The following is a 576,716-nucleotide window of genomic DNA, read 5'->3' as shown; positions in this document are numbered from 1 at the left end:
AATGGTGTGGTTGGCTTAATGACCAACTCTTCAGAAAAAAAAAAAAATGCAATATATATGTATGTATATCATAAATTTTACTGATATAAAGAATGTGTAGCACACAATTTACAAATAATAGTAAAACATATAATACTTTTTACTGTAACTTCCATATAGCTAATTGACTCTCACAGAATGCTTTTGTTGATTTATGCTGAACTCTTGCATCTGCAGCCAAGCTATAGCTGTAATGGAATGATGATTTAACAAATGGAGTTGCATCTCAACCCTCTAACCCTTTTCCTAATAAATTTGTTGTCATTACTCTGATATGTAGTTTATTTTATTGTTCTATTAAATTATCTCTTACCCTTGTAAAATTGTAACTATTTCACTGAAACTTCATTCGGCTTTCGCACTAGGCATGTCCAAACTTCACCCGTTTGTGGATGATGTGTGCATTTTGTTGAAGTGGATTATAGTTTTCGATTATTGGGAGAGAATTTCCTCTGTTTTTGTGTGTGTGCTATTTACAGTGCATTATGGCTATAGAATGACAGCTTTTAAGTTTAATCTTCATTGTTAATATTTTTCTCTATTATTTTCTTAATTTTAGACAGCCAATAAAACAGTAAATCAAGTCCTGAGTTATAGCATCTGCTGATTGCTGTGGTGTAAATGCTGATCTGCAGCTGCCAACGTTAACATCACTGAAGGTGGAGTGGGAAGAGAAGCACAGGAAGAAACTATTACGAAGCATTCCCACCATACCATACTGATACAATAGACTAAATCACCTAAAGAACACAGGTAATAATAGTAAAAGAATTATGTAGTGATGAGCTTTGAATATTTATTTCCTCTGTTTTTATTAAATTATATTTAATTATGAGTTCATATAATTTAGCTTTTAATGGCTGTGTTTCTAACAACCAGCTCATTAAATTTCTGGAAGTTGAACCTGGTTCTCATGAGCCAGTACGAGCTGGGTTCAGCACACCAGTGAGCGTAACTAAAATTCGTGGCTTATCATGCTTTTCTTAGTTCAAGACTCCTCCAGAAACTTTATAAATATACCCTCCTGGAGATATCAACACTCTCTTAATTGCAAATTCTCTGGTTTAGTGTTTCTTAGATATTGTGCTATGAAAAAATTTTCGTTGAGATTATAATAGGCACTCCACGTTAAAAAAAGCCGGGAGGGGGATGGAGTGGGGTTCTAGACTCGAAGTTTTGAGAAATGTTGTAGGACTTCTCAGTGCCCTTATTAAGCTAGCACATTCTGAACGTTCTAGAAGAGTATGCAATATTCAGTTACGATATGTATTTAGTAGAATATAGTTTAGAAAATACCACTAAACCATAAATGGACTTATGATAACATTGCAGTTCACAAGTCTAGGCACCTCTACCCTAGCATTTTCGAGGCCCCCCAAATCTCTACAGTGGAGACGAGGACTTCACTCTAGCAGTCCCTCCCCACACCATGTTCTTTTGTCCACCTCTTAGGGTATTTTGGGGTCAACCGTGTGGATCATGTGGTTAATGAACACTTGGGTATCAACTTTGTTATCCTCATGGGACTGGGCACAGATCACATGGGCTCCAGTGATCCCTACATCTCTTGGGGACTGATACATCCTTATCTAGAACTCCTCTCTGTCCTATTATTGTAGGTGCTGCATGTATAGAGGAGGTGGTGGGGGCAGCTGATTCTGATCCTCCAGTGCCCTCCTAGGCCAGTTTGCTTTCAGATCCATTGCTTGGCCTTCCACAGCTTGCTCTGAATCATGAGTGGTGGGGTGGGGTGGGATTGGAAGTGGGGGGTGGCGACTAAACTCCACAGGCTCCATTTTCCAACTCCCCTCTTAGCTGGCTCTCAGCTATGTTTGGTCTTTGGTGAGAGACTGAAGGATCAAAGGGGAGGGGGAAGCCAAGGTATTTGTCGCCTACTTCTGCCTTATTCAGTGTCTCTGGAAGCAGATACATCTTCTCCCTTATCCTCTTTTTTCATGGTTCCAGCTGCTGCCATGTGGATTCTGGGGACATGGTTTCCCACCTTTGTCCTTCTAACCTAGAAGTGGCAGACACTGTCTGCTGGTGCACGTCCCTGGGTGGCCTCCCGTTTTTCATTTGGCCTCTCAGCTCTTCTATCAGCTGTTGTAGCAGACACTGTCATGCCCTGCTCGTATCCTCAAGGTATTCACTTTACAAGCCAAAGGCCTCTTACTGGAACACCTGAGGCTTGCTGCCCAAGATGTTTGGTTCTGGCCATGGGGACATGCTCAGCCTACATTCAGAGCAAACTGGAGAATTGATGTCCCCAGAAGCCACTGCAACTGAGGAGTGTTGATGGCTAAATGCCCCAGCTCCCTCACTCCTGGGGGTGGGGGAAAACCTGAGGTGTGTTCTACACTGGCTCCTGCAGGATTGAGCTCCAGTTCCACAGTGGCACATGCTTGATGATGCACCCTTTAGATTGCTTCCTTCCCTTGCCTGTCTCACTACTCATCTACTTCCATTTCTTGGCATCACCTCCCATCACCTCGAGTACTTGTACTCGGGTCCTTGTTTCTGGGTCTCCTGGGAACTCAAACCTAGACACCTGTGTAACCCATTTCCGGCATTAAGCCCTCTCTGCTTTAAATATTTGCGTGCTTTCTACTTTTCTGCTTAGACTCCAACTGCTCCCCACCTGCTCTGCCGCAGACCCCTGCCACAGCCCCACCTTTCTACCTTGCTGGGAAGGAGGAGGAGGCCCCAAAGGTAGGTCTGGGGCAAACAATATAAATTGAGAACTTCTAAGACACAAAGAATCCTCATTATCACTATATATAGCATCATTTAACAGCTCCTGAAGGTTGTTGGAAGGTGTCTGTATCCAGCCTGTTTCAAGTTCACATTCTTTTAGATACTGTTCTATGTGGTTCATTCCTCTAGAGGGCAAGACTAGTGCTCATCTAACTATTTTCTTTCTCAGGATTAAATATATCCATTCGAGTTCTCTGGTGCATGAGGCACCTGCCAAAGCAGGGAGGTGCAAGGAGCCTTGTGGTGGCTTTGCTCAGTGCTGGATCGTTCACATGGACTGCTCATGAGTTTATGGCACCAAACAAAAAAGTGTTGGAGGGAAATTTATATTTGGTATTTCAAAACAAGCATTATAAAGTAGTTATCACAAGAAGAAAAAACAAGAATTTTGTTGCAGTTCATCACATTTGTTTTATGGCTTAGCGTTGAGTTTGTTTTATATGACATCTATGCTTCGTGTTACACAACTATCAGATAGATACACAACTTTGTGTGAATAATTGATGCCCCTGGATTGTAATGCAATGTAGCAGCCCTGGGAGAAGGAGGCACAAGAATAATTTTAATGCTGATGGTCTCCATAGATTTCAATCTATTCTTGGGTCTTTCATATACCGGGGAACTGGAAACCAAGAAGTTACCAGGGACTGCATGACAACCCAACTTCTAGGAGATAAAAGGAAGCAAAGATCTAAAACAAACAAACAAACAAAAAATCCAAGGTATCTCTTGCAAAAGAAAACCCTCCAGACAAAGGCAAGCAGGCTTGATGAGAAGTGCCCAGGAAGATCCCCTGCTTGGAATATTTGCACCACACTGGGGGAGGCTGAGGGAGGAGAGGGAGCCCTAGCTTATTGCAGGCAGAAAGAGGAGAAAAAGAACATGATTAGCATGTTTTTCTCCTTCCCTGGATGAACATGACAGAAGCAGACAATCTGCTGTTTGTGCAGAAGGGGCACAGGGAAGGAGAGAGGATAGCATCTGTTCTGAGAAACTGCTGTTTAAAAATGCAAGAAGTACACAAAGCAAAGGAGGAAATCTTCATCTTGTAGGCCACTGACTCTGAAAACAGGGGAGAACCAGAGAGGCACATGCTGAGAAAGCCTCAGGTTGCCCTGAGTCTGTATCCTGCACTGGCTCGGGTGTCCTGTGGATGTCAGCTCCTCTTTGCTTCAGAGCTGAGGCTCTCGGCTCTGACCTCTGACTAAGGAACAGCCTCCGTAAGGGCAGACATGCCACCTACCTCTGCAGCTAACCATCCTCACCTCACTGCCCAGTGCTGTCTATGTTTAAAATGAATGGCACAGCTTCCTGGCCAAGGCTGGGCTACAGTCCCACCTTCTCACCTCCTCCTCCGTTCTCTGCCCAAAGGGTGATGATGACTATCTTTGATGGAAAAGAAGGCGTACTGATGTCTCCAATGGAGGAGGCCTCCATACATCTATAAGAATTAGAGAACTCATTTGAAGGTACCAGCAAAATGGCCTACCAGCTGGACCAAATATCTGAGGCCTTGAGAGTTAGTTTTGGCCTCTGTACCCTCCCTCTTCGGAGAAGCAATCAGGAGCAAGGTCCCCTGATCATACACCTCTAGCTGCTGTTGATATTCAAATTCACCACCTGAAAAGTCGTTTGTCAGCAGGGATGTAGTGTGACCCAGATCTCATAGGTACCTTTCTGATGGCATTTATATTCTACCCCGGTTTATTTGCAGACCAGACTAGATTGTGAGTGTGGATAGCAGCTGTGTATGCATTCCTCATGTGGATTAACTCAATGCTATTCTGAGAGTTATTTAAATTTATGAAAACTGGCCCTCAGGTCTTGCACCTCTCCCAGTTAAAGTAAGCCGGCCTTAAAACTGAACAATCTTCTTTCCTGAGTCCCAGGGGTCTTTCCACCCTACTCACCTGGCAGAAAGATCATTTTCAAATCTTTTTTCTTGTTGCAAAATGGGAGTAATAGAACCTTCTCACAGCACCATACCTAATGCTAGCTGTTCATTATTATTATTAGATGCTTATTTCTAAGATGAAGCATATTTTCTCCAGGGATTCTGTGAACAGGGTGGGAGCCCTCTGGCCTTCCCCTTTGAAAGGGAAGAAAGCACCATACATGCTGTTGCACAAGGAGCCCCATGGGAGTCATGCTGATCTCCCATGGGCTCCCTGGCAGCCATTTCTCCAGGACTAAGCGTCTGCATTCCATAGCCTGTCTGCAAATCCGTGGTATCAACAAATGCATATCTTTTCTTCTCCTACCACTCTGGCCAAGCGTTGCCAGTTCCTTGAGAGAAGTACCACCTGCAGCCCTGCCATGGGTATGGATGGACACTCCCATTTGCTTGTGGCTTCCTTTTAGGTCAAGACAATTTATTCTCAGGCTTGAGGCTGGAGAGATTATTTGCAATGGAAAAAGAAAGTCTCATCGGTAAATCTGTGCTCTGTGAAGCCACAACAACCACAGCAGTCTATGAAAGTCACCTTGCCTGCAAAGTCCGGGAGGCAAGTGGTTAGCCAGAATGACTTTGGTTTTATGACCTGCCTTGTAACAAAGGCTTTCATTGACATTTTGATGCTGTGTCCTAGTCCTTTAAAATCAAGTGTTAATGTAGTATCAGCCATCTAAAGAATGTTTATGCATCTTCTATAAAGCCATCATAGAACACATTGTTACTATGTGCTAGTACTGATATCCTCACGCCTAGTGCTAACAACGGCATCTTATATTTGTAATGTCTTCAGCTGGGCAAGGCACCTTATAGATAAGGAAACGAGGTGACAGAGATGAGGTCATGGTGTAAGCAAGACTCAGGCCCTGTCTCCAGGTGTTCCAACTCCACATCCTGCCATCTCTTCCTCCCATACTGGCTAGCAGGCTTTCTTAGGTACCATGAACCATGCAATAATGTCCCCAAAGAACAAGGACCAGAAAAAGGCTTTAATTGCTTGCTTCCTTGTATCAGATAACATTTTCCTTTGGCTTCAGGCTGCCAAGGAATTCAGAAGCAAGTGTCAAGATCAATGTCAATGGTATCAAGCTAGGCTTTTGGGATGCAAACATCCCCATCAGTTTCCATTTCATTTGATTTTCTATTTTACTGGTTTTATTGTTTGTGCCTTTTGTTTTATGCCACTTCAATAATTTGGGAAGTAAAAAGAGAATACACGTTAAGGCAAGTCAATAGACCATCCATTTCAGTTTTACCCAGTAGGAAATAGGACCACAGAACTGAACTTTCTTTCCTTCCAGACATTTTGCTGCTCTGCTTTCTAGGGAAAGATCTATTCAGGGTAGGGTTGCCAGATAAAATACAGGGCGTCCAGTAAAATTTGAATTTTAGATAAATAATGAACCATTTTTAGTATAAATATGTCCCAAATGTTGCATACTAATTTTCATATTAACAGTTATTCATTGTTTATCTGAAACTCAAATTTGACTGGATATCCTGTGTTTCGTCAGTTAAATCTAGCAACCTTAATTCAGAGCCACAAAGATCCTAGGTATATAACTTGTTTTTGCACCTATGCATTGAATCTGGCTAAGGATAAAGGTGCAACATTAAAACAAGTTCATAATAATAGTTTAAAACCCTGAAGATGAACTGAACACCTTTAAAATCAAATTTTGAACCTGTGGCCTTTGGAAATAGTTAGGTTTACTTGCCGGAAGTTTGTGTCCTTGCTGGAAGTTTGTGTCCTTGCCTGGACATGCCCTACCGAGGCTGGATCTGATTTTAGCTTGAAACCCTTAAAGGCCACATAGACCTGCTTATGGCTTCCCAGGCCTGTTGAGCAGCACTTGACTGGGCCTACTTCTCTAGGATAAATCCATAAACATTTTAGCCAGTTTTCTTAATCTTTGATCTAGAAATTTTTGAATCGCAAATTTAACTCCCATTTCCCCAGATATCAGATTTTACCGATTCTTTGTATCCTGTCTCCTCACTCCCACCTCCGCCTAAAAGAGGCCAAATTCCTTCTCAGCCCCGATCGAAAATGTCTGCCAGTTTCTTCTGGGATCCCTGAGGGTATTGTATAGTCACTCCCAGGGTCCTCTCATGGTCTCCTGTCCAGTCCCCTCACTATGGCCTGCAGCCCTCATTCATATGCGGGGGGCCTGGCTGCTGCAACACAGTCAGTGAGCAAAGTGTGCCAGGCTGCTGGCTCCCTCTTCCACGGTTCCCATGCCTGCACACCCTTGCACCTCTTCCGGCACCAGTGCCTTGTTGTGCTATGAGCAAGAAAGGAGAGGACTGTGGCTCCTGATATCTGTCATACTGCTAACACCTAGAACCCAAAGCAGCTCCACTTGGCTCTTCAAGAGCCATAGAGTCTTTGGGAATAAGAGCTTCTTTTGCCTTTTTCTGAAATCCTCTCCACAGGGTTTAAATGGCCCATTTCTCTGGCCTGGAAGGAAGCAGATCCCTCATGTTGCTTTCTTCCCACCAGAGAACAGGGCTCAAAGTTTTCTCCTAATAATGATAAAAACCCTTTTCCAAATCAGCTTATGATACAGACTGGTCTAGAACCTCTTCTAATGGTTTCCTAAGTATCCTTAAATTTAACTGAAATTCATTGGGTAACAGACCCTAAAGTTCACACTATGTCCTCATGGCACAAACCATGACAAGGGGACAGGAGATGGCCCTGGAGAAGACTGTGCTTGTGTTGCTATTCTACTTACACCTGTGTTTCCAGGCCTGGCAGATGCTCAGACTCCTTCCCCTTGATTGCTCTTTTGGGAACATGAAGTCCAGATTTTTTAAGTTTTCCCAACCAGACTAGCAGCCAACAACCCAAGCTGCTGCAAAATAGATCACGTGTCCGGGGGCAGAGGGGCCTGCTGAGTTCAGAGTGTGTGAAGACAAACTGAAGACATAGAGAAGCAGTGGCTAAAGAGAAATCTTTACGGGGCTCCTTATAGTGATTTCTCTCCTCTTGTACTCTTCTCTCTCCCCTCCTGTACAAGTGATGGATGATGTTGCCTGCAGAACACTCAGACATTCCATCCCCACGTGGCAGTGCATCACTTCTCGGCACCAGTACACTGGCCTGGCTTTGCCCTGCAGGTGCCCTGGGAGTCTTTGTTCCATGTTAGATTCTGATCCAAAGGCACGTGATGTATTTGTCCCTCCTGAGAAAGGTGCCTCTGATGTTCTCAGTGTGGTTTATTGGAGTGAATCTGAGGCCTCAATAATAATACGTATGTGTTTTAACTACTAGACTAGAAGTTCCTTGAGAACAGCTTCCCCCAAAGCAGATGCCGAGATAAGGTTCTGGGTGCAAATAGTTTATTCAGAAGATGATTTCAAGAAGCACAGTGAGGGAGTGAGGGAGTGAGACAGGCTATAGAGGAGAGACGATAAAGAAAGCGTTCGTGAGGTTCCTGGTTTGGGTTCTAGGACCAGGGCTCAGTTCTGTTGGGGAGCCTCGAACAGTCTGTAAAGAGCATACAGTGCACTGTTCCTCTAAAGAGCAAGGAAGCTGGGACATTTATCCACCAACTCTCTCTGCTTATGGGCTGAGGGACGCTCCAGTGCATGGGCCAAGCATGCCGTGGCCAGAGAGAGGCAGGAAGTCTTTGGCCTGTACAAGACCTGCCTGCTGGTGACCTTCAGGATGGGGGGAGTATGAATGGGCCATCAACAGCCTCTGCTGCAGGAATTCTGCCTTCTTCTCCACGTCCATAGCACCCAGAGAGTGCCTAGCATCTCACAGGTGCTAGTAAACGTTAGTTGAATGAGCGCATGAATGAATGAGGAGCATATGTACAGAAATAGTTTAATGGTTCAGCAAATGCTGCTCAATAGTAAAAACCATTTAGGACCTTTTAAAACCAACTCAAAGGTCAGTGACAGCAGTTAGTAGTGGGCATGTGTATTAGTCTGTTTCTGTTGCTTATAACAAAATACACAGAATTGGGTAATTCACAAGAAAATGAACTATTGCTTATAGTTTCTGAGTCTAGGAAGTCCAAAGTCCAGGGAACACATCTGGTGAGAGCTTGGTGGTGGTGACAGTGTCTGCGGAGTATCATACTGTAAAAATGGTGAAGTAGAGATCAGAGAGAGACTAACCTCCTCATTCACTCTCCTTTTAAAGCCCTCAGAACCACGCCCCTGACCATCATTATTAATCCATCCACTACTGCGTGGTCCTACAATCTAATCACTTCTTCAAGGCCCCGCCTTTCGATTACCATAATAGGATTTCCCACCCTCAACAGTTACAGTGGAGATTAAGCCTCAGTGAGGTTTGGGGGCATCTAATCTGCAGCAGCATGTCAAGATAATCTGTTTGTTTTCAGTTTTGAGTCCTTGACCAGAGTATGTTGGGAAGAACCAGCAAGGCCATCAAATCCAAAGCCAAAACCGGGAGTCTCCCTATAAAGCATCTTGGAGATGATACAGTGTGATGTAAATTAAAAATATTATCACTTCTTTTCTTGGATGTATCAAGGTATACAGAACTCAGAGCCCACCTGGGCAGCCTGTCTTACTACTGTGTAGCTTTGGTAGTTAGACAAGTTTTTTTTATATTCAACCACAATTTGCCTCCAAATTGCTCACTGGTTTCCAATGGCTTCAAATTCCTGCGTTATCACTATTAGCTGTGTGACTGTGATTCAGTGGCTTATTTCTGTGTGTGCACCTCATCTTCCACACCTGTATAATGCCTGTGATAATGCTGAACAGCATTGTGTTTAAGAGCTGGACTCTCATTTCCAGTTGCCTTGGTTCAATTTCAAGCTCCACCATTTACTAGCTTCACTTAGAATGGGTTTCCTTAACTTTTCTGTGCCTCAGTGTCCTTATCTGCAAAACAGGACGATAAGAATACCTAACTTATGGGGTTGTTGTAAGCACTTAGTAAGTGATATATAAGTGTTAGTTATTTTATCTCTTAGGGCTGTTGCAGGTATTACACAAGATTACATGTAAAGCTTGTGTAGAACACAGTGCCTGATATGGATTCAATAAATTCATCATTACTTTTTTTAACTGCAGCAATATTAAAATACTTTGTTAATTATTTGTGCCCCCTACTTCATCTCTTTTCCCAACTAAACATCCATTCCTCAAAGCACGCACAGTGATGCTTCCATCCCTGTCTATGATCTGACCTGTGCAAATGCAGAGGGACCGTCACCCTGCCCTCTATACCTTGACTGTGCAACATAAAATTGTTTTGGTCCAGTTGTGTGCCTTTTTAACCTTCACAATTACTTACACATCAATTATCCTCAGCAAATGGCACCACATTTAAATATTTACCAAAAGACTGGAAAATAAGACTGCACCCTACAGTTTCTGCTGAGACCCAGCTTTGTCTTTTTGTCAAATAGCCTCATTTTCCCTCTCCTAAGCACTGCTCCACTGGCCCGATTTCAAAACGAACAACAGAGTCCACCTTAGGAACTGACGGAGAGATTACATGCATGGTGAGTTAGACTATGGTTGAACTGTGAGATTACAGGAGAGGGAAAGGTGTGAGTAAAAATGAAAAAGAAGAAAAGAAGAGGGAGTCTGAGGCTCTGGTAAAGGGTCATGGTGCAGAGATGAGGTTTCGCGATTCATTTTCAACAAGTTTCCCCTATGGCCACATCCTGGACACTGTCATCAATCTGACGTTTGCTTTCGCTGACTTCTGATCCCCAGTCGCCCACTTCTGGAATTCCCTTTCTTCAGCTTTTTGATCTCTTTGAGACCTTGGACCTTTAGTTTTGTTGACCGCAGTCACCGTGTTGTGCTCACACCTCCACAAACCCTCAGGGCATCACCCCGGTTTCCCTCCTACCCCTCTAGAGCTCTTCCTCAGGTCCCGTCAGGGGCCATCCCTCTCTATTCACTCGCGCCCTGGATCCTTCCGGGCTGTTCTCATTGACGCCCATGCCTGCAATGACCATTCATGTCTGACAGCTCCCAAGTCTAAATTCAAACTCCCCTCCTCTCTTTGAGATTGGCCCACACTTTTCTAACTCCTAACTAGACATTTTCATCTAGAATTCCTGCCGGCCCTCAGACTCAAAAGTGTCCAGCATGAAACTCTTTATTTCTTCCCATCTCCAACCTCTTCATCATGCTGTGTTTCCTCTTTTGGATCATGACCCAACTGTCCAAGCTGGAAACCTGGGAGTCATGGCAGATTCCCTTCTTCCGCACTGCAATAGGATCTTACTGAGTGTTTATTACATATCTCTTGCATCTGTCCCCTTTTCCATTCCCCTGCCATTGCCATTATTTAGACATTTTCCCATCTGGATCTTCCAATAGCTTCCAAAAGGTCTCCCTGCTAGCATCTCTCCACCTTTCTCTCCCACAGCTTTATCTCCCACTCTGCCGTCAGAGTCATCTTCCTGAATTGCAGGTGTCATCACCTTCTTTGACGTGGTATTTACAGCTCTCCATCAATAGGATCCTCCTTACCTCTCCAGTTATTTCTTAATACCTAATGATTAATATCTTATCTGTTGAAATCAACCACTTAAGTATATTTCTTGAACACCTTTTACATGCTTAGGATTTTATTAGGTCTTGTGGAGGACATTAAAGAAGTTCAGTACATGATCTTCAGCTTCTAAAGGCTTTCAAAACTAACATGTGAAAAGAATTGTTGCATAATTAGGTGCTTAATTGTGTGGTATAGAGTATAAAAGTAATATGAAGTATTTCCAGGTCGGTTTTCTAAGGTTCATAAAGTCCACAAATATGTATATACATATGAATGACGTATGTGTAAGTCCCTGATAAAAAGCTAATAATATGAATTTGACTTGGTAGCACTCGTTATTTACACTGTCCAGGGGAACGGGGTCACCTCTATCCGACAACATGCCTTCATTGGTTTGCTTCAAAAACTATTTATTTTATTGCATATTCATCCTACTCTCTTTCATTGGGAAGGAAAATGGTTTCTGTAATTGAAACCCCCAAAACAGGCCATTTCTTCCACTCCTTAGAGGGGTATACATTAGACAGAGTCAACGGCAGGTCACACAGGCAAGGCAAGGAAGACGAACCACTCATAACTCTTTTGCATAACCACCTAAATCAAGGTATTGCCCACCTTCAAGAGAAAGAAATCTAGTTCAAAGCAGATAATCTCTCAGACAGACATGACCCCCTCCCTGCTGCCAATCAAACATAGGTCTGGCTCTTCCATTCTGAAGCCCAGGCAGTCTGGCCCATTGTGCAAAACTCCACAGGGAGGCTACAGGCACCCAGCTTTCCTCCCTGGAAAATAGATGGGCTCTGCTTTGCAAAAAGGAAATCAATTTAGAGGAAACCGGGTGCCCATCACTTTCCCTGTGAAAATTGCTCTTAGGTGAGGTACCAGAAATCCAGGGGAATGATACAATCTCTCCTAGGTCTTTCTTGTTAACTTGCATGGGCTTGAAACAAGGCACTAATGGGTTTAAATCATGCTGGAGGGTTTTCCCGCGGTGGCCAGAGCTTTAGACTAGGAGCCAGGAGGCTTGTACTGTCGTCTGGCTCTGCTGTTAGCCAGTTGAGCGTGTGCCTGGTCAGCCCCTGATCTTCTGGAGTCTCAGTCTCCTTATTCCTTATAAAGTCTTGCTAGTGTGAAAAACAGTCTATGTGAAAAGATTTCAAGAAGTTTGGAGCAATAAAAAACAAAGAGTATCTGAGTTTCCTACTGCAAACCTTTAAAGCGCCCTGGCCATTTATATCCAAAGGCCATATAAATCCCTTTGTGACTTGCCTCTGTGCCTGGTTTACCAGCACAGTGAGCAAAGCTACCGGCTCACCTGTTCCAGTGCCAAAATTTGCTTCAAAAGGACTTATTGTATTAACATAGTGTTCTGAAGTTTTAAAAACACTTTCATACACACCGTGTCATTGAATCCTCAAAACACCTCTTTGAAATAGGCAGCTGGCTCCTAGTAGAAAACATGTTCTTATTTTAGGGATGAGGGGATTAAGGCTCAGAGTTCAGGAGCATTTCACTCCTTATGACTCCTCCCAATTCCCCACCTTCTCTCTATTCTTCCCTTGGGCTCCCATGGCAGTTTTTCAGATTTTTCTCGATCCTCTGTGCCTTCCAGAGTAGAAGATTGGATTGGTCTTCCCATCCCCACGTAAGACAAATTTTCTCTCCTGCTCCATAATTCTTTCTCTATCTGGGAGAAACAGAAAAATCTCAGCCTTTTCCACAAGCGCATATTGAGTGCCCACCCTATGCCAAGTATTCTGCCTATTCTCACCCTTCCCCTTCTTTTACTCGCCATCAGTAGGCAAATCATTTATGTACTCAACAAATGTTCCCTGAGGTCCTACTTTTTTGCAGGGCACTATTTATATATTTAGTAGTGAAGATAGCAGGTGCACACACCAGGTGTTAGAGGTAGTGGGGGCAGCTATTTGCATTTGTAAGTGGTATGTCTGTTTTATGTGTCCTGCATGCTACTACACTTGTATTTTCACTCTTGGATTGTCAATTACACAAGGATGGATCCCTACATTTTGAACTCACCCCTAATTGGTATATGGAGAGATATACTTCAAAAGGGCATTTTTGCCAACTTCATTGATTTCCATTGATATCAAAAATCAGGACTGGTAGAAACATGAAAAAAAAAAAAAGTTTTACTCAAGAGAAATAGCTGAAGAAATGGTGGCAAAACCAAGATCATTTTAATTATTGAATGGTATATATTCTTTAATCCTTATTTATAAACTATAGAGATTCTCCCATACCCAGCTGCTGGGTTAATGGAAATTTTCTGCGAAGAACTAGCTCTGTCTACAAATGCTCATTTGTGCATCTGCTGCATGAAGCCTGTAGTGAAGTATAAGGTCAAGACCTTCTTAATTCATTAGTCGGTAACTTACTGATTCTGAAAGCTACAGGCCCTGTGCCTTGTCATCATTTTCATAAAGCGTTCCTCAGGGTAGTGTTCACTGTAAAATATTGAGCTTATTAAGAGTTTTTGGGCCTCTGATTAACGTTCACATCTAAAGCTATGCTAAGTAAATTAGGTACCAAATAAATCTTAAATGATTGTGGAAAGTCATCAGCTAAATTAAGATGCTGACAGCTCACATAATATGATGCAAAGCAATAGTAATTAGGAAAAATAATCACCTTTGCTGCTGAGAGGACAGGTTTGGCCCCAAGTGAAGTAACTCCCAAGCCATCCATTTTCTAAAAGGCAAATCTTACTGTTACGTTCTGCTGTGAAGGGAATGAGGGGCAAAATATCCTTCTCTGTATGCCAGTATTCACCACATACTCTAATGGAAGGAGTTACGTCTGGGGAATAATCTTGTTTGGGGCAGGAGGACAGGTTCACAGAATTACCCAAGCTCTCTTATAGCCCTAGGTGTGGCAGACATTGGGTACTGGCCCCAGTGGCACTCCTTTGAAAGGGAACGGCTGTGATGGCTGCTCACTCTCTTTGCTCTCTCATCCTTCCCCCTTCTTCCTGCGTGGAATGTAATCAGGATGCCCGTCTGGAGGTGCAGCAGCCATGCTTGAAGGACAGGATGGCAGAACAGACAGCCAGAAGGAGCCTGGGCGGCCTACTTCTGTCTGCCTTCTCACTTGAGAGAAGACCTTCTATCTAGCGAAGCCATGTTCAGCAGGGTTTTTGTTATTTGCAGCCAAATTCAAGCCTAACTTTAGGACTTTTCAGTTCAGAGGACACTTCCTCAGCAGTGCCATTGGGTTTAGCAGAAATAAAACAACAAAAAACAAGAGTTTTGTATCCTTCTGGGCACTGATTTCCATTAGTAATTTTCAAACAATAACATGAACTAATCTGGAGAGCTCAGAGCCAGACCTGTGAAAGCAGGTCCAATGTAAGCACGCTTCTCATCGGGCCCATCAACCTCTCATCTGGTGACAACTCTCTTCGAGGACAATTTTCTGTCAATTCCAGTGGACTTATGGCAGGATTCTATCTTCCTCACTGCCTCCTTGCAATAATGCATCTGTGTTAGCTACCTTGGGATTTAGCATGTGAACCCCTCCTACTCCAAACAATGCTTCTAAATCATAAAAACAAGATGGGATTTCCTGGCTATGTCACTTTCACCTACCATACTTTGGTTCTTTCTTATAATCCTGGAAAATGAAGCAATGACAACAAAGATAAATTCAAGACTAAACGAGAGGAAGGAAGGAGAATGAGTGAGTGATGGACCTTAACTCCCATAGAATATTATCTACTGGGTGACATAGTCTGTTTTTTATGCCCTTCCACATACATTTTGGACATCCTTGCACATTCGAGTAAGGTGACAACAATTACATTCTGCATTGGTTAGCAGTGAAGTGAATCCCAACAACTCTGCTTGCTTTCTTCTTGTATTATGGGTCTCTAAAGATGTTGGAATTATTTTAAGAGTCAAATTTTTTCCCTGCCAAGGGCCTAGGAGTATATGCACGAAGAGTTTTTTTGGCTTAATTACTGAGCACACTGGGAATTTGGTTATATTCCTTCTCAAGATATGATTTATTTTATTTCCTCAACAAATGTTTATTAAGCACTAAATTAGTTTATCTACCACTACATAAAAAATTACCTCAAAACTTAGTGGCCTAAAACAAAAATTAACCTCTGTTATCTCGCACAGTGTCTGGTGGGTGAGGAATTTAGGAGAGATTTAGCCTGGTGATTCAGTTGCAGTCAAGATATCAGTGAGGTGCAGTCATCTGAGGGCTTGACTGGGGCTGAAGAATCCACTTCTAACATGACTCACTCCCACGGTGGCTGGCAGGAGGCTTCCCTCAGCTCGTCAAGGCATTCACAGGAGGCCTCACTAGTCAGTATTACTCCTTCCCAGAATGATTCTTAGTTGCTGTTGGCTCCACTCTCTGGGTTCTTGGTTCTATCCTCGAGCCATCTTTCTTTTCCATAAAAGGGCAGCTCATATATGCAGTTCCATAGTTTTCTCAGCTTGTTTCCTGCTTGTAGAAGTTTGGGGGTCCAGAGGCCACTTTTTCTTTTGTACTGTTGGGGCTCAGAGGCTGTTACTACAAAATATGCTGCTTTGACATGCTGGAATAAAGAAACAGCCTCAAGGTCTCTCTGACCTTTCCCCATTCTGTCTCTCAATCCTCCGTCACTTTCCAAAGCATGAGATGAAGCTGTTCCCTTATCTACTTGAAGTCTGGACCTGCCAAAGAAAAAGACAATTACCTCCGGTCTTTTCTTTTAGTTTTCATTAACTTAACTCATATCACAGGAAGGAAAACTGAAGTCTCTCAACGCACCTGGACTAAATTTTGTCTAAGACCATTGTCTTCTATTTTGATCCCATTCAGTATTTTGGAGAGAACCATTTATCAATTATTGTCTGCTTTGTGGGCCAAATAGACTTTGTCCCAGGCCACTGTATGTTCTCCAGGCCCATTGAGTCCTCCTAAAAATTATTTACTCTTACACCCCCATCTCTCCTATAAAAATTGGTATAAGCTTCTGTGCTACACTGGAAAATGGGGAAATTACACTCTCATGATACCCCATGAGTTGCTCTCTCCTAGCATGATAAAAATAATAAAATTTGTTATGTGTTTTCTTCATATTAATCTGTTTATCAGTAGATTTTTTTCAGAGAAACTTCAAGGAGTTGAAGGGGAAGTCTTCCCTTGGTGCCTACAGTATTATCTCTGCCACTTTTAAGCTGGCCATATCTCTGACAATATAACTTGTGGATCTGACAAAACTTTGTGGGTTTCCTGTAGTCCTACTGGAGTTCACTCCATTAGATAAAAGCCATACCCACAAATTGCTTCAAGATAAATTCTTCTCTACCTTGGGCTTCTCTGAGACTGCTGAGGGACAACATTCTCAAGCTTTCTAGAAACTCTATTGTTTGACTGAATTTTTCTCCAAGGCACAACCTTGGATCGTACTGAGGTCTTAACAAAGGATGTTATAATTATTTCTTTGGCTTCAACTTTAGAACATGTTTTTCTGAGAGTATCCTGGAGTCAATCTTTGCTCAGAAGAGCAAACTGGGAAACTTTAAACATAATGCTTTCTGGGTCCTTTTTGCTTGTCAGTTCTTCCTTTAGCTTATCTCTCTCCCTCTTACATTTTACTATAAACAGTAAGAAGACACTAGGTTGTATCTTCAATACACTGACTAGAAATGTCCTTAAGTAGATCTGATAGTTCACTAGGAATAGTTTCTACTTTCCACCATTTTGCTAAACTTTTTGCCACTTCATAAGAAGGATCCACTTTCCTCCACTTTCCGAATCCGAATTAGCTATCTATTGTCATATAACAAAGTGCTCAAAAACTTAGCATTTTGAGACAAGAAACATGTACTAGTTTACATAATTTCTGTGGGTCCAGAATTTGATAATGTTTTAGCTGGGAAATTCTGGCTCAGGTTCTTTCATAATATTGTAGTCAAGATGTCAGCTAGGACTGCAGTCACTGAAAGGCTCAACTGGCTGGAGACTCCATTTCCAAGATGGCTCCCTTGGCTATTGGCAGGAGACCTCAGTCATAGGGCTGCTTGAGGGTTCCCATGCCCTGACAGCAGGCCTTCCCTAGAGTGAGTGATCCAAGAGACAGCAAAACAAAGCTGTAGTCTTTTATATTGTAACCTCAGAAATCACAAACCATCATTTCATCAATATTCTATTGGTGACATAGGCCAGCCCTATTCATTATGGGAAGAGACTATACGAGGGCATGAATACCAGGAGGTGAAAATCACTGGGGCCATCTCAGAGCCTGACTAACACAAACACCTACCAAGGGCAAGGCTCTATGCAGTGCACTACTGGGGACAGAAAACAGGGTTCCTTCCCTCAAGGAACTTACACTTTACTTGGGATATTAGACACATACACAAATAATATGAAAAATATCACTGAATTATGTAACCAAATTGCTGGGACTGTAAGGAAAATGCACTCCCTTGATGCATTTCTGTTTTTGTTTCTCCTATGAGTTTGCAAGCTCTTGACAAGGGATCACTCATCTCTGTTCCTCACAGGTCTCAGCTCAGGGCCTTGCCAAAGTAGACATTTAGTGAATATTTCCTGAATGCACAAAACCCTGCAGCAAAGTCAAGAAAGACTGAAAACTAAGAATAGGCCATTAGGTCTAATGACAAAATTTTTATTATCTTAATTTTCTAGAAAAATTATCTCAGGAAGTGATTGGATAAAATTGAGATTACAAGGAGTTAAGGAGATGGGGGGTGTAGACAAATTAGCAGGTTTGGAAGTAAAAGGAAGGGTAGAGTTGGGTTTAACTTGAGAGGATTTGGCTTAAAGATTCTTTTTATAAGTTTAAGTGAATTTGGGTGTTTTTCTAGGCAAGGAAGAATCAGAAAGAGGAGAAGAGAAAATGGAACTAAAGAAGGGAACATTGATAATTGATGGAGCAATGTCCCAGAAAGGGTGCCTAAGGGCAAGTGGGGGACTAGACTTTGAAAAGAAAAGGAACACTTCTTCCTTTGAAAAAAGATAGAAGATAGAGACACATTTTAGAGTGAAGAAAAATGAAGTTTTGTTAGGTCATTGCATTAGTCCATTTTCTGTCACTTAGAATACCTGAAACTGGGCAATTTATAAAAAAATAGAATTTACTGCTTACAGTTTTTGAGGCTAGGAGGTCTATGGTCCGGGGGCACATCTGGTGAGGGCCTTCTTCTGGGTAGGGGTCTTTATGGGGTCCCGTGGCGATGCAGGCAATCACATGGCAAGAATGGCAAGAGCGAGACAGCTAATCTCCCTTGCTCTCCTTATAAAGCCATCATAGCCACACCTATGACAGCCCATTACTCCATGAATGGATCAATCCATTTACTAGGGCACAGTCCTCGAGATCCAATAACCTCTAAAAGGCCCTTCCTTCCACCACTATGTTAGGGGTTAAGTTCCAACATGAGCTTGGTGCTCATTCAAACCACAGCAGTCATGCTGAATAACTTTGATTATTTTTAGTGAAGTTGGGAATGGGATATTTTATAGACTGAGGGGATAAAGAAGGGGATGAGAGCCTGAGGACGATGGAATGTGAAATAGCTATGGAAAGGAATTTGAGAGTGAGTGACCCAGACACTTCTGAATGGTAGTTAGGAGCCAGCTGCTGTTAGATCATCTGGATTTGTAGGAGAACCAGCATGAGTGGGGACATGATGTCCTTTGGCATCACTCAGCAGGCTCTGAGCAGAAGGACAGGAAATGGGTGGAATATAACAGCTGCTGACATAAATGACCATAGCTGGGAATCTCAGGAGACTTGGTCCATCTGATTTCTACTCTGACTGATTGTTTCAGTTACATGACATAATTTCTTTCCTTTGAAGATCACTATGAACCTTGGGCTGGGAAGAGATGGCATAATCTGTTATTTAAATGTGTGGTATATCATGAAAGAAATATGGAAAGGGTTTTAAATCTTTTTAACAATTCTTGACATGAACACTTTAAGATTCAGATACTGATTAGCACTGCTTCAGATCATGTAAATTATGTCAATTCCCTCTTTATAATTCAGCCCATGTGAAATAAATACTTAATTCTCATCTTATTCCATAGGTAGGTCCTATAACAAACTACATAAAGCCAACTGCCTTTTATGGACAATATTCTTAAGAGGATAGGAAATAGTACTGGACTGGGGCTTCAAAGACCTGGGTTTCATTCCAGCTCTGCCCCTATCTATGTGACCCTAGGCAAGTCACCTAATTTCTCCAGGGCTTTAATTACTCATTTGTAAAATGAAGAAACTGGACAGGATGCTCTGGAATCCCTTCCAGTTCAAATATTCCGTGGTTCTATGGTCTCTGGCCCATAAATCACCTATATTTTCCTCTGTGAGTGCCACACAAATTGGACACGAGGGGTCATATTTAGATGACCACTCACTAACACATCTTTCTGAGCCTGGTAAACATGCTCGATTTCCTTCTACAGGAGGCCCTCAGAGGCTACATGATGATTGGCCGCGTTTCTCACTAAAAAGTCCTTAAATGAGACTGTGTTATTTTCCTTTATGGCTGACTGAGGATTCTGGGGGCAAGAGAGAAACGCAGGCTTCTCTGACTCAGAGCTTCCCCTTTGGGCTAATGCTATTTTCTTTCTTTCACACATGACCCCAGGTTAGGCATGGGGAAGATAAATTCCTCCTGAAGCTTTCCTACTTTTCCTCCACCGATACTCCTTCTAGGCTGGGTGGGTAGTGTCCTCAACTGGATCACCTTAAAAGAATCAGAGTTGGGCTGGCTGGTTAGCTCAGTAGATTAAAGCATAGGCTTTTAGCACCAAGATCATAGGTTCAGATCCTAGTACCAGCCAGCCACAAAAGAAAAGAAAAGAAAAAAAATCAGAGTTGCTGTCCAGGAAAACCATTTTTGATAGCTCCTCATCAAATGATCAGTGTTTCTTCCACAAGTTGTTTCATGGGCTGTTTTGCTTTCAGGAGAAGTCAGCTAGAAAAATGGACTCCTTCCTCAATTTCTTTGCCAGAAGGTCTCTGCAATCCTTCTTTAGCATGTTCCAATTTGAGCATTTCTCTGTCTAGCTAAGTCCCCATCTGCCCTGTCTTATTTCCTTTGAGTATCGCTTGTGATGTTCCTTACTCCCCATTTTATCTCCTTTGCAAAGAAATAGAACCCAAAAGGGACAGCAGAGAAGGCAGCCAGCCTGGAGAAGTGGGTAGAGCACTCATCCTGGCAGCCTGGATTACAACCTGCCTCTCTCTTGCCAGCTGTGTATCTTGTGGCAAGTCACACTCACTCTCTGAGCCTGGATTTCCTCTCCTGAAAAGTGTAGATACAATTGCTCACTCTCTCTAGGAGCACTGGGTTATTAGGAAGATGGTCATTTCTCACTTCCCTGTAACTAATCTGCCACTCATCTTCCTGGATGAGAGTTGAAGAAAATGCCAGTTGAAGGTACAGTATTTACTTTTAGCCAGAGTTTCTGTCCTGGCTGCCTCCTCTCCTTCCAATAGCTCCAACTCTGAGCTATTGGGACAACCTGGAAGAAAATCAGAAGGATCCTTTACTTCTTTCCTTCAAGTCTAGAGACAACCAGAAGGGCAGAGTTCCCTGCTTTCTCTCATTTGGGGCCTATCTTCAAAAGCACAAAAGATATTCCTTTACTCTCTTCTCCTGCTTTTTTCTCACCAAGAGCCACAGTGCTTTCACCTTAAAAGCATCCCCCTCCCGCCCAGTTCTTCAGATGAAAGGCCTCCCACGTGAGAAGCTCAGGCTATACATGGACCAAGGCTTGTAAGCCCTTTGATTTTCCACTGATGTTTTACTCTTGCTGCAGCTTTTTGGTAACTCTCCCAGGGTAAGAAGTTGTTCAATTTCTTCCCTGTCTTTTCTAGATTTAGGATATCCTCTTCTATAGCAAAACATGGTGGAAAGCATTGGCTTTGGAGTCAGAAAGATTTGCATTTGAATCCAAGCTCTCCAGGTTACTAGGTGGGCAAGTTATTTAACTTCAGTTTCCTGTTAATGCAGAACATGGCATAGTATGGAACTGCAGGATGTTGGGTGTGACTTTTCTGTTGTCCTGGAATTGTGGCTAAACCAAAGCTAAGCACAATAGGCAGTAAGCACTCTGCATTCCACATTCAATAAACAGCCAGTGTTCTTGGGGGAAAAAAGAGGGGACCTGGTAGGATGTGAAAGTGGATCCCTGTATTCATGGAAAGGAGCTTGGAAGGTAATGGAGAGGCAGAAGCTATGGGGCTGCCAAGTGGCTTCTGGGTTACATGATGGGATGCCCACCCCATCAGAAGAATCACATTGTGTGCCTCCAGTGGGTCCAAAAAGAGATGCAGCTGCCTCTAGGAGAAAGGGGCTCAATAATGGACGGGGCTGGAGTAAAGCTGATCTCCACCCTAGGAAAGCCTTGAGTAGAACACCCAACAGTAGAGGCCACCAGATGTAGGCAGAAGATTGGCCCAAAGTCTGAAGGGTGGAGAAGGAGAAAGTTCAAAGATAATAAAAAAAGGAAGAACGGTGTGAAAAGCAGACTTCAATTACTCTCCTCCCAGAGCTGGTGGAGGGGGAGAGATGATATTGGAATGAAGTTTTAAAATATTTAATATTGAGTCTAAATATCAAAATGTGGCAGTTCAAATAAGCATAAATGATAAGAGTGTCACAGAAGCTGGCCAAAATGTGTTTATGGCCAGCTACACAATGGGAAAGAAGGGGGTCAAGAAAGGGAGTCAGTTAGGTAAGTTAAACATTTAAAATATTTATACCCCAGTGAGCTAAGACTAATCCTCAGTAATCCAGTTATATCAGTAATTGCAATTTATTGTTTTGGTGGCTTTTCAACCCTTTCTAACTGCTGCTTTCCCTATCATCAGGGGTTCTCTTTTTATTCAAAATATATGTTTTCATTATTGAACTCTCCATTTGGTTTTTTTTTTTCCTCTTCTTTTTTTTTTTTTTTTTTGTGACCGATAAGGGGATCACGACCCTTGGCTTGGTGTTGCCTGCACTGTGCTCAGCCAGTGAGCACACTGGCCATCCCTATATAGGATCCGAACCCGCAGCGGGAGACCTGCTGCACTCCCAGCACCGCACTCTCCCGAGTGAGCCACAGGGTCGGCCCTCCATTTGGTATTTTTAAATCTGCTCTTTTCTTTAAAATGCCCCATCTTGTCTAATGAGTTCTGTTCCTGTCCTCACCTTGATGAACATTTTAAATGAAATTATTTTTAAACCATTTTCAGACCCATAGACTTATCACCACCCCTCTCTTCTCATTCTCTCTTGAAGCCTTTTGCTGTGGGTTGAATTGTGTCCCCTCTTTCCCCAAAGCATCATGTATTAATTCTCACTGTGACAGTGTTGAGGGTAGGAAGTCCTATTATGATAATTGAAAGGTGGGACCTTTAAGAGGTGATTAGATTATGAGGACTGTACCCTTGTGAATGGATTGATCCATTCATGGAATAATGGGCGTGGTTCTAATGACCCTAAAAGGAGAGTGAATAAGGAGTTAGCTCTCTCTCTCACTCAGCTATTTTGCCATGTGATACAGAGGCATCACCAACAAGGCCCTCACCAGATGTGTTCCCTAAAGTTAGGACTTCCCAGCCTCCAAATCTGTAGTAAATAAATTAAATTTCTTTTTATGTTGCCCAGTTTCAGGTGTTCTGATATAAGCAACAGAAGAGGACTAATATACCCCTCCAGGTAAGCTTTTGGCCCCATTGCTCCCTGAAAATGGCTAGAGTTGAGGTCATCCATCTCATAGCTTAATACTACATCTACATGTTGAAAGCCTGCATTTTAACCTCCAATTTAGATCTTCTCTCAAGTCCACATTCATATATCTGACTGCCTGTCCAACATCTTACGTGAATGTTTTTTGAGCATCCCAATGTAACAGATCCAAAACAGAACCCCTGAGTTTTTCTCCTCCTCCGCACAAACTGCTCCCCTGCAGCCCTCCCCATTGTGGTTGACAGAAGCTCTATTCTTCCAGTTTCTCAGGCCAGGTGCTTTGGAGTCAACCTGGACTCACTCTCTCATGCCCCACATCCAATTTATCAGCAAATTCTCTCAGCTCAACCTTCAAAGTATGTGCAAAATTTGGTCACTTCTTATCACCTCTGCTGCTTACAACTCTGTGGGCCAAGCTACTGTTACTGCCCACCTGGGATATCCTAGTTGTCTCCTTTCTTCCCTCTCTGGCTCCACTCTAGCCTCCTGTGATGGCTAAGTTTATGCAACAACTTGGCTAGGCTATGGGGCCCAGTTGTGTCCAGCCCTCAAATCAAGCCTGCAACATCAACTCTTACTGAGTCTCCAGCCTGCTGGCTTGACCTATGTATTTTGGACTTGCCAGCCCCCCACAGTCATGTGAGACAGTTTTTAAAAAATCACTCTCTTTCTCTTTCTCTCTCTCTCCCCTGTTGGTTCTGTTTCTCTGGAGAACCCTGAACTAACACACCTCCCTATGATGGTTCTTTCCATGGAACGGTCAGAGGGAGCGCCTTAGAATGAAAATCAGCATGTCATGCTGTCACGCCTCTGATCAAAAAAATGCTCTGATGTTGTCCCTCCCTTTTCAAACAGAGCAAAAGCCAAAGTATTTACAATGTCCTGCAAGGCCATACATGATCTGGCCTGCCCATTCCTTTGCCAGTGTTGTCTCCTCTATTCTTTCTTTCGAGCCAGTTCAAGTTCAAGAGCATCGTTGCAAGGGATAAAGTGGGTAATATTATGGACACATGTGGACAATACAAAGATAGGAAACAAATTATGGAAGCCTCATGGGAATCAGAATCGGGAACTAGAAAGTTGAGGAACAAGGCTACTCTTTCTGTTTCTCAGGGCTTCATAGTCTGTCTTTGCTCTGCTTTCTAACCCTCTAACCCCCACGTGTCCTCTTCTCCACTGCCCTGTCTGCTTACTCATCTTGCAAATGGCAACTGGCTGACTCATGCCCTGAGTCATTCAGTCATTCAGCAAGTATTGAATGAGTGCCTAATAGGTGTCAGGCACTGATCTAGGCCCTGTGGATAAAGCACTGAAGAAAGCCAACAAAAATAATTGCCTTTCTAGAGCTTATGTTCTAGTGTGTGTGAGGGAAGGGGGTGTAGAAGGTGGGGGAGAGATATAAAATAAACAAGGTGAATAAGGAAACTATACATTATGACACATTGTTAAAAGTGCTTCAGAGAAGATAAAGCAGGGAAGAGGAACAGAGAACACTGGACAGGTGCAACAGTCACTAAGGAGGTAGGAGGGAAGGTCTCACTGAGATATGACCTGTAAGAAAAACCTACAGGAAGAAAGAAAACAAGCAAGGAGAGTAGGCTGGCTGAGGACTGTAGGAGTGAGGTCTGATTGCTGAGGGGCAGAGAGCAGATTATGAACTGCCCTGTGGGTCATAAAAGCTTTGGCTTTTACTTTGGATGAGATGTGGAATTATTGGAGGATTTTGCTCAGAGGAATTCCATGATCTGACTGATATTTTAACAGGATCATTCTGGCTGCTGTAGGAAGGCAAGGGCAGAAGAAGGAAGTCCATTTAAGAGGTAATTCCCATCATCACAGAAAGTGACAAGGGTGGCTTGGACCAGATGGAAACAGTCAGAGCGTCCCACTATTCTGGCAAGGGCCAGAGTAGATTCTTCATAAAGAGTTTGTGAAATGGTAGAGAAGAGACCAAAACATGAACAAAATATGATTCAAGTCCTCTTTTAATGGTTGACACACCATCTGTGAGCAGAGGATCATCACGTTTGATCCCACAGACTCATTTGTCACCCACCGTCCAGTCTCCTTGGGGTACTAGATTGGTTCTAAATGAGGAAACTAAATTTTAACAAAATTTGTTCAGTGAATTATTTAATTAGAAAGGAGCCTTTGCATATCTCACACGCTTTTATCTCTATTCTGAAATTAGTTGATAACTCCTTCCAGGAGACCTGTAGTCATCCTATAGATATGAAAGAGCTCGTGATTGCCCTGGCGGGATACCAGAGATAGGCTGTGCTACAAAGGCATTCACCTCTCCCAGTCCTCACCATTTATCTAGTTGATGCAAAAGGCCCTGAGGTCATTTTTAAAACTTTTTCCATCTTATCTTAAGAAGATAAATGAAATGAATTGAAATATTGGAAAACTTATTAAGATAGTTTGAGGATTATTGTAAGTGGAAAAGCAAGATCATCTCTAGGAATCTCACTTTGGAGTTCTCATTCATTCACTGAAGTCCCTGTACTTCCTCCTTCTGTGCACATTAGGGCCCCTCAGGAACAGGACAGCAGAGGAAGATGCTTTCCCTGGCAACATATGGTCTCTGTGGCGCTTCGCCAGTGAGGGTGAAGCTGCCTCTGCTCAGTGCCTGGAAAGAACAGAAGGCTCCAGCCCTGTCCCGGACTCCAGGAGCCTCCAGATGTCCCAGAAGCCTGCACCTGATTCACAAAGTCATCCCCCAAATGCCTCAGAGTTTGAGTTGTGGAGGAGGGGAAGAAGGCCTGAGCAAGGGCTGGGGAATCACGTTACATCTAGTTTCGTCACTGGGCAAGGCCAGCAACGAATGGCACAGGCAGGAAGTGTCCTGCCCATCTTTTCCATGATGCCCACAGTCCCATTCAGGATGAAAGATCAAAAAGTTGTCTTCATGTGGCTGCTTCTCAAATAGGTGAACATCAACATTTTGTGCCTAAAAGGCCATGGCAATTTTTATTGTTTTTATCTTATTCATTATAATAAACTAAGTTAAAAGAATATGTATTTTCACAGGAATCCATACAGGAACATTGAAACCGTACTCATTTTGAATGAAACAGAACATAGGCTGTAAAGATATATAACTTTCATGACTGAACCTTAAGCAAGGTTCAGCTCATCCTGGGACTGAACGAAGGCCCTGAAGACAGTGGGGAGTTCCCGAGGCCGCAGGGCTGGCTGTGGCTCAGGAAGCTGTCCAGGCCCATCTCTGTTCTGGAAGGAGGACTGGTTGAGAGATAAGTTCCATCCTCAATGGCAGCTTGGGTACAGTGTGTGGAGAATGATTGCCAGCTGAGCTGAAGGAGCTTTGTCCATGGTGACGCGTCCTACAGAAGAGATGTCAAGCCTAAAGGTCTCAGATGACTGTGAAAGGAGTATTGGAAACCACTGGGACAGTTTTGACCACACCTGGGGGTAGCCTCCTGTTTTGTGTGAGAAAGACAGGAAGTTGGAGGGAGAACTCCAGGCTGAGTTCAAACACTATGGCCTCCAACCCCAGCTTCCCCTTTTGGAAGCTAAGAGGAGGAAGGGATTACCAGGCCAACCCTCAGAGGAGGGAGGGAGAAGCTCAACTTTCCCCAAGGGGCCTGCAATGGATTAGGTGGCAGTGGTTTTGTGACCATAGTAAGTAAGTACCCAGGAGGCTCTGAACCTGACAATAAGGCTTGAAATCAAATTATTCATGCATCTGCTACTCCCAGAGAGAGATTTCCTTTCCTTGAAGATGTGGTTAACAAAACCTTTTGTTCTGGGGACTGTATCTTGAAAGGTGTTTGATCTGCCTCTCCTGGAAGGAGCTAGAATATCCCTAGGCAGCTGTGGCTCCTGGGGCTTGAGAGACCTTTCTGGCACTGTGTCAGAGCTGGAAGGCTTGGTCTAGAGCCAGCGGAGTGAGCCTGGATGAGCTTGGAGCAAACAGGCCTGAGGCACATACGGGCCCAGCTGCGAGCAAGGAGGCAAGAGCACCAACACATGAGCAGGTGGGTGAGGCAGGTGCCGAGACAGCAGGCGGCTCTGGCCAGGTTTTACATGTTCCCAGGGGTGTGTCTGAGTGGACGGTGCCTTCTGTTTCGACCGGGTTTACACAGCAAGGTCATACTCCTCACACAACAGGGCGAGGTATTAAGGACAAGCCTTACTGGTCCTAGTGTCTCTTTACCGTCCCTTCAGGAGACAGAAGCCAATATCATGTTTCTAAAAGTCTGAGAAGTCCTTGCACAACAGTTGCACCAACAGAACTAAGCGCCTATGCAGCACATGCGCATGTGCATACACGCACACGTGCACACGAGCACACATGCACACATATGTGCACATACACACACACCGCTGGGAGGGGAAGTAAAGAGTTTTATGTTTTCACATCCCTTGAGGAATTTTCCATCCCCTTGGGTAGTCCCTCTGGAGGGTTAAGGGTGGATGGAGGATGGGTATTGGGTCACTAAGACAGAGGTGGCTGGACTCAAAGGGCAGAGCTCAGCTGAGGAATTCCCCCAGACAGGGAAGATGGAGAAATGCAGAAAGAGAAAGCAGACTGGATTTCTACTTCGCTACCAGATCTAGCCAACCCTCCTTCCATTAGGGACCCTTCCATATGCCGTTCCAGACTCAGTCTTTCTCTGACTTTTCACTTAGCCTTCAGGTTCCTCAATTCAGAACTTACTGAAATAATCATCATCTCAGGAACGCAGAGGCTTAAATCCATCTTTTCTAACCATCCCTTTGTCCAAACTGTGCAAGTTCTGCTTTTGTATCCAAGTCTTAAGACCCAAGAATCATTTTATAGAGTAGCCAGTTTTTGGAATTAACTTCTTTTAATAGTAATTGAAGATATATTTCAGGGTTGACATAAAAGACAGGCACAGAAAAGCCAAGTCCCCACTGTCTAATGTGTTCCAAAGTTCGCTGCCTCTTTTTTGCCTTTGTGCCATATACCTGGGTTTACATGTCTTTCAGAAATATTCTACATTAAATTCTACATTGTTTGTTTTAAGCAATAATGCAAACATTTGAAAGCCGTTAGACTCTCCAACACCAAACTTCTTCAATCTCTCTGTTATTCATACATAAAAAGGGAAATTTTTCCCTGATGCTGTTTTGAGTCTTCACAATGAAAACAGTCCTCTGAGTTGATCGGCTTAAGTGGAAAACTAAATGTTAGTTGATTTTCAAAACGAGGTTTCCACCCTAAGTTCCTATTGTTGACGTGTGATCATGAGCCTTGCTGTGAACCTAAACTAAAATGGAAAATCCTTACTCACTGGAAAAAGATAAACCATAGCATAGGAACTCCCAGACATCACTTTATTAGCCATTAAACTTGGAATAATTATTTCTACATTCATTTATTAAGTCTACACCTCCATTTACAAAAAAGATCTGAGGCAGCTCCTTAGAGTATTAATAACATTGATTTCCACTTCTCAGATTAAATAATAGCTCACAATAGTACTGATATGTCTTCATTTAAAAAACAATTTAAATGATTTTATCAAAAGCTAAAACATTATATATTTTATATTACTTAAAATAATCAACTATAATTTTGTACATTGCAATTTTCCTAAATTATATAACCCTGTGGTATTTGAAATTTTCCAGTTTTGAACTTCACATTGCCCTGAACAAGTTGACCGTTTGGGTTGGGTAAATCTGAAAGCCAGCGGGAAAACTCATCACCTGTTCTTCCCCAGTTGTATTGGGCCAGCAGCAGGCACCAGCATCAATTATCAAGGAGAATCTTTTCAATTCTCTTTTTATTCTGTTGCTTGACATGGATTTTGCTTAATCCCAACTCCATCCTTACATACTCCATAAACCAGCATTCTTTCTCATTACTCCTTTTTTATTTTTTGATGTTTTCCTCAAGCTTACCCTTATTCCTACTATCTCTTCTTGTGTAATTATTTTACTCTGAAGTTTTGTCAGTTTTCACTGCCGCTTCCAAGGTCATTTGAAATCAATGTGCTGGTGATAGTTATTACTCTGCTATATTGTTGGAGTAAAGGCAGAAATTGTAATTCATTCTATATTGGCTTTTCCCAATCTATATTCCACAGAGCATTAGTTCTTTTGGATGTTAATGTGTTATGAAAAAAGGTTCCATGGTTAATATAGTTTGAAAAGTGCTGGTGATTCATTACACACATTGGCACTTTAAAGCCTCCAAGAAGTCCTACAGTAAAAAAATTTGCTTAATTTGATTTAACCCAGCATCTCCCAAATTTATTTGCTATCCCCTCACTCCCACACACCACTTTCATGAAATACAGTTTTGGACACATGGGACACAGGTATTCATGGATCTTACAGACTACTGGAGTGGAGAGTCATTATCCAGAGGAACAGATGAGGATATATTTACAAACTGAGATAATTACTATTAAGTAAGGGATTGTGGTTCTGTGGGAACTTATAACAGAACACCCTGACTGAGGCTGGGGGTTGGAGAGTATTTTCCCAAGGATGCCACTCTTTTGCTGAGACCTGAATGTAGAGTAGGAGCCGGCTACCTGCTAGTGGAGATGGGGTGGGGTGGGGAACCTTCCCCACTCACGTGGTCCGTCCTTCTGTCTGAGTGCCATGGCTGGCTTCTAGGTCAGCTCAGAAGACAGGGATTGGGAACAGAGATTGTATTCTCTGTGACATATGGCCATCCATTTTAGTTTCTGTTAACACTGAGATTTCCTTAGAGAGAGAGAAAAGGAAAGAACAGAGAAGCCACTAAGGCTTTTTGGGGAAACAAAAACCCTCTTAGGATTAGGAGGCAGCTGGGAAGTGGGAGGTGGTAGCTGGGGGGAGAGTAAGAAGGGAGATGCCGAAGATAACACCCATTTTCGTAACAAGACTTGGTTATTTTTACAAATGACTGCACAGATTGTTCAACTGTGGTCTGTAAAATATAACTGTCACTCATTAGTAGTGTGGGATATTGTGTAGTACAAACCTCAAGAGTTTAACATATTTCCCATTACACACGTGTTAACTGAATGCTGAAATTCTCCACCTTTACCCATGAATGGACCAAACTTAGTGTTTAAAGGATTAAGAGCAGGTGCAGGAGGCATTCACAATTAGGCAAGCAATTATGGGTCTATTTAAAGACCATAAAGTTGATGCCTTTTTCTTTGATATATATATTTTTTTCTTTTTAGACTTTTGGGGAAGATGATATGAACATTCTGCTCCCTCTGGCAGAGCATCTAGTTTTGAAAAATCTGATATTCACCCTCTTTTACGCTCCCATAAATACAGTACAGTACAGGAAGCCAGACTTTACTGCAACACTAAACAGATGATGATGGCTTGTCAGAGGTGCCATGGATCCTGATGGACAACCAACATGAGACTATTAATACATGATTTATCATAGTAGGCATGTCCTGGACTAGGAGGTCAGATGGTCAGAAATCCAGGATTCTATTGAGAGAGAGAGAGAGAAACACACACAAAATACTTGGACCCGGGAGGATGGGTAGGGTGGATTATCCTGAAAGGACAGGATCTCTAAGGGTTGAAGCTAGAGAGGGGCAAGAAACCAAGAGCACTAGGAAGAGACTTTCCTGCTTTCAAGCAGTGGCAAGCCTATTGAGCAATTTGAGATTTCGACCTGACTCAGTGGTGCACATTTAGCGTCATGGAAACTCCTCATCTGGTAGCAAATCCAGTACCACTAGACTGACCCTGAGGGTTCAGGGAGCAGAGTCAGAACAGGGCAGAGGGTTGTGGTGACAGGAGCAGCCCTTAAAAATGAATTCTTCTGGCCCAATTTTGATCTTTGGGGTGGTGGCACTGTAAAGTTAATTCTTAAACTGAGCAGTGAAAACAAGGTGTGGGCAGCCCTCTCAGCAAGCTTCTTCAGAAGGAAACAGCACCAGCTTGTGATGGAAGTTCAGAGAATCTTCTCTGTGATTTAACTGCCAACATAACATGGTCTTCGGAGTATGGGTTCTGGAATGACACAGACTGAACTTCAAATCCTCACTTGGCCACTTAGTAACTGCTGTTCCATTAGGGTCCATCCCGGAAAACAGAGTCATGCCAGTTAATAGATAAATTTAACATGGAAAGCCAATTACAAATGGGTCGAAAGAGGTGAAATGATAAACAGGGGACAGTGAGGCCACCCAAAGATTAGCAAAAGCAGAAAAGTGCTCACACCGCTAGGCCTGGAGTGTCGGGGGCTGCCTGGTGGGAACTGGAACATGGAGGAAGGGCCATCTCATGGGATCTGGGACATGGTGATGATGCAGCCGTTGCCAGATGCTGCCCTAAACACAGGGGGAGAATAGCCTGGCTTCTCCCTCCTGTTCTTCAACTTCCTGCCAATAAGCCTCTTGATGACCAGAAGCTGGTTGGCAATGGAGCCTGGAAAATGTTTTGCACGGCCAGAAAAACAGACGAAGGCTGGGAAATAGCTGTGAGGGCAAACAGGTGGAAGACCAGCTCAGGAGCTGTGTGATCCAGCTGTGTAATGTCCCGTAGCCTCAGTTTTCTCACTCGTAGAATGGGGATATTAGTCCTACCTCATAGGGTTGCTGTGAGGATGAAGTGACCTAGGGAATGTTTCAGTTGGGATTTTCTGGTTGTAAGGAATAGTCTCATTCAAAGAACCTCAAGTGATCGGAGTGGGGGAAGGGAGACAGTTATAAAGATATACCTGCAACTAAGAAGCAGAGGTTCAAGCCCAGGGCCACGCTTTGCAGTAGCCAAGGAAGAGCCAAACAACCAGTCTCAGGAAATGCAGCAGCTGCTGCAGAGCTGGGGCTCGTGGAGGCTGAAGTCAGAAAGACCTTCAGAATCAAAGTGCTCCTCTGGATCTCAGCAGCGGCAGTTGTAGAGTGTGGCTTTTCTCTTCTATGTTAAGATGACCCCAAATCTCTTTATGGGTCTGGTTTCCTCTCTTACCTATCAAGTGGCATCTTCAGCCTCCACACTAAAGCTTTTCTCTAAAGCGTCTAAGTTTTGCTTTTTCAGAGTTTCTGCTTCGTTTAGACTGGCCTGATCATGATCCCTTTTGCCTCCTCTCTACCTCAAGATCTTTTGCTTCAGCTTCCACTGAGCACTGTTCACTTCCCACATGTTTTCCAGTTTAGTTTAATCAGAACAGTGTGGCCTGGACTTCTTTTCCCTCTTCAACAAAAGGAAGGCTTGGGCAACATTATTTTCTAAGTCCCTCCAGCTCTGCTACTCGTTCATGTAGGCAGGGTGGGGACGCACAGGACATAGTGGTTCAATTGATGGCCAAGGGAACAATTCAAATTTAAAAATTAAAATGACAAAAATGGTAAAGAGAAGAAAGGACCCAATATCTCTCCTTTCAGAAAGATCAAGAGATTTTAGATCTTATCTCACCAAAGTTTTTTCTCTTCTCTCTCTCAAAACCTCACACTGTATTTTACTCATAATCCTTCGTGATGACTTCAATACTTTACCAGCCTCGGCGTAGCTGCTGGTTTTCACATTGAAGGTGGAAAATCTTCATTTAACGATCTTAAAAGCATGGGTGTGGACCCTGCTCATGGCCACACTTTAGGGAATTGTGACAATTGTGACAAATGTTTTTGTTCCCTTTCTGTTTATTCAGATCTACCCCCTTGCCTTTTCTTCCAGACAAGAGTCCAGAGGAAATGCCGTTTTAGGGTCAAGATGTTAAATCCATTCACTATTTATCACTCATTGTTGAGAGCTACTATGTGTTAAGAGCTAGCACTGAGATACATGCTGGTGACAAAGGAGGGAACGAGACAAATGTGATCCCTGCCTTCCTGGAACTTACAGTTGTGTGTGTGTGTGTGTGTGTGTGTGTGTGTGTGTGTGTGTGCACATACGTGTGTGTAGGGGGCACAGCCTGGAAGCAGAAAAGCAGAAAAATAAGTGAAAAGAGCAACGAAGCAGCTATGTCTAAAGGGCTGAGACAGAGGAAAGGGCAGAGTGATGATGTGCCCATGGGGCTAAGGAGGGGTGAGGGGCGTGCTTTGGAGTGTGTAGTCAGAGAAGGCCTCTTTGCTAAAGGCAAGCAGCTATGCCAAGAATAGAGGTCTGATTCCAGGTAGAGCAAAAGTGTGGAGGCCCCGGGCAGTCAAGAGGGACTAGCAGAAGGAATCACAGGATCCCCAGAGCGGCTGGGGAGATGGATGCCCAGCCTCTTCTCTACACACTAGATCTCATGGAACTTTCATTTGTAAGATTTAGTTCAATTATCAAGAAAAATGTATTAAGTTTACATATATAAAACATTGGCAAGTTGCCTTAGGGCAAGTCTGCAACTGTTCAGTGGGTCTGATCTTTATTCTTTAGCATAGGCCTTGGCAGAGATAGATTCAGTGTGTTGTCTCTTTCAGTAGTGAAGACTAACCAGGGATACTTTTTTGCCAAGTTTGGGACTGGAAAAACTGCCACTCTTTTTTTTTTATCCTTTCATCAATAGGAGATCAAAGAATGGAAATGAAGTAAAATAATAATGGTTCACCTTTATTGAACTTAATCTATGCCAGCCTCTTTCTGATTGTTTTAGGTGTTTATTTTAAGCCTTGATTCATTCCTATGAGGTAGGAATTATTGTTATCCTAATTTTACAGATAGAGACAGCGAGGAACAGAGAGGTCCATGTGCTTTTCCAAGGTCCCATAGCTGTGCTCCAGAACTCACTCCCTTAACCATTAAGCAACAGTGCTTGGAGGGGTCAGTTTCACATGAGGACTTCAGGTAGCACACATTAGGTTGCACAACAATAGAAAGTAGGCAGTGGAGGTTCACTCTTTCTGGAGTTAAGAGAATGTTAATTTTCCATCTGAGAGTGAGATTTCTAGACCCCCTCATATATATTGAATTAGAATCTCTGGAAGCAGAATTCAGGAATTTGCACTTTTAAATTGCTACCCAGTTGATTCTAAGTAATGTTTGAGAAGCATGGTTGTGGACATTCACAAGTATTGAGCCAAGAGGCTGGACCCTGAATTCCTTCAATAACAATAACAACAATAGTGATAATAATGCCATTTCTTGAGTGCCTTTTCCAGGCCAGACATTATATGAGTATTAGGTATTTCCATGTATCATTATATTTAATCTTGATAACTCTTCAAGGATCATATGGTTTTTATATTTTACAAGTGAGAGAATCTAAACTCAGAGAGATGAGTAACTTGCCTAAAGTCATGCAGAAAGTGAGTTTCAGAACTGATTTTCAAATCCTATTTTCTTGTTTATTCCATAACATCATGCTTGGTTGTAATTTTATAGGGTCATTTTTAGATTATGAGGTAGCTAGATCAACCTCAAATTTTCTTTCTTGTTTCATCTCAAAACATAACCAAATGATCAAATGAAATATTTCTAGGTACATGGTGTTTGGCAAGTTGTTTAGCCTCTCATTTTCTTATTTTAAAAATGGAAAAAAATAATGCCTACCTCATAAATTTGTTGTCAGGATTAGATGGGATAGTCCATGTAAAGCCTGTAAAGAAGTAGCTGGCATGTGGTAAGCATTCAATAAATGTAGCTGCTATTACTATTAACGTAATTACACTGCCCAACTCTTCTAAAATGGGTTCATGCAATTGTTCATCAGAATTTCTGATGACCAGTACTGATTGCTGGTTTCCTCTTGGTTGTCTTGAACTGACAAAGATCAACCTACTCCTTAAAAGCAAAAACAAACAGTCCTCAAATTGGTCTTTGATCATCCCTCAGTATTCAAACTTCTAACTTTCTCCCAGCTGATCTCCAGCACATGCCCTGCTGTCAGCTGAGCTCTAGATGCGAATCTGCAAATTCACTTTCTTTCCTGCTACCTTCCCTTTGTCAGGTAAACTCACACTTTTCACTGATCGTGAAAACATCCTCCTCATTCTTTCTTCATTCAGCAAACATTTATTAAGGACCTATCCCATGCCAGGTGCCCACTATTCCAGGCACTATAGATGCAACAGTGAACAAAACAAAGATCTTTGCCATTTTGGGGCTTACCTTCTAGTGGGGACTGAGAAAGACAGACAAAAACAAACAAGTCCAGTGTAAAATATGTTAGATGGTGTTAAGTTCTATAGAGAAAATGAAAACAGGAGGGGGATAAGGATTGCCAGGGGACGATGGGTTGCAGTTTTACATAGCATTGTCACAGAAGACTTCCCCAACAGGAATATTTCAGCAAAGTCTTGAAGGAGGTGAGGGAATGAGTCAGGTGGATTCCTGGAGGAATAACTTTCCAGGTAGAAGTTCAGCAGGTAAATAATGATCCTTGAGGAAGGTACGTTTGAGTGGCTGCTGCAGATTGAGTGAAAGAGTCAGTCATAGGCGATGCACTCAGACAAGTAGTGACGGCGGGACCACATAGGGCCTTGTAGGCCTCTGTCAAAGTCTTTGGCTTTTATTATGAGTGAGATGAAAAGTCACTGGAGAGTTCTGAGGTGAGAAATGTGATGTCATGATTGATGCTTACACAGGAACACTCTGGCTACTCCACTGAGAATAGATAAAAGAAGGGCAAGGATTGAGGTAGAGAGGTCACTGTATGACTTTTGCAATAATCCAGGGTAATTTAAGGAAAAGAGAAATTTTATTAAAAGGATATTGGTTAGCTCATCAAATACCTGAGTGGTCTGAAAGCCAACTCTGTCATAGTGTAGAACTGGCACCCAATGCCCCCTCCACTGCCAGATCTGCACCCCCAATGCTGTAGCCTGCACCTCAGTGCCACAGATGCTGGGCCCCTCTGCTGGAATCACTGCCATTACTGCACAACAACTAAAAGCAGCTGCCATTATGCATCACCTCTGATCACTGAGCTCCTGATTCTGAGTCTGGGGGCTGTCTATGACTGATGGAGCCTGGTCAAGTAGCTGTGCCCATGATGTAGCTCCAAAGGCAGCAGGCAAAGTTTGTGTCTGACACTGAGAGTGATTCCCCAATAGAAAACAGGGATTCGGATGTTAATTGGCCAAAAAGGAAGGACAAGTGTTCACCACTGGTGGCGATCTTCTGTTCATTAGGCTCTGCGTTTCTGCTTGTGTGCCAAACAGCAGTTTGAGATAAGTCTTCTCATGGTTTGTCAACAATGGTAGCAGCAGCAGATATCAGTTACCCTCATAGTTATCCATATCACAACCTCACAACGTGGGTGGTTCTTGCACATAGAGTGAGTCACATGAGATGTCATCTCCACATTTTCCCATTGTTCTATAGCATTTTACCTGTTCCATCACTGAAGGCCTATTGATCCCCTCCTTCTGCTCTTTTCTTATCACTGTAACTGACAGGTCAGAATGGCAAGTGGATGGGGAAACTGATGAGAGATGTGTGGGGCCAGGGATGAGTAATAAACGCCTGGTGTTCTCACAGCTGTCAGTATTTTTATTTCAATCACTTTGTCATCAGATGATTCATGTTATCAAATAAAACAACACTTGAAATAAGCAGAATTTAGAATCTGCCATTCCCCACTTACCTCAGAGAGACTGGAAAACCAGGCATTGTCACATCCCTTAAAGACCCCTTCCCCCCTCCCCTTTTCTATTTAAATTCAGTATCAATACGTAGACAATGACCTAGGAAGAATTCACATGACTTTTTTTTTTTTTTTTTTTTTTTTTTTTTTTTTTTTATAAAATTTATTGAACTCCTAATGAGTTCTTAGTTTTTATTTTTATTTTTTTTTTATTTATTTTTTTTTTATTTTGTTCTATTCTCACATCAAATTTTTTTTTTTTTTTTTTTTTTAAATTTTATTTTGTCGATATACATTGTAGCTGATTAATGCTCCCCATCACCAAAACCTCCCTCCCTCCCCCCTCCCCCCCTCCCCCCCAACAATGTCCTTTCTGTTTGTTTGTTGTATCAACTTCAAATAATTGTGGTTGTTATATCTTCTTCCTCCCCGCCCCCCGGTTTGTGTGTGTATGTGTGTATGTGTGTGTGTGAATTTATATATTAATTTTTAGCTCCCTCCAATAAGTGAGAACATGTGGTATTTCTCTTTCTGTGCCTGACTTGTTTCACTTAATATAATTCTCTCCAGGTCCATCCATGTTGTTGCAAATGGCAGTATTTCATTCGTTTTTATAGCTGAGTAGTATTCCATTGTGTAGATGTACCACATTTTCCGTATCCACTCATCTGATGATGGGCATTTGGGCTGGTTCCAACTCTTGGCTATTGTAAAGAGTGCTGCGATGAACATTGGGGAACAGGTATACCTTCGACTTGATGATTTCCATTCCTCTGGGTATATTCCCAACAGTGGGATGGCTGGGTCGTATGGTAGATCTATTTGCAATTGTTTAAGGAACCTCCATACCATTTTCCATAGAGGCTGCACCATTTTGCAGTCCCACCAACAATGTATGAGAGTTCCTTTTTCTCCGCAGCCTCGCCAGCATTTATCGTTCATAGTCTTTTGGATTTTAGCCATCCTAACTGGGGTTAGATGGTATCTCAATGTGGTTTTGATTTGCATTTCCCGGATGCTGAGTGATGTTGAGCATTTTTTCATATGTCTGTTGGCCATTTGGATATCTTCCTTAGAGAAATGCCTACTTAGCTCTTTTGCCCATTTTTTAATTGGGTTGCTTGTTTTCTTCTTGTAAAGTTGTTTGAGTTCCTTATATATTCTGGATATTAATCCTTTGTCAGATGTATATTTTGCAAGTATTTTCTCCCACTCTGTTGGTTGTCTTTTAACTCTTTTAATTGTTTCTTTTGCTGTGCAGAAGCTTTTTAGTTTGATATAATCCCATTTGTTTATTTTTCCTTTGGTTGCCCGTGCTTTTGGGGTCGTATTCATGAAGTCTGTGCCCAGTCCTATTTCCTGAAGTGTTTCCCCTATGTTTTCTTTAAGAAGTTTTATTGTCTCAGGGTGTATATTTAAATCCTTAATCCATTTTGAGTTGATTTTAGTATACGGTGAGAGGTATGGATCTAGTTTCATTCTCCTGCATATGGATATCCAGTTATCCCAGCACCACTTGCTGAAGAGGCAGTCCCTTCCCCAGTGAATAGGTTTGGTGCCTTTGTCAAAGATCAGATGGCAGTAAGTGTGTGGGTTGATTTCTGGATTCTCTATTCTATTCCATTGGTCAGTGTGTCTGTTTTTATGCCAGTACCATACTGTTTTGGTTATTATAGCTTTGTAGTATAGCTTAAAGTCAGGTAGTGTTATGCCTCCAGCTTTATTTTTTTTGCTGAGCATTGCTTTGGCTATTCGTGGTCTTTTATTGTTCCATATAAATGTCTGAATAGTTTTTTCCATTTCTGAGAAAAATGTCTTTGGAATTTTGATGGGGATTGCATTGAATTTGTATATCACTTTGGGTAGTATGGACATTTTCACTATGTTGATTCTTCCAATCCAAGAGCATGGAATATCTTTCCATCTTCTTGTATCCTCTCTAATTTCTCTCAGCAGTGGTTTGTAGTTCTCATTATAGAGATTTTTCACCTCCTTGGTTAACTCAATTCCTAAGTATTTTATTTTTTTGGTGGCTATTGTAAATGGGCAGGCTTTCTTGATTTCTCCTTCTGCATGTTCACTATTGGAGAAAAGAAATGCTACTGATTTTTGTGTGTTGATTTTGTATCCTGCTACTCTGCTGAAATCATTTATCAATTCCAACAGTTTTTTTGTAGAGGTTTTAGGCTGTTCGATATATAGGATCATGTCATCTGCAAACAGGGACAGTTTGACTTCATCTTTTCCAATCTGGATGCCCTTTATTTCCTTCTCTTCTCTGATTGCTCTGGCTAGTACTTCCAACACTATGTTGAATAGGAGTGGTGAGAGTGGGCATCCTTGTCTAGTGCCTGTTCTTAAAGGAAAAGCTTTCAGCTTTTCCCCATTCAGGATGATATTGGCAGTGGGTTTGTCATATATGGCTTTAATTATGTTGAGATACTTTCCCTCTATACCTAACTTATTGAGGGTCTTTGTCATGAATGAGTGCTGAACTTTATCAAATGCTTTTTCAGCATCTATAGAGATGATCATATGGTCCTTGTGTTTGAGTTTATTAATATGGTGTATCACATTTATTGATTTGCGTATGTTGAACCAACCTTGCATCCCTGGGATGAATCCCACTTGATCGTGATGAATAATTTTTCGTATGTGTTGCTGTATTCTGTTTGCTAGTATTTTAGTGAGGATTTTTGCATCTATATTCATCAAGGATATCGGCCTGTAGTTTTCTTTTTTGGTTATATCTTTACCTGGTTTTGGTATCAGGATGATGTTTGCTTCATAGAATGAGTTTGGGAGATTTGCGTCCGTTTCAATCTTTTGGAATAGTTTGTAAAGAATCGGTGTCAATTCCTCTTTGAATGTTTGGTAAAATTCTGCTGTGAATCCATCTGGTCCTGGGCTTTTCTTTGTTGGGAGCCTTCTGATAACAGCTTCAATCTCCTTTATTGTTATTGGTCTGTTCAGATTTTCTACGTCTTCACGGTTCAGTTTTGGGAGCTTGTGTGTGTCCAGAAATTTATCCATTTCCTCCAGATTTTCAAATTTGTTGGCGTACAGTTGTTTATAGTAGTCTCGAATGATTCCTTGTATTTCAGATGAATCAGTTGTAATATCGCCTTTTTCATTTCTAATTTTTGTTATTTGAGTCTTCTCTCTTCTTTTTTTTGTTAGCCATGCTAATGGTTTGTCAATTTTATTTATCTTTTCAAAAAACCAACTTTTTGATTCGTTGATCTTTTGAATTGTTTTTTGGTTTTCAATTTCATTCAGTTCTGCTCTGATCTTAATGATTTCTTTCCGTCTGCTAACTTTAGGATTGGATTGTTCTTGTTTTTCTAGTTCTTTAAGGTGAAGTGTTAGGTTGTTCACTTGCCATCTTTCCATTCTTCTGAAGTGAGCATTTAATGCAATAAATTTTCCCCTCAATACTGCTTTTGCAGTATCCCACAGGTTTTGGTATGATGTATCATTGTTTTCATTAGTTTCAATAAACTTTTTGATTTCCTGCTTGATTTCTTCTTGGACCCATATGTCATTAAGTAGAATGCTGTTTAATTTCCATGTGTTTGTATAGTTTCCAGAGTTTTGTTTGTTATTAATTTCTAGTTTTAATCCATTGTGGTCTGAGAAGATACATGGGATAATTCCAATTTTTTTGAATTTACTGAGACTTGATTTGTGACCTAATATGTGATCTATCCTGGAGAATGATCCATGTGCTGATGAGAAGAATGAATATTCTGAGGTTGTTGGGCGGAATGTTCTGTAGATATCTGCCAATTCCAATTGGTCTAGAGTCTTGTTTAGATCTTGTGTTTCTCTACTGATTCTTTGCCTAGATGATCTGTCTAATATTGACAGTGGAGTGTTCAGGTCCCCTGCTATTATGGTATTAGTGTCTATTTCCTTCTTTAGGTCTAATAGAGTTTGTTTTATAAATCTGGCTGCTCCAACATTGGGTGCGTACATATTTATGATTGTTATGTCTTCTTGATGGATCAGTCCTTTTATCATTAAGTAGTGTCCCTCAATGTCTCTTTTTATGGTTTTTAGTTTAAAGTCTATTTTGTCAGATATAAGAATAGCCACTCCAGCTCGTTTTTCTTTTCTGTTTGCATGGTAAATCTTTTTCCATCCTTTCACTCTTAGTCTGTGTGAATCTTTATGGGTGAGGTGGGTCTCTTGTAGGCAGCATATAGTTGGGTCCTGTTTTTTGATCCAGTCAGCCAGTCTGTGTCTTTTAATTGGGGAATTTAAGCCTTTAACATTAAGAGTTGTTATTGAAAGGTGTTGATTTATTCCTAGCATTTTATTGGTTGTTTGGTTGTCTTAGGTGTCTTTTGTTCCTTGCTTTCTGATTTACTGTTTGGTTTCTTTGTTTGTTGGTTCCTTAGGTTGTAGATAGTGTTTTTGTTAGCTTGTTTTCTCTTCATGAATGCCATTTTTATTGTACTAGCGGGTTTAGATTTTTCTTAGGTTTTTATGGCAGTGGTAGTTATTTTTCAGGAACCAAACCCAGTACTCCCTTGAGGATTTCTTGTAAGGGTGGTCTTGTGGTAGTGAACTCCCGCAGTTTTTGTTTGTCTGAGAAATATACTATTTGCCCCTCATTTCGGAAGGATAGCCTTGCAGGGTAGAGTATTCTTGGCTGGCAATCTTTGTCTTTTAGTATTTTGAAAATATCATCCCATTCCTTTCTAGCTTTTAGGGTTTGTGATGAAAAGTCTGATGTTAACCTGATTGGGGCTCCCTTATAGGTGATTTGACGCTTCTCTCTTGCAGCTTTTAAGATTCTCTCTTTGTCTCTGAGTTTTGCTAATTTGACTATGACATGTCTTGGAGAAGGCCTTTTTGGGTTGAATACGTTTGGAGATCGTTGAGCTTCCTGGATCTGAAGATCTGTGATTTTTCCTATACCTGGGAAGTTTTCTGCCACTATTTTTTTGAATATGTTTTCAATGGAATCTCCATTTTCTTCCCCTTCTGGAATACCCATGACTCGGATATTTGAGCGCTTGAGGTTGTCTGATATCTCTCTCAGATTTTCTTCCATGTCCTTGATTCTTTTTTCTTTCTTTTTGTCTGCTTGTGTTATTTCAAACAGCCCATCTTCAAGTTCAGAGGTTCTCTCTTCAACTTCGACAAGCCTGCTGGTTAAACTCTCCGTTGTGTTTTTTATTTCGCTGAATAACTTCTTCAGTTCAGCAAGTTCTGCTACATTTTTTTTCAGGACATTGATTTCCTTGTATATTTCCTCTTTCAGATCCTGTATACTTTTCCTCATTTCATCATGATGTCTAGCTGAGTTTTCTTGTATCTCATTCAGTTTCCTTAGAATTATCACTCGAAATTCCTTGTCAGTTATTTCAAGGGCTTCTTGTTCTATAGGATCTAGAGTATGAGATTTATTAACTTTTGGTGGTGTACTTTCTTGATTTTTTGTATTTCTGGTGTCTTTTTTTTGGTGTTTATTCATTGTTGCAGGGGGTTTCACAGTCCACCGGTTTAAGACTAATGACTAACTAGGATGTTGCTGTGGTTGCCAATTTGGTATGGCTCCCGCCGTGACTGCTCAGTTGGCCTCTAGTGTCTTGTGTGTGTGGTTGCCTCGGGTCTTGGGCTTCTCCGGGGATCCACCTTTCTGGTCAGCTTGTACTCTGCTGGGCTGGTGGATCACGTACCACAGGGTGTGTGATCTCTGTTGAGCTTTCACTTTCTGTACAGGACTTCTCCCCTTTCCGTGTGCTCTGGCCCAGGCTGTTAGATCGTGCAGTGGCGACCCCACCGGGTGTGTGGTTTCTGTCAAGACTCCGCCTCCCTGGCCGCACGTCTCCCCCCTCTGTGAACACTGTGCTGGGCTGGGGCGTGTCTTCTGCACCCCTCGTCTATCAGCTGGGCCTTCAAGACCCTGCTCAGCACCGCCTCGCCCAGGAAGTCTACCAGGTTTCTGCTAGGCACAGACGACCGGTCTCTCTGGGTGCCTTTGTAGCACTGTGTAGATCTTTCTTGGGTCTTGTTCACCTTTGTATCCCCCCGGTATAAACCGAGTCTAGTGCCCGCCTGCAGCCTGCTCTCCGGCAGGTTCAAGCGGACCTGGGAACTCTCCTACCGCACTATTCCCAACCAGAAATTCGTTAGGCTTTTTTCCAAACTGGTGGTCGCAGAGATGGTATCTGCCTCCCAGTAACAGGAAGTTTACCGGGGCCGGAGTCCAGGGTGTGGTGGAGTGACAGTCGGCCCGCCCGTACTTCCTAGCCCTCCCAAAACTGGTCGGGACGCCCCACACCCCCAGTCCTGCCAGAGAACCGCGGAGGGAGTGGGAGAGGAGGTCGGCCCGCAGGGTCCGGAAAGCCCCGCGCCAGGCCAAGCAAATGGGCTCAGTGATGGCCGAGCAGGGCGGAGCTGCCCGCACCTGGGAAAATGGAGGCAGCACCGGGGTAGTGAGTGGCCTGGTGGTGCAGGCGGAAGCCGCGTGGGCATTCACCCCCCGAACAGAGCTGTGCCAGGGATCACTCACAGTGCTGTGCCAGGTCGGGCGCTCGCTCTGTCTCTGGTTTGTTGCCTTCCGTGTTCTCGGCGCTGCCGCCTCGGGCTGTTCAGTCGCGGCGCCGCTCGGGCGCTCCCAGGAATCTTCTTTAATGCCGGCCTGAAACCTCGAATCCTGAATAGGGCAGCTGGCCGCCTTCAGTGCGGCCCCAGCCTCCGGGATCCTGGCTGCATCCACAGCAGCCCTGGCGCCGTGTTCCCTGTTTCAAGACTCGCTTTTGCAGCTAAGAATCAGTTCTTTTCCTGCTCCACACTTCAAAGCTGTTGCCTGTAAATGAGGCAGCCTCTCCTGCCGGGGGCAAAGTGGCGTTGAGCCCCCACGACCGGCCAGCAGCAGCAGTCCTCCCTTAAGAGATGGCCAGAGGAAGGTCCACAAGTTTCCCGGCTGCCTGAGGCCCAGTGGCCACCTTTTCCACCTCTGCTACTCCGCGCCAGCCGCCGCAGCCGCCGCCATCTTGAAACTCCCTCACATGACTTTTAAACCTAGAAGATGAAATGACCCCAAAAGGCTAACTTGTAGCCCCTACTTGCAAAATTGTTAAATCAGAAATTAATATTTGCAAATAGTTATTAGATATCGGGACTACATTACCATCTTCCAGTCTTGTTTGATATTATTATACTTTGAATTTTCACTCCTTGCTTAAAGCTTTTGGTGTCGTAAGTAAAACCTTGATGGATTTTATAAGACAGTTCTCCTGATAAAATAAACTGGGGAGCCATTAAAATACCTACACCTGGGCTCAGTCAAGACCAATCAAATCAGATTCTCCAAGGCCCAGCTGCCCAGTCCCCCAACCCCCTTGATTCTAATGTGCAGCCAGGGCTGAGAACCTCTGGTCTAGGCCTTGGGTACTGCATCAAAGAACAGCTAGGTGGTGGCTCAGCTGATAATGTGAACTTGACTCAGATAAGAAGTGGGAACTCATTAGGTTCCCTAGAGATAGTGTAGGCTGAAGGACAGGGAGGCAAAAGGTACTAAGTTGGGGCTGTGAGGAGTGATGTGGTAAGGCTGCAGGGAAAGCTGGTGCTTCCTGCCAAGGTCATACCATTCTGTTCCCGAAGAAGAGGTTACAAAGCTGAATTTCACCGAAGGGTAGAATCAGCCTTAAAAACAGGCAAATGACAGTCTCAAATGAGTCAAACAAGATGGAGAAACATGGCTTGGAGAGAGTGGGCCTTTCCAGGGCCAGAGGGAGACCTGCAAGAATGGTAACAGAGGGCACTACTGGGTTGTGTGAGACTTTGGTTTGGAAGACAATGCTGCAACAAAGTGGTCTCCTAGAAGTCTAGCTCTCAGGAGCGGCAGGAGCGGAAGCCCTAATGGATGCACCGCAGGTCTGGGACAGGTGGTACAAGCTGTGGGGCCTGGCCCAGCTGCTGTGGCAGGAGGATCCCCTGGAGGCATCTGGTGGCGTGATTTGGGAAGCCTTCCTGGTTTCACGGCCTCCAAGCCTGATTCCCTGGCTTTCCTAGGGATTGTGGTCCCCCAACATTCCTTAATAAATGGCTGTTGTGTTTAAACCATCAGGAGTAAGTTCCAAATTTACAATTAAGAACTCTGAATGACACACATTTGTTTTCATTTAATATTCATTCAACCCAATGGGATAAAACATATTATTCCTATTTAACAGAAAGGAAATTGAGAATGAGAGAAGTTGAGACATTTGTCCAAGGCCATACAGCCAGAAAAGGACACAACTGGAGCCAAATTCACATGATGCCAAAGCCCATGCTCTGTCCTGTGCTTGGATCCTGGAGAGGGGCCGTGTATGCTGCGTAGTGGTGGTTGGAATATCCTTGCCTCAGCATCCATTCACAGTTCAGCTGAGGGAAATGACCTGGGTCTCAAGGTTGCCTAACATTTGCTAACCGATGTCTGCCTTTTATTAAGGTTGTTCGCAAGAATGTGGGCTCTGAGTGGATGCTTCTATGGTTTTGTGTTTTTGTATTTTATAATTTCCTAGCAAAAAGTCTTTCTGAAAAAGTTCCTCCTTTCAGAGCTGAACTTACAGGGAAAGGGGTTTTTCCTACACCCCAGCCAGTATCAGGGTGGTCATATGTGTGTGGCTCTGGGACCCAGATTTAGAACTGGGGCAGGTAGTGAGTGTCCAGGGGGGAGGAAACCAGGGTCACTGTTGTCTCCTCTTCCTGCCCATTGCTGACAATGCCACCCACCCATGACACCCAGAAGCAATGAGTTTAGGTCCCAAACTCCTGTAGCCAGAATAGCTCTATCCAATAAACCAACTCCAGTTCTCCACGCAAAGTCCCCGAATTTAAAAGCTGGAAGGGACCTCAGAAGTCTCATTTTCTTGCACACAAGAAAACTAGCCCAGAAAGGATTTTCTTGAGGTCACACGACTAGTAGCCGGGCAGGGTTATTGTTGTGGCTTAAACACAACCGAAACTACAGAAGCACTTTATAGTAAGAAAAACAAACCAAAACCAAAAAAAGAAAGCTTAAGGCAAAAAGAGAATATGGCTTTTTATGTGTTTTACGGTTTACCCGGGGAGGCATATACCGAGAGATGAGAGATCCTGTGAACTGTAAATGTCCTGCAGGAACTCGGGGTGGCGGATCACAGAGGGGTAAGAAAAGGCTTCAGAAGTGACGGGTCGCCGTGGGTCCCTAGGGGACAACGAACAGGAGAATCTTGCAGGCGGATGACGGATGAGGCCTGCTCCCCGTGTCGGCGCCCAGCGTCCTCTCCGCCCTCTTCCTTCGTCGCCTGCCGCTGCTGTAGCCGCGGGAGGCCCGGAACACGCTGCCTTCTCCCTTTAACTGGGGGACTGTGGAGGTAGGACACGTAGAGAGCCCTGCCCACCCGGGCTCTGCAGTCTGCCCTCTTGGGAACACGATCTTGCAACTGAAGGTGGCGCTTTCAAATCCCAGTGTCATTATACGCTTGTGCCTCCTGTCTGCCGGACTCCACTCGCTGCTGTTCATGCTGCGGAGGCGTGGGGGTGGGGGTGGGTACTCAGTCCTTCAACTTATTTACTCACGGTAGCCACGATGTCGAAAGAACAGGCGCATCATGTAAAACCCAGGAAGGGGAATGTCAAAAAAAATGGGAACAGGACGAGCAGGCAACACGCAGACAGTATTCCAGAAAGCAGAAGCGGGGGCTTGCCCTCGGGTTGCTGCCTCGGGCCTCCTGAGCAGGGGAGAAGGGCTGGAAGGCTTCCCCCGCCCCGTCCTTTGCAGTGAGCTGAAATATAAGAGTCTCAGTCAGCTGTGCAAGCTTTGGTTGGTTTTGCCTTTGGGGCACTTGCTCCACAAGGCCCTTCCAGGACTGATAAAGAGCTTTTTCGTCTGAAGTTTTCATTCATTCGGTCAACAAATATTTACTGAGTGCCTAATATGTGCCAGGCATTGTTCTAATGAACAAACGACATCTTTGCCCCCATAAGAACTTACATTATCATGAAGGAAAGAGAAAGTAAAGAACAAACATAATAAATAAGTGAGTTACATGTTAGAAGGTATTAAAAATAATAGAACAGGGTTAGGGGATCAGAGTGTGGTCGGTTCCAACTTTAACTTAGGGTGGCCCAGGAGGACCACAGCAATAGAAATCTGCCAGGCAGGAATCCAGGCAGGAATTTGGCAATCTGGAGATTAGCAGGCAGCCCTTAGGGGCACTTTTTTTCTGTTCATAGATTTGCGTAGAGCTGGAGACCCTTGGACAGGGTGGCTGACTTTTACTGCTAGAATAAAATGAGAGGTGAAGCATCAATTATTCATATTTTAATAGAGCACTACAGCTTTGCTTTCATTCCTAACCTCCTGAGAGCTATGAAATGGTTGTGATTTTTGAAAACAGGTAGGAAGGTGGGGGAAGGGAAAGATTATAAAACTAGGAGTTCAGTGCTCTGGAGGGGCACAGGGGTCCTGAGGTTGCCTCTTGAGAAAGCTAGTGGAAGGTGGGTCTGGCTTTAGGGTGGGAAACAGCTATATATGGAGTGAAGTCAAGGGACATATTTTAATAACCCTAAACTAAATTTTTCAATTGAGTTGATAAAAATGACAATAATTAAAATACATTGGTGTTTATTGAGTGCTTCCTATGTGACATGTATTGTACACAGGTTTCACATGCAACTTCTTAGTCTCTGGTTTTTCTTCAATGAGAATGTCCTGTAAGCCCCCTGAGAACAGAGACCTGGTTTTGTTCACTGCTGTGCCTGAGACAATGCCTGGCACATAGATGATACTCTTGAACGAAGGAATGAATGAATGAATGCATTTTGCAGAAGAGGTTCAAGATAATCTTGTGCTGGCTCTCACTGAGATGGGTGGGTAGAGGAGGAAAAGGGGGGATGAGGGGAAAAGAAAACTTTATCTTACCATTCATCCATTATCTCATTTAGTTCTTATAACAACCCATTTTACAGAAGAGGAAGCTGAGACCTAGAAAGGTTAAGTAGTTGGCAAGGCCTCATGGCAAGTTAATGGCAAGGAGCCTCAGACTCCAGAGCTGTGCTCTTCTACCCATTACATCAGCTGGTGAGGCAAAGAATTTTGCATTGTTACTATTGTTTGGCTTACCCCATCCCCAGGGGTAGGGCAATATTTAGGTATGTTTGTTGCTGTTTAGGAGGATATTTAAAAGCATGCCAATTTTTTAAACAACGATTCAAAGCAAGAGATCACATTATTTTACATCTCTCATCAGGGTCATCGTTGTACCGGAGGCAGCGGCTGAAAGGGACCTGAGAAGCTTCCAGTGCTGACCATGTTCTGTCTCTGGATTTGGAGGCTGCTTACACGGGTGTGTTCACGCTGTGAAACAAACCAGGCTGACTATTTATTTATGATTTATGTGTTTTCATGTATATGTGTTACACTTCGACAACATATAAAGATGAACAGAACCCAGCAGTGGGCTGGTGTTCAGTTAGTCCTAGGTTGAATGGACTGCCCTCCGGCCTGGACACCTGGACGTGAAGTGGGAGTACGACCACCTTTGTGGTGGGAAGCGGGTATGGATAGAGTTAAGGATTTTGTGGTGCCGAGTCACAGTTCTGCTGTTGCTACTTCTACACTATCAATCACAACTATGGTCCCTCTGCTCCTTCTCCCCACCCCACCACTGGGGCTGTCAGATCTCTGGCTCTTATTCAAACTGTGAAATGGCACACATTTGGAACTTCCTTCCTAATGCAGAGGCAAGGCCTTGTCCCATTCTCCGCACACGTCTCCTCAGTTGGCTGCGGCACAAACACCCATTCCCTTCACTGCAGTCAGAATTCGGAGAAGCCGGGAGGAGCCGGGGCTTGACAGGCCTGACTAGGACTCCCTCCTGCGAAGCCTAATGGAGGGACTTCGGCATTTCTGCTTCTGACACCCAGTGGGTGATTTTACAGGTACTAGATGGTGACCTTCCCGTGACTCTGGCACGCAGGGTTACGGAGGTATCTGAGTGGAGCGCTGGGCACTGCGTGGGCTCGACAGTCCCCTGGCTGGCCCCATGGGTGTCCTCAGATCCCAACTGGGTGTTGCTCTGCTCAGCCAAAGCTGTGCACGCTGCAGCGGACATGCCCCCGGCCAGCCTGTCTCTGGGCGGGCCAGCTGGCCCGGAGAAAACAACCCGACCTCAACGTGACAGTCCCCACGTTCTGCAGACTTAAAAGGGAAATCCTTTGGATTCTAACTGGACCCCTGGGGCTCAGCCCTGGCCTTGCCCCGAGGCTGCAAAGAGGAATCAGACACGGGAAGGGCGGCATGTGGCTGCCATGGGTTCCTCGGGTGGTCAGGGCCGGCTTCGCTCCTGCCTCCTGCCGGGATTCTGCAGCCTGAGCTTCCCCCGCCTCACCTGCCACAGCCCCCGCCGCCCTCTGCCTGCTGCTCCCACCCGGCCCTCCTCCCACTCACTCCCGCTGGTGGCTGGTGACTGCGAGCTTCAGTGTGGCCTGGGTCCTCGCCGGGGAAGGTCTGCCTCCGCGGCGCTGCCCCTTTACACGACTCCATTCCTCCTCCTTCCCCCTCCACTCTCTCCTGCTCCTGCCTTGCTTTCTTAGCTTTTCATTTCCATTTTCCTCCCATCTCTGCAAAGGCAGGATGCAGAGGAAGCCAGCAGAGGGCAAAGACCAGAGCCAGAGCCAGAGCCAGAGCCAGAGCCAGAGCCAGAGCCAGAGCCAGAGCCAGGACACAGAGGAGCACTTTGGTGTGTGTCATCAGGCGCACCGAGGATTGTGTCTCTGGCCGTCGGGGTTCTCACCTGTCATGGGGTTGGGTCACCCGTGCCGGAATTCCTTTGTTGTGTCAGTATTGGTGCCATGGAGAGTGCAAGGAATAAGGCTCTTCCCTGGCTTTTATATACCTATGTAATAACAAAATTTTTATGTCCTTTCTGTCTCTCAGCCTCTTTCTCTGTCTTTTTTTGTATCTCTGTCTCTGCTTCTCTCCTTCTCTTCTCCCCCCCTCACTCCCACACACACTCTCTCTCTCTCTCTCACACACACACACACACACACACACTCACACACACACACACAGAGCCCTAGAGGCTATATCAGAATGTTTCTTAGCCTTCATTCATTTTTAGTGGCTCCTTGCTGTCAGGTTTAACTCCACACCCCATTTTATTTTTCAAAATTTGGTGAAATGACATTAACTCAAGGCTGATTTTGTTCTGCTGCCACAGATGTCCACATAATTGCTGGATCATCTTAGTGGTGAAAACGGCTTGTTGTCCTTACTTCAAGGCAGACAAAGGACGTGGCAGTCAGATCCAGAGGGATGCAACATGGCAAAGCTAGTCAGAGATTTACAGAGCCGAGTCTGGCAGGACTGGAAATAGAATTGCATTAGGGAAGAGCACTGGATTGAATCTAAATTTTTGCAGAATCCAATTGACCCTCTTCCTACTTGGTGCCTTGTAGCTTCCTCTAACCTCTGTGCTCAAAGGGACATTATTGTAGTTAACCAAACCCAGATTCTTTCTGGATTGACACCCAGACACTGATATGATGTGAGCATGTCCTGATTACCCTCAAACACCAAGGATTAATCAGAATAAATATTTCCCTCTTTCAGAACAATTTACACAGAGATGGGATTTAGTTTTGGAGTAGGGGAATGAAGGTAAATGGAGATACTACGTGAATACTCAAAATCCAAGGCAAAGAGAGTCTGAACTTTATTCTAGACTCAAGACTGCAATGTGACCTAAGGGTTAACTTTCCATCAGAATAGGAAATATGTCGCTTTCCATTAGGAAGGAAAAATAAATAAATATATCTTAATGCCTGCTATGTGCTAGGCAGTTTACATATATTAATTTACTTGACCCTGACCATAAATATCTAGGAAAATATTCGATTCTCTTTTTACAAATGAGGAACTTGGAGAGGATATGCAGCAGCTGTAGAGCCAAAGCCAGAACTGTAACCCACACTCTGAAGCCACTATTCCATGTGACTTCAGCAAACCTCATCTCTGCCACCTTCCTTCACCATGTTTAATTTAGTTTTAATTCGTTTTGTTCCTGGTACTGTGCTAGTGGTATGGCTATTGCAAAAGAATAAGATGATCCCTCTCTTTGAAAACTTACTGACTTGAGAGAAATTAGAGCATATTTTGTATATGACCAAGATGGAGGAAGATGTTGAGTTAATAAAATTCAACTGAGTACAGATAGACGGATGTCACATGAGGTTCCAGTAGGGAATCCATCCTTGAACAGTTGGAAAAAGTTTCATGGGAGGGGTGGCTAGGCACTGAAAGAAAAAGTTGACAAGGTGAGAAAGGAGCTGTGGGATGGCTGACTTGGGGTGAGAAATCCAACCCTCTGCAGTAGTTGCCCCAGTGCATTCATTTCTATTTTAGTTGGTAACAAAGAGATTTAAGCTTTTATCTGAATTTGATAAGAAACTATTATTTTAAATTTCTCCTTTATTGTTAGATCTTTATTTTCTTTTCCTATGTCCTTTTTAAATTTTGTCTTTCCTATAGAGGGTATTTCTTTTTCTTTCTCTCTCTTTTTTCTGCTCATGGAAAACTAAGCAAAGAGTGGCTATCCCTAGAAAAGCCCTCTCCCCTTCTGTATTTGGAATTGCCTGTTTCATCCCTTGAAGTCTCAACTGCATTCTCCTTCGTCTATTTGTTTGGAATTTGTGCCAACAATTGACAGGAGTGTAAATATCCCGACTCTCTCACTCCTCAGATGGGATGATTCTGAGGCATGTGTTTTATACTGGACCCCAGAGTTTCCCCAGAGGAATTTTGCTTCAGTTGTTACAGTAGTAGCTGGCCTGATACTGCACCTCTGATATGGATTGTGTGCCCCAAGTTTTATGTATTAGTAGCTTGATCCCCATTGTGACTGTTAAGAAGGTGGGAAATCCTATTATGGTAATTGAAAGGTGGGGCCTTGAAGAGGTGATTAGATTCTGAGGACCATGACTAGTGAATTGATTAAAAAGGGTGGTCTTGGTGTAGTTCTGAGGGCTTTTAAAGAGAGCACATGAGAAGTTTGCTCTCTCTGCTTACAATGTGATACCTTGACATCACTGAAGTCACCACCAAAGAAAGCTCTCACCAGATGTGTTCCCTGGATTTTGAACTTCCAGCCTCTGCAACTGTAAGTAATCAAATTCACTTTCTTATAAATTACCAAGTTCCAGGTATTTTGTTATAAGCAACAGAATGGACCAATACAGCCTCTATCATCTTCCTAGTCTCACTTTCTTCTCTCACTTCTCCACTCCCCAACCAGTATTCCCTTCACCTCCCAAATAAACTACTTTAATACCAGCCCTTGCCTCTGATTCTATTTCTGGGAAAGCCCAAACTAAGACAAATATATAAGTAGACCTATTCTCAGGAGATAAAAAACCAAGAAAAATCATTCATATTGATCAATAAATTACATTTTCTACATCAGTCATGATATTTATACTGAATGTGGGTTATATTGGTGTAAAAAAACTCAAAATTTCAAATAATTAAAAAAATTTTTCTTAGTTGGCTTTGAAAAGTACTTTAGTATTTTCATTTGTTCTCAGTGGCCTGAGAATTTCAGGATTTCAAATAAAATAGTGAAGTAACTAATTAAAAGACCCCTTCCTCAACTGCCCACTTCTTTCCTGCAAACTGTTCTATGTTAGAGAGGTTTTACTTTGCCCACTGATGTTAAGCACCAGCCTAAAATGCAGATCTGGGTAGTTGTTCTTCATGTCATTCCTGGTTTTAGGAGAATTATTTTCATTTAATCTCTTTTTTCCTGGGTGCTTGACTAGATAGGAAAGATAGAAGTAAACAAGAATACAACTAAATCATTTTCACATCTACCTGCTTGATTACAGTTATTTGCCTACAGAACTCAAAACCAGACTTGCTGGGGAGAATACATTCTATGATCCTGAAAAGAGGCTGCATCCCTGTCTGCTGAGGACACGGTCACTTTCATGTGGAACCTACCTGTCCAGATTTCAAGGAAGGCTGAGAGTAGAGAATCAATGACCAAGAAAACACTGGTCGCAGCTCACAGCTAATGTTCGCAGATACAGGCAAGATTCTTTTCTACCCAAAATTTCTTCTGCTGGTGTACTTCAGCTTTAAGTTATTGGATTTCCTTGCAGACCATGTCAAAATTTTATTTCCTTCATATTAGCTTTGCCTGTCATGTCTCTCTAGTTTATGAAGCTTCTGCAAGTTCTCTTTCTCTTCGGTGTTTTCTTCAGACTTTTCTAAAGACAGTTTATATCCCAGAGGATTTCTTTATCCCCAGGATACACTTCCCAATGGATCTTTCTAGTCTCTGTTCAGCTGTAAATTGCAACCCAATTGCTTCCTGTATAGTCTAGTTGTTTTTTGCTTTGGCTAGACTGTAAGTCCTTGAAAGCAGGAAATGAAGCATCTTCTTACAATTACCATAAACCAACACCGAACACATAGTAAGAATCAATAAATACTGGCTAGTTTGTTCACTCATGAAATCTATGACAGTAAATACGGTGCCTGCAGGTCCTTTAAACTCAACTGAGAATCCAGACAAGGAAATCACATGTAGAATGGCTCACTGCTTTCTTGCTTATTCAAAAGATTTTGCAACTGTTTAGGGCTGTATAGTTTACAAAGCACTTTCAAATGACTTGTTTATTTCATCCTCACAGCAGACTTCTGAGGTAGAGAAGGTAGGGATTTCCATTTCACAGTTGAGGAAACCAAGGGTAAGGGATTTGCACATGGTTATGAGGCTGGTATATTGTGGATCCCGAACTAGAGCCCAAGCCTTTTCAAATCAGTTCAATCCTATAAAGATCTTCCTACCTACAATGCTGTGTATACAATTGGAACTAGGCTCAAAGAAAATTTAGTATATATTCCTGAGTATTGTGTTCACCCAGTTTTATGACCAGCCTTAAAGAAGCCCTGCAAAGTGGCAACTTTAGCTTCTTTTGCTTAGTGCTTCAGAGCTTAGGTACTGTAGTCAGCCTGCTTCAGTTTGCCCAACTCTAAAATGGAGACAAATATACTTACCTCATCAGCTTTTTGTTAAGACTGAACCAGGAACGATATAGCAAGGATTTAGCATAGTGCCTCTAAAAATATCAGCACTTATCTCATTGCTTCTTTGTAATCTTTGGTGGGTTTTTTCCCCCTTTCTTGTAAATGACAGCCACTGTTTTGCAACTTCATTGGTTTAATTCTTTTTTTAAAAATCCTTGTGGAGGTAGTTTGCTTATAATAAAATGTACCCATCGGCAACGTATCAGAGTTTTAGTTGCTCCATATCCTTACTAATATATAGTATCTTCAGTCTTTATTTTAGCTATTCTAGTGTTATGTAGTGGTATCTCATTGTGGTTTTAACTTGCATTTACCTGATCATCAATGATATTGAGCATCTTTTCATGTGCTTATTTGCCATTCATATGTCTTCTTTTATGAAGTGACTGCTCAAGTCTACCAACTTTTAATTGATTACTTGTGTTCTTATTGAGTTACAAAAGTTCTTTATATATTCAGGCCCTTCATCAAATATGTGTATCACAAATATCTTCTCCTAGTCTGTGACCTTTCTTTTCATTTTCTTCATCTTATTTTCCAAAGAACATAAAATTTCAATTTTGATGAAATCTAATTTGTCAAATTTTTTTATGATTTGGTGTTTGTGCCCTAAGAAATTTTTGTTTACTTCAAGGTTGTGAAGACTTAGTCTTGTGTTTTATCCTAGTATTATAGGTTTAGCACATATTTAAATCTGTGATCCATTTTGAGTTAATTTTGAGGTGGCATATGAGATAAGGGTCAAGGTTCGTTTTTTGCCTACAAATACCTAATTGTTTCAAAATCATTTGTTGAAAAGATTATCTTTCCCCATGGAACAGTCATGGAACCTTTAATCTATTTACCATTTATATGTGGGCCTGTTTCTGGAGTCTCCATTAATTTAAAGGCTTGTTGTTCTGCCAGTACCAGACTGTCTTGATTTCTTTAGCTTTAGAGTAAGTCTTGAAATAAGGCAGTGTAAATACTTCAACTGTGTTCTTTTTCAAAATTATTTTGGTTCATCTAGCTTCTTTGTATTCTCATATATTTATATATATATATAATCAGTTGGTCAATTTCTAACACATACACACAACACACACACAAGCCTATTGGAATTACATTGAACCTGTATATCAATTTGGGGAGAACTTACATCTTAACAATATTAAGTCTTCCTATTTTGTGTATGGCATATCACTCCATTAATTTAGGTCTTCTTTAATTTTTCTTAGCAATACTTTCTAGATTTCAGTGTACTAGTATTGAACATATTTTGTTAAATTTATCCCAAAGTATTTCATGTTTTAAGAGGTTATTGTAAATTAAAATTTAAAAATTTTGTCCAATTCTTTGTTGTAATATATTTAAATACAAATATTTTTTTTAATCTTATATTATGTAACCTTGCTAAATTTACTTATTAATTTGTAAATTTGTTAGCATTTTCTATGTACACAACTATGTTTCCTACAAACACCTTTCATTTTTTTGTATGTGTGTGTATTAGTTTGTTCCTTTTATTGTTTACTATTATTCCATTGTATGGATATGCCCCACTTTTTTATTCATTCACCCATTGATAGACATTTGGGTTATTTTCAGTTTTGTGGTATTACAAATAAAGCTACTATGAATATTTGTGTACAATTCTTTGTGCAGCAATGTGCTTTAATTTCCTTTAGTAAATACAAATGAGTAGAATGGCTGGTTCATATTACAGGTGTATATTTATCTTTGTAAGAAAACACCAAACTATTTTCCAAAGTGGTTGTACTATTTTACATTTCCACTAGAAGAAAACAGTGTATTTCTTCATTGGTCTGTGTTTTCCCACCTGGCAGGTAGATAGACTCAGCTCTCATTTTGGTGCTTGCTGTAGTGGTCATTTTCTTCCCTTTAACACATTCCATCTTCTAGATGACCCTCCATGCTCCAGCCACATGAACCCCTCACAGGGGCTTAAACACACAAAATGACTTCCTGCCTTACAACCTCCATACAAGTTGCTTCCTCTACCTTCAACACTCTTCCTTTGGCTCTTGACAGGCTGTCACTTTCTTGTTATTCAGGTCTCACTTGCATATTACTTCCTCCAAGGCCTTTCCTAACTACTCCATCCAGGAGATCCCAACTCCACCTCATTATTCTCTATTGTTTCTTCTCTTTGTAGCACTCATTATTCCTTATAATTATGTTTTTATTTGTTCATTTAATTGTTTTTTTCTATTTCCCTAGCTAAACAGTAAGTTTAATGAGAGCAGTCCTATCTACCACATATTTATAAGTGCCTAGATTAGAACATAGTAGATGCTCAATTAATATTTGTTGAATGAATAAATGAGCTTCCCCCTCTTGGGGAACCTCAGAGTCCTTGCCATATTTCTAGCCCCTGCCCTACATGTGATCACCAGGCTTTATCACTTGACCCTGCCACCCATGGTGATTCACAATGGTGAAGGCTCTGAAAGTCCCTGTAGAAAAAAAATTCTGTTTAACTCAGTATTTCTCAAAAGTATTTGATCATTGAACTCTTTTTTGTGACATTTATTTACCTCCTACACAATAGTGTTCTGTAGAATTCATATTTGGGAAGTGCTACTTAAACTCATAGCTAGGTCCCAACTTAGCTAAGCAGAATGAATTGAATACATGAAATAGTGATCATTACAATTGACTTAAAAAGATTTCCTCAAAAGTTAACTCAAGCAAAATCCCACTGAATCTTGTATAATATTTCTGGGACTTTCTAGTTTTACTTGGGAGATATTTTAAAGAATATGGAACTCTCTCGCTATTCCCACTCCCAGTCTCTGTTTTCCTTTATATTAATTAGTGGCACATAGTTTTATTAAAAACAATTGGAGCTGCACACATCATAAATAGGACTCAGTAACAGTTAATATTGGGATGCACAGCACATTTTGACATGGCCTAAAGAAAATGATTAAACTTTCAGCTTTTAAAAAATTCAGGTAATGTGTGCCATAGACCTTCCTGCTCCATTCTTCTCTCCAGTTCTCTCTCTGAATTCATACTTAAGCCTTACGGACTTTTATCGTTGGCAATTCCAGTAACCAGGGGCTGGGGGTTAAACAGTGCCCTTGCTGTTGCTGTTGCTTTTGTCTTCCTCTTCACCGCGTCCTTCCTCCTCCTCCTCCTCTTTCCGAAGGATGGGGTGAAGAATATGGTGAAGATCAGGGCTATCTGCTGCACACACTTGGTCAATAAAAATAAGTTCTTGTATATTGATACGGTTCAGCTGTTTTACATTTTGATGTCTCCCCCAAAATGAATTAATTAAATCAGCTGATCAAAATATCTTGCCTTGATTTGAATGAGATTTTTCAATACAAGTAAAAAGCTGATAAACAAGGGCTAAATAGGATTACAAAATAGGAAATTGTGCAGTTTTCTGTAACTTTTGTATACTTAAAACATCTTCAAATATTGCCAGTCTATATATTTAGTAGATACAGGACTACTAAAGTTGGTTGTTGTAAGAACCCAAATGCCCCAAGGGATCACAGCCTGATCACATAAGCCCTTCTCGGCCGCACCCCATCATGGCACTGGTTGCCCTTCTCTTTCGCATTCTCCTTCCCGCCGGCGCCAATCACACACCAATCAGCTCCCCCCACCAAGCCCCATGCGGTATGCTAAACAGGGATTGTATTTTAAACCAATCAGCTTCCCCTTAAAGCCCTATATATATGTGTGTGTGCTGCCTAATATACGAGCTCTCTCCGGTGGATCGTCAACTGGTGTTGACTCGTCCTTTCATTTGGTGCCGAAACCCAGGACGGAGTTCCCCTCGAGTGGTGACACTTTTCGAATTGCAGCAGCAACACTTTCCGAGTCGCCCCTCAGGGCTCCCTCGAGTGGCAACACTTTTTGAATCACAGCAGCAACACTTTTCAAGTCGCCCCTCGGGAACTCCATCCCACCAGGACCGGCCTCCCTTCCACCGCTTACCACTGATGGTCCACCCTCATCTATTCTTTTCGGTGCTGGCTCCTTCCACTCACCACCGGCTCATTAGGTAAGCCCCCTTTCCTAAAGGGCACCAGCCCTTTTTCAGGCTACCACAGGGAGTCTAGCCGTGATCGTCCAGTAGCCCCTAACGCCCATAACCCACCCCACCACGGTCTTCATGACCACCATAAATTCCCAAACTATAACAGGTTCCAAAGCCCCAAATGAAAGTAAACTTTTACTTTCATTTTTGGAGGTTAAAAGCCCCATTCTGTTCTCTCCTTCTCTCTTTCACCCTCCTGTCCACCACTCTCTTCTCTCCACCTCCCAGGTCCGGGACCCGACCAGAAATTCCTAGCGCTAGGTTCCTTCAGGCACTGGGCTTTTGCCCTAGAGAAGTGGAGGTCTGAGTGATGACCCACACCTCCCTTCTCTCCTCCTGGTTTGTACCTGAACCTGCCGGGACTGACGTGACCTACTGGGGATGCCCTCTAGGATCCCGCCTTTCCCAACCGGCTGAAGGATCTGTCTTATCACTAATCTCTGTCCGATTTCTGTCTAAATTCCCATTAAGAGACCAGAAGGGGCACTTCCTCCTCCTCCCTAGGGGACTCTCCACTTCAATGCCTTCTGAAAAACCTCACCAACCTTTCCCTCAGGCCGGATATTAAGCTCAAACTCCTCACCAAATTCTGTACACAAGACTGGCCTTATTATCCTTTAGATAATCAAAACACATGGCCCCCTGAGGGCACACTAGATCCTAACATTCTACGAGACCTCTTTAACTACTGCCAGCGCCTAAAAAAATGGAAGGAGATCCCCTACATCGAGGCTTTTTGCCTCTTGGCTCAGAACCCCACCCTCTGCTCCTCCTGTGCTCCCTCTCAATGCCTTTTAGCCTGTAAACCATCTTCACAGTCACCCCTCGATTCTTCCACCTTCGACCCTGCTGATGAACCCCCACCCTACCGACCTCCTCCTCCCCCGTCACCTTCTGCACCTCCTGCGCCATCCACTCCTCCGTCTTTACCCTCCCCAACTCCTGACCCACTAAGCCCCCCTTTCATCTGTTCCCGAGGACCCCCCCACCCCTTTAACAATTTCCCCACTACGTGAGGTAGCCGGGGCTGAAGGAGTAGTTAGGGTCCATGTTCCCTTTTCCCTAGCTGACCTTACAGAATTAGAAAAAAGACTAGGCTCTTTCTCTACTGACCCTACCACCTACATTAAAGAATTTCAATGGATCCTGCAGGCCTACAGCCTCACACATCATGACATCTTCATGCTCCTAGCCAATACCCTCCTCCCTGAGGAACGCCGCAGGGTCTGGGATACAGCCCAAACCCATGCCACTGACACCCATCGTACCAATCCGAATCACCCGCCAGGCCCCCAAGCAGTCCCAGAACAGGAACCTAATTGGGATTATAACACAGCCCAGGGAATCCAGGCTCGAGAACGTTTTGCCTCTTGCTTAATAATTGGCCTCAAAAAATCGGCTCACAAGGTCGTCAATTTCCAAAAAATTCAAGAAATTGTCAAAAAAAAGGAGGAAACTCCCTCCGAGTTCCTCAATAGATTAACTCAGGCCTTTCAACAATACACTAACTTAGACCCCAACTCAGAAGATGGCCGGCATGTCCTTATGACCTATTTCCTGGCCCAATCCTACCCCAACATTAAAACTAAACTTAAAAAATTAGAGCAGGGTCCTGCAACCCCTCAGACCGAAATCCTGTCAGTGGCCTTCAAGGTTTTTCATAATCGGGAGGAGGAAAAGGAACGTCGAAAACAAAAGGCTGACCACGCCAACTTCCAGATGTTGGCCCAGCTTATCAAACCCCCTGGGCACCCTCCCACAGCCTCCACCTCTAAGCCTCCACCTGGAGCCTGCTTTAAATGTGGAAAGGAAGGGCATTGGGCAAAGGCTTGCCCCACCCCCAGGCCACCCACCACTCCTTGTCCAAAATGCAAAAAGAAGGGACATTGGGGATCTGATTGCCCCCTTGTCCGAAGGGGTGAGGGACCAACTGCCCCACAGTCCCCCAAACCGTGGACACCACCTATGGTGGGCCTCACTGAGGAGGACTGACGGAGCCTTGGGCCCTTCCCAACCATCTCTATAACAAAGCAAGAGCCCAGGGTATCCATGGTTGTGGACGGCCACTCAATATCTTTCCTCCTGGACATTGGAGCCACCTTTTTGGTTTTAAGGGAATATAAAGGCCCCACCACCTCCAGCAGCTCTCCTATAGTCGGGGTAGGAGGTAAACAAATCTTTCCCCAAAAAACCCCTCTTTTAACCTGCTGCCTTCAAGGCACTCAGTCCGTTTTCTCCCATTCCTTTCTAGTCATGCCACAATGCCCCGTCCCCTTGTTGGGTCGGGACATTCTATCACGGCTTCAAGTCTCCATTACTTTGCCCCTGTCCTCTTCCTCTTCCCCCGTTTCCTTCCTCCTAGCGCTAGTTCAAGCCCAAGATCCTACTAATCCCACCCCTCCAAAGAAGTCCTTACCCATCTTAACGCACCCTGTTAACCCCACAGTTTGGGACACTGCCAGCCCCGCTCTGGCCCAGTGTTCCCCTGTACACATAAAACTAAAAGACCCCTCCAAATATATTTGTCAGGCTCAGTATCCATTAACCACAACAGCCCTCCTCGGGTTAAGCCCCATCATTCAGGACCTATTAAAAAAGGGGCATCTCCGTCCCACTCACTCCCCTTTCAATACTCCCATACTCGCTGTAAAAAAACCTAATGGCGCCTTTCGTCTCGTCCAAGATCTCCGCCTTGTTAATGCTGCTGTCATTCCCATTCACCCCCTTGTATCAAATCCATACACTCTTCTTTCCAAGGTCCCAGCGACCTCTACTTTCTCGGTTCTGGACTTAAAGGATGCCTTCTTTACCATACCCCTGGAAACTGATACTCAGGACATTTTTGCCTTCACATGGACTGACCCCCACTCCCGTCACTCCGAACAACTCACTTGGACGGTCCTGCCACAGGGATTTCAGGATAGCCCTCGTATTTTCGGGCAGACCCTAGCACAGGACCTCAAATCTTTTCATTTAAACCATCCAGAGTCCACCTTATTACAATATGTGGACGATCTCCTTCTATGCAGTCCTTCATGGGAACAATCCCAAGCTGACACTGCCCATTTACTTAACTTCCTAGCGGGTAGGGGATATCGAGTGTCCCCTGCCAAGGCCCAAATCTCCTTACCGTGTATAACCTACCTTGGTTTTCTCCTCTCCCTGGGAAAGAAGGAAATCACCCTGGACAGAAAACAGTTTCTTACTGACCTGCCCATCCCCAAAACCAAAACAGAGATCCTATCTTTCCTGGGTCTAGCCGGATATTTCAGAGCATGGATCCCCAATTTCTCTTTGCTAGCCCGACTTGTCTATAATATGAGTAAGGGTCCTCCTGAAGAACCTTTACTCTCCTCACCTCAGCGCCCTTTTCTCAAGCTTCGGCAGGCCCTTCTAACGGCCCCTGCACTTCATCTCCCTGATCTAACTAAACCCTTTTTCCTCTATGTTCATGAAAATATGGGACAAGCTCTAGGCGTCCTAGGACAGAATTATGGCCCCTCCTTTGCCCCCATAGCATACCTATCAAAACAGTTGGACCCCACTGTACGAGGCTGGGCACCCTGTCTAAGAGCCCTAGCAGCGGGGCAGTTACTGCATAAGGAGGCATCCAAATTAACATTTGGGGCACCTCTCACCATTCTCTCACCACATCACCTCAAAGACCTCCTTACCTATAAGGCTCTCCAATCCCTCCCACCTTCCAGAATCCTAACCCTCCTATCCTCGTTTCTGGAAAATCCTGCCCTATCCTTCACTACCTGCCCACCCCTAAATCCGGCCACCCTACTGCCTATACCAGATTCCCCCAACACGCCTTTGCACAGCTGCATAGAAAGCCTTCAAAATTTTATACCTTACCGCTCTTCCATCACTGAGGGGCCCCTATCTCACGCTGATCTCACATGGTTCACGGATGGGTCCTCATTCAAGGAAGGAAACGCTCATTATGCAGGGCTGAAGCCTTACACTCAGGATCCGCCCTCGGCCACCGAGAACTCCAATAACAAGCTGCAAAAGAACTTAACACACCATTCTTTTAAGTGTATCCCTCATCCTACCGACCCTTTCAAACTCCGCCTATCCCAGACCTCAGCCTTACCCCCAATTCCGGAGACATGAACCTTCTCCTTGGCCTTCTCCTGTTCTTTTCATTTCACCCAGGGAGCTTTCAGGCCCCTCTGCTAGCTCCCCAGGGTCACCCATTTACACCTGGCAACAGATCATTTCTGAAACACTCATCTTTCTCTCTCTCTCCCGGAAATTGTTTTCTCTCATGCGACCGCTCCTGGTGGCCGTCCCCTTAAACGCTTCCCTTCCTCAACCATTTATAACCACACCTTCACCCCACCAGGCTCTTTCTTCTGGTGCAATGGAACCCTCTCTACCTCCATCCAGTCTAATCTTACTGTCCCATGCCTTCTTGTCACCATCGTCCCTCAACTCACTCTGTACTCCAATTCAGAACTGTTCTATCTTCTTCATCCACCCTCAAAACAAAAAGGGGCCGCCTTCCTCCCAATCATGGTTGGTATTTCCCTAACCACATCAGCAGTCGGAGCCGGCCTGTTGGGAGGAGCCTTAGGACACAGTTTATGGGAGGTCAAAGACATAAATGCTAGACTTGAAGGGGCTCTGACTTCTACTGCTGAATCTCTTTCCTCTCTACAGAGACAAATCACCTCTTTAGCTCAGGTCACCCTCGAAAACCGTAGAGCACAAGACCTCCTCACTGCAGAAAAAGGAGGTACTTGCATCTTCCTTGGAGAAGAATGCTGTTATTCCTCATAACCTGCCTTTTCTTGCCCTGCATCATTCTTCAAGCCCAAGTGGGAAAAATTTCTAATCAGGCCTTTAACCAGCTTTTACTTAGAAACTACCAGTTCCTAGATACCGATGAACCCCCTGCCTCATCTCGTGAGCGCCTCAGCCGATGCTGAAGAGACACCACCTTACAGAGGGAACGCATCCTTCACGCCCTTGCCACTGACGCCTGGCTGCTCCCTCCAGTCTCCGACTACAAACAATGGAACCGGTGCATATTCGACTTGTGGCTTCAAGGAACGTTTATGGACTTCTCCCCTTTTGAAATTACTTGTTTCTCCACCCTCCTTTGGGGTTTCATAATGGGTATTTATGTACCTTCCTCCCTTTGCCCCCCCTCACAATGCCCCGGTTCAGCAGGAAGTAGCTCGATGACTTCAACGTCCCCTTTCCTAAAACAAGAAAAAGGGAGGAATGTAGGGACCCAAATGCCCCAAGGGATCACACCCCAATCACATAAGTCCTTCTCGGCTGCACCCCATCATGGCACTGGTTGCCCTTCTCTTCCATATTCTCCTTCCCACCGGCGCGAATTGCACACCAATCAGCTCCCCCTCAAGCCCCATGCGGTATGCTAAGTAGGGATTGTATTTTAAACCAATCAGCTTTCCCTTAAAGCCCTATATATATGTGTGTGTGCTGCCTAATAAACGAGCTCTCTCCGGTGGATGGTCAACTGGTGTCGACTCGTCCTCTCAGTTGTTTCTCCTTAACAGGGTATATTTTCCTTTAAGACATTAAACATAGTTACAGTAGCTGCTTTAAAGTCTTTGTCTGCCAGTTTCATCTGGGTTATCTCAGGGTTGGTCTCCCTTGACTGCTCTTTCCTCTTGAATAGGAGTCACATGTTCTTGTTTCTTTGTATGTCTAGTAATTTCCTACAGTATCCTCCATGTTACGAAGAATTCATTATAGAGACTCTTCATTCTGTTATGTTCCTCCAAAGAATAGTGATTTTTTTTTTTTTTAAGCAGACAAAACCAAAGTCTTTAATATCAGTTCAGTGCTTTTGCTTTAACTGGGTCTCTTGGAGTCTGTCCTATACACCGATGATTCAGGGGTCAGACAGAAATATGAGCAGAGTTCATGGGCAGACTTTGGGACTCTTCCTCTTGGGATTTCTCCCCTCACCTTCCAGCTGCTCTGGTTGTCCTAATACTGTCCTCTAGTTCTCCTGCAGAGTGTGCACCAGTTCTGCCCTCAGGCTAAAAGCCATAAAACAAAACAAAACAAAAGATAGGAAACTCACCCAAAGCCATTCCCTTCTAATAGATTTCAAGTCCTCTCAAATATTTGCCTGCTTTTACTTACTCTCCAATGTGTTCAGACAATGGTTTTTAAATATTTAGTACAGTGTGCCTAGTTGTTATTTGCAGTAACTACTCCTCAGCCAGTACTGGAAGTGGAACTTGTCCTCCTGGGAGATGACCAGTTCCTACAACAATTCAAAGATGGTCTGAGAAGAGACTCAATTTCAGACTTTCTTGCAGATCTTATGATAACTTGTGTCAACTCAAGTGTAAGTGTGCCTCTAGAATAGCTCTCCCCGTTATTTTTTAAAGACCGTCTCACATTTAAACAAGTTAATTTCCTCTCAGAGGCCACTTGCCAGGGCTCCTTGCCTGCTTTCAGAGGATGCTGACGGAATCTTCCCACAGGCCAGGGCTGGGCAGGCAGAGCCAGGCTTCCAGAGCAGCAGTCCTTTAAAAATGTGTCCCCAGAGGCAAAAACAGACCTAGAAGCTGTCTCTTCTGTGGGCTTGCTGGCCTCTCCAGTGGCTTCCCAGCTCCCCAGGAAACCTGCCTCTGTGGGCACATTTTAACTGCCAGGTCATTGGCTCACCCTGGTGGCAGAGGCATCCAAACTCACTCAAATGGCAGGAATTCAAAACAGCTCTCCTGCTCAAGGAATCTTACCAGCCATCTTGGACATCAGAGAGGGAAAGAAAGAAGAAAGCTAACAGAGCCACTCCCTGGGAGCACATTTTCTTCTCGGAATCCTGCATGCAACTTTGCAACTGGTTCTTACGGGCAATGTCACTAGCCTGGGAAGATCCCACTCGGTATGCCCTTTTGGCATCTTTCCACCCACATCGGACAATGTAACAATTCCTTCTCCAAATCTTCTCTATCTGCTTCTGCTACCAGAATATTACTTGGCCTCAGTAAGTACACTGAGAGATGGCATCCCTTCCCAACTTGCTATGCCCAATCCTTCCACTCCTACCTAAAGGGAAGACCAATCATGATTTGCTCTTTGAAGCACTTGACTACTCAGAGGAGGTCGAATAGAACTGGAAAGGAGGAAGGGGAAGAATCATTCAGTATTCAACAGTATCAACTTCACCTGAATATTCTCTTTTTAATTGACCTAATAATTGTACATATTTGTGGGATACACAGTGATACTTTGACACATGTATACAATGTGTGATGATCAACTCAGAGTAATGAGCATATCTATCACTGCAAACATTTATCGTTTCTTTGTGTTGAGAATATTTGAACTCCTCTCTTCTAGCCATTTGAAAATATACAGTAAATCATTAATTACAGACACCTAACACTACTATAAAACACTAGAACTTTTTCTTCCTATCTAGTGATAAATTTGTATTTGTTAATCATCCTCTCCTTAATCCCCTTCTTCCTCCCTTTCCCAGCCTCTAGTAACCACCATTCTAGTCTTTACTTCTATGAGCTCAACCTTTCTAGCTCCCACAAGTAAGTGAGCACAGGCAGTATTTATGGTTCTATCCTCGACTTATTCCACTGAACATAAAGTCTTCCAGGCTTATCCACATTTCTGTGAATCACAAGATTTCATTCTTTTTAATGGCTGAGTGGTATTGCATTGAGTATATATACCACATTTTCTTTAACCTCAATATTCTTTATTAAATCTATTTGGATATTAATATGTTTTAAAGTACTTGTTAAAAACTGACACCACAAATATCATAATCCACCTTTTCTCAAACCTGTCTGCACATAGCAATCATCTGGGGAACTTAAGTAAATGCTGATGCCTGGGCCCCTGCTCCAGAGATTCTGTTTTAATTGGCCAGGGACACATCTTGAGCAATGGGATTTTTAAAATCTCTTCAGGTGATTCTAGTAGGCAGGAAAATTTGAGAACCATTGTCATAGTCTGCTGTAGTTTGAATATGTCTCTCAAAAAGCATGTGTTGGAAACAATCCCCAATATAATATTGTTGAGAGATAGGGCCTAACGGGAGCTGTTTAGGTCCTGAGGGCTCCACCCTGCTGAATGGTTTACAGCTGATTATGAAAGGATTCGAGGCTGTGTGTTCAATCTCTTGCTCTCTCTGGCCTTCTCTTTGCCCTTCTGCCATGGGACGACTCAGCAAGAAGGCCCTCATTGGATGCCAGCCCCTCAGTCCTGGAGATCCCAGCCTCCAGAACCGTGATTCAGTAAATTTCTGTTCATTATAGATTACCCAGTCTCATCACCCAGTGTTATTCTGTTAAGGCAGAACAAAATGGACTAAGACATAGTCCATCACTATTTTACATATTCTACATAGAAAAGAGAACTAGAAATGTAGTTGCAGTTCAAAGCTAATGTCAATAATGCCAGACTGTCAATAACCGGTATTTTTTATCTGCTCTAATTGGTATGGCCTACTGTGTGTACAAACAAAGTTAAAACTTCATTTTAGTGTTCAAAATAATTATTTGAGTCCACTCCCCCCACCCCCACTAATTAGCAGAAAACTCTATCTCCCTCTCTAGGGGAGCTTCATTCTGACCTTAGAATTATCCAAGAAAATCCCTGGAGCTTACTCAGTTCCAAGGGTCAGTCTTGATTCTGAACACATCATGGAGAAAAAATGTGAAATTTGTTCTCTCCTCCAGCAGGCCCTCCATCTTTTCCTGCCATTCCTTCTGTAACTACCAGAGCACACTGCTCATTTATGCTTGTCGATGTTCATGCGCTGTGTGCCACTACAGTGATGCCTTTGCTGGGAGCAACCAGCAGTGCTTTTAGCTATTACAAAATTAATAAAGTTACACTTTGCTAGGCACCCTAGCAAAGTGTATTTATTTGTGCATTTATTCACTCTCCCAAATCCCTAACTCAAAGAAAAAAACAAAAGTTTTCGTTGTTGTTGTTTTTGTTTTTGTTTTTGCTTTGTTTTGTTAGCTGGTTAGATGGAACTTGAACCAAAAAAGCTTTCTTCTAAAAGTTGCTACTGTCTTCTTTGCCTGCCTGGGGTTTAAGTATTCCCTCTCAATTGTCCAAGCATAAAGTGAGTATGTAGCCAATATCCTTGAAGGTGAAATGATATTTATGGCCTATGTGCCCCTTGTTATACAGAGATGGTCCATAAAGAGTTAAAAAAAAATGCGTGTGGAGGGAGGTGAAGAGGACTTCTGGGAAGAGAGAGGTAAGATCTCTTCTGTTTTGAAGTTCAGCTTGGTCCTGAGTGAAGTGTGCCCGTGGGACAAGACCTCCAGGGCACTCTCAGGACAATCCACACTGAGGGAAGGGAGTCTGGCCCCTGACCTGGGCTCACTATCAGGCTGGGATGTTCCTGTGAGGAGAGCTGGTCCAGCTCAGAGTGTGGCTGAAACTAGAACACATCCCTAACTCCCCAGGCCTGGGGCTGACCAGGCCAGTGTGCACCAAAATGCTTATCTTGGGAGCCCCAGCAGGGGGCCTGCCCGGTCCATTTCCAACCCTGAATGCACCACAGCCCCAAATGCAGCCTGCTGGGGAACTGTCTAGATGGGCAGCCACCAGCCACACATGGCTTTTGAGCCCCAGAAATGTGGCTAATCTGAATGGAGACAAGTGCTCTAATGCACAAGGGATTGTGAGGACTTAATATTTAAAAGACTGTAAAATATTTCAATAACTCTTATGTTAATTACACATCAAAATAATTATATTTAGTATGTATTGGGTTAAATAAATACATTATTGAAGTAAATTTTATCTTAATGTGGCTACAAAAAAATTTAAAATCACATATGTGGCCCATATTTGTGGCTCACATTGTATTCCTATTGGACAGCACTGGTCTAAATGATCCCATTGACACTGCCAGAGCCATTTGGATGCAAGCAGTATCATCAGGTTGCTTCAGTGTTCAAGGAGCAGTGACCCCCCCAACTCAAAATGGCATAAATAATAAAGAAGTATATTGTCTCACAGAGCAACAGGCAGAGGTGGGGAAGTGCCACGGTTGCTAAGCGGAGGCTCTGTGGCATCATGAGACCCACTGCTTCCTGCTTTCCTACTCTGCTGTCACCTGGCTCAGTGCAAGCTCAGTATCTGCAGAGGTCCCAAGAGTTGCATCCAGACATTTTCAATGTCTGGAGCAAACAAAGGGGAGGGGGTTGACTTTTCTTATCTCTCTTATTAGAAGCAAAGACATCTTTCCAGAAGTCCCTCTCACCCCCCCTCCCGCCTCCTCCGACCCCCCCACCTTGCTCTCCTGTCCAATTGGCCAGAATTGGGTCACATTCTCCTTGCTGAGCCACTCTCTGGCAAAGTAATTGGACACTGAATGGTTTGGAGTAATCTTGAGTGAGACATCTGTTGGGGAGAAAAGAACCAGGACCATGGTAGGAGGAATGAATATTTTGGACCAAATAATCCCTGATGTTCTTGGATGATTGAGGAAGAGGACACAGGTCCTACAAAGGGCTACTACACATTCCACTTCTGAGACTGGGTTAATTTAGTTTGAAGCACAAAAAATATTGATAGAGTTTGGATGTGTTCTTCCCCCAAAACTCATGTGGAAATCTGATCCCCAATGTGACAGTGTTGGGAGCTGATTGAGTCATGGGGTGTATCCTTCATGAGTGGATTAATGCTCTCCCTGGGGGACGGGGGCCTGAGTGTGTTCTTGCTCTATTAGTTCATGTGAGAGCTGGTTGTTTAAAAGACCCTGGCACCTCCTCTCTTGCGTGTACTCTCTCACTCGCTCGCTCTCTTGCTCTCTCTCTCTGTCACTCTCTCTCTCTTGCTTCCTCTCACCATGTGATCTGCTTGTACCCGCCGGCTGCCTGCCACTTTCTGTCATGAGTAGAAGCAGCCTGAGGCCCGTGCCAGATGCAGCTGTCCCAGAATTGTAAGCCAAATAAACCTCTTTTCTTTATAAATTACCCAGTCTCAGGTATTCTGTTATAGCAGCACAAAACGGACTAATACAGACATGTTATTATGTTTGTATTCCTAGACCACTGTAGCTTAATAAACAAATAATTTTATATAAATAGACAAACAAAGCAAATAAAATCCCATAGCTCAATGTGGCGAAATGGAGAGAGCACTGTATCCTACCCTACTACAGGAACCAAGAGGCCTGGCTTTAATAACACCTTGACCACTAACTTGAGGTGGCACCTGTGAAGCTCAACTAACCATTCTGGACTTCAGCTGTTTAACCTTAAAATGATTGTCCAAAGATTTTGGTCAAGATGGCAAAATAATCACATGAATACTTCTCCCTACTCTAATACAAACATGGAGGAATGATGACATAAATGAAATATAAAATATTCAAAAATACATGTATTACTCAGAGACAAAAGGAGAATCTCTCTTTAAAATTAAAAATAGCAAGGGTTTGGAAAGTTGAAGTCAGGGGGCCTGTGGAAAGTAGGGTCTGTCAAAAAGTAGTCCCTTCGGGAATAGGGCTGAGTGAACTCCATGCCTCGTGGGAGACCAGGTTCCATGAGTTAAGCAAGGGGGCTGGAAGGGCACCTCCAACCGGGGAACTGGATTGGAATAGCTCTGCCTGACCCCCTAGCTATGGCTCAAAATGTTCTACCTGCCTAGAGAGGAACCACATAATAAAGGGAACCAGAGCCGCACCATGCACAGGTGTAATGTGCTACCTACTGAGATGAATGCCCTGAAATTTTAATGCTAGACTATTCCAGAAGCATAATGTTTAGAAAGCCAGGCTGAGGCAACCATGGGAAGGAGCAGACATCTGAGAAAACAGTTTCACAAAAGATGAGATTGCAAATAATATTAACAAAGCACACAAAGAAATCTATCACTACATGAATCCTTTATGAGACTTAAGTGAGAATTCAGACCCAAAGAAATTGGAATGACATAAATCTTCAAAGAACTTCAAATTTAATATACTTAGAATTCTTAAAGAGACTAAGGAGGAAATTCAGGAGGAACAGTACCCTTTCAATATTAAATGGGTTATACTAGGGTACTTCAAAAATTTTGTGGAAAAATAGAATTAAAAGATAATGCAAATCTTTCTGTGAACTTTTTGAAGATCCCTTGTACAGCAAGAATAAGAAGATGTGCAAATAACCTTGTTAGAAATATTGGAAATTAAATTTTATTCATTGAATTAAAAACAGCACAAACAAACCTTCAGACCTAGGATAAACAGGAGACTGGGCATACCTGAAGACAGAATTAAAGAACGGGAAGATTGAGCTGAGAAATCATGCAGAACACAGCTCAGAAAGAGGAGACAGAAGAATAAAAGAGTTAAGAGGCAAGAAAAATAGATGGAGAAGTTCAGTCTGTACATCTAATAGGAGTTCCAGCAGGAAAGAGTAATGAGAATTGGGAAGAAAAAAAAAATTGAAAAAATAATAGCTGAAAACCATTTTTAATATAAAAAAAAGGTAAATCTTCAGACTGAAAAATTATGTTGAATGCTGAGAAGCACAAAAATAAATAAAAATAAAATTCACATCTAGGCAGAGTGCTCCAAAATTAAAATAGATATCTTGATTTTATAAAATTGTTTTGGGGCTTACATAAACAATGGGTGGGAAGGCACTCTGGGGAGAAGAGCACATATAACCATGACACACTGGGGAGTTAGAGGTGATAGTCAATCATACCTACCTTCCCAGCCCCCGCTGAGTTTGGAACCAGTTGAGAAGTAGCCACAAAAGATAGAGAATTCAGATAAAAATAACAGCTCTATTATGGATAAATCTGGATTGGAGGACACTACCCAACCTTCAAACAAGATGATTCTGATACATAATACTATTTGGGAATCACTTACTGTATTCATTTTCCATTACTGCATAACAAAGTTTTTAAATTTAGCAGAATAAAACAAGACACATTATTATCTCACCATTTCTCTGGACCAGGAATCTAGACACTGCTGAGCTGGATCCTCTGCTCAGGGTCTCATAAGATTGCATGCAAGGTATTGGCCAGACCTCATTCGTTCCTGGAGCTCAGGGTCCTCTTCCGAGCCCAGGTCAGTGCTGGCAGGATTCAGTTCCTTGTGGTTACAGGACTGAGAATGGAAGGTTCTAGAGGCTTCCCATAATTCTCTGCCATGTAGCTCTCAGCATATGCAATTGACATGACAGCAGCTTACTTCTTCAAAGCCAGCAAAAGAGTCTCTTGCTCCAGTCTGGTAAAACTTGTATCACGACATAATCACAGAGGCGATAGCCCATTACCTTTGTCATATAACATAACCTAATCAAGGGAGTGACAACCCATCACCTGTGCCATCTTCTGTTAGTTAGAAGCAAGTCATAGGCTGGTATGGTTTGAATGTCTCCTCCAAAACTCATGTTGAAATTTAATTGCCATTGTGACAGTATTAAGAGGTAAACTGTTGAGAGATGATTAGGATACGAGGGCTCTGCCCTCGTGAATGGATTAATGCTGTTATTGCAACAGTAGCGTCCCTATAAAGGAGGAGTTTGTCCTCTCTCTCTTATGGGCTTTCTCATCATGAGATGCCTTCTGCAATGTTATAAGGCAGCAAGAAAGCCCTCATCAGATGCTCACCCGTCAGTCTTGGACTTCCCAGCCTCCAGAACTGCCAGAAATACATTTCTTTTCTTTATAAATTATCCAGTCTGTAGTATTGTGTCATAGCAACACAAAATGGACTAAGACAGGCCCATCCACACATATGGGGAGTGAATTATACAGGGTATGAACACCAGGTGGCAGGAACTATTGGGAGTCACCCTAGGGTCTGACCACCACACTCACTGTCCTAATCTATAAAACTGGAATAATATTTTGCAACTTTGTTATGAGTATCAAACAAAATAACAGTATGAGAAAGTTCCTGGCACAAGGAAGATGCTCAATAATGTTATGTGCCCTGTCCTGATTCAAGAAGAGGGTAGGGGCGATCCGAGGGCAGGCTAGGAATCTGAATTTTTAGCAAGTGCCTCAATTCTGATGCAGGTAGTCCAAGGACCATATTTTTATCAGTACTATGCTCTAACCAGCTGAGCTAACCAGCCAACCCTCCAAGGTCCACATTTTTAGAAACACAGAGCAGATATGTCTTCTGCCCAAAATCCTACAGTAAGTGATAGAGCCTGGGCTGGACTTAGAGGTTCAGTCTGACTTCAGAGTCACCACACCACAGTGCCCAGCCCCTCCTGTGCAAGTTCCTGGGGATGCTCAGTTTCCCAGTAGCCCTATGATTCATGTCCCTCTGGAGGGATACCCTAGGGATCTGCTTTTTAAATTAGGCCTGAGGTCTCTAGATTTCTTCGTGTACCCCTTCCCCAAATTTGAGCGTACATCCCCAAAATGTCTCTCTGTCTGTCTGTTTGTTTACTAATTATGCACACAAGCTATCATATTAGTTCCTTATGAAATACACACAAAAAACTTTTTAAGGGATGGAAAAATGTAATAAACCATAAAATTTCCTGCTAATTATCATGGCTCCCTTCTAATCACGAGCTGAAATCAGCTGATATTAATTGAAATTTTCATTAATGACAGATGCTATAAATCTATACTTCAAATAGCCTTCTTGACAGGGTTTAATATTTTTGGCAGGCTTCTTTGCAGATCTGATTCAATCATTGTTTTTACTTTGTAATATAATTGCAAGAGTAGAAAAATGTCAGTTCTGTCATGTTCTTATTCTTTGCTTGAGTTTGCACTATTATTAATTGCACTATTATTCTATTCAATTTGTAAATCTATTCAATCTGTAATATTTTTGGACACGGAGCTCTTTAAAAGTTGTTAGTTGGCCACATACAAGCTGCATTATGTTGCAATACACTGAAAGCTAATGAAGGAGTGATAATATGATGGTCAACCCCTCTAAGGTAAGGAATTCTCACTTTTTCCTCAGGATAATACAAGTTCTGTTTATGGCCCTTGACCATATGATACATGGGCCAAGTAGGGTACCAGTGCCATTAGGTATATTAAATGTTGATAAATCTAAACTTCTTACGTGGGAGGATGAATATGAATAAGTTTGGATATTCTGCACACTTTTCCTTGGAGACCAGTCAATTGCATTTTTCACTTTCTAACCCAAGTAAAGCAATATTGGGGATTCTGGCATCAGTGTGAACAGCCATTTAAAAGGAGTATTTATATTACCTTTAAGCCCATCCCTGCCAAGTCCAATCTATACCATTTCAATATGTCACTCAAGGATTTTGCCCAGTAAGGTATCTGAGGCTTAATTCAATTTTATCTCAGCAGAGGGCATCACATTCCTTCTAGGAATGCGACAAGCTCTTAGTAACAAGAAGCTATCTTAAGACCTGCAACCTATGAAAAGAGGTTAATGAGAGCAATCTCTTAGTCTAAAAGGACTGAAAGAAGCTCACTCATTATCCAATGTCTACATTTTCTGTAGATGTTATGAACTGAAGTCCAGAGACCTGCTCAGAATTCCATGGTTAGCTGATGACTAAAGTTAGGAATTCAGATTTTCCACCCTCAGCCCAGTGCACTCTCTAATATTCCCCACAGCCCTCCAACGTGCATTTATTAGAAAATATTTATTAGGAATAGTAAGATTAGCCCATTTACATTTAATGTAATTACTGATGTATTCAGGTTTTAACTTACCTTATTTCATGATTGTGATATGTCCTACCCCTTCTATGATTCTTTTTCTTTTGTTTCCTGACTTCTTTTAGATTGACTAAGTTTTTTAAATCACTGTTTTCCCCCTTCACTATTTTGGAATATTTACACCAATGATCATTCTTGTAGTGGATGGCCTAAAATTTATTATTATTTGCTACTTATTATTTTATTTTAAACCCTGCATTATTAACTTATCTAAATATAAATATTGATCTTTATCATTGGCCTTTACAAGTCAGAAACATTAGATATAGTTTAACCCCACTTACTCACATCCCAACTAATTTTCTGTTTTCACAGTTTAAAATTGCATATAATTTTTAAATTCCACAAGATACTTTTTAAAAAAATAACAACTTTATTGAGATATAACTTATAACATATGACTTCAAGTATGTAATTCAAAGGTTTTTAGTATACTCACAGAGTTGTACAAACAGCACCACAATCAATTTTAGAACATTTTTCATCTCTTCCAAAAGAAATCCCATAGTCACTCTCCATTCTGCTCCTCCTGCCAACTCTCTATAGCCCTAGACAACCACTGTTGTCTCTATAGATTGGTCTAATCTAGACATTTCACATAAATGGAATCATACTACCACAGTATACTTTTATTGATTTTTTGGTCTTCATTTCTTCCTGCGTTTCAGACTTTCCATCTGAACCATTTTACTTCTTTCTTAAATACATCTTTTAGAATCTCCCAAACTCTCTCATTTTTAAAAAAATGTCTTTACTCATCTTATACATATATATACATATATATATATATGAAATATTTACTGGGAATAGAATTTGAAGAGGGCAGTTGTTTTCTTTCAACATGTTGACTATTATTTTACTTCTTCTGACTTTGATTATTGATTTTTAAAAGTCAGCTGTCAAATTAATTTTACTTCTTTGAAGGTAATATGTCCTTTGTCCTGTGGCTGCTTTTAATATATGGCATATTTAAAATTTCATTTGTTTGGTTTCCTATGGTTTCACTGTGATATGTCTGTGAGTGTTATTCTTTACACTTATGTTCTATAAAATCTATTAGGCTTCTTGAATCTATGGATTGATGTCTTTCATTAGTTCTGACTATTCATGGTAATTATATCTTAAAACATTGCCTTTGACTTATTCTCTCTCTCTTCTGTTTCAGTCATAGCAGAGTTGTTTTATTGTTTCTGACTAATAATTCCAACATTGCTTATTAGTGACTAATAATTATCTCCAGTGCTTATGGGTCTTTTTGTGTTGTTAGCTGTTTCTGTGGGTTCTTGTTCAATGTGTTTTGTTTCCATGTATGACTGGCTATTTTTGACAATGTGTTGGAAATTGTATTTTAAAAATTGTTTTTAAGAATAATTTGAGGCCTAGAATAATACCATCTTCTTCAAAAAAGGATTTCCATTTGCCTCTGTCAGCCATCTGGGCTGCTACCAGTCTGAGTCCATCTCAAACTAAGTTCAAGGCTTGCAATTCCCTGGACCATCCAGATGACATAAAACCAGATAGAAATTTTTTGCAGAAAATAATTTATCCTTGATTCACCTTACCTGCAGCTGCAACTCTTTGGAATCCCAGTTTAAAGTGAAGGTTGTTTATTAAAATCTTCACCTCTGGAGGATTGCAGGTCTTGCCTGTCGCCCTGTCACCCCTAGGAGTTTGCTAAAAGTAGAGCTCAATTTTGCAGCTGTTTCTTTAGGATTGGTAAATGCCCTTAGGACAAAATCAGATTTGGATGTTTTTCTTGCTCCTTGGGTTCTCTTCTTCTAGATTTTGGTTTTGTAACCCCTCAATACCTTGCTAACACTTTGACGCTTTTAAGAAGATTTTTTTTATATTTCATTCAATTTGTTATGTTTCCTTAGTGGGAGGGTTGGTCCAAATTTCCTAGTCAACAATTACTGGGAGTAAAAGTTTCAGTTTATGTATTCATCAGAAGAAAGGAAATTTTTCATAGTTTTTTATTTCTACTTCATGTTTATGAATTTGTTGGTCACTATAAAGCACTTTACATACTCCAAGGTTGTAATATAGCCTACAGAACTAAAATTGTTATGTAGTATCTATCAAGACCTTTTAAAGAATTCAATCTGGTATAATATGAAATTATTTATAAGATAATTTTAAGTCAAAACTACTTATGGCCTTTGGGATTCAGTATGATTAACATGTGCCCCACTAACTTATAAAAATATAATGGAAAATACAGTGATCTGTATATAACATACATACATAATATCATATCCCACCAAGGGCATTTATTCTTCCCACTGAATGAAATCCTTTTCCCTTTCCTTCAACTCTTTCAGGTCTTTTCTCTATCCTCACCTTCTGATTGAGGCCTTCCCCATATATCCTATTTAAAATTGCAAACTACTCAACCCCCCACTCCTACACTTTTTTTGGTGTCTGGCCAGTATGGGGATCTGAACCCTCAGCCTTGATGTTATCAGCACCATGCTCTACCAACTGAGCTTACTGGCCAGCTCCATCTTTCCTACACTTCTTAATCTCCTCCTGTCCTTTGCTTTTCTTCATCATCCTCCACCATCTTACATGCTATTGATTATATATCCTGGCTTTATCACTGCTTTTCCAATCCTGATAAACCTACTTAACTTCTCAATTTCTCAGTTGTCCTAGATATAAAATAGGACCAAGAAAAGTATCCCATCTTTCTTCAGATGGATGTGGTGATAGATCAGAAAGTGGGTTACATTTTAATAAGATTGCCGCTATTATTACTGCACAATTATCTTTTTATAATACTGAGGTAAACTGCAAGAAATGACCACAAATTCCTTCTATCTCTATATGCACACACACACATAACATTTGAATAGTTATTTACCCAAGAAACAAAAGAATAGGAGTTTTACTTCCTGTCATAGCTTTTTAAACTCCTATCAAACCAACTCTCTTGCAGATGATAATTTAAAACTTCAGAAAAACATGAAAACAACTACCTGAAGGCTTTGAAGGGCAAATTAAAGTAGGCAGATATCAGAGGAGAGAGCCTGTACTTGGAGAAGGAAATAGCATGAGCTAAGTTTTATGTTTTTATAGCTTTTATTCTAAGAGTGGGCTATAGTTGGTGCCACATCGGGGTGTCTGAAACTCAAATAGGAACCCACAGACTTTCTGGCTTGAAGAACCAGAGGTTAGAGTTCAAGGAAACCATGTCTTCTTAAAAGTGAGAAAAATCTCACAAAGGAGAGAACTGGAGAGAGAGAGAGAAGGAGGGAGAGAGAGAAAGAGAGAGAGAGAAAGAGAGAGAAGAGAGAGAGAGAGCGAGAGAATGCCCAAAAGCTGCTTACAAATTTCTGATTGAACCCTGTATCTCATATGTTTGGGGCAGACCTCAAGCCTCCCAGCTGAGCTAAAAAAACTAAACTTGGATCTGAGCTGCTGTGTACTTCAGGGAATACAGAGTTTGCAGTTTGAATTCAGCCAGGTTAACTGCTTGCCTAGAAAAAAGCACAATATTGTTCAGAACAGCATAACAGGATACAAAGTCTCTACAATGTCTCATTCATAATAGCCAGAATACATTTCAAAATTACTCAACATTTGAAGAAACAGAAAAATATGACTTATCCTCAAGAGAAAAGACAGTCAATAGAGACCAATCTGGAGAAGACAGAATTAGCAGACTAGATTTTAAAGTGGTTATTATTACTATGCTCAAGGACATAGAGGAAAATATGTTCCTAATAAATGAAAAGATAGGAAAGCCCAGTAAAGAAATAAAAACTATTTTTTAAAAGAATCAAATAAAAATTCTAGAACTGAAAATTACAATATGTAAAATAAAAAATTCACTGGTTGTGATTAGCGGTAAAATAGAGATAACAGAAAAACATCAGTGAACTTTAAAATAGTTCAATGGAAATTATCCTTTATGAATAACAGAGAAGAGAAATTGAAAAAAAGTGAGCAGATTCTCTGGGAACTGTGGACAGTATCAAACGGGCTACTATATATGCAATTGGAGTTAGAGAAGGAGAAGAGACAAAAATGGGGCAGAAAATATGTTTGAAGAAAAAGAATAAGTGAAAATTTTCCAAATTTGGAGAAAGACATAAATTTACAGATTTATGAAGAAAAGCAAACCCCAGGCATAATAGGTTTAAACACAAATATACACACAAGCACACACACACAGGAATATCAGAGTCAAACTGCTAAAAACCAAAGTTAAGGAGAAAAATCTTAAAAGAATTCAAAGGATCTTATCACAGATTTGTTTCACACCAAGTAAAATACTGCATCCAGAATTTCATAAGTTGTTTTCTGAGTATTTGGGGAAGTTTTTTAGTGCAGGAGAAATTGCTGCTTTTCACTACACAGACAAATCCTATGTGTGAGAAGCTCCTTGACACTGAGTGTTAGGTGACATGCAGGTGGCAGGTTGGAGAGGAGATTAGCAGCCCTTCATTTCCATCTTGGTTGGGGAAGATCTGGCAGAGGCAGGATGTTGTAAGCTCTTGGGAAGACATAAAATTTTGATACAAATAACTCTAAAATCAGGGAAAGAGAGAAGTGAGATCCTCATGATAAACATGAGAATGACCTTACCAGAAACTCTAGCACTTCTTAGAGCCAGGGGAATTTCTGAATTGGAATTAGAGGAAAGAAATTTGGGGAAAATGGGGAAGGCCCAGAATATTTTGGTTATTTAACAGCATTTGTTTCCTTAATATGCTTTTCCTCCTTTCTCCCACAATTTAGTATAATCCTTCTCGGGGTGGAGAAGTTTCATGAGTACATGCTTTGAAATGTAAGAAGGCTTTTTTCCCTTCCTTTTCACCAATAAATCACAGAGTTCGGAAGGTAGCTGCAGTGAGATCAGTTTCCCTGGGCAGAGTTGGGGCCCTGTTTTGCCAAATATGGCCTTCTTAGTTCACAGACGATTATTTTAATGATTGAAAACAAATAAATAGTAAAACCTTCAAATGTAATTTCAAAGTTTGCTGCTTGTTGTAATTATATTTTCCATACTAGACTGGAAATGAGGTTGTGGTGCTTTGGTTTGTGACATTATCCTCTTTTCCTGTTTTGGTTCTCCCTCCCCTATGCACCCATCCCTCCATCCCACACCATCTTTATGTTTTAGGGCCAGTACCCCTGGAGGAAGAAAGCAGTCCAAGAAATAGCTGAGGCTGGCTGCCTGATGTCGAGGCAGGGCCTGGTATAGCTGAGGCTGGCTGCCTGATGTCGAGGCAGGGCCTGGTATAGCTGAGGCTGGCTGCCTGATGTCGAGGCAGGGCCTGGTGTCAGTCCCAGGGCAGAGCAGCACGGGGAAAAGCACAACCCCAGCAGCATCATGGCCCGTCTTCCAGGCTGTCTGCAGCTCTTCCTGGATCCAGAGGCCTCTTCCTGTGTTTGAACTCACCACCAATGGCTGTCCTTCCAAAGGTAAACAGCAGCAGTCTAAGCAAACCACTCTGTTCCCAAAAGAAAGCTTTTAACTTTTCTTTTGGAGGAGGCAGGAGGGGGTTGTTTGAGGACTGGGTGGAGGACGAGGGGGAGGAGGTTAGACCGGAGGAAATGCAAGTGACCCCAGAGGCCTGCCCTGCTGTTTCTTTTTCTTTTTCTTCTTTTTTTTTCTTTTCACCTCTCTCATTATTGTTGGCTGGCTGCTCTGTGCAGGCCGCCTTCTATTCACTGACAGCCGCTTTGAACATCAGTCACATGAGGTCATCTGCCAAGCTGTGCGCCTCTGGTCCCATTGCTGTGAGGCCTCCAGTTGTCATCTTCAAAGCACCTCACAAGTGGTGACTAGCCTCCTTTGGGGTGGGAGTTAAAAGAAGGGGAAGCCTGAGACAGACTCATGAAACCTGTGGTATTAAGGCTGCAGGCTTCTGTCTCATTTTTGCAGAAGAAGAAATCAGGACCAAAGAAGAGCTGTGGAGCCTACTGCAGGGGCCTTGTGGTCAACGTGGAGGGAACAGGGACTGGAGCTGGATCTGCTCATGTCTAGTCTGGAGGTGTTCTTCCCAGTCTTTAGATGTAAATCGTTTCTCAAGGAGTCTTACCCCGCCTCCATGTGCCTCAGTGATGATGACATTTTGAGAGTGAGAAGAGGGAAGGGAGATGCCCAATGGATACCCAATGGATGGAACTCCACCCTGCTCCTCCAGATGGAGCCTCTTCTTTTGTCTCATTCATTCACCCACTCGTTCATTCAACAAATGCTTACTGAGCAACCTTCACGTGCCAGGAGACTTCTAGACACTGGAAGTACATCCATGACGCAGCAAAGTTGGATTCCCATGACACGTACATTCTGTTGTTACATTAGTTTCCAAGTAAGATTATTTTTGGGTGACAGGGTTCTGTTGATTTTTTTCTTTTAAATAAAATAACATATTTCTCTCAGAGAATTAACTGTTACTCATTAAGCACTTCCAACATTAAGTGTAAATTTTGCCACTACATAAAGCAAATTAACTGCTGATCTTCTGACACATGGCAATTTAAAATTTATCACAAAAAGACACATGAAAAGAGAATTTGTCTAGGCAGCATCACCTCCACTCACTGACAAACATGAGAAGGAAAAAAAGAAACAAGTCAATGGCATAGATATGGAGCTAAACTATCCTCTGTAGTCTACTATGCAGTTACACCCATCTGTTATCCCATGTATGATGGGGTAGTGGGAAAATATGTGAATACTTAAAAGTTGACCCCCTTGGTTGGTGGTGGGGTGAGGGTGGCTGTAGCAGTTAACACCCTTGTTTAGCTTCAGACTTTGAGAGATGCCTGTGAATATGCCCACCGGGGGGTTTTGGTTTGAACAGTTAAATCCAAAAGTTATAAACTAGGAGTCTCCCAGATGCTAAGTATATTAGTTATCTTTGCTACATGACAAATTACACCAACACTTAGTGGTTTAAAAAAAACCAAATATTATCTCATAGTTTCCGTAGGTCTGTTTAGCTCAGGATCTCTCATGAGGTTGCAGTCAGAACATCGTGGGAGCTGCAGTCATCTGAAAGCTTGATTGGGCTGCATGATCCATTGCCAAGGTGGCGTGCTCAAAGGGCTGGTAGCAGGAGGCCTCAGTTTCTCTCCACGTGGCCCTTTCCATAGGTTACTTGACTTTCCTAATGACATGGCAGTTAATTGCCCCCAGAACAACGAATGAGGAGGAAACCTCAATGCCTTTTATGGCCTTGTCTCCTAAGTCCCTCACTGTCACTTCTGCCTCATTCTATTTCTTAGGAACAAGTCACTAACCCAGCCCACACTGGAAGGATGGGGAATTAGGTGCCATCTCTAGAAACAAGAATTATCAAAGAATTTGTGGACATATTTTAAAACTAACACACTAGGTTCCTTTCAACATATATAATTTATTGTTTTCTTGGAGAGTTTAAAGATGAATCATGGACATAATATTATTTCATCTGTTAATACTTCACTACATATTTTTAAAGCAAAACCACCACACTCTTGTCACATCCAAAAAAATTATTATTTCCTTAATATCTTTTAAAACAGTCTGTTTTCAATTTAAAAATTAAGAGATTCTACATAAAAATTCAGATATGCATCTTATTTTTTAAAAATAAGAAAATGTGGTCACGGTAGGCTGGTGTTCTCCCGTGGTCATAGACTGCTTTAGATGGGACATGGACTCTCAGTTTGCCATGGTACACCCTCTCTGGTACACCCTCTCTTGCGTTCCACATGGGACATTTGTTATCCACATTTGTGCTATCTGCTCGGCTCATTTAAGTATTTGAGTTTAGATCTAAGTACTGGTCTAGATCTAATGAGGCTGGAAGACGTGATGGGGTTGAAGAAGGAAGAAGCCTGAGCCCTCATGTGAGCTGGATCTCAGAAGATGGGGAATGAGGAAGGTTGTGGGTTTTCTTAGAGTAGCAGCAACTTTGGATCTCATCTACGTAGGGCTGTAGAAATAACACAGGTAAATGGAGAGCTGGGCATTAGGCAATAGGTCTTGGAAGATTTGATGGATGTTCCTGTGACAGAACTTGACATTGAGGATGTACAGCCATGAGCAGAACCAGCCGCCTTGAGAGAACCATGTATCACCCAGCATGGATCAAGGCTTAGTGCTGTCTTCCTAGGACTGTGTGAGTCCCAGGTCTGGTACAACCTAAGGAAGGATGTGGGAGGGAGCCATAAAAAATAATAATAACTTTATCAAGGAGAGGAAACTCTGATTATATTTAATTTAATGTGTAAAAATAAAGTTATTTCTTGTCCCTTGTGTGCCACAGACACATAAGCTCTTGGGATGCTTGGAGAGAGCCTGTAAGTAGAAGTAAAGGCCTTAATGTAAGACTACTCCAGAGGAAGACTGTGAAAAGCTGGGCTCTACTGAAGTATGGAAGTGAATACTGGAGAAGAAGACCACTCACCTCTAGTCTCCTGATAAACCCACAGGTGCTTTTTAATACAACTGCGGCCGTTCTCCAACTTAAAAATGATTGTTTTCTCATACTAGATATTTGGAGCTCAGAATGCATTTTCCTGTAGAAATTGCTTGTTCCTTGATGGGTAAGCCTATAGTCAGTTGTGATATTGTGAAATATATATTTGATCTTTGTCCCTGTTTCCTGGCATACAACTCCTAAAATCCTTGGAATCTCCACAGTGATAAATGTCTTTTTGTATGCTAATGAGCTTACTGGTGACTGGTAGCCCCTAGGTAGCTTCAGGATTGGGGCTGATCACAGTAAAGACCAAGCTGTGACTAGAAGGTTGAGACTTTCAGTCCCACCCCCAAAACTCTGAAAAGGTTAAGTTGATCACTAATGGCTAATGATGTAATCAATCATGCCTATGTAAGGAAACTTCCAGGAAAACCCAAAATGACTGAGTTTGAGAGCTTCTGGATAGCTGAACATGTGGCGGTTCCCACAGGGTGGTGCAGCCCAGAGAGGGCACGGAAGCTCCGCGACCCTTCCTACATGCCTTGCCCTATTCATCTCTTCCATTTGGCTGTTGTTCATCTGTATCCTTCATAACATCCTTTATAATAAACCACTGAATGTATGTTTTTCCCTGAGTTCTGTGAGCTGCTCTAGCAAATCAAAAAAAAAAACCTGAGTTGGGGATTGTGGGAACCCCAATTTATAGCCAGTCAAAAGCGCAGATAAAACAACCTGGAGCTTGGGACTGGCATCTGAAGTCGGGCAAGGGGGTAGTCTTGTGGGGCTGAGCCCTCAGCCTGTGGGATCTGATGCTATTTCCAGGTAAATAGTGTCAGAATTGAATTAAATTAGGGAACACCCAGCTGATGTCTACTGCAGAAATGGTTGATTGCTTGGTGTGTAGGGAAAACCTTCACACATCTGGTGTCAGAAGTATTCTGTGTTGTGAGACTATAATAGGAGAAACTTAGTCTGGTTTTTTTTTCCATATCCTCCGACGAGTCTTTACAAGTATAATATGCTGGAACTCAGTTATAACACTACCAATCTACTAAGTATAACAGTTTTCTTTGAAAATGTCAGCCCGAGTTCTGACATGGAAGGCCTGGAGTACATTGTCCCCAACCCCAGCAGTTCCAACACTGAGCTCTGCTCCATCCCTCAGACTCAACACTCCTGGCCCAGCTTTGAGGATGCCACTAGCTTTTCCGTAACAGCACTGGGTATGTGCTAGAGGCAAAGGAACTCTCTGCTGGGTGGGTGGTTAGAAATTTAGGGCTGGGGATGCACCTTCAGACAGACGGGAGGTGGGTAAAGGCAGGCAGGTGCTCAGCTTTGGAGGCTCTGGGAATTAGGGATGGGGTAGGGATGTGGTAGAAAATGCTGCTGTTTGACAGTATGGATTTTTTCATAATCCAGCTATTTTTATGCCTATATTCATTCTCCAATGCACTCGTGTCATTCAACATACCAGCATAGTTCTCAAACTCTGTCATCTCATGACCTGTCCAGGCACTAACATGTCCACCTTTGTCTCCTGATAGTCCTTACTGCACGATGGAATCTAGCCTAGATTTTCCACTGCTCATCTGCTTCCACTCTTGCCCCTCCACAATCCATTCTTTGCACAGTGACCAAAATAGTCTCTCTGAAATACAAATCTGATCATTCCATCCCCTGTGTAAAATCTTTAATGATTTCCCATCCTTCTTAGACCAAGTCAGAATCCAAACTCAGATCTACCAGGCTGCCCCTTGCGTGAGCTCCCCTCTTACCATCTTTGCTGGGCTCATGCTCATTCTGCAGGTCTCAGCTGACGTGGCATTTTCTCAGTAAGACATCCCTGACTTTCTTGTCCAGCTTTGGTTCCCTGCTATCTGCTCTCCTAACTCCCAGACTTCCTCCTCAGAGCACGACTGCAGTGGTGACTGTTTAGGTCTTCAGGTGTGATGTATCTCTCCCCACCAGGGGATAAAATCCAGAAGCACATCAACCACACCTAGCCTGGAGTTTTCTTGTCCATATGAGATGGACACTAAGTGGTTGCCCAGTGAGACTTTGTGCCACATATTTTTGCCTTTTGTATTATAAAACATGTTGTTCTCCAATTTTAGGGACCACTCATGGGGTTTTTACTATGTGACAGGCAGTATTTGTTTAGAGGGCTAGGTAAGTTAGCTTTGTGGTTAAAAATCAGGGTTCTGAGCCAGACTTCCCTGGGTTTGAAATCTTACTAGTTGTGTGATATTGAGAAAGTAGTATAATATCTTCATGACTCAGTTTCCTCATCTATGGAAAAGGGGGCTGGGGAGCAGATGTTAATAGTACCTATTTCATAGGGCTGTTGTGACAAGTAAGTTATGACAGGTGAAGTGTTTAGAACAGTGTCCGGCACACGGTAAGTATGTGGAAGATGTTAGCTATTTTTATTTACTCCTAATACTGTACAAAGTAGGTATGTGATTATCCCTACTTGTCAAATGAGGAAACTGAATGTATAAAATAGACCATCTTCAATAACTTGTTTAAATAAATCCTTCATATCATCCTTTTATACTAAAAAAAGAAAGAAAAGAAGAAAGAAAGGAATGTTCTCACATTTTTGAGAGCTGGGACTTGGAGAATATTGGGGCTTGGCAAGATGAAGACAATAAATCAAAGAAACAAAGGAAGTTTCAAGCAGTTCAGGCCGGGGACTTGGCTATCCCTTCTGCACGTTAATGAAATGAAACTGTCACGTCCGTCAGGGAGCAGTCCTGAGGGTGGAGGAGAGACACACTTTCTGCAGAGCCTGCGGGGAGATGAGGAGCTGCTGGAGCAGCAGAACCAGCAGCTCCAGGCGGCTGCAGGAAGTGGGGACGCTGGCTCCCAACCCAAGCTCCTCAGGAACTCTGCCAGTGACTCCAAGGGCATCGTCATGTCCTCAAACCAAATTTATTTGAATTAAAAAGAAAATCTATGCCATGCATCCCTTGTGAGAGGAAGGGGGTGCCAAAGGAAGTCAAACAAAAGGTTGTGAATCACTGGAGTGGACAATCTTCCTGGAAAGAGATGAGCACTGCTTCAGGGTTTTAAGAAGATGTCTGGCAGGGACAGGAACATTCCTGGCAGCCCACGGCACCAAATTAGAAACAACCCAAATGTCTATCTTCAGTAGAGCAGACACAAAAATTGTGGTACATTCACAGAATGAAATACTATCCAGCAATGAGAATGAATGAACCACCACTACGGTCAACAAAGGGATGAATCTCCTAAGTGCAATACTGAAGCAAAGAAACCCAAAAGAAAAAAGTACAAACCGATAGCATTTTGTATGTAGATTTAAAACCAGGTAATACTCATCTGTGGCAGGTGTTAGAAGTCAGGATGCCTTAGGGGAGGTAGTGACGGGGGGCACAAGGGGTCTTCTGTTGTTTCCTGATCTGGGTGCTGGCTACTCAGATGTTTGTTTTGTGAAATCCACTGACCTATCCGTTTATTTTTTTGTGCGTTTTTCTGAATATATGTTATATTTATATCCTCCCTCCATTTCCCCCCGACCCCCCTGCCCACTGGCAAGATCTGGTGTCAAGTTAGGGGTGAACAGTTGGCCTTGGAGTTCTGGATCATCGGAAGCTGGGAAAGAACATAGTAGGTTGCTTCAGAGGTGGCAGCCATTTCGATTAGAGCCCATATTTCTGTGGTGCTGGTTCTGATTGTTGGGGTCCCTGCCTTGGCCTCACCTTGTTTTTCTCCCTGTCCCCCTATCCAGTCCCAGGGGACTGAAGCCCCCTCGCTATTCTCAAATGATCTCTATAATAAGCAGTGCAACATGGGGCTTTCCTGCGGGGTCAGAGGCAAGGCCTTGTCCCATTCTCCGCACACGTCTCCTCAGTTGGCTGCGGCACAAACACCCATTCCCTTCACTGCAGTCAGAATTCAGAGAAGCCGGGAGCAGCCGGGGCTTGACAGGCCTGACTAGGACTCCCTCCTGCGAAGCCTAATGGAGGGACTTCGGCATTTCTGCTTCTGACACCCAGTGGGTGATTTTACAGGTACTAGATGGTGACCTTCCCGTGACTCTGGCACGCAGGGTTACGGAGGTATCTGAATGGAGCACTGGGCACTGCGTGGGCTCGACAGTCCCCTGGCTGGCCCCATGGGTGTCCTCAGATCTCGACTGGGTGTTGCTCTGCTCAGCCAAAGCTGTGCACGCTGCAGCGGACATGCCCCCGGCCAGCCTGTCTCTGGGCGGGCCAGCTGGCCCGGAGAAAACAACCCGACCTCAACGTGACAGTCCCCACGTTCTGCAGACTTAAAAGGGAAATCCTTTGGATTCTGACTGGACCCCTGGGGCTCAGCCCTGGCCTTGCCCCGAGGCTGCAAGGAGGAATCAGACACGGGAAGGGCGGCATGTGGCTGCCATGGGTTCCTCGGGTGGTCAGGGCCGGCTTCGCTCCTGCCCCCTGCCGGGATTCTGCAGCCTGAGCTTCCCCCGCCTCACCTGCCACAGCCCCCGCCGCCCTCTGCCTGCTGCTCCCACCCGGCCCTCCTCCCACTCACTCCCGCTGGTGGCTGGTGACTGTGAGCTTCAGTGTGGCCTGGGACCTCGCCCGGGAAGGTCTGCCTCCGCGGCGCTGCCCCTTTACACGACTCCATTCCTCCTCCTTCCCCCTCCACTCTCTCCTGCTCCTGCCTTGCTTTCTTAGCTTTTCATTTCCATTTTCCTCCCATCTCTGCAAAGGCAGGATGCAGAGGAAGCCAGCAGAGGGCAAAGACCAGAGCCAGAGCCAGAGCCAGAGCCAGAGCCAGAGCCAGGACACAGAGGAGCACTTTGGTGTGTGTCTTCGGGAGCACCGAGGATTGTGTCTCTGGCCGTCGGGGTTCTCACCTGTCATGGGGTTGGGTCACCCATGCCGGAATTCCTTTGTTGTGTCAGTATTGGTGCCATGGAGAGTGCAAGGAATAAAACTTTGTTTTGGCTTTTACAAACCTATGGAATGACAATATTTTCATGTCCTCTCTGATAAACACACACACACACACACACACACACACACACACACACACACACACACACACACACACACACACACACATTGAGATAGGAGACAAAAATAGGGAAAAACCTGTTCAAATAAAAAATTAATCTCCTAGACCACAGAACCAGGTAGAAGACTTACAAGGACACTGAATCAGAATCGCTCTTTCTGAACTCACTTTAACTGTTCCTTGCAGTCAGGTGTAACTCTCCACCCCATTCTATTCACAATTGGGTGAAATAAGGAAGTAGTAGCTTAGGGCTAGTTTTTCTTTTGTTGCCACGAAAGTCCACGTAACTGCTGGTTCCTGTTGGTGGTAAAAATGGTCTTAACCAGATGAATGAAGAACAAGACACACAACACAAGTCAGAGAATTTTAAACAAGTTTATTCTTAAGAACAACCAACCCTAAGCAGAGTTCAGGCCTGCCCACTGAACTCGCAAGTTCCTCATCCTTGAAAAAGAACATCCCTCTGTTTTCTCTTTTCTTTCTATTCAGCCTCCCCATCCTTTTTCAACAACTGTGGCTGATTTATCTAAGACCTGTGCTGCTTCACAGTATTTTGAAAACAAATAAAGATCTCCTTCCAGAGTTCCAGAGGTGACTAAATCCAAGAAGCCGTAGGAATGTGAAGGACAGGGCAACATAAACAGCGGTTCTGGGATAATTGTGTCCAGCAGCAGTGAGCTAAGCTGCTGCTTTTCCTTTTTCACCCATCAGCAAAGATGGAAGCTGGATTTGGTCCACTACATAAAGCTCAGTGACCAGCGCATAAATCTGCAGTTCGATCCTGGAAGAACTCTGAGAATCTAGAGTCAGCTGAGGAATTGCAGCAATGCTGTTGTTTCAAAGGGCCTAGAAAAAGCCCTGTCTTACAGGCTGCAGGTTTGCCTCAGTGAGCACAACAGACCAAACTTTCCCTTGCTCAGACTCGACATGACATGATTTGTTCCCTTTTGGCTGTGTCAGTTCTGCAAACCAGATACCAGACGCTTGCAAGTGCAGGAGAGCCTGCCTTTCTGGAACACCATTTGTTTGGACAGGACAGGCCACTAAGGCGTTTTCATCTCTTTAAAGCTCCCAGGGCACAGCATATTTGAGGAATTCCTTTTTTCAAAGTTTTTTTTTTTGCCCCTTCCAACATTTTGTTTAAGAGAAAATGAGATGTCTATCTTCTGTTTCCTTATTTTTTTTCAGGAAAGCAAAGGGTTGTTGACTTCCTCCCTCTCCCCTCCCTTCCTTCCTTCTTCCCGAAGGTACTCATCTGAGAAAAAGAGAACGAAGTATTGTTCCTGTTCTCTTTCTTAAGTCATTTGAAACACTGTCCCTGCGAGTTCTTTAAGTTCCCTGCAATCTGTACACAAGAGAAAGAGGGAGAGAGAGAGGGAGAGAGACAGAGAGCGAGGGATCAGGTAAAGCAGAGGGGCTGCTGCAGCCATTCAGACCTCAGGAGCTGGTAAGTTACCCATGCACTTGTTTCTACTTCCATTTCTACGTCCCTGGGATGGGTACTGCCGTGGGTATCTGCAGCAGAAAATATCTTACTGGGTGTAGTCCTAAATCAAAGAGCGTGACTGATGGATGGCCCAGAATTTAAGCTTCTACTTTTTTAAAAAGAGAATACTGGTGCTTTGCAGAGCTGAGGCTGGCAGAACTGGAAATAGAATTGCATTGGGGCTTAAGGAGGACACCGTGTTAAATCTGGATTTTGGCACAGATAACGTGGCTGGGTTAACCAGGAGCCATTGGAGTGTGTGGTGTGCCCCATTGGAGAATTCACTCTTCCTCAGCACTGTGTTCTGGGAACCTTATCAGGGTGTGTGTTAAGAACTGTGGTTTGCTCTGGGATTTCGTTACACATTGTGTGGATTGAGGTGCCCTTCTCTTGTTCTTTTCTTTCTATTTGGCACCCCTTCCCCCAAAGAGGACTGTTAATTTGTGACTGTTATTCTACATCACTGAAGGAGAAGAGAAAAAAAAGAAGGGAATGTCACTTTGAAATAGTACTGGGGAGGGGTGGCTTATGTGTTCAGATTCCACATATGGGTTTAATGTGAACTTATTATTCATTGTCAGTGGAAGATGTCATCTGCCACACAAAAGAAGGCAAAGGTTTTGGGGCATATAGCTTTAGTTTTGGAAAACAACAAGCGACTAGAATGGAAGGATGAAGATTGATCGCTTGTGTCAGTAGGAGTGAAAAACTGAGGTATAGATGCAATTGAAAAGCATTCACCCAGTGCCTGGTTTTCCAAGCACCAAACAGAACACAGCAAAAACTAGTCAGTCTTATACATACAACTAGTTTTTAAAAGTCTAATTTACTTCCTTTAAATTTGTCAGAAAGGATAATGTTACCAAGAACTCATTATGGCAAACCATGAGGGAGCCAAGATCACATTGTCAAAAATAGGTCAGCAGGGTCACTCTGAAAGACTATTTATGTTTACGAATACTAATTTAATACAGGGAGTTGCTGAGTGGGTGAAAGGCCATGCATACTTTTAAAAATATTCATTTCTATAAAATTTACTGATTAAAATCAGCTAGAATGTGAACAGTGTGATAAAAATATCTGGACTCTCATTTTTAAATTAATTTGGCCAGACTATGCTTTAACCACAACCAAGTAATTAATCTTTGTTGGAAACTGAGCCATCATCTTAATAAGCATTAAAAAAATGATAGGACTGAACCATTAAGTAGGTTTTGTTCCATTAGTCAGACCTCTTTTTTCCCTCCCTTGTTCAGGAGACTTTCCTTAGGAGCACCATAAAATGAGCAACATAAAATAAATGCGATTAGTGTCTGCCTGCTTGAGGATGCAAAACGATTTTAATAACAGTTGGAAGTGGTTTCTAGCTCCCCTGCCACCTACCCTATCCACCTCATTTTCATAGATCTTCAGGTCAAAAAGTAGCTGGACTGATCATCCCAGGTATTTTGCATCATTTATCAGCAATTGTGACCCAACAAGAAAACTCACAGCTGAGATCCTGACTTGCTCCTTTCGCTTTCATTTCTCCTTGATAATGTATTTAATTTTTTGCCCACTTAAAACAACATCACAGAATATTCTCTAGTATGGGTTACTGAACAAAAAGCATCAGATGTAACCCCATATGAAACAAATGACAGCAGAGTCACTCTGACAAAAGCCGAGCAAGGTGAAGGTGGGTGGCCAATGGCTTGGAAGGCAGCCCCCCTTCCAGCACGTGTCTCCATTGCGGCTGGAGATTAGGGAGCTGGGGATATGCCATTTTCTTTAAAAGAAAAAATATATGTTCAATAGTTCCATTTAACTTGTGAAGTCATTGCCATGAGAATATCTGTCAGATACCGGGGGGACTTTAGCTACCTGAAGAAAAAAGCCATCAACTAGTTTAGTAAGTCACTGCCGCTCAATCTGTCTTTACTCAGCTCCAAGAAGGGAGTTGGTATTTGTGGAAACTTCCAGTGTGTGGTTCTTCTTTGGGGTCATCAGAGGCTCTTTTATGATATCATTAGGGGAATCCCAGCTTGGAATGATCCAAAATTTAACACACACAAGATATTATTAGTTAATTTCTGCCCAGATCGTATGCATAACTAAATTACAAGTTTGTCATGTAAATGTTAAATCATGCTAGGATATGTGTCCTGAAAGTCTGCGTGCTGGGATGGAATCAAATTAGAGCAAGCAGAGCATCAAAAGCACAGGCTCTGTTGCTACACAAATTTGGGTTTCAATTCCAGCTTTGAAACTTACTGACTATGGGCCTCAGGCCAGGCACTTAACCTCCCTACGCCTCAGTGTCCCCAGACGTAAAATTGCATCAACATAATAGAGTTGTTGTAAGGATTAAATAAGATTATTGATGTAAAGCAGTTAACACAAGGCTTGGCAAGTAGTTGGAGTCAACTGATGTCAGGTGTAATTTTTTAAGTGTCATATATTAACAAGTAAGAGTAATGTATTTTTTTTAATATAGAGAAGAGAATGTCCCCTATAATTTGTGTCATTATTCTTACTCTATACTATACAAAAATTATTCCTTATAGCTCTAGAGTTGGGCACACATTGAATGAAGATATTCTGAACCCCAAATTCTTGTAAAACAAAAGAAGGTAGAGTTTATTATGTTGATGTTCATCTCTGCTTATGGCAGAAATGCTAGATTTAGCCTCACTGGATACCAGCTCAATAGAGCTCAATGCAGGGGAAAGTTTGCCTTGGGATAAGTTTTCAACTTAGACGAATGTGCAAAGAGACCTCAAATATATTATAGACATTTCATTTGCCCTTTCACTCACTTCCCCAAGCTCTGGAGCTCTGTGTCATTGGTGACCTTTTCCCTGGCCATGGAGGGGCTGTAGACACATTTTTTGAAGACTAACTTCACTGTTCCATGACTCAGCAAGAGAGAAAAGGACTTGAAGTGACACCTTCTCCCTCCACCCAAAGCTGAGCACACTTGGAGATCCCTCTCCTCAAACATTCTGGCAGCAAGCCACTCACCTTCACACTGATAAATAGAACACCGTGTCACTACAAGGAGTGCGTGAGTGTGCGTGCACCTGCGTGGAGTGTGATAGACCCAACTGCTATTGTTCTCTCACTTTAAACTTTAAAACCTACATGCCCGTTAGTTTGTTAAGTAATAATGATACTTTTACTTAGGTCTTAAACTTCCCTCCACTTTTCAAAAGCAAAACTCACAACAGCAAAAACAACTAAAAATCTACCACCAATAACCAAAACCTCTGAGGTTCTTTTATTAGAATGAGAGTCTCTGATACAACAAAGGCTTGTTTGCACACTTAACCTTAGGAGAACAAATTGAAACTGGTTTGTTCTGCACTAATGTGCAAAAGGTGCCTCCTAATATAGCTTGGCGCCATAGGAGAAAGACCAGATTGGGAGTCACAACACTTCCGTTCTGATCCAACCCCTGTCACTCCCTATATGTGTGACCAGACAGGTTCCTTTACTTGCTTGAATCTCAGTTTTCTCATCTATGAAATGACAGGAACGGACTAAATCAATGCTTTTCAAGGTGGTCCATGTGTGCGAGTGTGTATCAGAATTCGCCTGGGGGGCCTTGTTTGCACTTTCCTCCTGCCCTGCCCACAGCAATGGATGCTCTGTGGGATTCTGCTGCTGACATCCTGTGATTCTCTCAGTTGGATGGTTGGTGTCTCGTTCCTTCTTCTTCAGGATGACATTGACATTCACTATAAATGCATGTTCTAAGAGCCATGCTTTTAAATGGAATTACTATTTAACATTGGATGTTCTCTTTAGAAGTTAGTTTTGAGTATATTGATTGTTATTCTAGAAGCTATTAGGATTATGGAATAAGGAATGTTCTAGCTAGTCAAGCAATCTGATGATACTGATCAATGTTCTATAACCATATACAAATCAAAAAGATCGATTACTTAGATCTATAAACATTATAATTCAGTACAAATAGCACTTTTTGATTTGTGCGTTTCTGTATCATTTGCATCTTATAGCGAGCATGTATTCTTTCTTTAATCAAGAAAAACACAGATATTAAACTTTTTCTATTCACTTTTTAAAAATATTAGATTTGATTCCATAAGGTTTGGTTGTTTAAAAACCCTTCTACTACATGTGCTGTGCTAAGTCTATTTTAGAAGTTTGATCCTTGTCCCTAAGTTAACAGTGACATGAAAGGGCAAAAAGATTGATGATAGTGTTTGAAAAATCAACACTCACAAGTCATGTTAAATCTGCTTTAATTATAAAAAATGCATAGGTTATAGAAAAAGTTGTTCTGATTTTCCTGATTTGGTTACTACCTACACACTAGATTGTTTTTTCTTATGTGTTTATATAGCTACTGAAATAGAGCAGCGATGGACATAGGTCTCTGACAAGAACATAGAGATAACAAATATTTTGATGTGCACTCTCAGAAACAGCTAGCCTAATGATGGCCGTTCTTTTTCACATGCCAAATACATTTACATAAAACAGTGATGTTTAGATGAAAGAATAAGAACATATCCTCATTGGGTGTTTGTGTAATATATAAGTTCACTAGAAAGTGAAGACCACAAGGACAGGGACTTTCTTTTGTTCACTGCTGAATGCCCAAGTCCTGGAATGGCATATAGCATATAATAGATGCACGATAGATATTTGTCGGACAGATGAATTAATGAAGAAGTGGGCTACAGAGTGAAACATGCTATCTTTACATAATGCCAAATGAAGCAGTTAATGAGTAAAAAAGTTAGTCGAACTTTTTGGGGGTCTGGACAATGCCAATTGCCAGCTTGACAGATGGATTCCTCACCTGAATTGACTGGAATTACATGTTACGTGAATGGGGCTGCTACGTGCATATTAAAATGTCCTCTTGGCAAGTACCCCCACCCATTTGCTCACGGGAGAGAAATATTGACCAGAGAGAGAGACACAGAAAAGACTGTTGGTTGCATTTTATTTTCCATTTGTTTTCTGGGCAGATGATGGGTTAGCAAATTGTTTTTGGCAAGAGAACAGTCACTTGTTTTTCCTTGACTGAAAGAGCTGTGAGCCAGGATTCAGCCTTGTAGGAAATGCTCAGTGATCTCTGGTTTGTTGTAGGCAAGGCTGTAAATCCAAGGGAAAGGGATGCCACTTGGGCTGAGTTTACAAAACACCATGAGGTGAATTCAGGGAGACAAATATGATTTTCTTGTTGAGCACAATCCCCTTTCCATTATTTAATTAAAAGCAACGAGATGGCCAAAATGACCAAATACTAGATTGAGGCAGTTTTATGTTTATTTGGCAAATTTAAAGTGGTAAGTGTAAATGCTTAGTAACAAGTTGGGATTTTGGATGATGCTTATTACATTTAACAGTATTAGGTTTCAAGCTTTCTGTATTCAAGTAGAAACTGAAAAAGCTCTCTCTATTTGTTGGTAAAGCTATCTCTTTATTGTCAAGTACCAGGTGCACACAAAGGCAATTCTGACCCATTCTCTTATTTTGCTTTGGTATATTCTGGCCCCACTTTGACCTCATTCTATGATGGCCACTGATAGTAAATAGGGGAATGATATAACTGCAGCACTACCAGTTTGGGTCCTTCTAAGAACCCTACATGCATTATTTCATTTAGCCCTCCCATTCTAAGAAATAGGTGCTCTGTTCTCCCCATCTTAGAGACAAAGAAAGGCAACCACCTTGTTATTAATAGATCAACTAGAGCGAATAAGTGATTTGCCCAAGGTCACTAAATTGATACTTGGTTTCTCATTAAGGAGGAAGTGTCATCATAGATAATAATTATTTAAAAATTAAGTATCCTTTAAGGCAATACCCCTCAAATGTGGCCCCAGGACCAGTAGTATGGCATCACCAAGAAGCTTGTTAGAAATGCAGAGTCGCAGGCTCCACCCCAGGCCCACTTAATCAGAATCAGCATTCTAACAAGAGCTCCAAGCCATTCAGTTGCACATTCAGTTTGAATAGCAATACCTTAGGGCTTTGATCTGTTGTACACAAACTGATCCTGGAATGCAGGTCCCCATTCCAAGGAGTTACAAAGCCATCTGTTGACTTTGACCCTGTTCAAGATAGCACAAGTCCCTATTAGAAAGTGGCATTACTGGACAAGTCTCAATTCTATTCAGCTCTAAGCAATATCACACATGAATTTTGTGGTCTTACCCAGCAAGTTAACCCCATACCGAGGTATCCTAATACTCTCAGAGAGGAAAGTTCTGGTGTATTGTTTTTCAAATGTGTTCTGAGCACCAATCATCAGAGCCACCTGGGGCAGATTCCTAGCCCTTTCCCCAGTCTAACGAATCTGGGGAGGTGACCAAGGCTCTGCCTATTACCTAAGCTACGGGCTCAAGATTAGGAAGTCCCCACAGAGGGCAGTAATAGTATTTGGGGGACACTATTCTAAAAAGGTATCCAGCTTTTTCAGCAGCTTGAAAAAAATATTTTAAAACAAAAGTCGAGAGAGAGAGAGAGAGAGAACACCACAGATTCCTTCCAGGTAGAAAAGGAACTCTGCCGGCTCCTTCCTTTGAATGCTCAAGAATGGGGGCGGGCAATCCTGCTATCTGCCTGGCATCTTCCTCTGGGAGAAGAGGGGGACCCATTCTCCAGCATCACAGCCAAGGAGGAGATGCCAATACACACACCTCATGCTTCCCAGTTAGAAAACTCTGCGGAAAGAATCCTTAGAGTTTCCTTTGCAATGGGGACTGACCGTTCTCTCTTGGAACAGAAATCAAGAGGGGACTATTGTTGGAGGGGTGGGGAAAGGAAACAGGGCCGGAAGAGAGCGAGGGAGAGGACTGGAATGGCCTCTGGTTTGCAGCAGCCTGGACAAAATGGGGCCTCTGCTTGGATGCGGCCGGTGGCTTCTCCCCCTTAACTGAGGCCCTCTGGCCTCCTTTCATGGGAAGTGCAGGGAGATGAGGAACTTTATGCTGTTTTATGGGACATCTACCAATAGTGCCCACCACTTTGTTTCTTGCAGACTGTTTTCTAGTTCAGGCAGTTTCTACCCCACAGCATAGAGGAGTCTTCCTCCCCTCACTCCCACTCCCAGAGAACTTTTTCAGTTAAAAAAAAAATTTACAAAGAAGGATATTCTAGCATTATCCTAAAAAAAATGTATGTATTGAGAAGTTTTAAAGTGCTAAGGTGTGCTGTACTTAATCTCTCAAGACAGGGTTCCTGAACTGCTAGACCTTGAATTCTCGTGGTGAGAAACATGCAGAAAGTTCTATGAGGTTACGAGCAGGTATTTCCAGAGAGTGGGGCAAAGAGGGGCTATTCCGAACACTGTCTTTTTTGATACTCAGGAGACATCCAATAATGCAGCAAGCACCTGGCATTTCCACAAGTGGGCATGGTCCACAGCCTTCCTGTACCCCAGTGAGGTCATGGCACAGTCACTGTCACTGGCTGGGTGAGGTCTCCAGGAGCAGAGAGTTATTTCCTGGCTGCAGCATGGGCCCCAGATCTTAATGGAGCTGTTAGAGAAGGAGCAGAGAGCCCAGATTTGGGGAAAGAAGGTGCAGCCCAATATTGTATCATTTTCAAAAAGGCAATCCCGTTCATTGTGACTTCAAAACCTCCATGTGTTCAGACACATCCCACTATTTAACACAATTTACATTAGCCACTTTTTGACACCAATGAGTCTCCTAGGAGAGGAATTTTGGCATCACATCTTCAATACATGCAGTTGGGAAGAACATATAATGGTGAGCAAAACCCATCCCAGAAGGTTTAGGACATAAAGTGCCAAATGTATTTGCTCTTCAACCAATCTGGATATTTGGGGAAGGGGTGTTGGATTACTTCATAAAGTGCTATCTCTTATGTACATGCCACATGTGCCTTACACATGTATGTATTAGCACACACACTGACTACCCAAAATCATTGGTTCTTACAGAAGATTGAGTCAGTGGATTAGTCCCAAATTGTTTATTTGACTCAAGAATGTAGTATCTGATTTTCAGTCCCCTATACTTCCAAACAGACTGCTGTTCTAATTATATTTTCTTAGTGATGTTTAAAAGAGTTTTAATTGTATTAGCTAGTTTTAGCAGGCAGACTGTGAGAAGATTTAAATGTTATTGTAAGCTATTCTTAAGGTACTGCATTCATTACCACGTGTCACTTTGAGAATGTAAGTAACGTAGGAAAGAAGGTTAACTTGGAGTCAGAGAACAGAGATTTGAGTGTGATTACTGACACATGAATAGATGGCAGATCAGTGAATCCTAATACATATGGGAACTTAGTATATGATAAAAATAGCATTGCATATCAGAGGGGAAAGCTGGATCATGTAACTAACGATGTTGGGACAACTAGGTAGCTATTTGGGAAAGAAAAAGTGACTTATTTCCCTACTTTATTTGTTAAAATAAATATCAGGTAGAACAAAGACTTAAAACATTAAAAACAAAAACATACTATGAACCTAAAAATTGTGCTAAAAAATTGTCTTAAAAATGAAAACAAAAATACTAGAAAAAATGAGAGTTGGGTTTTTTTTTTTTTTTTTTTTTTCTGAGTCTCAGAGTGGGAAGGGTCTTTCTAGTTTTAACCAGAGGGCTTAATATTTAATATACATTTTATTATATTAAATAAAAAGCTTCTTCAGGGCCAAAACTCAATAAACAACATCAAAAGACAAACAAAAAGCTGGGAAAATCTTGGCAATGTATGTCATAAAAAGCTTAACATGAATAGAAATATGAGCAAATCACACAAAGCACACATTTCACAGCAAATGAAATAGTTGACTCTTAAACAGGTAAAAAATTAAAGATACCATCCTAAGTCATAATAAGAAAATGCAAATTAAAGCTATGAGATGCCTACTTTATTGGCAAAGATAAACGTCTGTTAGCACACTAGTTTCTGGGGTTCTGGAGAATGCTCTCGGACATTTCTGGTGTAATTGAGAATTAGCAAAACTTCTACAAAGAGCAATTTGTGAATGTCTACCAAAATGTAACTTTGACTCCTCTTGGGATTTATTCTACAAATATATTTATAAGATGCAAAAAGACATACCTAAAATTCAATATATTTTCCAAAGCATTACTTGGAACAGAAAAAGGAAATAGTGCATTTTTCCATCATAACAGACAGGTTAAATTAAGTACAGTACATCTGTACAGTGGAATATTGTATGGCCCTAAAGAATAAGGGAACAGAATAGAGCCTAGAAATGGACTCTAGGTATATATTCACTTGATTCGACAAAGGAGCTAAGGTAATGCAATGAGGGAAGGTTAGTCTTTTCGATGTGGCACTGAAACAACTTAATATGCAAAATAAAAAATGAACCTGGGCCCTTACCACACGCCATGCACATATATTAACTTGGAGTAGATCATAGACCTAAATGTAAGAGTTAGAACTATAGAATTTCTAAAAGGAAACAGAAAATCTTTGTTACCTTGGGTTAGGCAATAATTTCTTAGTTATGATACAAAATGCATAAACAATAAATGAAAAAATTGGCAAATTTTTCATCAAAATTTAAAACTTTTGCTCTTTAAGAAAAAGATACCATTAGAAAAATGAAAAGATGAGCCACAAACTACAAGAAAATATTTGCAAAACATATATCTAATAAAGGGCTTGTTTCCAGAATATGTAAAACATTTTAAATTCAATAATAAGGTAAACAACCCAATTTTAAAATGGGCAAAAGTTTTGAATAGTTAAACAAAAAAGATAAAAATAGCAAATAAGCACATGAAAATATACACAATATCATCAGATTATGAAAATGCAAACTAAAACCAAAATGAGATACTACACACTCACTAAAATGTCTGAAGCCAAAAAGATGCAAAATACCAAGTGTTGGTGAGAATGTGAATAAACCAGAGCTCTCACACAATACCCATGGGAAGGCAAAAGAGTACTGCCCCTTTGGAAAACAGTTTGGTAGTTTTTTAAAAATAGTTAGAAATACACTTAACCATACAACCCAGCAATTTTACTTCTAGGTAACTACCCTCAAAAACTGAAATAATATGTCCACATGAAGACTTGTACACAAATGTTCATGGCAGCATTGTGCATAGTAGCCCCAAACTGGAAGGTCTATAAATTGGTGAGTAGGTAAACAAAATCCGGTATATCTATGCAGTGGAATACTACTCAACAATAAAAAGAAACGATTGATACATGCAATGGTGTAGATGAATATCAAAAGCCTCATGCTAAGTGAAAGAAGCCAGACACAATATTATTAAAGGGGCCATACACACAGTAAATAAGGAATGATTTTATTTATATGAAATTTCTAAAAGCACAAAACTGTAGAGACAGAAAGTAGATTAGTGGTTTCCGGTTGCTTAGGGCTGGGAGTGAGAATTGACTGCTAATGGTCATCATGGAACTTTCTGGAGTGATGAAATTATTCCAGAATTGGATTTTGATGATGGTTGCACAACTGTATAAATTTTCTAAAACTCATCGCACTGCATACTTAAAAATGCATGAGTTTGATATTATGTAAATTATACCTCAATAAAGCTGTTTAAAGTAATTTGGGGAAAAAAAAGAAAAGAAAAAAAAAAGAAAGAATGAGGCAGCTCTATATGTTCTGATAATGGAGCCATTTCCAAGCTGTATAGCTATGCAAAAAAGTGAAGGTGCTTGGTATAGCACCATTGTATAGTATGCTATCATTTTTGTTAAAGGAAAAGTACATTTTTGACATGTATAGAATATCTCTAGAAGGATACAATAGACTTGCTAATAGAATTTGCCTTTGGGCAGGGGAGTGAGATGGCTGGGGCAGGGGTGTAAGGGAAAAATTTAACTGTATGAGTATATCCTCTCTATACCCAATCGAGAGACAGACAGACAGAGAGATAGACAGACAGACCCAGATCAACCATACCAGCTCTGTGACCACGAGAAAATGTCTGAGCTTCTGTTTCCTCATCTGTAAAATGAAGGGGTTGGACCCGTTGATCTCTCAGAATATTTCTGATTTTAAGTTCCGTGCTCTGAGAATGTTTTAAGGATGACCATATCACACCTGTCTACATTCCTCTTGTCCTTTCCTTGCCAGCATGTCACCAAATGCTACATATAAAGCCACGACCAAAGGCTTTGTTCTTTCTCACTCAGTTGCCTCTCAGTTTCTTGGGTCCCCATCCTTTTGGTGACATGTAAATATGGGTACCAACCAGGGTGAGATGGCAGCCCCGAATGTCGGGAGTGGGGGAGTGGCAAGAAGGTAGACAGGAGCTTTTACAACGCACGTGCTAGGGTAGCTGCTTGAGATGAAATCCCGACCGTCTTGCTGACCAGCAGTGTGACCACGGGCAGTTCACCTCTCTAATTTCCTCATCTGTGTGACGGGTATAAAATAGCAGCACCCTCTTTGGGTGAGAATTAAGAGTGGTAATTCGTGTAATTGCTTAGCACAGTGTCTGCCTCATAGCCTTTTAATTATTAATCTGAACTCCCCCTGTTCATGGGATCGGGAGCTATCCCAGGGATAAGAGAAAGAGAGGCATCTAAGTTATCAGGCTGCATACTCATTTACCCTAAGAACTGGGAGTCCTGGTCGTGATGGGATGGGATGTTTTTCCAACCCAAAAGCCCAAAGAGAGAGGCTGTAGTAAATTCTGCTGCCCCCAAGCCAATATCACTAAGGGAAACTTGTTCTAAGATTCCACCCCTTGGAGGCAATTATATACTGAAAATGTGATGGATGCAGGCTAAAATTCGGAGATTGTAACATTTTGCAGGGGGTTGAGCCAGTAAGTTTCAATTTACGTGATAAATGTGCCTTAAATTATATTTGAATCAAAACATTATTAAATATTAATATTGGGACCATTGTACATATAACCTCCTTTTCATGGTAGTCATTCAATAAATATGAGTTGCTGCTCAAATCAAATCAAACCAAACCAAAAATCTTCCATCAGCATGGTATACACATGCCACTATTTCCCAGCTGCAGTCCTAGCGCAGCACAGCAGGGATGCATTTACATCCAGACAATTCTCTGTGGGTCTCTGTAACTTCATGTGTCTCAGTCATAGCAGCACTCCCTCCACCAAAAACAAAACAAAACAAAACAAACTCTGACAGCTTTTAAGTGAATTGAATTTCCTCTGTGTGTATTATAAAGTGATGGTGAACCCCTTTTGCATACATTCTTGGCTTTGTGATCAGATCACATTCTAGAACTAGATTCTAGAAGGCATGGTTTTGTTTAGATATTTGCCGTTCTTACTCTTTCATGTGTGTCTGCTCTCCCTAACTACATTAGAAATATTTGTCAGGACTGTGTTTTAAACTGTTTTTGTACTCTCTAGGACAAGAGCCCTTCAAATTCTTGCTGGTCTCACATTAATTCTATCTGAGATCCTTTGAAACAACAGCTCTCACTATCCCCACTTTAGAGATGAGGAAACCGAGGCTCAGAGAAGATGAACAATTCAGTTGAAGTCTTACAGCTCTGTGGAGCTTTGGGTAGTGTGGAGTTATGACAAAGAGTCTGTATGTAGATGTCAAGTGCATACTGTTGCAGACCGACTAATGTTTCAGAAGTATACATACTCTTGTTTTTCAAATCTGGTGATGTTATGGTAATTAGTTAATTAGTTACAAATTGATTTAAAGGAGTTACTGAATTCAAAATAACTTTCAATTATTTTGTATTTTTTCTAACTTTTAGCGATTTACAAAATGGGTTTATTTTTAAAATTTACAAAGAGGGTCCTCATGTTGAGAAGTCTGGGATCCACTGCAGCAGAAAAGCCAGGAGCCACTAACAAATGGCAGGTGATGTTTTGAATAATGTAGGTTTTCTGGGAGAACTGAGTGTTTCCGTTCTTAAATTGCTATTTGTAAAAAGTTTGTATATTTGATCAAAGTTTAGAAATTGTCTGGAAGTATTTATTGTTTAATTTCTTTCTTTATGTAACAACTATTTCCAAAAAAACTCCTAGTTCCTTCCTTTATTTTCTGTATGACCTTGGGCAATTTGCATGACCTGCTTGTGTCTCAGTGTCCTCATGACAAAATGGGGAAAGAGTAGTACCTATCTCACAGGGTGCTATGACAGTCACATCAATTAATGCATGTGATGTCTTTAACACATTCTTGTTGCATGGGAAACACTCAGCAAATATTGTTATCTTAGGCACCACTTGCTCAACAGACATTTTTGGAATGAATTAATGAATACATGAAAATGTGAAGTAAGGATAAAGAGCAGTTCTTGATATGGGGTTCCTCATCTGCATCTCCTTAGTCATGGGCAGGTAGGCAGGACAGCTACTTCAATGCAGATGCTACATTTTGGGAGTGTGTGCTTCGATGAGCTCAAGAGAGCCGATGTTTCTGTATCTTCTGCTTCCTCAGACTTCACAAGTCTATCAACTCCATGTGTTAGATGCATCAAAACACGTATTTAAGGCATCAGGCGGGAAGTGTCTGGGCTTGGAACTGATGTGAAGTACAGGCTTTATTCCTCATTAAAAACCATAAGAGGAAACAAGACCATTAGACCCTCTAAATAGGAGGAGAGAAGCAAGGCTTTCTTGCCACAAACCAAAATGCTGAAGACCACAGTTATAGGAGGGTCAAAGGAAGTTAGAATGACCTTTCATAGCAGGCTCAGTGTTTAGCTAGCTTAGAATTTCACTTCCAGATCATTCCATGGATCGTCATTTAGCTTTCTTACATAAACAACCTTCTAGCCTAATAAAAACAGTTATTCTTGCTTTTTTTTTTTTTTTTTTTTTTTTTTTGCTGTTTGCAAAGTGAGGTTTTGAAGGTAGGAGAAAATAACCTGTTGCTAGACTTTAAAAGGTATCTTTCAAGGCTGACGTAGTTTTGTTTTGTTTTTTAGTAATGGTCTGGGGCAAATGGGTCAATGAAGAAATAACCAGCTTCTCAGAATCGACTGCTTTTACCAAGACCAGGCAGTAATAATCACAGCAGTTACTGCTCCTTGGCTGTCTCATGTGGGGGATGACCTGTGCTGGTGCTAGACACTAAACTGCATAAGACCCAGTTTGAACCTTCCAGAACTTTCCAGTGAAATAATGGTTATACTGAGTGGAGATTAATATGCTTCCCTGTCACCTCTCTCTACCTACCCTGTTTCTGCCCCCTGAGATCACATGAAACGAGTCCAGTTCTTCTAAGTGTCAGCTCTTTGAAGTATTTAAACATAAGCTATCAAGTCCCCAGGCCTCCAACACGCCTCCTTCTTAACATGCCAGGTAACTTCACCTGCCTCTGTAAGGTATGGTTTTATGTCTCCTCACCAGTAGGTCGCACCCCTCTGCTTACTCTCCAATTTGTCCCTGTCCATGATGTGTGGCCCAGAACACTCCCCCACCCCATCCTTATGGTGTTGGCAGTGAAGGGTAGAGCTGGGCTCTCTGAGGCCCGTGTTCAGGGCCACAGCGACTGCTGGGATTCTCCCTCAAAAAACCCAAGGGAAGGGGTCTGAAGTAAAAAAAAACAAGAAACTTAGAATGAGAATTACTGATTTGCCTTATTCTTTTTCTGTATCTCAGCCTTAGTCTTGTCTCAGGCCTTCCTCCTTCCACTGTAAAACCATGGGAGTATCTTCTTACCAGTATTATTAGAAAGACTAAATACTAGTACATTTAGTATTTATTGAGTGTCTTTTTCTCATTCAGATGCTTTATATTCCTTATTTTATGAAATGTCACAATAACCCTGCAAGGTGGGTTATTATTTTATTTTCCATATGAGGAATCCAAGGTTCAGAGATTAAGTAACTTGCCACAATTGTCAAGGGGAAGACCTAGAATTCCAACCTGGGGCTGCCTTTCTCCCAAGTTCATGCTCCTTCTTCTACGTCACTCTACCTCTCTGTGATATAACACACTTGAACTTGGTTAGAGTGTGGTGTAATAACAAGGTCAAGGGTTCAGATCCCTGTAGTGGCCAGCCACCAAATATGAGAAATTTTTAGTACTTTGCCTGGCCATACTAGGTGCTCAGTAAGTGCTATTTCCCTTTCTCTCATCATACTTCCTCTTCTCTCACATAATCACATGCAACCTAAAAATGAGGAAGAGGGCTTCCAGTTCTGAAGTGGGCATATAACATGAATTCTGAAATGATGTGTGCCTTTAGCCATTTAAGCCTTTCCATGGGTCTGTGGTTCAGCTCAACAGGGCCCCTGTTAACATCTACTAAGCCAACTGGTTTACAATCAAGGGATGTCTGGGGATTCTTTCTAAGCAATTCCCATCCCTTATAGCTTTTTACTCTTTCTTCAAATAATTCTATGCATTCCCCAAATCATCCAGTTAAATTCAGTGTCTTTTGAGAGCTCCACAGCAACTTAGATCTGGTCCTGCCTTCTTTGGACTCCAAGTCCACAGGTCAGGGCAAGCAAGTGCCATCTCAGGGAGAGGAAGGGGGACTCAAGGTGAGCTTCTCTTTGGCTCCTCTTACCCTCACTGGGGTCCTTAATGCCTCTCTGAGAGGTTTGTTATAGTACCTACAGCAACTATCATACTCGAGCTCAGTACTTCTCAACTGGGGGCAGTCCAGTCTTCCCTGAAGGCATTTGGAACTAGGAAGGGTGTTTTTTGGTTATCACAATGATGAGGGGACACTATTGGCATCTAGTGGTTGGTGGTGGGCTGGGATGTTAAAGTTCTGCAATGCACACAACAGTCTGGCATGACGAAAAATGGACCCACACAAAATAGCGATACATTCTGCCTCCCTTGAGAAAGACAGGGCCACCACTGTCTTCTCGTCATTGTCCCTCCATGGCCAGCACAGTACCTGTCCCTCCATAGATGCTTAATACAAATCTTTTGAATGAATGTTCTCCTTTGTTACCTTCCCATGTTTCTGTATGTTTCTTCTCCCACTGGAGGTTCTGAAAGAGAGCTGTCCTGCTCGTCTCTAGTTTCTGGAACTGACTTCAAAGGTGGAGGCCTTATTCAGCTCTATCTTATTTCATCCCATATTCCATCCCTCTTTTTTTCCCCTCTTTGAAAATTTTCAACAATTTGGAGACCCATAGTCCTAATGAATGCCTTCTAAATTGATCAATTATCATTTACCCTATGAGTAAAGTTCAAAGACGTAGCTTTCTAGAGTAATTTTAGGTAGCAACTTTTTTTCCTCCAAAGTGGATTTAAACATTCTAAAAAGGTATTAGGTCAATGGCCTAACAGATTAAGTTAAGTGCTTGACTCTAAGTGATTTAGCCAAAGAGCAACAGTGGCCCTGTTGGCTTCCCTTCTCAGATCCTTGAAGCTACAGCTTTGAATGGGTGGAGGAAGAGACAGCCAGTGAGGAAAAAGCTAAAACTTGCAGTCTGACCGTCTTCATCACCCTCACTGAAATGTCAGGTAAATAACTAGTAAGCAGACTGAGGACTCCAGCTCCCACCAGGACAGCTAACCTAACAGAGGAGAGTCAGAATTGTGTCCCCATGAGATGCCTGTACCCTGACCCCAGATCAATGACAGTAGTGCGATGCTGCAGCAGGGAGCATTCTGTGTGGTTGGAAATTTTCAGAGTTCGTGGGTTTTACTTTCTGGCTGATTCCCCTGAGAAGACCCTTAGCTCCTTTCTCTTTTGTAAATTTCAGAGAGAAGGTTCTCTTCCCATCGTGGGAAATCCCAACTCTGCTCCACTCAGGGGCTCTCCCATTTTCTTAAAGGATATGAGGGAATACATTTAAAGGTCTTAAAGTTCATTCTCATTCTTTTCAAATTGAAAACAACTCTCTGAAGAGTAACATAGCTCGGGGCTGGGAAGGATCACAAGCAGAGAAATTTGGTAAGGGAGGAAAGAATTAACGTTTATTTAGCACTTGCCATGTACCACGCAGTTTCTATTAGGTACTTCGTTTTAATCTTCCTCCAGATCCCTGAAATAGTGTATTAGTCAGGACAGACTAGGCTATGCTTGAATAACAAACAACCCCCAAATCTCAATGGCTTGGAAAAAAAGAAAAAAGAAAGGACAAAAACAAGAATTTTTGCCTCATTTCCATTACATATCCATTCCTTGGATCAGCTGTGGCTTTGACCCAAGTCATCTTAACTTCAGGCCTGAGACTGACAGAACAATTATTATGTGAAATGTTTCAGGTTGCTGTGGCAGAGGGAAAGAAATTATGTGGAATCATGGACTGCTTCTCAAAGACGCCACAGGAAATGACGCCTCTCACTGTGCTCACATTTCATTGGCCGAAGTAAGTCACATGGCCATGCCCGTCTATAAGGGGAATAGGAAAATGCAGCTCAACGACGTGCCCACAAGGAGGACTAGAAACATTTGATGAGTAGAGTCTTATTAGCCTTGTTTTACAGCTGAGGAAACTAAGGTTAGGGAAGTTAGTAAGTGGTGAAGCTGGTTTTCAAAGCCAGGTTTTGTGATGTCGTCTCCTGGGCTCTTTTCTCTCCTAGAGTGAGTGCTTTCCTCAGGCACGTTATATACACGGTGTCCGAGCTCCTCTCTCAATGCTCTTGCTGGGCTAGAGTGTCCTTGGGGCTTGAGAGTCTGCACTTGCACCTGGATGCAGACAGGTTAAAGCCAGATCAAAATGATTGTGACTCACCACTGGAAGGCCCCTGGTCTTCCCAGTGGGAATGAGGGGGGTGCCACAGGCCTCAATCCCACCCCTCCTCCTTCCTTCTTCTTCCATCCCATTTCCTTCCCCTTTCCCCTCTCCCCCTCCCTCCCAACTGCGCCACAACAACATCCTAGAATGTAAAAGAATAGTAACATTAATTTTAAAAAATTATAAAAAACAAAAAGTAAAAAATAGTGGTTCAGCTATCATTCCATTTTACCCATTTCAATTCTCTTTCAAGTACTTCAACACATTCAGTGTGAAATTATTATGCAATAGAAGTTTTATTTTTGAGCATGTTAGATTTTTTCTTTTAATCCTAGTCTCAAGTGTCATGGGTTTCCTTGCTTATTGCTTTTTTGTTGCTAAATAGTGAGAAGTGGGCCACACTGTCTTTAGTTTGGTAAGGCTGCTGCCTGGTGGAAGTTCATGATCTAGGAGAAAGAATGCCCAAAATTCCCTCTATTACTTTCAGCCAAAACAGTTTCCAGGAAACAAAATCCTTGCTCAAAGGAACAATAAAATAACAAGACTGATTCCACCAGCCCTTAGAAAATCAATCCCAATATTTCATTTCCCTGGAGCCCAGAGGACGTGCCCTGTTACGTCAGTTCTTCTCAGACTTTTCTATTTCAAGTACCCCAAATGGCAGAGGAAAAATCTGAAGAAGAAATCCTCAGTGGTCTGCCACAGCTGAAGTTTCAGACTCTAACCTGTCCTCCTGTTTTCTTTTTCTTTCTTTCTTTCCTTTTTTTTGCATTCTGTTTCATAACATACCCATGTTTGTTTGCATTTAAAATGTTTTAAGTTGCTCATCACTACGTAGAATTGATAGGCCAGAAGATAAACTAAGTCCACGGTTTCTACCACCCCTAGGAACTTGATGTTAAGCCTTCCCTATCCTTCAACAAGAATATACTTATCATCTGAAAGTGGGTCCTTGAGGGAGAGGGACAAGGGCTGCTGTCAGGTTACGGGTATAGTGGGTGCCCCTTGGCAGCTAGAGTATTCCAGAAGCCAGGAGAGGATAAAGGCAAGGAGGAAGAGAAGGAGGAGGAGGAGGAGGAGGAGGAGGAAGAGGATCGTGGACTGACATCAGGAGACAAGGAAGAGCCAGTACAGCCAGGGAGAACCCTAAATGTAGCTTAAAAAGGCACGTGGAAATAGCCCAAAGTTAATTTACTGATTAACACAGTGGTTAAAGAACTACCTTTTTTTATTCAGTATATTCTCCTTATCCATTAAAAAGACAAAGTACTTTGTCTGAGCTAAAGCAAGCTGTATCCTGGGGCAAATTGTTTAACCTTGCTTGTGTCCAGTCCATAAAGCACAAACTCAAGCGCTGCTCAGCCTAATGAAGAGTAAAGTTTGCAAAACTCTTTGAAGGCAGAGAGTGCAATTTAAGTAATATGTATTATTAAATAAAGTGCCTATTTAGGATGGCAACTCTACTAGTTTAAGTAGTCAACACCTAGTAGAGCTGGTTGTCAAAATTTCATGACAGAAGGGACCTGGTTATCGATCACTCAAAATGGAAAATAAAACAAAATGGAACAAAGAAACAAGCCAGGCAGTAACAAATGGCAGGCGCCATTAAGGCATTGGCTTGGTTCATAGATTCCTGAGCTAAAGAAGGACTCATTTACTGGAATGGAAAAATATAGGGCCAGGAAATTGCTCAGAGGTCTCCTGTCTTTTCCTGTGCACATGGAGATGCACTATGTGTTGGCTACTGTTTTGGATCAGAATCTCAGTTTTAGAAATAGCCTGAGTTATGTCCTTGGAAAGGGAGAGAGTTGTGTGGTGTATCTGTGTGTGCTGGGGTAGAGGAAGGGAGGTGGGGAGGATGTTGGGCAGAGCCATTTAGACGCTCTCTGGAACTGAACTGCTTCCTTGGGCCTCACAGAGAGTTATCAGAACTGAACTAGGAGACTGAGCAACCAGTCTGAGCTTAGGGAGCCTCTAAGTCTCCTGAACTAGCTTTGAGGTAGAGCCAAGTCATTCCCACTGACAACACAGGCCAATTCTGCATGTTCAAGCTGGATGGCTGGTTTCAAGCCACCTATTTTTCAGGTACATACACTGAGCCTTAGTCTCTCATTCAATAGATATTTATCAGACAACAACCTCCTGCAAGACACTGTTTTAGGCGGTAGGAATATATCAGGGAAAAAAAGACAAACATCCTTGTGCTCACGGAGCCTGCATTCTAGTAGAGGGACATGGACAATGAATCAAATAAGTTATATAGTATGTTAGCCAATATAAAGTAAAACATAGCAGGGAAGGAGAAAGAATAAGGAGTGCTGGGGGGCAGGGTGGCCTCACTGGAAAGGTGGTGTTGAGCAAACATTTGAAGGAAGCAAAAGATAGAGTCATGTAGGTATCTGGGGAAGAGCTGTCTGGACAGAAAGAGCAGAAAGTGCAAAAGGCCTGAGGTGGATGAATGCCTGGTGTGTGCAAGAAACAACCAGAGGTCAGCAGGGCTGGTGTGGAGTAAACAGGAGTGCGGTAGGATATGAGGTCACAGGAGTAACAGGAAACAACATCATGGAGAGCCTTGTAGGCCACCGTGTGGACTTGGCTTTCACTCTCAAATAGATGGCAAATCACGGGAGAGTTTTGAGCAGGTGACAAGATCTGACTTACGCTTAAATTGAATCAGTCTGACTATTGTGTTGAGCGCTAAGGGAGCCCAAGTGTGGAGGTAAGAAGAGTTAGGAGGCTGTTATCATAAACCTGGAAGGAAGCTGCTGTGGCTTGACCAGGGTAGGGGCAGCGGAGGTAGTGAAAAGTGGTTGGATTCTGGGTAGACATTGAAAATAGAGCCTACAGAATTTGCTAATTTATATATTAGGGTACTCAGGTGGTCTGTCCAGGAGTAGCTCAGTGAGCTGGTGCCTTGGTGATGAGGGGAGTTCTTCTCCACTCAGGAGGTGATAAAGGAAGGGGAGGCATAGTTCAAGCAGGCAGGATTCTTGTTGCTCTTCCTTTGTTCCCTCCTGCTGATGGACGGTGTGTTATGTGCAAGGCACAGCAATGACTCTGAACTCACAGGATCCCTGCCCTCATGAAGCAAAGTCTACTGAGATAGTCAGACATTGAGTGAATAATCACGCAAATAAAAATGTAAAATGACCACTCTGATATGTGCTGAGTGTCAACATTAGTTATGTGCCCAGGTCAGGAGGTCCTAAGGAAGGGACGCTTGAGCTGGGATCTGAATAAACACGCCTCAACCAGGCAATGGGAGGCAGCAGGAGGGGCATGGTGTTCCAGGCAGGGGGAATGGTGTGTCCAAAGGTTCTGAAGGGAGAGGGAACATAGTAGGTATAAGGAACAGAGAGAAGCCAACACGAGTGAGATGCAGAGGAAATCGGCTGGTTCAGTAGTAAACGGGCAAAATTCCAAGAATTGTTTTTGTTCCAAAGTAAAAACGTTGGATTTTCCAGGGAAATTTGAATACTAACTGGATATTTAAATGATGAATGAAACTATTGACTTTTTAGGTATAAGATAGTATTGCAGCTAAGTTATAAGAAAAAGTCCTTATTTTTAAGAGATACATCCTGAAATATTTATAGATGAAATAGTATGATGTCGTGGATCTACTTCAAAACCATCCTGATTGGGAGGTGGGGGAGTGAGTAGGGAATAGATGAATTGGGATTGGTCATGAATTAACAAGTATAAGACATGGCCATTCATTATATTATTCTCTACTTTCACAGTTTGAACTTTTTCATAATACGTTTATTTTAAAAAGTAGATCGTCACACTTTCTTAGTTTCTACTACTGGACAGATTTCAAGCATTCCCCTGAAATACTGTCTATGCTTCATGGTACAGAGAAAAAGCCTGCTTGAGTGCCTGACCACACAGTTCTTATTTGATACTGCAGTGAACGAAGCTCCAAGCCCTCAATTCCCATCGCAGTTTAAATATCTCTAGTGGTTTTAGTGGTAACAGGACTTTGCCTTCTCGTCCTTCCCTTTGGTCCAGTTTAGGATCAATGTTTATAAGCTAAAGGCTGTGGCCCCTGTAATTCCAGGAGACACCCAGACTTCACCAGAGTCGCTCAGGTGCCCAGGGAGCGTGGCAATCCATCACTGCCAAAGAATGTTGAAACACAGAAGGAAGTAGACACTTGGCCCACAGGCATAAAGACTGTTACTTCTTCCTCGTATCTTGGAGGTTACATACTACAGAGATAGGCAGGGGCCATCTGAGGAAAGAACTCAGAGGGAAGGTAATCTCAAAGGCTGGGAGGCCCAGCACCTGGGACCCACAAGGGGGATGTGTACAGGTCACTTGTCACCCTGAGTTGCCTGGACATTGTCTAAGTTTCTGGCATAATGCTATCTCTAAGTTTAGTGAGAAACTTCTGGCCTCTTCCTTTCACCCTGGCCTTCTCAAACACCATGATAGGGGATGTGGAGGCTGGACTCCACCTCCAATTTATTACCCAAGACGTTGGGAGGAGCTGAGAACACAGGACAACTTTGTGTGGCTGATACCTTCAGGTACCCTTGCCAGATGAGCTCGCATCTTCTGGCTTCCACACCACTGGATGCTTGACCTTCCACTAAGAATTAAAGAGCAGGCGCCCATTTTTACTTCCAAAAGAAGACTATTGCTAATGTCTTTAAAACAGTGTCTACAAAGAGAGAGAACAGGACTCAGCCTGAGAATGTTTTCCTTTTGCATTTTCATCAGATAAGAGTATTGAGTTTAGGGAACCAACATATGGCATAAATGTTAAATTGAAGGAAAATGTGGTACACTCAGCATGCTAAACCGTGCTACTTTCTACACATGTAATACTTGGCTTCAATGGTGGCAATACAGTGCCAGATTTTCTTAAATGTCAGGCATTTTAAGAAATGGTTTCCCAGAATTTAAAATCACACACAAAAAAATAAATGGAAATGCTACTGTGATGGTTCTAAATTAAAAAAAAAATTGACCCCCAAGGGGAAACAAGGCAACAGCTGAATGGAGTCCATGGTGGACCATTGGTTGGCCGTCAAACTTCTAGCAATATATGGCGATCCCACAATGCATTAACCAGATGATAGTCTGCAATGCAGAATGTCCAAATCTTTGGGGTGGAAAGAGCATAGATGGTTTTCTTTGAGGATTCCCCCTGTCCATTGAAAGAACTCACCTATGCAACCTAAATAGATGAGCAGATGGCAGTCATCCAGAGGAAAAGACTTCCCCTGTGTCTCAAATGCTACTGCAACAGTTGGTAACCCTCACGGTCAGAATTGTTTGGTACTGAAGTACAACGAGCCTGGCCCCCTATACTTTGTCCTTACTAAATTTCCCTTGACCATTTGTTTATCAAGTTCACCCCACGTTCAGATCTGACTCTCTCAACTCCATTGGCTCACTGTCATCTCATGCTCTCGGAGGATGTTTTCTAGGTCATCATCCACATCATGGAGGAGGTGTTCATTTCAAGATTGTTCTGTCTCCACTTATGAGTCTGAGTCCAGATTTCCAGTTATTTTCATATCCCTGTGACAGAGGGAGAAATATAATGGCATACTTCCCGATGAATTGATGAAGTAGCACGGGGGCGGGGGGGGGATTGGGAATGACACAAAGCTTTACAGGGACCAAGATAGAGTCAAGGTCATCCAGCGGGAAGGTAAAATATGAGCTGAGATTCCAGACACTTCGGCTCAAGAAGTTTAAAACTCTCATGTCTTCCCTGTGCCTCTATCAGATGGAAGCAATAATTAAACCTGAAAAAGATGGTAAAAGAAACCCTTTCCCATGCTGTCAACATTCCATAATTAATTCTTTTCATCTCAGGGGTTTTTGTGGAGACTAAATGTAATGATGGATATGAGACTTTTTGAGAGAGTTAATTCAGTGTAAGCCACCACAACATCATGAAATAATTCTTGCAATAAACCTGGAGGTGTTTTTTTTTATTCCTGTGACAATGTTAGGTTAATTTTAGGAGCTTACTTAATCTCAGGTGGTAAATGAAAGGAATCATAAAAGGTAAAAAGATACGTTTAAAGAAATGAGTAATTTAAGTATAAATTTGACCTTTCTAAAAAATATTTTGCAATATGTAGTATTAAGATCTGAAAATTCATATACTTTCTCTTTGTAATTCTAATTTCTACAGAATCTAATCTAAGGAAACAACAGGGACTCAGCAAAGATTTATGAATGAAGCTGTTGACTGCAGTGTTATTTGTATATTGCATATAGATATGTAGTAAATAGTGTTGTAAAAGAACACATATTCATGCACAGTGAAAGACTTGAAAGAAACAAGCCAAAATATTAACACAGTTACTCTTGGTGGTGTTATTATTGATTATTTTAATTTTCTTCTTAGAATATTTCAGTATTAAATTTTACAGTGGTAATGAATTTGAATTATTTAAAGGGCATTAAAAATAAATTACGTAGACTTGTTCACCTTAGTTAATTCTGGTGCCAACACATTTTGCCTTTTAATGTGTCTTGATCAATAGCCAGCTTATTGCAAATGCTTTCATGCCTATCTTCTTGTTCCTTTGCTCACCACGATGCTGTGTGGGTTTTATATCATGGCTGTTGCCAACAGCCCTCTGACAAGTTGAAAGCTGAGTCACCTGTCAGTTTTAGGGTGTCCACATATGGTGCTCATTTCTTCCTTGAATAGCCCACACACTGTTTTTTCACACAAAGATCACAAGATGTGAATTGCCCAGGGTTTGTTTCTTCTGGAATAAGATATACCAAGGGACACTCTTAAAGTGTGCCTTGCCGAATCTTCCCTAAGGAGTTCTAAGGCAGGAGCATTCTTCAGTCACTTTGAATTTCCTATTAATTTCTACAGAATAGCTGTTTACTCCGAAACTCAAAGGCTTTAGAAATTATAGTCAAGTCTGCAAACACTGAATTAAATTTGCTCATACTTTGTTATGATTAAATAGATCCAAATAACTATTATTTAATAAATAATTTATAATTTTATATTATTTAATATATGCCAAATAACTATTTATTTAATATCGTTAAATAAATAAATAAACATTTAACTATGTATTAAATAATATTTATTTATTAAACAATATTTAACTATTTATTAAATAAATAGTTATTTGGATCTATTTAATCATAACAAAGTATGAAACTCCCAGTAGAAAGGTGTTTTGTTATTTACTCACTCCGTTATTCACTCATTCAAACTAGTTCTGTCTTAGGTTAGCCTCCCCATTTCTTTAATCAGCACAAATGAAGATGAAAACTTGAAGGGGTCATTTCCCAAATGCCCCATCAAATGATGATATCAATGTACCCTTTTTATAAGAAAGCCAGACGAGGTTATTAATGATCTGACAGATCAGCCTGTTGCTCGAACCAAGACACAGAGAGAGAAAAAGAAGGACAGGGATGGAAGGGAGAGGGAAGCGGGGATGGGGAGGGAAGAAGAGAGGAATTGATTGAAATCATCCATAACCAAGTCATTACCAACCACTCAAAGTCAAAAAGCTCCAAGGAACAGAAAATAGGTTATGGGAAAGCACTTGAGAAATTCTTTCTTTTGCCAAACGTTGCAAGGAAATATTCTTTACCCAGAATCTTCTTCTAGATTGTCTTATAACATTCAGGCTCTCAGAACAGGACCCTCAGTATCTTAATTGGCTTTTTCTCACCACTCATTGATTTGTCACATAATTCTTATTCAATTTAGATCCAGCTATTTCTGCACACTTCTACATTGATTTGGAAAATGTCCTTCACACTTTGGTTTTAGTCTCTACTCACGAAGTGTCATTTGCATTAGAATGATTTAGTTTCATGAATGGATTATTCTCCTGTGTGATTTTGCCTTAGATGAGGCTTGGGCCTTGTGTACCTCATTCCAGACATTGTTGCAAAACAAGACTTGTGAGGCTGCTTGCATCTTTCTCCCTGAATGTATTTATTTTTTTCTCCCTTTGTTCAAACTCTCAGAGTTGAAATCTTGGTTATATTTGTATGCGTTGTTTTCATAAATCCAATCCCTGTCTCCAGTATCATACCCTCCAGTCATCTAAATTGCCCAGGCAAGTGCGCACACACACACACACACACACACACACACACAAACACACACACACACACCTTAAATATGCCAGATATTATCCTGCATGCTTTTTCTACATACTTCTACTACTGGTGATTCCATGATAATCAGTAATCTGCTGTTACCTGGAACTAGCCCAAAAAAAGTGTTTTAAAAAAATTTGTCATTGGGCTGAGCCCGTGGCGCACTCGGGAGAGTGCGGCGCTGGGAGCGCAGCGACGCTCCCTCGGCGGGTTCGGATCCTATATAGGACTGGCCGGTGCACTCACTGGCTGAGTGCCGGTCACGAAAAAGACAAAAAAAAAAAAAAAAATTTTGTCATTAGCATTGTTCTTGTGCCTTGCCTTTTGTTTTTGTCCAGTTTTCCACTTTAAGTATTTACTTTTGTGATGGGTTTGTAGGAGCTTTCAGATATTGAATAATATTATTTGTCATATATTATAAATATTTTTCTCAGTTTGCCATTTTCTTTTTAATTTTATGTGATGATAGACATACAGGATTTTTTCTTATGTAATTAAGTTATTCAACTTTTCTAGTTTCTAACTTTTATCCAAAGGTTTTAAAAGATCATAGGTTTAAGGCAAAGACACAGTAAATCCCATTTCACCAATGAGTTGGAGCTTTGGACTTTGAATGAAACGTGTACAATGATCCCTACTACATTGTTGTGGTTGAAACAACCAGGCAGGGATTAGGTCCGGGAGCAAGGCTTGGATTTATACTCATCCTGAGGAGGAAGAGCCCATTTTGAAACTAGAAGAATAGACATAGGAGGAACGTCTCTTGGAGGAAGGTGGTGGTGGTGGTGGCAGTGGTGATGAAACTTACGTATTTATAAGAGTCATTTATGTAACTAGAGAGTCATTTATGTGACTAGAAATTGAATGAGTATTCTGTAACCTTTTTCAACTTCCTGAGCTTTGTCTAATTTTAGGGGATTGTAGGGGCCAATTTCTCCCCACACTTGAGCAATCTGAATGATTCAATGGACAGGGTCCCCTGGGGGTGGGCAAACCTTTCAGTGGCCAACAATGTGGTGAGGAGGTGAAAAGGGCTGTCTCACTGCTACTGTGACCAGTTCCCTGGCAGGTGCCACCACTTTACATTTGCAGAATGTTTTCCCCAAATATCTTATATGTACTCTACCTTGTTTGATCATTATAGCAACCATGAAAAGTGAGTAGGGTACACCAGGGGTGCCTATACTTTTCACAGAGTAGAAATAATACTCTGAATATATAGAATCTCAAATAATAATCTTTTATTATTATTATTATTATTATTGTTATTGTTATTGTTGTTATTATTATTATTATTATTATTATTATTATTATTATTATATCTCAAATAGATAATCTCAATTCATCTCTGAATAATAGACTCTCAAATTTAACTGACTTTCCAAACTCAGTGATTGAGTTAGTAAGCAGGCTGAGGTGTGCAGTCCACTCTAAAAGGGCAGTGTAGCCTAACGGAAGGTGCACAGGAGTTGGTTAGCTCAGACACTAACTTACTCTCTGACCGCAAACAAGTAACTTCCCTTCTGTCCTTTTATTTCTCATCTATAAAATGAAATAATGATACTTGTCTTGCAGGATCGATATGGGGATTAAATGATACAATGTTCCATTTCCTTTGATTCTTTTCTTCTTGGTGTTGTGTGCCACCTTGAAACTTGCATAGAAGGAGTGGTATATTAATAAGGACACTGAAGAAATGGGAGAGTGTAAAGGGCCCCTGCACAGGGCCTGGCTCAGAGCAGCTGCTGCATGAATCTAACTCCTCTTCCACCGTCCAGCTCACAAACTCCTGAGGGCTAAGATGCCCTTTGAGACTTTCCCCTGAAGAGTCCTTGTGTGGTTTTATAATCCCACTCATCCAAATGCCCTTTCCCATCCTAACATTTACAGTGTTGCTGGCATTGAGAAATATGACTCATTAAAAAAAATAATTAAGTACTTTGTAAGTTATTATGTAAGTGGACTCGATGAGAGTTTGCAATAGTTCGTAAGTAAATATAAAAGATTCCAGCAACAGGCCTCAAGAGAGCTTAATGTCATGACTAAGAGCAAGCAGAAGTCGGCAGACTACAGCCCCCAGGCCAAATTCAGCCCACCACCTGTTTTTTAAAATAAAGTTTTGTTGGAACACAGCCACACCTATTAGTTTACACTGTGACTCTGGCTGCTTTCTTTACTATGGCAGGGTTGAGTAGTTGCAACAGAGACTGTGTGACTCAGAAAGCCAAAAATATTTACTATCTGCCCCTGACAGTAAATGTTTGCCAACACTTGGCTAAGAGCTGCTACTTCTGGGATATGTGACCTTAGATAAATCATTTATACTCATTATGCCTCAAATTCCTTATCTATAAGATAAGGATAATATTAATATTGATTAAGCAAGATAATCCAGGTAAAAATTAAGTCCTCAGTTAACACTAGATATCATTATTACTAATATCATTGATTAAAGCTCTTTGGGTAAAACACTCAACCTGACCCACAAACAAAAACCTATTTGTTCAACCACAGTTTTAAAGGTCCCCCCTGCAGATAATAATAGTAGCTAAAATAGTCACCCTTTCCTGCCACAATCATGTTTTCTTCAGATCAGCCACTTCACTGCCATTAGCTCAAGTTCCAGGACACTGAAAGCATACTCTACCATTCCTCCACACTTAATGTAGACATTTGGATCAATTATCATTGAATATTTTCCAATAGTCTGTGTACCCTAGCTGGGAGAGGAGGAATTGAATGAGGCATTTTGTTGGAATTAAATGTCAAGAGTACCAGCTGCTTTTTTCTAAAAATATGAGCTAGATATTCCAAAAGGTGTGAACCATCAAAGTATAAGATTTTGCATTTAGTTGTTTGTTGTTAGAAAATTTTAAAAATTTAAAAAATAAACATTTTTTTTTTTAAAGAAAACCAACCTTTTGACAAATGGCATTGAAAGCCATTAATTAAGGGAGCTGAAAAACCAGCAGTCACACTTTGCCTCCTATGTGTGGTGGGAAATGCTTTCTCAATGTAAAGAAGAAGTCTGTCCTGCAGTCTGATCAGCATATGGAGGTGATTTCCAAGAGAGAAGTGAAAAAAAAAAAAAAAAAAAAAAATCCCACAGTCCAACCTTCCAGAAGTATCATAGTCATGCAGAGAGAAAAGCTTCTCCTGCTCTCTTCCTCATTGTCAATCTCGGCAGGTTAGAAGAGCCATCCCTATGGGGGGTTGGGTGGGGGGCAAATCTCCAACCCAGCTTCTTACCAGGTGGCTGGGCAGGGCCTTGGCATGGAGTGGAGGCCTGGGAGGAAGAAAAGAGACAGGGCAAGGTCTCCAGCTCAGGGCTTATATGAACCCAAACAGTGCACTTGTGATGCCCAACCCCTCCAAACAGGGTGTAGCATGATCTGTCCAGGATGCTTCCCTTGGTGGATTACCTGGTCCCAACATGGCCATTGCCATGGGCTATGCTTCATCAGCTCCTCATCCCACATCCCATCTTTAGTAGCCTGGGTGGGTGGTAGAAAGAGAGGGATGACTGAAAGTCACAGGGCTTCTGCCATCAGAATGCCTCCTCTGCCACCCTGACCATCTCATCATGCCCACTTACACTTCCCGTATTGTACAGACTCTGCCATTTACATTCAACAGAGGCTTACTGAGCACGTCCCTAGAGCAGTTCTCAGCTTGGGTCGCTGTAGAATAACTTACAGAGCTCTCAAAACACACCAGTGCCTGAGCCCCACCCCAGACAGCCCGAAGGCATTTAGGTCTGGGGAGGGGCCTTGGCATTGCATTTTCTAGGTGTGTGTTGGGGGAGTATTGTAGTTCAAAACTTCCCAAGTGATTCTGAAGTGCTGACCTACTATGGTGCCGGACACTTTTCTAGGAGGATTCATCAGTGAACTTAATGTAGGCCAAGTACCTGGTCTTATAGGAATTAGGGTCTAGTGGAGCAAGTCAGATAATACATAAATAAATGGCCAAGGTATTTTCTGATGGTGCTACCTGGAAAATAAAACTTGGGGCTGTGAAAGAGAGATCCGGGGGACGGGGAGATTTGTAACTTTAGATAGAGTGGTCAGAGCTGTGGGTCATACTTTGGCTTCTTTGCTGGTGGTAAGCTCTGTTAGTGCTCAGGGCTAGTGACAGGTCCATGCTCAGACAGATATCTGCTCCTTGTTCAGTGTCACTGTGTCCCCAAGCCCAAGTTCCACAGGCTGATGGACAACGGAGACCCTGATTGGGCAAGTCAGCCCCGATCCACCGCTGTAACTGGAAGCCACCTCACAGGGCATGCCTCCTCGGTGGTTTGGTTCCAGAAAGCCCAGCCCTTTTTCCCTTTTATATGTTATTAAATAAATAGCAAATGGGGCAAACCTTGAACAATCCTGTTTCTTAAAAATTTTATCTCCATGTGTTTTCTCCATTAACGAGAACTTTTTTGACTACTCCCCTCTGAAGTGATAGCCTATTGTCAGCATCATTCATTAAATACAATCTCCTCATTTTTATAATGATAATACTAAAAGCACATTGAACCACACTCGTGCCCAGGCAATCTACAAGATGATTGTCTCATTTAATCTATTGCTAAGGTAAGCATTATTAGCCCTCTTTTCATAAGTGTGAAAACCAAGACTCTGAAAGGTTAAGAGAACTTAGAATGTGGTTTACCTTTGTAGGTCCCTCCCAACTCAGAGACTCTGTGGTCCTATGATCTCTAGTGAGTTTCCCCACCTAGATGGCAAGGTCCCTGAGGAAAGGCAACCGAAGTGCTGGTTGGGAAAACAAAATCTAACCATGAAAATAATCAGAGAGCAATATAGGGAAAAACATATATTTAACCCAGAGCTCAGTGAGGGTGAAACAATAGGATTTGAAAGAAGGGAGAGACAATTGCACATAAGAGTAGGGAGAAAAGGCTTCCAGGAAGAAGCTAAACTTAAGTTCAGCCTAAAAAATGGATGGATCAATGAAAAGAATATTCTTGGATGGCCAACCAGTCTAAACAAAAGCAGAGAAATAGGAATTAGTCTGACCCCTGTAGAGAGTAGTGATGACCTGGTCTGACTGCAGTTGAGAGGATTTTAGAGAGAAGGGGAATAGAGTTGGACTTGATTATAAAGAACTTTGAAGGTCAGGTAGAGGAGTTTACATTTGATTTTCTCTGCATATCAGATAGAGATGGTGTTTAGTTACAAGCCACAGAACTCTGAATACATTTGCTTAACCAAGTAAAGAATTCATTTTCTCAAATAGCAAGAAGACCAGCACCAAGTGGTACAGGAGTTCCACACTGACACCTTCTCCCCACTCCTCTACCATACTTGCTGGGAAGCACTGCCATTAGGCTTGTTGCTACATGGTTCCAATATGAATGCTCCACCTCCAGCCTCATAGCCACATTCCAGGAAGAAAAAAGAAAGACAAAAAAGGATGAAGTAAGTGGTCTCTGCATTAGGAATCCAAAAGCTTTCTCCGAAATTCCTAGCAGTCTTCTATTTATATCTCACTGGCCAGAGTTGTGGCACAAGGCAACCCCTAGCTGAAAAGATGTCGGGGAAGGTTAGTGTTTTTGCTGGGCACGTTGTCACCACAAGCAAAATCAATGTCACCACAAGGGTCTGTTTCTTAAGGAAGAAAGGGATATGGATATTGGAGCAAATAGCAATCTCTACACACTATTGTGTAGGTTCCTGAACAGAGAGTTGTCTTTGAAAAAGTGGTGACTTTTCTAGGTGAATTTGGCATTGGTATGCAAGGGATTTGGAGGGAAAGAGAAGAAAGGTCCAGGAAGGTGGATAGAAGTGGTTGTAAGTAATCCAGGAGTGAAATGGTGGGCACTTGGACTAGAGTCCTAGATATGGCAATGAAAAGAAAGAGAAGCTAGCGGTCATTTGCAAGAAACAATGAACAAGATTTTGTGACAGCTGCCCAACAATGAATGGTCAAGGTAGAAGGTATTGGCAAATTGACTTCTTGGTCCTTTATTTTTTTTTTCTACACATAAAGTTAACGTTTGGGGTGGATGGGAGAGAACTCATTAGAAAAGCAAAATTGATAAAGAAAAATCCAAGAATCAAAGGCATGTTTGGAGCCATAACAAATCCTAGAGTACTATTGCATTTTAATGCAAAAAGCACACCTGAGGGGTAGAAAAGGGATGAGTTAGGTTCAAAGTCAGGGATTCTAATGTGAACATGCACCCTCTTGGGAATGCGTGCTTTGCTTTCCAGGGACATTCTCTAAATACAACACATAGCAGACCATTAGAGTAGCCTCTAGAATACATTTATGGTTAAAAAGCGAAATGAACCAGATCTGAAAATAAATTACATCCCTTTTAAATGACTAATCCTAAACAAAGAAAGCATTCTGCCTATTTAAGGAAAGAATTCCATAGACTTTTGGGGGGTAGTTTATCTAGTAGTTATTACAAAAGAACAGAAAAAAATCCTCTTAAGACAAGAAAAGTATTGCAATTTGAAAATTCATCACTTAAAAATGTCATTAAGTACTAGTCATTGTACAAGAAAGCAGTGAAGATGCAGAGAGATTTAGGAAATGGTCCTTGGCCTCAAGGAGATCCCAGTGCTGTGGGGAGGCAGATTACTGCAATACCCCATGAGCAAGCTACCTCAAGAGTGTGGGCACAGGCTGTGGCAGCTGAGAGGAAGGAGGGACTAATTCTGTCTCAGGGCTGGGGCACACTTCGTGCTTTGTCATTTCATAGTTCTATAATGGCACAAATAGGATTGGACTTTTATTTTAGCCTGGAAGGAGCTTTTAAGCAACTCAACTACATTAGGGCCCTGGGGAAGTACCTGACATTGCTCAAAATCCAAGGGTCTCACCCTTACTTAGCTTCCCACAGTTCCTTCTCAGCACTGGGGAAGGAGCCAAGGAAAAACTCAGGGATGGGAAGGATAGAGAAATTGTATTAGTCATACTTGCAGTGTGTAATTCTGTCATTTCTGTGAATCTTCACAGCAGACTCATCTTCATCTGAAGTTTCAAGGCTGGATGTAGTTCATTTCTTGACTTCTATACCCCTGGATTTTTTGATGCTGCTAATCCAAGATCAGCCCCATTTTCCAAGTCCCCAGAGTTTTCCTCTGTAGGGACACACTGGTAGGGAAAGCTGGGGCACTGGTAAGGAAGCGGAAAGTTTTTCTCTCTTCTTTCACATCCACAGATATTCCTTCATCCACAGATATTTTAATGATAAAAAAGGGGAAAAAGGATATTTTGAAATAGTTTCTCATGTAAGTCAAAGAAATGCAGTTCTGCTTCTTGTTCTCTCATATTCAGTAACTCAATCTACCCACTCAAGATTCTTCTATTGTAGCTCCTAAAACATTTTACTCCACATCTCATTGTCAGTTTGTTCCACCAGATGGTGAGTTCCTTGAACGTAGTGTTTGGACCTTGTTAACAGAACTTCCTGGCACCCAGCATAGAATAGGCACAGAAGAGGCACCTGGAGCGGTTTTGCCAGGTGCATACCTTTGGGGAGGCCCCTCACTCGTCTGAATCCTTGCTGTTGTTTCTATTTATTTCCCTGATGATATAAGGCTGAGTCATAAAGCCCAAAGTGAAGGGGGAAGGGCAAAGTCCACCAGGGGCATCAAAAGACAATGGGCAGAAAAATCAAGGAGTCCAGAGAAATACTTCAAGGGAATTCCTTGGAGCACAAAAGGAAGGAGATCCCAAGTCTAATTGTGTCTGAATGTCTGCTACTTGAAAGCAATAAAATGTTTCTATTTTTTTAATGCACTTGTTTGAATAGCTGGGTCATTCACAATATATAAAAGTATAAGTTGAAAAGGTACACAATGAAAAGTTGCCTTTCTCCCCCAGGGAATTGCACACCTGCAGCGGCAGCTTCCCACAGACTAGGTGGGAATGGCCCCTCCTGAAGTTGGTAACTCAGCGACTCGACTCCCAAGCCTTCCTCCCCCAGCCATTCAGTCCCCCTTCCTGGAGACAATCAATGTTACCAGATTCTTGTATTTCTTCTAGAGATAAGCTAAGCGTGCGTGTGCATGAGGAGATGAGTATATACATTTTGTAAGTATATGTATTTTCTAAGAAGGATTTTAGTGAGCAGAGTCAATAGAAAAAAATCAATATGAAGTAGGCAAATGAGAGAAAATTCAACTAAAAAGTGTAAGGGGGAGAAAAAGTATTCAGAAGAAGAGTAATCCCTCCTCAGAAGGCAGAAATAGAGCAGGAATTCTACCCACGTAAAAAGAAGAAGGTGAGGTCACAGATCCATCTGCACATCAGGATGGGCATTTCCACAAAGCTAGTGGGCATGTGCATGGACAGTCGAGGGGAACCTGTGGCTGTTGAGTAAGTGAGAGAAATCACGGTGGCATGCCCTTGTGGGACACTCTGTTTACTGGAACATGGGAATGTTCTACTCTATGGCAACACACTCTCAGCGGCTCAGTGGCATTTGACCACAGTCACCTTGGCATTTCCAGAGCCCTCCCACATTTATTTATATTATTTCAGTGAAACAGGACATTCCACCTTTCAGGTCAAAGGAATATGACACACCATTGCCTGAGGAGCCTGAGCCAGGATGGAACAGGGGCCACACCTTCTGAGGAGCACGACTGTGCCTTGGCTAGTCACTGCTATGCCTTGGCTAAATCACCTTCCTCACTAGAGACGTTATTGGTAGATAATTTATGTGAGGTTTGCTTGAGATGAACTGGGACAGGATAAGTCAACGAGTTAGTCCTTTCTTCAGAAAACACCAAAATTCTGTTAGGGCTCAGGGAGCAAGAGCAAATTAGAACATTATTTGTCAACTAAACTCCCAAGTAATTACTGGTTCTCAACCAAATACTTGTATAAGTCACCAGGAAAGCTCCTGACTTTCTAACCAGATTATGTTAGAAATATAGGATACCCACCCACACAGAAAAGTGACTAGCAGTGCAGGACCTTGCCAATGAGTGGAATATAACACAAATTATATTCCATAAAAGTGAGGGATTTGCCTCCAGCTCTGGTGGAAAGGAAGATTTCACCTCTAAGTCCTCATAAAACCTCCAGTAGGGGAGTTTTATTCTCCTCCTGCCCTGCAGAATCTTGCAGCAGTCTGGCTGATATAGCTAGTGAAAGGTGTCAAAGAAACAAGGCAGCTGGCTGCTCAGGTAAGCTGCATGGGTGAGCAGTGCCTGGTGGGGCTGCCACAGCTCAGAATTTGGCTTGTGGGTTTGGAGATTCATAAATGAGTTTCATTTTGTAAGAGAACTCAGTTAATCAAGCTTACGGGAAATGATGCACATGAGTGATCTATGAACCTGAATATCAATACCAATCTATTCATTTATAAGGGGTAGGAGTATTTTCTAATGACCAGAATGGTCTTATCCACTGATGGCAAAGTACATTTCAAAGAATGTTGGAACTATTACAGAAAATTGTTTACTGAACATGCATGCAATCAAGGCCAAAAATTAGAAAACCATGAAGGATAACTTAATGCACACGCCTGTCTCACAATGTTCTTGCTGAATAGAATACACACGAAAAATGCTGGTATCAGCCATATTTAAAATTGCCCCTTTGGAAAGAGCAGGAATTAATATCATCAAATTCTTATAACCCAGCTCCCCACTTTATGTACCCTATGCACATTATTGGACACTTTCCACAGGTAGAATTGATTAGAGGGTGAGATTTGGTCACCTTGACTATTAGATAGTTCCCAAATGTACTCAGTTACTCTTTTTAAAATGATGCGCAGGATATCATTTATTGATATATTTCTTTTATATTTTTTAACTTGTTTTTAATTTACGTTCAGTAAAATTCATTATCTGAGTTCTATGAGTTTTGGCAAATAGTTATGTGACCACCACCACAATCAAAATACAAAACATTCCCACCCCCACCTTTCCAAAATGTTGCTTCAAGTTACACTTTTTAAAAAATAGCCTGAATTTATTTATTTATTTATTTATTATTTTTTAATTTAATTTTGTCAGTATACAATGTGGTTGATTATTGTGGCCCATTACCGAAACCTCCCTCCCCCCTTCTTCTCTCCCCTCCCTCCCAACAACCTCATATCTGTTTGCTTGTCATAACAACTTCAAGGAATTGTGATTGTTGTGTCTTCTTCCCTACCCCCCAGTTTAATTGTGTATTTATTTATTTATTTTTAGCTCCCACCAATAAGTGAGAACATGTGGTATTTCTCTTTCTGTGCCTGACTCGTTTCACTTAATTTAATTTTCTCTAGGTCCATCCATGTTTTCAAATGGCAGTATTTCATTCGTTTTTATAGCTGAGTAGTATTCCATTGTGTAGATGTACCACATTTTCCGTATCCACTCATCCAATGATGGACTTTTGGGCTGGTTCCAACTCTTGGCTATTGTAAAGAGTGCTGCGATGAACATTGGGAAACAGGTATACCTTCGACTTGATGATTTCCATTCCTCTGGGTATATTCCCAGCAGAGGGATAGCTGGGTCATATGGTAGATCTATCTGCAATTGTTTGAGGAACCTCCATACCATTCTCCATAGAGGCTGCACCATTTTGCAGTCCCACCAACAGTGTATGAGAGTTCCTTTTTCTCTGCAACCTCGCCAGCATTTGTCATTCAGTCTTTTGGATATGACCCATCCTAACTGGGGTGAGATGGTATCTCAGTGTAGTTTTGATTTGCATTTCCCAAAAAACAAGTAACCCAATTAAAAAATGGGCAAAGGAGCTAAACAGGCATTTCTCAAAGGAAGATATACGAATGGCCAACAGACACATGAAAAAATGCTCAGCATCACTCAAGTTACACTTTTAAAACAATTTCCTTCCAGAGACAGTTAGCCTCATCAGTAATATGTTGATTCTTATCAATTTTGCTTGTGGAGAGTCATATTTTCTGACATTATCTACCGATTCTGGGGTCCACCAGATTGAATATGCTGCCATTCCCAGGGATGGACAAAATGAAGCTTTCTAACATGATGTGTATATTTGCTTAGCTAGGAGTAAGTATATTAAGTTTACTTAAGATGAACATAAAACAAAAAGATCAACATATATTCTAAGAATATTTCCCCCAAAGAAAGTAGGAGAAGAATTCTAACATTCCAGTTAGAGCTACATCCATAAGAGATATTTTAGCTCTGAGGGTTGGGAGAAGAAAAGTGCTAAGTCATATCTCCAGTTCATTTCCTTCCTTTAAATGGGTCACGAGGACAGAGATAACCCCAACATGCTAGCAGCTGTGCCAGTGCTCAAGTAACTAGATTCACTCCTGCTTTCCAGAAACTAGGCCTAGGTATTCAGCACTTGAAAGAAAAACTTATCTTTCCCAAATGAAACCCACATCCATTTTAACCTGTGCAATTTAGTAGCTGAATTTTTGGTTGTTGAATTTTTATTAAGAACTTCTTTAAAAACATATAAAAATGGTATATATGCATACTCATTATGGACAATTTAAACAATAAAAAACAACACTTGACTTTAACTATGTTATGTCTTGCTGGTCTTTAGGAACTTTTGAAAAAATAAATTATGTGAGTTCAATTGACTATTTCATGTGTAAACAAGTCTCATCACCAATGAATATTTTCTGGCCACTAGAAAACTCAGCCCATGCCATGGGGCTGACAGATTACTTTTTATAACAAAATGGGAGGAATTTGGGTTTGTAAATTAAATGGGGACCAGAAAATCATCATAGAAGGGTCTCCATATATGTCTGGCAGACGGAGCAATATATTCTCATGGAAGTGAATGTTCTGCCTTGTTACTCCCTGGGTCAGTGGTAGAGACAAGGAGGCAGGATATTCGTTACTCTGAGAACATATTGTTCCATCTGCCAGATGTCTATGGAGACCCTTCGATTCTCACCAATCGTAGGAATGTAAGACTGAATCATTACCTGCCAAATACCTACAGATGAAGAACTCAGCAGTACAATTAGATATATATTAAGGCGATTATGTTGAACCATTAGAACATTTCATTTTAATACTCAAAGTCTCCAGCTGTTCACACAAATTCAGAAAGAACCAGGCGAGCCAATAAAATTCCACTTCAGAAGAGCCTTATAACACGATCCTTGGTATGAACAGAGAGAGGATAACAGTGGGTCCGCGCATACCCTGTCCTGCCTTCCTGTTGCCCTCCCACATTCCCCACCCTGTGTTTCTCTTAGCACCGCTTCTCACTTGCACACTTTTCCCTGACTCTCACTCTTCCCTGCTTCCACCTCTTTTGAGAACAGAGCTCCAGGGTAAACCACACAAGTAAATCGCCACTCTCTCAAATTAAAAGGGAAGCCAGGGTCCCCAATAGCAAAGTGTAACACTTTCCAATGGAAAGCTTCAAGGAATAAAGAATATGTTTTCTCTCTTTCATGTGAGAGTAGACATTTTTTTCGCGAATTTCACGATGAACAGAAATCAGTGTCATAGAGTAGGGATAAATAGATCTGCTCCTGGCATGCTGACTCATCACGACTGTTCTAATAGCACTTACTGGAATGACCTTCCATTTGAGTGAGAACCACAAAATACCAGTAATTTTATCTGGGGAAGATTTATGTTTTGGTGCAGTAGGTGAATTCCCAATTAAAGGGCATTATTAGCAGCATTTTTTCCCCCAAACTAAATGTGGTTTCATTTTGTTTAGGACTTGCCTTTCTAATTGGTCCTTATGGTTCAAAGAGGAGTTTTTTGTTTTGGTTTTTAAAATCCATTCATTCCCTACTTCCTCATAACTAACTCATGGACAATACCTGTTAAGGAAGGTATCCTGAGTCCCAGATTCCTTTAACACAGATCAACCCAATATTTTCTTCCTCAAACTATTTGCTTCCTGATTTATAGCCCACTGGGTTTGTTGACTGAGTATACATCATAGAAAGCCAGGGGCCTTAGAACATTCTCTGACCATGGCAATGAAAATGTGTGACTATTCTAAAGTCTTCTCCCCACTATTAATACAAAGGGTGGACTGCTACTAATTTCCTGAACATTTGGGTGGAAGAGTGCAATGACCGCCCACTCTTGGTTTACATTTCCCATTCTCAATCCAGGAGTCTTTCTTTCTACCCCCTACTGCCCTTTAAACTTTTCCAGAATCTGTTTTCTGGCTGAGTTGCTGAACCTCGTGGCACTTTGAGAAGGGCTCCCCAGCATTAGTGTAGCCAGGATTTAGGGCTTATCCTGAATCTGAGTGTCAGTTCAGAGAATGGGGTCCTTGGAAACTGGGGAAGTAAGCAACAGCTCACACGAGGTGTGTGTACCAAGTTCTTTCTACAATAACTACCTAAGAATTCACGAGTGTGCTGGTGATCTGATTAGGGACATACCAAAAGTCACCCACAGTCTACATAAAATACGTTTTAAAGTTATATGGAAACTTTAAAAACAAGAACCATTTATTTCTTCTCTCATCTCAAAGCAGTTTATTGAGCACCTGCTTTGAGCCAGGCACCATGCTGGGGACTGGAGACTTAGCAGTGAGTAAAACAGACCCAGTCGCTGTTCTCCCAGTCTAGCAGGAATTGCAAGAGCTGGTTTGCCAATGTTGACCCAGCACTGTCCCAGTGTCTGAGACTTTTGGTTTGATAAACATCCTCCTGTCTCTAGGAAGGTGACCTCTGATATTAGAATAGGGGTAATTCTTCAGCTTCTCATACACTGGCTGAAACAGCTCATGAGACCAGCTGGTGCCCTTTGCTTCAACTACCCACTCACCAAAGCAGTCTGTTACCTATGTAGGCTTGAAGACATCTCCGTAATGGGGACAGAAAGAGAGCCATAGAGAAGCGATAGGGGAGTATCTTAAACTAGGTTTATCTTCACACCTACTGGCCTCCTTGAGTGTGGTTCACCTTCACTGCTATGACAAGACCAACTCAAGGTAAATAGGTAAAGTCTTGGTTTTGAACTTGCAAAGCAGGTGCCTAGATGCCAGGCAGTGGTGGCCAATGGCTTCCGCTTGAAAAGTGGAGATGACGTCAGTTGCCATTGATCCACTAATCACACCCCCAGCCCTCCTCTCCCACCTACTCTTTCTTATCTCTCAAGGACACCACACTGTCTAGAATTTAATGCACTTTCTCATTCACCCTCAATTTTAAGTCTCCAACAACCCTATGGGGATATCCTAACTCCCATTTCATGGATGACAAAACCAGTGCTCAAAATTAACTTGCCCAATCACCTATAGCTGCTACCACAAAGCCAATATTCAAACTCAGAGCTTCAGGCTCCAAACCAATGGTCTCTCCACTATCCCAAAGCTGTCTGCTTCTAAAATTTCAGTGCTGCTTCCTTTTTGTATATTGTTTCAACACATCTTGGTGGGGCACTATCTGACAACCTTCTGGTTTTCTCCAAGGGCTCTGGCAACAGCCACAGATTAATGACTCAGGGGAAGGCTTAGAGCTGCCCCCTCTCCCACCTCCAGGCCCTGCCTCTCCATGTTTTGGGTCTCCTAACCAGATTGCTGTCCCCAGGATTCTCCTGCCTCCTGAGTAGGAATCCTAATGCTATCATGGAAGCCTGTGGATATATTTTTAAAAATAGAGGGGAGCATGTGGGTGGTACTCATTGAAGTTTTCTAGGAGTCTATTAATATTTCTGCTGAGGTACTCAGAGTTTTAACTTGACTGATGGCAAGATAAATTATCTCCTGAGAAGACATCCTTTCCCTGCTTTTCCCTTGAACACTTCCCATCCCCGATATAGGTTTGTTTTCTGGATTTTGTGTTTGTTGTTGTTACTTTCCCCTAGGACTTCTCCTTACCACCCCATGTTCAAAGACAGGGATATTAATAACCAGCCGCAGCCACAGCGGATTTCTATCTCAAGAAGGCCAAAGGGAAAGAAGATCTCGTACTACTTGACCTCTGAAAAGACTGGCAGTGCTCCTTAAGATCTTTATGCAAAAAGGGGCTGCTTTTTTAAAGGTCTATAAAAATTTCCATGGATGGATCTCAATTTTTTTTAAACCTCCTGGGTTACTGATCTTATTCATGGGGCACACAGACTACTATTTTAGAGGTGGGAGAATCATCATATACACAAGACAGAAACTGAGGAAAATTAATTTTATGGCATTAAAATAGGTAAGAAATTAAAATGTACATATGTAAAGTGTCTGCATTTGGGGATATACTTGTGCCTTTTATGTTAAAAAAAAAAACCACATTATCTCTGTTCAACAATGTTTCTTTGCTCTACTAGGTCAATGGTAATAAAATAAAAATGCAAACACTGAAAATAAATATGCTTTTGAAATTAGTATTATATTAGGAGTAATACTCCTACTATATTAAAATGAATCAATTATTTGATTATTTCCCAACTAAAAACAAAAATATTGAACAAAGACAATAAAAATATGCATAAAGTGAAATACCTTCGGTTTCAAAATTAGTGACAATATTCCTTTGCAAGTTGGTAGCTTTCCAGTATAAGATACAGCATATGGTGTAAAGATGTAATACATCATTAACCATGCATTTTCAAGTACCTTAATAAAATACACAAGAAACTCAGTAAGTTCTGGCCCATGTTCTGACATGTCTCTTTTTCAGTAATTCTCAAACTAAGCTCTCTGATATGAAGTAGGAATTATTGCCTCCTTTAATCAGATCGGAATAAAACAGAGAGGACCAGTTTGCTTTTGGATAGGCTCTGCTATAGTTTGCCATAGGTACTTATAGCCTGAAAGAGACTTTCCCAGTCTAAGCAGCCTTTTTGCAAAAAGGAACTTATCTCCAAAGGGGTTATAAAGCCAACCGTGGCCAAAATGAAATTCCACAAAAAGGATCTGCCATTTTTTCCTTCCAGTTCAATAAGACACATTTAGCCTTGCCTGAATGCCAATTATTTTTATAGATGCAACAAATTCTTGGACCAGGGCCACACCTTGTATAACTCTATGCAGATCTAGAGATCCAGGACCTGCTGAATAGCAAGCCAACAGATTATCTAGTAAATGTAGAAAATCATCAAAGAGCCTCTGCTGTCCCCATTGTCCCTTCTGATAGCAGCAGCACCACAAATCTCATCTTCCTACCTGCCGTGCCCCTCTGGGTCTCAGAGCTAGACATTCCATTCTGCTGCTTCCCTCCTCACTTCCCACAACTGCTGTGTCTCCAAGGCAGCCGTGGTAGATGACCTAGCATTTCAGTGAGAATTTTAAGAGAAGCAAGGATTGGATGCAGGCTGGACCTCCCACTTACTGGACACACATACTCTTGTTCCTAATTACTAAGTCCCAACCCCATGGAGAGAAAGACAAGCCAAGGCTCTCTTCCCACTCACAGAAATATGGAGAAAATAGTAACAGATATTATTTTTTACTTCTCTGACCAATTTCATATAACAGCTTTAAATAATGCCCAAATATTCATATAATAAGGACACACATTTTTCCCTCAATTGGATTGTCTGCGTATGGACTGGGTAATCAAAAACAAATAGGCACATTTTTGTTTTAATTGGACTGCAGTTCTCAAACCTCTCAAGAAGACATATATGCAATTTGGAAATATCTAGACGCTTGTGAAAACTGCGTCTGCCTCACCAAGAACCATAGCTCTCATCACTGGGACCCTCACCCTGCACTGTCTGCTTTATAGCTATTCCCAGAGGCCAGAGCCCTATGTTAGTCTGGAACCCTCTTCCAGCCCTGTCTCCAATGGCCCTAGGTCAAGCCTTACACCTGGCCAGGCCAACTGGCTCCATGGGAGCCTCTGATGAGCAAGGGGGACCAATCCCATTCAAACCCAGAGGACTTGGTGAGAAAAGACTCTCACTGGAAATGTGGAGTCACCACTTGTTCATTGCATCAGTATCCATGTGAGGAAGACAGAAAAACAGCAAAGAGCCTGTGAAAGGAAACACTGCCCCTGGTGCAGACTCCAGCCTCACAGGCGCCTTCAGACACGTCTGGTGTGGTCACCAGGGCACAGTAACTGGCTCAGCCGGAGAAACGTCAGGCACCACAGGAGTCACCAAAGGCTGCCCTTTACTTTGATATCTGTATGAAGGGAGAAACCTAAGTGGGGCTTTAGAGATTCATGATCTTGGGATTTTTTTCCCTGAAGTGGCTTCAGGTTGAGGATTAGAATGTGTCAATTGCCAAGATGACTTTATAGCACTGGGTTACCCAAAATGCTTTTCTTAATCATGTTGTTCTCATCCACTCAATGCCCCTCAGCAGCACACCTTGCTCAGAGTGAACACTCAGAAAATATTACATCTGAGTTGAGCATTAAAGCCCCTTCTCCTACATGGCCTTAAATAGCCCCATCCTCCAACAGCAAAGACCTGAATATGGGAGTAGCAGTGAAAACTGGTTCCCATATAGAAGAAATGACCCTAAAAGACACGTTGAAATCACCACTAGCAGATGCAATTACATCTCAGAATGAAAAGCTGCAGCAGAATGTGCCCTAGATCTGACCCCTCCACTGAGTAGCTGTGTATATTGAGCATGTCACTTCATCTCTATGGGCCTTGGCACCCTCATCTTAAATGGGACAATGACCACATGAGTTCTCAGGTTTCTTCCCAAACAAGTCCACTGCCTCCCCCGCCAACCCCCTGCGCCCCACCTGTCCCCCGTGGTGTTGTAGCTGGATTTACACTGTAGCCCAATTTGATTCAGCCCCAGGGTGCCACCGCAGGAGGCCAGTGCTTTCCTCATTAGTAACTGGGTTTGCAAGGAGAAAGAAAAGTGATGTTTTGAATATCCCCAGGATAAGTGAGCGTCAATATGAAACAAATATTACTCTTCAAAAATTAGTACTGATTAGTAGCCAAAACCCTTAAGGGAAGATAGGATTTAAAACAAAATAAAAGAAAACCAAAAACAAAACCACACAATCAGTTTATTTCTCTTTAAAGGAAATTTGCCAAGGATGCAGAAGGAAATGAAGATGATCAAAGATGAGGATGTGCATTTCGACTTGGGTATGAAGAGGACCCCCTCCTTTCCCCACTGCCCGCAGCCAGTGGCTTCCCGAGGGAAAGCTCCCCAAAGGCACCCCTTCCCAGAGGCTCTCAGGGGGCCTTTCTCCCAGTTTCGGTATGAACCTCCTCCGGGAGACCTAGACGGATTCCCTGGGGTCTTCGAAGGAGGTGGGTCTCGGAAACGGAAGAGCATGCCCACAAAGATGCCCTATAGCCACGCTGCAGAAGAAGCCGCTCTTGCCCTCCACCCCGAGGAGAACAAAACCCACGGCCCTTCGAGCCTGCCTTTGCTGTTCCCGCAGCCCCCGCGCCCCAAGTATGACTCTCAGATGATCGACCTGTGCAACGTGGGCTTCCAGTTCTACCGCACCCTGGAGCACTTGGGGGCCAAACCCGTCAAGCAGGAGCCCATTAAGCCCAGCGCCGTGTGGCCCCAGCCGACACCCCCTCCATTCCTGCCCACGCCCTACCCGTACTACCCCAAGGTGCACCCGGGCCTCGTGTTCCCCTTCTTCATGCCCTCGGCCGCGCCCTTCCCCTTCGGCCGGCACACCTTCCTGCCCAAGCAGCCCCCCGAGCCTCTGCTGCCCTGGAAAGCCGAGCCCCAGGACAGTGAGGAGACCAAGCAGAAAGTGGAGAGGGTGGATGTGAACGTGCAGATCGACGACAGCTACTACGTGGACGTGGGCGGGGCGCAGAAGCGCTGGCAGTGCCCCACCTGCGACAAGTCCTACACCTCCAAGTACAACCTGGTGACGCACATCCTGGGCCACAGCGGGATCAAGCCGCACGCGTGCGCCCGCTGCGGCAAGCTCTTCAAGCAGCTCAGCCACCTGCACACGCACATGCTGACCCACCAGGGCACGCGGCCCCACAAGTGCCAGGTGTGCCACAAGGCCTTCACCCAGACCAGCCACCTGAAGCGCCACATGATGCAGCACAGCGAGGTGAAGCCGCACAACTGCCGCGTGTGCGGCCGGGGCTTCGCCTACCCCAGCGAGCTCAAGGCGCACGAGGCCAAGCACGCCAGCGGCCGGGAGAACATCTGCGTGGAGTGCGGCCTCGACTTCCCCACGCTGGCCCAGCTGAAGAGGCACCTCACCACGCACCGGGGCCCCATCCAGTACAACTGCTCCGAGTGCGACAAGACCTTCCAGTACCCGAGCCAGCTGCAGAACCACATGATGAAGCACAGGGACATCCGGCCCTACATCTGCTCCGAGTGCGGCATGGAGTTCGTGCAGCCGCACCACCTCAAGCAGCACTCGCTCACGCACAAGGTACCGCGGGGCCCCGGGCGGCCGGGCGGGCCTCGGGGAGAGCCAGCCGAGCCCTGGGCACCGGCGCCGGGACCGTGCGCCTCCCACCTGGGCGCCCGGGAGCTGCGCATCCCTGGGCAAGGGGCTCCCCTGCCTGAGCCCTGAGATTCTTCCTCACCTTTAAATTGGAGGCAATGAGGAGAGCCCTTTCCCCAGTCAGCATTCTGGAGTCCACGGTGGGCCTAGAAATAGATAATACAGACATCCGGAGGGGAGGACGAGGAAGGATGGAGGGCACAGATGGTGGTCATGCTGTTGCTTCCTAGCCCCCAAGAATCCCTAGAATTTTGCTTCCAGAAACTTCAGCCAGGGAACTAGCATGAGTGTGTCCTCAAACCCTAGATCACCTCTATGCCTGGCATATGCCAGTGAAAACCTTCTTCTAGAGAATTTTCTTGGTTGTTTGCTACTAAAGCACTGGCTACCTTTTGGTTTGTTTTCTCCACCACCTGTAAGACCGGCTTGACATGCAGGTGGCTCTGAGGGGAGCAGGGCTTGACCCATCCAGCAGGGTCTATGCTTCCCCAGGTTGAGCCCCTACCTAGTTGGGTTCAGTGCCCTGTGCTTTGTATGGTAGGAGGCGGGAGAAAGCATCCTTCTCTATTTGGGTTGGTTTTATCTTCCTCAGGTTTTCAAGGAGAAATACAGGCCCAAGGGTCTAAGTTCAGCCTAATTTATAACCAAAGCCTGGAGTCATTAAGCTGAACTAGAACAAGGCCCTAGTGGCATCCCTGAAACCTTACCCCAGCAAAGCTGACTTGGGTCTGCTTTGAGCTTCTGAGAGGGGAGTTTTGCTCCACTGACCTCTACCCTCACACCCTTGACCTCAGGTGGTTTTCTCGGCAGGAAAGACTGCTGACAAGAATTTCTAAAACATTCTTTCATTCTGAAAGGTCAGCGGAGGACTTTGCCCAGCTGGGATAATGTTTCTATGCTGCTATAATGGGTTTCATTTGTTAGGTTAGGACAAAACACCGGGCATTTTCTGGCTCTGCAGCAGAGATGGAATGTGTGGCTGCCTTGTGGGCTCTGCACAAACAGCTCCTGCCCTACAAAAAGCACCTGTAGATACCATCCAGAGGGGAGTCACCTGCCAAGTACAGGAACCATCAACAAAGGACCTAGGCTGATACATAGCCACAAAGGGGACCATTTGCTTATTTCAGGGCCTCCTGCATATGTGGGAAAGGAATCAAAGGTGCATTTTAGAAGAAATAGATTCGGTAAGATAGTAGAAAATGAAGTCAAAATGGGAGAAACAACCTGGAGTCTGAAATAAGTTTAATTTGAATTAGGAAACAAAATGCAAACAGCGAGCAGTAGTGTTTATTGAACACGTGCTCTATGGCAGCTGTTTTACTTTTCATTTAATCCTCATTTACTTCTCAGCAACTCTAAGACCTACTCCCAGTTGGCAGATGAAGGCATGGAGGCACGGGGAGCTCACTCAGGAATCTGCCACCAGCACGGGTCTTGAACACTCTACGGTCAAGACGTCCCCTTTTCCATCCCCTACCCCCTCCTCGCCTTACCACCCCGAGGCTCGAGGCTCGCTCTCTGTGATTTCACTGGTCCTATCAGAGACACAACAGCTTCCTTTGTTGCCCCAAAGCTGTGTTCAAATTCCTATTCATTTGCCTTTTAGGCAAGCTCACATGGGAATCAAACTTTGGACACAGAATTCTCTTTGAAGAATTCTGAAAACAGTGATAAGTAAAGACTTCTCTTTGGTCCCAGGACCACTGGATCATACATATAGCCAAGCCCAGAGAAAATCTTGAGACAAGAAAGATGCTGATGTGAATTTTGAAACCCATCAAGAAAATATTTTTCATTAATTTCATAATTTAAAACTCACTGTTTGAATATGCAATACATTTAAAAAATTCATCTTCTTATAAGGGCGTTAAAATTTAATTTTTAAAGGAGATTGATTCCTAGATCTCTTTATTAGCATAAATCCATACTCATCTGCAACCGTCTAGATTAGAGAGTGTTGGAGCTGGGAAGAACCCCAGGGTTCTCGTGACCTACCACTTCCTCTTGAGATGAGAAGCCTTCACCAGGAAAGGCCACAGGACTTGTCTAAAGTTATGCAGCCAGTAAATAGCTGGGCAGAGACCTGAGTCCACCCTGCAGTGCCATGGGCTCACCAGAACTGAGGAGTGGTACTTTCATGCCCCAAATTAAAGAAATAGAAATCTAGGCAAAGAGAGTCAGGGCTGAGTTTAGAATCCCTCCCTCCTTAGGGATACCAGGCATTATGGATTTTATAAGGCACAGTTGTTAATTAACTTGTTTTAATCCTGTAATAACCGTTGTTTTGGTGCCATGGTTCTCTAAGTTTTCCTTCGCAGAGGTCATTCTGGGTCAAGATTTCTGGCAAAGACCTTATCGAGGAAGTGATGGTTAAGTCAGGGTTAGCTAATGCTCTACTCAAGCTGAGTCCTGGAAATGCTCTCAGTTGAGGGCATTGGTATTTACATATTCAAACACTTCTCCACAAACAGCCTCCTGTCCTTTTTTCTAACTCAGAAAGCTGTCCCCTGCCAAATTTCTCTATAGGAGAGAGCTGGCTTAGAGGAAGCTTCATAACCATGTCACACAGATGTCAGTATGGCCTGTGGGAACCCAGGGGACCAACTCAAGAGGGCGATTATCAAGTTGTAATTCATAGAAGTGTGGATGCGAGCTATTCTTCTGGGATTTTCAAGCCCATTAATGAGCACTCAAGAGGACATTGGTTTTCATATAAGAAATGATAATATCAGTTTAGAAGGTTTTATTTTTATTTTTTCATTGTCATGAAAGCTGGATTATAGACTCGTTTCGCATGTCATTCCACAGTGCTCTTACTAAAATCCTATTAATCCCTGAGAACTGTTAATGCAGAATTAACCCCAGCAGCAACAGGAGCAACAAAAGCAATGACTGTCTTTTCCCCTAGTGGTCTAGTTAGTTTATGGTTTTCAGACGAGATCAGGCGCGTTCAGGGTGGTATGGCCGTAGACTAGTTTATGGTTTTCAGGGAAAAAAAAAAGATTATGTAATCAACACCTTTACCAAGGCTAAAGCTACACCATTTGGAACTCAGGTACTACCAAACTCTTGGTGGATTTATGCGGCAGAGAGGAAAAGAAAGCCTGTAATTCTGATGAAGGCAGGTTACCTGTTCACCACCACTTTTCTGAATCTTGCCTTTCTGCAGGGCGTGAAGGAGCACAAATGTGGGATTTGCGGGCGGGAGTTCACCCTGCTGGCCAACATGAAGAGACATGTGCTGATCCACACAAACATCCGCGCCTACCAGTGTCACCTCTGCTACAAGAGCTTCGTGCAGAAGCAGACCCTCAAGGCGCACATGATCGTCCACTCTGATGTGAAGCCTTTCAAATGCAAGGTGGGCAGCGGGCCCTGGGAGGAGGGCGGAAAGGGAGGACCAGGATTGAGCAAATGCCCTATGGGGGCGGGTCCCCAGGGAACCTTCTATTCCATTTCATCAATGGGGCCACTGAGGCTCAGAGTAGGTCCACAGCCAACCCCAGTCCCATCTGCGCTCTTTCCCTCTTTCTACATCTCCTACGCTCACACCAGCCCTGGGAGCCTGCCCTGCTTGGTCTCACTGTGTCATCAGGGCCTGGGGGTGGAGGCAGGTGGTAGGGGAAGGTCTGAGGGTGGAAGGCCCCTTTGGAGAAGGAGGTTGTTAAAGGATGAAGGTGCTGTGGGGAGCACCTGTTCCAGAGAGGACAGACCAGATGCAGCCCTTCTCCCCGTACAAGTCAATGAGTAGTACACAGAAAGGAGTCAGAGAAACTTCCAGCATAGTCCCCTTTCCTTCCCTCCTCTCCTACTCCCCTCCTGACATTTGGGCTGAGCCATATAATTTGAGGGCAGGCCTCCCAGAGAGGAGGAAAGGGATTCCAAAGCTAATCCTTCAGAGGACTTCAGAAGAGCTTGCTCGGGCCGAGGACTAACTGAGCACAGTCATCTGAAATGTTTTTCACTTACTTCTAAGTACCATATTGCACAGGGATTGAGCATCTTTGTTAAAATCTCTGTGGTGTCAGATTAACTTGGTTGGGTTTTTATTTCATCAGCTGAGAAAATGTGTGAGTTGGAGATTGGTAAAGCCCAAGGTACTGACTGGTGTTAGTCACAAATGCTTGGGCTTCCCAAGGCTGTCCCCACCCCCAACATCGTTTTCCTTCTCCACTTCTAAAATGAGAAGGAATCTTGCTCACGATTGGAATGTACTGGTAAGTGTCATCCCAGTCAGGAGGAGAGGGCTGAGGGGGAAGAAGAGGGAAATTACCACATTCAGATATCACCATAGCCCTTCTTTTTGAAAAGTAAGTCTTCCTGCCCTCTGTTACTGCACATCTGATGGGGTCTGAATGATACTCTTGGTTGATCCATATTCCTGAAGCAGGGTTCCCTGCATCCTGCTTTAATCCCTCTGCAGCATGTCCCCCACTTGAAGAACCCCCTGTGAAGCTGCCTTCTTTCCTGTGTTGGCAACTCCTGGACGGGGTGAGGGGTCAGGAACCAGAGCTTCCCTAGACCTGTGTGGGCATTGTCCGGAGGTGGGAGAGGGAGGCTTTTCCCTCCAGCCTTTTCCTGCCACCCACTTCTGTTTCCCCTCCTTTTCCTCAAGTTCCCAGTGGTTTGAAAGTCAATTTATGTCCATCTTGAGTCAGCCAAGCTAAAGGGGCAGGAAACTTCACGCAGGATGGCCGCACAATGGTTAGGGCCCAGTGCAAAATGGAAAGGTAAGGCCCCTTGTTCAGACATTGTTAAGAATTTCAAGATGGTGAAAGTAGAGGATTAAAGTGCACTCATGACCCTTTTGAATATGGGATCCTGTGTGGCACACCGGTGAAGCCAGCCGTGGCTGCATGAGGCCGTGGACTCCACAGACCACCTCTTCTCTCTTCAGGCACTTCTTGGATTTGTCTTCTTCATTGAGCCCAAAGAGCACTGCACAGTTAACAGAGAGGTTCCCTCCTACAAAGGGTTACTGTCTGCTGTAATGAAAGTGTGAGGAAGGTCTCTGCCATTCTCCACTGCTTGAGTTGAGTTTACTCTCAGGCTTCAAGCATTAACTGTATCTTTTATCTTATCAACTGGTAGTGGAGTAAAGTTGTTAAAATATAAAGAGAGCTATTTAGCATAGTGTATTGTCCCCTAAAAATCCACCCCTGTCCAATCCGGCCATCTCCCACCTCCACTTCATCAATTCTGGTCTAGCAGTAGTGGTACAACCAGGCAGAAAATATCCCTGAAATCAAGAGATTTATCAGGGGGCAGAGCCAATGCAGGTTGTATGTGATTTAGGGGTACAGAGGCAGTTCTAGAGGGGCCTGGAGGATTTCTTAGACCAGGTAGTATCTGAGCATCTAGAGGGTTCTCTCTCATGCCAGTGCACAGAAGACTGCACAGTGCACTGCAGCCTGGACCAATGATGCAGCGAGCCAACCTGGCTGGTATTTCAGCCCTTCCTTCCCCAACGACTGGCCCCTCATCCTCCATCCCAATGACAGTGCACCGTCCATGGCTCAAAGTGCATCTGACAGCTTTACAGTTCAGAAACTCCATTACACCTCTGCATTGAGGGTTAACTAGGTTCTGGGAGCCTGGTCCACACCATCAGATCCCATGAGAGAGTGGTTTATAAAACGGAATGCCAGATTTGAAACAATGTAGTTTGTACTTTACAATAGGAGATGGGCTTGGCATAGGAATTGGACTGATCTTTTTCAGAGGTCACTTCTTCCTGGTGGGTAAGTCCTCTCAGGAGACCACACTTTAGGTCAGGAGGCTGCCTAGAGGGTATCTATCATTAGACCAAAAAAAAAAAAAAGATAATAGTAATGGATGTTATAGGGCATTTTTGGCCAAAATTAGGTGGTCCTTCTCCATTCTTATACATTTCTGAAACAAGAACAGATTTCAGTTACCTTGACCCAGAGCTCCCTGTCTCCTGGAAAGTGCCAGAAGCATACTGCCAGGTTCTTCCTGTCCCTGTCCCCATCTCCTTGCAAAGCGTCCCCCTCCTTTATGTACCATCAGCCTTCTTCATCTCAAAAGACTTTCAGGGCATGTCTGAGGATAAAGGCTATGTAACAAGGCCCTTTGTGTTTGTAAACTAGCTTCAGATCCCACTGTGGGATGGGCCACCTCAAGATGGTGTCCTGTGGACCTTGCTTCCTATCTGTGTGGTGCTGGATTTTTGGAAATCTGGCCGTGGGTGGAGGTTGTTGGGGGGTTGGGAGTTAGGAGAGGGATGAAGGGCCACTTGCTTATTGCTGTGAAATTCATAGCCATCCGAGATCACTGGCTGGCTGACTGCATGGTGATGTTGGAGAACAGCCCCAGCTAACTAAACTTGAGCTTTCTCATGGTAACAGGGAAGAGTTATTCCTGCACACAATTGACGTGGCTGGAAAAAAGAGGTAGGCCTCGCTCCAGCCACACACCAAGAGTTAGCACTATCTCCTTTAACCAAGGTCTTGCAGCAAGGAAGATTCTTTTAGTAACAGATTCTAATTTCTTAGGATTCTCATCATTAAAATTTCTTTCTGACATAAATCCCTCCTCCTGTCATGAACTAGTTTTCTCCGGTCCTGAGCTCAGTGGAAACAGCTGTCCCTAGCAGGCAGAAATGTTCACTCACTGTGGGATTAGGCTTTAACAATACGATGGAAAATTAAAGAGAGAAAAGGTTTCCATTCTATGTTTCTTTTTTTCCCCCCCTTATAAAAAAATTACTGCCCTTCTGGGCTCTTTTGCTATTGGCTCAACTTCTGGACTCCTTGCTTCTAGGAGCCAGCTGGAGTTTTTCCAGAGACCTGAGCCTGTAGACTTAAGCCATGTTTCAGAAATATGCTTCCCAGATTCTGCGTAAGCACACAGGCGTTGATTTGGATACTGTCCTTGTAGCGGCCGCACTCCATAATAGCAAAGAACCAGCTGCTGTCTTTGGGAAACCTGTCCAGGAAAAGCAGCCATCCAGAATTTCCGGGACAAATTCTCTTTTGAGATGGGTGAAGCCAGGAGCTGCCTAAGTTATGAATCACCAGGTCATCTGCAGCAGAGGATAAGGACTGGAGACAGAGCTGTTAATAGAGGGATGAGGTCTCCCTGAAAAGTGTCCCCACCAACACTGCCAAACTGGCTCTGTTTCCCCCTCAAGCTTTTTGATGCTCCAAAAGGGGAGAAACCAGTTGAGGTACTCTGAGGCCCCAGTGTTGGGGTCAGGGTTTGCAGGCTGGCATTGAGGGGGTTAAGGCAGTGACCAGATAGCAGCCTTTTGGCAGCAAAGCCCTCCTCAGCAGAAGGAAGGATATAGCTGTATGAGCTGCCTGCCTAACAATGCCTCACATGTCCCCAGGGGCCGCCTGCAAATAGATTTCATCTTGCTTTCTCTTGTACTTTTCAAAGCTTCCTGTTTTCTCACGGTCCTTTTGGACAGTTTACAGTCTCTCTCTCCCTCCCTCCCTCTCTCTCCCTTTGAGGAAAGGAACACCCTTCTTATTAAAGGAGAGAGAGAGAGGAGAATGTAAGGGAAAGGCAGTTTAGCAGAGGCCATTCTCCTCAGCTACAGGCCACAGCTCTTTGACCTTTTCTCTCAGAAGAGGAAAACACAGGTTTCCTGGTGCATCTCGGTTTTGAAGCTCATATCAGGAGGGTTGGAGCATGGTGGTGTGCTTCTCCTTGGCTTTGTGGGCCTCTGGCCCCAGCCAAGTGGCTGCTCGCTGCCATCCCCTGCCTCTGCCCACAGTGACCTCTCCCTCTCTGTGGCTGCTGGCCGGCAGCATCGTCGCGGGGGCTGCTGGTGGGAAGTGCCTGAGGCCCTGGATGGGGAGAGAAAGGGCTCCAGGGAGCCAGGCCAGGAGGCCAGGAGCAAACAGGGCATCTACCAGCTGTTCAAAGGGCAAACCGAAGACTGGGAAGCCAGTTGATGGGCTCTGGGCTGAGTCTTCTCTTTCCAGCCACATTGCCCAGTGCTGGGTCGGGCACGATTGCCTGCATTTCTATGAGGCCTCAAGTAACCGGGAAGGCGTACCCAGAGGATTCCTCATTTGGTCCTTCCTTTAATATTACCTCCAAATAATCTGGTTTAAAAAGACAGCACCCTCATCTTAAAAGATCTTTCTATTTCTGGAATGTAAGAGTCTACTATGTACGAGATAATGATAGTAATAAGTGCTAATATTTACTGAGCTTCTACTGGCTGCCAGGCTCTTTACATGAACTATCTCATTTGAGTCTCACAACAAACTTCACAAGGAACAATGATTATAATCAACATGTCACAGAAGAGAACATGGAGCAAGTTCTCTATCCTGTGCTGTCACCGCCACCTCTGCTCTGCCGTCTCCAAGCATAATGATCCGTGCAACCCATTTTTAAAGTACAGTTCCAAATATTTGTTTCAATTTTTTATTAAATTTTTGGGCCTACCTCCTTCTTAAAAAGTGGGTAGATGGGGAAGCTGCGATTCAAGGTCAGAGGCACACTGATGCTGCTCATTAGAGCAAATGAGAATTCAAACAAGCCGGTGGAGGTGACCACCTGGAGGATGAAGTTGGAGTCCTCGCCACTCCAGTGGTTTCCTGCACTGACACCACCCCTATTTCAATGTCCACAGACATTGGCAGGAGATGATTCAGCAAGCCCCAAGTTAGGCGAGCTCTTAGCTTCTCATCTCATGATTAAAGGAGGCCTTTGTGCTTTTCCCTGGAGAAGAAACTAGAGTTTTGGTGATTCCTTCTCAACCATTCTTTTTCCTTCCCATCTAAGTCCCCCATCCACTGTGACAGTTCTGCTTGGAGCTCCCATTTCAAACCCCGTCCTCTTCTCTGGCTCCTCTTTACTGACAGTGTCTGAGAGGTCTCTCTCTTAATTTCACAGACTAACATACCTTTATACACTTGTGTATTGTCCCGTGAGGACAGTCCTCAGAGAGAGATGTAGACATCAAATGTTCTGGACAAGGACAAAAATACTTTTTGGAAGGGTCGGGGCTGAGGGGAAGAAGCTAAGTACCTACCACTGAGATGTGAATGGAGCCCAAGGACATCTGGTCCTGAGCTAACTGACTCTATCCTGCCACTGAGGATTTTAGTTTGCAAACTAATGTGTGTAGGTGTAGTGCAGGGAAGGAAGAGAGCTGGTGATGGCTGCTTTTTAGGATTTTTGCATGAAGTCATGATATTTTCCTGACTTGTTTGTTCATTCCCCCAATCAAATACTTGTATATTTATTAAGTGTACTATGTGTGTGGCCCTGTGCTTGATACTGAGGTTGGCCACAAAAGAAAAGGAAAGTGGCCCTCGCCTTGGACACTGCCTGGGACACCATTTAGGGTGCCAAACACCATTATGATGAGCCACATCTCTGTGTATGGAGTTGGGGGAGGGTGATGAATGGGACCTTGGGCAGGTGAATTGCAGGGTCTGTGCTGACCCCAAAGTCCCAGCAGGTATGGCAGCAATAAGCAGGCAATTGTTATCACAACAGTAACCATTACCTTGGTGTAAGGTTGACTGAAGTGTCTGAGAATATCTAACAAAGAGACTTTATCCTTGTGTCAAAACAAAAACAAAGGCACGCTACACATTCTTCAAGGCTAGGCTAAAGTTCTATCTCCTTTACAAAATGCTTCAGACCAATCCAGCTTCTAATACCTCAGCAACCACAGAAAATAACTAAAAGAGGAATTTCTCCCACCGTGGGAGCCAAGTGCTGAAGCACCCATTGCTTCCTTTCCATGAGCTCTGAGGCCCACTCATGCCTGGACTAGGGCAGTCGCCCAGTTGACCCTCCAGCCTTCAGCTCCTCTCCCGCTTCACATCTGTGCTTAACCACCCAGGGCTGCATCTTTGATCAATTCTGCTGCTGTGATGCGTCCCCCTGCTTTACTCCTCAACAGATGCTGACTGAGGACCTATCTTGTGCCAAGCTGACACTGGGCAGAGAATACAATAAAAAGGCAGACGGAGCAGTCTCCTGGGTGGGGACATCTGAAATAAGTAGGGACTGAAGCACTAGTTATGCTCAGCAGCTGCAGCAGCAGCATCACTTCAAATAATCAGGAACCATCCCACAAACGAAATAAGGGATGCTTTTTCTAAAAATGACCCACGACTGGCAACACCTAATGAAATATTTCCATATTCAAAGATTTTTTGCTCAGCCACGATGAAGTGGGTGAATGAACCTAATAAATATAAGTCTACCAGAACTTTTACACATCAGCAAACCTAAGGCACAGATTGATATATCTTAATAGATTATCTCTATTGAGAACATAAGAAAACAAGTACCCATCCCCCATATCGCTTCTCTTGGGGAGTTGGAATTACATCAGCTCTCTCATCCTCCTTTCCTCTGGGGTCACCATTTCCAAATGAATGTGGTGAGCAGGCACTCTGGATGCTGAGCTTGGAATCCCACCCAGCGTGCCAAATTCATCCTTGCTATGAAGGAAGCAAAAAGGGAAAAAAACCCAAATATGAATCATTCAGAAATACAGAACCGGAAGTTCATTATCCCTATGTGACTTATCTGGGGCAAACATGTAATCCCAGGCTGCCTTCCTCTTACCACCCAACACCCTTTTAGGCTGATCTCCCCAAATCACCATTTATTAGATCTACTTGTTCTTCCAGGGCCAGCTCAACTCTCACCTTCCATAGCCATCTGAAGAAAATGCTGCCTCCGTTAATAAAAATTCAATCCAGAATCCCCAGCATTGGCCCTGACAATATATCTCAGTGAGAAAGGAAAGCTGGTATAAGCCTCAGCGGACGCTGTACCCCGAGTCCTCTCTCTGTGTCTTCTCTCACTGCATGTCACTGCCCCAACCACCCAACACTCTGCCCAGGTGCGAACACACTATCCCTTCTCTGCGTTCCTCACAGCACAGCTGAGGCAGGGCTAGCGTTTCCAAACCCTGCCCTACTAAGGCTTGGGGACAAAACAGCGCCCCAGAGCAGCTGCTTCTGTTGTACTTTCTGCATCTTCATACATTGTCTTTGAACAGAAGATGTTGCTCTTCCAAAAGAAGTTGGAGGACCACTGTTGTGGTTCATCACATATTTGCACTTTGAAGGAGATAGAGACAAAGAATGAAAAACAAATGGATAAAACACATTTAATTTTTGTATACCTGGGATTATACTCTCACTACTTCAAATTTCTACCCAGAAAAAAGACAAACTTCTTCCTTAGATGTCTCTTTGTTCCTTTTAACTTTGAAATCTATTCCAATAATTAGCAAATTAAAAAATTAGAAAAGCAAATTAAATAAAATAGCAAATTAAAAAATTAGACTGCCTGATACAATCTAACAGAAGAGTTATATTGTGGCCTGAGGGGACCCAGTATGGTGTGATGGTTGTCCCATGTGGCCTCTGTTGTCCCATGGCCTGAGTTCATTATCCCAGCTCCAGCACCCACGAGCTGTGTGTCTTGGCCAAGTGACATAAGCCCTCAGTTTGTCCATATATAAAATGGGGGTGATACAGCAATGATCTCATAGGATTGATGTGAGAGTAGAGTGAGATATTCCATGGCCGACTTAGAACATGGCTTCGTATTGTTAATATTCCATAAATATTAAATATGTAATCATATTCTTATTACTAAATTGAAGTGCACTTTGAGCAACTGCTTTTAAGATCAGCTCTTCTCCTTTTCCAAAAGTTGTATTTAAAAGAAGCTTTACAGGCTTTGCACTTTTTACCTTGAGTTTAAAGATCCTTTTACACTAGAAACAAATCTCACGAATCCTTCCCTCCCTGCTCCATCTCTGAGTGTGGGCAGAATCCTGCCCCCTCCTGACTTCCAGGGGGATGTTATCCTTGGAAGTAGTTTAAAATGCCAAGATTCAAACACAGTGGAAGCACTGTGGGTCACAGCACGTCTGTCCTCCATGGGCTTGGATGTGGGTTTGCCTTGGCAGAGTAACCTGTGTTCTCCTCGTCTGTCTCCAACAGCTGTGTGGGAAGGAATTCAACCGAATGCACAATCTGATGGGCCACATGCACCTGCACTCAGACAGCAAGCCCTTCAAGTGCCTCTACTGCCCGAGCAAATTCACCCTGAAGGGGAACCTGACGCGCCACATGAAGGTCAAGCACGGGGTCATGGAGCGGGGCCTTCACTCTCAAGGTAATCGCTCATCCGGTAAGCCCCACACTACACAGTCCAATGGGTGACAACTGGGAGTGGAACTTTTTTTTATGGGGTGTTACTTTAGGGGGTGATTCTTGTCAAAAAGGGGAGTATACAGATAGAACAACTGAGGCTTCAAGAGATTAATTTGCCCAAAATTGCTCAACTGAAAAGTGGCAGAGTCAGGAATTAAACCTAGATCTTTCCAGTTCTACAGCCTCTATCGTATCCACTTCACCGTGTCACTGCTAAAGGGCACGTAATTTTCTTTCCTTTTTAAAAAACAGGCCTGCAAGTTCTGCTGTCACCAGAAGTGTGTTTGTGGCAGGCTAGCTTTCCCCCACCTGTGCACAAACAAATACACCCAGGGACAATTTTCCTTCTTGGTTAGGGCAGATTGGCCCATACGCAGAGAGCAGGGGCTACATCTTCCCCACTGAGTCCTCACTGAACTAATGAAAAATTCTCACCTCCTTTATTTTCTCAGTCCCAGAGCCCTTAGCAGTGAAGAGTTTATGTTCCAGATCTATTGAATTCAGCAGGGTTGTTCCTTAGCCACCTAACCAACCAGTCCTTCAATAAACAGGCAATAAATGCACCTCTGTTCAATGTAATGAGCTACATGCAGTGGCAGGTATGAGGCAAATTGGACCATCTTTGCCCGTGTGGGGAGAAAAGAGAGTTTTACATGTAATTTACAAAATCAGATTAAATGCTTTTTGATATTGGTATGATCAAAGCACAGGGTGAGACATTTTAGGGACAGTATTGCTTATCCCACAAGTCCATGAAAGAGACTGTGTTATTCTCATTTTATATAAGAGGAGACCAAAACCAAGAGGTATTACATAAACTGCTCAAGGTCAGAAAGCAAGTCTGAAGGCAGAACGGGGATTCCAACTCAAGTATTTCTGAATCAAGCCAGTGCTCAATACCTTAGGCAAAAACATGGAGCAATTTGTTTGTGTTTGTTGCATCTTCCACCCCCTTACAAAAGAGGTGGTCAAACGGGCACAGATATTCATAAACAAGATGCACACCGGTGCAGACAGCACGAAACAAAGCAATTGTAGCTTTCAGATTGTCCACCACACCCACTGAGTTTATGATGTTTCCTGTGTGATAGGGAACTGTGGTCATCACGAAACAAGGGTTGGAGTTTGTGCAAAAAAAATTGTGAAAAAATTCTGCTTAAAAAAAAAAGGGATTTTTTTCCTGAGAACATTTTTCTCCTGAATTAATCATTGAGTCTCTAGTTGCCTAAGCCACTTCCCAAGTTAGGCCTGGATTTTTCCAGAAGAGGTGAAGTTTACTCAGTTGCCAGGATGGGAGATACACGAGGCAGTGAGGAGACAGCCCTCCAGCTAAAAGCCTGACCTGGTCACAATGACCTACTCCACACTCACGCTCATATCCTAAAAGGTTCCTAGAGGCTCTGTCATCTGGAAAGATAAAGAGCATCACTACATGAGGGCACTTCAAAAAGTTCATGGAAAAATCGAATTAAAGGATAATACGAATCTTTCCATGAACCTTTTGAAGACCCCTGAACCTTTTGAAGACCCTTGTATATCAGAAGGTTGCTTTGAAAATTTCTAACAGACTTTCAACAATTTTAGTATTTTCATCTACAAAGGCTATTAGCATTTTTTTCACTCTAGTTTTTGAAATGGCTCAAAAATGATTAGAAAAATTAAAAAGAATCTCTCTGTCCCCCAACAAGATTAAAGATACAGACTGCCTCACTGCCCGACAGTATCAAGTGGAAAATGGTTGGCAGCAGGGCCCCCTACCTTTCCTTTTGCACCCCACTCCAGAAGCATGGTCTGGCTTCCCCCCCGGGCTCCTCCCCTCCTGTTTCTCTTCTTCAGTGTCCTGGCCTGTTCCTCAGGGCCTGCTGTTAGCTCAACACAGGTAGAGGCCTTAGAGATTGGATCAAATGGAATACTACCACCTATCTGTAGGCTGCTGAAAAGCCCATTCCCTACAGGCCCTCAAACCAAAACTGAAGTGAGACCCTCTTAAATCACTTTGCCCGTGACGGGGACACTTGTGGTGGGACACAGGCGCTTTGTGAACACCTCAGAGAACCCTTTTGTGCCCTCTCTGTGTATGCACAGGGGTCAGGGTCATGGAGTGTCTTCCTCACCACAAATGGAATCTGCTTTTTTCAAAATGAAAATACCTTTATTAATGCTTTATTTTTTTCTTATGGTAAGACATATGCTCACTGTGACAAATAAAATAAGAAAATAGAAAAGAAAATGTACTTGGAATACAGAATTCATCATCAATTTTGAGATTTGGCATACATCCTTCCAGACACATTTTGATACACACACAGATACAGAGACAGAGAGATAAAATTGGGTCTGCACTATAAATATATATATATGTTTTTTATTTAAAATATAGAGAGAATACCTTTATATTTTTTTTTATTTTTTATTTTATTATTATTTTTTTTTTGTCTTTTTTCGTGACCGGCACTCAGCCAGTGAGTGCACCAGCCATTCTTATATAGGATCCGAACCCGCGGCAGGAGCGTCGCCGCGCTCCCAGCGCCGCACTCTCCCGAGTGCGCCACGGGCTCGGCCCGAGAATACCTTTTTATGATCGTTAGTAGGTCTCTATATCACCTACACATAGTTGATGATATGGAGGTGCCATTATTTGTTTAACCAAATCTCTACCATTAAATACAAAAATTGTTTTCACATAATAAAAAATGTGGGGGTGAGCATCCCTACGCATACATTTTGTGTACCTGCCTGCTTATTTTTCATAGTTTCAATTCTCAGTGGCATAATCAGTCAGATCTCATTTTTGAAGCTTCGTTGCATGTTGCCAGATTCACCTCCAAGGGGTTAGCCCGATTTACACACTCTGTGTGACAAGCCTCCCATGTCCACACCCTTACTGGGAATTATTTAATTTTTAAATGCACGATCAGAATAGGTTGAAGGGCCTGGGCCCCACCCCCGCCCGATTCCTCTGCTCTTCCCGGACGCCTGAGCTCTCCCTCCGCTCCCGCAGGTTTGGGAAGGGGGCGAATGGCGCTGGCGCAGAGCGGCGTCGTGCGGAGTCTGGAGCAGGAGGAGCCCTTCGACCTCTCCCAGAAGCGCCTGGCGACGGGGCCCGCGTTCCCGTCGGACGAGGAGAGCGCCAGGGGCAGCCCCTGCCACGAGGACGACGACCACGACGACGACAACGGCTGCGAGGTGCGGCCCGACAGCCCTGGCCCGGCCCCCCGGAGCCAGCAGCCCTGCGCGCCCCGGGACGTGTCTGCCACGCCCGAGCAGGCCCCGGAGGCGCGGGGGGCCACCTGCGAGCAGGAGGCGGAGGTGCCCGGGGGAGCCCGGCAGCAGCGGAGCCAGGGCCGGCGGGGGGCCGAGGGCGGCCCGGGGAGGGAGCGCGGCCGCAGGGACGAGCGCCTCAGCCTCAGGGCCCTTGCGAGCGCCCGGCGGGGGCCCTCTTTTTCTGATTACTTATACTTCAAGCACAGAGAGGACAGTTTGAAAGAATTACTGGAGAGGAAAATAGAAAAACAGGCAGTGCTTTTAGGTATCTAAGCGGACCGTTTTTAAAATGACCTTTGGAAAATGAGAACTGGGCAGTCAAATGTAGCTTTCTGCATGAAGTGTCATTTGCTGGGGACGGGGGGATGGCGCCAGTCTTTACAAATGGCTCAGTCTAAATGAGCAGCGACCATCCTAGGTAATGTAAATGCTTCTCAGGTCGCTCACTGGGCCTTTGATACTTTTAACACTCATTCCAGGGTTTCTTCAGTGTTTTATTTTCCGCATCACCAGTATAATAAACTGCATCATATTTTTCTAGATATCTAATTGTAAGCTGACACGGAGGTGCTTTTAGAAATTCTGTTTTCTTTTGACTAATATGCAATACATGGTAAATTTCTTTCTAGTTGCAAAACTATGGTGCTTGATGTGTTGCCTTATGAATCACTATTTTGTTGAATTCATGAAAGTTAAAACAGTTTTTCAGATAGATTAAAATATTAGTAGTTGTATATATAAAAATAGCCTTAGGGCTGGTGGGTTAGCTCAGTTGGTTATAGTGTGGTGCTGACAACACCAAAGTCCACGGTTTGATCCCTGTCACTGGCCAAACGCCTATATATATATATACCCTGTATTAAATAACCAAAAATACCAGAAATGACACAGGGGAGTGAGCCAGTGAAGAGGATGTTCTCAAGTAGTTGCTGCAGATGTGAGATAAAATTTCAGGAGAAGATGAATAATTTTAACTAAGGAAAACCCAGTGATACTTAGATTCCTGCCTGGGTCTCTCTTGTTCTGTTTCGGCCACCTTTGTTGGGTGGGACATTGGAGCATATTTTCAGATGACCTGACCGTGCTTAAGGGACCTGGCTCCTCATATTAATTCCTCGTGTGCCAAGCAGGGTCCCTCATGGAGACCACTGTAGTCTTGCTCTGAGGCCTCATGCCCCAGAAGACAGCTGTAGATGAGTCGTCACCAGTGCTGGAGCTGGGGGGTGGGAGTGGAGGAATTCTCCCTAAATGAGCTCTGACTTATTCTGGCTATTAAAAAGATCACCAGCTGCTCATGAGTAAGGAAGATTCTGGACTGTGTTCTAAGTGCCAGCTGCACATTGGAATCATCCTGGGGAGCCTTTTGTAAAATACCAGGGCCATGGCCTCAGCCCCTGAGATTCTGATTTCATTGGTCTGGAGTGGAGGCCCAGACCTGGTATCTTCCAAAATGCCTCAGATGATTCCTGTGTGCGGCCAGGGCTGAGAAAACTCGAAGGGGCTAAGATAGCATGCACCATTTCTATGGCTTCCAGTCCCCTCCCAGGGACTCTGTAAATATTTCTGTTCCTGGCTTCAGACTCATTAGAGTACAGAACAGGAGGCCTGACAGTCATACTACAGACTTAGGCCTTTTCACCTGTTCTGTAAGAGCCTCACAAGGGAACGCATATACACACACATGCACACATACTGTGTAGATACACACTTTTTTATACTAGAAGATGATGCCTGTGATGTTTATGGTCACTTAATATGTTGAAAAAGGCATGGCTGACCTATGGTGACTAACTCTTCCTTCCTGGATGCTTGAAGCATGATTCCAGTGAGTGATGATGACTCCAATGGGTGGCTTGGGCCCTGCAGGTAGGCCTTACTTAGCTCTGGCACTGAGCAGAGCAGCACTGACAAGGTGTTGCCTACGTGTGACTGACCATAAGCAATCGCCCTCTGGTACCGTGTCTGTGTTTATGTAAATACTGCCTCTTGGTAGTTTCAACTCTTATTTGTAGAGCTAGGTACTGATTATTATTTTGCTTCCTCTCCTCCCGAACTTCCCAGTACATTTCTTTGGAAGTCTGGGTCCACCTCCAGAGTCTGGATGCCACTTTTCCTGTTGGCCAAGGTGCTTCTCCATTCGCCTCGTCTAGTCCTCATGATTCCCCCTGTGCTTGTCAATCCCTGACCCATTTCTCCTGCCACCTCACCTACAGTGCCTTCCTTCAGCCTCACCACCACCACGAAGTGCTAAAGCTGCTTGGGTTTCCTGCTGCCACCCATGTCCTGAGGTCAGAGCACCTGCAAAGGGATGGTGAAGAGAATATTGTGGGTTTCTGTGGATACAAGCAAACTCTGGGCCAAGAAGCCTCAGAAGGGCAAGTTCCCTTCCATTCACTATTAGTATAGCTGACCAGTTCCTCTGATGAAGTTGTCCAGGAGGCTGGCAGAGTGGTCAGGGAGACCTCCAGTTCTTCAGGTTCTGTTACGTATTTATCCATTCAGCAACCATGTGTCGAGGACCTACTGTGTGCTGTACCTGACCACATGTGTTGCAGACATCCAGTTGGTTCTGAGTATGCCTGGCTTGAATAGGAATCAGGAAAATCTAGACTAACAGGCTCTAGTCCTTTCCAACCAAAACAAATCATGTGGAAATGTTTGAGGGACCAGTTAATGTTGAGATGAAGAGAGAATGGTCTAGATGGTGGTTTTCAAATTGTGCCCCTGCAGAGCTGCACGGGGATGGGAAAACTCTCGGGCCCCGTGCCCACTTCACTGAGAGCAGCTCAAGTTTTGTCTGTTTTGTATGTTAGCATTCCATGTAAAATTTCATTTGCAGGGAGAAAAAAGGTATGGAAAAGGTAAGAAGAATTTGATATGGAGTGTATTCCAAGGCCTGTTTTTAGTTTTCGACTCTGGGTATGAGAGACCTAATTAAATCTAACTTGATGGTTAATATAGCACTGACCTTCTGAGAACCAAGGCTAAAATGTTCTATATGTTGTTGAGTGACTAGCATTCTGGTTTGCCTGGGACAATCCTGGTTTATTATCTGTCGTCCCAAGATAATTACTAATAGTGCCACCTCAGTTCTCAGAAGCATCTCAATTTGGGTGATAAATTACACAGACACCCCATGCATGAGCGCAGAGCTAGGAGAAGGGCTGACCAACTTTGCCTGATGAGCCTGTTAACCAGAATGCAAGCCTGAATGAGATCCCATTGGGGCCATCCTCAGAGAAGTAAAAGATGAAGCCATGCAGGGTTACCAGCACTCCAAGGTCAAGACAGCATAACTTTCATCACACTGTGATATTCTGAACACAGGTCACTACAGTGCTTTCCAGGCTTTTGAACAGTCACTTTGAACAAACCAACAGACCAGTCAAGTGGCATATTTTTCTTTTATTCTTTTTATCCAGGCCTATGCTTACCCTTCTTCTTGCCTTTCAATTCCTCTTTCATTCTCTCTTTTTAAAAATTTGACTCCCCATTGACCATAAGCCTGAGGCTGACCTTTCATAAGCCCACAGGAGCAACTGGTATATTTGTATATGAGCAGTTAGTTATTTGAGAAAGCTCAATGTGCATACCGTATTTATTAAGCCCCGAAGGCATTTAATAAAATAGTAACATTGTGTTTTGAATTATGATCTTTGCTTTGCTGGAACAAAATGTAACAGAACTAACATTTAAAATCCTTTGCATATTTGGGCAACATTATACAAAATGTTGATTTTGTACAGAATTCTGGTTTGCTGTTTAAAAACTAAAAACTCTGAGTGTATAACAACCCAAGTTGTGAATATTGCTTTCTGCTTCAGTGAAAAAGCAGTTTACCTGAAAATAGCATGTAACCTGTATTTTGTTAATTTAAGCAAATAAAGACATGCTGAAAAAGCTGCGTTAATTATTTGCAAATACTTGAAATTTTGCAAGGAAGCTGTAATTGTCAACATCTCACTCCTGCCATTTTACTCTCTGCCAGGGTGGTTCCCAGTGGTTGGCTCCTTAGCCCCAGAGACACAGGGGTGTTGGGTTCTTCCTCCCTCAGGGCCTCAGAAAGGATTCAAGAACTTCAGCCCATCTGCAGGCAAATGACATCTTCCTCATCCTCTTCCTCTTTCCTATTCAGAAAAAGTTGTTCTGGAAGGGCATCACAGGCAAATGGGAGGTGAGAGGAAGGATTGCCTCATTCTGCTTCAAGTTCTTTATAAAAGTTCAACCAAGAGGCAGTAGGCTCTAGTGAGCAAGAGCACAGATTCTGGTCCCAGGCTGCCTGAGTTCAGAGTCCAGCCCTCACACTTCCAGTCTTTAGGACCTGAGACTAGTTCATGACCTCTCTGTGCCTCAGTTTCCTCATCTGTAAGATGGGACTTAGAATTGTACCTTCTGCACTGGGTTGTTGTTGCATTAAATGGTTTAATACGTGCAAGACACTGAGAATGTGCCTGGCTCACAGTTTATGCTATGTAAGAATTAGGAATTATTATTGTCAACACTGTGGCCAGAAAATGGAGCACGCAGTTCTCCCTCCTCAACAGAAAACTCACAAACCTGTGTCAACATGGGAAATCATCCATTTCTGAGGAGCTTCCCTTTAAAACGAGTAAAATTGCAACACATACTGAACATTGTTGTATGCCAAGCACTATGCCAGGTGATTTACACACTCAATCTCATCTGAGCCTCACGCACCCTGAGAGGCAAACATTATCCCATTTTACTAATGAGGAAAAATGCAAGTTGCGGACATTGAAATAGCTTGCGCCAAATTACTACCTAGTTAGCGAGTTTCTCCTTTGCCTCCAGGGCATAGAGCCTGCAGCAGGTTTGGTACTCTGGAAGCAGGTACTGAGACAAATTTGGGTGCAAGATGTTTATTAACAATTAGTATCAGTGGAAAGAGAGGAAGAAAGAAGATTGAGCAGACAGAAATAACCGAGCTGCAGGCCCAGCCAAGCATCAGCCAGCATGACACCAGCTCTGGGGCAAAGATTGCCCGTCAGAGTTATAACACATTAAGCAGAAATGTCCAGGGCCTTCCACCCCCACCTTGCTCAGTCACCAGATGTGGGCTGCCCCAGGAAGGGCATGACTCTGCAGCTGGGGCAGGCCCAGGAGGAGCTGGCAGCTGGAAGCTGTCTGCAGACTTCCCTCTCACAGCTCAGTACAAGTCCTTCCTTGGAGAGAGACTGGGTGACTCATCTCTGCATCTGCCACAGTCCACCCTGAACATCACTGCAGTCCACTTCTTCATGAATATTCATGGAGCATCTACTGCAGGGTTCCAGTGGGTCTCTCTTACTGATGGAAAACAAGAGGATGGTCAGGACAGGTTTCAGCCCCTACAAGTGGCAATGAGTCTAGGGACCAAAACTGATACTCATTTTCTCTTCCACTATCACCAAATCTAGATTTCCCTTACCATCACATACCACCTCTGCCAGTCTCAGTGGCTTTCCTGGTGTCATTACCTAGATCCTCATCCCCAGGGATCTGAGTCCCAATTACCATGGTTCTATGGACTGAATGTCTGTGTCCCTCCAAAATCTATGTGTTGAAACATAATCCCCAATGTGATGGTGTTTGGAGGTGGGGTCTTTGGAGGAAATTAGGTTTAGATGAACTCTTCAGGGTGAGGCCCTCGTGATGGGATTAGTGCCCTTATGAAAAGAGGAGGAGACTAGAGCTCACTCTCTCTTTTTGCCATGTGAGGATATAGCAAGAAGACAGCTGTCTGCAAACAGGAAGAGGGTCTCACCAGGCTCTGATCTGCCTGCACCCTGATCTGGGACTTCCCAGTCTCCAGAACTGTGAGAAATGTTTGTTGTTTAAGCCACCCAGGCTATGGTATTTTGTTATAGCAGCCCAAACTGACTAAGACACATGCCCTTTGCAGAATGGGGTCACTGTACCTATTCATTTACAATCACAAGTAGGCAAAGAAGTACCAGAAGAAACCCATGTGGGTCACCTGGATTTCATACTATTCCTCCCTGATCCATTGTGTAGCAACAGTCCTACTTCCTCTGGATGATCGGGTCGATTACCTCTCCCAAGATGGTGACTCCTCTCCTTGTCTACTGGTCCTTGAAGACAAGGAACAAAAGTGCCCAGGTAACAGGTGTAGCTTATAATTCAATGATACTCTTGCTAAGTTCCCAGGTAAAAGTGTATCCACTTTGAAGATGAGAGCTTCTAACCCTGCAGAGCCCAGAGTTATAAGTATGAGAAATACAAAGCCCCTCAGTGTGTTATTAGGAGTGCTTGCAAGTGGGATCACTCCTGCATCCACCCCTAGTCCCTGGACCCATACAGTCTTCCTATTAACATAGTATCACTTAAAAGTCTTTAATCCAACACGTATGCTGGAGGATGGCATACCATCCTTATGGAGTATTTTCTCCAAGAAAAAGGGAGCTAGCTTCTTCTGGGTGATGCACGTGTTGATATGACCAGTGGATCCTGTGGTCATGGTCCCATCTCTGAAACTCATTTACTGTAAACTGAAACTCATGGTTCGATATGATTTTATGTGGGATTCTGTGCCAGAAGAACAAAAACTACATAACCCCACCCCTTGCATAGTAGTGCTGGCTAAGCTCCTATGACCGGGAAAGGCAAATGTATACCCAGAGTATGTGTCTATTACTGTGACAATAAACTGCTGGCCCTTCAGGATGAAAGGAGCTAAATATAGTCAACTTCTCATGAAATGATTAATTGTCTTCTTGAACAATGGTGTCATACTGGAAACTCAGCATCAGTTTTCATGACTGGCATGTTAGATACTCAGCAGTGGCAGTAACTAGATCAGCTTTGGTAAATGCAGTTTATGCTGTTGGGCCCATGCGTAACCTCTATCTCTGCCACTGTGTCTACTGCATTCAGGTGTCCTTTGTCCAGCATTAGGGTGGCTATTGACAGAGGCTGAAGTCAGCTGGTGAGGTAATTTTGTCTGCCAGGTTATTGAATGTCTCTTCCATGGTAGATGCTATCTGACAAGTATTAACATGTGATACAAAAATTGTCATACTTTGTGTTCACTCCCATTCATCTAGTCATATAACTCTACCCTAGACGGAATAATAGTGAATACCTACTTTAATTGGAATGGTCAGGAATTGCCTCTCTAAAGAAGTGACATCTAATTTGAGAACTGAAGGATAGAAAGAACCAGCCATGGGAAGAGGGGAGAGCATTCCTGGCAGAACAGATGGCATGTGCAAAGGTCCTGTGGTATAAAGGAGCATGGCCAAGGTGGCACAACACAACAGGAGAGGGAGAGTGTGCAAGGTGAGGCCAACATGGAAAGCCATTGAGCAAGGAGGAGAAATAATGAGATTCCCATTTTTGAAAGCTCATTCTGGCTACAGTGTGGAGAATGGGTTGAAAGAAAGCCAGAATGATGCTGGGAGACCAACAAGAGATAGTTTTAATAGTCTATGAGAGATAATATTAGCCTGGATTAAGGAGGTGGCAAAGACTTTAGAAATAGATGGTTAAAAATCTATTTAGGAGTTCCAATTGACTTGTTCTACTGAAGGCAAATTTTAATAAGTTAAGATGCATACTTTTCTAAGTACGAAATAAAATGCCACTTGATATAAAGCCCATCTCCTCACATAACAACTGAAGGGATCAATTAGATTTTTATAGCTTTCATAAAACCCATGCTGTTTACTTGGTTGGCAGGAGAGCATATTACTAATTGATGTGTATAGAACTAAGTCCATCTGGTTTCTCTCAGTTTTCTAGTTTACAACTGGTGAAGAAGTAAATAAACAGTCAAAATGGAAAAGGTGATGAAGCTTCTCAGACACAGATCCTGGGGAGAAACAGCAGAAGTGAAGACAAATGAACACAGAGTTAGAAAATCAGAAAAACAATGGAAAGAGGCTAGAACTCTAAGACCATTAGTGAAGCAAGAGTCCTTTTCTTCTCCATAGCCCCTGAGGACATCTCTGATCCAGCCAATAAAATAATACATTCGTGATAATGAACTTGCATGGTCAAAGAAGAGTTAATCATTTCTACCATATTTAGTAACTAAATGCAGCCCAAATACACTTCACTTCTCAAAGAGTGACAGTCCAATTGTCTGGAAAATTTTATCCCATACATACCTTATTTAGCAACAATGCAGAATAAATGAGATGTCCTATTTTAAATCTCAAAGTCAATTGGCCCGTGGCACCACTGATAGCACCTTAAAAAGAAACAAAAAACAAAACATGTGGACGGGCACTTTTGTCCCCGCCCTTAAGGAACACATAGTTCTTAGCTGGCCTTAGGAGGCTGACAGGAACATGGCTAATAATTTTTCACATCTCCTTTCTCCAAATCTCCAAAGCCTCAAAGCTAAAAACTCTCTGCCCTGTGAAAATCCAGGTGTGAACACAGCCTGGTTCCCTGAAGCACTGTGACATTTCATTTTTTTCTTTTTTGTACATCAAAGCTGAGCCAAGAGTAACTTTCACTCCCGTTAGTTACAAAGTTGCTCTACAAGTAGAGGAACACATGCTCATTTGATTGCTGGGGAGTGACCCTTATGGGGTCCCTGGGGACCTTGTATCAGTGGCGCTCACTGTTTCCTCTTCCCTGGATGCAACAATATATTAAGGGAGGGGAAAAAAGAGAAGGTTGGCTCTTTTCATGATTTTCCTTTTTAATTTTTGTTGAAAATGGAACTGTGTTCTCTTGATCCTTCAAACAAATGGGGGGGAAGTGGAAGCCCAGAAGTTTCTCTTATGTTCCCTAGAGACGGTGGCTGTGTTTGCAGTGTAATGTGGGAAAAGTCCTTGTGTGTCTGCTGCATTGTCATGTTATACCAAAGTGATTTGCAGTAGGAAGTGTGGGATGAATAGTTTCTATGTAAGAGAAAGTGATAGAGCCACAGGCTTTGAATCAAAGATCTCAGCTGCCCTTCATCTCCAAGACGTGCTTCCCCTGACCTCCGCTCTCATCTTTATTAGATGATGAAAGAAGTACAAGAACACTCTCTGAACTTGACCCAAACAATAAGTCCAAGCAGAAGTCCTTACTATTCAGAATGCACCTGAGCAAGGAGTTTGAGAGGGAGAGGGTGAGGGGACTTGGCAGGACATGCGGGAGATCATAGAGAGGCAACGTGAAGGGGAGGGCTATTAAAATTTCTGGCATCATACCTGAAGAATCATTTTAAACTGACATTCGAAATATGCAGTGCAAGTCTTTTCACATTTAAAAGGATACTGCTTTCAGTCTAGCAATCAATTAATTATATTAAGCATGCTAGCAAATAATTTTGTCTCTTCTAGAAAGTAGTAATAATGAAACTGGTCTCAACCTTGTGTCAAATGAGGAGATGGATGAGGTAAAATCTATTAATCATTCTGGACTTGTAGAGACAATTGCTGTGTCATTTATCATTGCTGAAGGACAGCGTCCCTTCTAACCTGTACCAACTCTAGTGAAGAAAACAGTGGCAGGTTATCCAAGTCAGAATAATATTTAAACTCCTCAGCTGTGGTTTTGCAAGACTGTATACTTACAGCATTGAGTCCATTGCTTCCTCTCACTCCTTACAAATCAATTGAAAGTAAAAGACATATGAAATCGATGGCAAAGTCCTTGTAGAGAAAAAAAAAAAAAAAGCAAAAAAGCAAAGCAAGATTTGCAGAGTCTTAGAAACAGATAATTACAAAGTCAGCCTCCCAGGGGACATTCAATAAACATCTATCAGGTATAATGATGCACCTGTCTGAAGCAAGCACTGCCGACAGGGTCTAATCCTCTTGGAAGTCTTAACTCTAAATCCCTCTCTGAAGACACAGGTGATTTTGTCAATTTCAAAGGGTGTGTATTTTCAAAAGCTCTGTATGCCTCCATGCTGTTAATCCCATTACCTTCCTGCAGAGACACTTTACTTTTGATCTCAGGTTTACCTACTCAAATGCTTTGCCTTATGCAAATCGTTAGCTCTCTGAGCAAGGGGCTTGGCCACCAGGACACCACCTTCAGCAAGGTTTTAGGCAGCCTTGAGATTAGATGTAACCACTATCTTGGCTTCTACTTGGGAAACTATCAGAAGAGTGTAAGATTGATACATGAACTTACCAGGAAGAGCCTTCAAGAGGACCTGTACAAAATGCTGCTGTTAGAAAATGTGCATCTTTCCACTAGGGCTAATTAAAACTATGGGGAAGGAGCTGTTCCAGTGGGCTTGGCAGCCACATGGCAGTTTCCATCTCCCCAGCTCCATGCAGAAGATCTATGCTGGGGTGGCAGCCAGGCAGTGGTGCTGCTTCCTCCAACCCCAACCCGTGCTCAGTTGGGAGGAGCTGGGGGGGGCAGCTGGTGAAGAGTGCATCCCCTCATTCCCCCACAACTCTGTGTTGTAGAGGATCTGCTCTAGGGGGGTTGGCAGCCAAGTGGCAGCTCCGATCCCCACCAGGTTCCTGGAAATCTATGCTAGACCAACTGAGGAGCCAGTGAACATTGGCCAGTCCCATTCCCTTGCCTCTGTGCTATGGAAGACCTGTGCTGGGGGAGATGGCAGCAGCTGGCAATGATGGTTGGGTTTTACGATATATTCTTTTTATTGTAGTAAAATATACGTAACAAAATTTTTCATTTTAACCAGTTTTAAGTGTGCAATTCAGTGGCATTAAGTACATTCACAATGTTGTGCATTATCACCACTGTTCATTTCCAGAAATTTTTCATCATCTCAACTCTGTACCCATAAAACAATAATTCCCATTTCTTCCCCACCCCCAGCCCCTGGTAATCTCTATTTTACTTTCTGGCTCTGATTTGACTACTCTAGGTGCCTCACATAAGTGGAATCATACAATATTTGTCCTTTGAATCTGGCTTACTTTACTTAGTAAAATGTCAGAATTTCATTCCTTTATAAGGCTGAATAATATTCCATTGTATGCATATACCACATTTTGTTTATCCATTTATCTGTCGATGGACACTTGGGTTGTTCCCACCTTTTGGATATTGTAAATAATGCTGTTATGAACAATGGTGTACAAATATCTGTTTGAATCCCAATTTCCAATTCTTTTAATTTCAATTTTGAGTACATACTGTCTTAGTCCACTTTGTGCTGCTGTACCAGAATACCACAGACTGGGTAATTTGTAACACCTCACTCTAACCAATGAAGATAACCAGCCAGCCACAGACTGGGTAATTTAAAACAACAGAAGTTTATTTGGCTCACGGTTCTGGGGCCTGGGAAGTCCAAGATCAAGGGGCTGGCATCTGCTGAGGGCCTTCTTGCTGCCTCATAATATGGTGAAAGTTGTCACATGCCCAAGAAAGAGAGGGAAGGGAGCCAAACTCATCCTTTTATCAGGAGCCCACTCCCACATAACCCACTCCCATAATAACAGCAGTAATCCATTTGCAAGGGCAGAGACCTCATGACCTGATCACCTTTTAGATGTCTTGCCTCTCAACACTATTGCATTAGGGATTAAGTTTCTAACACATGAACTTTGGGGAACACATTCAAACCATAGCATATGTCTAGAAGTGGAATTGCTGGGAAATTCTATGTTTAACTTTTTGAGGTACTGCCAAACTATTTTCCACAGCAACTGTAGTATTTTACATTCCTTCCAGCAATGCACAAAGGTTCCATTTTCTCTACATCCTCATCAGTACTTGTACTTTTCCATTTTTTAAATAATAGCCATCCTAATGAGTATAAAGTGGTATCACACTATGGTTGTAATTTTTTAATTAAAGCATTTAAACTTTTTTATCTATTCAGCTGTTAATGCTGAGATTCATATTCAGTTTTATAATCTCCCTGTTTTTTCTCACGGATATAAAAATAGAAAATAAAAGATGAACTGGAGTTTTTTCCTTGTGAATAAAAATTGGATACCCCAGTAGATTTTATTTATGTGGATTTTATTCCTATTGCCTTGCTATTGTTTTGTGCCTCTTATCCTTCAAAGGACAAGGACCCTGCTTGGGTTATGAATAGAAGCCTTTAATCCAGTTAAGACATTTTCTTTTGTTTTATCATTTCGTTTTCTTTTTTGGTCCTTGATCCTATTTTCTCTTGATTGCACTGCAAGGTTGCCTAATGGCTATAGCAAGCTGACTATGCCTTTGGTTGACCTTTATAAAATCTGTATCAAAAAGACTGGGGGTTAGTCTTTCCTAGGACTTGTCTGTGAGTAGTAGCAAGCACTCTACCTTCCATGTGGGTGGGTGGAGTTGGTGTGACATGCATGCACAGGGAAGCAGTAGAGCGTCTATCCAACCAGGATTTGAGTTGCTGGAAACTCTCCATCCCCTTGTCCGAGCTTGCAAATTTTAAACTGTAAGAAATTCAAAAAGAAAGCAAACAAACAAGAAATCCTCCATTGGAGGCTTTGGTTTGTTTGTTTGTTTAGAGAAAAAGAATCCATGTGGCTAACTTAGTACTAATAGGAGTCATTTAGTTATCAAAGCCTGTACTTAGCCACTAAAAATATGAAACAGTGTTCACTCACCAAAACCTTTTCCTCTTAGTCTCAAAGTTAAAAATTTGTCTGTAGTATTTGCCAACCATGACTTTTCCATTTGAAATCAAAAGAATCAACAACTTCATTTACTCATTCAACGAATGTTTATTGAGCACCTGCTATGTGACAGGCACATGTGCTGGGCAGGCTCTGGAGAAAATGTAATGAGTCATTGTCCTAAACGACCTTACAGTTTTGTTAAATCTTATTATACTTACTCCAGTGACCACACCGGAATGTGCCTACAGCAGGACCTGACACACAGGTGACTCACAAACCATGTCCATTTCCCTCCCCTATGTCATTGAACTGACCTAAACATAAACATGAGATCATTCATATTGCTTTAGGCAATCATATTTATTGCTTTTGGGTGATGGCATAAAGTTAGGGAGAATTCTAGCCCGTCTGAACCCCTTGCCTTGCCTTCTTATTTTACCCCATCCCCCAGGCTTCTCCACACAGCAGATCACTGCCAAGTGACAGAGACAAGCACACCTCACCCTGCCATGTCACTGATCAGCTGCAGGGAGACTGATTCTGGCCTGCCGACTAGCATTTGCATTCTCTTCATGTGAGCGGCATCAAAGGGCATCTGGAGGGGAAGTGCCTCTCCAGCTGTGACAGACAATCAAGCAGAATGACAGAGCCAGGTGCACTTACTGATATTCCCAGCACCAGCACCAAATTACACCACATTAGTGCCGACTTCTGAGAAAGTCTCAGATTTATGTTGCTTCCAGTACATTTAGCGGGGATAACTTTTAACAGAAAAACAAATTTAACAAACATACAGGAAAGGCTTTTAAGGTTTTTATTACATAAGACAAACACCTGAATTTTACCCCAGGCCTGGAGTGTGGCATAGATAGACGTGTTTTTAAAACTACATGTCATGACCTGTTAGTGGATCATGAAATCAAGTGGGTTGAGACGAGCATTTTTACAAAATGGAATAGACTAGAATAGGAAATATCAGAGAGTATTATGCATAATGATATGGCTAAGTGCTTTTGGTGATGCTTTTTTTAGGTATATATAGATGGATGGACGGTGGGATGGATTGCATTGTCAATGTTTTTCTCACTGCTGGTCATGGTCAAAATAGTGTGAAAGCTACTGAATACTAGGTATACATAAATATATGTGTGCATTTATCAAAACCAGTGAAAACACCCACTCTGGATTAAGGAATTATAGGAAGATAATGGGAAACCCAAGTCATTCAGCCAATGCCTCCTGTTTATATGATATGGTTTTACTTTGTCACAAAAAGTGTGTGTGTGTGAGAGAGAGAGAGACAGAGACAGAGACAGAGATAGAGATGGAGACGGAGACAGAGACAGAGAAGAGATAGGGAGAATCAGTCCACCAGAGAGTGACTCACATCCTCCGTGACCTCAGGGTAGTCTCTCCTGTGGTGACCGGAGCCAGTTATCAGCGAGAGAGAAAAACCAGCTGATTGTATTCAGCTCTTCTGGGTTCCACCGGGTGGGTAGGATTGATTTTCAGCTCCTGAGGAGTAAAGACCAAATCTTTTAGTTCTTTTGGCTCTCTCACTCTGCCTTATCACAGTAGGTATTTGAGAACTTTTTATTGAGTTAAAAGTCTGTGTGGGACACAGTGATAGACTTGTAGAAATAGCTTTGTTTTAATGTCTTTATAGAACTTGCCTATAAAGTTTTTAGGTATTTTCTCTGAGCTTACACAAAGTGCTCCTTTTTTAATGGGTACAGTGGGTCTCCACGCAGTTCACAGTAGAGAGAAGTTCCAGTACTCACGTGAGAATCAGGGCTAGGTAGATGGTACATAAAGACCAGGTACCTCCTAGAGATCAGCACTAGATAGTGAGTGATGCCTGAATATTAGCAGTGACAATTCTAGAGATACGTTCTATGCTCTCATATGCACTTGTACACAAAGATGATTGTACACATGTGTAGCTTGATGCATGTTTGGAAATACCAAAATAATCTAAATATCCATCCATAGGGGATTGTCTAATTAAATGATACCTACCTCCATACAGTGGGATACTGTATTGCTGTGGAAGAGAATAAGGAGTCTCTTTAGGTGCTGATGTAGAATGGTCTCTAACAGGGTGAAAAAATAAAATTGTTATAGTTTAAAAAAAAAAGAATAAATATGACTCAAAGGCATCATTCCAGCTTTAGAAGCTCTCACAGGGTCAGCTGAGGCCCTTGTTAAGATTGTGTCACGGCTCAGCTTCTCCCCGTGCTGATCCACAGGTGTTATGTTGTTCATTTATTGCTGTGTAACAAACCACCCCGAACTTAGCAGCTTGAAACAACAATAAGCATTATTGCCCTGTGGGTCAGGAATTCAGGAGCAGCTTCTCTGGGTTGACCTGGCTTATGGTCTCTCATGAGGTCGTGGTCAAGATCGCAGCTGGGTCTGCTTCTTCCACACCAGGCAGAGTCTGGTGGGAGGAGCGCTTAGTTAAGATGACTGTGCTTACCATGCCTGAGGGGTGGATAGGCAGTGAGAACTCCACTGAGGGTCAGGGGCTGCAACTAAGCCAATTGAGGAGAAGAGTATCTCTCCTGTTCTAACAGCCTCCAGAGGAGAAACTTCTGCTATCCAGATTATCTTGGCTCTGGCTGTGAGCTTGTTTTCTTTTATTATGTCTACTCTGGACATAGAGAATTTGTGCTTATCATTATTTTTCCACTATCCTTTTTTGGCTTAGACAGTGTTTAACTCCTCTCCTTTTTCCTTCGTATGATGAAATAATCTCATTTCTACTATCTTTTTCCTTCACCATTATTTTCCTACGTGCGTGGATAAAAAAGGAAATATACCATGGAAATATGAATTGTATTCTGATACATATTGAATGTTTGTACCCTGTAAGGCTCACATGAAAGATTGATTCCCAATGTGGTCATGTTGAAAGGCGGGACCTGAGGTGATTAGGAATTAGAAGGTGATTGGATTGTGAGGGCCCGACCTCATGAGTAGATTAACTCATTAATGAGTTAATAGATTAATGGGTTTTCATGGAGTGGTGACTTTATAAGGAGAGCATATGAAAGCACTCTTAACATTCTTGCCATGTGATTCCCTGTATCGCTACAGGTCTACAGAGAGTCTCCACCAAGAAGGCCCTCTCCTGATGTGCCCCCTGGACCTTGGACTTCCCATCCTCCAAAACTGTAAGACATGAATTCTGTTTCTTTATAAATGACTCAGTTTCAGCTATTCTGTTATCAGTGAAAGAAAACTGACTAATACATATTCACTTGAAATAATTTATACATATTAAATTATGGGGGTCAGGCAGTGTCTTTGTGTGTCCTGTTCCTCACTACCATCACAGCTCCTCACCAATATCTTTTTCATAGCTCTCCATGTTTTTCACAGCAAGCCCTATTCATTGGTGGAGTAGATGAGTTTGATTGTGAAGAAAAAAGGCACCAAGAGGAGGGGAGGACTCTAGCCTGTCCATAGCCATTAGACCCGATCTCCACCAACCTTAAAGTTACCCCAGAATAAACATAGAATCTAACCAAATCTCCCTTCAGTTAAGCCCCATAGTCCCCTCTTCCAACAGCATCGACATCCCTGAGACCATCCTATACAACTGCTCAGGAGTAGCCACTGGTTTTGGTAGACTGTATGCAAGCCATACCTTTGACTTTTCAGCTTCTACTCACTACAGGGAGTGGCTCCTGACTGGGATTCTAAGAGCTCTTGATTTTTATTTTGCTGCAGGTTAAGAGAATAAAGGAGGTTTCTTTCTTTGAAAACAGTGGTTCTTGTTGAGTCCGCCCAGTGCCTTCAACCCAGGCTGCTCTGCCAGAGAGTCACTCTCATAAGACAGAGCTCTAGTCTCCCAGCCCCACTCATGGCAACAATGGTCTTCCTCATTCCTGCCTTTTCTACTCTCTTCTTGTGTTGTTCATGAATCCCTGGACCATGGATTTGGCTTCTCCCACTTTGACTCTTAGCACTTCCTCAGACATTGTTTCACCCTCAGATTCCTTCATATCTGAGTACCTCAGAGAACTACTTTGCCTAGTAAGTGCCCGAGGCTTGGATCCATTCTGAGTTGGCTTGCTTGGCCATCCTCAGAGCTTATGACTTCATTAAAGACAGTTGAAAGGAAAGGAAAACCAAGTCATGAGCAAGTTTCACATTTCCGGATTATCTGTCTCTGAAACCAAAAGGTCATCCCAGTGACAGGTTCCAACGTAAAACCCTAATAGGGATCTCAACTCATTTTGGCGCTGTGGTTTCTCAAGAGTCACCAACTTTTCTAATAAAGTCCAGACCTTTCTGAGGTTGAGGACACATGCATATGACATTTGGGACTATTTGTGTGCCCTGCCTCAGTTTCAAACACAGTGCCTAGAAGTCAGAAGGCTTTAAAAAATAATCTTTCAATTCAACTGTAATTCTGATTTGTTAGGCAGGGGAGATCTCTAGAATAATAGAAGAAAACTCATTAATAGGAAAACATATCAAGGAATTTTGTTCTTTTCTATCACCATCTTACTCCCTTAATCTCATCCTTTCAACCACTATTACCACCTCCTAAGACTTTGTCTTTGAGTCAATGATTCTAAGGATTACTCTTACTCCTTCAAAATCTATATGCCCACCGATTTTCCAGGTGGACGATGTGTTTTGTGGAGCTTATCCATAGTGAGGATAAGGGGACAGCTGTACCTAACCTGCTGGTCAATTCAAAACTGTGTTATCTGTTTGGAGATGTTTGGAAAAGGAGAGTCTGGCCCAAGTCAATTACCACACGCTCATATAGGAACAAATGATAGAATCAGGAGAAACTTACATACATTTCTAATTCTAGACAGGAAATTTAAGAACTGGGCACCACAATAATATTTTTTATCCTTCTTGTTGAAGATCCTGTCTTTTAAAGACAGGATCAACCTCTCATGGATATGAGAGGTGAGTGGCTGGTATATCATAGCTTAGGACAAGTTCCCAGCAAAGGTTGTGGGCCACTTATGAAGCCTTGAAGGAACACATTTAGTAAGATAAGGATAAATGACAACACTGAAATGATGGGGAGGAAGAAAAAGTCTAAGAAAAACTATAAAATCAACTATTATGAAGGATATCAGATATGAAAAAAAGATGAAACAGAGTATCAGGTGGTACACAGTCAGCACCCATATGAAAGGGGCAATTAATGTTATTGAGAGGACAATTAATAATTTTCAGGAGAAAATAATCAGAAAGTTCCAGGATCAATATTTATGATTCTTAATGGCTATTAATAAGCACAAAATATGATTGCTAAGGTAATTCAATTTTTTAATATGAGGTAAATGCATTTGTTTGTTGATACTTTTTTCTAAAAGATTTGGGGCCACAAGGTAACAAAATTTCAGAGGTATTGTTAAAACCAGCACAGAGATTTCTGGTATTCCTGGGACTTGCACTATTCGGATATCTATGGAAGTCTCATCCTGCTGAAAGCAGAGCATCTCATGAACTCCTAATGTCCCTCGCTAATAATGTCTTTTCTCAGAAGCAGATGAATCAATAAAGACAATATAATCAATGCTTAATTCTGAGCAAAAAGGTAGCACTTATTAGTAAGTGGAAGTGGGGTGAACCTTGGGGGACAGCAGCAGTCGAGGACATCTGTTGTTCCCCAGCATGCTGTCACAGGTTCACCTACTGCAGGTAATTGCACACCAGTTTCCCCGAGGAGCATTAACTCTCCCCCACTGCATGTTGTCTCATGTGCATGTAAATCAGGGTTTCCTGCCCTCCCCTAGCTAAGGCACAGGGATAAGCGTCTGACCTAAGCTAGGCCAGTCAGACTCACTGTCACTCTTAGGACTTTTAATCTTAAGTATTTTGGCACAAGGACAGATTAATTACTGCCGAGTGGGCTCCTGGAGCCACCCTGATTCTGTCTGTTTCAGTGCCTGGTTCTGAACCTTCTCATCAGTCTGTGAGCTTCCTGGTAACCCTCCCAACAGATTCCCATTTTGTTTAACTTAGCCATAGTGTTTCTGCTGCTACTAACCTAATAATCTTGTTGAATATGACATCCATACACTCTCCATTTTGTGATAGCCCAGAGGAAAATATAATGAAGCAACTCTTTGAGACTTCAAATATTCAAGGAAGAGACAGGTATGTTAATAGCTAGAGTATATAAAAGGAGAAGTGGCCTAAGATTCTACAAAAAAAAAAAAATCTGAAAATATTATTTTAAAAAATGATCTTGGTGTAAAGGAAAAGAGACAGGAGAGTAAGGAAGCAAATGAGTGAAAATGAATGGCTGATGGGCTATTTCAACGAAATCGGATTGTGAAAGATCACACACATCAAGGTCAGAGAGCAGGATGTTACTAAGGAGAAAAGGAAAGATTGGTGTGGAAGAGTAAAAATCATAGCCAGAAGCCCAAAGCCAAAAAAAAAAAAAAGAATCAATGCTATGAAAAATCCTAGAGGCATCAAAATGGTGGATATGAGCAGAGCACAAATGGTCAGAACTGTGTACTGAGGCTCATGCTCTAAAGCTAATGTATGACAGAGAGGGAAGCAGAATTTCTTTACAACTCTTATTTTGTTTCTGTCTTCTCTTTGAAAGTGAAAGATCTTCGAACCTGAAAGTGCAGAACAAACATGGTTAAAAGGTAATCAAAGTCTAAGAGAGGGGCCAAGAAAGAGAACAGGAAGCCTCTGTAAAAGACCTCAGTCCTTCAGACCTGGGTGGATTCTATCCCAAAGTGCTGTGGGAACTAACCAAAGTAATTGCATGATGGTTGCCATTAATTTTTGTAAAATCAAAAAGAACGGAAAAGATGTCTGAAAATTGAAGATGGACAAATAATTGTATTTCTGAAAGAAGGTAGGGTAGTACAATATTGGGATTTAGCATCTACAGTCAATTTAATGTGATGCCTGGTTATTTGGGAATTTTGAGACCAGATCACCTCATCTGCAGGCTGCATAGTAATTATCATGACTTAAACAGATAAAGCCCTTCACACTATCCATCAGTATGACCGGGAAAACTGGGCTAAGAGTATAAAAATACATGTATTTCTAACTGGTTAGAAACTGCTACCCAACAAGTGCTGAATGATGAATCAATACCGTTCTAGAGGGCAGGATTTGGGGCTACACCATTCTTGCCCATCCTATACAAACAATGTTTTACCAACAACTTGCGCAACAACACAGAAGCCACTTTGTGGTTGACTCAGAGCTAAAAGGAATAGTAAACATACTAAATACAAGAACAAGTCTAAAAATAATCTCTATGGGTCATTTGTGTACAGAAATTTATTTATTTATAAATAGTTTGGAAAGATGTTTATTAAGGTTCTGTAAAGATATACAACAAAGTATTCATAACGAGCAACTCTGGGTGGGTGGCATAATAACATTTTTAATTGTTGGAAAAATATAGGAAAATGGTCAGGGCCCCTCAGATGTTCAGAATCTTGCTGAGCATTTGATGTAAATAGGCACGTGCTCTCAGGTGTTCCTTGGTTATCATCTAGTGTAATTGCACATGTGCACCCAGATGTCCTGGGTTATGGACTTGAGTATAAAGGATGAGTGGCTCTGATTCACGGTACCTCCCACACCCGGGATGCTCCCGGGGGGTCCCTGGGGAGACCGCTAATGCTGCTGGAGGCTGCTGCTGCTGCTGCTAGTGCCCCCAGGACCCTCCACAGGGCCACTGCCACCACCAGACCTGTAAGCTGCTGCTGCTGCTGAGGACTGAGCTCGTGTCATCTGCCAACAGTTCCCAGAATCTTTCCCAATTACTTATCATGGACCTGTGTGTGAGGGGTCTGGGGACCCAGCTTGGCATGTGATGGGTCTGGTGACCCAGTCTGTACAATGGGTTTGAAGGGACATTCCTGACAATGTAAATGGAAACTTAGTATAACTAAAATAGTGAAAGCATTTTGGCTTTAATTTTGATTTGCCTTACTTTACATTAATGTTCTTCTTTTTGTTTATCTGTACTTTATGATTTTTTGTAATAAACAAGTATTCCTTTCATAATAAAAAAAATAATAAAGGATTTATTTCAAAAAGAAAAAAATTTATTGGCTGAAACAATATAAAAATAAACAGATGAAAGTTAGCATGGGTGACTGTAAAGTCCTGTGTCAAGGTAAAGAAAAGTACTTATATAAGCATCAAATGGAGGAAAGATGGGTCTGAAAACAGTTTATTTGAAAAATATCTGGAAGTCTTGGGCAGAAAGTCAATACACACGAAAAGGGCAGATGAATGTAATCACAGGCAGTATTAACAGAATGCTGTATGAAAGTCTGGGGGAGGGGAGATAACACTTCCAAAGAAGAGTGGTCAGATTCCATATAAAGCACTGTGACCAGGTCTGGGCTCCATATACTAAGATGGGCATTGATGGCCTAGAAAGAGGTCAGAGGAGGGTCATGAGGACAGTGACAAGCTTGAAAACCATGTCACCTGAGAACATGTTCTAGGACAGAGAAGACTTAAGGGATATGTGACAGCTGTCACAGCCACAGCTCAGTCAGTGGAGGGACTGGACAGAGTAGAATCCACAGACCAGATAAACCCACCACAGAATGGCTATGATTGTGAAGTTTCTAACATCTGGAGCCCAGGAAGGCAGATGGAGAACAGAAACATCTTGCAGATGATAATAGTCAGAGATCCGGAGAGCAAGTAGAATCAGGGGCATCTGGGAGGAGAGAGTGGGGACCCAGCAATATTCTGGGAGAATTAGAGGGAACAGGGATCTGTCCAGTCCCTGAGGAGCTGGGATACCAAGCAGGCAACAGAGGAAGCAACTCAAAAATGGGAATCAAGAGAAGGATTCAGTTAGCACCAAGTAATGGTTCTCAAAACATGGCTCCCAGATTAGCAGCATCAACATCACCTGGGAACTAGCTAGAAATGCAAACTCTCAGGCCTGCCCCAGGCGTACTGAATCAGAAACACCCAGAAATCAATGTCTGAACAGGCCCTCTGTGATTCTAATGCATGCTAAGCTGGTGGTTAGTGATTAAGCACATGAACTCTAGAGCAAGTATGCCTGGATTTAAATCCCAGCTCTGCCAGTAGCTAGCCATGTGATCTCAATTTCCCCATCTGTAAAATGGGGATAAAAATGGTACCTATCTCTGGCGTAGTTGCAAGAATTAAATGGCACACACACACACACACATGCACACACGGAACGGTGAGTCTGGCACATGTAAGTGTTAGGTAATCTTGCTCGTATCATTAGCCATCAGAACTAGGGTATAAGGGGAAGTAGAGCCACCCATAAAACTACTTGATGTGGAAGAACAGAGATTTGAATTCAAAGATCCTTTTATCTAGGTCCTTCTCTGGCCTGCAAAGAGGGGTACACAGTACCAGCTGCAGAAACTGGGGAATTCAGTGAGCCAGGAGGTTGAGTGTAATAACGAGCCTTACATGTTTGAAAACCAGGCTGCCCTCACTCCACATTCCTCCTAAAAAACAAACTAAAGTGAAAATTGGGAATTACAAGACTTAAATCACCTTACCTGCAGGCTGCATAGTGATTATGACGATTTAAACAGGCTAAAGGTGGAATTTAGAATGTTTTGGATTTAAGATAAGGAAGAACTTTAAAAATTGTTCTGTTTAGTGGTGGAATGAGCCACCTTCTAAAGAGAAAAGCTATTCCTTATCATACATATATAGTGTGAGGTGAGGTTGTCATTTGCAAGGCATATAGAAACAGATCTCTAAGTGGGGAGGGACATTAGAGTCTCAGTGATGCCCTCCACGTTTTATAATCTCGGAGTCTAGATCTCAGCACTTAGACATGCAATAGGCCCCTGCCTCCCCACAGGGCTGCTTGTCTCCATTAGCACAGATGCTCCGCTCCCCACCACTTCCCCACAGTTTTCTTTTGGCTCACGTCTATTTCAGCTTTGGAACCCAGATGTGACCTGATTTGGAGTCTGGAAGGAATTCATATGTAACAAGATGAGCTGTAATATTAATTGCTGCCTTTTTGTTTTGTTCCTTCTTACTCTAGTCTTTTCTAAAGAAACAAAGAGGATGTTACTCCCTTCTCCCACAGATAACAGTTAGGTGTTTATTCTCACCTTCAAAGAGGGAGTTAACAGTGGTTTTTATATGTTTCAGTGATGCTATCTATACGTGTGCACATGCGCACACACACAGAGGAGGAGAGCTGCAGACAACAGGAAGACAATCCCAAAGAGGACTTATTTTCAAAGGCCTGGGGATCACCTCTGCATGGAGAAAGTCTTTGTGTTTTGTACATGAAGGAGGGGAGTGTTTCTTATGGGGTCATTAGTTCTGGGATACTAGGAAAGCGGTCGGGCTTCTGGGTTCCACGTGGGGCAGGGTCCAACTTGCACAACCTGTGGACTGCCTACAGAGGCCAGACGTCTACTGCCTTGGCTGCCTTCAGAGCAGAGCTGAATCCTTGTGTCCAGACTCTAGTGAAGGCAGGCATATGCTCTAGAGTGGCCTCACCAGTACATAGGGGAACAGCTCTCACCACAGCAGGAGGCAGCAAAAAGAGCTGTGGCGTGAGAGTGACCAGTGTGATCTGATAGCCAGACGCCTTTCTTGTCCCCTCCAAACACACACACACATGCATATGCACACGCAAATGCACACACACACATCTTTGGAGACACATCTATAGGGAGCCACTGTCTGGATACAAACCAGAGAAAGGAAAGAGCATGAAAAATGACATATATTAGGCTAGTATTGGACTGATATTGACCCTTCCTAGTGAGATCTTGGGGCCAGAATTTGTTTTAGAAAAACAGATATCTATGACTTCTTGAAGCTGAAGTGAGCTGATGCAACTGACACGTCATAAACCAACAGATCTTTACTGAGAACCTATGAAGTAATCAACACTGAAGCCCACAGTCTTTCATGTACCTTTTGAAGTAAATGAAAATGAACATCTCAGCGACAGGTATTACCTTCATTTTGCAGATCTCACAAGCAAATTAGCTGAACCAGGACATGAAGCTTTTCTACTGTATGTCATGCTTTTTTGGTCAGTGCCAAGTCATTTAAAAAATGTTAACCTTTGCGATGTCAGAAAAAAGCCAAGAATCTACCATAACTGATAAAAAGTGGAAAATTTTTCTTTTTTGCAAGAGAATAGGAAGAAGTTTTATACTGTTTATTAAAACAGGATCAATTCTGTGAAGGTATAATCAATGGGTTAAAGGTTAAAAGGTTGGTAAATAAATAGAAATTTAATTTTCTTTAACAAGAATGTAACAAGTCAATAAAATTTTCTGCAAAAATAAACAAGCATCATAGTGTCAAGTCAATGTTATACAGCAAGAAGCAATGACAACATTTTACAAAAAAGCTCTTTGCAAACAAACCAGCCAGGGCTGAATTTTATGATGGCAAGACACAGAATAAATACATATTTGGCAATTTAAAACAAAACTTTACTCAATCTAAGTTTTATTTTCTGAGTCTTCAAAATATCTGATTTGAATATAGTCTATTACCTTCATGTGTGTAAAAGATTCATTCTCAAAGCCTTACGCCAACAAATCAAGTTTCTCCCTCAAAGTTTCTGCAAAAACTTGAGAACTTAGGATTCACTTTAATTTCTGAATTTAAATACTTAGAAACTTTTAACTGTCATTTCTACAGTGACCATGGAGAACACATAGCACTGCTGTTTATTCTCTTAGAAAATAAGATACAGAACATTGAATTGTCTACCATATATTAAATATCTTTTTTAAGTGTGCATAAATCCAGCAGTTCTACTTTCTACTTCTTTAATTTGTCCTAAGAAAATCACTGGACAAGTACACAAGGATGTAGGTATAAAGAAGTATTTTTAGTAGTTAAAAGAAAAAAAACAATTTAAATATTTAATAATAAGAGACTGGCTATGCAAATCTAGATATAGTCAAATAAATGGAATGTTATACCACCATTTAATAAAGATTATGTAAATGTACATTGACATGAAAAGATATTCAGATTAGACTGTAAGGTTTAAAAAGTAGGTTACTAAACAGCTTGCAGAGCATGGGGAAAAGTCCAGAAGATCTCATGCCAAAATTTACAGAGGTTATATGTTTTCATGGTAGGATTAAAGGTTTCCTCAATAAATTTCTTCTTCCTGTTTTCTTATCTTTATTTTCTAATGTGGCTACAACAAACTTGTCTTCCTTCTGTGATAAATAAATAAACGAACACACGACATAAGAGAAAAAACAACGCTCTTACTTCCTATCATGAAGAAACACTCTCTTGACCCCAGGTCTTTTCCAGCGTTTGCTCCATTTTCTGCTCCTGTTTATAGCAAATCTTTTCCTGCTGTTTAACTGCATCCTTACCTCCTTTCTCCACAACCACCTCCCTACACTCCACCAGAACTACTGCTGCCAATGTCCCCATTCACCTACACATTGCCCCATCTCTGCTGTCTTACTCTCCTCAGCAGTGGACAGAGCCAATCACAACTTCCTTCATGCAACATGTCCTCTCTGTGCTTTGGGACTCCTCTCTTCTTTCTCCCTCCTTCACTGACAACTCCTTCTCAGCCTCCTCTGCTGATCCCTTCTCATCTCCCTGACCTCTTGCTGTCGGGGTTCCTGGAGCTCAGTCCTTGGGCCGCCTCTCTCACTACCTCCAATACCATCTCTCTGTACACTTACAAACCCAAATTAGTATCTCCTCTGAATTCCAGACCTCAATAGTCAACTTTCTTCTAAATATTTCCACTTGAATATCTAAAAGATATCTCAAACTAATATATCCAAACCCCTCTTGATTTCCTGCCACCCCCTTCAACCTGTTGATCCTCCACTCTCCTCACATCCATCAGCAAATCTTGAAAGTTCTACCTTCATAACATGTCATGAATCTGACAAAGTCTCAGCCACCTCTGCCACCATCACCTGAGTTCAAGCCCACACCCCATCTCTGGGCAGAACTTCTGCAAAAGCCTCCCATGTTCATTGTAACCAAGCCACCCTGCTCTACTTGCTGCTCCTTGAACAGGCCACGATTCATTCTGGACTAAGGGCCTTTGCGCTTGCTCTTTCTTCTGCTTAGAATGTTCTTTCCCCAGACATCCCATGGTATTTTCTCTCATTTTCTTCTGGTCTCTGCTCAAATGTCATTCATCAGAGAGGCCTTTCCTGACCACTCTATTTAAAGTATTACAGTCCCGTCCCACCTCCACCTCCTTTGTCTTACCTTACCCTGCCTTATTTTTCCCACAGTACTTATTGCCGTCTAACATACTACATTTATTTGTTTATTGCCTGTCTCTCCCTACTGGATGATAAGCCCCATTGGTGCAGGAAATTTGTTTTGTTTACTGTTGCACTGCCAGCACCTAGAACAAAACCTGAGATAGGATAAGTACTCAATAAATACTTGCGGAATAAATGACTTGCCTAGTGTAAGACTTTTTTTTTTTCCTTCATAAAAAGGAACTCTTCTTATATTCTCTTAGTTCCTAAAGTCTCGGGGTGGTGGGATGAGGTTAATAGTGATGTTCAAGTGGAGCACAGGGAGGAAAAGGAGCCGTAGCCCCCTTCTTCTAGGAGTCTCAGTCACCTACAGAGATACTTCTTTGACAGGAGGTTGCAGGGGACCATGGAAACTGGCTTGGAAAGGTCCCAGCACTTCTGGTCTATGTGTTGGGGGCCTCTTAGCCAAGGTGTCAGCCACTGAGGTTTCCCATTGAACAGTTTAGCTTAAAAATGGAAGGAAACAAAAAACACTCTTGAGCAGCTAGCCCTAAACCATTTAAGGAGGAGAAATTAGATCTCATGAAAACCCTAGACAAGAACAGCCAGGGGTGTCTGAAGTGCCCAGGCCTCTGCCCCTCCACTCCACTCAGGGGCAGTCACACCTCCGCAACCACTGGGTCTTGATTCTAGTTCCCTTTGCTCAGACTTGTTCCCCTAGGTCCCCTGCAAAATACCTGATTTAGACCTAACGCTAGGAAGCGTCATTCTTCCACCTTCCTTCATAACTCACAACCTTGCCTGACCATGACAGCAAGCATTATGGTGGGTTATGCCTGTCTCTTTTGGAAAACAAGTATCTGGAAATTATTTCAAAGGCTCAACAAAGTTGCAACATACCTCAGAGCCCTTAGAGTGACTATGGGCCCTTTCTGTCATCACGTTTGTAATGTGGGGAAGTAAAATACAAATCAGGAGTCCAGCGATAGGAACTTAAAGGCAGTCTATGCCTGTGATTTGCCTAAGCCTCTGATATTGTGCCTAGATTGAGCCTGGGCTGGGGGCCAGGCCAAGTTGCTGTCGCTGCCTGAACTGTCTGTAAATGGATGTAAGCAAACTGCTTCCTCTGCTTCCTTTCTGCAGGCTCCTACAGGCTTTATTTACTATGTGTCTTCTGGTCTCAATATTGGATGTGTTAATAGATTGCTTTATTTTAAATTTGTTTGGATATGAACCTGGGGAAGCTGCCTCCCCTCGGGAAGAGAGAACTCCAGCACCTGTGGCGTATTTCAGAGCTTGAGATAAGTCTCCGTTTCTGAGAACATCACCAGGGGGTGGTAATTATATTATGCTATTCTGTGAGAAAATTATTCCCTATCTTATTTTTGAGTTTATATAATGCTGATTGTGCTGATGTGGTTAATCTCAAAGCAAGTACTCATTCTCTCATCATTACACACACAAATACGCACACATTGAAAACCTACTATGAGGGGCCTTCAAAAAGATCATGGAAAGATTTGTATTAATTTTCAATTCTATTTGTTCACAGACTTTTTGGAGCACCCTCATATGAGCCTCTAACTGAGCTAGACTTGGGGATATGAATCTAAGAAAGAGTTTTATGAATGTTTGCCCTCCAGCAAGCCGAGTCATTAAGTCAGGGCATCAGAAGACAGATTCTGTAATCAGTGAGGCAGAATCCTTACTGGATGTTTCAGTTGCACCGTCCCGTATATTTTCATAGAGATATAAGTTCAAGTCCAGGAGAAACTCCAACATTCAGAAATAAAATGGACCCTTGTGAACATGAGCTCTCACTTTGCATGTTATAGGGCCATTAGTACATAACTCCATCCAGTTTCTAGAATATTTATTGAGCACCCACTGATGTGCAGTTGCAGTGCTGTAGTATTTCTCAGACTTTCCCAGGGAAATGCCCAGAAGGACACAGGGGAGTGAGTGGGAATCTTGCAGCTTTAGGGATGGAGAGTCTTAGTGGGCAAGGCCTGCTACGAGCATGACATTTCTCTGAGCTTCTGGGTTTTATCTTAAATATGCATATTAATTTCTGTTTCTACTCAATAATACATCAGAGTCTATTTTAATATAAAATATTTTCTCCAAAACCTTGAATAAAATTGGCACTCCAAATAGATGTTTATACCATGGCTTTGAATACCCTGACACAAAACAGTGAGCACAAACACCCCAATTGAACAGCACAACTGCAAGGGCTCTGTCAGGCTCTCGGGGTCATGCACAGAACTGCCAGGAAAGGGGACAGTGTTGCTGTAGGCAAAGAGCCAGGTACGGTTTGCCTTCAAATCTTGGCTTTATCACACGAGCTACATGTCTTTAGGCAAGTAAACATGCTGTCTATGCCTCGGTTTCTTCACCTGTAAAATGGATCTAATAACAGCACCTGCTTCATCGTGTTGTGAGGCTGAAATGAATTAATGCACGTAAAGCTTTGGACATTACGGTTCTTGGCCTTCCCCGACCACTCAGTCTACAGTGGCCTCCCTTTTCTCCAAATGCCACACATCATTTTCACAGCATCTATCACCATCTGAAATTATTTTCTTTATTTTTTAAAATTTTAAACAATTGGGAAGTTTAGTAACAGGAAACAGATTAAAATTACAGTATACCCATGTTATGCAATGCTAAGCTGTCAATTTAATATCAAAGCAAAGTTTTATTTTTTGTCAATACATTGTTAATATTAAAAGTGAAGCTACCAAATTTTATGTATAGAATACTACAGTTTCATAAAAGAAATATATATACACACACACACACACACATACATACGAAGGGGTCTTCAAAAAGTTCATAGAAAGATTTGTATTATCTTTTAATTCCATTTTTCTAAGCACTTTTTGAAGTAACCACTTATGTTAATAGCGGTTATCTCTGAGTGGTAAGATTGGAGGGGATTTAAATATTTTTCTGATTGCTTTTCTAGTTTCCAAATTTCTGACAATGAATATGTATTGCCTTTGTAATCAGGGGGAAATGATATTTATTACTGTTCTGTGGAGGCACTTCTAGGAAGCTGGGGGATGGAAGGAGTGGAGAAGGTGTGTCCCCATGCTCTGCCTCGGGTGGCACCACGGAGAGTCACCGCTGAGGATTCAGCTCCTGCCCACCAGGTCTATCATGGTTCTAGATCCCCTGCTGTTCACAGGGGTGGTAGCAGCTTCACATCTAAACTCTGGGTAGCCTCACCTCCCCTGATGGCTCCACAACCACTTTTAGCACCTGTGTAATCAATATTTTGCATTAATTCCCCACTGTTACAAAAAACTTGAGCATTTTCTGTTTTCCTGATAAGACTCTAATTGATACTCCATCTGTCCCATCATTCTCTTCTAGTAATCTATCATAGAGAAACAGTCAAGGAAGTTGACATCAAAGATTTATGTAAACTATTTTTTACCACAGCATTATCATTTGCAAAAAAATTTGAAACGATATAAATGTTCAACAGGAAGTATTGTGGGTTGAATTGTGTCCCCCCAAAAGATATGTTCAAATTCCAACCCCTAGTACTGGTGAATGTGACCCTATTTGGAAATGGGATCTTTGCAGATGTAATCAAGTTAGGATGAGGTCACACTGAGTTACAGTGGGCCTTAATCCAATGACTAGGGTCTTTATAAGTGAAATAAGGGCACAGACTAATGACAATGGAGGTAGAGATCAGAGTGATGTAGTTATAAGCCAAGGAATGCCAAGGATTGCCAGCAAGCACCAGAAGCTAGGAGAGGAGCAGAGAGATTGTTCCTCAGAGGCTTCAGGGGGAGTATGTGCCTGCTAACACCTGGATTTCAGACCTCTAGCTTCTAGAACTGTGAGAGAATAAATTTCTGTACTCTTAAGCCACCTAGTTGTGTTAACCGGTTTAGGCAGCCCTGGGGAAATTAATATAGTAAGCCACTGACTAGCAAATGTTTTTAAAAAGTGGAATTTACTCCTAAGGTTACTGTTTATATCTATCTCTATCTATCTAATCTATCCAAATAATAATGTAAAACTTAATGACAGAGCTTTTTTATAATGCAGTTTGCTAGGCTCTACCGTAGACATTCCAATGCAGTAAGTCTGGTTTAGCAGCCGGCAGTGTGTTCTGGAAATCTTCACAGGTGGAAGGCTCCTCAGCAACCCCTGGCTGGAGTCAGTCACAGTTACACCTTAATCTTGTTCCCTGAGATATTGTTTAAATGATTTAAGAAGGAGAAAGAGAAAGAAGCCATTTTTCCTGGTTTTTGCTCTCAAGTAATCTCAGACTTCAAAAAAGCTTTAATTTTCAGCCAACTGATCTGTCAGTCTTAGAAGAAATTGGTTTCCTTCAATCAGAGTTGGGAAGATAATTATTGAAGCCTGAAGAGGTATTTGCCAGCTTTCTCACTGTCTTAGATTAGACTCTTCTAGTCCCAATTACAGAAACAAGCCCTGGCTAACTTAAACATAATTAAGTACAGTAGGTAAGTAAGTAGATAAATAAATTAAGGACATCCAAGGAAGAACTGAACAACCAGCCTGGGGGGTGGGGGGAACTGGACCTAGGGCAGAGCAGAGCCTGTCATGAGCATTAGCAGCCATTCTAGGCCACTACCCTCACTCAGCAGCATGGACTCCTAATATCTGTGTCTCTCAGTGCAAACTTCCAAATTCCTCAGAGACACATCTGATTGGTTCCATTTGGTCAGGGGTCCCCTGGACCAATTGGCTGTTGCCAAGAAAGAATGGAGTCATATGATTCACACATGGCCACTGGGGGACCATCCATGTGAATAGGGTCAGTTCTCAGAGAAAGAGAAATGAGAGCAAGAACTGCCCACGAGGGCTCTACTCTCCTGACTTCCTTCCCTGACTCCTAACCTTAGTCCCTGCTCCTAGAACAGACCTTAAACCCTCTCCTAGGAAAAATCACCCCTGTCTTCCCTTCCTGGTTTTCCACCCTCTATTCCAGAGCAACTTATTTTTGAAATGCCTCCTGGGTCCCTATCCCTACAAGTCCCACCCATGTGAAATTTGGATTCTTGTTTATCTTGCACACTTATAGGCGTCTGTGAAATCCCCTCTCTGGAGGGAACTCCTTTAGGCTCAGTGAGATGATGCTGCTCTTTGGATAAATGATACCAGAAAGTCAGAGCCAGTAAGTTCTGGTTTGGGTTCTTTTCCTAGTGGCAGTGGTGGATCATGCTGAGTCATCCACACTAGTGTCCCTTGTGACTGCTATTGCACACTGGAGAGCAAACTGGCTGATTGGGGGGGTACCATGTATGGCTAACCACAAAATAGGGCTTTTCCCAGTGGAAAGGCTGACTGGCCAGCATATGGAGAGAAAAGAAGTTAATCCAGGCACAGCAGCACCACACCCTAAATGGAATGAGTTGTCAGTTTTGAAGATGACTATAACAAGTCAACTCTCCTCTCCCCAATCTCCCTTTCAAAGGTGAGCTGACTGCACTGTTAGAAAAATCAAAGCCATTTCCTTAGGTACCTTCATACTCTACTCTTTCCCCCCAGAAGCCACCTTAGCTATCACATGATCAGACATTAACTATAATGATGTCATTAGCTCTTAAGAGTCATGGAAAGTTGCCATAAAACTCGGACATGTTGTCCTCTGAATTGGACCGAAACAAACACATAACGTCAATGCTTAGCTTAGACTCCCTGTGTGCCCTTGGGACATAACCCCCGTGACTGTTTTCTCATCAGTGAGATGGCATCATAATAATCCCTCACTCAGGGATTGTTGAGAGGATTAAATAAGTGTAAAAAAAAAAAAATTAGAGCAGTTCCTATCACGTATCAAGTGCTCAATAAATGTTAGGTATTATAACTGTTTTCTGACAGCCTCAGGTATCGTTTGATACACCTTCTCTTTATGAAAGCATCCTCTACTGTAAATATTAGTTTACTTGTCATTCTCCACTGCTAGCCCAGGGCACCAGGTGGGAGCCCCTTCATACTGTATCTCTAGCATCTGAGGAGCCACAGTGCCGCTGGATGCATGTGCGAATCATTGCTAGGGTGTGTCATCAGGGCTGGTACGTAATAAAGAAAACTGTGACTCAAGCTTCCTGAGCCTGTGTGAAGAGTTAATGTATTAATTGAAGGGTTTGCCCAAAGATCATAAAGAGGGAGCGGAGAGGACTAGTTAGGAGTTCTGTGTGAACCTGGGCAAGTTGTTTAACAATACTTAGCCTTAGTTTCTTCATCTGCAACGTCTGCATAAGACTTACCTCATCGCCTTGTGAGAACTGCAGCAATAACAGTACAGTGCTTGGCACTTAACTGAGCATAAATAATAACTATACAAGACAAACAGCTATACAAGGAAGAGTTTCCTTACCAAAAGATATGAGCAGCTTGATGACAAAAGCTGAAAATATCACCAAAATGCCTCTGACTCTGACTCTACTTTTACCAAGTACCCTCTAGACAGCGATTTGGTTTCCTGCATAGACTTACCCATAGAGGGACTCATTAGCCAACAGGAGCCCACTTGACTCTTGACTCTTGTTTAAAGTGGGCAGGCATTTGTAAATTCTGAGAGTCCCACTGAGCTGGAACAACTTCTAGTGAAAAAAAAGGGGGTATTTCTGGACCTACAAAGGTGGGACCTGATCCTGTCTCATGGGGCCACCCAGCCAAAGCAGATGCACCAGAGGCAGCTGCTCATCCCTTCGTGTTTCTCTTTATCAGCAAGAAACCACTAACAGACAACAGAACTAGATATAATGAGGCTTATCAAGGCAGCACCATTTAATAGAAGAGCAAGTTACATGGGAATCCTCTTTTACTCTGGGAATACTCTTTTGGGAGACACATTAATTGTTCTGACTCACATTTTTATATTAAATATTTTATTTTTAAGGGCTTGAAATATATATTATTAGGTTTAAAAAGTGGGGTGTGGAAGACTATATAGTATGCTGAAATTCATGTAAAAATGTTTAAATGTGTAGGCCATCTCTAAAAAGATTAATTATAAAATATAGCCTTGGTGACCTATGGAGAGAGGAGCCAGGTGGTTGAGGGGTAGACGTAGGAGGGAGACTTTTCGTGTGTGCCCTTTTGAACCCTTTAAATTTTGAACCATGTGAATATATTTGCTTATCCAAAACCACATTTTTAAAATGTTAAGAAATTAAATGAAAGGATAAATTTCTGCCATATTTAGTAATTTCCTAAAGTATGTTAAATGCCTACGGCTAATTAAATTCACATTCATGACTTAATCAGTTCAAAAATTGCATTTTAGTTATTCCATTCTTACAGATACTTATTTTATAATGCTCTTTAAAGCCTCTCTCCCTTGGTTATTGATTTCCACATTCACATTTTTAAAAATCCCAATAAACTTTTAGAAGGAAGAATTCTTGAATCTGAAAGGGAGCAAGATCTAATCAATGAATTAATTCTAGTAGAGTGGAAAGAGCCTGGGCTTTGGACACAAGTAAACCCAGGTTTACAGACAGGCCCTGTCATTTGTTAGCCATGTGATGTGGAACAACAGTCTTAGCTTTTCTCAGCCTCAGTTTCCTCATCAGTAAAATGGGAGTACTAATACTTACCTCATATAATGTGTGTAATGGGCCTAGACCATATTAGATATTTAGTGACTGTCAGGTTCTTTAATGTCACTCCCTTTCCTGATGTGTAACAGGCTGGTTAGCACTCAAAGCGTTGACGCATTCAGGGATGCCTGGGATGATAAGAGCAGTTACATACACATGTACAACTCTTTATATTTACAAATTAAGTTAATATACATTATCTTCTAAAGAAGACCTGAGAATATACATTTTTAACAAACATCCAAGATAATTTTCATATGCACCAAAGCTTGAAAACAACTAATATCCCATTTAATCCTCACAACCTGAGAGAGAACATTACTAATCAGATTTTATAAATGAGAAACTGAGACTCAAAGAGGTTAAGTGACCTGCCACAATAACAGATCTAGGTCCAGACTTCTGACTTATGAATTCATTTCTTCAATATGAAGATAAAAATCTTTAATGGTGGTATTTCAGGCATCAGAGATAGGAAAGTGGGACAGATATTTTTGCCTAGAAGACTATTCTTAGCACCATCTAATGCCTGATGAGTGATTTGCAAGGGAATTTGGGAGGCTGATTGGTTAGTTTGCATTTAATTTTGTCTGAGTATATGGCTTCTGTACCATTAACTTAAGAAAGAATGCATCTGATCCAGGTGTCTTATGGCCTTTCAACTCTGAATGGCTGATGAAGTGCCAATTGCCTTTCTGGAATGGAATATTTAGTGATCTTGCTGACAGAAAAGCTTCTCAATTTTCCATTCCTTCTTTTATAGCTTGAGCCTTAATAAGCGAAGAATGCAGTTTCTCCTAAATGTGATTCTGGAAAAATCTTAACCCAGGAAAGAACAAGTCTTGGCTTGGGTCTTTACATGTGGGGATGGACATCAGCCAACACACTACCAGCTGAGTTATTTATACTACAGAAGGAAATCATTTACTTGCAAGCTACCTTTTTGCAGCTTCTGCCTAATCCAAATATTCTTCCAGAAACAGAAAGCTGAAGTTGACATTAACAAAACAATTATTTAGTGGACCTCCACATGGCTTCCAATCATAAATGCAAAATTCCATGCAGTTACCTACTACAGAAGCTCACACTTGGTGGCCATTTTTAATCAAGACTAACTTGATTCTCTCTCTGACCTTCCCATCCTAGAACCTTATTTGCTTCTTGGAAACTCCTCTTGAGCACATGTTTAATGAATGCCCTTCAGGCTTCCATGGAGATTTTCTTGTATTTATTCATCTTGAGTGAAGAATGCTTGAGACAGAACCATAACTATGGAGAAGGGCACAGAAACCAGCCAAGGGAGAAATTAATCCTCATGTTGGTACAGAGAGTTCAACAACTGTAAATGGGGTTCTTGTACTTAAGGACATTCAGACCTATAAGGTTATGGCAGTAAAATTATGTAAGCCAAAAAATTCCCCATGAGCTTTGGGAGGGAAATCCCACTTTCTCATCAAAGAAATAGAGCTTATCTCCTTCTACTTCCAATTTGAGACAGAACATGATTTTTCTTGATGTTGGCATCCCAAGAATTCATAATAATCCTCACTGGGAATATGACACCTGAACCCAGAAGTTAGATCAAGTGCTTAAGGAAAAGAGCATGAATAGAGTTTTCTATACTAGATTGTGAAATACTTCAGGATCAATAGCACTTTCTCATCCTTCTTTTGCAGGTGAGCAAGTGCCTAGATTGACGTGGGCAGTAATGGACTCTTGCAGGAACCAGTAACTGTGAAACAGACCATTTTCGCATTGCGGACCTGGCTAATTTGTGGTGTTCACAGACCATGATGAAATCAAATCGGAAACATTAAAACCAATTGCTGAAGTCTAGCTGAAGACCCAGAGCAAGAGTTTATGAGCCAGGTGAGAGGATCAACACTAAGGTGCCTCTTGGGAATATTCTTAAGATCACAAAAATATAAATCACAAGCCATAATTCTCTTTACAACATTATAAATTTCTCCAGTTGGTAGTAAAAGCTTTTAGGAGAATACCAATAAGTTTAGACATTTGATATCCAAAGCAGAGCTTGTCTCCTGAACATGGACAAAGCTACTCATCTTGAGCCATCTCCCCGAGGGTGTGCTGTTCCTTGGCCAGATGGGGTACATCAGCCACTGGAATTCTTGGTCAAGGAATCTAAGACAAGAGATAAGTCAGGGTCCCCCTTAGCACTGGGCCTGTGCTGATTTGCACTATAGAGTTCTGGACTTAAACTCCAGATCCAAGCAAATCTGATGCATACCAAAATAAGGAAGACAAATATAGGAAGATGAGGTCTTGTGGCAATACAAACTATTTATGTGTAATCCAGAAATGTGAGCAACAGATTCATTTATTCACTCACTCATTCATTCCATAAATGTCTAATAAGCTTCTGGTCAGAGGGACACTGCACAACTCTAGGGTGTGCCATTCACAGATGTTTCCATGCTCCGTGTAAAGTGCTGGGGGAACAAGGGATAGTCCCTGCCTTCAAGGGACTCACAGTGCAGTGGCAGAAGGGACAAGAGGTCGGGCAATTACAGTCCAGAGTGGAAAGACCCAGCATTGGAATGGAATGGCTCGTACCAGCGATCCGGGAGCTCACAGGTAAGACACTTATTCCATCCTTGGGGGATCAAGGGAAGCTACCAGGAAGAGGCTGCACCTTTGATGACTCTGTAAGAGCAGTCAATATCTAGCCAGGCTAAGAAGAGGCGTGAGAACAGTCCAGGATGAGGATGCAGCCTATGTAAATGCAAAGAAAAGAGGGAGAGAAGGTGGGGTATCCAGAAGACACTTTGAGCCAGCTGAGTAGACAGGAAAGGAGAGTTGCCAAGAAAGGAATATCCCTCACAACCAAAAGAATTCTTTTTTTTTTTTTGGACTCATGATAATTGTATATATTTATGGAGTACAGTGTAATGTTTGGGTACATTTATACAGTGTGCAATGATCATATCAGGGTATTTAGCATATCCATCACCTCAAACATTTTTCACCTCTTTGTTTTGGGAACATGCAGCATCCTCTCAACCAGCTACTTGAAGTTATACAATTTGTTGTCGCCTGTGGTCTCCCTATATTGCTACAGAACACTAGATCTTATTCTTCTTATCTCTCTACGATTTTGTACCCATTGGCCACCCTCTCCCCACCCCCTTCCTTCCTCCCCTTATAAGTCTCTAGTTACTGGAATTTCTTAGCTTCCACATATGAGTGAGGACATGTGGTATTTCTCTTTCTGTGCCTGGCTTATTTCACTTAGAATTTTCTCCAAGCTCATCCATGTTGCTGTGAATGGCAGAATGTCATCTTTTTTTTTTTTTTTACAGCTGAGTAGTATTCCATTGTGTATACATTCCACATTTTCTTTATTCCATCATCTGTAGATGGACATTTAGGTTGGTCCCATACCTTGGCTATTGTGAATATAGCCATGATAAACATGAGAGTGCAGGTATCACTTTGACATGTTGATTTCCTTTCCTTTGGATATATACCCAGTAGTGGTATTGCTGGATCATGTGGTAGTTCTGTCTATAGTGGTTTAAGAAAACTCCACACTGTTTTTTATAATTGCTGTACTAATTTATATTTCCACCAGCAATGTATATGAGTTCCCCTTTCTCAGCATCCTTACCAGCATTTGTTATTCTGTCTTTTTGATAATAGCCAGTCTAACTGGGGTGAGATGATATCTCATTGTGGTTTTGACTTGCATTTCTCTGATGATTAGTGATGTTGAGAATTTTTTCATATACCTGTTGGCCAATTGTATGTCTTCTTTTACGAAATATCTATCAGCTCATTTGCCCATTTTTAAATGGGATTATTTGGGGTTTGGGGGGGTTTTGGGGTTTTTCACTATTGAGTTGTTTGAGTTCCTTGTATATTCTGGATATGTATCCCTTGTCAGATTGCAAGTATTTTCTCCCATTCTGTAGGTTGTCTTTTTGCTCTGTTGATTGTTTCCTTTGCTGTGCAGAAGCTTTTTAGTTTGATATAATCCCATTTGTTTATTTTTGCCTTTGTTGCCTATGTTTTTGAGGTCTTATTCATAAAATCTTTGCCCAGTCCCATGTCCTGAAGTGTTTCCCCTGCGTTACAATCAAAAGAATTTTAACCAGAACATGAGCTCTTGATACTCAGGCTGACGTGCAAGTAGGCCTTTTATATTTTTTAACATGCATCTAATAAGCATATGGTTTGCACAGAGTAGTTCAATTAAACTTTGCCATTTGATAGTCTGGGTACCAACAGCTGCTGAGGAATGCAGATGGAAACATCTAGTTTTGCCACACTGTTTCCTGCCACTTTATATTAAGCACCCCTTCTGCTACTTACTGGCTTCCATCTGCCCACTTGAAGAAAGGCTGCTCTGAATTCCTCCCTTCTAGTCTTTTTCTGCTCAGCAGCTGAGTATCATCTATGGAGAACTAGGGGAAATACTGGTTGTTGACTTTTCAAAGCCAGATTTCAACCTAGTGATGCAACACATTCCAGTGGGGAAAGTGCTACGAAAGAAGTTAAAAAAAAAAAAAAAGCATTATGTCTTGCCAGATGGCATCTTTTATTTTCATAATTTCTATACTTAAAAAAAAGAGAGAAAACCTAGTTCAATGAATAATAACTGCTTAACAACAATAATAACAAAGATAGCTTAATCCTACTTTGGAGAATTTATTCTTTTCTCTCCACTTTACCACTTCCTATTCAATCATTGTCTATTAATTTTTTTTCACACCACACTCAGAAACAGATAACATCAAGTCAGTGAACATAAACATCTCTAGTCTACCTCTTTCTTATAGTTTTGTTCCTCATTTTTATTCCCACTTCCCCTTAAGGAAGATTTTTCTCTTTTTCCTAAATGGGCTCAAGCCCATAATTAGTCCTGAGAAAGCATGTGCAGAATCTCATTTTCTTCTTTTCTCATGTAAAATGCCTTTAGGGCTCTAATCCCAACACAATGATCTCCAAAAATACAGTGGCTGTTTTCGAAAGAAACAAAGAAATCCTAAGTCTGGTTACAAATCGTTAGAGGCTCTGCAAGCAGTTGTAGCCATAAACTGAAACAGAAAAAAATGTCACATGTGCACTGCTTGATAAACATTACTGGTCTTTATTTTCTTACCCACACCATCTAAATATAATCATCATTTTCAACCACTAAAAAAAAAAACCAGTGTAACACTGGGGTCATTATGTCCCTCTTCTCACGACATGCTTTCTGTTGTCCACTTAATATTTTCTTATTACCAACTGCTTTTAGTCCATCCCACCATTTCTTTGCCTGTACACTAAATGAGCTGTGCCCAAGGTCTTAAAATTGAACACCCAGCAATCACAGCCAGCTTTCTTCGTTTCCACTGCCCACCATGGGTGACACCTGTCACCTTCCTGCTGAAGCCCTTCACATTCCCATGGTGTGCGAACCACAGTCTATCTCTACTTCTCTCTGGAAGTTTCAATTCTTAAAACTTGGTAATACTGAATCTCTTCTTAGTTTCCCCCCAACAAGTCGAATTCTTCTCTATGGGTACATTTTTCTTTCAGAATGTTTTTTTTTTAACCTTATCTATTATTCTTTTTGCTACCCATGTTGTAAGCTTCTTTCTAAACTTGAATCCATTTTGTGTAGGGTACCCCTTTCTGCTCATTTAAACTGGGAAAGGTATAAGCTAATTCTCTTTATCCAACTTTTTTTTTTCACATCTTAAAAAAGTCCGAAGTAAATTTGTCCTGTTTATCCAGTTATTTTTAAAATATGTTTAATCAGTGATTACTTCTGAGGAGCCGGAGTGGGGTGGTTTTGGGGTAAGAATTGAGAGGGGAATAGGGTGCATTTACATTTTATTTTATCAATTTTTCTGCTGCTTGAAGTTTTAGTAACAATAATGTATTGCTATTGCAATAAAAATATTTCTTTTCTTCAAAAATACCTTTAAAGTGCTAAGAAGGGAAAAGAATTCCTATCTAATGTTTTTTAAACACCTCTAAGATTGTAGTTGTCAAGATTTTCGTAAGTAAATAGTTATTTATTGAAAAGAAGAGGGGAACAGAGACACAAGAGATTGAAGCTGTGGGAGGGAGTGTTGTGCGAAGCAGGCGTTCCCTTTACTTGTTTGCAAGCTGTGAGCACATAATCAAGTTCTGTGAGCAGCACATTTTCAGTTGAGTATAGTTTCGATTATTAAATAATAAAACTATTAGTTACTTTGATGCTCCTTTAGGAATTTCTGATTAAAAAGAAAAATCTGGCTCTCAATTTCTTTTCTGTACAGTTTAACATACTAAGAATTTTTTCAAAATGAGTACATGTTACTATTGTAATTAAACACACACACACACACACACACACACACACACAAATAAATGGGGAAGAGAAGAAGAGAGAAAGTCTGGAAGGACATGCTCCAAAATGTCAACTCTAGTGGAATTATAAGTAGTTTTCATTTTATACAGATACTTTATATCTTGTTCTTGTATGAACTTTTTGTAATTAGTATGTATCACACATCAGAATATACAGTAAAACTCGTATTACTTCACACACATTGAAAGACTTGCAGGTAAAAAGAGCCCTACATCCATACAAGGCACCCTCTGGCAGGGGTGTCATTGCCTAGAAATAGAGGCTCATTTATCTCTTTTTCTCCTTCCTTCCCTCCCTTAATTAAGCCCTTGAGTAGGCACAAGTGTTATTTAAGAAACTCACTTACATACAAAAACACACCACACACACACACACACACACACACACACACACCCCAAACAAAATTGCCATTCTCCTGAGGTTGATAAATTTAATTCGTGTTCTTCCTAATGCCTAGCACTAAGGTGTGGGGTTCAGTAGGGTCCCTGAAGGAAACCAGAGGGCAAAGGTCCCCACTGATGCAACCCATACTGTGCAACCTCCCAGGGCACAGAGCAGAGTGGCAATGGGTGGAGACCAGAGAGGTAAGAACAGAAAATATCCAGCACAGGTGTGAATGTCTAAGTTATTTTAGTTAGATGTTTACAGAACATCATATTCCAGTATTGAAGCAAATATTTTAAAACTCAGTCACAACCATTATACATGCCACAAGTAAGTCTGCTTGGTGGGTCTAAGCTACTGGGTGCTAGCAAACAGATTTACAGGTTCAGAGAATTAGGGGGAAATTGCCAGTCTTCGGAAATATTCTTCTTAATGACAATCTACTTAACTGTGACATACATGGTATTCCTCCAAGCCCAGGCCCTTTCTTTAAGTGATCTGTCTCTCAAATGCCTTCCTGATTCTCATAATCTGTTTGCAAATCTCTAAGCCTTCCCAAATTTAATTACAATGTCTAACATTGTGATCTGAAAGTGACCCATCCCCAGCATCACATTCCAAAACTTTAGCTTTTTCTGGATTCCTATGTAAAGGAGAGTCTATCTACAGAATTAAACTTGTCCTTAGTATTCTTCACATGTGAATTTTTAAGTACTGCCATGTGTCTTAAGGTAGGAATTCTTTATTCCCGCTATCTTGCCTTATTCAAAATACCTTCCTCCTATAGGGAATTCTGGGGGTAACTCTCCATCTTATCAACAATTGTAAAAATCTCTTCTGGAAACTCTCCTTCTGGCAAGTAGAGTCTTCTATGAAAAGTTCTTCTTCATGGTGGAATCATAAACAAGAAATAGTCTCAGAGGTTATCTATGCCGAAACCTTCATTTGACTGATAAGAAAAATTCTTCCTGTGTAGGGGCCAAAAGAAAACTTCTTCACCCCTAAATGTTCATTAATAAAAATCACTGACAAATTTAAATCAATACGAAGAAAAGGCACAACAAATTGTATCTTTTAATGGGCTGGGACAAGGCAAAGCATGTGGAATCACAGGAGACTAGTGTCCCGTGGGAATAACAAAGCTTATCTACTGGTGTTCATGTGAGAGAGAGAGAGAAGGTGGGGGAGTCAGAAGCCCCAGAACAATGGCCTGAGACCAGGTTTCTCTGAAATTCTGAGGGGAGATGTCACAGATGAAAGAAGGAAGGCAGAAATTAAAGTTAGGTAGAGACATCTTGTAAGCGAATGAACATACTTCAGGTGGTCTCAGCTGCCCTCAGAATAGGCAGTAGCCAGAGGAGGGCACCTCAGAGGAAGCCCAGATGTTCACACTTACAGATGTGAGTTTCTTTCCACAAAGAAGGCAGTAGCCAGAGGAGGGCACCTCAGAGGAAGCCCAGATGTTCACACTTACAGATGTGAGTTTCTTTCCACAAAGAAATAGCCTCCTAGCTAATCTTGTTTTTCCAGTCATCCTGAATTAACCATCCTGAAATATGTCAAAGAAATATATTTTGGGACTGAAATATTTCACTTTTCCACACCCGCTTCTTTCTTTTTTAATGACAGTGCTTAATTTTAACTAAACTCTCCCTTTCTCATTTGTTCTCCAACATTAGTTATCTCTCAGCTGGAGTCTAAGATCTCCCATGCCTCTAACAACTTAAGACAGAGAGCTTTTCCTATATTCCACTCCCCACATCAGATTACTGAAGACATTGGGATTCTTTCTCTTAGTATCTGGTTAGGTATCCAGCAGACATGGATTTGGCCATGAATGGTTGTTTAAATCTCTACTCTTCTGGGACTTAAGGCTAGCAGACTCTTGTCCCACCAAGAGGTGCATTGGCCCAGAACTTTTCTGGATGGCTGTGGTAGAGTCTATGGGTTCCTACTGTGCAGCAGGCACACACAAAAGCACCACCTGCACCTGACCTCCCAGTGAAGTAGAAGAAACAAAGACTTTGAGATCAAGTGTCCTGAGGTAATTTAGCTAGTTGAGGGCAGAGCCAGGATATAAGCCTCGGTCTTCTGAACTCAACTTTTCACATTATTATTTTCTTTATTTATTACTGACTGGGCGCTATGCTATCCCCTCTCTCTTTTACACTTTACTAACCAGACCCATCCCTTGCCACCAGAAAAGAGATGAGTGAATAATAGAAAAGAAAACACCATCAGTCCCTCCCCGGGGCCCACCTGGAGTCAAGGTCCCCCCAAAGGCCTCTGCTTTTACTTTTATTGTCTCAGAATCAATAACATTAAGTTTTGACCACTTCTTCCCTCCCTGCTCTTCCATCCTCTGGTTAATGTTAATTTAACATTAAGTTTACGGCAAAATTTCTCTCAGAATAACTTTTATGCTTTGTTTTAGTTTTTTTCTTCCCTTTATTCAAAGCAAGCTCCTTTTTCTTCACTCTCAAAACAATCTGCTAGAGAATGTTCCTGTCAGAAACACAGTTTTTCTTCAGTGGAATACTTTTCAGCAGCTTTAGGGATATAGCAAAGGGGACAGAGGAGAATACGTGTTCCCGTGCACCAGTTTATAAACTGATAGAACCATTAAAAAAAAAAATCAGTCATGCCAAAAGCACAATTCATAAAACAAAAATACTGATAAATTGGACTTTATCAAAATCAAAAACTTTTGCACTTCAAAAGATGCCATTAAGAAAATAAAAAGAAAGGTCACAGACTAGGATAAAATATTTTCAAATCAGTATCTAATAAATGATCTGTGTCCAGAATACACAAAGAAATCTCGTAGCTCAATAGTAAGAAGACAAGCAACCCAATTAAAAATTGGGCAAAAGATTCAAATAGATATTTCACCTAAGAAGATATAGACATGTTTAATAAGCCTATGAAAACCCCTTAATGTCATTACTCATTAGGGAAATTCAAATTAAAACCATTACTTTTTCACATTCACTAACATGGTTAAACTAAAATAGACAGACAATAAAGGGAGTTGGAGAGGATGTGGAGAAATGGGAACTGTCATACATTTCTGATGGGGGTGCCAAACGGTACAGCCACTTTGGGAAATGGTGTGGTAGTTTTTTAAAAAGTTAAACATAAGCTTACCATACAAACCAGCAATTTCACTCCGATGTATGTTCCAGAGAGATATAAAATCAAGTATCCTCACAAAGACTTGTATGCAATGCTCATGGCAATATTGTTCATAATAGCCAAACATTATGCTGATTGAAAGAAGCCCGATGTACAAAAGAGTACATATTGTATTCCGTTCATATGCAATCTAGAGGGACAGAAATTAGATTAGTGGTTGCTGGGAGCTGAGGGTGGAGTGAAGATTTACTGCAAATGGGCATGAGGTAACTTTTGGGGGCAATGAAAAAGTTCTAAAATTGGGCTGTGGTGATGGTTGCACAACTCTGCCAGTTGGTTAAAAATAATTGAACACTTACAATGGAAAAAATGTTATGGTATATAAATTAAATCTCAGAGAATTTTTAATTTCAACTTTGCTAAGTATTCTTTTAGCTTTACTGATTGATTTTGAACCTATAAGCCCAGTTTTGTTTGCCATGCATTTATTCACATCTGCACAAACAAAAGAGAGAGGGTTGAAACACATTACATTGTCCCCTGGTGCCATTTACCCTTGCCCGGTGTATTAGTCCATTTGTGTTGCTTATAACAGAATATGTGAGACTGGCTGATTTATAAAGAAAAACAAAATTTATTTGCTTATAGTTTCTGAGGCTGGGAAGTCCAAAGTCCATCTGGTAGTGGTGACAGTGACTCAAGGGTCTCACATTGCAAGATGGTAGAAGCAGAGAGAGCAGAGAGAGAGAAAGACAGACTGTCTTCTTCTTTTAAAGCCCTCAGAACGACACCCCTGGCCCCTCCATTTTTAATCCATTCACTATGGCACAGTCCTACAATCCAATCTCCTCTTTAAGGCTCCACCTTTCAATTACCATAATAGGATTTACCACCCTCTTAACAGTCACAGTGGGGGCTAAGTTTCTTAAAAAAACATAAAACTTGGGAGACAATTCAAGCTTCATTAGTTTTGGGGAGACATAATTCAATCCACTACACCCAGCTACTGAGCAACTCAAACTACAAATAGGCTTAAAAGTATACGTTGATTTCCTTTAGTGGTATACCAAATTTTGACCATGTTAGCCAATGTCTTCAAAATTTAATATTGAATAAACACATATATTTAAAATGCTAACTCCTAAATCTTAAAGAATGGTTCCACTTCATTCAATTTAAAAATTGAAAGACAAGTGGTAAAAAGAGGCCACATACGAGGGTACTCCAAAAAGTTTGTGGAAAAATTCAATCAAAAGATGATATGAATTCTTCCACAAACTTTTTGAAGACCCCTCATAATTTGCTTTTATCAGGCTCAACTTTTTGCATCAAAAATCTGGTTCCTATTTTACCTACCAGATTGAGCTTCTTCTCACTAAGAGAGCATTAACCTATTCTGGTTTCACATTGGTGGAAGGTCAAGAATGTTTGCCATCTGACCTAGCCACATTCAAACCTCACGTGGCTTGCCTTAGAGCTGGGCTATTTTAGTAATGAGAATTATCCGCCCGGGAAAGGGGCCAGAGTAACTAAAGATACAGACTAGAAATGGCTGACAGACTTCCCATTTCGCTTTAAGTAATTATAATAACATTATATTTCCTCACCAGATTATTTACATAACTGTTATTTCCATATAGGTTACAACCAGGCTCTGTGCTGCACACCTGAGGCCATTTACTCATCACTGTACCATATTAAGGTAAAAAGTTGCATGAGCCTTTGCTTGGCAAACATTTTAAGCAACAACAAAATATCCATGAACAATAGAGGAAATTAGGCTGTGATTCTTTAAACACCACTACCTTAAGTGCTATGATCTACATGGGACTCCTTGAGTGCTCACAAACTCGAATTCCCCCTGTGTCTATATAAGTCATTAGAGCATTTGGAATGGAAAGGCATCTGATAATGGGTCAAGTTTCCAGAACTGCAATCAGCCCACTGCCTCTCCCATTCTCCTCTGTTTTCGCAGTGGGCTGATCCAGTCTGGCTGGCACACTCGGCCAGGGACAGTCATTTCTAAGGGGTTTTCTCACTGTGTCCTGATGTCTCTGATGCCTCTTCTTATAAGTACACTAATCCTATTGGATAAGAGCTGATGATCTCATTTAATTATTTCTGTAAAAGCCTTAATTATTTCTGTAAAAGCCCTATCTCCAAATATAGACTCTTTGGGGGCTGAGGCTTCAACATATGAATTTGAGGGGAACACACAATTAAGTCCATAGCACTTACTCTCATAACCTTGAATCTCCTCCTCCATCCTCTGTTGTACCTATGAAGTGGGGCAAGGGAAGGGTAGAGGAGGCAGGACTGTCTATACTGTCTGAAGCTGGTGTGATCCCAGCACGCTACCAGGCCCGGCAGACAGTAAATCTGATTCCTTCTCTCAGAATGAATGTTTGTCAGTGCTGTGTTCTCCTCCTGCTCCATAACTCCTAAGAATTCCTCAGTCCCTAAAAATTCCATGGCTAACTTCCTGCCTCTTCCTGCTGAAGCCCCTTCTTCACTTCAGACAAACCACTTGAACAGACATGAATCGATTCCACACCAGCTCTCTTTTGAGTGTGGACCATCATGTCCATTGGAAACCCTCATGCTTCCTTTTACTTTCTTCCTCTTGAAATCCAAACTCTCAGAGAACAGGCCAATCACAATGCAGCACCACGGTCACTTTTGCTCCTGCAGTCAGAGCATCTCTCACTTTTAGATTCCCCATGTAGGGGTAAGAATGCATCCTGCCCCAGCTGACCCCCCCAAACTGCAGAGGACACATTTCTAACTTTTTCAGTAGTGTTCCTGAAGCCCCTTTCTCTTGACCTAAGGGAAGGGGGACTCACCCCTTGACACCTCCCCCCAATTCTCCCTTCTGTAACAGATGTGATGGATTAGTCCTCAGCATCAATTCCAATCTCTATTCCTGTGGGCTTTCCTTTGCTACAAAATTAAAAACAATTATTTTCAGATTCTTTCACAGTTAGGATTCTAGATGAAAATTAGATTCTGCCAACTGAAGGCAGAACAAGATCTGGAAGGCAGAATGGAGGTGAGGGCGGGAGTGGAGGTTGTCCCACTGCATACAAGGCCCAGGAGATGGAGATAGTATTTTTCTGCATCCGTGATCCAGGATCCAACCATTATCATAACAGACATTAAGAGGCAGTTGCATTGGTGATGACGGTGGTTTTCTTATCTCTGGGTCACAGCTATGGTGGTACAATCTTGGTATCAACAGTCCTAGAGTTCTCATGGAGGCCCCTTGACTCCCCACCTCTGGATGGTGGCCAAAGTAACAGCTCCCTTGGAGGCCTTTTCAGTGGTCCTTCTCCAAAAGCCATTTCTGTAGGCATGGCCTGAAATCCATTCCTCCAGCCTTCTAAAATTTTCTAAGCACCAAATTTCTTGAATTCGATCTTACTCTGATTAAAATACTTAAATTCATTTCCGTTTCCTGTAACTAAACCTTGACTGATACACCTCTCTTTGGGGAATGGAGTGGGGAATGAAATTCACCGTCACATCAACAACTGGACTGAAATTTCCATTTTAACATCCTCTTGTAAACTCCCTAAAAGCAGGCCTTATTTTCAGCCAGTGAAGAGACTTCTTCAAAGCACCTATGTCCGTACATGCTTTATCAGGTGAAAAGAGCCCAATGTATTTAAAATAGCACATTTTGCTCACAATGAAGATACTACCTTCATCTATATATCTTTACATACTCACAAATCTATCTAGTGCAGTGCTTCATTTATTGGACTAATGACAATGTAATTTCCCCCCATGTCTGGACTGTCATTTGGCCTGGCCTCAGAGCAGGCAGAGAGGTGGTAAAATGTCAGGAGCTGGGAAGAGCAATTTCTCTTCCAGAACACTTACTGTACCAGTACCAGTGCCCCAGAGGGACTCATTGTTTGGCTTGTGTTTGTTGCTTGACAAACTGCCGAGAGCACAGTCACAGTGATGGTTGAGCTTCTGATCCAGAGTTGCCTTATCTGAGCTCATCCTAAGCTGTCCTCAGAGCAGCTTTGATGAGAAGGAGGCAGAGAAAACATGAGCAGCACCACCTGGAGGCTTTCTCCTCCTCCATTGCCACAAGCCACCCCAGGTAAAATAAGAGAAATCATGTTCGGGATGAAGAATTGACTTTCTCTAAATAGTATGTAAAACGTGAGTAAAGGCATCTTTTGGAAACTTTGCTATTTGTTTTGCTTTATAACATATTCTAAGCAAGAAAGAATTGACTCGCTCTATAGGTGCGACTCAGAGTTTAGGCCTCTAGCTCCTCCCTGTACCCAAACTGCTGTCCCTCCACTATAGAAATTCTGAAGCAGCCGCTGTGACTCAGGGTGTTACGGGGTCGAGGACAGGTAGAAAGAAGGACCCCTCCAAGGTAGGAGGAAGGTGAGGATGGAGGAATGGAGACCAAGACAAGATTTGACCTCCTTTGTAATTTTGCCTGGAGGCAACATGTATCTTTTCTGTAACCTTCATGCTTAAAACCCAAAATAACTACATGAGAAATTTCTCCCCTCCTAAACCTTGCATTATGCTTTTTATATCAATCTGAGTCATGGCAACATTCTCTGAGTCAACTGCCAGGTTTTACAATGTCCTTCCTATATGAATATTTTCTGACTTCTCCCTTAAATTCTATTGTGGCAACAGATTATCCTTTGAAAAAAATGGGCTCCATGATCTCATGCATTCCCAGGATTTCCACACAGTTCCTCAGTCTCTTTCGTGGCCTCCCTCTTCTCTGCTGGGTCTCAGTGAAGTCAGAGGAGCCACTCTCCCTGTCCCTCACATCCCCTTGCCAGGTCATCAACTCCCTTTGTCCTTCCTTCCCTCTTCCCTTGCCTGTTACGTCACTTTCCTGCCTCCTTTCCTTGCATTATTTTCTCCACTAAAAACTTCCCCATCTCAGTGCCCTTTCCAGCCCCAGGGGACTGTGGCATTCACTGGCTCACAAGGGAAGACACCAGGTTGAGAACTGGGCAGATAGCCCAACGCCCTGTCACCTTGGAAGAGTTCCTTAATGTCTCAGGACCTCAGTTTGAGGTAAATCCAAATAGTTCTCAGTACATATCAATAGATGATTTAAAAATATTTGACAAACATCCTATCATAGCAAATTGCATTACATAGAAATTTTCTGTATCTGAAAGTAACTTTCTAAATGTTTAACACTGGTAAAACAAATGAGTCCTTTCAAAAGTATGAGGTGGCTCTTTAAGTATTGACATGGAATGGTGTCGGGAGAATAAGAAAAGCAATTTGCAGAATAATATGTATATTATAATCCATGTTTTAAAAAAATATGCTATATGTCGGTGTTATGTATTACATATAAGTTTGAGTGAGATTAGAAAAAATCTGGAAGGATATAGGCCACACATAACAGTGGTTACCTTGGGTGGGAGGTAGGATGTAGGAAGTGAGGGAGGGACCTTTAATGTTTTTCTTTCTATACTTCTGTATTATTTGAAATTTTCACCAGCATTTCTTCAAAAATTAAACAGCACCAATTCTGGATAATTTTTAAAAAGCATCTTCTATATTCTGGACTAGTGCTTTATTTCTGTTTAAAATCCTGTAAAATAAGTTATCTTACATACAAAGGATTTTTCTTTGGTCTACTTTCACAAAATGTCCTTTATTCAAATGAGTGAATGAATGAATAAATAAATAAATACCTTTGGCTGCTTTGCCCTGTGGAAAAGTGAGAGCTGAGCTGACCCCAGCTTTTCACTCTGCCCTCAAGTAGCAGCCCCGCTTCCTTCTAACTTCTCCCCACCTCGAGCACCTCAACCATGTAAACAAATTGGCTTCTACTCTAAAACCCTAGTAACCACAGATTTCAGGGCCTTGCAAGAGGAAATGGGGTTAAAAGTTGAAGTAAAGCAAAGGTCCTGAGTTTTCTTTTCACTTATTGCGTTCAAATCAAAGTATGCTGTTTAACTTAAGTTCATTACCTAGAGAATAGACCCACGTTCTGCCTCATAGACTGTAGCTTCTGTAGACTGATTTTACCAAGTTGTTTATTTCAAACCTGTTATATTTGCTGCCAAGCAATTTTGATGTCACGTGAAGTTTACTGTGGTGAGGTTTTATACTTAAATCACCAAATGAAGCCATTTCTCTTGGATCCTTTTCACTCATGGAGTTTCTATGAATTTGCTTTGTTTATAGCTAGCTATGGTGTTGCACGTTCTATTAAAGCAGCAAGACACACTAGCGTGTGCACACACACAATCTTCATTCACTGTATCCTCCCAGGATAACTTGATACTTCTCGGGTAACAGACCCCTGACCTGTACCCCATGCTTCAAGGAGGAAAGTAGTAAGAATAACTTTGGAGTGTGATTTCCTCCTTCTTCCCTCATTCTACTGTTCAGCCTATTTTAGACAGCTGTACATAAACAGGCCTGTTGCCCGTGTGACTCAGCTTCTGTTAATCATGGAGAATGGGAATTTGCTTGGCAGGAGAATTGGTCAACATTTCCGAGTTCCTATGCTTATGGCTAGTGTGGGTGTTCTCTTCTGCCCAGGCATGAGGATTCAATGAAAAGTACACGTCAAATCTGCATGTATGTGGAAATGGGGCATTATTTGTTCTGTAATGTCAGTGTGTGTTTCTCAAGGACAACATCAACCTTAAAACACACAATTCCCATTATTTTAAAAGAGCATTGATCTAACTAAGAGATATTCTAATTTACGTGTCTTTAGATTTACACCACCATTCTTCCTGAAGGTCCCACTGACACCAGCCTTATGGAAGTCACCGCCACTTCTCACTGGACTATTCCATTGTCTCCTAACTGGTCTCTCTGCTTCTGTTTTGGCCTCACTACAATGTTCTCCACATAAAATGCAGAACCATCATTTAAAAATGCAAATCATTTAGAAATCCAATCCCAGCCTGGTTTACAAACCCCTCAATAGCTTCTCACTGCACTTTAAATAGAATAGAACCTCCTTCGCAAGCTCTGGCCCCCAGCTCCCTCTCCACCTTGGCTTTGGGCTTTGCCCTCCCTGTACTCCAGCCACCCTGGCTTGACTACACTAAGCCTGAGATCACCCCAAGCTCGTCCTGCCTCAGTGCTTTGCGCTGCTCTCCTCTGCCTGGAGCATCATGCCTCGGGCTCTTCCATTGACCAGCTCTTCCTCTTTCCTCAGCTCAAAGTCTCCACAGAGGTGCCTCCCATGACCAGCTTACCAAAGCTGGCTCCTCATTCTCCTGTGTAGCTTCCTATTTATTTCCTTTTTAACACTTATTATACTCTATAATTACTTGTCTGTTGTCTACCTCTGCCAGTTGACTGAAAACTCCATGTGGGGGTGGATGTGAGTGCTTGTATCCCAAATGCCTCGTTCAGGAATAAATAAAAATACCTGTTATTTTCTTGTTAGCATCATCAGCTTAGTTTTATTGAACAATTTTCCAAGAGTCTAAAATCTGTTAACTCTTTTTCAATTAGAATCTAATAAGTAAAATTTTTAAGCCAACAACGAGGAAGCTATTGTATAGACAACAGCAGCTATGGGACAAGAGTGTTGCTTAGATGAGCTTTCCGTCCCTTTGAAGGGTGCTAAAGCTGATATTTGTGATCAGGGTGCAAGTGGATAGGAAAGAATGCAGAAGCATGGCTCCACTCTCCCAAATCAAATGTTTTCACAATGACCTCATCGTTTTATTTGAAACAGTGAGAATTCCAGGATCAATGGAACATCTGTACTCAAAAATAATAAGGAAAATATTTTAACCTTCTCTTGAAACTCTTTGTGTCAATGCCTCCTTCCATTCACACACATAATCAGTATGGTTTCTTGTAATACACAGATAAAAGTATTAAAAAATCAGAATCTAAATTTCTTTAGTTTTTAACAATAAAAGTATTTGTATATTTGTGAAGATTAAGTCAAAATCACAAGAGTTATTGTTATTTTAAAGGGACTTAAATTAGGTCTCATTTTAAATTTTAATTGTCATTGAGGTTGAACACCTTTTCATATGTTTCTCGCCTACAAGTATTTATTCTGTGAATTACCAGTTCGTGCCTTTTGTATCTGATTACTTTAGATCAACCACCTCTCTGGGCCAATAAAAATGTTACTGTTGAGTTTTTGGTTTTGGTTTTGTTTCTGTTTTGGTGGCAGTAGGATTTATTAGTCTGTGCCTTGGTACAAGTTCTGGGGCTTGTCCATGATGCTCTTGATGTATAAAGCACGGACATTCTGCCAATTCATCTTGAGCTGTGACACCGTCTGTGACCCTCCCCCTCCTCCACACCTCTCTCTCATGAACACTGGTATAAGCTTTGTTACTCGCATTGGAATTAGGGACATTACTCTCCTGTGATTCCCCCATGCTTTGCCTTCTCCCACACATTAAATAATTAAATTTGTTATGCCTTTTCTTCCTATTAATCTAAATTTGTCAGTGACCTTTATTAATGAACCTTTAGGGAAGAAGTTTTCCTTTTGCCCCTACATTGTTATAAAGATTGACTCTAATCAACTGCAACCTGTTGTTTCAATACATGCATCTATTGTACAATGATTCACTTAGGGTAGATAGCATATTCATCCTCTGAACATTTATCTTTTCTTTGTGCTTATGATGGTCAAGATCCTCTTCTCTAGCTACTTAGAAATATACAATATAATATTATTAGCTGTAGTCAACCTAGAACACCAAACTCATTCTTCTTATCTACCTGTAAGTTTGTACCTGTTAGTCCACCACTTCCCATCCACCTCCCCACTTCCTTTCCCGGACTCTGGTAACCATTGTTCTACTCTCTACTTCAATGAGAACCACCTTTTTTTAAAGATTCCATATATGAGTGAGATCATGCAGTATTTGTCTTTTTGTGGCTGACTTACCAATATTTAATATTTAAATGACTTCTCTTTTTATTGTTGTTTCTAAGTAGAAAAATGCCATCAGTCATGATCCCAATTTCCATGGGCTCAGTTGACTATAGTTGTAGTAACTTGAGAGAAATAATGCCTAAACACTTAACACGATGGTCTCTAGTTCCATCCATGTTGCTGCAAGTGACAGGATTTCATTACTTTATAGCTGAACAGTATTCTATTTTGTATACATACCACAGTTTTTTTATCCATTCATTTTTTGATGGGCATTTAGGTTGATTCCATCTTTTGGCTATTGTGAATAGTATTGCAATAAACATGAAAGTGCAAGTGTCACTTGGATATATTGATTTCATTTCCTTTGGGAATATACCCAGTCATGGGATTACTGGGTGATAAGATAGTATTATTTTTAGTTTTTTGAGGAGCCTTCATACTGTTTTCCAGAGTGGCTATATCAATTTACATTCCCACAACTGATGTATTAGAGTGCCTTTTTTCTGCATCCTTGTCAGCATTTATTATTTTCTGTCTTTTTAATAATAGCCATTCAAACTGAAGTAAGTTAATATCTCCTAGTGGTTTTAATTTGTATTTCCCTGATGATTAGTGATGTTGAGCATTTTTTCATGTGCCTGTAAGCTAATTGTATGTCTTCTTTTGAGAAATGTCTGTTTAGGTCCTTTTCCCATTTTCTAACTGGGTTATTTGTTTTTTTGCTGTTAAGTTATTTGAGTTCCTTATATATTCTCAATATTGGCCCTTTGTCTGATGTGTAGTTTGCAAACACTTTTTCCCATTCTATAGGTTACCTCTTCAATTTGTTGCTTGCATCCTCTGCTATCTCATTTGTCTATTTTTGTTTTAGTTGCCTGTGCCTTTACAAAGTTCTTATTCAAAAAAGTGGTGCCCACTCCTATTTCATGTAGCATTTCCCTGTGTTTTCCTCTAGTGGTTTCATAGTTTTAGGTCTATAATCCATTTTGAGTTGATTTTGGGGTATGGTGAGAGATAGGGGTCTAGTTTAATCTTCTTTATGAGGATATCCAGTTTTCCTAATGCCATCTATTAAAAAGGCTGTCCTTGGGGGGGAGGGGGGGAGGGAGAAGGGAGGGAGGTTTTGGTGATGGGGAGCATTAATCAGCTACAATGTATATCGACAAAATAAAATTAAAAAAAATAAAATAAATAAAAAAAAAAAAAGAAAGAAAAGACAGGCAGCAAAGGCAAGAGATTAAACAAGATTCTCAAACCTGTAGTACTTCACATGACTGTTGAATCCATGTGCTAATCTTTTCATTCTTAAAAAAAAAAAAAATAGAAAAAAAAAAAAAAAAAAAAAAAAAAAAAAAAAAAAAAAAGGCTGTCCTTTCCCCAATGCATATTCTTGATACCTTTGTCAAAAATCAGTTGGCTGTAAATGTTTTGGTTTACTTCTGGGCTCTCTATGGTGTTCCATTGATAAATTTGTGTTTTTATGCCAGTACCATGCTGTTTTGGTTACTATAGCTTTATAGTATATTTTGAAGTCAGGTAGTGTGATGCCTCCAACTTTGTTCTTTTTGTTCAAGAATGCTTTGGCTATATGGAGTCTTTTGTGGTTTTGTACAAAATTTAAGATTCTTTTTTCTATTTCTATGAAGAATGCTGTTAGCATTTTGATAGGAATTGCATTGAATCTGTAGATTGCTTTCAGTAATATGGACATTTTAATTATATTAATTCTTCCAAGCTCATTCACTTCCAATGAAATGATAAAGCATATCATTTCATTTATTTGTGTCTTCTTCAATTTCTTTCACCGATGTTCTATAATTTTCATTGTAGAGATCTTTTACCACCTTGGTTAAATTTACTTCTAGATATTTCTTTTTTTTGGTAGCTATTGCAAATACTGTGTAGGAATTGGTGTGTGGAATGCAATTGGTTTTTGAATATTAATCTGTCGGGTCCGCCACCAGCGGACCCGAACAGCCCTAGCCTCGTTCCTTTCGGTGGGTGAGCAAATGGCCCGGGATTCCTCTTTCCCTCCTGCCCCCTTTGGAAGGAGACGGGGGAAGAGAGCTGTGAAGATAGGTGAGCACACCGCTGGCCCCAACCCAGCCCAGTTAAAGGACACTCAGATGCAGCGGGGGTTCTGTCAAGCAGTTCCATTTATTAGCACACAAGCACTTGCTTTTAAAGGCAAATGGGGAAGGCAGGTTTTTTACATCCTCCAATCAGCTTAAGGGTCCTGTCTCAATGCCTATCTATTGCAATCACGCAGTGTTCACAAGTGTGGCCAACTAAGGGCTAAGGCAAGGTTCCCACAGACACTCCCACCCTACTTCCTCCCGGTGCCGTCTTAGGCTGCCACGTTAATCCACTTGTAATGTCACTTAAGGTGGCGTTAGTTTTTAAAGCCCGACATCAATCTTGTATCCAGCCACTTTACTGAATTCATTTATTAGTTCTAGTAATTTTTTGGTGGAGTCTTTAGGGTTTTCTCTCTCTCTCTCTCTCTCTCTCTCTCTCTATATATATATATATATATACACTCATGTCAGCTGGAAATACAGATAATTTGACTTCCTCCTTTCCTTCTATTTTTTTTTTCTTCCAAATTTTATTTCATTTTGTCAATATAAAATGTGGTTGATTATTGTGGCCAATTACCGAAACCTCCCTCCCCCCTCCCTCTCAACAATGTCCTCTCTGTATGCTTGTTGTATCAACTTCAAGGAATTATAATTGTTATGTCTTCTTCCCTCCATCCCCATTTTTTGGGGGGTATTTATTTATTTATTTTTAGCTCCTACAAATAAGTGAGAACATGTGATATTTCTCTTTCTGTGCCTGACTTGTTTCACTTAATATAATTCATGGTCCATCCATGTCATTGCAAATGGCAGTATTTCATTCTTTTTTATAGCTGAGTAGTATTCCATTGTGTAGATATACCACATTTTCTGTACCCACTCATCTGATGATGGACATTAGGGCTGGTTCCAACTCTTAGCTATTGAAAAAAGTGCTGTGATAAACACTGGAGTACAGATATACCTTCGACTTGATGATTTCCATTCCTCTGGGTATATTCCCAGCCATGGGATAGCTGGGTCATATGGTAGATTTATCTGCAATTGTCTGAGGAAACTTCATACCATTTTCCATAGAGGCTACACCATTTTGCAGTCCCACCAATGATGTGTGAAAGTTCCTTTTTCTCTGCAACCTCGCCAGCATTTATCGTTCACAGTCTTTTGCATATTAGCCATCTTAAAAGGGGCGAGATGATATCTCAGTGTGGCTTTGATTGGCATTTCCCAAATGCTGAGTGATGTTGAGCATTTTTTCATATGTCTGTTGGCCATTTGTATATCTTCCTTTGAGAAATGCCTACTTAGCTCTTTTGCCCATTCTTTAATTGGGTTGCTTGTTTTTTTCTTGTAAAGTTGTTTGAGTTCCTTGTATATTCTGGATATTAATCCTTTGTCAGATGTATATTTTGCAAATATTTTCTCCCACTCTGTTGGTTGTCTTTTAACTCTGTTAATTGTTTCTTTTGCTGTGTAGAAGCTTTTTGGTTTGATATAATTCCATTTGTTTATTTTTCCTTTGTTTGCCTGTGTCTTTGGGGTCATACTCATGAAGTCCATGTTCAGTCCCACTTCCTGGAGTGTTTTTCCTATGTTTTCCTTAAGAAGTTTTATTGTTTCAGGGTGTATATTTAATTCTTTAACCCACTTTGAGTTGACTTTAGTATGTGTTGAAAGGTATGGGTCTAGTTTCATTCTCTTGCATATTGATATCCAGTTATCCCAGCACCATTTGCTGAAGAGGCAGTCTCTTCCCCAATGTATAGGCTTGGTGCCTTCGTCAAAGATCAGTTGGCTGTAGGTGTGTAGGTTGATTTCTGGATTCTCTATTCTATTCCATTGATCAGTGTGTCTGTTTTTATGCCAATACCATGCTGTTTTGGTTGTTATAGCTTTGTAGTATAGTTTAAAGTCAGGTAGTATTATGCCTCCAGCTTTATTTTTTTTGCTCAGCATTGCTTTGACTATGCATCATCTTTTCTTATTCTATATAAATGTCTGGATAGTTTTTTCCATTTCTGATAAAAACGTCATTGGAATTTTGATGGGGATTGCATTGAATTTGTATATCACTTTGGATAGTATGGGCTTTTTCACAATGTTGATTCTTCCAATCCAAGAGCATGGGATATCTTTCCATCCTCTTCTATACTCTCTAATTTCTCTCAGCAGTGGTTTGTAGTTCTCATTATAGAGATTTTTCACCTCCTTGGTTAACTCAATTCTTAAGTATTTTACTTTTGGGGTGGCTATTGTTAATGGGCAAGCTTTCTTGATTTCTCTTTCTGCACATTCACTATTGGAGAATAGAAATGTTACTGATTTTTGTGTGTTGATTTTGTATCCTGCTACTGTGCTGAAATCATTTATCAACTCCAGGAGTTTTTTTGTAGAGGTTTTAGGCTGTTCAATATATAGGATCATGTCATCTGCAAACAGGGACAGTTTGACTTCATCTTTTCCAATCTGAATGTCCTTTATTTCCCTCTCTTCTCTGATTGCTCTGTCTAGTACTTCCAACACTATGTTGAATAGGAGTGGTGAGAGTGGGCATCCTTGTCTAGTTCCTGTTCTTAAAGGAAAAGCTTTCAGCTTTTCCCCATTCAGGATGATATTGGCAGTGGGTTTATCATATATGGCTTTAATTATGTTGAGATAATTTCCCTCTATACCTAACTTACAGAGGGTCTTTGTCATGAATGAATGTTGAATTTTATCAAATGCTTTTTCAGCATCTATAGAGACAACCATATGTTCTTTGTGTTTGATTTTATTAATATGATGTATCACATTTATTGGTTAGCATATGTTGAACCAACCTTGCATTCCTGGGATGAATCCCACTTGATCGTGGTGAATAAATATACGTATGTGTTGCTGTATTCTGTTAGCTAGTATTTTAGTGAGGATTTTTGCATCTATATTCATCAAGGATATCAGCCTGTAGTTTTCTTTTTTGGTTATATCTTTACCTGGTTATGGTATCAGGATGATGTTTGCTTCATAGAATGAGTTTGGGAGATTTGCGTCTGTTTCAGTCTTTTGGAATAGTTTGTAAAGAATTGGTGTCAATTCCTCTTTGAATGTTTGGTAAAATTCTGCTGTGAATCCATCTGGTCCTGGGCTTTTCTTTGTTGGGAGCCTTCTGATAACAGCTTCAATCTCCTTTATTGATAGTGGTCTGTTCAGATTTTCTACGTCTTCTTGGCTCAGTTTTGGGAGCTTGTGTGTGTCCAGAAATTTATCCATTTCCTCCAGATTTTCAAATTTGTTGGCATATAGTTGTTTATAGTAGTCTCGAATGATTCCTTGTATTTCAGATGAATCAGTTGTAATATCACCTTTTTTCATTTCTAATTTGTGTTATTTGGATCTTCTCTCTTCTTTTTTTAGTTAGCCATGCTAATGGTTTGTCAATTTTATTTATCTTTTTAAAAAACCAACTTTCTGATTTGTGGATCTTTTGTATTGTTTTTTGGGTTTCAATTTCATTCAGTTCTGCTCTGATCTTAATGATTTCTTTCCGTCTGCTAACTTTAGGTTTGGATTGTTCTTGTTTTTCTAGTTCTTTAAGGTGAAGTGTTAGGTTGTTCACTTGCCACCTTTCCATTCTTCTGAAAGTAAGCACTTAATGTGATAAATTTCCCCTTTAGTACTGCTTTTGCAGTATCCCACAGGTTTTGGTATGATGCATCATTATTTTCATTAGTTTCAAGACATTTTTTGATTTCCTGTTTGATTTCTTCTTGGACCCATATGTCATTAAGTAGAATGCTGTTTAATTTCCATGTGTTTGTATAGTTTCCAGAATTTCATTTGTTATTGATTTCTAATTTTAATCCATTGTGTTCTGAGAAAATACATAGGATAATTCCAATTTTTTAAAATTTCTTGAGACTTGATTTGTGACCTAATATGTGATCTATCCTGGAGAATAACCCATGTGCTGATGAGAAGAATGAATGTTCTGAGTTTGTTTGATGGAATGTTCTATAGATATCTGCCAAGTCCAATTGGTCTAGTATGTTGTTTAGATCTTCTGTTTCTCTGCTGATTCTTTGCCAGATGATCTGTCCAATATTGACAGTGGGGTGTTCAGGTCCCCTGCTATTATGGTATTAGTGTCTATTTCCTTCTTTAGGTCTAATAGAGTTTGTTTTATAAATCTGGCTGCTCTGACATTGGGTGCGTATATATTTATGATTGTTATGTCTTCTTGATGGATGAATACTTTTATCATTATGTATTGGTCCTCATTATCTCTTTTTATGGTTTTTAGTTTAAAGTCTATTTTATCAGATATAAGAATAGCTACTCCAGCTCGTTTTTCATTTCTGTTTGAATGGTAAATCTTTTTCCATCCTTTCACTCTTAGTCTATGTGAGTCTTTATGGGTGAGGTGGGTCTCTTGAAGGCAGCATATAGTTGGGTCCTCCTTTTTAATCCAGTCATCCAGTCTGTGTCTTTTGATTGGGGAATTTAAACCTTTTACATTAAGAGTTGTTATTGAAAAGTGTTGATTTAATCCTAGCATTTTATTGAATATTGTTTGGTTGTCCTAGGTGTCCTTTGTTTCTTGCTTTCTGATTTTCTGTTTGTTTTCTGTATTTGTTGGTTCCTTGGGTTGTAGATAGCCTTTTTGTTTGTTTGTTTTCTGTTCATGAATGCCATTTTTATTATACTGGTGGGTTTTGATTTTTCTTGGGTTTTTATGGCAGTGGTAGTTATTTTTCAGGAACCAAACCCAGTACTCCCTTGAGAATTTCTTGTAAGGGTGGTCGTGTGGTAGTGAACTTCCACAGTTTCTGTTTGTCTGAGAAATATACTACTTGCCTTTCATTTCGGAAGGATAGCCTTGCAGGGTAGAGTATTCTTGGCTGGCAATCTCTGTCTTTTTGTATTTTGAATATATCATCCCATTCCTTTCTGGCTTTTAGGGTTTGTGATGGAAAGTCTGATATTATTCTGATTGGGGCTCCCTTATAGGTGACTTGATGCTTCTCTCTTGCAGCTTTTAAGATTCTCTCTTTTTCTTAGAGTTTTGCCAATTTGACTATAACATGCCTTGGAGAAGACCTTTTTGGGTTGAATACACTTGGGGATCTTTGAGCTTCCTGAATCTGAAGATCTGTGTCTTTTCCAATAACTGGGAAGTTTTCTGCCACTATTTTTTTGAATATGTTTTCAATGCATTCTCCTTTTTCCTCCCCTTTTGGAATACCCATGACTCAGATATTTGAGCACTTAAGGTTGTCTGATATCTCTCTCAGATTTTCTTCAATGCCTTTAATTCTTTTTTCTTTTCTTTCTTTCTTTTTTTTTTTTTTTTTTTTTTTTGTCTGCCTGTGTTATTTCAAACAGCCCATCTTCAAGGTCAGAAGTTCTCTCGTCTACTTCTGCAAGCCTGCTGGTTAAACTCTCTGTTGTGTTTTTATTTCGTTGAATGAATTCTTCAGTTTGGCAAGCTCTGCTACATTCTTTTTCAGGGCATTGATTTCCTTGTACATTTCTTCTTTCAGGTCCTGTATACTTTTCTTTATTTCATCGTGTTGTCTAGCTGAGTTTTCTTGTATCTCATTCAGTTTCCTTAGAATTATCACCCGAAATTCCTTGTCAGACATTTCAAGGGCTTCTTGTTCAGTAGGATCTAGAGCTTGAGAGTTATTACCCATTGGTGGTGTACTTTCTTGATTTTTCATATTTCTGGTATCTCTCCTTTGGTGTTTAGTCATTGTGGCAAGGGGTTTCACAGTCCACAGGTTTGACACTATTGTCTGGCTAGGATGTTGCTTGGGTTGCCAATTTGGTATGGCTACCTCGGTGTCTGCTCTGTTGGCCACTAGTGCCTTGCCTGTATGGTTGCTTTGGGTCTTGGGCCTCTCCAAGGAGCCACCTCTCTGGTCAGCATGCGCTCGGCCAGGCTGCTGGGTCACATGGTGGCACCGCAGGGCGTGTGTTCTCTGTGGCGCTTCTGCCTCCCCTGCTGGACGTCTCCCTGCTCCACGTACACTGGGCTGGGCTGGGGATGGAGATGGGTGGCAGCGGTGAGGCCTACCTGGTGGATTGAGCAGCAGTGGCACCACAGGGCGTGTGCGTCTGACTTCCTCCTTTCCAATTTGGATGCTCTTTATTACTTTCTCTTGCCTTATTGCACTGGCTAGAACTTCCAGTACTATGTTGATAAGAGTGGGGAAAATGGGCATTCTTGACTTGTTACAGATCTTAGAGGAAAACCCATCAACCTTTGCCTGTTCAGTACAATATTAACTGTGGGTTTATTGTATATGACTTTTATTGTCTTAAGGTATATTCCTTCTAATTTGTTGAGTGTTTTTATCAAGAAGGGGTGTTGGATTTTATCAAATGCTTTTTCTGCATCTATTGAAATGATTATATATTTTTTCCCCTTCATTCTGTGAATGTGATGCATCATACTTATTGATTTGCATATGTTGAACCATCTTTGCATCTCTGCAATGAATCCCACTTGATCATGGTGAATGATCTTTTTTTTTTTTTTTTGGCAGCTGTCCAGTACAGGGAACTGAACCCTTGACTTTGGTGTGATAAGGCTGTGTTCTAACCAACTGAGCTAACTGGCCAGCCCTGAATGATCTTTTTAATGTGTTGCTGGATTGTTTGCTAGTGTTTTGTTGAGGATCTTCACGTCTATGTTCATTAGGGATACTGGTCTATAGTTTTCTTTTGTTGTATCTTATTCCATTTTTGGTATAAAGGTAATATTAGCCTTGTAGAACGAGTTTGGAAGTATTCCCTCCTCTTCAGTTTTTTGGAAGAGTTTGAGAAGAATTGGTATTAGTTCTGTAGAATTTGGCAGTAAAGCCATCTGGTCCTGGGGTTTTCTTTGTTGGGAGACTTTTTACTACTGCTTCAATCTCATTACTCATTATTGGTCTGTTTAGCTTTTCTAATTCTTCATAATTCAACCTTGGTAAGTTGTATGTGTCCAAGAATTTATCCATTTCTTCTGTTTTCCAATTTGTTAGCATATAGCTGTTCATAATAGTCTCTTATGATCCTTTTTATGTTTGTGGTATCAGTTGTAATGTCTTCTTTTTTATTTCTGATTTTATTAATTTGAGTCTTCTCTCTTTTTTTTCTTCATTAGTCTAGCTAAAGTTTATTGATTTTGTTTATCTTTTTGAAAAACCGACTCTGTTTCATTGATATTTTGTATCATTTTTTAAATCTCTAATGCATTTATTTCTGCTCTAACACTTGTTATTTCTTTCCTTCTGCTAATTTTGGGTTTGGTTTGTTCTTGTTTCTCTATCCTTGAGGTATAACATTAGTTTGTTTATTTTAAATCTCTCTACTTTTTTGAAGTAAGCATTTATTGCTATAAATTTCCCTCTCAGAACTGCTTTTGGAGTATCTCATCAGTTCTGTTATATTGTATTTTCATTTTCATTTGTCTCCAGGAATCCTGTAATTTTCTTTTTAATTTCTTCTTTGACTCATTCATTGTTTATGAGGATATTATTTAATTTTCATATATTTGTACAGTTTTCAATGTGTCTTCTGTTATTGATTTCTAGTTTTATTTTGTTGTGTCAGACAAGATAGTTGGTATAATTTTAATTTTTAAAAATTTGATGGGACTTGTTTTGTGACCTAACATATGGTCTATTTTAGAGAATGTTTCATATGCTGCTGAAAAAAAATGGTATTCTCCAGCTGTTGGATGAAATGTTCCATAAATTTCCAATAGGTCCAATCAGTCTAGAGTGGAGATTAACTCTGAAGTTTCTTGGTTAATTCTCTGTTTAGATAATCTGTCCTTTGCTGAAAGTAGGACATTAAAGTACACAACTATTGTTGATGTCTATCTCTCCCATTAAGTCTAATAACATTTGCTTTATATATCTAGGTGCTCTGATGCTTGTTGCATATATATTTAGAATTGTTATGTCCTCTTGTTGATTTGATCCCTTTATCATTATATAACGACTGTCCTTATTTTTTTTTTTTTTTACTTTCCTTGGCTTGAAATCTATTTTATCTGATATAAGTATAGCTACTCGTGCTCTTTTTTGGTTTCCATTTACATGAAATATCTTTTTATATCCCTTTACTTTCAGTCAATATGTGTCTTTATAGGTGAAGTGAGTTTATTGTAGGTGGCATATTGTTGGTTTTTGTTTTATAATCCATTGAACCACTCTGTCTTTTAATTGGGGCATTTAATTCATTTACATTTAGAGTTCTTATTGATATATAGGGACTTGTTACTGCCATTTGGTTACCTTTTTTTTCCGGTTGTTTTGTACATCTTTTTTTCCTTTTTTTCAATCTTACTATCTTCCTTTGTGATTAAGTGATTTTCTGTATCCATATATTTTCATTTCTTCCTATTTATTTTTAGTATGTCTACTGTAGGTTTTTGTGATATGGTTACCATGAGTCTTACAAAAAACATGTCATAGATATAACAGATTATTTTAAACTAATAACAATTTAACTTTGATTGCAAAGACAAAAGAACAAAACCAAAGCTGACTCTATGCTTTCATATCATTCCCCCCTACTTTTTGACATTTTGTTGTTTCAAGTTACATCTGTTAGTATTGACTATCTCTTATATGATTGTTGTATTTATTATTATCTTATTAGGTTTGTGCTTTAGTCTTCATACTAAGTATAGAAGTGGTTTATTCACCACCCTTTTCACATTGGAGTATTCCGAGTTTATCTGTGCACTTACTTTTAGGTGAGTTTTTGTACCTTTAAATGTTTTCTTGTTACATGTTAGCATTGTCTTTTAGACTGAAGAACTCCCTTTAGTATTCTTGTAAGGCAGGTTAGTGTTGATGAATTCCCCTAGCTTTTGTTTGTCTGGAAAAGACATACTGAAGGTTGGTTTTGCTGGACACAATTCTTGGCTGACAGTATTTTTCCTTCAGCACTTTGAATATATCATTCCATTCTCTCCTGGCATGTAGGGTTTCTACTGAGAAATCTACTGAAAGCCATATTGAGGCTCCATTGAATGTTATATGTTTCTTTTCTCTTGCTTCGTGCAAAAAGCATTGCAGCAGTTTTGCCATCTCCAGATAGCTGCTTCCCATGCTGTGCCACACCAGGCTGGAGAGCAGCTGGGGCTGGCACTGATTAGACTGATCCCTCCTCCCACTCACTGCAGCCTTCCACACCTTTGAGAATTCAGTAGATCTCTCTTCCTCTTCCCCTGAGTTCCAGTGGTATCAGAATGGCAATTTTGTGTTTTAATTTTGTGAGTTGGCCTCTAGTGGTAGGGAGTGACACCTGGGGTCATTTAGTCTGCCATCCTGGTGACATTGCTCCTCCTACTATAGAGTTTTGTGCCTTCATTTAACTAGAGTGTTGGCTATGTTGTTAAAAAAATAAAAGTCAATGATCTTCAGTATCTTGGAGTCATTTCTGACTTTCAGTTTTTACTGAAGTTTCAGGACACTAATATCCTTTTAGAACTGCCATATTTGCTCTTGGCCTTTTTCTGTTGGCCTCTACCACATTGATCTATGGACTCCAAAATGCCTCATTTCCACCAATTGATCTAATCTTTTTAAAAAGGACATTTAAGATGCTTCTCAAGATTGTTTTGGGCTTCACAACTTCACTTTCTATGTATGGATTTACAGTTTTCTGGGAAGGAGACACATCTTTTCCTTTGAATATGGCCTTTCTTCCTATTTAGACTTGACAGCTCTCCAACAGCAACCAATCCCGATCATGTGCCATTAGGAATCCAAATTAGTCCACGTGTCTGTTCCAACTAGTGTTGGAGTGAAATGCGCACCAGATTTCCCCTCAACATTCTCTATACTTAGACTGTTGCTGGAGAAACTGAAAGAAATAAATTGTCCTAGGAATTGTGGCACAGACTGGTTTCTAGACAGTCAGGAGTTGGAAAGAAAAACAAGGTAAGGAATTTTAAATACAAATGGAAGGAACCATTGGAATCATAGACTAAGGGATACTTAGAGGTCTTAGAAATATAGAATTTGGAGTGAAAATGCCCTTTTGATATAATACAACCCAACTTCCTCATTTCATGGTGAGATCCAGATAGGTCAGTGAGCAGCTAAGCTTGCCCAGCCAGTGAGTAGCAGAGTTGAAATGCAGGTTTCCTGACTCCTGGTCTACAGTCTTTCTTCTTCTAGGCTTCCTGCTTTTCTAATCTAATTGGGAGAAGAAATTTACTTAGAAGATTCATATCTTGTTAATCCCAGAAGTACCTTTAGTGATCATCTATTACAAAGGAGAAACTGTTGAGTCTCAGGGAGATAAAGTGGCTTGCCCAGGACTAGTAGGTATATACCAATCACAGGGCACAGGTGCCATGTCTTCTCATTGCCAAAGAGGGCTCTCAATCAAGTCACTCTGATATCTCCCACCAGGGATGGTCAGAGTCCTCAGAGCAGGTGGAAACATTTCTGAAGTGTCAGACCGTGGTGTCTGCTTGCAGAAGGTGAAGTAATGAGGCCCCCTCCTCCCAGTGCTTTGAGAAAACATTTGTCTGTCATTTACAGTAGCCTAACCCTGCATCTTGTGTCTTACTGAAAAGAAATAATCCTCATGGTTCTACTGGGTTTGTGACTTATGTAATAGTGTATGTATTCAGAGTAGCTATAGTGTATGTATTCAGAGTAGCTGTATTTTATTTTCCTAGTAGTAATATATTCCAATGTTTTCCTATTGTTTAATTTAAGGGATACTGATGTAAGTTAGCTTGAGACAGGGGGTTTTTTTTGTAGGAACTGAGATGGCTCTAGGGACTAAAGAAGCCTGAGGAACTGTCGGCCTCAGGGACCACTGCTCTCTCCATCTCTTTCTTATGGCTTCTTGTTGTTCCTGTGTTTCTGCTCAGTTCTCCTCTCTCAACTGCCTGGCTAATTCTGCTTATCAGAGGTCTCTGAACTTTCCTAACTATGGCTGACTCATGGTTTTTGCTTGCCATGTCCCTGACTCTCCCTCAGGGAATCCCTAAGGATACAGGAAAAACCGAATTCCCTTTCTCTGACTATATTCTCACAACACAGAACACTTCTGTGACCAAATGTGTGGGGGTATTTTCCGACACAACAAGCATTCAATTCTGCAGTGAACACCACCCAAGTGTCCTCCAATTCAATTCAATTTTGACACTATCTAACTGGAGAAAGCATCAGATCTCACAGGCTAGGGGCTCAGTCCCACAAGACCTGATGCAATTGCAAGCCCCAGGTTTTTTACACCTATCAGGGTTCCCATGACTTCCTCTCTGGGTTTGATTAATTTGCTAGAGTGGCTCACAGAACTCAGGGGAACACTTTACTTACATTTACTGGTTTATTAACAAGGATATTACAAAGGATACAGATGAAGAGATGCACAGGGCCAAATATGGGGAATGAGCAAAGAGCTTTTATAGGCCACCCTCCAGAAATCTCCATGTGCTCAGCTATCTAGAAGTTCTCTAGACTCAGTTCTTTTGGATTTTTATGGAAGCTTTATTACATATGCATGCATGATTGATTAAATAATTGACCACTGCTGATCAACTTAACCTGATCACTTCTCCCTTCCCCAACTCCCAGAGGTTGAGGATGGGGTGGGGATGAAAGTCCCAACCCTCCAATTATGCCTTAGCTTTTCCTGTGACCAGTCTTGATCCTGAAGCTACCTAGGGGCTGCCAGCCACCTGTCAACTCATTAGTATACAAAAGACAAGTATCATTTTGAAGATTCCAAGTATTTTAGGAGTTGTATGCCAGGAAATGGAACAAAGACCAAATATATATTTCACAATATCACCACATTTTTACCACATCTTGTTGCTATGGGCTCATTCCTTCTGTGTTTCACAGTTCCAGTTCTTTAAAGACAGAGAATCTGATTGGCTCAGCTCATCTTTATACACTAGGACTAGGTCATAGTTACTCTCCAGCCCATGGGAATGGCTACCCTTTGCTCAGGTACCCACCCTTGCACCACTCAGATGTGGCCAAAGAGGGGTTCCATTACAGGCCAAATTATCAGGCAAATTAAGGGTCTGTTGGTGTGGCAATTTCTTTAAAAGGTACAGAGGCATTGCAAACATGTCTAATGCACCTGTTTTTGTTTGTTTGTTTTTTAACTAAGCATCAAGTGTAATCTATTCATTGGTATCTTTTGTGAATTTCTCGGGAACTATAAAAATATGCTATTCAGGAACTCTTTCAACTATCTAACAGTGAGTCATGGCAATGCTATAATTTCCCGTTCATGAACTGGTTGGCTTTTTTCCAAGTACTTGTATTGGGTTCCACTCCCTTGAGGCTGAAATTTCAGTGTGCCTCTCCTCAGAGAATAAACCCATGCACCTTGTCCTCTGAGCTTTGTCCTGAGAAGGTCTTGTAACCTCTACATTCCTGCCCTGGCCCTTTCTTTAATGACAGCTTTAATGAATAGAAGTCTTGCTGTACTGTACCTGAACCTTATTATCACATGTAATGTTCTCACATAGAATAGTAAACGCTATTCTATGGCCCATTTGATAGAAATTAGTCGATTTAGGTGCTTGGGAGGATGCATCAGAATGAAGTAGACATGCAGAAAAAAAGGAATTAACATCTGTTGAGCATCTCCCATGAACCTGGTGTGAGTGTTCTCATTTAACAGATGAGGAAGCCAAGGTCGAGAGAAGATAAGACACTCACCCAGCAACACACAGTAAGCAGGTAGCAGAACCAGACTTTAGCCTAGATCTGCCTGATTTTAAATTCCACTCTTTGCATCATACTTTGGAAATGGTGGTTGAGAAGCAGGTGGGGAGGATATTCCAAGTGAAGAAAATGGAGATTATCACAGGTAAAGACATAGAGGTATACAAATAGAAAGTGACTCAGGGACTACTGACTGCAGAGGCAGATTCCTGTTGGGAATAGTGGGAGATTAAATGTCAGAAGCAGCCAGATGCTTGCACAATACAAAAGCCAGGCTAGGGTGTAACTCACATTTTTGGAGGCCTTGGGGAGTCTCTGAAGGCAAGACAAGGCATGACGTTTCCAAGGCAGCTGTTTAGATTAGAAGGATTAGTCTGGAGACAGGTGCCAGATGGATTGGAATAGGAAAAGACTAGAGGTGATTTAGGCACACATAGCTTTGAAGGGTCCCCATAATCTTAGGGAATGCTTCATAGCTGCCTTCATCTTCTCAATCAAGGACCCCTCTCCAAGTCCTCTCCCTCCTCATCTTCTCTGTGACAGTCATGAGCTTGGAATTGTGAGTTGTCTCTGTAAAAACAAAGGTCTGCTATACAGCATTACCTTTGATGTAAAGAAATGCTGTTAGTTTCTTATAATAAACCCTATTTGATGCTTCCAAATGTTGAGTTTTTGATTTTTAAAAACAGAACTACTCCAAAGGGTAGCGAGTACTGGGAAGCTGAGACTGTGGTCTAAATTTCCCCTGAAAGTCTCAACCATGGTGAGATTATGTATGCATATCAATCATACCATTTCCATCCTCAGTCTCTGTTCCTGTCACTCCAAATGTGAGAAGAGATAGATGATTAAAATAAAGGACTTTACCTTCTATTTCTCCTTTTTCTTTTCCATGGTATAATTACCATGAAATTGTAAGAAATTGCAAGCAATTTAGCTAAGGTATTTCTGGATTTGCCTTGGGAAGAGTGGAAAAAAGCAAATTTTATTTCTTCCCTGCATTTTGTATCTACCGTGGATTTTTATGTAATTTGGGCATGCCAATAACATAAACAGTGTTGGTGCTGAAACATGTCTTTCTGTCACCAGAGATTAAGTATCAAGTTTGGAGGTGAATTAGTTTATTAATTTTATTGGTGAGAAAACTGAAAAGGAGAGAGTTTAACTGAGACCCTCAGGGGGGTAGTCATCATATAGCTGGAAACCAGTGGATAAAAATGGTGACAGGTTGATCTGCCTTTTCCTTTTGCCCCGGGCTAAATTTGGAGCTTCTCTTCCTTGACATATTTGAAGTAATAAAACAAGCTTAGAACTTTGAGAAAACCTGAAGAAATCCTCTGTGCAAAAGTTAAACTGGTAATCCCTCTACCCAATGAAATATTAATAAAGCCCAATCAAAAACCTTAAGTGGCTGCCCTCAATGTGTAAGGCACTGTGCTAGAAGGGAGCACTGAATAATTTTTCCTTAATAGTTAAGTGACAGAGAAATTGTGTACTGTAATAGCAACAACTGCATTGAAGCAAAGGTGAATTGTTGAAATTTCAAATTCCATTTAATGACCCCAAGGGCACACTCTTTACCCCATGCTTTTGCTGCTGAGAGCTAACATCAACTCATTGCAGTCTCCAGTGCTTAAAGCATTGGCCATTAGACCATCACACCATGGACTCCCAAAAAGGCCACATTTTCAGGGGACTGTGTGTATGTAAAAGCAAGCTCTGGCTATCAAGTCATGGGCTTTGCTGTCAGGCATGGATGAAGGCCACGTGCTAGGTGATCCTCAAGCCAGTGCCTTAGAGTGGTGTGGCCACTGGGATCACCATGTCTTCCTCATGGTGCTATCACAGATGGATTGGGTGGACATAAGGGTTATTAGAGTTTTAGGTAGGAATTGTGAGAAATAGTATGTATACAACAGAACTGATTTGGTTAAGACAAGCTCCATGCACACTCCTGTTTGGTATCCAGTTCAAATCTAGGGAGGTCATTGTAGGGTCTCATCTATATATTTGTACCTCTGGGAATCTGGGGAGCAGGTCAGATCGGCCACAATAGAACAAATGACTATCAGTGTTTAAGCTCCCTGGAAAAAACAATGGGAACTCTGGGGTTCTTTAACAAAGAGGGGAGGATAGGTCTGTGTCAACCTCACAGAAGGAGGGAGTGCCCCAAGGAGGCAAGGAATTCACTCATGGAGGTGAAGGAGGGACATAGTCTATATTCCCCATACTGAGGCCCTCATTTGTCATAGTCAAAGGATGCTTGTGAGTACAACAAAGAGGTACCGTATTTTTTTGTCCATGGAACTTGTAAATTCCTACATGGAGGCTGTCTCAAGGGAACTTTAAAGTCTGTGGTCATGTAGCAGACAGACAATTCAAGGTTATCTGAAAGAACTGTATTTGCTTGGGGTTGGGACTGGGGTCCAAACCCTCTAGTTTTAAGAGGAACAGAGTAGATCAGCAACTGCAGGAGAACTGGGGACAGCAGTAAAGAATGAAAGTGATTGTTGAGAAATGAGACACCCCAGAAGCAGTGGCAAAGCCTCCAGGGAGATAGCAAGGATAACTGGGGAAAGGAGGTGTCTTGGGATTTAGAGTTACAGTAACACAAGGGAACTCAGAGCCAAACACCTCTGTGCTCATCATCCAAGCTTAGAATGTCACGAAGGCCTGTGCCGCCTGAAATAGACAAGGGTTTTTCTCAATGCTTGGTCAAATATTGGCTACTTTAAAAATGTCAATATTTCCATCAAAGTTTTGTGATGTGAAAGGCTTGGGAAGGTGAACACAAGCAAGGAATTGGTCTGAGCAGTTTGCTAGCTGTGTGGGGGGCAGGACAGAGAGGGGACTCCAAGATTAGTTCTTAGGGTCAGAATCGTCCTGCTATATGGAGAGATGACCTACATACCTGACACAGTAAGATAACAGTAGCCTATCTGATTCAGTATCCTGTGATGTTCTCTGAAAGTTTGTCTGATAAGGCAAATAGACCAAGAAGACCTTCTCCCCTTCCTCAAGTCAAGTGAGGATCTGAAGATCCTAGTTGCTGAGAATGTTTATTTTAGTTACCTCCTCAGATATGTGGAAAGGGAGTCCCAATTTGGTCAAACCAGCCTTCTTGCCCATAGCACCTATGAACTGAGATCAGTGAAGAACCAGAATTGACCACATATGGGGTATCTCTTTACTGATACTCATATGCCACTTACAATAATTGTGTATTATAGTCATTTATTGCTCTGTAACAAATTGTCCCCTAATTTAACAGCTTAAAACAACAATAAAATTTATCTCCTCAGGATCTTTCATGAGATTGCAGGCAACATGTTGGCCAGAACTGCAGCCATCTGAAAGCTTACCTGGGGCTGGAGGATCAGTCTCCAAGATGTCTCACTCACATTGACAGTGACATGTTGCTGGCTGTTGGCAGGAAGCCTAGTTCCTCACCATATGTACTTCTCCACAGGGCTACATGAGTGTCCTCATGATATGCTGTCTAGCTCCCCCCAGATCAAGTGATCCAAGAGAAAGCAAGGCTCAATAATTTTTATGACCTAGTATCAAAAGCCACACTCTGGCATTTTTCCAATATCCTATTGGTCACATAAATCAGCCCTATTCAGTGTGGGAGGAGACTATACAAGGGTGTGGAGACCACAAGGTAAGAGTCACTGGGGCCATCTTGGAGGCTGGCTACCACAAATAGCCACCATCTACTGAGAGCTTACTGTGAGGCAGGCAGCTTTACACACAACGATGCTTCAGGTTTCTTGTTTTCTTATTATCCCCATTTTTACAGATGAGGAAACTAAGGCCTAGAGAGGGTGAATGATTTTCCCAAGGTTTTTCTATGCCCAGCTTGCCCTTGATTAGCACCTCTAAGGAATGAGGATCAGGTGATGTCTTCATTCAGCACCAAGCACTGAGCACCTACTATATGACAGATACTGTGTTAGCATCTGAGAATACAACACAGCCAGACCCAGGCCCCAGGCATGTGAAAGAGTTACAGGCAAAAGACAGCCTTGTGTGGAAGGTATAGCGGGAGTCAACTGAGCGAGTAGACAATTCTTTGTGGGAAGGGATGGGTCAGAAAAGCCTTCTTAGGAGTAATGCTTGAAATAAATTTCAAGGGATCAGGCTCTTCTGAAGTGGGAATGCACCTTATCCCCAGGCCTGGGGCACAACTGGAGTGCCAGCTGATTCCTACTGAGTGTGTAGGAATCTCCCATCTCTATCTCCTAGTTTTTGGTCTATGTTTGGTGAAGCAAGATGGCACTTTAACCTATGATCAACTGAATGGAGCCATGGAGTCTAGAATCAGGAGACTTAGGTTTTTACACTCTGTTTTCTCACTAACCCAATACATAACCTTTGGCAAATTCTTAACTTACATACGTTTTGGTTCTGGTTTCTATTTAATGGGGTCAAAATAATTTTTTCTTACATCATGAGGGGGAGGGGTGGGGAGAGTGGTTGTAAAGATCAAATGAGATAAAAGATGTAAAATGCTACTGAAAAGCTCAAAGCTCTACTTTCTAAATGATCTGAAGTCATGAGCTAGTTCCTCTGCAACTCATTTCTTACTTCTGCCACCCCATTCTACCCACATCTTACAGACATGGAGGGACTGTAGTTTTTATCTCATGCTCACAGTGTACATTTACCCAAGGGAAGAGAATCAACAGTTCCTGAGGATGTTTGGTGTGCTAGGCTACCTCTGAAAAAATTGACACATGCTTCACTTGTCCATTTAAGATTATGTTGTTGAAAAGATTGGATGATGGGAGAAAAGAGAAAGAAATATAAATCTACAATTGCGACTTCATTCGTGCTTTGTGCAGCTCTTTCAGGACAACTATCAGGTGGATACACTTCATGATTCCTACTGTTGCCATGCATTTCATTCTCTGAGAAGTCAAGCATATTCTTTTCTGATGCGCTAATGCTGCAATTTATTATTATTATTGCATAAACAAATGAGCAATATTTTTCCTGTGAACAGCACTTTCACACATATGCAAACCACAGCCTGCAGTTCCTCAAAGAGAACAGAAGGATGCTGAATATTCTGACCCTCAACTGGATGCATATAGGGTACAATTCCAGGCAGAGGTCACCACTACTTTCCCATTCATATCTGGCGCCCCATCTTCACCATCGTTGGCACGGATGAACATAGATATGTTGAACATGCGTATGCATAGATATGTAGGGTGAGTAAAAAATCCCCCAGAAATACTGATTTCATATACATGGGAATCTGATGATATTATTCATATGAATAATACACACAGGATATTGATCTCTTTTAGAATCGAGCCACTTTCGTTTCAGGATGTTCTTTTCCATCTCTTGCTTGGAGCCTGGAAAGCTAACCCCACACATTGCTTTAGGCTCTTCAATGAGCCCTTTGCAACAACACAGGAGCATCAGGCACAATATTATGACTTTGTGTACAGCCCAGAGGACATTGCACATCTGTTCCAATATTCATTGAGTTCTGAAATCATTTTCTCTCTTCTGCTCAAGGAGGCTCAGAAAATTCTGGGGTAAAATTTGGTAATCCTGGATTGAGAAGTGAAGATCACCTTGTTCTGTGGAAAGTGAAAGAGGAATTGAAGCAAGGAAGCTAAAGCTCTTCATGTAGTTCCAGAATATTGACTTTCTCCTCTCTCCGTAAGCACTGCAGTTACCTTGGTCAAGGCCTTGTTGCCTGGTGCATTTTTAAAAATACGGCTTTATATGCTTTATTGTGGTTAGAAGAAAACATGTAAGTATGAAAAGCCTGTCATATTCTTCAGTGACTACTTTTTTGTTTTTCTCTTTAATTAACATACAGTAAAATTAATTTTTTACTGTGCAGTTTTATGAGTTTTTAATACATGAGTGGATTCATGTAAACATCGCCACAATTAGGATACATAACAGTTCCACCACCCCAAAAAACACTCACACTGACCCCCTGGCATCACACTCGCCCTGGCTAACCCCTTGTAACCATGGATCTGTTCTCACTGTTGTTTTGCCTTTTCCAGAAAGTCATAGAAATGGAATCAGACAGTATGTAACTTTTGAAACTGTCTTCTTTCCCTCAGCATCGTGCCTTTGAGATTCATCCATGTTGTTGTTTATCAATAGTTAGTTTTGTAAATTGCTGAGTAGGATTCCATTGTCCTAGTGCATATTTAACTTAGCATCAGACCCTATGAGTCCTAGAAGAAATGGTACTTGGGTAACCAAGTGAGGTAGTAGCCAAGGTTTATTCTTCAAATTCTATGGCTACTTGTCATAATCATGTAATCATCTGGAGATGAAGAAGAACAGGTGGTTTTTATTCAAGAGCAAAAAAAGCCCAGAGAAAGCAGACCCAAGCACCTCAGGCTTTCAGCAGTCCCCTCCATCCAGCATTTGCCAGTTATTTACATACTTCACTGTCAAATTGCCCCGTGTGTTCTTCTGACACTGTCTAATGTCATGGTTCTCAACAGAGTGTGTGCTCTTGACCCGGGGGACATGTGGCCATGTCTGAAGACATCTTGGGTTGTCATGACTGGGAAAGTGAGACTGGCATCCAGGGGATAGAGGCAAGGATGCTGCTAACATCCTACACTGCACAGGGCAGCCCCCAACAAAGAATTATCTGGCCCAGAATGTCAATAGAGCCAAGGCCGAGAAAACTTAATGAATCCCACACATCCCTTCAAAAGATGCACTTAGTGTGTTTTGTGTTGGGTCTGCAGACCTCGGCAGCCTTTTTGTGAAGAATCTTTATTTCCCTCCAAACTTCAAATGACAATCAAGGGAGTAAGAGTCAGAAATACGAGGAGAGTGATCAAACCAATGAAGAAGTCATTCAAACCCCCTTCACACGACTCTCCTATACCTAACCACCTGTTGCTCCCCAGAGACTGTGGCTGCCTACCCCGGGCCAATGTCCATTCTACTCCCGGCCAGCAGTGTCATTCACCCTTCTCTTTACTTGGACAACTCGTCCTTAAGGTCGCCACCGGTGCATGTCTTGGACAGGTATCTCCTCCCAGCTCCCATGGCAGCTGGTACCTACGTAACATGGCATTCTGCACAATGCCTTTGAATTTGTTCATCTCTCATCATTGTTGCTCTCTCTGTACTCTGCACAGAGCCCAATGCCTGGCACAAGTTGTTGCTCAATAAATATTTGTTGAATTAAGAAAATAATTTTCTAAATACATTTGTATAGATTATCATTCATCCATTTGTTTGATCATTTAATAAATATGTATTGAGTACCTAGTAAGTGCCAGGCAAAATTCTGAGTGCTGGAGATACAGCTGTGAACAAAGAAACAAAGTCCCTTTCCTCATAAGGCTTACAGTCCAGAACAGGGATTGGCAAACTTTTTCTTTAAGGGGCCAGGTAATAAATATTTTCAGCTTTGCAGATTATGCAGTCTCTATTGCAACTTCCCAACTCTACCATTGTGGCATGAAAGCAGCCAAAGACAGCATGTGAGCAAAGGAGCGGCTGTACCCCAATAAAATTTTATTTACAAAAACAGTCAGCCAGTGAGATTTGGCTCTCAGGCTGTAGTTTGCCAACTCCTCTTCTAGAAAGAAGAAAATAATTGACCAATAAATATAAAATTCAAGAAGTAACATTTTTTTTTAAAGCAGGATAAAGAATAGAGAGGAGGGAGGTGTCATTTAGACAAGGAGGTCAGGGAAGACCTCTCTGAGGAGACAGCATTCGATCAGACACCTGAATGGAGTGAGGAGTTGAGTTACAGAACAGCAGATGCAAAGGCCCTGAGGCAGAAATGTGCTGGGGGTCTTCAAGGAACAGTTAGAAGGCCTGGGTGGCAGGAATAATGCCATAGCAGTAAAGGAAGCATGGTGAGAGTTGAGGGTGGACAGGTTAGTGGGGCCAGATCCCATCACCACACAGACTTTGGAGTTGATTCTCAGTGTGGCAGGAAGCCCTAGCAGGTTTTGAGAGAGGGAATGCCACATTCTGAGTTTTCACCATCAAGCAGAAGGGGTTATAGCTTTTCGCAGTCCCCACTCATCCATAGAGTGGGTTTGGGTGAATTAGTAAAAGGCGCCTCTTCCTATAGGAAGGAGCAGTCTTGGATCTTAGCCTCCACTTCCCTCCTCTGCCAAGTGCCCTTGGTTGGGTTACAACTTGCACTGCTGTACATCACGGTCCTTGGTCTTAAGTGCTGCTGAGGTTACTTAAGAATCTCTAATCAAATGATGTTCTTGAGACTGTCTGGGATTTTGATATATTTGGTATGCAAATTATTGTCATTTAAGGTGGTTTCTGGGGCTCCAGCTCAGCGTTCTAGGGCAGATGTGAGGGCATCTAATCTTAAGGGTGTCCCTTCCTTTTCCCTTGAAAGGAGTCTCAGCCAATTCCCGGGACCTTTCACCACTAGGACAAGCGCTCTCCCTTATCCATTTTGAGGTAATGCAAAGCAGTACAGATAAGGGAAACAGGGCAGAGAATAAGTAGCAAAGGTAATTTACGGAAACTTATATAAAGGGAACTTTGTGGTGATAGTGACCGTTTTCATTTCCTATTCCTTGTCAAACTACAGGTTGCCAGGAAGGCCCTGTCACACACTTGCATGCAGGTTAAATTTCTTAAAATCTGAGCCCCTCAGCTAATGGCAGTGGGAAATGTGAAGCAAAGGCTTGGGCTTCGCTGCTGGCTGTGATTACTGTTGGTGGGTACATGTCTCCAGCAACTTGATGGGTTCTATTGGAAACGACCAAGACAAATCCAGCCATGGTCTCGCTATTTGTTAGTTGGTCTTCTTTCCTTTTTATTTACTATTTTGGATGGGAGTATGATAGCCAAGGGGGGAAAATGAAAGGCATTTTCATTGTCATCATTAAATACCAATGACAGGTGAGTACAGGGCTTCCATAATAACCCTAGACAAGCTCATCACGGACCAATATCTTTTACTTTTCTAATGTGTTTTCGGAAGTTTTAACACAAGGAATAAGGCAGTGCTTTCCAAACAGTGTGGACTTTACCTGGAAGTCTTATCAGCCAAGTCATAAAGAGCATTGTAGTTCATTCTTTTCCCATTGTTGCCTTAATTAGCTGTACAATGTCCCTAATCTCACATGCACACAATGTTTAACTCCTCATCCATAGTTTTGATTGAACATCTATTCATTTGTCAATTCAGTAAGAGCAAGTAAATAGAATCAACTTAAAAATTCATCTACTAATTGCTATGAACAAATCAATTTGGTTGCTTCAACTTAAGTGATGGGATAATAGTATTAATTTTGTGATAATAAGCATCTTCCAAATTATAAGTAGAGAATGAAAGATGTAGTCCCAGAGTTGAGCCTTAAATCTAGATTTGAAGTTTATATTTGTTAGGAGGTATCTGATCATCAGGGCTGGAAATGTTAAACTGGCAAACACATTTTGCTGTTTTTAATGTTCTCTCTGTTTTCCAGGCAAAATGGATTCTTGATAATATTCTCTGTTGAACAAACTGGGAAAGTTGAAATGCCCCTGGGTCGCAGAAAAAGACAGCTTTAGTTGTTTAACCATGCTCATGCCTTACTTTGAGGAACTTAGCTCACGTCAGGGCCTGCACAAGATGCTGGGCATTGAGATATATTTGGGGAGGAAACGGGCAGCTCCAAACGGCCTTGTTATCTTTTTACAGGATATAGCCCAAGGGCAGCTGGTAAGGAAAATGGTTTTGGGACTTGTTGCTTGCTTTTCAGCACTTGGCCTGTTCAAGTCTTCTTCCTTGAAATAAGAGTTTTATGCTAGGGAGAAAACAGGACTGAAAGCAAACCTCTGGTTTCTTCTAAGTTCCAGTAAAGCAGCCTCCACTCTGAGTCAGTGAGTGAAAGAGTGAGAACACAGGAAGCCAAACTGTCACAAAAGAACCAGAAAAAGGGACCTAAAATGTTTTTTTTCAAAGGGAGAAGCATTAACAAAATGATGGGGAACACACAAAATAGAAGAACAGAGAAAGAAGAAAGAGGAAGTAGAATTCAAGGAGGAAAAAATCATAAGCCATTATTTTATTGAAATGTGAACAGAGGCAAAATTGTACCCAACTCACTCTAGCCCGGCTTGCTTGCCAACATCCCAACTCAAACACATGGGGATTCAAATAACCTAGTTGTCTCAGAACCTTTAAAGCGAAGGAAATTTGCTACTTGGGGATAGCAATGTGCTGGTTGTCTTTGTTTCCCCCTCTGCAACTATCCAGGTATTTTGCACCTAAGATAATTTCAATAGAATTAAATAATCAATAACTAAAAAGTCAGGTGTACACTTGCAAAGTGAAATGTGGAATTGAGATAGTTTGGAGAAAAAAAGATTTTTTAAAAACAAATCTAAATAGCCCATATAAGTAAAAGATTTATATCTTTAGACCAGGCCCATGGTCCACTAAATTCATTATTTTGGCTCTGAGCAGATAACAAAGGCTGTGGAATGCCAGGGGTGTAGAATCCAGAGCTGCCATCCATACCAGTTGACTCACTGGTTAGCTGCCCAGCTCTCCACTTTGTCAAGACAGATCCTGCACAAGTGAGCTTCATGCTACTAATTCTTGACTTGCAAGGCAGGCATTGTGCCATAGTGATATCACCTCTTCCTGTGCAGTGCAATAGAACACTACCCTAATGTGGCCCTCCCTCCACCTCTAACATTGAATGTGATAAAACCTGCTTAACACAGCATGTAAAGAGAAACTTAATTCTGGCCACTCAACTCCAGACTGCTAGAGGACTTTGACCAAATGGCTATCAACCAGGTGTTGGAGGGGTGGGGAGCGTGTTTCATCATTTTATAAGACAAATATGTGATATGTAAAGAATATCATCTACTACTGGATTTTTCCCAAGCCTTTTTTTTTTTTTTAACCTTTATCTCTGAACTGATGTGACCATGTGTCAGTTGTTAACAGAATGTTTGGTTGCATTAGAGTCCCCTCCAGGTACTTTTGGTGGTCCCCAAGAGTTTATGTATTGATACTCATGAGTCAGTCATCTTCAGCAAGGTCATCTTCCCTTTTCCTCCTCCCAGGCTCTGGTCTCTGCCAGCAATGTCTTTCATCAGAATCCCAATCCCAGTCCCATTATAATTTGTACTCTGTGAAGTCTCAATATATATTAAAGGCTCATGATCATAGAAACTTGATTTTTGACCTGTTACTAGAAGTGAGTAATAAATACATCAGGATACCAAAATTTCTCTCACTTAAATGAAGAAAATTCCAAGAGTTAGTACATTCTGATGATAACAGGAAGATATAGTCAGGTTGACTATCATTTGATGAATTTGATAATTCTGAGATAGGTTGATGAATTTGATAATTTTGATGAATCTAATAATTTTGAGATAGGTTGACTATCATTTGATGAATTTGATAACTTTGATGAATTTGATGAATTTTGATGAATTTGATAGGTTGACTTATCATTTGGTGAATTTTTGACAATCAATTAAGAGCCTAATTCCTTTTCACTTCTCTCACATACCAATGAGATTTTAGTAAATAAAAGCAAACAGTTAATGGTACGGATTTTTTCTTCTTAATTTGGGAGGAAACCCTTTCCCAAGTGAGACAAGTGACTTTCCTTTTTCTTTTATAAGGAACTGAGTTGCATGTTTTCTCATAAAACATCTAGCGTGTTTCATGTGCATGTGTTCGTGCATGCTCACTAACCCACACACACGCATTGATATACTTTCTACAAAGTACCAACCTCACTGTTTTCTGTCTTCTGAAAACATCCTTTCAACACTGGGTAATTCTTAACCCAAGTGAATGCATATTCTATATCTCTCCTAAAGTCTATCTATGGCTATATTTCCTGTGCAGCCTGCAATGTGGACCTCCGTTCTCTCTGAATTCCAGAAATGGAAGATGCTTTTGAAAACTAGAACCTTTTAAATAGTGATTCTGGGCGCCCTCTGCTGTCTAATCTACATTCTTCAGTTGCATACTAGTAACAGCAAAGCATGAAGTCTGCCAGGGATTACTGAAAACACACACACTTGGCCACCATTTGGGCAGACATTATGGATGTGGAGTTAAAAACATAAGCTCTGGCCTCAGTCTGCCTAGGTTCAAATATTATGCTCTCTCACTCCTTAGTGTTACATCCACGGGCAAGTAACGTAACCTCTCTGAGCTTCAGTTTCTTCATCTGTGAATGGATAATAGCTGTACCTCATGGGTTTTCCTGAGGATTAAATGAGACAACACAGGGCCTGACAAATAAGTCTTATTATATGTTAACTATTTTTTCTTTTCTTTCTTTTATTTTATAAACCCTAGTATTAAAAGCCCTGCTGTTGTTGAATTCCCTACCACCTGAGCAGCAATGTATCAAAGAAACGATTATGCTAATCTAAAGTGAAAATGACATTTCCTCCGCTCTCTGAGCTTTATACAGAGACATACCCTTTGGCCCCACGGCCTTATGTTGAGTTGCTTATTCTTTCCTGGCTGCTCAGCCACACCATTCATGCTGAATTCTTTGGACACGCATGTGGTCATCTTGCCACCTGCTACAACCAGAACATACCCCTTCCACTACCTGACATCAATCCAATCATTCCCAGCAATGAAACTGAAGGTCAAGTTAATCCTCCTGAACCTTCATGACTACATGTGTCCCCCTGGGGTGCAGTGGGATACACCACCAGGTTCTGCTGCTTGATTGCCAGAATGTGACTTGTGTTTGTGGATTCAAAATCAGATCGAGTTGTGGGGCAGTCACATTGCAGGGGTTACACCTTCCTTTGAGGGTCACTTGTAATTCAACAGGATCTTGCTGTCTGGTAGTGAGGGAGATTTGAGGGATTTGGGGACAGGATGACTCTGGACTCTCTGTGTGAGCAGCTTGGCCTGATTTGGGGCAGGAACAAGGAATCAGGGAAGGTGAGGGATTTACAAGGCATCCCTCTAATCCGGCTATGAGTTTCCAGGCAGGCTTGTGGTTTACAGAACAGGATGCCATGATAGCTTGCAGGCCGACTCAGAGCCCTGGTTCTTTTTCCTTTCAGAGCCTGATTAATGAGACCTTCCTCTCCTATCCCAAGGCAGCCAGCTTTGATGTTTCAGCTGCAGAGTAGTGATTAGCAGGCAAGCCTGAGGTTCTTTTCCTTCCCTCTGGGTCCATCTTTAATCACTGTGGTAATGCTGCCTCTGAGGTCCTTAGAGGCACAGCCCTTGGAAGAAGGGGTGACTGGGCAAGGCAGTCAGGCGGTTAGGGTGAGAAGTTCAGCAGAGTTATGACTATCTTTCATTAGCAACTTTAAAGTTTCACCTGGAACCCTTGTGCCCACTCCCTCCCGCCTCCCCAAACCACTTCTTTCCCAGATTAGCCCAGTGCTTGGAACTACTGGGGTAAATCCCCATGGATTTGGAAGTGTAAGATAGAGGGGCTCTGGCCCAGTGTATGAATGCACTGGTAGACTCAGGCCTCTGTGCAGACCTAGTTATTCCACTTCTCTGCGTCTTGGCTCTGTCACACTCAACACAGGGACAGAAATGACAACCAATTTCTGAGAAAGCTGTAAAGTATATGAAGCATATTGTGCAGGCTAAATTTTAACCAAAATCTGCCATTAATTAATTCACTCTTTTAGAGAATATTAATGCCCTGTTATTTTTATAGTATCATGCTACGAAGGCACTTAGAATCACATAAAAGAAATGCAGAGTACTTTGTCTTTCAGGAGAGACTACATGTACTTAGGGAGAAAAAGTTCTGTAACAACATAAAGCAATGTACCTTACGTGTCAAAATGAGTTACAATGATAATTGATGCTACAAAAGACCAGAAAAAGCCTTCCTTTTATTATATATATGTGTGTGTAATACCCTGGACTTAGCACTTACCCAACTGTAATCATGTGATCATTTGCCTAGTAATCCATTTTATGGCTGTTCCTCTTGTAGAATGCAAGCTCCATAAGAACAGAAGGCATTTTAAAAATCCCGTTGTTTTGACTCCATGTTAGTGAATAAAAAGTTATTTTAATCAGAAGTACACCAATAGCAATCAATTTCTGTTGAGAAGATACTTTTTGAGCTAATGCCAATTAAGCCAATTTTATTCCTTGATTCATTTTCTATGCAATACTGTCAAACCATTTCCTTTTTAAAAAGTATCACTTCATTTTTACTTTTCTGAAATCATTTTCATTGTGATCAATTTTACAATGATCTGGTTTGTGACACATTTTTTATGCATACCAAATTTTACTGATCATAGCTTTTGCCATTGTGATTTTTTAATGGCCATTTTTCTACCAAGTTTAATTTCACCAAGTCAAATTTGTAAACAGAAATGTTATAAAGTAAATTTGAATTGTGGGTTATTTTAGTCAAGCCCTGTGCAGTTTTGCCATACGTTGCCTTAGGTTGCATAGATTTCTTTGTATCTGAAAACAATCAATGGATATATTTTCCATTGTCTTTAAATCTTAATGCCTTGGGACTTCTGCTTCAGAAGAATTCAGTGGAGGGATTGGGGTTGGCTGGAGGCAGCAGCAGTGAGTGTAGTTATGAGCAGGGGCAGATGGCAGAGGCTGCAGACCTCAGCAGTGCATGCCAGCCTGAGCCTCTGAAAGGCCTGCTGGGACCAATGCCCCCAACTCAGCAGATACTTACAAGACTTTCCACTCCTCCTCCTCACAACAGAGACCAAAGATGACCTGGAGAATGGGTCAAAAGCCGAAGCCTCCCAACCACATGAAGAGACACAACTCCCTCTTATGTCAATTGTTCTTAGAGTGTATTGCCCAGACTAGCAATAGCATCACCTAAGAGTTTATCAGCAATGTAAATTCTTGGGCCTGACCTCAAATGAACAGAATCAGAAACTCTGGGGGTGAGCCCAGCAATCTGTGTTTTAACAAGCTCTTCAGGTGATTCTGACGCACGCTAAAGTCTGAGAGCCACAGTCTCATGCTCAGCTATTATCCTGGCTATGAAAAGGGATAGGAGAGAAGACATCCAAAAAGACATAATAATTACCTCAAAGACTAAAACATTCTTCAAGCAAGATCAAGTTCCCCATGATCCCCATTCTCAGGTTCTCAATATAACTAGAGTCCATAAGAAATTTTAATTCACTTACTAAGAAAAAGAAATCTACAATTGTGCCTATGTGAATTGTAGCAGGTAAATCTTTAGCTCCTACTATAATTTCCCAGCAATATTCATTATGAATTGGTTAAAAGTTTGTATTTCTTGGGTCATCCTCAATAAAACCGCCAACAAGACTGCCCAGGATTGGTCTATTTCATAACCAGGTCTATTCTTCAGTAGTGTTAATCACTCTGTAATCTGTACTACGTAGGCCAACAGGTTCTTGGAGTCAACATGGCAGGCTAAAAATGTTCTGCTTTGGGAAGGGGATTGTGTCTGTCTTTTCCCGGTGGCATCTTAAGAGCCTTTCATAGTGCCTTGTCCTTTGTAGATGCTAATAATCGATTTGGTAAGTGAATGGAGAATCCACGTGTGTTTAAATACCCTGGGAATGACTCATGGAAAAGGTGACAAGAGTTGGACCTTGCAAGATGGGCAGAGCAGGATGGATGGAGAAAGAGTGAGGGCATTTTAGGTGGGAAGAGAAAAGGGTGCATAATGGACTGAGCAAAACTTGGAAACGGGTCTAAGTGTGGAGTGTTAGAATCAGTGTCTTTGTCCATTCAGGCTGCTATAGCAAAATACCATAAATTGGGAGGCTTATACACACAATAGAAATTTATTTCTCACAGTTTTGTAGGCTGGGAAGTCCAACCAGCAGATTTGGGCTGGTGAGGGCTTGCTTTCTGGTTCATAGACAGCACATTCTCACTGTGTCCTTACATGGTGGAGGGGGGGACCAAGTTCTCTTGGGCCACTTTTATAAGGGCAGTAATTCCATTCATGAATGCTCTGCCCATATGACCTATCTCCTTCCAAAGGCACACCTCCTGATACCATCATCATCTTGACTGTTAGGATTTCAATGTATGAATTTGGGGCAGGGGGGAACACAAACATTCAGACCATAGCACTGAGTGAACGGCACTGGAGATAAAAGGCTGTCCACGGGAAATCATGATAACCACCAACAGTTACATAATGAGTGAGTAAAGTAAGTCCTAATCCTCTGATACATTCCCTACTGTGCTAGGTACCAGGCACACAGTGAACAGGTTCGACATGGCACCTAAGTCTAGTAAAGAATAGACAACAGGCAGTGACAGCATCATGACAAGTGCTTTGATAAGTTAAGGCACATGTGTAGCTCACCTAACTGGGACTTGAGGGATTAGGTGGGTTCAGAAAGCCTTCCAGATGAAAAGATGAAAAGATGTCCAAGCTGTGACCTGAAAGATGAGTAGGAGTTAGCCAGTCAGTGAGAAGGGAAGAAGGGGTGTGGAGAAGCAAGGGATGGGGGTGGGTGGGCACACCCTGCCCAGATTATGAAGGGCTTTCTGAACCATGTAAGAGTCTGAGCTTTATCCAGAGGGATGCTAGGAGTCCTCAGGAGGTTTTAAATGGGAAATGACAAACTTGTTTTGACAATCTCATTCCGGCTGCAGTATAGAGGATAGCTGAAAGATGAATGCCTGATGGTGGTGACCTGAACTTTAAAGAGCTTGCTGGAAAAAACTGTCAGTGATAGTTTAAAACAGGTCCATAATTTCTTTGACATTCCTACCACTGAAAGGTGGGATGTATGCTCCCTCCCCTTGAATCTGGGTGGGCCTGTGACTTTAGTGGAAGTGAACGCTATGTAACTTTCAAGACTAGGTCATAAAAGGTGACAACAGCTTCTGTCTGGTCCTCTTGGGACACTCACTCTTAGTACCTTGCCACCATACTCTGAGGAAGCTGTGTGTAGATGTTCCAGCCCCAGCTGAGTCCTAGCATCAATTGCCAGAAATATTAAGTGAGGAAGCCTTTGAGATGACTCCAGTCCCAGCCATAATCTGATGATAATCATGAGACCCTGAGTAAAAACTGCCTGGCTGAGCCCAGCCAATTCCTAGGATAATGAGAAATAATAATAAAATGATTGGTGCTGTTTTAAGCCACTAAATTTTGAAGTGTTTTTGATATAGCAACAGATAGCCAGAACACTATCCCTGATATCACCTTATTAACTGTACTCACCATCCTGATTTTTGGATTCTAGAGCAACAGACATCTACAGTAAATAAAAACAATATGCTAAGGCACATAACAGAGTTGACGAATAGGATGTTCTGTCCAATCAAATATTCTCATTAACGGAATAAGGAGATGCTTTAGCAAATTACTGATAGCAAAAAGCACCATTTTTCAAAGAAATTACCAAATTTTAAACAATTGAAATGCCCACCACAGCTTATACTAAACACATTTTCTTTGAAGACTTTAAGACTTTAGAATCATCCTATTATTTGGGGGGGGTGATCATTATGCACTTAGTTACCTATGTACTAAGGCTTCCAGAACAGGTGGAATGGATCTGTTTTTGCAGTCAGCAGAGTACCAGTGCCTACTGCTCAAGGAAGCAAGGATAGGGAAGGTCCTTGCTGCTATTTATTATTCAACATGTTTTTTTCTTTTTCTTAATTTTGCTAATGAATTGTTGTTAGTTAACAACCAGGACCACATTCACCCGGGGCATTATAGCCATTTGAATGCTTTGTGAATGTTGGAGAAGATAAAAGATAAGGTGGAGAACAGGAAACAGGTCCTGTTATTCCCTAAGACTTTGAAGGTAGAGAAATCAGGTTTTGTTTGTTTGTTTTATTTATTTATTTATTTTTTGCAAAACACCACACAGACACAATTAAGATTCATAAAGGAAGAAATTTGTTTCTTTAAGTGGGGCTGGTAATGCTTCACAGAACACAGTAAAAGAAATTCTTTTGATATTTCTGAGCAGGAAGAACTCATTTGTTTATATAATTCCTCACCTAGGTCCAAACACTCTGAATGCTATCTACTAAGGTGATAACGATAGTTATGATTCATGCAGTACTATGTGCCAGGCGCTGTATGCTTGCTCTACATTCACCACCTCACTTCGTCCTCACACCAAGCCCACTTGCCAAATGAAGAAATAGAGGCAAGCCCATGGCCACACAGTAAGTTATGGGAGTCCTTAGTATTCTAACTCTTAAGAAATTCTCCTTGTTCCCCTCTTGAAGAGACATAATGCAGTATAGTGGGAAGGAAAGTAGACTAGGAATCCGATTTTAATCTCAGCTCCACTGCATATTAGTTATGCTAACTTGGACATCACTTCCTCAACCTGAAAGATGGCGGAGTTAATTAGGAGACTCAGAAGATTCTTCCATTTAAAATCTGATTCTATGAATAATCTTTGCCTCAGAATAACAATAAAATGAACATCCTTAGTTTTGGAAGTAGCACTGAAGAAGGTGTCTGCAGCACTCTGGGAAGGCAGATGCTGAGAGGTGAACATCATTCTAGTCTCAGAAACAAAAGGCACACTGTGTATCTTCTTCTGCACGTTGGTGACCAGATACGGTAAAATTCGCCAGATGCTTTATTTCAAACCACCATAAATATGAAAAAGTTTTGACCTGCTCTAATGACATATTTATTTTTACGAAAAAAAAAATAAGACATGAAGAAAGAAGAGAGAAAATCATTAACAAACGAGATACACTATAGGGCCAAATATTTATAATTCACATAGGAAACTAAGCATTAGTATGTGGTTTTATTGGCACTTATTTTGAATAGTACATTGTTTACCAAACATGACCAAAACAGTAATCATTTAAATCTGGCTTTCTTAACAGTTCTGGAAGCTAAATTCTGGTTTGTTTGTGCTACTGAGAAAACGAGACAAACACAATCCCAAGAAAGTTGCTCAGGAACCTTTTTATTTGTCTTATTTTTGAGAAAATTTGACCCTACTTAACTGCGAATAAAAATTTCCAATTGATATGCAAATACATATAGGCACTATTATTTTGCAGATGGGAAAATGAGGCATCAAGATCTTGTTTAGGGTTACAGAGAAACATGATGGCAGAGCATCCTGGGCTGCTTTCCAACATGCTAGAATAGGGTTTCAGACCTCCTGAATTCAGCAAGGGTATAATTTGCAAGTAACTTCTCCCTTGAAAATCAGTTAGAGTTGGTCACACTAATAATGAAGTTTGTTCCCAGTGGTGCTTATTGGGTTCCACTCTGGTACCAGAGGCTGGACTGGAAACCGTGACTATGTTCCTTCAAGGACCTTCAGCAGTTTACACAGGGAAGCCTCTTTTCTGACGGAGTTGAGCCTTCTTTGCCTGGGTCTAGATCTTCTCAGTGACACCAACATACTGAGTTCTCAGATCAACGAACTCGGGTATTTAGGTAGGAGACCAAGTGTTAGCATAGTATCCACTGAAGTCCGATGCCTGATTTCTAATGGAAGCCAAAAATTCACTAGAAGAAGGCCCCTCAGACCCACAGGTGAATTGAAACTAGGGTTACTCAGCCAACAGGGATCGGCTGAGTGGCTGGAAGGTCCGACGGCTGACTGTCCTCTTGTTTAATGGCAACACGTGGGATTTCCTGTCCCTGGGGGTGTGGCAGAGCAGAGCATCCAAAGTGTAAGTGGTGACCTGGCCATTTATGTGCAATTTCCCATAGATTTCATCAAATCTGGCCACAAGGGTGGGCACATCCTTCACTTTTTCTCTCACTTTGGCCAGCTAGAAAAAGGCAAGAGCAGATCATCATATCTCTGCAAGATTTCTTCCTTGTTCTTTTTATCCTCTAAGAAAAACTGGTGGACATGTGTAAAAGCATACAGAGTATACCAGAGTGGTGAAAGCTAGGGAAATGAGGCACAGAGAGGTATCACTGACTATAGGGATTCCATAAGCTACACACAAAATTCAGGATAGTACTTGAAAACCATACCTAATAACTTACAAAAGGGGGTTCAAAAGGTACATGCTATACAATGAAACATACCAGGGAAAGGAGGTCAAATACCAAGGGAATCAACTTTGTTCAGTGTAATGATTAGAGTAGGAGGCAGGGCCAAATTGCATAGGATTTTATATATAGCCCATGGTAAGTTTTTTAGGAATTTATTCTAAAAGCGATCAGAGCCTCTAAAGTGGTACATGATCTGATTTACATTTAAAAAGTTGTATAGAGAATGAAATGGAGGGTAAAGAAATATTGAGGCTATTCCAGAGGTTCCCATCATAGCCCAGATGAGAAAGGATGGTGGTTTAGATTGGGAAATGTATAGAAAAAATGGATAAGTAGATATATGTGAGGTATATTTTGGAAGTTAAACTGAAAGGGTTTATTATCACAGGGGTGAAGGAAAGGGAGGAGTTAAAGGTATCTTCCCAATTTGGGCTTTAGTAACTTGATGGCTGGTGTCATTTACTGAGATGGGGGAAGATGAGGAGAACCAGATTTGGATGGGAAAATCAAGAGTTCTGTTTTGAACCTGATTGAGATACCTGTGAAACATCTAAGTGATATGTTGAGAAGGTTGTTGTATACACAAATCTGGGCCATGGTCTTGACCAGAGTTATAAACAGTAGTATCACAAGTATCAAATGGTATTTAATTCTACAAAAATGGGTGAGCTGAAGATTAGAATGTAAAGCTACTTTCTGAACAAAATCAACATTTAACTTAGTTTAATTCTTACCAAGGATACAACCTAACATATTTCTTGATCAAATTTCACTGGGATCAAGCTTCCTAACAAATCCTTTTCTTGTTTTCTGAATATACCACAATACTATTTGCTCCCCGAACATCTTCCTTTCAAACAAGGGCTCCTGACTGAACCTTTGGATAAACAGCTTAAGCACTTCTTAATGTTCTTAAAAAAGAACAGCTTGTTAAGTCATCATGTTCAAGGTGAAATGACTTAATGTGAAGCATATGGCTTCCAAAAGGAGCAAAGCAAATGTGCCAAGCTGGAGATAACTTTGATCTAATTACACATACTACATCAGGTCTCTTATATCACTACAGAAATATTATACGGCATCATTAGAACCGTTCTGCAGTTTAAGCAGAAAAGAGATTGTACTAAATTTGTTGAGTTTTAAAAAAGAAACCGATGAAGAAACAGCTAATGTTTGAGTGGTTTCAGTAACAGTATTGCAAAAAATCAACAATTCTTTTCAATACTCCTCTGGTGGTATAACAGGACCTATGTAGATTATAGATTTATCTCCACACAACACATTTTTAATAACTGTTGGAATAAACACTAAATACAGCACTTGTAAAATACAGAGTTTTACAATATAATACTCGAAATGCAATTTCACATATGCATATAGAGAACTAGCTCAAAAGTGACTGGAATTAAATAAATCAGTACATTCCTAATTAAGCAGTTCCCTGAGTGGTCCTACAATGAGGGAAATACTGTACACTGAACTAAAGGGTTAATTTTCGAAATAAAAGAGTCTTATATCAGTATTTTCCAATGTGGGGTTTGTTTGGATACTTTAGTCATATAAACGGGTGACAACATATCGACAGACCAAGTCTAAGGAATGACTGATCAACACGAATGCTGTTAAGAAAACTGAGTTGCACTAGTATTGCAAACACATGTACACAGGCACACACACACGCACACAACTATGCACTTTAAAATCTGTTCATATTTCCAGCTCCCCTACTTTTCTAAACTTACTCCATAAAAGTTTGGGTATGTCACAACCCACACAGAGCTGAGACCTCAAATATAAGTAAGCTTCAAATTAATCATATCCAGTTAATCAGTTTCCTGACAAGCTTCCTTTACCAGCAGGAAGATGACTTTGGGTGGAAGTGAGGAAATGGGACAGGGCTAGGAAGGCAAGTGGGCAGGGGAAGAAAGCAGCCACATGCCCTCTCAACCATCACCTGGACCCGTACTATAAAAGACACGGGAAGGAGGGAGAAAGAGACGGAGGGAAAAGGATCCACCAATGGGCCCACTTGTTAGTCAAAATGATAATACCAGTGTGTTATCACTAACAATATGATCACTGTTAATAATCTATCATTTCTTTACAGTTCTTTTTTTCCCTTAAATTATATGCTCCTAGAGATGTACAAATTACTATATTTCAAATGACCTGCAATAATTCCTCTTACTGTACTTAAGCCATCAACGTGACACATGGGTTCGTTTGCTTCATTTTGCTTTCAATTTTTAGGAAATTTTTTTCTCTGCATTTTTATTTAACTTTGTTTTATAATTTTGCAAAACACATACATGATTCCAATGTAAAATATACAAACAAGGTACATTCAGAGAAGTCATGCTCCCATCCCTCATCCTCTCGCAACTGTTTTGATTAAGTTTTGGTTCTTCCATCTATTGTATTTTTCAAAAATCCAAATATTTGCACCTTGCTTTTTTCATGTAGTAACATATTTAGGTGATCCACATATACAGCGGTACTTCAAAAAGTTCATGGAAAGATTTGTATTATCTTTCAACCAATTCTGTTTTTTCTCAAACTTATTTTTGCCAGTGCATCTTTGGAATATATTCCAAGAAGTGGGAGAATTGAGTCAAAGGGTAAATTCATTTATAATTTTGCTAGAAATTTTCAAATGGCTCTCCACAGGGGTTGTACTAATTTTCAATCCCTCTAATAGATGAGAGTGCCCATTTTCTCAGAGCCTTGCCAACAGAATAAGTTGTCAAACTTTCACATTTCTACTAATCAAAAGTATAAGAAATATTACAGGATAGTTTTATTTTTGCATCTCTCTTAATATGAGCAAGGTTGAGAATCTTCAAATGTCTAAAGGCCATTCACAATTCTTTTTTTAGTGAACTCTGTCCATATCCCCTACCCATTTTTCTTTAGGATTATTGGTTCTTTTCTCACAATTTTCAAAAAGAGCTCTTTATATATTGATTAGTTAGCCCTTTGTCTGTATGATTAAAAATTTAAAGTATTTTCTTTCAACTTATTATTTGTCTTTTTGCCACACCAAAAAAAAGTTTTTAAAATTTTTTATGAAGTCAGATTTATCAATCTTTTCTTTTACTGATTTGAATTTTGACTGAGAGATAAATCTTTCCGTTCCCAGGATATAAAATAATTCACCAGTATTTATATCCAGTTCTTGTATAGTTTCGTTTTTAAAATTTAAATATCTCATCCATTTGGAATTTAGCCTGGTTTGTGGTATAAGAACATATAAAATTTTATTTTTTTCCATTGGTTTATTCTAGTACCACTTCTTTAAAAAGTCTATCCATCCCAATTGACTTGAGACGCAGGCCTTTAACTTATACTAAATTTGCACATGCAGTTGGGTCTATCTCTGGACTTTCTATTCTGTCTCATTAGTTGGCCTACTCATGAGCTACACCACAGTTTGAATTATGGAAGCTTTAACATGGGTTAATATCTGCTAGGCCTAGCACTTGTTATTGCTCTTCTTTCAAAGGGTTTTCCCAGCTATTTTTTGCTTGTTTGTTCGTTCAACTAAACTTTAAATAGAGAAAAAACAGTGGTATTTTTATTGGGATCATATTACATTATCACAGTAACTTGGGAAGAACTGACTTTTTATGAGGTTGAGTCTTCCTACCTAAACACATGGTATGTCTTTTCATTGGCAGGAGCGACTTTTTTTAAAGATGAGAGATACCACACCCTATTGTTTGCTGATGGGCATGACAGGATAGTGATGATGCTCAAAAAAGAGTGAGACAAATTCTAAACTGCTGCCCTGGAATGGGTCAGAGGGTGTGTGATCTAGGGCACAACTGCAGAGGCTGGCTGGACAGGTACATGCAGTCACCGTGAGTACACAGGGGAAGGAGCCAGAGGCTGCTGAGGTGGCAGTCGGTCTCTTAGATTACTTCTATTTTCTCCATGAAACGGGAAGCAAGGTTATCAACAGAGTGAGAAGTGGAGAAAAGGTATTGGAAGCTTGAGGGGAAAGGAAAAAAGTATAAATCTGTCATCCAGAAGAAACAGAGAGCTGGGTCCATAAAAACAGTGTAGGGAAAAGAATCATGCAGAAGGAAAACATCTTCCTGGAATTGCAGAGGATACCTTCTGTTGGAAGAAAAAAATCTTTGCACTCACACATTGAAGCCTTTAAACAGGAACAACAGAGAGGCTGCCATATTTGAGGGTCTCTTTAAGAAGGATGGCTACAGAATTAAGACATTAAGTGGACATTTTTAAGAGTACCCTTTCACTTTTAAATGATTTCTGCAGCATCTGCATACTCACCACTTCCTCTGAGAACTCATGTTTTTTCACAAATTTTGGTAAATTTCCTTCTGCAGCACTATTTAGTATCTCTATAAGGGTTTCCAACATATTTGACTGGATATGGATTATAATCTGAATAAAAAGAAGAAACAAGCAAAAACAAGACTGAGCCAGTATTGAGAAATATACCTGGGTAGATAAATGCACATTTATAAGCACCCACCCTGCTTTGATTGTATTTCCCAATTCATTTGCTTGCATAAGTTCAAAAAAGTGCTTCAAATATATGCCCACCACCCCAAATTTGCTTTCCAATAGTTAATCAAAATACCGCAACTTCAAAACACGTCTAAGGGTAACAATGGAGAGAGTGTGGATTTTGGAGTCTGACATACTTGGCCAAAATCCTGCCACTGGCAATTACCAGCTATGTGACTCTGGACCAGGTACTTCATCTCTGACTCCCAATTTCCTCATTTGTAAAACTGAGGAAATACCTTTAGGTCCCACATTTTGGGTTGTTGTGAATATTAGATGAAATACCAGCACACAGGAGGCACTCAAAAAACAAAAATATTAGTTTCCTTCTATCTCCTCTAGATTCAGAAGATAGGAAATTGTAGGCACATAGGTTACTGCAGGCACAGAGTGAAGCTGTGAAGTACTAATGAGGCACTCCAATTTACACTGTATCTATTATGGAACGTTCAGAACTGGGTACTGTACTATGCTTTCAAAATGACATTACTTACATACCTTCCATAAGATAGGCACAATTAATGCAAGGAAAAAAACCCACATTTTCGGGCCGGCCCCGTGGCTTACTTGGGAGAGTACAGCGCTGGTAGCACCAAGGCCGCAGGTTTGGACCCTATATAGAGATGGCCGGTGTGCTCACTGGCTGAGCGTGGTGCAGACCACACCGTGCCAAGGGTTACGACCCCCTTACCAGTCAGGGAAAAAAAAAAAAAAACCCACATTTTCCTCCCTAATTACCAACGTTCACTAGTAAAATTTAAAAAACAGAAAAAGCTTAAAGAAAATGAGAATAACTCAGAATCACCAACCAATGTTAATTATTTATAATCTGATGTATTATCTTCCAAACGTATAACTTTTTCCCAAAATTTGATACTGCTTTTTGTCAACTATTATATAATGAACATTTCCTCATAACATTAAGAAATTATGCAAAAAAGAAAACTGAAAGAAAGTGAGCCGAGATGCCGGGTGCCGTTCAAGCTTTATTAAAGAAAAAAATCTGCCGGGCTGTGCTCAGAGTGGCAAGCAGCCCAGGGATGCCCTGAAAATGCGGGACAGCACCAGGTGTGGGGGTGGTAGAGCTTATATAGGGCGCCAAGGGCTGGCTGATACCATCAAGGAGGGTTATTATGCTAATGTGGATCAGGGTGGAGAACTGTGTCCTTGCGGAAGCAAGAGGGATTTCTGTTTAAGTCAGGGGGCTTCTTGTAAAGAAGGGAAGGGGGTAGGGGAGGGGAGGAGGTGGGCAGCACCATTTTGTACTTGGGCTTGTCTAAAAGTGGTGCTGGTTGTGTTGTAGATCTATTAAAAACCTCGTTTTTAACAAATGCCTAGCAATTCATAATGGAAATATACCATACTTTATTACACTGGTCAACATATATACACTTAAAAAAAACAACAAAAAAACTTGTTAATTTCTTAGACTTAATTCCAGAAGTAAAATTACCAAGTCAAAGGACATAAACATTTTTAATGCTCTTGATCCTGTCAAAAGGCAGTTTTCTGTTAGAGATACTCCTTTTTTATATTGAACCAACTATATCCCACCAGTCTATTTTGTGACATTTTATGTTTCCTGAGCAGTGAATCAGGATGAGGGGTATCTTTAGTCTTGAAGAACAGAATGAAATGACTCTAAGTAGACTAAATCCAAAGAATCTGAGCTAAATTCACTGTTCTGAAGCACAGGCAAATCATGAGCAACTCTCCATGGGTCTCCTGCATTTCTTCATTTTGCAAGCAAAAGCACTAACTGCCTTTATTTCTGACTACCTTTATTTCAGACTACCTTTTCAAGGATGTTTGCATAACTTACAGTCTTGGAAGACAGACACAGTGTCTCACCAAGAGCAAAGGGCAGACATGCTTCCTGCACCTTATAAGAGATCTCAGATCCCTAAACGCAGGGCTCCTCTCTTAAAATGCAAGCTCCTGTGTGTGCAAGAGGCATATAGACCTCTTCCTGTTGCCCTGTGGTAGGGACTCAGGGAACTGATGTGAAAATCCTAATACTCTGGCTACTGCTATCGCTATAATAAACTGTCCTTCATCTCTTGGTGTCTTGTGCACTCCATCAGCATCCACAAAACTGGGGCAGGCTAACTCCTTAGCTTGCAAGTACAATAAAATCTCTGACCCTTCACAGTTCTTAACACCCTTGTTAATAAAAACCGATCCCAATTTGCTTGGCAGTGGTCTGTCCTCTCTAGGGCAAGGACAAGTCTACTTTGTTGAATGCTACATCTCCAGTGCCTGGCACATAGCTGGCCCTCAATAATATTAATGAGAAGGGAAGTATGGATCCCTAGCAACTTACAAAGATAAACCATCTAGGGCCCTATGCCAGAAATTATGCGCTCCTGGGAGATTTCAACTTTTCTTCATCTGCTTTCCCAATTTCTCTCCCTACCTCCAGCAACCATCTTTGATTCAGTAGGGATTTCAAGAATAAGGTTCACTACCTTAAAATAAACTGATGAAGGGCAATATGCATGAGGCAGTTACACGAAAGATAAAGAGAAATTTTAAAGCTAGGGGCTTGTCTCAAACCAAAGACTCAGGGTACAGTTGAGGAAAACTGAAGCAGGGTATGACACACTGCTTGAATCTTACAGATTTCAAATAAAAGACTAGAGGAATTGAATTAGAAAGGAACAGGGGCAATTTTGGTAAGAAAAACTATTTAAAGAACACATACTCCCTGCCTCTCTGATTTTCTGAGGACTTAGGAAATGACTGACCAAATCATTTTGGTCACTGGAAACCTTTGACCAAAAAAGGGAACAGAAGCCCTTAGCATACAGAAATTTGCATTTTTGTTTCTTTTATTTTCTTTTAAAGTTTGTTGCATTTGAAGCAGAATATCATAGTGTGGTAAAGACTGCTAGTTTGCTAACCAATATCCATTCTCCCCTTCTTTTTTGATAACAGAACTCCCTAACTTTAATTGATGCTGTCATGTACAGGACTCAAAGACTGTATTTCTAAGTTTTCTTTGCATTTAAGTGTGCTCGTGAAATTAGGTTCTGGCCAATAACATGTAAGTACAAGTTGTTGGGTGAGACATTTGGAAAAGCATCTTTAAAAGGGACCAACTTTTTTTGTCCTCTCCCATTTTCCCTACTTCTTGTTAGAACAGGGACATAATGTATAGAAGTAATATTCTTAGGATGGCAGAGTGGAAATACAGAAAAAGGCCAGGTCCCTGATGACATCATGGAATAATGGAAATAAGCCCTGTCTCCTTTCCTACCTGTGCAGCCTAGGAGACTTGGAAAAGAGTGTTAAAACACTGTGTTAACAAATAATAATAAAAACAGCAAAACTAACCACTTGTCAATTCCCCTGCAAGGTAAATTCACTTCCAAAATGAATCTCCACTTGGAGAAATGCCAGATTTCTAGAGAAATTATTAGAATTCAAACAGAATCAGTGTTGTTCTCTGCTGCTTTCAAACATATTTGGAAGTGGAAATTAACCCTTTGATACTGAGCAGCATTGCTAAAGAGGGCCTATAGTTCTTTTGAGACTGATGGGTTTAAATTCAGACTAAAGGGGCAGAGTCAACACATGTGTGCCTTGATGAGATCATCTTGCTAAACTGAGGCAGTAGGGAGCAAGTTTTAGCTGGGAAAATAGGAACCCAGCCCCTCTGTGTCATATTGGCAGCAGGAGCAATTTAGATAAAAAGAAAATTAAGTTAGAAGGAAAATTAGGTAAGTACAAATTCCAATTGGCAGCATCAAAAGATTTTAGCATAAGGCATTAATTTTTAAAGTAGATCAGAAAAAAACACTTCATTTATTTGCTAATACTGACTGAACAGCCTCTCTACTATTTGTCAGTTTTCCATTTCTTAATAATTGACAAATTGCCTTGAAGGATTTCAAGCAGATGACTCAGCTTTGGAGAAGCTAAGGCCCATTAAGTCATTTTTAAAAAACATGCTCTAATAACAGGGGCCCAGAATTTGAAAGATTACTAAAGTTGAGAATGGCAACCATCTCTTTTTCAACATCCCTGAAGAAAATGAAACAGGTTTATAATGTAACATGAGAAATTCAGATTGGACATTTGGAAGAATTTCCTGAGAATTTTTAAACAATAAAACTACCTTTAAGTTTCCAAATAGTGGGTAATTCTGTAACACAGTTCGTGGAGAGGATGATTCATATTCAAGATCAATTCAAGGTTCCTTACATAGTCCTTGCCTGAAACATTCCCATCCCACCCTGTTTCTTGGCTAACTTTCCTTTCCAATTGTCAGAGAAAAGGAGCTGCTCCCACTCCCTGGCCCACGAGCACTATGCTCTGTCCACATGCTCTGCATTTCTCCTCCTACTGGGAATGGACAGCTTCACTCTTGGCATGCTCATGTTTTATGTCCACCAAAGCACTTTCTTGTTTGAAAAAAAATCACTGCTAGATTCTTGTAATAACTGAGAGATAGGCAAGGACCAAAAAAGATGAGGAATCTAAATCCACAGAAGTGAATTACCCGTGATAGTGGCAGATCATGATTTTTGACGTCCAGTCCTATGTTCTTTTCCTTATTCTGGAGGAGCAGCTAGTCCCAGTCCTGGATAAAGAAGGCACAATCCTCCTCATCTCTATAGGTCTGGAGTGGTGGGGAAACCCTAGGCTTCATAGAGTTGTTTGTGTTAAAATCCTGACTCTGCTACTTAATTAGCTGTGAGAATTTGGATAATTTACTTATCCTTGAACCTTCATTTTCCAATCTGTAATATGGAGAAATAATGTTTTGACAGGGTTGTATAAAATGAACTAATAAATGTAAGGAACCTAGCAATGTTACCTTAGCTAAATTAAATTAAAACCCTACCTATCTCTCTCTCTTAAACTTCTCACCACCAATCCTTATTAATCCCCCCAACTTCACTTCAACTCTGGGAAAAGCTATTAATGATCCAAATGCTCTCCCCATGCTCTCCTATATTTCTTTCCTACCTGATACCACTTAAATAGCGTTAGCTTTAGTGGAAGAGTCTTTTGCCAATCTCAGCAATTCAACTTCTGTTCATCATGAAATTAGCACATCTCCAGGCTACTCTCTCTCTCAGAAGCAATTATATTCTGGGATACCAGAGCTGTCCATATCCAGTAGGAAGTAAAGAAGATGATCAAAGATGTATGGTATCTGCTGGAAGACCAGGCTTACTGGTATTGTTGGTTCAAAAGACCTGAATTTTTGGACTCTGGACCTTTGCCAGCCTTGGCCTCTCAGACCTGCCTGAGCCTGTGAACTCTGCAGGCTGACCCACCTGCTCTGACATGCAGTTTCTGCTTTGGCCCCCAGTCTTAAAATAGGGGCTATCTGCAGTGGGGTATGGCAGGGAGGGCTCTCAGCCCTCTTGGATTTCTACACAGTTACTATTCCTTCCCTGTCTTTTCTCATGTTTCCTCTGCCTCACCCTTAAAGCCTTACAAACTCCTTTCTGAGTTCTCTTACTTCCCTTTGGCATTCATCGGTTCATATCAGACCCATTGCAGGGTGCATACAGATAAGCTCTGAACTGACAGCTTTGACACTCATCCCCTCTCCAGGTACCTGCCCTTTGTAAACTCAAGTCTCTTTGTGGATATTTTTCTAATATTTAGTCTCTTTCCTTCAAAACTCATCTCTTTTTTTTTTCCAGGTTCTCCATTATCACTGTCTCTATCTGCCTGGTTCATCCTTCCTTCATGTGAAAAAGCATTCTGAAAAGTTAATGTGAGGTCCAACATAAGGTATTCTTATCTCAGACTTCTTGTCCAACCAAAAAAGTCTCCAAAGTTTACCATAAAGGCTTATCTAGTCCTTCTTTTGAAAGTCATCTGTGCACTGGTGTGGGGGTAAGATTTGAGGATAACCACTATGGGCAGAACTGAAAATCATCATTATCGGGCTGGCCCGTGGCTCACTCAGGAGAGTGTGGTGCTGATAACATCAAGGCCACGGGTTCAGATCCCATATAGGGATGGCCGGTTAGCTCACTGGGTGAGCGTGGTGCTGACAACACCAAGTCAAGGAGCTACTTTAAGTGTAGCCTAAGTACATTATCTTTATCTTTATCTTTATCTTTATCATTATATTTAAGTGTTACCATTTCTCCCGTGGCCCCGGAAGCTTGGAGTTATGCCTAATTCCTATTGGATTCTACAATTTGTTACAAGTGAATATTTCTTTTTATTCAACTTAACCTCATGTCAAACAAAGACTATCATTATTAGCAAACATTCTTTGAACACTGACTACCTGCCAGGTACTATGCTAATTACTTTATCTGCATTATTTCTTTCAATCCTTACAACAAAAGGATAGCTACTATTACCACCAATTTTCTAGATATTTCATTCATTCAACAAATGCATAATGAATACCCATTCTGCCAGGCTTTTTTTTCCCCCTCAGGGGCTAAAAATAGAACACTGGTGGAGATAGTTCCTGCTGTCAAGGAGTTTATGTTTTCTGTGTTAATTGAGAAAATGGGACTTGGAGGGTTTGAGGGAGAGCTAGCAGATAGAATAATTATACTGCAGTTGGAATCATTCAGGAAGAAAAACTTTGATGGAAGAGTCAAAATTACTGTTTCAGATCAAAGGAAATTAGGGTCCTTAGAGGTGAAGTAACTTACCTAAGGACTCAGAGCCAGAAAGAGGTGGCAACAATTAATAGTTTATATTTTTTTAAACAGAAGGCTCACCAAAAACAATCTCTCAACAAAGAATTCCCTTCTACCTCTATCCCTCCACTCCCATTGCCCTGTCCTCCTCCAGAACATTGCTCAACAATGATTTCCTCCCTACGGTCCCCTCAGTTTGCTCCCACTGGCCAGCCCTGTCTTTCCCTTCACTCCCCCATCTTGGACTACTCCACCGGCTCTGATCTGTTATCCTAGTTTGTGCCACACTAGTGTTTACACATTTCTGTTCTTTTGAAAATGTTTTCCTCATCTCAACCCCTTGACTGTTTCAGGAGATTACAAGCTCTTGAAAGTTAGGGGCTTTTCTTTTGCAACCTCCCACAAGACAGATGGACTCAGCATACAAGTAGTGCCTCAGTAGGGGCTCGCTGAATGGGGGCTGTTGTGTCTTTAACGACAAAATAGTTCTTTTTTCCATTGGTCCAAGAAGGTTTAGGTGACTTGCTGCTCAAAAATTGGGAGTGATAATAGGACATGCTTTGAACTTTATTATTGGTGTGAATCCTGTGAATCTGTGAGGAATTTAAAATGTTGTTCTTTGTTCAGTTTTAGGGATTAAGGTTTTGCATGTCTTGGTGGTAGAGTGCAGCCCCTTGCTGACCCCGACAACAAGGCCCCAAACAAGTCACACAGGTAGCCCAGATAAGTCAGTGGGGCAGATGGGCCGTGGCGAACGGGCCATGGCAGACTGGCAACATAATAAGAATGAAAGTAGCTTAGCATTTACTCAATGCTTACCATGTGTCAGACACTATTTTATGCACTATAGGTGCTCATTAATCACAAAGATGCCATAAGTTAGGTGCCATGGATGGGATGCAATTAGCATGCAGCTTTCTTTTAAGGCCCAGTAAAGAGACTGGAGAGTCCATCTCCATTCCCTCCTTCTTTCTACATCTACAGCCTTCTTAGTCATGTCTCATATATGCAGCATCTAGCCATGTTTTATTCCTGAGCATATCTACCTTTCCCACCTATTTATAAACTCCTGGAATCAACAGCTGTGTTTACTCATCTCAACAGGGTGATACTGTAACTTTCACATAGAGAAATAAATGACTGTTCATTTGAATTGAATGAAGACCTTGGGAGATCAAGTCACTGTACGCAGACAAAACATTTAAACATTTTGTTACATCTCAAATCTTACTTTAAACCATAAAGAAGTCACTTACATTTAAATTAGTGCAGGTTACGCTTTCTGGATTCATGATTTGAGAAAACATGGACATAGCTTTTGCCACCTGGTTCTAGAAAAAAGAACAAGAACATTACTCTGCTATCATAAAGACCATAAAGGAGGATATTCCTGTTCATGGGGTCCCTGGGTTTTGAAGTAACACAAAGAAAAAAAGTTGTTTGGTAACCCAAAATAAACATCCCATAAAATGTTTCATCCAGTGGCATATTATTGAACATTTTAACAACCTTCCTGAGTCCAGTTTTTAAATGGAGTCATAAAGTTGGCATTTCTCCTTCTCTTATTGGAATCAGCTTTAAAAAAAAAAAAAAATCAGGAATGAGAAGCAAATGAAAACCCTGTCTTTGACATAATTGGGACAGAGTAACCTCAGACCACAGAAGAGGTAGGAGCACTGCAAGAAACTCTGGAGATAGAACCTGGGGAGATTCAGGAGAGAGAAACAAGGGACACTGCTGCATGTCTCAGAAAGAGCTGACAAAGTACAGTTCTCAAAGGGGAGGGCATGACCTCAAGTACAAAAGCTAAATTCCTGTTTACAATGATGGGAAGAGAGTTTAGGACTAGTAAGGAGAACTTCTCTGGATCCTTGTAGTGGCGGAGGGAAGGCTAATGAAGGATTTCCATAGATAGGCTATATTTGCAAAAGGCAGTTATGTCTCTGGGAGGCAGCAGAGAAGAAACTGCTCACTGAAAACCACCTCAATGCCTATTCCCATTGGCCAGGGAGAAATAAAGCCTGTACATACTTGTGGACAAAACTCTAAGTTATATAGAGAAAAATCATGCTGATTTAGAACAGGGCTCTGGTCTCTTTTTCCCTGATGTGAATCTTCTGTTAATGGCTGGTCTAAGAGAAACACATTTGTTAATGATGAATAATCAAAAAAGAACCAGCACATGACCTCCATAAAGACAAGACCAAAAAAAGGGAACACAGTTAAACCAAGTAACAAAACATTTAGCAGATGAAGAAACCCCAATATAAAATGTTTCCATGGATATAGAAGACAGAAATAAGAAAAATGAACAAGATCATGTCAATCAGAAGTGGGAAAAAATCAGACAGGCCTCAGATTTCTTCACAACAATTCTCTACTAGAAGACAGAAGAGCAAAGTCTAAGAAAACTTTAAGAAAAGCAAGCATCACCTAAAAATTTTAAATCTGGCCAAACTACAGTTCAAGTACAAAAAAAACCCCAGGAGATAAAATAATTTTAAATATCAAGAACTCAGGGAACATTGTTCCCCTGAAAAATTTACTATAAGACACACTTCAGCCAACAAAGAGAAGCCTGGAAAACAACAGCAAAACAACTAGCAGTGAACAATGAACCCATTTAGCTGTGTATACAACTAAAGCACATTACAGAACAAAGTGTAAATGTTGTTCACCTAGACAATGAAGAAATAAGAATACTAACATAAGTCAGGACGAAAGGGAAAAAGGAGATAGAGAAAGTACCCCCATTTCCTCATCTTTATTATATATATATAATGATATATAAAAAAATATCATTTAAAGCTGACAAAGTAAGTATATTTAAAAGAAAAGTGAACACTATGAAAGACACAATATCAACTAAAATTGGGTGGAAGAGGAAAATAAGGTAATAGAAATAAGGTAAAAGAAAGGAAATGTGCTAATTTTACCGTTACTTATACTAGGAACTTAATAGGATTGTTAAAGGAATTAGACGATTAAGAAAATTAAAAACTTATGGTTTTAAAGTAAACACTAGAGCAAAAAGTACAAACCACAGAAAACAACCACACGGCATAAGATTTTTAAAAGTTAAAAAAACAGAAAGCATCAAATAAAATGAGACCTAAGATCACATAAATATAAATGGGTTCTACTGAAAGAAAGACTAGCATCGTGTTATAAAGCTAAGTTGAAATTTATGCAGTATTTAAGAGATACACCTAAAATAAAACAATTCAGAAAGACTGCCAAAAAAAAAGATAGGAAAAGGTGTATATCAGGCAAATGCAAACCTAATCAAAACAAAGAGACAAAAGCACAAACTCACACAACAGAGGTGGACATATTAATATTAGATAAGGTTGAATTCAGGGCAAACGCATTAGATATGACTAAGAGAGGCACTTTATGATGCTAAAGTGAGAAATTCACAATGATAATATAATGATGATGTATATCAGTGGTGCACCAAATGGTATAATTTACACCCACATAAAGCAAAAACTACAGGAGTTACAAAAGGAAATAGAAACACATGCCTTAGAATAGACTTCAATTCATCTCACTCAGCTCATGGCAGATTAAGAAGGCAAGACAATTTCCCTGGACAGAGACAGAAACTTAGAAAGTTTAAGAAATAATTGTGACCCAGTGGAAGCCTGGTAAGTGTGTATCCTCTTAAATCTTTGTTCTTCAATGACTTTTCCCAGCAATTTATGGAAATGGATCAACCTGATATTTTGATTTCTAATGAATTTCTCCTGCCATATTTTACCAGCTGGGTAAATAACCCAGGCTTGGTTATTACTTTTCTGCCATAAAATTTCCTCTTACTATATGTCAAACATGTTAAGTATTTCATATTTTTTAGGCCTCAAAATAGGGCATCTCATAGTTGTGGCTCATCAAGAGAGGGTGTTCCAGGGTTCTAGCTCTGTGTCCTTCACTGAGGTGTGACCTCAGTGAGGTCCCCTCTTCTCTCTAGGCCTCAGGTGCCTCCATCTGTCCAGTAATGGGGGAGGCTAAATGACTGCTGAAGGCTCATCCAAATAATAGTAATTGGGTCTAACTGTGAAACAGATGATGAACCGCACTTCTGCAATGGACTGACCCAGAAGTCCTCACTCATCTAAGGTGAATTCAGCCTTTAAACTGCTCTCTGAGAATGTTACATAATAAACTGATCATTTGCAATTTTCCTGTTAATTACTTGAGAAATTTCTACCAGAGTGCAGCTTCCCTCCTGATTCTCCACAGGATCTTGGCCAACCCCTTCTAAATAGAAAGGCATGTTAGGTGCTCAACTGTAAATGGAAACATTCTTTGCAAGCATAGGTTGCCATGGCAACAAAGGCCTTGGTCTCTTTGTGGGGATTTTTTCCTTACAATACAGTCAGAAGGAAAAGATAAAATAAAAGCAAGAACAAATGAAAGTAGTAAAGTCTTGCCTACTCCCAGTTTACTAATGGGCAGCCCAAATCCTTACCTGATTCAGAGCTAATGCCACCACAAAACAACATGCTCTCCTGGAGAGAACTTCGCCTTTGATTAGAGCTTCTTCTCTTAATGTAGTACAGATTTTAAAAGATTCGGGACTATTCTGTGTGGAGACAGGATTGCTTGATAAATGTCATGAACTTTTAAGTTTAATAAAATGATTAACAGTGCTCAATATCTCAGATTTCCTTTTGTAAGAATTTCCTAGAGCCTATCTTAAGGTACTGAAAAAATTAAACTCCATATGGAGACTATTTTCAAATATAAATTAACTTTATTATTAAAGCTCTCTATTTTCTGACTTGGGGCACTTTTCACCAGCAAACATACAGGTCTCTTTGTATCTGGGCAGGCTAGTCTCTAGATACAGGCACCAAAATGTAAGTGTAGAGTCAGCCTGCTACTGTATTAAATAGCATAGTAAAGCTCAGCAACACTAGGAAACTTTTCCTGGGGGGGATTTCCAGTCTGAAAACATCCAAATAACTTAAATGTTTGAAAACATGAACACTAACTTAAACATAAATTATGAAAGACTCCCATGAAAACAGAAACCTTAGGGGGAAAAAAAAGCCATTAATATGAGTCACACACAAACCAGCAAAACAGCAATGCTAAAACCAAATCCTCTTCCTTTGTGCACGTCACAGTGGATCAGGTTTATGAGAGCAGCTTCAGCTGTGCATCTATGTCTACCTGTGATGGCATGACTCAGCCTAAATCCTCAAAATAAAGACTGAATTTGATGAGAGAGGACAGTTCCCAGAATTGACTTGACCAGCTCAGTTTTCCAACTCATCTCCAATGAGTGAAACAAGTTATTCTTGGACATAAGACAGGGGAAAATATTCCTCTGGCCCTACCTAAGTAGCAGAATTAAATTCTCTCCACTTCAGTATATACTCAGGGAGGCATTCCTAAGTAGGCCAGAATATTGGGAATCACAATGCTGAATGACTGATGCTCTAGTGTTGTGTGTTTTGTTGGCCTCCCATTTCACAGAATCATAGAATTATACAACTGGAAAGGATTATCTAATCTGGAGGTCAGCAAACTATTATTGCCTTTGAGACAAATCCAGCCTACAGATAAGAATGGTTCTTACATTTTCAAAGGCTTGTAAAAATAAAAACGAATATGTGACGGAGACTTTATACAGGAGAGACTGTATGTGACCCCCAAAGCCTAAAGTATTTATTATCTGGTCTTTTATAGAAAAGTTTGTTGACCCCTGAATCGAATCCTCTCATTTCACAAATGAGGTAAGTGATCAGTTCAGAGCTATATAAGCCTGTTAATAAAGTTGAGCCTGGATTCCCAGTTTCTCAATTTCCAGTCGGGTTTTTTTTCCACTGTACTGGATTGAATTATGTCCCTCCAAAACTCATTGAAGCTTGAATTGTATCCCCCACGTTTTATGTGTTAGAAACTTAGTCCCCACTGTGACTGTTAAGAGGGTGGGAAATCCTATTACAGTAATTGAAAGGTGGAGCCTTGAAGAGGTGATTGGATTGTGGGACCATGCGGTAGTGAATGGGTTGAAAATGGTGGTCAGGGGTGTGGTTCTGAGGGCTTTAAAAGAAGAGGAGAGTCTGTCTCTCTCTGCTCTCTCTGCTTCCACCATCTTGCAATGAGACCCCTGGGTCGCTGTCACCACCACCAGATGGACTTTGGACTTCCCAGCCTCAGAAACTATAAGCAATAAATGTCATTTTCTTTATAAATCACCCAGTTCCCAGTAATAAGCAACACAAAATGGATTAATACATCCACTATAACTCAGCTGGCCCCCTTGTTTTGGAAAGCTGATACTGCTAAACTCTTTAGGAAAGTTTTTCAATGGCCCATGGTCTTCTGCTTTGTTTGGTCCCTTCTTTTCAGCATAAAAAGGTTTGGTTATCCAGATTTACAAATTTTAAATGGTATAAATTGCTACAGTAAAGAACCTTGGTCATTTCACTATTACAGTTATTATTCATTCATTCCATGAATATTCAAGAAATAGTTTCTATGTGTAAGAAACAATCCTGGTAAGATAATGATATAAGAATTTATTCATTTGAATGTCACATACATTTATTAAAGACCTATTGGGTACCAGGCACTGTGTTAAGTGCTGGGATAAAAAGAAGCCTCAAGGAGCTCACACTCTAGTGGGAAGAATGGAACCTGCATCTACTAACTGCAACACTAGGCAATGTTAGAAGTACCAGGTATGTGATACAAATAGAGCACAATCAAGGGATATTTGGAGGAGATAAACATCACTTCCAGCTTTGGTGATCAAAAAAAACTCCACAGATGAGGATAAAGTAGATCTTGAGTTTGCCACTGAAGGATGGTAAGATTTCCACAGGACAGGACAACATGGAATCTAGTACAGACCAGCATTCAAGATGACTCTAAGGTAGAGCTTGAACCCCACACACTACCTCTTGTTCTCACTGTCTACACAATCACCAGCAAAGGGTGATAGATGGTAAGATAAAATTGCTTTTCCTATGATAAAACGGTCTGATATAGCTAACTTGAGTTTTCTAAAAACAATACATTTAAAATTGAAATATTTGCACCAGATGGAAAACAGCCTTCAGAGGAACTGAATTTTATTTGCAGAGAAAAAAAAATCCTCTCTCAAACACTACCCACAATGCTCTGAAAGTTAAGGGGAAATAGTCTTACCAGTTTGTAGCAAATTGCAAAAGCAAGGACATAGGTATCTTTGCTGAACTTCACATCTTGGTTTTTCATTTCTATCAGTACTTCCAATGCACCTGCCAAAAGTGAGGAGTGGGCCAGCAGTGTTAAATACACTATAGCAAGGTCAGAGTTCCCCTATTGTTGGTCCCCGAAGCTCTAATTTGTTCAGCATCATCTACTAAAAAGCATATTTCAGTATAATCAAGGCTATTTCTCAAAGTTATGTAACTATGAACTAAATGTTAAAATAAATTATCAGGTCAGGCAGAAGGAACTAATATTTTAACACGTGCTACAATTTTAGCATATGTAAAATCTGGGATGTTTAGTTTAAGGTACAATGTGCAATGTAATAGTGTTTTCAAACATAAAGAATAAGGTTTCCATAATTCGGCCACTCATCAGGAATACAAGAATCATTTTTGTATGGTCCATTTTTTTTTCCAATTGCTATATCAGCAAAGACAGCAAAATTTTTCAGCAAACATGAATTGTAGTACTTACTTTTATATTTGCCTTTGATAAATAACATATCCATCAAAATATTGTATGACGTGCAGTCTGAGAAGAAACCTCGTAAATGCTAATGAAGAAAAACAATACATTTGGTTAAAAGTTAAAACTGTTAAGGAGTTACTTATACTATATCTTATCTATCCAAGACTTAGTTTTCTGCATACCTTATTCATTTGGCCTCCTGCCTTCTCTAATAAATCTCTGTATGCCAAAGACTTCTTTTTGAAAAAAGTTAAAATGCTGCCCACTGTCTTGGCTGTCATGCCTTTGGGAATGGACACAATGAATGAGAGCAAGAGGTACTACAAGAGATCTCTGGGTTTCACAAACATAGTGAAGAATGCCTTTATGAAATGTCGCTCTGCCAGGCTTCAGAGAAAAGAAGCAAGTCAATTAACCTTGGCAAGGTGGTCCTGAAACCTGGGTGTGAGCTGTTAACATGAAATGGCAGCTATAAATATACTTGAGGACTAAGGCAGGAGGATCTCACACAACTACGGTCCTCTTTGGGCAAACAGATAATTTGCACTGATTACTCACTTTTTGAAATAATTCAATAAAACAGTGGTTCTCAACACTTTTTTCAACTTGTATTTACTCATCTTAATTGACAAATAAAAAGTGTATATATTTATCGAGTACATGTTGTTTTGAAATATGTATATATTGTGGAATGGCTAAGTTGAGCTAATTAACATATGCATTACTTTACATACTTATCATTTTTTGCAGTGAGAACACTTAAAACTTAGCAATTTTGAAGAATACATTGTTATTAACTATACTCAACATGTCTTATAGCAGATCTCTTAAAGTCATTCCTTCTATCTAACTGAAATTTTGTACCCTTTGACCAACATCTCCCCAAAGTCTTCTCTACATTTTGAATTCCACGGTAATGTGACACATCATATTCAAATATGCCACTAAATACCTTGCTCAAGTTTTTTCTTTTTTGAGAGCCTACCACACAGATCCTGTTCTAGGCACTGAGAATAAAGAAATAATATAAACAAGACATACACGCTTCCCTAAACTCTGGTGGGGTTTATAATATAGTGGAGCTTAAATTTCTGATAGGGAGACAATGAATAACTAAATTTAAAAAATGGAAAAATATATATAATTTCAGGTATCAATAAGGGCTATAAAGAACAATGAAGCAGGACAGAGAGACAGAGAGGATGAATGGGAGGTGGTCCAGGAAGGCTCTCTAGGAGACCTCAAAGAACTGAGGGAGAAAGCCTCTGTGATGATGGTGGAGAGCACTCCTCTTAGAGGCACCGAGCTTACATGTCTGAGAGAGAACAAACAGGTCCAGAGAAAAGGGAGCAAGGAAGGTGGTGAGTGGTAGGAAAGGAGATAGCAAAAAGGAGTCCTCTAGGTCATGGTCAGCAGTCTGAGTTTTCTTCTAAGTGTGATGGAAAGCCACCAGAGCAGCCCTGTCTGGTGGAAAGGTATCTTGAGCCACAAGTGTGAGCTATGAAATGTGACTCTAAATTTTCAAGTAGCCTCATTAAAAAATGTAAAAAGATTCAGTAATGTTATTTAACTCACTACATCCAAAATGTAATTTCAATATATAATCAATATAAAAAATTATTATGATACTTTGCATTCTCTTTTTCATAGCAAGTATGTGAAACCCATCATATATTTCACACTTACGACACATGTAAATTTGGTCTAGCCACAGGCCAAGGGCTCAATTGATAAGTGTGGCCAGTGGCTACCAAATTGGCCGCACTATATGGTTTTGAGTATGGAACACAAGTTAGGGTAGAAGCAGGATTAGGCCTTATGTCACTCTAATTCAGTTCATTCTACTGCTCCAGAAAACTTACTTATACATGAATTTTTCAAACACAGTAGGTTAAGAAAAAAATTTTACTTCCATTTTTTTTTTCTTTTTGTCTGTTTTTATCACCACATTTATGGCTGTGATTTATTACAGTGAAATTTGGGTTTTCTTTCAATTATAACATTATACATGTTTATTAGAAAAAGTCAAACAGTGCAAAAATATATAAGGCAAAAATTGAGAATTTTTATAATTCTACCCCCAAAGATAAGCAGTAGTTTAATGTGTATCTTTCCAGATTTCTAATACACATATACTAAAATGTAAATATGTATTTTTTTTTTTAGAAAAAAAATGGGATCAAACTATACCATTCTAAAACTACTTTTCTCTGCTTACTAATATATTATGGACATTTTTCTAATACATGGGTGTCCTTGAAGACGGGCAAGCCTAAACTTAACAGTTCTACCACATACAGAATACTTTATATGCAAAAGAGTAAGAGGCAGAAGAACAATTTAGTTTGTTAAGGAAGTTCCTAAATGCTAAGATGTATCTTATGGCCAGCCCCAAGCCCAAAATTTAATAAGTGTTTCTGACCATGGATACATTTATGTCTCTAGGTCCCAGTTTCCTCATAAGAAATGATAATAGTATCTACTTCATCAGGGCTATTGTGGAAAACAAATGAAATGAAACACATAATGTGCATAAGCATAATGCTGAGGACACAGTAAACATTCAGTAAACAACTGCAAAAATAATTATTTTATTTTTGATTTTAGGAAAAGGAAATCATAATATATGAAAGCATTTTGAAAATGGAAAAGCACTTTACAAATGTAGTCTTCAACCAGAAGTAACAATACAAAAATGACAGTGAGCTCAGGTGAAGCACAGGAATGGCAATCTTGAAATGGCAGCCTGTCATAAATGCTCCTCTACTGAAAGTGCCTGAGAGAATGTACATCCCAGGTCGACACATCCAAAACAGCTAGGTTTCTTGTAATCTGTACCTACATCTCTTCTACACCTCTCCATAGAGACCTACTCCTCTTTATGTGGGCTGACTCCAAAGAAACTTTAAAAATGCAAGAAAGAGCTCATTCATTCAGCCCAGTGGCCTTTCTCTGAATCTAACCCAGGAATAATGTACATGGAAGAGATGCTTTTCCTGACCTCACCAAAAACACCATATCCTTGGCATAAGGAAACCACGTTGGCAGGGAAAGCAATCAGGAAACAATAACCTGGTCTTTGATGAGCTCCACTGCAGATTCCTCAAGATCCAACTCATAACACAGTCTCATGAAAAGTGGTCCAAACTTATATTCCCCCAAAGTGACATTTCTGTTCTCTGTGTGGTACCTGGTAAAGAAAATGAGAAAATGATTCAGTGAGATGCAGGAAAAAGAACAGACACAGACCTAACATGCACTCTGCTAGGCACTGGGGCCACAATTAAGAATGAGGTACTCTCACAGTCTGGAGGGGGAAAAGTAGAGATGTGATGACAATCATAGGAATCCTGGAGTGCAGAAGTATGCCTGGCATTTAAACAAACAAACAAACAAACAAATAAACAAATAAACAGGGTTTGTTAGAGGCCCACATGGCCTGTGAAATACAAGAAAGAGAAGAAGGATGTACTTTGCAACCATTCTCTAAATTTAGCAACTACCCACTGGAACTGAGTATGAGCATATGTTAGGGAACAGCAGGGATCTCACATTTATAAGTGCATCAGAAGGAGCCCCATCCAGAGGAGAACAGAAGAGGGGAGTGCAGCGATGCTCTGTGCTCAAGGCTGGCTTCATCCCCATATAGGACGGCAGACAACCAACAGACATGCCTTATAATTTATAGCAAACTCTTTGCTTTTCTAAGGTCTGGTAAAGTCAGATGTGACCTATGATCACCTAACTAAACAAATTAAATGCTGTTTTGAAATTTTAAGTTTTAGGAAGAGTGTAATTTCAAGGACAGTGACACGTTATATGTGGCTTGAGAGTTTTACGGGCAACCAGTCTGTCAGTTAGACCTGCAGAACTGTAAAGCACCAGCATAAATTTACTTTCAAAAACCAATTCCTTCTGCTTTAGACATCAAGAGGACAATCTGGTGACAAAAGCAGCACCTCATATTACATGTAAATAAGATTTTAGGAAGATTCATTTATTATGTGAATGAAATCTAAAATACTATGGGGAAAAGCTTTGACTTTACAAAACAGAATACTTTTTACTTTCTGTTGAAATCATTGAAGAAAGTTGGAATAGCATTTTGGCTAGTCTATTCTAAACATATATATTACCAAATAGAACGATGTATACTTCTAAAGATACATTTCATAATCCAATTATAGAAGTTACAAATAATCATTATTTCAACACTTATGAATTAAGTTATTAAAAGGCAACACAGTGTAGTGATTAAGAGTTTTTGGCCCCTGAATCCAAAATGATGGTTTAAATCTCAGCTCTTCTACTTACAAACTGTGTAACCACGAGCAAATTAATTAACCACTCTAGGCCTGTTTTCTCATCTGTAAACTGGAGAGAAGAAGAGAACCCAACTCAAAGAGTTTTTGTGAGGATTAAATGAAATAACATGCTGGGCACACAGCAAGTCTTCAAGATATGCTAGCTTTTATAAAATCTAAGGCATGCTGAGGAAAATATCTTTAAAATCAACATTTTTTCAGTAAATAGTCTCATGAGAAACTTGTGCCATATTAAAAACAAATGTGTTCCAGATTTGACATTCACCTTCAAAATGACTTTCGCACTAACAAAAGTGCTAGAAAGGCAATGAGATAATGAATTGCCTTCTTGACGAGAAATGTTCAAAAATGATCTAAAAACCCCCTACAAACCAAACAATAGATTTGGTCAAGAATAAGATTAATTTTCTCCCCATTTTTGGCTCAATAAATAGCTTATGTTCCAGCTCATGACTCGCCTTTCCCACCCATGGGCTGCCTGTCTCAGGAAGAGAGAGAATAGGTTGGTTAGGCCACACGTGGATCCACCCATCTTCCCACTTGTCCAGCTGTCCACAAGCAGAGGGAAAAGACAGCAACTGGGTAGAGAGTGATTAGCATCAATAAAGGAATTATGAGTCACTCTGAATGTTTATTTTAAAAATAAGAATAGAAAGTGTTCAGAATTTTTATTCTGTTTTGCTACCCTTATAAACATCTGATAGCTTTGGGTAACAAAAAGAAGAATGAGAGGAAAACAGACTAGAGGGTCTCAAACAACTTAACTTTTTGAAATTGAAATATAGAATTAAGTTTGCTGATACCATGTGACTGTAAATTAGCATAACCTTTTGGAAAATAATCTGACAGTTTATATTAACAAGCTTTAAAAAGTTCATACCCTCTGATCCCAAAAAGGAAACAAAGAATAAGTTTTATGCAGAGAGTTGCTCATCATGGCATCATTTGTACTGGTGGAAAACTAGAAATAATTTAGATGCCCAACAACAGGGGCACAGTTAATTAAAATACCTAACATACAATGAATATTGTATTCCTATTAAAATATAATTTTTAAGGATATAATTAACAAGAAAAAACATTTATGCTATAATACTAATTTAGAAAACAAGGAAATGTCATTCCATATACAGTAATAATTACAACTATGTAATATAAAACTAATCAAAACCACAAAATCTTTGCATGGAAAAAAATCTGTGAAACAAAAAAATAAAAATATTAACAGTAGTTTCTTAGAAGTAATGGATAAGGCCCCACAGACGTGCCATCGATTCCTTCCCTCCCTATATGTGTATGCTACTCCCTCCACCCAGAGGTGGAATCTATTTCCCCTCCCCTTGACCTTGGCCTGGCCAGGTAACTTGCCATGACCAATTCTGAGCGGCTCTGCAAGGCCTGGCAGCTCCCACCTGTGCTGTGAGCCAGTGCATCTCAGGCTAGGCTAGAATGGTGAGGCATTACAGGGAGAGGACACATGAAGGAGCACGCAGGCATCAGAAACGCCACTGAAGCCTTCTTAGACCTTTCAATACAGCCCAGCTACGAGATGACTATAGACAAGGGAGTGAGTTCACCAGACACCAGTAAAGAAAGCCCAGCAGAAATGGGCCTCGATTACTGGCCCTTGGAATTGTGAGAAATAATAAATAGTCACTGTGTTAAGCCATTAAATTCTGGTGTGGTTTGATATACAGTGACAAACAACTTGATTTGTGGTACATTTCTTCTTTCTACTTTTTTGGTGTTTTTCAAATTTTAAATAAATTTTGTGTAATTTTATCTTTTACTTTAAAAAATAACATTAATTGCTTTCATATTATAAAATTAATAATGTCCACTGTAGGCAAGTTTGAGAAATCAGAAATACACACTTAGACAAACAAAAAAATATATAACCTATAATTCCCAAAGATCCACAGTTAAATTTAGTATATAATCTTCCAGTATTCTATATATGAATATCTTGCATTTCTTTCTATAATTGGACAATATAAATGTGGTCCATGTATAGAAATACATCTTTCAAGAATGGCAAAGAGAAGCAATAAACTTAATTTCAGAAATGAAGCCTGCTGGGTGTCATACTGCTCCCTGGCAAGTAAAACTTTTGCTGGGCTTCCCAACAGCAGGCTATGATTACATGCAAGTTCTCTCTGATATGGGAAACTCTAATTATGGATCGGAAAAGTATAACAGGCCAGAAGATGGAAAATAGTCCACTGAAATGATCTCCAAGAGAGACACTGAAGCCTGAACTAAGATACTGGGGACCGAGAGAGGAAGGCTAGAGATGAGAGATACCAAGGAAGTGGAAGCAGTAGGATTTCTTATCCCATTTGGGAAGAAAGGCAAAAGAGATTAGGAGAAAGAGGCTCCAAAATACATCCTAGGTGACCAGTCAGTGAGATAAACAACACAGGAAGAGGAATAAATTTGTGTATGTTGAATTTGAAGACCTAGGGGATGTGTAAGTGGAGTTAGTGAATTGGTTGGGGAATTCTTTGGACATAAATTATCTGTTTTTCTATCCATAGCCCCTGGCATGTAGCAGAAACCCAGTGTTTGCTCAATGAATAAATACAAATGTCTGGAGTTCAAAGCAGGCATTTGGACATGAGATTTGGAAGTCATCAGCGTGGAGGTTACAGCTAAAACCTCAGAAGTGACTAAGATTGCTCAGGGAAAGTCACAGAGTGAGAAGAGATATAGGCTGGCAGAATTCTAAGGAAATGCCTCACCTGGAAATGACCTTTTTAGCCAGCTCCACATCATCCCGGGACTCACACAAATGAAGCAAGGTTCTTAATTCTTCCTTCAGGATAAGCTTGTTCTGGGTCAACTTCTCTTCCAAGTTTCTAAAATAGGTTTCTGGAAGAAAGCACAGTATGGCTGCCATCACTCAGGCTGACTGGGATTGTAAAGGGTCTGACCTCAGGAAGAAGGGGAAGCCTGAACCTGGCTTACTGGAGGGGCACTGAGAGGGTCTCAAGGACACACAGGTCCCATCACTGGCTGATCTCCTCTAGGGCAGCAAGTGTCACAAGACAGTCCATGAAGCAAAGCATCTGTGTCACAGGGGCCAAGGCACAGGCACAGGTCCTACTCAAGACTTTCTAAAACAGAATCTCTGGAGTAGGAGCCCAAGAATAGGCATTTTTTACTCCTTTGGTGATCTTCAGGTATACTGAAGTTTGAAGACTATTGTCACTGAGGCTTAGCCCAAATAATTAATTCTATAGGTGACTCATGAGAAAAAGAAAGAAAATGTAACCGAATACCTTAACCGTCAATTGGTAGGGCAGCAAGCAGGAAAACTGAAAGGAAAATGTGACTTAGGTTTATCCACAATGGTTGACTCACATAACTCAGGAATACTTGTTTCTTTCATTAGATTCAACTTCACTTCTCTTTCATTCATCCTGGTCTTTCTCTACTCAGTTGTTGGTAAGCATGCCTATGTAATGCAGGGTAAAAAACAGTCCTCTAAACAGCAGCAAACCCTCTTTGAGTGGTAGAATCATTTCAAGGTTATCACAGTCTATCTTTATCCCTTGTCTTTGTATCTAATCATCTCTGGGGACAAATACCAAAAGGAAACACTACTTCTTAGCACTAGGAATGGACTGCATTCTCACCAAAACGCAGAGTGAGATGCAAGGCAGGTACCAAGCATCTGCTTTCCAGAAGGCAGGACTGTTCTCAGTGTCAGAAGCTGCCAAGAAATATCTATGGGATTTGTTCCAAGGCCCAGAGTTTTAAAGGATGCTGCTGAAAAAAGTGGCACAATATACACTAACAACACAAGAACTAGAAGCTGAGGCTTTCGATTTGCAAGAAAAGACCCACTGGGTTTGAGATAATGCAGTCGATCTTCCAGTCTTTCTCTGCAGAACCACATAATGGTTAAAGGTTTTAGAAATGGAATGACCTGGGCTAAAATCTAGGCTCTGCTACTTGCATGCTATGGGGAGACCCTTCTCCACAAGACTTGATTTCTCACATGTAAAGTGAGGAATGAGATACCTAACTTCGTGGAGTTACCTGAGACAATGTATGTAAAGCATTTAGCACAGGCTTACCATATAGTATCCACCAATAAATAGAGACATTATTGTTCTCATTTTTATTCCATCACTTGTTACATCTAATAAGCTTTAGGTTATTAAATATTTCTAAACAATTTCCAATCTAAAAGATCTCAGAGGGATGACTTTACATCTTGTACCTCTTAATGCTTCTTAATAAACATTAAGAATCCAAAATTTTCAACAGATATAATGTGTTTTAAAACAAATCGATCAACATTTAAGAGCTTATCCTATATTCATACTTAGAGGGATCCTTCTTGGTATGAGACACACCAGGAAAAGTAAGGTATGGTTTCCTGCCCTCAAAGAACTTAAAGTCTATTTGGGAAGACAAGATGTATTTATGCAAAGATATCTAAAAACAATGACAAAGGAGGTGACATGTGAATGACCATAAACACTGCAGGACAGAAGAGTCCTATTATGACACCTGTTTTGACTCAGGTTTGGTGGAAGCAGAGGGGTATCAGTGAGAAAGGAAGGGGCTAAACACGGTTGGAGAAATGGAGGGGGAGAATTCTAGGTATGGGAATCAGTATGAGTAACAGAATAGAACTGGGGGTGAAAGCTGTAGTGACAAGCCATCCCTAGACTAATAAGAAACTACACTGGACTCCATAGAGGGTAGGGTCCATTATGGAAGAGCTAGGAAGCCAGGAGGGTGAGCATGTACATGATGTGGTACACAACAGAGTACCACTGTGGGTTCTTAAAATGGCTAAATGTTGAGAGGACTTTATAAATTGCAGTCTGACAGTGGAGTAGATTGGCACTGACTATATTAATTGCATTTCAGAACATGTGCATAACGTTCACAGCCTTATGAAGACCGTGAGAATTGGAAATAACAACTAGACAATGACATGGAGCCCTAACTGCAAACCCAACATAGCTCCAAGATTCCTGGGGTAAAAAGACTGGGGTGCAATCTAGATTAAGTCTACTTACTAAACCAGAAATAAATATATTTTCCCCGACTCCTAAGGCTTATCTTCTTGTCCCATAGGTGGTAATGTATAACGGTATGATTAGTGGAGCAATGAGGGAAGACTGATTTCTGGAGGACTTTACTAGGAAGGATTGGAGGTGGGAAGTGTTAATCAGGTGCTCACAAACATTTGGCAGGGAGAGGAAGGAGAGCTGGGCCTACAGCTGGAAAAGCCCATAGGGACAAAACAAGAGTTATTAAAAGGGAGGAAAGTCTTGGATATATTAATAAAGGAGTTTGAAGAACTGGGAAGAACTTTGTGCAGGAGGGAAGGAATAAATGCAACAAGATTTCTCAGAATCTGAAAGGGAATGGAACTCAGGTGGTAGTGTTCTTGTTTTTAGCTTTTTATAGTAAAAATTTTTGAACATACCTGAAAGTACAAAAAACAGTATAGTGCCCCCTAAGTGCCCATCACCCAGCCTCAACAATGATCAATATTTTGCCTTTCTTCTGTACTCCCCAAACACACTGGATATTTTCAAAGCAAATCTCAGATTTCATACACTCAAGAGTCTCCTGTTTTTTTAAGAAGTCTTTGATTTCGTTGACTTTTCCAGCACAAAGTAAAAAATATTAAAAGGCATCATCACACACAGCACTGTTTTGTTTCACTTGATTTCATTTATATAAAGACATTTATGTAGATACGTAGAAAGGCAACATAAAATGTATTTTTTACTGAGGGTTACATCAAAAAGTTTGAAAGCCAGTCGTCTGGAGTTCTTAAACTTTATTGTGCATATGAATCATCAGAGGCCTTTCAATCTGCACCTTCCATCAACTTCAATTAATGCTGATGCTGCTGGTCCTAGAACCATACTTTGAGTGGCACGGATCTAGAGAGGACTGGTCGCAGCACTCCTGGGAGAAGAAGTAAGAGGAGACCTGTAGGTTTTGTAGCAGTAGAGTGAGATGAAAAGTAAGGGTAGACTATGAAACTAAGAATAAATGGTCTCCATTTTTTTCTATGATATGTAAGGTCATTGAAGAAGAGACTGAACAGAGATAAAGACAGGAAGCTCAGACAACAGACTGATGAAAGAATTAACAAAATAGATTCCATTACCTTTGGTGCCAGGAATATTATATGCAACAGCCACCTTATTATGCTGAAATTCTTTTAATTTCACAATATTATCTGAAAGTAGATATCTTTTAGCTAAAATTAGAGAAAGAAAAAAGTAAAATCACTTAATCTGTTTTGTAGTTAGCAATAACATGAGTAGCACTTTATTGCCTCTAATTAACTGATCTTATTTTCATCAATTATAAATTAGCCATCTAGACAGGTACAAGTATGACAGTAACCCTGGTGGGAAAAAACATCTCCAAACTACCAGAGAACGAAAATCTCAGCAAGAGTTGTGTTTGCATGTGTCAAAGGAGCTAGTGATTAATTGTGTATGGGGACTGGTTGATTTTAAGGAACTGGGATTTTAAGGGCAAACAGGCATTAGCCATCTGGTTAAGGGGTAACAAGGACATTAAAAAAAAAAAAAAAAAAACCCTCAACTGACAGCTACCAGTTAAATGCAAAACAGGCATATCCAGTTTTGGTTTATCTGAGGAGATGCATACACATGTAGTATAGCGGGAAAACGTACAATGTGACCATTGAACTCCCAGTTTTGTCATTTGTGAAATGAGGAGGTTATGGCCTCTCAGATGTGCACTCTAGGTAGGTATCTTCAAGATACACCAGAAATCACTGGATCACAGCTTAGTAGGTTTGCAAAACACCATCCTTTCTTTAGGATCCTCGGCTGTACATGAGGTAAAATGAATGAAGCTTGGCCAAAGCATTACCCGCTAAAAGAGTTCTCCGCGCTGCAGTAACAAGGTAACAATAAAAACTGCTATTTACTTATGGAGAGGCAGTCCAGTGAAGTATTCACGAGCTTGTCTCTACTGTTGGCCCTGTTCAAATCCCCCTTCTACCAGTTCCCTCTGACCTTGGGCAAATTACTTGTAAATGGAGAAAAGAAAGGTACCTCTCTCACTGGATGTTGTCTGGAGGAAAGGAATTAATGTATGTAAAATGCATGAGGATAATGCCTGACACAGAACGTTAAGTATTTTTGTCACTCACTAGCATTTTCAAATTTAGTCCTTCTCATAAAGATGTTAAGGGATAATTTTGAAAATTAGGACACCTGCTCAAGGTCTTTTAGTTTGTTAGCAGCAGAGCTGGGACTCCAAAATCGGGACGTCTACGACCTCCTCTCTCAAACCCTGCGGAAAAGTACACCCAAGGGGTGTTTCTGGAAAGCAGCGTCGCTCTATTAGAGGGAACACTACAGCCCCAAGGTCAAAATCCCAGCCGTCCTTCGGCTACCGGGGGCTTCTGCGACCCCCAGGGGACGCCGCTGCACCCACACGCAACTAGAGTGAGAGGGTGCGCTGCAGGCCAGTGAGTGACTGAGGAGCTGTTACCTCCAAAGAGATGCCCGCTGGGGTCTGACACTCCCTTTTCTCCCATCCCTCCCTTCCTTCCGGCTTGAGGTCGCAGATACCTCCAAGAGGACAGCGGCAGCAAGTGGAGCCGGAGCCTCCCACCCCAGGATACGCAGATTTCCGCAACACCTGCAGCAGACTTCGTTTCGAGGACCGAAATGCTGCAGCCATAGTGTTCCGGGCTGTACCAACTGCGGGGGCCGGGGAGAGAGGCGGAGCGTCGGCCCTGGACTGAGAGCGCCCAACGGGACTCGTCCAATTGTCGGCGCCACAGGCTGTGATCCCGCCCCTTCCTCTGTCCGCAACCTCCGGGCCGGCTTTCCTTTTGGTACGTTCCAAGATGGCGGCCCCCATAGTGCGGCGCGGGGTCCTCCTGGCGAGGAAAGTGGCTCTGCCTCAGTTCTCCCCGACAGGTTGGTGGTGGCTGCTGCCTTGGGGGGGCTGCTTCATTAGGACCCTGATTACTATGTTCTTTGAGTGAAGGGAGCGATGGGCTTTCAAGAGGAGAGGAAATGCTTCTGGGATCTGGTTGCTAGACAAGCCGTTTGGGGTGTTTGGTTGCCCAGAAATGGGAGGTAAGGCCTCTGCGCGTCTACAGGTATGAAGAGGAAAGGAAGGTTGTGGCTTGAGGGATTTTGCGTATGATTTGCCAGATATATGTTTAGGGTTGGTCGTCTTTTTGCTGACGGTGAGAAACATAAATGTGACCACCCCTGGGGCTGTGACATTTTTCTCTCTTCTGAGGTTTCCTTGGAGGAGCTTCGGATAAATGTTTTCCTCACCACCACACAGTTGGCCGAAACCCTGGTTTTCACTTCGTCTAAGAAATTTTCAGTATTATTTTCACTTTACTGATGACCTTGGGCACAACTCTTGATTGACCTTTCTTTGCTATACTTTCCACGTGTAGATAATAAATGCTAATAGTTATTTGTAAAGTACCTTGTTATGAGTTGAATGGCAGCCCACTCAAAGCCTGCTTAGTGAGTCTGATGAAACATTGGAAAAAAGTTTTAAAGTATTTACAGAAGTCAAATTTGCAATGGTTTTAACCACGTAGTCCTGACAGACGTATGTGATTATATGATTTAAACGTAGCAATCACACTCGATGTTTCCAGTGCCTCCTTATCTCTTTCCAACCTACCTCCTCTAGCCCCTATAAAAAACAACACACACACTCTTGCTCAGACTTCTAAGGTACAGCCATTAAATGTCAGTGTGAAACCTCATAGTTGGCCACCAGAAGTTTTCTGAGGATTAAGTGGTTGACCTAGCTGGTGAAAATGTTTAATATCACATATTAGGCAAAGTAATATGCACAGAGCTTGGCACCTCAATAAGAATTAGATGTTGTAGTATTATTATTAACATGTTTAATTATGATTGCTAGTAAATGCTTCTCCATCTAAACAAGACCCAGGATAGTAGATCAGAGAGAGTATGTATCAAGGTTGCTTATAATGTTTGGGCAACCATTTTTTAATTTTAATTTTTATTTTTTTTCTGGTAAAAGATTGAAGATTGTATTTTTATTTCGTTTGGAATTTCCCAAAGTTATTCAGTTACATCACCTCACTGACGATCATGGTATTGGAATCAAGAATCCTTCACAGCACTTCTTTTCTGCATATGTAACTGCTGCACTCACAGTGATTAGTGCAATCCTGTGAATATTTCAAAATGTCTTTTTTTTTCTTTTTTGAAACAATTGATTATCCATATTTGTGGGGTACAGAGTTGAATATCAGTACCTGTGTACAGTTTGTAATGATCAAATCAGGATAATTAGTATATTCATCATTACAAAACATGATCATTCTTTGTGACCCTTGACCAATTTCTCACAATTCCCCCTCTGCCTTTCTCACCTCTAGTTACCACAGTTCTCTTCTGTCCTCTTGAAAGTTCAGTGTATTATTGTGATTGTTGTTTCTTGCTTGCTTTTTTTTAAATTCCCACTAATGAGTGAGGACATGTGATATTTCTTTTTCTGTGCTTGGTTTATTTCACTTTACACAATTTTCTCTCAGCTCATCTATGTTGCTGCGAATGGCAGAATTCCATTCTTTTTTATGGCTGAATAGTATTCCATCTGTGTATATACACAATATTTTCCTTATCCAGTTTTCCAACGATGGACATTTAGGTTGGCTACATATCTTGGCTATTGTGAGTAGAGCTGTGATAAACATGGGAGTACAAGTATCCCTTTGGCATGATTTCCATTCCTTTGGGTATATACCCAGTAGTGGGATTGCTGAGTCGTATGGCAGTTCTGTCTGTAGTTGTTTGAGAAATCTCCATACTGTTTTCCATAATGCCTGCACTAATTTACAGTCCCAACAGTGTTGAAGGGTTCCCCTTTCCTTGCTTCCTCACCAGCATTTGTTATTCTGTCTTTTTGATAATAGCCAGTCTAATTGGTAAGGTGATATCTCAGTGTGGTTTTGATTTGCATTTCTCTGATGCTTAGTGATGTTGAGCATTTTTTCATGTGTCTGTTGGTCATTTGTATGTCTTTGAGAAATGTCTATGCAGTGACTTTGCCCGTTTTTTAATCAGATTATTATTATTTTTACTGTCGTTTGAGTTCCTTGTATATTCTGGATATTAACCCCTTGTTAGATGCATAGATTGCAAATATTTTCTCCAATTCTGTAGGTTTTCTTTTCATTTTGTTTCCTTTGCTCTGCAGAAGCTTCTTAATTTGATTTAATCCCATCTGCCTATTTTTCTCTTTTGTTGCTTGTGCTTTTGAGGTCTTATTCGTAAAGTCTTTGCCCAGTCCTACTTCCTGAAATGCTTCCCCTGTGTTTTCTTATAGGAGTTTTATAGCTTCAGGTCTTATATTTAAGTGTTTAATCCATTTTGAGTTGATTTTGGCATATGGTGAGAGGTAAGGGTCTGCTTTAATTTTTCTACACATGGATATCCAGTTTTCCCAGCACCATTTATTAAAGAGGCTGTCCTTTCCCCGATGTATGTTCTTGATGTGGGGCAACCATTCTAATAAGGGAATGGAAATTAGATAAGGGTGAATTGAGAGATTTCCAGTTCGCATTTTGATCTTAGCTTGAACTGGTGAACACAAGTTACACCTGTGCTTTTCCAATGTATAGCTACTAGCACATGTGGCTATTTAGGTTAGTAAAAGTTAAATAAAATTAAAAATTCAGTTTGTTAGTCATACTAGCTGCATTTTAATGCTCAGTAGACCCATGTGACTAGTGGCTACTGTTTTGGACAGCTCACAATGGAACATTTTCATCATCAGAGGAAGTTGTATCGAACAAATGCTGAGTTAGAACATAGATGGAAGGAGTCTTGAAGTCAGGAACTGGAGACTGTGAGGGAAGCGATATAAGTACATAAGATACTGCAGCATGGATCACTCAGGATTTGGGAATGCTGATAAGAAACTTGAAACATGTTGATCCTTTACAGAAGAATAGAGGAAAAATACTCTACTTTGTACAAGTTCATGACAAATCAATATTCAGAATACTCTCATGTTTCTATTGATTCTCCTTACAACAGAATGGAGGAGGGCAGCTAAAATGATCGTATTAGTCCATTTCTATTGCTTATAACAGAAATAACTGAACCTGGATAATTTATAAGAAAACGAAATTTATTGCTTACAGTTTCAGAGGCTGGTAAGTCCAAAGTCCAGGGAACACATCTGGTGAAGGCCTTGGTGGTGGTGGTGACAGTGATGCAGGGATCTCACATGGCAGAATGGTGGAGCAGAAAGCTAACTAACTCCTCACTGGCTCTTTTTTTAAAACCCTCACAACCATACCTATGACCATCATTGAACCATCAATGGATTAATCCATTTACTAGGGCATGTTCCTCACAATCTAATCATCTCTTTAAGGCCCACCTTTCAATTACCATAATAGGATTTCCCACCCTCTTAACACTGTCACAGTGGGGGTTAAGTTTCTAATACACAGACTTTGGGAGATACAATTCAATCCACAGCAGTGATAAAGAGAATGAAAGGAAAATTAGCTGAGATGAACCCAAAAAGTGACAAATATATGAAGAGGCTAGAGGAAGGAAACTTATTGGGCATCTATTACGTAGTGGACATTAGGACATTAATATATGCCCTCACTTAAACTGCAATACCAAGATAGGCATTATTTTCATATTTTACTTAGGATGAAAGAGGTTCAGAGATACTGTGCAGCTTGCCCAAATTTTCAGAGCATTTATTAGCAAGGCAAAGTTTGACTTTGTGACTCTAAAGTCTGTCTATTTCCACAATCACATTGCTTCCCTCTGAATAGAAAAAATGTTTGATGACATTTGATCTAAGGCCAAAATAACTAAAATGTGTAAGGATATGGATAGAGCTAATCAATTTATACCAACCTTTGAAATTATGGTTCTTGGAGGTCTTTTAGAATTAAATGGAGAAAACGTTTCTTTTTGTAGTAGATAGTTATCTTAGAGAATATTATTGCCCCATGCAATAGCTGACTGAGTGAAACATAAGCAGGTTCAAGAAAGGTTTGTGTATACTCTCGCATGGTATATTCAGAGTGGGATTAAACATTCTCAGAGACTTCAACCAGTGAGGCTAAGATCAGTCTATCCCCCTTCTAATTCAAGTGTGGACTAAGGACTGGCATCATCACCACCACTTGGGTACTTATTAGAAATGCAGAATCTGTCCCCATCCCAAACCTACAGAATCGGAATCTGCATTATAAGGAGATTCATATACATATTAAAGTTTGAGCATCTGACCTAGATGTTCCACTTTGGTATTGTCCACTGTGTTTAATATTCTGTCTCTGACTTTATAGAAATTCTTTGTTTCTAATGTTAATATACAGACCTTCCAATTAACATAAAAGGATGGAAAGAACCTTGAATGATATCATTTGTAAAGTATCTCAGAAAGATGAACATCCTGCTTTAAAAGGCTTTCAGAAAATGGAATGTCTGTCTTGGCATATTATTTTCCTATTGCTGCTGGAGCAAATTACCAAAAACTTAGCAGGTTAAAACAACACAGATTTATTGTGCTGCAGTTCTATGAGTCATAAGTCTGACACAGGGTCTTTCTGTGCTAAAAATCAAGGTATCAGAAGGGATGGGTTCCCTTCTGAAGTCTCTAGGAGAGCATCCATTTCCTTGCCTTTTTATATTCTAGAGGCTACTTGAATTCTTTGGGTCGAAGCCTCCTTTTTCCATCTCAAAGTGAGCAATGGCCAGACAAGTCTTCACAACACTCTGTCCTTCATATATCACCCTAACCAACAGACTTCTGTCTCCTCCTTTCATTTTTAAGTACTCTTTTGATAACATTGGGCTCACCTGGATGATCGAGGCCATTCTCCCATTTTATGATCAGCTGATGAACAATCTTAATTCCATCTGCAACCTTAATTCCCCTCTGCCATGTAACTTTGACACATTCAGGGGAATAGAACATGGACGTATTTGGGGGCCATTATTCTCCCTACCATACTTGGCAGCTCATTTCTATGCTTGTCATTGGTTTCTATTAGGAAAACTTTCTATTTGCCAATTTTAAATTCTTCATCTTTATACCCATTTCCTTTCATTATAGCTTCAACAGATATGGAGAATGACTACTCATTACTTTCTTTTAAAACAGAAAAAAAAGGTTGTAAATTTTTGTAAACTTACTAGCTGTAATTTATTTTCTTTTGAGTTCATGTGGCTTCCTTGAACAGCTGCATACAGGGCATTCTGGGAGTCCTGTCTTCACCACCAGCACCTTCCCAGGTTTAAAAAAAATTTTTTATTCCTCAGCAAATGTTTATGGAGCACTCACTATGTGCCAGACATTGTGTTTTTTGGGTTTTTTTTTTTTTTAATTGAATCATACTCGATTTTACATATTTTGGGGGTTTGATGTTTGTTGATCAAATCAATATTATTAGCATATATATTATTACTAATCATACTTATTCTTCATGCCCCTCATCCTGTCTCTCCCCGTCCCCCTCTCCCTCCCACCTCTGATAACCCTAGATTTCTTCTCTTCTTCTGAAAGAGTAATAGTTACTTTGTTGATTTTTTGCCTAGATGATCTGTCTAGTCCTGAGAGAGGTGTGTTCAGGTCCCCTACTATTATTGTAGAACAGATGCTGCTTCTATCTCTCTGGAATGGGCTTTGTGGTGAAAGACATCGTCTTCTTTTCTTTGGTCTCCACTGGTGACTGTCCTTGTGTCAGTGCACTGGAGTGGCTGGCAGGCCATCCACACTGCATGGTGGTTGTGGTGTCTAGCTTTTGCGGCAGCTGTGGCTATTGTGGCTGTGGTGGGCCACCCAGATGAAATTGGTATTTTGGGCATGCTCCTTGCCAGATTGTGGGAGGAGGGGTTGGTTCCTCAGCTCCATGCCTCAAGACCCCAGGCAGGCCCCGTGGCAGCAGCAGCGTGCCTAGTTGTGGAAGGAGGGGTCGGTCCTTGGACCTTCCCAGCTTTTTATCTCTCAATTCAAAACTCTTGAGCAATCATCTAGACATTGTTTTTTCTGACTTTTTTTTTTTTTTTTTTTTTTTTTATTTTTTTTTTTTAAAGATGACCGGTAAGGGGATCTTAACCCTTGACTTGGTGTTGTGAGCACCACGCTCAGCCAGTGAGCGAACCGGCCATCCGTATATGGGATCCGAACCCGGGGCCTTGGTGTTCTCAGCACCACACTCTCCCGAGTGAGCCACGGGCCGGCCCTTTTCTGACTTTTTAATATAGAATATTCGTTTTGCTAGAATGAAGATGTAGAGAATGAAGTAATAATCAGAGAATAAGCAAGTCACTGGTATCTTGGAATACACAAGTATAACTTAACAGCCTCTCCTCAGCTCATGCTCACATGCTGCCATTGTTTCCCAGAAACAGCACATCTTCCTGGTTTTAGAAATTAGAATTCAGTTTGCATAGAAATGCTCTGTAAATTATGAATAGGTTATCTGAATTGATGCTTTGGGTTCTCCGTCAAAGACTGTTAGAGCATACAGAGTCCTTAGTTTAGCTTCATTTATAACTGAAGGATCTGAATTTTCTAACTACTAAAACTCAGATCTCTTTACTCTTGAATTGGTGTACAGCTATATACCAGGGGTTTTTTTAGTTATAATCCATTTGAAATGTGGGCACTTAAACAGTTACATTTAAGAAAAAAATCTTAGTTCCCCTTTTGAAACAGTCTTAAACTTTTTTTTATTGTCATATCTTGGTTTAAATTTTAGAACTCAAATTTAAACATTCTAGTAAAGGTCTGATCTGTGCTTAAGATAAGGGAATGATTGGATTATATATAAATCCACACAGATTGTTTATATTTGTTTATTTCTTTTAGTTGGGAGGTGGATAAGGAATAACAATAGCATTCCAATATTGTGTTTAATCAGCCCCCATGCCATCTAGTTATGTTTGGCTTATGGTCTGCTGTGCTCTCTAGGTAATTATCTACCATTTGTCCCATTTTTTTCTTTCTTTCTTTTTTTAAAAACAGGGTTATTGAGATATAATTCACATGGCATACAACTCACCCATTTAAAGTATACAGTTCAGTGGTTTTTAGTATATACACATTGTTGTGCAGCCATCACCACAATCAATTTTAGAACATTTTCATCACCCCAAGAAGAAATCCCATACCCATTAGCAGTCACTCCCCATTTATACCCAAGCTTTCCTGATTCTTACTCACAGTCCTAGGCAAAGGTTAATCTACTTTCTGTCTCTGTAGATTTGCCTGTTCTGGATATTTCATGTAAGTGGTATTATAATTCCATTTTGTGGTCTTTTGTGATTGGCATCTTTTTCACTCAGCATAATGTCTTTGAGGTTCAAACATATTGTGACATGTATCAGTACTTCATTTTTTAAAATTGCTAAATTATATTCCATTGTAAGGATATACCACATTGTTATCCTTCCATCAATTGATAAATATTTGGGTTCTTTCCACTTTTTGCCGTTTATGACTAATACTGTTATGAACATTTGTGTACAAATTTTGTGTGGACTCAGGTTTTCATTTTTCTTGGGTATCTACCTAAAGTGAAATTTCTGAGATTTGTGGTAACTCCATACTAACATTTTGTGGACCTGCCAAACTGTTTTCCAAAGCAGCTGCACCATTTTACATTTTTACCAGCGAAGTATGAGGTCCTAGTTTCTCTGCATCCTCACCAACTGCTGTCAGTAGTTGCTTGCTGATTGTAGTCATACTAGTGGGTGTGAAGTGGTGTCTCCGGGTGATTTTGTTTTGCCTTTTTTCGTTTGTTTTATCTTCTTTGGAGAAATGTTTTTTTTAAATCCTTTGCCCATCTTTCAGTTGGGTTGTCTTTTTTATTTTTGAATTGTTAAAGTTGTCCATATATTCTGGGTACAAGTCCTTTATCAGATAAATGATTTGCAAATATTTTCTCCCATTCTTCGGGTTGTTCATTCACTTTCCTGAGAGTGTCCTTTGAAGCACAGTTTTAAATTTTGATGAAATTGCCATTCATTCATTCATTCTCATTTATTCCTTGAGCTCATGTTTATTGAGCACTGCTGTATGCCAGACTTTGTGCCAGGTGCTGAGAATACAGCTATGCCATCTTGTGTGTTACCTCAAATTGGGCTTACTGAGTTTCTCTTATTTGCGACTAGAGTGCTGGGTCACTGGGTGAGATACTACTCTTAGCTTTATGTGAAATAGGGGTAAGTATACTGATCCAAGTCAGAAGGAATGTTTTTATGACTGGCAAATGATAATAATGCTTATAAGGCATTCAATCAGTGAGTTGAGCACAAGCAGAGCAGGTGTTTTGGGTTCTAAGACGGAGTTTGGAGGCTCACCTGGTCTATAATTTGGTGGCAACAAATGGCTCCTAGCTCTAAAGTTATAGGAACAAAATTATCATTTATACCCATAAAATTATTGCGAAAAATTTTAGTTTTTCTGCATGTTAGAGGTTGAATACACTTCGTTATGAATTGAATTGTGAACTATTAGTTAAGTATTGTGAAATATTGGTTGCACTATTGTTATTAGAATTTTTAAAGTGTATGATCTAGTAGTTGAAAATATGACAAAGATGTGTTTAATAAAATAGACATGTATAATGAACCTGTGCCTGTTGAAATAATTGCCTTTTTCTTCAGGTAAAAGATGCCTGCTTTCTGCAGCATATGTGGACAGCCACAAATGGGAAGCAAGAGAAAAAGAACATTATGACCTTGGTACGTACCTATTGAGCTATTACATGTGTTATTTTCAGTCATTCCATATGTCTACCATCATATATTCATATGATGTATATAATAAGAACATTTTAAGTCATAAAAAGAATTAGACTTTTACTTATGGCAAAATCACTTGTGCTATTCTGTACATTTCTAATATTTCATTTTTGTTTTGACAGTTAACCTTATGTAAACAATTCTTGTTTTTTGCCCATTTTTATCATATAGTTTTCATATGGCCTGTTTTACAGAATTTTATATTTTATGCCTTCATCCTTTTTTATTGTCAATCTCTTCATTTTCTTAGCTCCTCTTGTGGTCTTCAGAGCCCTTTTGACTCTTCTGTATTCCATTACTAAGTGATAGGTTTGAAAGCAAAGTTAGAATCTCACGTAAGCCATTTACATAAGATAGTGGGCTAACGTCTTTCCAGGCTCTTAGTTATAACCCTCCCCTGTCTGTTCCCTTTGTCATATTACATAGATAGCATCCTTTCTTTTATAAAATGCCAAGGCCTAAAAGAAATCACTGACCCCATGAGCACTTTTTAAAAATGTACATACTTCAGACTTTCGGTTCTGCTTGTCCTTTGGTATATATAACATCATTGCATCGGGACATTAATAAAGTAAATAAATTGGTGATAGTTTTATGAGACTGATGTCATTTTTGGACTGATTCCAGTGCTGATCTAATATTTTGCCCCAGATTTTCTTTCATTGTTTTTTTGGACTTAGATAAGAGTAAAGACCCTGTGTGGCTGTGGATTCTGTCCATAAATGCAGGGGACATAGCTGTCTAAAATGGCTACATTATTGGGGGTTTCAAATAAATCATCCTTTTCTCCCCAGATAATGTGGTTGTACAAGTAGATTTGGTTGTGAGCTCTGGAATGGGTAAGAGCAGGGGCCAGTGAAAGCAGCGCTGTGGAAGATCAGAGGATGAGCAATCATAGCGTCTCCGTAAGGAACTGACAGTCTGATTCTAACTATAAGAGACCTAGTATAGCCTTTTTACAACAAATATTTTATAATACTCTTTTCTTATCCTGAAATTAAATTCTTAGGTAATATAATCTGTCTATACGTAGTATTTTTAAAATCAATATAATTCCCTTATAATACAAAGAAGAAACAAAAGGAAAGTGACTTACAATAAATGTACTTTAATATATAAATAAATCCTTAGGTAAAACTACCCTAAAAAGCACAATGAAATAGCTAGATGCTTGTACTTAAAAGTGGAATCACTGTTTGTACACACACATTTTTTTAACCAGTTGAAAATTGGTTGCATACATTATAGCCCTTTATCCTGAATACTTCAGTGTATGTTATCTAAGGTAAGGAGAGTCTGTTATATAACCATAGCACAGTTGCTAACTTCACTTATGTTAACCTTAATGTAATACTTTAATCTGTTTGTATCACTGTTTTGTCATTTGACCCAATAATATCCTTTATAGCATTTTTCCTCCTCCAATACAGGATCCAGTCTAGATCACATATTGCATTTAGCGGTCAGGTCTCTTTACTCTTTTTTTTTTTTTTTTTTTTTTTAACTTTTATTTTGTCAATATACATTGTGGTTGATTATTGTTCCCCCTTACCAAAACCTCCCTCCCTCCTGCCTTCCCTCCCTACCCCCCAACAATGTTCTTTCTGTTTGCTTGTTGTATCAACTTCAAGTAATTGTGGTTGTTATATCTTCTCCCCCTCCCCCGGTTTTTTTTCTGTGTGTGTGTGTGAATTTATATATTAATTTTTAGCTCCCACCAATAAGTGAGAACATGTGGTATTTCTCTTTCTGTGCCTGACTCGTTTCACTTAATATAATTCTCTCAAGGTCCATCCATGTTGTTGCAAATGGCAGTATTTCATTCATTTTTATAGCTGAGTAGTATTCCATTGTGTAGATGTACCACATTTTCCGTATCCACTCATCTGATGATGGGCATTTGGGCTGGTTCCAACTCTTGGCTATTGTAAAGAGTGCTGCGATAAACATTGGGGAACAGGTATACCTTCGACTTGATGATTTCCATTCCTCTGGGTATATTTCCAACAGTGGGATAGCTGGATCATATGGTAGATCTATCTGCAATTGTTTGAGGAACCTCCATACCATTTTCCATAGAGGCTGCACCATTTTGCAGTCCCACCAACAATGTATGAGAGTTCCTTTTTCTCCGCAACCTCGCCAGCATTTATCGTTCAGAGTCTTTTGGATTTTAGACATCCTATCTGGGGTTAGATGGTATCTCAGTGTGGTTTTGATTTGCATTTCCCGGATGCTGAGTGATGTTGAGCATTTTTTCATATGTCTGTTGGCCATTTGTATATCTTCCTTAGAGAAATGCCTGCTTAGCTCTTTTGCCCATTTTTTAATTGGGTTGCTAGTTTTTTTTCTTGTAAAGTTGTTTGAGTTCCTTGTATATTCTGGATATTAATCCTTTGTCAGATGTATATTTTGCAAATATTTTCTCCCACTCTGTTGGTTGTCTTTTAACTCTGTTAATTGTTTCTTTTGCTGTGCAGAAGCTTTTTAGTTTGATATAATCCCATTTGTTTATTTTTCTTTTGCTTGCCCGTGCTTTTGGGGTCGTATTCATGAAGTCTGTGTCCAGTCCTATTTCCTGAAGTGTTTCTCCTATGTTTTCTTTAAGAAGTTTTACTGTTTCAGGGTGTATATTTAAATCCTTAATCCATTTTGAGTTGATTTTAGTATATGGTGAGAGGTATGGGTCTAGTTTCATTCTCCTGCATATCAATATCCAGTTATCCCAGCACCATTTGCTGAAGAGGCAGTCCCTTCCCCAGTGAATAGGCTTGGTGCCTTTGTCAAAGATCAGATGGCAGTAAGTGTGTGGGTTGATTTCTGGATTCTCTATTCTATTCCATTGATCAGTGTGTCTGTTTTTATGCCAGTACCATACTGTTTTGGTTATTATAGCTTTGTAGTATAGCTTAAAGTCAGGTAGTGTTATGCCTCCAGCTTTATTTTTTTTGCTCAGCATTGCTTTGGCTACGCGTGGTCTTTTATTATTCCATATAAATGTCTGGATAGTTCTTTCCATTTCTGAGAAAAATGTCTTTGGAATTTTGATGGGGATTGCATTGAATTTGTATATCACTTTGGGTAGTATGGACATTTTCACTATGTTGATTCTTCCAATCCAAGAGCATGGGATATCTTTCCATCTTCTTGTATCCTCTCTAATTTCTCTCAGCAGTGGTTGTAGTTCTCATTATAGAGATTTTTCACATCCTTGGTTAATTCCTAAGTATTTTATTTTTTTTGGTGGCTATTGTAAATGTGCAGGCTTTCTTGATTTCTCGTTCTGCATGTTCACTATTGGAGAAAAGAAATGCTACTGATTTTTGTGTGTTGATTTTGTATCCTGCTAATGTGCTGAAATCATTTATCAATTCCAAGAGTTTTTTGTAGAGGTTTTAGGCTGTTCGATATATAGGATCATGTCATCTGCAAACAGGGACAGTTTGACTTCATGTTTTCCAATCTGGATGCTGTTTATTTCCTTCTCTTCTCTGATTGCTCTGGCTAGTACTTCCAACACTATGTTGAATAGGAGTGGTGAGAGGGCATCCTTGTCTAGTTCCTGTTCTTAAAGGGAAAGCTTTCAACTTTTCCCCATTCAGGATGATATTGGCAGTGGGTTTGTCATATATGGCTTTAATTATGTTGAGATACTTTCCCTCTATACCTAACTTATAGAGGGTCTTTGTCATGAATGAGTGCTGAATTTTATCAAATGCTTTTTCAGCATCTATAGAGATGATCATATGGTCCTTGTGTTTGACTTTATTAATATGGTATATCACATTTATTGATTTGCGTATGTTGAACCAACCTTGCATCCCTAGGATGAATCCCACTTGATCGTGGTGAATAATTTTACGTATGTGTTGCTGTATTCTGTTTGCTAGTATTTTAGTGAGGATTTTTGCATCTATATTCATCAAGGATATTGGCCTGTAGTTTTCTTTTTTGGTTATATCTTTACCTGGTTATGGTATCAGGATGATGTTTGCTTCATAGAATGAGTTTGGGAGATTTGCGTCTGTTTCAGTCTTTTGGAATAGTTTGTAAAGAATCGGTGTCAATTCCTGTTTGAATGTTTGGTAAAATTCTGCTGTGAATCCATCTGGTCCTGGGCTTTTCTTTGTTGGGAGCCTTCTGATAACAGCTTCAATCTCCTTTATTGTTATTGGTCTGTTCAAATTTTCTACGTCTTCATGGTTCAGTTTTGGGAGCTTGTGTGTGTCCAGAAATTTATCCATTTCCTCCAGATTTTCAAATTTGTTGGCGTATAGTTGTTTATAGTAGTCTCGAATGATTCCTTGTATTTCAGATGAATCAGTTGTAATATCGCCTTTTTCATTTCTAATTTTTGTTATTTGAATCTTCTCTCCTTTTTATTGTTAGCCATGCTAATGGTTTGTCAATTTTATTTATCTTTTCAAAAAACCAACTTTTTGATTCATTGATCTTTTGTATTGTTTTTTGGTTTTCAGTTTCATTCAGTTCTGCTCTGATCTTAATGATTTCTTTCCGTCTGCTAACTTTAGGTTTGGATTGTTCTTGTTTTTCTAGTTCTTTAAGGTGAAGTGTTAGGTTGTTCACTTGCCATCTTTCCATTCTTCTGAAGTGAGCATTTAATGCAATAAATTTTCCCCTCAATACTGCTTTTGCAGTATCCCACAGGTTTTGGTATAATGTATCATTATTTTCATTAGTTTCAATAAATTTTTTGATTTCCTGCTTGATTTCTTCTTGGACCCATATGTCATTAAGTAGAATGCTGTTTAATTTCCATGTGTTTGTATAGTTTCCAGAGTTTCATTTGTTATTAATTTCTAGTTTTAATCCATTGTGGTCTGAGAAAATACATAGGATAATTCCAATTTTTTTGTATTTATTGACACTTGATTTGTGACCTAATATGTAATCTATCCTGGAGAATGATCCATGTGCTGCTGAGAAGAATGAATATTCTGAGGTTGTTGGATGGAATGTTCTGTAGATATCTGCCAATTCCAATTGGTCTAGAGTCTTGTTTAGATCTTGTGTTTCTCTACTGATTCTTTGCCTAGATGATCTGTCTAATATTGACAATGGGGTTTCCGGTCCCCTGCTATGATGGTATTAGTGTCTATTTCCTTCTTTAGGTCTAATAGAGTTTGTTTTATAAATCTGGCTGCTCCAACATTGGGTGCGTATATATTTATGATTGTTATGTCTTCTTGATGGATCAGTCTTTTTATCATTAAGTAGTGTCCCTCATTGTCTCTTTTATGGTTTTTAGTTTAAAGTCTATTTTGTCAGATATAAGAATAGCTACTCCAGCTCGTTTTTCTTTTCTGTTTGCATGGTAAATCTTTTTCCATCCTTTCACTCTTAGTCTGTGTGAATCTTTATGAGTGAGGTGGGTCTCTTGTAGGCAGCATATAGTTGGGTCCTCCTTTTTAATCCAGTCAGCCAGTCTGTGTCTTTTGATTGGGGAATTTAAGCCTTTTACATTAAGAGTTGTTATTGAAAGGTGTTGATTTATTCCTAGCATTTTATTGGTTGGTTGGTTGTCTTAGGTGTCTTTTGTTCCTTGCTTTCTGATTTACTGTTTGGTTTCTGTGTTTGTTGGTTCCTTAGGTTTTAGATATCCTTTTTGTTTGTTTGTTTTCTCTTCATGAATGCCAGTTTTATTATACTAGTGGGTTTTGATTTTTCTTGAGTTTTTATGGCAGTGGTAGTTATTTTTCAGGAACCAAACCCAGTACTCCCTTGAGGATTTCTTGTAAGGGTGGTCGTGTGGTAGTGAACTCCCACAGTTTTTGTTTGTCTGAGAAATATACTATTTGCCCTTCATTTCAGAAGGATAGCCTTGCAGGGTAGAGTATTCTTGGCTGGCAATCTCTGTCTTTTAGTATTTTGAATATATCATCCCATTCCTTTCTAGCTTTTAGGGTTTGTGATGAAAAGTCTGATGTTAGCCTGATTGGGGCTCCCTTATAGGTGATTTGACGCTTCTCTCTTGCAGCTTTTAAGATTCTCTCTTTGTCTCTGAGTTTTGCCAATTTGACTATGACATGTCTTGGAGAAGGCCTTTTTGGGTTGAATACATTTGGAGATCGTTGAGCTTCCTGGATCTGAAGATCTGATTTTTCCTATACCTGGGAAGTTTTCTGCCACTATTTTGTTGAATATGTTTTCAGTGCAATCTCCTTTTTCCTCCCCTTCTGGGATACCCATGACTCGGATGTTTGAGCACTTAAGGTTGTCTGATATCTCTCTCAGATTTTCTTCAATGTCTTTGATTCCTTTTTCTTTCTTTTTGTCTGCTTGTGTTATTTCAAACAGCCCATCTTCATGTTCAGAGGTTCTCTCTTCAACTTCAACAAGCCTGCTGGTTAAACTCTCCATTGCGTTTTTTATTTTGCTGAATAACTTCTTCAGTTCAGCAAGTTCTGCTACATTTTTTTTCAGGACATTGATTTCCTTGTACATTTCCTTTTTCAGGTCCTGTATACTTTTCCTCGTTTCATCATGATGTCGAGCAGAGTTTTCTTGTATCTCATTCAGTTTCCTTAGAATTATCACTCGAAATTCCTTGTCAGTCATTTCAAGGGCTTCTTGTTCTATAGGATCTAGAGTTTGAGATTTAACTTTTGGTGGTGTACTTTCTTGATTTTTTGTATTTCTGGTAACTTTTTTTTGATGTTTATTCACTGTGGCAGGGGGTTTCACAGTCCATCGGTTGGAGACTATTGACTAACTAAGATGTTGCTGTGGTTGCCAATTTGGTATGGCTACCTCCATGACTGCTCAGTTGGCCTCTAGTGCCTTGTGTGTGTGGTTGCCTCGGGTCTTTGGCCTCTCTGGGGAGCCACCTCTCTGGTCAGCTTGGACTCTGCTGGGCTGCTGGATCACGGGGCGGTACCGCAGGTTGTGTGGTCTCTGCTGAGCTTCCACCTCCCGTGCAGGACTTCTCCCTGTTCCGTGCGCTCTGGCCCGGGCTGTTGGATCACGCAGTGGTGACCCCACAGGGTGTGTGGTTTCTGTCAAGTCTCCACCTCCCTAGCCGGACGTCTCCCCGCTTTGTGCGCACTGGGCTTGGACGTGTCTTCTGCAACCCTCCTCTATCAGCTGGGCCTTCAAGACCCTGCTCGGCACCACCTTGCCCAGGAAGTGTACCAGGTTTCTGCTAGACGCAGACTACCGGTCGCTCTGGGTGCCTTTGTAGCACTGTGTAGATCTTTCTCGGGACTTATCACCTTCCTCCTGGTATTGCGGTTATTTGTGTACTTTTCTTATCTCCCACACCAGAGCGTGACTTCCTCAGGGGAGGAGCCCACAGCACACGGTTCACCTTTGAATCCCCCCGGTGCGGACCGAGTCCGTTGCCCGCCCGCAGTCAGCTCTCCGGCAGGTTCAAGCGAACTCGGGGACTCTCCAACCACACTATTCCTAACCAGAAATCGGTTAGGCGTTTTTCTGAACTGGTGGCCGCAGAGATGGTATCTGCCTCCCGGTAACAGGAAGTTTACTGGGGGCCGGAGCCCAGGGTGCAGTGGAATGACAGTCAACCCAGCCCGTACTTCCTTGCCCTCCCAACACTGGCCGGGACACCCCACACCACCAGCCCTGCCAGAGAACCGCGGAGGGAGTGGGAGGGGAGGCCGGCCCTCAGGCCCCGGGAAGCCCCGCGTCGGGGCAAGCAAGTGGGAAGGCTCAGTGAGGAGCCGAGCCGGGCAAGGAGGACAGGCTTGGTCGAGCCGGTCCGGAGTCGCCACCACCTGAGAAAATGGAAGCAGCCCCAGGGCCATTGAGTGGCCCGGTGGGGCAGGCAGAAGCTGGGCTGGCGTCCACCACCCCCCCCACCCCCGAGCAGGGCCGGGCCGGGGGTCACTCAGGGCTGTGCTGGGTTGGGCGGCTCCCTCTCTGCCTCTGCGTCGTCACCGTCCCCGTTCTCGGCCGCTGCCACCTTGGGCTGCTCACTCGGTCCCATGGCGCGGCTTGGGCACTCCCAGGAATCTTCTTTTATGCTGGCTTGAAACCTCGAATCCTGAACAGGGCAGCTGGCCGCCTTCAGCGTGGCCCCAGCCTCCGGGATCCTGGTAGCATCAACAGCAGCCCCGGCGCCGTGTTCCCTGTTTAGAGACTCGCTTTTGCAGCTAACAGTTCTTTTCCTGCTCCATACTTCAAAGCTGTTGCCTGTAAATGAGGCAGCCTCTCCTGCCAAGGGCAAAGTGGCAGTCAGCCCCCACGACTGGCCACCAGCAGCGGTCCTCCCTTAAGAGACGGCAAGAGGAAGGTCCACATGTTTCCCGGCTGCCTAAGGCCCAGTGGCCACCTTTTCCACCTCAGCTACTCTGCGCCAACTGCTGCAGCCACCGCCATCTGTATGTCCTATTTCTGCAGGACATAGGCTCCCTGCTCCCAGAGAACATGGTGCTTCGTGAATTCTTTTTACTGTTCTTTAATCGGAAATAGTTCCTTATCCTTTCTTTGTTTCTCAGGACATTGTCATTATTTTTAAAGAATCCAATCTCTTTTTGTAATAGAATATTCTTCTTTTTGGGTTTGTCTGCTATTTCCTCATGATTATATTCAACTTATGCTTACCCAGCTAGAATACTCTCAGAGATATTGTGTTCCTGTAAGGGTATCAGATATGAACACATCTGATATCCATATGCCTTGACAGGTGATGTCAACTGTGATCTCCTAGTGAAATGTGTCTGGTTTCTCCACGGTAGAGTTACTGTTTTTCTTCCTTCTGACTAACTGGCTGAAGTGGGAAGATACTTTAATACAATGCAAATATCCTGCTGCTTATCAAAAGTTTCTCCTTAGATTTCGCATCCATTCGTGTTTCTAGCCTGAATCAATCTTTACAGTTGTGGTTGCAAACTGATTATTTTCCAACTCTAACAATTCCTGCACGTTTACTAGTTAGCACTCAGTATTCTACTCCAAGCAAGAGCCCTTCCTTCTCTTACATTTCTTTCTTTCTCATTTATCTGTTTATTATCATACATTATGTTGAAATACCATCAATTTAGGGATTTATTAAAAATCATTCATTACCATGCTTAATTATTTTGATGGTCCAATTGTCCCAGATTTGGCTAGTAGAAGCCCTTTCGAGCTAGCTTCCATTTTTTTCCCTTTTCCCTCTCCCCTCACATAACAAGGTGTTCTAGGCTCATCTTGCATCTTTCCTGCCATAGCCCTGGAATGAACTATTTCTCCCAGGAGCTCTGGTTCCTTTTAGTGAGGAATGGCATTAGAAACCAAGATCTGAGTGCTAGGTGTCCTTTCACTACTGTGGAATTTTTGCTTCTTGATCCATTCAGTGGACAGAGTTGGGAAAAGTAGGAATGCATATAAACATATATATGCACATATATGCATGCACACATACATTTATATATTAGAAGTGTTGAGCTTATGCCAATACCTCCAATTCCAGTTTATCCTCACGAGATTCTTCCTTGCCTTGCTCTAGTCATATTTGTATCTCTCTTCTTCTGTACTGAGAGCCCTGGCTCTCAACAGGGACAACATTTTGATGTGTGGTACAACCTTAGCATTGCAGATCATGTAATTTCCCTGTCTTCTGCCCATTAAGTGCCAGCAATGCCTTCTAGTCGTGACAGTCAAAAAATACCCCCATATTCTAAAACGCCCTCTAGGGCCCATACTACTACTTTGGGGAACCACAGTTCTAGTGAGACTAGTATGGACTCAAATAATCATATAACAAGGCTTGTTCTGATGTGCCATCTATGAATTATAAGCGAATTGCTGTGGAAGTACAGATAAAGAAATCATGAATTCCAGGAAAGCTTATTGTTAACCCTTTCCTAAATATGAAGGGAAGATGAGGAGATGAGGCCCCACTATGTGTGGCGTCTTATATGCTGGGTACAGTCACACAAATCCAGGAGAATATTGCCATGGGTACCTGAGTAAGCAGAAGCTATTCGCCAAAGAACGAGTACCAAAATCTGCAGTGCTCACTCTTGTGTGGAGGTACTTGTCTCCTCCCTGTTAAGACTAGTATACTTGGAAAAGCAGTACTAGCTACCACTTTACTGAATACTTCCCTACTGTTGTGGCAGTTCTCCCCTCTGCCTATCCTGAATCCCTATCCAGTCAGAATTGATTTTTTCTACACTGTTTTCTTACTGCACTTCCTACCTTCCTTATGCAGTGGTGAAGAGTCTGCACTTGGGAGCAGACATCTAGGTTTGAATTTCAGTTCGACAGCTTTCAGCTGTCACTTGCCCTCTGTTTCTGTACTTATAAATTAGAAATGATGATGCCTGCCTCAGTGCCTGCTCCAGAAATACTCGTATGTGGAATGAATGAATCCCTAGGCTCCTTGATTTTACCCCTATATAAAACGCGAGGTGAAATAAGGTTTGGGGACTCCAACCCGCTTTGAAGATCAAGAGACAATGTTTTTTTTTCCTTCTGTGTAATAGAATGTGACAGCGTCTTTAAAGCGGACATACTTTTCGCTGCTACGTGACATTACTGCTATGTCTTATCGGAGTGTTTGGGTTCGGCCGCTTGGTACTGAGCGCTGAGGCCTCACGGCGTGGTCGGGGCGGCGCCCGGCTGTGTCGCTGCAGATAGGCCAGTAGAGGGCAGTGTGGCCTCCGCGGGAAGCCGGCGTCCGAGCGCGGGGCCGCGCTCATTATGTGGAGCGCTGCGGTTGGACGCGGCGACCTGGCGGGCCATGAGGTGCTCGGCGCGGGCTCGCTGATTGGGGGAGGCCGGAGGCCCGATGTGAGGCTCTCACTCCTGCAGTCGCCATTGGAAGCCGCGGGCCGCGGGGGAACGTGCGGGTGTGTGGGTGAGGGGCCGCCGCGACGGTTCCGCCTGGGCGGCGGGATGGGCGTGCGGTTCCGGAGCCGGCTCCCTTCAGTCTCACTGGTGATTCCTGTAAGGGCGGGTGGGGATCTGCCGGCCCCGGGTGAGGGTAATTGATCACTGCCGACATCTCGATGGACGCCAGCGCTGCTGCTTAGGACAGTGCACGCACGGTGCAGTCGAGCGGCCCGCGGACGCAGAGGGACAGTGCAGCCTTCGTTCAGCTCTGTGCCAGGTCCGTGCAAGCACTGGACACGCACCACCCTGTGTAACGCTCAGAACCACAGGCCAAGGCGGCTGCTGCTGTTCCCCTTTAGACAGGAGTAAGCCAAGGCAGGATTCTGACATTTGCCTGAGGTCCTCCAGTATTCTGTTACCTTTCTGCTCAAAAAAAGCTTTCTTTGTGATTGCTGTAATACCCGAGATTCTACCACAAGGTATTCCCTTCACACTAAAAAAGTAGATTTTTTTTTAATTACTTTTTCATTGCAGTGTAATATACTGAGAAGTGCGCAGGTCATTCACATTGATAAATGATCACAAAGCGAACAAACCTATGTAGAAAACAAAATTCCTGCCACTCCTGAGCCCTTGTTCTGGCCCCCACTCTTCTCTGCCAGGTTAGCCATTGTCTTGACTTCTAGATTACATTTTTAAAAAATTTTTAGGATGGAAAATGTCAAACATAAACTAAACTAGAGGGGACAGTATAAGGAGCCCCCTTTATCCATCACTTGGCTTCAACAGTTAACAGCTCATTGCCAATCTTTATTTTATCTCTACTTCTGTTCCCCTATTCCCATCCTTTGGATTATTTTGAGGCAAATTCCAGGCAGTGAATCATTTCACCTGTAAATATTTCATGTACCTCTAAAGATAAGTGTGCTTTTTAATACAAGTATCACACCTAAAGTATTGATATCCAGTCAGTGTTCAAATATCCCTGATACTCATAATTTCTCTTTTTTTCTTGGCAGCTGGCCAGTACAGGGATGGAACCCTGGACCTTGGTGTTAGCAGCACCACCCTCTAACCAACTGAGCTAAGCGGCCAGCCTCATAATATTTTTTAATGGTTGAGTCAGGATCCAAATAAAGCCTATACAGTGCAATTGGTTGATATGTTCCCCCTTCTCTTGCCTCTTTTTAAATCTTTTTTTCTAGGAAAATATACAAAAGTAGAGAGAGTAGAAGCCCCCATGTACTGTCACCCAGCTTCAGCAGTTACCAATTCCCTGCCAATATTGTTTCATCAATCCCCCAACCCTATACCAGATTACTTTGTGATAAATCGTAATTGTCACATTATTTTATATGTTTGTTGATATGTACCTCTAAAAGACAAAATTTTTAAAAACATAACTCTAGTACTATTCTAATGTCTAAAAATTATTAATTTTTTGACATCGTTAAATATTCCATCAATGTTCACATTTGCCCAAATGTCTTATAAATTCTTTTTAATTTATACTTTGTTGAAATGGGATCCTAATAAGGTCTGTATGTTGCAATGTGTTGAGATGGCTCTTAAGTATCTTTTAATCTATAGGTTCTCTCTCTCTCTCTCTCTCTCTCTCACTTGCAATTTATTTGTCAAAGAAAACAAGTCTTTTGTAGAGTTTCCCACATCCTAGATTTGCTGATTTCATCTGTTACAGTGGTGTTTAACATGTTCCTCTACCTTCCATATGTCCTATAAAACTAGTAGTTGGAGAAAAAGGCTTGATCAGATTCAGGGCTTGTTTTTTGTTTCTGGTTTTGTTTTGTTTTTTGTTTTTTTGTCAGGGATCACACAGTATTTGGTTGTCCCTCTGTGATGTTAAAGGCCACTCATAGGGCCAGCCCGTGGCTCACTTAGGAGAGCGTGGTGCTGATAACACCAAGTCAAGGGTTAAGAGCCCCTTACCAGTCATCTTTTAGGGGGAAAAAAAAAAAAGGCCACTCACGATCATTTCTTAGATCCATTATTTCATTAGGAGCTCCAAACAGTTGCTATTCACTTCTATAATTTCTTCATTTATTACCTTGAAAATTTTTATAAGAGAACTTCTCTTCATCAACAGTTTACTTATCCTGTGGTATAGTTTGTATAAAAGAAGCAGTTTTCAAAATATCCTCCAAAGATGATCGTTGAGGGTTTATTTTTTTTAATGTCATTATAAAGTCATGGATTTAAACAGTTGAGACATTTTAATCCACTGCAGTTGATGTTTTTACTGAGAGAGCCTTAGTTCTCCAGTTGTGCTCTGTAGGGCCTTAGGAGTTCTTGGGCTTTCCTGCATCAGTCAGAAGATTTCACTTTTTGACTGTTTCTGCACTGGACCTCCCTTTGGCTAAAATAAAGATTGAATTAAAGCACTGTCTCTGAAATTCCTCCACTAATTTGCATATCTGTTGGGGAGGTACAGGGTAAAAGTTATCAGCGTTAACCAGTTTGCAGCTGTTGGACTACAGAATAGGGCCCACAGTGAATAGGACTCAAGAGAAAACCCTTGGAGAATTGGGGTGCTGGTAGGAGGGCAGGCCTGATGGGGATGTGCCTTGGGTTCCATGAGAGAAGGTTTGCTTGAGTCACCCAGCTATGGGGCAAGGGCTCAGGTGACTTGAACTGAATTAGATTCATGAGCTCTACTGAATTAAATATGTTATTTCTCATTTTTCAATTTATAAGTGATAATAAAGTAAGGGACACCTTTTGGTTTCAGTTACTATTTTTCCTTTGTTTCTGTTTTTTGTGTGTGTGTGAGAACACCCTTTCTGAATCCAAAGAGTATTTATACCATTAACACATTTGAAATCAGGTCTGTCTCTTGACACTTCTTCCATTTTAGTTGAGGTTTAGTTTTGCTGTGTCATTTTGGCTGTGGAGACCTTTGGCTGCTTTTCTAACTTTTGTCAATTTCATATTTGCATCTCTATGACATCTATTCAATTACTAGGTTTCATATTTGCCATCTGCTGGCAGTTCTAGAGGTGCATCTGACTTGTGCATATCATCCTTCTTTAGTCTTATTTTCTTAGTATATATGTGTACAAAGCTTGCTTTCATATTTTTCCTTTATTAGATTTATTTGTTTTAAAGCTTCTGGTGACAAAGAGACGAATAGAAAGAAATTTAAAAATCTGTCTCCAAATGGATTCCTAAGTTAGTTTTCCCTACTTCATTCTGTTATTTCTGTGTATATGTCATCTATCCTTGTTTTTCTTTTTTAATTAATTAATTGATTGATTGATTTATCTTTGTTTTTCTTTTAAAATATGGGGAACCAAAACAACTTTCAGCCTGTATTTTCTGAGATCACTTCTTCTAGGAAGGACAATGATAACTTATATCTATTTCTTTATTACGTAACTTAGATAAGGTGCACAGATGGCCCTAAGCACAGAAAGAGCTTAGTGGTGTTGTCTGAATGGGTAACAGTAACATTACATGGAAATCATGAAAAAGTAAAACCATTTCTCAGTTAAGCTGCCAGGAGTCAATAGAGGGTCCATCTTTTCTTCAGTGACCTTCCTCATCAGAACTTTAACCTAGAGACCACCTTCTTTTATGAAGCTTCTTTTCCAGCACATCTGTACTACAGATTGTGTCATTATTGAGGAGATTGCCATTTTCTTTCTGAGAATTTTATGTACAGTGAAGCTGTGTTACTTTGGTACACACCAAGTTAAAATTATCTTCGTGGCCAAATGAATTTTTTAGTCATTGTGCAATGACCCACTCATTTTGTAAAAATATTGCTTTTGTCTGTAAATCTGTTGTGTCTGATATTAGTACAGCTGCACTAGTTTTCTTTTGGCTTCTTTTTACCTGCTCTATTTTTTATACAGTTATTTTCAACTGTTCAGTGTTTGTATGGTTTATATGGCTTGATTTTGTATTTTTAACCAATCTGACAGTCATTATCTTTTAACTAGAAAGTTATGTCTATTTATGTTATTATTTTATGATTATTGATATATTTGAATCTATTTCTGTCTTATTTTGTGATTAGTCCTTGTTTTCTTCTTTCTTTCTTACCATTTGGATTTGTTAGGGTGTTTTTGTTTTTTACATTTTTTCCCCTCTACTGGTCTGGAAGTTATAGTCTCAATTTCTACTCTTTTATTCTTTTTTTTCAACCAGCTGGTATGGAGATCTAAACCCTTGACCTTGCTGTTATAACACCACGCTGTAACCATCTACTCTTTTAGAGACTGTTGCATTATAACTTCTAACACACATATTTAACTTAAGTTCTAATGTTTATCTCACTCTGCTCTCCTTTAGAACATTTTAAGTCTAGACACACACACATTGCTATTTTAAAGTCAATTTTCCCCTAAGTTTAAACAATTTTATTTAATCACCATTCTTTCTAGCATCTTAAATCTTCTCTAAAGGATCATTTTTCTTCTTAAAACACATCTCTAAAAACACAACTTCTAAGAAGTTCCTTTAGTCTGTGTTTGTTGCTAATAAATTTTTTTTTGTTTGTCCAAAGATGTCTTTATTTTGCTCTTATTCTTAAAAGATAACTTTGCTGAATGTGGGTCTTAGTCCATTTTGTGTTGCTATAACAGAATACCAAAGACTGGGTAACTTATAAAGAGAAGAAGTTTATTTCTCACTGTTATGGAGGCTGGGAAGTGTAATATCAAGGTGCAGGTATCTTATGAGGGCCTTCTTGCTTGCTGTGTAATTCCATGGTGGAAAGGCAAAAGCCATGTGCTCACATGAGGTGGGGTTGGGGTGGGGTGGGGTTCTGTGGAGAGGAACTCATCCTTTCTATCAGGAACCTACTCCTGCTATAATGGCATTAATCCTGCCGTAATGGCATGAGGACAGAACCCTCAGGACCTGATCACTTCTTAAAGGTCCCACCTCTCTGTTGCAATGGGGATTAAGTTTCCAACACAAACTTTGGGGGTCATATTAAAACCACAGCAGTATGTGATTCCAGGTTGATAATATTTATTCCCAACATTTTGAACATCTTATTCTATTTTCTTTCATCATTCCCACTGAGAAAACACCTGCTGATGTAGTTATTTTTCCATTGTACATAATTTTCTTTTCTTTCCGGCCACTTTTAAGATCCTCCCATTTTTCTAGTTTCATAATAATGTATCATGGGAGTAGGTTTAATTTTACTTATTTGACTTGAGATTTTATGTGTTCCCTGAATCTGAAAGCCTTCATCTTTTATCAGTTCTAACAAATTCTCAGCTGTTATCATGTATTACCTCTCCCCATTCTCTTTATTATCTTCTTTTGGAGATTCAATTAAATGTATTTTAGACCTTCTTATTCTATTCTCTATATTGCATAACTCCTGTCATACTTCTCACTTTTATCTTTACTGCATTCTGTGTAATTTCTTTTAGAACTACCTTTCAGTTCACTAATTCTCACCTCAGCTGTGTATAATCTGCCCTTTAACTTATTTTTTGTTTCTTTTTTACAGCTTTGAGGTATTTTTTACGTAAAGTAAACTGCATGTATTTAAAGTGTACGATTTGATGTTTTAACATATGTGCAGGTGTATATGTCCATGAAATCATTGCTACAGCCAAGATAATGAGCATATCTGTCACCTTCCCAAGTTTTCTCCTTTTCCTTCGTAATTCTTCCCTCTTTCCTCTTCCTGCACCACACCCCAAATTCCCAGGCAAGAGCTGATGTGCTTTTTTGTCACTATAGATTAGTTTGCATTTTTTAGAATTTTATGTAGTAAAATCAACTCTTTAAACAAAATTCTAAGCTTGGTATATTTTGGATCACATAGGAAGCATGAATTCAGTCCCCAAAGAGGTGTGAGTGCTGACTTAGTGAGTTTAGAATCCTCAGGAAACAATGGTCCTTGCTGTTGACTTTGTAGGGTACATTATTTTCTAGTTTACCTTCTCACCACAGGTGTAGCCCTAGGTGGTCCTGGCTTTACCTGTGGATGTCTGAAGCAGCTTCTCATCTTACAAAAGTCTTGTTCTTATCCTCGGTCCCCCAGAAGTCATCAGAACCAAAGCTCTTAGACTGCTACCCTCATTACTCACTTTAACACTCCAAGTTCTTGCCTTTGGCCTCTGACAAATATGACAATTACATCTTACCTTCCTGAAAGCTCAGTCATATATTAAAAAAAATTTTTTTAAATATTTAGCTGTTTTATTTTTATAGTAGGGGGAATTTTTTAAAGAATATTTAATCCATCTTATTCCAGAAACAGATTTCTGTTTAATATCTTCTTGGAGTGTACAGGCAACATCCAGGACTTATTTTATGTTCCTTCCATGGTAGTACCAAACAAAAATGATTCCAATACTTGAATGGCTGCACCACAGTCTCTTTGGGCCATTGTTTAAAATTTTGGATACCCTGGTTTAACTCAAACCTACAGAATTAGAATCTCCCTCAGCTGTGAGATGCTAGGAATCTGAAGTTCTAAAGCCCCTCAGGTGATTCAGATCCTCAACCAGGTATGCGTGCTATTACACTCCCACACTCCGAATAGCACAGGGTCCTCAAAATCTTTTATGTCCTTAGATCATCAGTGGCATTGTCTTCAAACTAGAAGGGCACTTTTATACTAGTAGACATTTCATTTTCTGGACATACTTCCACATTGTCAGTACAGTTGTGTTAAATGAAGAATTCAAATTTCAGACCCATTTTCCCCATATGGTCTTTGTTGTCTGCAACTATCAGCAGCAGTGTGTGCACCTGAGAAGCTGAGTAATGGGCAAAAAAGCTTCTTCTTTGGCACATCCCTTTGAACTAAACCTGGGCATCTGCTGGCCCTTCACTGAAACATGAAGTGTGACTTTTGACTGGAAGCCCACGGTCCAGAATCCTGTGGCGTTGCCCCTCTGCACACCGCAGCTGTCCCAGCTTTCTCGGTCATCCCTGCCCTATGCAGTTTTCTGCCTCATTCATCACACCAGTGCTATTAATGTGAGGTGATTGGTCACATAGTATATTTAGCAGCAAACCTTTCTCTGATTTGAAATATGCAAATATTATTCATCAGATGCCGGCTCTGCAGCTGTTGCTTTTTTTTTTTTTTTTTTTTTTTTTGGAGGCCTCAGCCAATTTCACTGGATTGAAGATGCCTTGCTGTGAGGATTCAAATAGAATCTTGAGTTACCACACTGTAGAGATGATCAGTGAAGCCAACTCAGTCCCGTGTTTGGTTATACGTTGTGCACCTATGCGAAACCCACAAGGAAGTGGGGGCCTGTGCACCATTTTAATTAGGCCAGTAGGTCATGATACTGCTTTTTTTTAAGTTAAAGTCTAAATTTTAAGTAAAAGGAGGTGATTCCTTATATTGCCTGTCATTTCAACTCAGAGCCTCTATTATGAAGTAATCGTAAAGATTTGGTACTATGAAAATCTGCTTGGCATCTGTGAACAAGTAGATTTAACAATAAGGGGTTTTAATGACTTCTTTGGGTTTTTTTTTTACATTTTTAGTCACCTTTAAGATAGTCATAAGGAAAGCAAATTACAGTACTTTTATATCATATCCGGTTTTAGAGGTTTTGCAAATTTGTTTTCCTCTGGTCACTACTGAGTCACTGAGATCATTACCCCAGGGAAAGAAGAGGAAAAAATGAATAAATGCATAACAACAGGTCTTCAACAAATACTTGTTACTTGATTGTCTCTGAGTGTCTCCTTCTTCAACCAGGGAGTTAAAATAAAACCTTGGAAATCCAATTACTTATTTTTTTTCCCTCCTTTATTTTACTTATTTGTTTACATATTTACTGAGTACCTTTTATGGGACTGTTCTAGAGACTGAGGATTTATCAGTGAATTCAGTCCTTGCCTTCGTGGATTTTACTTCTACTGTAAGAGACAAAAAACAGATTTGTAGGTCCTAGAAAGTATTTTGGATTTTATTCTAAGTGTAGTAGGAAATTACTTTCTGGTTGATGAAAAGAGAATGGCAGGATCTGATTTATCATTTAAAAGGCTCACTCAGACTGCTGGGTGGAGATTAGATTGTAAGGGTGAGGGCAATAGTTAAAGAAAGGTCAGGACGTGAGAGATACTGGTGGCTTAGCAGTGGCGGTAATGAGAAATATATATTTATATTTCAAATCTATAGCCTATAGGATTTGTTAACAAAATGGTTATAGAGTGTGAAAAAGAATGGGGTCAAGAATGATGCCTACATTTTTGGCCTGAGTAAGCCACCCAATGTAGTGGTTGTTTATTGAGATGGGCAAAGCAAGTGCAGAGAGGAAGAGAAATTAAGACATGTAGTGTGTTAAGTAAAAATTATAGGAGCCCATTGTTTTAGACTAAGTTCCTACCTACACTATGCCCCAAAAGACCAGGCTAAAAAATCAAGATGGAGTCACCCCTGCTAAGTGCCATGTCACTTTCCAGAAGTCAGGAGAAAGATAACAACTAATTTTCCCAACAGGCCAATTTAAATCTTCAATAGGTACGATAATGAAGTTTTTTATGATTTAATCCTCACACAGAAGAGAGAGCCTGAAATAACCTGATGTTATTTTTCTATTGTTCTGTCTTCCTGTCCCCACCTTACAAGGAAAGTAACTTGGAAATGGCCAGTCTGCTTTTTGTTCTTTGTTTCTGCTTTCTTTAGTCTTTTACTGTCTATAAAGCCAACCTCCTCTAATTGGCTCATGGGAACACTGCCTCATTCATCTATCTTATGGAATAATGTGTTGCCTGATTCTAGAATCACAGTAAAGCCAACTGAGATCTTCACCTAAATTTGTTGTAATTTTGTTCTTTTGCAAATGTTAGATGCCTATTAGGCACCCAAATGGAGATTTCACCTATGCAGATGGAAATATAAGTCTGGAGTTTAAAGGCAGAAGTCAGGGTAGGCCTATATGCACATACATGTGACGTCAACAATCTGTAGATGATAATTAAAGAGACTTGGAAGAGAAGGAGATCACTTAGGGACTGTGAAGGAAAGAGTCTACTTATTCTGCTACTGAGACATACTGAAACATTCCAACATTTAGAAGTCAAGAAGAGGAGATCCTGCAAAGGAACCCAAGAAAGAGAGAAAAAACAGAATATTTCATGAAGGATAGAGCAGTCAAGTATATTAAATGCTAGTGAGAGGTCAAGTAAGATGAGGACAGAGAATTAACCACTGAATTTAACAATGTGGAGGTGCTTATTGGTGCAAGTAGAGTGATGGAAACCAATCTGATTTCAGTGAGTTGAAGAGTGGGAGCTAAGGAAGTAGTAACAGTTATATCAGAGGTGACTCTGGGGGAGTCTTGCTGTTAAGAGGAGCAGAGAAAGCAAGTAGCTATAAGAGTTATAGGGCAGGGTAGGGTTGTTTGTTTAATACCATTCATTCATTGTAACAGAATAAAAGACGGAGTATATAGGCTATAAGCCTGATAGTCTTGATGCTAGGGGATGAAGTTCTCTTGGTTACTTCTGTTTTCTCAGTGAAATGAGACAAAATCATGAGCTGAGAGTGAAAGTGAGAGGAGAAGGAAAAGAAACATTGTAATGTGAGAAGCAGTGACAAGACGTGAAATAAACATTTCGTAGAGTATGTTGCATAGGATTTCAGATCTTTTTAGATTCTGAGACAAAAGTGTAATCTCACAAATATCAAGTATTGCTATGGATGTTCTACTAAAAGGAACCAAAATAGGAATAGTTCGGGCCAAAAATCATCAAGTATAGCCAGAGTTCTTCTCTGATTTGTTCAGGGAATGTATACAAGTCACTTGATAAATGTCAGTGTTTTAATTTTTTGAATAGCTAATATGTTTTCCTGATATATAGCTAATATATTTAATATATTTCAAAATGCAAAAGGAATAAATGTGTAAGCAATGTAAAGTCTCCTTCCCTTGGTCTCCCATTATCTAATTTCTTTTCCTGAAGTCTGTCAAAAGTAACAAACAAAAAACCCACTTTCTTGTGCCCTCTTCCAGAGATAATTTATTGATCTATTTTTTAAAAGCTAAATGTATGCTAAAAATTTTTTTGGTAACTCTTATTCCAGTTAAATCATTTTTAAAATGTTACTAATATTTCTTTATCCTTTTTAATTTTTTTTTTAAAAGAGCAAGAAAGAGCATCTGTTTTAATACTGATTTCATAATGTTGGCAGCCTTCTGGCAGGAGTTGTATCTGTTAAATTCTTCTAAAGAAATGTGTATGTTTCACAAAGTTCTTTTTCCTTCTTTGTCTTCACAGCTGATCTTGCATCTTTAATGGATAAAACATATGACAGAAAGTTGCCTGTTAGTTCTTTAACAGTATCACGGGTAAGAAAATTTAAACATTTATATTTTCAAAGCAGAGGAAGGAAGAAAGTAAGAAAGCCTCTTTATATAGACGAGGCTATGTAGATAAAGAGTACTTTTCGTAGGAAATATGATGGTACTTCAGAAAGTTCATGGAAAAGTTCATATTCTCTTTTGATTCTATTTTTCCATGAACTTTTTGAAGCACCGTCATATTTTTCCAGAGTCTGATATGTTTTTGTAGTTACTAATAGATATTTTATGGTGTAGAAGCAAATTTCTTTGGCCAAAATAAAAGGTAATAAATTTACCAGGCTTGTTAGTAATCACTGTTTTGTATATGATTTATTTTAATTTTTTCAGGATATGATATTTTGCTGTATGATACCATGATTTTTTTTTTTTTATGTTGATATGTCCTTCAAAGCAATAATATTTACTTGTTAGTACGGGAAGTGTTTTTGGTAGCAGAGAAAATCTATAAAAGGATGAATATTAACATTGACGTTAAATTGCTACAAAGCAGTAGACAGAGAAATAATGTTAGGCTCAGAATCAGGTAATTGACAGTAACCATTACTGAACACCTATGCCACTTATTGTGTTAGTTTCTTAACATAGATTTTTTCTGTTCTTACAGCAGCCATATGAGATAAGCATCCTCTCTCCATTTTTCCATGTAAAACATAGTATGGTTTAATAACTTTCCCAAGTTCACACAGCTTATAATTGGAAAAATTGGGATTTAAATACAGGAATCAAAATTCTTTTCTGTTGCTTCCCCAAATATATCTGGCCTTACCTTTATCAAGAATTCACTTTGTGATATTAGGCAACAGGGCCCCTCAATTTTCTTATGAGAACAACAGTACCTTCCTTGCAGAGATGATGTGATGCTGAAATGAGATCTTAGTTATGAAAGCTTTTTGTAGAAATTAATGGCACTGTAAAATTCAAGGTATTGTTAAATCTAGAAGAGGGAAAGGAAAGAAATCATCTTCCTTTTTAATCCTGGTCCTTTCTTCAGTAGGATACAATTTAACTGGTCATGACTTAAATTTTATAGACTCGTAATTGGCATATTGGAGGAGAACTGAAAGGCCACTTGTTCATCTCTTACGTGATGGATAAAACTTCTGTATGCTATACATAATACCTGATATTTGCTTAGGTAGTACTTCAAGGTTTAAAGAGCTTTCACGTACATTTTCTCATGGGTGCCCCATACTCTTCAGGGCAGGTGCCTTTATCCTATACATGCAGATGGAGCAACTAAGTCCCACAAGGGCTGTGCCATCTGTTTATGCCACACAGCAAGCAATCAGGAGAGCTGGTTCTCAACCTCAGGTCCAGTGTTTGAACCACGTTTTATCTGTCCCATAGTGGATTTTTAAATTTAAATCCATAAGTCTTAGGCATTATTAGAAAGTCTCCCTCTTTTTATTCTCCTCTCTCTTTTGATGAGGTTTTAATTATATTCATAACATGCAGTAAGTCTTAGGAATTACTAGAAAGCCTCCCCAATCTTTTTATTCTCTCTCTCTTCATGAGGTTTTAATTATATTCATAACCTGCATTACATCTTACTCTACCTTTTTTACCTCTTAGTCTATACTCATTACTCCATCCTTGGAATAATTCTTTCTGTTTGTTTATTTGAACTGTAATTAAGGAGCATACTCAGGGATTTTATTGTTTGGAGGGAGACTTTGTTGGTAGAGGAATCACAGATAAGTTCATAGCATAACTTAGAGTAGGAAAAATGTTTACAAGACTGAGCTCTCTAAATTTAGATTTTTATGATCTGAGCAATATTTTTTCAGCCATTGGAGTCTTCATCCTTTCAGCCATGTTTGCCATGTATTTAGAGCTTGGAACATAGAGAAGATATCAGGTTTTCAAGATAAAGGGTGATGACTAGTTATAAATGTAGTAGGAGCTCTATCTGTCCTCTTATTCTGAGCAAGGCAAGGGTTCTTATTTGCTTTCAATCAATTTTTCTGATCAAGGTTGTTTTACAAATAGAAAATATTCCTTACATTAGCATGAAACAATTTCAAAGATGGGGCCATACCATGTGAACATTGTTTGACAAAGTATGAATATTGTTCCAATAAAATGAGTATTCTGTCCTTTTTATGGTCAGTATGTGAACCAAGCCAAATATACAACATAATTTGTATTCAACAAGGGTTTTTTTTCTGTCTTTTAGTTTGTGGACAACATTTCATCTCGAGAAGAGGTGGACCATGCAGAGTATTACCTTTACAAGTAAGTTTTCCATTTGATTTGGCTATGACTCTGTGATATTTCACACCCCTTTTTAACACAAAAGGTGGTATATATTATATGTAATGTTAGACACCTTGCTTTTTAAGTTTTTGTTGTAGAGATCTTTCCATGTGAGTATATAGTTTCCTCATTTTTTATAACTGTGTCATATTCCATACTATGAATATATTAATTTTTAATGAGTATATTATTTAAATAAGTTCACTATTGAAGGTTCTTTTTTGTATGATTGTCATATATAATGTTATATGTTTATTAATAAATTTGTACATATGTAATTTTGCACATAATTCTCATGAATATATACATTTGTAATTTTAATTAGATTGCCAAATTGTTTTCCATTGAGGTTTTACTAGTTTACATTCCCACTAGTAATGTATGAGACAGCCCTGTTTTTACAACTTGGTCAACAAAGGGGTACTTTCATATTTTGGGTTTTCTGCCAATCTGATAGGTGAAACTCTCTCCCTTTTTTATACAGATGGAAATATACTCTGTATGAACTATTCAGCACCTATTTTCAGTTTGCACTTTATTTTTAAAATGTTGTCTGTATTACCACATTTATTTCAGTCTTTCTCACAGCTGCAAACAATTTCATTGTGAACTGCAGATATTCACTCGTGTACAAGGAAGTATGTTTAGTATAGCATTATCTACAGTGGCAAAAGACTGGAATAACCTAATGCTTGTTAATAAAGACTAGTCAAATAAATTATGATTTATCCTCAAGTTGATTTTTCACCTATCAAATATATCTCTCAGAATGATACCATACAACTAATTTTTTATTGAGATTTCAATTTTAAAAATCTGATTTATGATTTGTTCAAATTCCTGTGTTCCAAGTATTAGATTCAGACTGAAATTAAAAATGCTTTCAGTAAGCATTGCATTAGAGTTTGCTGTTTGATTTTGCTTTGTTTTCATCAAGAGAATTTTTAGTTATTTCCATCTAGGTGCCTTTTTAAAAGCTTACTCTTATCTTAGTGAAAATTTACTCTATTTTATTTTATTTTATTTTGCTAAATAGTAATGAGTCTTCTTTTTTTTAATTTCTGAATTGGATATATTCTACCACGTTTTTGGTGTTTTCTGTTTAAATATAAATCTCAAGTAGACTAGATTCCATGCCTTAAAAAACATTTATTCTAGGTCTAAGATTGCCTTTGACAGTGTCCTAAGTTTAAATTTTTAGTCCTAAAATCATAATTGCAGGTGCCCTCTTACACTTCATTGGAATACACATAAATGTATCCCTTGATGCAAATGAACCCTGTCTTCTGTTAGTGACTCTTTGGGACTGGCCGTAGGACTGCTTTGGTAGTTAGTTTTGTCCATGGTGAAGGGTCTTTTGGGGCTGGCATCTGGACAGTTCGCATTCTTTTGCTTTGTTCCTGGCAAAATGCAGAAAATAGTTCCAATTTCTAAATAGAAACTGTTTCTTAAAATTCCATTCTGTGAGACACAGTGCCATAGTCTTGGTATTAATGTGTCCCAAATTTACAAGGACTTTTGTAGCATATAATTGATTTCAGTGATTCAGCATTCAACAAGTATTTACTAGGCACCTATTATGTGCCCAGGCCCTGTCCAAGGTCTTGGGCATATAGTGATAAATAAGTTAGACTCTGTCCCTGTCCTCATACATTAAAGTATAACTGAGAAATTTGAGTCCTTCAAGGTTTAATTTTTCATATGATGTCTAGCTTTATGATAAATTTTTCACAAGATATCCAGTTTTGTGTGGCCTAGACTCTTAATGAGAGTTTCGTAAAATCACTATTTCCATTTCTATATAGATCATATAGAGGACTCTTGTCCACGATAAAGTTGAGCCACTGTTTGATTTGACATCCCATTCTTGCTTTCACGAAAAATATTCTAGCTATCAGATCATTTTTTAGTTCTATTCTTTTTCCTTCCTTCCATTACCAAGAAAATTGGCTCTCTTAGCTTTTTTTTTTTTTTTTTTTAAAGAAAAACATTTTTATGACTTCATGAGATTACTGTTGTATGTGTGTGAGACTGAGTTGAACTCTACAAAGCTGCATCAACATGTAGATAATGGACATTCAGTCATTAGGTAAGTGTCTCACTCATGCCTTCCAGCCTTAAAGAATAATACAAGACATACATATGCCTCAGCAAAATTAAGTTACAATTGTGAACTCTTGGAGTCTCTCTCAAGTAATTGAAATCAGGGATGTTAATCCTGTAGAGACCAGGGACCTACCACTCTTTGGTATTTTGACCAGTTAGGTCATCAGTGGTTGTGATGCCTAACATCCCTGCGGAGTGACTTTAGACATCTAAGGATAACCTTACAATCACCAGTGAGGAAATATAGAAGCTCCTTCTTAATCCTGGACAATTCATAGCTTCATGCTGGCCTGGCTTTCAGATTCCTCATTCCCCAGCCCGTAAAGCCCACAGCAGGACATTTGCATTGGCTCAACTCCTTCCCTGCCACAGCCTGTAAACCCCAGCCTCTGTTAGCAGATTGTAGCTGCCACATCTCATCTTCTCATAATCAGATCTCCCCAATTATTATGTTAAGAGTACTAGAGCCAGAGAAGTTAGGAAACCTTGAACGATGAGTGGTGAGCTAATTGAGCATCTGTATCAGGTGCACACGTAAGTAGTTCCAAGTTCCAGCAGTTCAGGCTGCCTGCTGACCCATGCCATCTTGTTAGCATCCTCCCAGCCTGGGGGAGAATTTGAACCTTTGAATCTCTGAAGTACACAGTTTTAAAAGTTTAGGAACTTCAACATTAAAGGTCAGCAAGGATCTTTTAAGGAGAGATAGAAAGGTTGCTGCTACTGAGACAACAGGAGGGAGAACAACATCCAAACACTCTCATTTGGGCTGTGGGCTATTCCAGGGTGGGTTGGAGGTGGAATCCTATTATCAGCTTCTATCCAGCTATTTATAAATAAAACACGAAAACACCAAGAAAAAGGAAGTGATGCTGTAAACCAGAGTAATGTGAACACTAAAGATGATTAAGGCAATGAATACCAGAAACTATAGGCTGACAAAAACCAAAACACAAACCCAGTAATACTCTATACATGTAAAGGGAAAATAAACAGTAAAAGTGATCAAAACAGTAGAAAGGTTAAAATAAAGTAAAATAAACAAATCATGAAAGCTAAGAAACAGGAAAACAAGGTATACTAAGGACTGTTGGGCTGTAACAAGACAGCATAACTAAAATACAACAAAAAGTAGAAAACAAATAAAATAAGGACTTAAACCAGTACAGAGAAATGACAAATGTTTGAGGTAGATATACTAAGCATCCTGATATCATCATTGCACACATTATGAATGTACCCAAATATCATATTTTACTCCATAAATATGTGCAATTATCATGGGTCAGTTAAGTAAAATTAGAGAGAAATAGAGAGCAGAATAGCAGTTACCAGAGGCAGGAAAAGGGATGGGGGCTAGGGCAAGATTGGTAGACTGGTGCAAAGTTACAAAGTTACAGTTAAATAGGAAGAATAAGTTTTGGTGCTCTACGGTGACAATAGCTAATAATATTGTATGTTTCAAGATAGCCAGAAAAGAGGATCTTGAATGTTATAACCACAAAGAAATGTTAACTGTTTAGGTGACAGATATGCTAACTAACTATTTTGATTAGATCACTATACAATTTATGCATGTATTGAAACAACTGTACCCCATAAACATGTACAATGAAAAAAATAAAACAAACAAAAAAAAAGGACTTGAGCCAGGGACTTCATACAATATGCATAGTTTAGCTGGGGAGGTTGGAAAAATAGGCATGGGTGTGCTCTCACATAGATAACTCTTAACAGGTTAGATAATAAACTTCTTTATGAGTGCTTTTCAAGCTATCTTCCAAGAAGCCCTAGAGCTTTTCTCCCAGGGGCCTCAGGGGCATGGGGTTGAGGTAAGACAGGCCAGAGTGATAGGCCGGGTGTGCTGCCACACGCCTTTTGCTTCTGCTTCTACCAGAGAAGCTGCACCTCCAGCTGCTTTATGTATTGGGGTTTGCAGAGAAAATTCAGAGAGGTCTGCAAACTCTGATAAGAATAAAGTTATATTTTTATTTTCACTTACCTCTCAATGATATTTAGCATTCCTTCAATTAAATATAGGCAACAAATGACTGTAATATGAGCAGCATCTGTTGTGTCTTTCTCACCACTGGAAATCATTGATTTCTCATATCATATTTGTTGCAGGTATCTTGAAAACTTGTGCTTATCGTTGCTTAGAAATTACGTTATTAATTATACCTAATGCTAGCTAGTGTTATTTCATGCATTAATGAAGCAGCGCATATGGTACTATATCTCAGGGATTTCTTAATATCTTGATAATTATATTTCAATATAATTGGTTTCTGTTGTGAGAAACCAGTTCTGAGAATGGTTCCACAGGCTTCATCAGATTACCAGAGTTCAAGACACACAAAAAATGTTAAGAACCCTGCTGTGAGATCTTGTTTGAAAAATAGATTCTTTTGCTCAGGCTTATTCCTACTTCTTTCCTTAGGCCTTTTGACGTATTTTGGGTCTTTATTGTCTCTTCTTACAAAGAAGACTTTCTTTTCTTATTTGAGTTTAGACCTTATAGAATAAGACAAGCATGTGGTTGATAAGTGTTCTGTCTTCCAAGTGAAAATTTAGATACAGCCAGTCTCCTACTTTTCGCTACAGGAGCAGGAAGAAGGTGTAGGGGAGAGTGAGAAGATTCAGACAGGCCCCGAGATGCTGTCTATCAGGAAACCAGTGCTGGGATGGAGTTCAGTAGAAACATTTCTGCTTTATTTTGCTGTCACCATCACCTAGTGCTTGGTGAGGTGAGCAGCCACACTCTTTACCAGCAGTAGCAGCAGAGAAGTTTCTGTGAAAATGGAAGGGAAGACGACAAGCTCAGCTAATAGCAGCTGACAGGAGAGGGCTGTTCAGTGGTCATCTGACTGGTGGGCGTAAGAAGTTAACTGCATGTATTTTTGTATTTGTTTGAAAGAGTTATCCTATGTTAATTTTTAAAAGCAGTTAAGCAAAATATTTTCTTTTTCTGGGCAAGGATTAGTTTCTACTTCTTACCTACATGCCCTCTCATTGGCATTTGGAAGAAAAAAGGCAACCTTTGCTTTATGATAAATATACAGCATTCCTAAGAATTAGATTTGCATCTTTATTTTAGTGACGCAGAGACTAAGATGTAGAGATTAACTGAGTACACCTAATACAGAAGGCTGTGTGAATGTCAGACACTGCCTGTCCTGAGCAGGGGAGGGAAGACACAAGGGTCACATGTGACTAGTGGGACAGTGCTATAACAACAATGCATTGTTTTTCCAGTGCAAGGTTTTATCATTAAGAATCCCAGAGGAAAATGAGGCAAAAGGGATTCTAGAGAGACCAGGATATAGAGTGTGGTGGAGCAGGAGGAAATAAGAATTATGGGATAAAAGGAAATCCCTTATATTTCTTGTAGTCTGTGGGTTATTGCTTGTTTTTTAAGAACCATAATCTTAGCTTTTCCTCTGCAAGAGATTCCCTTTTGGGATCTGTCTGGGGTCATGTTATTTTACGGCAAACGTATGTGGAGTTTTTAAAAATGGGAGCATTTTCCTTTGTCATTTTTGTGGAGAGCATCTTTCCTGGACCAGCTGGTCTGTAGTTCTGAGACTAGGGCATCCCAAGTCCATGTGTGCTGCTCACATGCAGACAAGTGAGGCTTGAGGCAGGCTCTGTCTCCATTTTCAGGAGAAAAACTGCATGTCATTGGTAAAATTGTGCCATGAGTAAAAGTTTTTCTTTCATTGTTATAACAAGCTTTCCCAATTCTTGTGTTAGTATTTGATTACTGCATTAATGGAATGCAAACTCAAGCCACAAAAATTCCTTCTTCCTACTTGGCGTCCTCTTCTTCACTGAGGATGTTTCCAAATTGCATTTCTAAAGGCTTTTTTAGGCTTTTCAATCATTTTGGGACCATGGTAGTTTAGAGATGTATGAAATTTGCTCCTTTTACTATCAGAGTATCAATAATCAGAATGGATAATTTAATCTGCAAAATAATGGTCATTCCTGAAGGATGTGATAGAAATTTCCAATGTATATAACATATATTCTCTGTATTAAGAATATAATATTTTTTAAAGTAGCATTTTGGTTTTTAGCAAAAATGTGGGGAATGCTGAATTGTCATACAGTAAGAAAAGATCGTGGCAGAGCTCCATGGGAAGGTCTGTTTCCCTCAGGATACAGCTCTCTATGTTGTCGTGGAGAGTGACATGCCACCCAGCAATGAGAGGAAGTTAAGGCTGCATGGCAGGCTGTGTGCTACCAATATACTCCTCCCTGTTGGCCCTTGGCCTCGAGCATCTTTCTTCAGTTGCTTAGCTGACCTGGCAGATACCAGGCGTCCCTGGTTGGAGATGGATAGCAGGTCAGGAACAGCTGGGGTGAGGCAGATGGCAGCCTGCATGTCTCCAGGTCCCGGGTTGGCAGCCAGCCTAAAAAGGAAGGACTAAAAGAGCTTCATTTTTCATGAAGCAAAAACACCCTGATGGTTTCTTGGAAGCAGGAGCACCACTCGGTGCCTGTGTTATAAGAATCCATTCCTGCCTTTAGGGAGAGAGGAAGGAGGGAGTTTATTAGGAGGGAACAGCATGCATGAGTTTACACAGTAGTAATTTTCCTTTGAGGACATAGAGATTGTGTTTTACAACAATAAAAGGCAATCTTAAATTTTCTGTTAGCGTATTGCCAGGTCTCATTATGCTTGAACATTATTAAGAGCCCAAGGGGAGGTAAATGACTCTTAAAGCATTTTTTAGTAACACTTCCATACTTTAATATTGCCAAGTACTTTATTTAGTTCTTCTTTCTGGTCCTTTCCACAGGCCTAGGAGATAGTTTATTATTGTTAATGGCTCTGTATTACAGAATAGCAGATAGTCAAGGATGTAGTTCATGCCTTGCCAAGATCCACGGGTGCTTTGTGATAAGAGTTAGAACCCTTGACCTCCACTGCTTCAGGCTCTCTATTTCTCTTCCCACTGGTCTGGTTATTTCATTCTGAGCCTGGTCATTGACCAGGTAGGGGTGAACCTTCAAGGTATTTTTCTGACTTTGGTTTAAACTAATTCCACCTGACTATCCCAGAGTGATTTCATACTTTAGATGGTTACTCTCTTTCATTCCTCTGGTGTGATGAATATGTGTACCCCTGGGGGCTCCTGTCCTAAGAGTCCTTTGCAGCCCATGCTGCTATGAACATCCATGTACAAGTCTTTATATAGATGTATGCTTTTACTTCTGTGGGATAAATATCTAGGAATAGAGTGGCTGAAGCAAATGGTAGATATACGTTCAACTTTTTAAGAAACTACCAAATTGTTTTTTCCAAAGTTATTATATACCATTTTACAATTTCAGCAGCAGTTCCATTGCCTTCACATTTTTGCCAGCACATTTAGCCATTCCAATATGTGTTTAGTGGTATCTCACTGTGGTTTTAATTTGTATTTGCCTAATGTCTAAATGACATCTCTGGTAAAGTGTTCAAATCTTTTGCCCATTTTTTAAGTTGAGTTGTTTGTTTTCTTATTATTGGATTTTGAGAATTCCTTTTCTTGTAATCTTCTCTTATCAATCACTTAACAGTAGTTTTCAAACAGTGGTTTTTATTTTTGATGGCAATCCAATTTATTAATTTTTTTTATAGATTGTGCTTTTGGTGTCATCTAAGTAATCTTTGCTGAACCCAGTACCCCATAGATTTGTCTTCTATATTTCGTCTTAGAAGTTTTGTAGTTTTAGGTTTTATAATTAGGTCTACCGTGATAGATTTTGAGTTATTTTTTGTATACGGTACAAGGTAAGAACCAAAGTTAATTTTTTGGCATAAGAATGCCTAATTGTATCAGTGCCACTTGTTGAAAAGACTATTTTTAAATTTCCTTTGTACCTTTGTACAAAGTTGTTATGTGACTCTATTTCTGGACTGTTTTGTTCCATTGATCTCTGTTCTATTGTCTGTCTTGATGCCAATAGCACACTATCTTGATAATTGTAGTTTTAAAATAACTCTTAAAATCAGGTAGTGTAAGTCCTCCAATTTGTTCTTTTTCAAAGTTGTTTTGGCTAGTTGAGGTCCTTTCCATTCCACATCAACGTCAGAATCACCTCTTTTGTGTGTGTATGTGTGTATACACACACGTACTGTTCCTCATTTCTCTACATTAATAATACATGTATCAATTCAAGAAATGTGTGTGGAGTGTCTAGTATATATGTAGAAAGGGAAAAGGAAAGATTATAAGGAATGTAAAGGGAGATATTGATTTTGTGGAAGTCAGTAGTCATTGTTTTTCCGTTGAAGGCAGATTTAAATTCTGACGGAATTCGAGATGGAAGTACATGAGGACAGATTTCATGTCTATAAGCCAAGTGATTCATCTCTTTTTAGAAGGGATTTCTAAAGCCAATAGAAGGTTTAAGAGTATTTTTTAATTCACTAAAACTGTGGTATAATCAAAGGAAGGGTATGATAAAATCACTGCAATCAAGAATATTGTAAGTCGATTGGGGATAATTAGATATGCGGAACAATTCAAAATAAATACAAATCCAGAATATAATAATAGATAAGTTGACTGTATTTATGTAACAAAATGTATATTTTAGAGAAAACATGCTTTGGGCAGGCTGGAAGGAAGATTGATGTCCTTTATCAAAAAACATTCATAAAAGAGGTGGAACTCGAGGTGGCCTTGAACACTGTGTGAGTAGAGGAAACAGGAGTGCGTGTAGAAGATGAAGCAAGCAGTACTGGTGGCGTTAGAGGAGTGGGATGAAAACTGGCTTTATGGGGACTGCCTAACAAGTTAGACAGACTAGGACATATTGGGGAATAGTGAGAAATAAGATAGACTAGATTATGAAGGGAATAGAATCCTGGCAGGAGAGAAGGGAGAGTTTAAGATCTGTCATTATCATACATTGCTAGTAGATACATAAATTGGTACAACTTCTGTAGAGAGAACTTTTTCAACATCTGTCAAAATTACAAATGCACATTACCCTTTGGCCCAATAATTCCACCTCTACAAATTTAACCTCACATACATGCCAAAAATATCCATTGCAAAAAGTAAAAGATTATGTTCATGAGTAGAGGCCTGTTTAAAGTAATTATTCTGCAGCCATACAGTGGAGTACTGTGCAGTGACTGAAAAGAATGAGGCAGCTTTATTTGTACTTGTATTTTATAGGGAATACAAATACAAATAAAGTGAAAAAAAAAGTGTAGAACTTTGTGTGTTATATAACCACTGTGGTTTGTGTATGTGTGATGTGTATACATGTGCTTTGATGCATGTGTGTATATATGTATGTGTATGTGTAGAATGTCTCTGGAATGGTGCACACAAAAACTAGTAACATCAATTTCTTTTGGAGAAGAAACCTGGGTGATTTTTTGCTAAATTCTCTCTTGTACCTTTTGAATTTTATATCGTGGGTGTGTATTACTTACTCAAAATATGTTTTTAAAAGATCTTCTAGTCATCAGTAGGTCTTTAAAGGTGTATATCCTAATAGATGTATGTCAGGAAGATCAATAATGGTAAATTTTTTATTGAAAGGGGTAAATGTTGGAGGGAAACTAATTGTGCATATGGTGATAAAAGGCCTGTCCTGTGGTAGTTGACAGTGGAAATGAAGAGAGAAATGCATCGTACCATAGGAGGGGAAAAATTAATCAACAAGATTAATGACAGGTTGAATGTAAAGATAGAAAGCAGAGAGTCAAAAATGAACTGAAAATTGAACCTCAGTTAATGGAAAAATAGCTAGTACATTGATAGAAGTATTGAATTAGAAGCAGATTTAGAAGGCAGCAAGAGGGAGGTTTTTTCTTTTGCCTTTTCATTGTACATGTACATTTTTCTAAGTTTGCATAATATCTTATGCCTACTGACCATACTTGGTCTGCTTTAGAGAAACTAGCTACATACCTTCCGAGAAAGAACTGGCAGAACATGCCCACTAGGTTTTCCTGGTGTCCTGGCATTACTGGGAAATTTTAATAGGTGATGTCTGAAGGCCTGCCAACTTTCAGAATCTGCGAAACTGAGGCCTGGGTAGACTACGCAATTTCCATAGAGCCATGTGACAAGTCCAAGGCCTAGCTGTGGATGAAGGCCCGACTTCAAGTTCAGAGGCTTTTCAGCTGAACCAGTGTATCTCTTTGGGCCAGTTCTTTTTTCTGAGGCAGTCTTGGTAATAAACCAGAAGATGTAGGCTCAGTGAATACTTAAATACTTAAAGTGACATAGAATTAATAAAACCCAGAGAGAAAATCTAACATAGAAAGAGATTCAACAATAAAAATGCATTATCTTGGGGGGTGGGGGGAAGTACTGAAAAGTCTCTGAGGGAGTCAGGATGGGAGGAAAAGAGGTGGCCTGGATTTTAGGACCAGTTTAGTGCCCAGTTTGGTCTGTAACTTGGAGCCAGTTAATGAACTCTCTGCATGTCAGCTTCCTAGATGGACAGATGATCTTGGGTTCCTCCCAGGGCTTTTTCAATGTCTAAAATTCTGTGTTTCTCAACCTCTCTGATATAGAAGCTAGGCTTTATCACCAGAGCCTCAGACTTTGAAAGCATGAGGTTCTGGTTCTTGTTTAGTTTCTCACTCAGAATTTTATTCACTTAAACAGTAGAATTAAAGTTTCAGCCACCTTAACAGTGAATATCAAAAGAAAAACAATAGATGTAAAAGTAAACAACAGAAAGGATAGGAGATCTCTTTTCTGGATTTGGATGTAGGCTTCATTTACTATCTTTTTTGTAAATGTTTTTAGTAAATTTTGTGGAATGAGAAGTTGGATATTATCCACTCTTATTTTCCAGAGAGATAATTTTTGTGCCATGTGTATTGGCATTTTCCTGTCGTCTTTCTCTTAAAGGCCAACGAAACACATGTTTTTGATGCCTCGCATATACATGGGATTTAAAAGGAGAAGTCTAAAGTAAAACTGTTCTAATAGCTGTAGAACCCTTTTTTAATTAAATCTAAACAAAACAAAACAAAAAAATCTAAAGTTTCATGTAAAAAATATATATATACCAAATTCTTTGATCAAAAAATCTTTCTACTATTTTCATAATTGTAAAGTCGTAATCAAGGTACCAGGAATTACAGCTGTAGGGCAGAGAGTAAGGGATAACTAAAATTTAGTTTTGTATTTATTACATAAGCCCTACTTTTGCGTGTAAGGCAGTTTGATTTGAAGATTATTAAGAGGTCTTTTTCAGGAGCTGGTACAATATTTAAGGGAGAGCTAAATAGATAAACAGAAGCTTCAAGGAAAGATTTGTGGGAACAAAAATTTCAGTTGATTGCATCATGATTTTTGAGGCCAAAGGCAAATAAATTGCTAGGTATTTCCAGATGTTGTTTGTCTAGGCAAGAGGACATTTGAGGAACTAGAAGTACTCTATGTACATTCTCTTCGGTGGTCTTAGCTGCTTTCATTTTCATGATACATTTCCAGTTATGCTTGTTTTGACCAGGCAGATTTTATGTTCTAAGGTTTTTTTATTCTTTTTAATAGAAATGCTGATTTTAAGACAAATTGTATCACCATTTCATAGCTAGTAATAAGCAAGAGTTGGACATAAAACCAGGTCTTCCAACTCCAGACCATTACAGCCCTTGAAGTGTATTTATTATGCACTGGCTGTTACATAGCTCAGTGATGAACGCTACCAAGAGATGGAACTCAAATTGGTCTTTAGTCTTTGTTGGTGAAAGCCCTGGCAGAGTTTTGATAGGAAGAACACTGAAATTATTTGTTAAAATGAGATCATTGTGTATCTCATACATAAAGATTATTACAGTTCTCCATTTGCTGAGTTAATAGCAGGTAATAACAGTTAACATGTATGGCAACTTACACAGTGGTTTCACACTCTAACCAGAATGGACTACTGTTCTCTGAATGTGCCCCATACTTTCTTATCTTTGCCTATGCTCTTCCTACTCCTGTCACTTCCTAACAGAAAACAGCCTGTTTTAAGGCCTGTCTCAAATTCTGCTACATTCATAAACTTACCCTGATTTTCATTATCTAAGTGTGATATCTCTGATCCTTCTATAAAATTTCACTTTATCTATTCAGGAGTGCTTACTTTGTTTAGTCTTTAGACTAATCAAAAATATATTTCTTATTTTCCTTTACTTGAGAAGCGGTATAGTATAGTAGATAAGAGCATGGACTCTTGAGCCAGTCTACCTGGATTTGAATCCCAGATGTGCCATCTGTTAGCTGTGTAATTTACTTACTTACAGTCTCTTTCCTCATTTCCTCACCCCAAAAAAATGGGTATTAAAATAGTATCTGTGCCTTAGGGTAGTTATGAGACTTAAAGAAATAAATATATTATGAAGCCCTTAGAATAGTCCTGGGACAAAAGAATGTCAGCACTCAGTAAATGTTAGCCTTAATTTTGGCTATATTAGATTGTAATATCTTGAAAGATAAAGTCTATTTCTTCTCCATACTTCTCTCTTTAGGGAAAATGTATTCTGACTTCTAGTTTAGGTTTCTAAGACCATTATTCCCCAACCTTCTTCACTACCTTCACCCCAAGGACTTCAAGGTACAAGGATCATCAGGATTCCGGGATAGGGAGAAATAAATGCTTATGAAGACTAGTAGTTAAACACCTGGGTAGAAAGGATATCACATTTGTGGGGAAGCTTCCTAATGCTAAAAGAAAACTAATGAAAGCTCTCATGTATATACCCATGTTACTAAGCTTATGATGGCCACAAACCAGAAGGGGGCAGCGGAAAGTCATTTGCTTACTGTCAGAAAGGGAAGAGCCTAAAAGTGATATCCAGTTAGGGAAAAGCTGCACCAAAACTGATCTCTGGTAAGATGGTACTAAATCAATAATCAAAATGTAGATTGGACACAAAAAAAGAGGACTGTTCTGAGGGCTGGGAAAATTTAAATAGTTGAAATAAAAATTGAGGGACTGCTTGCAGTGCTTTCAGCTCTGATATCTGAAGTGCACAAGAACAGCTCAGAATGCCTAAAGCTGTTTAATGTTGTCAGTGTTTCCCACTATTTATTTTATGTTATTGTTTTTTTCCAGCTGTAGAAACTGAGTAAGAGTTTCTGTTTGTGCAGCCCGTTGTTATATGGAAAAGTGGGCTGCTGTGGCCTTGCAGGTTAGGATCAAATAAACAAATTGTTTCATATTTTAAAAATTATTTCTTGCTTCCGAAAAGGTAATTACATACTTTTTAAAAAAATTTATAAAGGAAAAATTTCTCACTATTTAATGTGTTTCTTGCTAGGCTTTTTACTATATCTTTCTATTTTGTTTTAAACTATTTGACAGTAATTCTCAAATTTCATCTGTAAATTCACAGCAATTCCATCTAAAATCTCAGAAGAATTTTTTGTGGAACCTGAGAAGATAGCCCTAAAATTCAAGTGAAAGAGGAAAGGGCCAAGAATAACTAAGACAGTTTTAAGAAGACTAAGGTATAATGATTGGTCTACTAGATCGATAAATAAAAATGAGATGTTGGCTCAGACTCCAACAAACAGACCAATGGAACAGAATAGAGAGAGCCCAGAAATGCATCTATACATATATGGAAACTTGAGATATTTTATTTGTCAAAAGGGAAAGAGTGGATTAGTTAATAAATGCTGCTTGTACAATTGATGATATGACCTTATAGGGAAAAAATTATTCATCCCTACCTCAAAAATGTGTGCATGCTCTTTTTTTTTTAAAGATAGATTGAAAACCCAAACGGAAAAAGCAAAACTGAAACTTTTAGAGGGAAATATAGGAGAATACAGTACTAATAGTACTATGACACTGGGACAGTAAAGGATTTCTCTGAACAAGACATGAAAAACATAACTGATAAAAGACTGATAAATTTTAATGCATTAAAATTTAAAAGTCCTATACCACAAAAGACACCATTAACAAAATTAAAGGACAAGCCAAAGATTTGCAATGCATATAACTGATGAAGATAAGTATCCAGAATGCATCTATAGATCAGTAAGATAAGAAGATAATCCAGTAGAAAAATAGATAGAAATTATGAACCAGCAATTAGCAGATTAAAAAACTGGGCTATAAATAATATGAAAAGATGCTCACTCTTACTACTAATCATACAAATTGCAGATTAAAATGATACATATTTTTGCATTTATTAGATGCAAAAATAAACGGTTTGACAGTAATAATTGTGGCAAAGAGGAACAACAAGAACTCTGGTTCATTACTATTGGGAGTTTAAGGTCGTTTAGCCACCTTGAAGAGTAGTTTGGCAATATGAAGTAAAAGTGAGGAAAAGCATGGTCTTCTACTCAGCATTCTCCTCCTAGGTATATACCTTAAAGGAACTCTGGCATGTGCATGGATTAAGTTATAAGAGTATTCATTGTAGCATTGTTCATAATGGTGAAAGACTGGAAGCAACCTAAATGTTCAACAGAAAAATAGAAAAAGATGTAACAGACATAAAAAGGAGTACCACACAGCTGTGAGACAGAATGAACTAATGCTATATGTCAGCATGGTTATCTCAAAAACATAATGAGTGAAAAGCATGGAGAAGTATCATATATATAATGTGATACCACTTATGTAGTTTGAAAACGTGCAAAGCAATATCATAGTTTTCATGGAAACATGAATAAAGTGAAGAGTGTGAAAACATGCCCCGAAGAATGATAAACTACATATTCGTGATATTATTTACCTGTGAAGAAGGAGGATGATGGGGTAGGAGTAGGATCAGGAGATGTGTATAGGGAGGCTTCAACTGTATCTCCAATGCTTTCTTCTTTACAAAGAAAAAAATCTGGAACAACGGTGACAGATTTTACAATTTAATGAAAGTAGGTGGTTGGATACATGGATGTTACATTCTGATAAGGTTTTTAATCTCTTCTCTTACCACACAGGATAAAATCAGTTTTCACATTTGTTTTAAAAAAATTACTTAACATACTTGAGGCTAAATCTCACTTCCTTGTTGAAAAATTCTAAGATGGGACCAATGTCCTAGCTTGGGTCAGAGTCTAGTTTGGCAAGAAGTCTAGGGTGATATATTTGGGCCAGCCTGGGCCAGGTAACTACACTTACATCAAACCACTGTGAGATATGGTCATGTAAGAACACAGTGACTTCTGGGGGACGAGGTGAGAATTGCATTTCTCAGAAGAAAAGGGGGTAAAGATGCTAGATAACCTTGGAGGATCTTAGTTGACTACAAGCCTAATTTGTAAGTAAAAATTTATTAATCGTTTTAGAATGATTTTCTGACTTGTTTTTATTTTAAAATCTTTTATTATAGAAATTTTAAACTTAGACAAAATAGTATATGTACTCCTTTACTTGTTACCCAGCCTCAACAACTACCACCTAGCCCACCTTTTTTTCATTTATACCAGGAGTTGACAAACTTTTTCTGTAAAGGGCCAAATAATTTGGGCTTTGCAGGCCACATATAGATTCTGTTGTGGAGTCATTGCTCTCTTCCCCACCACCACCCCAGTCTGTGTCAGGAGTCCCCAGTACCATCCCCAGGTTCAGTGATTCCCTACGTGGCCTCTCAGGACTCAGCATATAGCGGTACTCACAGCATGGCTAAGCGAAAAGATACAAAGCAAAATCCACACAGGGAAAATGTGCATGGGGCAAATTGAAGAGGAAACCGAGCAAAAGCTTCCAAGAGTCCTCTCTAGATGGAGTCACACAGGACATGCTTAATTATTCCAGCATAAAAGTGTGACAACATGCATGAAATGTCTGCCAGGGAAGATCATTAGAGACTCAGCATACAAGGTTTTTATTGGGAGCTGTTCACATAGGCACCCTCTACCTAGCACATACCAAAAGTCTAGACTCCCAGAAGGAAAGAAGTGTTCAGCATAAACCACATTTTTCGTACAGTTTGTGCACAATGAGCCACTCTTATCAGTTTTAGGGAATGGTAGGAACCCTCCCAAAATTCAAGTTTCCAGACCCCAGTCAAGGGCCAACCTTGCAAGTAGGCCTTTCTGAGGATGACAGTCTCAGGCCTGATGTGGTTCTTTTCTATATACAACCCTTTAAAGATGTAAACACTATTCTTAGCTCATAGGCTGTACAAAAACAGACTGTGAGCCCAGTAAGTCCCATAGGCCCTAGTTTGCCAACCCTACATCCATACCTTCACCTACTTCCCTATCATTAAAATGTGGGCAGGGGAGAAGGGTAGGAATGCCAGTGTACCATTTCATCCATCCTTACTCTTGTTTTGTTTTTAGAGGAAATAAAGTAAGTCCGGAGCTATTTGATTTTGCACCTTGGAGCTTAAGGAGGAATAATCAGTTGGGTGGCTATATTGTATCCCAGTGTGAGCCTGTATATATAATTTAAGAGCTGCAGCAAATGCTGGATAATACCAGATGGCTGGCATGTGCTTCTTTTTTATATAGGTTCCAGAAGCAGAAAGATGACCTTGTTAACTGATAGACTCTCAACTTGCATTGGTATTATTTATTAATACTGATCATTTGACCTTATATTTAGGCAGTTCACTTACATAACTACCATACGTTGATTAAAATCAGAACATTTAACAGTAATACAGTATTATGATCTAGTATATAGTCCATATTCAAATTTTGTCAGTTGATTTATTAATGCCTTTTATGGATCCTTTTTTCATAGTTCACAATCAAAACCAGGATCACACATTATATTTAGTTGTCATATCTCTTCAGTCTCCTTTAATCTGGAACAGTTCCTCAGCCTTTTTTGTGTTTTCTTGATGTGAACATGATTTGACTCCTTTTTTTTTTTTAAGGCCTTTACTTTCTCTCAGCACTGTTTTATAAATTTCAGTATAGGCATTGTGCAAGTCATCTGTTAAAGGTTTTTTATTCTTAATTCTATTTTCCATTTGTTGGCATATCCTGAGACCTTGATAAATTCACTCAGTAGTGCTAGTAGTTGTTTGTAGATTCCTTAGTGTTTTCCACATATCCAGTGATGTTGTCTGGAAATAGAAATATATGTACATCTTCCTTTCCAAATGTTAGGCACTTTAATTTCTTTTTGTTGACTTGTTGCTCTAGGTAGGACCTACAATACAGTGTTGAATAGAAATAGTGGGAACAGAAATGTCCTTGATTTGTTCCCAATCTTAGGGGGAAAGTGTTTAACATTTCACTATTAAAAATGGTATTAGCTGTAGGTTTTTCATAGATGCCCTTTATCAGGTTGAGGAAGTTCTCTTTTATTCCTGATTTGCTAAGAGTTATCATAAATGGAAATTGAATTTTGTTAAATGCTTTTTCTACAAATGTACACAATCACGGGTTTTCTTCTTTATTCTGTTTAACATAGGGAATTACTTTGATCAGTATTTCAGATAAACTCCCCAAAATGTATTGTCCTGATTTATTATTTAAAGTTAATTTATTAATTTTTTTTACAAATATTTATTCCATGTTTTCAGTAACACTGGTCTCTAGATTTCTTTGCTTATAATGTCCTTGTATGGTTTTACCATCAGGATTATATAATGTCATAAAATACATTGGGAAGTGTTCCCTCCTTTATTTTCTGAAAATTTGTATAAGACTTATAATATTTTTTCAGTGTTTGGTAGTATTCATACCAGCGCAGCCTCCTGGGTCTGGAGTTTTCTTAAGAAGATTTTAAATTACAAATTAATATTTTTGAACAGGTATATGGATTCTCAGTGTAGTTTTATTTTGTATTGTTCATTATTAGTGAGGCTAGCATGTTCATATATACTTGAGTTATTCATATTTCCATGAACTTTCTTTTATCCTGTCTTTCTACTGGGTTATTAGTCTTTTTCTTCTGATTTATAGGACCTCTCAATGTTTAAGGAGTAGGCTTGAGTTAACAAATATTTTCTCATTTCTTTTTTCTTTTTAAATTATTTGCTTTTTCGTAGTTTTTACTATGTAGACATTTTTATTTTTTATTTTAAAAATTTCTCAATCTTTTAGGTCTTTTGCATCAGACTAAGGGTAACCTTTGCCATCCCAAGAAATTTTCATATATTTTCCTCCAGTGAATGTGTGCTTTTGTTTTTAACATGTAAATACACGATTCATCTGGAGTTTGTTGTGATTTAATTGTGTGAGGTACAGAACCATACATACACATACCCCCACACATGCATAAAATAAATGACTACCCAGTTATCCTAATGCTATTCACTGAATAATCCTTCCATTTCCTGCTGATATGATATGCTACCTTTCTTATATACTAATTCCTTATTTGAGTTTGGGTCTTTCTCTGAATTTTTCTCTGCTCTCCCACTCACCTGCCTGTCATTCAATAGCATCACATCTGTTTTAATTATTGTAGCTTGCTAATATGTTTTAATGTCTAAGAAAAAGTCAGCAATTCTATCCACCTCTTTCCTCAAGCTCCATTATGCCTCTTTCTCAAACTGTATTTAATAACTTCATTAATTGTTAGAAATATTTTCCAAATACCTTATTTGAATACATATTCTCTCCTGTGTCTCCCTAATGGGGAGGCTTAGATGATGGTTGAAAGTCTCAGATATGTGACTAGGACCTCAAAGTCTCAGATTATGTGATTAGCCCTTAGGACATCTCTGTGCAAATAATAAAAAGACTGCCTCTTCTAGACAGACAATGAGGGGGAAAGGACCTTTTTCTGATAGATGCAGCCTTGTACCTGAGTACACAGTTGCTAAGGCTAATTTTAGTTCCTATTCACACCTTTGGGCAGTGCTCAAAATAAACCACTTTACAAGGCAAATTTGTATGCAACAGTCCTGAATTGTGCTGCACCATACAAATAATGTAGTCATGGAAAAAATTACCAGGAAAGCCAACTGCATATTCCCTCCCTCACCTCCTTCCTATCTGAGCTGCTAGCCCCACAGTTGACTGGTTGCATCGTTCAGTAATGTGCTTCCTTAAGTTGAAGTACAGTGGGTTCACACTAACCCCTTACCTTTGGGGTTGTTCATTCAGATTGAAGTGGGAGTGAATAAACCTCTCTAAAGTCTAGTTGGCCATCCATCAATTAGAGTTTCATTGTGGGTCATCAAGATAAAGTCAAATAATGATAATTGTATCTGTACAAAAGTACATTGTCATCTCATTTTTATCATCCTCATATAAGAGCCTGCAAAATTCCAAAGACAGATATTATTTTTGCTCCTCTTTTGTAGATGAAGGAAACAAACCAGAGAGGAAAACTTTCTGAGGTCAGACAGCTAGTGAATGACAGAAGATACCTTTGATCCCAGATATTTTGAAATTTGAGGTTCTTCCTCTGAACCTAAAGGAACAATTTTTTTCCATATCACCCAATATCATTTTTTTTTTTAAATTTCTTGTCAGCTCCATAAACATATAGGCAGAGTAAATTTAAATCATCACAAAATTATAGTGATGTGTTTCATCCTTCTGAAAGTACACTGATATATTTCTGGCATGTTCATATCACCTTTTCTAATGGTGCCAGAACACTTCATTTCTTATTCAGAAATACTCATGGTGCGAAAAAATAATTTTTTTAAGGACAAAGGCCAAAGTTGCCTACTATTTGTTTTGACTTGTTAGTCTGTAAGTTAGATCTATAAGCCTCTGGGTTTTTTTAATATTGTAAAAAAGACAGTGATTTTGAAGGTAAGGTTGTTTTCTGATATAGTGCTGTGATAAATTAAGTTTGTCATATTTATAATTCCAGAATCTTATTATACGTTAAGGAGTTGGCTTTTAGATTTTTTTTAGGGTGCTCTTTCCCTACCATAGAAACAAAGTTAGCTTTCAACTCTCTGGACAGAATATAGGTTTGAAACCAAGTAGGGAAATTGTTGAGGCTGATGTTGATGAGTAGTTTTTAATATCTCTAAAAAAATTTTTTTTTTCTCATTTTTTATTTCTAAGTGAAACCTTTCTTTGCAGATAGTAATCGTTTGGACTGTCATCTCAGATCTTTTTGGCCAAGTATTTCGTGGCGATTTACATAGTTTTCTGGATATTTATTTGGAAAGCAGCATTGAGCACACTTTTTTTTTTTTAGGATCTTGATATAACTGTAAGACAGTACAGGTTCTTTTTAATTTGTTTTGATATCTATGTCTTTGGCAGTACTAAATTTGATTTTAACTGCAGACATTTTTTTTACTTTGGACAAAATGTATTTCTGGAGTACTACCAACTAAGATGCACTTTTTGAAGATAATGATTATATTGTATTTGATTTTATATTCCCAGCACCTAGCTGTGCCTGGAACACAGCTGAGCTTTAATAAATATTTGTTGAATGAATGATGGAATGAAGTCTATAAGTAAATTAATACTATTTAAAATCCTGTCTATTCTTTGTTCATACATTGCTTGACCCATTTAATGAGCAAAACAGGATAAATTTTTTAGGCCGTTTCAAAAAAATTACATAGAATGTAGAATATTGGTCCAGAGAGGTAGTGTGGTTAGCAGTAAGAACTGGAATGGAACTGAAAGATTCCATGAGGTTCTAACAAAATGATTATAGTCTGATCCTAGTCAGGTTACGTAGCCTTGCTAACCTCATTTTTCTCATCTTAAAATAAATATAGAAAATTGTGTAGTAATCATTCACTTCTTACATGTAGAAGTGCTTTGGAAAAGTTAAAAGCTCTCTATAGATACAAAGGGATGCTGCTCTCTAGATGGCCGTGTCTGGAGCCCTGAGCCTCACTTTGGGAAGGTTTGGGGCGGACATCTTAGCCATAAAACTCAGCATGTTTTGTTTTTGTTTTTTTTTTTTTAAAGATGACCGGTAAGGCGATCTCAACCCTTGGCTTGGTGTTGTCAGCACCACGCTCAGCCAGTGAGCAAACTGGCCATCCCTATATAGGATCCCAACCCGTGGCCTTGGTGTTATCAGCACCGCACTCTACCGAGTGAGCCACGGGCCGGCCTAAACTCAGTATGTTTTTTACTGTGAGAAAAGATTCAGGAACCTAGTGGTAACACATACCACATTCCTGGCTCCATCTGTATTGCTGCTTGTCTTGCAGTTCAGTGACACTTTCCTTGTTATTTCTCTGCCCATTGCTGGGAACTGAGCCAGCAGCAGATACATACAGCATGAAAAAGCACACACCACCACTTACATTCAAATCGAGATCTCAGGAAGCTTGCTGATTAACTCCTTTACTTGGATTGGGAGTTGGGGCAGTCGTGTGTATACTACATCTAGTGATACAGATACCCACTTCCTCACCATGTTAGGAAGGGGTCAGACAAGGTAGGTGTAGGTCTCAGGAGGAGGAGGAGGCAATGTAGATATGACTTTTTAGACCCAACATCTTGATCTCATGAAAATAAAGGGACCCCTTTCTATTGTTTCTCATGATTTACTTTTAACAACCCACCATCTTTGGTTCATTGTTTCTGTTCCACCAAGGCCTGTAGTTTCTCCTTCCATGTTCTTGTATCTTCTCTTTCTCTGTCCTGTGGGATATCCTAGTCAAGCTCTCTAACCTATTTCCTATTTTTGTTTCTAGCATCTGTGTTCAAATTTTGTTTATAGCACCTTCAAAGAAGAGAAAAAAATCATTAACGAATTTCAAGTCAGAATCTTGATTTCAGAAGACTAATCATTAGTTTTAAAATAAGATATTACCTTAATTAAATTCATCAGTGTTATAGATCACTTGAAGTCATATTCTTGGTTTTCATAACAGACTGGGCTCTTTCTCAGTTAAGGCATCAGATATTATATTGCTTGTGTTTTACAAGTAATATTCATGGTTTCTCAGATTTATCATTCCAACTGTAAAATCAGGATGTGAATATCATCATCTACTTATTTTATAACTCTGAGACATCTGTCCAAGTAAACATTTTTTATTGAGGTGATAAAGCTCTGTGACTCATATGATATGACAGTCATTGGTGGATCCACTATCATTTCCTAGATTAGAAGTTAGAAAAGGAATAAAATGGTTATCCAACCTCCCCACCCCCAAAGGCTCAGTCCTGTACTTGATGCTACATATTTCAAGGACAGTCTTGACTGTTTATATAATTTGATTCCAACCTACCTTTCCAGCCAAATATCACTAATCCCTAACATAAACTCTACATTTATGGGATTATCTTTCCTGGCTCATTCACTATTGCTCAACAAATATTAATTATATTTCCACTACAAACTAAGTATTGCTCTTGCCATGGGGATTCATTCCTTTCTTTTAAAAGTTTCCCAAATCTTAAGTGCCCAGACTCCGTGCTGCCATTTCAAATCACTCTAGCCAGCAATAACCCCCTGACTTGCACACTGGTAGCACTTAGTTTGCATCACTCAGGTTACATTGGTCACATGTGGCCTAGTTTTGTGATATTATCAAAATAGTGAGATTATCTGCGTTTGGGAGAACCTTACCTAATAAAACCTCATGATTAACAAAGGGCCCTAAAAGTACCAATCAGCAATAAATTTTCAGTAATTGCCTATTAAGTAAATAAATGAATATTTGCAACTCTTCTTTCATGAAATCTTGCTGTCATCTTAAGCTGCAAGATTAGAATAATTTTCTCTAGTTCTTCCCATAGAGGTATTCTGAATTTCATGTCTGAGCTGTCCTCACAGTCTAGTTGCTTCATATGTTTTCATACTTAATTCCTTCTCTAAGCTTACTATCTACCTTGTCTTTTCCATTATGTATTAATTTCCTAGAGCTGCTGTACAAACTGAGTGGCTTGAAGCAACAGTAATTTACTCTCACAGTTCTGGCTAGAATTCTGAAATCAAGGTGTCAGCAGGGCCATGTTCTCTCTGAATGCTCTAGGGGAGAATCTATTCTATGCCTTCCTCTTTGCTTCTGGTGTTGCCAGCAATCCGTGGTGTTCATTGGCTTGTAGATGCATCATTCCAGTCTCTGCCTCTGTCATCACATGGCATTCTCCCTGTGTGCATGTGTATCTCTGTGTCTCTTCTCTTCTCCTGAGGACACCAGTTGTATTGGGTTAAGGCCCCCCTTTAATAACCTCATCTTAACTGCATTACATGTGCAGAAGACCCTGTTTCCAAATAAGATTACATTAACAGATACTGGAGGTTAGAACTTCAACATATGTTTTTGGGGAGCACAATTCAACCTACAAGCTCGCTCTCTCTTTTTTTTGTAAACAAAATTAACTATTTTGAAATGAACAATTCAGTGGCTTTGAGTACGTTCACAGTGTCATGCAATAACTGCCTCTGTCTGGTTACAAAATATTTTCCTTGCTCTGGAAGGAAAGCTGGTACCCATTAAGCAGTTATTCGTTACCTCCGCCCAAGTCCCTGGCAACCCTGCCCTATTTTCTGTTTCTATGGATTTACCTAATCTGTATGTTTCATATAAATGGAATCATAAAATATGTGATCTTTTGTGTCTAGCTTCTTTCACTTTGCAAAATGTTTTCAAGGTTCATTCACATTGTATCAGTACTTCATTCCATTTTATGCCTGAATAATATTCCATTGTGTGTATATACTAGAGTTTGTTTATCCATTCATCTGTTAATGGACACTCGGATTGTTTCCACCTTTTGGCTGTTATGAATAGTGTTGCTACTAACATGTATTTGTTTGAAAACCTGTTTTTAATTCTTTTGGGTATATGCCTAGGAGTAGGATTGCTGGGTCATATGGTAAGTCTATGTTTAGCCTTTTTAGGAACTGTCAATCTATTTTCCAGCAGCTGAACCAACTTACTTTTTCAGCAGCAAGGTACAAGTGTTCCAATTTTTCCACATCCTCACCAGTACTCTTTCATTTTTTTTATAATAGCCGTCCTAGTTGGTGTGAAGTAGTACCTCATGGTGGTTTTGATTTGCATTTCTCTAATAAGTAATAATGTTGAGCATCTTTTCAGTTGTTTATTGGCTGCTTGTATATCTTCTTTGGTGAAATGTCTATTAAAGTGCTCTGCCATTTTTTAATTGGGTTATTTGTCTTTTTGTTGTTGAGTTGTAAGAGTTCTTTATATATTCTGCATACTAGACCCTTATCAGATATATGATTTGCTCAGCCAGCGAGCGAACCGGCCATCCCTATATAGGATCCGAACCCGCGGCGGGAGCACTGCCGCGCTCCCAGCGCCGCACTCTCCCGAGTGCGCCACAGGTTCGGCCCCTATGATTTGCAAATATTTTCTCCCACTGTGTGGAGATGATGATGATGAGGTCTTTTAATGCACAGTTTTTAATTTTGATGAATTCCAATTTATTTTTTCTTTTGTTCATGTTTTTGGTGTTATATCTAGAAATCCATTGCTAAATCCAATGTCATCTTTTCTTCTGAGAGTTTTATAGCTTTAGGTCTTATATTTAGGTCATTGATCCATTTTTGAGTTCATGTTGTTATTATGCACATGCTGGATACTGTGCACAAAGACTGAAAAGTGCTTGCCCTCAAAGAGCTGATGGTCTAATGTTCTTTAATTCACTTTGTTACTGATAAAGGAAAGCCATAGGATATAATCAAGGGTAAATGCTTTGTTTTACTAGCCAGTTCACACCAGAGTCTGCCTTTCGTACCATGGAACCTGGTGCCTTGTGACCAGCAAGGATATATGGTGAACCCAGTAATGAAAATGATTGAACCAAATAAGGTTTCTATTCAGTACTTACAGGATATCAAGGACAGGCATAAATCTCTGTCACTTTGTTCCAGGGAGAATTCTTGTGAAGTAAGTGTACTTTCTCCCTTTCATCTGCAAGGTGGCACTCTCTCCTCCTTTTCTTTCATCCACTTGCTTCCATCACCTCTATTCGTTATGGCGAATTGGCTTGTTACTGTTGATTTTAGTGTAGATGTTTTCATATAACCCTTGGTTATCCGCTAATGGGGTGTAGCAGTCTAGAAGTGGTCCTGTCATATTTATCTTTGTATCTCTACCATTCAGCAATGCCCAGTATATACTGAATATTTATTTGTTTGCTGAACTGTTATTGCTGAGGTTTGGAATGCTTTTTCTGGGTTTGTTTGTTATTTGTTTATGGGGCTTTGGGGGGGAATTCTTTGAGAAAACAGCCCTCATAAAATCCTCAATAAATAGAGATGATAATAGCAACAGCAGAGGCCTTCCTTGAGTGCTGACCACATGATCATATGTTACTGATTGAGTCCCCACACAGCCTTTCCAGTGGATACTCTTATTCCCTTCATTTTATACATAAGAAAACCAAGAATTAAAAAAAAGTAAGTAGCTTGCCTAAAAACATGTACAGCTAGCTAGGAAGGAGCTGATCAGAGAGTCAAAGGTCAAATATTTAATCATTATGCCATACCTCTTTTCCCAAATAGAGGTTAGGGGTATAGTGTGCGTCGTGTAATTGTTTTTTATGTGTTTGAACTTGCTGACTAGAGAGGGTTTAGGGGCAGAGGGGATTGGTGTTTTATAGATCTAGCATGTAACTGCATTTGTACTGCCACAGTTGATGTCTACTCTTGGCAGACATCACTCTGATCATGGGACTCATTTCAACAGTTGTGACTCATACTCAGAATCCTGCTTAGTATAGCAGTATGGCAGCCGCTACCAACAAACTGGAATTGGCCTACAAATGAAATCTCTATGTTGTACTTGTATTAAGGAGTGGTGGAATGTGGGGTAATATACAATTGACAGAAAAAAGTTGTGGATAATAATGACTAATCCTTATTCTCCTTCTTGGTACAGACATTATTACATCAGCGATGATCTCATAATATTCATAAATACTATATGAACATCAGAGTCATCGCTGCTGAAAAATATTTAAATATATCAGTTTTTCTACTCCTTATTCCACTCTCATAATCTAGTATAGTAATGCAATACAGATAGTCCCTGACTTATTAGGATGGTTCGATTAACAATTTTTTGACTTTAGGATGGTGTGAAAGCAATACGCATTCAGTATGCTCCTTGACTTAAATGGGATTACGTTCAGATAACCTCACTGTAAATTGAAAATATCATAAGTCAAAAATGCACTCCATCGTTAAGTCAAGGAGCATCTGTACAGCATCCAAGTGCACAAACAGTCTTTTGTTTTTATTTGAGTCTATAGCACAGCACTGGGGTTTTCTTTTTTAAATCACAGTTTTCTGATCAACGTTATAATCACATTGATATAGCAATTTTCAGAAGCATGTGGAAGATGCCACTTAAATGTAAATGATTCAGTTAATTATTGCAGAAAGTAATACGAAACTTGGCATTTTGTTGCCCTAGAAACCCAATCCAGCATTTCTGAATATTTTGAACCACCTAATTACTTGTAACAACATTTTGACTATTCGACTATTTCACCATTAGAGTAGATTTCTTTTGTACCTGATACATATTTTATTATGTATTGATTTTTACCTTCTCTCAACAAATATCCATCTGTCTCTGTACTGTTTTTAGCTTAAAAAGAAAAATAGATACAAAATTTTATAGGATAAGGAGTAAGTGATGCCCTCTTTCCTTACTGATTATATTGTGGTAAACTTTTCTCTCCATGATATAGGAGCCTTGACTCAGACCACAGCAGCCAGAAGATAAATGTGATTATGTTGAAATTATGAGTCTGTAGATAGGAAGGAGAAATAAAACAGTAGAGAAAACAAAGATCAATGCCTGGAAGACAGGAAATATAACTCAAGAAATATATAATAATGGGAAAGGATTTTCAAGGCAATCTTGTATCTTCTGATAATTGATGGATAAATTTATTAGCTGTAAGGAGTCTCATAATGTTTTCATTTGATTCTGGAAATCTGTTAACACAGGATGAGTCAGCATAGAGGCTCTGAGAAAATGAGAAAATAACAGACTCATTGTTTTGAAGATCAATTAAGCAAATGCCTGAAATCAGATCACATAGAATAATTCCCTAACCTCATGAATCCTCTTTCTAAACTGTTTCCTCTCTGACTTACCGATATATTTCTTCAATTCTTCCCACTCCAGTGTTAAATGACTTTGGATAGCTGGGTAAAAAGAAAGAGGGCAATGTATTAAGGCTCAGTTAATATAATTTACATAATGAAATTGTCAAAGATGTCTTGGCCTAGTTTGCTTAACCATTCCAGGCTCACTTGGAAGGGAAGAGGTTGAATGGATACTTTGAAGAGAGTCCCTTTCCAGCTCTGCAATATTCAGTAATAGGATGTCTTGCCACTGAGTCAGAACAGATCCTTTTTCCTGCCAACCCCCTCCTTAAATTTTATTTTATTCTTTTAATACCTGTAAGTATTTAAAATTTTGGAATCGCTATAGCTGTGCCTCTTAAATATAAGGTCCATGTTATTCCCTTTGATAGCAGTTTCTTATGTGTGAGTATATGTATAAACCTGTAGAGGATCAACACACACAATTCCGTAAATACATGGATTATATGAGATGTACACGTCGATGATATCCTTGGATGCATATAGTCATCGAAAGGATACAATAAAAAATGATGACATTTGATTGTCATTTAGTGAGTAATAGTGGAGATTCTAGAGCTGAGGTGGCTTGCTAAATCTATTTATAATATTGCATTCCAGGATCAGGAGAAAAACAAGACAATGGCTTTCATTCAGTATGATTGAAACCAAATGATTTTATCTTTAACTTCTGAAATGACAACTCAAAGTTTTCTAGCCAAACACCCCTTCTTCCAGAGGGTAATCTTAATTGGAGTAGCATCTCCTGGTTTATGGTTGATACCCTGATTTGGACATTAAGAAGCACCAGTTGTGGATGCAAACTTGATAGAGACTGTGCTCCCCAAATCACCTAATTTTAGTATTAGGCAATTATAGCTTAGTGGTCAAAGGTTCTGGAGTCAGACTGTTTGGGTTTGAGTCCTGGCTTTGTTTCATATTAACCGTGAGATCTTGGGGGAAGTTATTTAACTTTGATGTTTAGATTCCTCATCTGTAAAATGAAGATAATATTCTTACCTTATATAGGGTAGTTTTGATAAGCAGATGAAATAATCTTTAGGAAGGGGTAAGCACACAGAGACGAATAATGTAAGGATTCAAAAACTGGTGGAGCACTGACTTTATTATTGAATATATCATCTATATGTTGTCTACTTGAGTGCCTAAAGAGAAAAGAATTGTGTGAGACATGGGCATCGAGCAGTGGTAAAGTAGTAAGTATATCCTGATGAGTATTTATGTCAGGGGCAGGTTGGTGCTGACTTAATAATAGGCTCTTAGCCCTTTATCCACCTCTGCTATCCTTCTTTCATTTGTAGCTGTGTATATTGAATATAAATCAAGAAATGTATTACATTTTAGATGTGACAGGTAAGCTCTGCCATATATAGAGCTACTAAATTTGATCAGTGAATAAAAATGACGTTCATATTTCTTGGCAGCAGGCAGTTGCCTGAAGGAAAGAACAGTGGTAACCAGAAAGCAAAAAGACCGTTAAACATTTCAAATAACAGTCCTGATTTTTGAATGACCTAAACTCACTACAGTAGAAATTTTAATTCAGTCCTTTCAGTCTTTTATCCCTTGAATTGGTACAAAATAAAATGTCCCTAATGACATGGCTTGTGTGTAATGTCACATCCCGTGTAGCATTTGCAAGGAATGAAAAGTTCAATCATGTTTACTAGAGGAAACAGGTGCTATTATGTGCTATATTGCTATAGGAATAAGGAAGAGATTCTTATTTCCTAGTCTAATGTAGTATTGAATTCTCTAAATTCTGACTTTTTTTTTTTTTTTTTTAACCTCTTTATGTGAGGCTGTGACTGTCTCTCCATGTAAAGCAAACAGGTCCATGTATATAATTCCAGGAGGGGGAAATGGTATTTAGCTTTGTGTCAACCCTAAGGATAATAAGTGGATGTGGTTATTATATTTCTCTTTCCCTTGTTTTTCTTCCCTTAGACCTTTCTTGCTTCTCTCCCTTCTGTACACACTCACACATGCCAGGAAGCTAGGCTATGGAATAATGTACACTCCCTAATTTCCCAGGTTTTGTGTGAACCTGATAGAGGAAGCTGCCTCATAAATGCCTTGATGCCCTGCTAGGCTTTAACCTAGCTCAGATATTCCTGTTGTGTTTCATAATCTTGTCAGAGCCATTCCTCTAGCTTCTTGGCCCTTCAGATATAGATACAATACTTCATTTTCAAAAGAACAATCAGCAGAGAAGGTCCAGTGAATATGGTTGAAGTTCACTCTTTAAATTAAGAAATTGTTGCAATATTACATAATTTCCTACCTTTTTAAAAGAATTTACGAAGCTTGGTTTAACTATTTTTTGTTGCTCAGAGTAATCCTGAATATTGTGGTTACGTTTAATTTTTTTTTTCCAGGAAAAAAAAAAAGGTAATATTGCAGTTTTGAGACTGTATCTTAACAACATTTTTTAACACTTAACATGCCATTCATATACTGGGATCTTAATATATGTTCATTTGTGGTTTAAAATAACTTTGGATTATCCTATATTTAATCTCTGTCACTAAACAAATGTTTTCAATGCACTATTTTAGATTGAACAAAGAATTCAAAACACAGTGATTTGTTTTTGGCCTTTGTTGGAGGATGTTAGAGTTGAAAGTGTTGTTAAAGATCTCTTCTAGCCTTTTGTTTTACAATTTATTAAATTTGAGATCCAGATAGGTTGTGCCTTATTCAGTCAAGTTTTCTTCTCCTTTTTTAAACAGAAGATGATATCTGCTGAAATATATTTGAATGTTTTATTTTCTTTATTATCACTACTTTTAGTATATAATTTGATTAATTCATAGACAGATCAAACAGCCTGTAGAAGTTTTCTGATTAAACGTGGTAGATTGAACATACGTGCTTATCTCTATTCCCTACTGAAACCTCTACAAATATGACAATAAAGGCTAGGAAAGGCAAAAATCTACAAAATAAAGAGAACAGGAGAGGAGACAACAGCAAAATTTTGGAAGCTAGAAAACAGATGAACAAGAAGTAACAGATTTACTTAGCAGAAAAAGAAAGCTACAACTTAAGCTGGCAGAAGAGGAAGTGTGGAAGCAAGGCACTTCATACCGTAGGACCCCAGAAAGGCTCGTAAGTAAGCAGCAGCGTGATTCCCAAAGTAGAAATCTGATGGAGCTGAAACAACAGTACTGACTGGAAGTCTTCATGAGCAGTAATGAAATACCTAGATTGTTTCCCTCCAACCCTACCAGAAGACTGGTGGTTTTCTTTCTGGAGAGATTGAGCCAGGAGGACTCTGGACTTGAGAATACAAGGCTTATTATACCTCTTAGCAAGGAAATTGGAGGAGTCCTCCCCGGAGAAACTGACCAACCCAAGAGAAAACCTATGGATATTGGGGGGATACCCCAGCAAAATAGCACTGCCAGACTATGCTGATAAAGGCATGAGATGAAAGATGAACCTGTCTTCATTTCTACATTCCTCTAATAATCTGAACATCCTGACGTGCCAAGTGCAATTCTAGTGTTCAGAGTGACACTTCTTTTTATATAAAGCAGGCTATCTAAATGCAAGCTAACTACTTCCTATGCACAACAAAAACCAGCAGTCTGTTTCAGACGGTATGGGGAAAGTCATTCATTCATTGTGGGTTCTAAGGCTAGGTTTTCATCCCCTTCATTTTCAATTTCCTACTCTGTAAAAAGGAAAAAGTGTATATAAAGTAATAAAAATTATGCCCGGCACACAATAAGTGCTCAGTACATTTTATTTAATAATATTATTTATCATCATCACCATCATCATTCTCAGTCACAGTTAAAGGTTTTGCACAAACTGATCAGAGCAAAAGAAGCCTTCCTTCAATAAGATTTTTTTTTAAAAAAAGCTCAGAAAAAAGCAAATTCTTTAGTATGTTGCATCCTTTTATAAGTATTTATTTACTTATTCCCAGAAATATAGTTAGTACGAGATATGCTAATAAATTAGACTTTCTTATGGTTGCATGGGATTGTGGAAAACCGTAGAGATGATCAAATTCTGTTTTCTCTATAGCAACAGCTCACCCTTTCATTTTTTGAGCCTGTCTTAACATAGGATCCTAAAACACAGTTATTAGTGGTTATTTGTATTCATAACTTATTTTTAACATGAGCAAAATTGTTGTATATTTGTTTTTCATAGATATTCCATTAACTCAGTGGCCCTTTGCTGTCATGTGGCTGCTGTCAGCTACACTGTTTAAGTTGTCTGAAAGAGCTGATGAGTCCACTTACGTTGGGAGCAGGAATAGGAGCTTTGAGACTCAAACCCTTTTCAGGTGACCACTACTGGGTAATGATGGAAAAGGAGGTTTTTGGATGCTCTAGGGGAGCAAGGATCCCAGGCTGGGGCAGTGCCTTGCTCAGCAGCAAATGTTTCGCCTTTGTTGCTCTTTTCCTTTATTTCCCAGCCTTGGAAGTGTGGCATGTTATACATAGATATCTATTTCCTTCTTCTGAGGTCTTGCCCCAAACACAGATCTGAGCCATGAGCAGTGCTTGACAGCTTCTCTTTTGAATGATCAGTTTGTCTTCCTTAGGCGTCCACAATCCTTAGTTGTTTACTCCAACCAGAGGCTGGTGGGCACTGAGCTGACAGAGGGCTGAAGGTATAGACTCTGTTGTGTGGAACTCTGCCTTGCCAAGCTTGTGAAAACCAGTCCAAAGGCAGAAGAACACTAGTGGATAAACTAACTCCTCATTGGGTGATGCCCCCCACGCCACATACACACACATTCCCTTCTCCTTCCCGGACTGTTTTCTATCACAAATTAGGTAAGAAACTCTGCTACCAGTTGTCAGCCTGACTGGCACACCCCTGCACTGGCTGGCTTTGAGCCCTGGTGATTATAGAAAGCCTCTCTGTTCTCCCCACTACTTCGCCTTCCAGCTCCTCATTTGAGACTATTGAGAAGAATGAGGGGGCAAGGGACTCTTCACCCTCTTACTGACCCTGTCCTTTCTACTCTGTCCCATCCCCTTTGGCTAATGGCAGCCAGGTATTTGCTGCACACGTGTACCCAGCACTGTGCAAGTCCCCTGTCATGTGGATGGAAATAGTCAAAAGAGCTCACATTTAACTCAGTGGCTGGCGCTTGAGTGTGGCTGTTGTTGACTGCTCTGTCCAAGTTGTGTGAAAGCACCACGTGCCAGACATTATACTCGCGGTTTACATGTTACATGTTTTATCTCCTTAATCCTCACATCAATCCAGAGTTGCACCATATGAAGTGGGTACAATTTACATTCCCATTTTACAGAATTAGGATCCCGAGTCAGTTTTAAAGTCAATTTCCTGAGGTTATAAAGTTGGAACAAGTTCTGTCTGGTACCAAATCTTATATCCTAACCACCTCTCTACTACCAAAGACAGTTATGCCACAGCCTTAGCCTTAGAAAGTTCACACATAAGCAATACAGACAGAATGTCATCAAGTAGACTGTAATAATAATAATAATATTTGTATATGTGCATACTTCTACTCTTCTTGGTTCCAAAAAGGATTAAAAGCTTTCAAAATACTTACATAATGCCCATTTGATTTTCATAGTAACCCAGTGATTAGGTCATTACCACCTCTGCTTTATAAATGACAAAACTGATTCTCAGATTAAATGACTTAACCAAGTCAGTGAGTGAGTCAGGGCTGGGTTCTAACCAAACACAGCACATTGGTCGGGGATTTCCCTGGTGGCAGTGCCTATTAGTTTCCTCAGTAAAGGTGGCATCTAATCCTCCCTAATGTCTGAAATAACAGTCATTTTATTGCTTCTGTCCCTACTCTTCTGCCCCTGGAGAAGCAAACATTACTATGGTTTGGCTCAGTTCTCTATCAGGCTCTCAAATGCAGAGTTAAAAGGTACATGCACCTTAAAATACTCAACAACTTGCATGGGAATGATGGACACCAGTTTTCCTGCTCTGAAAAGTGAGAGAAGGAGGGTACAGCCTTATCTGCATCTATAACATTTTATTGCTTTAAAATATTCAAAGAAAACAACAAGATTATTGGGAAGAAAAGGGAAAAGTTGGATTCATTTTTCTATTGAGAGCCAGTTTTTAAAAATTTAGTACCCGGGTGTTATGAAATAATCAATGTTATATAAATGAGGAATTGATTTTGATGCTTGTAAATTAACTTTCTTGTTGTAGATGCACAAAAAACAGTCCCAGTCTAACCTCTGGGTATGTTTATCCCAGGCAAGGGGTATGTTTATCTTTGTCACTTGGTGCACAGCATAATAACTTGATTCACAGTAGACTGATGAATGATCAAATGCAGAGGAGAGCCGCTTTACCCTCACCAAGTGTTCCATCCCATTGTAATAAGTAATTCCATATAGGTACAGAAGTAGAAACTATTCTTTCTCTCTATTTAATATTCAGCTTTCCCCTAATGTTATTCTATTAAAAAAAGACAAAATGAAACTGAGCTCCCTTTCTTCTGTGCTTAAAATTAATGAAGAAAACATTGTACCTGGTCACTGAAGGCTGTATTCATTGTAGTAGCTATGACAGTAGGCGTTGGTGGTATAGTGGTGAGCATAGCTGCCTTCCATTGTAGTAGCTATGTGCACGTGGACAACATACATGCTACCACACTTGAAATTCCTCTTAATGTGCACTCACAAAAGACAAGCTCCTGCCCCTTCCAGGTCAATGTAATTATCCAGAATATGAGCTAATGATGTTTAGGAAGCTAGGAAAGCAGAGGTATTTTCATAGCTTGTTTCTCTCTCCTCTCCCACAAAGTGCAGCCATGATCTGACACATGATCAATGGGCCCAGCCCTTTTTAGGATGCAGAAGATGCGTCCCTGTGTCTGTGGCTCACAGTGGCACACAATAGAGACTTCTCAATGATATTTTTGCCTCCCTGGTGTTCAAACTTCCTCAGTTAAGCCTGTCTGGAATCGATTTAGCTATTATCCAGCAAAGCTTTTTTTTTTTTTTTTTTTTTTTTTTTTTTTTTTTTTTTTTAAATAAAAGGGGTGGGGGGGGGTGGAACTGGAGAGGAAAGGCTGTATCTTTGCCAAGGAGCGCTCGCTCCTTTCCCTATGACTCATACTCAGAAAAACAGAGAACTTTGGAAAGCTGCCTTCAGTCACATTGAAGCAGCTCTCCTGGCACTTTCAGACATTTTAAGAATTTTCTCAGGCAATAGAAGATGTTTTTTAAATTGTTCATTCCTTCCTTCTAGACCAGCCTAAGAGCTTTTGTTTGCTAAAGCATGTCATTTTTAATGGAAGATTTGCCAACCAGAAAAGATAACCCAGACCATAGTATTTGGTTTATTACTAAAGAAATAGCTCTTCTGTATTCAAAATTTGTAACCATTCTTTCTCATGATTGTTATCATATTAAAAGGAATTGTCTCTGGCCCTTAGCCTTCCTATGACATGAAGTTTGCATTTAGTTATTCTTAAGAATTATCTTAGCATATTATGTTTATACAATTTCAAATGGTCAGTAAAAATAAAAAATGGTTTTGGTATGGGGAGCTAGCTTGAGCTAGATAGAGGGGCTGCCTATTACATGTAGTCATCCTGTTTTTACCATTTGGTAGCACAAGAAAGAAAGGTTACCTTAATTTTCCTATATTCATATATAAATAAGGGTGTTTTGCGGGGGGGGATTGTAAGTGGTAAATTAAAGTTTCATAAAAACCAAATGGACTGAAATTTTTTTTTTTTCCTTTTTAAACTGCAAATAGTGACTGTATCATTTTTTGGTTGTAGAAACTGTCAAGTTTGCTCCCCCCATCCCATTCCCCCCTTTTAAAGGGTTCAACCATTTCTGCTGTAGGAATTGCCAGATAACAGGGTTTGATACTAGAAATAAGTTATGGTGGTGACCTCTTTGGATGATTATGACTGCTTATCAGTAATTTACTTAAGGGATAAAGTAACAATATACAAAAGAATAATTTGTGTTGTGTAGGAAAATTACTTTGGATGGCTGACTCTCAGATATAAATTGGATAACAAAGTATTCATTTGAGAAGAAAATGCTTTACAAATGGAGGGATCAATTGCTGAAAATTTTATTTCCTACAAAACTTGATCTTCAATGAAAATGTATTTTAGAGAGCTGGTGTTTAACATTAGTGATTATACCGTTTCATCTTGAAATTTTAGATGCCAGTTTGTAGTGTCTTTATTTCCATAGTAATCTCTGTTGGCTGCCCAAAGTAGATAAAATGATGTTCACAAGGTGAGAAAGGGGAGGGTAGTAGGATAGATAGTATCAGCTGTGGACTGAATGGTAGCTTGTTTATCTTTGAGTCATTCACTTATTTGTATCATTACAGTTTTTCTGATTTAATAGCAACTTGTAAATGACTGATGTTTTCATGAGTGGATATAGGCTTATTACTCCCTAGAGTCATTAGAGTTTCGGGGGTCTGGTCTAGTCCACACAGTTCAGGAGTATTTTGTTTGGCCCATGTAGTAGTTTTATAACAGTATAACTAAGCCACTTTGCTTGGTCGTAATACAAGCAGCTTTGCACTATTGTCTTACATGATTCATGCTTTTCTATTAACCGACAGGCCCTTGTAGATATTTGAGTATGTGATCCAGATAATCCCACCTCTTCATTTTACAGTTGGAGGAACTGGAACCCTGAAGGATCCAGTGACTTTCTAAAGTTGAACAGCCAGTTCAGGGCAATTCCAGAACTGTTTCACAGCCTGATTATTTTTCTCTGGATTCTGCTTCTAAATTTAGAAGAGATGTTTATTTTTCACTGTGTTAGAGACCATGTGAAACTGCAGAGACACTTTTTAAAGATGTCTTACCAATAAAAGAATTGAGAGGCAATGGTCGAATAATAAGATTAAGGGATCTATTTTAGGTCTGGTTGCTAACTGTGCTTATCTTGAGTAAATATTTTATTTCACTGGACATCAAGAGTCCCCATTGATAAAGTAAAGGAATTACTCTAAATTTCACATCTCCTGGCAAAGGGCTTGGTAAATAGTAAGTTCTCAATAAATAGTTCAATGAACAATAGATATTGAAGGTCTCTACCAGCACTGAATTAAAGAGTCTCTCATTCTATATAAATTTTTCTTCTTTCCCCTATCCCCAATTTACTTGGCCTAGATTGCTTTCAAAGTCTCTTCCAATGTTGAAAGGAGTCTAAGATTTTTACTGAGTTCTTGTTACGGGGATTCATTGAACCCATATACTATGTCTCCTGTCCTCATCTTGTTGGTTTCACCCTCATATGAGCTTATCTGTTGCCTGATCTCACTGCATGGCAGAACCCATGTATCATCCTTTTGTGTATTGTGGGAAGGAGATGGTAGGGGAAGTAATGAGGAATAGGAGGCTTTCTATATTGACCACATGCTATTTTTACTTCCTTTGCCATCTTTGATCCCCTGTCTTATACAAAAAAGGCAGCATTTCCTCCTGGATTCAACTCTATTTATAGGCAGTATGATACTTCAAAATTAGAAGTGGATTACTGTTTCAAATATAAATAATACTCATAAATTTCAACATACATTTTTGGTATTTATACAAGCTTAGCGGGCCAAGTCACTATTGACAAATCATCGAGTACCTACAGTTGTAGTGCACAAAATGATAGCTAACTTGTCCCCTACCTTTTAAGAGCTTCAAGGCAGTAGAGTTACAGAAATAGAAATGGTTTGTATAGGGCCGACCCCGTGGCTCACTTGGGAGAGTATGGCGCTGGGAGCGCAGTGCTCCTGCTGCGGGTTCGGATCCTATATAGGGATGGCCGGTGCGCTCACTGGCTGAGCGCGGTGCGGACGACACCAAGCCAAGGGTTGCAATCCCCTTACTGGTCACAAAAAAGCAAAAAAAAAAAAAAAAAAAAATGGTTTGTATAAATGGAAGTGAGTCCAATCTTACTTTTGCTATAAACAAAGAATCCTTCGGGATTCAACTTTTTCATGTATTAGAGAATCAAAATGTTTAAGACACTGAGATGCTTCTCTTCTTTTTTTTTTTTTTTTTTTAATTTCTTAAGAAATCCAGATTAGTGCTGAGCTTCTCTTGCCTCAGAAATACTGCTAAAGAAATCCATAATCTCACAGACAAACACATATCAATCTGCTCAGCACCAGCTTAATCCTCCTTTGCCTTTACACTGGCATGCTTCTTCTCCTGGGCCAGGCTCTTTGCCTGCTCATTTCTTTTGTGGCAGACCTAATCCTGACGACTTCACTAAGCCTAGAATACTTCCAGAAATTCTGACTTTCATTTCTGTTCTATTCCTTTATTTTCATCTTTTTTCATTCTCACCTCCCCCTTCCTCAGAATTATTCAGAAGTACCAGTGATTAGTTAATCTATGTAATTTTCCTGTCTTCGTCATTGTATTATTTGTGATTTTGCATTTCTGTCTGGAATTCCAAGCCAAAGCTTTAGAAGACATCAGGAAATGTTTGCATCTTTCTAAAACTTGCTCGTTCATTGCTCATAGGTTTCCTACTCAAAACCAAAAATATTTTCCTTATCTCTGCCCAAACCAGCTTTATATGCTTTTATGAACAGTATTAGTTCCAAGATCCAATTTTTCTCTATCTAAAGGCCCTCTCCCTTTAGCCTAACCTTGGCCTTCAGTGACTGCCCCTCAGTCATGAGGCTAACCTGTGAGCCAGTGTGTGCACAGCCTTACTGTGGCTGGAGAAATCCTACCAGGTGCTCACATCGGTGCAGTTTCACCAAAGAGTCAGTTGGTGGCCACAAAGACAGCCATTTTCTGCTTTCAGAACCATCACAAGGAGAGCATCTTAGCAATCACTGTAAATACTTCTTTCTTCTCCCACTCTCCCCACAAATAATCCTCCCTGGTTATCTATATACATTGCCTTTTAGAGGCTGATAAAATAGTGTTCCAGGCTTCAGACAAAGAACAACTGGCTTCATTCTGAATCAGAAGGGAGAGATGTCATCTTTAAGATTGGAGTTAGAGGAAATTGGTAGACCAACAGGGATAGAATACGGATCACTGTGCCTAGCACAGGGTAGCTTCTTGGTAAATATGCATTTTATGAATCAGAAATATGTCTTCTAGATTGAGAAGGTAGATCTGGCAAAACAGCAGCCACATATGTGATTGCTTTCTGTTCCATGAGAGGACACGGAAAATAAGAAAGAGTATTTCTCCTACAGGAGTTTCTAGTATGTCATATTTATACGAGTGTGTTTCCAGGTGGAATGCTAATGGCCTCATTTTTAAGCCCAGGGTCTTACAAATTCAGACTTTGACTTTAATATCTAACAAGTCCCTCTGTTATCCATCTTCATTTCAAAAAATGTGTTATTGTGCTGAATTTATTTAGCACTTCACATTGTAAAATTCTATGCCCGTGTTATTCTCTACCAAAAATCCACTTACTTATCACCCTTCTTAGAATGGCAGTCAGATATATCAGAAGGTCTAAAGACTGTATATAAGACTCAAAGAAAACTAGTTACAAACTGGGTTTTAATATTTTCATATTCTTTTTGGAAATTGGCAGAATGTAAATTATAAACCAACCAACAGATAGAAATCATGGTTTTATTCCCTTATTTGCTTTTCTTCTTATAAAATTAATAATTCTGGGTCTAGAAAGGAATCCAAGTAGGTGGTCTGTATAAAAATTGGCTTAGGGCCGAGCCTGTGGCGCACTTGGTAGAGTGCTGCGCTGGGAGCGCGGCACGCTCCCGCCGCGGGTTCGGATCCTATATAAGAATGACTGGTGCACTCACTGGCTGAGTGCCGGTCACGAAAAAAAAAAAAAAAAAAATTGGCTTAAATTGACCAGCAAACTCTGGAGAGGTTGACTACAAGGGGGACATTAGAGAATTTCTAGGGTGATAAAACTTTTTATTTCTTGATTTTGATGGTGGTTATACAATTGGATGTATTTGTCAAAACTCATAGAACTATAAAAAGTATGAATTTTACTGTTTGTACATTATATCCATTCAAACCTGACTTTCTTAAAAAAGAAAAATATATTAGGACTTTTAAAGAAAGACATTTTAATCTGCACTAAGAAGTAGATACTGAATTCATTGGAAATATCCAAGCCCAGACTGGTTGACCTTTTGGTGGGTGTGGGGGGAGGGTTGTTTTGGAGGGGATTCTCACACTTGGTGCTTTTACTTAGTACAGGTTCAGTATATGTTTGTTGAAAGTTAAGATTAACTGAAATTTCCCTTTAAGAATAAGAATCTAGGATTTCAAGCAGGAAAGAGATATTAATGTACAATGCTGATGTTTTTATTATCAGTTCCTATATTAGACTCTGCCCTCTTTTTTAAATACTTGACAAAAATATAATAGTTCTTAGAAAATTATCTCATCAAAACTTGATTTTATTTGTGTCAGTTGGGGGCAACTAATAATTGTTAGTTCTGAAACTAACAATTCTGAAATCAGAATTTCCAGTGGGATGAAGAGGAAAGTAATTATCTTTTTAGAATGAGAAAGCGGGTAGCAGTGATTGAATCAGGTTCTGGTTTAAATAGTCACATGATGCTCTCTTGCTCTTTGATTCTAGTTCAAGGACACACTCAACCCATTGATAATTGCAAACTTTGCTTCATTGATAAGATTCCCAGTCCCCATTACGGGCTTGGGGGCCCACTATGTTTTCTTCTTGGTGTTCTTTCTTTCCTCTCTTTACCCTGGCCCCCCTCCCATTTCCATGTCTACCAGCTCCATGGCTGAGGTTTCCACCTCTAAAGCCTGTTGCCACGATGTACAGAATTCACTAGGGCAAAGGGAAAGCTGCATGTGTATGTGTAGGGTTGGTGGCTCTCATAATCAGATAAACATTGTGGAAAGCTTGCTCATTCATACGGAAAAGCCAGTGTTGCGGGTAAATGGTGGAGCCGCTGGGCTCCAGGCTCCAGCATCTGTACATTAGGCTTGCTCAGCCTGGAGCATTTTTATTTGTGATACTGAACGAGCTGATGAGCATTGCCACTTTTGCCATTAAACAGTAACAAACCTTTATTTGAACCCAGTGGAAGAAAGGCTATATATCTCACTCTTTTTTTAATTAAATGGTGAAAGTGGCCACAAATAAGAAATCCTGTGTGACTTTTACACACAGTATTCTACATAATCACAGTAAGTATCTGGTATTTTTCTTTTCATTCTTGATCTTTTTTATATAACCACTCTTCCCTTCTAAGAGATCTCTAAGATATCAAGATTTTAGCCTGTGATTCTGCTCTCTTTCCTTCCTGGTGGTATCAGTCTTGGATGAGCAACAGTGCAGGCAAATGCTCTGAAGAGTTCTGAGTGTGGCCTGATTTTTGAGGAAAGGAAGCTTCTCAGTTCCTGCCATTTGACTGGTCATGACTTGGCTTTCTAGGCAAGCTGTCTTCACCCAGGAACGCCACTTAGCACTGGCCACAGACATCTCTTCAGCCATATAATACCAGCTTTTAGAACTAGAGCTGGAGCTTGAGAGCACAATTCTCCATGCTCTCCTTGTGCCCCTTCTTCCTCCAAGCAATACACATGTCCTTAGAATCATTGTAAGTTTGCTCATATTTTATAAGCTGGAAGCTTAGTGTCTCTTGCCTTCATGAGCACAACATTGTGGGGTTATTTGGGTTGCATTTGTTTATCTCTTCCACACTCACATGGTTTGCCTATCTTGGTAGCCTGCTGGCCTCAGCAATAATAAAGTTCTGTCAAGGTGAGCAAACAGCTGATGGCATGGGGCACAGAGGGGACTCCTACAGTGGCCGTCTGTAATCTGCCAGGCTGGTGGTCAGAGCAGGCGAGAAGAAAAGCCAGTCTGTTTGCAGGCAGATTGAAAAATCAATATGTGTGTCGTGTTCTTGTCTCTTTGCCTTTCTCCTGGCTGAAAGAGAATGCTGATCCAGCAGTCCACAGAATCATTCCAGGCAAGTACCCATTGCAGAAACTTACCTTCCTGTCATATTACTTCTGGTAGTTCTGAAAAGGGCCCAAGTTTATCTGTCTAAACTGCTTAAAAAGTCATTGACAGAGGAATTCTCAAACTCACCATCCAAAATTGGACCCTACTGGCCCAATGTTCTGACTTATTTATATTCCAGACAGCTACTCACATAAATTTTGTGTTAATTTCTCTTTTGAACACTGATGGGGGCTTAGAAAGGAGTTCACTTGTTGCCTGGCCAGGAAATGCAGGAATTGCACTTTGGACAATATATTTCATAATTTATAAGTGTTTCACTGTTCCTAAATTGATTTAATGTTGACAGTTAGATGAAACTTTCCTAGACATAGTTGTGTATCTGGATTGTTACATCTTAGAGTAGGTAGCCATGGTTGTGTATCTAGATTGTTAGATCTTACAGAGCAGAAAGACATGGTTGTGTACCTGGATTGTTAGGTCTTAGAGAGCAGAGAATATACCAAGTAGCCCTTTCCCAGGATGAGAGAGGGAGTGGACTTATTATAGACCTCTGTTAGTCTCTTGACAATTCTCTCAAAGGGCTGCTGTGCAGAGATGGTTATTTATATTAGATGTGTAGGTCTTGAGTAACTTCTGCCTTAGGCTTCTAAGAAATAAAGTGTTAGAAAGACTTTTGAGAAGAAAAGACTTTTCTCTTCTTCCATGTGTAAAAGTTAGCCTGAGAAGGTTAGCAAATGGCTTTAAATAAATTTTAATTTCAGCTGTGAAGATCTATAGCTAGGTTCTCTCTGTCAATCTTTGTTATTCTTCAAAGCCTAAAAACGGTCTGCTGATTATGAATAAAAGATATTTGACTAGATATGGTCATGGTGCTCTTATTTTAAAGTCCTTCAACAAGAAAAGGTGTAACTTTAGTGGTCATTGGAGACATCCTAAGGTATAAGATTAGATTTAAAATAATGTTGGGTAAAGGATTGGCATATTTTGTTTTGTTTGTTTTTAGAGGAAAAATGGACTAAACCTAATAACCACTACTACCAAAAAAAAAAAAAACTTTAGCATCTAGCAGTCCTCTTTGTCTTTGGCACTTGTCATGCCCCACCTCGTGTTATTGTTAAACTATGAATGTGCTCTTTTTGTAATGAGTTATAAATGTCCCAAACAGGGACTTTATAGTTTTTTGTCTGTACTGTAAATGTTAACAAAATGATCAGTACATAATAGAATTTAATACATGTGTTGATTGAAGCTCTTTTTATATTTGCTGAAAACCTACTGTGGGCCAAGAGGAATCAGTGTTGAGTCAGTCATTTGCTGCTTCTACTTACCCGAGTAACTTATAGGATAATGAGGAAGTATCGCCATCTTTGAGGCAATAAATACATCTGGTATTTCACTTAAAATTAACTTTTAATTGGCCATTACACTTTAAATCTCACGTTTGCCTGGGTAACAAGGAGAGGAGCTCAAATAACTCAACTATTGATTTTGATAATGTGAAAGGAAACTTGAAACTAACAGGTATATTTTGTTTCATTTCTATGCAGAGGCTCTCATTAGATCTAGTACCTAGGGCATCTGTACAGTGCCTTTCTCTGGCCAGGTTACTCTGATCTTGAGCTTACTTTGACATATTTTTTGTCTTTCTGATTTTAAAGGGACTAATTCTATAGAGAAAACTAGAGTGAAAGAGACATTTTCCAGTCAAACCTAAGATATCCAAAAGAATGGGGCGGGCTAGGTGACCCTAAATTCATAAAAAATCATCAGATTTTTTTTTTTTTTTTTTTTGCCAAATCTCCCACCAGAGCTCTAATAGATAGCCTAAATTAAATACTATTTCTCACTTCCTCTTCTTTTCTCAGCTTTGGCTTTGGCAGAAAACCTATTCAGAAGGAAACTATACCAATAGCAGATGGCAGGAAATAGCAGATGGCAGATTGAATAATCAGCCTCTAAAAAACACTGGTATTAGCCTGTATCCTCAACTCTCAAATGTGGCACAGAAGCCTTTAGCACCAAGTTTCTGTCTTACCTTTTTCTTTATAAAGAGAAAGTTTTGATATTTGAGGAGTCCAGAGATTGGCCTGCTTCCAGAAAGGGTAGAGAAATGTGGGCACTTCAGCGTGATTTGATGTTTGAGGATTCTTCCTAATCAAAACAGATAAAGAAGAAGGGCATGGAGCCCTTACCCTCCTTACAGCCCTGTCCCCACACTGACTTTGTGGTTTGGCACGGATCCCGAGGAACAAGGAGAAGCAGCTTCCACCCCAGGTGCTGCTAATGTGTGTGAACTCAAGGCAGGAGCAGCATTCGGAATTCCTTTCCAAGTACCATTCCTTGTGGGAACACTATTACTGTATATTCCTCATCTTGGACTGCTTAGGACTTTTAAGACCATGTTGGGAGCTAGAGTAGGCAAGAGAAGATAGACTAAAGAGCTGGAATAGAGCTATGAAGGAAGCAGCATAATTATGAATCTTGGAGGACCCGACTTAAATTTTGCTCAACCTTTACTTTTTTCTTTGATTCCGTGAAGAGTGCCTCAATCTCTCTTAAGTGCCCAAGAAATATCAGTGTTACTCAAAGTGGATTTTCCTCTAGAGTTGCTGTGCTATTCTGTTTTTCATTTTTTTCTTTTATCTGTTTTATTTTAAACTTCCAAATTATCAGCTTTAGCTGTACATCTCTGTTCTAATGAAGTATGTATTTACATAACACCATGGTTATCATTTTTCATAAAGCAGGGGGTGTTAAGGAATAAAATTAAAAATTTTTTGTTGTTGTTGTTATTATTTTGCCTTCTCTTTCCCGTTACAGACTATAGTTAATGAGTTTCATCCTCAAGTTTTTATGAACTGTTGACTTTTGTTTCTTTTGGTCATATTGAGTAAACTCTGTACATATCTAAGTGAAGGACCTGCTGATGGAAGATGTGTTTTGACATTGATGTTTAAGAGTTAACACCATTTTTCTCTCCTCTTGTGCTTTGTTTAGGTTTCGACACAGTCCCAACTGCTGGCACCTGAGAGACTGGACTATCCACACCTGGATTAGGCAGTGTCTAAAATATGGTGCAGAAGACAAAGCCTTATATACCATAGTAAATAAGGTGAGTGGTTTCCTGGGCTCTGCATCCTGTTTTCCTGAGTTTAGATGTTGTGGTGTTTGTATCTATTACAGTACAGTAAAGAGTAATACCAAAATTAACTGTTTAAAATTATCTGCCATCAGAAATCCTTTTTAGTATGATGCTGGGTATAAATTAACAAGTTAAAAATAAAAACTCCTATAAGCTACTGCTTTTCCAACCATTGTGACTCAGAAAAGGACAGTTAAAATCTATAGAACTTTGGCATCTGGGTGGTATGGGGATCCAAACCCATGAGCTAACCAACCAGGCTAGAAGAAAAAACTTTGCATACTTGTGGTCATTTCATTCATGATCCCCGAGTCTTGGATTTCTTGCTGGATTCCCTTTGGTGAAGTGTAGGGAAAAAGACATCACCATTTTTGCTGGAATGTGATCTCCAGAGTACTCAGACTATCTTGCAGATTTTTAAAAAGACAGTATTCCTATGTCTTTCGAATTCTCTGACTCCTCCCCTCAAGCCCAAGAACAACCCGTGCTTAGGATCTTTCCTATGTTACACTTCACCCAATGGTTGAGTCTTCATTACCTTTATCGTATGAAATAAATAGAAAATAAGCAAACGTTTAGAATGTTACTATTGTGGGTGTCAAGCTAAACACTAGTTTGAGCCATAAAAATATTTTAATAATATTTTTATGAAAATATTATTTTTATAATGTCATTGGACCTTGAGAGTTAGAACTTAATAAGGAATACTGATTTTGTTTTTGGATCCCCTCTGTGCAGAATATTTTTCATTCCTGTGACTTGGGCCCAGTTCAACTTAACATACATTGTACACAGTTTGTTTGTGAGACATTGGATTGGGTATGATAGTAGATACAAACATGAGCAGTAGCCTATCCTTGCCCTTAGGAAGCTTATAATTTAATAAGGCAGATAAGCAGGTTCACTAATAAGTCTGATATTATGCAAATGTAAGTGCCACACAAAAATATCAGTAAAAAATTTAGGGAATTAAGACAAGGGAATCCAGTTGGAAGGAAAGAGATAAGTATTATTTAAACTGGTCATCAAAATGCTTGCACTTGGAGATGGGCTGGCAGGAACCACATTAACAGAGGTATGTCTGGGGGAAAACACAGGCTTAGTTTGAGCAATAATATATTGCCTTTTTGCCTAGAGTATAAAGTACGTTAAGTGGGGAATGGAGTAAGGGAAGGAGTAAGAAACTGAGTTAGGTCCCTAGATAAGGACAGTCAAGGTGATGACCTTGAATCTCCAGAGAAGGAAATGGAAGGCCCCAGGGGAGCCTGGGAGTGGATTAAATCAGGCTCTCTTCAGTCCAGAGTATAATGACACAGGTTACACTCAAAGAAGATTCCTGTGAAAACAAGACAGGAAGGGTCTAGAAAGTAGAACAAAGTCTATCTCATTTCTGCTGCTCCTAGAGTCTTTTAGTGGAAAGAACACCTGACTAGCTCAGAAGACCCATCCTGTAACTCCTCAGATCCACCAGCTGCCGATAACTTCAAGCAAATAATTTTATCCCTCTGGGTCTTAGTTTTTTCAACTTTAAGTCAAGTGGGTTATACTAAATCAGTGGTTTCCAATCCTGGCTGCCAGTTAGAGTTGCCCGAGAAGCTTTTTAAAAATTATAGCTGCTTGTCTATATCCCTGGGATTCTAATTTGATTGATCTGTCCTAGGCATTGGTATTTTTTTCATGGTTTTTTATTTGATTTGATTTGATTTTTTAGATCAGTTTTAGGTTCATAGCAAAATTGAGTAGAAAATACAGAGATTTCCAATATACCTCCTGACCCCACACATTCATAGCCTTCGCTGTAATCAACATCCTACCCCTGGGGTGGTACATTTGTTACAATTGATGAACTCACATTAACACATCAATGTCATCCAAAGTCCATAGTTTACATTAGGGTTCACTCTCGGTGTTGTACATTCTGTGGGTTTGGACAAATGTGTAATGACATGTATTCACCATTATAGTATCATACAGAGTAGTTTGCCCTAAAAATCCTCTGTGCTCTGCATATTTATCCCTCGTTGGTATTTTTTTAAAGCTCCCAGTTGATTCTAATTTACAGCCAGAGTTTGAGAATCACGGACCAGTTATTTGTAAGGTCCCTTTTAGCTTTAATGATTTATTATCCTAAAATATTTTATTTTCACCCTGCCCCTAGGGATTAGAGCTAATTTGAACAGACTGCTTTGAGAAATACAGATACTGCGTATTAACTACAACCTTCAAGATAGTAGCTTCTAAACATTTTTCCATTTCAGCACACCTGTGTCATTCCAGACAGGCCAACTAGCAACAGTGAGTCAATTCAGCAGTGATTCACAATTGGGAGTTAGAACTGTATCAGAATCTCCCAAGGGTATGAGTGTAGTGAGAAAAATTTCCTCGGTGTTTCTAGTGGTTGGTGAGGGAAGAATGGAGCAAGTGGGGGGTGCTGATAATCCTACTAAAGTAAGAATTTAAAACAAGTAAAAATGCAAACAATTTAGATAATTGGCAGTCACACTGGAATATGCATGAAAATCACATGAGAAGTTCACTAAAACTTATTCAAGTTTCTTTGCCCAGTTCCCAAAGATTCTGATTCTGTAGGTCTGAGGCTTAGGAATCTATTGTTAAAAGCACTCCTAGAAAATTCTGAGGCAGGTGCTAAAGGATCCATATTTTAAGAAATCTGAATTCTCACATAGCCAGCTGCTTGTCAGCACAATATCTTGGTTAGTAATAAATATTTCTTGACACATTTCTTTGGTCTTAAAAGCAACTAAGGGACCAGAAAATGCTGCATAATCTGTGCTTTCTCATGAGTCCATTTTTGCATTGTTAGTCATACCTTATAAAAAGAATCATTAAGGCAGGTGGGGGCAAGTAGGTTGTGGGTTTTGCGGGGGCTGTGGGTTTTGGGGGTTTTTGTTTGGGCTTTTTCTTTTCTTTTTTAAAGCTATGATGAGGTGTTATCAATTGTCATATCAGACTCACAGCTTTCTCACCCTGACCAACAGTTCCAATTACCAAACCTCATGAGTGACAGCTTATATTTCACTGTCACAGATACTGTAAAATAATAGCAAATATTTTAAAGCTAATTGTGGCAAGTTTTATCCTGAATAATACATAGGCATATGTTATGACTGAATTAAAGGGATTTTTTTTTTCCTTTTATTTTCATTTTCATTGCAGGTTCAATATGGAATTTTTCCAGATAACTTTACATTCAATTTACTGATGGATTCTTTCATAAAAAAAGAAAACTTCAAAGGTAAGAAACCAACCCAGATTCAGTTATTATAGGGCTTTCAGTTCCCAAAGGGAAGTGCATAAATGCAGGCACTTTCCCCCTTTTTATTTCTTAGTGATATCTCTTTACCTCACTCTTTCAGTCAGAAAAGCTTTGATGAAGATTATTATCATTTATGTAAAAAATTTTTAAATGTTATTCTTTTTACTGTTGTTAGGACAGGAAGTATCAAAGTACCTAAATGATTATAGAAGAAAAGTTAATTAATTATACAGGCCAATCTATTTTCACTTCCCAAGCTGGCTGAAATACAAAATATAAATAAAGGGTAAAGTAAATTTGATTTAATTTTCATGTGTAATTTTGGATTCAGTAATGAAGTTGGCAGAACTGAGATTTTTTTTTTTTTAAACTGGATTTTTAGCTTTGTGTTCTTTAAGAATAGTGTTTGATTTGTTTATTTAAAAGAAAATATCTTCCAGTCTTTATTTTGCTACTAATTAACTAGATGACTTCCTGGTCTACCTGTCTATCTCAGTTTCCCCATTTGCAAAAAAATATATAGAAATTCATAAGTATGGCTTCATCCAGAACCATGCCAACATGTGCAAAACCAGCTGGCTAGGAACAACTGCAAGTCAGTGCTAATGCTTTTATAATTATGAGTATATATAAAAATTGGTTAACAGAATAACTCAGTCAAAAACATGTGTTACTCTTGTCGTATGTGCAGGCACTATATTTTAAACCAATGTATTAACATTTTCTGCTTTAACAGCAAATAACTAAGGGAAAGAAATTGTTTGCATTTGATTTCCTTGGCTTCTGTCTGTGTTGTAGAATATTAATGGAAAATGAAAAGTGCTCAAAGCCTGCTCTCCTGTCACCAACGTACATGTGGAAACAAATATCTTATGTTGTGTGTTACACTTAGGGGCTTATCATTTATGAATTAGCATTTTCCTTTGCCTTCTTTCAAGTCTTTTAAACTGAGCCCATTGGCCTTTTTATAGTCATCCATTTTCTATCTGAAATAATACCTGGGATTTAGGATTTCCTCTGGCATTTGTCCTCTTCTGCCTTAACAGTGAGAAGGTACCAGAGCAGAGCATGGGGCAGTCAGCCAGCTTCTCTCCTCTGCTTGTCAGGATGACCTTGGGAAGATATGTGCCTCCTTTCTGTATGCTTTAGCTCTTGTAGCTGATAGACATGGTGCCTTAGATTTGCTTCATAATTTATGACATGTTTTCATACGTATTGTCTTGTTGGACTGTCCAAAAATCTTTTGAAGTAGATGTAGCAAATAGTATTTTATCATTATGAAGATGATACCAAGAGAAATGGTTTATTCAGTGTCCTGTGGTACTGTCCAGGGGTACAATAGCACCTGGTTTAGTACAGTGTAGTACGTACAATAGAAGTTAAAGGATTGAGAAAGATCTAGGTTGTGGAAGAATGAGGGCCAGATCCCACATTTTATACTTCTTAATTCTGCTTATTTTCCTACCACACACCACTTTTTAAGAGTGTTTGTAGTTAATAGAGGTTTGGTGGTGATACCTACAACTGGTTTCCTCTCATTTTTACTTTTATCTTCTCACCAGATGCTTTATCTGTGGTTTTTGAGATCATGATGCAAGAAGCCTTTGAAGTACCTTCTACCCAACTTCTGGCCCTCTATGTTTTATACCAGTGCCTGGCAAAGAAGACAGACTTCAGTGTAAGTGATCTGCCTTAAAGCAATACTAAGAGCTTTAGAAAAAGCAAGCAGTGGCTGCTCGGTTAGGTATGAGGTGGCCAGAGGAAATTTGCCCTCAGAAGCTGAAAAAAGGTATCTGGTGTGCAGCTTGTGGCACAGTCAAGAGTGAGTGTTCGGTCTATACTTTTTAGTTACTGGTTTCTAACAAAGTAGAACTGGATATATCTCCACTTGAGAGAATCTCAAATGAAAGACTTTGTGCACATTTTGAAACTTGGAACTAGGCTGAGTATGCTTCAGACATTCACAAATGGATTATTGATGATCACTGAGAGCTGGACATGGCATATCAAAAAAGCAGTAAGGCAGCTAATTTTGACCACAAACCTGAAGTATTTAAATATTAATTATTTAATTTGTATCAGTATTTTCCTAAGGTTACGCTAGCTCAGTTGTATTCTGGAAGGTCTAGAATACCAAGTTTTGGTTTCAGCTGTTAGGTTGGGGTATTTAGTCATTGTTTATTGCTATCCTAAGAATATAGTAATAACAACAATAAATAATACTTAAGTAACACACCAGACTGTGTTCTTGGGATTTAAATTTATTAATGCATTTAATTCTCACTGTAACTCTATGTAGATATAGAGACTGGGACATAGAGATGTTACAGAATAACCACCCAGCTAGTAGGTGATGAAGCCACCTGGCTCTACCGTCTGCCCTTAACTTCAAATGTAGCATCAAAAAATCCTAGTTTGGGTAGGAAATGAAAAGGTCATCTAGTCCAGCCCACATTCTAAAGTAATGATGATATGTTTTGCCTTTCAAGATGAGTGTCAGCCTATGATGTACACCACATTCATTATTAATTCATTAAATGTATATTGAGCACATACTCGTTCCATACATTGCCACCTGGTAGTTATACAATGGAAAGCTGACATTTTCTGCTTACAATCTAGGAAGAACACAATCATTTAAAACAAAGCAAAACAAACACACAAATATAAAATTAGAAGTATAATGAGCACTACAAAGGAGAAGTCTATGAAAAGCCTCTATGTTAGGGAGTTATGTTTGTATTTTAAACAAATTGGTTAGTAGGGACTTCCTTAAGGAAATATTTCTTGGGTTGATATTTGAAGGATGAAGAGTAAGTAACTGGCTGAAGAGGGGAAAAGCAATTCAAAATAAGGAAATAACATGTGCAAATGCCCTGTGGCAAAAAGAACATGGTGAGCAGAAAGGGATTCAAAGAAGATAGTGTAGCTACAACAGAGAGAACGGTAGGGAGGACATGGGGAAAGATATGGTTGGAGAATGGAAGCCATGCTAAACCATTTTATCTTCATCCTAAAAATAGGGAGAAGCCATTGAAAAATTTTAAACAGAAGGGGTAACATGATCAGATTTTTGTTTTGAAAAGATCCCTCTGGCTCTAATGTGGAGAAGAAACCAGAACAGGGTAAAGATGGCTATAGTCAGGCCAGTTTACAGACTATTATGTAGTGCCAGCAAGAGATAATGGTAATGGTGGGACCAGGATATGGTGGATTTAGAGAGTAGCCAATGGACATATCTGGGAGGTAAATAATAAGATGAGGAACTAGATGTGGAAGCAGGGACGTAGGGGTCAAATAGCCTCTCCTAGTTGCAGACTCGTATATCTGGACAGAAAGGGTGCCGAGTGTTTGTAAAGGGAACTCTGGAAAAAGACCGGGTATGATGAGGAAAATCATTAATTTGGCTCTGAACATGTTGCATTTTGAGATGCTTTTGAGACAAGAGATTTCACAAGGAAAACTGGGGGCTTAATAGGAAGATCTAGACTGGAGATATAGTGTTGGAGATTGATCCACGTGTAAATGTCTGCAGATAAACCAGAGAGCAAAAAGAAGGAAAATCGGAAATGTGTTGGACCACCAAATCCATGGGAACAGAGTGGTCTACGACGTAGAATGCTTCTGGAGAGGGTAGGGTAAGATGAGGAATAAAAAAATTCATTGAATTTAGTGGTGTGGAGGCACTAAATTGTAACCTTGGTTTCCATTGAGTAGTGGAGCAGGAAACCAAACGGAGTGGACTGTGGAGTGATTTAAAAGTTCAGAAAGAGGAGAGCAAGTATAGGCAACTATTTGGAGATGTCTAGCCATGAAGGGGAGTGGAGGGAGGGGAAGTGGGAGAATGAGGATTTACTTTGCATAAATGGGAGTGGCAGAAGCATAAAATGGGAAAACCTTGAGGACCTGGGTGAGATAGCACCCTAATTAGTCTGTTATAGTATCTACAATGGAAGCTAAAGGCTTTGAAAAGATCTAATGTTTTATGTTGACACATAAATAGCTGATCATGTAAGCAGCAATAGTTGCAGTACTCCGAATCATCAAAAATTTTCTGACATTTATCTGTTTGTTTAGTTTTTTCATTCATCTTTTTAAAAGTTCTTTCAGAAGTATCACCATCCCGGTCACCATCACCACCCTTGCATGATTCCTAGCACATCAAAGATAGCTACGGTTTAGATATTTTACTACTCATTGGACTTTAGCCCCTATTGCATTCTGATACTGTAGCTCCCGTTTTTGCCTATGGGGGGAAAATGTTTTTAAGGCTTCTTATTTATTATTCACTGGGCCCACTTTTCATGCAGTTTCTGTGGGGAAAATCAAGCCTCCCTAGGTCAGAGTGGTTTGCTTTTGAAAGTAAAATAACCTGGTCCTTAATTACCAGCTCTTATACTTATCTGTGCTGCAGAAGTGCCTGCAGAGGTTTTTTTTTTTCCCAAGGTCTCTGCTTTTTTCAAAGGTTTAGGAAAACCTGAAGAAATGACACTTATATTGCACAAAGGCTAATCGCAGTAAAGAGGTGCCTATTAACACCTGAGGTGCCTCACTTACATGAGGCTGCCACTGCAGCCTGCAGACCTTATTCTTTTTCTGTTTCCAACTGACTTCTGAGTGCAGAGACCAGTGTAGGGCAACCTGAGCTTTGTGGTCTATGTTTCAAAGACAGAGCAAGGGCTCCAACTCTGGCCAGTGTGTACACATATGGCACCAAGATTATAGCTCCCATTGTCTGGGGAGTTGCCCAGGCTCTCCTCTGGGCCCTGCGTTTCCAGCACATCCTTCAGTCACTGCTGTTACTGGTCTGCAGCAGGCTTAGAAATGCTTGTGCTTTTACCCTTTTTTCCCCATCTCACAAAAGGCTTCAATTTTATTAAAGTATAATTATGCACCTGGGGTTGAAAGGAACGATCACTAAGTGTTTCTGATTGCCTAATTTGTTTTCGAGAGGCACATATCTATCTAAAAGCAACTTAATAGTGATATTTGTCTTAACACTTTGATAAGGAAAGTCTGATCATTGCTGAATTGTTTAAAATTCAAAAGCTTGCTCCATCAGGCCATAGCAGTGTGAGTGAACAAGGGGTGACAGCATGTTGAATCTTTATTGATTATCTCAAGTCAGCGTTGGTCCAGAGTGTACTCGTTATTTTGCTTTGCTTTTCTGAATGGAAAAGAAACTCTTATTCATTGCCAAAAATTTGGAAAATAATGAAAAGTACGAAGAAGAAAACAAAATCACTCATAATTTCACTACCCAGAAATTGTTAACATACAGGGTATTTCTTGTCCATATTTTTTTAAAACATAAATACTTTTTATTTACAAAATTGTGATTATAATGTATATATAACTTTATTTTGCTTTTTTACTTAATACTGTAACATGTTCTTTTCCTCCATCATTAAAAATCACATATTTGCATAAAGTATTCAATGCTTGGATGGACCATGATCTGGTATATTCTGTTGCAGTGGGAAGAGGAGAAGAATTTTGGTGCATCCCTATTACTTCCAGGCCTTAAACAGAAGAACTCAGTGGGTTTGAGTTCCCAGTTATATGGCTGTGCACTTCTTGGTAAGCAAGTGATCCTTACAAATAATGTTCTTCATTGATAGAATTGATGCATTTTTCTACTTTATAGTAAAATTATAATTTGGTGTAAATTTACTAGTGAAATTCCAACCACAGCCTTCATTTTTATACATAAAAATAGACCTTGATGGCCTTACAATTATGAGAGAGTAAAGATGGTTCTTAAAATCTGTCACCACTGGCAAGAGAACTAGTTCTTGTGGCCATAGGTAATATTTAGTGGTAATCAATGTTGGAAAGGGATACAGAAAGGGAAATTCTGGCTCTCTTTAGGAAGAACCAGCCAGTAGAATCTTTCCTAGTATTGACAAAGATCTTCCAGTCTCTTTAGACCTAAAGTCCAAGAGGTAAGAAATTAAGAGTTAGGGTTGAACTTGTATCTTTGGTATAGTTTTCAGGTGAGGCAAGAGAAACTCGGAGATCACAACTAGTATCACTTTGGGAAAAGCAGAGAGTGAGTGGCTCATTGGTACAGTGTGACTGTACCATGTGGTTAGATGATAGCTTTACTTCAGTGTCCTAGTTGCATTGAAAATCAGGTCAAGAGGACGAAACCTTCTGAGAAGTGGCCTCAGAACCTGGGTTGTGTGGAATCTGGGCAAATAACATTCAACCAGAACATGCATAAACATGTCCTGATTTTCTTTCAGAGGTTTACTCTTCCATTCTCTCTTAAGTACAGTATTTAGGCATCTAAGAAAGGCATCTTCTCTTGACCATATATTGCTTTTGACTGCTTTTGAAGTTGATCTTTACCAACAAAATGTAGTGTGGCATTCTTGGATGCTGATTCTGATATAAACTCAGAGAGGAATTTCAGAGTTTCAGACTGGCTATCATGCTAACAAAAGAGTTGACTGCTCTTTTTAAAAATCATTTTTTCTTTATTTTCCACCTACTTTTGATATTGATTTACCTTTCTTTTCCTTTGCTTTCAAATAAGCATTCAGGACTATTATACTGCATGGATTGTTCAGGGCTAAGAAAATGTACTTTGTTACTGTTTATAAGCAGAGGCCCTGGTCCTTTGTGATTGGCAGCCATCAGATCAAAAGGTCTTTGCTCTCGTTTTGTCATGTGCCGTGCAGCCTCACCCACCCCTGATGGCAGCAGCGGCCCAGAATGTGACTGCAGTCTAGCACCGAGCACCTTAAAGGTCTAAAATTAGCTGTCGCCTGATAAGCTTTGTCTGTTTATGTCCTGCTCTAGCTTTACCAAATCCTCCTTCCCAGGAAAGATAAGTGAAGGTAGATTTAAGAACTGGCAGCTCAAGGTGACTTTGGTCATTAGTGCAGAGAGGATTTCTGTTCCACAGGAATACAGACAGCCCCTCTTCCCACCGGAGGACCCAACTGTCTGGTGTCCACATCTTAAGCTCGAGTTGTGATGGTTTGAGGTGCCAAGAGAAACATTCATGTTCCAAGATCCAGAAGGGTGATGAGGATTTTGTCATTTAACAACTGGTGAAGCTCAAATAAAGGAAAGAAGAGGAAAATTGGTTTTTTTTTTTTCCATGAGGATGGTAGATTGGGTGTTTTAGAGCATTTGAAGAAATGTGTAACATTTCCTGGCAGAGAAAGTTGTCAGATGTTGACAAGATTTTCACTGTAGGAAAATTGTGGAATTTCTTTCTCTGGGGAAAATTTTGTTCTTGAAACAAAAGTAGTATTTCAGTTGACTTGTTTTTTAAGTGTAGCCCTACTTAGAGGCAGACAATTCAACCTCTCTAAGTTTCCCTTAGTCCAATGATTTATGTATTCTCAAGATAATTTGTACCAGCCTAAATGAAAAAGAAGAAAAACATGTTTGCAGTTTTGTATTAAGAAATGTATACAGTGAATTTTACCATGTTGTTTATCATTCATGTGAAAATGATGACGTCAGGTCACTGGATGAGGTGAAGCTCTTGGCATAGATTCGAAATGATCTTTCTCTGTTTCTAGAGCTGCCAGGCGAATATTCACTTGTGCTTTCGATTCTTCAGCCTCAGACAGGGTGGGAAGACGTGCCTGAGCATTCTTTGTTGTTCTTTTTGGCCACAGGGAAGGTGGAATTGCAGCAAGGGCTACGGGCTGTGTACCACAACATGCCTCTGATATGGAAACCAGGCTACCTTGACAGAGCCCTTCAAGTAATGGAGAAAGTGGTCTCCTCCCCAGAAGACACAAAGCTATGTAGAGAAGTGGTATGTTCCTCAGCCCTAATTCAGTGAGAACAGTCAACTCCAGTTCCTTACAGTTCCTTATGAATTTGTTTTGAATTTGTTTTCATTGTCTTTCCTCCTTCCTTAACTTACTTTTTTTTTTTTTTTTTTTTTTTTTGGTGGCTGGCCGGACGGAGATCTGAACTCTTGACCTTAGTGTCACAACACCACACTGTAACCGAGCTAACCCTCAACTTTCTATATTTCTATAGAACATGTTCTTATCCAGTTGAAAAGGAATGAAGAACAACAAACATTTTCAGTGCTATTGACAAAAAACACTAGAAAATAAGATTAATGTTGATTTTATAGCTCATTGTCTAGGAGAAAAACTATTCCTCTCTCCTGAAATTCAAGTTGAGTTCAATAAAATAGTACCCACTCCACTGCCACCCACCACCCCCCGCCACCCAAAAAATCTCAGTGGGATCTCAAGAGAGGGTAAGATTTCATTTTAAATATTTTTGGCATTTCTGTACCCTCATGTAGTCCTGAAAGACTACATAGCATTTCCCACCCCCATAAAAGCCCTCAAGAAATGAATCTGGGAACTAAAGATGGCATAGTCTTGCTTTCCTTCCGTCAGACTGTTCTGTGGTAATGTATGATGCTGAGGAGATCCAGATCCAGTGTTCCTTTCAAAGTTCCAAGCTGTTCACTTTGCCCGAACTAGAACAGTGTCCTCTCACCGGCCTCAAAGCTCATCCCTCCTAGTCACCTAGGAATCCTGACACTATGAAGTTACTAGACTTAGCTCGGACTCTAGGAAACATGACAAGCCTTATACCCCACAGGGAGTCACTGTGTTTGCTTCTGTCCAAGCAGCTTTTACAGCCATAGTGAGGCCTTAAAGGACATTGATTGCTACATTACTACAGTATAAAGGTTCCCTTAGAGTTGCTTATTTGTTTTGTCTTGACCCTGATCACTAGGACTCACGCCTTGGCTTTCATTTCAGTTGTGAGATGCACAGGTCTGGTCCTATACTGGCACTTCATACCCAGTATCTAATGGATCATCATGTTCTTTGCCAGACATTTGTAACAAAGGATGCACATTTCTAAATATACATGTTTTAACCTTGCTGTGGTCAGGGCTGGTGGTTGAAAACACAAAATTACACATAAATCCTTTGCAAGGGAAATGTTCCTTCCAATCTGAGCCAGATTTGCATTCTCTGTTTTCGGATCTAATAGAAGTGTGATTCAGATGTTGGCAAGAACATGCCATGTGTCCACTTTGGGTATAATGTATTAGTAGTATTGAAAGGTCCTGGAGTATTTGCTGGATTTTTGTTCTACTGTGACATAGACTGGATTAATTGGTATTCAAGCAGGTGCTTATGTTGGTGTGGCTATTGTTTCAATTCCTTCTCTGATGATTAAGCCCTTCATGGGTCAAAGGAGGTATGTCGCAAAGGGAAGGTGGTGGGAGAGAGGGGTCAAAACAAAAAGAAACCCTCTGTTTTTAATTTACCTACTGTCTAAGTCACAGAAGTCACCTCATCAAAGTGAATTTCATGTATGTATCTTTGGTCTTTGCCAGCAGCTTATGTGGATTATGCTGATCCCTAATTTACAGATTCCCTGTGAGCTAAAATCTTTCTCTGAGGGAGGCACTTGCCTGTATCCTGAGGCTCTAACATGCATTCAGAATGGCCTTTTGTTGGTTGTGATCTTGCTTTTTCTTTGTCCCAATTGCAAACTGATTGAGGAAGAGAGACGTGGAAGGAAGAGGTACGTTAGTGCCCATTAAGCATAATTCTTGGATTCCTACCTGGCTAATTAAAAGTGAACTTAAATGCCATTGTGCTGATTCACTTAAACAAATAATTCTTAGCTTTTCTATTTGCACCATTTCTTTTGTATTAAGTTTTCCATGCCATCCAATAAGGTGTTTCCAACATGAAAAAATGTAACCATTTATATTTCCTAGAATTTAAAAAAAAATTTTCCCACAGTTTTTTAGGTCCTGTTCTTTTCCTTTCTTTTACCTTCTCCAGCCTCTCTTCACAATGTGCTTTCAGGACCACAAGCTGTTTAGTTCCTTCCTGATCCTCTTTCCGCTCCACAGCTCGATGTGCTGGATGTAGTGCTGAAGGCTGTGACTTCTCTGGCCGACGGGGCTTCTGAGGAACAGTCCCAAGAAGGTGAAGACAACCAGGAGTCAGAAAGACTGGTGGAGCAGTTAGACACAGAGGAAACAGAACAGTCCAAGCTTCCCCAATACTTGGAACGGTTTAAGGTAAATCATAGCAGAACTGAGTTTCTCTCAGCTGTGCATAAAACAGGCTCCTCTGCTGTGGTGATGGACAAGCAATCTTTTCATACATCAGTGTCACACACAAAGGCATTAAAAACTGACATCAAAAATTACATTTTTATTGCTTCACACAGGAAGTGGTCTTAAAAGAAACCAGTGGAATTTTCATGTTCCTTTTTGTACTTGAGCTAATTGGTCACAGTTTTGTTCACTACAGCAGCATGTCATTACCCACTCATCCGTGATAGGTGCCTGATGGGTGGATAATAGCTTGCCGCTTCATAGCAATAACCTGACTTCCACTCTGGCTAAAAGTAGCTGGTCATTTCTCCACATTGCACTAAATGTGCTTGAAGCCGCATGTGAATATGTAGAGATGAGAGACAGGTGTCTTTTATCACTCACCTTTGGCAGCATCGTGTCTTTTACTAGGGCCATTAGAAATACTCTGTTGTCATTCATGGAAGATGTTAGAAATACTCTGTTGTCATTCATGGAAGATGTAACCAGTTTCCACTGTTTCTTTCCAAAACAACCCTGAGCACTCAAGCTGCCTTTGGTAGCTTTCAGTTCTGTACATCCCAAAATGCTCTGTGATCTGTGCCAGAGAAGAAGAACCACGTTCAGTGTTTAAACCCTTGGCCTCCTCTTGCTTTGTTTCTGATCTATTTAGTGCAAAGAGAAAAAACTGCTGCCTGAATGGAAATTCTTTGTATGAAGCATAAAACTTACCATCCATGCCCCTGACTCATTATGTCTTTTGGGGACAGATAGATGTTAAACTTTGCTAAATTATTACATTAAATCTTTTCAGTAATTATATGAACCAGCTATGGGAAACCTATTTCCCCATGTTGTAAAGGGGATTCTGTTGTATTTACAGCAGCTGTTTCTCCTAGTCCTTCTCTAAGGTCATTGCTCATATTCTCTCTTTGATAATTTGAAACTGAGACAGAAAGGTTAATCGTTGCTGCCAACATACATAGAGAATTGGCCATAGAGCTAGGTTGAGAATTTGCGTACTTGTCTTTTTCTTTTGACTTTGCCTAACTTTGTAGATTTAGAAAGGCTAAAGAAAAAAATCGGCTTAGCCCCATATTTTGTCCTTCACCACATTCACATTGACCAAGGTTGCCCACCACTCCTAAAAATTATAACCTCTTTCTCTTGTTTCTTATATATTTAGTCTCAGAGAATAGAAACTTATGCCTGCGTTAAGTTCTCAGGCCTTACTCTTTCCCAAATGCATTTTTATGAAAATCAAAAAGAGAGAGAGAGACAAATATTTGTTCACTGCTAGCTGTGTGTTAGGCGTCACTGCATTTCATTCTTCCTCACAAAAGCTCTGGGTGGTAGACACTGCACTTCCCAAGTTACACAGTAGCAAGGCTGAGAAAAACTAGCCCGTAAGTGACTGACTTGGCATTTGAACAAGTTGGCTGATTCAGAGCTGAGTCCTTATTCTGGTGTCCCAAGCTGTCTCCTTGGCCTCAAACCACATGGAGAGTGATATCAGAAAGAAATCATTTTCATTTTACATTTCCTTTTGGTCCTATTGCCTGATGTTTATTAGCCAGGGGTAATTTGTTTAGGGCTCATTTGTATGTGACTGAGTCATCATGCCAGGCCTCTGGCTGCTCTACGGAGCCCGTGGACCCTACCTACCTTCCACCCCTGTATTGGAGCAGGCCTCATCACTTATGCCAATGAATCCCATTTGTTTGTGGAACATGGGATGTGTGCTATAAGCTACAGCTGGGGCCATAAGTGGCTCTCTCTGATGATCTACATCTTGAAATATTTAAATAGATTAATGTTTTTAATACTTACTTCTCCAGGAATACAGTACCAACCAAACCAAGCTGCCATTTCAGGTGGAAGCTTATAATGGAGCAAGCACTCCTGGGAGCTGTTTAGCATGCCATTATTGAGAAATCCTTGAAACGATTTCCATCTGTTGAAAGGAGTGCCAGCGAGGCAAACATTTATCTCAGTTATTCTAAAGGAAAAGATGTGTATGGACGTGCTCCAATTGATCAGATGCCTCTGCCATTTTGTTTGCATCTTAGAATTCTTGTTCTTCGAGTTTGCTGCTTGTTTTGGTATAGGTCAGAGTGGAAACATAGATTTGTTATAGCTGTGCTGTCTTTGTGACTTAAAACAAGAAATTACACAGGAAAACACAGCATATAGAGTTCCATTTACTGTTTGTGAGTAAAGGGGAAGAAATTACATGTGGTGCATCTTAGCAAAATTGCTGAGCTGCAAAAAATGGCAAAAGCTAACTGAATGAAAGGCAGCATGAGGGCTTATCAAACAAAGTGGCCTTTCTGCAAGCAAAACGTGTGGAGATTTTGCAAATGACTTAATCTCTTCTCTTCCTCTTTGTATTCTTCCACCTACTCTCCCTTTTTCCTCTTTTATTTATTTATTCATTGATTCATTCATTCATTCATTCATTTATTTATTTTCCTTTGTTTCCAACAGGCCTTACATTCTAAGCTTCAGGCTCTGGGCAAAGTTGAGTCAGAAAGCCTTTTGACTCTGACCACCCAGCTTGTCAAGGAAAAGATGCCCACCTGTGAAGCAGAGGACATCACCGCCTACGAGCAGAAACTGCAGCAGTGGCATCTGGAGCGGGTACAGTTGATTCAGAGAGAACAGGAGCAGAAGGCGAGAGCGAAACAGGAGCACCAGGCTCGGAGAGCAGCAAAGGCAGCTGCCTAACTGGGCCCCCAGGACCACAAGAGCCTCTCCAGACCCTGTGGGACTCTGCAGTGGCCGTGACACCAGTCTCAGTTTCCACCATCCGTTGTCTCCTTTTGTTGAAGTAGGCCACATTGTTCTACACATCAAGGCCCTGTGACTGCCCGTCCAGATGCCAAGGAGGGCTGTGAAGCTATGGAAGTGGCAAGTGGTCAGAAAGAAGCCACCAGCTAATGACCTTGAAAGGGGCTCTTAAGGCTTATGGTTGAGTTCCAGGAGCACAGAGATCAATTCTGAGCATTGAAAGTTCCCAACACCTAAAGCAGGTGGAGGAAGAACCTATGGCTGAAGAGTCAGGTCTCAGGCATGGGCTTTAAATGGTCTCCCTCTTCCCAGCCCAGGCCCATCAGGCCAAGGTCCCTGCACGTCCTGAGACCTTGTGCCCAAGTCTGCTCTGGTGCATGTGTCACTGAATCAGCTGTGGGTGCTCACACATCCTCACTTGCTCCTTTCCACCGTTCCTCGCCCTTCCAGACCTGCACTGGGAGAGGTTCAGGACAGGAGTGAATTCAAGATCATGAACCTACTGGATCTCAAATTTCAGGCACTCAGGGCCGGCCTGTGGTTCACTTGGGAGAGCATGGTGCTGACAACACCAAGTCAAGGGTTAAGATCCTGTTACTGGTCATCTTTAAAAAAAAAAAAATTTTTTTTTCAGGCACCCACAGTGACATTGTTAGAAAGTAAGGGCATTTGAGGAAAAAACTAGCACTAGCTGTTTGAGGAAAAAACTAGCCCTCCTTGGCTTGGCTTCTTCATCATGTTGGGGTAACTTTTTTTCCCAAGCATTGTCTCAGCTCCTTTATCAAGTAGATAAAGTGAGCCTTTTGTGTACACACACACATGCAAAATCTCATGCAATTTGTGAACACACATTTTAGTAAATGAAGCTGGAGAAAACAAAGAAGGGATAGGCCTTGAAGTGCATAGGACATGTGAATAATTATAAAATTGTCAAGAAATGAAAAATTTCTTATTGGAGTTTCTCCTATGTGAAAGGGTCAGGGGGCAGCTTCGCTTGCTATGTAATCTTGCCTTTAAGTACAATGGTGTATTTTTATTCAGGACTGTGCTCTTTTATCAAGAACTTGTGGAAATAAATGTTCTGGGATTATTTTGGTGTATTTTGGGAGAAAGAGGGAATCTTACCACCATCACTGTTACTGTGATTTTGAGCAACATATTTTCAACCCTCCTTCTCCATCAGACTGGCAATTATTATGGTAATAGTAACAACCACTACTAACATTTACTAAAGACTTACTGTGTGCCAACAACTCTAGCTGCCCTATGAGCGAGGTACTGTTAGCCATGTTATGAGTGAGAAAATGAAACTAAGTGCTCCCCTGAGGTCAGGCTGCCACTGCTCCTCTCCCTGCCTGTGGCCCTGTATACACAGGTATGTCAAAAAGCTCATGGAAGTATCTGTATTGCCTTTTAATTCTGTTTTTCCGTGAACTTTCTGAAGTACTTTTGTATAACTGCAGTTGGGATCCAGGACAGGCTCTAAACTAGCAAGGCTGAATTGAATCTTACTTAGGTAGAGGGGCATGACCAAAGGTCACTTCTGACATTTTGGTTTATAAGGGGCAGGGCTTTCTTGGCCATTCTCTTATTGCATGAAGAGGGAGATTAAAGATCAATCAAAAGGCAACTTTTGCTCAGTAAATTAATGACTGTCGTGGCATGAAGCATCTGAAGCATCTGGTTAACACTTTGACCCATAATTTTGCCTTCATTTCCCCTCCCCCCCTCCATTTCTGTTGCACTTCCACTCCCCAAAAAAGGCCACTTCCGCCACTCTGCTGCTGTCTCAGCAGGAGTTTCCATGTTCCCCACTCTCAGGATTCCATACACCTGTGCCCTCGTCTCTCTCAGGAGCTCTACTAGTCTTTGCCATTCAAATACTTGTATACAACCCTTTCCCTGTGCTCTGATCTCTTGAGCTATAGGATACTCTCCCACATTCCTTGCCGATTGTGACTTGTGACTACAGTTGTCCTGTCCCTTTCCCTGATATCACATTCTGTATTTCTTCGATATTGATAGAGAGACTGCTTTCGGTACCCTAGCCTCGGAATGACCTCCGCTGTAACAAATTACCTTTCCTCCAGGTGACCTGCCATAGTCACAACCAAACATCCAGCCTCCTATCACTAATCCAAGACCTTATACCTGAAATCCCATTCTCCCCAGTCTACTCTCATACCATGACTCCTGCTGAGCCAGCTTGTTCCTATCACCTTCCAGGCAGAAAGTAACAATGCAAATGCCTAGCCCTTACTCCGTCACTCAAACCCTTCTCTCCAGAATTCCAACCCTACTTGCCTGCTTCCCAGCCTGGGCTTCATGGTCAGCCATCCCACCATTGTTCTCATTAGCGTCTTTAATTTCTTCTCCCTCCCTTTATTCTGTCCCACTTGCCATCCTTGGACCTTCATCCTTAGACCTACCTGTTATGTTACGGGTTGAATTGAGTTCCCTAAAAGAGAGATGCTGAAGCCCTAATCCTCGGTACCTTTAGAATCTGACCTTTAGAAACAAGGTCTTTTATTGAGGAAATCCGATTAAAATGAGATCATTAGGGTTGGCCCTAATTCAATACGACCAATATTCTTCAAAAGGGAAATTTGGACACAGACACAGAGGGAGGATGGTGTGAGGACACAGGGTGAAGTCAACCATGTGACTCAGTGATGCATCTACAAGCTAGGGGACACGAAGGATTGCCAGCAACTCCAAAAGCTAGAAGAGGCAAGGAAGGATCCTCCCCTAGAGCCACCAGAGAGCGTGGCCCTGCCAACATCTCGATTTCTGACTTCCAGCCTCCAGAACTGTTCTGTTCTTTTAGCCCCCCTGTTTTCAATATTTTATTACAGCAGCCCTAGGAAACTGATACACCATCATTAGTTTTCTTTCTGTCTGCTTTTAACCTACTAATTGTTGGTATACAAAATCATATATTAGGCTGATTAGATTCCTCTACAAAATTATGGCTATCTGCTTCAATTCAGTAGTCCTTCCATTTATCTTTAATTGACTCTCATTTTTACTTCAATAGCTCCTCCTCTCTTTGTAAACCTAAGACCCTTTCCCTCAGACTCAGATGTTCCTGCCTCCCACTTAACCAGGAAAATTTGGGCCACATGACAACCTCAATCTCCCTACTTTCTACCTTGAGCAATTCTCTATGCTTACCATTTCTCTCCATCACCTCTTGCTTCCAAGTGACAGCTGTTCCCTCCCTCCTTTCCAAGGTTAAACTCTTCATTTGTGACCTTGACCCTATACCTGCCTGCCTGTTCCAGATCCCATCAAGCATTCCCTTGCCATCTTGCATCATCTTTGCTGATTTCTTCTTCCAAGTGTACAGTCCTACTCAAGACTTCCTTCCCTCTTAAAAGTAAAAAAGCCTTTGTCCTGACATCAAGCTCCTGTCCTGTCACTCTCCTTCCTTATGTCACCAAACTTCTTGAGAGGGTATCTATACTTACTGGCTAGTTGCTCATTCGTCAAACCCTGGGGATTTGGCTTTCAGTTCACCATTCTGCTGCACAGCATGTTCATCAACTGCAATGATCCTTTTCCCCTCGAAGTGCTGTGCTCCACTGGGCACCACTGACCACCCCCTTAGAAGCTCAGTGTCTGCAGCACAGACTGTGCTCCAGCACGGCTTTTGCGTGCTCACAGGCATTTATTTGGCATACACCATGCAAGGCACCATACTAAGTGCTATGGAGTCTACAAAGATGAGTAAACTATAGCTCCTGCCCTCAAATAGATTTTAGTGAGAGAGAAGAGGCTGGCGTATCCGCACCTGCCAACACACAGCCGAAAGGTGTCATCAGCGACACAGATAAAATGGTTTGGGAGCTCACAGGAAAAGCACTTCAGGTCCAGAGGTGGGAAAAGCTATAATGAAGGGAAATCATTGTCTGCTTTGGGCTTTAATTAGTCACTTGTGTCTCAAGCTGCCCTGGGGTAGAGATAACCCTCTTCTCCATGGAGTCTTGTGCAGAATAGGTGTGTTTGTGAGAAAGTATTTTAAATTGAATTAAAATGAACAATTCAAACTAAACCTGTTTTGGCCCACACCCCATACTCATCTTGGCCAAAAAAGGAATAGAAGGTAGGGTGGTGGAAAGAAGAAAAAACAGTGGTGCGGTGTAAGTATCTCACTCTCCTCCTTCGGGGCTCTGGTGCCTGAGCACCAAACCTTGCATTTTGTTTCTCTTCCTTCTCGTGGGCCAAGGATATCAGATATGTGTGTGAGAAGGTACTTGTAGATTTTACAAGTAGTCAAAGGCCTTGAAGATAAGTTGATTAAAGTCGCTTTTTCACTCTGAATGATTCCAACAGCTAGCTTTGACATTCTTTGTGATCTTTGTTTTACTTTGGATGTTTTCCCTGGAAATAAAATTCAGCATTCAGTTTTTTCTTTTTGCTGAAGCTATATGATAAGCTTTGAGAAATGCTTTTTTTTTTTTTTTTTGTGACCCGTAAGGGGATCGCAGCCCTTGGTGTGGTGTCATCCGCACCGCACTCAGCCAGTGAGCGCACCGGCCATCCCTATATATGATCCGAACCTGCGGCCTTGGGGCTCCCAGCGCTGTTGTGCTCCCAGCGCTGCACTCTCCCGAGTGAGCCACAGGGTCGGCCCAGAAATGCTCTTAATTTAACCACCGCAAAAGAGAGGAAAAATAACTGCTGTGGTGGAACAAAGAACTTGAAGCTGGGTATGAAAGAATGCTTAGAGACTCATTGTGTCACTTAGGTCCTCCAGGAAGCAGCTGCTGAGTCAGAGGTAGGAGTGAAAGCAGTTTGGAGGAGGTGTTGCCTGTGAAAGATAAAAGGAGAAGGAAGTAGGATTGGGCAGGGAGAGCCGGCAGATGGAGATCCTACATCTGCAAAAGGAAAGGATAGACGAAGCAACACCACCTGGCCTCTTGCTTGGTGGGGGGGTGGGGGGAGAATTTCAAGGTTCATCATCCCCATTGCCAACATCAGTAAGCCAAGAGTGGCCCCTGGTCTACTACCAAACCTAGTGACACGGTGCCCTGCCCTCTCATCAGCACATTCCCAATGGCAAGACAGGAGTTAGGAATTTGAGTGTGAGTGCTTTAGTCAGAGGTGATCCTAAGAAGGCAGGTGAGGGGAGGAGAGATCGAGGCAGGCAAGGAAGGAAAGCCAGTAAAGAATGCGTAATTGAGTGAACAGTGGACAGGCTCACTGCTACAGCAGACCCTCTGAGGAACTGGAGAGCACACCTCAGCAGTTCCCACCAAGGGCAGGAAGCTGGTGCGTTTCTCCATTACCTCCATCCCCTCGGGGGCTGGGAGCACTCCTAGCCTGCTCCTGGTGCAGTGCCAGCACACTCCCATGACCAGGAAACACCCCTGGGCAGGGACCAGGAAGCCGTCCATCCACTGCTGGGGACTGTCTGCAGGTGACCTCAGGAGCAAGCCCAGGACTGGTTCTCAACTGGGGGTGATTTTGCTACCAGGGAACATCCGGCAATGTCTGGAGGTATTTTTGATGTCACAACTGAGGGGCTGCTGTTGGCATCTAGTTAATAGGCCAGGGATGCTGCTAAACATCTTACAGTGCAAGGACAGCCTTCACAACAGAGAAATATCTGGCCCAAATGTCAGTAGTGCCAAGGTTAGAAACCCTGGCCAAGGGTATATGCAGGGCACGCATTTGCAGTGATATAAATGAGACTCAAGAATGGAATTTGTGGCAAATAGCTCATTTCCAATGATATTTTTCAGGCTAGAAGAGTAATTAGTATCAGTTGTGTCTAACTCTGAATATGAATATACGATAGGCAGTGGTATAGGGTGGGCCATTCTTTCTAAACAAGCTCCATTAGGGAAAAAGGTAAATGATTAATTTTACTGTCCTGTCTGGGCATAACTGGACAGGAGTCTTGAGTTCCAAAATGAAGTTGTAATGTGGCCTCATGTGAGTCAGCAGAAGGTAACTCCGCTGGTACCTGCCAAATGCACTGGGCGTGGGGGAGAACACGATGCAGTGCAAAATGGGCTCAGGGAGCTGTGGCTCTAGTGAATCACAAAAGCAGAAAATGTGGTGTGATTATATTTTCATGATTTTTCAAAACAAAACTCTGATAAATTTTTTAAATCTTGCTTTAGAAAATGGGGGAAAAGGATGCTTTTCAACATAATTATGTCAGGAAAATTGCCTTTTATTCTGAATAACAACTTCTTAGCTTGAAAATAACCTTTTCTTTCCCCCACTGATTTGGCCTTTGGCTGACATTGAGTACTGCCATGAAGATGTTATTACCTGTATGGTAACGAGGAAGTTCAAACAAAAGGTGACAGCAATGCCCCTGAGATTGTGGCAGTAACCGCTGGGATCTTTGTTTAAAATAAAAGAGTTACTAGGCTGTGTGTTTATTATGTTTGAATATTAGACATTCCAGATCTGAGCTGGACAAGTTCAGAAAACAAGGAGTTTATTCCTGCAAAAATCATCTGAAAATGAATTCCATGATAGGCTTTAAATGCTGAGTCAAGAACTATGGGAAAAATTTATAAAGGATTTATAAAAGAGACGTTATATCCTCTGATGTACTCAGGGATAGGAGAATTGTGTGGTGGGTTTTTTTGTTTGTTTTTTTTTTTTTTTAGTTCCCATGATGCTTCATCTCTGCAGAGTTCAAAATTTCAATCCTTAAAACACCCTCCAAAGTTAATATGCCTACCACAGCATGTGAAAGAGACCAAGGATGTCCATTACAAGCTTCCTCCAGTGAGAGTTGGGGGGGGGGGTGTTTCCCAGGCCTTGGCTCACCAGCAGTCACGCACCCACCTTGATTACAAAAATCAAGTCAGTAAAACTTGTCAAATGCCCATTATTCCACCTAATGAAATACATCCTTTCCAATCTTTATAGCAATCCTGCAGGGCAGGGCTTATTCTCCATTTTGCAGAAGAGAAAACACACTTTTGTGACTTTCTCAGGGCCATACAATTAGAAAGTGATGAGGACAGTGTTTAAACCCAAGTTTATCTGATTCCAAACCCACTTTCCAACTACTACACCATATAACCATTGTGCAAACCTAAGACTAAATATGTTCATTCATCCATTCATTCATTCATCAAGAGTATTTATTGAACACCTACTATGTGTCCAGACCTGTTAAAATAGTCACAGAGGATACAGCAAGGAATAAAATAGACAGTTATCTCTCCTGTAGTGGAATTTACATCCTATGGAAAGAGACAGATTAATAAATACACTGTATGATATGTTATTTGGCAATAAGTGATACAGAGACGAAGAGGAAAAGAGTGCTAGTTAAGTGGTAAAGATTGCAACTTTAAAAGGGTGGCTAGGGAGGGCCTTCCTGAAAAAATGACATTTGAACAAAGACCCACACAGGTGAGGTTGAGAACCACAGAGTCACCTGGGGAAAAAGCATGTCAGACAAATAGCACCAAGGCCCTGAGATGAAAGCAGCAGTGTCTGAGGAACAGCAAGGAAACCAGTGCAACTGGAGTAGAATGTATAAGGGCTGAGAAGTGGGAAATGAGGTCAGAGAGAGAGGGGTCTAGGAAGGGATGGATTTGTGAGGCCTCCTAGATCTCTGGTAAGGACTCTGGCTTTTACTCTGAGATGAGAACCTATTTGAAGGTTTCGAGCATGGGTTGCAAGATGACAACATTTTTAGAGGATTATTCTAGTGGAGCTGCTACATGGAGAATAAACTAGGAGGACAAAGAAAGGAAACAGGAAGATCAGTTAGGAGGGCACTGCAGTAATCCAGGAGCGACATGACTGACTTGCACAAGGGTAGTGATGGAGTGTGAGACGGGGTCAGACTGGAGGTATTTTGAAGGTCAAGCCAGCAGGATTTGCTAGTCAGCAGATGTGCTGATGGGCCAAGATTTTTGACCTGAACAACTGGAATTTTGTATTTGCCATTTACTGAGGTAGAAAAGCCTAGAGGGAAAACAGTTTGGGGAGGGAGATCAGGGTTTTGTTGGGGGGAAGGTTGAATTCGATTTGGGGTATTTTAAGGGCCCCTATTGGACATCAGATTGGAATGGATATATGAGTTTGGAGATCAGAGAAGAGGGACAGACTGCAGATAAAACTGTAGAAATCATCACATGCCATTTACAAATGGCATGTAAGTTCCTGAGACTGCAGTAGAGTAGCATGGATTTCTGGTTTGAGCAGAACCATGAAATAGAGTTGGGTCTCTTGGTATATAGAGAGATCTTATGAGTCAAGCCTCATGAGCACTGCTCCATCATCTGTGAAAACTGCCAGTAACCCCCAGAGAATTAGCCAGTAGAACTGCTCATACTGAAGGAAACCAGTGTGACCAAAACTGCATATATGGCTCCAGTGAATTTCCAAGACATACAATATCAGATCAAAGAGGAAATGGTGACCTGGGATTATGCAAGAAACCAAGAGTTCATGAGTCAGGAGTGTGTTAAAAGATCATTATAGGGACATAGAAAAACATCCAGAATGAGCAATACAGTTAGAAAGAGGGAGAAAATATGGTCACAGGACTTCAATAGATCTTTGTTGATTTGTTTGGAAGACTGCAAAAAAATAAAAATAATGAAAAGCTGCCTCCAATGTATAGAAAAGGACTAGTTGGAAAGGGATTAACTCTTTCTCATCCGCTGTGCCTAGGTGGGGAGGGAATGGGATGTAAACAGCAAGGCAGGGTTTCAGGTAGGATGACCAACCCTCCGGGGTTCTCCAGGACTGAGGGGTTTCTTGGGACACAGGACTTTCAGTGCTGACATCAGGGCAGTCCTGGTCAAACCAGGATGGTTGTTCACCCTTGGTTCAGACAGAAGGAAGACTCTGGAACTGGACAATTTAGCAGTGGAATAGAAAACTATTTAACTATTCAATTTCAGTCTGATGTAACTTCCCACCCTGTGTTCTCACATGCTTAACTCTTTAATTTCTGGAGGGATTTTAGAATCCCTCTTAGCAAATGGCGATTTCTGATAGGACAGGTCAGTGCAGCCCTGTGGTTTGGAGGCACAATGTAAGATCAAAAGATAGTATGTGGCAGACAAAGAAACATCATAATTGACTAAGGACAGGCTGCATTAGCCTTCTGAGGCCAAAGGGCCATCTCTGAAGACAGAGCCAGGTACTGGAGTTCTCTACTGAGCACTCTGTGGCATGTCTTCTGTGGCCACTGGTGGGGGCAGGTGTTGACATGCCAGGGCTTCCCCTTTGTGCTCCTCAACATATGCTGATCCTGCTTTCAGCTGAGCCTTCATGTGTGCTCTTGCCACTGCCTGAATTTGTGCACACACGAGCGCGCGCTATCTCAGGCTCAGCTTAGACATCACTTCGTGTTGCTTTTCCTATAACCCACCTATAATCATTTAAATGACAGGAATTCCTTCTCTTTTAGGTATTCTTTTTCTGTCTAATCACTTATCCTAAACAACTTTTAGTGCCTGGATGAGTCAAATCCACAGCATATTATGTTAGTTAGAGCTTATTCTGTAATAATGAGCAAGAAACTCAGAGGGAGATAAGGCATTGCGCACAGTTGTTGAGTATGACAGCTTTATAAAGCACACAGCCTTTATAAAGGAAGGAACATGGGGGGGAGGGGGGAGGGAGGATTTGGTGATGGGCAACAATAATCAGCCACAATGTATATCGACAAAATAAAATTAAATAAATAAAGGAAGGAACCATCGAATTTGACCATCTTGTCAAACCCTCTCATTTTACAGATGAGAAAAGGAACTCTAGACAGGTTAAGTGACTGAGGTCACCCAGCTGGGTGTGGCAGAGCTAGGATTAAAATCTGGGTTTTGACTTATTTGTGGTTTGTGCAGGAAACCCTTCCAATATCTCCCTTCAACTACAATGGCCTGCTTTTCCTTTTTAAGCAATAATTTTAATTGTTCCTCCCGCTCACCTCCCAGTTTCTGTCCTTAGACTCTAACATCCTCTAGGGCTTGGCTATAAAGATAAAGAGATAGCAGGTGCAACAGTTAGTAGAAGGACCCTCTCAGCTGTCTGTCAAAACCTGCGATTCACCCTGAAAAGACCACAGTTACTTACCCCTGTCATGACCACCTTGGCTTCCCAGTGTTCTGTGTAGGTGGCAAAGCCCAACTTCTGATGAGCCCAAGTTGGGAACACAAAGCGAAAGACCACACAACACACACATGAACTTTTGCCACTTTTGTATTTTATTGTGGAACTGAAGTTTTTTTTTTTTTTTTTCCTTTACATCAAATATCCTCAGTGGAAGAGGGGATATTGCACACAAATATCATAAAAGCACTACATATTACTTTCACTGGAAACTAATTTTCTACATTAGATATGACTGGATAGGATAGAAGTGATGCAGGATTATAGGACATATACCATACACAGCTGCAGACTGACACAAACACCATTCAGAACGAGAGAGAGGAGTGTGAAGTGCTTCTCAGCCGAGCTCAAGACCACTTCTTTCCAGGGCTGGAAAGAGAAGGCTGCATGCAGCGTGGAAAACGTGACTCAGAACTGCTGCAGAGTGCTCTCGAAAGGGCAGCCTGGTCTTGATGCCTCTTCTCGATGGCTCCTGTTTTGGGGAGCTCCAAACAAGTGCAGAGAAGCTGTTTATTTTTTCCCTTCCTTTTCAGTTTTTAATGCTACCTTTTAAATTGACTTCATAAAGTCACAGATTTTTTAAAATAGTAAATAGTTTTAATACCAGGTGAATAACCTAATTGCTTTCAAATAAATGCTCATCCCTAGGCTGCTTTTGGTGTGTTGTTCAGTAGGTTAAAAGATAAAAGCCTACAGTTCCTTTCAAATGGAAACAGGATCTTTTTTTCTAAACCTGAAGCACAAAAAAACGTTGTTATCCTAACTCACAACATCATTACGGAGCAGGAACCTCCTGTGACAGGTGACTAAAGAGAGGCAAGAAAAGCAATTTCAGAATTGTAGAGCAGCTCCTGAGAGCTGAAATTTGGTAACAGAGGGAAAATGAAAGGTGGTAAAATTTCCATTAGCAAATGATTAAATCTTATTAAATGAGTATTGGAAAGCTGCTAAACTGCATAAGCTATTGGAGACACTTAAAACATTTATATACACTGGGGAAACCATTCACTATGATATGTAACTTTAAGAAAAAAAAAAATTCTTTTTAACTCCATGGAAAATGGTGTTGGGGGCTGGGGAGTCAGTCATTGTATTCAGTCCCACCACAAGACTGAGAAAGCATGCACGAGGGTTGGGGTTTTGAGAAAGGGGATAAAATTGATTAAAATTGAAAATGGAGGATCATCTCTAACATTTAGTCTCTGTAGAATTTTAAGAATACTACCAAAAAGGTCATGATCATGAGTGCTACCTCAATAGAATCCAATCACTTAAACAGAGTATAAATTCCTTCCACTCAAGTATTCAATCTATACAATTGGATTAAGTAACAGTATGAACAAAGCTCTTAGAAGTCTACGTCGATCTTTAGCTCTCACCATGAATGTACATGGTACATTGTGATGGCTGGTACTAAACTAATTGTGTATTTACGGAACTAGCAAAATTAGGTTAGTCACACAGGTAGGAAAGGTGTCTGGAAGGACAGGAGCAACCTGTAATGCAAATATTGGTTTTCCTGGTATACTCAGGCTCTGTGGTCAACATTGAGAATAATGGATGGAGAAAGGTACTGATAGAGTTCATAGGAAAAAGAGCCAGCTGACCAGTGACAGTTTTTATATATTTTTCCCATTAAATCCCATAGCAGAAAAAAAAAAAAAAAAGGAAAAGAAAAAAGGGAGTAGGGTAGAGTGGTTATCAATGAAGACTGGCTATAATTCTCCTAAGTGTTTGCATTTTTTAAAAACAAAATAATATACCTGTTAAATAAAATTAATTCGGGATATTGGAAAATAACTCCATCTTCTATCAAAGAAAAATCAACCAGAGGTCTGGATTTGGCAAGAAGCTAGAAATCTGTTTCACTTCCCATGCGTTATGTGGACCTACTCAACAGCTAACCATTAAATAGTTATGTTGAGTATCTTAGGTTGTCTCATAAAATAAGTATGAAGTAGATGAGTTTTTATACGCAGTGAAATCCATTTTCGTCACAATGACTTTTCCATTATGTGTTTTTGTACCCTTAATGTGTTATTTTTAAGGACTTGAAAGAAATGGGTAATAAATAAAAGCTGCATTTCTAGAGAAGCCTAACAAAAATAGAATATTAATTTTCTTAAAAAAATTAAACATTTGAAAAATGTAATTCACAGCATTAAGTAGACTGCAATAGGTCCTCAGTGAAAGGACCCTGAAGAATTGTTTAAACCCTAATAGTTAGCAGTGCAAAACATACACTTTATCAGACAAAAATAAACTAAAATGTTACTTTTGAAATAAATAACTAACATAGAAAATAAAATGAGGTCATTGTGTACTACTCCGTAGACTTCAGAGTCTGCAGGCAACTTAACGTGACAGAGCACAGCACAGGTGTCACTGAGAAGTTTGCCACATCTGAACACTGGGTGCATTGATCTGCAGCTTGAAACTTGACAACAGTTTTAATCGTGATCTGACTACCTAGGTTCATAGTTCAATAATGACAATGATGGAAAATATCTCTTAATTCTACCTGATGAACCACAGGAGTTGGGAATTCACTTGTTTTCAATGTACTACTAACTTTTTTGTTGTTTTATTTCCCAGAAAAGAAAATCCCAAAGCAAATTTGTGTTAGTGTTCTTTGAACTTAGCTCTTTTACCTCATGGTTGAAGATCTTGAAAGAAGTATGTACTTTCAAAAGCCCTGAAAAGTAGCCTACCACGCCATTCTCCCCCACTCTCAAATAGCACATACTCAGATTTTTATGTTATGGGAATCAAAGGTGGGAGGTATCATCATTCCTGGTAGTTATGGGTTTTTAATAAATATTATTACTGCAATATCAGACTTCAATCTTGCCAGAACTTCAAAAAACATTATTCAATTTTTGTCTTATGAAACACTTAAAAAAAAAAGACTATCACTTGAAAAGTTCCTTTGCATTTTCCTGTAAATGAAAACATTTGTTAAAAAGTTCATCTATGAAAAGTTCTCACATATCTAAAAAAAAAAAAAAAGAATTCTTCTGTACACTTGTTCCCATAATTATGTTGAAATTAATGGAAAATTTAAAAAGCCAATGTAAGACAAAGGAAGGTAAATACTGTACACTTGCTGAAAACCTCTTCTACCATAAGACTCACTGTTTTCCCAGTTCTGATCATAGAAGCCATTTCAATCTTGAACCTGCAGTAGTAAAGAAGCTCTGAAAGGCTCAACTGGTTTGGCTGAGGGGCCACAGGTGCACCGAAGTGGTATTCAACACGCATGACTCAGCAAACTGTTGGACCAATCAGGTCAGCTTCTAGTACCCCCACATGCGCACACACGTGGTCCTTTAACTGGAGTATATCTATAATCCTACACGGATGTTTTATAAACTTGCTGTCTCACATTAAAAAATAAGTGCATCAAGTATCTTTGTACATTCAAGTCACTTCCTAAGGCAAATTGTCTACCGTATGTACTCCCAACTGCTTTGGTATTTGCTTCAGTTAATTGGGGTGGACTTGGGTGTTACCACATGCAGGTTAATTGACTAAAAGTGGATGAAGTGGGTGGACAAATGCTGGGAGCATGCCTTAGATCAATCTACTTGTGTTTAAAGAGTCAGAGTTCTGAAGGGGGATCAAACCACTTGAATATCCAGTCCACACGTACTACATTATGTCAGTTTGCAGCCTTCAAACTGAAGGAGCTTAATTAAGGTGTGAAAATCTTACATGCCCTCATAACAAGTTTTGTCCTTTTTGTTTTCTTCCAGCCAAATTAAGACCCTTTTTGATGACTCAGACTGACAAAATGGAAAACTTTGCCTATGCAGACTACAGAATACCTACTGCCTGAGAAAATGCAGACCTAATTATTGGTTATTTTTTTCCTCCTTACCCCACCCTACTCTCTCTTTTTCTCTCTGGGTCTCTCATCAGAACTCTTTACCATTACATTGCCTTCTCTTGCATTCTTTTTCTTTCTCATTCTTTCTGTCTCTCTCTCTCTCCTGCATTCTCTTTATGTGCTTGCTCTCGCTCGCTTGCTCGCTCTCTATCTCTCTCACTCTCTCTTTCTCTCTCTAAGACAAATGCCTCTACCTAGCAGAAGTCAGTTGGGTTCGCCAGTGCATGGTTTCCAAATGTTCAGCAGAGATGAACTGGGGTAGGTAATTTTGCAGTAACTTGAACCCTATGTGGGAATACTGTTACTTCCCTTAGCAATCAGCAAAAACTGAGAAAAATTAGTGACTTGCATCACCATGACACAGTATAGCATTTGGCAGGTCATTGTTCAGCAACTTAATTAGACGAATTGGCTTTTTAGAAAAGGTGGTTTCAAATTGAAGAATTTCTGGAAACAAAGTTCAAATCCTGTGGCGTGGCTGGCCTTGGTTTTTACAGCTCAATCTTGCATGCAGGGAAGGATTCATCTTGCATAACCACTGTGCTGCTGCTTGCCAAAACCATGATGTTGAGGTCTTGCTGTTTCTCATGGGTCTCTTGGTACCATTCCCTCATCACTTCTGAGTCATGAGTTGGGATCAGAGTCACCTGCAGGAGTTGAGAAAATAGCTGTTAAAGGGCAGAGACAGAAACCAGGTGGAAAAGAGAACAACTTCTAATATTGGTTAGAAGAAGGGGAACTAAAGGAAAATTTTCTCTTTTCCTCAAGAAATACAAAAGATTTCTCAACTTATATTTTCTAAGAACCAGAATAAAGCTGCCAAAAAAACCAAAAAAAAAACCCTACTTTTTCCTGGGGAGAGTTGAAGGCTGGAACCAAAAGCAATTAATGACTTGTCAATTAGTTCAACTACCTTCACTGTCAGCTTTTCAACTCTCCAGTGTTAAGAGAATTGCTTTACTTAAGATGTAATTTCCTGTATTTCCTTTAACACAACTGGTAAGTTTTACATAAAAGATATTACATATTTAATTCAAGAAGTTTTAGTTATTATTGCATCTCAAAGCCCTCAGAACCCACTCATCGTCTGTACCACTGTCCTGAGAACAAAGATTTGTATCTTTAATTTGTGTGTGTGGTTGTGGATGGAGTGGAGTGGGTAGGTAATGCTTGAATAATAAAAATTCCATCTAGTATTCATTAAGAAGCCAATGGATGCTTCTCATTAGATTTCATATGATTAAATAACAAGTAATTTCTATTTAATATTATGCAAACAGTTTACTAAGTGATTCTGTACAGAACCACAACTAAAACTTAAATAAGCAAAGATCACAGCTGAATTAATAAGGGTCATTCATGGCCAGACATAAAGTTTGGGAGTTGGGAATGTCCTGCTGGGGACCATTTACAGCAATGCTCCTACTGTGGGATTTCACATGGACAGCTGATTTTCTAAGTGGCCATATTTCTAGATTTGGTCTACTTGTAAAACACAAAGGAGTGAAGACAATTCTTCAGCAGCTCTCACATGGAAATATGACCACTTTGATTCACACACATTCTTGGTGTACTGGTGGGAAGGGCAATTAATCTTGGGCCCATTTTGCAAATAAATGAATTATGCCTTAGGCAAGGTGGCTTTCTCCAAGGCCATGTTTGTTGTTGCTGCTAAGAATACTATTTCAGACTATCTTCCATGTGTTAAAGCGACTATATCCTCAGGATATTTCATGTGTGACGGACTCATAAGGCACAATGGATCCATAATCATAAAGGTGCCTCTTTAAACTTACACCTCTGCCTCTGGCCTCAGCTCAATCTGCAGTGCAGACACTGTTCTGGAGCTCTTACCTGCATGTTGCTGCCCCACTGAGCCTTCCCTTCCAACAAGGCATCCAGGACAGCCCGGCTGGGCTCCTCAGCAGCAGGGTCATTCCCACTCACCACGTAGTAGGACGACCTCACTCTCTTGAAAAATTCAACATCAACATTCTTACTATTGCTGTGATTGGGAATATAGCACAGGTCCAAATACACAGGGAGGCCTGGAGGCACACCTGAGGCCTTGGCTGTCTTGGTGGTTCCTTGTCCTTTAGTAAATAAACAAAGACAAAGCAAGGGTCACAGCACTGTGAAGAGACCCACACATCCAGTACACCTTCCTTCCTCACCCACAAGCAGGTCCTCCAGGACACACAAAGAGGGGACAGCATTTCCACCTCCCTGGTAACTTGTAGCAGGCATTTAACACTAGCAATTTGAGAAAATATAACAGTTGTTTACCATGTCAGTAGGAGAGATGAAACAGGAGGGAAATAGGAGGGTTTCCATTTGTGAACAACTCATTAGGAAGTAGGAAGAGTTTCAAGGTCTCTCCAGAAGATCGAATGAGAGAGCAATACCCTTCCTAGAGGACCTACTAAGGTGCATCTTAATTTGAAAGGTGATCTAAGAGACAGATTTTAAAAGTCAAAAGGAAGCATCTGCGTTTGGCCAGCCATAATTAACTCATCTTAGTAATCCACTTTAGGGTCTCATTTGATAGCAGTTTTGCCCACAGCTGAATATGATACCCTAACATTTGACCTAGTGAATGTTTCAGATCTTAACCCCATATGACCTCCAAGACCCTCAGCACCTCAACCTCATTCATAAACTGATAAAACACTATATTCTCTCCTTAGCCCAGAACTCTGAAAAGAGATATCTCTCCCTAGACAAGGCTGGACACCAAACTTTGGCAAAGGAAGGTTCAGAAAGAGTAGGCTTTCTCTAACTAATCAAGACATGCTACACTGGGGAAAGGGACATCCTGCAGCCAAAATTCACAGTCTAAATCAGAAAGGCCTGGGAAAAGCAAAGATTCAAATTAACCCCAAACTTTCCTTGCACCTTATTTGATGAGCTGGCTTCCTAACTTGTTCCAGTTAGAAGGTTGAAAGTTTTGGAAACAGTAACAGAACTAGCATTCTAAGGCAGTGGTTCTTCATCCTGACCATGTAATTGGAATCACCTCCGATACTTAATACTGATGCCCAGGCTTCACCCTCGGGTCCGACCTAATTGCACTAGGGGTGGGGCCTGGGCACCACCATCTTTTTAAAGCATCCTAGTTGATTCTATTGTGCAGCTGGTTTGACCACCGCTACAAAGCCATTTAAAACACCAGCTCGATTCTATCTCTATGCTTAATCCTCTTTCCTTTCTGCATGGGATGTTTAAAGACTGTCATCCTAGAGTTAAAACCACCAGTGAATTCCATCAGTTGTCCAGGTTTTGTTTTTTTACGGGGGTAGGGGAGTGGTGTGAATCCACCAAACTGATATTTGAATAAACTGACTTGTTTTACAAATAGACTAACAGGCCAAAATAAATTTGAATGAATCTGAGCTGAAAGCCCTCAAAATATCTATGTGGGGGGTCTCCTAAAGAATTCTGACTTGTAGTAGAAGTCTGTGAGTTACGGTTCTTCTAAAAATTAAATATGTCTACAAATTCCCCTTGTACTCTAAATCACTACCATTAACACCAAATGAATACTGCTCATAGAAACACTAACTGAGGGCACTGTCAAAAGTCAACCCAGACTGTTTTAATAATAATAGTGCAATTTTGCCTTTTTAGAAATCTAAAAGCATTTACAAAGTAAATTAAAGTTAACTCATCTTCTTTTATTACTTTGCCTATAGATAATCTGTCCAAAAAATTTTTTTTAAGAATCAATTGTGTGGGCTAGGGTCTATATGTTTTGAAAAATTCAGTTGATTTTTATCTGTTTGAATGGATTTCATGTTTTCTCTTAAAGTGCAAGTCATTTGTCAACTCTTTCAGACCACGGAGTTAATTATCTGGTGTTTTCTCCAATCACTCTAGGCATGAACAAATTCAGTTTGTTTTCTATGTGCACATAAGAAGACCAAATCTGATGAAAACTGAGTCCTAAAATTGATGCTGGGTATTATTTAACGTAAACATTTGCAGCTATAACTAATATATACTAAAATGCACTCAATTTGAGAGCTATATTTTCCTAATAAATCAAAGAAAAATTTTATTTAAATTATTTTTTGCTTTATATGTCTGCATCAATTTATATTACTTTGTGAACTGTGATCTAAAATCCCTGAATAATTACGTAAAGCAAATAAGTGTATTAATGCAAATCCCTGTGATTGATATGAAGCAACAGAATAAAGCTATACTGCCACAGTTTCATCAAAAACCCAGATCATTGCTGAGAACCTAATAAATCTGGAAATTGGGACCAAAACAGGAATGATCAGAAGTCTGCTTCCGCTGAGTGGGAATTTCAGTCTGAAATAGCATTCTGAGTCTCTGTCTTTGCCGCCGTGGGGTAAGAGGAGGATAACAAAAGAGACTTCAGTGTTTTTCTCTCAGTATGTACTGGGTGCATAATTATGGTATTCATTGGCTGACAAGAAAATAGTGTGCTGCCTTTAATGGGGATGTTATCTCCAACCTGATGATTTTTTTTAATAAAAATTTTATAATTTTCAATTTTAAAATTTGATAACTATTCTTTTTTTTAAAGGACTCTATATATTGGGCCTAGACTGGTTATTCCAGACTTGCCATGGAACCTCTGGCTCTCCCTAGGCTTTTGTGTACTTCTGGCCTGTGTCATCTTAACTTGATTCTGGGGCCAGCATGGTTGAAGCCAGTCTCCCAGAGCTTGAAACACATATGCTTGACTCTGAAAATTTAGAAAAGGGCTGCAGTTACTGTGGTCCAGAATGGTGCAAATCCAGGAATCCTGTCAGGTGAATCACAGCTGCTTTGGGCCACATGCTGAGCTATAAGACTCAAGCCTAAGGACCACACTGCACTGAGATATATACCTTTGGGCAGAAGAGAATAGAAAAGGGGAGGTAAAGCATCTATTTGTGCTCTCTCATCTTCCCAGTTTAGGAAGTCAACTGGAAATACGAGAAGCTCCAGATAAAAGCAGAATTGCTGATGCCCGAGTCACGGGGCTGTCCTCTTCCACCTACCTGCAGTAGCAGTCTTGACTGATTTGGATGTGGACGTGTTGGTGGCATTCTTGGTCTCCTTGTCTTTCTCTTCCCCACGTGTAGCTTTGACCTCAGGGGTAGTGGTGGTTTTCGTTGCTTTTTCCACAGATTCTTTTTTCTTAGGAGAAGCCACTCTGGACACCTTATCTGAGGACTCTTTCAAGGCCCCTGGTTTTGGTGAAGCTGCCAAGGGCTTGGACTTCCCATCACCCTTTTTGACTGGTGAAGAGGACTTGGTCTTCGTGCCTGGCTTTTTGGTTTTGGTTTTCTCTTTCAGGTCTTTCTTCAGAGCTTTGCCCAGGTTCTGCTCAATGGCCAAGGCCTCTGGGTCCACCATGGACACGTCAGGGTGGCGTGGAGAAGGGCTGCGGTCTTGCATGGGGGCTGGAGGTGGGTCCATGTGTCTGTACGTGACAGTTTTGTCTGTGGGGATGGTTTCCGACTCATCTTCAGAGTCGATATTTGCATCAGCTGTGATGGAGGGGCACTCTTCAGTCTCCGGGGGAACATCTGAGTCGGTCTGGGACGGCGCCGACTCGCTGACTGAGGTGGGAGGGGTTTCATCACACTGTCGCCCCTGCTGCTTTCCTCCTGGAGGTGGTGGGGCTCCCCCTGATTGAGTGAGGGGCTTCTCAGACTCTTCAGTGGGCTCGTCACTGGCAAACCACTCGAGAGGATTGGGATTAATGAAGGAGGGTGAAAGCTCTGTCTTGGGATGCTTGTATTCACAGGAGGACACGAGGCATAAATCAACATCCTGGCGAGCTTCTGATGGGGACTTCTTTTCTGCAGAGAAGCATCGGTCAGTCTCATAGGAATACGGAGATGCCTGGGGAGTTCTTGTGATTTTCTCTGTAGTCTCGTAACAGTATGTAGAAGTATCAGGGGGTCCTGTCGTTTTTGGAGATGTCTCATAGGAGTAACTTTCAGACTCAGGGAAACTGGTAATTTTCTCAGTGGTCTCATAAGCGTAGCTGGAGTCCCCAAGTGTGTGGCCACCATCCTCAGAGTCATCATAGCCATTGCTGATGTCATCCAAGAGCCTTCTAGACCTCTCAGTCTTTTCATAGCTGTAACCACTCACTTCGGGGGTCCTGGTCATCTTCTCACTTATCTCATATGAGTACCCACCCTCTTCGAGGGTTCGTGTGGTCTTCTCAGTAATCTCATAGGCATAGCCACCATCTTCGGGGGTCTTGGTGGTTTTCCCAATGGTCTCATAGGAGTAGCCACTGTCACCTGGAGATTTTGTGGTTCTGTCTGTCTTTTCATAGTAATAGCTGCCCATACCTGGGGTTCGGGTGGTTTTCTCATAAGACTCGTAGTCGTAATCTTCTTCATCTGGGGACCCTGTTGTTTTCTCAGACTGTTGATAGGTGTAGCTAAAGTCACCAGGAGTCTTCCCTCCACTCTCCTTCTCCGCACCAGATGTGGTCAAATCTCTATTCAAGGCTAGATGGTGTTGCATTGTATCGAATAACACTGAGGCACGGAAGCCATAGGGCTCTGCGGATGCTGCATCTATTGGTGGAGAAGAGGAGGTGTGGCAAGCTGCTATGCTCTCTTTGACTGCAGAGGTAGAATCTGAAAAACTAGGTGAATATAAAGGAGAGGACTCTCGTGGGGTGAGTGGAGAGATATCAGATTTCGGAGAGAGCTTCTCTCCTTCCAGACTTTGCACTTTTTCAGAGGTGAGTGAGGCATATAAGGATATATCTCTGGGAGGAGCGACATCGGATAAAGTGTCTTCCTGGAGAGGAGAAGCTATCTGAGAAGGGGTATGAGCAGAAGAGGTGGATGGGGAGGCCTCTACCTGAGATACTGAGATGAGCTCAGAAAGATCATTATCTTGGGTGTAGGACGGCTCCTCCATTGGTGGTATCTTATGTGATAAACTGGAGTCCTGCATATCAGGACTGTAGTCCACTTCAGTTGGCCCATTTTCAGTGATGTGAAGCATACTCGCACCCACTGCAGGGTGATCTGGAGACTGTCGACTGAAGTCCATAGCAAGGGAGTGCTCAGGAGATTCTTGGCCAAATTCAATAGACATGGAGGACTGTTCAGATCTGTGATCTTGAACTGGTGTCCTGGATTTCGCTGTTTTAGGGGAGAAGTCTGGTGGAGAAATTGACATTGGTCTTGGGCATTCTTCTTTAGATGGAGACATTTCTGTTTCCTGGAAAGTGGTAGGCGTTTGCACAACAGACACTGAAAGGGAGTCATCTACTTCTGTGGAATGTGGAGAGCCAACCTCAGCATGCAGAGAAGGAGACACGTCATCTGTTGTTGGCTCTGGGAATGAGCTTGTAGCCACAGAGGCTGTGGAGACTGAGGCCACACCCTCCATATGAGAGTATGTGTCTTCTGCTACACCCTCATCAACAGGAGTGGCTGACTTGTCTGAGACAGTGCCTTCAGAAATGGACATCTTGGTGTCTTCTTTAAAAGATCCAAACTGACTGACATCTATTTGTGTTGGAGAAACATCTCCTAATTTCCTTTCATCCAAAGCCAGAGCTGGTTGAGAACTCATCGCTTCAACATCATCAGTTTTCTTTTCTTGACCAAAGTCCTCCTTTATAGGTATAAAGTCTGTACTTTTCCCTTCCTCTTTGTCTTGGTAAAGACCAGTGGAAATCATTTCAGAAACTGGACTTACTTGGTCTGGAGAGCCTTGTTTTCCATTCTTTTCTTCAAAGGGGCTGTCAGTACATCGGCTAGGAGCCTTGCCATCAGCACTTAGAAAACTTTCATATGCAGACTCAGATCCAATTAGGGGAGGGCTGCGTAAAGGAGACAACACTTTCTCAATAGGAGACTCTGAGTCAGGCACAGGCTCATCCATGGGGCTTATGGAAGCCCTTTCACTCTCGTCTTTGGCATCACTGAATTCAAAACTCACTGGAACTGCTGGTGGTTTTTCAATGACTTCGGTAGGGAGGTGACTGGATTTTTCATCAGTGGGAGACTGGTAATAAGGTGTGTGGCCAGCACTGCCAGTCGCAGACTGAGACGGTGACACCACTTCCAGAGTCTTATCCTCAGGACTAGCACAGTGTTCTTCAACTACTTCTTGGGTCACCTCAGGAGACACTGGGACTGCTTCTGCCTCTGTAGACACTTTAATCTCATTGGGTGTTAGAGAGAAGTTCACACTACGTTCCCCCAGGGGGGTCTTTTCTATGGGAGATGGTGGAGATGGACTCGGGGACGGGCTCTTGGATGGGCTAAGTTTCTCATCTGGGACTGCTGAGATGGTATCTTTGATCTCCAACATGGCGCTGGCTTTCACTTCTTTCTCTTCATAGTAAGCATCCCGTAGAACAGATCTGCTGAACTTGTCTTCCTCCATAGACGAGGGTGGCGATATGGTGGAGGCTGACACACTGTAATCCTTGCCATCAGTGGCGTCTGTTTTTGACCCTTCAGATAATCCGTTGAGTGGTGTAACAGCAGGTTTGGAGTATTCCTGAGAATACAACGAAGACTCGTATTTGGTGATGTTGACAAACTCCTGAGATGGGGACTCTGTCTCCTCATTGTTGGTCTCATCGCTCATCACGTCGCGCGGAGTGGACATCTCATCCATTGGGGTGGGCTCACTGGATATCTCAATGGTGGACTGAGTGTAGCCAGAGGTGGCAGTGAATTCCTCGGGCTGGTCTTCTCGATTCTCCTCATCTGAAGCAGTGGCCTCACTCTCTGAGCCTCCAGGTAAAGTCTCATCATGAATCGAAGATGCAGGTTCTCGGCCAGGAGACTGGGCTCCCAAGGCCTTGGTGGACGTGGTAAGGAAGCCATACTGATCCTCCGCACCACTCGCTTCTGCAGCCTTGTCAACCACGGCCATCACGTAGTCTTCAGCTTCAATCTTTCCAGGCTCGTAGTCCTCCTCATCACCCTCCTCAGACTGTTCAGCTTCTCCTTTCTCAACAGCCTCGTCCATGTCTTCTTCTGCTCGGTCGTCCCCACTGGCCACAGACTCCCTCTTGTCCTCGAGGCGCACGTCCGCCTCGGCCTTCGCACTCTCCTCGTCCTCGGTGAGGCTGTGCTTGGAGGTGCTCGCGCACACGTGGTCCTCCCCGTCCTCTTCTGGCTCCTCGGCCTCCTCGGTCTCCGCCTTTTCTTCATAGTCTCCGGTCTCTGAGGACTCTTCAAAACCAGCTCCTTCGTCTTCAAATTTTTCAATGTCATCCGCCCCCTGCTTCTCCACTGGCTCCAGCTCCTCGGGTGTTTGTTCACATTCGCCCTCCCCTTCAGTGGTAGTGATGCCCTCATCAGGGGACTCAGCTGGACCTTTGATGACATCTGTCTCCTTCTGGATGACGTATGCTTCAACCGGCTCTGTTTCCTTCAGTTTTTCTTCGTCTTCAATTAGCTCCAGCTGAGGCTTCATGTCCTTTGTTACATCGACTTCTTCAGCCTTTAATTCTTCAAAGTCCTTGGTTAGATCCTCGGGGGATGACATAAGGGACCTCTCGGCTTCAAGTTCTTTGGCAGGGCCAGTGGCCACTGCTCCAGCTGCTGCCGCCACAGCTGCTATGGTGGCTGCAGTGCTGATGGCTGCGGCCTCTGTGGCCTTGCCTTCCTTCTTGATGACTTTAATTTTCCCCTTCTCCTTTGGCTTCCCAGCAGCAACAGAATCTTTCTTGATGGGCTCTTCCTTCTTGGGTACTTTTGGTTTTAATGCAGCTGGTTTTCTTGCTTCAGATCCAGGAGTAGGTGATTTCTTTGCATCTTTAGGGAGCTTCTTAATTTCTTTTTTAGGTTCCTTTTCTTCCTTTTTAATTTCCTTCTTTTCTTCCTTCTTAACTTCCTTCTTGGCTTCCTTCAGTGGTGTTTCTTTCTTAACCTCTTTCTTGGGTTCTTTTTTCTCTTCTTTCTTGATTTCTTTTTTGACTTCCTTTTTCACCTCTTCTTTTTTTGGTTTTTCCTCCTTCTTGACAGGTGTTTTGTCTTCCTTTTTAGCCACTTCTTTCTTTGGCTTTTCCTTCTCCTCTTTCTTTTCCTCAGATTTTGCCTTTGTTTCCTTTTTCACTGTCTTCTCCTTGGCGACTTTGGGTTTGACATCTGTGGCTTGCTTTTCAGCCACCTCGGCTTTCACTGGAGACTGCTCTTCTTTGCTGGGCACCTCCTTTTCAGTCACTGGAGGTTTGGTCTCTGTTTTTACTGGCTTGTCTTTTTTCACTGTTACCTTTTCTTTGCTTTCAACTTTGGGTGGCTTTTCCACGTGATTAGCTTTTGCAACATCAGGGGTTTCTTCTTTAGACTCTTTGCGCACAGTCTTGCTGGGAAGTGGTTTAGTGGCCGGCTTCAGGCTTTCCCGGCTATCAGCCCTCTGTTTCAGTTTGACTTGTTTCGTGGCAGGAGTAGGCACCTGGCCAGTGAGATCCTTTTGGGTGGCCAATGGCTGCTTCAGGAAGTCTAAGTGTTTGAGCTTTTCCAGGCCGTCCAGGATGTTGTATTGGGTGCTGTTTCCAGGAAACAAGACACGGATGATTTTCTCTGCGGGGTTTGCTGGATGCCACACAATCAAAGATGAGACTGAAGTTAAATAGGAAATTGGGATATCTATTTCTTGACCATTAGGCAGGATTAGTTCAGCCTTGTCTTTGTTGGTGCCAGTCCACTGCTGCATAAAATACTGCATTTCCTTGCTGCTCTTGACTGGGTTAAGCACATACATCTCAAGTTTGCCCACTCCCATTTTTTGGAAAAGAATGACAGGATCAATGGTATTGCCTACACTTCTAAACAGAGGCTCTGGTTTCATGGACAATTTGTTCAGGTACTGGAGAGTGAAGCAAGCTTCCTCTATGCTTCTCTTCATTTTGATGTTTGGATCTGGGTTTTTCAGGTTTTCAGGTACGTTGAGAAATACAACTCCTAAGTCAGGGGAGATGAGGTTTTTCATCCAGTCACTATTTGTGGTGGAGCCCTGGGACTGTTCTTCCTCCAGCTCTGCAATTTTCCGCTGTAGCATGCTGTTTATTCCAGGCAAATTGTCATCCCCAATGTGGGTGAGCAGGATGGAGTCCACTCGGTCCAAGTGTCGGATGAGCTTCCAGAAGCAGGATTTTCTTTCTGATCCTCCGTTGATGAGCATATTGAATCCATTTACTGCAAACAAGGCAGAATCGCCTCTCCCTCCTGGAAAAATGTAACAGCAGGGCTTGGAGAGCTTTAGAAATCCACCTGATGTGGGAGGTTCCAGGATGTCAAAGGGAGATGGGACTTCCACTGATTCTGAGAGATACTCAGTAAACTCAGAAAGTCCTTCCATTTCTGGCAATATAGAAGCTGAGTTGAGTTTAATGTTGATGAAGTCTTGGAGATTGTGTCTGTCAAGATTGGAGTTCTTCCAGTCCCCTTCTTCGGGACAAAACAAGGTTAAGCTGGCTTTGTTGGCAGGATGGGTGGTGCTCAGTAACTCGCCAATCTGAGTTTAAAAAAAGAAAAGAAAGCAAGCAAACATTTAAGTGACTGTTATCACTGATCCATCACCTCCATTTATGACTGCGTATTCTAAGATCATCGGATGTACACAGAGCCAATGTCAGAGACATACTCGTGTAGCAATGGTGGTTGTTTAAATGCTGACATATTTGCATCCCAGAAGGCGAACAGCATCTGTCCTGAGCCCCCAACCATCACCCCTCTCCCTGGCACCTCCCCTGCACCTCCTCCACCATCTGTTCCTGCTCTAGAACTCTACTCCCGTTCTAAGACCAGCGATCATCTAGACGACTGCTGTTTGTGCCACAGCAGTTAGGAAATACTTTAAATATTACCCCTGGGGACTTGCCAAGCATAGATGCCCTTCAAAAAATATTAAACTATCATGGGGGAAAGCTATGTGAGTCATTTCACCACTGATATAAAAAAAATTTTTTTTAAATCAACTAGGCTTGGCAAAAAAAAGAAAAGAAAAGAAAAAGAAAAAAGGCCTGAGTGACATATTAAAGGAATTCAGAAAAAAGTTTGGTGGATTTTTTCCTCCATGGGAGACATGAATTTATGGATTGCCCATTACTACAAAAATTTACTAATTTCTGGAATCAGAGCACAGTGCTTAAAACATGGGTGGTTCGCCCAGCAGATTCTCTGCAAATACAAATGCTTTTATTGAAGCCAAGATGACTAAAGTGGTTGGGTAATTACACAAGCCAATGACCAAATTCATTCCCCATTTGTTCACGTTTAAATCCAAGGTGAGCCACTCTGCTCTCTTACTGCTCCCATTCTTTTCAGGGCAAGCTGGGTGTCAGTGGCTAAGGTCAAATCTGGCTCAAACACATCATTTAGTACTTCCCAAGGATGGGAATGTGGAAAAGCAAATAGGGACCAAAACAGAGAGTGTGGTTTAGTGAGAACACTGTGTTCTTTCTCACTCCATTTTATGTTATGTTAAACATATATATTATGTTTCATGGTCTCAGTCTAACAAATAGTGAGGGAGAATCATGCCATAAATTCCAGTCTTTTTCCCATTTCAGTAAAGCTCATAAATCAGCTCAGAATTTCAACTGATAAGGGCTCTGTGTCCTACATAGTAAATGACAAAGGGGCAAAACAAAGATTTCATATGGTCCAGCATCCCTGGGCCAGCAGGTCTGAACTCTTGCTTTCTAGTATTAGAGTAGTTTCCTCCATCTCGCATAACCTCCTGAATGCTAACATTCTGAGGCCTACTATTGTGTGTATATGTAAGGGCAATTTACGGAATCTGAATTTTCCCATGTTAGATGGTAGTAAAACAGTCATTTTTGTTTTGTTAGCCAATTAGTCCTCAGCATAATATTTTAAGTGAAGGGTCACAAAATAGCAAATAATAAAAACTTTGCTGTTTTCCTCTGACAATTTCACAATCTCTTATAAAAGGGATAAGAATCAATTCCCATTTGGGAAACTAAGAAAACTGACAAAGCAAATGGTAACCATCCTTGGGGGTGCTCAAATTTTTTACTGGGAAAATAAACATGAGCGGTTTCTTGTCCAATAATCAGCCTAGACTCTCATCACTGTCACTCTCGATCTAATTTTCACACAGAACACATGCAAACTGTTCACGTTTTATAATATATTTTAAGGAGCAAACCCAGGATAACTCAAATTGCTAAATTTTTAACAGTGAAATTTAAAAATTAAGTTTAATTCATTTTAATTTTTGAAATTCCACCCTAACTGAGAAGTGGGCAGACAAGGATATAATCCAGCTCTGTGTAGGGGATATTCAATCACTAGCTCTTCTTATGTGACTTGTATAATCTCCAAGTTCAAGGGAAAGGTAAAAAGACTTGAGGAATATCTCGCTACGTTCCATCTTTTCACCTCTACCCAGAGAGTTTCTCTGAAACTCAAGACATGACAAAACAAGGTTGCATAGAATCCTGAGGATCAGAGGTCATGAAAAACAGCCAAGAGGTTGGTAAATATGATGCATGAGGCAAAGCAGAGAAGAAAGCCCGCACTGCTGGGCAGTTGTGTTTTCAGAGAGGGAAATCTGATCCTTCTTAAGAAATAGCAGTATACTGGGCACGATGACACAAGAACACAGGGACAAGGGCTAGAGAGAGCCAGTCATGAAGGACGCAGACGGAACTGGGTAGGGAGGAGGAATAACTACTACATCCTTGGAGCTACACAGCAGAAAGGAAGCACCTGTTTTCCCGCAGACTCGTGGGCCAACAAGCCCATAGAGAGTCAGTGCCTCCAGAGCAAAGACTATGTCTTCAGCCACAGTGGCACTCGATCCATGCTTATTCGATGAATGTCTGGGGATCCAACAGCATTTGCAGTGGCAGGGAAACTTGTGACCGATTCTTACACTTGGAAACTGGGACTTTTAAACCAATCATCATCATAGTAAATGGTAACTATGATAGCCCACTAAAAGTTTCAAGAGAGCAGAAAATACGTCTTCTGTATCTTTGTATCTTAGTTATCTTTTTGCCCCCACACATAATCTGGCTCAATAGACGTTTGCTGAACTGCGCTAAATTTGGCCAATTCAACACATGCTGTCTTCCTGGAGTGGGCTCCTGGGTTGTGACACAAGCCCGCTGATCCTTATCAAATACACTGACTGTTACCCTAGTTCTTACAAAGATGGATGACAGGCATGACTGGGAGAAATACTGCTTTGGGGCAAAGATAATCATTTTTGTTAATTACTTTTTCTGATTAAATGCAGGCATACCAAAGAGAAAGGAAAATATCGGAAATAAATGGCTTTACTGCAGATGATTTTAATACAACAAGATTTGAATTTCTAAACCATGGCCTACTAACTACATTTCCTTTTTTGATTAGGTTACTTGCTTGGCAGACGAGGAAATACAGTAGACGGTGTATCTCTGGGCTTTAGCAAGACATTTAACAGGATATCTGAACAGTGTGATAGCAGAATTAGGCGGATTTGTAGCCAGCCATATACATAGTGCTGCTTAGTGTCAACCTGGAGGGAGGTCAGTGACGGGCTGCCTCAGGGCCCATTTCTGTCCAGTGGAGTATTCACTTGGATGAAAACAGTAAAGATGCGCTTATCAAACCTGTGGACAGCATGAAAATAGAGGCAGAGCGAAATGTAGGATGGCGGAATTAAGATATTTATAAAAGCTCTTCTTCACACGGGATGATGATGACTAAGTCAACTCTAACAGGATGGCATTCTAAAGGGATAAATGTAAGGTCCAATAAACCAGCAGTGTAGAGTACAGGACTGGGAAATGTGGTTTAACAACAATATCCATGGAAAAGACTCAAGGATTTTAGTTGACAGTCAAATGGGTTTAGCATGAAGCTAAAGAAGCTTAAACTTCAAGGCTCCTCACTGGCATGGTCCCTTACCAAATCCCTGTACAAATTGTGGGTTAATAACTGTGTTTTCTTTTTCTTAAAGGGAGCCCCCAAATTATGGAAATTGCAGAGCTTCTCAAAGCCTACATCCGTTCCCCACTGAAACTTAATTTTGCATGGTGATGGTCAAGAGTTACTTTTAGATTTATTTAATGGAAGACTATATTGAAAACTACAGAAGTTGACTCTTACAATCCTAACCTGGTCAAATGACTCCTGTAATATGGTGTTCAGTTTGAGTCATGACATTTTAGAGAAACTAGACCCAAAACAAACTGAAACAAGTATCCCTTGCTGGCTCCTTCTCCTTGGTCTTAACTCTTAAATGCTAGATCTGGCCCCTTTTCTCTTCTTAATGCATTTCTTTCTCTAGATCACTTCATCTGTCTTCTGGGCTTTAATACTATACCTCTAATAGGCTAATGGTTTTGGTAGGTTTGTTTGTTTTGGTGGCTGGCCAGTATGGGGATCTGAACCCTTGACCTTGGTGTTATCAGCACCACACTCGACTGAGTGAGCTAACTGGCCGGCCCGCTAATATGTTAATGGATCCCACATTAATATCTCCAGGCCAGCTCTGAGTTCTCTGAGCTCTGGACTCGTATATCCAATTGTCTGGCAACTCCAAAGCACTAAAATAGGACCAGGACTGAAATCTTGAACTTCCTCCCTACCCGTCCCATCTCCCCTTCTTGACAGAGGAACAGGTTTAAAGGACAGTGACCAGAGAATACAAGAAACTTTTAATATTTCATGAAGAATCATGGGCAGAACTGAAGATGATTAATCTGGAGGGGGAAAAATCGACAGTGTTGGTGACGGGCATCTAGGATACTACAGATGGAAAAGGGATCACATTCCTTCCTTAAAGATAAAATGAGACAAACATGGAAAAAACTTTCAGACAGAGATTCTGAAAAATGCTCCTAGGAGATAAAGACTTCACCACCCCCAGATTTCAGAGAAGGATGGGTTAGCCAGACAGTTGTCCTATCTGTAAGTTCCAGTTTTATAGTTGACATTCAATGATTAAGACTCCAAAAACCTGAAACTCAAAGAGCACTGATAGTTCTATTTTTTAGTTCATTTATTTTTAGCTATTCTTGTGGGGAAAGAAAAAAAAAAGTATCGATTTTGTGTTTCTTAAACTGTGTCTCTGGTTTTTCTTTTATCCAGTCTTTGAAATCGTATGTTTCAAGGACTGGATAAAAGGAACAAAGCTGGACACCAAATGGCCTTTAAAGTCCTTTTGTTACCGAGTCATTCTGCACTCATCCTTTTGCCAAGGCAACAATCGGCAATCATAGCTCCAAAAGGCTGATATGATAACCAATGGTCTGGTCCAGCGATTTTCAATACACTATAGCTGTGGCATCCTTTCTTCAAAGTCCACAATGTAAAAGAGAGAAAGGCTGAGCTTCTTTGGTTGGGGCAGGAGGCAGACAGTGAATTCTATCCACTGTCCTCCCGCCTCCCTCACATTCTCCCACCTCCTGGACACCACTGATCTGGTCTGTTAGGGAAAATCCTAGCGACTCTTTTCCATATGTGTTGAGCACTGCTTTCTCCACTGCTTTCTCCAAGGTATCGGGATGTGGGTTATGGGGACAGCAAAGAGAATATGACAGTCTCTGGCCTTAATGATACCTGCCTGAGTAAGATGAAAATGTGTTCCCTTCAGAACCCACCCCATTGGTTACAAACCCTGGGGAATGTGCCTTTCCACAGAACTCTAGTTCTTCAGTGAAGGCCATTTCTTTTTTTTCTATAACTAGTGGCAAAACTTGACAGTCCATTGTGCTAAAATTCTACCTTCATGGTCTAGTAAAAATGATTTAAGCAGAAACGTTCATCACACCATGCCTTATTTAAAAACAGAGGAAGGGAGATATTATTTGGGATCCAGACAGATGAACTGTGATCCCCTCTTATTTAAAATCTTGGCAATGACAAACACTTCTTTTCACATATCTCCTTTGTTTGGTTTTACAGCAAAAAAGACAAATCAATGTCCTGGGTAGAAACCAACCACTAGAAACTAACTGCAGAACTGCACAAGAATGCAGAAAGGTACTTGTGTGCATATAAATGAGCCTACAAGCAGGCCACTTACGTGCTCACCATGTCACTGGGCCACTTCCAGGCCTCTGCAGCTCTCTCTCTTCCCTAGGACATGATGCTGGTAGTGTGTGTGACCTCTGAGCTACCAAATGCTCAACTGCTCCAGGGTACGACATGAGCATGGGAACACAATCTTACAGAAGATCTGACCTTATAGTGATCCCACACCAATTTCAGGGCAGTAGGCAGTGAGAATTATAGCTCTAGCTTTGGAATTTCATTGCAATCGAACAGTGGTTTACTGGCCTTTACTATGTGTGGGTGTAGTGAATACCAAGAGAATGAGACATGGAACCTGAATTCCCACAGCCTTGGAGGAAGACAGGGCCAACGCTTTCATTTGGAAATGGTAAAGATTTACAAACTGTGAGTAGGCCCTGAAGACTCTCAGGAAGGAGCCAACTGACTGCCCGGGGGTCCCTTTCTCGCTGTGGGGAGCCAGTGCTATGTGCTTCACCATGCAGATGACACCGCACTTTCTGAGAGCTGGGGATTCAAACGCTAAGCAAAACGTTTCACAGTTTTATATTGCCCCACCCCCCCAATGGGTGGACAGTGAAAATCGTTATGTTTTCTGACCAGTGTTTTTACAGAAGCCTCCAGGTGAGCCAGATGAAGCTGGGCAGTTTGCTTACAGTTCTTGCCAGTGATGACAAGTACACAGAGATGCCTCTATGAAGCACAGGCCTAAGGAAGATGGGATGCAGAAAGACACATGGCCCTTCGCAGTGCCCATGAGACTGAGAAGCTGCCACCTCAGGACGACAGTTTTAAACAGATGTGGTAACTCTTCTTGTCAGTGCCCTCAATCTCACCACTTAGAAATCTGTCATCAGCTATAGGCAGGCCCCAACCTGCTATGGTGACTGCCCTGAATTGTTCCTGTAACAGCTATAAACAAATAAGCTGGATGAAAAGGACACACTATTTTGGAAAGTTTTCCAGCCAGGATAAATTTTCAAGCAGAAATAAATTAAAATCTTTGATCTGACCTTACTAAATACTGCTCACTTCAAATAGTTTTCAGTATTTCACATATACCATTCTTGAATAAGCTATGCTCATTAAAAACATTAGTGATCCAGCTTCAGTGCAACTATTTTAACTGTCTTTTTCTTAGTTCATAGAAGTACCCCATTTTCCTACATGCCTTCTTTTCTAAAGCCCTCTTTCTTTTGTGGGCCGTTCATAAAGCCCAAGTTCAAACATTGGGACCAGGCATCAAAAGTAAGAGAAATTAGAAATAATTAGACCAAAAAAAGTAGGTACAAGTACTGAAAGAGATTAAGGCAGTTAAATTCTACCAAAAGCCCAAGAGCTCTTTGGAGTATTCTTTCAGAAAACAGGAGACCTGGGTTTTCTTTTAGGCTTTGTCATTTCAAGTTTCTCTATCATTTTTTCATCTGTAAGATGTTGACTGTTCCAACCCCTCCCCCCAATCTATATCCCAAGCACATTAAGAATCATTCCAATTAAATTCTTTTGGCAATGAGCCATGAAACTATTTTGGATCATGCGGTTTTGTTTATTTTGAAGAAGCTGTGACATTCCCTTCCCTTCCCGCTTTATCTCCTCCAGTACTTTCAAAGAACAGCCTAAGGCTAGAACAATAACCAAGTAACTGGAAAACTTACACATTCCTAGATGGGAACCCACCTCTTGATCGGTGAAAATCTCTATGAAGTTCTGGAAGGAGAAAGAGCCAGACTGGAGAATGAGCTCTCCGGTATTCTCAAAGCACTGCCCGGTCAGCACGAGCAGCTTGTGTCGCGCAGCATCGGTGATCATCAGGCGCACCTGGAACAAAGCACAGCGAGCAGGACATGTGGTGTGGGGGACACTGTCATCCCACCTTCAGGACAGGCCTGGCCTCTGGAGCCACTACAATTTATTACCAACAAAAGGCTTCATTCCCCGAGAGCCTAATTTCCCCTGGGGCAGGGAGAGGAGGGAGAGGTGGACAGAGCCCTCGCTGTAGGAATCATCCATAAAACCAAAAAAGCGTGCTCATCAGTTCACCCACGAAGGCCATTTTCAAAGTTTGCTACAACCGAGACAGTAGGAGACTTTCTTCCCCAGTTTCCTCCTCTTTCTCGAGGCCGTCTTCACAGCTGGTAAACCATTTGCTCCACAGCTGTTGGGAAGTGTCTGCTAGCAGCATGGGGTCTGCGAGACCAGGGAAGACTTGCGAGTATCTCGAGTATCTCGAGTATCTCGCAGGCTGAGTCACCACATTCAGTTCAGATCCCACCGCCCCCTCAGGAAGGATAGGTGTCCAACTCAGGTCCTAAATCCGCCCTTCTCATCCAGGCTTGCTTTCCTTCCAAGCCACACAGCAAGCACATAGCTCCAGATGCAGTCTCCAATGGGATCAGCAAGGTGCTTGGCATTGAACACGAAGAAAGGCTATCCTGAATAGCAATCTTTGGAATAGAATTGCAAATGGATTGCACTACAGAACTCTCTGTGAACTCTAAGTGGCAGGAAGCCAGCTGTCCCTCAGGAGAAACAGCACTCTAAGCACCATGGTATTCGTTCTGAGCCCAGTTCATGAAGGTTCAACACACACTACGTGCTGGGCATCTTGCTAGGCACTGAGGGAGAACACAAAAGTAAACAGGCCATGACCCCTTGCCCAGGAACCCCACAGTCTAGTCATGGGAAAACACATGTACCTAAGTCAATGCTTCAGCCCCATCTGCTCCACAGGCAATCCTGGATTCCTTTACAAAATCCTTGTTTTTCCTTTTTTATTTCTCACAGCTGTTCCAGGCAGTGTGCCTGGATATACATTAATCTTCCTGGTTTTTTCAAGCTGTCCTGATTCTGTTACTCACAGAGAGATTGCTATCCCATCACTTTCCTCACTCTTGTGCCTTAATAGATTGTCAAAGAGGTTTTGCTAATGTGAAGTAGGCAGAAGTGGGTCACAGTAGGCTACATCACCATAACCAAAAAGTGGAAGCAATCCAAATACCCATCAACTGAGGAATGGATAAACAAATATGGTATATCCATTCAATGGAATATTATTCAGCCATAAAAAGGAATGCAGTACTGATAGATGCTACAACATGAATGGATCTTGAAAACACTATGCTGAGTGAAAGAAGCCAGACACAAAAGGCCACATATTGTATGATTCCATTTATACAAAATGTCCAGAACAGGCAAATCTATAGACAGAAGGTAGATTAGTGGTTGCCAGCAAAGAGAAGGAATGAGAAGTGACTGCTAATGGGTTCAGAGGTTTTGGGGAGTAATGGACATTCCTGGAATTAGATACTGGTGATGGTTGCACAATTTTATAACTATACTAAAAACCACTGAGTCGTATACTTTAAAAGGATGGATTTTATGGGACGTGAATTATATCTTAATTTTTAAAAAACAGGACATAGTCACAGAGATGCTCAAAGCATGGGCAGAAGACACTGCAGATAATGGAGGCTCCCAGGGACTTTGGCTATTTTAGTGTCTAAGAAGCAACCGCATCTCCAAGGTGCTAAACTGTAATAAAGTGGGAAATGGAGCTGTATCATCTCCTCTGGCCTGGGTGACCAGGGATTCTTGGCTTCAGCCAAGTTCTTACATCACAGTGGGCTCTGAAATATCCAGTTACTCTCTCTAGCAACCGTTTCATATAGTTGTAATAATAATATTAGTGGTAGTAATAGCCAACATGTATATTTCAGTCATTGTGTGCCAAGCTCTATTCTAAGCACTTGGCACTTCTAAGCACAATATCAAATACAAACATTAAATGTAGGAACTGTTACGATCTCCATTTCACAGAGGTGAACACTGAGACAAAGAACTTAAATAACTTGCTCGAGGCTACCAGCTAGTCAGTGGCAGACCTTGGATTATGAACCCAGGTAGTCTGACGCCAGAGTCCATGCTCAGACCACTATGATATCCTGCCTTCCAACAGTAGTTAAGAGTTGTGGAGGATAGCTCTGAATGCGGCTTGCATCTGAGATGCTATTATTCTCCAAGTTTAGTCCCTGCATGTCTGGCCTGAGGGCTTACAGTCTATTTCCCCTATTACTTCTCTATCAGACTCCATCCTAGCAGTACACACTCCGTATACACCCAAAATTCTATACATCCTTGCCTTGACAAAATATTACAGCTCCAGCAAGCATCTTCCACTTTGACCTTATCAGGAGGGGCAGTTTGGGGTGGTACTGATGCAGAGAACCAGTCACTAACTGGGGGTTAAGGAAGATTCCCAGGCCCAGGATGTCTCTCTCCCATGTCCCTCTCCTGCCCCACCTGCCCAGCCCTCTAATCAGCCAGGTTCCTGTCCAGTGTGTGAGGCCCTGCCCCAGACTCTGCAGAGCAGAGTGCTTACCTCAGTGCTGACTGCTTCATCAGAAGGGTTGATCAGGACCACTGTTTCTAAAACGTCACTTCGGTGATGAAGGATCTTTTGTCCTGCAGACACAAAAATACATACAAAAGAGGAGAGCTTTAGCTTTTCCAGATGAAAAGCGACCCAACCACTTCTGGGGCAGCTGAGGAATTTCTGTCTCCAATGTGGCACACAGCACCGGATTCTCTACACTATCTTGGGAAACACAATTGGTGCCACTGAACAAGCCGGTGCGGACCCCAGCAGCTTCCTCCTGGAGCTGAGTCTGTGTGGCCTGGGACTCCGCACGCTCTCACACTCCACTGTTCATGGTTGATCGCCAGGCAACTTCTGTGCAGTAATGGCGGTTTTCATCCAGACTAGGGGTGGATGCCAGGAAAACTCAACGGGGCTCTTGACATTTCCTTTCTCATGGTAATTGGGGATGCTTCTCCGTATCAGCCTTTCTTCTGGTGAGAACTGCGCTGAGATTAATTGGGAGCCTTACTGTGAAATGAATGACGTCCAGGAACCCCGGCTAACAATTAGCCCAACAACCAGAATGGCTGTCTGGGGCAGGCTTACAGTCTGTTGGAGTATTCATTAATTAATTCACTTGCTCACAGAAAAGTAGAGAAACTGTGAGCAAATGCTGGACAGGGTGAGCCAAATTGCCCCCTAAGGTCAAGCAAAAGTTGATGGAGAACAACAAAGCAAGGTGCTGTGTGGGATGAGGAAGCCATGCAAGGAGGGCGGAGATTCTGCAGGGCCACTGGCTCCACCTTCTGACTTCCTGTAGCTGAACCAACCCTCCAGCCAAAAGGGACTGAGGCTTTCTACAAAGACTCCCCCCTCCCTCTACAATAAGTTGAAAGTGAGCAGGTAGATGTGTGGCCTGAGTTAATGCTATATGTTCTTCCAGCTGAGAAGGGACAGAGAAGAGGTGTGTTTCCCCAGAAAAGTGGGAGGGAGACACGTGGCTGGGAGGGTAGACAAGAATATGTCTGCTGCTCATAAGTACAATGAAGCTCAGGAGATAGGAGGAAAGAGAACAGAGCATGAGAAAAACAGACACCATGGGAGAGAAATACAAAAAGGGAGAATGACCCAAAGCAACTGTTTTTCAGAAAAATATTTCAACAGTTCTTCAAAAAGCTGAAATAGAATTATTAAATGACCAAACAATTCCACTCCCAGGTAGAACTGAATGCAGGGACTCGAACAGATACTTGTATGCCGTGTTAATTGCAGCATTATTCACAATAGCCAAAAGCTGAAACAACCCAAATGTCCATCTATGGATGATTGAATAAAATGTGGTATATCCATGCAATGGAATACTACTCAACCATAAAAAAGAATGAAGTTCTGATAATGCTACAACATGGATGAACCTAGAAAATATTTGCTAAATAAAATAAGCCAGACACAAAAGGACAAATACAGTATGATTCCACTTATATGAAATCTCTACAATAGGCAAATTCATAAAGTCAGAGAAGTAGATTGGAGGTTACCAGGGCTAGGAGTGGAGAGATGGAGAGTTATTGCTCAATAGATACAGTTTCTGTTTGGGGTGATGAAAATATTCTGAAAATAGATGTGATGATTGTACAGCCTTGTGAATGTAATTAATGCCACTGAATTGTACTTTTATAAATAGTTAAAATGGCAAATTTTGTGTTTTATATACATTTTATCACAACTTTAAAAATTAATGATGTAACATACCAAAACCATTGAATAGTACACTTTAAATGGGTGAATTGTAAGGTATGTAAATTATATCTCAATAAAGCAATTACAAAACAAAACAAAATTTTACAAAAAGAAAGCAGTCCAGGTTACAGAGTTTAGCTGGGTTTTTTCCCCCCTTTATATCATCAAGGACCAGAAGTACCATAGAAACAGCAACATGTTGAAATACTTAGCACTACCACATTACCCAGCCCATTCTTGTCTACCATCTTATGTTTCCTAACAGCTAATATTTACCAATACACCCCACATCACACATAGAAGCCCAAACTAAATGAGAGTGGCGTCAGGCACTGTTCTAAGAGTGGAACATTTAATCCCCAGAAGAGCTCCGTGGCATGGGCACTGTGATTATCCCCCTTTACTGTAAAGAACAGTGAGTCTATAGAAGAGAATTAACAAAGCCAACGTCGCACAACGAGTACGTAGTTGAGCCAGGATTTGGACCCAGGTCTCCTGGCTTGAGAGCCCTTCTACTTCACCAGTCCATGGTACTAGTTACTAGAAACAGGATTTGGAAAAATAAACAAGGCACAGACATCAAATGCCAATGGAGAACTAGGGAAAAGACCAAAGGAATAAAATCAGAGATGGGCTTAAAGAAGTAAGAAGCCAGAAAACATCAGAAGAGGAATATTGCGCACCCCCCTCAAAAGTACAAGAGTGGCAGAATACCCACATAAAAGAAGGTAAAATTAAGTGTAAGTATGTGATATTCCAAACACCCAAAAACGAAGAAATTCCCAGACAGAACAATGTTAAGCTATCTGATCAGGCAAAGAATGGAGACTTAAGAAAAATAAACTAAACCATGGGAAAGAAATTTCATTTATGGTGAATGCTGAATTTTGCAATTTGTTGGACATTGGTTTTTGTCATTTTGGTTGTCTTTGTTTTTGACAACTATGTGCATTTAAAGCTAAAGCAAAAGTAAATCACAATGAATCAGCACATGATAAAATGAAAAGTGGAAAAACCGGTCCTCTTTCTAGGTCCTTCCATCAGTGGCCTCCTTGAAACAAGGATCTCAGCAGGCACTAAATTGAGATAAAATTAAGCAAAAGCTGAAGACCAAGGAGCAGTGAATAGTCATTTCCTTGGTCACACTTTTGACGTGAGCACCCAAAGCATCAGGCAGCATAATCCTCGGGCACTGAGCTGTGGTCCTGACTATATTGTGTGGGAATCTACAAAAGCAGACTTGGGCAAGGTACACAGAAGTGGCTCCCTCCCCCAGAGGTGGTGACGAAATAGCCCCTTGCTTTCCTAAGTGATCCTACATGATGGCCCCAGCCCCGCTAACTGCACCCTTCAAAATGCCTGTCCAGCAACCACAGCTCCAGCTCCTGCCACACGCACGCCCTTCCCCAGACACAGGGCGAGGTCCTGCTGCCGAGGCGTTCCCTGGCTGGGGCTTCTTACCATCCACCAGCAGTTCCTTTCCGCTTCGGCTTCAGCACTTGCAAACAAAACAAATGCCATGTGACAGCTGCCATTTACCTCTACTCCTCCTAAGTCAATTTTCAGATCAGTATGCCCAGGATTTCAACTAACGATGTTCTTTCCGTCCATCTTTGGAAATACTGACAGGAATGACACAGACGTGCACTAAGATGTCGTGGCTGCTCCTTCAACAAAAGCCTTTTTATAGGATTGGATTTGCACGAAGGAGGGGATTTAAAGGGAGAGAGAGAAGCTTCTCACTCTTGTCACAATTGGACTGCGGGCCAGATTCTTCCCCGGGAGGACGTAACCAGGGGCTGGGCCTCCCCAGCATCTGGCAAAGCCAGAGTCTGGCAGAGAGGCCTGACGCCCCCACCCCTGGGGTGCCAGCTCTCCCGCGACAGGCGGCTCTCGCTCAGCACAGGCGCTGGGACGCTCACAAAGTTGCATATTTGGGGAATGTTTCACGCTGGGAAACAGGCCAGGCATTCTGAAGGCGAGGCCACCACCCTTGCCTGCAAAGGTCTCATTCAGTTGCTTGAGAAAAGAAGTTCCCAGGAAAGAAAACAACAATTCCAGCCTCTCCCCGCCATTACAGTCTGCACGCTCCCCTCGACACCACACGGGGAGACCACGAGGCTGCCCCAGTGACAGTTAACTTCCTCAGCACTGGTCTGAGGGAAGCAAACCGGGGGCTTGAGAATGACTGTGTCACTTACTGCTTCAATAAGAAAAAGTCTTTGAGGTCTTCCCCCATAAAACTCAGTGTGATTGTGAAGGTTCAACCTGGATGAAGACTGTCGGGCGACAAGGGATCTGCCCCGCCTCAGAATCAAAAGAGGATGGTCTGGGGACTCTGTGAAGCAGCAGGGGCCTCGCGGACAACGAGACTTTTGTCTGTGCTCCCCCAAAGCCATGGGCGGAACTCAAAAAGGAGCCTATAGTTTTCAGTTATTGCTGGGATTTTTTTTCCTTTTTGAAAATCTGACAGGTTAATTGAATCTATGTGTCTTTTAAGGTTGGGCTGTTTTAGTAGTCTATGTTTTACTACGTCCAGGTGATTCTGAAATCTCTTAAAGCAAAATGTTATTTTCTGTGTTTATAAATTTCTAGGATGCTTATAAAGTCCTTTCTTTATAGAGTATGAGATTCATCTAAACACACAAACACATCCAGCCACCCCACAGGCTCTCTCCCTGGTTTCAGAAGATCACCATGGCTGAAATAAGAGACAACTCCCACTGACGCACAGCCACAACCAAACCCCCACAAAGCTCAGAACTTCTCTCTTGCACATGGCTGACCCTTCTCTCCGCCCCCCCATCCCACACATGGGCCCCAGAATATAGCGGCTAGCAGGTTGTAACATCTCTGCTGGGGCCAGAGCAACCTCCGCACAGTCTCAGCTAGGCAGGCAGCTGCTAGTGAAACAGCCCAGCACAAAGAAAAGGATGCTAGATCCAAAGTAGCAAAGAGGCTAAGAGATGGGAGAAAACGCTTGATGGAAATAATAACTAGTATTGCTAAAACCTTTTAAGTTGTCTTTAAGAGGACGATAACTATGTCTTGAGGATGAATATTTAATTTCCATTTCCATTAATAATCACAAGCCAAGATTTTATTCCTACAACTTCTTTTCCTGAAAAATTAACAATTTGCAAGCATAATCTAGAAATGGTAAATTGAATAAAGAAAGCCTTTAATTGCTACTCAGTACGAAAGGGAGAAGATGGACTCTCAGTCCTGATAACTGGAATTAAGGGTCAGGGCCAGTGGGTGGGGGGAGGGGAAGCTCCAGCAAGGAGAAAAGCCCTCCCGTCCCACATCTCTGCCCCCTGCTCTGTCACCTCGCACCCACTGCTGCCCTGTCTTCACCTACCAGCTCCTTCCAGCCCCCTGCCCACATGAAAACCAGAGCAGATTACCTTTGGAAAAGACATTTGATACTGTGACTCAACACTAGAAAAATTTCCAATGTGAAGACACAGAAATCTTAGGGTTAAAGAAGATTCTGGAGTTAGAAAGAGAAATGCATGGGATAATGAAGGACTGGGATTATTTGGCTAAAAGTAAGGTTTGGTAGATCAAGAAAAGGTCACAGGTTCAAAGTGTCTTGATTTTAAAGTCTATTTTCACTGGCAGGAAGGAAGGAAAAAATGAGAGCCATGAGAATTCTTCAATTGTATCTCTCTCTTCACCAAAGTGGATTTTTGGAGAGGAAACCTCTCACCTCCAACCCCATGTGCAAGAAACACTCACCAGGGTAAAATCTAGCTAAATGGATAAAAGCAAGAAATGAAAGGTGCTTGGTGCAGAAACTAAAAATTAATTACCAACAGGGCTCCCAGTAGCTTTTAATAACAGCTTCTTATTTGAAATTATATCCACGCCTCTTTCCTGTAGGAATCCATATAATATGTAAAGCAAATGTGTGGTGGGTTTGAAGAGGAAAGGAGCTGGTAGGAGGGAGGGGAGACTCATGAATCAGCAAAGTTTTCTAGTGATTCTTCTTTTCTTCCCAAGTCCTTCACAGAAGCCCTCACCATCCCTGGCAACTAACACTGGGGCACAAAGCAGGCCTCAGGCGCCAGCTCAGCCTGGCAGGAAAACGTCCCTAAAGCTCCCTTCTCAGAGGAAGGGGAGGTGCTGGCAAGTAAGGAACCCTCACAAGTAGCATGAGGGCCTGTTCCCCATAGCCCTCCGTGCTCCCTGTGCTCCTCCTCCATCCCATCTCATCATCCCTGAGCAAGAAAATCGGAGAGAGAGACAGACAAACAGACAGGGTAGACATAGGTAGCAGCGAAAGTGCTCTGAGAGGCCACAATTAGCAGATCTCTTTCCCAGGTGACCAGGGTTAGGGCTCAGGGGAGGGACCCGGGAGAAGGGCTGAAGCAACCAGCCTAACAGAAGCCCCCTTCTTATTCCCCTGGAGCAAGAAATTGCCACAGCCCTGAGGGGGAACATGACCCAGAGGCAAAGATAGACAACTGAGTCCTGTCACCTCTGCCACTGAGGAGCTCTTAAAAAAAAAAAAAAAAGTGCTGGCAGACAGGCTATCTCCTGGTTACATGGATTCCCAAAGACCAATGGTATCTGCACACAAAACGGAAAGCCAGCCTTTACCAGGAAATCACAGCAGAATCCCTCTCCAGGGAAGTAAAGCTCCTAACCCTGGAGGGAGTCTGATTTCTCAAGGGCCTTTACACATCAAATCAACTCCTCAAATCAACCCGTTCATCTTTTCACATTTGTCTGCTTGCAGCTCTCAGCCTGAGGCTTCAAAAAGAAGGTTTTGTAGGCTGAGTGAATTAGAGGCAACATGGTACACAGGTGAAAAGACAGCAAAAGCATAATTCAGCATGCTCGCTGGTTTTAAACACCTTCTATGTGCTAGGTGCCATTCTACCTGGGGCACAAAATAACTAAATTTGAGGCTGAAATCTGGAAGGGATTAGTGACAGCCCCTAATCCTTCAGTCACCAGAGTGCCCATCACAAGAACACAGCAATATAAAACCTTTCACTTTAAAGTTTTCAAAGCACTTTTCCTTCAGGTGGTGCCTTATTTAAGCCTTGTAACATTCCTGTTAAGTGGTGGGAGCAATTATTATTATCCTCTCTTCATGGACCAAAGAACTGAAGTCTAATGACTTGCCCAAGACCTCACAGACAGTGTGGAAGAACAGGACTGGGACCTGGGTCACGCTCCACAAAGCCACTCATGGCCAAGAGCAGCACTGTGACACTATTCCTTTCTCCTTCTCCTGATTCACTCCCGTCCAAAGTGAAGGTTTTCAAGTTGTAATGCCAAGTTTCACCTTTGTGAGAGGTAAACCCACAGCCTGGGTCGGCCGCTGGTCAGCCAATGCCCACCCAAAGCCAGGCACACCGGCCTCCCACACGCCCCACGGCCAATTCCCTCCTTATTTCTGCTGAACAATTGGTCAAGTTCTCTCCCTCCTTTCCCCAGATATTCCTGGAAATGGCATTTCTTTTCTGTTGGAAACAAATTTCTGTTTCTGCTTCTGTTTCATCTCTGATGTATGTTCCTGAATGTGACATCACTCTCCAAATTTCAAACTTTTTTTTTAAAGAAAATAAAAAAAAAACATTCCATTGTAAACAAGTTCAAAAGACTTTGTAATTTTTTTTAAAATTTAAATAAGTTGAATATTGCTTGAGAGATAGACAAACTTTTTAAAATTTTACTTTGAATATCTTTGTGTTCCAGAGAATTTAGTTATTACATAATTTGAATCTACACCTAATTTTATCTATAGTTCCTGGACCCTGTTGCTGTGAACTTTTTTGCAGTCACTGATTTGGCTTGGTTTTCCACGTGTTTGCTGGTCCTCCCACTCCATTCTTCCCTTGGGTGCTTCGCGATTGTGTGCTTTATGTTTCCCCAGCCCTTGGTTAGATGCCTGGATAAACAAATAACCGGCCCCTCCCCCACTTCCGAGGTTCTCCCCTCATTCTAACCGGTCCCTGCCAGTAGATGCAGGCAGCAGATGCAGGCGGGCAGGCCTTGCTCCTGGCGGCGAGGGAGCCTTGTTTCCTATCTCACATCCCTCACGTTCCACCTGCACAGTGTGCGGAATGGAATGCCAGGTGGCAATAAGTCCGAATCCTTTAGCAAGGTTCTCATTTCACCCACCTTCTAAATTCTCTCTTTGGTGCTTTCTACTACCTGGTCCTATTCTCTTAGGTTCTCTTCTTACCTCTTCGTTTTTTAAAGCCTCAAGCAAAGGGATGAGAACCCAGGCTATCAAAAGTTAGAAGTAAAAGAGAGTGGAAGAAAGAAGTTTGCTTTCTTTTTCTCTGTTTTATCCTCTGGCTAAAAGAAGTAGAAATAAATAACATAGATGGTTTTGAATCCCTGGCTCCTTATAGGACACCTAAGGAGAACCAGCAACGCTCACTCTTGGCACTAGCTGCGGTTGATAAGAGCCTGAGGGCCCTATCTTCAATAAGGTTCAGAGGCTACAGATTAAAAAAAAAAAAAAAAAGGCACTCCAAGTGAAGGACGATGTGGTAACCTGTCAGGAGAGCCAACTCCAGATCTGTTAAAACCAGAGATCAATCTATATCTCAGGCCTCACCATTTACAAAGTGCTTTCCTCGGTGTCCACTCATTTAAACCTTGATGACGAGGTTCCAAGTCTCTAAACTGGCTTCTTTGCGGGTGAGACGAGGTGGGATCTATGCATGCCCTGTTCTCTAAACCAAACCTGGTGCAACGGGAGACACTCATGCTCCACATGCACAAGAAAGGAGTCCCTTCCTCTGCCTTGAAGATGTGGAGTCCAGCAGCCAAGAAGGAAACATCCTCCCAGAGAGCCTCATGAGAAGCGCTTGCCACTCTTACAGTGTAAGGAATCAGAATTTCCTCCCCTCGCAGAATGGAAGCGCCCGAATGAGCCCTGGTGACAATTTCATCCCCTCTCTCTGCCTCTCAATTTACAGAAGAGAAAGCTGAGCTTCAAGTAGCCTGTCATAGGTGACCGTCTGTTGTATTTGTACGACTGCCAAAGGCGTTTCCTGTGTTTATTGCAGACTTATTTGGGGGCAGGAGCTAAATAAAATACTAACACAACCTTTCATTTTTCATACACTTTACGGTCTATAAAATCTTCTTTGCATGTTACCTCATTTGCACATCACAAAGATCAATGATTATAATTCTTTCTGTTTTACAGATGGGGAAATCGAAGCTGGCAGGCAGGTTGTTGAATAAGAGTTAGCTGTCCTGTCCAGCATCACAGAGACAAAATGAGCTGCTGAACTAGGTTTTAAGTCCAGCTTGTCTGACCCCGACCCCACTCTTTTCACTGTCCATTGCTTCACAGATAGTTTTAGGAGCTTACAAGGTCCAAATCCTTAATTTTTAAAAATAAGATTCATCTGAGATAACATTTCCTTAGAATACTATAGAATAATCCCAGCATTTGGAATATAGATTTGAGAATTATTTTTGAGGGACACCACCATGTGCCAAGAACCCTGCTAAGTATTAAGTTAAACCAGGAGATTACCAAAATCAGCTATTTTTTTAACTTCAAAAACACCACTTTCGCATGGTTCAACAATTAGACCTAACTTTCTTGAGAATACACAGTAGGTTTCAGTGAATGTTTTTTAAGCCTTAATGGTCTTCTCCTGCCTTTTAAGAGATGTTGCATTTCTTATTTGTTAAGACAATGTGAGTTACTATAGAGAACACAATTTTCTGAGTTTAATTTAGGCAAATTAGTGCTACTTTTATAAACTGAGCACTGAGATTAAAACAAGAATGGGATGTTATCCCTATCCAGAAGGCAATATAGTTTAATGGGAAGACTCAGTGTTCTGACCATTTCTAATTCAGGAAACTAAGTAAGCAGGAGCTCAATCAATATTTGATAAAGAAATAAATAATAAAAATGGCTAAGACAGATTGAATACCTGCCCTGGGTCAAGCACTGACCTAAGTTCTTATGTCTGTTATCTTACTTAACCTGCACGTTAACCCCAGGAGGAAGACCCTATTCTCATTTTAGAGAGGAGAAAGGGGAGGCACAGGGTAGGGAAGCCACAACAGCCCAAGGGTCTGCATTAGTTAGTAGTGGAGCTGGAATGGAAACCCGGAGGTCAGTCTCCAGAGCCTGGGCTCTTAACCAACAGCCATTTGTAAGGGAGGAAGGTCCACAGATGACAGTAAGTTTGGTTTAGGGCCCACTGAGTTTAAGGTCCCTGTGGGATCTTCTGCAGGTGGATCTGTGCAATAAGTAAGCAGGAATGTGGTTGTGATGCCTAGGCGATAGGGCTGAAAGGAGACTATATACTTTAGGTGATGCTCTTAGAGAACACAGAGAGAGCTTCTTGCCGAAAACAGTCTTGGGAAATGCCACTATTTTAAGGGCAGGCAAAGGCAGGAAAAAGCCAGTAAAGGTGATGGAGAAAAAGCATGAGAGAAATAATGGTGCTGCCACTGTCCCTGCTCACCCCCAACCCATCTCCTGAAATGACCTGTAACTGCAGTGCTGTTCTGATTCACAAACCTAAAACCACCTGTGCACAGAGGAGAGTCAAGGCAGAATATCTCAAAGACATTAAATAACCCAACAAAACTCACACCTGGTCTTCAACTTCAATCCAAACTACTATTGGTTTGACCTCCATATACACTGCTATGATACATTACATAGCCTCTGGGAATGGCTTTATTTTTTGTCAGAGGCCTGGGACACATCTGTCTGGTGGAGGAGAAAGACTATAGACTGGCAGTTCTCAGAATTTACCACGCCCCAGGGTTGCCTGAGGAGCCCAGTAAAAATGAAGATTCCCACACACCCCCTCACCCCCTGACATCAGACATTTTGATTTGGGAGGCATGGGGCGCAGCCTGGGATTCTGCATTTCTGCAGTTTCTCCAGTAATTCTGATGGTTCTGCGTTCCCTTGCTTGAGAAACAAGACAGTGGAGATGATAAATATGCTATTGATCAGTAGCAACATAATAAATGACCTCATTTAAAATCATCCTTGTATTGTTTTTAGGTATTAGCATCCTAATGTCTGAACATACTGCTAGAATTATTTCCCTTGGGAGCAAATATGATCATTATAGGCTCAAACAACTTTTCCCAGTAAATATTGATCTTCAGAATCATTTAATAGGTTTATCTGACATTTAATTTGCCATCGAACTCCTGCCATTGATCAAAACCAGGGAAACAGTTGACCTTTCACTCTCATCTGTTACTATGAGAACCAAATTATCACACTATTATTCACCCTCAAAGCCAGCTGCCTTAAAAACAAAAATCAAATTAGTCTTTTTGGTATTTGGCTATTGAAAAGAAAAAATGAAAAAAATACAAAAAGCACATAACACATACTAAACCTAGAAACTAACAGTTACCAATCTCTTGGCAGGCCTTTTAGCACGAGGCCAAAGAGAAATAGTATGATTTGATTGTTTTCCCAGTAATGTCTGGAGTGGGGAATATGCTACCAGCAGCGGCAACATCAGACTGTCACCAGGTTGGTGATTAGCCAGGAAGGGACTTCTTAAGGTCAAGATCCTAACCTGAAAAAATGACGCCCAAGAGACCTGAGATCTGGTCCTGCCTGAAGTGGTGCCTCAGCTGCCACTACCCATAACAAGAAACGGATGGGTGGATACTTCAGTCCTGCGCTCCAAATGGCATGAGTAAATCTGGTCATATCTTCGAAGTATTTGATATAAAGCCTTAACCCAGCCCAAGGGAACTGTGATTCTGTTGTTCGTTTGAATGGTTTATTTGTGCACTGCATCATTCAAAAGGGTGAGGTAGAGATGGCTAATTCGTACATGCTGACTGAATAAGCACCTGTACATTTCCATTCTACACTGTGCCTGTGCTGGTCAGCCATGGCTGGACGCATGGCTGCCCAGAGAAGTACACCCAGTTCTTAGTGACCTTGGATCTTCCCTCTCCCAGGGCTGAAGAGTGATTCTCAGCATCAGGGGCAGAGCCTGGATTCCTCTTTACTTTCCTGTTCTTTGCCCTCAGTTACACATCCCAGCTGGGGAACCAAAATGATGTGTCACTTACAGCCTGGTCCTCAACTTCTCTCAGGTGAGTTTGACTGAATCCCAATCATGCTCCTTCCATTTTAAAATACCTTTTCTTTAAACCCATGGCCCACGGACTGTCTTTCAATATCTTTACTACATCGGCAGGCTCCATCCTTTGCTGTGTTAATCTCACAAACAGCCACAGAAAAGCCACCACATTTGCTCACATGTTCTCTCTCCTCCTTTATGTACTATTTTTTCTTATTCTAAGCAGGGAAGAAGTCAGTCTGTGTTCTCCCTTCCACTTTATCCTCTTCTACTCTCTGTACGTTATCCTTACAGGCAGCAGCAGCAGAAGGGCAGCAGTTTTGAAGACTTGGTAAGTTACATAAACATAAAGCCTTGGGTAGATATTTTAGCCCTATTTACTAGGCATTAAAGAGGACCATGCAACAAGGTCTTATTAGGTGAACTGTTCTGACCACGTCTTCAGAGACTCTGCCACAAAGAATATTGAGCCCTTGTTTACAAGGTAGTTCTAGCTCCTCTCTCAGTGGGCACAGAGACAGGAGAAATTTCACAGAACTTTCTCCAACTAAACCTTTCACCTCTCTCCCCTCAACCAAACCCAAACCCTATACTTCAGCAGTAAAATATTCATTAAAAGGGTAAAAGGGGAGCAACTGCATGAACTAATACAATATTCTCTTAGGAACATTATACACCGAGTTGACCTTCTTTCTGCCCTTCATACCATTGTTTTTAGAGGGGATAAAGAGATATGAATATGAAACCCAGCTTGCAGCTGACTTAAGACCTTCAAGAATCATACTTTGGCAGGTAGCATGCAGGCTCCTGACTTTCAAGTCAGCCACCAAGTCTTTCATTTCACCTAACAGCATTCAATTTCAATGAACCATACTATTAAAAGCTTACATGAAACAAACCGGTAATTTACAATACTGACGTGTTAATTTAATTTACACAAAAAGCAAACTAAGTTTTCAGCAAATCAGATATTCATGCCAACTGGTCACTGCATTCATGTTTTACCCCAGAGGCACAGTTTTTTTTAAAAGCTGTCTTAAATAAAGAGTATTATTTGATGATACCATTTACTGTGCCATAAAATAAGGCATCATACCTACTTAAATCTAATCCAATCCACTCCTTACAGGCCCAACTCATGTTTTATCTTCTCTGGGAATATCTCTCTGTCCACTTCAATTCCCAGGATTGTCTTCTCCCCCCAAATTCTGGTAGTGGTTAACAGTCTCTATATCACATAACTCAATTAGAGGAAGTGCATAAATACTCGCATTTATATGAGTTACTGCCTCCAACTAATTTAAAACAGTTAAAATGCTTTCACATTCTTTCCCGTACAATATCTTACTTGAAGATATCTTACTGTGACGGTGGCAGTTTCTAAGTGAATCTCACAGAGCTGACCTAGATCAGAGCCTTCCACCTATATGCATTTAGGTGATGATGGTCTTTTGCAAAACAAGACAACTAAAAACATAGATACCCATAGTTACACACAAACACCCATTCAATTTCTGAATGGGACTTATAATAGTGTAGACTGAAATGCAGCCATCAGAAATGAGCAAATCAGGTGATCTTCCTTCAGGATCTGAAAAATAAACTCCTGTGTCACCATTAGCAGAAAGACCACTGCCAGACATAAATAATTAAAAAGGAAATACTGCCTCGCTCTTTTTATGTGATTAGTGCCAAAAAATGTTCAAAAGTAACAGGAGCTGTTTGTGTATGTTTGGCTTTCTCACAAATGCATTGGATTTTGCCTCTGGTCATTCAGCCACCCCTTAGGTTCCCTTAAAAGAATCAAAATCAGGCATCATTAGGAAGATTTCGTTTTCATTTTATAGTCAACTACAAGGTCTTCACAAGGTCACTATCAATGGGGTGCCACAGCATTCCCCCAAACCACACTTTTTGCAGAGGGTTCATTTCTTACTTTAACCATTTATTTTTTATTTATTTTCAGGTGAATACTGTTGACCTTCTCCAGGAGACTGCAGCTGAACAAATACATCTGCAGACTTAGGAAAATGTGACACAGGAAACAAAAGGAATAAGTCCAGGCCAAATATTTCATTAGTGTCTACTTGACAAACAGATTTTTTTTTCTGACACAATTCAATCAAATATGGCCAAGGGGCATTCTCTAGGCATTGATAAATATATTCTGAACAGATGAAACTCTCCTGAGAAACAGCTCCAAACCTACAGTGCACAGCAAGTCAGACAAGGTAGACAAGCAAATTCTATCCTCTTCTATCTTCTTTTAAGAAAGACTGAAATTCCAGTTTAGAAGGAGTTCAGGGATGGAGGAGAATAATCTGGGGACTGTGGGAAAACTTGCTCTTTAGAAAATCTCCAGATTTTAATTTCCATGAGAAAGTAACAGGTTCTTATAAGAAAGGACGCATGCATAAAACCACTTTCTCCATTCCTATGTCCCATTATTCTCTATTGGATATTTTTTATTATTTATACACTTAGAATATATGCAGTTATCCATATGTATGCTAATCAAAGTTCTTACAATCCATTACTCTTTGTTCAATTGGAAGTATATTTTATCTCTGTAAAAATGCCAGCAGGTAGGCCAGTTCTGGACAAGAATGAGCCAAACACAGCCCCACAGAATGTCTTGTGCCAGAGCTCCTGAGTAGAACTGAAAGCAAGAAGGTCCGATTCCTATCCACAGAGCAACACTGAGCACCTTGCCCATTTACTCTGGAGCAGAGGCTGTCACTGTAGAAGCTGGAAGGTAAGACGGAGCACACTAAGGTTACAGAAGGCACTACTCCTTGATGTAAACTCAGATATCTGCAAAAGGGGAGGATTCAAAATTAAGGGTTGGAAAGGCAGGAACCAAGCAAGACTCAGGCCCTCTTCAGCTCAGGGACTTGGCAGGGCAACATGCACTGGACAGGGACAGGAGAGGAGGGAAGGGCAGTGCTTGCCTATTTTCTGAGGTTCAGCAGTCCAACCAGAGGAAAACCTAACGTTGTTCCTGATTCCTGTTCATTCAAGGACAAAAGAACCCCCAAACCAAGGAAATTGTGACCTATGTCCTGGGTTGGGTTTGAGGTCAGGAATCTTTCCTAAAAGGAACAGAGAACACTGTGCTACATTCCCAATTGTGAGGTTGGCGTGCAGGAGAGCAGAGGCTAGAGCATGCTGGTCACTGTGCACTGGCTGCCCAAGGGCACTAGGATGTTCCTGGCACTCTCCCTGATCCTGTTTTTGGAATCTTCAGTACAAGGTTATTCTACATGAAAAGCCAGGTACTGGTGGGTTTACTGCAGACCAGATAGTTATTCTGCAAACTGCATTGAAGAAAAGGGGCTATTGTTCATCCTGCCTCCACGCAAATCCAACAGGATCCTCCTTTTAAGGACTGACCCTTTTCCAAAGAAGTTCCAGAACCTGTATAATGTCGTCTCTCTTTCAGAGGACCATTCTGGCTCAGGCTCTCAAAGCAGCTTCCTAACTGAGATTGGACACAGAATACCAGCCCCAGCTGGAGATGATGTTCTTTCTCTCCCAACGTCAGGTTTCTCAAAGGGAATCTGCCCTCAGACAAGCAGGATTTGGGGGATAATGGATCAGAAGAGGATTTTATTAAATAAAATAGGGGTTTCCCGACATTGGCATCTGATTATGTATTCAGTATCTTCTGTGCACTGTGGCTTAATGTTTAATCTTGGGACAGGAAGTTTTACAGGAATTTTAAAATATCTGGAAAAAGGCTTAAATTTAAGTCACTCGTTAAATTATAATTCTTAAAGGACATAAGCTGATGGTTTAATGTGTTATTGACACTGCTCTGGAAAATGTCTGCACCGCATTTCTGTCACATCCAATTAAATTCATTATGAAATTTCCCAAATGTCTCCTATCTACAAAATTGCTTCAAAGAATAAATTACATTATTTTTAAAATTAAAAAAAAATCAAACATTATTGGAGGAAAGATACAAAGTTCACTTACCAGTACTTCAACTCGGGACCTAGATACCAATGATAAAGAAAAAATTTCTCTTCGCTGGTCTTTTTTCTTTCAATATAATATGTCTGTGTACTCTAGCTTCATTAGACAAATTATTCTTTTAATGTCTTGGTTTGTTTTTACTTGATCTAAAGAATGACAGTCGCACAAGGACATAAAAAAAATATTCTGAGTGAGTCTTTCCTTACTAATGGACAATTATTTTAAATGGTTCAATTGTGTGGCCTCCCCAGTTTGTATCTGAGTCTTGTGGTCAACTGAGAGGTGCCTTGTCCAGAAACGTAGTAGGGAGAGAACCTGCTCACACTTTCTTATTAATATTTGCTAGAAGCTATGATAACTACTCTGAAATTTAACCTTAACTTACTAATTTTCTAATCTTTGGTAGGTGAAAATTTGGCTTCTACTTTTTAAAAAAACCCAATTAACAAATTTCAAACTATGGGACAGATGCTGTGAAAAGCAACACACATAGGAAATCATAGCCTTCTGCTTACTTATTTTCCATAAGGCTTGCATGGAACAGGGAGATGCTGACTTAGTAGAATGCTAAGCCATTTTGTAAATTTGGATCCCTTTCTTCCCTTTGTTCTTTGTCTTTCTTTTTTTTTTTTGTAATGTCCACATTTTGGCATTTCTGCACTGCCTCTTTGGTTTCAGAGCTTTCCAACTGAGCATTTCCCCTAGGGGGGGAAGAAAAAGGAAATATAGCAATTAGCATGCATTATGTGGCTGCGCCAAACTTGTACACTTACAAACATCTGCATGATGGGCAAGTTGGCCCTGTTTTGTCTGTGTCCAGGACTGCCCTGCCCTGCCCTGCTCAATACCTGCCGCTTGCCAGCCCAGGTGTCCACCCCTTCCCATCCTCCACTCTCAGCTTTTCCAGCCACAGCAAGCCCAGTCAGCCTTACTAGCTTGAAGTATTTAACGAGTTTTTAATTCAGTTTTGACTCAAAGCCGGCCTGCTACTGCTGCCTAGAGCTTCGTTTGCCTTTATATGTCATCAGAGAATAGTCATAAAGGCAAGTGATGCCACTGTTGGATTTCCACAGGGAGGATTCCCTCAGCCTCTTGTTATCACAAGGCCTTGCTGACTGCAGACAACTAAGGGATGAGGAAGTAAATATCACAGGGCTGGGGGAGACACCCTGAGTGCTTGGAAGCAATGGCTCTGTCCTGTCTAGGGAGTGAGCACTGCTCTGTGATCAGTGGGAGAGAGAGAACTACACTACACAGAATATTCTACATGGGCCAAAATCACATGCATTCTTACACATGCATTTTTACATATGCATTTGCCTGTCATCTCTCAGGATCCTGGAATACTCCTCCCCATGATCTCAGACACTGGAAAGGGGTCTGCATGCTGCCCTTAGCTCCCTGGACTCTTATGTGGATTAGGAAACAGTGCTCCTTGGAGAGGCTCTGTATAAGCCAGAAAAGCCAATACTGTAGGAGAAAATGTTGAGAAAACTCTCTGAGGCTCAAAGTGCTGGAGTTTTCCCTGCATTTGCCAAACCGTAGCTAGGATGTTAGTCTAGATTTCAGGGCCTAGCACTCGCAGCCAGAAGAACTGGGTTTAAGTCCTCTTGCCAGCTGTGCGATTTGGGGCAAGTGACTCTAAGCCCTGTCTGTTAAATGGGAATAATAATAATTCCTACCTCTGAGAGTCACTGAGGGTAGAACGTGATGGGGTATCAGAGCTATTGAAATGTTAGCTCTTATTATGATTTCTCCCTGGTTCTTATTATGATTTCATCTGGTTCTACAGTTAGGCTTTGCAGCTTCCTCTGTCATAGCACTCAGCATGTTCCATCATGTTATCTCCCAACACGTGGTGCGTGTTCTATCAGTGACAGACTGGGGTGACTCACTGATGAGCTTTTTGTAGTCCAATAGTAATGCATTTTTTCTTATAGAATGTGCATGTTTACGGTTATATGGCACGGCCTTTCTATCTAGGGTAGTGATATAGTCCTGTTCAGTAAGTGGTTAAAAGAACTAATGATCATTACATCCAGTCCTCTTGTGGAGTGGATAAGAACACTGAGCCCAAGAGAGGCCATGTGACTTGCTCTAGGTCCTGCCCTGGCTTTGGTGAGGAATAAGACTCTCTCATTCCTGGTTCTTCCTCCTGGACACATTTCTGCAACACCATCTAATGTCATAAGTAACATCTCTATTCTGTTGGTATTTTAACCAACTGGTGGATGACCTTTTAAATCCTGATTTATTTTAGATGCTGGGTCTGTGCACTAGACTTAAAGTGTATAACTTAAGTATCCATTCAGTCAGTCATTCATTCAACAAATATATATTAAGAACTTCCTGTATGACAGGTCCTGGGGATATAGGGTCAGCAAGACTTACTTTCTAGTGGGAGCAGATGGGTAAAAATAAACAAATGAGCAAGAAAAAATATCAGATAGTGATTGCCAAAGAATTAAAATATGGGCATGAGAAGGAGACAGATTGGGTGACTATTTTTTGACCAAGGATCCAAGGAAAATTAACACCGAGAAATCCATTAGGAATTAGCTGACAAATTACATTTGATTTCTAAAGAGTAGGCTTTGATGGTTCCTGTACTTTGGTTTTAGCCTTTCAAGATTTTCACAGTGTTCAAAAACCAACAGCAGGGCAGTGAATGATACATGTGTCCAATCACTAACAGGTAGACCCAGTTGTTAAAAAAACAAAAGAAGAAAGAAAGGAAGCAATGAAAGAAAGAAAGAGACTTCCAGAAAAAAATACTAATAGGTAAATATTACCTAAAAGGCAAAACTCCCTAACAAATAAATACTAAAACTGTTTGGCCAAAATATCCTGGCAAGCAAAACAGTCAGCGAAAGCAATGTTCACCCAAGAGACCGATATGTTTAAAACCATACAGTACTTATCCTGGATGAAAGGAAAATGCATAAAGGAGCTAGAAATGAGATCCCACCCACCTCAGAATGGAAGTCTAATTAAATTACTGAAAGCAACTATGTTGGCTCCCTGGTTACGCTGCATGTGATTTCCATGCGACTTCTCTGCTTGTCTTGTCAGGGCATGAGCTCTACGGCTCAAACAAGAAAGCTGGCACCAGCAAAGAGAGGAGGTGGCAGCATCATCAGAGAAATGTCGTCCACCCAGCTCATCATCAGCCCCTTTTTAAGCCATAAGAGGAGACCCAGAGAATAGCCAAATTAATGTCACACAATGAAAGAACCACTGCTCTTCAACTCAATTTGCTCAAAAGATTCTAACCCATAGCTGATGCAAAAAAGTTAATTTCAGACTACAGATGTCACCCTTGTCACAGCCCTACCCTAGATTATTATCTCTCCTCACCTGAATTATAAAACAGTGCCTCCCACCTTTCTCCTCATCTCCAGGTGTGCACCTGTCCTAGCCATTCTACAAACTACAGCTAGCAGGATTTCTATGTACACATTTGCTTCCGGTTAAGAGCTCAGACTCTGGAACCAAATTAACGGGTTCAAATTTCAGCTCCACCATTTACAGGTTATGTTGCCTCCAGGTAATTTACTTTACTTCCCGAGAACTCCATCCCCTCATCTGTAAAGTGGGAATAATAATAGTACCTATCTCGTAGGGTTTCTGTGAGGAGTAAATGAGTTATTGGGTAACGCGTGTGTGATAGAATAGTGTCGGCACTGCGTAAGTGTCACGTGCAACCACTGTGCTTCCTTCATGATCCTCAACATCATCCAGCCGCCTTCTCCTTAGATACATTTCAGGTGTCCCCAGTGTCTTTGAGACAAATCCAAGCTCCTTAACGTGGCTTACAAGGCTGCTCACGATCTGGCCCGCCCTTACCATTTCAGACTTCATCTCACCCCCATGAGATGGAAAACCACAGGAAACCACTTGCATTTCCCGGAAGTTGCTCTGTTCTGCCTGCTCTTTCTGGATCTTTGCATATTCTCTTCTCTCTGTCCAAGATACTCATCTCCTCCTATTGACTTGGCTGTTTCCCCTTGTCCTTCAGGTCTTGGAGAGACATTGCCCCTTTTGGGGAGTCTTCCCTAAAGTTGTGCCCCCAGAGTACATGGTGCTCATTCCTGGGTTCACAAACCCCACCTGTTCTCCTTGGTGTGTCAAGGCTGAGGCCCACTCCAATGTCAGAAATCAGTTTTCAAGAAAGCATCTGGTGCTTTCTTACACATAGATGCTTGGCATTTACTTATTTTTCACCAGTGGAGATGACTATGAGGAAAAGCCTTCCTCATCAAAATTGTAGTTAGAGGTTTTAAAAAGAGTGATGATTAAATAAATGGATGTAGAATAGTTGAAAAGAGGCTTTGCAAATGAGGCAGATTGGAATAGAGACTGATTTAGACTAAAATTTATAGTTAGTTTTGTTTTTGCTTTTTTTTGGTAGCTAGCCAAGTATGGGGATCTGAACCCTTGACATTGGTATTACAACACCATGCTCCAACCAACTGAGCTAACTGGCCAGCTCCAATAGTTAGTTTTTTAAAATACAGTAGCTGCATAAATGTATCCCACACAAGCTATGATTCCACTTAAACATAAATACCTGAGAATACGTTGTTAAAAATAGGTACCTGGATTTGATCTAGTAATTAAATAAATTACCACATTTTACCTACAAATGTGGCTTTTAAATATAATCAACTAATAATTTCAGTGTTTTAGAGTCAAGGCACATTTTCAAAGATTGCATGAATGGGAGTTGGATGTCTTATGCGGTAGCGAAGCCCCCACTATGGAGATGCATGAGAAACAAGGATACACTGATCTACCTGCCAGCAGTTCTAGAATGCTGGTTCCTAGTCTTGGCTGACCATTAGAAGCAGAGGGGGTACTTGCTACAATTACATATTGCTGGGTCTGATCTAGACCTGCTGAATCAGAAACTCTTGAGGAAGGGTTGAAGTCTGTGATTAAAAAGCTCTGGGCGATAATTCTGATCACCAGGCCGATTCGGGAACCTCTGTTCTAGAGATTGTTCTAGTGCCGGGTGATGGGTTGACCTCCCTAAAAGATTCTCTAGGAGCCCCTGTCAATTCTAAGCTTCAGTGATTTATAACCACATTTGAAATTGTAATAAGCAACTCCTCTGAAATTTGTAAAGCCCATTACGACTATCTGACATTACAAATTCCACGACCCAAAGGGTGGTGGGTAAAGTGAGGCAAGGAGGCACCCTACAAGGAACCTACATGCCCTGGGGTACAGGACTCTGGAATGGAGAGATACAGTCCAGTTAGAAGTCTTATAGCCTGGAACTCAAGTGTATGGAAAGGTAAATTTTGGTCTATTCCAAACCCTTGTTTTATAGATAAAGACATTAAGGTTCAGAAAGGCTAAGAGACTTGTCTTAGCAAGATAATGGCAGAGCCAGGAGTAATGTGTAAGTATCTGATGTCTAGCCTCCCCAGAACAGCCGCTGCAGAGGCAGAGGACCTCGTGACCTCGCAGCTCTGTGATCCGGAGGCCTCCCTCTTGCACCCGCACTCTATCACACAGCACATGGAAGCATTCTATTCAGTGATATCGTCTCATGTGTCTTTGATTCTTAATCTAGATTTTGCTCAGATTCCTTACTGGAAGCCACAGAGGGGCTGCAAGAGAAGCAGTTTAAGCTTAATTCTTAGTTACCTATTTGGGTCAATGATGGCAAAAACATGGAATCTCATCCACTTGGCTAAAACTGCTGGCCTACATTCTCCCTTCTTTTGGAAAAGAAAGACTTGAAAACATAACTGCCTTATTTATAAAACTATGAGTGGAGGCAGGGAACTCTTAACAAAATGTTCAGCAAGTCTCCTCTTCTTAGGCTCCTCTACAGTTGCTTTCACAGTCTTCAGAGACCCCTCATGGCAAACTCTGATGGAGGAAATAAAAGTGCTCACTCCACACTGGAAGCCTTCAAGCCGGGTGTTGTAATCACTCCTGATCAACACGCACTGTGCAGTAATTAGCATTCTAGCCACGTGCATTCATAAAACTTAAAGGACTCAAAGTGGAAAGGGAAGCACTTTTTAATAATGATGGTTTAATATTTACCAACACCCTACTGTATTGGGTCCCTCACAATAATGTACACAGCAAAGACCCTGGGCTCTGTTGAGGTGACAGAATCTAAGCAAGGAAGCAAAGATTATTCAAACATCCTTAAATTTCTTCAGAAATATTTCATAAGCACGACCATAAAGTGATGCATGTAACTGCAGGGAGTAGGCAGGAAGCTGTTTAAGGAACAATTTCCTTTTGGTTTTTGTTAACTTTCTTTTTTAGGATGTCTTCATTTTTTTAAAAAGCATTTTATTTTCATCTCTCCTCCAAGGAGTTAGAGAAAAAGGGAGGAAAAGAAGATCGTTTCCCATTTATGTCGTGGCCCTTACAGCAAAGATGTTTCCAGTTAGTCACTTTGAAAATATCTCAGAGGGGGTGAAAAGGTCTTTAGACTGTCATACTGATGTTGACAGACATTCACAGGAAAAAAAATACTTCTGCCACTACTTGGGTTCTCCCCTTTCTTCCCAGCTCAGACACTCATCTTATCACACCAGATCTGCTACTTGGCATGCCTCATCCCTGATGACAGAAGATTAGATCTTACATGTCATCAGGTCCAGTCCCCTGCCTCGGGACCTTATATGGTGAGATGTGCCTACAGTACTGTCTCAGGCTTGAAGGCCCTTTGCACTCTCTGGTGATCATAACTTAGTACTAGTTCATCATAAAGCCTCTGAACCAGCTGTCAATTCTGTCTCAGACAACACCTCTGCTTTCAGCACACCATCAACAGAGCCTATGCGTGAGCTGAGGGTGCAGAAGAGTCCTTGGGGGAGAAAAGGGCAGAGGAAGTCCCAACGTCATCATGACTCTTCACCAACTGCAACTTTCCTGTCCATCTGTCTGCCGGAATCCAGGCCAGAAGCCTTTTCAGTCGAAAAGAGCCTCACAGAGAGAAAGCTTTTCAGCTTGTTCATCCCTTCACTGTATCACCAACACCGGCACTCACGTGCACATAACAGCTACCACTGAGTGACTATTTATTACAAGTTCTTTGCCTACCACAGTAATTCTAATTCTCAGCAAGAGCTGTATGATTGATTTCGCTGTGTACATGAAGAAACTGAGGTGCATAGAAATTAAGGGACTAGTCAAAAGCCACATGGCTGGCAAGTGCCAAAGCTGGAATCCAAACCCAGGTGCATCTGGCATCAAAGCTCATCTTCTCACCCCCTCAGGACCACTGTGCTCTTCTGTCTACTGCTCTGGGATTCTTGAAGGTGGATGTACCAAATCATAGGGAGAAGTAATATGTTCTCCCCATGGCCACTGTGTTGCCCAGGCCCAGGACATCACTCATTAGTCACATGATGTAAATGGCGGGCTCTGGAGCTTAGCAACCACATAGTACTATGTTCTGGGGTCTTTCTGGCCTATGAAATCCCCAACTCTCTCTGGGCCTGAGGTTAGACTCATTCATCCATCCAGGTAACAGTTCAAGGTCTAGGACCAATGAACAGCCACTTATTTTCATGGTCAAATCTTGCTTGTTCTTGAAGATCTCCGGAGACAAAGATTCTACAACAATGTCTAGCAAGTCACACCAAGGATTCTGGTGTGAGTCACAGTTTGCCCTATTTTCCACTTTCTGAGGATTAAGAGATTTCTCACAAGTCCTCTTTGATGTTGCCTATATACCAGTCTCAAGGAATAGGACTAGCCCTGTTCACTCTACAACAGACTTACTATAGAATAAGATGATCCCATCCCGAGGCTACTGAGTTGACATGAACAGAAGGTACCATACTACAATCAATTGCAGGAACATTTATAAACCCTTCCTACTTAAAGGGATTGCAAAAAATAAGGCTTATTTCTAAACAGTGTAATCAGCCAGGCTATTCCCAGCCTACACTTATTTCCTAGACAATAGTCACAGTTGTTTAAATTACTTTGGGTATTTCTAGCCTGGCAAAATAAACATAGGCTCACAGAAAAGTATAATTGTAGTAAAAGACCTAATACTATTGCTCTTGATTAAAGATGTTATTCACTTTTCAGGTCTTTTCAAAAACAGCTGGGAAGTAGCTACAGAAAGCTCTTCTTTTTGGTTTGGGGAGATTTTTTTTTTTTTTTTTTTTTTTTAAGTACCTAACCTACAACTGAAAACTGCCCTTTGTTCTGTAATCTGCAATCACACCTTCTTCCCTCCCACTTCCCGATTCTCACTTATGCTCAAGTGAAAATAGAAATACAAAGGAGAGAAGAAGATAAAGGCATGGCTGAACCTTCTTCCCTTGCTCAGTTCAAACACACATGTTTGCTCTTCTCTACAAAGACTAAAAAAGCCATCACATTTTAGCTCTAGGAAATGCTGGAAAAAGAAAAGGCAATAGAGGAGGAGCTAGTTGGGTATAATTTTGGTGGAGCCCCATCCTCTACCGGGTGAACAGCGTTATTTCGTGCAGAAAGAGGCTGGGTGCCCCAGCCCCAGCCCCACCCCCAGCCCTTCTCAAATGAAAACAGCCACAAGGAAGGCCTGGATCTCACACTATTCAGTCTCAGAAAATTGTTCCCTCTCATTTGGGTCACATTAGGAAATCGCCAAACGAAAGGCAGTTCAGACGCAAATGTGAATTTGGTATGAAACTTTTTGGTTCCTGGAGGGCCCCTAAAATCCACGATGAATCTTCACAAGTGTTTCTTTCTTTATTTCCATCATTTAATGCCTTAAAGACTCCCTTTAAAATCCATCAATGCCAATTTTTCATGACTATTAAGAGAGTCTAGAAGGCACTTCTTCCCCAGGACATAAGTTACATCACTGGTATAATGGTATTTATCGACAATACAATACCAGACAGTCAACCTAAACAGATAATTGTATATACACAGTGAAGCTAGGAGATGGCCCAATGTCAATTACTTGCCAGTCCACAGGAAGTAGGCACCTAGTGATACTCTTCATCATATTAACATATACGATCTGCCTTTTCAGTAGCTTCTAGACACAGGACATTTGTGCTCTCTCCAAAGAGATTCCGAAGAATCTCCAAAGGACTCCTAAGAAATAAACCCAAATGTAGATATAGTGGGGTAGTCATATATAGTTTTGACTAAATCCTAAACATTCTTCGTCAAAGAAAGAAGGATAACCTTTCTACAATCTTTCATCAAGGGTCAATTTTTTTTTTCAGTCTTCATTGCACAAGGCTCCTTCTCTCTTAGAGGCAGTGAAAAAGGCTTTAGAGACTGGCAGGCCTTAGTTCAATCCCAGCGTTGCAATTTGCTAGCTGTGACCTTAGGCAGATTATTTAATCTCTCTGACCCTCAGGTTCCTCCTTTGTAAATGAGAATAACAGTACCCAAACCTACACAGGGCTGTTGTGAGGACTGAGGTCTTGTTCATAAGGAGCCTGGCCCATGGGTACTCAATAAATGGGTGTAGCTGTCACTACCGTAATGATTAGAACTGGACGTATTGCCCAAATCCTGAACTTCCTGCATAAATGCACCCTTTCAAAATCAAATTTTACATATTTATATAAAATCTTCCTGGACCCAGATTGCTTCTCCCCCTCTCAAAGATGCCTGGGTTTTCTCTAGGTATTCTCCACTCAAATGTCTTCTGGGGCTGGCTGGTTAGCTCACTTAGGAGAGCATGATGCTGATAACACCAAGGTAAAGGGTTTGGATCCCCCTTACTGGTCAGCTGACAAAAAAAAAAAAAGTCTTTATCCATCAGCACTTACTCCTAAACTGCTTCACTCACCATGTGGGAGCCCTAGAATGAAAACAGCACCTGCTTTTAATACCTCAATCTTACCTGGCGCCTTCCTTATTCATTCCCCCTGAGCATAAGTTTTGAATCTCATTAGGAAATCACCAGAATTTCAAGTTGTCATTGCTTTACCAATCAACACACTGGTGGTCCTCTCCAAATTAGTCATCCTAAAATCACATAACTCAAACACCATTGAAAACCTATGCCACTCAGCCAGCCACAAAACAGCTACCTTGTTTCCACTGCTGCTGTCACATTTCCCAAACACCTCTCCCTTTATTTTCTCCAATTGCTTTAATCATCTAAATAGTTGTATGAAATGAGGATAAGATTTAAGGTTCATTTAGGTTCGCATCATTTAGAGTTTCCCACTATCCCTTACTAGTACGTCTGAATACAAGAACTATCATAAAAATCAGGGGAGAAAGAGTAATCACAGCACTTAGTAACTGCTTTCAGTACGCAAGGCATTGTTGAAAGTGCTTTGCGTGTCTTATTTCCTTCACCACCATCATTTCCCATAGTTCAGAAGCAATTACTGGAAGGTTTGAGACTTTGCTTTTACAGCAAGGATCCATTAGGGGATGGCCATGGATCTTATCAGGCAGGTATGGGCTGTCTAGTCACTTTTCTCCACTTTCAGGGACCGAGATCAATAATTCCTTTTAGGTTCTGCTGCCCATTTGCCCCTGAGGCCCTCGTCCCTCCCTTGTAATCAAAGGCATCCTCCCCAGTCAGTCTCCCGGGAGAGTGTGGAAGCCCAGGCTTGCTGATCCCGGGAATCCCATCCCCATCTTGTCCCTGGGCTCCCACTGTCTGCATCTCACAGCTGCAGCTGTTGACCTGTGTTTTGCTGCTGTTTGCATTTCAAGTAAGTTAATAAAAGCCACAAACTAAATAATAAATTGAAGATTTGTGTTTAAAAAAACGACAAAGGCCTTTCATTAACCCACAGTATCACAGAAAAGCAACTCAATAAGAACACACTGATGGTACTTTACACACATACAGAGCCTCTCAGCTGACTGTCTTGGGATTTTTACAAACATTACCCTCTCAATCCAAACATCTTTGAGTAGGAAAAGAAAGTCAAGACAGATATAAAAGAAATGCACTGATTTGCATATGGCTGCAATTACTGTCAGTCCATCATTCATCCATCTGTTTAACACACATTCACTAGCACCGACTAAGTGTTGGTCACTGGGCCCCTGGCCAGTTGGGCTGGTGTGGGGAGCTGACATATAATCCATTACCCTCTACAAATAAATACAATGATTAGGAACTGGGAGGGCCTAAAGTCTGGTCCCTGATATATGTTGCTTTGCAGTTCTGACTTGTGACTTACAAGGTGTCCCTGGGTACTCAGCTTCCTCATCTGTGAAATGGGCAGGCATATGGGGAGGTAGTGTGGACTGGCTGCTCTTGAGAGTCTCTTTCTGCTCTGACACACAATGGTGACTCCTGGGTACTCTGGTCTTGCTCTGTGTCCCTGTGTATGTCAGAGAAAACATGGCTTCCCATACTGTACATGGAAATGCACAGCAAAGAAAGTTAGAACCAAAAGAAACATGTTTGAGTCCCTAAATCTTACTAGGTCGTGGTTTTCTGCTATGCAAAATGGGAATAATAAGAATTCTTATCCACAGGGTTGCTCTGAGATTTAAATAATGAGGTAATGAAGATGAACCATGTTGGAAAGCACTGTGCAAATGTGAGTTACTACTAACATCCTGAAATTTAACAATCACCTTCAGGATTAGAAATAGCTCATCTTTCTACTGTCCTTAAGCATCTCTATCTTGTCTTATGCTTTTACTGCTCAATGAGCACACAAGGGCTCTTAGTAGGTGGACACACTATTTCATTTTCAGACTGCCTTTGTTTTTTGGTTTTGTTTTTTTTTAAAGAGAATGAGATTTAAAATTTTTTCTGCCTTCATCTATTGTCTTCTTTTTCCACAAGCAAATGCTTCATTTAGTCAGACAGATTTCTGTTTTCTCTCGTAAGTTTAATGCTTATCCCAAGAGGGGGCTTCAGAAACCTGGTACATAAAGAAGTGAGGCTGAAGAGCAGGGAGTGGTCAGTGTCACAGGCCTAGGTCAGCCCCTGCCAGGCTGCAGCTTCTCTGCTGCCGTGAGGAGCCTGGAGTAGAAAGTATGATGGCGATGGCGGATGTCGGGAAGAAAAACCAGGGTTTCAGAAGCAGAGCAAGTGAACATAGGAAAGGAGGTGCAAGGGCGCAAGCCTCAGGGGCTAGATGCGTGTTCAAAATAAAAATCCTCAACTACCTCTTTCTATCAGATTGTCTACCAAAGGGCTACTCAAAGTGGGGAGGGAGGAACTGTCAACAAATGAAGTGATTTCGGAAATGTTTCAAAAACAGCCATGTCGATCAGTACATACTGCTCTCCTGACTCCACTGATGCTGGGAACACAGTGTGGAGAGACCCTGGATGTGGCTTGCGTGCCTGGACATGATGGTTGTGTAATCTCTCCATGAAGAACATTACCTTTGTACAGACTTAAAACACTCCACCCTATTTACAAAGAGATTTTCCTTTAATCCGTCACATATTTTTGTTGTTAGTATAACTACCAGAAACTTCCAGGGACAGGAATACACAAAACCACAACCTCTGTTTTCACGCCAACACACTCTCATTAAATCACTGATTTCCACTCACTGTTTTTAAGTCACACCACAGCTCAAGAACCACCACTGGCTCCCCAGTTTCCTCAGGATTAAATCCAAACTCCTCAGACTAGAATTTAAGCCCTTTCACCAGCTAGCTTTTTGCTTTATTCTGGGAGTAGCAAAATGTACAGAATATGGGATTACCATTCTTGAGGAGTTTAACAATTTTGGTTGGTGAGGCCAGATTTTATACATAAAATATTTGGGAAATAATATATGCTCTTATACAATCAAGGGCTGAGCCAGTGAAGGGACACAGTATGTAAGGACATGGTAAGGCTGCAATTTACCAGGATGTTCAGCCTTCCCTTAGCAGGTATACTGTCCTCAGAAAAATTCCTAATCCATTGTTCAATCTGGAATTTAGAGTAATCTAGGCTTAGGAGTACCCTGATGACATTCAAAGATCTGCAGTACACCTAGATTTATCAGGGCAAAATCTCCCCAGATAAAAGATTCCTAGTTTAGAAGATACTCTCAAGAAATGCAGACATCAACAGGAATTATTAAGGTGTCTGTTCACAGCACGAAGAAGAATGCACAAAGGGGAATGAGGGAGAAGCTCAGTACCTACTGGAAGCCCCAGAATTAGTAGATCTGGGGAAAAGAGGCCACAGTAAACAAGAAGCGGCTTCTAAATTTTCCAAGACGGGTCACCAAGAATGGCACAATGGCTGGGCCTGGAGACCTTGCTCTGTAAGCACCTATCCATCTGGTAGGGACCTGTGTTTATCTATTCAGGAAACCCTGGTTGGCAAAGTTCAGCTGGGTGGGATGCTGGGGACCGTGTGTTCCAAGGCTTCACCCTGACTCTCACCTACCTATGGCCATCTGTATTGACCAAATTAACTAAAAGTTTCCAAGCCTCCTTCTGTGTTGTGCAGACACTACCTCTGTGTCTGTTTACAAATAGATGAAGTTGTTAACAGCAAACTGGAATGGGACCAAAAACATTCAACCAGTCCAAAAATATGTCAGCCTAACAATTACTTGGAGGAGTCACCCAGTCTGTGTGGCATGATACATGGGCACTGAGGGGGTCCATCCCAATCCTTGGCCCTAACTCCTGTTCATGAGAACACTTCATGTATACACTATTTCTGGAAATCTGATGGTGTCTACTGCATCTCCACTGTGACAGACACGTGAGAGTGAGCTAGGAACAGGAAACAAGTAACAAAGAAAAGAAATCCCCCAGTGGAATTACAAGCAAAATAATAAAAGTAACAATAATTTGTTTTGTTTTTGTTCAATATAAAAGATTTGCAGGGCATTTAATCAACTACAAGTTCCAACCTGCAGGTTTTAGCCAGAAATTATGTTTTGGAGATCATTTCATCAAAGTAGGAGAAAAGATTTCTTTTAAATGGACGTGGTAAAAGCAGTAGCACAAGGCTTTGGGAGGGAGTCTTCATACAGCACACTGCCCACAAGGTCTCACAGCCGAGAGCTGGAGATGTCTCTGTCATTTTCACTCTCATATGTTATTCAAAGTTGGCCAGTGGTCTCTAAACAAGGGACAGTGATCCCCTCTCTCTCCCTGACTGAAGACCAGGAGAAGGGACCCTGAGAATACAGACAGGAAAGTGGACTGAATCTGACATGTTCAAGGGTTTATAGTCCTCAGAACCTACCTTATTTATCTACCACCGCCACCACCACCTCCACCACAAGCCACAAATCACCAGCCGCGTGCGGTCCCACCAGGATTCAACTCCAGTCCACCAGTATAAATAACCACCACATTGACTCTAGGCCTCAATTCTGCTTGTCTTTGATTTACTTCTGAGCAATACTATAATGGAAGATTGGTGCCCACAGAAATGGCAAAATGGCATTGCTTCCAACTAGATTTTAGCCAATTAAAGACCTCACACCTTCATATGATTAAACTTCAGCGAGTGGTCCTTGTAGAGTCAGTCGTGGCCCCTGCACATGTGTGAAGTAGATTTTCGGCGGGGAAGATGATGTGGGCTTGGCACACCCGCCAGCTCCGTGGTGTGAGAACTCGAGCCACTGTGAGCAACACAGCCTGCTGCCGTGTGACAGAGTGCCGTGAACACGTTGCCTCGTGTTTGTACATGGGAATGAAAGAAAGACAAACCCATGCCAAAAAGTCAGCAAACACAGATCCGAGGCAGATACAAGGTAGCTCAGCAAATACTTGGCTATAGTCTGGTTAGAATTCATAGAAGCAGATGCCAGACATATCCACAGTGCAATTTCCCGACTAACTTTTGTTGTCTCATTTTCACTCCTGGGACCCTAGACAAGCTTTCTTCTCAGACTTCAGATAGCGTTGGTTTCCTCGTGGTTCCTCTACTGGAAATATGTTACTGCTTCCTGCCACAGAAAGCCAATGGGTGGCGGTCCAACGTCCACACTGCAGCCCCCACCTTCAAAGGCTTTGCTGGACATGCTCTCCTCACGCTAAACAGCATTTGTGAACAAAAGCTGTAGTGTTTTTTTTAAAAGGTTGATTTATAAGAAATACCATAAAAACAGCATGGGATTTTCCAGATGCTTTCTTTATTCTATAATTTTTCCTTCACAGACCTCCTGTTGGTCCACATAATGTCAGGTGGGAAGGGGAGAGAAGAGGGTTAGACCCCTGGTTCTGTAGAACTAGGTATCCCATCATTTCAAGAGGCAAGAGGCCAACCACTTCAGGGTGCCACTCTCTCCACTGCTGCAGGAAAAAACATCTAGTTCTCATGCACATAAAACAGATCCACAGATAGGATAATCTATACAAAAACCCTGCTGTTCTGATTTGTACCTTTAAAAAGAACCACCGTCTATTGTACAGTAGGGTGACTATGGTTAATAGTTAGGTTTTGTATATGACATTACGGCTAGAGGAGAGACTTGAATGTTCTCACCACAAAGAAATGATAAACGCATGAGGTGACTGATACATTAACTACCCTGAACTGATTATTGTACAACATACACATGTATCAAAACATCTGAGTACCCCATAAGTATGTATAATTACATTGTGTCAATTAAAATTTTTTTTAAAAAGCAACAACAACAAAAAAGAACCATCATCTAAATATAATGTGGGATCTTGCATTGTATCCTGGAATGGTAAAAGGCCATTTAGTGGAAAGCCTAGAGAAATCTGAATAAAATCTGCAGTTTAGGTAACAGTATTTTATTAATGTCCATTTCTTAGTGTTGATAATAAGTAACATGGTTATGTGAGTTGTTAATAGTAGGGAAGGAGGGTGGAGGGACATAGAGTTCTTTGCAACTATTCTGTGAATTTAAAATTACTTAAAAGTAAAAATTCATTTAAAAAAAAAAGAGTCCTCCTAAAATGTCCAGTGGGATTAAAAGCACTCAGTCACGACACAGTGGTTATTTATATTTAAAGGACAAGGATGGAGCTGTAAAAACCACAGTGGGACAGAGCTGAACCGTAGGTTTAGCCCAGCTCAGCACTGCCAGTTTGGCACCATACCTATTTCAGTTCAGAGACTGAAAAAAATCAAAGAGATGATTTTTCTTTAAAAACCTTTGAAAAATTATAAGAATAAATGTTTATCCATTGTGGACCATTTGGATGCCACAAATGAACCAGCAGCTAGTGTAGGTGCATAATCACTTTACCCAGAAACAATCATTATTGTGCATCTTTGATCATACTTCCTTCTAGCACTTTTCCACGCAGGCATTTTTTACATAGTTGAGAGCACACTGGAAACAGTTTTTTTGTCCTATTTTCTTCTCTTATGGTTCTATGATAAATGATTCCCCACATTAATCCAAGCTTTGTAAACACAATGCTTAGTGATTGCCTCTACCTCCATGGGGTGTCAGCTCGATGGTTTACTTAACCATACACCAATCGCTGCGCAGCTAGGGTACATCGAAGTTATAGCTGCTAGTTAACACCACAGAGATGGTTTAAGGCTAGTTAACACCACAGAGATGGCTTAAGGCTAGTTAACACCACAGTGATGGCTTAAGGGAAAAAAAAGTCCTGTATCCAGTTCTCTCTGGGTTTAAGTTACTCCTCACTGTTAAATTAGGCAGAACAGGTTGTTCCAGAATATTTGAGGCCATTTGGGCTTGTAGCCAGCTAGTAATGCTTAGAATAAAAAGCCAGTCACCACCACAGAAAAACTTAAAATATGAGAGCAAAGGGCCGACCCTGTGGCTCACTCGGGAGAGTGCGGCGCTGGGAGCGCAGCGGCACTCCTGCTGCAGGTTCGAATCCTATATAGGGCTGGCCGGTGCACTCACTGGCTGAGCGCGGTGCAGATGACACCAAGCCAAGGGTTGCAATCCCTTACCGGTGTCAAAAAAAAAAAAAAGAGAGAGAGAGAGAAAAGAACTCAAATTAAGTGCTCTGAATAATAATGGTATAAAATATTAAATGAATTCTGAATCAGTAATTAGTATATAATAAAATTAAAACAGCAGACATCAAGACCTTGAAAAATATGATGTTGTTGAAAATGGGTCAATCTGCTTATGTCACACACCAAGTCAACGCATTCATGTTTGTAAAATCAAGTGAGAATAAATATCAGCCCAATTTCAAAAAATGGATGAAAACCTATATATGTAAAAGATGCAGAAATGGCCTAGCTCTTATTATGGAAAAGGAGATCCCACATAATACACACACACACACACACACACGCACACACACAGCCAAATCCTAAAATAAACTTAATCCTGCTAAGGATTTTCCTCCCCACGGTACACTCAAGTGGCTACATCAATATTCAGGGGAAAAAAAAAAAAAAAACAAATGTACACAGAGAAGTCAGCTTTAAGAAATAAATTTGAATTTTTATTTCAATTTCATTCGTCCCACTTTCTTCCTTCTGGATATAGGGTGTATCTAGAACTATAAGTAGAAGAGAAAACCTTCCCTTTTGCTCCTGCCTCCTGCCCCCATCCCCAACCCCTCAGCCCTCTGTCTCCACGGTTCTGAATAAAGCACAGAGAAGCAACAGAAGAGGACAGGGGCATCCCCACTGAGCAAGCCGACTCTGTCCAGAGGGTGTCCTGGGAGACTTTCAACAATCTGTTTAGAAAATCAAGTTCTTCTCCAATCTCAGGAGGGTGGACCAGAGTCTTACTAATGAGCTAACAATCTTTTCAACAATGCCAAGAAATCCCCAAACGTTTCTTGTAAAATTCAGCTCATCAGATAGATGCTGAGAGTATACAGTGAAACAAAGGTCTATTTTGAAAAAAAGAAAATCAGAGATTTGGCTTACCGTCCTTCCTAAATCTCAACAGGCTTAACTAGTACATTTTTCCAAGAGGGGATAAATCATCTGGTTAGAAATAGGAAATTTCCTTCTAAGTTAGTCTGAAGGAACAGTGATACATAAGACCTCAGAAGAGGTTTACTACATTCTCAACCATGCAGCTTTCTAAAGTCTGGAAAGAGCAGAAAACTGTGTTGGAATTAACACAAGAGTATTCAATCAAAAACCAAAATCTTTAATGAGCATCTACTATGTGCCAGGCTTTGTGTAGGATGCTGGTGGACGGAGTGGTGAATAAGATACAGTCTCTGCCCTCATGGGGGTGGGGCGTTAAGCAGACAATCACAAGATGTAGGGTGCTGTGAGGCTGCATAACAGGGGAGCCTAAATTAACCCGGGTGTCGGGGAAGGCTGGCTCCCAAAGGGTGAGCAGTAGTTCTTAGCTAAGTGAAAACAGGCAGAACCACCTCAGTAAGTTCAAGGAGAAAGACCAGCCTGGACAGTTCTAAATGTTCCATTTTGGCAATTGACAGAAGGGTGGAACAGAGGCTGCTGTCATCTCTAACTCCTCTATCTCAGCACACCACAGTATGGCTGTTCCTTCAAAGCTCTTTGAATATAGTCTAAACTCACTTGGGCTATTGTGAAGAACACAACAGAGCAAGGAGCCTATTCCTCCATGACTAGAAACATCCCTCCATCCCTCTCCTGTCTCCTTTCCCTCCCTCAACATCTCCTGGGTGTGTGACAAGTGGATCCACATCCCAGAGCGGTGGTTCTCAAAGTCTGCCAAAAGTACAAATCATCTGATGAGCTTATTCAACATGCAGATCCCTGGATCCCACCCTGGAAGAGACTCAGACAACTGTATGTTCATAACATCTACCCCCCGCCCAGCCAAGTGATTCTGATGAACATTTTAGCTATTCTGGCCTTTCTGTGATTGATTTGAAAAGAAGAATATTCAAAACTAGTAGAAAAAAAGAATATTCAAAACTAGTGGGATAACATTGAGGACAGGTGGCTGATTCCTTAGGCAGTACTAGCAGAGACCTCCCTGCATGTGTGCTCTTTTTCTGCAAGTCTCAATTGGTCTCCATGAACTGGGGGCTGAGGAGCTGTCCCCTAAATCTTAAGACAGGAAGGAGAGAGGATGTTAAGGAACCCTGGATAGCCTCAGGTGAAACTGGAAAATTCTGTGGAATAAAGCTTCAGAAATGGCTTAACAATGCCGGATATGTTTGTTCGCTCCACAAGAGCATTGAAAAAGAAGTGTATTATTAAATAAGAATTTATGAAATAATTCCTATTTTTAAAGTCTTCATATCTCTCATAACTACCATAAAATTAATATTTAATTAAGATGAATCATTTGCTATAAACTGGGTAACATCTTTACAATTGATTGTTCTTATATTTAGGAAAACTTACCATTCCCCTAATTTGGGTTATTTGCCCTCCTCCGTAACCAAAAGATGTTTTGGAAACCACTGTCCTAAACTCCGCTTTGCATAGACATTTTCATTCTCACATAAACTTTTCATTTGGGTCCGGTGAGAAGGCTTTGTTTTTCAGTCTATAAATCTGTCAGTGAAGACAGCAAACTGGATGCTCCTCTGGTTCATTTTGTAGTCAGCTGGTTTCCCAGGCAACAGCCACCAACCCCAGTCCATCGAATAGGCACCAATTTTCTCCCTTGACATGTCTCCCAAGTCCTCCCCTCCCAGCTGGCCATCAGCACCAGACCACTAAGCTTCTGTGTGCAGCAACAGGAGAGGACAGACAGTCACAGGCAGGACACATGAGCATTGGCCAATTAATCAGCCAGCGAGACGTGCACAGCTGGGAGAGTTCTCCACGAGCCTCAACATGGGCTTCCAGGACTGAGCAGCTCCCACCAGGGGCCTGCCTTTCTTTCTCAGCCATCTCCCTGCTTTCTTTTTCTTTAACCACGGAAAATGATTCATCCAGTAATTCCTATTACTTGGAATATAAACAGCTACAGAGCAAGTGATGAGGTACAAGTGTGCTTCAAGATGTTGGCCCAGTGACAAAGACAGGCTTTCCTGATGCAGCTTTATCAAGAAAGGTGCCAGTAGTTTTAGTTCTAGGCTTTGCTCTTTTTTTTTTCTTAAAGATTTGGATTAAATGTTTTCTTCCATTAGCTGTGAATAAGAGCATCTTTTAGCACATACCATTGCCAAGGAGGCTCTGATTTTGAAAAAGGTTTTAGTTGTCCCAGAAAGGAGCCAATGCTGCATGTCAAAAGTACATCCTTCCTGTGCTTGGAATCCATTTGCCCCAGGCCTACAAGGTCCTCAGGAGCTCTGCCTTGGAATACAGAAGTTCTTTAGTTAAGGAACTTCCCAGTAGTATGCAAGGATCTTCAGAATTAAACAGTGGGCTCTGGATCCAACTGCCGGGGTCTGAATCCTATGTCCATCACTCACTGGTTGTGTGACCTTGGACATGCTACTTAACCACTCTGTGCCTCAGGTTCCTCCTGGTTAAATGCGGATAATAATAGTACCTCCCTCTTGGGAGGTTGAGAGGATTATATTAGTTAATACATGTAAAGTGCTTAGAACAGTGCCTGGCACATGGTGAGCATTCAGTAACGTTAGCTGTCATTGTCAGCTCTCATGGTGAATGAAGACCAAGGCTGGCTGGCTTCCCAGAGGAGAGGGCAACAAACTCAGCCCTAGATGCCACTAGCCCTGCCTGAGAAAGTCAAGGTCTCTTCCCTACAATATGATTCACCCACAGAAATCCCTAGAAAGGTGGCCTGCCTACAACTATTTTTAGATTTAGTGAAGAAAGCAATCTAGTCCAAATTAGATGAGCTGGGTGACTGTGAGATCCAGCTCTGGGGCATTGTTCAGATCTTCGGTTCTGTTGTCATGCTGGGCTGAAATAAATTGATTTAAATTAGTTTATAAAAAATTCAATCTCCCTCCTTGAGACTGGTATCACAAGGATTTCTAAAACAGCTCAACTGAACAAGCTACTTTCTTATAAAAGAGACTCTCTAAAAAGGAAGAGTGTAAATTTAACTTACATGGCTTCTTCCCAAATCACTCCCAGTGAGACCTTTTGGGGCATATCTCTTTATCCAAATTCAGCCTTTCTGTAGGATTCATCTCAACTTGCCCACATTTCTGGGTCTTACCTTACTCCTGAATGAAATTTATCGAATTTGGCTGGTAGTTCATTACTGGACCCATGTAGAACAATATATCACACTTCACGCATAATAAATAAATGACATTTCTAAAACAACAGGGATGAATATAATCTGAGATCTAGAGCAAGACCCTTTAAGTGACCTTTGGGCATATCATAACTAGCTTGTGATTCAGGACAAGTCAATTTCCCACCATCATTGCCCTGGGCCTTAAGGAAATCCACCAACACTTCACTGCTTCTTCGAGGAGATGCTCGGAGACTGAATGGAATACTGTCAGGTGAAATTAGGCCACTTGTGAGTTGTGCAACATTCCCCTTCAAAATCTTGCTGATTATGCAAACACTGAATAATTACACTGATTCATGCATTATACTCCATCAGAATGACAAAGCATTAGTACTGGCACCCAATTTCACTTTGCTAATGAAAAACAGCAAGCTTTTAAGACCACCATCCATCAAGAGAGAAAAAGAACTCATTCAGAGTAATGACAGGTGCACCACAATGGAAACAGGATTTTTTTTTTAAGTACATGGGCTGTTGCCAAAGATTAAAATCATTCTGTTTTTAATATCATTCTCTTTCTTTGTGTTCCTTGGAGGTTTAGTATTCTCTTTCAGCAGAGAAATAAAAAGGTTGATGCAAGAGATCCCAAATTCTCAAGAGGAGCTTTCTATAATTTCATGCTGTGTTAGTAAACATTTTCCACTGGGGTTTCTATCACTTTCTTTATAGAGGCCAGTGCCCTCTTTTTCAACAGTCCAGGGAGTAAATCTGCACAAAGGTAATTCTCAAAATATATTAATAAACTGAACTGAGAAGCGGGTTTGTCCCAAACAGTGCCCGCCACAGCTGTACAGAGCGTGATTTTCACCAAAACAGAGTGTAATTCACAGGCAGCACCGAGACAGGCAGGGATGGGGCCCTCTAGAATCGCACACAGCAGCAACAGTCTCCTGCAACTCAGATGCCAAGAGAAAAGAGGGGTCTGTATTTTGGTGGTAAGAAGGAATTTATCCTCTCCCACACAGACTCTTCTCATACATTTCCAGTCAGAATCAATACTTGGCTAATTTTCCCTTGCACCCTAAAAACATGTCTGAAACACCCAAGCATAACATGGGTCAGAATTTCTTTATTTAGCAGTCTCGACTGTAAGAGATTCAGTTTGGGTTTTTTTTGGCAGCTGGCAGTACAGGGCTCTGAACCCTTGACCTTGGTATTATTGGCACCATGCTCTAAACAAGTGAGCTAACCAGCCAGACCCAAAGTTTAGAATCCAGTAAAAAAGGCCAAGGGTGGGGGGGAGGGCAGTGGAGAAAGCCTGTGAGCAGGCAAAATAGATACCACTAAGTGAAAGCATTTAAAGCCTAAGGGCTTTATGCCAGCAAGAACCCTCAGGGTTCATCATGTAGGATCAAGCCTTTCCTCTTTTTCTTTCTTAGGAAGGAGGTATAACAAGCTTAGTTCAGAAAACAAAATAGAAGGTGTACTGGATTGAATAGTGTTCCCCCAAAATTCATGTCCACCTGGAACCTCAAAATGTGACCTCATTTGGAAACAGCATCTTTATAGATGTAACTAGTTAAAATGAGGCCATATCAGATTAGGGTGGGCCTTTATCCAATGACTGGTGTTCTTATAAGAAGAGAAAACACAGAAAGAGCCACATGGGGAGAACATGTCATGTGACATCAGAGGCAGATACTGGAGTGATACATCTACAAGCCAAGGAACATTAAGTATTGCCTGCAACCACCAGAAGCTGGGGGAGGCACGGAACAGATCATCCTCAGAGCCCCAAAAGGAATTAGCCTGGCCAACACCTTGATTTCAGACTTCTGGCCTCCAGAACTGTGAGAGAATAAAGTTCTGTTGTTACAAGCCACCCAGTTTGTGATACTTTGTTACGGCAGCCCTGGGAAACTAATACAGAAGGGTACTTATAAACCAGTACATTGAAAGTAGTCGTTTAGAGAGGAACTACTGACAGCATGATTCCCAGGGAGGAGACCAAGAAGGACATGTGTTTTAAAAGACATACGGATTGAAAAACCAGAGCTGGTGGGACAAAGTGGTTTCTGTAAAACAAACAAAAAAACAGAGCTGGGACCATTTTGTCTGGTGGCAAACCAACAGCTCCTCTCTAAGAAGACACTGAGGGTGTAATGACATAATCCAATTGTGGATGATGTTCATAATGATGACCTTGAATTGTTTTTTTCAAAGGCTGGATTCTGTTCAGGGTGTTCAGACAAGGCCTCACTGTACTGCCTCACCCCATAGCCCTAAAAAGGAAATGTATTTGTTTGCCACTTGGATTGCACTAAACATTCTCTTTTATATTTGGCATCTCAACATGGCAGTGTATTCTTTTATTACCAAATTCTCAGGAATAATATTTCACGTTTTCCTTTCTGGGAATCCTGATCAAACCAGATGGCTTATCTACAGTACGTGTAAAGATTTTTCTACACTTAGTCAATATCTGTGTCTTTCTATAGCAATTGCACACACACACACACACACACACACATACACACAAACTTAAGAACACAACAAAAGAATCCTTTATTAGAACTCTCTAACATGTCGAAACCCAGGCAATCAAACTTTTCACTATGGATTTTGCACAAGAACCAGAGAATCATATTCCTGGAGACTGAGTTATGAAGCTTAGCTTAGAATAATTATATCTTGTCTTCAAATCACTTACAAACTCTATGCCTCAACCCCTCCCCCATCTATTAAATAAGAAATAGAAAATAAAAACCACAGTTGAAAAATGTTTAAATACAGACTACAGCCCATGTAAAAATGACCCATAACAGTTCTGCTTTACTCTTTGATTTGTCACCTGCACACCAAGTACTAAAGTCAGTTCACTGAAACTAACGCTAGGGAATTTCTCTTGTTCCACTTGGGGAGCAGTTTTCTCCCTGAGAAATCTCCTCTTTTCCGGCGATCCAGGAGGTTTCAGGTCATCATTGTGTTAAACAACATAGATGGAGTTTTGCAGACTGCCTGCCCCTCCTCCTGGTCTAATGAAAGGCTGTCGATGCGGAACAAGTCCACCCCACAGGCAGACTAGACCCCGCCTCACAATCCAGTCTGTGCCATAACCAGGCGCCCAGACCTCTACCTGCAGGGGGACCTTAAATCACTCCCCTTCACTTCGGCTTTAGAAGACCTCCAATTTGCTGCCCCCCTTCCGTCCCCAAGCAGAGCTGCCTTATGTGAGGCAGGAGGGCACAGGAAGGGCGTCCTGGTCCTTAAGCCTGTCCCCACTGCTGTCACTCCCTCCTCTAGGCAGTCAAGCTAGGCACCGAGCCAAGGTGGGGAGGGCCACCAAGCTGTTGCTGGATAGGGCTCCACAGGTTTCCTTTGCTTTTGCCCTGTCAGCATTTTAGGATTTAGGGCTGGGGGCTGCGTTCCAGAAATAATAAAAACCACCCATTTGCAAAAACACGTGGCAAGGCTTTATAGCCTCTCAGCCTCTCTACAGTGCCACGCTGAGAGAACAGAGAGACAGTGCCCCATCAGTGAGGGCTGCTCAGTCCGGAGATGCAGGGGAAAGTCAGCCAGAACCAGCAGATTGATGGATTTGCTGTTGCCCCCACTGTAATCCAGAATTAGGGTGGAAACCATTCGAAGGAGTATTTTCTTTTTCTTTTTTAACCAAGCCTCTTAGTAACATGATATCATTGCCTTAGGCTTTTCTTTCTTGTCTCTTTCTTTTTTTAAACCATGATCCTCTTACAAACCAAACATAAAATAGTCTCAGAACCTCTCCATATAAGGAGTTTCCAGACAGACTGATTTTACAGACGTTTCTTGGGTTCAATGGAGAAAGTCATTCTCAGGCACTGTCCAGCTTTCTGAGTCATTCCACACAAGAACTGAGAGGGTGCTCACACAGGAGACAGCCTAGCCTTTCTGAGTCCACTGCCAGCCCTCAGTGGGATCACTGTCACGTTGCCAGTTCCTGAGCATTGCACTCTTGATTTTAGGAGACACACTGAGCCCCCAGACAGGGCTGGGCTGCTGGTAAAATGCCCACCACAAAAGCTCTGAATTCAGGTCTTTTTGTCTATTTCTAACTGGGCATCAGAGGCCATTAAAAACCTACTGAATAAATTAAAAGCTTGCAGCTACCACGTTCTGTTCAAGGACCTCCAACCACTTAAATCCTGGAGCACTGGGTGATCACTGTTCAGCCCTACCAGCCATGCTCAGAGGTGGGTCATATCACCAGCGTCACTGGCAGAGCAAAAGCAGAAGACAGGGAAAGAGATGAAAAAATGGGAGCAAACAATGAATGGATCACAAGGAGGAAAATAGCCCAGGGTGGGAGTAAAACTGGGTGCCTGGGTGATGCTCCAGAAGACACAGACGCCAGAAAAAGCACATGAAGAGCTCTGAATGTGGAAGGCTGGAGGGCATCCCCAGTCACCGAGTAGCCCAGAAGCCATGCAGCCAGGGGATGGTGCACCTGCCCACCCCCAGGGGCTGCTGCCTAGAGCTGTTTTATTGTGTGGTCATCCTTTCACTTACAACAACTCCTACACCAAGATGGGGACTGAGACACAAAGGGAAAAGTCCAAGATGGACACTGGAAACAAACCCAGGCCCACTTAGATCTTGGCCCTTTTATTTTTTCCAGGTTGTCTAAAGTTGATGGTGAGTTCACTCACCTGCACAGGTGTAATATGATTGCTTCCATAAGCACAATTTTACGTCTTTTCAGATGCATTCTTATTACTTGAAAATTTGGATATGTGTAAATCTTCTCCTTTGCTGTTTTTTGTCCTTGTTTCTGTCACAATAAGCTTAATAGAGAAAGAATCTATTTTCCTTTACTGGTTCTCTGCAAAGAAATTTGTAAGTGATATTTAACAGTTCTCAGGATACATAATAGTTTTTCCTCTCCATTCTGGGTATCTCTTCAAAAAGCCCTGTATACCAGTGGTCTTCAAAGTGAGAGTTGCAATACTTTAGTGTGGCATGAAATGAAATTCGTGAGTCAAAACCAGTGCTTTTTAATGGAATTGAATAAAGTAGACTAGAAAATATCATAATGCATTACAGAGAGTAAGGATAGGTATTATTTTGTTAAACTTTTGTTTCAGTTGCAGGCCTTTCCAAGAACTTAGGTCATAGTAACTTATTATTCAAAAATGACTAGGGACCAGGATGACTCAGACGTATCTGATCCCGATCCAAGGGTATGACCCAGAAGGAGGCTCTATTTGCCCCAGCATTGGCCAGACACCCGCAGAGATTCACAGCTCACCTTACAGTGCTAGACATTGCACCAGAATGCCAAACTCCAAAAAAGAATAACTATCTAGCACTGGAAGAATACTCAGAGTTTAGAGAATTTGGTGACTTGCTCAAGGTTAAGTACAAAATGTATGAGCAGAGCAACTCGAACAAAAACCCAGGCTTCCAAGTCCTAACCCCAGTACAATGCACTTTGATACAGATTTAATATGAAGGCACAGACTGACCTTTGAGGTTACCAAAGCTGAAGACTGTAGATTAGCAAATTTTTTTCTCTTACGATTGTTTTCTGTATCTACTCTAACCTCCTTAACTCAGACTGACATCTGTGGCCTTTTGTGCCATGTCATTATTCCACTACATTCTAGTTTGAGGTTTCTGAGGTTAGTATTCATAAGAGCTTTCCAACCTCTAACTCAAATGAGCTCTATCTTCCCCAGACATATAACTTACTATTGAATCTCATTTCCATGAGAAATACAAAAGCAATAGTGATTCATGTCTCAAATGCTAGGTTTACCACTTTCGAAAATGCTTATACTTTTTCCTGACTGCAAAATAAAAGGGGCCTACTACATAAAATGTAAAAAGCAGAAAAGATATTTAAAAAAGAAATAAAGTAATCCATTAACCAACCCAGCGATAACTCATATTAAAATCTGGGTGTATTTTGTCTACGAAAATACAAAAATTCTTTTGATATTAAATTGTGATCAAACTGAAAACACCTTCATGAACCCTGCCCCTTTTCACTCAACATAATACATGAGTAAGGATTCTTCAAATATACGATTTATAACGTAGGCCAAATATTGCGTCCTCTTGATTACTCATTAATTACATCACTCACTGCTGTTGAGAACTTCAGGTTTTTTCCTGTGTTTCATATGAATAAATAATGTGGCAGTAAGCTTTTTTTTTTTTTTACATTCTTTTTGTGCATATACCTGCTTATTTTCATAGAATAAATTCCTGGTAGGGAATTATCGGGTCAAAATGTATAAGCATTTTTAAGACTTTTGAAATATATTGAAAAATTCCATTCCAGAAAGGTTGTTTACATCTAAATAGCAAAACAGGTGCCTATCTTGCCCTCTTTGCCAATGATGAGTGATATCATTTTTTTATTGTATTTTTTTTTTTTTGTCTTTTTCGTGACCGGCACTCAGCCAGTGAGTGCACTGGCCATTCCTATATAGGATCCGAACCTGTGGCAGGAGCGTCGCTGCGCTCCCAGCACTGCACTCTCCCGAGTGTGCCACGGGCTCGGCCCTGATATCATTTTTTTTTAAAGTCTAGCAACTTACATGTAAAAATTTGTACCTTGTGTTCATTCGTATCTCTTAATTTACAGAGAGATTAAGCATTTTTCATGTTTATTGGTCGTTTTGTGTGTGTGTGTGTGTGTGTGTGTGTCTCTCTTTTTCTATGTACCTTCTGTGTATGTAAATTGAATGTTTATATCCTATGCCCATTTCTCTACTGAAAATGTTAAGGTTTTACTTATTTATTTGTAAAAGCTCTTTATATAATAAAGATATTAAACTTTTAACTGGTTTACTTGGGGCAAATACTTTGGGAATCACTTTTAATTATATAACAATTTCAAGTAATAAGATGTGTTGTTGTTTACAATGTCACCAGCATAGCAGTAAGTCATGCCACCTGCTGGTAAAACAACAGAATAGCTGGCAACTCTTCATGTTTCCAAGGTGGGATGCATTTTAATACTTTTTCCATGTCAATTATTTTAAAATGTTGGAAACAAAAGACAAACAATTGATTGAAGCTATTTATGACATATCATACACATGGATCCTATGACTAAGAATTTTTTTATCACATTTAAATATTTCTAAGGTTATTTCTCCAATTAAATGGGAAAAAACGCTTTGACTCATATTAGACATTATTAAGAGAAAGCAGAGTTTAGTTCTGAATCACCTGAATCAAAAAAGCCTTTCCTGGTACCAATTTTGGACATGTGTGTCTTGTTTTAAGGAACCATAATTGAAAACCCAAAGTTAAAGATCAGATACATGGGGAGAGCTGCCCTTATTATTTATTTTTTAAAAAGGCATTTTGAAAGAGACATCTTCAATCAGAGCTTCTCCTACACAGACCATTCAAAACTAATACTTGCTTGATTTGGCCTGGTAAATTAGGGGAAGTCACTGCCATTTAATTATGGATAGAGATGGGTCTTGGCAGTTAAAGATCACAAAGTTTTCATGTAATTCAACTGGAAAATATAATTTAATTTGTGGCTTACATGAAACACATTTATTGCCTATATACCTCTAATAGACTGATCTAGGGAAAACAATACACTCAGGTTTTCCAGAAATTTAGGCTGTCAGATGATCAACTAACTATAAAAACAGGGCCACCAGGTCATTGATTTCACTTGTACACACAGAAGTGAACAGCCAAGCTGCAGGATCTATCACCAAATGGTCTGACATCCCTAGAAGATAAATGGAACCACTGCTTTGTAAAATGCCATCCTTATGAGTAAACTGAACTGACTTTTTGGCCCTGTGAATTATTACTCAGCTCGAGAGTTTTGATGTAGACAAAAATGCATAGCACCCCAATAACCCAACCAATCTGGAGTGCCATAAACACAACCTTCAGTATCAGTGATGGGCCCTCGGCCCACTGGGAAGAAGACACAGAAATCCAAATCTCTCTGCAACTTGAAATGAGCAAATGTAAAGTACTCACAATCAAGTTCATAAAGTACTCACAATCAAGTTCATAAATTTTTAATGAAATAATTCTGGTATTGTCCTTGCAAAAAAAAAAAAAAAAAAAGACTCACATTTTATTTAAGCACTTGTTTTAGCATCCCGTAGACTTGATTTTCCCTGTAGGCTGACTTGGGCTCAGGAGACAAAATTCACAAGTTTGTGGTTTATAACCAGGGGAATATGTAAAACCACTCAAAGACATACTGTAATTGGAGGGGAAGGGAGTGGCTAGCCCATCACTGAGTAAAGGTGGGTCTGACGTTTAGCAGACCCATTAGGCCAGGTCTGACATTGGGCAGGAACTGACAGAGGGTAGGAGTAAAGCGATTATGAAAAGCAATTCCGAGAGTCTCCCTTTTCATCTAGGATATGAGGTCTTGAGAAAGGGGGCAGCAGATTAAAAATCATCCCAGAGAAGCAAATCCACAGAGGAGGACAAGCCTTGGATGGCAGTGCCATGCTGAGAACTTGGGGAGGACGCAATTGAGGCACTGTGAAGATGACCTAACTGCCCCTTCAGCCACTCGGAAAAAGAGCACCTGGCCATCTCCAGACAGCAACTGCAGCTTCCAGAAGCAATTGCTGATATCCTGCTTATGAATTACATTTACATTCGAGCAACTTGCGGTAAAAGAACTATCCTGTCCAAGCATACTTCAAAAAGTTCATGGAAAAATAGAATTGAAAGATAATACAAATCGTTCCATGAACCTTTTGAAGTATACTTGCATTTCATATAATCCAAAGAGTTCCAGGAGAGGGAATGGAGAAAACAACGGCAATATTCCATAAATTCAGAGAAACTCAGGAGAGAGCACATGACCATGGTTATGTCTAGCACAGTAACTGGCACTTTACACTGGCAGGTGCTCAGCACATGGCGGTGCCTCCTCTCTCAAGGCAACAGGACAGGTGAATCAGATGGTCTAGTTCTTTCTAGAACACTGAAACAGAGTGTGGCACATCAGGTTTCCTTCCAAACAGACCAAATACACTGACCTTGAAGAGTTGCAACTGAAGACTTCTGGTCAAGCCCAACTATGCTACACCTCAAAACCCAGTGTGGCTTAATATCTTACTTCTAAACCATCATTCTTATAAGCAGCAATCATTTAGGTAATTTGACCTAAAAAGTCAGATAAGGAAAGAGAAATAGCTTACCAGCTGACTTTCAAGGCAAAACAAGAATAAAAATGGAAAGGTCCCAGAGCAATCTGGATGGAAAATTATCACCTGGCAAGAGGGCCTGGTTTGGATTGGATTCATCCTTCTTCCCAGGACAACTCTGTTCCAAAGAAACTAGCTGCTAGTTGTCCAAAAATTCTGGTGTCCAAATATAGATAACCGAGAAACATTGTAAGGATTTGTTAAACTTCCCAAGAAAAATTGGCAGGGTGGGGGGCAGGGAGGGCGTGGCACCAGCCAGTTAGCTGAGTTGGCTAGAACATGGTGCTGATAACACCAAGGTCCAGGGTTCAATCCTCATACTGGCCAGCTGCCAAAAAAAAAAAAAAAAAAAAAAAAATCTGTGGAGACTCTATTTTCTTCCAATGCTTTGGGAAGATTCAAAAGGATTGAAATTTCACAGCCTCTCTAATCTAGGTGACCCTTAAAGTCATAGCTCCAAGGTCCACTCCACAGGGAGGGAATCTAGACTGGCATGAGTTAGTTCCCTCACCTGTGTCTACACAGTGCTGGCAGACACACAGGAGACAGAGGAAAAGAGGAAGTTGCCATTTGTACTCACTAGAGTAGTAGGGTCACCTCAGACCACTAGCCTGTGTTCTGAAAGGAAATAACTTTTGGAGGTGAAAAACAACAGCTGATAGGTACCAGGCACAGCCCTCTGGGATGCAGGCACTATCGCTAGCTAACTCCACTCGACAGATGAGCGAACCAAGGCTCAGAGCAACTCAGTAAGTTGCCTGAGGTAACACAGCAAAGAAAAAGCCAGAGCTGGCATTTGAACCCAGGGTTTCTGATTCAGTTACTTTTAGATTGATTGCTCGAAAGGAGGACATGACTCCCTTTCCCCAAGTCTGGCAATGATTTTCTTCCTATGTTTATTTTTGTTGGAGGAGTCAGAAAAGCTTTACAAAAATTATGCTCTTGCATGGATTCAGCTCTGGATTCAAAGCATCTGCAACATCAGGCTTCCACCTCACTGCCTGATTTTTTTCATATGGAGTTTTACCCTGAGAAATAAGGAATGAGACTAAAAGACACGCTCGATCAACACTGGCAGGGAAACATGGAACATTTCAGAGGTCTGACGGGACCAGCCGCCTACACTCCCTTTCTCCCCAGCAGTGGCCCAGCTCTTGCCTTCCTTTTTCAGGGACATTCCCTGCAACAGGGCCCAGGCCATTGTGTACTTTGAAAAGAATGATATTCTGCTTTTGTGAGAAAAGAAGGAGATTTCCCAGGCACGCTTTGTGTCCCAGACGCTCTCACTAATTGATAGAGTGGCGCTGCAGAGGACATTTCCATTCATGCAGTCAGCACATGTCTGCTTCTACATTTTCCAGTTTTTCTTGTTTTATTTTAAAAATTTTCTCTTATGAAGACAAAGGTTCCTGCTAACAAAATGGAGCAAAACGAAATTCTTCTTAATGAAAATGAAAATGTCAGTAGGACTTCTCTCTTCATGCTAATCCCCTGTTTGACATGCAATGACATCATTCCACAGACGCTGGGGGACAAATGTAATGTCTGCTGTAATTACAGGGTTTCCTATGCAGGATGAGGGAGGGGGGCTGTGAGGTTCAGGCAAGCCCTCCTCTGGGTCCTCCTTGGGAATACAATGGGACCCACTAATGCAGTGGTGGAGTCTTGCTGTGACAATACTAAAAGGAACAGGAATCAAAGGACTGCACTGGCCATGGATTCAGGCTTGATTTTCTGATGCAAACTTTATATCCCAAAGTGACCATTTAAATAAAATTGCATTTTTTCTCACTCAACCAAGTCAAATTGTGGTGTCACAAAAGACAACATGTACACACACAAAACTCTCGCTCAGAAACATGTAAAAGTTAAAGTTAAAAAAGAAAGCTTTAATTCACAAGGTTTTCCCACAGTAACAATAAGAATGAATGTTGCTCTTCTGGCAGAAGCTAGAGGTTGTGGGAAGGACTTTCTACAATACCATAAAGAAGAAAGGAATTTATATAAAGTTTTAAAATATGAAAGGTCCTGATTAGATAAAGAGAAATAGAAATATTTGGCTCTAGGGAACTTCAAGTATAGAGAACTGACAATGCTATAAAGAAACCATAAGCTCAAACAAATTATCACTGAATAATAATAGTGCAGATTTTGTAGAGTAGCAATTGGTATTCTTGATTTGAACACTGAGTCAACATGAATCAGCCTTTCTGGTTTCACCAACATTTCTTATTCATTTCCTTAACGGCAGGTTAAAAGCATTAATCATTAACAAAGATTTTCTTCTTTTAAGAAAAAACAGCATATTTGGTAAACTATTGGTTTACAGTTCAAAATACCTGCACATTACTTAGAATAAGAATGGTATGCTATTTATCATGAAACCATTAACCTTCTCAGAGAATTTTAAAAATAAATAACATATATAATTTTCCCTTAAAAAATATGATTTTGAAGTGTATCAAAGATGCCAAAACAGTACCAAATTCTATAATCATTACAGATTTTCACAAATGAAGATTATATCATTTAATGATTATGTTGAGTTGGAATCAGGAAGGCTGGTGGGTATACGTGGCACACCAGAAGGCCCTAACATACCCTTATCCAAATTTATGAATTTTTGAAAAGTTCATGAAAATACACAAAACCAGAAAAACTGACCACTGACCATGGTGATTTAAAGTAAAGAGATGACCACATGCTGAAAGGTGGTGGGGGATGCTAAGGGGGTAAGAAGAACTGCACCAAAGGGAATTCAAACACACATTTCCAAACACATATTTTCCACCTCATAAAAACAGTACATATAGGGGACACATGTGTTCCAGCCACTGTTTCCACACTTTACATGCCCTGAATTTTCATAAATCCCCGATAAGGTAGGAACACAGATTAGGAAACTGAGACACAGAACTTAAGCACAAGGTGGTGCTTGTACCTGGGCATGCTCATTCCTGATCCCCCACCCTTAACCATCCTGCTGGACTCAAAGAAGATTGAAAAAGCTTTGCCTCACTCTTCAAGTTTCTGCCCCTCCTTCTAGGATGCAAAACAGGAAAAAGAGGCTTAGTGCAAGGTAACTGAAACCTCCTTTCCCGCTACTTCCCACAACTCCCCCAGATCCTTCCTTCAGAGCCCAACAGAGCTGGGTGGAAGGGGTAGCAGACACTGCTGCCCTGCTTACAACCTGAGCTGAACGGTAGTCTCAGGAGAAGAACCTGCAGATATAAGCAGAGGCAGGAGGAGGCTGGAGAGAAGGACACACTGGCTCATGGTCTTTCATATTTGCATCATATTTGTACAAAGAACAACTGCCAGTTCCATCGAATTCTCCATCAGAGGCAGAAGATCTGACAGTGAAGACAGACAATCTCTTCCCAGACTAGCATCCCATGCCAGATAAATGCTTGCTGGACCACGGACACCCAGTGGGGGATATGCACCTGAATCTGACTTCAACGCTCGAGTTGTGAGATGGTGAAAGGGCCAGCACCCAGGTGGCCAGTGATACTTGCTAAGGTGTCCCTACAACCCTGTCGGCAAATGCTCAGCCTGGACAGACTTCTACCTGTACAAGAAGGACAAAACAAACAGAACTCCAGATGGGACCTGCGAAAAGATTCCACAGCACAAGAAGAAATGAGCACTGTCTTGAGATTTGGTAGAAAAACATATCTCTAAAAATGACTTTCTTTAGGGAACAATATAAAATTTTAGAAAATGATACTTGCTGTCTACAAAAGATGGCAGACATTGTCTCTATGAAATGACAGAGAACAATAAAAATTGGGTGGGCTGAATTACAGGAAGAGATTTAAAAAGATGCTGCCAGTGGAAGGGATAAAGGAATTCAAGGAAAGACAGAACACTATAGCAGAACTGAAAACTGCACTGGAAGCAATGAAGAGCAGAATGAGTACTGCAGAACACTGTGATGTGCAGGCAAATGTGAAATGTTCTCCTAGAACACAGACAAAAAAATCAAAGGGAAAATGATGAGACAAAGGATACAATATAAGAACAAGTTCCATTTTAAGAATTATACATATTCTTAAGGCTGAAATCAGAACAGCAGGAAGAGAAACAAGCAAAAAAGGATATAAGGAAAAGTATTTTGCTACCTGAAAAAAGTCTGCAGACTGAAAGTGTTCAGAGCATTTCATAAAAATATTAATGGTAGATTCAGAACCAGAGATTAGCCAAGAATTGAGCAAATGCTACTGAGAAACTTACTCTGCAACTGAATTATTAACACTTTCAAGTAAAATACTATATAGAACAAGAAAATCTGTTCTTTATTAGATCTAATGGTGAAGGCACGTTTTATTTTTTCCACTAAGAGGCACTGGCTCCAAATAATACACAGGTTATTTGCTTCAGTCATTTCACCCAGGTTTATAGAAAAAGTATTTTTATATGCTAAAGTTGAGATTTAAAATACTTCACCAAATAGGACCAAGAGATACCAATCAACAGGAAGAGAAGAGAATTTCAACTGGAAGGTAAATGACGAACGAAAAATGGTAGGAGACATGATGCAAGAAGGTTACGTACTACTTGCCTGGAACAAGCACACGCCAGTGAGATGACTAGGCTGACAGCCTCAGCAATTACCAGGGAAGCATCCTGTGAGCAGGCACAGGGAAGACGCTGGGAAGAAGGTACTGAACCTATAAGCACCATCGACGTAACGTATGATTTTACTTCAAAAAGTTTGTGGAAAAATAGAATTAAAAAATAAGAAGAATCTTTCCATGGGCTTTTTGAAGTGCCCTCATACAGGGACTCAGGAACCATAATTATATCACAACACAAACCTTCGATTTCTGATGTCCAGAAATTTTGGTTGCTTCCTCTCTTTATCATCGGGATATTTGCAGCCCAATGAACTTGCAATTAATCTCACCTTTTTAAAAGGCCAGTGAATATTCAGATAGTTCTCTTTTACTTTGATACTTGACTCAGAGCAGAGTAGTGGAATCCTTATAAGAATGTTAATACCTTTATAGAAATATTTTTAAGTAACTTCTATTTCATTGTTCTTATTTCCTAAGAAATGTGCTATAGTAACCTCACATTGGTCTACATGAAGTTCAGGATAAATCTGTATACTTTAGAACCTGTAAAACTAGGCTGACTTGCTAATGTTGCATTAAAAAGGAAACATAGATACAGTGTCTACTGTCTTAAATATAAAAAAAGAAGCATTCTTCACAAATTTCGGCTCTAAAGTTCTCTCACTTTTCCCCTTTCCAGGTCAGTTTCCTCTTTTACATACTTAGCACTATATTCTCTTGCCTCCTACTTAAGTAGCACAGTTTAGTGATACATATTTGTGTGACAGACATTGATTAATATCTGTCTCCTCATCTTGACTGAGAGCTCCATTGGAGACTGTGTAGGGACTGTCTTTATTTATTTTGCTTATTCTTATTAACCTCAGTATTTGACACAGTACCAGATCCCATTAGACAAACAATAAATATTTGTGGAATGAAGAGATTGAGTGTACATGTTTTCATTCACTATTCAACCAAGCAAGTTATTGTGTCTTAAGAATTCCAAAAAATTTTTTACAAATAATTCATTTTGGCTTTACATTAGCTATGTTTATCAACTTGGCATGCAAACCATTTTTTTAAAATATTTGAATGACTTTTTTCACTATGGGTTGATATTTTTATATCACAGAATGTTAAATATAAAGGGGACCTTAGAGATAATAAAACTGAAGTTCATAAATGCTAAGTAATTTGTCCACAATAGCAGAAATCTGCTTAGCAGTAGAACAGGGATTAGAGATCAGATTTTCTGCCCCTAAAACCCACCTCCGAAGGGCTCTGTCCATGGGTCTTAAGAGACTTACTCTACCAGAGCTTTTAGGCTGCCCAGCCTCTGAAAGTAATCAATAGTTTGTAAATAAACACATTACTATACCTTAATGTTTAAAGGAAATCTGTAACAAAGAAATTGTTTGCAATATAAATAATCACTGCAAATTGTGAGATTTCTTATGCAGCTTATTTTTCAAAACTAAGAGCTAATTATGGTTTTACAAACCCCTGACACCTCATCATTCACTGTCATATGCATAGTAAGCCTATGTGCCTGGCACTATTCTAATGCACTTAAGCAAGAAGCATTGGCCGAAGGACCCCTTATTTCTATGGTTAAAAGATAATTGCATTCCTTTTTTTATGACTCAATTGCAATTGGGAAAAAGCTATTTCTGAAAAGTTAGAATCCTGAGATACTAAAAAATCTATCCCTATGATTACTTAAATTCTTTGGTCTTTATTTTTCTCATTCAAAGTATGTTTTTGTTTGTTCAGTTGTTTTTTTCTTCTTTTTAAATTGTAAGTTGGAACTTTTTTTGGTGACTAGCTTCAAATTTGTGATGAGTCTGCTCACCAAGCATAGAAAATCCATTTGCTGGCATAAGGATTCCAGCAATAGAAATTTCTATCTGATGACGGAATCATGTTTCTAGATAACCCCTGGGGTGAGTTAATTTGCCAAATTATTTCATTTATATTTATATACTGGAATGTTATTAAAAAGGCTCCAAATAGTCTCTATTCTATGTATAAAACAATAAAACAGAAATGAGACAGTATAATACGTATAACTAATACATAATGTAATGTTTATTTAAAAAGTGGACTCTGATCTCATGTTAGATGTTTTAAAATAAACACAAGTCAACATTATTTGTAGAACAAAAGACTGCAATTGGAGAGTCGGCAAGACACATTAGGAGAAAGGAGAAAAGAGAGAAGAAAAACAGGAGACAAACAGATGACATTATAGGGGGAGAAAAAGCTTAGTGAAATGGATGAGAAAACAATGGAAGGGAAGGAGGTAAACCCATATAAAATGTCATTTTTTTCATCAACAGATATTTACCAGGATCTTCTAATGCTTCTTTAAAAGGGAAAGATCTTTTTAAAAAGATAATATAAAACCAATGTCATACACACATATGCACAGGTGTAAGTATATAGGTGCATGACGACTGGCTACACAATTTAGCCACGTCACTTTATCTATTCCTACACAATCTTAAAGCACAGGTGATAAGCCCTCAAAAATAATCTCATTTCTCATTCCTTTTACCTCTTGGTTGGGTTTTTGGGTTTATTAGCTTATTAGGAGGAAGACGGTGCAATGAATAAGACAATTATCAATTTAAAAAATAATGTTTTCACAGGTAAGGGATATAGGAAATAGGAAGGAAAAATGGACTTAGGAGTGGGGTGTGCCTGCCATAGGTACACCAGGATGAAGCAAACACAGTGGGCTACTGCATATTTTGCAAACTCCCAAGATTTTTTTCAAGTTACCTAGAAGATTGCCAGAGTGTCTTTCTCTACACTTCCCTTTTTCTCTATAGCAGTTTTGAGTTATTTTGCAATATCTAGAACCAATGACTCTTTTTCAGAAGCACTATAACATCCAGGGGTATCCACTGCTCTACAATACAACCATATTAGTATAAATGTCTTGCTCACTGATGTTTAAAGGAACTTGCTACTAATCAACACACCCACATGTTTACAGTGTAATTATCACCAGGGTTCATAATGAGGAACTTGAGGCACAGGGAAAAGACCTTCCTCCTAAATCATCCAAGTAAGGTGCAATTAGATTGCTTTAAGTTCCAGGTAGGTAGATGAATGTGTCTCTAGATAAGCATGTGTCTCTTGGCTTCAATAAAATGCCAATATTTGCCTAAGAAGTACAATAATATCTCTTTAAAAAACAAGGAACAAACAAACTAACAACAAAAACCTCTCTTTGAAAATACCACTCTATTTGGGAGGGAGAAGGAAAAACAGATTTTTTAAGTTCATGTTTTCTATAAATAGTTTAAGTATATCCTAGGCTAATGTATAAATTTGGCTTAAGAATTCTAAGTTAATTCTAGATAAATGTGACATGTTTGTATAAAAGAAATGACTATCTCTAGGTTAAACATCAAAAAATAATAATCCCACAAGAAATTATTGGCAACTATTAACTGGAATACTTGATTAACCAGATCACCGTACTTCGCATCCATAGAGATATAATTATTAATGTTGTTATTGTACATAAATCATTTCTTTCGAGTTTTGAAATACTCTGTAAGGTTTGCTGTACACACATACAGAGGTTTTAATGGTGAATCAAACATTGTTTGGAAACATGATCAAATTAGGGGTGGGACAAATTAAAATCATTTTCTTAAAGGTATTAGATACCAACAATCAATGACAAGATGCACTACCATAAAAATCACTTTTCCTTCTAGATAATCATGGCTTTCTGATAATGATTACCTGCATACAAGCTGTACACTGTTAGTAATAATTTGATTCAAGCATTGCTTCCCAAGGGCATTCATATCTGTGTGTACTAACTTGTTAAATTACACTGTGCTAATTGATGGTTCACATGACAAGATATGCATAACTGATCATGCTTATTAAAGCTCAGGCCATTCTCAATTATCTATAACAAACAATGTGTCTGGAACTTTTAACACACTCAACCTACAGATAATCCCCAGAACTCACTAGGTTCGATCTTCAGCCACCTTCCAAAGATTTGTGACTAAGTAGCTAATCTGAGGCTCAACGAAGCACCAAATATCAACACAAAAATTCTCATTTTAACAGAAAAAAATTGAAGCTATTTGCTATTTGGCACTGTGCAGATAAAACACCCATCCATTTGACTTCTGAAATACTTTCCATGCAGGTGTTTGGCATTGTGCAAATATGATTATGTTTTGTCTTGTTTGGTCTGTCCACAAGGTAAAGTCAGATGGGAAAAGCCAAGGGTCAAGAATTCCCACACTGGGAAATCAGCCTAAGCACCACAAAGCTGTGCATCTTCCCCTACACATTTAATCCTTCTAATGCATGGGACAGGCAGATTTTCTAAATAAAATTCTTTGCTTTTGTTTTGTTTTGTTGGCAGCTGGCCAGTATGGGGATCCAAACCCTTGACCCTGGTCTTACAAGTCTGTGCTCTAACCAACTGAGCTAACCAGTCAGCCCTAAATGAAATTCTTTCACTGATATTTTAAAATAAGTATTAAAAACCATTTTAAACTAAACAGAGGAGGACAAGTTCCTGTCTGCATTTCAGTGATGAGGCAATTTAGTAAATTTCATGGAATCATGGAATACAAAACCTGGAAGGAACTCAGCCATCATTTAGCTCATCCTTTCACAAACTGTGTTCTACAGAAATTTAGATCCATAGGAGATGACTGATCAAATAGGTGAAGAAAATTTATGGTTAAACAAAATTAAACAAGTTTATGCACATATACTTTATGCCCCCTCAAAAAATAAGATCCAGTATGCCACAGTTCCTAAACATATTTCACCATGAAATTCTTTTCCATTGACTATTTTAATGTTTCGTAGAACAAAGTTTAAGATGACCTGATCTAGTCTAATTCCTTTATTTTACAGAAAAGGTAAAGACTGACAGCAACTTCTCAGGGAGTTACTTGGCAGTGTGGCCCACAGCTGCTGCACCAAGCCAGGCTTCCAGAACTTTCTGGAGGGGTAAGGTCCTGGACAGCAGCTTACAACTGTGCCCCTCCCGGCTTCCCCTGACACAGGAACAGCTGAATCAGGCCCTTTCCGAAGTTTCCATTCTAGCCTCAGGGCAGTGAACCAATTATTTCATGTTTATTTCCATAAAACCTTTCACTTTTACAATCTCTCCCTAGTGTCTTCAGAATCTGCCAATGGGCAATTATCCAGCACTCAAAAAAGATAATCTTAAAATTAAGCATATACATCCATTCAGCAGTTTTTTCCTAACTTGATTTCAGAGGGGGTGAATCCTTAAAAAAATCAATTCGACCTTTTCCTCATCAAATTAAAGAACTTAATTTAAAATGTAGCTCCAAACTAGGGAATACTTTAATTCAGTTTGGATTCAAAATTCCCTGCTCACAAAGAGAATTCAGTGCATTAGGATCTGTTGTATTCACACCCCGATTTCTACATATAATACATTTCAGTGAGTTTAAAATAGCCCTTACAAACAGAATTTACTGAAGGACCACCTTGCAAAATTCTCATTTGGCACATATTATGAGACTGACTTGTTATCTTATATTTACACTCAGTTGTAAACAACTCTCAGGCCAGGATTTACTTACACCTTCTAATGGCCTGCAGAGCCAGGAACTGGAACTGTGCCTTGCTGCAGGAACATAAATACTTAATGACAGACTGGCTGATAATAGGGCACCTTCTACAAAGATATACCATAAAATGTGAAAAGATTATCTCCTTCCCAATGGATTAGAATATGATAAGGTATTCTCTCCCTCTTTCTCAGGCATGCATGTACACACAAACACACACACATTATACTAAACTAACTACAAGGCACTTGAGCATCTTGTGGGGCCCTTGGGACTTTGCACTGAACACCACTTCCTATTTAATTGCACTGCAAAAAACTCTTAAGTGTTTGAGCCGAGAAACCATTTGGAATTCTAGATAAAAGAGTGGTTGCTACCTCATCTCTAAACAGGCATTGAGCACAATTAAAAAGGGCAGGCATTCCATCAAGTGGTTTTCATGTGGGTTTCGCTGGTCTTTCACAAGTTTCCATCAAGTGGTTTTCACGTTTCCTTCCAGGTGAGAATTTTAAAAGGCAAAGGGGACAACGGCTCAAAACAGCTAAGAAGCTCTGCACTAACCGTACTGTTTGCCTGAGCTGCAGAACTTACGCCATCTTTAATTTTATTGCCATCAGCTTAACTTCTCCAAATGGGGCATTCCCATCGATTCATATTTCAGGAAACAAAAAGCAACATCTATGTGGAGCAGCATCCCCGGGGCCAGGTGTGCTAGAGACCCTCTCGGAGGAGGAGCTGGTCCTTCCTCACACTCTCCATGTGAGATGCCAACAGGAATCCGGGAATTTGCCCAAAACGCTCAACACGGGCTTGTTTACTCATAGCTTACACTGAAAACCTGTTTTATTAAGAAAGGGCCAGCTTATGGCAAAATGCAGGTCTGGAGGACCTTCCTCTGTGACAACAAAGACAGTCCCCAGGATGTTCATATTTTATCTTAACCCCTCAGGAACATGACACAGCAATTTTTAGAGGCAACCTCAATTTGAGTCTTTAAAATGAGGTGTGGTACAACTGCTCAGAGGGGCCACATTCAATAAAACACTACCCTAGGCTTTCGGTGTTCATCTTTAATTACATACTTTTATTTTTAAAGCTTGTGGTATAGACTCTCCTGATGCATTTCCTATAAGCATTCATGTCCCCAATCCTGACTACAGGCAATCTTGTAACCTAAGAGGGAAGAGTCTGTTAAAATAGCATTACTTTTGTCTTGTGTTTATGTCAATTTCTTCAGTCAATGCGGTCCATTTTTAAGTGAGCTTCCCCAGGGGCACTTCTTACCTTCTCACGTTTCTCTAGGACCAAAGAAATATGACTTCATGTGCAATGGAAATTACCCTTAGACTTCAGCCGGGAAAACAAAAGGGTTGGCCCTGGAGAATGATGTTTGGGGACACTTGATCGTTGCCTGGGAAGTGTTTAATTAGTTCTGGGCTGCAACTGGGGGTGGGGTGCTGGTACCTGGGTAACTTTTGTAACTGCAACTAAATCTGTGGTTGAACAATCAAAATGTGATGTTTGTTATGGTCTCTGTTCTCACGCCTTACCTTTTTTAGGAATTTGAGGTAAATCTCTCTCTCTCTCTCTCTCACACACACACACACACACACACACACACACACACACACACACACCCCACCCCACCCCACACACATGCAATCTGTAAACTAAGAAAAGTCTTTGTTAAACATAAACAGTGTTTTTCCAAAGCTGTGAATGACTTATTTTCCCAACTAAATTTTAAACAGTGGGGATACCTTATTCTTCCATATATTCCTTTACAGTTCCTTGCTTATTAATAAGCACTCAAAAATATTACTTGATATTTTTTATGGTAATCTATTCAATTATGCTTTATTCCCCCATTATTTCTAGCATTCTACCACAGATGCTGAATGAAATGCTCCAGAGATAAGACCCAAAAGCAGGCAGTAAAAAGTAAAGGGACTATGGTTGCTTTATGTTTGCTGTGGTTGTGTGCTAAAAAAGAAAAAAAAAAAAGAACTCCATTAACAAAAACCATGGGCTCTCTTTGGTCTCTGAAAATAAAGACCAAAGCACTGACATTCAGCATAAGACGCTGTCCTTGGTTAGCAATGTTAGCAGCTGTTCCGGAACGCACTTAGTTGGATTTAATGGAGGCGTTGTGACACTCCCTAAAATGGCTCCTGGGCCCAGGCAGCCAATTTTCTGCCTGTGCCTGTCTATGCTGAGTGGTTCCACAGTGCCCATTAGGAACCGCTGGAGAGCCATTACAGTCAGCAGAGTAAAACACCCTTTCTACTCTTAAAAAAAAAAAAAAGGTGAGATGAATAGGTATTTCTAGGGTGGTCTGAATAAGCCATCATTAACCACCCTGAGGAATGAAGGCAGCTGAACATAGCAATGAAACATCATTTTCTTCCTTTCTGTTGGCCACATTTGCACCAAAAATAAAAAGAAAAAAAAAATCACATAGTATGTGAGAATCTGGATATAAAGAATCCCCAAATTTCAAAGTTGAACAAGACGTAAACCCTGCAGGAATTACGCCTTTTGATGTGCACACTACAAAATTCTGGATCTTCTCCACAGAAGGTCTGGCTCTTTCACTGTTCCAAAGGACGTGGGTAGGAGCAACCAGGCGCCTAGTCTGCTGCTCGTGCTGCAAAGTCTGAATGGGAGCACTGGGGCGAGAGCAGGTAGCCAGGGCTGCTGATTGCTCGGGCCCCCTGCAACTGGCCAGGAAGGCTCAGGGCAGGGGCAAGTGGGGGAAAGGCTAGGGATTTGCATTAAAATGCGAGTCTCCTTCCCAGGCGGCCAGCATTAACCTCAATGGATGTTTCACAGAAGTCTGGTTACTTCTAAAAAGCAAGGCTCTCTATTTGTCATTTTTGTCTAAAACTAGGATTCCTCCCATAACCTTGTATGATAATACACTGAGAAAAGACAAGCATAGCCATGTGCGCATGGGTGCAGGTACCTGGACCTGTGTGTGTGCACATAGGACAGAGAAAACATGAGATAAAGGGTTTGCTTTCCCTCAGAGATCACAGGTTCCCAGAGGGTTAAGTCAGCCCCTTGCATGCAACTGGAACATATATTTGTGTGCTTCATTGTTTAAAGGTTGGGAGCGGGGCTGAAAACACATTCATTACTCCCTGTCATAGAGCAGTTGATGTATTCTAGGCACATACAATTAAGCTATAATTCTACACAACGACAGACTAAACATACAAGTCTAGACAGAGAAGGATGACTAAAAATATTCTTAGACCATTTTAGCATTTTCTTATCATTCTACTGGCAAATATTAGTTGTAAGACCGTGCCTCATTAATGCCAAAGGGAGGAGAGGACCCGCATGATTGAAATTCAAAGCAATGATTTTAATTCTCCACCAAAACCCAATCTCCAGGCAAGATATTTTTAGCAGTCAATCAGCACAAATCTAAAGATGCTCAGCTGTGGTTTGTTTATCTTCCAGGGAAAAGGCATGGGTTCTTAAACAAAACCGCCCATATACACATTACAAAATCAATCACATTGTATGAAGATTTTTGTGAATGTGATCTAGGAGTTATAAAACTAGTGACAAAATGTAAATATGCCAAGGTCTTACTATTTGTTCAGCTGACTAGAAAAATAAACCACAAGAATCTCAGTTTCTTTAAACTGGCAAAGTCTGTAGTCACTTGTGGATGGGAGAAAGCAGAAGAGAAAACCGAACAGTAGAATGGAGTGGAAGAGGTGGCCCACGGATGGGCTAGCACAGGGAAAAGCAGGCTAGCATTCTCACTGCACATCTCACTGCCCTTGCATGGGCACCAACAGGACCGTTTTGCAAACGTCCACGACCCTGCTCTGAGGTACTGCTCTACCTGCGCCTTGTGGCACTGCCTCTCCTTGCTGTCTGGCCCAAAGGACCTTACTAAGCTCAGCCACAGAATGTTGCTGCTCCCACACATAACCAGCAGCTAGCTATGTGCCTTCAAATCATGATGAAGGCAATTGTTTATGGGGGAAACACCTTTAATACAAACTAAAAATTATTACAGAAAGGAAGCCAGCTAAATACCTAAACCTGGTATTTCCCATAGATAATATTAATCAACAAATAGACAAGTCAAATCGATTTTCAACAAGGGAGACAATATTAATACTAGTTTTCATTTATTATTTACTATGGGACAAGCACTGCTTTAAAATCTTTACACACATTAATTCACTTGATCTTCGTGAAAACCCTATGAGGTAGAAGTCATCACCCCCCATTTTACAAACAAGAAAACCGAGGTACAGAATGGTTAAGGTGTTTGCCCAAGATGATACAGCAAGTAAATGGCAGAGCTAGGATCAAGCACAGAGAACAGGTGGTTCAGCTCCAGAATCTGCACTCTTAATTGTTATGCCATGTAACTGGTGAGGAACTGGGTTATCTAAATTTTTAAGTTATTTTAATAGGCAGATAAAAGTGGAAAATGATGGGAAAATTGACACTCATTTTCAGTCTTGTGTCCTGGGAGTGTTTTTTATTTGTTTGTTTGTTGTTTTGAAATGGTGTCTGTCTACAACAGATAACCATGGGGCACTTCCTATAATCCCTAGGAAATCTCCTCCTCCTCTATTACTACATGTAGTTAGGTCTAAAGTTAAATCTGGGAAAGAAACAGATAGGAATGAAAAATGAAATAAATTCTATACGGCATGGTAAGCCTAGCTTTACTCTTGCGGTAAGACTTATAAAAATATTCTCATCTGACATAAAGGTACAAAAACCATATGGTATAACATATAAATTAACATTTTATGACTATTTGAATTCATAAATGTAAGGAAATATAAGACTGTTGCTCTATTTTTAAAAGACTCAGCTGTTGAATTTTCACTTGAGTGAAAGACTGGAGTTTTCATGAAAGAACACCTAGCCTTTTCTCTCAAGATGACTGTTCTTACTTGAGCCAGCTTAGATGTGGCCAGGAATGGCTTTACATCAAGCCAAATCATCAGAGAGCTGCCCTGGCACACAGCAAGCATTTGCTGAATGATCCTTAGGCAAGTCAATCCCAGGACGAGCATTCTGGGGAGCTGGGGACCCACCACCTCACCATTCACGCTACACTACCACCACCTTGTGTAGGGAAAGCACTCATATCCCAGGTTCCTGCTCAAGGGATAACTGTTCAAGATGACTAAACCTTGCCAAGTGGTCTTGAATGAGACCTGCAAATCCTAAGGGATAGCTGAATTGAATCTCAAAACCATATTTAAAAAGTATAAGAGGTTATCCAGTGCAATGGAACAAACCTGGTTGTTCCATTTGCACTCTTTTAGCTGTTATTTGAGGCTGTCATCAGTCTTTTATAAGTGCTCTCTAATTCTTAAAAACTACCAAAGGCATAATAACCAACATGAACGTAAAACAGACATAAGAGCAACCTGAGCCCTGTCTACTTGTGTTAGGGAAGGCAATGAATATTTTACTATAACTCTGCTAGCCTAAAACAAAACAACAACAACAAAATAACAAAAGCAAAACACCAAAAAACGTTTCAGCCTGGATTTGATGCAGGGTGCTGGATTTAGGCTGGTCTCTAAGTGATTGTTGAACGTCTCCTCCTCTCACTCAAGAGTGTTAGCACAATGAAGGTAGTGACTGTTTTATTCGTCACTGTCTCCTCACCCACCTCCCAACCCACAGTGCCTGATACACTGTAGGTGCTATTAAGTATATATTTAACTGATTGAATGAATGGCTTTATTTTTTTTTTAGGGGATCAATCCTTCATCTTGTTCCTTACCTCTAAGGTAACTTAGATTTTTGAAACTCTAAATGCACAGGTTCAGCTAATTCCATTTTGGGGGACCTGAGGTACTTAAGTTAGCTTTTATAGAATTTCACCTGAGTGGGGTTAAAGACCACTAGATTTGGACCCTCTTAAAACAGACTTCAAATTTTCCCATAAAACCTTTCCAGTTTGTTCAGGAAAAGCTAAAGGCTTTCTTGGGCCCAATCCAGTGATCACCCTGTGATCTCCACACATCCCGATTTTGTGGTCTTCTGCTCTAACATCTCTTCTCTCTAAAACATGCTTACCTGAAACTGAATCTGACACGCGCTTTTATCATCTATGATAGTCTAGATTAGAAACCTTCATGCTCCCCACGCACGCAGGGGCACCAGTACAATGGATCCATTCTAGATGCTGGGTTCCCAGAGGGGAGGCCTAAGCCTGTAGAGTGTACTCACAGGCTTGAGAGGGAAGTCAAGATATCAGTCCTTTCTGGAGATGCCAAGAATGGTGAGGATGCTGTGTGTTCAGAGGCTAACCTCCAAACATAGCATCTAGCATAGCACTGATACAACTAGGCCGGCAACCAATCCTAACTGCAGGAGATGGCGGGAAAGAAGAGAAGAACGGGGTATATTAGGCTACAGTGGCAGTCTGGGGAGACTTGATCTTCCTAGTCCACATGAGTAATACTAGGTCTTTAGTCAAAAAATTGTCAATTCTTCACCAATTCTTGGAGCCTTTCATTTTGTAATACGCAGGTGTCATTCTATAAAGTCAATCCAGATATGAATGAACATAATGAGAACCATATGATCTGTTTACAAAAAAAATACATGTATGTGTGTGTGCATATATATATACATACTCTTACAATCAGTCATAGTAAGAAAGCCAGAACAACCTACAGAGAAAGAATAAAAACTTGGTTCTTACTCTTTGAAATAAACATACTTGCTGGCAAGGGCTCTTCCCTTACTTTTTGTGTGAAGGTTTTAAAAGTTATGGAGATTTTGCAAGACATAAAAATACAACACAATAATAACAAGAGAAACAACATTATACTGTACCTTTCCTTCAGCAAATCACATGCTGTCTGATAGTCTCTGGATCATTCTTTTTTTTTCTCAGTGCAAAGTTACTTAGCTGATTTTTCATGTGACTTTGCAGCAAGTTTAACTTTTAATGAACCATTTTTTGCTAAGAGTTTCTTAGCACATTTACTCAATTTCATGCATGAAAGCTAACAGTTCACTTGGATAACTAAAATGTATAGGATTTTATTCTACTATCAAACTCAGAAGGAAGAACAGGGACAGTCCCACGGGCATATCACTGCAGCCAAGTGTGATTCATGAAGGCAGTAACATTCTGTAAAAGTGGTTTCAAAAACAAAGCTAATGGAATATGATCTAATCGGTCAAAAAAGGCTGAACTACAATTAGCAATCATACAATAAAAGCATGTAGACAGAAAAGAGCTTTCTCTATTTTACATAAAATTCAAGAGATAGGCAAAAAATAAAATGTAATACAATATCTCTGATAAGTCAATGGCAAAGCTTTTGAGAAACATATCCCAGGTTTGGAGTCTTTATGGACCAGAAACTGTCTCATAATCCCCAAATGTGACCAACTGGGAGAAATATGGGTCACTGCTCACATGAGAAGGCAACATGAGTCAGCACAAATTTATCCACAGTGCCAGAGACATGGCCAGAGCCCATCCCCAGTGAGGCGCTGGTTAGCAGGAACACCATCATATATGACAAACGTGTGTGTCCTTACCTTGATTTTCTGGAGGATTCTTTTTCATCTCTGAAAAAAAGGCTATTTTAACAGCAGTATGGAATATCACACTCTTTTGCCCCCACTGAGAAAGATAATTTATAATGCAGTGGCGGGTGATAATGCAATGATAAAATGATGATGTCTATTTTGTTTTGAAATGCAGTAGATGTTTCCTTTTTCTTTTGAGGGAAGGGAGTTATGGGGGCATCCAACTTATATTCATAACTCCATTTCAGCAAAATTAACATTTAAATAGTTTACAGTCCTTTGAGCTCAGAGCACAGTGAGACAACCAAAAAAAAAAAAAATTACTTCTCATTAATAATCCACAAAATAGATATCCCACACAGAGATAAAAGAGTTGACTTCCTTAAACTGTGGCTGCTGGCTAACCTGGATAATAACAAATACAAAGAATCTTTTAGCAATGAGTCTTTTTGATGCCCCCGGTAAAGCTTTCTTTGTCCCTTCAAATTCTAGGCTGACTAATACTGAACGGAAGCCTCACCTGGAACTTCAGGAGAGAATCTTGCAGAATGTCGAGATACAAAAAGTTTGAGTTCTTGGTCCAAGTTGCATTCAATCAGGTTTGTGTCCCATGATCGGATTCCTAAGCAGGGAAAGGAAGACAGTTGACAAACTTCCAGTTAGTCATTTCAGAGTGGTTTGGAAAACGTCACTGTAACATTTCTCAGGCTTTAAGGAAGGATGTGGAAACTCCTTTTCTAAAGAGTGTGGTGACTATCAGTGGATGCCCACAGAATGGGAGGGCCAGGAGGTCTCTCCACCAGGCCACAAGGGAGGGATAACTAGCAGTGTGGACTGAACTTCTGCCCTTCATAAAATGTAAATACAGCTTTTCTGGAAGAGTAAAAGAAAACAGTTATTAGGAAAATGACAGGCTCTGCTCCAGGGAGGGAATAGAAAGGGCAGGAAGATGGCTAGTTCTTTAGTAGCTAAGAGGCCACCAGGCTCTCTCTCACTTTCTCATGGTCCACTTGTAGGTGGCAAGAAAATGTAGAAGGAAGGTGGGGAAGGCACATGAGAGCTCCTATTCAAGCCCAGGCCTGCATTTTTAAGATGTGCTGGTAGTGTGCACATATGATTTCTTTCCTTTACCCATCCCATTTCTGACCTTGGTTTCTCAACTTCTGGTCAATCCACAATGTGTGATCTTTGATAAGCAGGCTGGATCTCAATCTTTAAGACTTGGCCTGTCTGTCCTCCCAGGCATTTCTTTTACCTGACTACCTTGGCAGGCAGCTCTCTCATTCACAATTGTTAGCTGTATTGAGTTTTCTTATTCAGAGGCAAAGAAATGTGGCAACTTTTTATACTTATAAAACTTCTACGGAGTGGGGGACATGAACCAGCTATTCCCACAAAAGTTCAGACTTCTTTTCACTAGGCTGAAAGGAACATCAGGGGTGAGAGCAACATGGATCAAGAGGCAGAATGAGGGTGGTTTCCTGTGCTCGTGCCTGACCTTCCTAGTCCTTCCTCCTTCCTGTGCTCTCCCAGAGGGGATCAGAGAAGGGAGACCTGGGGAGCAAGCCAGGGCAAGTAGGGGAACCTCAGAACGCTGGAATGTGAAAAAAAAATTTTTTTTTCTCAAAATAGATGCTCATGGTGGAAACAGTATGTAGTTTCCATGATTGTACCCTTGTATAGAACATCCTCAATCACCAGGAACAGACTTCTGGGACAACTAACATTTACTGTGTACCTCCTAAGGGAAGGGACTTGAACCTCCAGGTGTAACACAGCAGGTGAACTATCTCTAAATAAGCACTGAGTCATTTAATCATTTTTGTTGGTCATTAGTTATGCATACAGACTTAAGAATATAAATGTCAGTTTGTTAATTTAAACACACTTCTAAATCCTTAATGCATATTTGTATTTATCCTGTTTATGTTTTATTCAGTCTTCCTATCTTGCAAAGAATAAATGTAAATTTTTTCTATCTATATTTGAGCATACTTCAAATAGTTTGAGGGAAAATAGAATTAAAAGATAACACAAATCTTTCCATGAAGTTTTCAAGACCCCTCACATATATAAATTATAAAAAGATTCTAGGCACTCAGTTCACTGCACATCTAAAATATCTTCAAATTACACACCAGAGAAGATCTTTTCAATCATGAGGAATATTTTAAAACGGATGTATGTCTGCTAAACAGAGGCAGAAATTTCTCATACAATCAATGGGAAGAATTCAGGTGTGGAAGAGTTAACATTCCTAAAGAGAGGTTAAATTATAAGGGAGAATTTTATGAGTCTCCCTGGAAATATTAATAGCCTAGGTTTGCATTTGTGCTAATGGAGTATTTAAATTTTAACAAGAAAGGCATGTTGAGATTTTGTGGCTCTTTCTAATGCAGAAATGATAAATGGGTTCTTTTTGTTTCACGGAGGGCTTGACATGTTGAGAGGTCTGAATTCATTAGAATATTTTACTTCAACGTATACACTATATACGAGTCTAGTGTGAAAAATCATTGAGTTCCTGTCTGAACTGCTTAATTGGTATTTTTGACTGAATTCTCTGCACTCCAGGCCTGAGCTCCACTTTGTCTTCTGGCTTGTCAAGCTGGGTCAATAAGTTAATAATGAGACACATGTATTTAAATTAAACTCATACAATTTTTCTGTCTTTGTTCTAAGTAATGTCTAAATTGCTACATTATTTGAGTGACTTCATCTGGGGTCAACATAGACTTGCTCTTACAATGTCGTTTGCCATTTATCCCTTGGCTTCAATTAACTTGTCATGACACAAGCAATTAAATGTTTGCTTTACATTTATATATATATTTTTTATTTTATATACTTATGTATTTCTAATTTAGCAATGGAAAAGGTCCTAAATGATAAGAAACCCCCTTTGTAATTTTTAAATTACACTAGTAAACAGATGATAAAAATACTATTCCTCATTTTTATACTTCCAATGAAATTAAAAATTAAAAATTGAGCAATTTCAAGCAAAATTTTTCTTAACAATGCACAATCACTATTACCACTTATAAAATAAAGATTACAATGGATTTACTAGTTATTTTAGTTAGAAAGGAAAATTTTGGAACCAGACCACTTTCTATACCAATTTTAGATGTAAAATACGTTGTAATTACTTTGTACCTCCACCTAGATAATAAAAAAGAGAAAGTGTATTTTTCAATTAAAGTTTATATTGCATGTAATGGTTTATGTAGGTCTCCTTTGTGCCTAACAGGGAGCCCACAGAGAGCCCTCTAAAGTTTACAGGACAGAAAACTATCTTCTTTGACCCTTCCCACATTCTTCCCTCTCTGAATCCATGGCTGGAAGGGATCCTGGGGTGTCAGTAAAGAGGTTCTGAAAAGGCTTCAGAATCAGGTCATCCTGGTCTCTGATGGGAGCAGAGAAGCCATGATAAAATTCCTCACACTTTTACTGATTATTCCCCCAATATACCCCAAGTCAAGCTCTTTCCTGAAGCTTTGCTTCTCCAGCACCCTAAGATAACTGTGCCCCTTAGTGGCTTACCCAAGTGGGAGCAGAACAACTCCAGGCAGCTGGAGAATGTCTGGGCCCAGAGGGCATCTGTCTCCCCTGAGAATGCTCTGACTATCTCCTAGCTCTGGAAGTGAACTATCAGTTGGTCTATCTCTGCTGACCAGGAGTTACAATGGATCTTTCCTTCTCAGTTCTCTGACCCCAGGTGGTGGCAATGTACAAAGGGAAGGCTAACGTGCACATGACATTTACAGACAGTAATAAAAGAAAAGTAAAAAGGGTGAGGGGTGATCACAGAGCAAGCCTGGGTGAAAAATGAGGAAGAGCCTGGTACCCTCCATGTATACAGGCTAGACTGCTCCAAGTTTACCAATCACGCAAGCATTTTGCAGGATTGTTGAATAAAACCAACAATCTTAAAAAGCACTTCCATCTAAAGTCTAAAATCTATATTCCTAAAAGAGACAGTAGATTGCAGAAAGCAGAATAAAGTGACCATGCTTTGCATGTTGATGGCACATGGATTCTATGTGACAGTTATCTGGGCCTTTGACACGTTGATTTTCCTCTATGGGCTTTAGTTGCTCCCTCTGAGAAATAGGCTTTTGAGGGTTTTTTTTTTTTTTTTTCTCCAAACACCTAAATGATTGTCCTATAATCATTAAGATCTGCTTTGTAAAACTATGGTAAAAAATCATCTGAAATCAGATTAGAACCATAAAGTAAAGAAACAGAATTAAAATAAGGAAAATGTAAGTTCAGGAAGGCTTTATTCTCAGAGAAAATATTTCCTACTTTTTTCCCTTGACCTAACCTTCATTTTTTTTTCTTTTTTTAAAAAAGCCAGCAAATTGATGTTCATAACATGTGTGTTATATGTAATGCAGACAATTATCTTATACACAGATAAAAGCACTGATGATAAATAATTTAGTCTTAGATAACATCTTACAATAGAAACAAACATGAAGTGATTTATAGTAATTTATTTATTGGTCTAAAAGTTAGAATTTATTTTAAAAAGTAGCCCGTACAGAAGTTTAACAATGAATCATCAATTTAATGACCTTAAGTTTTGGGACTGGCTGTGTTTCAGCATGGATCACAGAGCCCTTAGTGAATAATACCAACTAAGAAGCACAAGCAGAAATCCATCTGCCTTTTTGACTTCAAAAGTATAACAATGAATATAATAAATTTAACAATTTCCAACATTTCATTTAACTCCTACCACATATGGCTTCAGTTTGTTTTTGTTTTTTCTGTAAAAAGAAAATGAAAACTAAACCCCAATCTTTCCTGGGTTCTTAATTCTCTTACCATCTTGGACTGAACACATTCAATGGCGTGACATCAAAATGTTACAATGTATAATCAGTTATGCTTAAACATCTAAAAATCCAGGGCAGTAGATGTATCTTTTCATGAGCAAATCTTGCTGATTCCTAATGTTAACTAGAGGAAAATTTGTACTCTTTAACAGTAATGGAAAATATCAAACTGACACTTAGTATTCCTTATATGTTTTACTTCCTCTAAAAAAATGAAATGAAACAGTGAAAACTCCTTTCATAAAGCTCTAGAATTCAGTTCACAAGGCAGGGACGTTTGTAGTCTATGTACTAAAATAAACATGAGGAGCGGGGGGGGGGGGTCTGCTAAAAATGAGGACAACTGCTAAGTCCATGGTGGGGGTTAATGAGGGAGGGGACAAAGGAGGTGCCGAGGAGTAGTAGCTGGTGGTAGTGACAATGGTTTGGAATAAAGTCCTGCATAACTAAACAAATAAAGCTAGACCAGTTGGAGGAAACACTATTATTTCAAATGCTGAAGAAGAAATGACAAAACCCTACATTATGCTTTTTGAATATAGTTGAGAATGACCCTCTCTCTTCCTTGGTTTCAAGAAGCATTTACTAAGCATCCACAGTGGAATGTTTCAGGCCTGTTGATTTAGTGCATTACCACCATCTCTTTATAGATTTACAGATTGTTTTCTAGGCTTCTCAGAGAGCCCTCAGTAATCAGATAGCAAGAATCCAAGTCGCCAGGGTCTCCAAACCCACAGAGCCTCAGTTAAGGTGGGAGGGGAAATAGGAAGAAAGAGTAACAGGAGGAACTGCTTTCACAGCCTGCAGCACACAAGCAGAGCTGGGCCCCCTGAGGCAGCTCCATCTTCCTTCACACAGCACAGCTGGCAGGCACCAGCAACAACAGCAGTGGCATCAGAGTGACCTCTGGAGGAGGCCCACCCAGCTGGGACCTGAGGGCTGAAGCAGCAGCGTGTCATGAACAGGGAAACAGAGCCTTCCTGCCCTGTTGCTACGTCATCTCAGACCAGCTGAAAAGCTATGGGAGCAGTATTTTCACTTAGCACTGGAAGGCCCTGCAGCTTGAGCTGCATCTGAGACCCCAGGACCCAGGAGAGCAATCTCCAGAGAAAAAGCAGCATCTGTTACTGTGTGTAAGGAAATGGCTCTGCTCACTCACTTGGTTGATTCTTAATGGGATCAATACAGCCATTTCAGAGTTCCATGTGAAACCTGACCAAATTAGGGAATTAAAAATCAGGAAGACATGGTGATTGCAAAGAGAACACGGGGGCTTCTGGGATTCCAGTAATGTCCTTTTTGTGATCTGAGCAACACAGGTGTGTTCCGTTTGGGAAAATTCATTGAGCTGTTCATCTATAATTTGTGCCCTTTCCTTTCTATATAATACTCTTCAATAGAATTTTTTAAAATGAAGAAAAATCAGGAAGGCCAATTTGAATTTTATCACTAAGTGTTAGTAGTGTAAAAAAGAGTAAAGACAAGGATCACTTCACAACAGTACGTAGATGCATCTCTTTGCTCCTCAAACAGAAGCGGCCTGAATAAACCCCCTGAGGAATGGGGCACTGAAAGGATGATCAGCTGAGTAAAGAAAGCAAGAAGATAATTATCATGGAAGGCAACTGCTGAACCATCTCCCTGCATGGGGCGCTGCCCACAAGTGGATGACTGTACAAAGGCAAGCTCTGAAAATCGTTCCATTGAAATGTCCCTCTGATGTTGGCCTGCCCTGCACTAACATCATGACAGGGTCAGAAAACGAGTGACGCTGCAGAACTGGCACTTCTGTCAATTATGAGTGGTGTGACCTTGAGTCCGTCTCCTTACCCTTCCTGCCTCTCTGGACCCCCTTTTCTAAAATGGGGGTGATGATCCCTCTCCTGGCACCACACCGGTGGTTATGAAAATTTTGTAGACAGAGAAGCACCTACTGATATATTATTATTTTCCAGCAATGATACTGACCAATGATTTTAAAAAAAAAAAAAAAAGGCATTGATTCCTACAACAGCCACACCCAAAGTCAGTACGTGTGAAATTTTTCAAGGAGAAAAATGTGCAAATACAGTAAAATTAGAACAGATCAGATCAAAGGCCTATAGTTTGAAAATAGTTATTAAGATGCTCAAATAAAGCATTTCACTATTGAAATATCTCTTATTCCTGAATTTTTTTGAATAAAATACTTTCTGCTCACATTTTTTTTTAAGCTGAGGGGAAAATCAGTGCTTTAAAGTTAAACAAAAGAATCAGGTTTGCAACTCCAGTCCCCACCCTGTAGCCTTTTGTTCTTGGGACAAGTGGCCGTTTCCAAATGCAGAGGCAGACGACAAGCGTTTATTTTTCCATCTAAACCGAGGTTTTTCTTTCGTCTGTTATTGGGGTGGGAGTGGGGGGGAGCACGGGACGAAGGCTGCGTGAACGCCCTTTGTCCGCCTCGGGCTGCCGTAGAGACCGCAGTGCGGACTGCACCACGCCCACCAGCCGGTATTTCTGGGCAGAAACATTTCAGCACCACCCCAAGAGAATAGAGCGCGGGCTATGGCTGCGGAGGGACCCGGCCACCTCTGTCAGGGGCAAGGGGAGGGCCAGGACGCCGGGAGTAAAGGGAAAGGCAGAGATCAGAGCTGCCCCCCCGGGGGTTGCGAGCGCAACAAAGCCGGGCAGAGGGAGAGGTGGGGGCGCGCAGCCCCGCCAGCCGCACCCAACGGGGGCGCCGCAGTGCGGGGGGCAGGTGCGGCGGGGGGGGGGGGGCACTGCGGCAGCCCGGGTGGGGCTGGGGGGCGGGTCGGTCCGCGCGCCCGAGGCGGCGCCCGCCGGACACTGACGGCCCCGCCCAGGGTTCCCGGCGAACCGCTACTCGGTCTCTGCGGAGCGCACTCCTGGTGGGTACATCGGGAGAGGAGCAGGCGTTCCCCGCTGGCGTCTTCCCCCCACCCCCTTTCAAGCTATCAGTCCCAAAGCTGAGACTTTTAAAAGAAGCCCCACCCCGCAACTTGGGGTCCCATTGTCCTTTCTGAAAGCTGCAGCCAAGGCCCCAGGGGCGGTAGCGAGGCGGGCTCCTGGGAACGAAGTGCAGGCGGTTCTCCATCCTCGCGTCCCGAGGGGTGGGGGAGCGGGCGTGGCCCTAGGACTAGCCTCGTCATTCCGAGGAAAGAAAGAATCGGGAGCTTTTAAGCCAGCAAAGGCACTACTCGGGGGCTGAGGTGGCCGCGGTGAGGATGACTCCCGCGCGGGCTCTGGCACATGGTGCTTCAGCCCCGGGTCTGCGGGGGTGGGGGGTCCCAGTCTTTTGCTGAGGCTAGAGGGGGGCTGAAAGGAGTGGTTGCATCAGGTCTCCCCCGCCCTCTTGCCTCCTGCGGATGAGGCTTTATTGTGGTCTCTGACACCTGCATTTCACTTAGCGGGAGAGGCGGTGGCGAATTCGGCAGGACCCAGCCTGGTGACAGATCCCTCAAGGTTATTTGAGACTCTCCCTCTAATAACCAAATAAATGTAATCATTTAATAATTCGGATTATTCTCCGAAATTAGCCCAGAAGAGAGTCTGGACCGAGTGCGGGAGGTGGCAGGGAGAGGCGTGGGTGAGGGGCGCGCCTGGGTGGGGTCGTGTGTGCGCGTCTCCCCGCGCGCGTCCCTGGGGGCGTGGGGCCGCTTACCGAGCTCGATATTGCCGATGGCGCGCCGCAGGTGCTCCTCTGTCACGATCTCGCCGACGACCACCAGCAAGTAGAACTTGCTGTCGAGGAAGCGGTGCGACAGGCTAGGCGAGGTGGTCGCCGGTGGGTTGGCGATGCTGCCGGATGGCTCCGGCTCGGTGGCTTCCACCACCACGGTCGCCATCCTGCGGGCCCGCTGTGCCTCCGTGAAGCGTCTCGCTCCTGCCGCTCCTCTCCTCTGCGGCAGGAGGAAGGATTATCTGCGAAGGTGCCGTCTCCGCTCCGCCCCCTGCGTCCCCCTCCTCCTGGCGCCTCCCCCTCCGCCCTCTCCCAGCGCCGCGGACAGTGCGCGGCGGAGAGGAGCGGGGAGTGAGGGCGGGCGGGGAGGCGGCGCCGCTTTTATATGGAGCCCAGGCAGGGAGCCGGGGGGAGGGGGGGAAGGAAGAGGAGGAGGAAAGGACCACCCGGTACATCCTCACGCGGTGGCTGCCTCCGCTCTTCCAGCCGTTGGCCCGGGGCTGATGTCATCTGCAGCAAATCATCTCGCCCGCGGCCCGGAAGCTGGAAGGACGAGGTGTGCGGACAATGGTCTGGGCAGGGCCGCGAGCCACGGGGCTGGGGGACCCAAAGGGTTCCTGTTACAGCCCTGAAGGGGAAAGGCACTGCAAACCCACCGCCACTCACACACCCACTGCCCGGTCCAAACCCTCCTCCCCCCGTGCAGGAGAATGGGATGAGTTTTCATTTTCGCAGTGGGGGTATTTCCCTTGTCCAGGGGGCACAAGTCAGGCCTCTGCCTTGTGTCCCATCTGTGATGAAGCCAGGTTCTCAGGACCTGGGGTAGCTACAGCGGACTTCGTGCTGAAGGTACACCGGCCAGGAAGATGGAACCTGTGTTTTCTTTGACCTTGTGGATTTAGGAAGACGTATTTACCGATATTTACTGATGGCAATATTTACCACCTTCGCTTAATACATCAAAAATGCAAAACCTAAACATACTGTTGTTCGGACTTTGGACTCTGCAAGGGCCAGGGTGAAAAAGTACTGGCTTTGTGGGTGTTCATGGGAAATGAGAGGAATACGGATATATTTTCTTAGATACAGATTTCTTAACAATACACTGAACAGATAGTATCAAACATAACAAAGAATAAGAAGATTCTGTCTCTACCCAGCAGGATTACAGTGACTATAATGTTCTTTTCAGTTCTTTGGGGAACACACAAGCAAAATTATTTCATGTGACAATGATGTCTTTTAAAATATATGTAGCACTGGGAATTTTTATTGCCTTTTTCTATATTTAGAAGAACTCATAAAAATGTTTTTCAAAGGCAGCCCATCTACAACCATTTCTTACAAACATGCTGAATACAGCTTCTGTCTCAGGAAAGGAGGGGAGGGAGAAGGAACAAAATGTGCAAACATGGTACCATCACAAGAGACTGGTATGTTAGAGTTTTAGGGAAGAGGAATGGGTGGAAATTAGAGTAGTCAATACAGCTTTAATAATAGAATGCATATTAGTAAAAAAAAAAAAAAAAAAAAAAGAAAGAAAGAAAAAATCACCTGGATAGTCTGTTTCCAAAATAATAACCCAGTGTCTTAGGTGTTAACTGCCATGACTTACTGGTTATGTACCCTTTGCTCTTACCTCTTTCCTGAAACCCTGGCATGGGAGACATGGTGGCCAGCCAAAGGCTGTGATCCATCTACACACCATTCTGATTGATGGGGAATAAAGATACTGTCTGGCGCTCAACATTTGAGACCTGTGACAAGCCCACTGGAGAACTGCATTCACCAGTAAACAGAGCCTAAGAGTTTCCAAGTGAGATGGTAACAGCTCATATCTTGGTCAAGACAGTCAATTGCTGTTAGGTGAGGCCAGCACCAGAGCCCATAATGGGGATGAGCACTGTTCTCCAAAGGTCAGCCACTGGAGTCAATACTCGTCTAGTGATTTTCTTGCCCCATTTTTTTGAACCATAATTATTCTGATGTATGTAATGGTTTTCTTTTACTCAATTTATTTCTTTTACTTAAATTTATTTTTAAATGAAATTCTTTATTGCTATATAAATGGAAACACTAATATCACTTATAAATAGAAGGTATCCCTAAAATTATACACAATGAAAATAAGATGGGATTAAAATCCTGCTACATGCTGTTGTTATCATTTGCTCGAGCCCCTGAGCATGAGGATACCCTCTCTTGGTTAAAAACAGATATTAGCAAGTATTAGAGGGTGTTAAAGACATACTAGCACCTGAGTTGTTCTCCATGTTATAACAGAAGGTTAGATGAAAATTAACAGAAGAGCTTTACTTACTGTGTGAATCTATACAATTAAATGCCATGACCATGAACCACGTAAGTCATCACGCACACTTTGAAAAATAGGCATAATGGGAGAACACAGACTAGGGATGCAGACTGCTATTTACAGCTCTGTAATTTTTTTTTTTTTTTTTGATCTTCAGTCTCATTTATATAGTGGGATAAATATCACCTTTATAATTGTTTGAGTAACTGTGTAAGAGAAGAGTAAATGATATATCATGTGTAAGCAGCTAATACAGTGCTTGGGATATAGTAAGCAATCAAGGCATGGTTGATAAATTGACCTGTTTTCTCCCAGTTCCTTGAACAATGGAGTAAAAGTAGCCTTACAAAATGTTCAAGGGACACCTGTACCATCTCCTCTGAAACAAGAATAGAATATTAACTTATACTCCAACACTAGAAAAATGGTCCCTTCTCCCCATTCCAAGAAAAAGGTACAGTTCTAAGGAGGAGGGAGAGGGGAATTAACACATGAGTGCCTGAATTGCCAGCTACCCAATTGACATCACCTGGCTGTCCCAAAAGCACCTCAAACTCGACATGCTCTAAACCCAAATCATCTTTGCCCTCCAAACCTGATCCTCTTTCACTTTTCCAGTTTCAGTGAACGGTATCACCCTCTATCCTACGATGCAAGCCAAAACCTCACAGCTGTCTTGGACTCTTCCCTGATCCTTACTTAGCCTCATGTGCAATCAATGTGGAGTCTGGTCAATTTTACCTTCTAAGCATCTCTTCAATCTATCCATTTCTCTCCACTATTACCACCCTAGTCCAAGCTACTATCATCATGAGAGGTACTAATGTACAGGTTAGACAATGGGTTCTGGAGTTGACTGCTTGGTTTTGAACCCTAACACCATAACTTATTAGCTGTGTGACTTTGGGCAAGGTGCTTAACCACTCTGTGTCTTGGTTTCCTCATTTGTATAGAGGAGATGACTACCCACCTCATGGACAGGGGGTCAGTTTAAATATGTAAAGTGCTTAAAACAGTTCCTTATACATAATAAGCACTCAGGAGGGGTTAGATGTTTTTATTATTTAACATTTTACTATGGAAAATTTCAAACATGTATAGAAATAGAATAGCATAAGAAACCTCCAAGTACCCATTATCCCCAATCAGATAATTTTTACATTATTCAAATTAAGATTGGGAAAAGGTCCATATATTTCAGGTGATGGATCAGTCTTAATTTTCCTTTAATCAATATGTTCAGACTCTTTTTTCCTTGCAGTTCTTTGTTGAACAGTGGGAACATTTGTTCTGCAGAGTTTCACAAAGTCTGAATTTTGCTGATTGCATCCCCCATTGTATTATTTACTTAATCCTGTCTCCTGAATTTTCTGTATGTTGATAGTTGGATCTAAAGACTTGATTGGTTGCAGGTTTGATATTTTTTTGCAAGTATACTTTATAGTTGAAATTGTGTTCTTTCATCAAGAGGCATATAAAGACTGGTTAACCCTCGTTCTGTGATTTTAGCAGCTATTGAATATAATTACCTAGATTCATTATTTCATTAAAGACTGGAAAATAATAATACTCTAATTTTATTATTCTTTATTCATTTGACAACTGGAAGACTTCTGTTAGGAGAAACATCACCCCATCTATTGTTTGTACAAAAAAAGAAGGATAAACACGTGGTTCTTTCACTTTAGTAATTTTCAAAGTAAAGAATTTACTCCATAGCATCCTCCATAGGTGACTAATATTTTATTGTGTCATTAAGAATATAACTTGCTGTTATTATTCCTATTGATGCTTTAATTTTCCCATCTTTGGCCAGTGGTATAGTGAGATGTTCCCAGCTTACCTTGTACATATCTGGCCTTAGAACCTGGAATTAGCCATATTGAGGAACCCTGGTTCCTTAGACGGGAAATGGTATTTAGAGACCATAATCTGGATACTAGGGGTTGCTACTATCTTGGTCATTGTTTTTAGATATTTTCAGTGGACAGAAATAAGTAATAAATTTTTTTCAAGATGAAATACATTATGAGTTCATCCTGGTACTGTCAATTCAGGATCAGGACCACGGGGATTTTGCTTAACCTTTTATCTTGCATCTATATTTTTTTGTCTTATTCCTAGAATTCCAGTTCTTAAAGACACCAAGAGTGATAGAATCAGAAGAGCAGATAATTTCTCATTTTCTTTTCCCACTGTAATACAAATCACACTCACAGTAGTTTCAGGAAAAAAGACATTTTTGCAAAAAATATGATTACAAAAAACAGTTTTAAATTTTTGCAATTATTTCTATTTTTAGACTATATCACACTAGAAAACCAAAAATGCCATTTGCCAGAGACCAAAATGATCATTCCTTTGTTTTATCCCACAATACAGGCACAATACTCTCAGAATAATGATAAAAATACTTCCCAATATCAATAGGATTACAGAGAGCAGTTTAGAATTTTTTTTTTGCAGCTTCCTTTCTCATTAGTTCTATGTCAAAGTCATACAGTTTTAAAGTCTAATTAATTCCTTTTTATATGATTATGCCACTAACTCAATATATAGGTTCATTTGTTTCATTTTGTTTTCAAGTTTTATGAATTATTTTAAAGCTAATTTTGCTTTATAATTATGTAAAATATTTAATATGGTTCCAAGGTCAAATCTGCAAAACAAATCATATTCAGAGAGGCTAATATCAGAGAACTTTAGCCTCTATCTCTGTTTCCTCCACCGTTCTGCCTGTCTCTTCTTATAAGGAGCCCTTTTTACCTTGGTTTAGCTTTTCATTTTAAAAATGCATACACACATACATACACGCACACACATACACATACATACAATGTTTTCTAATACTATTTTAGCATATAGGAGTATATACAATTTTCTCCACTTTACTTTTATCACCTAACTATATCCTGGAGATAACTCACAACAATATATATCAATATTTCCCATTCCTTGTTATGGCCTCACAGTAACCCATTATGTTTATTTACTGTAATTTATTCAACCAGTCCATTGTTGGTGGACATTTGAGTTATTTCCAGTTTAATGTATATTATAAACAGTAGTTACAGCTATTGTTTTTTCTCCTGTGCAACAACAGTCCCCTGACTGGCATCTGTAGATTTACTCTGACCCTCATCCAATCCATGCTACATACACACTGCATGGAGAATGATCTTTTCTGATCTGGTCATGTTACTCCACCCCCACCTGAAATCCATAAATGGTTTTCCATTGTTTTTAGGATAAACATCAAACCTCTTAGGATGGACTACAAGGTCCCACAAAGTCTGATCCCTCTTTACCTCTCACAACGCAGGGCCTTTCCCTTGCTATTCCACTTGCAAAGAGCACTGACTAGTTAATGTCACCTAGTTAATGTCTCCTCAACCTGCAGATGGCATCTCAGCTATCACTTCCTTATGGAAGCCCTAAAGCTGACCCTCCTCACTAGGCTACTTAACCTTTTGATATGCACTTGGACTCCATGCCCTGCTTATTTATGGCACTTGTCCTCATTGTAATTTTACATTTACATATGTAATTTTAAAAATTTGTGTGGCTTCTTCACTACTGAACTCTGTGCTCTATAGGGGCAAGAACCGTGTCTATCCTTGCCTGCCACACACCCACCAGGCTCACCTTCATATTCCTAGTGCCCAGCATAGCGCATGTGCACAGTAAAAGCATATTCAGTGACTGAATGAATGGCTTCTATGAGCCGCATCACTGTGCTAGGTGCTAGGTACAGTACTTCAGTGAATTCCCACAAACTTCTTAAGAAAATGGTATTACTGTTTATGATTTTGATGGCTTAAAGTCTATATTGATGCCTCTTTTTCATTTCTGATCTCAATAATTTGTATTTTGTGTTCTTTTTCCTTGATTAGTCTTGCTGGGGGTTATCAATTTTCTGAATCTTTGCAGAAAAACTACCTTTGGCACTATTGATAGTTCTGTATTGTACGTACATGTATATATGTTTTTTTTGATTCTGTCTTATCCATACTATTCCACTCCTATTTTCTGTGGGTTTTATTTTTCTTCTTATTTTAGCTCCTTGAGAAGCTCAGTTAGTTGACTTTCAGTTTTCCTTCTTTTCTGACATATGCATTTAAGACTACACGTTTCTCTTCAAGTGCTGCTTTAGCTGAACCCTACACAGTTTAATGTGTTGTATTTTCATTATCATTCACTTCCTCATAATTTCTAATTTCCTTGTGATTTCTTCTTTTGTCATGACTTGCTATTTGACTGTTTGACAGATGAAAACCTGACACATAGTAAAGATAGGCAATTTGCTCCAAATCACAGAAATAATAAGTTGAAAACCAGTGAAGAGAACTCAGCTATGTTAGACTTTGAAGTCTTCCCTATGTAATACCTTTCCTCCATGCCATAGGAATTTAAGCAAATTGAAGGAAACAAAGCATAGCAAAAGTGTTGGCTGGGGAATGAAAGAGAAAGACCTAAGAGTCAGAGTAAATCTCACATCAGATGAGTCTACAATATGATGTTGTTATTTAAAATTAAAATGATTCCAGAATGTAATTTAAGGCAACATGTCATTTAAAGTTCAGAAATAGTCTATTTTCTTAGCATTGAGCAGTCCTTTTTAAAAAAATTTTAAGCTAGCTGTAGAAAAATTAACAGAGAGTCTGGGGAAAGAATCAAAAGAAAAATTAGGAAGATTTACAAGGCATGGGGTATTAGAGAATATTTTAAAAGTATAATCTATGTCATTAACAGGTGCAGCCGTTCTCTATGCCCATAAAATAAATGGGTCTAACTCAGAATAGTGGCTATTTAGGTTAGTTGTAAGAAGAATGTTTCTGAAAATCCAGTAGTTATCTTCATAGCCAGAGGAAAATGTCTCATACTTATTTCTATTTAATCATTTTTGACTCAGAAAGTGCCTCTTCTTTTCTTTTGGTGGAACAGTGGGAAAAATATCACACTGGGAGGCCAATAACTGAGATCAAATTTCTTCTCCTAGCTGTGTGAACTGGTTTTTCCCATAATTATCTTTCAACAACAACAAAACACAAAACCCTTGTAAATGTACAGAGCACAAAATAAAAGTTTCTCCTTCCCTACTTCTAAGTCTATTCCTCTCCCTAGGGGAAACCACTGTTATTCAGCCAATCTATTTTCTCTCTATATATATATATTCTGTATATGTAAGTGTATATGCATGTATATACATATATGTATATGTACTCTGTGTACACACACACATGTATATAAATTTGCATATATGAAGGTACTTCAAAAAGTTTGTGGAAAGATTCATACTATCGTTTAGTAATATTTTTCCACAGACTTTTTGAAGTACCCTCACATATATACATATATATATAGCTTTCCCTTTATAAATAGAATAATATTTTATGTACTGTTTTTCAAATGGCATTTTCCCTTTGCAGCTCTTTTGAAATATTTGAAAATCTACCTTCTTTTTAAAACTGCTGCACAGTTGCCCATAGACTGGATTTATCTAGTTCATTCACTCTTTCTCCTATCGGTGGGTGGTCCATTAGTAGATACTTATTTTTTTCTGTTAAAAATAATGTTGCAATGACCATGCTTGTAAGTGCTTCTATGTGCATATAATTATCTCTTAGCACAGATGCCTATAAGTTGAATAGGTGTGTTGAAGGTGATACACAATTTTCATATTTGATGATTCCTGCCAAATTGCCCTCTGAAGAGAATTTAACAATTTTCTCTGACACTCTTTTTTTTTTTTTCGGCAGCTGGCCAGGATCTGAACCCTTAACCTTGGTGTTATAACACTGCACTCCAACCAACTGAGTTCATGGGCCAGCCCAAGAACTGAACAATTTATAATCCTACCAAACCATTGCCTCTTTCCTCACATTATAGTATGCATCTTTTAAATTTTTACTTACCAAAGGGGAAAAAATTCATCGTTTAAAATTGAGAATCTTGGAGGTGAAGTCATTGCGATGGCAGAATAGACGGTCCCCAGCATTGTTCTCCCCAACAATCAACCAATTTATAACTACTAAAAAGCAATGACTGCCAACCTGGGACCGCTGGAGCTTGGGGAAAGAGGAGGAGAGACCAGTGGAGTTCATGAGGGCGGGAGAAGCCACAGCAAAAGGAAGAAGAAACCACTCTGGCCGTTTTAAGCCCTGGCCACCAGGGCTAGCCCTGTGAAGCTGCAGCACACAGAGCAGGAGCCAGCAAAAGCTGCAGCTGAGCCCCTTGCATGAAGTTACCTGGAGTCTGCGGGGGAGAAGAGAGCCTCGGAGCATACCAGACCAGCCTCCAGGCCAGCGAGACCACTGACAGGGTTTCTGTGGATCCACATAGGAGCGAGGAGCCACAGCTGATGGACTAAAGAAAGGAACCACCTAGAGGCCTATAGTCATTCCCTAGGGACCTGCGCATGGCCCATCCCATGGGAAGCATTTGGAGTGCAGAAGGGAGGCAGCATGGGCAGCTGATGTGCCTTCTGATTAGCACAGGCCCACTCAGTGGAGACTGGTCAGGGTGATAGAACTGCAGGGGCCACACTTTGCTGGAAAGACTCAGTCCTGGGCCACACAGCCCAGGTATGTCTGACCTCACAAGATCTGGGAGTGATTAAGAGGCCAACAATTAAAATCTGGTCTGCACAACAAGCCTTCACCAGAGTATCAGCAGCAAAGCAGCAATTTAGTGCAACCACAGAGCTCAAGTGCTGGTCCCCACAGGAAGTTTCCCCAATTTTAGAATTAGCAAAACCACAGACAGCCTCTGGTATTAACCAGTAAAGGTCTAACACCATCAAAGAACACCTATAAAACCTAGAAGAGGTAGCAGTCTCCTCAAATGTCCAGGCATCAACGTAAAGATACAAATCAAGAAAGAACAGAGAAAAACAACACCAACAAAGAAAACAAATGAAGCACTAGCAATGGACCCAGAGGAGCAGCAGATTTATTAAATGTCTGACAGTGAATTCAGAATAATCCTCTGAAGGATGTTCAGGGAGTCACAAGAATATACTGTTAGAAAATTAAATGATTCCTGGAAAACAATCCAGGAGCAGAATGAGAAATATGACAAAGGAATTGAATCAATTAAGAACAAACAAATAGAAATTCTAGAAATAAAGAATGTATTATCTGAACTGAAAAACTCAGTTGAAAGCTCCAACAGCAGACTTAATCAAACTGAGGGAAGAATCGGTTCGCTCAAAGATAGAATATATGAAATTATCAAATCAGAGGAGTAAAAAGAAAAAAGAATACGAGAAAATGAAACAGAAATACAACAAGTGGACTCCCTCAAGAAAAATAAATTCTACATAATTGCATACCAAGAGGAGAGGAAAAGAAAGAGATGTAGAAAGTATATTCAAGGAAATCATGTGGCCAAAAAATACGCAGGTATGAAGAAAGATGTCAGCATCCAGGTACAGGAAGATCAGAGGTCACCAGTCAAATTCAATTCAAAGAGGAACACCCAAAGGAACATCATAATCAAATTATCAAAAACCGAAGACAAAGAAAGGACACTGAAAGCAAGAGAGAAAAAAAAAAAAAACATATAATATCAATGGAGCCCCAATACGTCTCTCAGAGGATTTCTCAGCAGAAACCCTACAGGCCAGAGAGAATGGGATGACATATTCAGGGTGCTGAAGGAAAAAGATTGTCAGCCAAGAATTCTCTATCCAGCAAAGCTAACCTTCAAATATGAAGGAGAAATAAAGCTTTCCGAGACAAATAAAAGTTGAGGGAATTCATCAACACTAAACCCGGATTACAAGAAATGCCAAAGGGAGTTCTTCAGTCTGAAAGAAGATGAAGCTAAAGAGCAGAAAGAAAACATTTGAAGGTACATAATTCATTAGTAAAGTAAATTCACAGACAACCTCAGAATACTCCAGTGTCATAAAGGTAGTAAATAAACCGTTTACATCCTTAGTATGAAGACTAAAGGACAAGCCTAACAAGACACCAACAAACACAACAACCATATAAGAGATAGGCAATATTTAAAGATGTAACATGACACAACAAATTGTCAAAAAGTGAGGGAGAATGATGGCAAAGCATAGAATTAGCTTTGTTTTTTTCTTTTTTCTTGGATATCAAAGTGAAGTTGTTATTACTTTAAAATAATTTGTTATAACTATAAGATGCTTTCTGTTAGCTTTATGGTAACCATAACAAAAACTTATAAGAGACAAACTAAAAATAAATAGTGAGAAATCAAAATACACTGCTAGAGAAAACCACTCAATCACAAAGGAAGACAGATTGAGAGAAAAGGAAAAAAGAATCAACAAAACAATCAGAAAAAAAGAAACAAAATGGCAATAACAAGTCCCTATATATCAATAATAACTCTAAATGTAAACAGATTAATTGCCCCAATTAAAAGACAGAGTTGCTCAATGGACTATAAAATAAGAACCAATAATATGCTTCCTACAAGAAATTCACTTCACTTATGAAGACACATACCATCTGATAGAGAAGGGATGGAAAAATACATTTTATGCAAATGGAAACCAAAATAGAGCAGGAGTAGTTATACTGACACCAGATACAATAGACTTCAAGCCAAGTAAAGTAAAAAAAAGATAAAGAAGGTCATTATATTTAAAAAAATAAATAAATAAAAAGAAACAAAAAACAATTAAAAAAAAAAAACAAAAAACAAAAGACAAACCAAAAAATGAAGGGGGAAAAAAAAAAGAAGGTCATCATATAATGATAAAGCGATCAACTCAAGAAGAGGATATAGCAATTCTAAATATATATGCACCAAAATCTGGAGCAGCCTGTTATATAAAGCAATTAACATTAGACCTAAAGGGAGAAATAAATTCCAACACAATATAGTTGGGGACTTTAACACCCCACTTTCAGCCAAGGACAGATCTTCCAGATAGAAAATTAACAAGGAAACATCAGAATTAATGTCTACTCTAGGCTGATTGGACCTAATAGTCATGTATAGAACATTTCATCCAACAGCAGCAGAATACACATTCTTCTCAGCAGCATGTGGAACATTCTCTAGAATAGACCATATGTCAGGTCACAAAACAAGTCTCAACAAATTTTTAAAAATTGAAATGTCAACTACCTCATCCAATCACAATGGAATAAAACTAGAAATAAGAACAAAAGGGACACTTGAAACCATACAAACACATGGAAATTGAACAACATGCTCCTAAATAACAAATTTGTTAAAGAAGAAATCAAAAAGGGAATTAAAATATTTCTGAAGACAAATGAAAGTGAAAGCACAATGTACCAGAATCTATCAGATTCAACAAAAGCAGTTCTTTTTTTTTTCTTTTTTTAAAGATGACCAGTAAGGAGATCTTAACCCTTAGCTTGATGTTGTCAGCACCACGCTCTCCCAAGTGAGCTAACTGGCCATCCCTACATAGGGATCCGAACCCGTGGCCTTGGTGTTATCAGCACCACACTCTCCCAAGTGAGCCACAGGCCGGACCCAGCAAAAGCAGTTCTAAAAGGGAAGTTTGTAGCAATAAATGCCTACATCAAAAAAGAAGAAAGACTTCAAATAAGCACCCTGACATTACATCTCAAGGGGCTGGAAAAACAATCACAAACCAAACCCAAAATCAATAGAAGGAGGGGAATAACAAAGATCAAAGCATAAAAAAATGAATTAGAGATTTAAAAAACAATACAAAAGATCAGTGAAACAGAGTTGACTTTTTAAAATAGATAAACCTTTAACTAGACTAATGAAGAAAAAAAGATAGAAGACAAATAAAAATCAGAAACGAAAAAGGAGACATTAGAACTGATGCCACAGAAATACAAAGGATCATAAAAGGCTATTACGAACAGCTATATTACAACAAACTTGAAAACCTAGAAGAAATGGATAAATTCCTGGACACATACAACTTAACAAAGTTGAATCATGAAGAACTAGAAAACCTAAACAGACCAATAACAAGTAATAAGATTGAAGCACTAATAAAAAGTCTCCCAACAAAGAAAACCCCAGGGCCAGATGGCTTCACTGCCAAATTCTACCAAACATTTAAAGAAGAATTAATACCAGTTCTACTCAAACTCTTCCAAAAAATTGAAGAGGAGGTAATAATTCCAAACTCATTCTACAAGACCGAAAATAACTTCATACCAAAACTGGAAACAGACACAACAAAAAAGAAAACTACAGAACAATATCCCTAATGAACACAGATGAAAAGACCCTCAAGAAAATAATAGCAAACAGAATCTAACAACACATTAAAAAGATCATTCACTACGACCAGGTGGGATTCATTCCAGAGATACAAGACGGTTTAACATACACAAATCAATAAACATTGTACATCAAACAGAATGAAAGAAAAAAAAAAACATACAATCATCTCAATAGATACAGAAAAAGCATTTGATAAAATCCAACATTACTTCATGATAAAAACACTCAACAAATTAGGTATAAAAGGAATGCACTTCAACACAATAAAGACCGTATATGACAAACCCACAACTAATATCACACTGAATGGGCAAAAATTGAGGCTTTTCCTCTAAGATCTGGAACAAAACAAGGATGCCCACTTTCCCCACTCATATTCAACATAGTACTGGAAGTTCTAACCAGCATGATAAGGCAAGAGAAAACAATAAAGGGCATCCAAATCAGAAAGGAGAAAGTCAAACTGTCCCTATTGCAGATGATATGATCATGTACATAGAGAACCGTAAAGACTCCACCAAAAAAATTACTAGAACTAATAAATGAATTCAGTATGGTGATAGGATACAAAGTCAACATACAAAAATCAATAGGCTTCCTATATGCCAATAACGAAATAGCTGAATAAGAAATCAATAAAGTAATCCCATTCATAATAGCTTCCAAAAAATTAAATATCTAGGAGTAAATTTAACCAAGGAGGTGAAAGCCCTCTACAATGAAAACTATAAGGCATTGGTGAAAAAAAGTTGAAGAGGACACAAATAAATGAAAAGATATCCCATGTTCTTGAGTTGGAAGAATTAACATCATCAAAATGTCTATATTACCCAAAGCAATCTGCATGTGCGATGCAATCCCTATCAAAATACCAATAACATTCTTCACAGAAATAGAATAAAAGATCTTCAAATTTGTATGGAACCACAAAAGACCCCATATAGCTAATGCAATCTTGAACAAAAAGAACAAAGTTCTTTTGGCATCATACTTCCTGACTTCAAAATAGTCTATAAAGCTAGAGTAACAAAAACAGCATGGTGCTGGCATAGAAATAGACAAATAGACCAGTGGAACAGAATAGAGAGCCCAGAAATAAATCCATGCTCTTACAGCACACTGATTTTTGACAAAATTGCCAACAATATACAGTGGGAAAGGACAGCCTTTTCAACAAATGGTGCTGTGAAAAGTGGATATCCACATGCAGAAGATTGAAACTAGACCCCTATCTCTCACCATGCAGAAAACCAACTCAAAATGGATTAAAGACCTAAGTCTAAGACCCAAAACTATAAAATTACTAGAAGAAAACATAAGGGAAATTGATGGAGTTTGGGTGTGTTGTCCCCTCCAAAACTCATGTGGAAATTTGATCTCCAATGTGGCAGTGTTGGAAACTGATTGAGTCATGGGGGCGGATCCCTCATGAATGGATTAATGCTCTCCCTGGGAGAGGGGGGATTAATGAGTGAGTTCTCGCTGGATTAGTTCCCACTCGTTGCTTAAAACGTGGCACCTTCTCTCTCTCTCTCTTGCTTCCTCTCGCCATGTGATAGAGCTTGTACCTGCCGGCTCCCTGCCACTTATTGCCATGAGTAGAAACAGCCTGAGGCCCATGCCAGACGCAGCTGTCCCAGAATCGTAAGCCAAATAAACCTCTTTCCTTTATAAATTACCCAGGGCCGACCCCGTGGCTCACTCAGGAGAGTGCGGTGCTGGGAGCGCAGTGGCGCTGGGAGTGCCGAGGCTGCAGTTCGGATCCTATATAGGGATGGCCGGTGCGCTCACTGGCTGAGCGCGGTGCAGACGACACCATGCCAAGGGATGCGATCCCCTTACCAGTCACAAAAAATATATAAAATAAAATATAAATTACCCAGTCTCAGGTAACTCTGTTACAGCAACACAAAACGGACTGAAACAGAAATGCTCCAAGAAATGGGAGTTGGCAGTGCTTTTCTGAGTGAGACTAAAAAGGCACAGGCAACTAAAGCAAAAATATACAAATGGGACTACGTCACACTGAAAAGCTTCTGCACAGCCATGGCCACTATCAACAAAGTGAAGAGACAATGTACAGAATGGGAGAAAGTGTTTGCAATCTATACATCAGATAAAGGCTAATATCCAGAATATATAAGGGACTCAAACAACTCAACAGCAAAAAAATAAGTAACCCAATTAAAAAATAGGCAAAGGACCTGAACAGACATTTCTCTAAAGAAGACATACAAATAACCAACAAACACATGAAAAAATGCTCAAAATCACTAATCATCAGGGAAATGCAAATTAAAACTGCAATGAGATATCGCCTCACCCCACTTAGAATGACTATTATCAACAAGACAGAAAGTAACAAATGCTGGAGAGGATGCAGAGCAAGAGAACCCTCCTACATTGCTGGTGTGACTGTAAGTCGGTACAGCCTTTGTGGAAACAGTATGGAGGTTCTTCAGAGAACTAAAAATAGATCTACCTTGTGATTCAGCTATACTTTCGGTTACATACCCAAAGGAAATGAAATCAATGTATCAGCAAGACACCTGCTCTCCCATGGACATCACAGTGCTATTCACAATAGCCAAGAGATGGCATCAACCTAAATGCCCATCAATGGATGAATGGATAAAAAAAACTGTGGTACATATACACAATGGAATACTATTCAGCTATAAAAAGAAATTATATCCTATCATTTGCAGTAACCTGGATGGAGCTAGAAACCATATGTTAAGTGGAGTAAGTCAGGCACAGAAAGACAAATACTGCATGATCTCACTCACATGTGGAATCTAAAAAGGGGGGGGTGGGGATGTGGTTCTCATAGAAGTAGAGAATAGAATAATGGTTACCAGAGGTTGGGAGAACGGTGGAGGGGAGAAGTGGTGGACTAACAGGTACAAAACTATGCCCTCTACCGTAAGTGAACTATTGTGCGGTATATGTGTGTATTGAAACAACATACTGCACCCCACAGGTATGTACAAGTAAATGTTAAAATTTTAAAAATAAAATAGAAATGAAAAAAAAATTGAGCATCTTTTTAATTGCCTCTTTCTTTCTTTCTTTCTTTCTTTCTTTCTTTCTTTCTTTCTTTCTTTCTCTCTCTCTCTTTCTTTCTTTCAAATTAATCACATTTGTCCTTAAAATTTGCCCCTTTTTTTCTGTTGAACTGTTGGTTTTATCCTTATTGCTTTTGTAGGGACCTCCTTATATAATATGGATAATAAGTCTTTGTTGTCAATATATGTTGCAAATATTTTCTCTCAGGGTGTTAGGTTTTGTGTTTAGGTCCATCCATGTTGTCTTTGACCATATAAAATATTAAATTTCTTAAAAGGTTCAACCAGCCTTCTTCTTTTATGAATTATTGTGGGTTGTTTTACTTAGGGAAGGATCTTTCACCCCAAATCCTATAACTAATCTCTTAACAATTTTACGGATTTGTTCAGTTGAGAGAGTAATTCAGAAGATTGATAAAGGTTCATAGAGGAAGAAATATTTGAAATTATCCTGGAAGAATAATTTTTTTTCAACAGGCAGAAATGTAGAAATCTACATGAAGAGAACAGCAGGAGCAAAACAACCAGTAGAAATTTACTGAGCTTATTCGTGAAAACGGCTAGCAGTTTACTTCTCCTTTCTTTTATACACAAATGTAGCACACTAAACAAACTGTTCTACACCTTGCTTTTATCACTTAACCACATATGTTTCCATAATCATCATAAAGAGCATCCACATTGCTTTTGACCGATGCATTGTGTATGCATATCATAATTTATGACTCTTCAATTTTTTAATCTCTTCTCTGTTGATGATTACTTCTAACATTTTGACAATATGAACAATGCTGCAGTAAATAAGTTTCTACGTATGTTAGAAACTATCCATAGGACAAATTCCTGGAAAATTGCTGAGTCAAAGGATATGCATATTTGTTATTTTGATATATGTTGAAAATTTGCCTCCTTATAGATGTTGTACCCATATGTACTTCTACCAGTAATATATGTGGGCCGTTGATTCCTCATAATGTAAGCATTTTTAAACTTTTTGGTTTTTTGCCAATTTAATAGGCAAATGTGTGTGTGTATGTGTGTGTGTGTGTGTGTGTGTGTGTATATATATATATCTGTGTGATTTCAGTTGCATATCTCTTATTACAAGTAAAGCTGAACATCTTTGCATATGATTAAGAACCATCTGCATTTTCTTTTCTATGAACTGTCTGCTATATTCTTTGCCCATTTTTCTGTTGGATGGTTAATATTTTTCTTATTGATTTGTAGGTATTCTTTATAAATTAGGGAAATTATCCTTTTTCTGTAATGTGACTTACAAATTTTTTTTCAGGTTGGCATTTGTTTTTTGACTTTACATATCATAGATTTTTCCATGTGAAATGTTGTTTATGTAATTAAATTTAACTTGTTTCATTTATGGCTTCTGGGACTTGTATTTTATGAGGGTACTTCAAAAGTTCATAGAAAGATTTTTTTTAATTCTATTTTTTCACAAATTTTTTTAAGTATCCTCATATGTACATAGAAAGGCCTTTGTCATTCTGAGATTATATAAGAAAAATTCTACCAGGGTTTTTTCTAGTATCTTCAAGACTTCATTTTTACTATTTTGGATCTATCCAGATGCAGACTGTGAGATACAGATCTACTTATTTTTTTCCCCCAGCTCCACAGCACTTGCTGATAGATTTTACAGAATTTTGTAATTACTTGATAACTTATCATTCTCCCAATTGATTTTGAAATCTGTAAGAGCATAAACTTTGATTTCATGTTTTTATTCTCTCACTTCCCTGCCCTTTAATCCACTTCAGCCTCGGCCCCAAGCTCCGCCTAGTGCCTTTTCTTACTAGACAGACAGTTCTTACTTCTGCATTTCTTGACTGCTAAAGAGGTAAGATTCCACCTGAGCGAGGTGAGGCCTATCCAGGGAGTGGCTGGAAATGACACGGGAAGTTCTCGACCAGCGCCTGTTCATTAAACTCCCTTTTTTACCAAGGGCAGTGCCTAGTGAGTCATGCTGACACACGTGGAGGATGGCATCCTGAGGGGAAGAGAATTATGGTGGAAATAGCCAAGCCTGCTGGGGGACAGACTTCTCTGCTGGCACTGCAGACAAGCAGCTGCTGCCACAGCAAACAGCAAAGCAACAACAAGCCTGCTTGCGCAAGGTGGGAAGCTGCAGACGCAAATGCAGCTCCCTTCCCAGGCTACCAGCAGCCCCTGGGGACTGTGCGTTCTAAACAGGCGAGTCCTCCCAGCTCACAGTCAGCGAAGATGTCACTTGCTAGCAGAAGTGCTCTGGTGTGGGGGTTAGGGGTGCTGTCTCAGGAATCTGGGGGAAACATCTAGATGGTACCAGGCCCAGGAAGAAGTGGCTCCTGTGTCACCTGCTGAACACTAACAGCCATAGCTGATTATCTACAATCTGCCACACACTGTTCTAGGCCCTAGGAGGGCACGGAGTTGGTTCCTGGCTCAGGTTTGTCAGGAAGTAACATATGCACATACAAATGTGTGTAAGGCAGCAGAAAGGAATCCCTGAGCAGGGTCCAGGTTGTGCAAAGAAGTGTGGAGGAGGAAGCATTTGCATCCAGCTGGGAGGACCAGGAAAGCTCAGAAGCAGGACATGGCATGGAGCCCTCCAGCAGCCTGTGAGTGCACTCTGCCTTGAGACAGTGGAGGGCCTGAAGAAAGCATTTGGGGTAGTGTGGTAGGCAAGGCAATGGCTCCACAAAAATGTTCATGTCCTGATCCCTGAAAACTGTAAATATGTTACTTTACATGGCAAAAGGGACTTGGCAAATGTGATTAAATCAAGGATTTTGAGATGAGGAAATGATCCTGGATTATGTAGGTGGGCCCAGTATAATCACAAGGGTCCACAGGAGTGTCAGCATCAGAGAAAGGGCTATGATGATAGAAGCAGTGGTGAGAGAGAGAGAGAGAGAGAGAGACTGAGATTTGAACATGGAGAAGAGGGTCATGAGACAAGGAATGTAAATGGTCTCTAGAAGCTGGGAAAGGCAAGGAAATGAATTTTCCCCTAGAGGCTCCAGAAGGAACAAAACCATGCTGTCATCTTGAGTGTAGACTTCTGACCTCCAGAATTGTAAAATAACAAATCTGTTGTTTGAAGCCACTAAATTTGTGGTAATTTGTCACAACAGCAATAGGAAACTAGCAGAGGAGGGTTAGACACATAGAGAGAGAATTCCTTGTGAAGTTCCTTCTGGGAAGCTCTAGTCGAGCGTGGCACTTTGAGTGTCTGTGCCTTAATCCTGCCCCACATTATGAGCTAGGAAATGGGTAGAATTGGGCTGGAACAGATTGGAGGATTGGGACTGCTGTGAAGCCGCCTGCCTTGGCATTTCTCATCTTTGCGCTTCTCACATAAAGCACAGTAGGGTACATGGTGTTCCCCCTCTAAATAAGTTGGAGCTTAGCAAGAACATCTTAAAACCATTGGGTTTTTAAATAGTGATCCAGTCGAAGTTGTCCTTTAGAAACGGTGGGCAATTTCTCTCAAATCCCATGGTCAGCAAGTATCTGATTTCCCATTAGATGGTATTTCAGGTTGGGCCATTTCTGAAAGGAGCTTGGTTCTGTTTTGAATTCCACAGTTGCTTATGGATTAGTTACTTCAGAGATGGATTCTTTCTATGTGTGCGTGAGCTTTTAAAAAATGATAGGAAAAAGGGAAGTTATATATAGATAACAGATGAAAGAGAAGTTTTCCAAGTTGTGATATCAGGGTACCTCTTCCATCTTCCAAGCTCAACCTCTCTCTCTTCCCCCGTCTACTTCTATGATCGTGTCTCCTGACTCCGACACTCCTGTCTCTCTTTCATAAGGACCCTTATAAGGACCCTTGTGATTATACTGGTGGGATTTTTATTTGGTCATTCATACATTCATTCAGTCAACACACCTTTGATAAGCATCTGCCATGTACCAGATACTGTTGGAGTTCCTGGAGAACCAATGATGAGAAAAACAGACTTGGTTCCTACCCTGTAAAGCTCACTCTCCAGAAGGACGAAGTCCAGATATGGGAAACGAGGAAGAGTAGAGAAATACTATTTTAAACATTCTTTTTTTTTTCTTTTTTCTTCAGCTTTATTGAGGTATAATTGACAAAAATTGTGTATACTCAATGTATACAATGTAATGATTTGATGTACATATACATTGTGCAATGATTACCTTAATCAAATTAATAAATACTTCTATCACCACACAGTTACCCTGTGCGTATGGGGCGGCAGGGTGATGATACAGCATTCTTTAGAGAATAAGGGAACGTTCACTGGCCAAAACACAGCCCAAAGAACTGTGAAGTGGCACAGACTCTATGTGGAATGAGATGGCATCTTGAATGCCCTTGAACCACCATTTCTCTGTCCGCACGAGGGAGCGAGAAGCCAGCCACCCCAGTGGACAAGATGCAAGAGATTCCACTGGCAGTAAAGAGTGTGAAGAATCTGCCAGAACTAAAGGAGCGTGGGACGATGACCAGACTTGTAATGGGCATTTGTACTGCCTTCACAGCGTGTGGCAGGCTGCAGAAACATTGTGTCTCTAAATTCCATGCTCTCATTTTCCAGAATGCAAAACAAGCACAGGACATTATTAAAATTATCACTAATAGATAATTGTAGTATTACAACCTTGAAGAAACAGGATGAAAATGTCCTTTCTCAACCTTTTAAACCGTATGCCCTCCTGTGGTAAATATAAAAATTGACTGCCTTTCAAGTATTAGAAACTTCAAATGATGTTAATCATCATGACTAAGAACAATCCAGTGGCGTTATTACACCAAGGCTAAGGGTTCGGATCCTATACTGGCTAGCCTCCAAAAAATAAATAAAAATGAATAAACAAATAATCATTGCCAAATAGATTTTTAAAAATAAAATGAAATAAAAACAAACCAAAGCAAAAGAAAGGGCGATTGTAAAAGAAGGTTTTGGATTTGATCTGGGTAGTTCTTTTACTCATGATGGTAGTGTGTAGTGGCACACAGTGTGGAAGTGTGGAAGAGGCTACTACTTACATCATTTGTACATGAGGCCACTGTGCTTGTCTTCCAGCCACAGGTCTCACTTCTGAGAGTTTGACCCATTCCCCGCCACTCCCCACCCCGCCCAAGATGATCCCAGTGAGTGATTGCTGACAACAAGGAAGTTAGAGCAATATCTGTGCATCTTATTTCTTCCCATCCTGAAAAATAATTACTAAATATTCAGCCAATATATTTGATGAAAAAATGTCACACTACCTAAATATGAATAATCTCCAAAAACATCACTAATAGTATTATGTTGCAGTAAAGGTTAATCGAGTGAGTTTATAGTCAGGTTACCAGACTTCAAAGCCCAACCTCACCCTTTATTTAACTATTGGACAAGCTGCTTCACCTCCCTGTGTCTCAATTTCCTCACTTGAAAAATGTGGATATCTATTACTTCTATGCCATAGGGTGCAGTCATTCATTCATTTCACTCACTCAGCATTTATTGTATACTCACTGCATGTCACACACAGTGCTAGCTGCTGAGGAAACAGCATATTTAAATGTTTAGTGTATTTTAAAATCTTTTGGGAGGTATAGGCAGTGCCCACAAACTAAGAATCAATGTTAGTTTTGAATTAGTTTTATTTACTTTGATATATTTTTGCTGCTCTACTTTTGTTTTTGCTAATGCCTTAAAATATAATAGGCCATTTAAAAAATGTCATACTGTTATCCATCTGTGGCTGTATTATTTTGTCCTTCAGAGTTCTCAGGAGCCACAAAATATATAGACAAATAAATCCACAGAAAATATAAAAGATACACTGGCAAAGCAACATGTAGGTAGACTTACAAAAAAGTTAGCAGACATGATCGTTGGCAAAATATCTCTGGATTACCTTACAAACAGCTTTTATTAATTAAATAGAGCCCTCAGAAAAGGGTTGTAAAATGTAGCAATATGGCCTTGGCCACTGCATTTCCCTGATAGGGAATACTAATTCTGTAATACATAGCAGCAGCCTGTCATTCAAAGGTTGTTGTGACATGACTGTAGGTCTTTTACATGGTTGTAGGTGGCTTTCTGTTCCAATATACCGGTTATACTAGACCTAACTTCTGAGCCAGAAATTTTTATTTCTGCTTCTTTTAAACACCCACCAAAAAGAGAAAAATCACCCTCAGAAGCCATGTTCCAGCTCATGAATATCCATAGAATAAACCAAGAACTTTGAGTATGGACGTGCCCCTTACCCTTGCTGGTTACCTGGCTTCATCTTCAAAGTGCATGTCTACCTTGGAATCTGCCGACACAGTGCTCTTGGTGGAGGTTTGAGGGGCATTTGATTTAAAGATTTTCTTTAGTGTGGTAGGAAGAAGACACTATTAAAAGAGGACAGAAGTGGAAAATCAGGAAACTTGGCCATATGGCAAACATGACAAAGAGGCCAGCAAGACATGGAGAAGTCTACCTTACATTCTATGTCACTTTTAGAGAAAATTAATGTTGGACATGACCCAAACTCATGAAATAACTACCACTAATCTGGGTGAAAATAGAGTATTTATATGAGGCTTTAAACTAAATGCTTGTATTATTTCCAATTCAAATCAGACTTTACACATATCATTAGAGTTCTTTTAAATATGAAAAAAGAACTTCTAAAGATAGTCTAAATTTTGGCTTAATTAAATTTAGCTGTCAAGCCATATATTGTTTATAATTTTTAATTACATATTTGTGACAACTTATTAAGGTGGCCCTTTTAAACTTTCTGTAATAGGTACAGCATGCCAGACACCACTTCCAGCTCACTTTTTCTCTTATTAGTATTACTTATTCTTGAGATCAGAGTTAATTTTTAACCCTTCACTACATATATACGCTTATTTTATTGAAACGTACGTATGCTTATTTTACTGAAACAGTACAACCTAGGTTATCACAAACTATTCTCTAACTCTACCAATAACTTTTATCTTCAGGAACGAGCTATACTCTCTCTTTCCTCTGGACCTTTGCAGAAACTCTTCATTCTACCTTGAACATCCCAGCCCTCTTATCATGCTAACTTCACATCTATTGAGTCCAAGCTTAAAGATAACCTCCTCCAGGGAGCTTCCCCTGATTTTCCAAGACTGGGCTAGATGCTGCTCCTGTAGTCTCTCATGTTATTTTGCACTTCTTCCGACCATAGCCCTTTCTGTAGTAGGTGAGAATCACTTATTTATAAGTTTGTCTGTCTGTGCTTTCTTAGACCAGTGGTTCTCCAACTGTTTGGTCTCAGGACCTTTTGAATTCTTAAAAATTAAGGACCCTAAAGAGCTTTTGTTTATGTGGGTTGTATCTATTGACATTTATGTATTAAAAATTAAAATTGGAAAATTCTTATAATTTTTGTTTATTAATTCATTTAAAATAACGCTAATAAACCTAGTACATGTTAATATCTAAGAACATATTTTTATGAAAATAACTATTTTCAAAACAAAAATGTCAGAAAAAAGTGGCATTGCTTTTTTTTGCAATAGGCTCCACATTTACCTCTGCATTCAATATGTTGCAATAAATTATTTTGGGTTAAAGTATATGTGTAAAATCCAGTCATTCATGTGTGTGTGTGTGTGTGTGTGTGTGTGTGTGTGTGTGTGTGTGTATACACACACACCCACAGATGTGTGTGTGTGTGTATATATATATATATATACACACATCCACAGATGTGGGTGTGTGTGTGTATATATATACATACACATACAAATATACCTATATATACACATGCACACACACAAATGGGGTCTTCAAAAGTTCATGAAAAGATTCATATTATTTTTTAATTCCATTTCCCCATGAATTTTCTGAAGTATCCTTGTATTATTTTAGTAAATTTTTCAGGTAATTGTGGATATTCTTCTTTGATACTTTGCTAAAACTTGACAAGTGGTAAATTCTTAAAGTTTAGTTTCAATGTGTAATCTGAAAAATCAATAAACTTTTTGTATTCTTTTACATTAAAGTCTATTGGTCTCTTTTTCACTTTGAATGGATCTTTTATCCATGCATGATTTTGTAATGTCATGCATTTTGGTCATTTGGAAAAGATTGGTTCACTGAGTTACACACCTCATTCTAATTTGACATTTATTATATAACATCAAAAGCTCAATTTATTAATGTTACCGTTATTCTCTTTAGAGAAGTCTCTAATTACTTGGAAGACTTAAGTTAAAGTTTTTTAAAACTCTGAATTTCACTTGAAAGATCAAATTTTATTATTGGCAACAAATACTGTCGGTTGTTTTCAATGATGTGACAGGCTCTCTTTGTTCATTTTTGAGAAAGTGCCAAATAACAAAGTTTGAATAACCACAGTTTGTCCATCATTCTTTTAAGTAAAAGTTAGGTTCCATGCAAAAGTGGCTAGTGTAGCTTGCGACTCAATCACATGAGTGTTTTCGCTCTTAACAGTCGCTTACTACACTATGCAGCAAAGTGCTTCATAGGTACCTCCCATTTCATGACAGAGAATATTAAAAAGATGTGTACTTCAGGCTGAAATGTAATACAATTAATAATTTTTCCAGCTTCATCAAAGACATTCTTGAGTGAAATTGGCTTTTTTTTCCTTCTCTGTGTGAGGTGAACAATACAATAATTACTAGTATATTTGGTGCCACTTCCTTGATTCATGCTAAGGAACCAGCAATTTTACCCACCATCGCTTTTGCACTATTAATGCAAATGCCATCTTAGTGTTACTTATTGTATTAGGGAAAAAGCTTTGAACTCACAGATCCCCTGGAAGGATCTTGTGAACCCCCAGGGGTTCCCTGACCACACTTTGAAACCTCTGACTTAAAACATAAGTTTCTTGAGAGCAGGGTCTGCTGTCTCAGTGTCTGTGTGTCCCCAAGTTCTGCTTAGCACAGTACCTGATATACAGAAATACTCAATAAAGATTTGCTGAATGAATAACTCAGAGTAGCCTAACTTCTTCTTTGGTTTTCTAGTCCTTTTGTTCTCTGTAATTTTAACATTTCAAAGCATTGTTTTAAAAATATGGTATACATTTAGTAAAAAAATATACATTTCTCTTCTCTCTTACAAGAGTGTTCTGAACCTAACTTATCTTTGGTGACTCAGGGTCATCACTGTGAGTACTGGATGAAATACAGTGACAGTATGTTGGGGTGTTGTCCCTGCAATACGTTGTTACGTATCTACTTCATATAGGGGATTTCACTTATAGTTTTTTGGTTTCTTTTTTGTTTACCTCCTTCATTGCTGATGGGCTATCAGCCATCATTTATTGATGATGTTAGTGTCATAACCTTGAGGAAATATCTCTAATCTCCTCTTTTTTATGTAGTTTGTAATCTGTAACCTTAGACTAGTGAGTCAAATAGGCCTAGACAGATTCTCAGTTGCCCCTTGAATCAAGTATATGAGCTTTTAGTGCATGTATTTTCCAAAATTTATTTGGTTAACCAGAGGCCTCTTTTTATTTTGTTTCTAGTCCTGAGCCATATCCTGCCAATCTGAAATTTCAGCATAGCTGACTTTTGTATAGATGAGATTTTGCTGTGTGTGTGATTGCAAAAAATACACCCAAAATACACCGATTTATAATTCAAGTTAAATGAAACCATAAGCCTACAGTTACAGAGATGAAGGTAGATCTCATTTTGAAAAATCTTCAATTTGCCATAATTAAAACAAATTCAAATTATTGGAATGGGGAAAAAGGAGCTACAATGAGAGTGTCAGAAGATTCTGCTTAAACAGCCTGTGAACGTTCACTGCTTCATCTTCAACAATTTAATCCTGAAACTTGTGAACTCAGCTTATGTTGTATTAATTTACACCTCATCATGTTGTTTTGTAAGGTGGCTACAAATTAATGGTGACTTAAACTCATTTTAAAATACCACTTTTGAAACTGACATCAATGTTTTGTGCTAATTCTGTTTTAAAAAATATTTTCAAGAGAAGTTTGTTCTTATTTAAGATATATCAGGCCTCAAAAATGTGCTCATGAAATACTGACTGTGACTTCTAAATGTATGGATAGCAAAAGCAACAGACTATTTTTTAGATAAAATAAAGTTATTTAACTACATTTTCATGATTAGTGATTACATCATTCTTCACATCTGCCTTACTTAGTCCAGAAACTTCCCTATCACAGATTACTCTTTGCAGGGGGAACCCCAGCATAGTATGCAACAAGAGGGAATTGTCTAGGTTTCAGGTTAGAATCAGTAGAAAACACCTGAGTTATGGCTACAATTATACAGTTGAATGAAGAATGAGAGACAACTGGGTTCCAACCTTTGCCTTTCTACTCACATTCAAGGAACCTGAGACATTTCCTAGTGGAGGGAGTCCCCACTTGCATACAAACGGTCACAGATTTCCATTCTCCTCAAGCCTTGCGGTCTTGGGGAGTGTGAAATGAGTTGGGAAGGCTCAGTTCCTCGTGTGGAGGCTGTGGTGAACCCAGACAAACCTGGGGGTGGAGGTGCCGGTAGACTGGGTCATGCTGTATCTGCTAGCTCAGGTATCCACTGGGTGAGGGCTCTAGACTGGTGTGTTTCATTCTTCTCCAGACACCTGCCAGTGCAAGAATATGGCACAGAAAATAAAAATCATGCCACCCTGTTTCTGAAGCTTTGGAGATGTGGCATGTCTATTATTTTTAGGCAGCTGATTGCAGCCAATTAGCCTTCAGAACTCACCCAGTTTCTCCTCCCCTCCTAGACCAACTATACCTGGGAGAATAGGACCATCCAAAGACAATCAGTAAGCTTTGGCGTAAGGAATTCACTAAGGGCTCAAGGTGCTCTTCGAAGAACTTAAAATTAGCTGAAAGATGAGTTCGTAAAGGTTTTCATGCCCACTTTCAGGCCACAAATAGTGGGTTTTACCAGGTAACCAACCAGTTAAATTTCATTTTGAAAAAGAATGTGTCTATTTTATCAGAAAAGTATCCTAAGTATGAGACTAAAAATTAAATATGGCTTCCCATTCCTAAGGAATACTCTTCATGGTGTGCTATGGGTCAAATGTGTCCCCCAAGAGTTCATGTATTGGAAACTTGACCCCTATTGTAACAGTGCTAAGAGGGTGGGAAATCCAGTTACAGTATATGAAAGGTAGGGCTTATAAGAGGTGATTAGATTGTGAGGACTGTGCCCTTGTGAATGGATTGATCCATTCATGGAATACTGGGTTGATGGTTTAATGCATTGTCATGGGCATGGTTCTGATGGTTTCAAAAGGATGGCGAGTGAAAAAGTTAGCCCTCTCTTGTTCAGCCCATTCTCACCATGTCACACCCTGTGTCACTGTGGAGAGTTTGCACAAAGAATAAGGTCCTCACCAGATGTGTTCCCTGGACTTTAGACTTCCTAGCCTCTGAAACTGTAAGAAATAAATTTCATTTCTTTGTATATTACCCAGTTTTAAATATTATGTTGTAAGCAACCGTAACGGACTAATACACAGTGGTAACCCAAAGTATTCTGGGCCTGGATCCAGGCTTCTTGCTTTGAGAAATCACACACTCCTCTAAAACTGCTGGCCTCTGTGCCAGATGTGTCCTCTGCTTCAATGTTATTACCCTGGGCATGGGGAAGTACAGCCATTCACCAAAAAACAGTTGGGAGTAGAAATGGATGGCAAATATCATGTGATAGAGTCTGGATGTGTTGTCCCCCCAAAACTCATGTGGAAATCTGGTCCCCAATGTAGCATTGTTTGGAGCTGTTTAGGTCATGGGGGGCAGATCTCTCATGAATGGATTAACATGCTCCCTGGGTGGGGGTGGTGAAGAATGAGTTCTCACTTTATTAGTCTCCACAAGAGCTAGTTGTTTAAAGGACCCTGGCATCTCCTCTCTCTCTCTTGTTTCCTTTTGCCATGTGATCTGCCTGTACACACAGGCTGGCTGCCTGCCACTTTCTGCCAGGAGTAGAGGCAGCCTGTGGCCCATGCCAGATGCAGCTTTCTCAGAATCATAAGCCAGATAAACCTCTTTTCTTTATAAATTACCCAGTCTCAGGTATTCTATTATAGCAACACAAAAACAGACTAATACACCATGGGAAGAACCAGATGTGCCTAACTTGGGAGGATTCCTGCTAGATATATCTTGAACTAAGAGCCAGTCAGGTTTCCAAGGGGTGGGTGGCTAATAGCTGGTTTAATTATAATTTATCATAGCACTTGTCAGTTAAACCTTAGTTTTCCAAGTTGACTCAACAAAAAGATTTGGTTTACAATGAGAAAGTAATAAAGAGATAAAATTTTTCCTAGATTATGATAAAGTTTTAGGGGCTCCATCCTACCTGGACCCCCATGAACCAGAAACAGATGGGAGAGGAGGCTTTAGCCAGACTTCCCAGTGTATGAAAATGAGGTGTCCTGGGCTCTGAAACCAAATCAAGAAAGTACGAGGGCTTCTATAGGCTCAATGCCAAAAACTCAATTTTTAATGGTAATTACATCTTAATTTTTATTTAACTCTAACTATGTGCATGGCACATAATATGAGGATAATCTCGTTTTAATCTTCAAGTATCCCTATGAAGTGGGTGCCACTCATGCATTGAACAAGTTTTTCTGGAGAGCCATTATGTAATTGTTGCTGGGGTGCAACGGTGAACAGGGCTGATAAGGTCCCTGCTGTATTGGTGCTTACTGTCTAGTGGAGGTAGACAGAAAATGGACACATGGATTCTCTCATCCAATGAGTGTTACTGATTATCTACTATGTGCCAAATGTGTGTTAGCCACTGGGGATATAGCAGTGTATCCCCAAACAAGCAAAAATATCTGCCCTCAGAGAACTGCATTCTAGTGGGGAGAAGACAGACAATAAACTAAAGAAATACGTAAATTATGGAGTATGTTATATAATAAATAGCAAGGAGAAAAATAAAGCAGGGAAGGGAATGGAGAAATATGGGAAATTTTAGACAAGGTGATGAGCTGAGGGAGTTCTCTGAGTCAGTGTAAAATAAACACATAAATAAACAAGAGAATTTCAAAGAGTAGGAAATGTTGTGAAATAATTGATCAGAATAAAGGGGGGAGCGGCTGGATTTTGAGGAGAAGGTACTTGAGATTGTTTGGCCAAGGAAGGCCTCTCCAAAGGGTGGCAATTGAATGAGACTCACGTGGTGAGAAGCCACAGGAAGAAGTTGGGGAGGGCCTTCCAGATCAAGTTCTGAGGGGGGCTGAGCTCCTTGTGTTTGAGAAGCAGAAAGAACGGTAGCATGGCTGATGTGTTATGAACACAGAGGAGGAGAACATGATGTGAAATAGAGTGGAAGAGGTATTGGGATGAAATCATGTGGTGCTTGCTCTCATTAGCCCATCTTCCAGATGAAGAAACAGAGTGTCAGAGAGGCACCGTCAAGGTCACACATTACTGGGATTTTACTGGCTCCAGAGTTCATATCTACAATTGTTCATGCATGCTCACCCCATCCGGCAGCACACAGCTCGTAAACAGCTGCAGAGACTGTAGAATAAATGTGTAAGTAAAAGTGACATGCCAGTCCGGTTGCTCCATGGACAATCTAGAACATAAATATATCTAACTTAGTGGTTTCCATGTAGGCTTACCTGGGGTAGGGCCAAGGGAAAGCCTGAGTGGCTAATCCCTTACCTTGAACAGGGTCCTTCAATGTTAATCTGGCTTCTCCAGCACCTGGAACCACAATCAGGCAAAAATATCACTACAAATCTGGTAGTCTCTAATCCTAGGCCAGGAGCCCTGCAGCTCTTCGTTCAATGAGTTCAGGCATGTAATATTAACAGCAGGTGCAAGCAGGACACTCAGCAGTCCCCCACCCCCTCAGACCTAGCCTCCCCAAGCGGGGCTGCTCAGGAAATGTACGTGCTAGAGGAGAATGAGCTTATGGACAGGAGAGGAACAACTTTAGGAATATCAATCTTGCATCCCCATCTCCCTCTATGTCACTCTATACACTTTCAAGGCCTTCCAAGGAAAACACCTTCTTATAGGCATTCAGTAAATTGAAAAATTCTTTTAAAAGCAAGTTTTCTCAACATTGGAGTTTAGGCTTCCTATTTTCGCTCATTCCCTGTCATACCTTCCTCTATCACTGAAGCAGTCAGTGATTCCCAAGCATGTGCTTTGGGAAGTGATTTGCCTAGTGCAGGAATTCTGAGTCTTGATGGAAGACAGAATTTTCTACCCTTTTACCTAAATCCCAGCTCTTCTCTGTGACATTAGTTGTCTGCAGAGCCTCCACTCTCTCTGAATCAGGTGATGGAGTCTGCAGAGGTTCCCACTCCATGAGGCTGTCAGATGTCAGAGCCCCGGGAAGCCTGGGCCACCTGCCCCAGTCCTGGCTGATGCATTTCTCTTGGGCGCTGGTTATTCCTGGTCCTTTCTCCTTCTGGCACCTCCCATATCCACGGGGAGTCCCCAAAGACCTTTCGCTTACCTCTTTCTTCCCAGCCTTGAGCCCTAAGCACATTTTCTAGAATGATCCCTTTTCCCAACATTCCTCTGCAGATTTGTGATTCTGAAGCCAGCTCATGTCTGCCTCCCCTCCAGATCTACCTAGGCAAAGGGTCCTGGTATGCCAGGAATCAAGCTGATTGGCCTTGCCTCATTTGGACAACGTTGTTGGTTCCTGACCATCCCTTTTCTGAGGGCTTCTGATTCTGCCCAAGTTTTTATCCTTATTTTTATTTTGCCTTCTGTTAAAACTTCCCCCAACCTCACCCTTACCCAGCTCTAGCTCTTCAGGAGAGAGAATTGATTAGTTTTCTTTCACATCCTTTTTCAAACACACTGGCAACCTAATCACAGAAAGTTCACATTGGTAGAGCAAATAGCAGGACAAATGTTGTAAGAAGTATCTCTTTCATCTCAGGGAGGAAAATGTAGTCTTTGCAAGGGAATAATCAACCCTACAGCTTTGAGGTTACCAACAGAGGTTCTGAGTTCTTTCTGGTTCTTGGACTCAACAGTTGAATTGGTCATGGGCAAGTTGCTTAAACTCTCTGTGTCTTAATTTTCTTATGTACTTCAAAAAGTTCATGGAAAAGCAGAATTGAAAGAAAATACAGGTCTTCCCATGAGCTTTTTGGAGTTCCCTCATATCTCTAATATGGAGTGAGATCTGACTGGTTTGCTCCGTTGGTTAGAGCATGGTGCTGCTAACCCCAATGTCCAGGGTTTGATCCCCGTGCTGGCCAGCAAACAAAAAACAAAAACAAAAACAAACAAAAAAATCTTTGAGAATAGTACTTATTTCAAATGGATATTGAATGACATTAAACAACTGAAGTGCTTAGCACAGTGTCAAGCACACAGTGAGTGCCCAATAGATGTTAACTATTGTTTCAGGAGATGCTGAGAGTGTCTCTGCTGTTGTAAATCAGCACTTCCTGCTGCCCCTGGGCAATGGGGTTTATTTCTCTCAATCTCTTTTTTCCCTGGACTGGATGGCTGATGCAATTAAGTCCCCACTACCCCTTGATGATGAGGTCATCACAGAAGTGTGAGTGTAGCTTAGAATTTCCCCATCACCTCGCCCATTCTTGCAATTTATTTCTAAATTGCTTATCCCAGCCGGCTGCAGAAAGAGTAAGCAAAGAATAATTTTCTGTCCAACTATGCATTTGCAGTACATATTTCCAGGCTTCTGTGTTGGTCGCAATGTGGTAGAGCCTGATCTATTTGATAAATTTTAAGCCACCTTAGATTCCTTATTGCTTTGTATTTGGATCTTTTATTAAACCCAGTGCTCACAGTCGTCACTGATTTTCTCCCTGAAAAAAACCTTCACTTACCTGTAGTCCGTTTTTCTACATCCCCATTTCTAACTTTCAGCGTTTGTGTTTACTCTTTAAAAACAAACTTTTCAATAGTACAGGAATTCAATCCAAAGGATTTGCAATTTTGTGGGGACAGTTTATACCCTGTAGAAAAGCAAAAAGTATCTTTTAACTCTAGAGTTTTGTTTTTTTCGAAAAATGATAGGACTATTAAAGTCTTTTATTTATTTATTTGATGGCCGGTCAGTGCAGGGATCTGAACCCTTGACCTTGGTGTTATAATACCTCGTTGACTTTAGAATTTTTTTGCACTCTAAAAAAAACTTGTTTTTTTTTTTAAAAAAATGTCATCTGATAGAGCCTATTTATTCTTTCTGTCTAAAATAAACTTACCTATTGCTAATTTTTCTATGTGCCTGAAAACAAGATAAAAAGTTGTTTAAATGCCTGTCTGCGCCATTAGTGTATAATCTTCTGAAGACTGGGGGGACACGGGTGTCTAGAGCTAGACAGTGCTCCTGCTGTAGGCTTCAGGCTTGTCTGATTTGTTGAATTTCAGTTGCATATTCACTGGGGAAATTATTCAGTGCAGAAATGTTAGAAGCTATAAATATACAGACTCTAATCAAGTTTAGAGGAATTAAAAATCTAACACTGAGCAAGTAAAGCCCCCACCGGAAAGCCAGTAGGTTCATTAGGAAAAATTTATAAGATGCAAGAAAAGATGATTAAATCTGAGCTAATGATATGTTTGACATTTTCATAGAAATAGTCTGCGTACATGGCAAAGGAGTTCACCAGTTTTATTAACCTTATTATTCAGTGTGTTGAGTTTACAAAAAACTGGGAAGTCGATAACTGTAATTAAACAGAACCGTGACAAAGTGGACCATCTAGGTGAGCTGCAAGGCATTGGGCCAAGTGCTTTTAAGCACCTGGCAGAGATGTTTGCAGAAGAGAAAGAAAGAGGAGAGAGAGAGAGAGAGAGAGAGAGAGAGGGAGGGAGGGAGGGAGGGAGGGAGGGAGGGAGGGAGGAAGTGGGGAAGGCAGGGGGAAGGGAGGGAGGGAAAAAAGGAAAGGCCAAGTAATACTCCATTTGAGTAGAAGTCCAGGGGAATGACCATGAGACCCTAGCTTAGGGTGAGGCAGAGGACACTGAGAACCCATCAGTGGCTCCCCAGGGTCAAAGCCCAAATTCCTTGTCATGACTTAAAAGGCTCCCTATGGCCTGTCCCCTCCCTGTCTCACCATCCTGGTGCCTCTCACAAGTTGCTTTAAACTCCTTGAACATGCCATGCTCTCTTAGCTCCAAACCTCTGCACCTGCTGCCCTTTTTGCCTAAAATAACGATGAAGACGATGACGATGATGATGATGGCACTTACAGAATGCATGTATTAACTCTTTCCCAGAAGGACCTTCATTTTTGGAGTCGTGCTGTGCCTTCTCTCATCTTCCGTGGGGAGCTGGTACCCCTGCAGTGGAGTACTGAGTTGGGATTGTGAGCATGGGGTTTCAGACCCTGCTAATATTTTTAAAGCATATGCCTAACTGCAATTGAATCTTATTAGCAAGTTAAAAGACTGCTATTCTGTATTTTGGGGTATATGTTTTTGTATCTGCCTATTTTTAGAAAAATTAAAACTATACTAAAAAGGACCAGGAAGCGATTTCACCACCTTGTGAATATCTAGATGCGATGTTGTTATCTAGTTTCTTCACCTCTGACTGTATCCACAGCATAAAAAACAGTTCCTGGCACATACTAAGACCATGATATGTATTTGTTAAATGGATGAATGAGTGAATTCATCAATTAATGAAATTTCTGTAGAGATTTGTTGCGGTCCCCAAGTCAGCTCCTTAATGCTTGGCTCTACCTCTTTTTTCCTCATAGTCAAACCCAGGACCACAGCCACGCACTCTCAATGTGATCTTTTCTCCTATTACTTCCTTGACAGTCACAGAGAACACAGCAGGAAGAGAGTAATGGACCCATAGCAATGCTAATATTACTGCCTCCTGGTCATGCCTGGTTGCTGGCCCTCCACTGCTCAGGTGTGGTAGGACAGGTGAAATACACGAAGGGAGACATCTCAGAGGACCAGGCTCTGAGAGGGAGGGTAGGAGAGTGAGAAAGAGCCGTGCCTGACATGACTCGTCACCAGTTCTTGCTGGCGAAGGTAAATCTAACATTCCAATTCTAAGACACTCTAACGAAGACTAGAGCTCAGGAGATTCAGCCTCTGCCCTGGTATTGTCCAGGCATATCTAGTTCTGGATTTTGTGGACAAAGACCTGAAGGCCAGCTATCCTCTTTACAACCCCAGAGTTTTTAGATTTCATCTTCTTTGCCAGGTGATGGTCAGAGACATGGGCCAGCGTGACTAAAGGTCCCTGGGGTTAAAGGCAGAGTCTAGCCATGTGGGGGAGGGGACTCATGGGACTAATGGGGTTTAGAGACAGAACCAAGGCATGTGGAAAATTGCCTATTTCATCAACTTCCTACAAAAACCTGCCAAATATTGAACACGCATCCTTCCATGAGTGAGAAGATTTTAACACAGAGGGAGCCAGTTTCACTCATACATTATTTTACTTCCAAAAGTTAAGAATTATAATTACAGGGAAACTGAAAAGACAACCACGTTGCAGTGCTAGATGGGGAGAAATAGGATAATGATGAGCTAGAAGTGAAAGCTGGGAAACAGGTAGTCAGTTCAAAGGAATACTTCTTTACCTGGGGAAAAATGTAAGTTTTAATATGGCACAAACTCACTTGACCAGTCTATTAAAATAGAAAATTGAGATCAGCAAATAATGTCCTTCAAAGAAAACCAGTTTTAACATTCTATATGTATAAATCCCCCGTAACTTGTATGTGTGTTGCATGTTTTGATAATGAAATTATGTTCATATGTGATTTTATGCCAAGGGTGGATATAGGCTTTGTGGATCTGAAGCTTATGAAATTTGGGGGTCTTTAAGAAAATGTTTCAAAATTATGAATACAGAAATATGTACGGAGCCTTGGAAGGGGCCCATGCAGGTGAATCATCTTAAAATATCAGATTTATTAGTTTCCCAGTGAACCCATCTCTTAATGCCCTGATTTTTTTCCCACTTGACAGTACATAGTAAACATCTATAAACTTCTTTACCTTCTCATTTCCACAGGGAGGACACTTGGAAACGTTCAGTTCAATAAGCACACATTGAGCACCTACTGTGTGCCTGGCACTGGGACTACAGTGAGAGGAAGTTGAGGCTCCTGGCCTCACTCTCATTCATGAAGGAATCATGGCAAACAGGCAAAGCCACCTTGTGGCTGGCATCTCCGAATTTAGTTACTTCATAGGCTCCTAAGAGTGAGTACTGGGAAGAGACCACTCACTGTCCTAACTGAAAACCTGACCCAACAGTTCCCCAGGAGCCATTCCTTTCAAGTTAAGCTCTCCAAACTGGATCAGGAGGATGAGATGTTCCACCTGCCACCACTTCCCATCATCACATCATCTTTTTTTTCCCCCATAGCACATGTTCCAAGAGCCTTTCTTCTAACAATGTGGCTGATGGAGCATGGTCCTGAGATTATCAAAAATAAATGTTATTATGTCAGTGATATAAAAAATGTAGCTGCAAATATGGGGAAAATGGATTTGAAGACTATAATTAAACATAGTTCAAATGTTGTTTAAGGTTAATCACTATAGCTTCAGCTTGAATTTTTAAAGCTCTGAATTAGAAGGCAATTCATCCTTTTCTCTTGCATTTGAAATGCACACCATAAGGCAAAGGGAGTGTCACCCCAGGTTAAGTGCAATGGCAGCACAGAGCAGATGTCAAACATGTTTTCTGTTTTAACGTGTTAACTAAAGTGCTTTAAAAGCAAATGTTAGGATAATCCTCATTTAAGCACACATAGATACATTTCTAAGTTGTTATCAAATGCTATTTATTAGTGTTCACATTCATTTTTTTTAAATGCTGTAAAAGTGGGTGAATCCTTCTTAGCAACCACCCTGTGCCTTAGGTCCTGGTGTGGAGGATTCTGGAGTCCAGGTTCTCAGCAGTCCTCAGCTGACACTGTCACTGTGCACAAGGAACTCTCAGGGACCCTGTCTTATGGTATTATCCAAACCTCCATATGATAACAATTTATCTTTTTTAAAAAATACCTCCAAGCAGATATTTTCTGACTTATTTTCAGTGACCAGTCAAATTGGCCAAACCATAAGACGTTGTTGGCCAACATTAGGGGACAGCAGGAAAAAAGTAACAGTACATTCACATAGTGAAATACTATGTGGCCATAAAAAAGAGAAAGCTCTTTATGTATGGATATCAAAAGATCTGTAAAATATTTTGTGAAATGAAAAAAATGCTACTATTTGTGGGGAAAGGTGTGGAATACATATGTGTTTATAAATGCATAAAATATCCCTGGAAGGATACACACGAAGGAAGAAAACTGAGTGGGTATGGCATAAGGAGGGGAGGGAGACCTTTTACTGCATACCTTTTTCAATTTTGACCTATATGACTATATTAGCTATTCAGAAGTTTAATTAAAAATAAAAGTATAATTAATCATCACCTAAGGAAACCCTACATTTCTTACACTACAACTCGAATGTGACTTCTGGGCTTAAAAGTCAGTTGCTTTCTCAGCTCTCTATACCTTCCCTTAGAAAAATAGACCATGAGCCATGTTCCTTCTTGATTTCCCCTTGCAAACACGGTCTCAGACAAGTTTCTGTCTCATAGCAAAATTAACAGGAAGGAAAATTAAGGGGTATCAAGTCTTGATCCTCAAACAGGGTACTTTCATTTTCTGGATCATTCCGTTAGATTTCACAGGAGAGGGGAAGACGATGACTGCAGGCTTCTCAGGAAACTGCCAGGAAGGTCCCAGCAAGGGAAGTGCAGCTGGATCCCAGGTCAGCTTTCTGAAGCCCTGCGATGATTGTCTCTTTGGAGACAACCCACCCCCACCCAGGAACTGCAGGGGGCAGAGCAGTGCTCAGTTGCTCTAAGACTTCCTCCTGCCAGAGCTGAGAGTGACAGTGCCTGAACTTGCCAATGAGGCTGCTCAGCTCTTCTGGGTGGAAATCCTTGCCCTCTGGAAGAGACAGGCGCTCACCCAGTCCCAATGCTGAGCAAAATGGCTGCGAAATGGAGATCTCCACCCAGCAAAGTCAAACGGCAAAACTTTAAAAAATCTGAGATCTTTGATATTGAAAAGTTCCACCCGAAAAACTCCAAACAGGACTGCAAACATCTTTATTAGTTAAGTCTCCTTGAGGATAAATCAAAGAGCTTTACAATTTTCCTATTCTGTTTTGTGGATGTGCAGGTGAAGCCTTGTTCTCACAACATCATATCTACCTAAAATAAATAGCAAAAGATGAGAGCATCAATGGAAAATAAAAGACATTTCAGTTCATCAATAACTGGACAGTGGTAAAAATAGGCATTCAGAAGCCACAGCATAAAACATGCCCTCAGAGTTCTATGCTTGTGGGAGGAAATGGATTGTTTGGCTGATATCTGAAAACTCCTCGGAGGCGGTTGTTCTTTAAAGAGGCCTCCTATGGCCTCAGGCTCTTCTAGATATCCCCTTATTTTAATGCATCTCAGCATTGTTCAGGAGCTCAAATACGGTGCCTCTGTTGGGCCTGCTTCCTCTTCCCAACACCCCAGCATCAGTGCTGACTAGGACATCTGATCCCAGGTGTTGGGTCACACGGAGCTAAAGTTCTCAGGGATTTGTTTCTTGTCATTTCTTTCTGTAAAAATTTAAGCACCAGGCCTTAAAAGCTGAAGCTCAGGGGGCTGAAGATCAAGACAAGGCCTTGCGGGTAAAAAGAAATGGAAGAAGAAAAAAACGTGAATATTCTGCTTGCAGAAGCATTAAGCCTCCATTGGTATTCCCGCCACCTACTTGAGCAGTCATCCAAGCTCTGTGCAATAAGGGGTAACAACAGCCCACCTCACAGTGCAGTCATGAGGATTAAATGAGATAGTCAATGCCTATAAAGCACACAGATATTGCACAGCACAGAGGTAATGCTCAATGAATTATTATCAATATGGTGAGATTGGGGAAGAAGTGAAGTATACTGTTTCCAGTAGCCTTGCCTTGGAGAAGCCCAGGTTTGATCAGGGATGTGATTATGTTCTATTTCTCCAAGTGCAGGTCTAGGAACAAAATGGAATAGTCAGGATGAAGATGACTATGCTGTTCTCATCCCATCCCTGGGAAGGGTGTCTCCACTGCACAGGCCTTAACTCCTGTGTGAACCCCTCTACTCCCCGCATCTAATAACAGCAGCCTTTCCTGTCTGTCTGCAGCTCCCTGCCACACTGTCAACCAGGTTATTCCAGAGTTGATTTGTATCCAACACGACTGTAATCGACACAGTTATCACACCATAAAACCCAAGGTCACAGGAAGGTGAAGATAGACTAACGAATCTATTAGTAATAAATCGTCTTGATAAAAAAAAAGAAGACTATAGGAAAACACATAAACCCAAACAACACATCACATTTTTATGTGATTTTATGACTTGCTTCTCTTTGTTTATGACTTGCTTCCTTTCTTTTAGAAACATGGGCCTTCACTTGTGTGAGGCAGGGATGCTCTGATATTGTCTTCCATAACAATAGTGGGGAGAGCAGCTCCTTGAAAATATTTAGGAAACCATATAATATATATATTATATGAGAATATGGATCAATTTCAGTCCAATAATTTCTTAAAAGGCACTTCAAAAAGGCAGGAGGTTGCTGCTATCAGTTTTATGGGCTGTAAGATTCTTCCCCTGAGAGAAGTTTCTAGAATATCTAGGCAAAAGTTCTGTGTGCCGTCCATTTCCTTCCATAAGACTGAACCCAACGACGAGGTAGGTTGGAACTCTCGTCTTGCCCACATGCAAAAAAGGCACTGGACCAGAAATGGGAAAGGTTCTGTTGGACTTTTTGAAGGCCCTCTAAGACAATTGGCCATAATTCTAACATCACCAGCTCTTCCACTACTACTTTGTGTTTTGAGCACTGCGGCTCTCTTGGAGCTGACGTGGTTGATGTCCTGCAGAAAACACCAAGCCGAGGACCACAGAACACAGAGAAACATAGTGTTGGGGTAAATATTGACAGGGCTGTGGGTTGCTTGAACTATGAAGACAGGCAAACCAGCTCAAACAGGGTTAACTTTCTTGTGATGTTACCTAGACTGTTTGAATGACCTAGAACGATCCAGATGAGGTGGAAACCATTGAGGTGGAAGTGTTTCTTTGTCTTTCTGTTGCATAGGACTACTCTATGCATTCCAGAATTCCTTCCAACCCCCATCTCTCTAACAAGGTTGGGCCTAATCATTGCCTATATGCAGCTGTCCTTTTTGTTTGTAAATATCAGTGATATAGAGAATAATATCTTATTTGAACAAGCTTGTCACCGTGTGCCAAGCACTTTCACATATATTTGTGAAAGACTTTAGACGCGTATTATAGTCTGTGTTGTTACTGCTCCTAAATATTTATATGCGCAGACACAATTTAAAGGTATCTGGGGCCGAGCCCGTGGCGCACTCGGGAGAGTGCGGCGCTGGGAGCGCAGCGACGCTCCCGCCGCAGGTTCGGATCCTATATAGGAATGGACGATGCACTCACTGGCTGAGTGCTGGTCACGAAAAAGACAAAATAAATAAATAAATAAAATAAAGGTATCTGAAGGGCCTTGTAGTTTATTTAAAAAGCTGTTTTAAATTAATCCAGCACAAGGCCAATGTAACAAGATAAACAGATCCTAGTCTACCACTGGCCAACCATGCCCCAGAGAGATAGCAGCTGCATAAATAAATAGCTCACATGAGCATCCATTCTACCCACCAACACTAGCATCACATATGGATACTTCAGCATTGTGGCTTTACACGGAACTTTTCCTTGGATAGCTCAGCAAGGAGGTCAGATTAATGGGCTCTTTTTAAGGACCAGCATCTTGTATAATACTCCTGACTCCAGCCTTCTATCTTATTAGGTAGGGGCTTTGGATAAAAAGTGTTTAGTTCTGAGGTAGCCAGATAGTCCTATCTTTCCAAATAGTTGGGGATCAATCATTGTTGGCTTTGAAATGATTTTCATTTCTTTATGGCATTGTGTTCTAGGGCCTAGGGATGCCTTTGGCAACAGGAACTTAAGATTTCTCTTTTCCTGTTAGGATCATAGGTAAGAAAAACGACAAGCAGGACAGTTTTATCTGTGTGGCTTGACATCTGACAAAATGTCTCAGCATTTGCATTTGGGTAGGAGTTTTAATTGAAAATATATCCTTTAGGAGAGAAAAATCCATGGCCTATAACATAGATATTATTTTTGCATAAATGGCCTCAGCCAAATTTGGTGAAATATCTCTAAATTTTGAGGAGAGGTATTTCTAGAAAATCTACCAAGAAAAAAAAATGTATCAGCTCTCCTTTCTCCATTTTACTAAGCATGACTTCTTCTTTTTTTGTTTTCTTTCTCTGTGTGTGTGTGTGTGTGTGTGTGTGTGTGTGTGTGTATTTTAATAGCTCTTAAAGGGCCACAGGAAATTATAAGCTTGAGCAAAGAACCATGCCCCTCAGTTTAGAGAAAAGGAGGCACTGTCTGCAGGGAAGATGGCATACACAGCACAGACCACCTCTGCTCACCACCATTACACAACATCAGGAAGGGGAATTCATCTTTGCTTGCTGTTAGTTATTATTAATTGCAATAGTATTGCACCTTCTTTTAGGAAAAGATGACCAAAAATAAAAACAAAAATGCAAAAACTGATGTTGTAGAACATGTAGGAGAATATTATGTTACCACTGGAGTTGTCATTTTGCAAAAGAATTTGGCCTCTGGATACCTTACAGTATGTTTCCCTAGCACAATAAAAACTGTATTTGATTTTTAAAAAATGTTTTTCACACAATATGATTAGAAGACATGTTGTCTAAAATTTTAAATATATATGCTATATACATGTTTTATATATGTATTGATAGATGATGGTGTTTGTATTATTTATGCAAACACTACAAACAAAGCATTATTCCACATATTTAGAAATAACATGTACTTTACCTTCTCTAAAGCTGTATTGGGTGAGTGAAGCAGAAAAATGGCCCAAGTTCCAGTAAGATGAATCTCCTGACATTAGACAGAGTCTATTTAACCTCTGCACCATGACTGACATACTGGATGTACCCGTGATGAGCATTAGTACCCTGCTAATGACGTCCTCACGTACATACAGTATTGATCTGCTTGGGTTCCAGCTCACTAACCCCAGCTGCTCCCTGCTATCAGGGAGAAAGTGCTGAATAAGCAAAGGAAAGAAAGGACAGGCTGAGGGGACCAATTCTATCCTGTTCACTTGGGAGGGCTTCCAAGACCCTCAACAGCAGCTACAACAAAACTTATACTGCAGGCCTGCCTGCAGGAGAGTACCGGAGAAATGAATGCTTGATCCTGCCTTGGGGGCCACACTGGGGGCCCACAGTATCACAGCCTGACCCAGGCCCTGCATTTATCTCTGGTTCCTCCTACATGCCCTGGAGTCCTGCACCAAGGCGGGAGAGCTGCCCTGCCTTTGTTCTTTCATGGCCAGAAACGGAGCTAAGTATCAGGGAATGCTCAGAAAATGGAAGGTGGACGCTCTAGAGACCTCGGGGGAATTCTACCACTTCATGAGTGGTGTCTTGTTTCCTCATCTATAAAAGAATAGTAATTGCCTCATCAAAATGTGGTGATTAAATGAGATAATGCCTGGAAAGTGTTGAGTATCATGCCCCACACAGGATCGCCATTCAGAAAGTGCTCGTGGCTGCTGCTGCTGCTGGTCTCTGAGCGGATGATGCAGGGCTGCTTCCCGAGCTGATGGGGACCCCGGCAAATGGAGAAAATAAGAGCTTCTCAGACACTTTGTGCTGATTTGCCTCAGTTTCCCTATCAAGGGGTGGGAGAATGGGGGGCAGGGGGGTCCGTCCCAATCAGATTAGAACTCTCCAAGGGCTACAGTATCTAGGTTTCTTTCAAGGTTCTACATTTGTGATCTGCCATGTTAGACATTTGCTAGTTTATGTCTCACAAATCTTAAAAAAAAGAAAAGTTTCGGCTGCTCCTTGAGCAGTTTTGTGTAGGACAGCCTTAAGGAGAAAATGCATGCACACATGTTCCCAAGCAGTTAATTCGCTTGTGAAAATAAATGTGAGCAAACCCAGAAATGCAATGCATCTTCCACCGAAAGTAAGAGATTTACTTCTTGACTTAGGACTGCAAGCACCGCATTGCCGTCCAGTTGTTGAAAAACCTAGAGACGTGTAGCTAAAAACAGAACCAAGGTTTATTGGATGATTACTATCTATATCCTATGTAAATATGGAAGTTTTTTTTCCATCCAAGTGGTTACGTATGGAGAGGTACTGAGATAGGGGAGTTTCACATCTTATTGACGTGGCAGGATCTATCCTAAGAGGTGTTTAATGCCGTGACTGGTTAAGAGCACATGTTGGTCATCAAGATCCATATCTGTCTTTTACACTGTTGTGTACCCATTTCCTAGCACAGTGCCTGATATACAGCTAGTCTACAATAAATGTCTTCAATAAGGGACAAGATGATGACTAACTTTAAATGTTTGCAGCAAATCCAACAGCTGACTTTCTTCATTCTCCTTACAAAAAATGTGTGAAATCCAAAAGCTTGAGTCTTCACGTGGATGCCGAGTTTCGTAACTGGTGGTGTGAAGCAGGCCCTTCGCAGGTCTCCCCGTGTGCTCCCTGCCTCAGCCCAGGGTGGCTCAGAGATTTTAGCTTCTTCATCAGAGGCTACAGTGGGGGATGGTTCTTTCCCACCAACCACACCTCTTGGCTCCATGCCTTTCCCCTATTCCTCTTGCTCAGAGCCTTTCCAGCCTGCCCTGTGCTCTGTGGCCTAGGTACACAGCCAATCTCATGCCACAGTTCAAGAGATGCTGCAACAGGAGAGAACAGGGGTGTTACAGCCTCCCACAGCTCCTTTAATTGGGCATTGGATCCAGTGCATTCCCAACAAGGATGTGTGACCAGATGGGTGGTGGTGTTTGCGGTCACCTTCTGACTAGGGCAGGGGTGGGTGTGGTGCTATTCCCTCAGTGATAGGAGGCCGGGTTGCCCAACCTCCTGCAGTGTGTGGACAGCCCACACAATGAGGGGTGATGTACCAATGCCAAAGCATCCCCGTTGCCTCCAGACTCTCCTAGACTCTTTCTAAGCCACTCCTCTTTCAATCACAGGCCTTTCTTCCCTTATCTAAGACTGACCTCTGAGGCCACTAACTCCTCTTTTTAGAAGCTCCCTTGCAGCCCCATTTCTACCAGAGATGTAGGGTGAGCTGTTAACCGTGTGTGTAACCTCAGCATCCAATTTGGGCAAGATCCAACTATAACTCCTGACCTCTTGCTGATTACACTTATCACTTATGGGCGCAGAATGAAAACAGGACTGAGGATGAATGTCTGGCCCCAGAATCTGAGCCTCCAAGCCCCACCTGCTGCTGCCGTTTCCACTAACCCTTGATCTGTGACCTCTGGCCCCAGCCCCTGCCTGACCAGATGCTTGCTTCTTCCTGACTTAGCTGATGGCTTCATCTGCTCAGCCCTTAGCATGGCTCCCAGTGCTGGCTTCTTGTTCCCAGTCCTACTGCTGTGGTGCCCAGTTCTGTACCAGTGGAGACTTTTTCTACCTGGATTCCAAATCCACTGCTCTGGATTTGTGTGAGAAATGCTCTCCTAATGTGGTTATCTCTGATTGCAGGTTTACAGATGGTTTTTATTTTCTCCTAATTGCACTATTCTAATTTTACTTTTTAACAGAAGTAGTCTTATGCCCTCTCCCCTCTGTCTCTTATTTATGTTTTCTTTAATTACGTAATGATTATATGAATATGTATTTTTAAAATATATTCATTTTTTGTTATTTAAAACAATCAAACAACACTGAAGTATTTAGAGTAAAAGGCAATTATCTTACTCCCCCCAACTCTAATTCAATTTATCCTCTCTGGAGTTTACCAGTTTGGTATGTATCATTCTAGAACTTTTCTATGCATTTACCTATAAATACATGCATACAACAATTATAAACTCAGAAAAAAATAGGAGCTAACAAATGGTTATTTCTTGGCAGCCACGTGGTCTGCCATTTTGGTTAGTCACCATTTTGATCCGTCATCCTGAAAGTCCTTCTCTCAGCTCATGTTGCCACTCTGCTTTCCCACGTCCTATTGACCTTCTCTGGACCTGTTCTCTGGGGCACCCCTCCTTCCTTCTTCAGAGTCACTGCAGCTCTCTAACGTCTACTTAGCTTTACACAGCCTCACTCCTCAGCTCTATCAGCACGTTTGGTTGATCTTTCCCTGTTCATGTTCCTACCAGATCTCTTTCTAGAGATAGGGGTCAGGAGTCATTTACTTAAATATTAGTCATTTACTTAAATATTAGGTAGATAGCCACTGTCTTCCTCTGGGTATCTCAGAATTGTACCTTATGACATACATATAAAAATTTGCATTTCATTGCATGCTCTCTCTAGGGTAACTCCTCAGTCTTAACAAGTTTAGGAGAGATTGGAGACATTTTTACTGCAACCTTTTATAATTTTGAAATAATAAAACTATATGGTCAGTTTTTCAGCCCCAAAGAAGACATCTGATATGTGGAAAAATCCAACTGAGAAGCAACAGCTAAAAATAGAATTCAGAGAAGTAATGAGTCATGGCCTAAATGAACAAATACATTAAATGATAAATTAAGTAGAACAGAATCGCCAAAGGAACATTGAGCCTGGCTTAAGGTAATCGCCCCCATCTCAGAACTGTACATGTTAGAGGGTCTCAGGAATATTGGGGGTCAGGACCACATTTTTTAATAACTTTATTATTTGCTTGGGTTTTTTTTTTTTTTTTCCTCTTTAAGACATGATATGGCCCCCTCACAACACACACACTTATTTTAGTCCTAAAATAAAGGTTGGTTCAGACTGACATTCTTTTCTCTTTAAATGGCTGTAAACCTATAAACACCCTGGCCCTGTGGGTTTAGCAGGATGCTAACACCTGTGCTAATCCCTGATCTGCCAGGTACCTGCCCCCTGGGTAACCTTGAATTAAGACCAGCCTCCCTGCTCCTCCCTATTCTCCAGTTACTTCCCCACAGTAACATCAGCATGCTCATCTGCCCTCCTGGGCTGCAGGGCAGGCTAACAAATGAAAACACAGAAAAGCTGTCTGCAGAAATGACTCCCTTGGTGACTGCCTTGGATTGAACATCCCCCCCACAAACTTAATTCCAACTGTAACTGTTGAGGGTGGGAAATCCTATTATGGTAATTGAAAGGTGAGGCCTTGAAGAGGTGGTTGGGTTGTGAGGACCCTGCCATAGTGAAGGGTTTAATGGTGGTCATAGGTATGTTTCTGAGGGCCTTAAAAGGACAGAGCATGAGGAGCTATCTCTCTCTCTGCTCTGCCAGAGACTGCTGGGTCACTGTCGCCATCAACAAGGCCTTCACCAGATGTGTTCCCTGGACTTTGGACTTCCCAGCCTCTGAAACTGTGGGCAGTAGATTTCATTTTCTTTATAAATTGCCCAGTTCCAGGTATTTTTTTTTTTATAAGCAACAGAAACAGACTAATACAGTGACATAGGCGTGATGAAAAGAGACAGGTCAGCTTATACAAGAAGCTCTAAATCCTGACTCTGCTCCACCCCAGTCATAGAACCCAATCAGCCAAGCTGAGTGTCAGGCATTGTGCTCACAGCTGGGGGGAAACAAAGATGAAACAGTCAGTCTAACTGGGGACACCTGACCAAAACTCGTGAACAATCAGGCAATAGTACTAGAAACTAACTAGTGTCACTACCAAGTGTCACAGGATGTAACTTCTGTGTTTGGAGTTAAAAATATCTCTATGCAAGATTTCCTTCCTCCCTAGGTTGTGTGCATTCTCAGGACTACAGCTCTTATTTCCTGATGTAGCATTTGATTATAGCCCATTTGGTATTGCTTAGTGTTTCATATTCGAAGAGTCTTCAAAAAGTTCATGTAAGGATTCATGTCATCTTTTTATTCAATTTTTCCATGAACTTTTTGAAGTACCCTTGTATACTTGTCTTCCCAACTGGCTTGTTAACTTCTTGCAGGTGAGAGTAACATGCTTCTCTTAATACCTAAAAATTCATGGACAGATAATGATTTCTCTCTCTCTCTCTTTGCAGCTTGAAATGTAATTCATATACCATACACTTTACCCACTTAAAGTATACAATTTGGTGGTATATTCACAGAGCTGTGAAACTAACACCATGCCAATTTTTATGACATTCTCATCATGCCCAAAAGAAACACTGTACCCTTTAGCTTTTACCTTGCAATCCTTCCACCCCCTCCCCCACAGCATTAGGCAAACACTAATCTACTGTCTGTCTCTATGCATTTGCTTACTCTGGACTTTTTATATAAATAGAATCATACAATATGTGACCCTTTGCATGTGGCTTCTTTCACTCAGCATGTTTTCAACATTTATTCATGTTGTAGCATGTGTCAGTACTTCACTCCTTTTTACGGCTGAATAATATTCCATTGCATGGATATATCACATTTTATTTATCCATTTATCAGGTGACAGACATTTGGATCATTGCCTCTTTTTGGCTATTATGAACAATGCTGCTACAAACATTCACACACACATTTTTGCATGGACTTTTTTTATTTCTCTAGGGTATATCTAAGAGAGGAATTGCTGGTCAGATGCTAACTCTATCTTTGGCTTTTTGAGTAACTTCCAGACCATATTTCAAAGTGGCTGCACCATTTTACATTCCCTCTGACCATGTATGAGTTTTCTGATTGCTCCATGTTCTCACCAACACTTGTTATTAAGTGTCTTTTTGATTCTAGTCATCCTAGTGGATGTGAAGTAATATTTCATCATGGTTTTGATTTACATCTCCCTTATAGCTAATGATATTGAACATCTTTTCATATGATGAATGGTCATTTTATATCTTCTCTGGAGAAAATGTCTATTCAAATCCATTGCCTACTTTTAAATTGGGTTATTGACCTTAGATATTTATTATTGAGTTAAAAGAATTTTAAAAATATATTCTGTATACAATCTTCCTTATCAGATATTTGATTTGAAAGTATTTTATCCCATTTGGTGGACTGTGTTTTCACTTTCTTGATGGTATCCTTCAAAGTGCAAAAGTTTTTAATTTTGATGACATCCAATTTATCTTTTTTTCTTTTGTTGCTTGTGCTTTAGATGTCCTATTGTAAGACTCAATTGACAAATCCAAGGTCAGGAAGATTAACCCTACGTTTTCTCCTAAAGGTTTTATGGTTTTAGATCTTACATTTAGGTCTTTGATCCATTTTGAGTTAATTTTTGTGTATGGTTATAATGATTCCTTAACACGTGTGTGTTAACTGTTCATTTATTGTGTAACGAAAAGAAAGTTCAAGCTGAGTTTTAGCATTTATTAATTATTCAACAAATATTTATTGAGAACCTACTATGCACCAGGCACTTGTAAGACACTTGGGATGCAACAGTGGGCAAAACAGTCAAGCCCCGCTCTTACAAAGTGCTAAGAGCAGTGGGAGAGACAGACAACAGCATCATCTCACACACAGCAATAAGTGTTGGCAAGAGAATGTACAAGGTGGTCTCAGAGGCTGGCGGGGGGACTTGATCCAGTCTGGATGTCCAGAGAAGGCAGTGATCTGAGGGGGAGGAAAAGGTAGGTAACAAGTGTGGGATGAGGGAACGAAGAAGGTTCTTGTCAGAAGAAACACAGCACTGTGAGTGACAGAGAAGGATTGGAGAGACAAAAATCAAGAGGAAGGCAGGGGACAGAGCAAGGAAGATCCTTTATTAAACACTTCCTACATGCCAAGGGTTGTAAGCTCTTTTCTCTCCTTCATTATTTTAAAGCATTTTCATTCCAACCTTGGGAGGTAGGGTCATTACGCATTTCTTGAATGAGGAAACCACAGCCCAGGGAGGTTAGGTGACTGGATAGTAGCCCCAGCCAGCCAGCAGGCAGCAGAGCCAGGACACAAACCCAGGGCTGCCTAAGTCCACACCCTGCTCTTAGTGGTCTGCTATGTTGTCTCTGCTCAAGACTGGAGTCATCCTCCAGGGTGGCTCCAGGTTTAGATTAGGAAACAGCGCCTTAACTGAGATATTTTAGTAAAGAACCCTGGAAGAAGGAGTTTGGGGGACAGAATAGAAAACACACAGATGGGGCTAGGGTCTCCTGGCTGGGGGAAGTGTGAAAACGCCAACTGCCCTACAGGTGATTAGGGAAAAGCTTTGTCACCCTCGGTGTCAGTAACCCAAGCTTAGTTGTCCCTCTTACGTATGGAAGACCTGTTCTAAGCAAAGCCCTCTGTAGTCTCATGGCTTCAGCTTGGAGGTCACAGTGGACTCGAGGGGCTGTGCTTCTCTGGAGGTGCTTGCTGTGAGATAATTCTCTGTTTACTCCAAGGACTACAAAAACTGGACCTCAATGTTGCACCACGTCGTGATGGTCCCTGCCTTGACCAGAGTGACTGAGACTTCTGGTTAAAGAAAATCAATAAATCATTTGATTTACTCTGTTCCCCAAAAGGCACCTCAGCCTTGAAAGAACAGGGTTGCTGGTGTGAGTGGGTGAATCTGAACTCTGCAGGCACCTGGAGAAGAGTGATACCGCAGGAAACTCTAAACGTAGATGAAATTTCCCACCTGATTACCCAGAAGTGAGCAGGCTAGTGTGGTCGTGCAGCCTTGGGCAGCCAAATGCCCGCCTTCTCTGGAAATTGCAGGCTTTTAGTTTTCGGATTCTGTCCAGCTGGAAGCTCAGGCAGGGATGATAAAGCAGAGCTTATGGCAGAGCTTTATGCAGAGCAATCTTTTAAAAGCAGGCAGGGGAGGTTGCTTGTCTCAAACCACCGTGCTTCTTGAGATTTCAGCACAACTCTCCCCCCACCCTGTGCCAGCTTTTCTCTGCTTATCTGTGAGCTTGAAAATGAGACTAGGAATAAATTGGTCTTAGCAATGAGCTTTTGCTCTTTGAGTGTTTGACTGAGGACACTTGCTGCTCATGTAACTGGGCCTTACCACCTCATCTCTTTATTCTGCCACTTATTCTTATGTCTTATTCTATTTTGCTTGACAGGAGGCAGTGTCACAATCTCAAAATGCCAACAAGGCCCCGTCAAGTGCCATAGGTGATTAAAATGGGCTAGGAGCTAAGCAAGAGGGAGGTGGACAGACGTGAAAACTGGAGATTCCCTTTTGAAAGGGGCAACAGCTACTCAGCCCCAATTCATTGTTGCCATGCAAACATTGGGCCAGTGCTGGCAGAGCTTATCATTTTTTCAAGAAAATCAGAAATCCTGAGTTATATCGGACATTTTCATATTCTAAAGCCATGTGGGGACCAGGCACATTGAAGGCTCATAGGTTACCAGCCTGCATTCTCTGCAGAATAACGTGGGGCCTGAAAGTGCAATGAACTAAATCCAATGAACTAAATTTGCATTCTATGGTAACTGTGGACCTTGAGTGAATTATCTAATGTTTTGTCATCATTGTCAATTAAAAATTCACCCATCAAAATGTTTTGAGAATTAAATGTGCTTAGCATAATGCCTGCCCTCTAGCAAACTCTCAACAAAGGTTAAGTATTTCTATTCTACCTTGATTTCTTCTGAAAAGACAATTCTCCATCCTTGAAGATCAGGTTTGCAAAGACCCTTAGTGCTGAAAACCACCCAGCAACAGGCCTCACTGGGGGTTGGAACTGCAAGCTCAATTGAAGCAGCTGCCTGCTTTCTTGCAGCTCACCCAAGGCAGAAACCTAGCCCCTCCCCCACTAGGCATGCCCAGAAACTGTAGATCCTGCCCTAATTGCCAGCAATTAAGCTGGCTTCAGCCTGCAATACAGGATCAGGCACTGCGCCTGGCCTCCTGAGGGCCTTACAGTGACAAGGCTCAGTCTTTGCAGAGACTCCTCCACCCCCCCTCCACTGTTTTAGTCCCTGACCACCCCCACTCTCCATTCAAACCTCCCTGGTGTCAGACATACCCCAAGCCAGGGAGATGTGGGGGCCATGGGTGGGGGTTCTCCCTTAGCTGCCTTCTAAACCTCTGAATCCAGACAGGAGGTCTCAAGGGCATACCTCAGCTCTCAAGATTCTCTCTGGATTGCATAATGAGACATGGAGGCCCCTGTCCTTGCTAATACATTTTCATTTGCTAAAAAATGTTTGTAAGAGGGAATTTTTTTACAACTGGGAACCAAATAGTACATTTACTCAAGTGGAAAAGAAAACTGAGAAAAGAAGAATTAAAGGTCTTTATGGGAGCAAAGCAGAGCGGCAATGGCAGAGGTATGTCCTTAGAGGAATTTTCCTTGCCTGAATTATCAAGGTAAGCACAGACATGCCTAAGAGATAAGATTTATGTATGTGAGGAAGCTACATTAAATCTTTATTTTAAAACTTTGTTAAATTCTAATTACATGTGTGTTTTTTAACTGGGCTGACAGACATTAATAACCACTGAACTAGTGAACTCCAATTGACTTCTGATCTGTAAATAGAATAAAGCCATCTGTGGGGCAGAGACCATGGAAGTTTCCTGCCTGCCCTCCCAGAGGCTCATTGTAACCTTGGGTCGCAGATGGTGGCGGCTCAGCTGCCAAGCACCAACTTCATCTGGCCTCAGGGCCCCAGAGCCAAGAGCAGGTGTGGGCCACATGCCTAGTCTCCCCAGGGGCTCGGATGAGTCGCACTGAGACCCACACTGCAAACAAAAGCCAGGAAAGGGGACTTTCCTAGCTTTTCAGCCTGTGCCAGAGATGCGAGTCTCAAAGGAGAGGGGAGAAACTGGTCTCCCTTAATCCAGCATCTCCCACCTCCCTGTGTCCAAGAGCATTTCAGACTCAGATTTTTTTTTAACCGAAGTGTGTCTCCAAGTCTGAGCCCCAGGGCTCTCATGATTTTGCTATTTAAAGTCTGCACAGGTGTCTGAAGCACTGTCTGGATGGCTCCCCTCCCCCTGCCTCTCCCCCTAATGGATTCACTCCTCTTTTGTGGCAGAAAAAAAAGGGGGTCCTCCAGCATGATCAGTGTGATTATCTGTATCAGCAGGCTCCTCCTTTTTTTTTCTTTTGTAAAATTTAACCAGGTTATCATGTGATCTCTTTCTTACTTCACTGAACCTTTTCACCACTAGTCACTAGGTGCTTTATCACCTGTCCTTCCTCTATCCTGCAACCTTATTAATTGTGTTCTACCAGATACAGCACTACAGCCTCTTAAGCATAAAGTCAGCCACACAAAGGCTATTCACTCAGTCCTATTGTCTCCGAAATTATGACAGACAGGTTAGATGCATGGTAACTTTTTTTTTTTAAGTAGAGGTCACTTGCAGAGGCTTGGGAAGTTGAGGTGACACCAATCAGAGCCTTCATTACACATGGGAGTATAAAGTCCAGATTGTGGGTGCCAGGGGTAAAGTCAGGGAAATTCATTCACAAGCCAGAACATGTTTCTGAGGAAGCTTTTTCACTGGGATGGTGAATGGGATCACATGATCGGGGAGAGCTCAACTGGTAGAAACTTCTGGTGGAAATGTTAAGAGTAACTCCTCGGTACCAGCCCTCTCTCATTTTACTTCAACTCTGGAAGCTGTAGGTTCTGGATCTCTACTACTCAGGACAAGTGGGCTTGCTTTGTATGTCTATGTTTCCTCAGTTGCAAAATTAAGGAACTGAATGAAATCTTTTCCAGGTATAATAGCCTGAATTCTAAGAATCTTTTCTTTCTTGGCTCTCTGATCTCCCCAAGTCACCCCACCTCTACCTCATGTGATTGCACGATCCCAGTAGCCTCACCTCCGTGGAGGATGGGTCACAGAGTTAGGAGAACACCATCTCTTAACCATCAGTGTTTCAGCACCACGGAGAGCGACGCACAAGCTAAACTCCTCCCCCACCCACTTTGCCCCCAAGCACTTTGATATGCCTACATCAAAGTCATTAATATATCTCCAAGAAAAACCTTTCACATCCTTATTACAGAAACAAAACCATTTTAATTGATAAATCCAACTTTATTTGCTCCCTTAACCTTAACTCAGTTATCAAGTTATAACAGAAACATTTTCTTGTGTCATCAAACCCTTATGCCATTGTAGAATATTAGAGGTCAGTGGGTATAAGCTCCTCCAAACACAGAAAACTCTTCTGTAGTATCTCTGGCAAGTGACTATCAGGCTTCTGCCTGATTATTTTCAGACTCAGGAAGCTAAGCTTCATACTTTATTGGGGATTATAAAAACTTTATTAGGAAGGTCTTTCTTTTATTGAACTGAAAGCCGCTTGTGAATAACAGTTCTACTGTATTCATATCCAGAATATGACCACTTCTTATCCCCTCCACCACTAGCCCTCTAGTGCTAGTCACCATAAAGTTGACACAAAGGATTAAAATGAGCAATTCTTTTCAAATCTGTCACACTTACATTGCTTTACTGCTCTACACGCTCCAATGGCTCCCCATTTTCTCAGAGTAGAAACCAAATTCCTTATAGTCATCTAAAATGTCTTTCATGATTGGTTCCTCCTTCCCCCACCTCCCATCATCTATCTCTGACCTCATCCCCTACCAAAGTCTCTTCTCATTTACTCTGCTCTAGCCACACTGATTTTCTTTGCTGTCCCTTGAACACCAAGGACACTCCTGCATCATGTACCTTGCATTTGCTGTTTGCTGTGACAAGAATGCACTTCTTCCAGATACCTGCATGATCCGTTTTCTCACCTCATTCTAGTTTGCCCAAATACTACCCTAACAATGAGGTCTTCCCTCGCCATCCTCTGTAAGGCTCACACACTTCCTGTCCCTGTTTCACTCTTAGGCAGTGATTGGTAAATGCTGGTAAATGTTTAACAACCCACTTGGAAGGTGGATCCTAATTTGTAGCATTTGTTGACTTCTATGATGTAAATGCTCCCACCCGTAGCTAATTGCAAGCTACCAATGTGACGTTACTGAAGGCAGAGTTGGGAATGGCTAACAGTTGGCTCTGATGAACTGGTATAAACAGCTTAGCACAGTACAACAGGTCAAAGAGGGAAGGATGATGCAGCATGCTCTTGGGCTCAGTGTGATGGTGGTCCTGGGGTTGAATCAGGAGAACCCCAAAGGAAGGAAAATCTCATGGGGAAAGAATTTTGCTACAGTGACAGGGAGCATCCAGCTTTAATTCTGTCTTTCCAGCTGCTTTTGGAGCAACCAAACCTTTTGTTCACTCCTTGACTATCATATGTTAAAAGCCAAATGCCTGCTCTCTCTTCCAAACCAACATTTGCTAATGTTTCCGCTTCTGTCTCCACCGCTCTCTTCATCTTTGACTTCCTGTTCTTCTTCACCCTACTAATGTACTCCCAGTAGTCCTAACTCTCCAGGCTGATGGGACCATTCTGTACTGGGATAACTTACCTCCATGGCCCATGAGGACATGTAGATGCTCATAGATAGCTGAGTGTGTCAGGAACCATCCATTGCTCTTTTCTCTGGTCTGTCTGCATTCCACATTCTTGCCTTTGAGGGCTTTGGAAGCCACCAAGCCCATGTCATCTCTGGCAGTGCAGGGCATTGGTTCTGCATTTCCAGGACCATCTGACAGGCTCTCCAAGGCCCCGGCACAATTTTTCTCATCCATCTCTTCTGCAGCACACTGGTTTCTCAATCTTTTGGGAAGCTGTAAGTTCTCACTCCAGAAAAAACAAACGTATGCACGTTCCCACAACATTTTGCAAATGAATTAAGAGTTACATAGACCACTCGTGAAGCCAATTCACTGATTATCTAGATATTCATGGCCTCCAGGTTCAGAGTCCTGGACCAGATCATCTCTAAGATCTTCTGCTAGTTCTAATACAGTATGACTACGTTAGACCTTTTATACTCCCTCAAGCTTAGTTAGCTAAGCTTGAGAGAAAGAGTGAAAGAGAGTTAAACCGGTTAAATTCTTCTTTCTTAATTGGTCTTCAACAGCCAAATAATGGCTCTTAATTATCAAATTAGTAAAGCATCTCTATGTTATTCATAATATGCTTACAAACAAATGGATATGTTTTTGTAAATGTGTTTCACTGAAGGGTATGACTAATGAGTTTATACACAAAAACTGAAATGAATTATAATATGATTTACAACTTTTCTCCTATCACTCAGAATGTTTATTTGCAACAATATAATGCAAATAAAAATAGCCTCAGATAGGATGCTCAGTTTCATTTTTAAAAAGAGAAATAAGCTGTTGCAATTGGTTTTAAACCCTGATTTTGATTTTATTTTTCACGTTGTGGTCTTTATGATATTATAAAATTCAGCAGTTTTATCAAGATATTATTTTCGTTCTTCTTGACTAGCTCCTCTGTAACCTTCAACATTTTCCTCTGCTACTCAAAAAGAATTCAGGATTTTTCAGAATTTGGTGGGGTTTTTTTTGCTTTTAAATAGAACACCCATACAAATATCAATCTTTTGATTAAAGTATATATAACCATTCTTATATCATGACTCTGATTCCCATTTGGATGCTGTGAACATCTTGAAGACTTACTTACAGGGCACAATATCCTGGGATTTATCAGTCATTTTAGCCAGTTTTGAGCAGGGACTGATTTGGTATTATAGGAACTATTGTGAGAGAAAGAAGAGATAGGAAGATTGTGTATGTACATATGTGCATGCAAGCCTTTGGGATCATGAGGAGAAAAAACTGTATAAAACTGTCCACTTTAATCAGTTGGAGATGAGGAGCATAGAATTTTAAGTGGCACAATCCATGCACCTTTATGTAATACAAGTATATGCATTTGTAGGCGTATCTTCTGGAAAAAAGTTAGCAAATGCATTAAAACATATATTAAAAACTTCTGCTTCTACTTTGGAGGCTATAGACAATACTTCAGATAAAATCTGACCCACTTGTACCAATTTGCTTCCATGTGTAACAGGGAAATAGAAAGAGACTTTTCCTGTTGCCTTATTAAAAAATTGTGATATAGGGTGCTGGCCGGTTAGCTCAGTTGGTTAGAACACAAACTTGTAACACCAAAGTCAAGGGTTTGGTTCCTCACACCCACCAGTCGCCAAAAAAAAAAAAAAAAAAAAAAAAAAAAGGAGCTGGGTGGTATGCTATTAAAAATAATAAAATAAAATAAAATAAAATTGAGATATAATTCACATACCATAAAATACACCCTTTAAAAATGTATACTTCAGTGGTGTTAGTATATTCACAAGGTCGTGCGATAATTACCACTATCTAATTTTATCACATTTTCATCAACCCCAAATGAAGCCCAGACCCATTAGCAATCACTTTTCATTCCTCCCTCCCCCAGCCCCCGTCAACCACTAATCTTTCTGTCCCTGTGAATTTGCCTATTCTGAATATTTTATATATATGACCTTTTGTGTTTGGCTTCCTTCATGTAGCATAATGTTTTCAGGGTTCGTGTTTTCATGCTGTGTTGTAGCATGTATCAATATATCATTCCCTTTTATGGCTGAATCATCTTCCATTGTATGGACATACCACACTTTATATTTCTATTCATCAATTGATGGACATTTGGATTGTTTCCTGTTTGGGCTATTATGAACAATACTGCTGTGACTATTGATGTGCGAGTTTTGGGGCGGACATATGTTTTCACTTCTCTTGGGTATGTAGCTAGGAATCGCTGGGTCATAAGGTAACTCTATGTTTAACTTCTTGTGGAACTGCCAAACTGTTTTCTGAAATGGCTGCACCGTTTTACATTCTCACTAGTAATGTATAAGGATTCCAATTTCTCCATAGCTTTGTCAACGCTTCTTATCATTTATCTTTTGTTGTTATTTGTCTATGAAAGTGGGTGAGAATTGCTATCTCACTGTGGTTTTGATTTGCATTTGATGATGAATATTTTTTCATGTGCTTATTGGCCATTTGTATATCTTCTTTGGAAAAATGTCTGTTCAAATCCTATGCCCATCTTTAACAGAGCATCTTTTTATTGCTGAGTTGTAAGAGTTCTTTATATGTTCTGGATACTAGATCCTTATCAGATATATGATTTGCAAAAATTTTCTCCCATTCTGTGGATTGTCTTTTCACTTTGTTGATGGTATCCTTTGAAGTCCAAAGTTCTTAATTTTGATGACATAAAATTTATCTATTTTTCTTTGGTTGCTTGTCCTTTATGTGTCATATCTAAGAAACCATTGAGTGATCCATGGTCATATATATTTCCACCTAGTTTTCTTGTAAGAGTTTTGTAATTTTAGCTCTTAAATTTAGGGTTTTTGACCCATTTTGAGTTAATTTTTTCTATGGCATAAGGTAAGGGTTCAACCTCATTCTTTTGCATGTGGATATCCATGCCCTGACTTTTGAACCAGGGCCAAAGGCTGAGGACAAAGAGGCCCTAAGTTCTTCACAGTCTGAAGAGGTATCTTTCCCAGAGTTTACTAAGAGTTTGAAGAATGAATTCTACCACAAAGATCCCCCACACCAACTATGGGTCTATGGTCTTCATGAGCAGAGAATCGGTAAAAATGAGGAAAGAATGGTCAGAATCTTCAAGAGTGCTGTTTTCATGGTGAATGACCTTTTATTCCCCTCACCAAAGCCAAGTAAGAGTGGTAAGGGGCTCAACAGACTCACTTGTGAGATTAGGGGCACCAGAGAGAAGGAGAGCCTGTTATTCCATGCTCTAGCTGACACATCTGCTAAGGAGAGGACTCACTGATCTATTAGGGAGAAGAGAATTGAGGGGAGGTGGACAGGGTGTCTGGAGCAGCCTGGACACTAGCTCAGGTGGGTGCTGGGGAGGGTGGCTGTGCTTTAGCCATCACCCTGGTATATCAAATTAAAGGGTTGCTTGCTGGGTCAGGAGGCACTGGAACATACTGCTGGTAGCTGTAAGAGATGGAGCCACAGTTGGATTCCCCATATCAGGGAACTGTGCAGCAGGGATGCCCTTGGCACTCTGCAGAACACACACATGCCCCAGGTGAGATCAGCTAGGGGAGGCACTCTCTGCCTGTTGCCTGTTGCATTCAATTAAGTTGATGCCATTTAGGTTCTGCACATTTAATAACATTAGCTGTCTCTGCAACCCCAAATAGAAGGAGTTAGAACTTGTGAATTTGAATGACAGCCTTAGAAGAAGATATGGTTCATGCTGCAAGCCTTTTTCAATCACCTTCTATTAAGAGTTCTCTGCTAGACAGTGAGAGCCAGCCCAGCAGCAAGATTAAATTAAGAGTGTAAGATTAGATTAGTAGTGTTACCTTCACCAACAATTTATTGCTTCACTTAGCTTCAGGGTAGTTGCCATTAAGATGGGATTGGGGGTGGGCAGAATACAGAGAGCGGTAAGGAAAAAAAAGAGTGCTCAGTCTTAAAAACCATGTCTAGACAAGATCTTAAAACTTACACATAAAACTGTCCAGAAGAAAGTAGATAAAAAACTGCTAAGTTTTTGAGAATAGTTTATTGTCCAAGTGTATTAGTCCATTTCTGTTGCTTATAACAGAAATACCTGAAACTGGGTAATTTGTAAAGAAACAATACTTATTGCCTACAGTTTTGGAGGCTGGGAAGTTTCAAAGTCTAGGGAACACATCTTCTGAGAGCCTTGTTGTTGGGTAGTGACTCATCACAGCAAAGCAGGGTGTCATATGGCAGAAGCACATCTGGCAGAAGCACAGAGAGAGAGTTCCTCATGTACTCCCCTTTTAAACCCCTTAGAATAATGCCCATTACCACCATTAAACCATCAACTTATTAGCCCATTACCACCATTAAACCATCAACTTATTAATCCATTTACGAGGACATAGTCCTCACAATCTAATCACCTCTTCAAGGCCCCACCTTTCAATTACCATAATATGATTTCCCACCCTCTTAACACTGTCACAGTGGGGGCTAAGTTTCTAATACATGGACTTTGGGGGATACTATTCAATCTGCAACACCGGGAAATCATATATCTGACCTACCAAAACATGTGACTCCATAACCCTTGGGTCTATGAAAAATGCGGAGCCCTCAACAGCATATTCTCCTGATGGGACTGAATAACTTCGATGGACCAGTGACTGCTCTGTGTTCCCCATTCCTTATTCTACTCTTCCAAATGAGTCTTATTGTACTTTCCTATTCCTACTCTGGCATTACATATTGGGAGTGTGTGTGGAAGATAATGTATTGTATGGTAACAGATCATAGGAGTCACATCAGGATCCAATGCAGAGGACTGCAAGTGATTCTGGACTCTGGGCAGGCTGTAGTAACTCTTTGTGGAGAGGGTGAGTGGACATTATCCATGGGAAGGAAGGTGTGTATAGCCAAATAGCCAAAGTGCCAAAAACTGCTAGGGGTCCCAATATTTGTTTCCTTTTTATCCATAGGAATAACATTTTCACTGGACACATGGCTGCCTAGAATACACACTACATTTTTTGCAGTCTGCCTGATAGCTAGTTGTGGCCATGTGACGAAGCTGTGGCCAATGGAATATTAGCAAGAGTGATGGTGCAATTTTAGAAAGTAAAGGAAGGAGGTGTGCCCTTTGCTTTCCTTTTTCTTCTTTCTAGAATGCAGATGTGATGGCTGGAGCCAGAGTGATCTTGTAGCATAAGGTAAACTTGTGAAAAGTCATGTATTACAGAGCAACAAATTAGAAGCAGCCTGAATCCTTGTCTTAGTCCATTTTCTGTTCTTATAACAGAATATCTGAAACTGAGTAATTCATAAAGAAATGAAGTTTATTTCTCACAATTCTGGAGGCTGGGCAGTCCAAGGTTGAGGGGCCACATCTGGTGAGGGCCTTTTTCCTGTTGGGGGTTCTCTGTAGAGCCCCTAGGTGGTACAGAACATCACACGGTGAGGGTCTGAGTGCACTAGCTCAGGTCTCTCTTCCTCTTCCTGTAAAGCCAGCAGTTTCACTCCCACGATAACCCATTCACCCATTCATCCATTACTCCATGAATGGATTAATCCATTCGTGAGGGCAGAGCCATCATGACCCAATCACCTCTTAAAGACCCCACCTTTCAATACTGACACATTGGGGATTAAGTTTCAACACGAGTTTTGGAGATGGCAAATGTTCAAACCATGGCAGTCCCTGACACCATGGAGTGCCACCTTCCTGGGCCTGGAGTACCTACTTAGACTTTTATAAACTTCTTTCTTGTTCAAGCTGCTGTAATTTGGGGGTATTTTTGTTATTTAGAATTGAAATGAATTCCAACTAAACAGCAATGCTTTGGAATATCTATCCAGCCCTTCACAACAGTATTGTATATTCTTCCATTGTCATTGTGTGTGTAGGGGAGGGCATTTTGGGAAAAATGGAGAAGAAGGAAGTATCAGAATTTGTAAAGAAATCATTTTCCAACCCTGAGAGGGGCTTTGATCAAGACAAGGCAGAAGAGCCCTGGCCCCTTTTTAATTCCTGGGCAGAATCACTTATGAGTATTGGCAGTCACAGACAGGCTCAATTACAAACTGCTACTGGCCATTACTTCTCAGTTATGGAAACTGCAAGGTTAAAATATACTGTTTCTCTCTGCTCCCAACCTTCAGCCACCCGACGTCCATAGGCTAGCAGGAACCATGGTCCAGAACAAAAGAAAGGGTGATGGCACACACAGGTTTACGTTTATTCAGCAAATACTTATTGAGCACAACTACTGGTGCTGGGCACTTGAAAAGGGATTGTGATATGGGAGTGAACAAGAGAAATGCAAACAGTCTCTGATCTTGGGCAGCGCACATCTGGTGATGAATAAGTGACCATTCATGAGACTGGAGCATGTGGGGAAACCTTTGAGGCTTTACCTTTGCTTTATGGACAGCTCCCAGCCCATATGTATATGTGGCATCTTTGGAATGTGCTACATTTCAGCCTAGGGAGGTTTCAATGTCAGCATTGATGACCCTTTTTTTTTTTTTTTCTTTCAGCATCCCAAATGACTAACAACTATGTCAACTCCTAGTATAGTATTATGTCCCTACCTTACAAATAAGTTATAGGAGACAAATATTTTATGATTGGCCAATGAGAAACAAAAATAATCTCTCATTATGGCTTGTTTAGGAAATTAGAAATATATTTGGTGTTTGCCTCTTTGTCTCACCCTGATCAAGACAGTCAATCTCTGTGTATGATCTGTTTCATTTTTGGAGCAGCAACAACGCTCAGCTGATTGGGCAAAGAAATGCTACATGCTTTCTTTCAGGTCTGGCAGGAAGCAAATGCCAAGATGGGATTAGATGTGCAAAAGACTTCTTGGAGGAGAGAGCAGGAAAGGTAAGGAGAGCTTTCAGACCACAATACAAACCCAACACCTGTAGAAGGAGAGAGAAAGAAGGAAGGAAGATCAGGTAATAAGAATCTCAGACTTCACTAAAGCTTCCAGAAAGATTCAAGAAGGCCTACAGGGAGTCACTGAGACAAAATTATCCTTGGAGGAGTCCTGCATCCCAATGGAATGAGCCTGCCTTAGTAGCCTTGCTGAGGTGGCTGGCAGCAGCTCAGGGTCGGCATGGCCTTGGTGTGAGTGTGTCCAAAGGAGCAGCAGTGGGGCTGTCAGCCAACTCGGCTCTGTAGCAGGAGATCTGAATGGTGCATTTTACTGGCCATCACAATGTGTCACTCTTTTAACCCTGAGGAAGTCTCTTGCCTTCTCTGAGCTTCCATTTCCATTGCTACAAGTTCTGTCCTAGGCCATTAGCTGTTTCTTGGAAGTGGTCACCACCTGATCCTTCAACAGCAGCCCTGAATCACATTTGATGCCTCTCAGAAGCACAAATTCTGCTTTCCTCTCCATACTCAAATTAGACAATCACACCATTTTTTAAAAATAGATTTTATTTTTTAGAGCAGTTTTAGGTTCACAGAAAAATTGAATGGAAAGTACAGAGATCTCCCATATACCTTCTGTCTCCATAAGCACACAGCCTCTCCCACTATCAACATCCCCCACCAGAGAGGTACATTTGTTACAATCAATGAATCTGCATTGACAACTCATTATCATCCAAAATCCATAGTTCACATTAGAGTTCACTCTTGGTGTACATTTAAAGGGTTTGGACAAATGTATAACGATGTGTATCCACTATTAAAGCATCACGCAGAGTAGTTACACTGCCCCCAAAATCCTTCATGCTCCACCTATTTGTCCTTCCCTCCCCGCTAACCCCTGGCAACCACTGACTTTACTGTCTCCATAGTTTGCCCATTTCCAGAATTTCATAGACAACCAGGACATTTTTACTCTTTGTTTCTAACCACATTTTCTGATGTTTTGAGTGGGATGAAAATGCCAAATCTTTTTCAATCAAAAACGTAAAGTCAGCTCTGCTTCAGAGTCCTTTGGGCAAGGAGGATATTTGGATGACTGCATAAGCCAAAGAACAGCATTCAGCTAAGGGGCATTGTTCCTAGACTCCACCTTCCCCCGGCCTCACTTTTGGTAAGGGGGAATTTCTTCACTAAACAGGGTGAATTTCCACAAGGCAATGAATACAGCTTTTTGTTTTTTTATATATGCCACTTTGACTACATCAGAGAATTAAATTAAATCCTGGAATTAAAAAGGCTAAAACAACCCATGAACCACTCAGCCCATGTCACTTCCGAGGTACCTTTACTTGTATCTGGTTTCAGCTTTGCTTAGATTGCCCTGTGGAAAGAATGCTGTCCTCCATTAGCCCTGGCTGTGGTCAGACGCTTTACAAATGTCTAGGTCTCCTTCTAAGTGTGGTACTAGCCAGGAAGAGTGAAGCTGCAGGTGTCAGAGAAGGGCTCCACATAGTGGTGGTGACTTTCACATTGACTATGGGCATTTTTCTAGAAAACAATTATTAAAGGAAAGACATGAGAGCATGTAGAGAAAAAAAATAGTGATCCCTCAGAGTCAGATGGGTTCAGTTCGTTAGTCTGTAAGATACTCAAACATTATTCATTTTATATCTAGTATTGTGACCGAAACAGACATGGTTTCTATCATTTGGCTCCTACTGCCTAACAGGGGAGAGAGACAATAACAAAAGCTCACTTTCCAATCTAACCTCAGTGCCTTTGTCAGACTGCTAGACTAGACAAGTGTGATATACACAAATCTTGTAAAGTGTTTGACAAAGTCTCTTGATATTCTTGAAGGCAAAATGGAACAATGTAACTGGATAATAATATTAATCCCATTTTATACTTGGGTCCAAAAAATGAACTATTTAAGGATGGAAATGAGGAGATGTGGGCCAAGAGAACTTTTCTTGCAAGAGGCTTGGAGAGTCTGGGAAAGAAAAGCCAGTGTGACTCAGCAGTTCTCTAAGAGCCCAGAGTCACTGTGTCTGGAGCCTGCAGTGCAGGGCATGGAGGGTTAACAGCAAATAGGAGTCGCTCAGCCAGGGACAGTGGTCCGGGGAATAACTAGTGCCACCTAGGAAATACTGTGGACTTTTTAAAAGTCACAGTCTAATTAGAGCATTGTTATCAAAACATAGTTCAGAATATTTTTTAAATTATACTTTCTTGGCAGAACACCAACAGGAGGAAGTCACAAGATACAGTGCATGCCTGGGTTAAAGTAAACAACAACAAAGAAAGATCTTACAAATAAATTATTTGTTATAATTAACAATTAAAATTAGGTCCAAATGCTTATATTTAAAACAATAACAAGAAAAATATTGAGATAAATAATATTGAGGGCTTACTCTGTGCCTGGCTACATGCTAAGTGTTTAATATGCAGTGGCTCCTTTAAGACTCACAGCTCAGCAATCTATAAGGTAAATGCTGTTAATCCTATTTTGCAGAGAAGACACGGAGACTTGACCAAGGCTAATAAGTGATAGGTCAGAATACGAATCCAGTTTTGCCTGGCTTCAGAGATTACTCTTTATGTCACTAAATGATGCTGCCTTTGCAAATAAACTTTCTTCTTATAAACAATGGCCTTAGAAACACCAACTTTTTAAAAATGAGGAGTGTGTCTTAATCAAATTTTTGTATACTATAGGACATGTTGTCATACATTCCCATCAGGTAAAGCATCAAGTTTTTGTTTGTTTTTAGTATCATGGAAGAAATTCTATTTTCGAAGGCAGTGTAGAAAAGTGATGACCAGCAGGAGCTGCATGTTTGGTGATATTCTGATACTCATAACCCACTGTGCTCTAAAAACCATTAATTGTCCTTATATGCCTCAGCTCTCAATTTTTTTAGACTCCCAAGTCCACAGTATTTGTTATTCTTTTGTAGTATTCTAATACTGTGTTGATTTAATTCAGAAAGAGTTTGAGAACATGGGTCAGTTTTTTATTGAAGGCTTTCTTTTCTCAGAATCTGATCCACGGGAACTGGGTGTTGACGGTATGTGCGCTTACTATACCACAGATGGTTGCGCTCCATTGCTAATGTCCACCGGTCGCCTCCCATCCCTGCGTCTTTTTGCTTAGGGAAGACAATGTCCTTAGTCTACTCTATGGATCTAAATTTCTTTAAACCAGTTACAATCATTCTGTTCCATTTTGTCAGATACCTACTTCCCAATCTCCCTTGCAGCCAGGTGTGGCCATGGGATCTAATTTTGGCCAATGAGATATACAGAGGAAGTCTGCTGAGGGACAGGAGGAGGGTTAGGAGAGATTTATAAAGGGACAGACACAAGTGAAAAAACTTACTGGAGCCACGCTTTATATCTCTTCTATTTGCTTCTTACGTGAACACGTTGCCTAGAAAGGCAACTTCCATCTTGTGAACATGAGGCAACATGCTGAAGATGCTCCCAAAACTAGAAAACTAGAAAGGACTGGATCCTTGGTACTGTCACTGAGCAGCTGAATCAATCTGATGCTGCCTATTTCCTGACTTCTCATTAAGTAAGAAAACCAAACTTCTAATTATTTAAGCCACCGTTAACCAAGTTTTCACTTTCTTGCTATTAAAAGCCTTCCTAACTATTATAGATCACAAATATATGTTAAATTTATAAAACAATGACACATGTCAATTCAGACATGACTAATTTATGTGGTCAGTCCTGTCAAGGTAAAAAGTCACATGCTTTTGCCTTGATGATTTCTCCAGTCCACTTGGGTATACCAGGCTACTTCCAAATACACTTATATTTTTCATATGTATTCAATATAAAATACATTTTAGAAGAAAACCTACTCCTAGCCTTGAGTTTTTTCTCCAAGGATCACTTGTCAACATCTTAAGGCTCTTGAATTGGAAAAGGCTGACCCAACAAGCTCCTCTCTTCCCACTAAACGTCAGCGGCTCCGAAGCCGTCCCCATGGCTACCGCTCCCAGCCTGGGTGAGCACGCAGATCACACAGAGAGCAGCCATGATGCTGGCATTTGGTGCAGTGCTCATTAAAGGAACCCAGACATGCTCAGAATACAACTACTGATGGTTGCTCTTAAGGAGTAAACTTGAAGCAATTGAAGACATATGCCTATGATTTCTCAACATTAATTTTTCTTAATTAGTGCTGCTACGACACCTCAGACTAGTGCTGCAGCTCAGACCCATGTGGCCCAGATGGGAAATGGGTGGGTGATGCAGACCGAGGATGATGAATGGACTAGGACACAGGCTGCTTCCTCTTTCAGCCCTGGGGAAGGCTTTCCATGAAACCCCACTGAAGATGGATTAGATGTTAACATCAGAGCTACATTCCTTATTCCTTGCTGGTAGACAATAATCGTTCTCAGTAAACTCTTGAGCAAACTACATTTACTTCTGATCTCATATTTTTTGTTTGTTTTTTAAGTTTTCAAGTAAAAGAGACCCTTCAGGGTGATATTTGAAGTGGGTGGACCCAATTTATAATTTTAATCAAAATTCTCAATCCTAGAGTGGGCCTAATAGATGAGCAGAAGCCCTCCCTTCTCCTCCCATCATACTTAATGAATTTAATCAGCTAATATTTACAAAACACCTAACGGAATCTGCTCATGGTAAACACTGACAAGTAATATCTATCTCTCCTTGCCTGTACAGAATTCTTCCTCAGTACTGTATATTTCCCATGAATAATTGTCATTGTCATTAATGAGGATGGTGATAGTCATACCATATATATCTCCCAACAAATTGGACCTTAAGTGGACAACACATTTTGAGAGAGGCAATAATAAAATTCTTCCAGCCACAATGGAAAATTCACATCCTTTGAAGAATGGCCAATATTTACTGGGGATGTGTAGCCTGAACTAAAGAAATCTTAGAGGAAATATGTTTGATAAATGTCTTTAACTATAAAAAAGGCTGTCATGTTGAACAAGGTTTTGACTTGTTCTGTCTGAATGGAAATAGGAACAATGAGTAAAAGGACTACAAAAATGACTTTTTATTGCTACCTGCTTTCGTAGAGTAGCTGTCAAAAATCCTTGGATAACTTACAGTTTGAAATTTTAAAGATATGACATTAAGGGAGGAAAGACTTTTACTCTACCCTCTTAGGTTCTGTGACTGGGTCTGAGAATTAAATTGACAAACGACAGGTTAACAGGAGAAAATGCATACAAATTTTATTTGATGTTAATATTTGTACATGTACATGGAGGCCTTCATATATAAAAAATGAAGACCTGAAGAAGCAGATAGGCCTGAGAGCTTATATACCACTTTAACAAAGAATGATAAATTCAGGAAACTGACAAGACAAAGGAAAAGATGGTTTGGATTGAGGCAGTAAATTATGGGAAAGTGACTAGGAAATGCATGGGGAAAATAATGGAAGATAAGAATTATTTCAGTAGATTTGTTTGTACAGATTCATCTCTGTGTGGACATTCATATCTAGATAAGAATGTTTTCTCTTCCTGTATGGGGGGGAGGGTGGAGGGGTAACTTTCTCACAGGAAATTTGCATCCCGCATTTAGATAAAAAGGGGGAATTCAGGGAGACCTTCCTGAATCTGCCATTTCTTAATTGCTTTCAGCTCAAAATAATCAACATGCCAAAGTGCCATATTTTGGGGTAGCATGTTCTGATCCCCTTCAGTGGAAACCATATCCTATCCTTGCTTTCACCCACATGAAATGAAGAAAAATTTCACCAAGATTTTACAGACCACAAAATTGAACACTGCTTACAATCTCACCTCTTTTCTCACTGTGATATGTAACAAAAGGGATGGGAGACATCTCTGATCCTGTCTTGTCTAGGGCCCTGTCTCAGCCCTTGATAGCCTAAGCTTTGTAACACCACTAGGAGCCTCAGTGTTATGCTGTGAAGAAACAAAAAATGTAATGTGCTCGCACTAATTCCTAGGGGGAGGAGTTTGCTGGAAATCACAATGTTATTCTAAAGCAATTAGTTGGGGGTAATAGAAAAAAAAAAAAAGCTAGGAAAGTCATTATGCAAATGTGAGTCTATTCCCAGCAGTTTAAAATCATCTACCTTGAAGAAATGATGTCAGTTGAAGGGATGTGAAAGTTTTCCACCAGTTTGAGTTATCATCCCTCCTTGCCATTAATATCAGGCCTGTATGATTATTTATGTTACTTCCCGACATTCCCTCACATTTTCTCTCACACTAGAAGTCACTTTGCTAAGTGTTCTTCTCCTTGAAACCCATAAATCCCCAACATCCATCTGGGCTTTGAGGAATAGTAATGGGGTCACAATTATAGAAGGAGAGGCAGATTTTATAAGGATGGGGTGGTGATGGGGGAAGTGATCCTCTTCTTGACCTCTGGCCCAAGTGTCCTCAGGGTACCAGGAGTCCAGTTGTTCTTCCCTATGAACAATATCGAAGCACAACTCTGGCTGCCTAAAAGAAATAAAACAAAATAAAACAAAACCGCTCCCCTATGAAAAAATTGAGTAATTTATTTAAAGCCATAATGAACACAACCTCATACATAAAGTCCTTCAACACTTAATACAGAATAATGATAATAGTCAGATAGTAATTTTTTAAATGAACAGCTTTATTGAGGTATACTTTTTATACCATTTTAAATACACAATCCAATGATTTTCAGTAAGGTTACAGAATTGAGCAATCATCACCACAATCTGATTATACACCATTTCTGTCACCCCCAAAAGAAATATTGTGTCAATTTACAGTCATTCCCCATTCCAACCTGCAGCCCTAAGCAAACTCTAATCTGTTTTCTGTCTATATGGGTTAGCCTTTTCTAGAAGTTTCTTATAAATGGAATCCTACAAATATGTGTTTTTTTGCTTTGACTTCTTTCACTAAGCATAACATTTTTGAGGTTCATCTACAATTGCAGCATCCATCAGTACTTCATTCATTTGATTGCCAAGTAATATTCCATTGTATGGATATACCACATTTGTTTATTCATTAATGAATTAAGGGACATGAGAGCTGTTTCCACTTTTGGCCTATTGTGAATAATGCTGCTGTGAACATTCATGGCAACAATTCTGAATTTTAAAGGTTTATCTAAAATTCCATTCTATCTCTTCTTTCCAATGGGCTAAAAAAAAGAAAAATTGTTATAATGATACAGATTCTCCTATCTGAGTCCTACTATTTGACCTATTTCCCTCTCCATATCTTGTTACACTTTGGCCCTTGCCCATTCTTTTGCAATAGCATCCAGTCAGCCTGCTTGTTCATTCTTCATAAGGCTTTATAGAATCCACCAACATCCCTATGAAAAAATATCTTATTTCAGACTGCATTCCAATGATCAGAATGTTCCAATTAACTTCCTTTCATTCTGTCCTAAGATCTCCAACCAACCCTATTCTCTGTCTCTGTCTTGTGGGGCATAGTATAAAAGTCTGTTCCTAGGACATGAAGACACAAAATAAAAGCCTGGTTCTTAGTGATTTTTAGGTGTAAAAATCAGATTACAGATAGGGATAGGCATTAGCTAAAACCAGCTGCATCTTTTCTAGCAGTTTGCTTTTTAATCAAGCAGCTTGGATTTACCCAGAACTGATGGTTGGGAGCAGAAGATTCATTTCTTCTTTAGAAAGGAAAAACATCACTCATTTAAACTTGAAAAACATTTAAAACTAAGCAATACTTCTATAAAAATAGTGTAGGGAATTTCTCCTTTTATTGCGATCTTAAAATATAGTGCATATGCGCACCTTGTATTTCCCCCAAAGAAAAGTAAAATTTTCAAATTTTCAAATGACCTAGTTCATAACATCCAGTTGATAATTTTCATAACTAAATGCTTCAGGAAATTGTACTCCAATAGCTAATGGAAAGATTCACTTTTATTTCATGCCTTGGCATGTATACATAGATACACACAAAAAGTACTAAAATTCCTCAACATGAGCACAATTACTTTTTTTTCTTAAGGAAGGATTCCTTAAAGTTCTCTAAACCAAGCAATCAATTCAGCCTACAGCTTCAAAGATAATTCTTCAGGGTTCCCGATCTATGTGCAAAAGGAAAGGGCTAGACACACTTACTGACAGAGATCCAGAAGTTGATGAAAAGCTTCAGCACCAGCCCCAAGCTTGGTCTGAACCCAGGACATTTTCTCCCAGGTCATCCTTAACCCCTTTAGATTTCCATTTCCAGCACAGTCAGTGGGTATTGTTCAGAAGGTGAGTCTTAGCAACTCTCCAGATTCATCCCTCCCATCAAAAAGTGTCTCCCAAACCCATATTTCTTAAATGAGCTCATTCAAGGATGAGGTTGCTTATGAAAAGAGTCAGTTTCTCTTTTCCACTATTTCCGGGGTAGAGATTTTTGTGAAAACTTCCAAGGGAGGGAACAAAGTCTGATTTTTTCAACCACTTGTGTCCACCTACCACCCTCTGTGGCCAGAGTGATTTGTCCACTCGTCCACAGTCACAGGACAGTTCGCTAGATTACAACCTAGTGAATCATCTCCAGCTTAGATTCTGAGCATTTGTTACTCAAGCCAAATATGGTATCTGTGTAAGGATGTATCCTACCTGTGAGTTTCTTACAAGACACCCTCCAGTGACTTTTTCAATGATATGTTCCATATATTGGCCTGAATCCCTGCACAGGATCCCATCCCTGTGTGATGAATCCTTTCAAATCTACTTCTGGATACCATAGACATGTCCAGATTTTTCTGCCTCAGTTTGAGTCAACTCTGCCTCAATTCAGTCCAAACTGTGCAGCTCTCAGAAGGCATTACCCGTTTAGGTACTGTGGGTCATTAGTGGTCCTATGGAGTAACTTAAAGGAATACAGAAATTATTGTCCCTTGTGACATGGGAGTCAGAAAATTCCCTTCTAAAAATCTTTATAATTTATTATATAATATTTTTCCAAGTCTTTCACAGTTTTTCCTTCATCGCATCACTGTTTAGAATATTAGTGTTATTCCAAAGCAGTTAGTTTGGACAATACAGAGACAGACAAACAGAAACAAAAAAGATGCCACTACAAAACAGTGTTCCTGGTTCTAATTGCTCAAAACCCTCCTGCCATGAGAAATTAAAGTCAGATAATGAGGGAGGATGCAATATTTGAAAATGTTTTGCTTGGCTGAGATATTCAACCTCCTTAAAGAGATTATTTGGCTTCTTTATGATTAACGCTATTTCTCATCAGCTTGGGGCCCAGAAAAATATAAACCATATACCAATTGGAGATGCCCTTTTAGTAGAATTGGGTATGCTACAGACTGAATATCTGTGTCCCCCCCCCAAATTCATCTGTTGAAACCCTAATACCCAGTGTAATGGTATTTGGAGATGGGGACTTTGGGAGGTAATTAGGTCATGAGGGTGGAGCCCTTATGGTGGGATTAGTGTCCTTATAAGAAGAGACACCAGAGAACTTGCTTCCTCTCTCTGCTCTCTGCCAGGTGAGGATTCAATGAGAATGCAGCCATCTGCAAACCAGAAGCAAGTCCTTGCCAGACATCAGATCTGCTGGCACTCTGATCTTAGATTTCCCAACCTCCAGAACTGTGAGAAATGAATTTCGATTGTTTTAGCCTTCCAGTCTATGGTATTCTGTTATAACAGCTTGAACTAAGACAGAGTCTTTGGGAGATAGTGAATTTCCCATCAGTACAACAGTGTGTTGTTAATTGAGGAACTAATGAACCTCAAGCAGCCTCCTCTTGAGGTTGTTATGGAAGAGATTCACCTCAGTGAGCACAGCAGAGGGAAACTGTGTGGGAGCTAGCTAATGTCCAAGGTTTTTAGAACCTCATGCTTCCAGGAGCCTCTAGGTAGCCTCAGGTGGCAAAAGAGAGACAGATGTAAACAATCAATATGTTGATTCCACTTTCCACTTACTTTCTAAGTTCCTCAGTGAACTTGATAGTTTTTTCCTCAGTTTCATTGATTATGCAATTCTGATTCCTTTAGGAAGTTTCATAGTTTATCAAAATGTCTTGGCAATTCTCTTATAAATAAACTGCAATCCCAACAAAAAATATTGATGGAACAATTTCTGTTCAAACCCTCTGATCAGACTTTGATTTAAACTCTGTGTTTTATTCTAGCTTGCTTTTTATTGCCTAATGAATAGATTTGCTTTGTGAAGACACAAGCTGTCATGCTTTTATTTGATTTTAAGGATTCTGGGGAGGTTTCAGTTCTGGCCCAGGGAGTTTTACTATTCTCTGACTTCAGAAAAGAAGTTCTGTAGACTTACTGTGTAAAGGATTTTTAAAGCTTTCAGGCTATGGTCAACAAATAACTGAAATTTAGAATAATGTAAACTTTTCTTTTATCTCATTCCATTGACGAAAGGCCTGTATGAGGATTACCATCTGATAAACTGTCCCCAAACTAAGAGTGGGCTCTAATGACAGCCAGAGTCTGCAGGATGGCATCGTGCATCTGGCAGCCACTAAGGAAGGGTGTGCAGAGAACCCTGCTTTGTGTCCTTCCCAGTCATCATATGCCACATTTTCAGGCAAAGGAGATGAGTTGCTGGGAAATGCTAAACTTTCCTCTGGGGGTCTCTGGGGGACCCCAGGGCCTCCCTTTGTCCTCAGCTCTTGCTCCTCTAGGTCTCTTCAGGCTTGCTCAGGCTTGGGCTCCAACCCTTCTGAGCAAAGGCATTTTCAGTGAACTCTTTAGATAATAGGCCAAAGACTGTTTATTTTGCCTGAAGGGACTTGGAGGAGGGAACAGGGGGCATTCTAACAAGTTTTTAAGATGAGCACTTGGGTTTTTGTTTTCCCAGTAGAACTGACTAAAGAGAGCAGGTTCATCTTAAAACAGGAGTGATTTAGATGAGTGTTAGGAAGAGCTTTCAGATAAGAGATATTGGCTTACTTGCCCCATGAAGTGAAGTTTTCCTAGGAAGAGTAGACAGTCAATGTTGTCTGCAGGTGGGAAGATAAACTATACCACCATTCAAGTTTGCTTCTGGCTCTAGAGCTTTGTAATTTCTTTCTGGGTATGGCTTCTATTTTTGGAGCAGTAGAAAGATTTGATTTCAAAGACAGATGGGAAAACTGTGTGTAGGTGAACCTCTGGGGCAGGAATTCTTAATGTGAGGTCCCTGAACTCTTACCAGTGGGCATCAGAATCTTTGAACCTCCTGACACTGTATGCCAAATTGTGTCTGCATGTATATTTGGAGGAGAACATTCATGGCTGTCATCAACTTCCCAAGGCAAGTCTGTGATTAAAAATCAAAAAGAAAACCAGTAAAGAATCATTGCTCCAAGGGAAGAGTTTGTTCAGTGAGTTTGATTAACTAACCATGATCCCGACTGTTCCTTCTTAAGGCTTTGCAATGTGGCGGGAAGAGGAGGAAGATGGAGGTAACTGAGCTACCGAAGAAGTGCAGGATGCCTCTGCCCTCATTCATTCATTCATTCATTTGCTTCAACAAATATTTATCAAGCACCTACTATGTGCCAGACACTGATCCAGGCACTGCATATATAGCAATGAACAAGACATAAAGATTGCTGCCCTTGTGAAACATTCATGGGGTGGGGGGAGAAGATAATAAATAAGAAACATGACATGAGTATATTATATAGTGGAGCCGGGCAAAGGGGAATCACGGTGTGGTGAGGAGAAGCAGGATGGTATACAGGCAGTCTGCACTATTACACGAGCCACATCTCAAAGAGAAGGTGTTGTTTGATCAAAAACTTAGAGGTGGTGAAAGAGTTAGCCTTGAAGCTGTCTGGTATCTGGGGGAAGAGCATTCCAGCAGAGGGGACAGGCAGCATGCTCCTATGATGAACAGCAGAGAGGCTGGTGGGGCTGGAGCAGAGTAAACAAAGGGGACAGTAAGTAGAAGAAGAGGTAACTCAGGGAGGTGGAGGTAGAACAGGTAGGCCCTTGTGGTCCATTATAAGAACTTTGGCTTTTAATCTGAGTGAAATAGACATCACTGAAGGGTTTTGAAGAGGAGGTACAGGATCTGATTTATACTTTAATAGGACTGATGTGACTGCTTCCTTGAGGATAGACTATAGGGGAAAAGAGTAGAAACAGGGAGACCAGTAAGAAGTGAGCAGGTGAGAGACAACGGTGGCTTGGATCAGGGTGGCAGCGGTGGAAGTGGTGAGAAGTGGCAGAATTCTGGATGTATTTTGAAGGGAGAGCCAACAGGATTTCTTCATGGGTTAGGTGTGAGGCGTACGTCAACACTCATCAGCTTCTCTTCCACACCTGCTCAGTACTTAGTGGACACAGTCTTGGCCCACTCTCTGTCCCAGGTTGGCCTATGGTCTAGATCTGTGCTGTCCAGTAAGTAGCCACCAGCTACGTGTGGCTATTGAGCATTTGAATGTGGCTTGTCTGAAATGAGATGTGCTTTAAGTGTAAAACACACACCAGATTTCAAAAGTTTAGTACAAAAAAAAAAATGTAAAATAGTTCATTGGTCATTTTTAAAATGTTGATTACATATTGAAGTGGTAATACTTTGAATATATAGGGTTAAATAAAATATATTCTTAAAATTAATTTCATATCTTTCTTTTTACTTTTTAAATATGGCTAATAAAAAATTTTTAATTATACGTGTAATTCACATTATATTTGGGGGGTTATATTTATTTATTTTATTTTATTATTTTATTTTATTCAAAATATTTTATATTTCAATTGGACAGCACCGGCTTAGGCAATATTTGAGAGACCAATGGTTAAATTTGAATCAAGAGTCCCTCTGGTCTCATCCTTTCAAGAATAGAGAAGCTGACTTGAATCTCCTACCTAAGAGTGATAAAAGGCCATAAATTTCCAAAATATTTGTTCTTTAAGAGCCTAACATGCTGCTTTCTTCAAGAGAAATGAGCCACTTGCTCGTGTGCAGAAACTCGGATGTTGGCCCATCCAAGCCTCAGCAACCAATGTCTGGACCTGGCTCTTAAACACCATTGAGAGGCCACTGCTCCTGGCATCCAGAAACTGATTCCCCACCATCACCTGCAGCAGCTCACCTTTAAGCCCCTCAGGGCATTCCTTAGGTCCAGTACCATGACCTCCAACTTGAAATATCACTTCATATTGACTTAGTGGTTTCATGTGAATGTCTAAACAAGACAGGTTGCATCTGAGCCTCTCTGCTGAAAACGTATGCATGCTGGAGCTGTGCATTTCTGAAGTCTTTTCCCCACTTATCTTGTTGGCTTAGAGAGACCTTGCATATGTACTCTTCAACCCATGGTGAATGTCTGTTTTATAGACAAGATAATGCTGAGGATGATTAATAAAAAAGATTTTAGACCCTGAAGTCAGAACCTCTGAAGATGGGAGCTGGGAATTCACATTTTTATCAAGCTCCCCAGGTGACTTATATACTCTGAAGTTAAAGACTTGCACTAGAGAAACAGCAACAGAGCTATGATCACGAATTCCCTTCTTTCAATCAAGAGCCTTAAGCTTAGCAGCCTTATTTCTTTCAGGCCTAGTCTAACATGTCCTAAGTTATTGCACACATATATATGTATATGTGCGTGTGTGTATATGTGTGTGTATTTGACCTTTCTCTTCAGTCTGCCCATACGGTAAGACTCAGATAGTAAAAATCACCATCCTATTTCCTCACAAATTACTGATTCCATGCTCCTAAAATCTGACTTCAGCCTTAAGACAGCATTTGACAACAGAAATTGAAGATTCTTTTAGTGAAGTCAAGATTAAAAGTGCATGTGTGTGTTTACACGTGTGTGTATGTGTGTGTTGAGAAAGAGAGAGAGAGAGAGAGAAAGGAGAGAGAGAGAGAGGAGAGAGAGGAGAGAGAGAAAGAGAGAGAGAGAGAGAGAGAGAGAGAGAGAGAGATAACAATAGAAGATCAATATGAATGAGTAAAACAACAAAAATCTCAAGCTATATTCATTGCCTGGGAGGAAAATTCCATCCTGAGTCACAGGCAGGCCGCTCTAGGCAGCTCCCACCTCATAAGCTCAGACTTTCTCTTGCTCCTTGACTGGCTGGCTGGAGCTGCTGACGGGTGCAGGGTGAAGGACGTGTTCTGCCATTCATCCCTTTTAAAGTTCTCCTCACCTCTACACTCCTCCTCCTCCCCCCAAATCCTGCCCATTTCTTTCTAATTCTTTGTCTCTGTAGCCCAAAACACCTTTGGGGGGTAGCAAAACTGTCCCTCTCTGGGTGTGGGCACAGGAAATTTAGTCCCAAACCGATTGTCCTCCTGCTCAGCTGCTGGGGCATGGACCACAGCCAGTACAACACAAAGAAACATTAAGGCATGTGTTTCCCTTGGCCATTCCCAAACAATTCCCTGTGGCTCCACCATCCCCCTGCTCTATTTCCTTTAGATTGTGGAGTCTTCGGGGGAGACATAACTTTACCTTTCTGTGGTGAAATTGACTATGGAACCACATTCCCGAAATTGGTTTGTTTACTTGAATTGCATTTTTCAAGAAACAATGTAATACACAGGCAGCCAGGAATGTCTGTTTAACTCACAGTGAGCCTGAGTTGGAGTGTACTGTCCTAATTGCGCTGTTTCAGTTCTGTCTACTGAAAATAATGATGTTTTCAGGTGGTCTGAATGTGACTTGAGAACAGAAACACATCTCCTGGAGCCCTATTAGTGGGAAGGATGCTCCCACGGGAGGTGGGTGGGTGGGTGGGGTGGGTGAGGGACATGAGCAATTGGTATGGGGCAGAGGGTGGGGTCTTCTGGTTCATGTGGGGAGGAGAGCCAAGAAAATTGCTCCTGAATGCCAGTTAACTCAGTCATTCTTTGTACTACCTAAGAGAAGCTGCAGCCCAGAGGTATTCTCAATGGGGGGACAAGGGACAGAGGGAGAGGGCTTTGGGGTGCTGAATAGTCTCCAAATCATTCACAAGATGAGGGCTTGTAGAAGGGACATGGGCTGTATTCTATTTCTTTCCATTGTAGCCCTTCCATCAACTATCTCCAGACCAGTACATGAAACATTTCATATTTTGTGAGATTATCCTGCTTTTTAATATTTCTGACAGGTGTCCTGCGGGTCCTTCTGGAGTGGCAATCTGTCCCTTTCTTCTGTTATGCAAATGTGCTCACCCTATTTTAGTTGTCAGGGAGAGGATCAGAGATGAAAGATGTCCCTCCTAACCAAGCTCTTCTGTCACTTGTGTATTAAAAATACAGTGAGGTATCTAAAAGGAACAGACAGGGCTCAGAGCTTGTTCCTGACCACGGCGACGCTGTTTCTTTCAGGCATTACTGGCACTCTGGCATTTGCCTTGCTTTTCCTAGAGTCCCCCTCCACCTCTGTTGCTGAGGCTTAGGTAGTGTTCATTCTTATTTCTGAGCTCTCTGACTTTTCATATTTGACCTTTGCTGAGATGGAAAGCACTGGAGAAAGCTGGACTGTCCAAAGGAGAGGATGGGTGGTGTGAGGGCTGGCGACAGTACAAAGTGGTTTATTACTGCAGCACCTGTATTGCGTTGTCTTTTTAAAAGATACCAAATTTAAATTGCATATGATTCAAATATTTCCTCAGAGCCAAACTATTTTTTTTTTTTTCTTTTTAAAGCAGAAGCAGGGTTTTTAAGACTTAGGGCAGAGCAAGAAGGTTGGGAGGAGAGGAGAGGTGCTGGCAGATCACCCGAGCATGGAGTTAATTACGTCCCTGTACAAACCTGTCAATACCGTTCTCCTCACAGGAGAGCCGCACTCTCTCTTCTGCTGCTGTATCGATGATGTGATACAGCAAGCGAAGGAGGAGGCAGGGCTTTATTTGGGGAGAGCAGTAAAAAGGCAAAACAAACAGGCTAGAATGACAAGCTGGGTCTCACACAGTAAGTCACTTTGAAAAATTTGGCTGAAGGAGAGGCTGTTGAGAAGGCGAGAAGCTTCTGAAGCATCATTGTTTTCTGATCAGGAGCCTGTCCCTGAGTTATGTTTACAGAATCTCAGGGCTGGAGGGGAACCTTACCGACTCTGAAGCAGTCCCCTCTCCCCACAGCCTGTCCCTCGCTTGTACTCTAGGCTGGCATCTTCATGGCTCAGCTTGGCCACACCCAGGCCGGGAAGCTCTCTGCTGTCAGAGGAGCCTTCGTATTGAAAGGAAATCTGTCTTCCTGTAGCTATTACCCTTTGGGACTGGTCTCTTAGGGCTTTGAGGAGATGGGGGAATCACTCATCTCTGGCAGCCTGTGACGACCAGACATCAGGTCAGACCAGAATGTATGGCCTTTTTACCTACGCAGCCCCCAGGAGGACATGCTGATCCTTGACCCTAAGCCCCCAACACACTGGGGCCCACAATGGAGTGGTTGACCTACAGCCAACGTTAATATCCTTCATGCCCCTGCCATTCCCAGAGTGGCCAAGAACTGGCAGCATCAGTCTCACCCGAGGGCTTGTTAGAAATGAAGAATGTGAAGCCCCACCCCAGACCTACGGAACCACAATCTGCATTTTAACAAGATCCATTAAACAGATGATTCATCTGCAGGTTTGTAGCACATCCTCACTTGCTCATGTGGCTTATAAAGAACACTAGCTGACAGGTGCACCCTGATTCCACGTGCCTGACTTGGGGTCCCGGATGTGGGTACATGGCTGTGTCTGGGAACCAGTGACCCCATCCAGAAAAGATGGACTTCCATAGTGGTGTTAGTGTTTTCAAGGAGGTCAGAAATAAGAAAAACATCAGGTGAGTGTTTTGAGGATGTCCTCTTCAGGAGGTGACCTTGGGGAGGAGCCCCGAGATCCACCCCCAAGACTGGGAGACACAAGCTTCAGAAAGCCTCCCAGCATCTCTCTGGTAGAGGCCCTCAGGCCTTCTTGCTGGGAAGAAAGCCAGCTCCATGACTAAGAGAATTGTTAGATTCTGGTACCTTTGTAAATTTCCCAAGTTTGTTGTTATTGCTCTTAGTTTCTGCTTACTCCTGTAATTTGTGTTAGAAAAGATTAGCAATAGTAAAACCCCTTTAGGTGTCGACTTCCCAAAGATGGCAGGTCATCAGGGAACTGGTGAGTCTACCTATCACTCACAGTCAAGACTGCAGAGCGAGAAGCCCCAGAGGTGGAAAAGGTGGTACCAGAGCAGTGAAAAGGAAAAGGGGATTCAGGAGCTGAAGAAAGGAAACCTCAGATGCCTAGAGCTGGCCGACAACCAACCACTGCCTCAGAGGCAGGAGGGCCATGGGGTTGGCATCCAGCTTCCCACCCAGGAGTCTAGTGAGTTATGGTTAAGCATGCACCATCAGGCACTGGGGAGGCGGTGTAATACAGTCACAGAGAGCATGGCACTTCCCAGCCTGCAATCTCGGCAAAACCACTTGCCCTTTCAGAGTCTCATTTTCCCATCTGTGACATGTAGATCATAACAATATTGACTTCATGGTGAGATAGGAGGTGCTCGGTTTCCCTGGGCTCTGGTTATAGGACACAACTCTGGGTTTCAAGTCACTTCTCAAGGTCTCAGGCCCCTCCTCTACGCCCTCCCCTAGAGGAAAGTTACTGTTGCTAATTAGACCTATTTTCAGCACCAACACAAGGAAATTGAAAACTCAGAGGGCTGGATTATGCAAATCCAGTGCCTAGGAATGCTTAGTGGAGAGGGGTTGTATAACCCCAGTAACTGAATGACCTTCCACCAGGGGTGCTAAACAGCACAGAATATTCTTGAATGTGTTTGGTGCATGTGATAGTATTTGACAAATGAACGTGCTCCAGAAAGAGAACAACTGAGCATGTGCAAGACTAACTTTACATAACTGGGAATCACACCCTTAAATGAATATGCATTAGACAGCAAAACTATAAAAGTCAAATCCAAGGCTTCTGGTCAAGATGGTGGAGTAGATGGTCCCCAGCATCACTTTCTCCCACAAATCAACCAATTTACAACTATTAAAAAGCAACAACAGCCAAGCTGGGGCTGCTAGAACTCAGGGGAAGAGGAGGAGAGACCTATGGAGTGCATGAAGGTGGAAGAAGCCATGATGAGAGAAAGAAAGAACCACTCTGACTGTTTCGAGCTCCAGCTGCTTCAAGGCTGGAGCTGCTGAGTGCACAGACCAGGAGCTGGCAGAAGCCGCAGCTGTACCCTTCAGATGAAGTTGCTTGGAGGCAGAAGGGGAAAAGAGGGCCTTGGTGGCCCCCAGGCCAGCAAGAACATTAATAGGGTTCCAGTGGACCCACATAGGAGAGAGGAGCCACAACAACTGAAAAAATAAGGAGCCACTCATAGGCCAGTGAGTCATTGCAAGGGACCAGCGTACAGCCTGTCCCATGGGAAGTGTTTGGAGCACAGGTGGTAGGGGAGATGGGCCCACTGGGAGAACACTGGGCACAGTATGGACAGCTGATCTGCCCCCCAATCAGCACAGGCCCACTCTGTGTAGACTGGTCAGGAATATAGAACTACAGGGGGTACAGTTTGCTGAAAAGACTCAGGCCCACACCAGAGTTTCTACACAACCCAGGTGTACCAGATCTCACAGGACCTGGAAGTACCTGTAAAGTCAACCATTAATACCTGAGCTGCATAAAAAGCTTTCCCCAGGGAACCAGCAGTGAAGCAGCAGTTTAGCTCAACCACAGAGCTCAAGCACTAGTTCCCACAGGAATTTCCTTCATTTTAGAAGGAAGCAAAGGACAACAAATTAGTTCCGGTGCAGAGTTTAAGTAGTGGAAGCAGTGAATAACCCAACACAGAACTGAAAGAAAAAACAAAATACTCACAGACCAGAGACAAAGTTTGATATTAACTAGTAAAGGTCTCACATCACCAAAGAACACCTATAAAACCCAGAAGGACCAGAAGTCCCCTGGGCTACCAAGCCAGGGAGGAGGGAGTGCTGGGGACCTCAGCTATGTCCCCGGACACCCACAACCAGTCCAGATTTGGGGGGCCTTGGGCCTCGGCCACAGCACCCAACACCCACAAGCAGCCCAGCAGGGACCACCAAGCCACTGCAAGAAGCATCCCAGGCTCCCAAGGTGGGATGGCCGGGGGTGAGGGCTTCAGCCACACCCCCTGACATCTGCACCCAGCCCAGCAATGACCAAGCCACCGCTGGAAGCCCCCTGGCCTCTCCTGCAGGAATGAGGGGGGTGCCACAGGCCTTAAACCCACCCCTCCTCCTTCCTCCTTCTCCCACTCTGTTTCCTTCCCCCTTCCTCTCTCCCCCTCCCCGCCAACAGGTCCACAACAACATCACAGAATGTAAAAAATAATATATTAATAAGTAAATAAGCTTAAAAAAATAAATAAAAATAAAATTCAAATTGCAGCAGAAGGCGGGGCTGTTGCTCACTCTCTCAGGGGCCAGCCCACACTCTGCCTGTGCAGTGTGCATTTCTTTCTTTTTGTATCAAGCTTCCTTTCAGCAAATGGCTGCTCACTCTCTTGAGCCAGCCTGCACTCTGTACTAAACTTTAAGTGTGCATTTCTTACTTTTGTATTAAACTTGGTGTGGGCCCTGCTCAGTCACTGGAGCTAGGCTGCACTCTCTCTGTAAAATCCGTATCTCTCATTCATTATGTTAAACATTATGTTCTCACTTTCTGCTGTGACTCTGCTCTTGAATTCTTTCCTGTGGTGGAGTCAAGGACCTGGTATGAGGAAGGGTGGCTTGAAGCCGACTATCAGGCCCTCCAGACCCTTCCTCCGATATCAATGGGAGCGCTGAGAGGATTAATGCGAACGTATATGTGGTGGACATAGTTTTTTCTTCCCGACATTCATCCTTCCCAGCTGTTTAAACCTCTGAACAGTTGACAGTAACCCCGTCTCCTCGGTGAATTGTTAGAAATAGGCAGACTGAGCCAATTTGGGCTCAGTCGGAAGACAAACGTGGCAGTGTGCTGTCCCAAAGCTATGGCATTTTTCTAATGGTGCCTGCTAAGAGTAGGACCGAAAGACAGAGCAAACATTGAGACTTGGCTGATATGGTGGCACCTCTGCACTTATCAGTCCTGAAAGCTGCAGGATCTGTGGATTCCAAGTTGGGTGATCTAATACATTTCCTTATTGCTTAACCCTGCTTGAACAGGGTTTTATGATACTTGTAGCTGAGAGTATCCATACTGATATGAAGCTAAATATAAGGTGTTTAACATAGTGCCTGGCATGTAGTAATCGCTTGAAAGTTCTTAGCTATTGTTGTTGTTATTATTATTATTATTATTGTTATACACCATGTACAAGACACATACAGATTTTTGCTGGAAACGGTATCAATCCAAAAGGAGTACAAAGAAGGGACATCTTTTTATAGGAGTTGAAAATAACATATAGTAATCTCATTTAACTGTAACCAGGCAACAGGAAAGGCTTTTTCCTTTTTCTTTTTTTCCCCCATCTTACTTCATTTACAAGAAAAAGAGAAAAATCACTAAGAAAACCAACTGATTTAAAGGATTTAGTGAACTTTCATTAGCAGCAATTCCCAGGTCTTGTCCCAGCCTCAGTACAGCTTCAGGCCTTCCCCTCTCCCCTTGACCTTTACACTTGTGCGATAGGAAGAATTATAGCCTGCCGACCAGAGAACAGGGAGAGGGACCGCCTAGTATCTTTTTGTTTCTCTTCATTTCGAGAAGCTTTAAAAATATGGAAAAAGACAAATAACAATACAACATGCACTCATGTTCCCACATTGCCGTGTGTTTACTTTATTTAATAAAACGAAAATTACCAAAAAAAGTTTGAAGACTTTTTGACCAATCCTTTCGCTCCAGAGGCTACCTCCAACCTAGGTTTAATTCATATTTTTACAGCCAATTTTTATTTACGAATCCATGAACAGAATATACTATTATCTCTGTGTCTTTAAAATTTACCTACATGGTAAGTTATAATACAGTTCTAAAATTTGCTCTCTTCATTGAATATTGTGTTTTTAGATTTATTCATGTTGATACACATAGATCTAGTCATTATTTATATTCAGTGTAGTGTTTCAACATATACATACAAAATCTTGGACAAGATATTTCATTTATACATTACCTCCTGAATGGACACTTGGTTGTTTTCAGTTTTTTTGTTATCATAAGTATGGCAGCAATGAACATCCATGTATGTAACCCATATCTTTAGATCTTTTTCACATTGAAATCTATAGCTTAAGCTTAATGCATAAAATATTTAATTCATTAACACATATTTATGAAATCTGTTGGTATTAGAGTCAAAAATTGGACCAGAGAATCTTAATTAACAGCCCCGGACTTGCATGGGGACACGGTCTATAGTCTAAAGAGTTGTCAGTGCAGTTTGGAATATGTACATATGGAATCATAGCTAATAATACAAGGCAGAAGATCATAGTGTCGAATTCGAAGTACAGTCAGTGCTGCTAGAATTCAGAAGATAGGAGTTTGAAGCAAGGCGATCCGGAAGCAGAATGTTGTTCTGGATCTTGAGGATATTCAAGGCAGGGTTAATGATATGAGCAAACGTAAAGTGGGTAGCACTGTAGAGTCAAGGCTTCAGGTCCTTCCGCTCCAGGAGGAGTTACAGATCCCATCGGTAAGATTCTCAGACGATGACAAGTTCATGCTTTGTTGGTGGGCAGGACATTGGAATAGTGAAAAGTTGATGCACTTGGGTGTGGCGCTATCTGCTAACTTTTCTTTCAAGAGGGTGGGTGTGCAGGCCAGGGATCGCTTTGGCTCAGGAGGAGCCAGCTTGCTTGCTTTGGCTTCTCTTTGGTCATGAGTATTTGGGTACTCTGCCTCACTTACGTGATGTTATTGATGGTGTTAAGCTTTTAGTTGGGCTTAGAGGAGGAAGAGGCCCCCTGTAGGCCTTGGTCCTTAGCCCCAGTTTCAACCTGGTCTACTAGTCAGTGCTATAGATTGGTAGACAAGTTGACAGAGAAATTGTGTGTAGAAGACAAAAAAATTGATTTGAAAGGGTAGGTTTTACATTGGATAGTGATGAACACTGGTGCCACTCTGGAGTTTTGACTGACTGCCAAGGACAATTAGGTGCCACTGAAGATTTTTGAGCAAGAGAGTATGGGATCAAGGGATGTTCCAGGATGACCAGTCTGAATGAGATGGGAATGAGTTAAGAGGTTTGGGAAGAAAGCCAAGTGTGTGATTAACTGAAATTCCATTTCTGGAAGTGGCAGTGGAAATAGAAAAGAGAAAAAGAAAAAGGAATGACTGTGAGAATTTTCAAGACTTGTTGAATAACAGATATGGAAGAGAGTGGAAAAAAATATGATTTGAATGTTTTTAGTCTAGATGAGAGATAATTAGCAAATAATAATAATAATAATTAAGAAAGGGATCTGGGATTCATTGCTATTGAGTTTGGGCCACTCACATTTCAGTCAGGTGATAACAAATTATCAGGGAAATGCAGATTAAAACCACAATGAGATATCACTTCACACCTGTTAGAATGGCTGTTATCAGAAAGATGAAAGATAACAAGTGTTGCTAAGGATGTGAGGCAAAGGGAACTCTTGATGTACTGTTGGTGAAAACGTAAATTAGTACAGACATTATGGAAAACAGTAGGGAGGTTTCTCAAAAAATTAGAAATAGAACCACCATCTGATCCAGCAATTCCACTACTGGGACTATATCCAAAGGAAAGGAAATCAGGATGTCAAAGACATATTTGCACTCCCATGTTCCCTGCAGCATTATCCACAATAGCCAAGATATGGAATCAACGTGAGTGTCTATCAATGGATGAATGGGTAAAATAAAATGTGGTGCATGTCCACAATGATATACTATTCAGCCTTAAAAAATTCTGCAATAGGTAACAACATGGATGAACCTGGAAGACATAATGCTAAGTGAACTAAGCCAGGCACAGAAAGACAAATACTGCATGATCTCACTTATATATGGAATCTTAAAAAGTCAAAGTCATAAAAGTAGAAAGTAGAATGGTGGTTACAAGGGGTTGGAGTGAGGAAGCGGGAGGAAGGGATTGGAAAATGTTGGTCAAGGGATACAAAATTTCAGTTAGGAAAGGTAAATTCAAGAGATCTACTGTGGGACATGGTAACTATAGTTAATAACAATGTATTGCAGTATTGAAAATTGCTAAGATTTTAAGTGTTCTGATCACAGATAAATATGTCAGGTGATGCATATGTTAATTAGTTGGATTTAGCCATTTCATAATATATACCTGTTTCAAAACATCATGTTGTACACCATATATACAATTTTTATTTGTTAATTTAAAAACGGGAGAGAGGGCACAGCATGCTCAGGGAGCTGTCAGCCATCAGTGCGGCTGGAAGAGAGTGCGCAAGGAGTGAGGCTGGATAAGAGACTGAAGAGGCACACAGGGCCATGCTGCAAAAGCTTATTTACCCTGAGAAGGGGTTTGGACTTTTTCTTGAGGGCAATGGAGAACCATTGAAAACCTTTTTTCAACTTCCTACTTTTTTTTTCTTAACAGATTGATAAAAATTGAGGAATAGCATATATATGAGAAAGTGCACAAATCTAAAACTAAGGTGACTATCCATTCTGGTTTGCCCAGGACAGCACTTTTAGTTTTAAAACAGGACAGTTCCAGGTAATGCGGGCCAAGTTGGTCATCCTATCTAAAGTGTACCACTCAATTTTTATGTACATATGTACCGTGTACCCATCATCCAGAGCAAGCCCCAGAAGGCTTCCTCATACCTCTGATCAGTCAATACTCTACTACTAAAGAAACCACTATTCCAAAATCTCTCACCATAGACTAGTTTTGACTCTTTTTGTGCTTTATATAAATAGAACTATACGATATAACCTCTTTTTAGTCTAGCTTTCTTCACTCAACTTTATGTCTGTGAAATTCATCCTTGTAATTGTTATAGTTTATTCCTTTTCATTGCTGTATAATATTCCACTGTAAGAATGTACCTCGATTTGTTTATCCATTCACCTGTTAATAAACATTTGGATTGAGTTCAGATTTGGGTAATTATGAATAAAGCACTTATGAATATTCTTGTACACATCTTTGGTGGGCATATGTATTCATTTCTGTAAACACCTAGGAATGGAATTGCAGGATTATAGGGTATGTGTGAACTGGGTTTTGGTAGCAACTGCCAAACGGTTTTCCAAAGTGGTTGTAATTTTGTACTTCCATTAACAATTTCTAGAGTTCTTGTTTTTCCACATTTTCATCAACAACTGGTATTATCTGTCTTTGAAATTTTAGCCGTTCTACTTGGTGTGAAGTCATATCTTGTGGTTTTTATTTTGCATTTCCCATATGACTAATGCTGTTGAGAATCTTTTCATTGACCATTCATATATCTTTTGCTGTTTCTGTTCAAGTTTTTCGCCCATTTTAAAAGTTGGGTTGTTTGCATTTTATTGCTAGTAAGGAGTTATTTATAAATTCTGGACATACATCCCTTGTCAGATATTACAAATATTATTATCTCCCAATCTGTAACTTGCCTTTTCATTTTCTTTTTTTTAAAAATTGTATTTATCTATTTTTTTAATTAAAAATATTTAATAGGGGCTAGCTGGTTAGTTCACTTGATTAGGGCATGCTGCTGATAACATCAAGGTCCAGGATTTGATCCCTGTACGGATCAGCTGCCAAAGTAAATAAATAAAAATATAGTAAAAAATACAACAAGATCATTTTCTTACTAGTATCTTTTGAAGAGCAAAAGGCAGAATTTTAATTTTGAGATACAATTTATCAATGTTTTCCTGCGGTAAGTGTTTTTGTGCCTTGTCTAAGAAATTATTACTTAACACATGGATGTGAAAATATTCATTTTCTTCTAGAATTATTATTTATTTTCTTCTAGAATTATTATTATTATTATTATTGCTTAACACATGGATGTGAAGATATTCATTTTCTTCTCTTCTGTATTAGATCTACAATCTATCTCAAATAAATTTTTGTTACAGTTTGCAAAAGGCGTTGAGAGTCCTTTTTTTTCCCCCATATAGATATAGTGTTGTTTCCACACAATTTGTTGGAATTTCCCATTGAATTGTCTTGGAGGTTTTGTCAAAAATCAATTGTGTGGGTCTATTTATGGACTCTAACATGTTACATTGATCTGTTTGTCAATCCTTATGCCAATACCACATTGAATTGATTGCTGTAATTTTATAGTAAGTCTCAAAACCAGGCAATGTAAGTCTTCCAGATTTGTTCCTTTTTTCAAAATTGTTTTGACTACTCTGTATTCTGTGCATGTCTATGTAAATTTTAGAATTTTGATAATTTCTCCAAAAAATAACTGTTGGGGTTTTGAATGGGATTGTATTTCATTTGTAGATCAATTTGGGAAAAATTAATATCTTAATAATAATATTGAGTCTTCCAATTCATGAACTTGGTATATCCATCCATTTATTTAAGGCTTTAAAAAAATTTTAGTAATGTTTTATAGATTTTGGTGTAGTGGTCTTGTGCATTTTATGTTATTTTTATTCCTAAACATTTGTTTTTTTTATGCTACTGTAAAATGGCATTATTTTTTTTTTCATTTTCTAATTGTTTATTGCTAGTATATACAAGTGATTTCTATATATTGGTCTGGTGTGGAGCAATACTGTTAAATTATTTAGTAATTTTAATAGTTTTTCTATTGAATCTTTGAATTATTTATGTATACAATCATGCCGTCTGTAAGTAATGCTAGTTTTATTTGTTTTTTTCCAATCTTTATACCTCTTTTTTGCTAAGCTTATTTTGCTGGCTTGGATCTCCATTACAATTTTAATAATAGTGGTGATAGAGGGCATCTTTGTTTTGTTGTTGAACACAAAGGAAAGCATGTAATATTTTACCATTAAGTATAATGTCTGCTATAAAACATTTCCTTTTATTCTCAGTTTTCTGAGAATTTTTATCAAGAATGGCTATTGAATTTTGTCAAATTTTTTTCCTACATCTATTGAGATAATTATATCATTCTTCTCTATTCTATTAATATAGTAAATTACACTCATTGGTTTTTGAGTGTTAAATCAACCTTATATTCCTATAATATGTTTATTATATATATATTTTTTTTGTATATTACTCAGTTTAATTTCCTAAATTTTGTTAAGGATTTTTTTCATTTATATTCATAAGTAAAGATTGGTTTGTAATTTTCCATTCTTGAAATGTCATTCTCAGGTATTCAGCTAATTAAAGTAATATTGGTTTTATAAAACAAGTTGAGAATTATACATTATTTTCCTTTTTTTTTTCCCTAGAAGAGTTCATGTAAGATTAGTAATATTTCTTCCATAAATATTTGGAAGAATTTTCTAGTGAAGTCATTTAAGCCTGAAGCTTTTTTCATAGGAATATTTTTAGTTAGAGATACAAATTATTTGAGATATAGAAAGATTCTACTTATCTGTGTTAATTTTAGAAAGTTGTACTTTTCAAAAAACTTGTTTGTTTTCATTAAATTGTCAAATTTGTTGACATAAAGATGTACAATTAAAACCAAATATATCAGTACTGGCAGTAATTGTAAATAGACTAAACACTGAAATTAAAGACAAAGATTTGCAATACATATTGAAAAAAAACCCAATTAAGTGTTTTTAAAAGACAAACTGTACTTATAAAAGGTACAATATGAATGTACAGAATGTACAAAATATATAATACAAATGTAAAGTTTAATAATAAAATGGTAAAAAAAAAAAAAAAGTAGACCATACAAACTAAAGAATGGTAATGCTATATTAATTTCAGACAAAAAAGACATAGTCAAGGAGTAATACTAGATATAGATCTCTGAAAAGATTAATAAAATAATAATTCTCTAACTAGACTAATACAGTAAAAAAGAGAAAACATAAATTTTCATATGACAAAGGGGTAAATTCAACAGGAAGATTTAACAACTCTAAATTATATAAAATTAATAACAGCTTCAAAGTATATAAAGCAAAAGTTGACAGATTAAAAGGAGAAATAGACAAACGCACAATCACAACTGAAGATTTTAATTTAACTTTCCCATTAACTGATACAACAAGCAGAAAAAACTTATTAAGGAAAAATTATTAGAAGCTTGAACAATGTGATCAGACGACTTGACCTAATGGAACCCTGCACTTAAACAACTTCAGAATGTATTTTTTTCAATTATGTATGGAACATTTACTGAATACCACGAGTTGGGCTATAAAACAAATAGACATCACTATAGAACTTACGGACATTAAAAGAAAATAGAAAAAAAAAAGAAATTGTCAGATTTGCTAACAAATCTGACAATTTAGAGAACTAACTTTTAAATACGGAGTAACATTATTGGATATTCACTTCAGAAAGATTACTCTGGCTGCAACGTGGAGAATGGATTAGATGGAAGCAGGGCCAGAGGCAGTGAGGATGTTAGGATCCCATTGCAACAATCTAGCAAAGATAACGGTGACCTAGATAGGGAAGTGGTGGTAGGGAGACCAATGGAGGCGTCAAAAGAAAGAGGGAGTAAGAAAGGAAAGCTTAGGCTCAGTGATTAAGTGACACTGCAAAACATTTATTCAAAAATATTTGTGTACCTACTCTATGCCAGGCATCGGTTATAATAGTCAGCAAGACAGACATGGTCCCTGTCTTAGTGATGATGCTTACCTATGATTGGTATCAGAGCCAGAAATCATATCTAAGAGCTTCAACTTCCAGGTCTAGGTGCTTTCCACCAGATAAAGCAGCTTAGACCTCCCCTCTGTTATATAACTTGCTTTGACTGTTGCATCTGACACCAGCATATCAAATGTTGAATCTGCCTCTTTGAGCCACCATAATGGCCAGGTTATTCCAGCAGCTCTTCTTGATTTAAACATTTTATAAGATTAAGCTGAACCCTCATAAGTTTCCTTGGTTTGATTCAAAGTTACATACTTTAGGAGATGGCTAGTCCAAAAATCAACATGATTATATTTTTAAAAAGAGCTGGGGTTTTTTTGTCACAGTGCTTTTTGCTACCTGTTGGGCATTAGCACCATCTTTGTGAGATAAGGCAGGGCAAAGTTGGGTGAAACAGCTTCTTCAAGACACTTTAATCACCTTTATCAAAAGCGAGGGATATGGAAAGCCTGGCACCTTGCCTTCATCTGCTTGGCTCTTAGTTCCTCCTCTGAGCTATAGTTGGAGCTGGAACAATTTAGAGTGGAAGCAATCAAGGCTCAGAAAAGTAGAGTGATTTGCAAAGTCATCCAGCTACTTTTTCACGGATCCAGGACTAGAATCCAGGTCTTTCCAGTGCTCTTTCCTCTAACACCAGCACATCTGTGTTATAGCATTGAGAGCCAGGGATCTAGTCCTAAACTGCTTTATATTTGGGGGAAACAAAACTTGAGTTTTTTTCTCCAAATGACCATTTCTAGTTCAAATCCCCCTCTCTGTTCACATCCCATGTTGCCTTTTCGCCATTGTCTCTGGCTGAAGGAAGGCTAGAACCTGAGCTATGCAGAGTAGAAGCAGCAGGTGCTATTTGGGGTGATTTCAAGGACCCAGAGAAGGGCAGGGCCTTCTTTCCCCCTCCTTTTAGAAACCTAAGACAAAATTTTTCATTATAAAAGGAAAGCTGAAGTCCCTGGTGCAAATGCCCCTGGAAAGGGAAATGTGATGGCTTCAGCTGGCACTAAATAGCAGATAACTAACTTTGCATTCCTTCCTGCGAGCACTTTTTGGTTATCAGAAGAGAATACAGTGCACAAGGGCACCGGGAGCCTTAGGAAGGATAGAGAGAAGTTCACAGGGCCAGAAGTAAGGAAGAGGGGAAGTGTGTGTGTTAGGGGAAGGGAGATTGTGGGGTGAAAGCAGGAGCTTCCAAAGAGAAACCTTGCAATGTCAACTCTGCATCACAGTTTGGTCCTGCCTTGACGCTATCTTTCAGTCTGAGGTGCCCACATCCTAATCCCGGACCTGCATATACTGAAACACCTCCCTCCTGGGTGCCAGTAACAAGGAATTCACGGGGGGAGAATGTCTTCAAGCCAGTAAGCACCTGGCCAGCTGTGTGCCAGAGAGGGGTTCCCTATACTAACAGCAACTAAGCCTCCTGATTGGTTCTTTGTTATAGGGATTGTCATGAAAATTCTCTGAGCAAGAATTTTTAGGGCAGAGAAACTACTGTGCATGATACTATAATGTTGGACACACATCATTATATACTTGTCCAAACCCATCCAACGTTCAACACCAAGAATGAACCCTAATGCAAACTATGGACTCTGGGTGATAATGGTGTGTCAATGTAGTTTCATCAGTTGTAGCAAATGCACCACTCTGGTGGGGGCAGGGGGCATACGGGCTATCTCTGTATCTTCCACTCAATTTTGTGGTGGCGTGGCCAGGAGTTCTTGAAGAAGCAGGAGGCAGAGGCAGCAGGGTGGGGTGCATTAAAGGCTAGATGGGAACCAGGAAACCTGGGCTCTAATCTGGGTCTGCCAACAGCTGCAGGGCCTTGACCTCAGCTTCCTCATCTGTAAACGTGGAGGATGCCATACTGCATTCTGATCTAAGATTTTATGGTCTTCAGGAAAGATATGTTTCCAGGCTCTATCTTCTTGAGAGAAAAACTGTGCCCTGGAATAAAAGGATAACTGGACACAAAGAAAGGATCCCATTTTCCCAATTGAGACCCTTAGGCCTCCCTCCAGTTTCTTTGACTGGGATTAGGGGTACTGCCACCATCCAGCCAAGGTTTGGTCCTGATCCGAGGAGCCTCTGTGTTCTGGGCCTTACTCAGAGTAAGTGTTCAGGCTGCTAATTGGGTGGGAGAATCTCTTCTGTGCCTCGCACAACCCAGACTCTCACCCAGAAGAGCCCTGATGTCCCATGAGGAGCTTCAGCCCAAGCCCAGGGGCCTGAGCAGGGCGTGGGGTGTTGGTGTTCAGAGCGGAAGGCCGCTTTGCCTCGGGCCTGTTTGGCTGTTCCCCCTGCCTTCCCTTCTCACCAGGCCCGCCCGGAATGCCACCCAGGACCAGCGACCAGCAACCAGCACGAGCTTCAGAGAAGACGCGTGTGCCTTCCTTTGCAGCTCGCAGCAGACAGCGATTGCACCACAAGCAGAACGTTATTTTTAAAGTCAGCTGGCAGTTCCCGCGTCTCTCACCTTCTGCCCTGGGACTCATTCGTGCGCCCCATTCCCTTGCCAGAGTCCAGGGCCTTGACCTACCCAAGAGGGTGCAGGCCCCAGCCCTGGGGTGTCTGCAGGGTGAACTTTTGGGACCACCTCTCTCATACCCCCTTTAAATTCAGGTAAGTGTTTGCTCGGTCTCATGTACCACGCCTGTTTGGTAGAGGCAGGAGTTAAAGAACCAGGCAGCTTCTAAGCCTTTAATCAACTAAAGCATTTGATGAAATCAAGCAAGTTTTCAAGGTTTCTCTCCTGCTTATCTGGCAAAATACCAAGCCCCTCTCTCTATTCTGGGCTGCAGCAGGCTTGGATGCAGATACTCTGAGTAGCTGCTTGCTGCCTTGCTGCAGGGGACAAGTCTGTTTAGTGCCCCCTGTCGTTGGAGGGGTAATTCATTTCCCTTGGTCTCTTTTCATTCAACCCACTGCCCACGTCTTTCTTTTCCTTCTAAGTGTTCTCATACCTTCTTCCTCTCTTTGGAGTTCAGCAATCTTTCCCCCATCCTTTCTGCTCCACCCAAGTACTTTCCTTATGGGCTAGTCCCAGGATGTATGAGAAGAGTGAGATAGATTGGAGGAGTTCAAGTCAGACCAGAGTATTACTGCACCTCCCCACCATGCTCCCCACACCCCCACTAGCCCTGGGCAATGGCACCCGGTGGGGTGGCACCATGCCAGCAATGGAGTCTTCAGTAGAGGGGCTTCCCAGTTCCTTTCCTCTCCCCTCTGGTAGAGTTTCCCATAGAAGCAGGGAGCCAGGCTGAGGAAGGGCTGCACAGTTTTGCCCAGTGTCTTCATTGAGGTCTGTAGCTTGGGGGTGGTTGTTGAAAGGATCCAATTTCATGGAAAAGAACATTGTTCTTCCAAAGCCGGGGGAGTGGCTTGCTGTGCACTAAAAATGAGAAGAGCAGTTCAAACCAAAGGCAGGGCTTCCCTTCCAGGTGGCTGGCTGGGCCTCGTCCTCACGCTCAGTACCTGGTCTGTGCCCTGCACCCTGTGGTGCGTGACAGGCCCTTGGTGGTACAGCCCTGGGCACTAGACAAGTCAGTGGAGAAGGGGGCCGGGCTTTCTGCCTGGTTACTTTCTCTCCAGTCTATTCTGTGCATAGGGTAAGACAAGGCCTGTGGCACAAAGTCCATGAGATGGAGCCCACGGGCTAGAGGTAAGTTATCAGAGTTATTAAGGGTGTGTGTGCGTGTTGTATGTGTTTGGGTGCCTATTAGGGGATGCTTGTAATATCAGTGACTTTATTTTAGGGTGATGGAACGTATCAAAAACGTTCTTTGTCCTCTTTCTTCTCACACACAAACCCACCCACGGATGCTCACTCTCAGAAGCGTTCTCTGCTCTTTTTTTCTGCTGTGTGTCAATCACCTGGGGCCCTTCAGTGTCTCGAATTCAATATCTTATTTTCCTTAAGATCCAGGAGAGAAGGCTGAGATGTGCCCTCTGGAGCATCAGAGGATGCAGAGGAACTTGCCTCAACCTCCTCCTCTCTCAGCTCTCCTCTCTCAATGGCCCTCCAAGGAGCCATGAAAGAAAGAGGATGAAGCAGTCTGGTGAGCTGAGAGCTAAAAGCAGAGTTTATTCTGGGGTCAGGCCCGGCTAGCCAAGTGGCTGAAGCTCTACCTGGGCAGCCTAGGGCTAAGGTGACAGAGTGATTGGAGGAGGGATGGCTGTGGCTGGCTTACTCCCCAGGAGAAGGTCCTACAGAAGGGCAAAATGGTGGCATCTTCAGAAATGGTCTTCTCCATTCTGGGCCTCTATGTGGCATTCTGAATCTCCCCTCCCCTCTGCCAGAGTCCAGCAAAATGGCTCTCAGGAAATCAATAATTTCTAAACTAGTACACATTTAAGCCAAAGTATTATCTCTCCCAGGGTCATTTGCATTGTAAGCCTCAGCCCCAATTGCTAAATAAGAGCCATTTCACCATATAGAGGAATAACGCACATTAGCCCACAGATAGGAGAGAAATTTCAGGGACAGGAGTATCTTTCGGACTTTGGAACATTAGTTTACTTCCAAATCCAGTCCTGCCCAAGAGAGGTTGCTTCCGAGGTTTGACTTTTCAAGTTGGAAATCTCTCCTCCACTTGCCATCAATAGGAGCTGAAAATTTCACCATTTATTTCTTAAGGTTAAAGAATTTCCCTTCAAAGCCACTGTTTCCGGAACCATTACCTAGGATAGGAGCAATGCAGTGACTGCACAAGACGCAGTCATATTTATTTTCACATTGTAGATTTCTCAGACCTGAGTGGGACATGGAACAAGGTAATTTTAATGGCCAGAGAGGAAAGAAGCATGAGGTGGTGGAAAGAGGCTTAAATTTAAAGTCAGGAGACCTGACTTCATTAATAGCTGTATGTTCTGGAGTAAACAGCTTATTTTTTATATCTCCATCTGTAAAAGTAAATACCAGCTGTTTTTTACAGGGAAATTGTGAGACTCAAAAGAGAGAGTGCATGTAAAAGAACTTTTAAGATGATAAGTCCCATAAGAATGTAAGTGGTGGTAATGTTTGCACTTGTGAGACACACCTCTTTCTTCTGCTGATCGGTCCCTCTAAGGCACTGGGCCTGCAATTCAGGTACTTTCCACTAGAGGGACAGTGATATCTATTAGCCTGCAAAAGCCAACTGTTCTACAGCTCTTTTGGCTGTTCTAGCTGATGTCCAAGAGCAGTTGCCTAGAGGTTTCCATGCATGCTGGGACCCCAGGCTTGGCTAACAGCCCCTGCACAATAAATAGGAACTTCACGTGTTACATATGAGGCACCTGGAACTCAGTCTGTATTTCTTTTTAGAACTCTTCATTCCTTGAAAGTGGTTAAGGAGCCCAAGAGTAAATGTTTTAAATAAATCAAGCCATGGACTCGTCCCAATGTCACTTTGATAAATAGGCTTTCCTCATATCCTGAAAATCAGGCTGCTGGTGTCAACCTGCTCTTGTTTTCACAAAGCAGACTTTTCCATCTTAGATAAGTGTGTAATATGCTAGACTTTCTTTAAGCTTTTCCTGAGTGCACCCAAAATAGTCCAGTCTGCAGTGGTTAGTCCCAAAATACAGCATCACAGGTCAGTGCATCCTCTTTCTACTTGGCAACATTTGTGTTCCATTTTAGAAGAGAAACTTGTTAATGTGGTACAGGCAGTAAGCCCTGAAACCCATCCCTCATGGGATTTGGCTTTAATGGCAGAAAATGAGAAGCAACTTTCCTGGATGCAGGAATCAGAAAATTTTGAGGGTGGCTGGAGTCATGAGGTTAGATCCCATCTCAGAGCCACATGCAGAAGGTATTCCAGCTTCTCCTTCCTCTGGCTTTGGCACCAGCTGTGGGTACTAAGAAAATTCAGTGACCTTTTACTCCATGCTTCATTTTCCTTCTTTACTTCATGTCTATGCTTCACTGTCTCCAGACAGTTGGGGGCAGAAGTGACATTCCTCCCATGGTTTCATTCCTGCCTGAGTACTGGGGACTGAAGAGTGGGCTCCTGAAGCCTGTGCTAAGGCTAGACTCATGTAAGAATGGCAACCAGACGTCGATCTTGTAAAAGATGCTCTGTAGGTCAGGCACTGAATGGAAAGCTGAGGTCTGTGGGGCTGAGATGAGTGCTCCCTGATTAGGAAAGCTCTGCTTGTGGTCCAGGATGTCTACTGCATGTCTGTAGAGTGGAGAAGAAAACTGAGTAGTACTTTGCCTCCAGTTCCTTTCAAGACACAGTCCTAGGCTGTGTATTGCCACTTAATGGAACTCCTAATGTGTCTCTATAACTTCCAGGCAGGCTTTCATGAAGAGTCAGATCCTGCATGGACTTGGAAGTAAGAGAAGGCAAACTGTCCCTTTTAGAGCAGCCATAGAATAAAGCCCAGCTTCTCCAGGATCTGCCTTTCAGTGCATGTAACCAGCACCAGCAACAGATGTCAAAAAAACCCCAAAGCTCCATCATCCATTTGTACCTTAATAAAGTACAGAAACTAAGATGCTTAAAAGAACAAGACTCGTACTGGAGGAAAAGAAAAAACAGAACCAGAGGCTGAGATGTAAGTGCTTTGGGGATTAGAGGGGACAAAGGCAGCAGAAATCACCAACCTCTTTGTTTGTTTGTTTGTTTATTATCCATCCATATATACATGCATATATGTACCTCCTTTTTCTAAATTGTATTGATTGACTTGTTCAAATATTTATTAAGCACCTGCTGTGTTCCAGACATTGTGAGCAAAACCGGACACAAACACTGCCTTAGTAGAGCTTATAGTCTAATGAAGAAAACAGTTCACCACCAAATCACACAGATAGCTCAGTGATCATCAACTGTGGTAAGTACAATGCGGGAAATGCACAGAGTTCTATGAAGCAGATGGTGTGCAGAAGTCAGCAGCGTGCAATGGCCAGTGACAGCCAATTGTTAAATTTCCAGGAAAGTTGTAAGCCAGTTGTGAAATGCAGCCAGTATTAAAAATTAAATTATATAAATTTATATTAAATAACTTACATTAAAAGCAAAATAATAATATTTAAAACTGATTATTTTCTAATTATTTTTTGTTTTTGTTTTCACTGATCAATCTTTTATTTTTTCATTGTATGCATTTATAGGATACAGTTTATTGTTTCAATACATGCATATATTGTATAACGACCTAACCAGAATAATTATCATATATACACCTAAACATTTATCATTTTTGGGGGGTTATAATATTGAAGATCCTCTTTTCTGGCTATCTTGAGGTATACAATACAATATCATTAGCTATTGTCACCCTAGAGCAGCAGCACTTATTTTTCCTAACTAACTGCAACTTTGTAACTTTGTACCAGTCTACCAACCTTTCCCCAGCCCTCCCTCCCTCCTGCCTTTCCCTGCTTCTGGTAACCACTATTCTACTCTCTATTTCTCTCTCTTCTGTCTCTCTCTCTAATTTGTTTTCCTTAATTGACCCATGATAATTGTATGTGTTTATGGAGTAGGATATGATATTTGGGTACATTCTTATGCAATGATCATATCAGAGTGCTTAGTATATCCATCACTTCAAACACTTGTCATTTCTTTGTGTTAGGACATTCAACATCTCGACTTGCTATTCAAAGATACACAGTACTTTGTTGTCAACTGTGGTCTCCCTATATTTCATTAGAACAATAGATTTCATTCTTCCTATAGCTCTACTATTTCGTATTTACTAACCGTCTTCTCCCGATCCCTCCCCCCAACCCCCTCCCCCTCTCCCCCACCAATCTCTAGTAACCACTATTCTACTCTCCACTTCTGTGAGATCAACTTTTTTAGCTTCCACACATGAGTGAGAACATATGGTATTTCTCTCTGTGTGCCTGCCATTTCCCTTAACGTAATTTTCTCCAAGCTCATCCATGTCGCTGCTGCAAATGGCAGAATTTCATTCTTTTTTATGGCTGAGCAGTATTCCATTGTGTTTATATACCACATTTTCTTTATCCAGTTGTCCATCGATGCACGCTTAGGTTGGTTCCATATTTTGGCTATTGTCCATATGCTGCCTATAAGAAACACACCTTCCATATTTTGTGTTTTTTGATGTTGTCATTTTACCTTGTTTTTTCATGTCTCTTGTTTCCCTGCATTGCTATCTGTGCATCTGGAGGAACAATCATCTCTTTGAGTTTTGTGGAGTGGCTTGTGTGGGGAAATACTTTCAACTGCAAATGTATCCTAGGATGTTGACTGGGTAGAGTGCAATGGATTTGTTCAGGATAGAGGCAGTAATGTAGACATTGTAGTTTCTTCAGCAGTAATACCCTTTTGCTATGTCTGTGAGTGACTCAGCAACCTATGCTTTGGAGGTTTGTGGCAGTGGTGGTACAGCTTTGCTAGGGGAGGGATTGCTGGTTTGGTTCACAGGCCAGTGGTGTGCATATGCACCCTGTAGGTCAGTTTTCTTGAGAGCTGGCTCACTGGGGATGTGGTTGCTAGATTGATTCTCAAGATGGGGGTGTGGGTGTATGGCATGTCAGGGTCTCCAGGACTAGTTTTCCAGAGGCAGGGTCACGTGCTGCTTCTTTGATTAGGGGTGGGCCTTCCAGGAGCATGTCAGCCAAGCTGTTTCTCACTCAGATACATGTGTGTGCAATGGTTCAAAGACTTGGGGGCAGATCTCCTAGGGCTGTGACACCTGAGCTGTTTCTCTGAGCCAGGGGCTTAGGTGTGCTTTGGCTCAGCTAGCTGAGTATGGATCCACCAGTGGCCCTTACACTGTGCCACTTCTTGGGGCCTGATGAGAGGTCATGCTTCCCTCAGTGGTTCAGGAACTGGTCTGCCAAGGGCGGAGCTGCTGAGCCGCTTCTCAGGAAGTGGGAAAGGCCACTTGGTGGGGATGCAGTGAAGGGGCCCATCCAAGATGCTTCTTGGACTGTTGGCAAGGCCACTAGGCCTGGTCCAGCCACTTCTTGGACTGTTGGCAAGGCTGGTAGGCAGGCTGCAGTGAGACGAGTCTGTCTAGTTTCTTCCCTGGCAGTGGATGGGACCACTAGGCAGGCCTGCAGTGATGGGGCCTGTCCAGTTGCTTCTGAGTCTGTTGGTAAGGCCACTAACTGGGATTGTTCAGGACAGAATCTCCTGGCCACTTCTCCAGTAGGGCATGGGTGCACTTTACTTCTACTAGCCTGAGGGTGTATTCATTAGGGTAGATACCTGTTAGATATTTTTGCAGGTTGGGGGCTCAGGTACACACAGTCTAGTCAGCTGGCAGGATTAGGAGTTAGGGGGAGGGATGGTGGGTGTTCTGCCTGAGGAGGTTTTGCCTATATGTCTTCTGGCTGGGGATATGAGGGTGCATCAGTTCAGCAGGACTAGAGGTGGCTTCCCAGACTGTTTACTGTTATCTATAGTGCTGAGGGAATTTATATCTTTTGTATTGCATGGTACAAATACTATAGAACAATGTGTTACTCTGTATCTCTTCTCACCTCCAATGGGCATGATGTTGTTAGCCTGAAATTGGCCATGGTGGGAGTATTTATAACAGGAAATCAGCAAACACCACAAATCAGCGCCATTTTTTTCTTTTTTCTGGTTATTAAACATTTTCTGGCATACCACTGCAGGAGGCCATTTAGCAGGAAGTAGTGATTTAACCTGGAGAGATGTGCAGTGATGATCAGGGAAGGTGTGGCAGGTACCACTAGTTGTCTACCCATACTTATTCTCAGCTTGCCCTGAAAACACAGCTACTGTTTTGTTCACGGTGGCAATTTCCTCAACTAAAAAACCACATATCCCAGTCTCCCTTGAAGCCTGGGCTTGGAGCCACATGACTCGTCTCCAGCCAATGAGATAGAAGTGGAAATCTGCTGCAGATTTCTGGCAAAGGTTTTGTTTCCCGATGTGGGTGCCACCCCTTCCACCTTATTTCTTACTTCTTCTTCCTGCTGGGATGATGGCTGGAGGTGGGACAGCCATCTTGTGGCCATGAAGGGACCATGAGGATGAAACATGCCAAGAATGTCCAGGCAGAGAGACAGGAGGAACTGGGATGGGGATGATTGTGGAGCTGGCATTCCTCCAGGGCCGCCCACTTCTGGACCTCTTCTTATGTGAAAAATAAACCCCTGTTCAGTTAAACTACTCAGTTGGGTCTGTATATGCAGCCAAATGCAATCTCTTACTAGACAGAAGACTTTCCTCAAGAAGTGATGTCTGAGCTGATTTGACAGGAAGAGGGAGGATGAACGTCAGTTACATGGAGCATTTACTTTGTGCCAAGTAAGCAGGTTCACTGTGTTGCAAGCTCTCAGATTTGCACCCTGAGCTCTTGACCTTTCCCGGCTAAAAATGCCTGGAATTTTCCAGGTGAAAGGGAAGACCATGATGAGGTTGCCGAAGCATAGCAGTTTTGTTGTGTCCCTAGAGGTATCATTGCATGGATTAATTAGCATTGATGGTGAGCTCCCACACAGCAGGCTGGAAGATGAATTCAGGCTGGAACCAGCCACCCTGGCAGGGTAAGCACAACCTCTCTACCTGCCTCTCCCTACCCTAGTCCATGAACAGCTTTCAAATCTTATTTCCAAACTCTCAGCCCCTGGGCAAACTAGCTAGACCTTTCCTGCCTCCCATGATTGCTGCTTTCCCAGGGAGCAGCCTTTTGAATTCAAGTACAGAAAATACTCATATTAAAAAAAAAAAAAAAAAAGCCATCAACTGGTTGCTAGGGTTTTGTGTATCCTGCTTCCAGAGCTTTCCTGTGAAAGAGACTTGTCTCTATAGAAACTGCCACGTCATAGCAGCGTCTGAGTCTCAGGCTGCCTCTTGCAGAACAGATTTCCTATCAGAGCCCCTCTCACTGAAGTGTGTGCCTGGGGACTGGGGAGGGAGAGGACCCTCAAGTCAGTGGCTTTAAATATCTCTCCCTCTCTTCCCTTCCTCCCCACTTTCTCTCCCTCCCTCCCGCACCTCTTTTCTTTCTTCTCCCTGTGTATTGCAAACAGGAGGAGGAAGTAATTCCAGTAATACAGAACATTTCTGTCTATATTTGCACTTTTCTTCTTCTCCATGCAAAGATTAGGTTGCATCCACACCCATACACACACACACAAAAAAAAAACGGGGGGGGGGAAGATATAACAACCACAACTACTTGAAGTTGATAAGACAAGCAAACAGAAAGGACATTGTTGGGGGGGAGGGGGGAGGGAGTAGGGAGGAAGGTTTTGGTGATGGGGAGCAATAATCAGCCACAATGTATATTGACAAAATAAAATTAAAAAATAAATAAATAAATAAAAATAAAACAGTTCAATGAGCCCAAAAAAAAATTCAGTGCTGGCTCAATGAAGACAACATGGTGACTTTAGATCACCTTAAGCCTCTGCATGAGGAAGGTGCCAGAGCTGCAGGATGGCAGGAACTGGCTTCTTCGTAACATGTTATCAAATCCCATAAGGCAAATCCCCCTCACTACTCTCCTTTTTCAGAAATTCTAGCTTATTTATGCTTATTAATTTTTCCAAGCAAACTTTAGCATTAGATAATCCCTTCATAAATTTTTTTATCTTTAGGCATTATTTTTAGGTATTAATATAAGGGTTTACTTAGGCAGAAATGACATCTTTATGTTAAGTCTTCCTGTTTTCTTACTCAAGAAATTGCCTTACTTTTCCGTTTGCTTAAATCTTATTTTATGTTAGGGTTTTGTTTTTGCTTTTGTGTTTTTAATACAAACTCTTGAGCCACAACTCTGGACAATCTGATGTAGTATCCCTGGAGCTGGGCCTGTGAAAAGGGCATCAGAGGTACAGGAAAAGAGGCCCAAGTCCCAACAGATAAGTTTAGCATAGTTTATTTTATATCATTGCCTATAGACTGCCTCAAATCCTAAAATTGGAAGGCAAATACTTTTCCTAAATTGCAGTATTAATAATCATGGGCAAAACAGCCTTTCATGAGTTACACCAGAAACCTGGCCAAGTGTGTTGATGTGGAAAGAGATGGGGTTAGAACAGGAGGTTAGAGCTTAGGTTAGATAGCAATCTAGTCCTACCACGTACTAGCTCTATCACATACTAGCTCTATGAACTTGAAAAACTTGACTTGCCTTCTTTGTCTGCTTTTGTTTCCCACCATCTGTAATGTGGATTAATAATGCTTTCTACCCAAAACTCTGGTGAGAATCAAATGAAATTACATACCCATTTACATTTGAACAATATCTATAAGGTGCAAAATGATAAAAACAGAGATATATCATTTTTACATTTTTTTTTTCTAATTGGAAATTATATTCTAAGTTACAAACATCTGACCTGCAACATTTGAAATCCAACATGCTCTTGGGTTTGGGATTCTTACAGATTGCAAGAATTCATGCCTATGCTCCCCACGTACTTTACAGGAAAAAAATCAGTTGTGGTGTCATATCTCTAAGGATCAGCAAACAGAAGATGACTACCTGGGCAGCAGGGTTGACTCTGGTTTGACACTTACTAAGAAACACAGAGCAAGAGACTATCGCCTCAATATTGTCATAGCAATACATCTGTAGAGTGTTTTTTTTTTTTTTTATTTAAATGAAACTCACTAGAGGAAAACTACAGCTCAAACTCTTCCAAAACTGACGTCTTTCCCTTCCTCTCTTCCTCCTCTTTACCAGAATCATTGGAGGCAGAATGGCTCAATAAATAAACCCCAGCGTTTGGCAATCCAAAGTTCTACATTCTGCCTGTTGCGGGTGTTTGTGGCTCATTCCACATTCTTCTGATGAGAAAAATATCGGTCTGCCCTGGCATATCCAAATGATTCAAAGTAAATGGGACCGTATATGAAATGGAAGAAGACTGAGGTACCAAAACGTGCTGGCAGTAGTACTTTGTGGCCAGCAAGCTAATTACAAAATTATTCTACTGGATGTCCCATAAGTGAAAGGGAGAGAAAACGGGCTGTTTTTTAGATTAGCCTTGAGTGTAAGCAATCTCCTTTCAAAAGGTGAAGAGGTATTCTGTTCTTTCCCATGTCCTCTCTTACCTCACCTCATGGGGTTCAGGACTTTTTACATCCTGTTTGTAAAGGGCCCTTCATGCTATTCCTCACCCTTCTCTTTCAATACTTCTCCTGGCCCATCTCTCTTTTGTTGAAAATATAGAATTGTATTTTATTTTCTCTTAAAAAGAATCACTTTCACAACTATATGTTTGTTCATATTTTTTGGAAGTCCTAACAGCACTATGTAACAAAAACCACAAAACTGTTCACATTCTTTGACTTCTTAATCCCAACTTTGGGAAATGACCCCAGGATAACAACTTAAAAGAAGAAAAAAGAGAACTGCATGTAAAAAGGTATTTATAGGAAAATATTGGAAAATGTCCAGTGATGGGGTCAGATAAACTAGTGCTAAATTTATAAGATATTACACAACTTTAAAGGAGAAAAGTGAAGACTTTGTAGAAGTATTTTTAAATTGCTTTTGGTCAGTGAAAAATGAAGAATACAAAGGACATACATATTATGACTGAAATTACATTAAAAATTGTGTTCATAAGTAGAAATGATGAAAGAGACCAGAGAGAGAAGGGCACAGTTCTTATACGGCTGCTTTAATAATAACACACAAAAAGAAAGACCCCTCTTAATGGCTCCCACCAAGCAGCTCACTCTTCCTTCCTACCTCCCCTCCTTCCAAAATATTGTAATAAAAGTGGGGGATTTTGCATCAAATAACATTAAAAAATATATTTGCTAAAGACTAAATGTGAATTTTTGACAGCGTCCCAGTTGCTACTCCAACCACTGCAGCTGCCACTAGAACAGGATCATTCTGGGGCTTCCTATAAACACCGTACAGGTGGTATTAAATAGGGGTCTTTTTGTAATTTTAAAAAGTAATTTGATTTTTCTTAGGACTGTTTATCGAGCTTGGGAGTGAGGGTGTGGCATAGCCTTCATTTGTGTACTTAAAACTTGTTTTACTAAAGTGTTCTTTTACTAAAATGTCAGCAACACTATTCCTCAGTTTTTGCAAACACAGTGACTTGAAACACACCATGAATCAAAAGCAGGGACAGACTGTACCAATTTGCTGGAGCTCAAACATAAATAGCTTATTGAGCTATATACCTCACTTTAAAAAACATAAGTAAGCTGTTTTAAATTGGAATAAAGCTTATTTAATAATAAAATAGGACAGAAGCATTAAAATATTCTATGACAGGCAGGGATGCATTATTCTACTCAAGTTCCAACTAACAAATCTTTTTTTTTTTTTTTCCTAACTGCTTTGTGAATTCACTTCTATTCTGTTGGGGAATGGGATATAGTATTTAGTACATACTAGGTATTTGTCTAAATACTTCACATGAACGAACTCATCTAATTACCCTAATAGCCCTAAGAAGCATTATCCCCATACTGCAGATACGTAATTTGAAGCCCAGAGAGGTCACACTACTACTAAGTAGCTAAGATAGGAGTCAGACCCAGGTTGTCTAGCCCTCAAGTGTGTGTTCTAACCACCACACAGAGAAGTCACCTGTGTCAAATCAGTGTTCCTAGCTTTGACCTTATAGTGCCCTGGCCCAGTCTCCACGGAAGGCTCCCAGGAAAGGAGGACGGCACTGCTAGGCAGGAAACATGCAAGGTGAGGAGCCAGAGGACTGCAGCTTGACCACCCTGGGCAAGACACTTAAGCCTACTGGGATCTCAGTTTCCTTGTTCTTAAGCAGATTGCTTGCCCAGCTGGGCTCAGACTTGTTGCAAAGACAAATTTTGTGAAAGTGTTTACTAAATTTTAATTTCTGCATACTTCAAGCACTATTTTTTCCCAAAGTTAAAATTTCCAAATACCCAAATTTCAATGGAAATGTTGCCAAAATATGTCACACACTTTGCAGCCTTCTTTAAAGAGGCTGCACTTAAACTTAAAGAGTTTAAAGCTTTTTCTTGATGACTCAGTTTCATAGTGTGTATAAAGAGCTATTTGCCCTACACTGAAAGCCCTCAATTCTCTAATTCTTTGCTTTTCTTATTCCTCAGCCTGCATGCTAAAGGATAAACACAGGAGGGCGGAGCTGAGGAGTCACAATTCTTTTCTACCTGCTGTCTTCCCTTGTCAATCTCCCTGCTTGACAATTACAATCTTAATCTACTGTGCACTGAGAAATAATGAAACCACGCTTGTCAGAATCACGTCTAAAAAAAGAGAGAGTCGGTAGTTTTCAGGTGAGGGTCACAGCATTCCTCTTGGGATTCAAGTTCATGCATGTCATTGTTTAGACTCACTTATTTGATTGTTCTGAGGCTTTTCCTGGTGAACTGCCCTGTGCCAAATATTGATATAAGTGACTCCAGGTAAGTGAGGTAAACTATATTCCTGGTCTAAATTTATACTGACTACATGGATTTTTGCAAGATTATTTTAAAAGCCTTATAATTTCCTCCTGACTCATCTACTGCCTGGGCTGTGAATATTGAATATCAGAAGACAATCTTGGGTGTCACTGCACATTCCCCTTTCTTGAGCACTGCCTCCTCCCCTCCAGGTGGGTTGGCCACAGCAGCCATCTTTGCCCTCTGGAGAACCCTTCCCTGCACATGCGTGTTGGGAGGCACAACACCATTTGTAATAGCAAAGAGGTGAAAACAACCTCAGTGTCCATCATCAGGAGAATGGGGAATAAATTGTGGGGGGACTTATTAATACAGCAGAATATTATACAGCAGTTAAAGATCTACATGTATCAACATAGTCATATTTCAAAAAAATAATTTTAGAAAAATAGCAACTTGTAGGATTTAAAAAAGCAAGTTATGGTATGATACGAGTACCACTTATTTGAAACTGAAAAGGTATGCAAGCAATATCATATTTTGTTTATAGATATAGACAATTGTAGTAAAAGGTAAAGAAATGCATGGGAACCCTAAACACAAAAATCACCAAATTTAGGGTACTTAGAACTGGTGAGTAAAGAGGGAATTTATATATCTAATGCTTTTGTCTTGAACTAGGTATATGTGTGTGTGTGTGTGTGTGTGTGTGTGTATACATATATATGTGCTTATTGTGTTACTCTCTACATTTTTTGTAAGCAAAAAAAATATTTCATAATTTTATAAGTGGAAAAAAGAAGGAAAGAAGGAAAAATACACCAAAATATTTATAGCAGTCAATTCTGAGGGACAGAATTGCAGGTGAGATTCCTCTACTTTTCCTTTAGCAATTTCTTCCAATTTGTCTATTCTGACACTTATTTTATGACAGAAAAAGGACATTGATATATGAGGGTACTTCCAAAAGTTTGAATTCAAAAATAGAATTAAAAGATAATATGAATCTTTCCATGAGCTTTTTGAAGACCCCTTGTATAAGAAGGAAGTCTAAAAAAGTCTTTAATCAGGCACAGAATCTTCTCATAGTGAGGAATATATATATATATATATATATATATATGCACACATATACATACTATATAGAGAGTATGTACTATATTTGTACTATATATGTATATATACATATGCACGATACATTATATAATGTAATGGGGAGTCACATTGGCTACACATATTACTAAGGTATAAATGATTGACACTTGACTTGGAGCACTGCACGCCGAGAAAGGAAGACTAGGAACCAGAGAACACTGAATGCCTGAAAAGATTATGAGTATGTTTGGGGTTGGGAGAGGAATGGGCTGGTAGGAGGCAAAGTGAAAAGGAGAATCAGGAATGACTATCACAGTTAGGAGGAAATTAGAGACCCCAAGATAAAGTGTTCACTGCTACATGTGACTGGCAAGCCTGGTGACTCCCTCTCATAAGGGTAGGGTCTTGTGTTCTGGGCTCCCATGGAGAGAAACGGCTGAGTCCCCCTGGACGGTGCTACATTGAAGTGAGGAAATAGGGGCCTGGGTTTGCTGAGTTGCTGTCCTTTGCCTCCCAGGACAAGGACAGGGACAAAGATAGGCTGGTTCGTGTCTGAACTCTGCTTACTGCTCAGCCTGCCCGAGGCCTGTGGCATCTCACCAGGATCTGCTTCTCTGGAATCCTTTGGAATAAATGTCTGTTCTACCCTGGCCACTGTAAACAGCAGCACTTGACTTTTAATTAATGGAAGCGAATGCTTTTCTTTAATACCTACACAAGTAAGAGATTGATTTATGTCTTTTGCATACACATAGGGACAGTTTAACTTAATGGAGCTGAGCGGGGTGGGGAGATGGTCTTAGCAAGACCCAGTCTGGCCCAGCTCCTGGTTAGCACGGATCACTTCCCACTCATGACAAAGATGCTAATTGTGAGTGCTACTTCCAAACACCATAGGATGTGGTGTAATTACACTGTTCATAAAGATTCCAAACAGGGCTCTGTTTGGGATTTGATAGAACATAATGAGAAATCTCTGTGGCAGTTGACAACATTCTGCTTTCAATTAATGGGATACTTGCTCAGAGTCATCCCAAAAATCATTAGGCACTAATTAGAGAGATTCACGGCCTCTGAAAGTACCAAAAGCAAACATTCTTCAACCAGAAAGTGTGGCAAAACTATCTCCTTTGAGGACATATGGGAGGTCATTTATTTAAATGAAATGGGAGTAGACGGAAAAATTTTCTAGAATACCTTCCATCCAGATCTGAAAGTTAAACTGCCTAAGTGCAAATCTCATGAGACCATGTTATGGAGTGGTTCATTCATTCTTTCCCTTCCTCAATCACTCATTCATAAAAAGTTATCCAACAGATACTTATGGAACATCTTTAGGAGCAAGGTGTAGGGCTTGTCTGTGTTAAACTGCAATGATGAATCAGAAAGGAAAGTTTTTTGTAAGAGAACTCTACATGCTGGAAAGAAAATAGATGTGAAGTTAGAAATCCTGAATTCAAGTTCAAGCTTTCCTACTTGCTAGCTATATGACTTTGGGAAAATCACTTAAACTCTTTAAGCCTCAAAACCCTCAAAATGGAGATGAATACTGCTTGCCTTTCAAAACTCATAGAATTGCTCTGAGTAAAATAATGTACACTGAACCTGACCATAAAGTGCTGCATAAATGCAAGAGGCTATTGATATTAAGACACTTATCTGTTCAGGGGAGAGATGTAAAGCACACGGAAATACTTATAATACAAAGCAAAAAGCCAGTGCTATTTTGATAAAGTTACAAGTTTATTTATTTATTGGTTTCAAATATCTATTGAACCCAAATATGGTCCAGATTCTGTGCTGAAATGAAGTGCAAAGGAGTCCAGAAGAGGAAGAATTATCTGCTTGTTCTTTAAATGCTCCCCCCCAAAATTATTCCCAGATCTCACAGTATCCCTGCAATTATCACTGGGGCTGTCATTCTTTTCAATTATTGTAAAACTCATTGTGCACAGCTTGATTTCCTTTTATTACAAAAATCTGCCATTGCTCTGAAACCAATTTTACCCCCACTCTCCCTGCCCATCCTCCCTCTTTCTCGCACTTGAAGATGATGAGGAGAGAATGGACCTGTCTGGAGGCACAGACCTGGCTGGACTCTGCTTTGTCCAACCTGGGTGACATGGGAACATTACTTGACATCTCTGAGTCTCTGTGATCTCTGTACAGTGGGAGAAATTACACCAACCTTATAGTGTCCTTGTGGGATGGGAGCAGCTTATGGAAAGCTTCTGGCATGTTGAACATGCTCAGCAATTGCAGCCATTATTATGGCAGCAAATGCCATTTTCATCATTTGTCTCGTTTCCTCCATTTGTGTAATGACTTCGGTTTGATAGAGGATTTAATTTAACTGAATTATGTTTTCTTTTTCCATTTATTGACTTGGGAGAGGAAAAATGAGCATAGTTAAAATTTTTTCAGTAGATTTTAAGTCAGTTATTCAAAAGATATAGACACTAGAAAACAGACTGTTGTAGGCAAAGCACTTGCTGCTTCTTTTACGGTCCTTAGAACAGCAGAGCCAGAGCCCTCCTCTCTGTTGAACCCATGTTTAGCCCTAGGTTTTTCTTCAGCCATTTCCCCCATAGCATGGTTTATACCTGCTCCACCAAAGGCAGGGGATGTCACCCCTTTGGTTTGGCCACTCTAGTTTCAATAATTTGGTCTGCAATTATGTCTTACTTTTAAGCATATAATGGGAAGGAAGTGGCAAATCATCCAATTGCTAAAAGAAGGTGAAATACTGTGATGTAACAAACATAAGACCTTCCCCTCCCTGAGCAGTTTAAACACTTTTTCCAATTATGATAGTAATAGAAATAGGTATTTGTTGTTTTCTGCTTATAATGTAAAAAATCATTATATTATTATATTGCAGTTTGTTTCTGTAGACATAACTTCAGTCTGCTGAATTGATGCTGCAAGAGCAGTGAGCCTTGGGTAGAGAAGACCACAGGTTAGACAACAGGCAGGGCTAAAGCCTAGATTTGTGAAAGAATGTCCTGGGAAACTATCTTTGTAAATGACCTTTGATTCCCCCCACAAAAGCACTCATGGATGTGCTGAGGCTGTTTACAGTTACTTGCACCTCCTGGGGTCATGTAGCCAGAGCCTCAGAGCTGTGGAGAGGAGCCTAAAGGGCAAATCACCCTTCCCCACTCAAGTACCAGAAAGAATGTCCTGAAGGCCCTTGGCAGTATTATTGGCATCTGGGTGCCTTCATTGGGACTTGGAGGAGAGGGAGGTTTGCCCCTAGGAGGGGAGAGAATGCATTATATAATTGTCCTTTGAGTTGTTATGTCATTCACTTCCAGTAAAGGAACTTGTATGCTTGCCTATGGCTGTTGGTGTCTTTCCATCAACTACCATTTTTTTTATGGCACCACCCAACAAGCAGAAGTATATCTGTGTGATGTATTTCTGAAAATGGAACTGCCAAGTCAAGACTGGAACTGTATTTTCAATAGTGGATGGAAAAAAGACAACCATAATGAAAACTCCTATTCAACAACATGAAATTGGGAAAGGAACTCCCAGGATGCAACATATTAACCACAGATCAAGAGTATATACCATTCCTGCTAGACATGGATAGTAAGAAAAATGACAGAACCAGCATATGCAAAGAACATCAGTTTACCAGTTTGTTGACTCTCTTTTTTATTTTTCTTGTTAGTTAAAAATATCACATTTAATCACAAATACAACTCCAAAATACAGTTTTAAAAATATTTGTGGTAGCAGAACACTGAGCCCCTGAGACCTAGTCTGAGAATGTGGTCTGTCCAAGGCCTAGACAGATCCAGGATGTTGCTGTCACAGGCCATCCAGCACTCCAAAACTGGCCCTCTTGCAAAGAAATTCCATTAGTGTCACTAATATTATTTTCTAAGCAATGGGATAAGTAAAGTGTTACTTTCTAAGCAATGGGATAAACTCCTTGAACCCAGTTTATTACCTTTGGAAGAAAAGATCTGTCCAGTGTCTTTTAGGGTGATTTCAAAGAGGTCCCTTGAGAAGGACCCTCTTGTAAGGCTATTCCACCTTGACAACACACTTCTGAGCTTTGTCAGCATTTCTTGAACTTGGGCCCAAGGATTTCCCAAGCATCCCAACATCAACTCAAATCTGTTCACAAAATGTTAGCTATCTGCCAATTTCATCTTGAGAGAGTCCATTTGCTAAGCCAGTGAGAACTCAGCATGTAAAGTTATTTCTAAACACACACAGCTTGGTCACCTATTATGATGACAATATCCTCTTTGCTTCTGACTAATAAAAGCTGATATGTGCAACCTGTCTCTACATTCTTCTTCATGCGACTGGGGAGCACAGTAGAATAGACAGTGATTTGAAGGTAAATGAATTCAGGGTGCTCCAAACATCTCTGATGGCCCTGTTACAATTTTGAAGTTATCAAATTTTACAAATCAGAGCACTTACCTTACTCACAGAAAGGCTGTGAAACAGAGAATTTGATCTATGTAGTTCAGTAAAACACATGATTAATGTCTTATTCTGGAACTTGGGAATCTCATTTTCTGACCTTGCTTTTTCTCTATCTGCTTTCAGCCAGGCAGCTCTGAACTGAAACTGGTCTTTCCTGCTATACCTTAACCAAGACCACAAGAAATAACTAATGTGTTGCTTTGCCTCACATGGGATGACGGAGATGCAAAAAGGATTACTCAAAGCCCCTCTCTTTGAGCGGTGAGACACTCTGAAAGGGTTAATTTCCCAGAATCCTCAAGAGAGAGGTATCCCTTCCTTTGGGAAATTAACCACAAACTGGGGTTCTCTCCCCATATTTATTCACCAGACCAGGAAGTTACAGAAAAGGAACATAAGTGGAGTTATGGCTAAGTAAAGTTTAACAATAGAAGCTGGTAACATCAGTGAAATAACAAAGTGACATTTCATAATGTAATTTGCAAAAGGTTAAGTCAACCCACCAACAAAAAGCTTGTTCTTAGCAAACATTTTCTTTCCCTACAGCAATTTCCTTAGTATTTTTACATAACAATCAAGTAACTTGTCTGTCCTTGAGCCAGCAACTTGGCTGTGTTACAATTCGATATCTACAACAGAGACTTTAGCCTGGGGAAAGTTTCCTGTCTTTTGCAAGCTTAACATTCCTATATGTAATTTTAAAAGGTTAGGTTAAACCTAAAACTACAGGGCTTTGTAAACTAGGCCCTGTGAAATACATTTGCTTTATAAATGTTAGTATACTCCACACTAATGTACTCTGACAGCCTTATACTTGACTATCAAATCCCGTAAGGCCTCATCCTCAGTGGATACATACTCTGAATTCTAGGAGATGAGAGCTGCTGATGTAGCAAACAGCTTTGTTACTGCCCCACATGGGCCACCTGTAACCTTCCTCCTTGGTCCAATCTTGCTCATCTTCAAGATGGTCCTTTCCTGCTTCTTTGCTTTGATATATATATAAATTCTAGAGTCACAATTTTTATTGGAATTGCATTGAACATTGATTAGTTGGGGGAGAATTATTTACATTACTGAGTATTCCCATCTATGTACATGGTATTTCTTCTAATTTGTTTACAAATTAAAAACATAAATCTAAATCTTCTTTAGTAAATGCTTGTATAGGTGATCAAACTTCCTATAGTTCATACTCAAAGAACATGGCATGTGTGGGACCTCTAATGACTGAGGTCATCCTTTTTAGAGCATTTATTCTTATTTGTCCATCCATTCAACCTCCTTCTCTTTCATAATCAAATTTTAAGCAACACATATTTGCAGTCTTTCTTGGAGTCTGCTTTGCCTGACAATTCATCATATTCTTTAATTTTATGAACATTTGTTAAGTTTTTACTCATTTACAGAGTACTGTTTTAGAGTCTGAAACCAGAAACTAGAAGTGTCTGGTACTTTTTGTGATGGAATTCAATGACACCTAATGTGGGCACTTTCCCCCTCTGCTCCTACCCCAGAGTGCACATCCTCTAAAATGATTTCTGCTGACTTGTTCAGAGGGACAGATAGGTTCATATGCCAAAGCAAGAGCTGACCCACGTGAGTGCCTCCACCACACTGGGAGTCATTGTGGGCTTGCACTGACCACAGGAGTGTGTGGAAGAAGGACTTCACGAATTCTCCAGGTGTGGGTATCAGCCACTGATT

General features: G+C 40.8%; 4 protein-coding genes, 2 long non-coding RNA genes and 1 pseudogene across 9 annotated transcripts; 4 read left to right on the top strand and 3 right to left on the bottom strand.

The window, feature by feature from the left end:
- The first annotated feature begins 88,126 nt into the window (after positions 1 to 88,126).
- ZNF366 (zinc finger protein 366) lies at positions 88,127 to 148,967 on the top strand. Its single transcript, XM_063085072.1, has 5 exons — positions 88,127 to 88,165; positions 131,831 to 133,176; positions 136,424 to 136,615; positions 145,218 to 145,392; positions 148,432 to 148,967. Exons 2-5 carry the CDS (start codon positions 131,845 to 131,847, stop codon positions 148,965 to 148,967), a joined length of 2,235 nt encoding a protein of 744 aa, XP_062941142.1. The 5' UTR covers positions 88,127 to 88,165; positions 131,831 to 131,844.
- A 7,856-nt stretch (positions 148,968 to 156,823) lies between these two features.
- Positions 156,824 to 158,835, bottom strand: LOC134367478 (uncharacterized). The gene is made up of 3 exons (XR_010022417.1): positions 158,796 to 158,835; positions 158,231 to 158,308; positions 156,824 to 156,906 (listed from the first exon to the last, which is right to left on the bottom strand). It is a non-coding gene; the product is annotated as an uncharacterized LOC134367478 (long non-coding RNA).
- Positions 158,836 to 162,734: 3,899 nt separating this feature from the next.
- LOC134368679 (uncharacterized) lies at positions 162,735 to 183,788 on the top strand. 2 transcript variants are annotated; one of them, XR_010022444.1, is made up of 3 exons: positions 162,735 to 162,789; positions 164,315 to 164,391; positions 183,719 to 183,788. It is a non-coding gene; the product is annotated as an uncharacterized LOC134368679 (long non-coding RNA). The 2 variants fall into 2 exon arrangements; XR_010022443.1 differs by lacking the exon at positions 183,719 to 183,788 and adding an exon at positions 171,359 to 171,648.
- Positions 183,789 to 234,247: 50,459 nt separating this feature from the next.
- Positions 234,248 to 266,420, bottom strand: PTCD2 (pentatricopeptide repeat domain 2). Of its 3 annotated transcripts, none has more exons than XM_063087102.1 (9): positions 266,297 to 266,420; positions 261,443 to 261,572; positions 257,449 to 257,566; positions 254,383 to 254,461; positions 253,861 to 253,952; positions 251,168 to 251,281; positions 247,950 to 248,024; positions 239,825 to 239,938; positions 234,248 to 235,293 (listed from the first exon to the last, which is right to left on the bottom strand). In XM_063087102.1, exons 1-9 carry the CDS (start codon positions 266,406 to 266,408, stop codon positions 235,069 to 235,071), a joined length of 1,059 nt encoding a protein of 352 aa, XP_062943172.1. In that variant the 5' UTR covers positions 266,409 to 266,420; the 3' UTR covers positions 234,248 to 235,068. The 3 variants fall into 3 exon arrangements, with proteins under 3 accessions (XP_062943172.1, XP_062943173.1, XP_062943174.1); XM_063087103.1 differs by lacking the exon at positions 266,297 to 266,420 and adding an exon at positions 266,217 to 266,263; XM_063087104.1 differs by lacking the exons at positions 261,443 to 261,572; positions 266,297 to 266,420 and adding an exon at positions 264,850 to 264,914.
- A 155-nt stretch (positions 266,421 to 266,575) lies between these two features.
- MRPS27 (mitochondrial ribosomal protein S27) lies at positions 266,576 to 360,210 on the top strand. Its single transcript, XM_063086344.1, has 11 exons — positions 266,576 to 266,650; positions 275,387 to 275,464; positions 296,561 to 296,631; positions 298,823 to 298,881; positions 342,846 to 342,960; positions 346,168 to 346,246; positions 347,830 to 347,945; positions 351,745 to 351,847; positions 353,908 to 354,050; positions 356,142 to 356,312; positions 358,818 to 360,210. Exons 1-11 carry the CDS (start codon positions 266,578 to 266,580, stop codon positions 359,055 to 359,057), a joined length of 1,248 nt encoding a protein of 415 aa, XP_062942414.1. The 5' UTR covers positions 266,576 to 266,577; the 3' UTR covers positions 359,058 to 360,210.
- A 13,275-nt stretch (positions 360,211 to 373,485) lies between these two features.
- On the bottom strand, positions 373,486 to 466,939 carry MAP1B (microtubule associated protein 1B). Its single transcript, XM_063088219.1, has 7 exons — positions 466,607 to 466,939; positions 458,619 to 458,720; positions 394,495 to 394,577; positions 391,794 to 391,934; positions 378,135 to 384,597; positions 374,974 to 375,212; positions 373,486 to 373,766 (listed from the first exon to the last, which is right to left on the bottom strand). Exons 1-7 carry the CDS (start codon positions 466,788 to 466,790, stop codon positions 373,611 to 373,613), a joined length of 7,368 nt encoding a protein of 2,455 aa, XP_062944289.1. The 5' UTR covers positions 466,791 to 466,939; the 3' UTR covers positions 373,486 to 373,610.
- Positions 409,449 to 409,903, top strand: LOC134369443 (serglycin-like; annotated as a pseudogene).
- Positions 466,940 to 576,716: the final 109,777 nt, after the last annotated feature.

This window comes from Cynocephalus volans, chromosome 2, assembly GCF_027409185.1.
Source record: "Cynocephalus volans isolate mCynVol1 chromosome 2, mCynVol1.pri, whole genome shotgun sequence".
In the NCBI taxonomy this organism is placed as follows: Eukaryota; Metazoa; Chordata; class Mammalia; order Dermoptera; family Cynocephalidae; genus Cynocephalus; species Cynocephalus volans.
This window is presented reverse-complemented; position numbering and strand designations above follow the sequence as displayed.

What these genes read in the sequence shown, in the direction of transcription:
- ZNF366 (XM_063085072.1), top strand. Translation starts at nt 131,845, where the DNA reads ATGCAGAAGGAAATGAAGATGATCAAAGATGAGGATGTGCATTTCGAC. An exon ending in AGCACTCGCTCACGCACAAG is followed by an intron (nt 133,177 to 136,423) that starts GTACCGCGGGGC and finishes GCCTTTCTGCAG; the next exon opens with GGCGTGAAGGAGCACAAATG. An exon ending in GCGGGGCCTTCACTCTCAAG is followed by an intron (nt 145,393 to 148,431) that starts GTAATCGCTCAT and finishes CCGCTCCCGCAG; the next exon opens with GTTTGGGAAGGGGGCGAATG.
- MRPS27 (XM_063086344.1), top strand. Translation starts at nt 266,578, where the DNA reads ATGGCGGCCCCCATAGTGCGGCGCGGGGTCCTCCTGGCGAGGAAAGTG. An exon ending in AAAAAAAGAAAACTTCAAAG is followed by an intron (nt 346,247 to 347,829) that starts GTAAGAAACCAA and finishes TCTTCTCACCAG; the next exon opens with ATGCTTTATCTGTGGTTTTT. An exon ending in CAAAGAAGACAGACTTCAGT is followed by an intron (nt 347,946 to 351,744) that starts GTAAGTGATCTG and finishes ATTCTGTTGCAG; the next exon opens with TGGGAAGAGGAGAAGAATTT.
- PTCD2 (XM_063087102.1), bottom strand. Translation starts at nt 266,408, where the DNA reads ATGGCTGCAGCATTTCGGTCCTCGAAACGAAGTCTGCTGCAGGTGTTG. An exon ending in TATCAAAGGCAAATATAAAA is followed by an intron (nt 253,953 to 254,382) that starts GTAAGTACTACA and finishes CACTTTTGGCAG; the next exon opens with GTGCATTGGAAGTACTGATA. An exon ending in TAACCTGCACTAATTTAAAT is followed by an intron (nt 239,939 to 247,949) that starts GTAAGTGACTTC and finishes CTTTTTATTCAG; the next exon opens with ATTATAATCCATATCCAGTC.
- MAP1B (XM_063088219.1), bottom strand. Translation starts at nt 466,790, where the DNA reads ATGGCGACCGTGGTGGTGGAAGCCACCGAGCCGGAGCCATCCGGCAGC. An exon ending in AGATTTTCACCGATCAAGAG is followed by an intron (nt 384,598 to 391,793) that starts GTGGGTTCCCAT and finishes TTTTAAACTCAG; the next exon opens with ATTGGCGAGTTACTGAGCAC. An exon ending in AGTCAAGACTGCTACTGCAG is followed by an intron (nt 375,213 to 378,134) that starts GTAGGTGGAAGA and finishes TATTTACTAAAG; the next exon opens with GACAAGGAACCACCAAGACA.